Here is a 576716-nt window from a genome sequence, read left to right as displayed (position 1 = left end):
CTTTGAGATTTTAACAGAAAACAACATGCACTGAGAAGAACGTGGACATATTCAACTAGCTGAAATGTGATTCAAAAAAGTCATAGTATAGTATGTCATAAAAATTGGGCGAAAAAAAGTCATAGTATGTCATAAAAATTTGGGGGAAAAAAGTCATAGTATAGTATGTCATAAAAATTTGGGGGGGGGGAAAAGTCATAGTATAGTATGTCATAAAAATTTTGAAAAAAAAAAAAAATCATAGCATAGTATGTCATAATTGGGGGGAAACAAGTCATAGTATAGTATGTCATAAAAATTTTGGGAAAAAAAGGCATAGTATAGTATGTCAAAAAAAATTTAGGAAAAAAGTCATGGTATAGTATGTCATAAAAATTTTGAAACAAAATCACAGTATAGTATGTCATAAAAAACAAATTGAAAAGTGTATTCAGAAAAAAGATGTCTTGTGCAAACCAGATATTGTCACACTCCTTTCTCTCGCAAAAGTTATTTCCTGCTTCTCTTATCAACATCTGATCATTTCATGTGTAGCAGTCACGTCAGAGCAGGGAGATTCCCACTTAAGACAACACAACAACATGCACTGTGGCATGCAAGGAACGCGGACACATTCAACAAGCTGAAATGTTAAAATATTTCAGTGTAACAATGTTTTTAAGGTCACAGGAGCATCTCACAAAGACCTAAATACATCTTTTTACTCAGCTTCTTATTCTGAATGATTGGTAATGAGTAATGCATACTTAAGGTATGAAAATGCAGGGGCTTTTTTAAGAATAGAAAACTAAAACTAAACATGCTAAAAACATTAGCATATTGTATTTGTGGGGAAAATGTGTCCAGATAAAGACAAGTGTTTGTCTGTGAATGCTGCGAGTTATAGTGAAGCTGATTTGTGTACTTGTGTTTGAAATTGTCTCTATTAAGCCATGTTTAATGTGTGTTTAATGTGTGTTTGAATCAACTGAACTTTACAGCTCTTCACAGAAACCTCCGCCGCTGACTAGTGTTTTGGAGGTGTAACTGCAGAGTGACACAGACACACCACCGCACAAGTATAAATCCAAATTAAGGCAGCGGTAGACCAGCAGCTCCAGTGTTCAGTGAGGTAAAATTAGTGCTTTTGTCAGTGGAGTCTTTGACGAGAGCATAGCTAAGTTTCACTTTTACTTCAGTCCACTGTCAGAAAGGTCGGTCTGTTTGTGAAGCACTGAGCACACGACTGGATAAACAGGACTTTGATTAAACTGCATGAGTTGTGTGAGACTCTGTAAACAGATAAATGTTTTCTTTGTGTGTTGCTACAACGACGAGGATAAAAATCACAGACTGCACCAAACAAAAAGGCTCACACATTTGAAGTCATTTTAAAAACTCTCCACGTCGTCCTTTAATTTACAAAGATAATAACACATAGACACTGTACAGTTAGCTTTGAACGCTGCTGTAAACTCTCTCTTGAAATCTGTTATTAAGGCTCCTGAAGGGATTGTAATTCTTCACCACACCCGTCTGTTCTCCACCACAGTCTCTATTTCTACCATATACATGCAGGATGTACCTGTAGAGAAGTGTGTGCAGTAGTAGCAGTAGTTTTTTTTTTTTGTTTGAAATGCTTGTCGTTAGTAAAACTAAAGAAACAGAAATTCACAGTGTGATGACGTCAGGTGTTAAAATAAACTAACAGAGTAACAGTTGAGCAGGTAAACCACAGGATCTGGCGTTTAAAATGAAGATTTACCCGCTGAATTCACCACATACATCCTCTCCTGTGTGTGTGTGTGTGTGTGTGTGTGTGTGTGTGTGTGTGTGTGTGTGTGTGTGTGAGTCACTTCCTGGGACACGCTGATAGTGGAGGTGAAGGTGATGAATCCCAGCATGCTGCTGGTACACGAGTGTCCCGTCTGCACGAGCGGGCGGACCTCCACCGAGACCTTCAACCTCGGGATCGTAGAAAACCGAAGCCTCCTGCTGAGCACACACACAAACACAGAGATGTTCAGGAAGGGCGTGATGTGAAGGCTGAAAGAACAAAACGCTGTCATGTTTATTGCTGGCAGCCAATCAGAGACGAAGATTTACCCTACAGTTCCCTCAGTGTTTATCCCTTTCTTTAAAACTTAATTTTTATTTCATTTTCATCAACAACACAGTGTATACATTTCCTTTTTTCCCAGCTGTATACAGCATTTATACACGTTATATTCAGAAATTACTGAAAGCAAAATTTAAACAGAAAAATAAAAAATAGTATTGATATTTTATTCAATTATCTGACAACATGCTCTCAGAAGGTGTGTGTGCTCACTTATATCTCTGGATCTGATATTTACCACAGCTGGAAATCTTTAAACGTGAACTTAAAACCAAACAATTCAGCCAGACTTTTGATAAAGAATAATTTATATATTATTTACATTATTTTATTTACTTATTTTGTTGTATCTATATTGTCATATTTTATGTTTAATTTCATCAAATATTTTCTTATTATTCTTAAATGTATTATATATTTTTTTATCCCTCTTACTGAATTTATCTGTCTTTGTTTCGTATTCTTAATATATTTTTGTATTTTTTTAAATCTTAAGTTTAAAGGTACAGTACGTGTTCTCTCACTGAAGCTCAAAATGTCACTTTCAGCAGACAAACATGAGCCATGGTCGTAACCTACAGTCATATTCAGCTGATGCTGTGTCACAAGAGGTCTGATTTTTGATTTGATTCATTGCTTTCAAACATTTAAAAAAAAAACAAAACAAAATAAAATAGAATATATTGCAGGAAAAAAAACTACAAAACAGACAAACTAGAGATCATGACCAGACTTACAATAAGAAATATAAATTAACATTTCATGTCCGTAAAGGAGCAGGAAGAAGCAACATGCCTGTCTTGTCCTGCCCCCCCACCCAATCCCAAACTATAGTTCAATGTATGAAACCACAGTGGGATATTATAGTTTCACCACTAGAGGGCAGGCAGCTCCATCACACCCAGGATTCACCATGCGGCTGTGTGTGTGTGTGTGTGTGTGTGTGTGTGTGTGTGTGTGTGTGACAACAGCTGTATTTTAACCCTGCTGACCCTCAGGAGCGCGTTCAACATGTTTGGAGAGAGTCCAACCTGTTGTCACTAGTTTCTAACAATAGACAGCCTGCGCTGCCGATAAGGACTTTTGTTTTTTTGTTACTCTTTCAACCGGCAAAGCTATTGTTGGGGGGATGTGTTTTGTTTTTGCCTCTGCCAGGAAAAAAAAAAAAAAAGCGATAAGTGGTAAAGTACAGAGATCACAACAACAGGCCGACACAAAACAAGTGAGAGTGAACAAAGCTGAGAGAGAGCCAGCACTTATTCTGTGTGTTTACATGAATGTTAGAAACAAAAATACAGGAATTAAAGAAACGACAGGCCTGAATAAAAGACGTGGCAAATACTGATGATAACCATATACTTTAAGATATGACAAATTAGTAAAAAAATATTATTAATTTAAGAAAATCGAACTGCAAAAAAGTGAGTGATTGATATAGTTTGCTTCAAATATTCAGTAAAAACTAAAATGATCTCTCATTTCTTTAGTTTGTGAACAACAACAGTGAGATTCAGATTCTGTATACAATATTAATAGGTACAGGTGATTTCCTTCTTTTAGTAAAATCCTAAATGATTGTTTTCTTCCCACCTGGACCTTTATTCTCTGCCATTTCTCCTCTAATCATCACGCTGTAACCTGTGACAGGCTGTTATGATACCACAACTATCACACACTCACATATATGGAGTTTTTGTCGAGCTGTTAGCGTCACGTAGGTTTACATTACCAAAGGTTTATGACAAAATCACTTGACGACACGACTCGTCGAGAGAGGAGAGGGAGAGACACTGTGCTGCTGCCAGAGGAGCCGCTGAATGAGTTCCCTCTGAGCGGTAAGTCACTAAAAGAGTCTGAGAAGTCCGGGGCTGTTCATAAAACATTCAGGACGCCACAGTTTATTCCACACTACTGAAGCTGCTCCTCTTTTTGGAACCACCGCAGAGTGAGTAATAATTTCACTTTCAGCCATGCTTGTTGTTGCCATGGGAAACAGTATGATGTCAATATGTCAACAAGCCAAAATATCCCAAGTATCACGATGTGAATTTTTCATACGATATTAAAAATTGTACCAGTATCATCATGAACAAGATGATATGAGTTACTGTAGAGAGTTGATGTATTAGATAGCTTGTATCATATTTAGTCATTTCAATTTAATTCTAGTTGTTTTAACCTGAATTTTAAAGCTTGACAAGGAACAGGGACTATATCCATACTTCTTTAAATGTTACAATGTTCCTCTGTATTTTACCCAATGAATAAATAAAACTGAACAAATAGTCAAAAACATGCCACTAAGGTTCAGATGTGATAAATTTTTCAGGCCAATAACTAAAAAGAAAAGCTGTTTAAAAACTACTTCACTTACAGTCAGTATCTAAGCTCACCCCTCTCGACATTTAAAGATATGTTAAAGGTTGTACAACAGAAATGAAACACAAGCCTTTTCACCTCTCAGACGTGCTCTCTCAGAGTTTAGGAACATGTAAATAAAAGAAAACAACTCACTCCCACCTTCAGGATGTACAACAAGTGCTGAAACAGATCCGTAAAGGATGAGGCCATTATTATTCTGCATTTTTCTGATTGACAATAAATCTCTTGAAAAGACCAAAACTAACAATGTTAGTCAGTTCCTCAGGACTTTCTGACTTCCCCATCCTGTCTGTGGCTCTCAGCCCCAAATCCCACTGGCTCCTGCTGAAGGAATAAATCTTTGAAAACGGGTCACAGAATTCAAAATTCATTTGTTTGGGACCACTGCTGCCATTAAAGGTCCAGCATGTAGGATTTGGTGATGTGTAACAGTGACGTTACAGAACACATATTGACGTTTGGTCATGGACTTTCCACGTCCAGATACGACATACAAGGTACCCTGGGTGTGTTGGTTGTTGACGTTCTGGGACGCCGTGTCAAGTTCTGTCTGTTACATGCATTGTCTTCTTTCAAAATACACTTTGGTTTTCACAAGAAATTTAACGTTTACATACAGTCTCTTTGAAAATATACACACCACGTCGGTACAACACCACAAATCGACGTTTTTTCCTTCAACAACAAAAACACATGGTTGGGTTCAGGAAAATAAAACAGGGTTTGGCTTTAGAATCTTATGGAACGTGAACACCGCTCTGTCGGGTGAAAGTTGGTGTTTGTTGGGCCCATGCACCGCCCCCACCACCCATCGACTCAGATATTCACCGCCTTAACTTTTGTCCTTGTCCCGCAGCGTATCCCCCTGACGCCACTGTGCCCCGATAAACCATAACGGCAACCGGCCGCATATCATGCCGATGTTAAAGGACGCCTTTTTTCGTTGGTTTTTGACTCTGCAAGTCACTGCCCAAGTGCCAGATTTCAACAACTTCCGAGGCTCAAAAGACGCAATGGAATGGTGCCATCTAAACTCAGCGTCCGAAGTCGTTCACTCATTCGTTCACTCATTCGTTCACTCATTCGTTCACTCATTCGTTACTCCCTGCTCACTATGTGGGGAGTTTAATGTAGAGGACTATTTAGTGAGCTCATCTGTAACATGAAAAACAATTTCGGACACTACTCAGGTTATTTTCTCGGCGCCGATAAATTACGTGGTTACTGTCACACAATTGGCTGGTGAAGCATCCATAACAAATTCTGACGTGCATATCTGTGATAAAAACATGAATTTATACTGGGTGTATTTTCCCTAAATCAATAAATAGCATTACAGAGTACTCTGTGACTGTGTGTGTTGTGATGCTGCTCTGCTCACATTAAACATAAGCCTGTTAATAATGTTACCCCGTCAGAAGGCAAGAGGACAGAGAACAGCGCGATTGCAAGCTATCCCGCTAATGTCAGCAACTTTCTGTTTAATCTTTGTTGTGTTGAAGGTTGTTTTACCATCAGTCATGTAATAACTTGTGAATTTAATGTATAACGTTATGCATTCATCCATTACAGCACAAATCTCCGTCTCCGTGTCCAATAAAGTCCATCTGAACCACTGGCACGATGCATGATGGGATGTCTTGCTTGGTTAGTGACCATCGGTTGTACACTACTTTTCACGGTGCATTGTGGGATACCTTGAGTCCACTATACAGTGTATAATAATTCCCACTATACATTCAGACAGCACTACAAAATGGCAAACTCACTATATAGTGGACAAGTTACACATATTAAAAGTTATATATTTACCAATTTCACAGCAGTTAGGGTGTGTAGCCATTTTATTTTTCAAAGTTAGTGAGAGTTCCCTTAATGCTGCTCAAAACACTCATTTTCTTATTTAGTTTTCTTTAGAGGGGCTACAGAGTGGAGCTGTTATGGTTGAAACACAGCCGTTATAAGTGTTGAATCATAGGCAACTGGACTTGATTTTCTTCAAGATGTTTCACCTCTCATCCAAGAAGCTTGTTTAGTTTGCTTAGAGTCGCAGGCTTTAAACCCTGTGAGGGTGTGAACCTTTACAGAGTCTTTGAGGTCACATGTGAGCTGAGGTCTGTGTCCTTAACGACTCTGAAACTCAGAGCTGTCATGTACTATGACACAGGACTGAGAATGTTCACCAACATTATTTATTTAATATATATAAAACAATAGAAAGTTTACCAGTACATAAACAGCATTCCCGGCTTATTTGAAACCAGGAAGTGAGACAGGAGTCCTCGGGATATAACAAACCCCTTTTATGCCTGATTAAATTATGGTTCTGTAGAAATCTGACAGTGGGACACATCTGTATGTGCCAAAATTTTTATTACAAAAATATATTTGAAAACAAAGATGATTATAGCGGTACATTTTCACACTGATGTCATCAGTACACACTGTCAGTTTTAGAATTTGAAGACTTTTAAAACCTTTTTTAATGGTTGGAATTTGTGAATTCTTGTCTGGGACAACGGTGTTTTCTGTCACGGGGCAAGTTTAGAAGTTCAAAGAATAAAAGCAGATCAAAATATTTCATAAATCATAATTATTTCATACATATAAATCCTTTAAAATTAATGTTCCACCCCGGGGAGTTAGTCTGCTGATAATTTATCATTTTTATTATTATTTTTTGGTCGGGTTATTTAGACATCAAATGAGCCTTAAAGGAATCCACTGTGCCTCTACATGAACACATTATTCAGATTAACTCTGATAAGATTTCTGATCACACGTCACGGCTGTTTGTTTCTCACAGTCTTTGTATCATTTGACACCAAAGAGTCTTTTCTGTGGTTATCTAAATATGTTTAGAGTTCAACACAATTTGTAGCCTGAGGTCACAGCGGACTCTCACAGGACAAACCTCTCCCGTTCTGTGTTTGTGTCATCGTGCCGGTAAAACGAGGATTTCCGCGAGTCTTCTCAATGGTTTCCAACAATAGGCCTGGATGTGCTGCTGCTCACATCTTTGTCTGAGAGGTATTATTCTCACATTCACTGCGTGTGTACTTGTGAGTAATACTCCAGTGCTGAAAGATGATCTATTTACGACTGTTTCCCTCTGGCAGTAGATCACTCACTTTTTTTTCTTCCTCGACTCTGTCCAGGTAGCGATAAGACGCCACCCATTTACCGTCATTATCCAGCCTGTGACATTTCCTGTTCTCAGAAACTACAAAAAAAACCTCAATCTTCTGCTGAGATCTTGACAGGTTTCCTTTTTGGCTCATTCAGTTTACTGAATGTACACATCTTCCTTTCTTTGACTGTCTCCCTGCAGTTTAAACATCTACTTTCCTAAAAAAAATGTAACTTTCTCTCTCCAGAAATGTTCACTGACTCTGTTTCAGGGTTGATGAACCCTCTGGCTTCACCTCGCCAAGTCCTGACAGGACTCATGGTAACGCAGACCACACTGTCAGATCATCACCATAATACGGCGCTGACTCACTTCTTGACAGGAGTGAATCAGCCGACACGCTGTCCCCGCTCTCACTCTGCTGATTTGGGCTGCTGGGAAGACGAGGATGGGACCTGCGATTTGGGACTCACCACAATGACTGCAGGCATTTCTAAGAAGCCACAGCCTGTTTTACTGCGTGTGTGTGTGTGTGTGAGATAGAGTTTCTGTACAGTATGTTCACAGCTGTGTTTTGTCAACTCAGCTAAAACTAGACAAAATCTGAATTTAAAAAAATGGAAATAATGCATAAATGTAAAACATTCTTTAGATGAAAATTCAGGTTTGTTACAACTTGGGTTTTATTTTTCTTGTTTACAATAACTGTAAAACCAAAGTAAGTAAGTATGTTACTAAAGTAACATATCAGAAGACTAATTTGCATTGTACGTTGGAATCTAGTAAGTCAGCCTCTACAATAACACTGAACTCTTCAAAGTAATGATGACACAGCAAATGTGCTACAACAAAAAGCGGGAGTCAACCAGCTTGTAAAAGTTTAGCCAGATTTTTTAAACCACTTCTTTTGGAGAAAAACTAGAAATACTGCCCCACCCTGCAGTTGTATGTCTCCGTACGTCAGAAGAGTTTCTCCTACAGTTAACATCCACTTCAACCTGGCAGCATAGGAGATCTACACAATCGGCTGTTTCAGGATTAGTGTCATCAATTCAGTATCTGATGGCCACAAAGGTGTTTGATGCAGAACAATATGACGTCACAGTGATGCTGACCTTTGACATTTTTGATATATATTGTCATCACTTCATCATTTTATCATATTGGACATTTGTGTGAAATGTTGTCATAATTTATGCAAGTATTTGTGAGTTAAGGTCAAAAACTGTTTTGTGAGGTCACAATGACCTTGGCCTGTCATCAGCATATTCTTCCATCCAAGCAATTCCCTTGATGTGCTCTTGAGATATCGCGAGACATCATAACAGATATCACAAGACTGAGATGAATGCAGGGTCACAGTGACCTTAACCTTTAACCACCAAAATATTGTGGATATTGTGTTCACAAGAATTAGACTAACAAGGTTGCAATGACCTTGACCTTTGACCATTAAATTCTCAGCTCATTGTGAGTCCAAGTGAACATTTGTGCCAAATTTGAAGAAATTCTGTCAAGGTTTTCGGATATTGTGTTCACGAGAATGAGACTGACAAGGTCACAGTATATTGACCTTTGACCACCAAAATCTCATCGGTTCAATTGCGCCAAATGTATAGAAATCCCCTCAAGGTTTTCTTGAGATATCTTGTTCACAAGAATGAGACAGATGATGTTACATTGACCTTGATCTTTGACCTATGACCACCAAATTCTAATGAGCTCATCCTTGACCCAAAGTGACGTTTGTGCCAAATTTGAAGAAATTCCCTCAAGGTATTCTGAACATATCGCATTCCTGAGAATGAGATGGATACAAGGTGATGGTGACCATGCCCTCTGACCACCAGTTCGTTGGTGAGCCTAAGTAAACATTTGTGACAAATTGGAAAAATTCCCTCAAGGTGTTCAGATATTGTGTTCACAAGAATGAGACTGTCAAGGTCACAGTGACCTGCACCTTTGATCATCAACCACCAAAATCTCATCAGTTCATTGTTGAGCCTTAGTGGACATTTGCGCCAAATCAGTGAGGTTACATTGACCTTGATCTTTGACCTATGACCATTAAATTTTAATGAGCTCATCCTTGACTCAAAGTGGACATATGTGCCAAATCTGAAGAGATTCCACTGAGGTGTTCTGAGCTGAGAGGAACTCCAGTGGTGGGTGATATTTATTTCATCTGATCAATTGTTAACATTAAATAAATGTTACTGACTTTTTCTTACCTCTAGAAAGAAAATAAGTTTTAATTAATGGAAATGATCCTTTATAAAATAAACATTAGTAAATTTCATATGTAATGTGTGTGTGTGTGTGTGTGTGTGTGTGTGTAACCACCTGGTGGCATCTCAGAAGAAGTTCTTGATGAGGGGTGTGACTAGTTTCACCCACAGCTTGACGTGGCGGTCCGGCTGCTCAAACGTAGAATCAGACACCTCTGTGGAGCGCTGGTACAACATCTCCTTCTCCTGAGACGCACACAGTTTAACACACAGGTGTATATTCAGTAAAGACTTACACAGTCATTCATCATCATTTCTGCTTGTGGTTAACCCACCTCCTGCAGCTGGCTCTGCAGCTCCTCGTTCTCCGTTACTATAGCGATTTGGGCCTCCAGGTCACGGTGAACCGAGCGGTAACCGAAATTAGGGGAGCCAATTAGAGTGAGGCAAGGCCGATCCTGCCCCTGGAGGTAATACCACAGACCTGAGAGGAGAGGAAAAGTGGAGTGAGCCAGCGAGGAGGTAATGCTTCAGAGAGCCGTCTCCAGCAGGGATTTCTGTCGGCGCAGACCACAACTAAAAAGGAAGCACATGCAGAAATCCCCAGCGTCGATCCAAAACCCCAAAGCATGAGAGAGAGTGAGTGTACATCCTAGTCCCGAGGCTACGACAGAATGACTGTACAAGCCCTCTTCTCGCACGCTACATACCGCTGCGACCACGAGAAGAACAGCAGAGCAGGGAGTGTTTTATTATTCTCACTGAGCCAAACAAAACTAGTCTGGATGCTGAGTCTTGGTTTAGATCGTAATCTCCAGCTAATCACGCTGATGTGGGAGTTCGTGCTGAAACTACTGGTCAAAAAACAGAAAGTTAAAGGGATAGTTCAGATTTTTTGAGGTGGGTTTGGATAAGGTACTTATCCTTAGTCAGAGCATTACCTACAGCAGATACCAGTCGGCACGCTCTTAGTTTAAAGAAGCAGACAGGAGTACCGCCACAGAAGCTAAGTAACATACTGCTGTGGATGGGGGCAGCAACAAAACGTATTTTAGCCACCTAAAAAAATCTGCATAAGTTTAAGTGTACCTACATTGAGAATATTTTCGCTTTACCTTGCTGTTAGGCGGCCTGTTCCTTAGCCTGCCCTAGATTTTCTCAAAGGTAGAACTTAGGCGGTAAATTCATACTTGTGCGGCAGACCCTACGCCATTGTGAGCATTTATACTTGTGCGGTGGTGTGTCTGTGTCACTCTGCAGTTACACCTCCAAAACACTAGTTGGCGGCGGGGTTTCTGTGAAGTGCTGTAAAGTTTAGTTGATTCAATACACACATTAAACACACATTAAACATGGCTTAATAGAGACAATTTCAAACACAAGTACACAAATCAGCTTCACTATAACTCACAGCATTCACAGACAAACACTTGTCTTTATCTGGACACATTTTCCCCACAAATACAACATGCTAACGTTATTAGCACAAGCCTATGGCATTTTACATTGTATAAATTAGCCTAGCGATGAGCAGAGATTTCCTCTGCTCATATGAAGCCAGGATAAATCACACACAAGACTTAAAATGCTATTTTTGTGGAGGCTTTATTGTCTTCACAATTTATTGTTTCTTATCTGTGAAATTAAAGTAAATAAAAGCTTTGTTTCCACTGAGGGAAATGGTTTCAGTACACAGGAGGTCTGCATCGCTGCCATATGTAGTTACATTTCTGGGGAGGTGCACATCAGGCTACGCCGCATGTACAGCATTGATTCAACACAGAAGTATAGATTCTGCCTAACAGCGCAGAATTGACTTCTGTGTAAAAGGGACCACTAGCAGGATGGGAGGGGTTTGACGTTAGAGGACTTGTTATGTGTGGGACCCACCACTGGATATTTAAAAAGCAGCTGGCAGCAGTTAGTGGCAGCCAAAAATGTCGCAAACTGGGGAGGCAATGCGGTCCGGGAGCTCTTTACGTTGCGAGACACTAAATGATTGTTGTTGCCATGTTAATACCATTGTTACTGATTATAAAGTGCCACCCTACATGTTATGTGTCACACATTTTGTGAACTGTTACTGGCTACTCAAACAACCACATCTCTTCTGTAAACACTAGATGCTCTCTGTGAGTGTGTACACAGTGAAGAGTATTTCATAATATATATGCTGTCTGTTTTACTGATCACCTGCCTGAGGAATGAGGGGGACGTGACCTTGGGCTCTGGGAGATTGTGACAGGACAAATTTTAAGTCAGTTTATACACTAAACGATTTATCGAAGAAGTAATTGACAGAAGAAACACTCTTGTACACTTGTGACAAACCCAGAGCCAAGTCTGGCAGTTTTTGGCGTTGAACGCGCTGTTGCTTTCTCATTGCTCATAGCTAAGGTTGATTAGAGCGTTCACACTAGGAGGCTCATAACGGTGTTTTGATATGCTTCTGTTTTAAATGCAATGGTTATATATACCTACTCAAAAGAGGGTACAGACACCGTCACTGCTCTAACTATCTTCAGCATATTTTCAGCTATGATTTTTGTAGAAGAAGTTTGACATTTTGGGAAGTTAGCTCAAGACAAGAAGAAAAATTGATGCCTGTAACTGATAACCACAACTTCGGTCAACTACTTAAAGTCTTTATTCTATTAATTCATTTTAGCATGTGAGTTTGTTGGGTTTTGGCTTTTTTAAATCAAAATTATTTACAATATTAAAAACGTGTGTACTTATTATTTATTGTTATTTATTTTATTATTATCATTATTATTATTATTATTATTATTATTTCCACTCCTGGTGTGCTGGCTGGGTAAGATGTTGCCATATAGTATCAATTATAATGTGTAAATGTTTAAAATCCGGATAAAATCATCTGAATAAAAAGTACTGACAGCAGAATGTGATTGTTAGTAGCAGCCGTAGTGGGATACAGACAGGTATGTGTGCTTCTGTTTCAGCCCACCTTTGGCGTGGAAGGTCCACTGTAATCTGTGGTACTCGTGCAGGTGTATTCTCTCCTGCTGGCCCAGCTGGCACACCTGGTTATAAAACTGTCTGGCGATGTGGATGTAAGCTGCGGGGATCGCTCCGGCGACGCCCTTGGCTCCGAAGAACCCGTTGACCTCGGGGGAGGCGGTGAGGATGCGGTAGCTGGCTCCGGCCCCGAGCACCAGCCGCATGTATGCCCGGGTCAGGTTGAAGTAACCCGATGTTAGAAACACAGTGGAGTCCGGCCCAGCGTCTGTCAGCAGGCGCTGGAGGTTCAATAACAAACACAAAGTGAAGAAAGACGTGCTTCTATTATATATACGTGGTGAAATATAAAACTGGTTGCTACGTAATGACACAGCGGGTTATTAGTGTTTAACTGCTGCTGTTTACATAAAGCTCATTATTCAGTGGAGCTGAAATCTATCAGGAGGATCTGTCACATTTATCTTAATAAATGTAACAATGAGACAACATGTTGTTTATTAGACTTCCTTCCTCATGTTTGCTCATGTCTGATTATTTTGTCTTAAATAATTACTTGATGACCAGTTATTATTATTATTATCTTATCTTACTATATAATGACGAAAACTCTGTGTCTGTTCCACGTTTTTCTCCTCACTGACTTGGTCAATCCATGTGAAATTTGGCACAGTGGTAGAGGGTCATGGGAGGATGTGAATGAAGCAATATTACATCAATTGGCCAAAGGGGGGCGCTATAGCAACCGACTGAAATTGCAAACTTTGAATGGGCATATCTCATGCCCCGTATGTCGTAGAGACATGAAACTTTGCACAGAGATGCCTCTCCTCATGAGGAACACATTTGCCTCAAGAACCCATAACTTCCGGTTATATAGATTTTCCGCCATTTTGAATTTTTTGAAAAACACTTAAAATCGATCTCTTCCTAGGAAGTTTGAGCGATCTGCATGAAACTTGGTGAACATAATCTAGGGACCAATATCTAAAGTTCCCTCTTGGCAAAAGTTGGAAAACTTACTAAAACTGAGCTTCTATAAGGAAATGAATATTGCGGAGGGCGTGGCTCATCACATAAAGGTGTATAACATCTCAAGGGTTTCACCCATCACCACGCAACTTTGTAGGCATATGACCACACATAATCTGAGGGGACCCTCCATTATTGACCCCATCAAACAAAATGGGGGCGCTAGAGAGCTAATTTCTTATCTAGGCCTAACCGCCATATGGATTTTTACTAAACTTGGTAGATATGTAGAACAGGACGCCTCAAGGTGACTGGAGAAATTCAACTCTAATTGGCAACTGGGTGGCGCTATAACAACAGAAAAATGCTTAAAAATGGCTAAAATGCGACCGATCGCTGTGGCTCCCCCCGTGGACCAATGTTTTGGTTTTATTTCTAATTTTTGGTATGACTAAGTCATGGTATGGTATGCTGTACATAATCACAGAAACTGTCAGTGTGTCATTCTGTCAGTCAGTCATTCTGTCTGTCCCACGTTTTTCTACTCACTGACGTGGTCAATCTATGTGAAACTGCACATAGGCATTGAGGACTGGCATAGGTAGAAGGTGACAAAGCTACCAATGGGTATGCACTAGTATGTTATTATTTTATAATATATACTGTGTCCTGCTCAGAGTCACACAATTTGTTTATATGATTTAATCGTTATTTGCATTTATTGATATTCTGATTGTGAATTCATTACTTAATAATCCGGAATACAATCACGATGTCTTTGAACACTGGGAATAATTTATTAATCCAAAATGTTTCAGGGAAAATTAGTGTGACTGAATGGAAATGACGGTCACTGATGTTTCTTGCTGACAGAGTCTCTGCATTTAACTGCATCCATCATTAAAGTTGATGACGGAAATAACAGATTGTGAAGAGAAAAATATTCGAAGTGAAAAAGTTGTTTGTTTCCTTTTCTTGTTCAGATTTTTAACTTGATGGTGAATCAGAAAACAAAAAAAATATGAAACCTGGCAGTGATACACTTCAGTTTAAGCTCTTATCTGTCTTTACTTTGGTATGAAACTTTGCTGTCGTGCGATGCATCAGATCAGTCTGATCAGGGGCGCGTGTCAGTTGGTGAAAGACTTCCGTGAACACTGCACTACAAGATGGCGAGTCTCAGTCGATTTCAGGGTCAAGGGATCGAGGATAGAGAACAGAGGAGTCGAGGAGGGATATTGGGATGAACCCAGAGTGTTTTGCAAACTGTCATGGAGTCACAGTGAAGCTGGATGTAAAATGTCATCACTTCATTAAAATATCCTGTCTTAATTACTGTATGGCTTCTTGAGTTACAGCCTAAAATGTGTTTTGTGAGGTCACAGTGACCTTTGACCACCACGTTCTAATCAAGTCATCCTCTGACTGATTTTATCACAGCAAGAATGTGTGTTTACCTGATTCATGTCTCTCGCTCTGCAAGTTATTTTATGCTCTGTAAGGCGACCTTGGGTTTTTTGAAAGGCGCCTTTTAAATAAGATGTATTGTTATTTATTATCACTACAGTGGCCAGCTTCTTATTGGACAAAAAAAAAATTCAATGTTTGGATGCACGAAGACACAAAATCTGGGTGAAAATATGTCCAAGAAGCAACAAGTCTTCCAGTGTATGCGCACCAATGCGGAGCAGCCACATCACCACCAGTTACATCAAAGCGACGACACAATAAGAGCTGTAACAATGTGATGAAGACAGCTTGCTGTAACAAGTCCTCCCTCTGTGATCCTCAAACTGTTAACTGGAGACAGACAGTGTTGATTCAACTTTTTATGGCACCACAGTATGAGCTGTTGTAGTGTCACTCTGATGATCCTTTTATTGTGTTCATTCCCAGAATATGTGACTAATAAACCCGGCATGAATGTTCAAATATTTATTTATGGTTTATTAGTCACATGGTAATTTATTACTCATGTATTATTTTATTAGTCACATGTTCAAAACATCTAATTACAGTTATTACTTGTTACTAAGGAAAACGAGCAAAGGTCAACTTCAACAAAGCACTGAAGACACTACGGGATAAAAGAAGTTACTGTCTCGTGGCAGTTCACATGCATGCGTGGATGCAGTTAAAATCTGTCTCTGACCAGACTCGTGTGTTGCCATGACAGCTGACAATGCTTCAAATATGGATGCTGCTGCAAAGAAGCTACAAATCGTAAAACACAGATGCTCACACACATCTTCAACCAGGCAGCACAGATTAAAGTTTACTGTCACCAGCTCAGTATCTGATCAAATGTCTTCTGTTCCTGAGTTATGACGCCAGAAAAATGTTTTTGCAAAACATTATGATGTCACAGTGAAGTTGACCTTTGACCTTTTAGATCTAAAATGTCAACACTTTATCATTTTATCCTGTTAGACATTTCTGTGACATTTCTGTCATGAATTCTTGAGTTATCACAGTGACCTTTGACCACCAAATTGTAATTGTTTCATCGCTGAGTCGAAGCGGACGTTTGTGCCAAAATTGAAGAACTTCCGTCAAGGTTTTATTGAGATATTGCGTTCATGAGAATGGGACTGACAGACAGACGGACAACCCAAAAATATAATGCCTCTGGCCACAGCTATCGCCGGCACGGAGGCATAAATATATTCAACGTCATGGTTTAAGTTTATAAATTAATTTTGGTATTATTAAATTTGTTATTTATCCTTTATTGTTATTTTTGATTGTTAATTGTATTTTCATTTGACTTTTGTTTATTTATTTTAATTAAATAATTTTTCCCTAGATTTTTTTTATAAAACTGTCACCATCTCTCCATTGTATTTTATTTTTATTCATTTTTCAAAATTAATTATTTTTTACTTAGATGTTTTGCATTGCTGTTACCAACTCTCTGCTTTATCTTAATTTTATTTATTTATTTATTTATTTATTTACTTCATTTTTAGTATTAATATTACAACTCCATTTTATTTCATCTTCATTAAATTATTGATTTTTTTTACATCATAATTACCAACTATTTTATTTCATTTTTATTGATTAATATATTAATTATTATTAATGTATGATATTTTTTTACTTGATTTTTTTGTATCACTACAACTGTTTTATTTCATTTTTTAAATTAATTTATTTTTTATTAGATTTTACTTAGATTTTTTTGTATTACTATTACCTCCACTGTTTCTATTTATTTTATGTATTTATTATATTTTAATTTAGATTTATTTTATTATTATTTCATTAGTATCTTTATTTACGTTTTAATCTATTTTTACTATTAATATTATTTATTTATTTTTGAATTCTTTAATTTTGTGTTTTATACTTTATTCTATTATCACTGTTATTATCTTTTTATCTCTCAATGTACAGTATACAGTATAGATATTTAATTTACTCCATTCGTACATTTACTTGTCTGGAAATAAGCATTGAAACTGGGAGATTTTTTTTTTTATTTATATGAGCATTAAATATACTTTAAAATTTGCATTATGCAGCTAATACTGTGTTAGTTTTGTCTATATTTTGGGTTTAAATGTGACCAATCAGAAGTGGTTACTGTTATTATACAGTCAGGTGTGGAGCCTCACCTGTGTGACCTGCTCGTCCACCTGGATCCCGAGAGGTTTCATCTGGACCAGAGGGAACACCCAGGTGTCCTCCTCCCCCTCGCTCATCCCCTCGTCCTCAGAGTCCTCTGACTCGTTCAGCAGCCGCTGTCTCACATGGGCAGCGTTCAACACCTCCATGATCCTCTTCCTGGCCACTGCCGAGAAGTCCTGCCTGTTGCCTGGTTGCCATGGAGATATAAATTGTGAGTTTACACAAAGCTAAGTGGGAGATGGGTCAAACTGATCTCTGGGTCACAGTGATCGTGATTGTGAGTGTGCTTCAGGGAATTTACAGCAAAAAGGAGGATGTTGACAGGAGTGAAACTACAACATCAGATAAAGAGCTCTTATTTTGGAAAACTCTTGTTTCTCATTGGCTGGCAAATGTCCACTAAAACTGTATATGAAGACAACTCATGATAGGTCTGGTTATAAGTTTAAACGTGTGTTCGGACGGAAGACAAAATAAACTTCTAATCTGCATAACAGGGAAGGATTTTATCTCTCTGTTCCCAAAGGCCTCGTCTAGCCTTGTGTTGAGTTTGGAGCATGTGTCTCTTGATACAAACAACATTGTAAGATATTGGCAAGGCTATCATCAAAGTTTAAATTGCAGAAGAACAAAAGGAGATGTTTCAAATGTAGTCTGAATGGTAAAAGTCCGTTCAGCCCCTGTGGAGATATCAATGTCTGAAGTCAATAAAACTGTCTTGGTCATAGGTTTCAAGGAGTCTAACAGCAACAGGCTATAAGCTGTAGGTGGGTGAGTCATATTAAGAGGATACTGAGCAGGGGAACACTGGACCCTGGGAACATAGATATGCATCCAGGAGAAGACACACTGGAAGCAAACAACTCGCACGGCATCGCTCCAAAACGTCTCACTGGACTTTATGGGCGTGTCCTCGAGAAGCAATTTGCTCGTGTCTCATCGAATTTAACAGGGTTGAATCACAGTAACTACAGTAAGTCTTAACCGTTACTGACCTTTTGCTTTGTGATGGTCCAACAAGCTGTTGCAGTAAGCATGGAGCCCACACTGTAACTAACTGCACTCCCTGAAGAAATATTATCATATTTTTGGGAACAATGAAAGCATGATTCCAGAGAGAAGCAGACAGAGGGGTCTACAGTCTGTGTTTGAAGGATATATCCAGGATGTCAAACTGACTCAGCAGCAACAACAGGTTAAGAAGACAAAGATAGTTAGAAGCTAAAGCCGAACTATAGGCTACAGTTCACAGTGTAAAAGTGAACCACCACATCACTGCTGATCGCCACACAAGACAATGAATATAAAGGGAAACTTTGCTGATATTGAACCAGCTGTGTGGCATCACAGTGTGTGCAGAAGAATGGTGTTTAGCTTCACCCCCGTGCTGCTGCCAGCACCTGGACGGGCAGGGATCTCCTTGGTAAGTCAAACAATGTTCATGTGATGACACAGAGCTGGTTGAATATCAGCAAAGTTTCCCTGCTTCCCTTCACTGGTTCCTGTACAGCAGGGTCGGTCTTTGTTTCACTGTTATAATCATTAAAAAGCAAAAGCAGCATGTGTATACATTCAGTAGGCTATATCTTCAGTAGCTAGCTAGCTAACCCTACACTTTTCAGGGTCTGATTTTGGTTTTGGAACAGGGAAGAAACTTATATCTTTTTCCAACCTCTCCAGGTAACGAGTATCATTAATACACGACGTGCCCCAGGCACAACATTTAGCTCCAAAACCAGCCTGAAAATGAAGAAAATCTGAAACGACCGCATTAGAGTCAATGGAGCACAGCTGTGTTGTTGTTGGACCCTGGTCCAGAGTGTGGCTATCCAACCTGAGCTCGACAGGACCCGTCAGAACCCTGTCTTTAGACTGTGGGAGGAAGCCGGAGTACCTGCAGAAAACCCACTGACACAGGGAGAACATGCAAACTCACCAACAATGTGTCTGACCACACCTCATTTTAAGACCTACACGCCCATGGGTGCACAGATGGGCGCAGGTACATTTGCTACATACACAATGTGGGCGCTAGCTGTGAAAATGACAACTGTGTTGGTCTGAAACCAGCAATGATGGTTGTGCTGTGCTGTGTGCCGGGTGTAAGATATGGACGTATGTTGTACTATGATACAGTTAACTCTCACTGACAGACTCAAACTTCACCTCCTCCCCCTCTTACTCTTCCTCCTGGACGTTATTTCTGTGCATCAGAACACCTCAGAATATTATCAGTCGTTAATGTTTTTCATTAGAATTTCACCAGTGCTTGTGTGTGTGTGTCAGTTCCCACTCTATATCGTCTTCCAGCAACACTGTGACATCACAACTCTATTCCTGGTGTTCGTTACCACAGCGGCCCAGTCCTGCAGACATGATGTCATTCATCCCTCAAACTAACATCCTGGCAGGCGGTGCTCCAGTTACGGACACACAGGGCCAGTGTGTGTGTGTGTGTGTGTGTGTGTGTGTGTGTGTGTGTGTGTGTGTAGAGAAAATCCTGACAATTTGACATCCGGCTGCATGGGTAGCCAACCGCAAGAGCTCTCTTCATCTTTCTCACTGTACACACACACACACACACACACACACACACACACACACACACACAGTCTGACCATCATCTATTCGCCTGTCTAAGCTTTCAAGCTCCATTAGCAAAATCCATCGGCTCCTCGGCTGAAAACCAGCCGCTGCCACCGTAACTGAGCATGAAGTGTCAAACAGTGTCAAAACATGTTGGAGGGTAAACATGCATCTGTGTACACACACACACACCTTTGTACGGGTGCACCATGCCCTCCAGCATGCTGACCGAGTCATCGGGCTGCAGCTGCAGTGAAACGTCTCCCACGGCCTCCACCAGGTCTGAGAAGAAGTCGGCGACCTCCCTGCAGTTCTCCAGCAGCACGTAGCGGTCCTGTCTGTTGGTAAAGTACGAGTCGCTCAGGTTGGCCCTGGAAAATGACAGACAGACAGTTTTTAAGAGGCGAGGGAACAGAGTAAGAACACAGGAGGATTTTGACAAGAAGAAGGACATGGTCATGTGAACATTTTTCTTAACACAAGTGTAAGAACAGTTTCCCAAGTCGCTTCCATTTTGTATACGTTCTGCAAAAAACTTCTCACGACAAGATTACACAAGTTTAAAATTAAAATAATGAAACCCAGTGTGAACACTCATGTGGACTCAAACATCAACTGCCAGGAATCAACATACCCACTGATGATGATGCTGTCGTCAAACAGGTAAACTTTGATGTGCTGGACTCCGATGGTCTCGTTGAAGCGCTGAGGGACCAGCAGCCGCAGCAGCCCCCTCAGGTCTGGAGTGTGGTACAGAGACACCCGCATCTGAGAGGCAAAGCGCTGCAACAACGGCAGCAGCATGGTCCTCGAGTTAACTTCTCCTGTGTGGGTAAAAAAAAAACACAACATAGAATCAGGATTGTGGGCGCGGTGCTCTGTGCCAACCTGCAAACAGAACAAATCCCAAGGAACAACCTCGTGAGCCGCGAGTGTAGTCCAGCAGTACGGAGACTTTTAGGTCAGGAGCATGACTGCTGTCCTGTGAGCGTTGTAGAGCCTCCTCCATACAGTCCACCTTAACAAAAACAGAGAGAGCAGTGGGCAAACATCAAAACGAGATTAAAAGAGCATTGCACTCCTGCAACACTGTTGGACTGATGGTAGACAGTTTGAAAGAGGACATATGGTCATTTTCAGGTTCCAACTTGTATGTAAAGTTTTACTAGAACATGTTTACATGCTTCAATGATCAACAAACACCTTATTTTCCTCACACTGTCCGTGCTAGAACACCTGTATTCACCCTCTGTCTGAAATGCTCAGTTTTAGCAGCACTTTAAACTTTGAAAAATCACCAATAAAAGCTTCTAAACCAATGCGAAATGTTTCTGCAGGTATATGATCTGAAATCAGCAACCAAGTTTACGTGTTTCTCTGAGCGTTAGCATGTAGCTAAATGTAGCAGTGTAGGCTACAAAATGTAAACAGATAGCAGATGACCCTATGAAGACGTCAAGCTGTAGCCAGAGTAGAAAAGATTGTTGGAAACATATTCAGAACTATGGGAACCCTGAGGTTTTTCTCCATTGGATTGCTCACTTACTCTCCTGTTTTTCTCTGTCCTCTCTGCTTCCCTGCAAATTCACTGAGGCTGAGAGGAATGATTACCACCTACAGTATTAGCTCACCAGCCCTAGAGAGATCGCTACACTGTTAGTCCTCTCAGCGGACCTACTCCTTCTGATTGCCATCATCTTTTTGTCCATTTCCTGCCTCTTCCAGCTTATTGGTCCAAATAAAATACCATATAAAGAGATATTCATCACATGGTACACTTACAATCTCCTGAAGCTCAATATCGGCAAAACCATTGAGCTGTTGGCTGGTTGCTAAAACATTTTTGTTCAAGATTTATTTAAAAGCAACAGAGAAGAAACATTTTCTTCTGGATTTGCAGGTGGTAAGCGTTTGGGCACACTGTACATATAGCATGAAAACTAAATGTTTATTCTGTGCTCTGAAGAATAAACACATGTTTAAGTGTCCCCCAGAGCTCCAACTCATGAACACATCTCGCTCTGGAGCCGAGCTGGAAGTGTTGGGGGTGCACGCGTCCCCAAAGAGCTCTCTACTGGAAAGAAGAAATGTTTTACTGGCATGTAAACAGGCACTCTGGAGGGATGTATAACAAATGCATTTGGGCACCAGATGCACAATTTAGCAGAAGAAAAAAACTAAATCAGGTGGGGAAAAAATGCAGAGCTGGCCACAAATAAAGCTACCAGTGGTGCCCTCTGAAGAGCAGCTGTTTCCTCTTTGTTAGTCATGCTTTTCCCACGCTCAGTAAACAGATAATAAAAGGCTGCCAGTGTTTGATAAATGCCGTCAGCTGCCAGTTAATCAATAATCATTAATCTACTCCAGTGTTTTGCGGCTTCATCTTGGAACATTCACAAATACACGTGCAGCAGGACAACGTATAAACACGACGATGGTAAGGTCACTTTGTGCGGTCTCAGCTGAAACCTCTGGTCTGCAGACTGAAGCAAGAAAATGAAAAACGAGAAGGGCTTCAGCTAGTGACTACTGTCATTATCAACTCATCTGTCAATTATTTTCTGGATTAAGTGTTTAGTTTACAAAGTGAGTCTTCATAGTTTCTTAGATTCCAGTGTGATGTCTGGACGGGTGCTTTTACAAGCAAAAGCAAACTCTAGGTCTGAAAGCACCCTAACGGGTGGGGACTAACACATGGGGTGACACTGGGGGTGGACTGTGCTGATGTTGTACACCTGCTCTCCTCGAAATCCCCGCTTGGCATTCTCAACTTCTTTTTAGGATATGATTTCTTTGACGTTCCCGTCTGATAGGTTCTTTAATTTTTTCCAAAACTACTCTCAACGTGAAGACAACATGTTTGTCACTGGAAATTATTCACTGCAATCACACATGTCAGTGTAGTAACAACTTCTATTTCAATATATTTAAGGAGCAGTGTGATTTGGGGCGGTTTAGTGACTTCCAGCTTGATGCAGATGGTTAGCATTCCTTCAGTGTTCATTGTTCAGGACGTCTCTACCAGGAGGCAAAGTGTTCGCAGAAGTCTCTTCCACCAAAACAAATGGGCCAGATGATTAAAACTGATTTAAAAAAAGAGAATAAAGCAGTTTCAAATTACAAACAAGTGATGCAAAGGAGCAGCGGCTCTACTCCGAGCTCCCTCCAGATGTCCAAGCTCCTTACCCTATCTCTAAGGGGGCGATCACATAGAAATGAGACGCAGAAACGCGGATGCTTGAAACACTGGAAGCGCTTATTCAATGTGTGCTAGACAAAAAAAAAACAAATAAAAAACAGCAAAGAGCACCTGTGTAGCGGGGGTGCGTGCGCAACCGGGCGACACACACACCTCCTGTCATCTCCCATTGAATCTAGCGTTTCCCCCAAAGACAGCAGAGACAGTGGCTTACATGAAACTAGTACTGAGTTGTGCGTGTGTTGTATAATTCTTCAAAATCAAATATTGTCAGGATAAATTTCTCGTCTTCGGATTGCATTGTGTTGTCTGTCGCTCGTAAGTGCCGTAAAACTGCCGTAACTGACCAAACTGCCGTAACTGCCACAACAAAACAGGAAGGAGGATTTGATTTGATTGGTGCTACTGGCGTCTGACGTTCAAAAGATTGAAAATATTTTAACTTTTCAGCATCTACGCATGTCTAAAAAGAAGTGTCTACAAAAACGCATGTCTAAAAAGACACTTGAGCGCCGGTCAGACGCGCCATATCATAGGAAAACAATTGTTTTACTGGCGTCGCGCTTCTAGCGTTTCATCTCGGTGTGATCGCCCCCTAGGGCTGAGCCCAGACACCCCACGGAGGAAACTCATTTCGGCTGCTTGTATCCGCGACCTCATTCTTTCGGTCACTACCCAGAGCTCATGACCATAGGTGAGGGTTGAGACATAGATGGACCAGTAAATCGAACGCTTCGCCTTCTGGCTCAGCTCCCTCTTCAACAGGACGGTCCGGTGCAGTGCCCCACTCCAGAAGCCGCACCAAACCACTGATCCGATGCATTCAGCATATGAAAGATAAACACACCCTTCTTTAGATTTCCATTTATTCTCATTGCCTGCACCTGCGCTTAAGTAAACACATAGCACAGGTGTGACAGTATCAGTCAGGTGACTTCTGTGCTAAGCCTGGGATCAGGGTTATGTTTGTGGATCCAGACTCACCTGCCGTTTGCATTCTTCAGTCTAAACCACAGACCACACTCACATCTTTGTGCTGAACCTGTGCTGAGTTCAGGTTGTTGTGTCCAATTACAAAAGACATGCGCTTGAAAAATAAAAGTCACATGGACCCAATGCACCTTACTGGCTCAACGTTTCTGGTAATCCATCATCCTGTGAGGTTACAGAGTTTGGCAGCAATCACAGCTGCATCAAATGCTTTTAAGTGTAATTAAACATGTTTGACTTGTCCGTGCCTTTCTCTGTAATTCACCCTCTGCTGCTGCTGCTGCTTGAACCAGATAGAAAAAAAACACACGAGAAACAGCTGAATGTGAGCATCAGTCCAGACTGTGGTTTGTTCTGGGTTAATGTTGTTATGCTAGGCCTTCCAAGCATGGAGAACAGCAGAATATCACATGCCAACACTGGTCTCCTTATACTCATAAACCCTTGCATTTTGGGGTCATTCCTTGTAGCTGGGCTGGAGTACATTTTCATTCTGAACAAACCACACTGTGGTTCTCCTGGAAGACAACTCTGACTCACATTTTCTGGCATCTCTGACCAGTTATTTGACACAAGCCTGTGTTTGGATGCCGTTGTTCTCACCTGCCCCCAAAAAACTCACAGCCTCACAAACTGCTCTAAACATGCATCACACACCAACGCCACTTTTCTCACCAGCTCCTGCTCCAGGTGACCTGTTCCCAGATACAACGAGGCCATCACCACTCGCCTCTTCGCAGTCTTGATTCGCGCCTGGAGGGAAACAGAGAGAGAGAAACAAACTCAAACAACAATTGATGTGTGAACCGATGTGAGCGTGTGTGGGTGTCAGGAATCTGGCCACAAATATCTGATACTAAGAAGTGATAAACTGTCAACAGGAGGAACATTTCCTGCCAGTCACATGAACTCACTGTCTGAACTAACCAGATTCCTGGAGAATATCTTTAAGAATGACTACGTTAATGGGTCGTGGAAAAGATCATTTTACTTGCTAGGTGTTCAGATTCAAAGAACGTGAAGTAGCACCGTGCGGCACGAGCTCTAAACTACAATACACATGTGCGACAGGCAGCGGCAAAGCAAGAAAGCCACAGTGACAGCCAGTATCATCAAGAAGTGTTGGAGGCATGACAGACATCTACTTCTTTCCATTCACCATGACGCTGATCTTCTATCCAACACTCCTGAAAGTTCGCCAGCTTATTCACTATAACTCACATCAAGTGCGCACATAGTTTATAGAAGCTCATTTACAGTCAGTTGTAGTAAATTTACAGTCAGTCTGGGTTGGTTGTGACTGGGGACGTTTGATATTTTTCAACCTGGATCCTATTTTCCCACATTTTTGTGTCTAACTGACTGATGGAGACGACAGTTTTTGAAACTGGTCCAGCACTGAGCGAGACCGCTGCGACAGGCTGCAATGTGACCACTCTGGGCAACAGTGCACTGTCGATGTCCAATTAATGTGCTTGTTTTTGCCACTGACAGGCTCAGGTTTTTGATAACATTATGGAAAGGATCCCTACAGATACAGACCTGTTTGTTTGAGAGTAAGATCTTTTTTGTTTAAGCACAAACAGCCCTGAAATCCTTTCATTCATTTACTTTCAATAACCGCTTATCCTGCTGGGGGTTACGGGGGGCTGGAGCCTATCCCAGCTGACACTGGGCGAGAGGCAGGGTACACCCTGGACAGGTCACCAGACTATCACAGGGTTGACACATGGAGACAGACAACCATTCACACTAAGTATAAAACCAAGACAAGGAGAAAAACTTAAGGAAATCTTAAGTAGAAGACTTAAGGATGTTTGGTGCAACCAGTTTTATTTCAAGGAAGCCTTAACTCCTGCTCTGGACTCTGTGCATCATGGCGTATTGAGATTCATTACCAACTGTAAGCTTCTAACTCATCACTGTATCCTGTGAGCTCGGGTAGGCTGGCTCGCTTTACAATTTTGCAGACTTCCTCTTTTGCTTACAGCGCTATACTTGGCCTTCTTCCAGCATATTCATGTGTATACAAAATGTTTTAATTGCCTGTACCGAGGACACATACAGATTTTGGTAAGCGAGCATTTATGTCTGCAGCTCCCTATATGTGTAAACTTCTGCACAAAGACTTAAAGTTGCACTCTTTGGTTCCTCTCGGCCTGTTCAAAGCGCTGCAGCAGGGTTTTTGTACAAAATCATCGATATGCCAACGTCACGGTGTGTTTTAGCTGGTCTTTGTAAGCGTCAGTAGTTGCCCTTTTTTGCGTTTTTATGGCTCACTTCTAATCAACATACTTTTTAGCTTTTCTTTGTAGTATTCTTATTCTGTGTTTTACATTGCTTGTTTTAGAGCTGTTCTTTGTTCCATGTTGTCTGTAACTTATGTTGCTGCCTGTGTTGGCCAATCTCAGAAGGGTTTTCCGGTTAAATGAAAGTTCAATAAAATAAATAAATAAAAATGTAAAGGAAAATCTATATTTAAGGTGTTTTGTTCAACTGGCCCCTTGACTCAGACAACCTTGCATTAATTTTTGTTAAAAATTACTCAAACTAAAATTCAATTATTATATTAGTGGGCGATTAGTTTCATAGTTGATAATTAATCAATTAATCCTCGCAGCTCTACATACAAGAAGCAAAGCAACCTCACAGCTGAAGCTGATGTTTGTTATATTCACTTGAAAGTGACATAAACTCTAAATTAACAAAATAGATGCTGACTGATTTCCTGTCAAATGACAGAATTTAACATTGTTTCCATGCTCTGAGCACCACAAACAAAACGTCTTTCACCTCCTTTGTATTAAAGTGAACACTAAATCTCTTATATCTCAAACCTGAACCAAACTATCCACATGGCTTGCTAATGCTGATGGCAAGTCAAAAGGTTAAAATCTTTTGTAATGTGGTTAAACTCGTACATGTCGTCACATGAATCCATTTCCTTTTCATTTCGCTTAAGGCGCTACAAATGTTTTGGCTGGCTCTGCTCTGTATACAAAAGTATAATTATGATATTACACAAAACAGCTTGGTGACAATTAGAGATGAACAGGAAAAGAACAGATGTGTGTGTGTGTATGCGTGAAAGTGATCTATAAATAAAACAACACGTCATTTAGAGCATTCCTGGCTCTCGAAGATATGGGGAAGTGTCACTAAAAAAGAAACAAATGACATGTTTTTGTAAATCACACCCATAAAAAACTATTTTACATAACACACATCATGACCTAGGTGAGCATTAAAAGACGCTGTGTGTTGTATTTTTAGACCTCATTATATGCAGGGATGTAAATGTACCAGGGGTCAAAACATGGGGGAAAACTTCTTCATCAAAGAGCCTTTTTCTTGTGTGTAATAAAACTCTTACACAGCATCTTTGTGTGAGGGAAGCTGCTGCCCGGCTGTCACAACAGCAGCATATAAACTGCAGCAGATTCCTGTTTCTTTGTTCCTGACGCAGCTGAATAGGCCAAAGTTAGAGGAAACATAAAAGGATTCCAATGTGGTGACACACAGCAGGTGTGGGACTACGTTAAGACACAAAAACTAAATCACGCAGTATGTAACTGTGCAGGGTTTCAAGTCAGCATTTATGATTTAAATGATTCACGTTAAGTTAAATGTGCAGAGTGACGTGGTTTGATGATTGTTTTAACTGGTAAAAATCTTCATAGGAAGGTCATTCGCTGAATTTTTAAGCTGGATAAGTATGTAGATATATTTAGCACAGATTCATTCATTCATTCATTCATTTTCCATAACCACGTATCTTGTTGGGGGTCACGGGGGTGCTGGAGCCTATCCCAGCTGACACTGGGTGAGAGGCGGATACACCCTGGACAGGTCACCAGACTATCACAGGGCTGACACATAGAGACAGACAACCATTCACACTCACATTCACACCTACGGGCAATTTAGAGTCACCAGTTAACCTGCATGTCTTTGGACTGTGGGAGGAAGCTGGAGCACCCGGAGAAAACCCACGCTGACACAGGGGGAACATGCAAACTCCGTACAGAAGGGGCTGCCCCATCCTGGGTTTCAACCAGGAGCCCTCTTGTTGTAAGGTGACAGTGCTATCACTACACAGATATATTGCAACAAAAACATTTAGAGGAGACAAGTCACTTCAGGCCTAATAAGTTAACTCGTGTCAGCTGCAGTGTGACAACCTAGGTTCTGCCAACTTAGGTGCTACAGAGTAAACAATCCCTGCTGGGAAAGTTGTTCTTCCTTGAATACCTCAAACACTTTCACTGCCTCGTTTGTTGCATCATACCACATGATGATAAGGAACGTCTGTGCAAAGTAAACACCGGCAATTGTTGCCTTTAGTTTTAGTTTTATTTCTAATCACTCCATTGCAGATGAACCAAAGTGTTTATCTTCACAGGGACACCGACCTTCATGGTCTGGTAGAACTGGTCAGGTGAGGTGAGTATGTGGATGTGGGTGCCTGGCACCCGGAAGGCGGGTACATGCTCCGCCATCCATCGGAAGTGTGTGCAGAGGCCGTCTGTGCCCTGAGCTCCGGCTGACCCTGTGGGCCTGGAGACGCGTCGGGGGACTGGGTCGGCTTCAGCCAGGAGGGGGGCCAGCAGCAGCACAGAGGACCTGGAGGGAAACATGATTTGCATCAGTTTTCACTCGCCGTTTCACAGGAGAGCATTTTTAGTACTTAACAAGAAACTGGAATTAGTTGTAGAACTGGATCTGAAGCATTTTGTGTGATCAAATATTTTTTGTGTTTTTAGGCACAAACACATGATCAGACACGATTATGAAGGGCACCTATGATATCAATCTATGCCCTTATCTGCTCATTTTAGCTGTTACATATTCCAAGTTTGCTATTTTAAGAAAGGCCAGAAACCAGTATGGCTGAAAAGAGCGACTCGGAGTGTATAACATATGTAAAATTGCCTTTTCTTACAGCTGTAAACAACAACAACCTACACTGATTAAAGGTAAAGGACGACGTGTCATTTAGAAGACAGAGGGATGAATTTGGATCACAGCTCAACCCAGTCAAATCTGACAAAGACCCATTAACAAATTTCCAAAAAGTAGCAATAAGATGACGGACCCAAAACACATGTAACAATGTCCCCAGAGCATTAACAGAACGAGGCAAGGCAGCTTTAATTTTACAGCACAACTCATTCACAAGGGCAATTCAAAGTGCTTTACAGAGCAATGACATGCAAAGATAAAAATATGATTTAAAATAATTTAAAATGGAGTTTAAAAATATGTTTGCAGTAGTTACAGGGTGGAGTAGGCAGAGTAAAAGAGGAATGTTTCTAGCTTTGATTTAAAAGCGGCCAGAGTCGGGAGGTTATTCAAGGTTTGTGCTGCATGATAACAAAACGCTGCTTCACCATGTTTTGTTCTAACACTTGGGGCGGTATGTAGGCCGGCCCCAGATGTCCTCAGGGTCCTAGAAGGTTCATATCAGAGAATATATTTGGGCGCTGAGACACAGAGTGATTTATACACAAGCAGCAAGATTTTGAAATCAATTCACTGAGTGACAGGTAGTCAGCGTGAGGATTTTAGAACTGGACTAATGTGTTCATATTTCCTTGATCTTGTCAGAACCCGAGCAGCAGCGTTTTGAATAAGCTGCCGAACAGCTTGTTTTAAAAGTCCTAAACAGACTGTTGCAGTAATCTAATCTACTGGAAATAAAGATGTGGGTGAGCCTTTCAAGGTCTTGCTTTGACATTAATCCTCTCACTCTAGCAATGTTTTTTAAATGGTAGCAGGCAGATGACGTTACGGATTTGATGTGGCTGTGGAGATTTAAATCTGAGTCCAGGGGCTGTATTCACAGAGCATCCTAGTGCGAAGAGTCGCTCCTAGTGACGAAATTCTAAGAAAATTCTTAAAATTGTGTTTTCTTAGAATTTCCCCTTAAAGATAAGACTACCAATCCCAATTCTCTTCCCTTAACCTTGCCCCTTGGTTTCAAGTGCACTCACCAGATAGATTCCCCTCAGCAATGAAAGGGTAGCGTTGAGGGGTAGGGAATTTACCTACGAATTGGGACGTCACTTCATGCAACTGAGCGTAACAGACGTGTTCACCAAAGTCACGCGTATCTTAGATGTAGGCTTCTTACATGGAGTACTCTGTAGATATTCATGTTGGCTACACCGTGAATTAGCGATTTTCAAGCATTCATATTCTAACTCAACGCTTACAGATAACAATTATGCAGAAAAATAACACATTGCAACATATTTTGGAATTTTTGCTTATTTGTGACAATAGCACTTAAATTGTGCGATCGTTTTCTCATGGAGGCTGCCATCTTCCTGGAAAACTCACCTGGCTGGATAGTTTCGCAATGCATCCTGGGAAATTCAACCTTCCCCCTCAGTTGAGATGGGTTTGTAAGTGTGCATTGCACGGCCCTTCAAATTAAGTGGGGATTTTAAGGGCTGAAAAGCACTTCCCTAAAGTTTGGGACACCCTAGCCCTGGCCCAAAAACAAGGGCTTGGGCCAATTTTGAGGGGGAAGTGTGAGTATTGGGACGGACCCGATAAAAGTCATTCACAGAGCATCTTGCACCTTTAAAAGAGCTCCTAAGGTTAAAATCTGTTAGGAGCAGGGAGGAGGACTTTTGTTCAAAATATTTTTTATTACAATTTTTCAATGTAGCGTGTGAAATGTATGGTGAATGTGCTAGAAAAGGTAGTATCAGCACTGTCTCTACCTGGAGCTCGCATGTACGGAGCCTGGGTGTGGTTGAAGGTGGCAGTGCTGTTTGGGCTGAGAAAGCCATGCATAAGTAAGGTAAAGGAGGTTGTTGGGTTGGTGCTGGGAGCAGTGAGAGCTGGCATTAGGGGAGTGTCTCTGGGACGCCAGAGATCACTGTCTAGCCTCCTGGAGGTGTTGTGGGACCAACTAGATGAAACACTGGTGAAAGGAGGTTCCCGCCTGATGACCACAAAGACATGCTAGTTATCACTGCTCACTGGTCTGTATAGTTAAGCCTTGCCATAATAGCTTATCATAGAGCTTAGGAGGTTATTCACTGAGTGCTGATCCTTTCTCTAGAGCACAAACTTCCTGTGTTTATTTGAAAAACAAAATCTATTCTATCTCTCAAAATTAATGCATCGTACCTAGCTACGTGGTCACCACACCTCCTCACTAAGATAAACGTTTCTGTCCCTTCCTTGCTCAGAGTTGCTCTGAGAACTTTCCTAAGTCACCCTAAGCTAGGACTCCTTACTAAAAAGTTTTTAGGCCTCTCTGACAGTGTTCTCAGAACGTCTGTGAATACGACCCCTGGATAACACCTAGGTTTCTTGCTTGACTCTTAGTTATAAGAGAGAGGGATTCAAGGTTCTTGGACATGACAATGAGTTCACTGTACTCCAATGGCCTCCACAGTCACCAGATCTCAGTCCAATAGAGCACCTTTGGGATGTGGTGGAACGGGAGATTCTCATCATGGATGTGCAGCCGACAAATCTGCAGCAACTGTGTGATGTCATCATGTCAATATGGACCAAAATCTCTGAGGAATGTTTCCAGCATCTTGTTGAATCTAAGACACCAAGAATTAAGGCAAAAAGGGGTCCAACCCAGTACTAGCAAGGTGTACCTAATAAAGAGGTCGGTGAGAGTACTGTCATTGTGAAAATATTCTTACAAATATAGTGATTTTAGCTATTAATGCAGCCCCAGTCCAGAAGGTTATTTCATAATCTTTGTCCAGCCTTTGTCACTGATTACCTGCTTTTTATTGTTCCTCCACTTCTGCCCTTGGAGTTAAGATACTTAACCAGCAAAAACAAAGTCAGGACAGATAAGAAGGTGTGAGAGAGTGTGCCAATTTTTCCCTTCTAGAGAACGTATCAAAACAAACAGAGTTGCTCTCCCCCAAACAGATGCTTTTGACTATTTTCTGTATTAATGTTTTCCCCTTTATTTCTACATAGAAAACCAGCTCAACGTGTGGGTTGACTGAAGCATTTCCAGACTAATGCACTCATGGGAAAACAGCTGACCTCGTCAGTGGAAAATGAGGCACATTTCTATGGAAGTGTCTTGCCTGAGGACGAGACCACGTCAGATAAAATGGGTCAGTTGTGCCACATATCTAGGGAAAACAATAGTTTCCTGGGTATCGCCTTTTTGTGCTGTCGCCAGCAGACTCTCAAGTGTCAGACGTCAGAGCTTCCCACCAGCTCTAATACTGACCTCTGAGGCTGCATAATGATTGTCCACCAGTGGGAAACATTTTGTTTTTCTGGTTAACTTTGGAGGATATGTTGTCAAACATACGGTATAACATGACAGAGAAGCTCTGCAACCAGAGGTGACAGTTTTAGTTTAAGACAGTGGTTCCCAACTGGTGGGTCGTGGTCCAAAAGTGGGTCGCAGGTCCATTCTGAATGGACCCCAAGTGACTTGTGAATGTGTCAAGTTTGTTAAAAAACACACTTTATTTTAGAATACTGTGAATTTCCAGCACAGAGCTTTTATTCTGAAGTGCTGTTTCCTGCTGTAGAGTGAGTAGCTAACAGCTACTTGACAGAGTCAGCAAACTAGCTTGATGACATAACCAAACGCAAGTATGATGCTGAATATATTAAACTGTGTTGACCTTGTACTTATGACTGAGGAGAAATCTGGACCCTGTGGCTGGACCAGTTTGGAACCACTGGTTTAAGAAGTATTTCACTGCTGGAAAGATGCTGTTTCCATAAAACCGGCCTGTCTATGCAGTAGAGAGACACCAATGCTTTTGAATTTAGTGCTTCATGTCCAGAGCAAACAGAAAAGGGGCTGTGATATTTGCTTTTGCTCAAGAGGTAGAAAACCTACAGCTAACAAAATGCACTGCGCCGCACCGGAGCAATCCACCTTATTACTAGCCTCCATGATACCTTGAGTGAATTATGGGCACATCTTCCGGCGTTGAACCGAAACCGGCGATTTCCAACAAACTGTACTCTATTCTTCTTTCCGAGAACAATTGGGAAATAAAACGTGGAACACAACATCTGTTATAGCTCAAACAAGATTATGTGATTATACCTCTCCCATCTCTGACAGCCATCTCAAAGCATTGTTTTTTTTCCCTTTTCAACCGAGCATGCTAGCAATTAGCTTGCCTTGCTCGGTTAAAGTATTGTTAACTTTCACATGGCCCAAGCTAGCTTAAGGTCGACATCTGCTCCTTCTAAAGATGATGCAAGCATTGAGCTTGTCTGCAGCAGAGAGCTGACTGGGAAAAGTTTCCTGTCGCTGTTGTGTTTTTTGTGTGTACAAACTATTTTCGTTTAACTTTTTGGATGGTTCTTACAACAGAGGACACGGAGATAACCGCACCTGTTACCTCCTTCCAGGCCTTTGATTTACCTGTCCCTGTCAAATTACCAATAACAGAAGAAAATAAAATGTATTTCTCAACCCCACTTCACCTAAAACAACTTCATTCTCAGCATCGAAAAAGGTTTTCTTTCCCTGTTTGCTTATGTCCGCAGGTCAACAAGTTGCACCTGTCCACAGTAATTATCCCCTCCATATATGGTGGTCACTGGCTATTTACTGTCAATTAATGATTGATGAACATACAATCAATGAACAAACTCGCATACCTAAGATCAAAACCGAGTTTTCCGTGGCATTCATTACCTGGAGTAGGTTTTTAGTACAGCGTTTTTTCACGTGCAAATCTACTCGCAGAATTACAAACATTTCATGAATGAGACCCCGTGTGTCTGTGGTGGTGGGCATCCGAAAATGCCAAAGTACAGTATGTTGTTTGAGCAACAGCCCAGAGCCAGAAAAAGTCTGACAGATTTGGAGAAACACAAGATCTGGTCATTGGTACGATGGAGGGAAGTTTACCACAGTTCAGTTACACATACTACCCACATTGTTACGATACAAAGCTGGTTGAAAGATCAGCAAAGAATTCTTTTAATGTTTTTAAGTGTCAAACTAGGGCTGCGACTGACGACTTTTTATTTTCTTGATTGTTTTGCCATTGTTTTGCGTCAGAAAATAGTGGAAGTGCCTGTGCCCGAGATGTCTTGTTTTGTCCAACCAACAGTTTAAACCCCAAAATATTCAGTTTACTGTCATGAATTTAAACAAAGAAATTGGTATTTTTGCTGAAAAAATAAAATAAAAATTGAAAGAAATAATTTTCTGCGAATCCACTAATCAATTAAGTGTTGCATTCAATCTGTGAGGACACAGATCAGACTTTCTGAGTCTAGATTTTCTCTCTCGGTGTCCTAAAATTCACCCCAACACCACATCCCTTTTGTCTCCACCATACAATCTCACAATCTGGTCTGACAACGCAGCCACATTAAAGAAAGACAGGGTGGAGTGTGAACCTCAGACATGACTGTGACCCTCGGAGGCTGATTGTCAAAAATCTATTAAATTCCTTCATATCCATTACGACCAGAACACACACTCATGCACTCACACACGCTGTTTACGTTTTGGTTTGGATTTAACCCACAAAAAACGTCTAGGAAACAAAAGTCACGTCAAAACAAAAGGACTTCTTTCCAAAGCTTCTTTGCTGAGTTGGAACTTCTGCAGCAAACACAAATGATTGGATTTCCCCGTTTTTTGGGATTTGAGTCCTATCATAAACACGCATATCACTCACAGAGCCATAAAACCAGTGTAGCATGAAAGAGAAATCCCTCCTTCCTAAACAGCTTATGCTCAATTATCTTTCCGTCTGTTTTAGAGCGGTGCAAATTACAAACGTTATCTACAAGCAGTTCATCTGGCTTATGTAATGTGACGGACAGGCCCAGCTGACCTCGAAGACCGTACAATTTTCTGTAAGCAATAAAAAGATAAGAAGAGTTTGACGGGAAATAAGAAACACTTTGAAATGAAGCTGTTCCAGTCACGAATACAAAATCAACTATTACTATTACTCAGTGAAACTAAAGTAAAATAAAACCTTTGAAGGTGGAGTGCTTAACACTCTGTGTGCAAATATAAAAGTTATTTTAGCAGTGAAGCGCACATCAATTGAACTGAGATGAAGTTAACTCACTTAGATTTAATAAGGTTAGAGGCTAAGTTAATAAAGCAAGACTGTAGCTACTAACTGCAATGAAGAGAGGAGCTGTTTACGCTGGTGTGTGACTGCACCACATCCTCCAGATTTAAAGCATGTGATGGGAAAAAAATGCTGTCTGACTGTCTTCCTCATGATTCCTCATAATTCAAAATTTCCCCGACTGGGAACTTTGCATCCTTAATAGATTTACTTCCTCATTTGTCTCAATGGGTCTAGAATCAATGAGCAAACTGGTAGAGCTGGTCTCTGTTGCTTTTATAGTTCTTAAAATGTAGACAATTTAATATTAGTACGATCATATTGTGGTCATACTGTGGTAAAAGAACCTGTGTTATAATAAGACAAGCATGCACACTACATGAGCATCAATCTGCCCCTATAACGGCCTCATCTCTTCTGGGAAGGCTTTCCACAAGATGGTGGAGCCTGGATCTGTTCCCCTTCAGCCACAAGAGCATTTGTGGGGGTGACAACTGATGCTGGGCGATAAGGCCTGGCTCAAAGAGAGCACTTTTCCATACACATGTGCTGGCTTGGTTTGACCCAGTTTGACTCAGCGCATCAGCTCAGCACGGCAGGGATTTCTATCTCAATTAGGAATGTCAGGTTTGGTTAATTTTGCTTTGGATTGCCTGACACCCAATAAATGGTAACTGGCCGGTTCATTTTAAAGAAAAAAAATGCAAAAATTACGTGAAAAACAAGAGGCCTTTCCTTTTTGTCTGGCACCCCAATGACTCAGTGAGCTTTAGCACTGCATTTTTAAGTGCTATCTCTTGTGTGTAGTGTATCTGCTTATTTGCTATCAATCTGGCTAGCAGAGTTAACATGTGGAAACACAGTGCCGGCACCCACCCTCCAAGCTCCACTGGTTAGCTAACTAGCCGCTCTGCACTGTGCACCACCCAGATTGGGTGGGTGCTAAGTAGCTAGCGGTGCTGCTAATTTGCGATTATCACTGGAAACTCTGTCCATGCAGCATGACGAAGTTGCTATAGAAATATGGCAGCTACCCTCCAGTCTCCTGGCAGTTCTTCCCTTCAGCACTGTTCACTATGTTAGCACCACTAGCCGTGCTGACAGTGCTAACAGAGCTAACAGATATGCTAAAGGGGGTTTGCAGCTCAAATCTGGACCTGCAAGGAGACCGGAGGGTGGCCACCATGTTTCAATAGCAACCCTGTTGGATCGTGACAGTGTTACTTGTGGTAATCACCATATGAGTGGCACCGCTAGCTGACTCCCACCTGACCCAGGTGGTGCACAGTGCATAAACTGAAGAGTAGCAAAATTAACCCCTTGTTCGACATGCGTAACTAGTAAAGCAAATTCTTGACAGCTGAACCATTGACATTCGTATTCTCAATACAAACAGGGCAACCCACTTGAAGGTGTGTCTGAGGGCTCATCTATGCTCAATGCTAGGTAAGTAGATGTAGACAGACGGAGACCTCTGTCCGTGCATTAATTTTGTCCGTATTTGTGCACATTTTCTGAAAGCTTACGGATACGGATGAAACGGAGCAGAACCACCGGAGATGGTGGAGGCAGTGTAGCATAGATCAATCGAGATACGACTCTACGAGACGACAAAGAAATTTAAATAATGGCGAAATCAATACTATAGTGAAAAGAATTCTTCGTCCACATGTTGGGATGTACATAATAGCCGCACAGACCGCTGCCGTCTACTTAAGGCCCTGACTTTGTGCTCAGTGGCGTGGTCATCTAAAACAGAAAAAAAGGTTGTACCCAGACTGTTGTCACAGAGTTGGAAGCGCTCATAAAGTCACATAAATTCATATTCGGTTTTTGGGTTTTTGCACTCAGTATCAAGAAATGGTCTCTGCAGGTGCCGTTTAAAGTAAGATGTTGTTAGCTGTGCAGTGGACTGCGAAGAAGCCTATCCCAGCTGACACTGGGTGAGAGCCACAGGGTACACCCTGGACAGGTCACCAGACTATCACAGGGCTGACACATAGAAACAGACAACAGAGCTACGTGGAAACGAGGTGTTACTCTTTATAGGTATACGTATGAACAGTGTATGCGAACAGCCTGCGAAGTGTGCACAGCTACATCCTGCAAAACCTCGCCAGTGTGGGTGAAGCAAAAAGTTTTAAGGGTGTCCCACCTGACTGGCCACTGCCCCCAGAGGCTAAATCGTCGCCAGACCATCAACTATACTTGTTGACACTATTATTAAAGTCACACACATTTTCTGTTTGCCTCATGCTTTTTATAACTCATGCAGACACCAGGGTTAAACACTGGAGGAAATGATGCAGGACGATTACAGTAGGAGATAAAGAGATAAAGATAAGAGAGCTATGTAGATGACAGATTCTTATTTCAGGCTCCGACCTGTCTCCACGGCCTAACTCAAGTGTCCTTTTCGGAAACAGAGAGACGACTCAGGAAGCTGCACTTAACTTATAATTTCCCCCTACAGTGTCTACGATTGTAACAAGATGTCTTGCAGGGGACATGTCAAAGTAGGAAAAGCACAGGTGTGAATAATAAAATTAATGACGGCTGAATTCTATTTAGCTGCTTTAGTGCTGTAACATGCTGGCTTACTGGGAATCTAACAAAAGCCATCGTTAAAAGTTACAGCTGTGCTTCTTCTGCTGTGACTGATTTGACTTCGACACGTTGAAATCTAGGCTTAAGACCCACACGTTTTCTAAGGCCTTCAACTGTCTTTCAGGTTTCTATTTTTATCTTTCACATTTTATTTTCAGATCTCACTATTCTGTGCTTTCTTTTCTTTTCGTTTAATTATTTTACTTGTTTATTTGTGCATGTTTTTGGCACATTTAGCCGTTACCATGTTATGTTCTATTACTTATTTTATTTACCTGCGCACCACTTTGGTCAACTCTGGTTGTTTTTAAACGTGCTTTATAAAAAGTTTGATATGATCTGAATCACTTTTTTCATCCACTAGATACATTTTGCTGCAAAAAGTGAGATGAACAGACTGAAAACTTTATCTTATTAGATCTTCTTGACAAATTTTTCATTTGGGAACATAATTTACAGTTGAAAGAAATGGTAATAAATAGCTATTTATTTTATCGCCGTACTCAGCATGTCACAGCACATTTAAGACCGCAATAGTATTGTATCATGACTTAAGTATCGTGATAATATCGTATCGTGGATCTTCTGGTACAGACGCGTATTGCTGCCACATCAGGAAAAAAATACTGGATCAGTATTATGTTATAACGTATAAAGTTCATTATTCTAACTAGAAGGTTTTCTTCGTTATAACAATATATTTTCACGTTAAAACATAACATATTGTAACATGAAAACATGAAAAGTTTCACGATATAACAATATAGTTTCATGTAATAACATGATATTTGTATTTAAGAACATGAAAAGTTTCACGTTTTAAGAATATAGTTTCATATAATAACGTGACAATTTATATTGTAATAACATAAAAAATTTCACATTATATAGTTTCATGTTATAACGTAATAATTTATATTGTAAGAACATGAAAAGTTTCACGTTATAACGTATATTGTAAGAACATGAAAAGTTTCACGTTATAACAATATCGTTTCATGTTATAACGTGATAATTTATACTGTAATAACATGAAAAGTTTCACTTTATAACGTATATTGTAAGAATGTGAAAAGTTTCACATTATAACGCGAAACTTTTCACGTTTTTACAATATGAGTTATCACGTTATAACGTGATAATTTATACTGTAATAACATGAAAAGTTTGACGTTATAATGTGATCATTTATATTGTAAGCACATGAAAAGTTTCACGTTATAATGTATATTGTAAGCACGTGAAAAATTTCACGTTAAACGCGAAACTTTCCACGTTTTTACAATATAAGTTATCATGTTATAATGTCATAATATGTTGTTAGGTGAAAAACTTCTTGTTAGAACAATAAACTTTTCACGTTATAACGTAATACTGATCCATTATTTTTTTCCTGTTGTGGCAGCAATATGCTTCCGTACTCTGGTAATCCCCAGTGCTGATAAATACTGATTGAAATTTCCTTGACCATGGAAATAACATTTTGGATGTCTTTATTTGGGTGGTGTTCACCTTTAAGGATGTTACTATGAGTTAAACCAGCTTCACAGGACAAAATAAAAAAATCCAGATTTGTGCCAAATAATGACTATGATTACCCATGTACGAAGCAGGAGAACCTGATTTGAAAAGGCCCAGGTGAGCTCCTCTAGCTAACTGGTTTAGCCGCAGGTGTATTATGCTAATGAGTGATATCACCTGTCTGATCCCTGACAGGAAGGAGGACTCTGTCAGAGAGGTTTCATCTTCCTGTGTCTCCATGTTACATAGGAATCACTGAGGAGAACACTATGTACAAACCCTCAGTTAGGGAAAGCTGTCCTTGAAGGTGAACGTTAGCTTCTGTTTGGGGCTGCGTTTCCGGTTGGAAATTAGCTAAAACTGACCTTTAAGTCTCCTGAACACTCGTAAATGTCACCCCAAAAACCTACAAGATGGCGGCTAAAGATTTAAAATCAGAAACACCACACTAAAGCAGCACAAGTCCGATAATTGACGCATTAGCAGTGTAAACATTAGCAAAGCATCTCCATGACAGAGAGCGTCACTGAGAACTACGACACAGAAAAACGGGTGTTTCGTGTTCGTGTCTGCGTGTGTCCTCGTGAGCCGTGTCTCCTACCCCCCTCTTCTGTCCCGTGCACGGAAGAGCCGGTCAGATATTCGGGTGAGGACCCCGGCGATGGCCGGTGAGTACACGGAGTGTACCAGCCTCCTCCAGGACATGGGGGCAGCCATTGCTGCGGCGGAGGGACTTTGAATAACCTTTATTGACACGACACCTGCGTTTACTGTGGGCTGTGGGAGCAACTCATCGCGACGAGCATCACTTTAACTATCTTTCTTTCTTTGTTTTTTACCTGCGACAATAAATAAATAACAAATCAGATTAAAAAAAAATAACAAGGTGTTTATATCTGCTCATGTATTTTGTTTAAGCGCCTTTAAATGACCTCTAGTGGCCAACCTGCACACTACATTTCAAATGTTATATTCGTCTAATTCACCCTAAAATCATATTCTCATGGCCTCCAAATGCATTTCTGCTCGATCTTTGTCCTCCTTGATATATTACCTGTCATCAAAGGTGTGACCTCAGGCTTTCACCTCTTGCTGTCAGTCACGTGGTGCAGAGTGTGTAGTGTATACAGGTATTTGTTCCAGGAATTCAGTCCTCCTGGCAGCACCACAGGACTTTAAACATGCGCCACCCAGTCATTCCACTGTATTGGCAGACTAGTGATGGTTGTCATTAGCATGGGGTGAGTGTAAATTAGTAGCATACATGTTGTGATCTGTAGTTTGTACTGATGCACACACAGAGAGAGAATACAAGCAGCATTGTTTATCTTTGTTTACGTCCTCTTTGATAGTGTCAGAATGTTTTTGTGTCTGTGAAGTAATTAAACTACCCAACAGTATATTTAATAACCTCCACCCAGTAATTATAACTGCTTCATAATAGCTCACCTGACCAGATATAACATTAAAATACAGCTTACACAGTGTTCCAGTAATTGTGGCCTACTGCCAGATACTATCCTGCATAATGAGTACTTTTATTTTTTTGCTGATAATACATTCATACTTGTTATTAAGTAAGGCTTTGAATGCAGCCTTGTAGCGGAGTATTTCAGGTCAGAAGCGTAGCCAGTTGTTGCTCAAGAGCACTTTCAGTAAGTCGGTTGCTTCCTGACACAACGTGAGGGCCTGAGGGAGTTTATCTTTAAACATTAGCCAGCCTGTAGTGGCTCCATTGTTAATCATCTGTCATAGTGTGAGGAAAGAGAATAAAAGAGTTTTACTTCTGAAGCCTGATGTTAAGGTAAGGCTTTATTTATCAATCCTCAGTGGGGGGAATAACTTACATGTTGAAGCAGCACAAGAGACTAAAGGAAAGTGATTAACTGCTTAGATAGAATAAATAAAATGATTTATTTAAGAATGTTACGTTCAAAGGTAGATTATTACAGCATGTAGATTATTGATCAAATGTTGGCAGTGGAGTTACATTCGCTTTTAAAAAAACATGATGCATTGTTATAGTTTAAACTTTAAATGACATTAAATTGCTGCTTACACAAATTTAATAATATACATGTATAGTAACACTCATAAAGCCTAATTTGTGCTTTTACTTTTGACACAAATGTGCATTTTAAGTGCAAATGTTGCATTCAAAATTATACTTGATATCGCTAAGAGTATTTTTACATTGTGGTATTTCTCGTTTTACTTAAATAAAGGATGAAGATAATAAGATGTATTGCTGAGTAAATATTTGCAGTGGCAGAAAGCAACATTTACTCTGGTACCATGCTGAAGTACAATTTTGAGGTACTTGTGTTTTATTTTATTTCCATTTTATACTACCTATGCGCCTCCACTTCATGTCAGGGCTGAAATATTCAACATGTTGATTCATTCAACATGCAAAACACATGATCACCATCATAGATTAAACATCCCAACAGTATATAAAAGTATAAAAATTACTGCAGATTATTAAATAAATGATGACATTATGATTTTACTTTAAATTAAAGTAGGTTGTCATTAACCATTTATTATTTTTATGATCTTATTTATTTTTAATATTAATAATAATAATTTTATTTAAAATAAATAAAGCTATTGAGAAACATTTTCCCGCCAAAAACTTTTCTGAGAAGTTCATTTTTTTTATCATTTTATTTTAAATGGAAGTAGGTTGTCATTAACAATTTATTATCTTTTATTAGTTTGTTTATTATTATTATTGTTGGTATTATTATTAATAACTATAAAATTATTAATAATATTTTATTAAAAATAAAGATACTTAGAAACCTTTTACTGCCAAAGATTTTTGGCAGTAAATAAAAGTATGTTGTCATTTAAGATTTGTTATTATATTCTTATAATAATAATAATAATAATAATAATAATTTGGAACATATATATTAATTTAAAAAAATATAATAAAAATGAAAAAAAAATAACTTGTGATACAAATGTGCATTTTAGTGACATTACTTTTGTACTTATGCAGGAGTCTGAATGCAGGATTCATACATTCATAAGTATTGTTTTAATGTTTTGCTCAAAAATATTCCACTCTTGAATATTTGTGTGATGAACATGTGCAGAACAATAAGCACAGTGCTTTATATAACAGTTTGATGATAGAGTAGTTTGTCATTATATACACTGTATGGAGTTATTCCTGTTGCATATTATTCAGACTTCTGAAATCTCCTGTATTCACATAATAAAGTCACATTATAATAAGTGTGTATTGTTCCATGTGTGGAGCCTTTAACGTGTTCACCTTGTGCAGAAGGGAACCCACCAGTACCAGGAAACAGCCCGGCAAAGGTCATACTGATTATTTATTGGCAATCTGCCAAGAGGGAGCGCGCGCACGAGTGTCTGTGCTGCGTGCGCGTGCGCGTGCGCGTGTTTACTGGTTTACTGGAAGAACCTCTGAACGGAGGAGGCGGAGCCTTACGAACATCGGCTTTACTCACTGGAAGTGGAAACAACCTCCAGTAACCTTCCTCCACACACGGACACGATCTGGCCGGCTGATATCGCCGCCGCCGCATTCCTCCGCTCAGGACAGAAACACACACACACACACACACACTCTTTGGATACTTCCTTTGGATTTTAATGCCTGACTTAATCCTTCGTTTAGCACTACTCTCGGGTAGTTTGCATATATTTTCCTTTGGCGACGAGCGGCTGCGGTGCTGGGCTGAACATATCCGCAAGGTAAGTTAAAAACAGTGTGGGGAGACGCGTCTGTGTGCATCATGGAGCAGACTACATGACTGGGAAGATGGAGGTTATAATGCAGAGCAGCTGTTGTGAGCAGCTCTTGGTGCAGTGCAGCCGAGGGGGGATGAAGTGTGATTTCGGGGGGCTGTTTCGCAATATTGTGAAGAGTGGACCGACTTTTATAGCAGCGGCTCTGAACCGTTATGGCGCCTCCTGCTCTGGTCCTCTGTCCCGCACTGAAGCCCTCTTTAATTCCCAGAGCAGAACAGAGCAGACGGGACACCTTTTTAGTCTCAGTGAAACCGGAGAATGGGGCCTCTGTGGCGCGACCGAGCAGGGAATAAGGACTTCTTTAGTGAAAGAGGGGGAGAGAGAGAAAAAAGAAAAAAAAGCGCGCCGGACTCTTTCACAGTGACCCCGTTTCTGAAATCCCTTGTTGCGGTACGCCCGATCGAAGACAATTGAAAGCAATCAGGATCTGGTTGCTGTCTGGCTGCACGGTGCAGCAGCAGCAGCAGCAGCAGCAGGCTCAGCGCGAGTAAGCGAGGATTCATTTAAACTAAATATAACCTGCTGGCTGCCCGGTGCTGCTTCGTGCATCTGTCACAGTCGCCATAACTGCATTTTCTGGGGGTAAACCGAGAGCTCGTTTATTTACGTCCGTGCTCATGAATGAGTGAGTCTCAGAGGAGGCTGTAGACTGGATGTGTGTATCAGTCTATATATAGACGGATAATCTGTGCTCTCTCTCCCCCAGCTGTGTTTAGGTGCTCTCTCCCAGCCCCTCTCTGGATGCATCAGACTCCTCTCCCCCGGGGCCCTGGACCCGGTGTGTGACCCCGCCGCCATCACCCCATTCCCCCTCTCTTTCCTCCCCCTCCGCCCTAAACTCCTTCCCACCTGTCCACCTCAGCGCTCCAGTTGTGGGCCCCCTGCCTCTCGACCGGCAGGCAGAGGCAGGGGGCCATGGCGCCATGGTAGCCTTCAGCGGACGCAACGCCCTCGCCATGAGCAGCGTGACCCCTCCAGAGAGCAGGGTTCAGGGGTCCAGCTTCACCCCACATCACTACAAGCCCTTCAGCTCGCATGCACACTACCAGCAGGTCAGTCACAGATGAGTCTGTAGAGACATATTGATGTGGTACTGATGTCACGCAGCACGTTGTCATGGTCATTTTTTTCTGTTTCAGGTGATGCGTGCATTGCGTAAGCTACAGGAGAGTGGGTTTTACTGGGGGGCCGTTGGCGGCCGGGAGGCCAGCTCCCTGCTGCGCTCAGAGCCGCCCGGGACCTTCCTGATCCGCGACTCCTCGGACCACCACCACTTCTTCACCCTCTCTGTCCAGACGGTTCGAGGAACCAAGAACCTGCGCATCCACAGCGAGGGAGGCGGCTTCTTCCTACAGCCAGACCCCCAAAACACCCAAGAGCCACCGCGGTTTGACTGCGTGCTTAAACTCATAGCGCACTACATGGGGAAAGGGCCGGATACTGGAAGGAGCAGAGAGGGGGCGTGTGGGGGGAATTCGACAGAGGCAGAAAAGAAGGGGTGCAGTGTGTATCTGATTCACACCGGCGGGGAGAGGATTCCCTTGGAGCTGCGCCGGCCCCTCTTAAGTTCTCTCTCGTCCCTGCAGCACATGTGCAGGAGGACCCTGAACAACCTGGGGGGGTCGGAGGGAGCAGAGCAGCTCCCGCACACGCTAAGAGACTTCCTGGAGGAGTACGACGCTCCTATATGACTGACAGGAACCGCAGAGGTTCCACTACATGGACCAGGTGCCTAGAGGACGGCGCAGACCAGTTCTGTGAATATGCGCGCCGCCAGATACTGGCCAGTTAGACGCCAATGTGAGGTCAGTGTTTCATTGAGATCCAGATCTGCTTCACAGACAGGCACCATCGACCTAGAGTCTCCTGCTGACCCGGGGGTCTGGGATGAGGAGTGTGATTTAGGTAACCAGCGATTACCTCGTCCGTCCTGCCTTGCAAAAACTGACCACTAATGTGAGTGGCAAACAAAGCCAGAGGTCAGAGGTCAATGTTTCCTATGACTGACTCAGACGCAGAGCAGAGCCTCGTAGAAGATTAACCCGATCGGTCGATATTAACGACGACGGCGACGACGTGATCAGTACGCCACCAGTGATCCCTTTAATGTGCTCAAGAAGAAAATCTCTCCTCTCCTCGCCTCCGTCAGCCTGACATTTACAACTCTTTGGATCAGCGGACAGAAAGAAACGACAAAGAGCAGGAGGGTTCAGAGGGGGTGAACGAAGGAGGAGTTACAGAAAAAAGGCAAAGTCCAAACGAGGGGCCCAAAGCAGCGAACATACACCATTTGTTTGTCTGAATGTGTGTGTGTGTTTGTGTGTTGTGGTGGTGCACACATTTCCATCGCTGCTTCCCGCAAGTGTTGCCTCACAGGGGGGGAGAGGGGCGGTCATGCACGCTCGCTCCACACACACACACACACACACACACACACACACACACACACACACACACACACACACAGATGCAGGTACAGGCCAGCACGTAGGTTTTCGTGGGAACAAGAGAGAGGAGAAAAAAAGGCATTACAAAGCATCTTCTCCTGTTTGTTTCTTGATTCTCCTCCATTACCCCGCTCCCTGAAACCCTTTTGAGTTGACAGTGACAGAAAACAGACTGCTGTTGCCGAGACAAAAGCTTGTTACCGAGACAAAAGCCTTGGCACGGCACCAAAGAAAACAGCAGAACTTATTTTTATCCAGACCGGCTGGAAAAATGTCAGCAACACTGTAAAGACTCCTTGGGGAATGACGACGATGATGATCCAAGAGATTTCTTGGGAAAAAGGATTGAACGAAGGAGAAAGACGAGCGGGAAATGGGATTAGGAAAGGGAAATTGAAGAGGACAGAGAAGTGGGGAGGGGGCTCGGGGAGAAGGGGTGGAGACATACTGGTATACAGCTAAACAAAAACATTGATTGACGTCCCCCAGACTTAGAGGAAATGATCGCGCTCAACAGGATGCTGCTCCTGCAAATATAGGTTCGCTGAGACGCCCCTGAAGCTCTGGCTGAGTCTTAATTCTGTCTTTTAGACCCTCTCACAGCGATTTCTTCTTTAACATTATCATCTCGAACGTTTTCTTTTTGTGTCTGTTCAGTGTCTCCCTCCTGGTTCGTCTTACATCATGAAGGAGGAAATCAACTGTTGTGTGTTTTTAATCCCTGTAACTCTAGAAAGGTTTCTCACCCTCATTGTTACCTCTGAAGCAGTTGGGTTTGTCTGAATGTCAAAGGAACACAAGACTTCCTTGAAAGTGATTCTGAAAAAAAAGCCTTTTGTAAAAAAAAAAAAACAAAGACTCAGATTTGATCAGAACTGTCTGTGTTTGACCAGTGCGTGAACTTACCTGTGATCCATATTGGAGTGGTAGCCTTTTTCACATCATGCAAATTTTGTGGCCACTTGAGACAAAGAGAGCACTGAAATCGTACCGTAGCGACATATTCTTTTTGGTCAAATCTCAGTCTTGTTTTCTCACATCAACACCAAGATTGTTTGTTGTTTTTTAATTACATGTGTCGCACCAGACGGACCACACGTGTATGTGAATCATTTTGTCTTTTATAAAGACTCTCTTGCAAAAGGCTGGCCACTAGTCTGGCAGAAATACAAGCTGTAATATCTGAAATGACAAAGCATTACAAAAAAAAAAATAAATGAAAAGGAAACGTTGCACATATTTATATTTCTAAAATATTTCAATAATTTATATTAAAGAGCACTATTTTTACAAAAGTCAATGCATTTGCCCTGTGTGTTACTTCACTGTTTGGTTCCTCGCCTCCTCTTTTTCCTCTCTCCCTGACTTCACTGAGTCAATATTGACTAGATAACTTACCGTAACGTATTGTGAGGCAGCCTGTATTCCAGCAATGCCTGGCCTCAGATTATTACCTGGCAAATGGGATTTCCTAGTTAAACAAAGCGCTGTTTATCCAGTCGGCAGGGCTTTTAAAGAAGCCGCGCTGCCGCTGGGAGAACATTCAACACAGGGTTAAAATTACTGCAATCATCACTTCTTGTTTTCTCTGCCGGGGCATTGTGGGTAAATTCCATAAGCATCAGAGAACATATAGGAAGGGGCGTGGGCAGGGTTTTTGTCAGCCATGCCCTGCAGATGTACACAACAACTCAGTAACAAAGGGATTCCCAGAAGCACGCAGTTATGTTAACACCATCACACACACACACACACACACACACACACACACACACACTTTGACACAGCAGTTACTGTGCACAGAGCTCACTTTGGGCTGGACCTAACTGGAAAGGAATGCAGCCGGGTTTTATACATCCTGCCTGAGGGGCTGAGTGAGGATGGTGTCCTCTAGAGTGTGTGTGTGTGTGTGTGTGTGTGTGTGTGTGTGTGTGGAAATATGTATGTATGTGTGTTTGTGTGTCCTTTTCCTTGCGACATAGTGAGGACCAAAACACGTTTTTAACCGTAAGGACATTTGTGAAAAGTGAGGACATTTGTCGCCAGTCCTCATCTCCTCACAGCCCTATTTGGGTGTTAAGATTTGGTTTGAAGGTTCAGGTTACGGTTAGGATTGGGTTAGGGTTAGGGTAAAGGACTGGGAAATGCATTATCTTGATTAGGGGCCTCACAAAGATAGAAGTACAAGAATATGTGTGTGTGAGGTCAAATAGGTGAAAGGGTCCACATGGAGGAGATTTATGACGGTCTGTGGTTTTAGTGTGAAGCCAGTGCAGTGAGTGTGTGTGTGTGCTTCTGGTAAAATTAAGCAGGAGGTGAGTTTCTTCATTTCTATATTCCTGTCTCTCTCTCACACACACACACACACACACACACACACACACACAGAGAGTTCCCATTCCCTGCATACCTAGTGTTCTGTCTGAGGCTGGCTTCCAGGAAATGAGGCACTTTAATTGAGTTGAGTTTTTACGGCTTGACTGGTGATAGTGTGTGTGTGTGTGTGTGTGTGTGCGAGGGAGAGCGAATGAGGTGTCTGTGTGTGAGAGAGAGTGTGTCTGTAAGAGGGATGGGGACTCCACCTGAAGAGACTAGATTAAAAAAAAAAAAAGCAAATGATGCAGAAAGAGCATCGAGTTCAGGTTAAAGGAACAGTGTGTAGGATTTAGGGGACATCAGTGACATCTAGTGGTGAGGATTGCAGATTGCAATCAGCTGAAATGTCTCCTGGTTAGAATTCCTTCAGCGTTCATTGTTCAGGAGGTTTTTACTGGGTGCCGAATTCTCCGCGGAGGTCTTTTCCTCTCCAAAACAAACAGCCTTGGTAATTTACACCAGTAAAAACACTTTCCACGTCCACATACGACGTGCAAGGTACCCTGGGTGTGTTGGTTGTTGACGTTCTGGGACACCGTGTCAAGTTCTGCCTGTTACATGCATTGTCTTTTTTCAAAATACACTTACGTTTTCACAGGAAGTTTAACGTTTACATACAGTCTCTTTCAAAATAAACTCACTAAGTTGGTACAACACCGCGAATTGACGTTGTTTTCGTTCAACAACAAAAACACGTGGTTAGGTTTAGGGAAAAAAAAACAGGGTCTGGCTTTAAATTGTTATGGGACATGAAAACACTCTCTCGGATGAAAGTCTGTGTTTGTTGGACCCATCGACCCGCAAGTCGGACTTTTGTTATCTTAACTTTCGTCCTTGTCCCGCCACATTTCCCCCTGATGCTGCCGGGCGCTGTTAAACTATAAAGGCAACCAGCCGCGTATTATGCGGACGTTAAAGGACGCCTTTTTTCATTGGTTTCTGATGCAGCAAGTCACTGCCCAAGTGCCACATTTCGACGACTTCGGAGTGAGACCGAGCTCTAACTTGACGTGTGCTCACTGTTTTTTCTCTGATAGCTCAAGGTTCACAAGTTCAGGAGGTTTTTGCCAGGAGCTGAAATATCCACAAAGGTATTTTCCTCTCAAAAACAAACAGAATGAGTGATTTCAAATGGTACAAACACTGAATAAAGCAGTTTCACGTTAAAAAATCTGTGTTTTTCCGACACTATTTGCCTCGTCGCACAAGGGCTGGTAACTACGGTTGCTTATGCGAAAATGCAAAGATGTGAATGGCTCTATCTAGAGCCAGTGTTTGGTTTATCTGTTCTGGGCTACTGCAGAAAAATGGCGGTGCAACATGGTCGACTCTATGGACGAGGACCCGCTCCCTCTGTAGCTCATTCTAAAGGTCCTGACACATCAAGTCAACTATCGGCCATCGGTCAAAGTTGGGCTGTTGGTGAACGTCTGCTGCCCTTGTCAGTACGGTGTGTCCCGCATCATTGGCCTTTTTTCCATTGATTCAGCATGTTGAATCGGCGCCGGCACAGCGGAGCCTGTCGGCAAATGAAATCACTCTGATTGGCAGTTCAGCTCAGCACACAAAAGGAGAAACAGAAGTGAGGAAAGTAAACAACAGCTAAAGTGAAGAGGGAGCAAGTTCAAAACAAACTTGTTATATGAGGGTTTCTTTAGCCATTAGCTCTTTAGCAGTTATTGTTCAGTGGTGCTTTGTTCTTTTAACATTAAATTGTGTTGTTGTGTTGGATGCTAACTGGCTAACTAGCATCAAGACGGTCTTCCGGTTTCCCTTTATGAATGACAATAACAGACGACTGCTGACTGCTGGTGTGGAGGGGTAAGTTCCCTCACGTAGGCGCAAAACATACGCACTTGTTGGCTGTCGGTTTGGGGTGTTCATGTGCAACATTTTGGCCGAGACATGGCGACAAAAGGTGGTGTAGCAGCCAGTTCTCCGACATCGGTTTGGAGTTTCTGGGCTTTAAGGTAACTAAAACACAACAATTCTTATTTTCATGTGATTATACATTGAAGAAAACATATTGTATTCCATTTCTGCTGATACATCCCCCGAAATCCTACACACTGGCCCTTTAAAAACTGTCAGAACGTGGTTTGAAACTGAATTGTTGACAGTTTTCACCACTCTCACACACACTGTACCTGGATAGCAGCCAGCCTCAGCTCTCTGTGGAAGTGAATGCGAGGACAATGTTTAACAACTGTTTTTACAGCTTACCTCAGTGCAGGTAATTACAATGATTCAAAAGCTGGGTTCCATAGTTCCTTATTTCGCTATGACACTTACAGGAAAAAATGTGTGTCCAAAGTTGTACACTTATACTATGTGTGAGTGTGTGTGTGTGTGTGTGTGTGTGTGTGTGTGTGTGTGTGTGTGACAGTATTTGTTTATGGGAGGAAGACGGAGTGGGCAATTATAGACAAAAATGACGTAGTTCAAGAGACAAACAGAAATGAGTGAGCCCTCTTCCCAAAATCCAACCAGAATAATCCAGTTTTACACACACACACACACATGCACACATTGTCTAAATAAGCCAGCTCAGCTCACTATGACTCATTTTATGTTCCCCATAGTTGCCTGGTTAGTGGGGCTGGAATATTTTGCCTGTATCCTTCGCTGCTCTTGTGAATCTTACACACTCACAGAAAGTCTTTCCACCATGATTCATTTTTTCGGGTAATGACTTGCTGTGTCCTGCTCAACAGTTGTCAACAGCGTCCCAGGCCAAGCACAACACCCTTGCCTCTCAAACAATTTTCAACAATCAAAACATTCACACAAAAGTTTGCCTCGACACAGCCCCGTGTTTTAATTTGTAGTGAGTTGAGCGATGGAAGGGAATGTTTTCAAAGTGAGCCGGTTCGAGTGATAACATTCTTGCAGTCTGATTATAATCTATTAACAGTTTCATTTTTGAGCTCGTGCCAATGTCAACGATGTCAAGCCTGGAAGGTGGAAAGAATATTAAAGGGTTAGGAGTATACCCTGCAACGAGCAATCCACAGTGGTCTTCCAGGAAGGAGCTCCGGTTTGCTGATTATTTCTTCCAGGAAGGCTTTTTGTTGGCTGATCTGTGCTTATAGGAAAGACGTTTGGTTGGCCCATCAGCTCGAGTATTGTCACAGCCGCTTCTGATAAAGCCAGACCAGCTTCCAGGAAACCAGAGATTTACCCTCCAGCATTCCATCATTCCTCCACCATCAGCGTACAGAGAGACAGAGCGAAGGAGAGGGAGCAGGAGGGGTATAACAGGGACACGGATCAATAAAAACCATATGGGAAGCATACAGATAGTCCAATGCACTCAAAAACGCCTGCATGTATGTATTTGTGTGTGTTCGTGCACAAGCCTGTAAAGACACACACAGTCTTGACCTGCACTCAGTGACCAGCTCATTGTGACACATTCAAACCACAATATTTTTATAAGCTGACTACACCACCATCCCCCCCCTACACAGACACACACACACACACACACACATGCTCTGTAGCACTTGAGACTCATTGTGACTAACTTAAATCATCACTGAAATGGTTTTCCCGTAACACCTGGACAGCCTAACGGATGGGTGTGCCTATATTGTTTCTGGCTGGCAGAACAAAGACCTGAACAACCTGAAAACAGGTTGTAAAAGACAGTTGCGAGGCATGTTGCATAGTAGAAGACACAGTCGCATTGTTTTATCTCGGAGGTGGATTTATTTCCTGCTGTTTTTGCTCTCCGTTCACAGCTGTGCGAGCGTAGCGGCAGAGGCACTCGGATGCCAAATGGCTTACTGTAACGGCATGGACTCGGACCAAACCCTCCAACACTCTCAGGTGTCACTGTGTCCCCTCAGCCAGCAAACAGCGACTGCATAATATTTGAACTTGAGACTGCAGCACACACACAAACACACACAAACATCACATGAGCACCAGCATATGCACATACATATGTGGTGAGTAAGGGTTTTTTTTGGTCATGAATTATTGGCAACGCCCATAAGTTACCTACAATGATGGAAAAAATGCTCTGCAGCAGTGCTACAAGAATTCTGATTTGGGGGATTTTCATTTCTTTTCTTTAAGATCAGGTGACAAAAGAGAGAAAGAAAAAGAAATAAACAGAAAAAGGAAGCGAAACACATGAACAATGAAAGACGGCATACAAGAAGCAGGAGAAAGGAAGAAGAAATTAATGAAAAAAGAAAAGACCGAAGTAATGATAATTATATTTTTGACTTTTCTCTTTACTCAAGGTCCACTTATTAGCTTTCTCTAGAGCTTTCACCCTCATTTCCACATCCTCCTAAGCAGATGGGGTTTATAAACTTCATACAGGTCTCACTGTTCTCTTGAATGTTGAATGTAAATCTGGGAAATGCACTCATTTGTCCTGTCACTGACAGTTAGATGAGAAGATCGATGCTACTCTCATATCTACGCTGAATACGAAACTACAGCCAGAAGTTGGTTAACTTAGCCACCTCAGAAAATATTACTCTCTCCAAGTACCACCACTATGACCGACGTTAAAATACAGTATTGTAGGGCTACCCTGTGGAGCTGCAGACAGTTCATGCAGAGGCAAGTTTATAGCAACTGGCACTTGAACTCTTCCACAAAACTCCCGTATGCTGCAAAGGCCGGCCCCTCATCGGGTGCGGTGAAGACTTCACTGGCTTCAGTAGCTTCTAGCACTTGAGTTTGTTTGACTGTCGTCCACTTCAGTTTCAGCAGGGCTGCTGAAAATATCTCCTCCTGACCCACACTTCTTTTCCTAATAGTTACTGTATGAAGCCATGATTTACTGTTTTTAAACCATTAATTTTAGTTTAGCACGTAACTAATTACAGACGCATGTGCGCGCCACATTTACGAACATAACTACCTAGCAGGTTGATATAGAAACAAAAATACTACAGGAAAGGCAAAACGTATTTCAAATTACATTTCGGGGATCTCATATTTTCAGTATTTTAGTTTGAAATGTTGTAGTATTTTAATAGCATTATATAGAGGGGTTCCTTCACCTATCACTAGAGGGAGCTTACGCACCACCCATGGTACACGTACCATCGTTTGGGAATGAGTGGTCTCAAGCATCGGTTCCTGACTGGCCCAGGCCTGGGGTCCAGATTTCTCCTTAGTCATTAGTTCAAGATCCACACGGTTTAATATAATCAGCGTCAGAATGGACCCACTTTTGGACCGCGACCCACCAGTTGGGAACCACTGGTCTAAAGCATGGTTGTTCACAGTGTGGCCTGCGGGCCGATGGTAGCCCTCAGAAACAATTTGCTTAGCCCCCAAACATGATATGAAATGCATGCATTATATTTTAATTATCTGCATATCCATTGTCCATATCAATACTTAAATTTTCTATAGCTTACATTAAGTCATTACTCTAATGTGTTCACACCAAACGTGATGCGAATTTTCGTGTTTCTTTGAATACTAGAGTATTTTGTGTTGACTCGCATTATACGCGTGAATAACTCGCGTTACGCACGCCTGAAATTGCTAAATCGATGAATGAACTTGTCGTCATACGATCACAGAGGATCTCAATGTTGGCTGACTATTGCGGTGCAAATTGGTCATTTAAGTTCAGATTTTTTTCAACTCTCGCAAATAAGCGTATGACGCAAAATCACGCTACTTGCTTCATTCGCGCCACTTAATTTGCGTATTTCATGTCATTCGCATATATTGTGTCTATCGCACTGCCCGGCTCAAATTCATATCAAACTGCACCCTTACGTTGACTTAACATATAATTCACTTGTGCAAATTGTTTTATTCGTGCCCGGTGTGAACACAACATAAAAATGTAATAAATTACTCATTACTCATTCGTGGAGCAGCCATCTGGAGGAATGTGGGGTTCAGTATCTTGCTCAGGGATACTTGAACATGCACACTGCAGGATCAAACCACCGATCTCCTGAGTGGTGGGCGATCCGCTCTATCTCTGGGTCACAGCTGCCCCAGTAGTGATGTGATGACAAAAGTAACGGTATAACCAGTTATTTGGTTTTTGGGGTGACTGCAGTGTCATCACTGAAATTTTCTGAGTAATTACACACTCAGAATTTGGACACTAAGATGAAATGGTGGATGGTATCATCCATCCATCGATCCATCCATCTATTTTCATCAGCTTATCTGGAGCCGGGTCGCAGGGGCGGCAGGCCTGAGCAAAGCAACCCAGACATCCCTAAATATAGTGCACTATGTAAAAAATAAGGAGGGACTTTGGAGACAGCACATGGTTGTTAGCACCAAATTACACTGTAATCCATAGCTGTTGTCGAGGTATTTCACTCTGAAAAGCATCAACCAGTTGGTGGCGCTAGCGGACCAATTGGGAGATTACCAAAGTCATTATGATCCATCCTCTGAGGAACATGAATGTCTGGTAAAAGATTTATCCCAGTCCATTGGACAAATTGATATCTCACAGGACAAATGAAAAACATTGACTTGCTGGTGGTGCCAGAGGAGAAGTCAGGGGATCACTGAAGTCAGTGGGATTCATCCTCTGGGAACCATAAATGTGTGTACATTAATTCAAGGCAATCCAATCAATAGGTGTTCAGATATTTTAGTTTGAATCAAAGTGGATTTTATCTGATAATGCAATATAAGAGAAGTAAATACTCAAATAAAGCACCTGTACTTGTTTAAATGTAGTTCCAGTAGTTACTCTCACCTGTGTTTACCTGCCAGCACACACACAAACACACACACATTGTCTATCTCAGTCAATATTGCTGCTCAGAGTATGAATTGACAGTAGTAGGAAAAGTGTGTGGGAGGGTGTTGGTCTCTAACCTTGAGTCAGTTACATAATAAAGAGGCGACTAACAACAGAGAGGCTCCACTGCCCCTGGCGATTCTTTATCAATACTCTTCCATTGTGGTTTCCACATCGGATAAAATCATTAACCGACTTGTTCCTTCCCTGAAGCTACACACACACACCACCAGCTGGAAGATCAGAGTCAGATAAAAACCTGGGATCTCCAAAATCTCACAATATAAAAACCGCTGTCTGGGTTTTGTTTCCAAATTACACACTCGATTTTAAAAGCTTTCCACTGTAAATTTGAACCGACAGAAGCCTTCAATCCAAATTGAACGTTTTGAATATGAACAGCGACGCTTCTCTGCCAATAACTGACAGGCTGCTCTGTTTCATCTAAACAAGGGTCCGATTGGATTAAAAGAGCCTGAATGCTGAGCCCTCTGCGCCGAGTCCATTCAGCCTCTGACCTGCCACAGCACGAATACCCCAATATAAAACAAATGGCACTTCTCAGACTCAGTGTATGTGTGTGCATACTGAAGTGACTGCGAGAACAGGACTTTGCTCTATTTAAAGGGATAGTTTGGATTTTTTGAAGTGGGGTTGTGTGAGATACTCATCCTTAGACAGTATATTACATACAGTAGATGTCAGTCGGCATGTCCCCAGCTTGGAGAAGCAGGCTGGAGCACAACATGGAAGCTAAGCAATGTACTGCTAAGGATGGGGGTCAAAACACATTTTAACCAACTAAAAAAAAGTTAAAAAAAATAAATAAATCAGACCCAAAAAACATCAATATCGTTTAAATGTATGATATACTGAGAGTATTTTCACAACTTCACCTTTACGTCAGGTAGCCCTTTTCAATAGGAAAGCCATTAATGGCTTCAGTTCCCCATGTGACGTAAACAGTGACGTACTCTGAGGGAAGCCGCGGCTGGTCAGTCCTTTGGCAATTCTCTCAGAAGTCGGCCCGTTCTTCACCATCCCCGTCATCTGACGGTTAATGGCCTCTTAGTTTGCGAGGGCAAGGAGGGTGCGCAATTCTTTGTCTCGCCAGTTGCTCATCTTTACAGTGTCTGTCAGGTTTGCGTTTCCCTCTTGCTACTAGCTGCTCATTCCGGTTATCAGCTGTTTCCTGTTTATCCCATGCCAGTGGGTTGCGTCATCAACAGCTCCTCCCACAAGTCATCAACAGCCCCTCCCGTGGTGGAAGGCCGCCTTGGTCTGTTTAAACCAAAAAGCTTACACCAATATGACTACCCTACGAGGCGGAAAATTGGGCACCTCGGATCAACTCGCCAATCCGGCTCTGTGTGTCTAAACGCTCGCAACTTGCCGGCAAAACGGCCCAACATTCATGGAAAATCTGGCAGTGTAGAAGGGGCAACTGACTTTCTCAATGGAGTCTGACTTTGAAGAGAGTGATGTAACTGCTTCATTTCCCCGTTGGAAATCTCTGTCTGACATTAAGGTAAAGTGGTGAAAATACTCTCAATGTGACATCTTTAAGGCCCTGATCACACAGAAAGTGTTTGAGCAGCTGGAGGCGGCTTTTTGTAATTGTTTTTAATGAGAATGAAGCTTTTTGCTTTTGGATACCCAGAGCTATACAGCCCAACGGTAAACACCAGGTTGTCAAACGGCCCCAAGTTATCCTAAAATATGGAGGAGAAGCTCCTGGACCAACTGGTGGTACTCCCCATGATCCACCCTCTTTTTTAGGGTCTCATGTACCCACACAGATCTCTGTTTCCCTGTGACCTACAAACTATTTACTGACAGCCTCTCACCCTCAACCAGAGCTACAGCAAGTACCCTCTGCCTCAACATTTTAGGGACTAGATACTAATTACTGTCAAATAACTGAAATAAATAAACATTAGATTGATTTCACGGGAAGGTTAGAGTAGGGAGGTGAGTCCGTAGCAAGGTTTTTCTTCAGTAGTGGCATTTAATTTCAATTTAATTAAAAAAGAATAATATAATTTTAAAAAAGGCAGTGTGGCGTGCCTCACATTTTGCAATCTGCAAAACACTTTCTGTGTGATCAGGGCCTTAGGTGGCTAAAGTATGTTTTGTCGCTGACTCCTCCACAGCAGTAGATTCCTTAGCTTCCATGTCAGAATCCAGCCTGCTTTTCCAAACTGGGGGTGTGCCGACTGACATTTACTGTTTGTGATAAACTGTCTAGGAATAAGCACCTCATACAACCCCTTCAAAAAATCTGAACTTTCCCTTTAAAGGCTTCATTTCCAGCAATAGGTGGCATTTAGACACATAAACACACACATACACACACTCACAGTTTTTCAATGTGATGGATCACATTTGTTCCAGAAAGAGGAAAACAGGGGGTCTGCTGTGTGTGTGTGTGTGTCTGTGTGTGTGTGTGTCTGTGTGTGTGTGTGTGCGTGTGCGTGTGCGTGCCTGCGTGTGCGTGTGTGCACCCAGCAGTGAACAGCATCTGAATGCAAGAGCCAATCAGAGAGCTGTATAGACACTGAGCCCCCCAAGTACTGCTGGTTTATAGGGCTCAGCTTCAGAGAAGTCACATGACTTCCCAGAGTGAGCGAGAGAGAGAGACAGAGAGAGGGGGGAGTGGGCAATGTGGGAAAGGAGGATGAAGAGGAGCAGGAGGAGGAGGAGGAGGAGTGAAAAGAGGGTCAGGAGGGTGACAGGAACGCTGCGAGGGGTGAAGGGAAGGTCTGGTAAATGAATGGAGGAGAGGAGATGCGACTGTTCCTGGAAGTGAAACTGTACAGGCTGGTGATGGTCTATAATTACAGCTGAATGAACAAAATAAGAAATGACTGACTGAGAGAGGAGAAGTCAGTGAGTGGATGAATGAAGGACGAGATGAATGAGTGCACACAGGCGATAGTGGTTGCAGCTGATTACAACAGCGGGTAATCTTGATGGTCTGGTTAGCCCTGCCTCATACTGTCATACAATAACTATCTTTACCACAAGGCTTAAAGGGACAGTTCACCCAAATTACGCAAAAAGAAAGTTTTCATTTACCACAAGTGGTAGATAATCAATGTGCTGAGGTTCTGAATGACGGGGGTGAATTAAATTTAGTTTGAGCACTCAAAGTATTTTAGAGTCCTTTGTGTCTTTCTAGAGGCAATTTTCTGATTACTATAATCCATCCATTTTCACTGGGACTATTTATTTGGTGGGAAGTGGTTCCAATGAAAACTGTTCGCAGCAAGTTCAGAGGAAAGGCAAGGGAATTTTTCAAATGTCATTTTGCAAGACTCGGAGGACCGCTAATGCAATTTCACTCGCTTCGGTGAAACTGGGGTGGAGAAAAGAATATCACAAAACTGTAAATACAACCAAAACTAAACAATGTGGCCAAAAGTATGTGGACGCCCCTTTTTTACATGCTTTTCTAAAGGGAAATCTAAAGCCCTGTTTCCACCAAACACTTTCAGTATGGTACCTTTGGAACCAACAGTAACCCTTCAGACATGGTATCTAGACCCTAGTGTTTCCACTGCAAACAGTACTCTTAAATGTGGGCGTGGTTGTTGTCACTCACTGCTCCGTCCAGCACTCACTGTATTTCAGTCTGCACTTCGTTTATCGTCCACAGAACGAGGCTGCATGCCGACATTTTCAGAACAAAATAAAACAGGCTGCAGCCAGAGTCTCTCTCCATGGGATATTTAAAAATAGTGGGTTTGTGCATTTAGTCCTTCTCAGGCAAGCTCAGAGGTTTGGTGTTGCTGGAGCCCACAGGAACGGATATGTGGATAGGTGACGAGGTCGGAGTGAGAATGTGTTGGTTCAGGTCTTCACCGTGCTCCTGTGAGGTTTTTTTTTAAGTTTCTATCGTAAAGGGGCAACCCCTAGCTCACCTGGTAGACTGTGTACTCCATACAGATTGAGCTCTTTGCAGCAGCCTGTGTTCAATTCCACCCGGTGGCCCCGGTGGTGCTGTGTGTCATTCCATCTTCAGTTGTACTGTCATTAAGGTCAAAAACTGACCAATAAATAATCTAAAAAATCTGGGATCACACAGACACAGTGACAGGGCTAACTGTTATCATCACACAGCTAATGTTACCCAACTGTGTGAGATGAATGACTCAGTGTCGGATGTTAGCCGCTGCTGCGGGCTTCAGCCCTCATCACTTTTCATCACGAAAGTGATGAGATCATGTTGTGCTGCATTAGCTTGTGCTAATTGGGCAGATGGAGCAGGAAGATGGTCCTTAAGGGCTACGGTTTTTCAACTGCTGAAAAAAAACCCCAACAACTTATGAATGTGTTAAATAGTTATTGATAGTTAGGCCCATTAAAATGCTACTTGAATTGTGTAGGCCAGAAATAACATTAAACCACATCATGATACAGAGACGTGTATAAGTACAGGCCTTTCAGGCAGCAACAATCACACAAAACAGCCTGTGAAACCCTGGAGAGACTGTCCAAACTTTAAAGGTTTTCTTATACCCCTTAAAATTAAAAAGGCCTCCCAACCCCCCTGCCATGAAGCTCAGTCACCTCCCTATTGGGGGTTGGTATCCCGGGGTTTGGAACTAGTGCTTTTGAGTGTGCTTCCATCTTTGTTGCAACAGTTGCGGGAAGGCACTTTCCTGTTTCAACACAACAATGACCTCATTGTACAAGTGAGGTCAATAAAGAAATGGTTCTCCGCGGCTGGTGAGGGAGAACTTGACTGGTCTGCACAGCGCTCAAATCGCATCAAACACTTTTTGTATGAACTGGAGCTTTGTCTGCAACTCAGGCCTTATCGCCCAACATCAGTGCCCCAACTCAGTAATGCCCTTGAGGCTGAATGAGAATATTTACAATCTATCATTGTGATTGTTCATACTGTAATTTTACTATGTTTGTCTGTTCGGTACAAATGACATCCATTGCACATCTGTCTGTCTGGGTTTGGGATCCCTCCTCTGTCTTGAGGTTTCCTCTATTTTTTCCCATTAAAGGGTTGGGAGGAGCTTTTCCTTATCCCAAGCAAGGGTGTGAGGACAGGGGGTGTCATGTGCTGTTCAGACTGTAAAGCCCCTTGAGGCGAATTTGTGATTTATTAAAACTGGGATATAACAAACCATCGATGTTTGGTCATGAACTTTCCACGTCCTCATACGATGTCCAAGTTACCCTGGGTGTGTTGGTTGTTAACGTTCTGGGACACTGTGTCAAGTTCTGCCTGTTACATGCATTGTCTTCTTTCAAGATACACTTCTGTTTTCACAGGAAATTTAACGTTTACATACAGTCTCTTTCAAAATAAAAGCACTACGTCGATACAACAACGCAAATTGAAGATTTTTTTCCTTCAACAAAAACACATGGTTGGGTTCAGGAAAAAAGAACAGGGTCTGGCTTTAGATTCTTACAGGATGCGAACACCGCTCTCTCGGGTGAAAGTTGGTGTTCGTTGGACCCCTCCACCACCACTACCACCTGCCCCACTCGGACATTTGCCACCTTAACTTTCGTTATTGTCCCGCCGCATTTCCCCCAATGCTGCCAGGCACTGTTAAACTACAACAGCAATAGGCCGCGTATCACGCCAACATGAAAGGACGCCTTTTTCGTTGGTTTCTGAAGCCACAAGTCACTGCCCAAGTGCCGGATTTCGGCGACTCGATTTCGGGGGTAGTGTGAAATGTGAAACAGATGTTACTCTTGTTTCGCAGGCACTGATGTCGACACCTTTACACTGCAGAGGGAAGTGTGTGCGTGTGCGTGTGCGCGCGCGCGCGTGTGTATGAGAAACCTCATTTGAGGGAAGGTTTCCCATAAACACCTGTTTTGTTCCGGTTAATATCTCTCGTCATGGTGAAGAAATGATGGCCTCAGTGAAAGAGGAGAGAGAGAGAAGGAGAAGGAGGGGGGGGTCACCTCCATTCCCCTCCTTCTGTGAAAGAGAAGAGCTCATGTGGGATGAACACATTCGTTTATTCATTCGGCCCGTCTATTTTCAGCCCAGTGGGTTTATGGTTATTGGAAAGGCGTTGCCGTCTCGCTCCTTCCCAGAAGGAGTCAATATTTCTCCCTCTCCTTCATTTCTCCCTCTCTGCCTCTTTTTCTCTAATTCAATATTTTCTCCAAAACACCACTCTCCCTTCTCCACGCACAGGCAAGGAATGCTGGAAGGCATTTGAGAGAAACAACACACACACACACACACACACACACACACACACACACAGACAAAAGTGTGAGGTTACAGAAGCCAACAGTGATCCCGGAAAAACTCCAGCTCAGGACGTCTCCCACGTTCTCCGTCTTATCACAGATCCCCATCGCTGCTCGGAGTTTCGAACAGATGCATCTTCATCTCTCTCCGTTCACGGCTCTTGTGGGGCTCTCGAGACCAACTGTGGCCTTTTTACGACGCTGATGTTTGCTAATGACTTTTAATGACGACTTGTTATGGCTCATAAAACCTGGCTCTGTTACTGGCAATATCAACTTTAACTACAGTGTGGTGCGGTCCTGATAACACACACTGGGACTTTTATCGAGTGATTAACATCAGACAAGACAGCATGAGTGTGTGTGTGTGTGTGTGTGTGGGGAGGGAGATGGTGTGATGTGAATGGAGTTGTAGCATTTGTGGGTCAGAGAGAAGTGAGTGACAGAGGGAGGAGGGAGTTGTTCTGTAATGAGTGCGTCTCCCTTGTAGCCTAATCTCAGTCCACTGTAGATAAATCCCCACAAGCCTTCATCTCCAAACACTGACTTAGTCCCCAAGACACCAGGGTATGGAAGCCCATGTCTGACATTAAAAGAAAAAAATAGGCGAAAACTAAGCCTTGTGATTAGAAAAAAAAAAAAAGATCTTGTGAGTCATTCTAATGGGAAACTTTCTCAAGCATTTGGCAAAAATAATGACTTAGTAACTGAAAATATTCACTTGATATCTCATAATAATAACTTTGTATATCAAGTAATGATGTAGTACCTCAAAATAATGACTTAGTATCTCATAATAATGACTTAGTATCGCATAACTATCTCATAATAATGACTTAGTATCTCAAAACAATGACTTTGCTTCTCATAATAATGACTTAGTATCTCAAAATAATGACTTAGTATCTCAAAATAATGACTAAGTAACTCAAAATATTAACTTGATATCTCATAATAATAACTTTGTATATCAAGTAATGATGTAGTATCTCAAAATAATGACTTAGTATCTCATAATGACGACTTAGTATCTCAAAATAATGACTTTGTATCTCAAATATAATGACTTAATATTGCAAAATAATAAAGTATCTTAAGAAATCATTTAGTACCTTAAAATAATGACTTAGTATCTCATATATTAATGGCTTTCTTATTTTGAAAACAATGACTTATCTCAAAATAAGAAACTGTCAAAATGATGACATAATAGCTCAAAATAATTACTAGATATTTCAAAATGATAAATGAGTATCGCAAAATGTTGACTTAGTATCTCAAAAATAATGACTAAGAATTGCAAAATTATCATTTAGTATGTCAAAATAATGATTTAATATCTCAAAATCATGACGTATCAAAAAATAATGAGCAACATTCTTAAAATAATTACTTACTCATCTCGATATAATGACTTTGTATCTTAGAATGAGCAACTCTGTCAAAATGATGACATAGTATCTGGTACATGGTATCATACTTCACCTTTGTCACTTATGTAACTGCAAAGGGGCTCACCCCCCTGTTATTCAAATAACAAAAAAAAAAATCATTGTTTTTAAATACTAAGCCATTGTTTTAGTTGTCAAAGTTTGACATTAATTTGAGAAAGTCATTATTTTGATATACTACTTTGTTTGAAATACTAAACCATAATTTTAAGATACTATGTCATTATTCTGAGATACTTAGTCATTATTTTTGAGATACTAAATCATTATTTTGAGATACTATGTCATTATTTTTTAGATGCTACGTCATTATTTTGAGATACTAAGTCATTCATTTGAGATAATAAGTCATTATTTTGAGATACTAAGTCAAGATTTTGAGATACTTAGTCATTATTTTTGAGATACTAAATCATTATTTTGCGATACTAAGTCATTATTTTGAGATACTTAGTCATTATTTTGAGATGCTAAATCATTATTTTGAAATACTTAGTCTAGTATCATTGACTTACAGGATGTTTATTTTTCATCACATTGGCAGAAATAGGCTTCCGTACAAAAGAGCTGGGACCTGATTGCTGATAAAAATAGTGGATATGGCTGGATATAACCAGTTTAGTTTGGGCCTGAGCCTGTCATCATGTTGTATTTGTGTATGTGTGCGTAGGGAGGTGAGGATTTGCAGGACATGCCTTCACCTCCTTTCACCTCCTTTTTCACTCTGTGCAATAAGATAAATGGATGGTGGTTGTCAGCAAGGTGGAATTAGCTTTACAGCTCAGTGCAGGGATAAAGGTCGAGCCAAAAGCAGGCTGGTGACCCCTGAAGAATCTGAGGGTGTCACAGTTATTCGGAGCTTTCGTAAACACATCATACACACTGGCACAGGGACAGACTGATGCACACAGATGCACAGAGACACTCACGCACATGCACGCCTCACTCACTGGCGTGGATTATGCAGGACACGTGAGACTTGAGTTTAAAACTTACACTACATAAAACATGACATGTTCTGACTGAGGATGATTGTGGAAAAGTAAAGGAATGTCTGAGAATACTTGGAGAGAAAAGCAGAAGATTCAGAGGGTCATGATAATAGTGCAAAATGATTTGTGTCAGTATGTATGTTACCAACACTGTTAGACAAAAACACTTAAGAAGATTCTTATAATTATTTCCATGAAAGCTGTTTCCTGTGAAAGTACACCAGTGCTGCAAATACATAGAAACAATGAAGTGCCAAGTAATTTGATCAACAGTTAATCGTTTTTAGTTTGTCTTAGATTGTTATTGTTAAGAGCCCCCGAAATATCTCAGTTTTTCTCCATTTTACATCATAGTACACTTAATATCTTTGGGTTTTTGACTGTTGGTTATTTAAAGACGTCACATTGTCTTGTAAATTTAACAATAAATAATGTACAGACTCATCTGTAATTAAAACAATCATAAGGTTGCAGCCCTTGTTGACAGTAAAATTATAACACATACAGTATAATATGATCCAGTGCAATAATAATATTCGTGAAGTCTGTTATGTTCAGTTGTCCACCTGAAGTTGATTTAATTCTGGTACCAACTCCTCTTATGAACACGTCAAATTCATTTCTATTAACGCTGAAAGTCTATGTTAGTGGATGGCATAACACTGTGGTCACCCTGATATTTTGTTTGCAATGTATAAGTGAAAGAAATCAGGATATGCAAAGGAGCAGACTATATTACCAAGCAGGTTACAGGTTTCAACTGACAAAATTTACAGTTTAAATGGAGTTTCTAGTAAGAGAAGTAGAGTTTTACATCAGAACGGACCATTGAGATCTTTGTCAGTGTCCATGTGCAGTATGATTACCTTTGTTGAGATAATGGCGCCACCTTGAGGTCCACTATGCTCTGTGCATGCTGATGGGCTGATTGGTCATCCATTACATTTCCATTGACTGCAAACAGTGCCATGCGGTCACATGGTTCATGTACTTCTCTGCAGTTCCAAACAAAGGAAAGAACAAAACATCTTGAATGGTTTCCAGCAGGACAGACAGAAGCAACTACATTTGCTGTGTTTATACATACACACTCACATATACAATGCCTATAAAAGTATTCACCTCCCTTGGATGTTTCACCCTTTTGTTGCTTTTATACATTAAATCCTGGTCAATATAATTTGGCTTTTTTGACAAGAATTTGCAAAAAAAACCCTCTAATATCAAAGTGACAACAGATTTTTACAAAATAATGTCAAATAATAAAAAATATATGAGGTAAGGTATATGATTGCATAGATATTCACCCCCTTCAGGTCAGTATTTCGTAGATGCATCTCTGGTTGCGATCACAGCACTGAGTCTGTGTGGATATGTCTCATTCAGGCTGGCACATCTGGACACTGCAATTTTTCTCCATTCTTCCTTGCTCGGGGATCGGGCGCAACAGCTCTCTTCAAGTCCAGCCACAAATTCTTGATTGGATTGAGACCTGGGCTTTGACTTGGACACTCCAGAACATGCACCTTGTTGTCTTTGAACCATTTCTGTGTAGCTTTTGCTGTACGCTTGGGGTCGTTGTCTTGCTGGGAAATAAATCTTTTCCGAAGTCGTACTTCTCTTGCAGACTGAGTCAGATTATCCTCCAGGATTTGGTGATATTTTTCTGCATTCATGTTCTCCTCTAACTTTACAAGCCTTCCAGGGCCTGCGCCCTGCTGAGAAGCATCCCCAGAGCATGATGCTGCCACCACCATGCTTCACGGTGGAGATGGTGTGTTTGTGGTGATGTGCAGTGTTTGGTGTTTGCCAAACATAGCATCTAGAATGATGGCCAAAAAGCTCAGTTTTCGTCTAATCAGACCAAAAAACCTTCTTCCAATTGACCTTGGACTCTCCCACGTGGCTTTGGGCAAATTCCAGGTGATCTTTTTGTAGCCATCTCCTGACTTATACTTTCAATGATCTTTTCTCTGAGTTGCTTGGAATACTGTTGAGCCAGTGACTGGACCTCCCAGACACAGGTGGTTTTATACTACAATCACTTGACACACATCAACTGCACTCAGGCGGCCTCCATTTCACTAATTGGGACACTGCTGGCATCAACTAGCTGGACCTCTGTTGGATTAGGTCAGTCACTTTAAAGGGGCTGAATATTTTCGCAAACACTTATCTATCTATCTTATACTATTTATTTTAATTAGGGGGGTGAATACTTTTTATAGGCATTGCATATATATCTGATGCAGGCAGGAAGAGCACACATGGAATGCCATAACTAAGTGGCTGGCATAGTGTACAGGAACATCTATACTGAGTATTGACTAGAAGTCCCAAGGTCAGAATGGAAGACACCTCCTACGATGGTTGAGAATGCCAAGCCAAGATCCTGTGGGACTTCAGATCCAGACTGACAAACTGGCGATGGCTAACCAACCGGACATCGTGTTGATCGACAAACAACAGAAGAAGACAGTGGTGATAGATGTAGCAATCCAGAGCGACAGCAACATCAGGAAGGAGGAACACAAGAAGCTGGAAAAATACCAAGATGTGGGGAGTAAAGGCAACAGTGGTGCCAGTGGTAATCGGAGCACTGGGGGCTGTGACCCCCAAACTGGGAGAGTGGGTCCAGCAGATTGATGTTGAATGTTTGACTCTCTCTGTCTTCAAGTGTCCTCATAAATGTTCAGTGGGGCTGAGGTCAGGTGACTGTGGAGGACAGTCCATGGCAGTCAGGACTCCCTCTTCTTCTTTGGTTTTCATGGTAAATGAAAGAAACCTGCATTTGTTTAGTTTCCTCTCTTGTCCTCAAACGACTCCATGTACTTTAACACTACATCACTGTTGAGGAATGGTGCTGGAAAAGGAGTCTAGTGGTAAATCATACACATTTCAGAAGAAAATCAGTGGAGAGAAGTTCAGTTGTTTTTAATTTTGGTTCATTACTTCCGTCATATAGTGACCAGTGTAAATACCGTGGCCACCGTGGACACTGGGACTTTATTATCGTCTCATTTGAGGACATTGGGACTTCATTATCGTCCCGTTTGAGGACATTGGGACTTTATTAATGTCTTGTTTGAGGACATTGGGACTTTGTTGTCATCTCGTTTGAGGACATTGGGACTTTATTAATGTCTCGTTTGAGGACACTGGGACTTTATTAATGTCTCGTTTGAGGACACTGGGACTTTATTATCGTCCTGTTTGAGGACATTGGGACTTTATTAATGTCTTGTTTGAGGACATTGGGACTTTATTAATGTCTTGTTTGAGGACATTGGGACTTTATTGTCGTCTCGTTTGAGGACACTGGGACTTTATTAATATCATGTTTGAGGACATTGGGACTTTATTAATGTCTCGTTTGAGGACATTGGGACTTTATTAATGTCTCGTTTGAGGACACTGGGACTTTACTGTCGTCTTGTTTGAGGACACTGGGACTTTATTAATATCATGTTTGAGGACATTGGGACTTTATTAATATCATGTTTGAGGACATTGGGATTTTATTAATATCATGTTTGAGGACACTGGGACTTTATTAATATCATGTTTGAGGACATTGGGACTTTATTAATGTCTCGTTTGAGGACACTGGGACTTTATTAATAACATGTTTGAGGACATTGGGACTTTATTAATGTCTCGTTTGAGACACTGGGACTTTATTAATGTCTCGTTTGAGGACATTGGGACTTTATTAATGTCTCGTTTGAGGACACTGGGACTTTATTGTTGTCTCGTTTGAGGACATTGGGACATTATTAATGTCTCGTTTGAGGACATTGGGACTTTATTAATGTCTCGTTTGAGGACACTGGGACTTTATTATCGTCCTGTTTGAGGACATTGGGACTTCATTAATGTCTTGTTTGAGGACATTGGGACTTTATTAATGTCTTGTTTGAGGACATTGGGACTTTGTTGTCATCTCGTTTGAGGACATTGGGACTTTATTAATGTCTCGTTTGAGGACACTGGGACTTTATTAATGTCTCGTTTGAGGACACTGGGACTTTATTATCGTCCTGTTTGAGGACATTGGGACTTTATTAATGTCTTGTTTGAGGACATTGGGACTTTATTAATGTCTTGTTTGAGGACATTGGGACTTTATTGTCGTCTCGTTTGAGGACACTGGGACTTTATTAATATCATGTTTGAGGACATTGGGACTTTATTAATGTCTCGTTTGAGGACATTGGGACTTTATTAATGTCTCGTTTGAGGACACTGGGACTTTACTGTCGTCTTGTTTGAGGACACTGGGACTTTATTAATATCATGTTTGAGGACATTGGGACTTTATTAATATCATGTTTGAGGACATTGGGATTTTATTAATATCATGTTTGAGGACACTGGGACTTTATTAATATCATGTTTGAGGACATTGGGACTTTATTAATGTCTCGTTTGAGGACACTGGGACTTTATTAATAACATGTTTGAGGACATTGGGACTTTATTAATGTCTCGTTTGAGACACTGGGACTTTATTAATGTCTCGTTTGAGGACATTGGGACTTTATTAATGTCTCGTTTGAGGACACTGGGACTTTATTGTTGTCTCGTTTGAGGACATTGGGACATTATTAATGTCTCGTTTGAGGACATTGGGACTTTATTGTTGTCTCGTTTGAGGACATTGGGATTTTATTAATATCATGTTTGAGGACATTGGGACTTTATTAATGTCTCGTTTGAGGACACTGGGACCTTATTAATGTCTCATTTGAGGACATTGGGACTTTATTGTCGTCTTGTTTGAGGACATTGGGACTTTATTAATATCATGTCTGAGGACATTGGGACTTTATTAATGTCTCGTTTGAGGACATTGGGACTTTATTATCATCTCGTTTGAGGACATTGGGACTTTATTGTTGTCTCGTTTGAGGACATTGGGACTTTATTATCGTCTCGTTTGAGGACATTGGGACTTTATTATCGTCTCATTTGAGGACATTGGGACTTTATTATTGTCTCGTTTGAGGACATTGGGACTTTATTAATGTCTCATTTGAGGACATTGGGACTTTACTGTCGTCTCGTTTGAGGACATTGGGACTTTATTATCGTCTCGTTTGAGGACATTGGGACTTTATTAATGCCTCGCTTGAGGACATTGGGACTTCATTATTGTCTCATTTGAGGACATTGGGACTTTATTAATGTCTCGTTTTAGGATATTGGGACTTTATTGTCGTCTCGTTTGAGGACACTGGGACTTTATTAATGTCTCGTTTGAGGACATTGGGACTTTATTAATATCATGTTTGAGGACATTGGGACTTTATTAATATCTTGTCTGAGGACACTGGGACTTTATTAATGTCTCGTTTGAGGACATTGGGACTTTATTGTCGTCTCGTTTGAGGACACTGGGACTTTATTAATGTCTCGTTTGAGGACACTGGGACTTTATTAATGTCTCGTTTGAGGACATTGGGACTTTATTAATATCATGTTTGAGGACATTGGGACTTTATTAATATCATATTTGAGGACATTGGGACTTTATTAATGTCTCGTTTGAGGACACTGGGACTTTATTAATGTCTCGTTTGAGGACATTGGGACTTTATTGTCGTCTCGTTTGAGGACACTGGGACTTTATTAATATCATATTTGAGGACATTGGGATTTTATTAATATCATGTTTGAGGACATTGGGACTTTATTAATGTCTCGTTTGAGGACATTGGGACTTTATTGTCGTCTCGTTTGAGGACATTGGGACTTTATTGTTGTCTCGTTTGAGGACATTGGGACTTTATTAATATCATGTTTGAGGACATTGGGATTTTATTAATATCATGTTTGAGGACATTGGGACTTTATTATCGTCTCGTTTGAGGACACTGGGACTTTATTAATGTCTCGTTTGAGGACACTGGGACTTTATTAATATCTCGTTTGAGGACATTGGGACTTTATTAATATCATGTTTGAGGACATTGGGACTTTATTAATGTCTCGTTTGAGGACATTGGGACTTTATTGTCGTCTCGTTTGAGGACATTGGGACTTTATTGTTGTCTCGTTTGAGGACACTGGGACTTTATTAATGTCTCGTTTGAGGACATTGGGACTTTGTTGTCGTCTCGTTTGAGGACATTGGGACTTTATTGTCGTCTCGTTTGAGGACATTGGGACTTTATTAATATCATGTTTGAGGACATTGGGATTTTATTAATATCATGTTTGAGGACATTGGGACTTTATTATCGTCTCGTTTGAGGACACTGGGACTTTATTAATGTCTCGTTTGAGGACACTGGGACTTTATTAATATCTCGTTTGAGGACATTGGGACTTTATTAATATCATGTTTGAGGACATTGGGACTTTATTAATGTCTCGTTTGAGGACATTGGGACTTTATTGTCATCTCGTTTGAGGACATTGGGACTTTATTAATGTCTCCTTTGAGGACACTGGGACTTTATTAATGTCTCGTTTGAGGACATTGGGACTTTATTGTCATCTCGTTTGAGGACATTGGGACTTTATTAATGTCTCCTTTGAGGACACTGGGACTTTATTAATGTCTCGTTTGAGGACAATGGGACTTTATTGTCGTCTCGTTTGAGGACACTGGGACTTTATTAATGTCTCGTTTGAGGACATTGGGACTTTATTAATGTCTCGTTTGAGGACACTGGGACTTTACTGTCGTCTCGTTTGAGGACACTGGGACTTTATTAATGTCTCGTTTGAGGACACTGGGGCTTTATTGTCATCTCGTTTGAGGACACTGGGGCTTTATTAATGTCTTGTTTGAGGACACTGGGACTTTATTATTGTTGACAGTGATTGGTTTTTATATTTATCAGGTCCTATCCAAATAGCTAGATTAAAAATGCACACCAAACGAAGGTTCAGGTCTCAGGAGGACATGCTGGGCAGTTTACACCACCCTCTTTAGAGCCACACCAGGTGGTGCTGCAGCCAGTCAGGATGCACTTGATGGTTCACCTGTAGAAGTCTGCACAGTATCCTGAGGTCTCATTTGAACCTTCTCAGCCTGCAGAGGAAGAGGAGCTGCTGTTTGACAGTATAGGTGATGGCGTCAGTGGGGGTGAGCCCAGGTCAGGTCCTCACTGATGTGGACCCGGAGCAACCTGAAGCTGGAGACTTCATACAGAGGCGTGTCCTTCTCCCCATCGCTTCCTGGAATCTACAATCAGCTCCGTTATTGTTTGCAGAGCACTGAGGGGCATCATGTCTTTGAAAAAAAATTCCTGCAAAGTTTTGCTCAAAGTTTTTAAACATGTTGTCGTCGCTTTCAGGAAACCGCACAGTGGACGAGACGCAGCAGCTGGACGCACCGGGCTTGGACGGAGATGCGCGCGGGGTTATTACAGCACCCCGGGAAAACCCGCACACCCGGGTCCGAGCGGGGCGACTCCCGTCAGAGTGGTCGACCTTCGCAGCGACTCGGCGACCAAGCCTGGGCCGGCGATGCGCCAGGCCATGGCTGAGGCCGAGGTGGGAGATGACGCGATGGCAGATGACCCGGCCGTGAACGGTTAGATTTATTTATCATTTATTTACGCCTTTATTATTAAAGAAAGTGGTTCCTGACTTTTGACATTTGATTTCTGCAGAGTTACAGGAGATTGCAGCTGATATGTTTGGGATGGAGGCTGCCCTGTTTGTTCCCACTGGTACAATGTGTAACCTCATCGCAGGTGAGCTGTGCATTTATTGTTAGAGTCTGAATGAGTTTCTATGAGGTCAGAGTGGTCATAAATGTGCACCTGTGTCATTATGCAGTGATGGTGCACTGCAGGGAGCGAGGCGACGAGATGATTGTGGGCGATCTGTCCCATTTACACATCTTTGAGCAGGGAGGGAGCGCTCAGGTGAGTGAAGAGCAGCAGACACCTGTGGTCAGGCCTTCTGCACCTCTTTTAACATCGGTGGTCTTTGCAGGGAAGGAACTGCACCCCTTTAAAGGGGACCTGTTATTCTTTTTCTTATTTTCTGTTTAAGCAATAAGCAACAAGAAGCCGTGGTTTACACGGCCTTTAGAGCAGCTTAAGTTCACTTTACACCCACCATCAGCCACAAAGCCATTGAAATACACAGGAATGTATACCCTCTTCCTCCTTGGTAACCTCATCTACCTAGTAGTACACTCACCTCATCCTATAACACTACACCACTGGGTGTAGGTACAGTGTGTCCTACAGGCATGCTACAGCAAGTGTAATATGTATATATATATATATATATATATATATATATATATATATATATATATTATGTATTCTGCAACATGCATCTACATGCTAAAGTCAGGGAAACCAGTAATCTTGACTGCTGATCACTTTCCCCTAATTTCGGATCATACTCCCGCTGGAACAACATGAACTGCTATTCCCCAGCTGCAGTGATGGTGCAGAGATGCAGAGAGCTCAGGTGTTGAAAACCAAGAAAACTTAAAGAGGACCTATTATAGTTCAATGGTTTTCATTATGTCTTCAGTTTCTGATAATGACTTTAATTGTTCTTTTATCTTGCTTGAAAACGTCTCATTTGAATTTCCTGCCTTTACTTGTGTGAATTTATTGGCTCACAATGTAACAAATGAGCAATTCACACAGTGCCTCCCTGCTGGCCACTGAGCTGCACCCCAGACACATCTGCTCCGAGCAGTCTGACCACAAATTACCCTTTTTAGAGGTCAGAGCTGCCAACCTTTTCACCCCCTGTAGATACGCCCTTGTTAAAGAAACAGGCGCTAAAACAGAGCTTTTCTGCCAGGGATTATGAGGCCAGCACTGAGAGGCTTAGAAAGGGCCTCCCCCAACCCCCCCAAATCATACACAGGTTTTTTCTTTTTTGTTGTTGTTTTTTTTTTTCAGGCATTTTTAAGCCTTTAATTGATAGGACAGATGAGCATGAAGGGGGGAGAGAGAGAGAGAGAGAGCGACATGCAGCAAGGGGCCACAGGCCGGAGTCGAACCCGGGCCGCTGCGGCAACAGCCTTGTACATGGGGCGCCTGCTCTACCACTAAGCCACCAACACCCCATACACAGGTTTTTATTATGACATTCCTAAAGCTCCAGTATGTAGGATTTAATAATTGTTGTGTTTCTTTTAACTCAGAATGAGCCGTTTATATCTACATACGGCGTGGGTCCTCTCCCACGGTGTCCACCATGTTGTTTCTACAGTAGCACAGAATAGACATATCAGATAGTCTTGACACACAGGAAAAGTTTCACTTGGTTGCAATCTGCAACTTCCTACAGACTAGACCTTTAATGCACACATTAAAGGAACTAACAGGATTGCATTTCACTGAAACTGTACCCAATATGAGTCATCTGACAAATCATTCAGTGTGTGTGTGTGTGTGTGTGTGTTCACACAGCTGGCTGGTGTCCATGCCACCATGGTGACCACCCTCCCTGATGGGTCGTTTGACTTAGAGCAGCTGGAATCGAAGATCCGCCACGGTTACCCCAACCCCCACTACCCCCGCTCACGCCTCATATGTGTGGAGAACACACACAACATACAGGGAGGGCGTGTGCTGCCTCTGACCTTCCTGCAGGAGGTGTGTGTCTTGAGCCGTGAGTCTTACCTCGCTACAGCAGAACAGAGAATGCAGCAGCTCTCACAGGTTCTGTTTCCATCTCCAAGGTTCGTGCTTTGGCAGATAGATATGGTCTGTCAGTTCACATGGATGGAGCCAGGGTGATGAACGCCACTGTGGCCCAGGGGGTGCCTCCATCCACCATACTGCAGCACACACACACCGTCAGTGTGTGCCTCTCCAAGGTGGGACTGCAAAACACACATTCAACATGTGATCAGAGTCAAAACCAACAAATAACTTCTACACAAATAAAACTTCTCAAACTCAAATTCACGTGTGTGACAGGGTTTGGGTGCCCCCTTCGGATCCGTGCTGGCTGGATCCCGAGACTTCATATTCCGGGCAGTGCGGTGCCGTAAAGCCCTGGGTGGGGAGGTGCGGCAGGCTGGTATACTGGCAGCAGCGGGGAAACTGTCTTTGCTGGAGATGGTTGGAAGACTGGAGGAGGATCACCGTAATGCAAAAACCTTTGCTCAAGGTGAGCAGCTCATATTTCTGTCTATGAAAATTAAACCATCAACTGCCTGCTCTTAACTTCTTCTCTTCTCTTCACCTTCCCAGCTTTGCTCGACTGTGACCCTCCTCTGTTCACTGTAGACATGGCCGCTGTGGAGACAAATGTTGTGTGTTTCCGTTTACAGAAGCCCAGTTTAAGCACGTCTGAGTTCTGTGCCCGCATGGGTGAGGTTGGCGAGGGAGAGGAGGCAGCACTGGGACAGGGGATAAAAGTTCTCATGTACCCCTACTTTGGAAATTTAATACGGGCTGTGTGGCATCTTGGGATTTCCCCTGAAGACACCCAGCTGGCCATCCAGAAAATGAGATTTGTAGCTTCTCAGTTCTTGAAGAAATGATGCCGTGAGTAAAAGATCTGCTGAACCAAACAATGCTGCAGCTATGAACTCTATTACTACCTGCATTTGGCAATAAATAATTGGATGCACAATAATTTCTTAAAGTTAAACGAGGACAAAACTGAAATTGTACTAGTCGGCCCTAAAACAAAAAGAGAACTGCTGTTTAATAATTTGGGGAATTTAACTCCCTGAATTTCATGTGATGTCACAAACTTTGGTGTGATCCTACATTCAGATCTAAGCTTATACATTGTATTTTTATATCATTTCATCCAGTATTGTTCTCACTGTACATGCTGCCACTTGGTGACATCATTAGAGAACATAATGTTTGTATCCATAGTTACGCAGATGACACATAGCTGTACATCTCTGCTGAACTGAAGGATGCTGCAGCCATAAACTCCATTACTACCTGTCTTTTGGCAATAAATCAATGGATGAGCAATGATCTCTGAAAGTTAAATGAAGACAAAACTGAAATCCTGCTTGTCTGCCCTAAAACAAAAAGAGAAATGCTGTTTAATAAGGTATGACCATTTCTAAATGAAAAAGATGCAGAGAAATTAATTCAGGCTTTTATTTCAAGCCAACACAACTACTGTAACACACTTTTTACAGGCCTCCCAAAAAACACCACTGAGAGACTTCAGTTCATTCAAAACTCTGCAGCTCTGCTGCCACAACTGAGAGGAAAGAGCACATCAGGCTGTCTGAGCTGCTCTGCATTGACTTCCTGTTACATTTAGAATTCATTTTAAGCGCCTCCTCCTCGTATACAAAGACCTACATGGGCTGAGACCGAGCTACATTGCTAACTCCCTTGTTAACTATTTGCCTCCAAGAACACTGTGATCATCAGCTGCTGGTTTATTGGAGGTTCCCTGCAACAGTATATTTAAGTTAAGAACGTATCTCTTCACTTATCTCTGCCTTTAACTAGTTATGCCTTTTCCTGATACAGGCTTGAAACTCTGTTTTGCACTTTCCTTGGCACTTGTCGACTGCTGCACTTCTTTTTAAAAAGTTGCATTTTATTTGATTTTCTTTTCACTCACTGCATGTGATTTCCTTCTTATAGAACATTGGAATTAATTTCTTGTATGAGCGATGCTTTATAAAAAAGCAAAATATCTATATTGTTATTATTTTAATATTATAACCGTTATTATTAAAATATGACATATTCTGATTGAAGATAATTGTTGAAAATTTAAAGAATTGGGTCTGAGAATAGAGAGAATTACTATTTTAATAATACTATTACTATACTACTATTTTAATAATGCAAGATGATCAGTGTCTGTTACGATGTGACATAATGAAAGCCATTTTCTGTGAAAGTGCACTAATGCTTCAAATGACTAAAGAAAATGAATCACCAACTGTTTGGATCATCAAATAATCATTAGTTTGTCATTGATTGTTGTCTTATTGATGTATTTATTGTGTAGATACAACTATGTGTGGAGATGTATCAGTGTTGGTATATACAGCGGGTAGAAGATTGTTTTGGTTAAGAAAAATGTCAATATTTTGCACACAGAGATGTATAAAAAAGAGACAGATAGGAACACTTTTCTCCACTACAGCAGTTATCATCCACCCTCGCTTAAGAGGAGTTTGCCATACACCCAAATTCTAAGGTATAAATGTATTTGTGATTCGGATGAAATCTTTGAGTCACAAGCCAAGGAGCTCTGTAATAATTTTATCTCTAGAGGTTATAACAACACTCTGGTTGAAAACACCATGGATAAAGTTCGTCAGATCCAGAGGAATGTTTTGTGTGAGCCGAAAGAAAAAGTTCTTTCTAACTCAGTTTCAATGGTGTGCACATATAGCCCTATTTCCAGTGCACTCAAAAAGGTTGTAAATAATTATTGGTATATTCTGAACACAGATCCCGAAATTGGAAGAGCTTTTCAAGAGCCACCAAGATTCTTCTTTAAAAGGCAGCCCAATTTGAGCAACTATTTGGTGAGATCCGTTTTACCAGAAAAACCTTCTCATCATTTTTTGTCCAGTGTGCCTAATGGGATCAGAGAAAATTATTTCTCACATCCTAAAACTGGTGAGATTGTGAAAGTCAAAGGTAGAATAACATGCAACACTAAATTTGTTGTATATTTATTGAAGTGTCCTTGCAATCTGTACTATGTTGGTAAAACAAAATGGGAACTAAAAACTAGAATCTGTGAACATAAATGTTCCATCCGCAATCATGATTCTAAATCGGCAGTAGCCAGACATTTTAATAGCTACTACCACACCACAGCAGATCTCAGATATATGGGCATTGAGGCAGTTAAGATTCCACCTAGAGGTGGAGATCAGGATAAAATCCTTTTGCAAAAGGAATGTTTCTAGATTCATTTCCTTGACACTTTAAAGCCAAAGGGACTGAATGAGGAGTTGGTGCTAACTTGTTTTTTGTAAAAATGTTTTTTGTAAAAATGTTCTTGACTAACAGGCCTACAGGTTAACAAGAAAACTGTATTAAAACAATTAGACATTTGCCTGTTCATTTTTTGTTAAATTTTTTTTAAAAACTTTAAAAATGTTAAAAGCTTGGAATTCTTAGAAATTGATATGCATTTCATTGTTGAATAACTGTTTAAAAAATATCACTATTGTGGTTACTTAATTGTTTGTGTTGATATAAGAAGGGTTAGCCTACATTGTTGGGTCCCTTTTTTTCCTTTTTTTTCTTCTCTTGCCATTACCTGCAGCTGCTGTGTCAGCCTGATTATTGATATGTGACACTTGTGTGTGATGCATTCACTTTGTTGCTTGTGCACGCTGAGGAAGGGTTTCACCCGAAAAGTTCGTGTGGCAATAAATATTATAATTGGAGTGCTGTCCTGTACCTTTTGTACACATTTTTTACATACAGCGGGTAAAATAAGTATTGACCACGTCACCAATTTCTCAGTAAACATATTTCTAAAGGTGCTACTGACATGAAATTTTCACCAGATGTTGGTAACAACCCAGGTAATCCATCCATACAACGAAACCAAAACAAATAAGTTCAGAAATTAAGTTATGTGTAATAATGTGAAATGACACAGGGAAAAAGTATTGAACACATGAAGAAAGAGAGGTGCAAAAAGGCACGGAAAGCCAAGACACCAGCTGAAATCTATCAGTAATTAGAAAGCAATCCTGCCCCTTGTTAGTGCAAATTAATATCAGCTGGTCCAGTCCCAACTGATGGCCTATAAAAAGGTGTCTCTTTACCGTGGTGTCACACAAGAAACATCATCATCATGACTGGTAAAAGCAAAGAGCTCTCTCAAGACCTTCGCAACCTTATTGTTGCAAAATATACCGATGGCATTGGTTACAGACGGATTACTAAACTTCTGAGTGTTCCAGTGAGAAGTGGAAAGAACATCATTTCACCATAAACTGGCCACGAACAGGTGCTCTTCGCAAGATTTGAACAGACAGGGAAGTGAAAAGAATTATCAGAAGACTTGCCCAAGAGCCAAGAACCACATGTGGAGAGTTTCAGAAAGACCTAGAATTAGCAGGTACAATACGTAATGCACTCAACTGCCATGGCCTGTATGCACGCTCACTACGCAAGACTCCATTGCTGAAGAAAAAGCATGTTGAAGCTCGTTTAGAGTTTGCTGCACAACATTTGGACAAGCATGTGAAATACTGGGAGAATATATTCTGGTCAGATGAGAGCAAAACTGAACTCTTTGGATGCCATAATACACAACATGTTTGGAGGACAAATGGCACTGCACATCCCCCCAGAAACACCACACCAACAGTGAAGTTTGGAGGTGGGAACATCATGGTGTGGGGCTGTTTTTCAGCATACGGTACTGGCAAACTTCACATAATTGAAGGAAGGCTAAATGGAAAAATGTACCGAGACGTTCTCGATAAATAATCTGCCACCATCTACCAGGATGATGAAGATGACACGAAGGTGGACATTTCAGCAAGACAATGATCTGAAACACACAGCCAAGGAAACTCTCAATTGGTTTCAGAGAAAGAAAATAAAGCAGCTAGAAAGGCCCAGCCAATCACCTGACTTGAATCCAATTGAGAATCTATGGAAAATACCTTAAGATCAGAGTTCATAGAAGAGGCCCACGGAACCTTAAAGATTTGAAGACTGCTTGTGTGGAAGAATGGGCCAAAATCACACCTGAGCCATGCATGCGACTAGTTTCTCCATAGAGGAGGCATCTTGACGCTGTCATTACCAACAAAGCCTTTTGTACGAAGTATTAAATAATTTTCACTAAGCGTGTTCAATACTTTTTCCCTGTCTCATCTCACATTATTACACATAAGTTAATTTCTGAACTTATTTGTTTTGGTTTCATTGTATGGATGGATTACTTGGGTTGTTACCAACATCTGGTGAAAATTTCATGTCAGTAGCACCTTTAAAAATATGTTTACTGAGAAAAATGGTGACATGGTCAATACTTATTTTACCCGCTGTACATGCTGGATTGTGATCTTGTAGGATGCAGACAAGGTTAGGTTGGCATGTGGATCTTGAGTATTACCAGCTGACTTTTAACTATTTACTTATTATTATTTTTATTATAATTTATTTTTCTTATTTACCCATTCATTTTTTCAGGTGTTACTCTTCTTAGAAACAGTATGAAAAACAACAAATTCGTTTTGATTAAGACTGCAGGTCTGTATTACAGTGCATTACACTGTGATCACCCTGGTGTTTTATTTGCGGTCTGTCAGTGAAAGAAATCAGAATATGAATTGGTGAGAATTGGTGAGAGTTACGGATACTATACAAAATCCCTGGTTGAAAGTTCAATTAAAAATCTGGAATGTGATGAGAATATAAACTTGATCAAAAATTACAAATTATTCAGTGGTGTGCCTACGACCCTGCTTTCAAGCCTAATAAAATGGATAACAGATTGAAGTCCTGGATTTTAAAATGAATAACAACTTTATATTCCCTGACAGAAAAGGGACAATTTACAGACTTTGAAAACCTTAAGAAAGAGTATTGTCTTGAAAAAGCTGATTTTTATACATATCTCCAGGTAAGCAGTCACTTTGAACATAACATTAGAAATATAACAGACTTTGATGATCCAATACTGAGAATATTTATTGATGTGTACAAAAATGTTTCAAATAAGGGTGCTATTTCTAAACTATATAAAGGCCTTACAACAAGAAAACCCCACACTCCAGAATATATTTTTAAAAAATGGGAAAGAGAAGGTAATTTGTCAATGTCTAATGAGGACTGGCTGGATGTGTGTAAATTTCAGTGGAAATGCAGCAACTCACATGTGTGGCGTGAGTTTGGGTGGAAATGTTTTATTCATTTTTTTTATCACATCGCTGGAGGGGATGCCAGGTGCTGGAGACAGTGTGGGTTTCAGGAAGCCAATCACTGGCATGTATTCTGGGAGTGTCCAGTGATCAGACCTCTCTGGACAGAGAAGACAAAAGCACTAAAAAAAGATACTTAACTCTGATCTTCCTTAGCAATTTTCAACATTATTTTTAGGATGTATGGATTTTAAGGCAAAGCGTTCTGACAAATATATGTTTGGTATTTTGCTATCGGCTTGCAAGAAAGCCCTCACAAGGCACTGGTTGCTTCATGAACCCTGCACATTAGAGGAGTGGACAGATATTGTAAATGATATTTATGTTATGGAAAAGATTACCTTTTTCACTTCATCTTCAGAAGAATGTGTTCATTAAATTCTGGGCAAAGTGGGTGATATACGTACGGCCCTTATGACTTGATTTTGTGGAGGTATCATACAAAAGACCCTGTGATCTTTAATCAAGCAAACCTCATTGACTGCTATTCATTTATGGGATTTTTTTGTCTCTTTAATCCATCCTCGAGTCTCCCCAACATACGCTGCTTATACACCGATTGGCCAAAACATTTAAACCACCGACAGGCAAAGTCAATAACACTGATCATTTTGTTACAATGAAATGCTCTTTTGAGGAACATTGGGTCCTGCCATTTATGTAGATGCCACTTGACTCGCACCACCCACCCAAACACCAATACAGACCAATACGCCCCTTCATGGCAACGGCACTCCCTGAGGGCAGTGTGCCAGAGTAAGCAGAGTAAGAGGTAAAGGCGTCAACCTGGCCTCAAAATTCCCCAGATCCCAATCCATAAAACATCCATTGGGCATACAGGTACCTTACCCAACAACCCGCAGGACTCAAAGGATCTGCCAACAACGCCTTGGAACCAGACAACACAGGACACCCCCATGTCTCCATGCCTCGACAAGTCAGAAGCTCCACTTTAGATCAGACTTGGCTCTGACCTGTCGAGATCTCGACAAAGGTCCTCTGGGGCACTGGTTTGTCCCGCAGATGCTCGATCAGATTGGGATCTGGGGAATTTGAAAGCTAGGTCGATGTTTTGAGATCTTTGTCACATTCCTAGGGCCATTCCTGAGCAGCTTTTGTGGTGTGGCAAGGTGCCCTGCCATGCTGAGGGGTTACTGTCATTGGGAGTACTGTTGCAATTAGTGGGGGTACTTGGTCTATAACAATGTTTAGGTGGGTGGAGTCTGTAAAGGGGCATCCAAAGGTTTCCCTGCAGAACACTGCATTGTGATGAAATGATTGATGGTATTTACTTCACCTGTCAGTGGTTGTAATGTTTTGGCTGATCAGTGTATGTACACTTAATCTCTCCCAAAATGCTCCACAAAGTTCTTAAATTGTGGAAAAAAATGAACAGCCGGGGAAATGTATCATAGTTTTATGTTTTGATTTGTAAACTGCTGTCGGAAAAAAAGGATCAAGTATGCAGATCCACATGCAGTAGGCTATAAATGGCATTGTTAGAAAATGTGCGCCCCCATGAGGTCCACACTGCTCTGTGCATGCTGATGGCCTAATAGGTCATCCATTAAGTTTCCTTCCAGTCATTCAGTCAGTCAATGATTATCGATGGCAACGATTCAAAGTCCAGCACACACTCCACTAACATGACCATACGAGGAGCATCATGTCCTTGAAAACATTTTCCTGCAGAATTCTGGATAAACTTTTAAACCACGGTGTCGTCGCTTCCAGGAAACCGCTCAGTGCACGAGATGCAGCGGCTGCCGTGCTGGGCCGGAGCTCCGCGCGGGGTTATTACAACTCCGGGGAACGCAGGTGCCCAGGACCCGGCGGGGCGGCCCGCGTCCAGGTGGTGGACCTCCGCAGTGACACGGTGACCAAGCCCGGGCCGGCGATGAGACAGGCCATAGCAGAGGCCGAGGTGGGAGATGACGTAATGAGAGAGGACCCAACTGTAAACGGTTAGAGTCGAAGCGTCATGTAGGAACTTCCGGGAACTAACTTATAAATAACCAGAAAGTGACGTCAGTTCCTGAATTACTCATACAGTACATTGATATTACTTGATAAAAATTAAAAATAGAATATGTTTTTAGGCCTCTATCTTATCTTATTCTTGCAAACCTCCAGTTTTACTTACCTGACTCTGCAGAGTTACAGGAGATTGCAGCTGATATGTTTGGGATGGAGGCTGCCCTGTTTGTTCCCACTGGTACCATGAGTAACCTCATCGCAGGTGAGCTGTGCATTTATTGTTAGAGTCTGAATGAGTTTCTATGAGGTCAGAGTGGTCATAAATGTGCACCTGTTTCATTATGCAGTGATGGTGCACTGCAGGGAGCGAGGCGATGAGATGATTGTGGGCGATCTGTCCCATTTACACATCTATGAGCAGGGAGGGAGCGCTCAGGTGAGTGAAGAGCAGCAGACACCTGTGGTAAGGCCCTCTGCACCTCTTTTAACATCAGCTGCAGTTCATTCATTCAGAGTGTGTGTGTGTGTGTGTGTTGACACAGCTGGCTGGTGTCCACGCCACCACAGTGACAACTCTTCCCAATGGGTCGTTTGACTTGGAGCAGCTGGAATCGAAGATCCGCCACGGTTACCCCGACCCCCACTACCCCCGCTCACGCCTCATATGTGTGGAGAACACACACAACATACAGGGAGGGCGTGTGCTGCCTCTGACCTTCCTGCAGGAGGTGTGTGTGTGTGCAGATATGCTGCACCAGGTCTTGTATTTTCTCAGGCTCATAGAAAACCTTTCATATGTCAACATGTGAACGCAGCTGTGAGTCTTACCTCGCTACAGCAGAACGGAGAATGCAGCAGCTCTCACAGGTTCTGTTTCCATCTCCAAGGTTCGTGCTTTGGCAGATAGATATGGTCTGTCAGTTCACATGGACGGAGCCAGGGTGATGAACGCCGCTGTGGCCCAGGGGGTGCCTCCATCCACCATACTGCAGCACGCACACACCGTCAGTGTGTGCCTCTCCAAGGTGGGACTGCAAAACACACATTCAACATGTGATCAGTCAAAACCAATAAATAACTTCTACACAAATAAAACTTCTCAAATTCAAATTCACATGTGTGTGACAGGGTTTGGGTGCCCCTGTAGGAACCATGCTGGCTGGACCCAAAGACTTCATATCCCGAGCGTTGCGGTGCCGTAAAGCCCTAGGTGGAGGGATGCGGCAGGCTGGTATACTGGCGGCAGCGGGGAAACTGTCTTTGCTGGAGATGGTTGGAAGACTGGAGGAGGATCACCGTAATGCAAAAACCTTTGCTCAAGGTGAGCAGCTCATATTTCTATAAAATTAAAGGAGCAGTGTGTAAGACTTAAGGGCCGTACACATGGAAAATGCAAGGTCAGGTGCCGGGCGCTACTTTTGTGCCTTTTTTGAGCCAGCTTTCAAGAGTGCACTGGTAGGTTGCGTCTGAGGTTGCTAAGCCACCTTTACAAGTATCCAGTGCGCTAACGTGAACTCCTGGTTAGAATTCCTTCGGTGTTCATTGTTGGGGAGGTTTTAATGGGAGCTGAATTATCCGCGGAGGTCTCTTCCTTACAGAAACAAAAAGCCAGGTGATTCAAACCAGTAAAAACACTGAATAAAGCAATTTCAAGTTTAAAAAAAATCTGTGTTTTTCCGACGCATCATAGACTGGCCACTTGCCCAGCACCTGCTATTGCGCGCTCACCTTTTCTCTCTGATAACTTAAGATCCAAACGTTCAGGAGGTTTTTACCAGGAGCCGAATTATCCACAGAGGTCTCTTCTTCTCTAGATCAAACGGACCAGGTGATTAAAACCAGTAAAAACCCTGAATAAAGCAGTTTAACGTTAAAAATCTGTTTTTCCGATGCTGTTTGGCTCATCGCTGAGTGGTTGCTAACTGTGATGGCCAACATGAAATTGCAAATCTACAAACTGCACCTTTAAATGGTCGTAACTTCTTCTCTTCTCTTCACCCTCCCAGCTTTGCTCGACTGTGACCCTCCTCTGTTCGCTGTAGACATGGCCGCCGTGGAGACAAACATCCTGCGTTTCCGTCTACAGGAGCCCAGTTTAAGCCCGTCTGAGTTCTGTGCCCGCATGGGTGAGGTTGGCGAGGGAGAGGAGGCAGCACTGAGACAGGGGATACAAGTTCTCATGTACCCCCACGTTGGAAATTCAGTACGGGCTGTGTGGCATCTTGGGATTTCCCCTGAAGACACCCAGCTGGCCATCCAGAAAATGCAATTTGTGGCGTCTCAGTTCTCGAAAGAAAAACTCAGGGCCCAGTGAAACCTGTTGTTTCTCAAGACATATAGTCGAATCACTTGGACTGATCGTCGAAAATGTACACTAATGTAGACAGAGACTTTAGGGTGTCAAACACAGGACAAATACTGTACAACAGAATCACTTTATATTGTTAAATTCCATTCAGTTTTTTGTAATTCTTATTAAATCAAATGAAACACTGTCTCTTGTACAAGTTTCCTTTTTTAAAATGTATTTGTGTTGTATCTTTTAAGGAGTGGGGCACCTGTGTTTGTTTAATTGGAATCGTTTCTGGATTGGAGCAGCTTTCCACGGTCTTAAGGAATTTGTGTTAATGGTTTTTAAACCCTTAAAAAAAAACCCGGGGACATGTTCACAAAGCTTCCCAGTACAAAGAGTTGCTCCTGGTGATGAAAATCTGAGAAAATTCTTAGGATTGTGTTTCTGAGAATTTCCCCTTAAAGTTAAGACTAGGTCCTTGTAAAGATAAAAGTTCTTCACGGAGCATCTTAACCCTTAAAGGAGCTCCTAAGGTGAAATACTGTTAGGAGCAGGGAGGAGGACTTTAAGAGTCTTAAGAGTTTCTTAATCAGAGGAGAAAATGGTAGAAACACAAAGAGGTCAGAGAAATATTCTCCAAACACTGGATGACAGGGAGTAAATGAAATGCTATGAGTTTAGATCATGCAAAGAACAATGACAACAGTTTCACAGTCAGCAGTTCATCTCATCTCCACTGGGTGTCCTCACCTTACAGGCTCACACAAGGGCGTGTCTGTGACAACCAATCATATCTCTTAAAAGGATGCATCACACCTACCAACAGGGTCAACCACACCTCCTCACTAAGATAAAACTTTATGTCCCTTCCTGGCTCAGAGTTGCTCTAAGAATTTTCCTAAATCAGCCTAAGCTAGGACTCCTTACTAAAAGTTTAGTCTATGCTAGGAGTCCTCTCAGAATGTTTGTGAGTATGACGCCTGTTTTAATCTCAACCCCTTACGGTGCCCAAATATTGACCGTGCACACCACCTGTTGCAGTTGCTCCCTGCCCGTCTTCTTCTTAGTATTATTATTTTCGAATTTCTGCTTACTAAGAACTATACTTTCTACCAGGTTTTTCAATTAAGAGGTTTTCTTCTGTCATATTCTGGTATGAATTTACGCGGCTCTGTTGCAAAAGGATACCTCACATTTCTGTACACCATTGACAAAATGCCATAGAACTTCAATTGAAAGCCTAGTACCAATTAAACACACATTTTGACAAAGAACACCTGGGGCCGCATTCACAAACATTCTGAGAACACATACGGGAGGAAGCATAATCACAGTCTCTGCATTAAAACTTATTTAAACTTGTTGTATACAAAGTAATTGCATTACACAGTAGGCCATGAAGGACTTGTATCAATCTGACATATGGAACCCCAATGTAAATTATTATTGTTACTATTTTCTTTTTATTTCATTTAATATTATTATTACTATTTTTAATATCATTTTTACTTGTTGTTGCCAATTGTTTTCCTGTTTACTTATTCATACAGGTGTATTTATTCTTAAGAAAAAGCTTTTGTAAACATTCACACATTTGGTATTCTGTAGGTTCTTTTCTTTTGGTATAATGTTGAAAACCTAATAAAAACGTTGTTGTTTTTTGTTGTTTTTTAAAGTAATTACTGACAAATAATTAAAGTTATTCTTAGCAATATTTCTCACAAAAGTCTCTTTCTATCTTGGTGGTTAACTCTTTAGTCATATGCAGCAACCGGCATAGAGTCACAAGATGGCGCCGCTGTAGCAGCCCCTACTATTCAGTGACCAAGAGGTAAAGCCTGCTGGGGTGTTTTAAGTCTCATAAAGCATTATGTTCCAGGTGTATTGCCTGTAATTGCAATCTCTGGTCATTCATGAAATATAAGGAAAGCTAAAAAACATATTGGCAGCGGTGGGATTCGAACCCACGCCATCGAAATGACTGGAGCCTAAATCCAGCGCCTTAGACCACTCGGCCACGCTACCGTTGTTCTCAATTTGTTAAACCTAGCATTATATCCTGGTTCAAACAACAGTGAGTAATCTAAGTATTTATAAAAAGCTAATGCCAAAGGCACTTTTCTAGCTAGCTGTAGCTAATATTTGGTAGCTTCCTTGCTACAAATTGAACATATGTGAATTAGCAGCTGACCGTTTATTTACCTTATCTACGGGAGTCGTGTTAACGGATGAAACGTTAACATAACGTTACCACTTTTGTTGCTAACTCCGCCAGTTGGCGCGTGTAACGGAACGTACACGGAAAGAACGTAATAGTTATTTTTTTGTTTGACCATAACTGCTAAATTGCTGTGGAACGTTGGGACGTCATCAGCTCAGGTAGCTAGCGTTAACTACCAAACTTAAATCCATAAACATAATGCAAATAAGTATGTTAGCTTGTTTATATGATGTTGTGTGACATTTAAACTGTTGCACTCGACTAAAAATATAAATCATATGCGTGGCCGAAAATTCCCGACGAAGTTTTCCGAGGTTGCTCACGAGATTGAGCACTCGGGTGTACTCGTAAACGATACGTGTGCACGTATGTACTATTCGGTGCTGCGTTCACATGCTCTTGTGTAGTCGTAAGTACCAGCTTCTCGCTTTTCTGCTCTGAAATAACACGTCAGCGTTTTTAATATAAAATAATTTTGCTAAATACTTCGAGTAGTCCAGGCTCTTTGCTCTTTTGTGCTCCGTATTTGTTAACTTAAATGTGTCTCCTTTTTGTTTTCGATGCCTTCATGTCAATTTTCTTTTGATTTTCAATATATTATTCTTTCTATTGTATTTGATTGTGCTGCAGCATCATTTCCATCATTGCTGCATAATTCTGTCTTTTGTCTTTGTACATCTATTCCCTGACTTCTGTATCGTTCAAACATTACTGTTACTGTGCATTTTTAAAATTATATTTATATGCTATATTTCTATGCACTGACTGTAAAGTTGTTTCATGCTCCTGTTTTCTCTGCAGCCTCTCAGCATCAGGGGCACTGAGGTGGAGAGGGTGAACAGCCACAGCTTCCTCTGCTTGCATGTGTCAGGGAACGCAGCCTGGACTGTAAACACCACCGCCACTGTGTAAAAGGCACAACAGCTGCTCAGGAAGGCTGGTCTGAGCAGCCGCACCCTCACCCAAGCCTACAGGGGACATGTGGAGAGCATCTGCACTACTGGTATCACTGTCACCACCCAGATGGAGAAGATGGCCCTCCAGAGGGTCCTAACATCTGCAGGGAGGATCACTAGGGCTGAACTACCATTTATGGACACTATCTAGACACAATGCTGCACAGAAGAAAAACACAGAGCATCATTAGAGATGCACATCAACAAGATCAGCTTTTTCCCTGCCACAGTCAGACTGACGGCAGCAGCAAGTAAGGAATAAGGATTATTCACAACTCAGCTGTAAGGATTTTAACCAAAACCAAGAAGCACGACCACATCACAGCAGTTTTACCCTCTCTACATTGGCTCCCTGTTTTTTTTAGGATTGACTTTAAAATCTTATTAATTAATTTTAAGGCTCTTCATGGCTCCAGATTACATGTCAGACCTGTTAGTCCTGTGAAAAGGCACAAGAGTAGCACCCAGTGCCCGACCTCGTGTTTTCCAGTTGGTTAAAGATGCACCATGTGTATGGCCCTTGAAGGAATATAAGTAACTTACAGGGTAATCTAGGAATGGACACATAACTTGAGGTAGCCAACAACCCCAATTTATACGATATATCGAAATAACTTTTATACAAAAAAAAAAAAAAAAAAAGAAGTAAGTAAGTAAATTTATTTATATAGCACTTCTCACAGAGAGGACTCACAAAGTGTTTCACAAGATAAAATACAAAAAATACAATAACAGAAACAATGCAAAATACACAAAAACAAATAAAAAGTGCAGCGAAATACAGAACTGAAGAACTGCTCGGCAACCAGACCAGGCCTCTAACTGAGACAGTCCTTTATTTGTCAAAATGTGCAGCTACACCGGGCTACAAAAAGAGACTGGTGCTGTGTCTCAAATCGCGTATTTCTGTACTTACACTTAATAATTTAAGTGCATAAGTGCCGTACCCGGATGGTGCACTCACAACGGTCAAGAAGTTGAGTGTGGAACTATGGACACTTCTCACCCTCAGTGGTCGCCATCTTGGCTACATAGCGGAAGGGGAGGGACCACTTTTCAAACTGGTGTACTGTTGTCGGGTATAAGCCAGCAGTATGTTTATTGGGTTAATTTAGCAGTCTGTAATGATTTAGTACCGCAAACGATAACGCGGAAGCTAATGCTAGTTTGCCAACTAGCTAATTCGCGACCGTCATTTCCGGTAAGTGCACAACGGCCATGTTTGGTTTGAGACAACACCACCCTGTCGAAATTCGCGCAGTACGCCAATAAGTTGGAAGTATGTGATTTGAGACAGGTGCTGTGTCTCAAATTGCATACTTCTGTACTTACATTTAATATTTTGAGTGCATAAGTGCGTTCACACTGAGAAGTACGGAAAAATGCAGCGCACTCAAAACAGTCAAGAAGTTAGGTGTGGAACTATGGACACTTCCCGCCCTCAATGGTTGCCATCTTGGCTATGTAGCGGAAGGGGAGGGACCACTTTTCAAACTGGAAATGGCGGCCATGGACTGTGCGGCCGTGAACGTTGCTGTATTGTACGAATCTAAGTTATACATGTGTTTTTTGCACTAAGCACCACTATACTGTTATCGGGTATAAGCCAGCAGTATGTTTATTGGATTAATTTAGCAGTCTGTAATGATTTAGTACCGCGAACGATAACGCGAATGCTAATGCTAGTTTGCTAGCTAGCTAATTTGCGGCCGTCATTTAACCCTGTAAGACCCAGATATAGAAAAAAAATGAGCAATTTTTTTTGACCTCTCAGATATTGTTTTAGGAGGCCTCTGATGTAGAAATCAAAGAGTTTTCAATTTTTTTACATTTTAGTAAGTTTTTAGGGAAATGTTGTAAATTTGCAACGTTTGGCATAGTTGGGAGCAGAACTTCTGTGTTTGTGCTCACTTTGTCTGAATAGATATACAGAACATTTAAGTATTCATTTGCAGGGTTGATTGCTTACTTAGCCCCATAACAGTATATATCATGAGTAATAATCACACAACAATCATAGTTTTATGAATAAGCATTTGTAAATAAAAATATTGGAAAAAAAATATATTTACAAAACTTTTTCCTCCGTCACTTTCAATGTGGTTTACTACATTCAAACAATACTGTCTGGGTGGCCTATTATGCTCTCTGCTTATCATACTAAAAGGAACACATGCATCCCCCCAGAGCACTTACAGGTTCACATTCAAGACCATTCGCACCTGTCCCTGAACAATGCAACAGGCATTGGATCGTTAAATTCATGGGCTAAAGAGATACTGTTGGTCCACTGATCCCAATTAAGGTGATAAAAACCTTTGGATGATGGCAAATACATTCAGTCTCTTATTTTCATTTTCAAGACCATATCACATTACATACAATAACAGAAGGATGGCACACGGCATGGCCAAAGTACAACCAATGTTACTCAAACAGAGGAAGAACGTCCTTTAGACAAAACACCCAGTTAACAGATGACTTTAGATGGACGGTTCAAATAATACTTTGGCTAATACCTTTCTCTGGAAGTCATTAAGCTTCATTCTGACATTCAAACTGAATATGAAACTCATGTCCCACACCATCATCATCATCGTCATCATCATCACAGAGGTTACAGATCCTCTGGTTTCTGTCCAGCCCGTCACATCTTCACTGACTTCAGGACTTCTGGTGTTATTTACTCTAAAGTTACAAACAGCCTTTTTTGTTTTCATGCCACAGATCCTTCTCCAGTTTAAACTCTTGTTTAAATATATATTATATACCACATGATGTCACACTGCTGAGCTCACTTTACCACTTTTGTATTAGCCTCTGTTCATCAGTTAGTTTGAACCAGCTGATGTTGTTACACTTTGGTGTAGCGATGGGCAAAGCAGTTCTTTCGATGTTACTGAATCACTAAAGGAACACATGCATCCCCCCAGAGCACTTACAGGTTCACATTCAAGACCATTCGCACCTGTCCCTGAACAATGCAACAGACATCCCCCCAACAAATCCAGAACATTCAGAACCTGTTTTTCTATCTCCTAATGCTACAAACTGCTGCTTGGGCAACTCTGAGAAAAATAGCTCAGGATCATTTAGAAGTTAAAAAACAAACAAAAAACTACAAAGATACAGGGAGTTTCAAATACTGCTATAGATGTTGGAGTTTCAAATACCCCATACAATTTATTCATGTGTTTAATTATGGTCTAAGCTAAACTAAGTAAAAATTTAACAGAAAAGCACATTTAGAGCTTCGTTACAATGAATCATCTAATACTTTAAATTTCTACTACATTTTTTTCAATTTATGACCATGTGAGAAGTGCAGTGACCTTATGTAATGTGTAAGGAGGAGCACAGGCTATTCTGACTACCACACTGACCCAACGTTGTAGAATTACAACATAGACATAACAAGCCATAAATCAAATTTGATGAATGTTCTCCAAAATAACTAAATATGTACATGTTCTAGACATTGTAATAAACACAAAAAAAAATATTTAAGGAATTTTACTTACTTTAATCCTGACAAATCCAGTCATGCAAAAAAAGGAGATGAGCTCAACGGGAAGTTTGCAGGTAGAGTGAGTTCATGGCCAGATGACCAGACCTATAAACACTTCTTCTATCCAATAGCATTGTGAGGACGAACAATAGGACCCATTAACTATGTAAATGTGGTCTTGAGAAAAAAAAAAAACATTTGCAGGCCTTTTTTTTTAGAATTGTTAAAAGTGATGTTGTAAATTTGCAACAGTGGGTTTTACAGGGTTAAGGTAAGTGCGGCCAGGTTTGGTTTGAGACAACACTACCCTGTCGAAATTTGCGCACTACGCCAATAAGTACATGCACATAGTATACTACACGGAAGTGTACTAATGGAAGTATGTGATTTAGGCTTTTAACGTAGGTTTTATGGTATTTTTTCTGTTTATTTTTTAAATCAAAATGTTAAAAACAGTCAGAATTAACTGTTGGGCTCAGCCTTATTTACAGTCAGGTCCATAATTATTTGGACAATGATACAGTTGTCGTCATTTTGGCTCTGTACACCACCACAATGGGTTTTAAATGAAACAATGAATACCTGCTTAAAGTGCAGACTCTCAGCTTTCATTTAAGGCTTTTTTCAAAAATGTAGTATGAACCGTGTAGGAATTACAACCATTTCTTCACACAGTCCCCCAACTTTAAGGGCTCATAAGTATTTGGACAAACTAACATAATCATCAATTAAACAGTCAGTTTTAATACTTGGTTGCAAATCCTTTACAGTCAATGACTGCCTGAAGTGTTGGACACATAGGCATCATCAGATGCTGGGTTTCTTCCCTGGTGATGCTCTGCCAGCCCTTTACTGCAGCCGTCTGCACTTCCTGCTTGTGTTTTGGATGTTTTGCCCTCAGTTTTGGCTTCAGCAAGAGAAACGCATGCTCAATTGGATTCAGGTCAGATGATATGACTTGGCCATTGCAGAACATTCCACTTCTTTGCCTTAAAAATGTCTTTGGTTGCTTTTGCAGTATGCTTCAGGTCAGTGTCCAACTGCACTGTGAAGCATCGTCCAATGAGTTTTGAAGCATTTAGTTGAATCTGAGCAGATAATGGTGCCCCAAACACTTCAGCTTTCATCCTGCTGCTCTTGTAAGCAAGACAAGACTTCACTAGAATAAATACAGAGGGTTTATCACAAGATGCAAACCATTGGTTAGCCTTAAAAATGGAAGGCCAGATTAGAGTTTGTCAAAAACCATCTAAAAAGCCTGTACAGTTGTGGAACAGCATACTATGGACAGATAAAACAAAGATCAACTACCAGAATGATGGGAAGACAAGAGAAGGAAGAAGGGAAGGAACTGCTCATGATCCAAAGCACACCACCTCATCAGTGAAGCATGGTGGAGGTACTGTTATGTCATGGCCATGTATGGCTGCCAGTGGAACTGGTTCTCTTGTATTTATTGATGATGTGACTGCTTACAAGAACAGCAGGATGAAAGCTGAAGTGTTTGGGGCACCATTATCTGCTCAGATTCAACCAAATGCTTCAAAACTCATTGGACGATGTTTCACAGTGCAGTTGGACATTGACCTGAAGCATACTGCAAAAGCAACCAAAGACATTTTTAAGGCAAAGAAGTAGAATGTTCTGCAATGGCCAAGTCATATCATCTGACCTGAATCCAATTGAGCATGCGTTTCTCTTGCTGAAGCCAAAACTGAGGGCAAAACACCCAAAACACAAGCAGGAAGTGCAGACGGCTGCAGTAAAGGGCTGGCAGAGCATCACCAGGGAAGAAACCCAGCATCTGATGATGCCTATGTGTCCAACACTTCAGGCAGTCATTGACTGTAAAGGATTTGCAACCAAGTATTAAAACTGACTGTTTAATTGATGATTATGTTAGTTTGTCCAAATACTTATGAGCCCTTAAAGTCGGGGGACTGTGTGAAGAAATGGTTGTAATTCCTACACGGTTCATACTACATTTTTGAAAAAAGCCTTAAATGAAAGCTGAGAGTCTGCACTTTAAGCAGGTATTCATTGTTTCATTTAAAACCCATTGTGGTGGTGTACAGAGCCTAAATGACGACAACTGTATCATTGTCCAAATAATTATGGACCTGACTGTATGTATCCACCTGTTTGTTTGTTTGTTTGTTTGTGTGCCCCCTTGACCTTTAGACATATCCATAGAAGTCTTCCTTCATCTCGACAGGCTCCTCCCATTCGTACCACACATTTCCGACAGCCCTGAACGCAGCATGACGCGGGGGCGCGGATGACCGAACCTCTGTTGTACGTGCAGAGAGCTGCTGTCACCGTGGAGGACTGAAGCGAGAGCACAGCCTTGTTGCGAGGCACGTTCCCGGACCTTCAGGACACATTGGAGAACCAGGACCGACTCAGTCTGAAGCTGAAGGAGATTTAAGCTGCTGCAGCTGCTCTGTGTTCACCTTTAACTGTAGCTGTGAGACCCGAGAGGACCTGGCTACCTACAGGCTGTCACGTTCGAGTCTTTAAAGGTGTGTTTGTGCCTCCGATCATAAAGTAGGATGTTTATTTAACACCTGCATCCAACAGCAGGTCACAATAGATTAAATTCAAGTTAAAGCTGTGGGGGAATGAGATTGCAGCATGCTGTAACGTGATGTTCAAGGTTGCTGCCTGCTGCTTGATGTCTATGGGAGCTCATTTTCCAGCAGCAGTGCAGGAACTTTATCTACCCTGGGTGTGTGTTCTGTCCACCAGCCAGCTGCTACTTTGTCAACTTGCACAACATTTCCTTACAGTGGCACACATTGCTCTCACCAGTGACATAAATGTTTATTGCTTTTGCGTGCTTATGCTCACCATGTGTTGCTCAGTAAATTTTTAAGCTATAAAATGTGAAAATAAATATATTCTGATTGACTTCAGTTGTAAACATGTGTTGGAGACGTCATGGTGCAGCCACATCTGAGATAGCATAACATCCTGACACATGGCACTAGACTCAGAGTGGTGCAGCCATGATGGCTTGTTGTAAACACCTACTAACATGGCTGCCTCAGATTAACTCCAAACTCTCTCTCTCTCTCTGTGTGGCTCCACTTTGTCACCCTCTGCCCGCTCACACTCCTGACCCCTCTCATGCCAACAGCAGACACCATGGAGGATGACCTGATGTTCAGCATGGAGGAGGAGAGCAGCGCCAAGAGGCCCCCTGTCCAACGCAGCGCCTTCAACCAGCGGGCCTCCTCCCTCAGCGATGCCAACGCCACCGACGAGGACGAGGACGAGGACCACGTCATCTGCCCCATCCTGGACGACTCCTTAAAAGAAATCTGTCACTACCTGAAGAATCTGGCTCACGAGCGGCAGCTGTCGAACTCACTTCCCAAGACCAACTTTATGTTCAAGGTGAGCCGCTGCCTTGGCAACGTGATGCCAAATGGACAGTGGAGGGGGAAAGCATCAGCGTATAATGCAATCAAGTGCTGGTTTGTATTTAGTGTTGTGATGACGTACCATCACAAACAGTTCTGCAATCCCACGAGAACAGCTCTTTGCCTTATATGGATGCCTGCCTGTGCGTGCCTGCACACACGTACTATATGTGTGTGTGTGTTTACTGGAGCAGCCACCTCTAAAGTACTCTCTCTCTAGAGAACAGGAAGTACCAGAGAGTGGCGTTCACCACATGTGATCACGCTGCATGTAAACACGTCCCTCGCTGCTCAGACTCTTTGCATCAGCAGTGAGCCGAGCCACACAAGGGCTGGATTCAGTGTCGTCAGAGCTGCTGTGCACCAGCCAACTGCTGGCATGAATGGGCATTTTAGTGTTTGTGTGGTGTTGTTGTCACGTATTTGATGCTTTTGTAAATGTCAGATATTTTGTTCTTTGTTTGCTGATGAAAAGCTGTCCGCTTTCTTTACCTTTCTACATAGAGCGAAACAGAAACTGTGGCACAACCTCGATCATACAAGGTTTTGTCTGAGAGCGCACGGGTATGTTCAGATCAAATTATATCTTCTCTGACCGCCTCCCTTCTCCCCACTCGCTCTGTAATTTACTGTCCTTTTCCTTTCCCTGTTTTTTTTACTTTTGTAGCAACATACTTTCCACTTGCTCTCATTTCCTCCGCCTCCCTTTGTGACTGATGTTTTGTTTCCCGATCAATGCACTCTCCCTCCTTCACTCTGTATTCCTGCACTTTATTTCAATTCACACTACAAAGTGTTGTACTGGTATTTCACAAAACAACATTGAGAAGTTTGCATATATTTCTGGAGGACATGTGCAAATTCTTTCGACTTTTGGTTTCAGGAAGCTATTTTTTATTATGGAAACTGCTGCTGCTGCAAAAATTTGTTTTAGAAAATGACACAAATCCTACAAAGACGTTGTAGATGGAACTCTGAGCTTGGCTGTGCCGTTCCAGGCTGCGACATTTGATCCCAAAGTCTTGTGACCGAGTTGGACACTTGTGTAGGTGGACGCAGTCTGTCATGGGGTGTGTCGTCCGCTATCCGTCACAAGCAGACACGACACTGTCACTTAAAACCACAACGTTCATGCTTCCCTTAATGTAAATCCTTTACTCTAAATATGAACATGTCTAGAAGGCCTGCAGCACAGAGAGCAGCGGTGGACGAGGGAGACGTGCTGCTGTGGAGCCCTGCCTTTTGGTTTGGGTTACTGGTGCAGGGTTGGATTACCAGTGACATTTGATTGATGGGGCCTTCGGAGAAAGTTATTTTTTTTAAAGATGGCGCAGCTGCAGATGGCCGTGAAACATCACATGGTGATCTCTTTAGTTATGGAAAGTTATTTTGGAATAAGAGACCCTGGTCGACCCCCAGATAAAACCCTGTTCCAAAAAAAAGTTAGGACACTGTGTAAACTGTAAATAAAAATAGAACTCTATGATTTGCAAATCCGTTTGACATATATCATTTGAATACAGTACAAAACATGATACACTCACTGGCCACTTTATTAGGTACACCTTGCTAGTACCAGGTTGGACCCCCTTTTTAATTCTTGCTGTCAACAAGGTGCTGGAAACATTCCTCAGAGATGTTGGTCCATATTGACATGATGACATCACACAGTTGCTGCAGATTTGAATTCTGTTTTTATGTTTTACACAGCGTCCCAGCTTTTTTGCAGTCATGATCATAACAGATTTATCGTGAGGCCTGAAACCTCTGCATTTATTGGTTATTTTAAGTGAGATTTCCACGTCACTTCAGTGATTGTGTGCTTTTTATTTCCTTGTATGTGCTGAAGCTTTTTGTGTTTTCCCTTCTTCCTTAACTTTTCTTTCCTGCATGTTTTTACAAACTCAAGACATGTGATCCCAGTTTACTTTGGCGTGCCTCTGAGTTTTGTTGATTGTAGACTTGCCTATCCGTGAGCTGATTAACTCCAAACCCTCTGAAGAATGAGGGGAAGCTGTTCTGTGCAGAAACTGTGAAATTTAATTTGCTCAATTAGTGAGAACAATACAGGCACTTAGAGGGAGAAAGGGCTGTACAGAGAGCACAAAAAGTCTTGGAATGGCTTTATCGTACAAATTGAATGTCAGGTTTGTTGCACTGGACAGCCTCCTCTCTTTCTTCTACGCTTGCCTCTGTGGAAAAAGGCCTTTCCTTTCTATGTGCATAAAGTCAAATCTGCCGGCTAATGAGCTGTGTTTGTTCATTGTGACAGGAGACATGGAAACATGCCATCGAAAAGGCCAAAGCCATGCCCGACCCGTGGGCACAGTTTCACCTGGAGGACATCGAGACTGAACCCTGCATTCGTTACAGGTACGAATGACTCGGTTTGTCTGTGAATGAAGAGTGATTTAGTGGCATCTAGCGGTGAGGATTGCAGATTGCAACCAGCTAAAACTTTTCCCGGTTATAATTCCTTCATTGTTCAGGAGTTTTTAACGGGAGCCAAATTATCCACAGAGGTCTCTTCCTCTCCAAAAGAAACAGACCTGGTGATGCAAACTGGTAAAAACACTGAAGCAGTTTCATGTTAAAAAATCAGTGTTTTTCCGACGTTCCCATCTAACTACGTAGACCGACATGAACACACCAATGTCCCTATCTAGAGCCAGTGTTTGGTTTGTCTGTTCTGGACTATTGTAGAAACACGGCGGTCTGCGTGGACAAGGACCAGCTCCAGGATATAAATGGCTCATGCTCAGGGTGCTTTCAGACCTAGAGTTGTGTTGCTTTGGTCTGAATCAGGAACGAATGTTGTTCCAAAGTTGTATAATTGCCTAGAGTTGGTTCGTGTTCTCATGGCAGCATTTACAAGTGGACCAGATCAAATGCCTTGTGCAAGAAAGCTGCTCTTGATTGGTCAGAATTTCCATGTGGGAAAAATCCAGGAAGTAAAGCAAACGTTGAAGAAGAGTACACTTGCAAGATAAATGTGACACTTTCTAATGTCACAATGGAGGGACAACTACGCAGGTTGATTTTAGCGCTGCTCATCGTGGACTATATTGCTGTCATTGTTCATTTTAGTCAAACCATACAGTTTGAAAACGAGGCGCGGCTCCAACTAGAAAACAATGTTTTGATGCATTGGATGTGCTGAATGTGCATATTAAGGCAGTACAGGAGGAGGTGCACATTAATAATCCTCCAGGACTGTAACATGCTCATGTTTAACCCAAACAATGTGTCATGTGACTGCAGTTGGTTCACATCCAGGTCGGAACACATTGGTTTGTAACCACCTCTTTAAGAAGGTCTTGGTCCAGTTGTTTTGGTGCACACTTGAGTGCGATCGCTGTGTTCACACCTGCCCAAACAAACCGCACTTAGAGAGCAAACAAACTTGAGTTTGATTGAACTGGACGATTCTTATTTTCAGGTGATTATACACAGAAAACATCCTTATCATATTACATTTCCATTTCGGCCAATATATCCTCCTAAATCCTACACACTGGACCTGTAAGCATCCCAGTAAGCCATGCCATCGATTGGGTCAGCATGCTTGATATAGATTACGTTTTGGGCTGGGAAACCAAAACAATCAGCTGAAAGATGCTAAAACACTCCACTGTGGTGCTAAAAGCTCTACACTCTGCAGAGAGACTGCAGAGCTGGGTGATACATCTCTGGGGTTTCACTCACTACTACAATTACACAGTCATCTGACCCCTTGTTAATCTAAAAATATTGATAAGACTGTCAATAAAGCATAAATATAAGATATATATTAGTACTCGCTCTGAAACATTCCTACATTGATATCAGCCTGCAGTGGTCTTGAACTTTCATTGACATGGCAGCGGGTTTCACAGGCGGCTCATATCTGGGTCAGTGGTGCTAATCTTAACTGTTGACAAACATCACTCCCCTTTCACTGGGAACATTGACGCCCCTTTGCCCACCCAGTATTTTTTTTTTAATCTCATAACACAGGAGGGGCGGTTGAGTGTGCGCCCAGATATTAAAAACCAACATGGCAGCTGGCTACAGAAGCGCACACACCTCCCGCAGAGCTCTCATACGTGGGCAGCGTTATATAAAGGCAGCCACACATAGATAGAGGGGGTGTGGGCAGAAAAAGCAGCAGGACAATGAATTCCTTTGTCTGTGTGTGTGTGTGTGTGTGCGCGCGCTAGGCCTGTTACGCAACAATCTGTACAGGACTGGACTTGGCCCTAGAGAGAGGAGGGATTGTCAGGAGCTGGGATTCGCCCTCGTGTTCTCCTTTCGTGTGCTAATTTTACCCGTGTGTAACCTTATTCGTCCTTCCCTCTCTTAAAGCCCCCTGTAGCCTGAACTAGAAGGAATGACGGTACACGGTGTTCTCAGGCCGAAGCAATGTGTTGGCAGAGGAGATTTTGGATGGGGAGCAGAGTGGTGCTCCTGTTTGAGTGGTGGAGGAACAGTTAATGCTGAGTTTCTAGTTTAAAGGTGTTTCAGATTTCAGCTGTGAAGACTTGGAGCTGCACGTATGGTTCATGCAGTATTCATTAACTCAGGGAAACCTGCCCCGCACAGCCGAACAGACACACTGACCCAGACATACAGCGTGTGTGCACACACATTCATATCGCTGTGTTTACTGTGTGAGCTTTTCCCTGATTACAATTCCTTTAATCCACAAAGAAATGGGTGCAGGCATAATGGGTTGTCTTTGGAAAGAGGACACACAGCTTCTCTTGTCATTTCTCTGTCATTGTTTTTCTCCATAGAGAGGAAGTGACATGCTTTAGTGCCTCCATGATAAGAAGTGACAATGAGCTTTGACAGATGAACTCTCTCGCAGAGGGCAAAGAGTAACTTGGCCAACGTGATCGAGACTGGAGGGTTTCTGCGCTCCTTTATTCGCTGAAGTTGACTCGAAAGAGAAGAAAGAGTCCAGGCCACCAGCTCAGTGTTGTAGACCATCCAGTGTGGGTGATTTCTGCTTGAAACGAGACGCTGTTTTAAAGAGCTGCGGCTTCAAAATTTTGATGGATATTGAGCTGCAACTAAAGATATTTTGTCTTTTTTTAAATTTTGTCTTCATGGCTATAAAAAGTCATAAAAACAATGAGAAATTGCCGTCGTCATTTTCCAATTTTCCCAGAGCTCTAGCGTACATCTGCTGATTTCTTTGTCTTGTACAACCAATTAGGGCTGGGCGATATGAGATCCATCTCATGCTCCATTCTACCCTCACTCGTGAACAAGACCTTGAGATAGTTGAACTCCTTCGCTTGAGATAACTTACTCCCAACCTAAAGGGGGCAATCCACTGGTTTCCAGCAGAGAACCATGGCCTCAGACTTGGAGGTACTGACTTTGATCCCAACCTCTTCACACTCAGCTGCACAACACCTGAGTGCATGCTGGAGGTCACGGTGTGATGAAGCCAACAGAACCACATCATCTGCAAAAAGCAGAGATGCAATTCTGAGGTTCCCAGAAAAGTCTGCTACTAAATTCTGCGTCATGTTTCACTCTGTAGAAGTCTGATTTATTAAGTCAGCGGTGCCAAACCGTCGATCCATCTCACACTGCATTCTACCCTCACTCTTGAACAAGACCCCGAGATACTTGAACTCCTTCGCTTGAGGTAGCAACTCTACCCCAAAACAGAGTTGTAATCTGCCGGCAAAGCTAAAGATGTTCAATAAAAACAGTGTTTAAAAAAGGAGTACCAGCCAATCACAGCAGAGTAGGGTGTTCTTCGGTTGTATAAAACTGGGTGGTTGGCTACCTAAAATTATGTATCCAAGCCCGGGCTACTAATTGAAGTTTTACAGGAATTCACTTTCCCTCTTCGCAGGTACAATGCCATCACAGGAGACTGGGCTGAAGACCAGATCTACATCAAGATGGGTGCCCAGGTATTACTGCTCTCTAAATTATTTATTGTTCTGCCAGTATTTTAAAGAATGTTTCTAATGTCTCGTCTTATTTATTTCCCACAGCCGTTTGGGAAAGGGGCCATGAGGGAGTGCTTCAGAACGTAAGTTGAAATATTTCTCCTCATTCATCAGTTCTCTTCCAGCGGTTATTGCCCTCGGGTTCTAGTATCAGTGTAAACAAGTCAGAGTGTGCCTCTCGTAGGCTATAAGTGGTGCAGGTCCACATTCCTCGCATGTCTCTCTCCGACTCTGGAGAATTGCTGCAGACAAATCCAGTAGTTTCAGACCCAAAGATGGTAAGAGAGTATCACACTGAACCACCTCTGTGGAGTCTTCTGTGATGCCACCGAGTTTTTAACCCATTTGATTCCCTGGATGTTTACTGTTTGGGGTAAAATTGAATTTAAGCGTATGGTGTTTGACGGCTGCGCTGTGTTTCGGCTTCTGCATGAGGTTGCAGAATGAAAGAGAAAGGGATAATAGTCTGATTGTTCATGTGTAATCCTCAGCTATGTGGGAAATGTAGAAGAGAGGCATCCATCAGCCCCCCACTTCAACTTCAACAGAAGCCCTAAGTAAAAAAAATCCACTCTGACAAAAACCAGAGCATGAAAACAATTCCACGTGCTCCTGCAAGTTAAAAAAAGAACATCTCTACATCTGAAATGTGGTGTGTTGTTGCTGTCGTACAGCAGTTCCAGTTGATGCTATAATCAAAAATGGCTTCAGTTCTGTATGAAGTTTCTTAGCTGTGGGTTTACTGTGAATATATTTAGATGTAACTGAAATGCTGCTGACTGCTGTAACATCTGATTTCCCTCCAGGAAGAAGTTGTCCAATTTCTCGCACAGCAGCAACTGGAAGTCAGCGAGTAATTATGTGAGCAAGCGTTACATGGAGACGGTGGACAGAAGTGTTTACTTTGAGGACGTCAGGCTGCAAATGGAAGCCAAGCTCTGGGGAGAGGAGTACAACCGCCACCGACCTCCCAAACAGGTACAGGAGGAACAGTTACAATACACTGATGTGCTGACGAGTTCACAGGACAGACAGTCACTGACAGGTCTGTACTTCGTGTGTGTGTGTGTGTGTTGTTTACTTCTCTCTGATCCTCAGGTGGACATCATGCAGATGTGTGTGATAGAGATGACAGAACGACCAGGTAAACCTCTCTTCCACCTGGAGCATTACATCGAGGGCAAATACATCAAATACAACTCCAACTCTGGCTTTGTGAAGGACAGCAACATCCGACTCACTCCGCAGGTGAAGCAACATCACCTTTTGTTGTTAATACGTGATAAAGGTAATAATCACTTCATAGATATAATTTATTTTGTATCCACCAGGCCTTTAGTCACTTTACGTTTGAGCGTTCGGGCCACCAGCTGATCGTGGTGGACATCCAAGGAGTGGGAGATCTCTACACTGACCCTCAGATCCACACAGAGCAGGGGACTGACTTTGGAGACGGAAATCTCGGTACAGTTCCCTTTTGATACTGACAAACTGCTTCTCGATGGTTAGAAGTTATTTAGGAGGCTCCATCTTGATCATGCCTGTGTTCCAGGTGTGCGAGGCATGGCACTGTTCTTCCACTCCCACCTGTGTAACAAGATCTGCAAGAGTATGGGCTTGACACCTTTTGACCTTTCCCCTGCGGAGAGGTCCCAGCTGGATTGCACCAACAAACTTCTTGTAATTTTGACATTTTATTAATAATAAATACAGTGTCAGCCAGGGCCAGAAATCAGCTGTGGGTCAGGGTAAAAACAGTTCACAAAATTATGATAATAATAAAAAATAAAAGGAAAAAATGTCCCTGAGAATCCCCTAAGATTTATTGCATTTCATGTTGTTCACAGTTGTCATATTTAGGCATTAATGTGGCTGCTGTGTCATATGGAGGACAAAAATAACGTAAGCATCAATAAATATAAATAAATACATAAATAAATATGTAATAAATAAATCTAAAACAAAATACAGGAATACATAAATAAATGAATAACTGTATAAATAAATCTATAACAGACTACAGAAATAAATTAATAAATAAACAAATATTTAATATATAAATAAATCTGTAACAAAATACTGGAATAAATAAATATGAAAAGAAATTAAATCTATAACAAAATACAGGAATAAATTAATATGACAATAAATAAATACATTTATAACAAAATACAGGAATAAATAAATAGATATGTAATAAATAAATCTATAACAAAATACAGGAATAAATAAATGCTGAAATAAATACAGAAATAAATAAATGTAGCTGAACAAATATGTATAATAAATGTAAGATATTTATTCATTTTTGTTCTGTTTAATTTATCTGTTTATATATTCCTGTATTTATTTATTTATACATTTATTTATTCATTTATTGATACTTAAGGGGGTTTTTTTGTCCTCCATAGTCCCCTGGCTTTGGGATCTTATTTCCTGTAAGATCATTTGTTTTTTAAAACAACTGAATACGCAGCCTAAAATAGTATAAAAAAAGTGTAAAGGATAAAGAGCATGCTGTATTATGATTTTAACATAAAATAAATCTTATTGATAGAATTGCAGTCATGCCATAGTTTCCCAGAGCTGGTACCTTTCCTTTTCTCCTGTGAGTACTCACTTTCTAACTCGCAGGATTAACATGAGAAGGATGCGTTGACCTTATCTTTAGTATATTCTGGTTGTTTTGTTGCTGTTTCCTCAAGATAGATTGATCTCTTTTTATTTCAGAAGTCAGCCAAGACAGTGCTGAGGGGCTGCGAGGAGGCCTGCTCTCCTCGCGTTCGCACTATGTCATGGGGCCGGGCACCTCCACTGTTATCCCGCCTGTCGGAGACGTCCTCTGTGGACGAGAACATGAGTGACTCGGAGTCTATCCCCTGCTCCCCTCTCACAATGCCCTGCTCCCCGCTAGCTTTATCTGGATCTGTGGGAAAGTCCTCCATGGGTACATCCATGAACATTATTATTACATGCTGCACGTTCATAACAGTATATTTGAACGTAGTGAAGCGTGGTGTCCACATTGACAATAGTTGTGTATAATTTCTGCATTTTACAGGCTCATCTTTCACTGGGATGTACGAACATGAGAGACTCAACAACCACAACACAGGTGAACACAAGGTGAGCAAAGAAATCTGTGTATGCGACTTAAAGCAGCACAGAAAAGTGACGCTGTGTCACATTTATCCAAATATTCTCCCATGACCAGATTGTTGCAGTTAAGTCAGCACACCTCAGGTCCATGTTGAGTCCCAGGAGCTCCATGTTTGCTAATATCATGTCCCAAATCTATTTTTTTTTTGTCTTTTTATATTACGTTTTTTATCTTTAAAATACAAAATGCATGTATTTCATATTGTCGACAGATCAGATGGAACAAACAGCAAACAAAACCACAACCTCTGTGGCAGGTGTCATGAATTGCCACGATGAAACAGGATAAAAACCATAAAATAGAGACACTAGAACTGGAAATATAATATTGGATCACATTAATGAAAGACATTTTTCAGATTGTTTTATAAGTCTTGTCTCTTTGAATTTCTTAAAAGCTGAGCAGCTGCAGTTTGAACCAGCTGATGGTGTTTTATTTGGCTTAAACCCTGAATACAATGAACTGCAATAATAAATATGACCTCCGCAGTATCAGCGTGAGACAGGAAGGTCTTGATTGTTGAGATGCTCCTCAGCTCGAGGAAACATGTTTGAACTTTGAGCATCAGAATCTGCCACGAGTCACTTTGCTGATTTATTTCATTTATGTCTGTCTATAGGAATCTGACAGCGGCGGGGACAGTGGCTACCCCAGCGAGAGGAGGAGTGAAGGCGACCCAAGTGACCACGTAGACGGGGTAAGGATTTCCATCTGACTTTTGTTTGGATTTAATTTTGGCCAGAAAACAATGTCCAGGATTTTAAAAATGAGTTGATAACCCTTGAGATAAACCATGCCAGAAATGTATTTGTGTATGTCTGACATTTACCAAGTTATGGAGGGCGAAAATTGACTTAAAGGGATGGTTTGCCAATTTTTAACCAGGTCTGTGTCACTGCCGTGTGGGGGTTGAGTGCAGATGGACAGTGTTAAGGTGCCCCTCTTGGCGCCAGCTCCCGGAGCTCCCCGCCCATCAGCTAGCCAAAATCTGCTATAACATGTCCTCCGTGACGTTAAACGATGCATTTGTTGTCATCTGGTGGATTATTTGCTCGAGGGTCGCCTCAACAGCGTCCATCTGCACACACTCCCTACACCGCTGTGACACAGACCTGGTTGAAAATGGGCGAAGTATCCCGAAATAAATATAAAACTTAAAACAGAAATAAATAAATGAAGAAAGTGAACAGAAATGTAAAAATAAATTTGAGATATTTTTTTATTCAGGTCCTGTTTAACCATTGACTTTTATTTATTTATTAATTAATTAATTTATTAAATTTACTATTTATAGTTATATTAATTAATTATATTTAAGCATTTACTTATTTTATTTTAATTATTTATTTCCGCACTTATATATTTATTTCTGTTCAGTATTTATTTTTACTTTTTATATTTAAGTCCTCTTTTGTCCTCCATACCAAGTGTAAGATAAGATATTTAAGATATGCTATAGCTTGTCTGAATAATGTAATTGTGTTCACATTAGATTTACAAGAAGAAATACATTTAGCCGAGGTGTTTTTTAAAACATTTTTAAGACACATTTATCAGTATATTCTGGTATTTTATCCTATGCCGGGTTCACACTACACGATATCAGCCTGATTATAGCCCGACGCAGCGACGTACAGTGTCGGCTCGGATCATGTTGAGTGTTGTACGCAGTAATCCATCGTTTCATCTCTTGTAGTGTGTCATGGTTGACGACAACGGACGCCAAATCTGGGATGCCTCAGGACATTCCAACAGAAAGTCTAGCATGTTTGATTTTTGTTTTTGTCATTTACGACTTCTCCCGTCACAGCCATCACTTTGTCCAATAGGAACACCGAGCGATCTGCTGCCGTGGAAAACTGTACAGCAACAACACCACAATCTTTTTGATGTTTCCTCCATGGATGTTAAAAATGATGGGGTGAAACAACAGAGGCACTTTAGCAATCTGCTGAGTACTGCCATTAGCATCAAGCTAGCAAAGAATGTTGTTTCTTCATAATGGTTATAAAGTAATAAAATTAAAAAATAGTGGTGGGGCTTTTACTCACCACAACTGCAGAGGCTACCATCTTCATTTGAAACAGACTACATTAGAAACGGGACGATATTTATTATTCCCTCTGTATTTTTACTTTTCATAATGTTAATGTGTTGCACCGTCAATTCAAGCGCAACACTTCCTGTATCCGTTTAAAATCAAAAGCTTCTTATAAATTCAATTGAGAGAATTATATTCTTAAAACGTTAGCGAGTTAGCTTGCTAAGTAGATAGGCTATGCTAGCAAGTAAGCTTGCTAATAGGCTAAAATGTTAGTGAGTTAGCTTGCTAAGTACATAGGCTATGGTAGCAAGTAAGCTTGCTAATAGGCTAAAATGTTAGCGAGTTAGCTTGCCAAGTAGGTGGGCTATGCACAACATTATCCTTACTCTTAATGTTTATTAACAAAATTTTAGCCTATTGGCAAGCGTACTTGTTAGCATAGCCTACTTACTTAGCAGGCTAATTCGCCAATATTTTAGCCTATTGGCAAGCGTACTTGTTAGCATAGCCTACCTACTTAGCAGGCTAACTCGCCAACATTTTAACCTATTGGTAAGCTTAATTGTTACTTGTTAGTGAGAATTCCTTCCTTTTTATTGTTAAACATTTGTAGGAACTTGTTGTGGAGGATTCAGTGACTTAAGTAGTTTGCGTACGGTACTTAAAATCTAGGTCCTGCCATCTGGTGGCACTTTTTAATGTTACTACAACAACATTTCGGCTGGGACGTGAACGACACAGTGACTGAAATAATAGTAATGATAATAAAAATAGGACAAGAATAACCCGATGACATTACACACGTTGTGAAAGACGACCAGCGTGTAGTTTGTCATGTCTGTCAACCAAGTCACGGCACGATTTTATGACTCCGCCATCGCCTAGTCTGACATAGTGACTGTCGGAACAGACAAAAATGTTGTGTAGCGTGAACCAGGCATTAAACAAACATGTTTTTTTGTAACGATTATTAAACCCTGACATGTTGGACTTCTCTTGTGACTGTAGTTCCCTCTCTGTCCTTCAGTCCTGTCAGTAGCTGTTAGTCTGTTAGCATTTCCTGCTCTCCACATTCACCCTGACTGTCTTATGAATGCATGTTGTATCATCACGTAGGCCCATCACCGCAACCAAAGACATTACTCTGAGTCGGATGAGGACAGTGTCAGACGGGTAAACAAACATAGAGACAACAGTGTGTGAACGTTGTAATCATCATCAACATCACTCCTCGTCCTTGCCCTTCCTCACTTTGTCTATCCCCTGTCTTCTCATCACTGGATAACAATAGTTGTTCCTCACGTTTCCTCTAATTCAGCTCCTCCTACTCTCTGTGTTCCCTCATTAGAGGAAGATGGTAGCTCCTCCAAGAGTCTCTGCAAACTTAGATTGTATCAAAGCTGACAACGACGGGGTGATTACTTGCATGGCGGCTCATAAAGCTGGCTGTTTCCCTGCTGTCTGCTGCTATAAAGCTTCAGCAAGCATGATTCTAAGGTTAATTTGATTATACAAGCTGCCGCTGTTCCCACGTCCACTACTCTTTTAATTTCAGAGGGACAGAAAACAGTCGGAAAAGGCAAACTACAAACAAATAAAAAACGACATTTGGAACTGAAACACCATCTACCTCTGATTCACCAACGCCGCCATCTTGCTAATAATGATACATCTGTGTGTGTGCTGCTGTTTACATGCTTGACATGATTTTTCCATATGGGATGTGCTCCTCCAGCTCTGAGCCGAAGGCTAATCATTTATCAGTTTAACTGATAGCGGACTCTTCTGGAGGGGTACACCCCTGACAGTGTGATTTGTGAACTTGCACTTGATTAACCTGCATCGTATGATTTGTTTTCTGATTGTTGTGAAGAGCAGGTGGTGACAATCTCCCTCCATCAATCCTTCTCCTTCCTGTATATCTCCACTGTCTTTTTTCCACTCAGATGACGGAGGAGAGTTGGAGCTTCTTCCATTCGTCTCGTGCTCACGTCCACCGATCCTCCTGTGTGGCCACTGAGGTGGAGCGGATCAACACCCTGCTGCAGAAGAAGATTGGCCAGTCGATTCTCGGAAAGGTAAAACATCACACTGGCTGATCTGAGATAGATAGGTAGATAGGTAGATAGGTAGATGGATAGATGGATAGACGGATAGGTAGGTAGGTAGATGGATAGATGGATAGGTAGGTAGGTAGATGGATAGATGGATAGGTAGGTAGGTAGGTAGGTAGGTAGATGGATAGATGGATAGGTGGATAGATGGATAGGTAGGTAGGTAGATGGATAGCTTGATAGGTGGATGGATGGATGGATAGATAGATAGATATGTAGATAGGTAGGTAGGTAGGTAGGTAGGTAGGTAGGTAGGTAGGTGGATGGATGGATAGATGGATAGATGGTTAGATAGATAGGTGGGTGGGTGGGTGGATGGATGGATGGATGGATGGATGGATGGATGGATGGATGGATGGATGGATGGATGGATGGATGGATAGGTAGGTAGGTAGGTAGGTAGGTAGGTAGATAGATAGATAGATAGATAGATAGATGATAGATAGATAGATAGATAGATAGATAGATAGATAGATGGATGGATGGATGGATGGATGGATGGATAGATGGATAGGTAGGTGTAACAGTTATTGCACAAAGTCTATTAAGGCACCGTGGGTGGGTAAGGTGGGGGGTGGCAGTTCTTTGGTGTTGGTAGTGTGTGTGTGTGTGTGGATGTTGCCCACTGTGATAACAAATATCCCTTATCAGGACTTTAGCTTTCTGTACAATCCACCTGTTGCTGCAGACAGCTGGTTTTCAACATTAGATTCCTTTTCTTAAAATATATTCTCGCTGTCCTTCCTCCTCAATCAGGTCCACCTGGCGATGGTGCGCTACCACGAGGCAGGTCGCTTCTGTGAGAGGGACGAGCAGTGGGATCAGGACTCAGCCATGCTGCACCTGGAGAGAGCCGCTCTGTGCGGAGAGCTGGAGGCCATCATAGCCTTGGGACAGTGTTGTATGCAGCTGCCTCATCACATACTGCCTGACGTAGAGCTGGAGGTACCACACAGTTTATTTAGCCCTTTGGTTTTGTACAGCGTGATCACGCTCGTGTTCTAATATGTGGTGTTGTTGGCAGGATAACGCAGGAAACAGGATGAAAGGGTTCAAGTATCTGCTGCTGGCTGCTGAGGCTGGTGACAGATCTTCTATGATCACAGTGGCCAGAGCCTTTGATACTGGGATCAATCTGTCAGCTGACAGGTCAGTGGAGGTTATTATTACTATATCTAACCTGTGGAAGTTTGTCTGTGGGTAAAGATACTCCTGGTCCAACAGTCATGATAATACTGCCCCCTACAGGAATTTCTAGACACATTCATTAAGGATGCAAGATACTTTTGATGCTAGAGTGTTTTTGCATTATTTTTTAATTAACATTATTATTATGAATTATCCAGGAAGCAGGACTGGGAGGAGGCGATTCATTGGTATGACAGTGCATTGAACATGACTGACTATGACGAGGGGGGAGAGTTCGATGGGACGCAGGACGAGCCTCGCTACCTGCTGCTGGCCAGAGAGGCAGAGATGTTCCAAGAGGGAGGACACAACCTCAAAGCAGACCCACAGAGAGCAGGTACGGCTCCACGCTGGCTGTACAGACTTCACTGTGCATATCCTTAAGGAAAATCTGCCCCGTGGAGGCTTGAGATACGTTTGTAGGTTGCTTCTTCACTGATGCAGAGCAGTTACAGTGGATTCTTTAAGTGTTAACTCAGATAAAGAAACAGAGACTTCTCAAAGCACTCCTGCAGCATTATCCATGTGTCCATTAATGATGCATACATCCAGTATTTTTCCAAAAACTTCCCACAACATGGCTAAATACACTCTTTGCGTCTCATGCTCCAGCCTCCTTATTATGGATGACGGAAAAGACTTAAGCATTAAAAAAATGAATAAATGAATGTATAAATAACACAGGAATAAGTAAATAGAAGAATTAATAAATACATAATAAATGTGGGTGAACAAAATTTGTGGAGATTTTAATTTTTAATTATTGATTATTTTTAATTATTTTTCCTACATATACCTAATATTTATAATTAGGATTTTTTATTTGTCGAGTTTGATTTTATGACCTATGGATACATTTCCGCTTGTTTTTTTTTTTGTTTGTTTGTTTGTTTTTAACTGCATCTTCTAAGGTGTCTGAGTGCTTTGAAAGGTGCCTATAAATTCAGTACATTATTATTATTATTATTATTATTATCATCATCATCATCACCATTATTATTATTATTATTATTATTATAGAATATCATTATAATAATATTAATATTCTATAATAATAATTCTATCTAATAATTCTTAATTCTTTATTTTTTAATTTTATGTAAGCATTTATTTAGTATTTATTTATTTATTTATTTATTTATTTATTTGTTCCTGTATTTACTTATACATTTATTTATTATATATTATACTGAAGTCAGTTTTCATCCTCCATACCTCTGAAGCTCTGCTGGAAAAAGTGAATTTAGCAATTTTTTGCAATGCTAATTTACCAGTTGCAGCACTCAGCCCCAAGTCCATTCATTCTTACTGAAGACACAAATATTTAAGACTGATTAAAAACATATAGTAAGGTATTTTTAATAGTAAACAAACGTGAGTAAATTGTGAATTTGCATTTGGGGCTATTTTCAGCTGCAGATTAATCCAAATTTGATGCTGTATTGAATTGTTTTGGGAAAAAGTGAAGTATCACCAGACCTACTAACTGGATTTATTTGCTGATTCTGTTTTATTTAAATTAATTAATGTGTTAGTTAATGCAGATAATTGTCTTTGCCCGTGTCCTAACCTCTTCTACCATCCCTCCCTGCAGGCGATCTGTTTACAGAGGCAGCAGAAGCTGCTATGGAGGCCATGAAAGGTCGACTGGCCAACCAGTACTACATGAAAGCTGAGGAAGCCTGGGCGCTAATGGAGGAATAATTCTGGACATTTTTATTATAAATCAAAAGCCACGGGAGTTCATGTGTCTGACTGATATAGCCAGGCCAGTTTACATATTTTTTTATTACAGGTTTTTTGCCAATGGTGCTGTGTGTGCATGTGTGTGTCTCTCCTCTTTAATTTCCTGTCTCTGACCCACTTTTTGACAAAGTCAATGTGGTTGTATGAAAGAGAAAGCCTGACCTATCAAAACTAAGAAAATGGTTTACTTTCTTTGCCCTCAAAGTTATGTTGGAGGAATGTATGTATAAAAAAATGGTTGAAGTATGAAGCTATTAAATAAAGTTTGCTTTTTATCGGTAAATACTTGTCATTATTCCCTCCTGGATTTTCTCTCCAGGAGACAAGAGCTCTGTCATTAAAGATCTGTTTCTGTTGAGTCGCTTCAAATAACAATAAAAATTTAAGCTATTGATTATTACTCTGGAGCTCTCAGAGGTGAGGTCGCATCTTTGGATGTTATATAACAGATAGTTTTCTTTATAAACATGCTGCGTGGCATAACAAATTCATTTCAAAACCAAAATTCAACCGCAACACTTCACACATCTCTGTGTCAATTCTAACTTTGAAAATGTTTAAACTCTGTCACTCATAACCTGATAACCTAAAAACAGAATGAACATGCTATCATACAGTAATGCTGCAGAAACACGTAAATGTCCTTTGTTCAATATGTCTTATTTTGTCATTTTTACACATTAATTAATTCCAAAATGCACCACATGAAACTCAAGTACTTTGTTAAAGGTTCAATGTGTAGGATTTAGTGGCATCTAGTGGTGAGGTTGCAGAACTGAAACTTCTGTGTGCTAAGCCTGTAGGAGAACTTCAGTCACGAAAAATGCAAATTACCTTACCAGTGTTTGGTTTGTCCGTTCTGGGCTACTGTAGAACAACTTGGTCGACTCTGTAGGAGAGGACCCGCACCATATGCAGATACAAACAGCTCATTCTAAGGTAACAAAAACATAACAATTCTTATTTTTAGGTGGTTATAAACAAAAGAACATGATGGATTACTGAATGAAATTTCAGGCATAGCCCACGGGAACCAAAATTTCAGGGCCCCTCAGCCCCTCACCTGCAAAATGTCACGAGATACAATGATTCAACAGAGAAGAAATGTTGAAAACAGGAGGCGCCTATGACGTCTTCTAGTTCTGATGGATTTTATTCGGGTAAGTCGATTTGTTTAAATATTTTGACGCTGTGTTCAATGGTTGCTGATGAGTTTACGCTTGTCCAACCATCTGTTGTTTGTATAGCCTACATTCCGATTGCACAGTAACAAATTGTTTTCCAAATTTGCTGAAGTTGCTGACTTCGCAAGGTTTCAAATTTCTGGCCTGTTCCAGTACCCACACATCCCTGGAAATACCCACTTGCACTTGGTTGTGCATGTTCACGCTGAGGCTAGTGGTGTCCCAAAACAGAATTGAGGTAGTGGAAGTGGTTTCCAACACTTAAAACCTGCCCTAGATTCCAAGGGAGCCCCGATCCACACTTTCAACAAAGTGGAAGATGAAGTCAGCAACTTCGGAAAGTTTTGGAAAACAATTTGTTGCTGTACGAATGGAATGTAGGCTATACAAACAACAGATGGTTGGACTAGCGTAAACTCAACAGCAACTCGGTTGAACACAGCGTCAAAACATTTAAACAAATCGACTTACCCGAACAAAATCGATCAGAACTAGAAGATGTCGTAGGCGCCTCCTGTTTTCAGCATTTCTGCTCCGTTGATTCATCAGATGGAGAAGAATAAACATAGCACTTGCCACAACACAAGCACTGGAGCCGGCATTTTCATTGCGTCGCTACTACGCGTGACGTATGCCTGCACGTCGGCCACGCCGATTTGCATGAAGTGGTGTCTCATTTCTAAGGCAAAGATCTCTACCCTAATATTCCTCATTTCCTTCATCAAGGGCACTTGAAAGTGTGGGTCGGGGCTCCCTTGGAATCTAGGGTGGGTTTTAAATCTTGGAAACCACTTCCACTACCTCAATTCTGTTTTGGGACACCACTAGCCTAAACGTGAACGCGTACAACCAAGTGTAAGTGGGTATTACTAGGGGAAGTGTGGGTATTGGGACAGGCCTGCTTGGGCTCTACTTAAGTTAACATCTAGAGGAGTTACTCCGAATATTGCCATGGATATAGATGGGGCAACCAGCCATCCAAACATTGGTGAAAAAGTTTTAAATATTAAATCCCAGAAAGGAAGCAGCTTCGGACATGAGTTTTTACACCTGTCGCACGTAGGATCAGTATCACGCTAATCTCAGCCAACCATCTCTGGACCAGTGGAGTCAGTGTATAATCTTGAATTGAACAACAATGTACAACCTCGTCCGATACCTGCTCTCCAGTGTCCTCCTCCTGCCTCTGCTTTTAAGGGTCCAAATCTGCAAGATTATGAACAGAATCTAAGAGGAATGGACCAGGGTAGTTTGCCACTGGTGCAGCAAGTGAAGGGTGGGTTTGCCCTTTTCAAGGCCATATATAGCAAATGGCACTGTCTTTAATTTAATGAGAGCTCTTCTTAGAACACAGGCATATCTTAAACAAGGGCCCATTCTCCACCCGACACATACAGATAGGAAGGATGTAGATGGTAGAGAACTGAAATGTAAAATCACCTGGACTCTCCATTTTCATTAAGAACCCTAAATTAAATAAGTGTTACGTTGGATTTTTTTTTACTTTACAATCCTAATGGTGCATGTAAACATAAAGTGCAAAATGCAGGGAGTTCAGGAGCTTGTGTTAAAGAAATTAAAAGTTGTCCTCAGCTCACTCCACATCATGATGATCATGGTAAGAGATGATGATGAAGTAAATGTTGAAAAATTCCTGTAATGAACTGTGAGCCATAAAATTCATGTAATAGTAAGCACACTACTATTGAATATTATGACGTGGTCTATGGGTATGTAGTCACACGGTAGCGTGGCCGAGCGGTCTAAGGCGCTGGATTAAGGCTCCAGTCTCTTCGGGGGCGTGGGTTCGAATCCCACCGCTGCCAGTGACTTTTTGTAGTCTCCCCTTCTGTGTATGATAAATGTAATTGAACCAAACACATACACGAAGCTCCTCTGCACCTTCTAAATCAAGTGGAAACAAATAGGAAAACACAGCTGTGTGGTGGTCTCGCTGTGCATTATGGGCACGGGCTCCTCCCCACGTGTCTGTGTGGAGCTCAGTCAACATGGTCTCGACACAGACAGACTTCAGCTGCCTGAGTTAGACTCCACTCCTGCACCGTCTCTCTCCACACTTCTGTACAGCTCAGACACGGATGAGATAGCTAAAACTGTACCGTGAAGTGCGCAGGTGAGACCTTAATCTATTCCCGGTGCCCTTTTAGCAGAAGTGACGTGTAAAAACAGGCCGTTTGTGACTCGACTGTGGTATTTTGACTTGCATGTGTATGTTAGCACGCCGAGCTAGCTTGCTAATGCTAGCCAGGCTAGGCTACGTATCACTGGCTAGCTAGCTTCGTTGCTAATACGTTTGCGTGTACGAACTTTAAGCGTTGAGCTTGTTGGTCTCTCTCTTGCTATATTTGTTTATAGGTTTGTATTTATTATGTTAAAATGATAAAATGAACCCGCAGTGTGTCCCAGGCCTGTGATAACTGCTGGAAGGTTTGTGGCTAGCATGCTAATCAAGCTAATGCAGCTAGTAACATAGCTTGTATTTGCTAATTATTGCCTGTAATGAGTGTTTGAACCACCTGGAGTTCATGTTAGAGTTTAAGCTATATGCTACATGTGCTACACAGTGTGTTCATTAGCAGCAGGCATTTAATGTTTATTGCATTGTCTTGCATCATGTGAGGTTTACCTGGCTGTGTCAGTGGTAGCATCACTTGACAGACTGCATGATCATGGTCTGGTTGTGGGCTAACTTTGGCTTTCATGGTTTGTTTTCTGGTGTGGGTGGATTTAATACAGAGCAGGGGCTACTGCAGATCCCCTGAACGCTGACAACCTTGAAACAAAACAGAAATGAATGCTGGTGTTGTCTTAAAATGCTGAATCACACTGATCATGTTGTCTGTCATGCAGTTTGGGTGTAACCACTTGGCAACAATGTTGTGTAGCTGTACAGTGAATTCCTGTAAGTCAGTGTTTCTTTGTCTCCAGGTTGGATCTTTGAGATCTGCTGCTCCTGTTTCATCTCCTCTCCCCTCCTCGCTCTGTTCACACCAATATGGCCAGCGGGGATGATGACGACCCCATTATAGAGGAGGTATGTCTGCGGGCCGAAGATATTTGAACTCATCCTGCAAACACACTTGATATATCTTATTCCTCTGTGTCACTGACCTCTAATGTTGTCCACAAACTATTGAATGAGCCACACCATTTCACTGGGTGACATGCGGTTACATCATCAGGAGCGTGGTCACTGTATGTGGAAGCAGAAATGCTCACAGTGAGAAATAGTCCCCAACAAATACACTGTTAACTCCTGTTTATATTAATGGTTGTTAAACACAACAGTGCCCAGCTGTTTTAGGAAATGAAGCTGTATCATTTTAAATCTTAACAGAGAATAACTGTGATCAACATTCCTCTTTCTCTCAGATCGATGTGTACCTTGCCAAAAGCCTCGCAGATAAGCTGTATCTTTTCCAGGTAATAATGTCTGATGTTGTGCTTAATGCTGATGAGTACGCCTCCCTTTTGTCCCGATAAGTTATCTCTCTGCAGTGGGATTGATGCTTAATATTCAAAGTGTCATTAATCACTTCATTGTTTTTTTTTTTCTGTCGCAGTACCCTGTCCGACCATCCACCATGACCTATGATGATGTCAACCACTTATCAGCTAAGATCAAACCCAAGCAGCAGAGGGTAAGAAGGATCTTTTCTTATTTTCTTATTAGGGGTTGTGAAGTTCTGGGCCGAAATCGATGTTTTTTTTTAGTTTATTTTGCTTTTGTTGTTGTTTATTCCCCCCTTTTTGTTCCAGACAAACTAAAACTGTTCAGTTATTTTTATAGTGATGATTTTTTTAAGTCATTCAGTCCTTCATTACACTATCTTTGAATGAGCACAAAGGCTTTTTTAACCTCTTGTACCCTACCTCCATTTTGTAGCAAAAACGCCTAAAATGACATACCCAAATTAAAATGACTGTAGCTTCTGAACCACTCTGACTACATGCATGCATGAGGTCTTGCCAGAAAAAAACTATCTGAAGTTTCTTGTGAAAGTGTCAGAAACACTCTAGGTAATACAGAGACAGAGTGATGGGCCTCTGAAGTCAGTAAAAAATTGAAGATTTTGCCTAAAATAAAATAAAAAAAAATGTTAGTAACTGTATGTGGCTTCATCTGAGCAGGTAAATGACGCTGTGGGGCTGTAGGCACACTATCAATGAACACTCATTTCAAATTTGAGGAAGACTGCTCAAAGTATGACCATTCTACAGTGTTTTTTCCATGAAAAGATCCGGGCGGAGCTCCAAATGACAAGTCGGTCACTTGGCTTCAAAACAGTACTATCAGTGATCAAACAACACTCAGCCAGCTTCAGACATTGTACCTTATTGAAATCAGGTGTGATTATGATAGCTGATGTTGTTTATGACACAGAAACACCATAAAATATCGCCAAATAAAGCCATATGAAACGTTAAAGTTATGATCCCACTATCTAGATGGTATATCTCAGCCAAAAATAGTGGTAGGAGTGAGACTCTTACCTTTTAGAAAAGATCTAAGTCCCCGCTAACAGCTCCGCATAAGATCGCAAGTAATCCTTTAACTTTTCCCCTTGAAAAACGGCATGACATGACTTGTCACCACTCATCGCGATTTTGGACTTTGTGTGTTTAGGCTGCTTTGGTGCGAAATACACAATAAATAAAAGAAAAACGATGTTATTTTTGAAAAGTTGAGAGCTTCTGGAATCCGGCAATACCGAACATCACATGGTTTGATGACGTAGTGCGCCTGGGAGATACCATTTAACAGAGGAGGAGGGGAGCGAGGACGTCGGTGTCCTGGCGGAGTTAGAGAGGTTAATATATATATAATATTCATTATTCCCTTTCTAATATTAATTTTATATTGCAGAGAAAACATCAACAAATTTCCCCCGTAACAGCTGTATTTATTCAAGTTTGTCATCAAAAACTAACTTTTACAAGATTACATTTGAACACATCATGTTGTACTTAACCTTCACCCAATACTTATTTTTACTGAACAGAACTTGAATGCCTCTTAATTTCATTCTATGCAACTTCCGCTAGCAGTTAGCTCCGGCCACCTGCTGCTAACACCTAACGCTAACTGGCTTTCCTCCTTTCGATTTCAGCACAGATATGTTATTCATAATGTAGTATGTCAGGGGGGAAAGTGCGTCGACAGTGAATTTGCTGCGTCCTTTTATCCCAAAGATGTCCTGAGGAAGATCTTTAGTTCATCATAAACACCTTTTCTGTTGACAACTGGACGCAGTTAGTCTTGAGCCCTGCTTTTTAACCTGCGCAAAACTAATGTGAAACAACAGAAAAACATTGTTGCATCCCAATTTATCATCCATTCATATAGAATAAATTTAACGTGTGTTTTTTGTACTGCTCCATTCCGCAGGTGGAGCTGGAAATGGCCATCGACACAATGAGTCCAAACTACTGTCGCAGCAAAGGAGAGCAGATCGCTCTGAATGTGGACGGCACGACTTATGACGAAACCAACACCTATTCCGTGTATGTCTACTATTGAACCTCCTCTGCGCTCACATGCCACTAACTAACCTGTTTGTATGTTGCTGTCCAAAGGTTTGCCGTTTTGGGAAATGTTTGCTATCTGGTGAAGAGTTTGATACCACTCATGTCTGTACGTCAAATATGCTTAGCTTAGCACATAGAGTGGAAACAAGGGGACACTACTTCTTGGTTTGGAACAGCAACTCCTCAGAGTCCGTGCTGCATTTCAGAATCAAGAAATAGTCCAGCAGATAACCCCTTGCAAAATGGCGAATTGTCATTTGTACACTACTTTTCGTCCAGACTACACAAACAACATAGCAAACAAGCTTCATCTTTGGCACACAGACTCAAACGTGGTATCAGTCTTCTCACTGACTCTCAGTAAAAATGCAAATAAGTGTGTTTCCTATATTAGTTACATTTGTGAATGAAACTGATATAATTACTCTTCTTCTCCAGGAAAATGATGGACAAACAGACCTTCTCCTCCATCCAGGCCACCACCAACACATCCAGATACGCCGCTGCTGTGTTTCGTAAAGGTCTGACCTGATTCTGTTTCACTTCAGCACCATGTTTGTGTTATGGTTTGTCTAACCTGGCGGCTGCTGCTGCTTGTAAATACACAAAGGTCGCTCATATGTTCACAGAGTCCATGTGAGTCCTTATCAGCGTTACCTTTCTTATCTGCGTTAAGTAACAACCCTCAGTTTAACTGTGTGTTTATGTTGAAGATAACCACATGTGTCGGTATGATGGACTTCATGACACACTTACATGAGTCCACAATCACCAGAAGCAGGATTTTTGTTTTTGATTGGTGTATTATTTGTGTAAACAGGTGAGCTTCACGTCACACCTCTGACGGGAATCCTCCAGATGAGACCAAGCTTCTCTTACCTGGACAAGGCCGACACCAAAACCAGAGAGAGGGAGGTGGCAAATGAAGGTGTGTCTGTTTTTCTGGGGTTTTTTTGTTTGTTTTGTTTTGTTTTGTTTTGTTTTTTAAACAAAAATGCCTTAAAACCTTGTGTTAATTAGGGCTGCCCCGTAATAGTCGACCGAACGTTAGTCAACCAGAAATGTCATTAGTCCGCAAGATTTCATTGGTTGCTTAGTCGCAGAAAAAAATAATAACGTGAAACTCTATTAGGAGCTGCACCTTGTCAAAATAAAGCAAAACCTATATGACTGGACCATGTGGGAATTTAATTTGAAACGACAGACACAGGAAGTGGCCACACTCAGCAGTCAGACAGGAGTCAGGTTAATTTCCAGAGCTGGTACCTGCGGTTATTCCACAGGCTAGTTAATAACATGTCAGGCAGGAAATCCAAAGTGTGGGATCATTTTGAGAAGGTGAAGGACGAACCCAAGGTGATATGTAAACTCATCTTCATTGGTCAACTACAAACATGACGTATCATCTGAAACATGGAAGTAGCTACATGCCCATTAGCCCACAGCGTCATTAACAGGCGGCTCGCTCAGTGTGTGATGTGCACTTGTAGATAAAATATAGGCCTATATTAATGAAGGTTCATTAGTACGGTTTTGTATTTCTCTGTAATGTAGCACAGTGTTAACAATGTTACTGATACTATTTTTCATCCAATCATGTATGGCTGTTGTATGAGCAGAGTCTTCTGTCTGCAGGTGGAGATTCCTCCCAGGATGAAGCCGAGGACGAAGCCAAGGCCATCACGGTGAAGACTTGCACACACACTAATGATTACATGGTCTTCTGTATGTATCAGTGTAGTCTGGCTCATAGGATGTAGGCTGTGGGTATAACACCTATCGCCACACTTCTTTTTAGCGCTGTGCGTGATACAACAACTACCACAGAGTCAACAACCTACACACTAAAACGTCTTTTAAAGTCTTTCTGTGGCGTTTTCTTTTGCGGGGATTTAGGCATTTCTATGCAGTTCCCTTCCAACACTATTTTTGCAAGCACACCATAGCTACCTCCAGGGCTTAGTGCCCCAAGACAACTGTGATTGGTTTAAATAAATGCGAACAACCCAGAGAATATTTTCCCGTAGTGCAGGATTACGATGAAAGCCTGAGATAGGTCTGCCTAAGTGAGACTGGTACCAGTGTGAACCCCTCATTTCTAAAAAAAAAAAAAAAATTCTGCATGTGTTTCCCCTGCAGGTGAGGTTTGCTCGTCCTGAGTCAGAGCAGGCTCGGCAGAGGAGGATCCAGTCGTACGAGTTCCTTCAGAAGAAGCAGGCAGAGGAGCCCTGGGTTCACCTGCACTACCACGGTGTCAAGGTAGGGGGAGCTCTCCCTTTTATGTTGTAGTCATCAGAGTTAATGCTAAAACCTGCAGCTTTGAGTCAGTGAGGAACAAGAGAGCTTGTACTTGTCAGATGATCTTGTCAGCACCAGTTTGTGTTTGTCGTGTTATTTAAATTCAGGACGGGCGCTCGGAGCATGAAAGGCAGTACCTGTTCTGCCAGTCAGTGGACGCCTCGGAGAACTCTGAACTAGTCAAAACTCCAAAGTGAGTATCAACAAATAACATTGACTGTGAGGCTACATGATGTCTTAGTCTGTGAAACATTCCTTACAGTTTGGTAACATAAGCCCCGTTTCCACCAAACACTTTCAGTTTGGTACCTTTGGAACCAAAAGTAGCTGCTTGGATGGACTTCAGACTTCCTGACTTATGGTTCCCTCGTTACATACTCACTCTTATTTTTGCAGGGAATACCTGGCGATGCTGATGCCCCCTCTCGCAGAGGAAAAAGTGTAAGTATTCCTCCCAGGTCTGACCAGTATGAGATTTCAAAGGATATCAAACAATTTCAGAGATGCTTCACTGATGTTTCTCTCTCCACCTGTTTCTCCTGTATGACAGTGTGAAGCCTGTCGGTCCCAGTAATGTTCTCTCCATGGCTCAGCTCCGCACTCTGCCACTGGGAGAGCAAGTCAAGACCCTGATGAAGAATGGTAGGCCAACACATTCACACAAAACTCATCAGCAGATCGTAGGACTGTGACAAGAAAGTGATGAATTGTGACATAATTAGATTATTTAAATGGCAGGTTAATGTCCAACAGTCCACATTTCCCATGCAGTTTTTCTGTCTGCCACACGGGGGCGACAAAGCATTAGTATTGATGTCAGATGTGAAATGGTTTAAGAGTTTATCCTCCTCTGGTACAGAGTTATTGAATGCATCCAAACCTCAGTACATTTCTCACAAACATGAGCTGCATAATGTTCATACTATATAATCAGCAATCAGTTTTATATTTCACTTCCCTGTGTCTCCTCTCGTCTGTAGTCAAGGTGATGCCATTTGCCAACCTGATGGGCCTGCTAGCCTCTGGCACGGACTCAACTGCAGCACTGCGCTGCATCCAACAGGTGGCGCTGCTGGTTCAGGGCAACTGGGTCGTCAAGAGGTGAGAGAACATGTCACTAAAAGGTTTACACAGATTAGAGGTGCTGTTTGAAATGGAGCTGGAGAGAGCTCTGCTGCCTGCAACGAGAGGCTGTGTGTCCTTGATTATTACGTAATTATTATTTCTATTTTACTTTATTTACACACACAAGATAAAATCATGAGCTTGAAATGTATAGAAAAATAAGAATGGTGTTAGGAGAGATCAACTAATAACAAAAATAGGAGAAAATAAATAAATTAAAAACAAAGCTAGCATAGTTTAGAAAAATACAACAAAAGTAAATGACAACAAGAAGCACAAAAAATGAGCAGAAAAACTAACCAATTAGTCGACAACTATCACATAAAAACAAGAAAATATGGGGGCGTCGGTGGCTTAATGGTTCGAGCCGACGCCCCATGTACAAAGGCACTGTCCTTACTGCAGCTGTCACTAACAGTAAAGAACAGCCACAAATCTTTGATCCACGCCGTTCATTAATGGCCGTTGAACAATATTAACTTTGTCTGTAGGCTACAGCACAACAAATAAGAAATAACAACAGTAAACACAACTATGTGCCACAAATTGTCCTTGAAATGTGCTTTTTGAGTTTTGCGTAGCCCAAAACGGACCGAAAAAAAGAAACTGTTTGTCTGTGGCCACCATGGACTCACCTCCTTATTCTAACTTTCATGTGTGAGCAATATACTGTTTGTTTTTTTTAGTTATTTGACAGTAATCATATCTAGTCCCTAAAATGTTGAGGCAGAGGGTACTTGCTGTGGCTCTGGTTGAGGGTGAGAGGCTGTCAGTAAATAGTTTGTTGGGCACAGGGAAACAGAGATCTGTGTGGGTACATGAGACCCTAAAAAAGAGGGTGGATCATGGGGAGTACCACCAGTTGGTCCAGGAGCTTCTCCTCCATGATGGATGTTTCCAGGCATATTTTAGGATGACTCAGGGGCAGTTTGACAACCTGCTGTCTGTCATTGGGCCGTATAGCTCTGGGTATCCAGCAACTGCTACCACCAGTTTCTCCTCCATTGTTTACCAACTGTAAACTTGTTGTCGTGACCACCACAGACCTGCCTCTCAGATCATCCGATTGGACAGTGTGGAAAAAGATGACATGGGGTGCTTTTTATGCTTTGAGTTGAAGTTTTTTCAACTAGAGGAGTCAGAGCACCACCAGCAAAAACGCCAGGTGCATAGAGCGCAGAAACAAAACCAGGACAACACCAGGCAGCAGCCGAGGCGCAGCCACATCTGGTAGAATTGTCCTTCCAGGCTCGATTACAGTCAACAAGGTGGAGAACCTAACAAAACTAGGACTAATTCACCTCCTGACATGCCTAGTTTTAGTGGATTATAACATGTTGCGAATGGAATTAAGCTGCTGATGCTCCGGTCCAGAATGAGACCACACTTATTTGTGGATGTAAGTTTTTTAGCCATGACGAAGGCCATAATGTGGCCTGCAACAGACAGTGAGGTTTTTTTTTTTGTTTTTTTTTTTAAGTAGCTGATTTCCGGAAAACTTGCAGCCCCTACCGACTGTTTTAAACCGTCACTGACTCCTCACTCCTTTTAACAAGTCAATAAAACAGGATTTTTTTAATCACCACAACCACGAGAGATCCTTGAGCGTACTGTAGTTAATGTGCACATGTAATATTAGGCTGATTGGTCCAGTAGTTTGGCATTCTGTTTCTGTACACCACAATATCTGAGTGAGTTTAATATGTTTCACATTAAGCTTACAGACCTGCAGTTAAGTGATGTCTCTGTATGTTTTATTTCTGCAGTGATGTTCTGTATCCTAAAAACACGTGCAGTCCTCACAGCGGCGTCCCTGCTGAAGTGCTCTGTCGAGGCCGGGACTTTGTGGTGAGCTGCTGTCACTGTTCACACAAAATAAAAACCCACTATCAGCACAGTGCCTCATCGTGTGTGTGGTCGACATGGTTGTAAAGTCATAGTGACTCAGTTGTTTCTCTTGTAGATGTGGAGGTTCACTCTGGAGCGCTCTGTCATGAGAAAGGAGATCGCATCCATCATCAAAGTAAGACCAGAATCCTAAAATGACCGATGACTGTTTCTTCTTTGTAATGACAGCTGAAGATGGCTCAGTAGACTGCATTTCCTTCTGCATTTTTGTGCTACAATAATTAAACTTCATGGATTTTCTTCGTGGTTTAGCTTGCAACTATTTTGCACAATTTAACCGTCATGGAAATGTTTGAAAATTGCACGTTGGCAGTGGAAAACTAATTGTTTGAGGCACTCAGGTTTAAAATATGCATCTCACTCCAGAGACTGCTTTCATGGTGAATTAGTCTCTTGGGTGTTTCAACACATTTGCAAGGAAGTTGTTTGTGGGAGTGTGATATGCGTCCACCTTTTTAATTTCACTCATTAGACTGGATCCGGTGTGAATTGGTTGTTTTGCTAGTGTTTCTTTCTGATTTTACAGTTTATTGCAGAAATAGAGCAGGCACTGAGAGGAGAAAGTCTTTTACAGTGATGTGCGGATGAGATGAGTTTCATTAACACCAGTGGGAGTAAAACTAATAAAACTCTCCACAGTATGAACAGTGGTTACATGAGCCTCAAAACCAGCCACAACTCAGCCCTGAGCAGAGTGACCGTCCTCTAGTGACCAATCAACAGACTGCAGTGTTCACAGCTCCACCTTTTAGTACCAGATCTGTGTGCTAGGTACCCCAACAGAGGGGGGACCAAAAATGGGAACGGTACAGAACAGTACCATTGGTACCATCCACAACTTTTCACAGTGGAAAACCGTACCGCTCGGTGGAAATGGGGCTTTATATTATCCATGACATAATGACACAGTTTTTGTGTGAGTGCAACATAAATAAAAACTCCTAGACCTCCCAGATGCTCAGTGCCACCTCAGTCTTTCACGGTTGTTTAGATGCTGAGAGCTTCACTGGAGTGTCTTTGAACCCTCGCTCCAACTTGCTTCTTGTCACCCTGAGGCTACGGTTGTTCCCTTCGTCCAGGTAAACACACCTAACAAGCTCTTCCTCCTGTCTCCCGTCAGCTTCCTCCAGAGGATGTGAAGGAGTTCCTGGAGCATGTGGCTGCTCCCCGAGTCAACCGGGGCTGGGAGTTCCTGCTGCCTACTGATGTAGACTTCATTAAGAAACACCCAGATGTTGCCCACAGGCAACACATGCTGTGGCTCGGCATCCAGAGCAAGTAGGTTACACTCAAAGAAGCGGGAGGAATGTGCTTCACTCAGGAATGCACCAGGGTGTTCCTGTCAATCATGGAAGTGATAATAAATGTTCTTGGAGGGTTTGTGGACTGTTTTAATTTGTACTCTCTTATTTTAAAGGTTGGAAAAAGTCTTTAACTTCTCAAAAGAAGACTTCATGCCAAAGAACTCCCCTCAGCCTGGTGAGTTTCCTCTGTAACAGCCACCCGTTAACGCATTAACATTAAACATTCAGCTGATGTCTGTGTTGTTTTCCAGAGCCTGTCCACATCAGTGGCGAGCAGCGTCTGAAGATGGCTCAGGAGCGCGCTCACGACAACCACTCGTCCCTACAGAAGGACCTGGACACCAGGCGGGCAGGGAGCAGCGTCCGTGTCAAACAGGAACCGGTCAGTGACAGGGAAGACGAACCCATGGACACGTCGTCCTCCATACCCAACGGTTCTGTCAATGGTTACCCCAGTGCCATCTCCCCCGGCTTCGATCACACTAACGGTAACGGAGGGAGTCCCGCCAACACGGTGTCCCAGGAGCTGCAGGAGTTTGTGACAAAGACTTTCAGGAAGCATTTTGTACTGACGCTGAACGAGTTTAAGAGGCTGTTCGGCCTTCACCTGGCCTCTATGCCAGTGGGACAGAGCGTCTTCCCCTCCATCTCGGACCACATGCTGCAGGACGCCATACTGCTCTGCCAGTGCAAACAGATAATGGTGCCTGTGAGTATTCAGGGGGGATTGAGATGAGGATTTACAAGGAGTCGGATGTATATCTCCAATTGCTTCACACTGGATGCTTCTGTTTTCCTTCTTTGAATCTGTGTGTTTGAGATCTCATTTGTGTGAGCACTCTTGTTACTGTGAGGCCGCATGCAGAGTAGACTGACAATCACCAGGCAAAACACTGCAGGGAGCTGCTGAATTGATGAGAGCATGTTGGAAGAGGTATCAGTGAGAAGATGAGGAAATATGAACCCAGAGATCCTGTGTCAGGCGGCAAAAAATCGCTCTTCCTATTGCTTTGAGGCAGGGATTTACTACTCCGAATGGCAGCAACATTTTCTTCCATCTCGACACTTACTCATTTAAGGGCAGGCCCATTATTTATTTATTTATTTACTGTTGTTATTAGTGGTAGTAGTATTCATTTGTTCATTCATTTTCCGTAACCGCTTATCCTGTTGAGGGTTCCTCCCACAGTCCAAAGACATGCAGTAACTGGTGACTCTAAATTGTCTGTAGGTGTGAATGTGAGTGTGAATGGTTGTCTGTCTCTATGTGTCAGCCCTGTGATAGTCTGGTGACCTGTCCAGGGTGTACCCCGCCTCTCACCCACTGTCAGCTGGGATAGGCTCCAGCCCCCTGTGACCGGATAAGCAGTTACGGAAAATGAATGAATGAATATAAAATAATGGAAGCAGCTACGGTGTTTGTGGACTCTCCTTTTGAAGCCTCAAGTTCAGCATTAACACTGTCACTGTCTTGTTTTTTCTGGAGTCAGAAGTGACCATATTTGGGGCGAGAAGGTGGTGCTGTGGAAGAGCGAGGGGTGGATCTGACTGAGAAGCTGAAGGTGCTATCGGCAAACAGTCTGTCTCTCAAAGTGGCCTGCCTTTGATATAAAAATGAATCTCTTGTACAGTTGTCATAATGTAGGACGTTAGCCATAGAGCCACAGTTTTTGTACCAGGCTGTAAACAGGTTTATTTCTTCTGTAAAGTCGGGCATTTTAACATGAGGGTCTGTGGGGATTGACTGGCTTCTTGAGCCAGCCGTAAGAGGCCGTTTAAAGAGCTAAAAACAACCCCCCAGTGTGCATTTCAATGTTGAAAATCCCAGAGAAGAGCGCAGATGGATACACAGCGCAATTTATAAGACTTATCAGTAAGATGAATCGGCAAAAATGCCAGAAATTCACAGGTTCCAGCCTCTCAAATGATATTCTTTTTTTATATCACAGTATACAGGAATATTATGGGTCTGGGATGGTTGCTCAGACAAAACAGGATACTTAAAAACATCAGCGTGGGCTTTGAGAGACTTGTTAGGCATAGACAAAACAATTATTATGAATGATTTGTTGTTTGATTGACACTAAAACAATCTTAAATTGAGGCTCCAGTTGGCACAATGCTGCACCAAGAGCTGCTGCCGCTCTCTTTCTGTCCGTCCAAGCTGCCTCTGGGTGCTAAAATGTTTTTTTCTCAGCTTGAATGCAGCTATCAGTTTTCCCCAACAGAATAACAGCATTAACGGTCGTTTTGCTCAGGAGCGCTTTGTTGTCGGTCGGTGCACTGAAGCAATGCAAACCTGGTTCTCAGGTTCTCGCTCAGGTTCCAGCAGCTACCTGACACCTCCATGTGTTTGCAGTGTGTTTCCCTGTACGCCCTGGCTGCTGTTTGTAAGCTCAAAATAGCTGGATGAGGACTGTTACCGCTGCTTTCGTAGCTGTGTTTTACTTGGTGTGGCGTTTGCTCATAGGGCGGGGAGTGGCGAGGCCTGTGCCATGTCCTCTTGTTTCATTAAGCAGCCAGGTCTCCTGCCAGGACCAGCCCTGTCCTGGCTCAGGTCTTATCCAATCTGTATCCTCGACATGAGAGGATTGTAACCGCCGTAGGGGGAGGGACTGGCCGGACGCCATCTTTGTTATGCAACAGATTATTAGCCTCAAAGCTCATTACTGCTCAGCGAGAGACTACGCTGGTGTGATGTTTGCAAACGCAGGCAGATCTAGAATCAGAGGATTCACCTTGTGTGTCACAGTGAACATTATTGTTGAGACGTCTGACAGTTCATAGATCAGTTCTGAGTCAGTGTGCTGTGTCTGGACGTTAATCCTTCTCAGCGTTGGTGCTTCTGGTCACAGCAGTGCTTGGCCTCCTCTTGTTTTTGACGTTCTGTCAGCGGACCAAATTAACAGACAAAGCATGAGCATCTGAGAGAAAGGAGAGCAATGCTGTGATTTGTTAACTGTTGCATGACATGGCAACGTGGACACTTGAATCAAAGGATGAGCATGCATGCTTTATTATGTTTGTTATTAACACACTTTCACCAGTCCGAACACGATCTCTTCTCTCTTCGTGTCTGACAGCTGAGAGTCTGTAATGATGGTGTTTTGCTCCAGGATTGGGCCCAGCACACCTTTTTTTTTTCTATGAAGCCTGCCCTGATCAGACAGAGCATTTTTGGCAATCTGCATAAAAAATGGACAGGCAAAGGCACTTGCTCTGGCTCTGATTGAAGGCGTGAGACTGCTCCCAAATAGTTTGTTGGTCACAGGGAACAGAGATCTGTGTGGGTACATCAGAAATCGCAGGTAGTACTATTAGCTGGTCCAGGAGCTCCGCCTGTGTGGTTGTTGGTTCAGGGCTTGTTTTCGGACGAGTCTGGGACAGTTTGACGATCTGCTGTGTATCGTCAGGCCTCGTTACGGTCAGTAGTTGAGAGCCATGTACAAAAGCCCAGTGACGAGCTGCTCATATGAAGCCAGGATAAATCACACACAAGGCTTAAAATGCTATTTTTGTGGAGGCTTTATTGTCTTCACAATTTATTGTTTCTTATCTGTGAAATTAAAGTAAATAAAAGCTTTGTTTCCACTGAGGGAAATGGTTTCAGCTTACAGAAATAGACAGGAGGTCTCTACATTTCTTGGGAGGTGCACGTCAGGCTACAGCGTAAGGTACAGAGGTCTGTGTGGGTTCATGAGACCTTTAGAAAGAGCAGAAATCACAGGTGGTACTACCTGCTGGTCCAGGAGCTTCGCCTGCCTGATGGTTGGTTCAGGGCTTGTTTTAGGACGAGTCAGGGACAGTTTGACGATCTGCTGTGTATTGTCAGGCCTCGTTATGGTTGGTAGAGTGTTACAAAGTAGTTGAGGCAACAGTTTGTTCAGAAATGTCTTGCAGCTTGCCGAGGGTGATGTTGAAAGTAAGCAGATGTTAGCTTCACGCGCTTGTTCTTCTTCACAGAAAGGCTGCCTCACAATTCATCTGACTGGACAATGTGAAAAAAGGGCAATGACTTTGGGCGCCTTTTGTGCTCTGAGTTGTTGTAGTATTTCAACATGAGTTGTTCAGGGTGCTCCTGCAGAAATGCGAGGTGCTCTGATTTGCAAAAGCAACAAGCAGAACGCTCCACTCTCACTGAAAACCACCACAGAAAGCCGCCCCACGTTGCCAAAACAGTGTGTTTGATCAGGGTCTTAGCATAGCAAGATTTGGATTTGATCTGGTAACTCTCTTGTCAGTTGCCTTTCTAATGCGGCTGTCTCCCTCTGACTTTAGTTTCCTGCTCAGAGCACAGCAGCCCCCGACGAACAGAAGGTGTTTGGTCTGTGGGAGACTGGAGACGAATTCGATAAGGTAAACACTTTTTGCCCAGGTTTACAGTGATGTCACAACATCCTTCCTGTCTTGACTCTACATGCAGACTTTTGCAGCTAAACCCGCGCCACAAACCACAAGTGGAAGCCTTCAGCTATCACCAGAATTTCACATGAATTTCAGAAACCACATGCAGTGTGTTGAACTGTGTGTAATTTGGATGGTGACATGACTGCGACAAAGTAGGCCACAGTTCTGTTTGTCGGCCACAGCCATAGCCGAAGAGGCAAAGCTGCTCGGCAAAAGTGTTTCTTCTCTCGCTTGTTTCTTCTGGTTGACTTATTGTGGTATTAAGTGTGTTTTAGCTGCAAATGTCTCCATGAGACTTTGTGTTAAATTCCCCGACATAAAGGAAACAGTGACTGACCAGCTGCGGCTTCCCTCCCACGTCACTGATTACGTCACACGCTGAGCTACACGTTTTGTTACTTGCTCACGCCCCCCATTGCACCGAAAAAGGCACATTCTGTATGAACAAAAGTAGGCAGGTGGCATTTTGCTTCACTCCCCGATTTTGTTTTTATACTGCCAATGCTGAAAGAAGACTGATTGGGCTTTCCTGCAAATTTGCACAACTCCTATTTAAAAAGGGCTTTAGATGTGTCAATCCTTTGTCTAACTCTCAGTTGGAAAGCAAATAAGCGTATGCTCAAAATGTCGAACTATTCCTTTCAATTAATTCCGTGTTTTTCCTCCTGCAGCAACGTCGGCTGCTCTATGACCTGTTCAACAAGAACTACCGCGTCAGGAGGCCGATGATACAAGCCAAACTGGCACAGGAGTTTGGAGACGTCCCGAAGGCGGACATCGACCGGCTGCTCAATGTGAGCTGAGTGACAGGACAGAGTCTGTCTTTAAGGAGCTTTTCTTTTTTGTTTTTTAATAATAAATCACTGATGTAACCTTTAATCTGTCGTTCCAGGAGTGCTGCAGCAGCCACGCAGGGATGTGGTACCTCAAGGGAACGATACAGTCCTGACGCTGAGAGTTTGCCACCCCCCCTGCGGTCACCGTCAGCCAATCAAATCCTCTCTCGGGTGTCCAGTGGGAGGGCGGCCAGAGAGACGAGAGCCAATCACAATCACAGCTCGCCCAGCTCTGAGGGCCGGTGATTGGAAGACAAAAAAAAAATGTCCGCCTCAGCTTGGAACACGAAGCTTTTCCTGTTTCAACTGGAGCATTTCTGACTCTGCTGCAGCGCGGAGCGTACTCACTAACAGCTGGAGAGTCTGAGCGGGAAAACATGAATATAAGCAAATGAAGAAATAGCTCAATATATATACGGTTTATAGGTAGGTTTTTGGATTTTTTGGACCTCATGTTTGATTATTTTGGAACTTAAACGTTTACCTGATGAGGAAGGTGTTTACTGTTGGAAGGAGACGTGGCTCTAAGTGCTCTCATTCTACTCCTGATTTGTACATTTTGCCAGAGGAAACACATTTTTACTTTATTATATCACCAACAGAGTGAACATTGATTCAGTCCTTCAGAAAACATAAAGAAGCAGTCTGATTTATTTTTCATGCACCAACACTTTGATCTGACCTGGTCAAACAATATCAACTATATACAATATTTATTCCACCCTCAAAACACAAGTAAGAGGGGTGAGCTTTAAAGGGACAGATGGGTACTTATTTATAATCAGTGTATTACCTACAGTAGATGTCGGTCGTCACGCCCCCCCCCCCCCAGTTTGGAGAAGCAGACAGGAGTGCTGACACAGTTGAGCAATGTACTGCTGAGAATGTCCGGAATGCTTGACGGCTTGGTCTCGGGTGTTAGCCGCTGCAGCTGCTGTGTTAGCTCATGCTAGACGGTCCTTTAGCAATCGTTGAAGCACATTTGCGAATCCTAGGCTAGTGAATGAATGACCCGCCCTGTGCTCACTATGATTTAGCTAGTGATCTTTGCCTTCGTTGGTGGGGTTGGTTAGGTTTAGGCAAGAGGAGTGGGATTGTTTTGAGTAAGAATGTCAGGGTAAGCCAATCAGCGGGCCATCTCTTCGCAAATTCGCCGTCATGAGATTTAGTGGTAAACACCAAGTGCTCTTAATAATAAGCTCTGAGTCTGTGACAACATCACAACATGCATCACAATTTTCTTGAAAAGTTGCTGTGAAATCAGGCATTTCAGGCCGCGGCAATCCCACAAACAGCCCACGAAATCCTGAAGGGACTCCGGCTTTTCAAGGACAACAGACTCCATTTACAAAAACAGTAATTTTACGTCACAGAACACAGGAGCTGCTGGTCAACCGCTGCCTCATCACGTATTTTGTTCCTGTTATTGTGCGACTTTGGTGTTTTAAACGGGTTTGTTCAGATTCACCAAAGTCACATATTAAGACAAGCAAACAAACATGGATGGAGACAGCGGCACACCAGCAGCTCGTGTGTTCTACGAGGTAAAATTACTGTTTTTGTCAATGGAGTCTGGTGGCTTTGACAAGAGCGTAAACAGGTACAAAAGCTTCAGTTCCCTGTCAGAAAGAGCTGTTTGACAGCAAGGTAAAGTGGTGAAAATATATTAAATATAGCGTACACTTAAACTGATAGCTGCACAACATTCATTACCTCCCATGTCAGACTCCTTCCTGCTTCTCCAAACTGGAGACATCTACTGCAGGTAGTACACTGCCTATGAACAAAGCACTTCAAAAAAATCTGAGCTATCCCTTTAAAGAATATCAGCTGAGTAGAGTATTTATTCCACCCTCCACACACGAGTGAAAGGGTTGCGCTTTAAGGCCGAATAATGCAGCTGCTTAATTAAAATGTGTGAAGAAATGTTGCCAAGTTCACGAGTCAACACACTTTAAAACAAAAGGGAAAATAAAAATAACAGTAATGCAAAAACAAAAAAGTCCCTGATGTTGTTGTGCTCATGTTGTACAAATTAAATCACTTGATATTTTTTTGGCAATCATGGACCTGATATAACTGCCACATCAGATGTGGCTTCCTTCACGTCTGTCGTACTCAGTCGAACGTGCACTGAAATACAAAATGAGAGACAAAGTGGATGCTGTTGAAGTTTGTTTGTGGTCGAACGTACAGATTTCAAATGGTTTTCCTTTAATGAAAGAGACTAATTTTGATGGCGGCCAATAAAGATGCAATTTTGAATATGAATTTCATCACAGTTTGATCATAAACCTGTCTGTTGAATCCATTTGTATGAACAAAGTGGAACATATGTGTGGACCGAACGGATTGTGGTCTGGTACAAACACCGGCCCGCCATCTGGGGAGGTTATGTGGGAGTTGTTGCTATGGATACGCTGGTGTATCGCCATGTGCTGCTATTATGAGCCTCCATCGAAAGTGCCTCACAAGACAAACTCCCATTCATTCATATTCAGAATTACAGGAACAGTAATACTTTGATTCTCATTTAAACCTTCGAGAGTAAAAATTTAGTGTTACATCATCAAATAATGACATGACTGTTTTTTTTTCATTGGTTTGTTACTTTGATCAATAAACGTAATGTCAACTCTTCTGATTTGTTCTTTTGTCATTATTACGTATTATCAGTGGTGTTATGTTACAGGATGTCAGACCCTGGGTTAGTGAGGTGACATTTTTAGTTTGTATGATTTCTTTTGATTTATAACTAAAATTTTATGCATAAAGAGAGATGCTCTTTTGATGTTTGATTTAAATCTAAGTAATGAACATATCTCATGAAAAACTACAGTTTCTGTTCATTTATCTATGTTATTATTTAAAGAAACAGGTACATTTAATTGATGAAAAATTGCTTAAGTATCAATAAATGTCTTAAAAATACAGTAATCAATAAATATGGAAATTTAATATATAACTACAGGAAAAACATTTGAAATTACATAATTATAGGTGTTTTTTTTTCATTTTATTTAATGTATTTATTTAATGATGTCTTGTTTATCAAGTTTTATGTATTTTATATAAATAAATATTTTTTCTTGATTGTTAATTATTGAATATTTAATAATTATTAAAAAATAATTATAAATATTTATTTAATTATTCATATCAATATCAAATATATTTATTCCCGTTTTTACTTGTGCATTTATTTATTCATTTATTGATACTTAAAGGTTAACTTTGGTATTTTTTTCAACCTGGACTCTTATCTTTTTCCATGTTTTGTATTTAATTGACTTTAATTGAGCACTATGACTGGCAGCTGCAAAACAGGCTGCAATTAAACCATTCAGGGTATGCTCATTGTCGAAGTGCTTATTTTTGCCACTGTCAGGCTCAGGCTGTTAATAGAAGCGTCGGAAGACAGTACTGAAAGGATCCATACAGAGTAAATCCACCAGACTCCATTTAAAAAAACAGTCATTTTGATGTGTATAGAAACAGTTTGCTTTCACACCTTACTGAGTGAATTAAGGGTTTATTTAAACCGAACCCGAGTTGGTGATTGCTGCAACAGTGGAAAGACAAACCAAGATGGCTTTTGTTATTTTTATTTTGTGTCTGTTGACTTTGAATGAAGCGTGTTTTATGATGATAAAATTACTGTTAATTTAAATGGAGTCTGGTGGGTTTGGCAATGGCAATTTCGGGGCTGTTTCTGGTTTAACAAAAAGGATCTTGATCTTTAACAAAAAGGTCTATCGCTACCCAGAGCTCATGACCATAGGTGAGGGTTGGGACGTAGATGGACCAGTAAATCGGGGCTCAGGTTACGTAACTGATTTTAGCTGTTAATGATTGCTCTTTGGTCATTTTTATTTTTGTTGATTGTGTTTGAAGTGCAGCAGTGTGTCTGGTGTCAAAGCAGTTTTATTACATCAAATTAAGTGATTTATGATGCCCAAGTGACACCGCCTCTATGAATAAAGTTTAATTATATCTTTAAATGAACTGACTCATCAAAAAAAAGACACAACCCCGCTGTCTTGGCTTGCTTCATGTTTTATGGCTCAGACATTAAGCCCCAAGGTCCAATCATGAAACAGGTAGAAACACATTGTACATACATACATACTGCAGATTATTCAGGACACTTGATAATAACTACATACGTAAAGTGTCAGAAGAGCTTTGATAATGTGCAATTTCTAAAGTGCATCTCAACGTGATTTCACAGACATCTACAAACTGTGCGCACAGTCTTAAGCTTAACGAGGACACGTGGACGTCAGGCAGCAAAAGCAACAGAAGTTTTGCTGAGAAAAGCTTCTAATCAAACATGACTTTATGATATATGATATATATACCAGGAGGCCGTTACATCATCAAGTACATAGAGTTAGTCTTTTGGTAAACCTCAGAACTTCCCTTTAATATAACATTCACTCACAGTCATCTAACCTATCACACAATAATCAAGTATTGTTTTGTTTTTTAGAAAGAAATGTCACAATTACAAAAGGTCCTAAATATGTTTGAGCACCTTGAATCACCAACAATATAAACTCCTTCACCAATGTAACAACTTAGATCAGTCGCTCTTATAGGCGCAGGCATAACTATCACCGGCTGCAAATAGCTGCAAAGAAAAAATAAATTAAAAAAGTTCACACTGGATCATCGGAGCTCAGTAAACAAATCAAAGAGCAGATACAGCATACATTACACATAACATTTTATATTATGGATCCGTAATTTTGTGATAATAATCTTGCAAGTTTCCTGAAAAGAACAGCTTAGTTTGTCATTTGGGACTAACCAACAGTTTTGACTTTTTAGGTCACGGTCCTGGTTAAAGCTGAAATAACTGGTTGATTAGTTGATTAGCTGATCAACACAAAATAATTCAGCAACTATTTAGATAATCAATTCATCATGTAAGTCATTTTTTAAAGGCCCAGTGTGTAGGATTTAGTAGCATCTAGCCACAAGATTGCAGAACTAGAGCCAGTGTTTGGTTTGTCCATTCTGGGCTACTGAAGAATCAACATGACGAACTCCGAGGACCCTCTCCCTATGTAGATATCCATCTATCCATTTTCATCCGCTTATACGGGGCAGGGTCGCAGGGGCAGCAGGCTGAGCAAAGCACCCCAGACGTCCCTCTCCCCAGCAACACTTTCCAGCCCCTCCTGGGGGACCCCAAGGCGTTCCCAGGCCAGATGAGGTATGTACGCAGCGTGTTCTAGGTCTACCCCAGGGCCTCCTACCAGTGGGACGTACCCAGAACACCTTCAATGGGAGGCACCCAGGAGGCATCCTGATCAGATGCCCGAACCACCTCAACTGACCTCTTTCGACGCACAGGAGCAGCGGCTCTACTCCGAGCTCCCTCCAGATGTCCGAGCTCCTTACCCTATCTCTGAGCCCAGCCACCCCACGGAGGAAACTCATTTCGGCTGCTTGTATCCACGATCTCATTCTTTCGGTCACTACCCAGAGCTCATGACCATAGGTGAGGGTTGGGATGTTCACTATCACTACTCTCATTCATATTTTAAGAAGATAAAAATTATATTCAGCTGCAAAATAAGCCAGAAAAGCTTGACGTTACAAAGCAAGTTCAGAGAGTAGTTGCTATTGGAGACGATACACCGTCTCGTCAAGTCACATTGGTGTAAACTGGCAGGTTTTCAGAACCTAGCAAACTGGGGCATTGCAGGTAGTTTCAAGTGTCTCGCCTCATCGTCAATCTTTGGTCTAAAGCGGAAAGCAGTTTGATTTCTTTTGAGAAAGAAAATTACTTGGAAACTTGATCTTCCATATACAAACATTGAATTGTCGTATAACTGTATATAACTTCTGATTGTTTCGCTCAGTGGTTCCTACCTGGTGGGTTGCAGGTCCATTCTGAATGGACCGCAAGTGACTCACCAATATGTCAAGTTTGTGAAAAACATACTTTATTGTGAAGTCCAGTGAATTTCCAGCACAGAGCTTTTATTTTGAAGTGCCATTCCTGCTGTAGAGTGGGTGAATAACTGAAAGCTTAACAGAGACAGCAGACTAGCCCGACAACATGGCCAAGCGCAAGTATGATGCTGAATGTATTAAACCGTGTGGACCTTGAACTAATGACTAAGGAGAAACCTGAATCCTGAGGCTTGACCAGTTGGGAACCGATGGTTTAGCTGACCCACTGTGCACTGACTTCAAGACTTTAGGGTTAGGGGTAACCTAAAAGTCTTTTGGTTACACCTGGGAGGGAACTTGTTTCGGTAGAACATTTGCAGGGTGGGGAGGCGAGCGCTGCTGTTTTTAGCTCAGAGGTTGTTTCATGTCTTGTGTCTCAGGTTTGGCGGGACTAGTTTCACATAGCGTCAGGGACTTTGGAAACTGTAGCACGCAGATAGTGGAAGGGGAGAATTCCATCTGAAACAGGCGGCCAATGGCAGGCTCATAATCACAGTCCACACCCTGTGAGCTGAACTACCATTCTCTCTGTTATTAGCACCAAATTACATCTTTACATATTTTCCAGGAAACTTTCTGTGAAACTTACATCTTTCTAGGAAACTATAGGACCCATAAAATAAAGTGTTACCGATAAAGGAAGACCCAGAAATGATTTCCTCAGGAGTTTGTTTGTGCAAAGTGAGGTAGAGTGATTGCACAGTAGAGACGGCGGCGTTAGGCACTGGTGTTTCTGTGCAAAATGAGCCTCATCTGAGACATAAGCTGGTGGTGTTTGGCCTTCTGGTTCCTGTATCACTCTCGTCTCTTAACCCCTTCCCAAGGCGATCACCATTTCTGGGCGGATAACATACAGTAAAGTGTAGAGTTAACGTCAAGTGCTGCTGTAAGAGTCTTTCCAAAGAGTCGCTCTTTAACTGGAAGACAATAATAAATCTTGAAGCATCTTTTTCTTTCTTTTTTTTGCGAGCTATTGATGCAAAATAGGCAGCATTTCACCAGCTGAAAGTCGCCCTCTGTTCTCAATCAGGTCCTCTTTGGTTTTCTGAATGCGTGAGAAGATTTCCCTAAAAAGTTCCTTATACTCCGGCTGGTGAAAGTCGTCTGTAAAGTCCCCCATGTCTGTGAGAGTAGGACAAGTGGCAGCGAGAGATGCAGTCTGGACCGACCTATGGGTCTGCCCATCCTGCTCCTCCTCCTGCTGCACCAGGTGGCAGCGCCGCAGCAGCTCATCGTACTTCACCTGCAAGGCACTGTACTGGGCGTCGACCTCATTTAGCAGCGAGATCCCACGATACTTCACCACCTCGGCCCGACGCACGCAGGAGCACTCGTGGTCATAGATCCTGTCGGGAGAGTCAGGCATATGTGTCGCCTTCATCAGCCGCTCGCTGTCCCAGCGCTTCAGGACCCAGGGGCTTTTCTCTGCAGCGCCATCATTCTCCTCCTCCGCGTTGAGGAACATGGAGTTGCGCAGCAGGCTGTGGATGACGTCCGGTCTGGTGGATCTCTGGGAGGAATCTGATTTCCAGAGCTGACGAAGCTCCTCCGCCTCGCGCTCCAGCTCTGCCACTCGGACCTGAAGCAGACAGAGAAAAGGAGGATGTCAGAGAGGACAAACACAAACTGAGAGCATCACTGACATGTTTCAGAAAGACCAAGAGTGAATCCCTGAGGCTTTTCCATGTCCACATACAACGTGCAAGGTACCCTGGGTGTGTTGGTTGTTGACGTTCTGCGACACCATGTCAAGTTCTGCCTGTTACGTGTATCGTCTTCTTTCAAAATACACTTCTGTTTTCACAGGAAATTTAACATTTACATACAGTCTCTTTCAAAATAAACGCACTATGTCGGTACAAAACCACAAAGTGGCTTTTTTTTCCCCTTGAACAACAACAACACGTGGTTAGGTTTAGGAAAAAAGAACAGGGTTTGGTTTCACTACACTTGTTCTTTGTGAATGTGTTCTGTGCAAACAAACTCACAGGTGAGAGATGTATCGGTCAGACATACCTGACAGCCCTCCATCCCTGCCAGCTGCTGCTCCAGCGCTGCATTTTCTCTGGCAAGCAGCTCGGCCTCTCGCTCTGACTGCTCCCTCCGAGCACGCTCATTGGCGAACTGAGTCTGGAGGTTGCGGAGGGATTGTCGAAGCGACGCCTGCTCCTCTTCGTGCCACGACATGTCGGAGGACTGGAGGCCATCTGAGGGTTCATCGTAGTCATACCTACACAGAAACACAGACAGTTAGAACTCTGTGCATTTAAGGATGCGTTTCCTGAATTGGATTTTTCTTATTATTCGATACAATGAATGTTGTTAGAATCTGTTGTCATGCAGACTGTCAATCCATTAAAGGAGTAGTTCAACATTTTGAGGAATACATTTATTCTCCTTTTTTTTTGACGGATAGATTGGGAGATTGATATCGCTCTCATTTCTGTATAGTAAACATGAAGCTCGAGCTAGCAGACAACTAGCTTAGCTTAGCATAAAGACTGGAAACAGGTGGAAACAGCTAGCCTGCCTCTGTCCCATGGTAACCACCTACCAGCTTTAAAACCCATAAATCATCAGGTTATATCCTGTTTTCTAATGTATTAAGTGTAAACAGGACAAGCTGTGTTTGTCTACAGTTGTGACGACAGTTGTTTCATACATTTCCAGATTAATTCCCAAAGCTTTTCAGGACTTCTACATTTTCATTAATTTTTCATACATCCCCAGTTACTCAAAAAACGGTTTCTACTGCTACTAAAGACCATGTGACAGACAAAATCTCCAGAACAGGTGAGCAAGTGGACCTTGAGTGTATGTAGCTGTGTCAACTGTTCCTATATGGCCTTTATAATTACCATGCAGGCTGATAATTTATCTTCTCTTTCATAACTGACTGTGAGCATTTTATCTTTTGCTTATCTGCCAAAACAAAGTGAAAGGTGACAGGAAGTGCACCGTGGAGAGATGATGACGACATCTACCAAAGGTCATGAGCCACAGTATCTGAGCTGACTTTGTGTGACATTTAAAATAGGCAGAATTGTTCCAGTCTTGTTAAATGTCTGGCACATGGCGTTGGGGATTTAAAGTAGTGCCAAGGGCCTGTTTATACACTTCCGTATATTTCTGAAAACGAGATTTTCAAAAACGGCTTCCAAAGTGAAAGTTTTTAAAAATATATGTATCAACGTATCGCCACCTACTGCCCTGGCATGCTAATTGCAGCAAAATTCTGCCGTTTTTTGGCGTTTTTGTGTAAACAGGGATATCGTTTTCACAACTGACTGTGTAAACCCAGAATTTTTTTGTACGGGATAAATAAAAATCGGTATCCGTGTAAACAAGGCCTAAGGCTCAATGGTTGCAACCATGTACGCACATGCCACGCCCAGTGGTGCAGCAGTAGTTGATGAGGTGGGTGTACTACTAGGTAGATGGGCAGGTTACCGAGGAGGAAGTGGGCTTACTCTCAGTTACAATGGGTTTTCAGCTGATAAGTGGTAGGGGTGGGAATCTCCAGAGGATCCACGATACGATATTATTTTGATATGCTGAGTATTGCGATAAAATATATTGAGATTTATTACCTTTTTTCAACTGTAAATTCTGTCCCCATGATGTCAACATAACATAATTTTTAATAGTACAGTTCCTCTACAATGTCCTTCCACTGTCTCGGACATGGAGGGTCATGTTTCAGCCAGTTCCTATTAATGGTCTTTTTGCATGCAAGTGTCTTTTGGTCTGTGATCACGTTTTGATTCTAGTGGACAAAAAAAGCAAGAGCTAAAGAGGTGGGTACAACCCGTATAACTGTGTATAGCTTCCACGACACCACTAGTCACACAAACCCAAAGATTCTCACACACACAAACACTTGACCTCCATGCCAAATTTCAGCCTCCTAGGGCAAAAACTGTGGCTGCCAAAGGGAGGAGACATTCTTGTGACCCAATGTACAGAGTGAGCTATAGAGCTTCTGGTCCCAGCATTTTTTTTTTTTCTAAAAAAAAAAAAAAAAAAAAAAAAAAAAAAGTTAAAATCAATCAAAATCATTTTTTATACATACCCTATACTCTACTTTATTTATCTTGGATATCTGTTTTAAACTGTGTACATTTTCCCATGTATGCTCGGTGTATACAGTATTTTTGATAAGATAAACCAAACCAATACACAGCTGAAAACAGATAAAATAACAGTAGATAAGGCCAAGAAAAAAAACGCTAAGCAAGGAATTAAGTACTTCTCAGCAGAACAGAGAAGATTAGAAATCAGCTGAAGAAACAATTTCAGCCTACAGAGATATCGAGACATGTTCAGTTCCTCCGGCTCAGACTTTGACCTCTTTTTTTCCAACCTCATGCACCACAGTTCACACCTGTCTTATGTTTCGCTGTAGTGTTTATCACTGAGATTTCCGTCCATCTGACCTGGATAATTTGAGGGAGCAGTCCTGACAGGATTACACGGCAACCTCCGGGGCTAAAAACTGAAGCCAAGGCGGAAGTGCCAAAAACTGCAGTTCTTTGAACGGCCACTTGAGGCTGGTTCCAGACGGCACTCACTCCCCATAGACCCCAATGTTTAAACGCCCAACTTTACAGCAGCAATGAACATGTTTACAGCCTGGGGAAAAAAAATGTTTTGGTCTCTGTAGCTAATTTGAACATTCATGAAAACTGTACAGTGGGTGAAATTTTATGTAATTCACCCGTTTAGATAGACAGTGATCAAAAAACAGAGGGGGCATATCATGTAACAGCAAAGATTTAATAATACAGAATATAATCCAACTTCCTCAAGACAGGATCTTATGAAGCTCAAAAGTCCATTAAGTTCATCAGGCCTGTCATCGACTTGGAGAATTAGAGCAGCTTGTTCCACTGATAGCAAGTCCATAAAGTCCTTACACCAGCTCTCCGCACTGAAACTATTCCATTTACTTTCTTTCCAATTCATTAAGAGGACCAGCTTAGCTGATAAGAAGGCCAGTGTTATAATACTATGTACAACTTCTGGTTATGTAATGGTCATTCTTGCCAAATGTGCATATTAAGGCAGTACAGGAGGAGGTGCACATTAATAATCCTCCACGACTGTAACATGCTCATGTTTAACCCAAACAATGTGTCATGTGACTGCAGTTGGTTCAGATCCAGGTTGGAACACGTTCTCACCACAAACGCACTGCACCAGAGTTCAGTTGTAACTGGACCGAGACCACCTCTTCAACAAGGTCTCCGTGTGGTTGTTTTGCTGTGTTCACACCTGCCCAAACAAACAGCACTTAGGGGGCAAACGAACTTGAGTTTGACTGAACCAAACCAAACCAAACCAAACAGGGCAGGTGTGAAAGCACCCTAAGTCAGATCGACTAGTCTAGTCCAAATACGGTCAATTCTGGCTCCAAGATAATCCAAGATGGCGACAACCAAAATGCCAAACTCGGGGCTTCACAACAGGAGACCACCAACAAATGAGTGACGTCACAGTTGCTACGTCCATTACTTTACACAGTCTGTGGACTAAACTGAGGCAGTGGATGAGCCTGTGACATCAGCACAGTCCAGGCCAAGAGGAAGTGACCACAGCTTGAGATATTCAGAGTAAGACTCACTGTGAGGGAGACATGGCCGACTGCCAGTGCATAGGATTAGCACACACAGAGCAGAGCTAAAGCCAGGAGGACTCAGCGGAGGATTTGCTGCTTTCCTTCTTGAAGCTTACAAAGAGCTTCTGGATCGGTGACAAGGCATTTAAGAGCTTTTTCCCCACCAGGTTAAGGAATAAGTTAATGACAAAAGTTTTTTTGGGTTGAGTCCTCTCAGCTCTCATCCCATCAAAATACACCAAGACACACTTTGAGGTGAATAATTAAACATTAAGCATGTTTATGAGACTGCTAACAGCAGTTATGTAATTAGCAGTTATGTGGACGTAGCTTCGTAGCTTCTGGGCGAAGATATGAGAGGAGTATCCATCTTTGTATCTTTACATGTGTTTTTTTTTATGGTGTGTGCTTTTCATTTCCTCTGGACTTTTATTGTAAGGCAGCAATACTTGTGCCGCTCCTAAGTCGAAGACAAATTTCCCTACAGGGACAATAAAGTATATCGTATGGTAACGTATTGCATTGCGTCGCATTGTATCATACCGTATCGTATCTAACTCTCATCCAAAAAGAGAATTGGTGTATTTCTCCCAAGAATTCCTTTAAATTGCTAGTTTTCGCTTACAAAAGCCAATTTTTTTCAATTTACACTTGCCTAGCAACTGATCAGTAGTAAACTCTTATTTTTTTTTTTCAATTAATTTAAATTCTTAATTAAGTTAAATATATAAAACATTTTAAAAAAAATAGTGAAAAGAGTCCATCAAAAGTTCTATGAGCCCACTGTGTCGTCTTCCTTGTTTGGTCTGACCAACCCCAAAATATGAAATCTATGATGTTATAAAATGGAGGAAAGCAGCAGTCTGTAATCGACTGAGCACCGACACAGTATTGGAATATCCTCACCTGAGTGTGTTTTGCAGCTCTTTCAGGCAGGACACACTCTGAGTGCTGCGAGGTGGCCACTTCTCTCTGTGCGGAGGCTTCGGAGGGGGAGAGGGACTCAGCTTCATCTCCTCCACCTGATGTTGCAGCTCCTCCACCTGCGTCTGCAGCAGCTCCACCGTCTCTGTCAGCCTGAACAGAGAAAACACAGCTTCGTTAGGTAACTCATGAGGGACATTTTAGTCTCAAAGACTTGGAAAGATGTTTCTTACTGCTTTTCTAGAACAGATACAACTCCTGTCTCACCCCTGGATCTTCTGCTGGGCCGTCCTGTTGTCCAGAACTAGTTTGTGGTTGCTGTGCTCCAGTTCTCGAGCCGACACGTCCAGCTGCTCGTACACTTTAGCGTGCTGGTCATTGACCTGCCGGAGGAGGTCCACCTGCTTCGTTAGGTACTGGAGGAGAGACGACAGAGGGACGGGAATGAGGACATGAGTTTAAGTGGATGCTCTGTTTCTATTGAGACCTAACTTTGTGTCAGACAGCCTGTTCTGACTGGGAAGCCATTAACAGCTTCAGTTCCCAATCTATGTTTTCGTCAAAGCCACAAGACTCATTTTCTCACAGTCATTTTGGCTCACCAAACACAGGAGCTGCTGGTCTACTGCTGCATCAATCAGTTAGTCAGTTTGTGTTATTGTGTGACTTTGGTGAATGCGAACTAACCCTCTGAAATGCCAAAGTTACACAATAACACAAACAAAACTACTGCCCGAGGCAGTGGTAGACCAGCATCTCCAGTGTAGCCCTGTGCCCCCCTGCTAGCATGAGGCGGTACCTGCAGCCCAATCAGGCTGCACATGTAGTCCAGCTCAACCAGGATGGCACATCCGTATGTGCAGCCACAAGATGGTTTGCTGTCTCAAGAACATGGAGGAGATACCAGGACACCAGCTGTTACACGAGGAGAGCTGGACAGGGCCGTAGAACAACATCAACCCAGCAGCAGGACCGGTATCTGCTCCTTTGTGTGAGGAGGAACAGGAGGAGCTCTGCCAGAGCCTTACAAAATGACCTCCAGCAGGCTACTGGTGTGCATGTTTCTGACCACACCGTCAGAAACAGACTCCATGAGGGTGGCATGAGGGCCTGACGTCCTCGAGTGGGACCTGTGCTCACAGCCCAGCACCGTGCAGCTCGATTGGCATTCACCAGAGAACACCAGAATTGGCAGGTCTGCCATTGGCGCCCCGTTCTCTTCACAGATGAGAGCAGCTTTACACCGAGCACATGTGACAGGCGTGAAAGAGTCTGGAGACGCTGTGGTGAACGTTATGCTGCCTGTAACATAATCCACCATGTCACAGCCAGCGGTACCGTGACTGCTGTAGGTACCGGGATGAAATCCTGAGAGCGATTGTCATACTTTACGCTGGTGCAGTGGGCCTTAGGTTCCTCCTGGTGCAGTGGGCCTTAGGTTCCTCCTGGTGCAGTGGGCCCTGGGTTCCTCTTGGTGCAGTGGGCCCTGAGTTCTTCCTGGTGCAACGGGCCCTGGGTTCCTCCTGGTGCAGCACGCCCTGGGTTCCTCCTGGTGCGGGACAATGCCCGGCCTCATGTGTCCAGAGTGTTTCAGCAGCTCCTGGATGATGAAGGCATTGATGCCATTGACCGGCCCTCTCGTTCCCCTGACCTAAATGCAATGGAGCACCTATGGAACGTTATGTAACGGTGCATCAGATACCACCAAGTACAGACTGTCCCTGATGCTCTGATCTAAGTCTGGGAGGAGATCCCCCTTAACACCATCATGAGTATGCCCAGATGTTGTTGGGAGTGCATACAGGCCTCAGTGGGTTGATGATTTTGGTTTCCATTGACCATTGTTATGTCATTTAATTCCCAACAAATTATATAATGTACATTAGTAAAGACTTTCAACTTGAAAAAGCGCAGCCTTAAAGAAATGTAATGAGAAACTCTGACGTTTGTGTTTCCCATTCACACTTGAACGTCTCTAAACCACTGGCTCCTTTAAGTGACAGTTTCCTTAAGAACAGGTTATCTTATCGGCCTGCGAGGACACTTTGAACCTTTCGTCATCTAATCTGCCTGCTGAAAATCAACAGACAGAAAAAACACTGAACATCAACTTGACAGAGACAACAGACCTGCTGTCAGCATGAGTTAAACATCTAACTACACGGACACACAAACTGTCAAAACGTCAACGAATAAACGTTAATGTGTGTCCAGTATGTTATAGTTTAACGGGTTGATTCTACTTTTAAGGATTTTTTTATGGCTTTATTAATAGATGCCTTTCATTCCCGTAAAGACTGGCGGTAATTAAAGAGACAGATAATGAATTGCAGCACAGGTCATGATCTGAAATCAGACCTGTGACGTCACAAGTATCCAGTCTTAAGAGATTAACTCTGAGTGTCAGCAGAGACGTGTAGGGAGAGATTTAATGCCAAGACGGACCTTACTCAATGAAATTAAAACTGGACCTGAAGTCTGGGAGAACCTGAGCTTTTGCTTTGGTCTCTCTAAACCAAAATAAACCTGTGATGTTACAATTAAATACAGCAGAGGAGATTAAATCAGTGCTTCATGACCACTTCCCCCATCTTATTCACAGTATACTCTGCTTCCTAGATAAAGGTAAGACATGGAGACAGACATTGCTTTACCTCGATCTCCTGCAGTTGCTCCTGGTTGGTGGAGTACATCTGCTGCAGCCCTTGCTCCAGCTCCCTGTTTCGCTCCAGAAGACTCTTCCCCAGCTCGGCAGCCAGCTGCAGGTCTGCAGCAGAGACGGAGTGAGGAACCATCAGTGCTTTGGGTGCTCATAGTTTCGTCTCACTGATGGAGATATGACGACTTTGCTGAACAAGCAGCTTTGTGAGGTTTTGTTGTGGGTTGGCCGGAGTCCAGTAACCCACTTTTTAAAATATGTGCCACAAGGGTTAGCCCCTGTCCTGAGCTGGATATTCAAGATCTTAAAAATGAAGGACTGCTGGGTTTCTTATTATGTATTAACTGACCCGACAGACCACACGCTTCAGTGTGAAAGCATGAAGGAGGTGAATGAAGTCTTCATTTTAGACAGACCTTTTGTTTTTTTCACTTTGCCGCATATCTGAGTGTCCTGCTGACTCCTGTCTTTTCCTGCAGCCTGTCTAGGTGCCTCATTTCCACTAACACAGCTTATAGACTACACAAAACACCCTAAATTGAAATATTAAATATTATAGGGTCAGAAAATCACATAGAAATCCCCACAAATGTAACATCCTGTGCACCTGCAGGGTTTAATAGTGCTATAGTACTGTGGTACAAATTTTAAACAGCTTTAATATCCATATTTAAGTTATCTGAGTGTGACTAATATAAAAAGATAAATGTGGTTCAGAGACAAAGACTGAGAGGAAACTGTACCATGCTCAAGGTCTTGCTTGTCGTACCACGGTTCCTCCTCCTTGATCTCAAATTCTTGCTCCACGATCATGTCTGTCAGCATCTTCACGGTTTAAAGAGTCAGTCACACAGTCTGAGGATTATTTTTAATCATGACACAATGCTGATGAACGGTTCAGTCCGCGTCCCTCCCGGCGCTGTCTGCACGCCTGCAACCGGCACCGGTGTGTGCTCATCTCCACACAGACACACGGACAGACGGAGGGACAGACGGCTCACCGCTGACGACACTCTGCCGGCTGCGTGAGAGGGTGTGTTTCCGGTTTTGAATTTCAAAATACAAGCAGCTGATGGGACAAACAAATGTCTAGAAATTTGCATAATTCTGGATAAATGCATGACATAAAGCATAAATACCTGCTGCTGTTATTTATCATTATTCTACAGTTTAAGGTCCGTGTCTGTGTCCTTGAGGGCTTTCTGCCAGAAAGACATCCATTAGTTAAGGTTATGAAAAAAAATGGTTTGGGTTAAAATAAATTTCAGAAAGAGGTTTCTTGGAGAAGCCTACAAGGAAAACTTGTAAAAACAAAAAAGGATTATCATTATTATTTGTAGTGGTAGTAGTATTAATTATTTATTTTTTGTTTGATTTTATTGAACAAATTGCACATGTCACACATTAATTTTGTTTTATTTTTATTCAATTTTAATTTTATTGAACAAATTGCACTCATTTATTTTGACAGTAACAATAACCATGGTGCAAAAAAACAAGCCTGGGGGGTTTAGGTTGAATAAACTATATACAATGGCCATATACAATCAGCACACAACTCATAGGTGGAAAATAAGTGTCCCTATTTTTTATCCAGTCCAAAGTCCAAAGATTTACAATGAAACATTATTATTATTATTATTATTATTATTACTGGTAGTAGTAGTAGGCCATTAGTATTTTTTTTTTGGTTTTGTTTTAATTTTATTGAACAAATTGCACCTGTCACTCATTTTATTTTGACAGTAACAATAACCATGGTGAAAAAACCCAGCTAGGGGGTTTAGGTTGAATTAAAAATAAATAAATAAAGAGGAAGTAAAAACTAAAGGCACACTGAAAGCACATCTGTAACAGTACATACTTTTTGAATTACATTTACATACAATCAGCACGCAACTCATAGGTGGAAAATAAGTGTCTCTCTTTGTTATCCAGTCCAAAGTCCAAAGATTTACAAACAAAATGTCTCCCATGTATAGAGGCGTCCTGAATTATTCTACATGAACCTCCAGTAGCTATAAGTGGATGTAGTTTTTTAGATAAAAATTAACAATTAATATTCATCTTTGATATTAATTGCAGCCCTACAAGACAATGTACACAAACTAGGAACAAGCACAAACTAAAAACGTGCAGAAAAAAAGAGAGAAAATAAACAAACAAATAAATAAATAATGTAAAAATAACTGTGTGGATACATAAAATATAATATAAATTAATAATATAGTAATACCTGTATTCAAATGTCACATGATGTGCCTTCTTCTGTGTGCACAAGTTCGAGTGGAAAACAACACTGCGCATGCTCAGAATTAATTACCTGCTGCCCCGCCGCCATTTGATTGGCTGTTAGCAAAATGCCGTTGTTCTCGTTAGCTAGCAGCTGTTGGAAGTTATTTCCCCCAAAGAAGTGTCAGAGTCTACTTTTTTATAGAAAAACTCGAGTTTACACACCTCGGCGCCCATCAGCCGCGGGATATTGTTATAAACCAAACTTCTGGTAAAGATAATCAGATTTAAAGTGGAGTGGTACTGCGGGAAAATGGCTAACTGCTAGCTTGACAGGGAAGACGTCACGAGGGGTTCATGGTCAAGACTAGAGTGTCTGAGGATTACCCAACATGGCGGCAGCAGGCCAACACTTGTGTAAAGCCACCTTGAGGAGAACAGGTAGGTGGTCACTTAATTAGTGTACCATCTGTGTTAAACTGTGAAATAGCGCTTTATGTTAATTTGTAAAATTGTGTAGTTGTCTGGTTAAAACGCCACATATAGTGAATTAAATCATTTTGTGAATGAATGTTGTCATAACCTAAATGTCAGTGCTCTGGTTTGAAATAAATGTGATTACTTTCTTTTTTCACTTGATTTTTTATTAATAGTTTTGTAATATTTCTATGTCAGTCACATCAGGGTCATAAAATAATTCAGTTATTAATAACTAATGTTTACCCCTCACTTAATATTCACTGTAGCTCTGAATATGATTAATCTTTATGAAGTGTATGTAATGCACTACAGAATCACACTCAAATAGGAAAATACAGCTGGGGTTATGAAAAAGGATAGCCAAACTACAAATCAATAGTAGTGTGTTTTGGTGTATTGTGGTATGTACTGTAGTGTGTGGATTGTGGTCTATGTATTTTATTGTGCCTTCTATGTTTACAGCGTATTGTGGTTGTATGATGTTTTAAACTGTATATTTTAATAACATAGTAGGTCTACATGTAAAGGCCCAACTAGGGACAGGAGTTGTAAATTAGCAATAGCTATAAACTCTCTGTGCAACACATCAGTCCCATACTCTGTATTGGAGCTATGTTAAATTGCATCGTTCCTGTCAAATAAAATGACATTAAAAGAAATAAAATACACAAGTGACAATAACTATCATAAACCATCATGTTCATGACAATAACAAAAAGATGACATTTGCGATATGAAACGGAAAACAGCAAACCTAACAGCAACTACAAACTACTCAGTTCAGCGTGCTGGGAAATGTGGCCGTCGCTACAATAATACCAGCTACCTAAACAAAAACTGCTTGCTTAAATACACATTTTACAGCCTTCATAAATAGTTTATCTGTTGATTGTTATCCCAGTCTAGCATCATCTTTTTGAGTCTTGTACAGAGCCCATTTCCCCCATTTTCTTTCCAGTTATGCTTCTTGTAGATTCAGTATGTGTGTCAATTTCTTCAAAAAGATTTCTTCCACAGCTGTTAGCCACTGGTCCTTCATTGGTCGTGTTTCTTTACTCCAGTTCCTAGTCATAGCTTTCTTGCTTGCTACTAGCAATATTTTGATCAAGTATCTATCACTAGCAATCATTTACATAGATTAAGCCCAAACAACTGTTAGGAACCTCCTATTCTAGAATGTGCTTAAGCTCTTTACATATAATTTCCCAAAATAGTTTTTTTTTGGACATTTTGAAAAACATGAGAGTGGTCTATATCAAGAGACCTGCACTCTCGCCAACATTTCTGCCAACTATGGAGATGTGTTGTTGAGTGTTTTTTTGTCTTTTTAATATACTGCAAATTTTACTTACCTCTCAGATTTTCAAAACTCTTCAGCCCCCCATCCTTTTCCAAATCACACCAAGCTTTTTCCTTTTGCTCCCCATTGCTTACATCCTTATTTTGGAGGTTTGAAATTTCTACCATAAGCTACCCATTTAAAAGTATATGCCTCGTTTTGAATCTTAAACTTTTTCAATACTTCAAACCACAGATCTAATGTGTGCACTGTTGTTGGATGCATATAAAATTTTAGTTCCTTGTATAGTTTATTATCCCCAATCGTACTTTGAATTTGAATTTGATTTGTTTCTTTTTGTTATCTGTCCATTTTGCTTTAAATTCTGTCTTACACCAACATTATACAGGTATGAACTGAGCGGCATAAAAGTACTCCATCAATTTTGGAAGACCCATGCCACCTCTATCTTTGGGTAGCTGGAGAGTTTTACATCTGATACTAGGTCGTTTGCCCCCTAAAACAAATCTAGATTCTGTCCCAACGTATAAGTTGACCTAGTGGGACTTATACTGGTAGAGATTGAAACAGAGAAGTCAGGGTAATATATTCATTTTAACTATCTCAATTCTTGAATTTATGTCCAGTGGTAAGGCAGAGCATCTTGTTATATCCTGTTGTAGTTCTTGTTTTAACTGTTATAATTTGCTCTATACAAATCAGAAATGGTTTCAGTGATCGTCACATCCAAATATTTAATTGATTTTTAGATTCCAGTTAAGGTCATATGATTCCTGGGTCATTTTTGATGGAATATAATTGAATGCTAAGATCTGAGTTTTAGAAATATTTAAAACAATTTGGATTTTTGTGGTTGAGTGATGACCGCTTGTTTCTTTCCCAAAGGTGAGTTCCATGCTTTTATTATGAAGGTTCAACCGCGTGGTTTCCAGTGTAGACCTGCGCCTCTCTGTGAGTTTGAATGTCAGATCACCACACCTGCTCCTCTGTTTGGTTCCTCCCTTGGAAACCGCAGGGTTTTCAGGAGTCTGACCACACGGGGGCGCTGCAGCCATTAAACACTTCTACTGAGATAATTTCACCACAGCAAGAATATCAATGCTGTTACGGAATTTTATTAGGATAATGGTTTCAGTAGGTTATTGATAAGACATTAGTTTTAGCTTAGTTTTCTGTGCTTTGTGTATTATTATTTGCCTGTAATTTAAACAAACTCTGGGCTCTCTGTGGAGTTGTTTTGCATTATGCAGTGTAGAAAGATGGCGTGGAAATATCACAGCAATATGTTCACATAGCGGTAAGGGGCTGACAAAACCATGTAAACAAATGAAAATGAAATAAAAAATAAGTGACTCACCATTACAAAATGTAGCCAAAAAGCAGCACTTTCTCTCTCTTGCACACTCGGGCTGTCATGATTAGTCGACTAATCGATGACTAATCGACTATTAAAATAATCGGTGACTGTTTTAGTAGTCGACTAATTTTGAGTCATTTTTCATGGAAAAGTACTATAAAAGTACCCCAAAATACTCTTACTGCAGCTTCTTACGTTCAGATATTGGCAGCTTTACACATACAATTTTGGGGTTTGGGTGAGACAGACCGACATTTTTCAACATTTTAACACATTTTTCGATGAAATGATTAGTCGACTAATCGAAGAAATAATTGACAGATTAGTCGACAATGAAAATAATCGTTAGTGGCAGCCCTATTGCACACTCCTGCATGTCCATCATACTGTATCCTTATGTCAGTTTCTTTTTCTGATTATGACAGGTCCCTGCGAAATCACTGTGAAGTTTCTATAACAGTGTACCTACAAACTGGGCACAGATAATTTGACTTATTTGAAACTCTATTATGTTGCTCTGCAAACTCATTTATCAAAGCAGTGATTACCATGTCTTTTTTGTGCAGTCTTTTTTTTTGTTGCTGACAAATGCTGCTGACCAGCATGCAACCTAATATGACTTGATATTTGTATGAGTTTTTGATAATAATCTAGTTACTTAAAAGCCCTTTTTCATGTGGCATTTGCATGATACTGCCTGCTCTTGTGGTCATTTTTGCTGTGATATTTTCAAGGTATATTTGCAAAACGTTCCCAGTCAACTACATTTAGGAATCCAAAAGTTGTTGCCCCAATTTTGCAACAAAAAGCACCCTTTTAGCACCCCTTGTCACATGTTGCAGATGTCCACAGTCAGTGGTTGGACTCCTGCAGATGGCTAAACTGTCAAAACTTAAGAAGCAAAGATTTAAAAGTTAGTGAAAAGAAGCATAAAAAGAAATAAGTTTAAATATGTAAATCAGAAAACTTTAAAATTAAGTACTTAAACTGAATTTGTTTAGTTTTCTGTACACACATCACTTTCACTTCCAGTGATAATATAGATAATTATAATTTATGAGTAAAATAGTTCATGTAATCAGAGATGGAAGGTAACAAAAAAAAAAATCTATTCATTGTGTTTTTATGGTATTTACTCAAGTACTTTCTTTTTATTGTATTTTAATCTTTGTATTAACAGTTTCAACACATTGTATTTGGTGGTCAATACTTCCAGTTTGTATATTAAAAACCCCACAAACTTGAGTAATAGGTGTAATCGTACAAATCCGGACAAAAATAAATAAAATAGACGTGAGTATGAACACACACATGAACACATGCAGGGGTTTGCCTAATTGGTTTTCAGATTTACATTAATTAAAATTACGATTTTACATATTAATTATGATATCATGGAGCTACCATTTAACCACTTTACACTCTATAACAGGTTCTACAGTTGCTATAAATAACAAGCACAAGCAGATTTTCGATCTCACCTCGCTGCTTTTGTTTTTGGTCCTCAGGGTTTGTTTTCTAGAGCTGGTGGCACTTCAACAGGCTGCGTCTCGGTGAAGCCGTTGACTCAGAGCCAGCAGGTCATCACTGTTCAGAGGCATAGACAGTGAAAGGGATGTTTTTTGACTTTTCTTCTGTTGCTGACCCCACCTGACGGTTGCAGTGGGACATCAGAGAAAGAAAGAAAGTGCAACACTGAGTTCCCTCAGACTGGAATAACATGTCAATAGTTGAGTCATCTTTCAGAGAGGGAAAGTTTTTACCTCAAGTAGTCAAGGTGGGCCGGGACAGAGGTGGTGACATACAGAGCGGATGGGATGCTTTGATGATTTTTATTTCTGGAGTAACTGAAAGCTTGGGGCCTTGAATTCTCTAGCAATAAAACATCCTCAAGAGTTAAGGGATTTACTCTTCATGATGATATCCATATGTCAGAATGATCCAAGAGTCTGAAGCATGTATAAGCAAGTCTAAACAAAGTGTGCACTACAGACTGTCCTTATGTTATTTTCTCTTATTTTGAAGTGTGTAGTTTGACATTTTGTTCTTTTAGGAGCAACCAAAAGCACTTAACCACTTGCCTAAGATGCGCAGAACCTTTTAGTTTTTTAAAACCATAACTGCTTAGCCTGTTGGGGGTCGCAGGAGCCTATCCCATTTGGTGAGAGACAGGATACACCCTGGACATGTCACCAGACTATTACAGGGCTGACACACAGAGACAGACAACCATTCACACTCACATTCACACCTACGGACAATTTAGAGCCACCAGTTAACCTGCATGTCTTTGGACTGTGGGAGGAAGCTGGAGTACCTGGAGAAAACCCACGCTGACACGGGCAGAACATGCAAACTCTGCACAGAAGGGCTCCCCCACCCCACGGTTTGAACCAGGAACCCTCTTGCTGTGAGGCAACAATGCTAACCACTGCACCAACGTTTTTTAAACCCTTTCATTTAAAAGCAAGATTTCAATGAAAAGGACTTGTAAGCTGCATTATGAAGATGTGTATTCCCATCAGTAGGTGGCAGCGTAGTCTCATAGTTTCAACTGAAGCTCTGCATTCCCAACATGAATATCTGTCTTCCATTCAAACAAAGAAGACACTGATTTACAGAAAATTTTTAATTTGAGCACATTAAAAGAAACAGGCGTGACATTAACATTATTTTAAAATTGTTTTTATTAAAATTAATGAACATGATCAGAGAGGACGGACCACGGGATGTTGATGCACAGTACAGCTAAGGTTCAGCTTTGATCAGCTGCACAGTCAGATTTCAGTTTCATTATCAGATGCAGGCAGATGAATGCATTCTCCACGGTGGATGTTTTCTCTGAGAAACATCCTGCCAGCTGATGATAAATGATGTGCTGCTCTGGACCCCAGAGGAGGAGGATGAGTGCAGTGTCAACCTCTTCACCCTCTCCTCCCATTGCTTTCTTTATCCCTTAAATTCATGCAAAACAGGCGTCTGTTGAGAAGTACTTGTGGGGGTGTTTATGTGTAATGAGTCATGTGGTTTTACGTTTCCACCTTAATCCATGTGTCTTCTATTCATAGTCAAAAGTATGTGGACCAACATCTGATTATTGAACGTCTAATTTCTAAAATCATTGCCGTTAATCTGCTGCTGTAACAGCCTCTTTTTTATCTGGGAAAGCTTCCTATAAGATTTTGGTACCTGGCAGCAGGGATTTTCTGCCACTGAGCCACAAGAGCATTAGTGAGGTCAGGCACTGATATGAGACCAGGCTTGTAGTCGATGTTCCAGCTCATCCCAAAGGTGTTGGATAGGGTTGAGATCAGGGCTCTGTGCAGGCCAGTGAAGTTCTTTGGCACCTAATTGAGAAAACAAACCATTTTTCATTGTCATGTTGAAACAGGAAAGAGTCCGCCCAAAATGACACATACACATTATATTGGATATTGTTGTATGCCGTAGCATTACTGGAAATTCACCACGATCAACTTACTGTGAGTGGATATCAAAAAAGGGAAATCCAAGGCACTCGTCTTTAAATGTATAGAAAGCCTTTGTTTAAAAAATGGCTGTTTCATATAGAAAAGGTTAAAACATGATGAAAGTGGGTTACAGCCCACGTGTTTCAGCACAAAAGCCTTCTTCAGGGTGTAACCCTCAGCACACTAATGCTCCTTACAAAGGATGATTAGGAACACCTGAGTAGGTAGGAGGAGCTCCTTCTATAGGATGATTGGAATCACCTGGGTAGGTGGGAGGACAATAGAAACATGAAAGATAACAGATCATGACCAATAGATGGCTCCACCAATTGTTAAACAATTAAATACAGAGAAAAAGAAAGAAAAAACACTGTATCTGTAATGATAGAAAAAAGTTACAAAAAAGTACTGAAATTAATGTCTTCATTTAGACCTGGATAGATAGTGGCTTTCATTTGGTAAATATAAAAAGTCTCTCTCTGCAAAAGTAATTTGAGTCTGTCACCACCTCTAATGTTTTTTTGAATACTTTCTAGGCCTTCAACCATGAGTGAACCAGGATTGCTGTCATGTGCTTCATAAAAGTGCTTAGCCATTGGGTAATCAAAGTTTGCTTTTCTAATAGCATACTTATGTTCAGAGACTCTGTCTTTTAAACGTCGCTTAGTGCGGCCTATATAAAAACAACCACAGGTACAGGACAATCGATAGACCACAAACATAGTATTACAGTTAATGAATGACCTGATGTCATAAACCTTGTTAGTGTTAAAGTCACTGAATTGTTTGCATTCTTTGATATTGGCACAATGTTTGCACAAGCCACATTTATAAGTACCCTTCACAGGTCGATGAAGCCAAGTTTTTTTATCGTAAGCAGAGAGATGGCTAGGCACCAGCCTGTCACGTAAAGTGGGGGGCCTTTTAAAACTGATTTGAGGAGGAACAGGAAAAACCTCTCTGAGCAGAGGGTCACTCTTGATTAAATTCCAATTAGAATGCACAATCTTTTTTACAGAGTTTGCAAAAGAACTATATTGTGTGACAAAGTAAATTTGCTCTGGTTTTGAAAATTTTTGTTTATTTGTCATCAAGAGCTCAGATCTAGGTATAGATTGGGCTTTTTTGTAAGCACTCTGAACAATCTTAGCCTCGTAGCCTCTATTTGCAAATCTGTTTGACATAATTTTTGCCTGATTTTCAAATTCGGAGTCAGTGTCACAAATACGTCACAGACGTTGAAATTGTCCAAAAGGTGTATTGTCCTTCAGCCACTTAGGGTGGAAACTGTCAGCCCTTAATACTGTATTTTTATCTGTTGTTTTTCGATATACTGTGGTATGCAATTTGCCACACTCACCTTTGGAGATGGTCAAATCCAAAAAATTAATGCTGTTTTGAGAGTATTCAATGCACAGTTTTATGTTTCTGTTGTTAGTGTTCAAAAAATCATAAAACAGTAAGAGTTCCTCCTCAGAACCTGTCCAAAACAACAAAATGTCATCAATATACCTCCCCCACCATTTTATCTTGTCATTATATCTGGTGTGAACGACTTCTTTTTCCCATAGTCCCAAAAAAAGAGAGGCATAATTAGGAGAAAAACGGGCCCCCATAGCAGTACCTCTATCTTGAATATACAATTGATTTTGGAAGAGGAATACATTATTTTTAAGAATCAATTCAGTGAGCTGTAGAATGAATTCAGAAGGAGGCAAAGAGTCCATAGGCCTGCTCTGTAGAAAATATTCTAGAGCATTTAGTCCATCATCAATGTTAATGTTGGTATACAAGGACTCTACATCTAAAGTTACCAAAAAACAATCAGGAGGAATTCTCATTTCATGAAGTACCTTTAAAACATGAGTAGTGTCCTGAATATATGAGGGCAAATGTTGGGCGAAAGGCTTGATATGAAAGTCCACAAATTGAGAAGCAGGCTCTGTAAGGGATGCATTGGGTGATATAATAGGCCTCCCTGGAGGAGATTCAAGATTTTTATGAACCTTAGGGAACATGTAAACCACAAGAAATCATGCTCCTGCTTGGAAATCCAACCTGATATGAGACCAGGCTTGTAGTCGATGTTCCAGCTCATCCCAAAGGTGTTGGATAGGGTTGAGATCAGGGCTCTGTGCAAGCCAGTGAAGTTCTTTGGCACCTAATTGAGAAAACAAACCATTTTTCATTGTCATGTTGAAACAGGAAAGAGTCTGCCCAAAATGACACATACACATTATATTGGATATTGTTGTATGCCGTAGCATTACTGGAAATTCACCACGATCAACTTACTGTGAGTGGAACTGGAATCCCACACATTTCTTTCAGCGCATTTTGCCTCCATGGGGAGCTGCTATCTGTCTGATTGCTTGGGTTTAGCGCCAGTGCATCATTTCATGCTGCGTTCCTATTGCTTGGTTAGTAGACATAGGTGGTAACAGCAGTCACACAGTAAGATGGTCATCCTTCGGCTATAGGGTATATACTTACGATACAGAAGTCTCCTATAAAGTATACAGGGATGCTCTTTCGAAATATTTACCACAACAAAAATTTATTAAAAAGCCATTTGAGCATTTTATCCTCAGACAGCCAAAACCAACCAGGGTTTTGTATTTGTATTTTTTTCAGTTGACTGCTTAGGTACACTAAACTATAAAATACCTAATTAAATTTGCCCTCAGCGACACCAAGATCAGATAAATATTGCTCTTTGTGCTGCCAAAGAGCCTCAGTTGCCAGGGGCAAGGTACCAGCTCCTAACTGAGGACACAGGGACCTTTGTCCTCCCTCTAAATTATAACACATTGTTCTATGTTGTGTCCTTTGATTTGGCTGTATTTTGAAGGACTTAACAACGAATACTCAGCTGGAACTTGAGATTTGTGGCCTTCACTAATAGCATTTTAGCCATGCCAGCAGAGTGCCTCTAATTTTGTCCAGTCTGTATTTCATGGCAGGTATTACTGTATACCGGGGTATTTAGAAATCCTGAAGGTATGACTTCAAATATTGTCAAAAATACAAATGCTCCTCCTTCTATTAAACTGATATGGAGATGCTGTATTAAGGCAATGTATTGTAGCACAGTGTATGCCACCAGAGGTCAGTCTCTACTAGGCTTGTCACAGTACCAGAATTTCAGTTGTTGATACCACTACCAGTGAATTTCCATGATTCTCGATACTCATTCGATACCACGATAAAAATAAAAAAACAGAAATCATGTATTTCTAAATTCACTATTTTATTAGGGTTAGTTACAACGTAAGGTAGCGAGTACTAGTAGCCACCCCTATAAACGTAGTAAGCTGGCTCTCAAACCCAAATAATGTATATTTCAGGATAAGCAGGCTACAACATGGTAAATTGAAACTCATTCACCTTGAATTCTTTAAACAAGTCAGGGTGTCTGTCTTTTAAGTGTTTAGCCAGGTTTGAAGTGTTTCTTCTTTTGGTTGAGTTTATAATTACTCTGCTTTCGTCTGCCTCAAATGCAAAATATCTCCACACACAACTCCTACTACCTGACTTTTAGACAAGCCGAGGTGGTGTTGCTCCAGCAGCACTTGTAGAAGCCATTGTTTCTTGGAAAGACGATGGAGAACAGGCGTTCTTCTTCGGCGCTCGTCCTTGGCACAGACTGACGCGCATATAGTGCCTCCGTCAGTTCCGACAGGAATCGACACGGCCCGCTGAGGCCAAAGTTATATCCGGTACTTATGATACCGAAAAAAAAAAACAGGTACTGACGTATTTTTTGTGTATTGGCATCGACTTGGTACCGAAGTATCGGTTCTCATGACAACCCTAGTTTCTACTGGTGGGACAGGCAGCTGAGCTGAGAAAGATGGCAACTGCAAGTGGTGGGGATAACGTTACAGGACTGGTAAAAAAAGAAAAATGCCTTTCCCCTGTTGGGGAGTATTGCCACATATAACTGCATCTTGAGATTACTTTTTTTTTTTTAAATTACAAAAGCAGTTTATTAGCCACATGATTTTATTCAACACATCATCAGTGTTCAGCACACCGATGTGTCGGTATCCGCCACGGCAGTATGTCATCAGGTCCTCCAGCAAGAAGGACACTTAAGCACCCTTTCCACCACACTTTCGGTATGGTACCTTTGGAACCAGCAAGACTTTGCTAAGTAGGCTAATGGCTTATAAGAAACACAGCATTGCAGGCTAGACAATGTCGTACATGCTACAATGACTTCTATCACCAGTAGCTCAGCTTTTAAAAACACAAATGCCGTCATATACAGTATACCCTAGTGAAATGTCAGGATGGTAAGGTAAGACTGACCTCTAGTGGCAGGTGTTGTGCGCTACATCACCTCAATACAGCATCTCCATATGAGTTTATTAGACATTGTAGTGTCTGTACTTTTGACAGTATTAAAAATCATACCGTCTGGATTTCTAAATACCCTGGTATATTGATGCCACCCAAGGCTAATACTCTTTAGCCTCAGGTGTACTCTGTATGTTTAGCGTTAATGTTAGCATGCTAACACGCTAAATTAGGGCCTTTTTTTCCTCTCAGCAACGGCATCTTTTTTTTCCCATTGTTTCCAATGAGGAGAAAGAACATGCTGCCTTCTACAGAAAAACTGCCTCACCTAGCGGCTTTTTTCAGAGCACTCTGGCTTTTTCGAGTGGCTGCTCCGAGTGCTTCTAGTTGAAAATCTCTGACGTTTGCAGTAAGGTGCTGGTGATGTCACTGCTGCTCCTTCAGCTGGGCTACTGTAACGACAAACACAGAAAAGCCCATTTCAGTCAGACAACTCACGTTTTAAATGTTTATTTCAACAGCAGAACATAGTTAGAGTTTGGCGTCTAGGCTCCGGCCTAATCGCTCCCCGCAGATATGTTTACATGAGATACTGGGGAGTGATGATTAAATATTCCCCCCTATCCGGAGCCTGCAGACAGATGCTGAAAGAATATTTTACCAAAAAATGCTACGTGGACACACACCCTACGATGGTGAATCTGATACCTGCTAAACATTTGCATGTTAGTATCATCATCATTGTGAGCATGTTATCCTGAAGACGTTAGCATTTAGCTCAAAGTGCTGTCATGCCAAAGCCTCAGCGAGGTAGTTCTGCAGTCAAAATGAGGTTTGGAGACATTTTTACATGGAAGCTTAAAAAGCCTTAAGACAATAAAGATAAAAAAAGACAGTAAATCTCCAGTATTTGTCACCGGAAGGTTTTATCTCTTATTCTGTAAGGACAGTATTCTGGCCTGGCAGTTAATTTCTTCCATTAAAAAAAAAGAATTAAAGTCGATGGTACAATTAAATCATCATTATGACCCATGAGTCAGAGTCTTAGTCTACTGGTGTCACTGACGAGGAAGCTGAGTCACAACAGATTTTCACACACAGATTGTGTTTGTCAGGCCGGAGCAGCCACAGATACATCTCACTAACTCACTAACCCTGAGCCAAATGATTCAGCCAGGTCGAGGATTAGCTGCTGTAACATCACAAGCTTTTCCTTTAAGGCCTCTTAGCTCCAGCCCTTTCATCTCACATGTGTCTCTCTTCCCTTCTTGTGCTCCACCCTCAGTGTGTTCCCTCTCTTCCCATCCTGTCCTCCGCCATCCTCCCGATTTCTCCATCTCTGTTTTGCGGCTGTCAGCGAGATGAGAGAAGAGGCAGAGCAGGAAGCAAGAGCTCTCTGCAGGGAGTCGGCTTCTCAGAGTGATAAAATAGCTGTGATCTTTTTTTCTGCAGAATCAACACTGTTTGTGTCTTCCCCCCTATCTACACTTACACCCGTGGCATTTTTGCTTTTATTGATGTTGTATTGCCTTTTCATTTTGGATTTCACGGGGTGTGAAATGCCAAACGACAGAATGGGACCCAATGCACTCCTTCAGCCCTCCTGTTATTTTATCTCGTGAAGTGTTTTTCAAATGCAAAGCCAGGTATCCAATCATGTTTTCTCTGTGGCAGTAAAGGCTTCTTAAAGCAGCACAATAAAGGGTTTGCAAGTAAAAGGAAGTCAGATAAACTAAGGGAGGAAATTGAAATATTACAGGCAAGGGTGCAGGCAAACAGGATGATTACCACTGTGTTCACCAACCCATTCACACATTCCTCCTCTTCCCCGCAGCGATTTGGGTAAGTGATGGTGCTCCTCGCTGGCATAGCGTGGAAGCAGTGACATTAATGGGCGGCAGCAACCGGTAATGAGTCGTTAAAAGAGAGATTTGGAGCTTTTACTGATCCGTTTCCATACCAACTGTATAAGCTGTGGGGACTGGATCCTCTCGATGTTTCTGGGGGGGGGGGCGAGGAGGAGCTGGGTGTAATGGGATTTGACGAAGTGCTTCTGGGTAGAACTTCAACACACACACACACACAACACATATGGCAAAACCTCTCGAGTGTGTGTGTGCTTGTTTTAAGTTAATCTTCAAAGCTCGAACGTTTTACAGAAATCCATCGTGACAGGCAGAGAGCAGCGAGCCTGCAGCGATTTTAATTTGTTGTGATTTTATTTGACTCGTCCTCTGCCATGTTTTTTTTTTTTTTCCCTCCACCGCCCTTTTGTTCTGGACATGTACACAACAAACAGTCAAGGATTGGGAGATATGCTCGCACTGAGAGGAGCCGCTGCGTTGCCATGACGACCAGGCGTTTGCAAAAATCAGCGTGATGCCAACTCTCATCCAGGATCACATATGGGCTTGCGTGGGGAATAAAAAAAAACACACACACAGAGATATAAAGACGCTGGCATGAGCAAACTGGCACGCATGCTGTATACTGTATGTGCATGCATGTGTGTGTAACAGACATTACTTTATTATTGCACCAGTCCATCCATGCTGTTTACACACTGAATGCAATAAACAGAAAATTAGGAATGTGAAAAATCGGAAAAAGAGACAGAGATAAGCAGAGAAAGAAAGATGATGATGATGATGGTGATAACAGAAATTGGATTTGGTTTAAAGATAGCAAACTGTTATCACTGAACACTGAAAGGCAACGTTGGCAGGGGAAACTATGAAACTTAAAAAAAAAGTTTAATTTCACAAGTAATCTCCCACCCTGGGGCCCGTGGGTAAAACAAAACTCTGTGAAGTAGATGAATTTAGCTAATCTCCCTCGCACAGCTTCAGGGGATCACAGAGGCACAGGGATAGAAAATTACACTAGTGCCTAGTTTGGTGCTTACATTTTATGAAACCGGGACAACTCATTCCTCTGATATGCCGAGCATAGATGTTTGTATCTCTCTATTCTCAAACACTAGAAGAAAAACTTGCTTTTAACCAGCATCCAAGAGGAAAATTAGTCTGAGAGGATAAGAGGCGTCTGCATTTACAGGTTAAAAAGAGTGCCTGACAGATGTCTCCCGCTCAGATGTTTTCTGTTGTGTGTGTGGATGAGGGGAGATGTGGCTGATGTTGCATCGAAACACAGTGCTGATACAGCAGACAGAAGCAGTGATGGATGGTGTGTGTGTGTGTGTGTGTGTGTGTGTGTGAGAAGAGATACTAAACTCCAGTTTTACAAAAGCAGCCCAGTTAAATGTCCAGTGTGCAGGATTTAGGGGCATCTGTTGGCAGAAACGGCATAATAATTCTAACTATGTTGTATAATCACCTGGAAATAAGAATCATTTTGTTTTGTCGCCTGACAGTGAGGTGTTTACATCTACATACATATGGAGCATACCATCTTCCATGGAGTCCGCCATGTTGTGCCTGTTACGTTCCCCAGCCGCCTGTGTATTTATTATGTGTATGTGTTTATGTCTATGTAGTCTATGGCTTTGATCATCAAGTTTAGTGGAGAGTCAGACCTCTCTTTCTGTCTGGAGATTGTGTGTGTGTATTGTGTTAACAGGTGTGCAGGTGATTCGCTGGACGATCGTGGTGTTGCTCCGACTGGATTGGCTGAGCAAGGGGCTCGGCCTTCAGTGTCAACGGTCGCCTACTGGATAACAAGCGTGACGTCACCGCTGCCGGATTGGTGGAGCAAGGGGCTCGGCCTTCATAACGCCGGCCACACGGAAGCCACGGCCCCACTCTCGTACATGGCAGCAGCACATTGTATCGTTCTCTGGTTTTGTGATTGATAAGTACTTTGTTGTGTGATCCACGTGTGATTATTTAGCTTGCCTTGCTAAATAATTAATTCTTTTGTTAAGACCAGCGCCTTAGGGCCAACTGAGTTGTTTGTGTATATTGTAAATAGTCATTGTCACATATTATTGTTTGCACGGAGCGTAGGGGTGAGCTGCTATTTTTGTTACACCTGTTTTCTCCTGTTTTTCGTTAGCCTAGGGAGTTAGGCCTAGTATTGTATTTTTCTTTCTTTTGTTTTTGTTAGAAATCAGTTATTTCGCTGGTCGGTAGACAGGTTGCTTTTTGTTTGTTGTTTTGGCCTGGGCTCACCCTGATTGTCTTTTGCTCCATTTTGTGTGCGATATTGTACAGTGTGTTTTTGGAGTGTGTAGCAATAAATTGCTCACCTGTACATTTACTCCCGTGTTTCTGTGTGTCCTTATGTTACGCACCCACACCCCTAGACCGGGGCGTAACAGTGCCATAGTAGTCCAAACTGGACAAACCAAACACTGGCTCCAGATAGGGCCTTTTGCATTTTCGCTTCGGCCACCATAGTCTCCTACAGGCTTGGCAATTGGGAGTATTAGTTTTGCAACTTCACCGCTAGATGCCACTAAATCCCACACAGTGGCCCTTTAAGAGATGAAAGGATTAGTTGATGAATCAGTTAGTTAATTAACAGAATATTAATCTTCAACTGTCTGATCAATTGATTAAGACTTTTTTTAAAAAAAAAAAAAAAAATACTAGATAATAATGATGGTCAGTCCACCACTTTGCTCCAGACTCTCAACATCTTTTGGATGTCTTGTCATGACATTTAATTCAGACATTCATTGTTCCCCGAGGTTGTATCCTAATGACTTAGGGGGTTTTCTGCCTCTTCATCTTTTGCCGTCATCAGATTTAAATTTAAATTTGTGCAATATTTTGGTTCAAGACCAAATGCCTACAAAACAAATGACATTTCTATCAGCCTCAACTGTACTTTGTCCACCTATCCATCCATCTGGCCTCTTGACCTCTCATCCGAGGTTGGATCACCAACAAGGGTAGCAGGCAAAGCAAGGTTTTCCAGACGTTCCTCTCCCTAGCAACATTTTCCAGCTTCTCCTGGTGGATCCTGAGGTGTTCCCAAGCCAGATGAGATAAATAATCTCTGTAGTGTATTCTGGGTCTATCCCGGTTTCTCCTACCTGAAAATCTTCATAGGAAGGTGCCCATGAGGCATTCTGATCAGCTGCCCAAACCACCTCAACTAGCTCCTGTGATGTAAATGTCGTCATCTGCCCATATCCACAAGGGTCCATGTGGACCCCAATGTGGACATCTGCCCGCAGCCTAAACTTTCTGTTTGCATAGCAATTGCGCTGACTGTGCATGCTCCAGATACAAAACATTATTTGGCCAAAACCAACAATCATGGAAGCTTTTCTCCCTTTCATGAAGTCACAGATTTCTTTCTTAGTGTACATGCATCTTCTTCTCGATTTCTATGGTGGTTGGCAAACAAACTTGTGATGCATTACCGCCACCAATAGGAATGGAGCGTGGCTCGGGAAATGAGCTTATATGTGGAACGTCAGACCGACGCGGACCCTTATTTTAGTATAAATGGAACAGTGTGTGCGACCGGTAGTAGTCTGGAGCCGTGTGTGGGTTGCAGAAAGTATGTCCGAGCCTTAAGGACAAGCCCAGCCACCATACAGAGGAAACTCAATTTGGCCGCTTGTATCAACAATCTCATTCTTTCGATCGCTACCTGATGTTCATGACCATAGCTGAGGAATGAACATAGATGGACTGGTAAATTGAAAAATGTGCCTTCAGACTCAGCTCCCTCTTTACCACAGTGGTCCAGCACAACGCCCATGCTTCAGCAATCCGCCTGTTGATCTCAACCTCCTTTGTACCCTCACTCAAGAACAAGACCCAAAGGTACTTGAACTCCTTCACTTAGGGTAGATTCATCACGATACAATATTATGTCAGTTCCTTGGACCACAGTATGATGTTTGCTGATATCACAATGTCTGCCACAATATGATTTCAATGAACTTCATTTCAGGGGTTTGTGATCGATCTGAGATGATCCTCATTGTCTTCTTCTTGGTTGCTTGCCCTTTTCCACCTGGTGCTAGGCCGCTAGCACTGTTTGACGGAAATGGTGACACAGACTTGCCATGGAAATTTCAAAATCTTAAAGAAGACAAAAGGTATCAATGTTTTCACTTTGCATCTATGATATTGGATTGTCGATCATTGAATCAATATGTCAATCTAGAACGGTGTATTACGCTATTTGTAGTAACTTACTACCTATCTTGAGGGAGGAATCCACAGTTTTCCAGCAGAGAACCACGGCCTCAGACTTGACCGACTCTCCTCCTGACCACTTCAGACTCAATTGCTGGCAGAACCATGTCATCTGCAAAGAGCAGAGAAGCTCTTCTTAGGTCTAAGGTCCTTCTAAGGTCTCCATCTTTATCCTGCCGCCCAGCCGACAATGCACCCAACCCCAATACCTGTCCTTGCATGGGGTGAGCTCACAGGGCTGTATTCTGTGTTTAGTGCAAATTATAGCACGCTTGATAGAAATGATTGTACCTGCTAAACATTAGCGTGTTAACATTATCACTGTTAGCATATTAGCTCAAAGCACCCTGACAAAGCTGCTATGGCTGTAGACTTTGTAGAAAGTTTTTTGTTTAATAATAAATGCCGAACATTACCCAGATCCAAATGTTCTAGAAGATAAATCTTTATTTCCGAGTGATTTTGCTTATCACTGCACCTTGGTGTGATTGCATTTTCTTTGGGTGGGGTGGGGGTGGGTGTGGGGTCTGATAAGTTTAAGGAAAAAGCTGAGTTGACCACTTCTCTCCAGCAGTGCAGTCCAACTGCTGAGTGAAGACAAAACGTCCTGGCAGCTGGCTCTGTTTCTATCTGTATAATCTGAAATGCTTCTCCTTGGATCAGCTTCAAATACACCATTTTTGGAGCAAAGCACTCAGGCAATTTTGTCAACAGCTATAATCAAAATGTGTGTCTTTTTGGAAGAGTTTTTGTCACCATCAGCCAAAATCTTTGCTGTGCTGATTTTATTTCACAGCCAGTTCCTGTTTTGGATGTTTCCTCACAGAACTGATTATGTTTAGCAGTTATACAAACATGAGCCGCATCCATGAGAACAAAAAAGGGAAACATTGGTTGTAGTTTTAATGATTGAACACAGACAACTTTTTACTGAAATAATTCGGACCCTTGTAGATTTATTTTAGTGTAACAATATATAGGTGATGGATTAAAGGAAAAAAGTATCTGTACACTGTACTATAGGGATGAACATTGCTCTTCCAAAATTCCTCCATTTCATGTTTTAATTATGGTGATGGAGAGTGCTCTCTAATGTGTTGCTCTAAAATCTCCCATAGGTGTTAAGGTGGGTTCAATGTAGGTGACTGAAGGTGGTAGTTAGTGATTTACATCATTTTCATTAAACCATTAAGGGACCTCTTTTGGCGTGAAATAAAAATAAATTATATTCAGCGTTTCATGTTTTTCATATCTGCATAGACTGAATCATCTGGACATGGCACTTACAGATGGACAACTGGTGATTGTTTCTAATAACAGAGGTGTATGAAATTGGCAAAATTTCTGTTGGCATTTTTGCCGTAACTAACATTTAAAGGTAGTCCTATATAATTAAACATAGTGGTCTGACCTCTCTGAGGGGCTACAGCAAAACACTGAGCATAGTGTTAGTTCAGGCAGGACACGATATCAAGACCAGCTCACATCCCAGCTACATCAGCTGATCTCAAACAGCCCAATCAACTGATGGAGCAGCTGACTGATGGAAGAGAGTCAGCTGATAGATCACATCATTCCTTTCTATGCACTCTCATTCAGGGGGTCCTATTTTAACTCCACCCCAGCTCCTCCTTTTCATACTGTGTCTTACTTGTTATTGTCATTTCTGTTTGTCATTGATGCCGCTCTGTTCTGTTCCTGGAGGGTCTTTGCTGCTCCTCTCCCTGCCTTAGGCTTTCTATGTAGGTGATTGGAAGGGCAGGGAGGTTTGCTCTCTCTGCCTCAGGCTTTCCTTACTTGCACATGGAAGGGCAGACAGATGTGCTCTCTCTGCCTTATGGCTTTCAACGCAGGTGCATGGAAGGGTGGAGAGTTGTGCTCTCTCCACCTTAGGCTTTCCACGTAGGCATGCAGAAGGATGGAGAGGTGTGTTCTTTCCGCCTTAGGCCTCATTTACACCGCAAGCAATGCATTTGCGTAGCGCCCGAGAACGGTCACTGTTTACTCGCGTTTTCATTTCAGCGAGCATGTTAACAGGTTAGAGCATTCACACCGCATCCGTTCTTCGCGCTGCTTTCTCAAGCAAGCTCGAAAATAGAAGAGACGCTGTTTTTTTGCATCAGTCGCAAGTGAATGGTCGCTGTATTCAACAAAAAAATCTATGGTGGCCAAGAGAGGTCACAACACACGCAAACCCGTGTTTAGTAGTAATACAAAGCAGACAAAGACTAATTACCAATTTGTAGTGCTAAATATTAATTCTCCAAGCGTTGGAATAATCACTGGCGCGCAAACCTGTCCAACCTGGGCTTTGGGTCCAAACTCACTTCTTCTTCTTTGGGGTTTATTGGAGATCTGCAAACAGGGTGCACTACTGCCACCAACTGTTCAGGTGTGGTTTGTATTTTGACGGGACAGGGGCAGTCGCTGCGCGACGCGTCTGTTCGGTTTTTGTGTGAATACACGTGTGCTGCTGCAACGCTTGGGGACCGCTTCGCGAACGCATCGCTTGCGGTGTAAATGAGCCCTTATGCTTTCCACATAGGTGCGTGGAAGAGGGCTTCTGCATAGAACAGAGCAATACCGCAAATGAAAATAAAGTTTCCAGTGCACCCAGTGTAATTATTCTGCTTACTCTGTTAGTATTGCACTGTGTTCTACCTCACCAACATATCCTCATACGAGTTTGTATGATGTCCTACGAAGTAGCGCCTCCAGGAATGACGTTACATACTTAACCTAAAGTTGCGTAATTAACGTTAAGTTATGGAGCTTAGGTTTAGGCAAGAAGAGTTACTGAGGTAAGGTTTAGGAAAACAAACATGGTGAGAAAAAATGCCTCAAAGTTTGCTCAGTATCTACTCGTTTCTGAACACCCATCTCCTGGGGAAAGTCCTGTATTTTGTGACCCATTCACCACCCCAATCAACCTCCTTAACCAGACCGCTCGTGACCATTTCCATCTTAACTCCCATCAGCGTATTGGTCACATGATCGCAGCCATGTTGGTTATGCTCAAATGACTGGCTCATCATTACGTGAATTTTGGTGCATTACTTTTTAGTAGGAAAATGTATGAACAGTTCATGAGATCAGCCTGACCTCACATATGATTATGGTCACAATTACAGCTGACCACACCTGTCCACACCCAGCTGTGATGTTGGTTCAAGAGATTTATACCTTTTAACCCACAGAGGCCAGTGCAGCTATCTTTTTCCTCTTTCTAATATGGTGTGGAGCCTGTGATGAAGTTTCTTTTTTTTTTGATTGCAGTTAGTATACAGAAATAATGACTTTAATTTCTGCTTTGTAAGTATGTTTTGCATATAGCTGTCTGTTTTTATGCCTCCATGGAAGCGACTGTTTTCGGGTTGTCCATCCATCCTGTTCTAATGAATGTGATATCTCTGGAACACCTTCAAATTTGGCAAAAATGTCCACTTAGACACAGGGATGGACTGACTAGATTTTGGTTGCCAAAGGTCAGTGTGACCTCACAAAACATGTTTTTGACCATAGCTCAAGAATTATTTGGCTAATTAGGACAAAATGTCACACAAATGTCTAATAGGGTAAAATGAAGTGATGACATTTTATATCCAAGTGGTCAAAGGTCAACTTCACTGTGACATAACGTTCTGCAAGAACATTTTCTGGCCATTATACAACATCATAACTCAGGAACAGAAGGGGAGACATTTGGTCAGATACTGAATTGGTGACACTGATCTAGAAACTGTGCTGATTGTATAAATCTTCTGTGCTGCCGGGTTGTAGATATGTGTGAAGCAATCACATTTTGGACAGACTGTAAACTGCAACTCGAGTGGTTGGCGGAGACATTCGACTGCGAGGGTCTAATTCTAGTTTGTTTATCCACTGCATAATCTTTATATCTTTATCTGCTGTATCATCTGTTTGTCTGCTGCTAAATGCTTCATCATCTTGCAAAATTATTCCACTGCTGTACAACACTGTTATTTATGCTTTTTTTCTCTATAATTTCTACCACATAGTTTTGTATATTTTTGGCTGAATTATTTCAGTGCTCTGATTGCCTGTGGCCTCCTGAACTGTGATGTTCTGTAATTGCACGGACATGATTGAGCTAAATACTACCAGGTGTATTTGTCTAAGGGTGCTTTCACACCTGCCTTGTTTGTTTTGGTTCAGTCGAACTCAACTTTGTTTGCCCCCTAAGTGTGGTTCATTTGGGCAGGTGGGAACACAGCAATCACACTCAGGTGCGTACCAAAAAAAACGGACTGAGACCTTCTTGAAGAGGTGGTCTCGGTCCGGTTGTTTGTGGTGAGAACATGAATCTTACGGGTCGTGAACACCGCTCTGTCGGGTGAAAGTTAGTGTTAGTTGGACCACTCCTGCCTTAGTCATACTTTTGCCTACTTTTGTCCTTATCCCGCCATGTTTCTATAATGGCAACTGGCTGCCTATCATGCTGACGTTAAAGGACGCCTTTTTAGTTGGTTTCTGACACCGCAAGTCACTGCCCAAGTGCCGGATTTCGACAACTTCGGAGAGAGACCGGGCTCATTGTTTGGGTTAAACATGAGCATGTTACAGTCCTGGAGGATTATTAATGTTAATTTTAATTTATTAATTTTCAAACTGTATGGTTTGACTAAAATGAACAATGACAGCAATATAATCCATGATGAGCACATGTGTAGTTTCCCTCCACTGTGACATTAGAAAGTGTCACATTTATCTTGCAAGTGGACTCTTCTTCGTTTCCCACATGGAAATTCTGACCAATCAAGAGCAATTTTTTCCACTCAAGGCATTTTATCTGGTCCGCTTGTAAATGCTGCTGTGAGAACATGAACCAGCTCTAGGCAATAATGCAACTTTGAAACAAAATTAGTCGCTGATTTGGACCAAAGCAATTTAGGTCTGAGAGCACCCTAAGAGAGCATAGTCTACTTATTTAACCTGTAAAAAAAGATGCAGCCTCTTGGATTTTGGAAAAACTGTTCTATCATCACCATGTGGGTAACGTGGAGTATTTAAGTGATGTTCAATTTGTCCAGAAGTCACAAAACAGACTGGGTTATTGAATACCGACATGGTTTGTAGTGAAGACAGAAAATTTTGGGACATTCATTCATCAGGAGGTCCTTTACAAAATTGTCTGCGTGGCCCAAATCTAAAAAGGCTGTTAGTGATTAACCTGCAGAAAACAAACTCAAAATCAACAATTCATCAATGATTGATCACCCAGCTGACAAATGGAGACTGTGTGTGTGTGTGAGAGAGAGAGAGAGAGAGAGAGAGAAGAAGAAGAGAGACGGGTGCTTGTGGTATCAGGTTTTTGCAGAGCTCAACACTATTTCACCCAGGATCGGATCGGTGTGTGTGCGTGTGTCTCCGTGTGTATGTGTGTCTTCCGTCCCGTGAAGCGTTTATAGTGCCGCACCCTGTCCTCTGTGCGTAAAACCTCCCACGTACATCATCATCACACACCACGCTTCATTCTTCCAGCAGCTCGGGACGAGCGGAGGGTAGCGGCTCACCTCGCGGACAGGTTGGACTCAGAGATGGGAGCGGAGCGGCGCCTTTTCTCGCTATGACACGGACACACCGGGCGGGAAGGATGGCTCTAACCAGCCGGGAAATGTTGTGCTTGATCGGAACCGCCTGCCTCTGGCTGCCGTTGTTGGCGGAGGTACGTAGACTACTCCTGTCCGATGATGGTGATGGTGATGATGATGATGGGGTTGATTTTGCAATGTGGCCTGATTTTTTTTTTTTTTTTTATATATCCATTTTTTCTTCTGTCCCGTGACAGTCACGCTTTGATGACCTGAGCTGCATGTCAGAAAAACATCCTTAATTAGGTCATAATTAACATTACATTGATAAGGCTTTACTAGAATGCAATGCAACCAATCTTTAAGGACTGACCCGTGTGTGTTTTCTTGCTGATTTATTCAGGGTGCATTTCCACCAAAGCAGGTGCAGGTCGGGACGTTGAAAGAGCGCCAAACACCTCTAATCTGCCCTTTAGCCAATTAATGGCGCAATCAAAGCGCATTGTACAATTAAGCGGGCGCACGGGCGCGCGCGCGTTCGCAGTGTCATGCATGGTCTCAATCACAGCTCCTGCACCCTCCTCCCCCACCCTCCTCCTCCAGCCCCCTCGGCGGGATATCATGAGAGGAACCATCGGCGGCTCCTCTGCCCCCGCGGTGAGGTGGGAATGAACCCTGCACGCGCTGTTGAAGCTTGTCACAGCACATCGGTCAGCTCAGACATGTTGGAGCAGGTGGTGCTGTCAGGTGTGGGTCAGTCAGAGCACCCTGAGCCTTAGCTGGAAGTCAGCTTTATAGGACAAGATTGGTTAAAGTTCTAATTTCTTATTCATGTGGCAAAACAGTTAATGAATGCTAAATCAATCCATTAATCATTAGATTAATTCATTCTTTTTTTTTCTCCTTCTGGTATGTTGTACTACAGTAGGTGTGTGTGGTGCTAATGTGTAGCATATGAGCTGTGCAGCCTGTGTAGAAGTCATTAGTGGAGTAGAGTGGTGTGCAGGATTTAATTAGACCCGCGAACACTGGAAGCAGTCGTGCATGTAGCACAAATAGCACACTGCAGATGAGTTTTAGCTTTTTTTCTCCTTCTTTTTCATTTCAACTTCATTAGGCAAATCTTTTCATCAGGAGAATTCTGAACGCAGGATGAGGCTACATAACATCGTAACAAAACATCAGACGTGTACACAAGTAAACAGAAAGGAATCAAAGTGTGGAAATCAACCTATACCCAGCAGTTCTCAGAAAACTCTGCTTTTCTCTGAATCACCCCCAACAGTACTTCATTTTCATAGAGCAAAAGTCTTAAGATAGCTTCATGTTGAAACGTTAAGCTGTAGTTGTAGGATTAAGTTCCCAACATGGGTGGATATACCTTAAGAGAGTCCTGGGGTCCCACTCAGGGCCCTGTGTCCCAGTGCACTGTGTGCAAGTAGAACATCAAAATAAAGTGGCATAAATACTGTAGTCACAAACTAACAAGTTCCCCAAATTAAAGTAGAAAATATTTTGTTTGTTGGTGTCCTAACCAACTAATCACCATTAAAGAAGTATTTCATCGCTGGAAATGGTCGTTTTATAAAATGGGGCTGTCTATGCAGTAGAAGGACGCAGCTACTAACAGAGAAAGATGGCTTGCTCAAGAGGTAGAAAGAGCCCGGTCTCACTCAGAGGTCGTTGAAATCTGGCGCTTGGGCAGTGACTTACGGTGTCAGAAACAAACGAAAAAAGGCGCCCTTAATGTCAGCATGATATGCAGCTAATTGCTGTTATAGTTTCACAGTGCCCGGCAGTGTCAGGGGGAAATGCGGCGGGACAAGGATGAAAGTTAAGGCGGTGAAAGTCCAACTGGGGCAGGCAGGAGATGTGGTGGATGGGTCCAACAAACACCAACTTTTGCCCGAGAGAGAGTGGTGTTCGCGTCCTGTAAGACTCTAAAGCAAAACCCTGTTTTTTTCCCTAAACCCAACCACATGTGTTTGTTGTTGAAGGAAAAAAAATGGCATTTCCCAGTGTTGTACTGACGTAGTGCGTTTATTTTGAAAGAGACTGTATGTAAATGTAAGATTTCCTGTGAAAACAGAAGTGTATGTTGAAAGAAGACAATGCATGTAATGGGCAGAACTTGACACGGTGTTCCAGAACGTCAACATCCAACGCACCCAGGGTACCTTGCATGTTGTATGTGTACGTGGGAAGTCCATGACCAAACGACAATATGTGACGAGGTCGCAGTATGTGTTGGTAGGAAACCTACAGCTACCAATTAACGCTCATGCTCTTGGGTGATGCAATACGAGCTAAGCTGTTTTGACACAGGAAACAGTTTAGCCGGCGACTGGTAACAAAAGACGTCAAATTACAGTAAAGCAGTAAGCTAAAATACGTTCCTGAAAACAATTTAGATGATAATAAGGTAACGCAGTAACAGAATCTTGGTTCCTATTTTATTAGCACTGCTTAGTTTTGATTTCAGTATTTCCCGCCTCCGTTTTTTACAAAGCAGAAAACAGTATCGTGTAACAGCCAAACAGTACACTAAAATAGTTTTTGAAGACATTTTAGGCAAGAAATGGCCAATAAGAGTAACAGAATTTTGGCTTACATTTGATTAGCATTGCCTATTTTTACTGTTTGACCGGGGTTTGGACTGAGTTTTAGAGCAGTAATTCCCACCTGGTGGGTCGTGGTCCAAAAGTCGGTCGTGGGTCCTTTCTGAGTGGACCACAAGTGACTCGCAAACATGTCAAGTTTATAAAAAACCCTCTTTATTTTTTAGTACAGTGAATTTCTGGCAGAGATCTTTTATCTTGAAGTCCATTTCCTGCTGTAGAGTGAGTGACTAACAGACAGCAACTCGACGACATGGTCAAACCCAAGTATTAAACTGTGTGGACCTTGAACTCATGACTAAAAAGAAATGTGGACCTCATGGCTGGACCAGTTGGGAACCACTGTTTTAGAGAGAAGGAGGGGTGGGTCTCTCTCTTGATCCACTTCTGTACTCTTTGTGTTCGTGGTGGCAGGCATACAGAAATGCAGACGTATAATCTGTAGTTTGAACAACAGCCCTAGAGCCAGTGAAAATCTGCAGGATGATGCGTTATACATTTGAGCTGAGAGATGTGGTCAGTGGTACGATGGAGGGTAGTTTACTACAGTTCATCTCTATCGGTAAGGTATTGGGTTGGTTACATGAACATGAAGATTATGGTTTGGGTTAAAATAAGTACTTCAGTACGTTTACATGACATAAGAGAAAATCAATTTATTGCCTTAGTCCGACTAAAACCAGACTTTTAAAATACATGTTAACATTAAATCGTACCAAATCGAATATCTCAAAGCCGGACTAAGACGATAATTTGATTGGGAGTCAAATTCCTCCTGCATGTATACAGTCAGTTGGGCCCACAGCTGCCCTGGGCTTTGACCCAGAAGTCAAAAAGCATTACATGCCTAACAGATGAAGAAGCTATAACCATAGCTGGACCTAACTGTGCATGTAAACGTACTGATTGTTACAATAGTAAACATGTGGTTAAGGTTAGGAAAAGATTGTGATCATACTCTACAAGAAAAAAGGGTTCACTCTCTGTAGAGAACGGTAAATGAACAGCTGTCTCCGACGATACAGTCTGATGTTATGTTGAGCCATCCATCTACCTCGACCTCCTCCCTATGTAGACTTTGTCTCTTCTTCTTCTTTTGTTCCTGTCATAATTGCTGCAGCCACCAAAGGGTTTTTTCTCACTTCAATATGAACATATGTTGTCGTTTAAACTTCCTGTAAAGACTGAGGGCACAGTCACACAGGAGCGAATGCATGTGAGTGACTGTTGCCTTCTGAGGTGATATTCATGCTGAATGTCGACAGTGGCGGGTGTGACTCCCACAGAAAACCAGCTTGCTAGCTAATGTTAGCCAGCTTCCTAATGAATTCCATTAAATGTATTAGTATTAGTACCTTTTCCATTATCTTGTGTTCCATGCTTGTGTCCCAACTCACTGTCAGCCAGGCAGCATCTTTCATGTGGGGCAGTTTGTGTAGTTCATAGCCAGTATCACACAATTTTGGCTTTTAGACAAGGCAACAATCAGTGTTTCCTCCTTCCAGTTATGTTTCCTTCCTTTCTGTTAGAGGTCACCAAAGTTGCACTTCACATGATGTGAAAATGCGGATTTCCTTTTCCATCAGAAGTAAACGTTTTATTTGCCCCTTCGCTTGCATTGAATGGAAGTAAACGGGAGGTGAATATTCACCAATATTAATTTCACACGTGTGACTGTGGCAGCATGCTGTCATTCTTTGTGCCCACCAGCGTATAACACCTACTGTATCTGCTGTAAGCATTTGTCTAGATGCAAATTCACCAACCGTGTCTCCATTAAATACACATTAAATACATCTAACATCAACATAAGAAGAAAATGTTAATTAACAAACCTACCAAGTCTCAAAAGACACATGCACTAGGGGTGTGCCATATTATATTGTTCACGATAATACCAGTATAATTCTTCATATGATATGAAAAATTCGTATCGGGATACTCGTGATATTTCAGCAACATAAAGCATGGCTGAAAGTGAAATTATTACCGACACCACAGTGGTTCCAGAAAGAGGAGCAGCTTCAGTAGTGTGGAATAAACTGTGGCGTCCTGAATGTTTCATGAACAGCCCCGGACTTCTCAGACTCTTTTAGTGACTTACCGCTCAGAGGGAACTCAATCAGCGGCTCCTCTGGCAGCAGCACAGCGTCTCTCCCTCTCCTCTCTCGCAGTGCGCACACAGGAGTCGCTGTCGTCAAGTGATTTTGTCATAAACCTGGGAGCTGTTTAAACGTGTAATTTGTGTTAGATTTACTGTACTGACATTCAACCGAAACGTCCACCTCCTCCAAACCTTGACCAAAGTGCTTTTGTGGCCTAAACCTAACTCTAGGTGAGAGTCAGGATGTAAACCTCTGGTCTCTTGTGTCAAAGACCTGTACTGTGTTCTTTATGTAGCACTTCCTAAACTAGGAAAAAGAAAACACTGCTGGGGAACATAACAAAGCAAAAATGCCAAATAAGAAACTGGTTCCAGTCTCTAAAGTGAGGACTTTGGCCAGTTTTCTTGTATTTTTGGGTTTTGTTCTGTTGGTCAGACAAAATCAGCGGGTTGAAAATGTTAAATCGGGCTTAACAAAATAGTGATGGACATTTTTCATTTATTTTCTGGCATTTTATAAACCAGTTGACAAAATACTCATTAGTTGCTGCCCTACTGTCACACTAGCTGTGTTGCATCAACCAGTTTTATATAAGCCTACTTTGCCCAAGTATAAAACTCTCCACAAAAGAGATGAGGGAGAAGTGGATGGTGCAAGTATGTTTGTTTTAAACTATTGTAATTGGTCACTTTGTCACAAAGCTCTTTACCGATTTCGGGATGACACATGAATGAATTCTGCTGTCCCACTTTCTGGCGTGACCAGGCACAGAACGTGTTTTATATGTTGTGAAGCTTACATGTAATGATAGATCCTCAACTTAAAGCACTTCAACTGTCATAAACTGGGCGTTTACAAGTTTGGAGCTCTTTGGGGTTAAATCCGTTGGGCGTGGTGCCCAAATTTTAGAAGTAGAAAAGCAACTGAAGACAAACAAACATAAAACCGTACCAGCAGCAGTCAGCCAGGTACCACAGTTTTTATCACTTAGGACTAAAAGCTTTGGAGCCCTGCAGTAATGTGTTTTCACCTAGTGCAGAAATGGACTTGCTCCTGTATTTGCTCCAGTCTATCTGTACAGTCCCAGCTCTGTTGTGTGTGTGTGTGTTTGGTGTGTGTGTGTTTGCATGGGCAAGCACTGGACGCAGCTGTGAGAGCGTCATAACTGATTAGCTCTGTAATCGAGCCGTGTGATTGATATATGAATGGAGATATCAGCACCCATGTTCACGACCACAGGTCACCTGTTCCTGCTGTAATATCATTAGGCTGAGCGGAGACTCCTGGGAGGCGCCTGGATGTGTGTTTTGTGTGTGCATGTGTGTGTGTGTGTGTGTGTGTGTTATGGGTTGTGCGTTGTCGTAGAGAGACAACGGGAGAGCAGAGCTCACCTATGTGAAGGTGAAATGTGTTGTATTTCACTGCACTACAGTTATTTCACAGCGGCAGCACAGTGTGTGTGTGTGTGTGTGTGTGTGTGTGTCCTCTCTCTACTGCAAGGTGCCCCGCTGTGTAGAGGTGTGACCTGATTTCTGAAAATGAAACAGACACTCCTCTGTCAGATATCATCTGATGCTGTCTGGTACTATTAGAGTTTGTGTGTGTGTGTGTGTGTGTGTGTGTGTGTGTGTGTGTGTTTACACTGTATGCTACGCTCTCACACTTAGGTGTCTTAAACTCGTTTTCCTTTGGTTATCCCTGCCCTTAATGAATAAACTTGTGAGTAAATTGTGAAAACGCGCCTGAGTTTACAGCTTCTTCTTTACCCTCTGGTTTCTGGCTTTGACCTGAGATTATTTCATCTTTAAGAATACGGAGAAACACCTTCACCAAGGCTGAAGCAGATTCCTGTTACAGAAAACAGTGTGAAATTATTACTGTACTGTTTCAACAAGAATGAGTCAGATCCTTCTTTTAAGGACCATTTGAATTCCTGGCCCGTGTACAGACAACCTCCAAATTTGTGCATGTTTCATCTATATTTGGATGCAGTTACATAATGTCTTCAAGGAGACTGTCCTCACCTGAAAACAACAGCACTGGTCATTTTCACTTAAAATAATAGGCTGTATGACTGTATTGTTTAGATGAATAAAGGTGGAAGTAGTGGGATGTTGTTGCTGTCAAACCTTTTAGAGAGGAGGTCAGTCTGGATGGATGGGTATATAAACTGTCTGACTGACTGACTGACTTTTGTGCCGTCCCCATTTTTGGTCCCCTCTCTGTTGGGGTACCTAGCACACAGATCTGGTACTAAAAGGTGGAGCTGTGAACACTGCAGTCTGTTGATTGGTCAGTAGAGGACGGTCACTCTGCTCAGGGCTGAGTTGTGGCTGGTTTTGAGGCTCATGTAACCACTGTTCATACTGTGGAGAGTTTTATTAGTAAACTGTAACTATAAAATGAAAGGATGTTTTGCTGCCTCTCACAGCAGCTGGAGTCTGAGAAAAAATAACTTAATTCACTGGGCCGACTGCTGGTGACTTTTAAGGTGGAACGATAACTTGTAATGTTACTCAATGCATGAGGTGACGACATGAATCCATCAACACACCTTAAATTTCACTGTGACAACTTTGACCATCACTTTAGTTTTTATATGACATACACTTTTAGTAATGAGTGGATCCTAAAGTGTTCATATATTAATTTTGACCAGGATATGTGAACTGCATATATTCTAATTCTCACTCAGAGAAAAAAAAAAGCATCGTAGTTGTTCCTGTGGGCTCCAGCAACACTAAACCCCTGAGCTTGCCTGAGAAGGACTAAATGCACAAACCTGCTATTTTTAAATATCCCATGGAGAGAGACTCTCACTGCAGCCTGTTTTATTTTGTTCTGAAAATGTTGGCGTGCAGCCTCGTTCTGTGGACGATAAACGAGGTGCAGACTTCCATCTGTGTCACCGGTAATGAGGAAATACAGTGAGTGCTGGACGGAGCAGTGAGTGACAACAACCCCGCCCACATTTAAGAGTACTGTTTGTGGTGGAAACACTAGGGTCTAGGTACCATGTCTGAAGGGTTACTGTTGGTTCCAAAGGTACCATACTGAAAGTGTTTGGTGGAAACGGGGCTTTTTTTTGTTGCTTTTTTTTTACTGCAAGTTAGAAGATACCTCTTTCGTGTCTGTACGTTAAATATGAAGCTACATCCAGCAGACGATTAGCGTAGCTTAGCGTAAAGAGTGGAAGCAGAGGGAAAGAGCTAGCCTGGCTCTGTCCAAAAGTACCAAATCTGACCATAAGCACCTATATGGCTCACTAATTTAACATGTTATGTCTCGGTTTGTTGATCTGTCCAAAAATTGCGCAACAACAAAGTGAATGGTGAAAAAGAAAGTGAATATCTGTTTTTCCCAAAATGGCAAACTATTCATTTAAGTGTGTTGTGAATATGGAGAGAAATTAGTCCCAATAGCAGTGACAAATCGAGTTTCGTGATCCAGATAAAAAAAAAAAAATTAAAAAAAGATTTACAAATGTGTGTGACAATATCTGATGTGGAGTGGAGGATTTGTGATCACAATACGTCAATTAGAAATCATGTATATTTCAAAGAGCTTGTTTTTATTTGTGCATCATGAAATACATTTGTCACTGATATTGAGACTTATTTCTCTCCACTCACAGTATAAATAACTTCATGTCCCTAGACCCAGTGCCTAATTTTTCCATCAGGTTTCTGAGATAATCTGCTAATTAACAGATGAAAGGAGCAGTAAACATAACCTCTGCAGTCTCTGGTGTTGTTGGTCTGCTCTGGTATCAGTAATAACGTGTGGTATACTGAGATATTTTCAGATGAAATTCTGGTCTTCTGTCTAACTGGCTGCCTCTGTCTTCCCGTCTGCAGGTGGTGGCTGAGGACAGTTACTTAAACGAGGTGCAGAACTCAGGTGAGTGGGAGGTGATACTCCCAACACATCACCCTCATCCTGTCCGTACTCTCAGCTATAAATCAAAACGTCCCTCCATCCGGCCTCCCCTCCTACACCATCTCTTCCCTTCTTCTCCATCTGTGTTTTTCCCTCCAGTTTAACCCACATTCTGACTCATGAAACCCCCTCTGTTGACGCCTCTTCTCCTCTCTCTTCTATCCACCCGCCACAACCCTGCTCCCACATTAAATCTTACCTCTCCTCTTCCCTCCGGCCTGCACCCCTCTGCATTTAATTCCCCTCCTTTCTCTCCTTTCTCTACATCCCTGGGAGGAGCGGAGGCCATGTTGGGGGGTGGGGCGAGGAACTCCTCCTTCTCAGGCTCATTTCCAGCGCTGAAATATCTGTGCCTTCACCGCTGTGTGTTGCAATGGCATGCAATTATAAACACACCTCTCACCTATCTGCAAAAACCAGCTTAACTAGCTCGATCATGTGGAAACCACCTCGAGGCTCTCCGAAGGAGAGTACAAGAATTCAGCAAATGTTGCACAAGATGCTTGTCTGTTCCCTCCGGCTCTCCTTTGTTGCACAAATTTGTATCAGGAACCAGGTTAAACAATGAAAAAGAGATATTCCATATTTATTATAAAGTGTGTGTTTTGTGTAGAAGATGCTGTTTCCACACATTGCCCACCTCCCATACAGCAAGCCTCCGAGTGTGAACCGTGTCAAATACTCATTGTGGCTGGGAAATGGATTATGGGTAGCAGGGAGACTGAGTGTTCCCATGGCGATGGGCAGAGTACCGTTGTCGTGGCAATGAGGAGGGTGTTAGCAGCGAGTGTGTGTGTGTGTGTGTGTGTGTGTGTGTGTGAATGCTGAGGGTGTTGAGATGAATTAAAGAACATGAATGAGGCATACACGACAAGGGAGGAGGTGAAATTTAAAAGTGAAGAGAGGAGAATTTAAAGATGCAGAGTCATAATACCATCAAAACAAAAAGACATTTTAAGACGCCCTGTTTTCATTGATGATGGAAATGATGAAAATGTTGCCTGGTTTAGTTATGTAATGCTTTTTTTCTTTATTAAAATTTAATCAAGCTGGCTGTTAACGTTTTATGACAGATCATATACAGCTTTAAACATATTTTAATTGCAGTGACAAGGCATACATTTTCTGTTACCATAAAAACAAAATCAGCCTAAGAACCTACATGTCTGCTCATGTAGAAGAATCGTGGAGGTTTAACCACCTTTTAAGGCTGTTAATTAAGGTGCAAGTGAAAACAGCTATTTCATACACTGCTCAGTCTTGAGATGTTGGACTATTTTGTCTTCTTTTAGAGTGGTGGAAGGAAAATGTCCAAAATAAACATTTAGGTGGTTAATTGAACTCTGATTTCTGTTCTGGAAATGTATGAAAAAACTGCATATTTAGTTAGATGATGCATTACTTGCATATTTAAACATACATTTTTTGAAAACTTGTAACACAAAAAGAAATGTTCTTAATGTAGATAACCAACTAGGCAAGTTTCATGGTGATTTCTATTTGTTCTCATTTTACCCCATTCACTTGTAGTGTCTTTCTTTTGTCTAAAAATGTATGAAATTTGACAATACACATCTGTAAAGGCTGTTTTCTCATACACACTGAACCAGAAATCTTAACTTCATTAGCACTTACAAACACCAAACTTTCACCAAAACTGAAGGTTTTTAAAGAGGGGGTTTGTTCATATGTCACTCATAGGCTGATTTATAAAACATTTTGTTCCTGAAAAAATGACGAAAATGTTTTTTTATGGCTGTTGACTGTATTTTCTGATTTATCGAAAAAATAGTACAAAAATAGTATTCAAAATTCCCTCTGTAAAACAATTGAACATTTTAACAAAATTAAACAAGTGTTTAAAGTCCTGAAAATCTGTGCATATTTTATTGCATACTTCGTTATTTGCATATTTAAACAAAACTTTTACCCCTAGTCTTTATACCTAAAAGGGAAAAAGTATTTTTTTACAATGGGGAATCACACAGATATTGCCATTGTCCCCTGAGCAAAACAAATTCTAAAGATATAGATTTGTTGTAAAACATCTTACCCATAAACAACTCATATTTTTTCCTCTTTGAAATAATTATTACGAAGTGTTTTCTGCAACCAAAACAAACATTAACAACACCACCTCACTTAATCAAATAGTTTAATCTGCACACCTTAGATTTCTATTGATTTCTGTTGTGTATTTTTGACAACATTTTTAATTGCAGTTCATGATGTTGATGGTTGACCATTAATCAATTAAGCGCAGGGAATATTTTTGAAGATTAAGTTATAGGTTAATTTTGCTATTCTTCAGTTTACTGCCCTGTGCACTACCTGGATTTAGTGGGAGGCACACAGCTGGCTAGCCTCACTGACATGCAGAAACATAGTGCCCACTGCCCCCCCTCCGGTCTCCACTGGTTAGCTAGCACTTTGCACTGCGCACCAGCCGGGATAGGGTAGGTGCTGGCTAGCAGCACTAGTCATTCGGCTATTACCTCTAGTAACACTGTCTGAACCCAACAATTAAACCCCTTTAGCACCGTTAACTTCATTGTTAGCTCTGTTAGCACTGTTGGCAGTAGTTAACAAAGCTAAAGAGGTCTTGTGGCTCAAAATGAAACTGCTTACACACTGGGTGTACCTGGGGGGAGCTCGAAAGGTGACCACTATGTTTCTGCAGCAATGTCTGCCCACCACTTGGTCGCCGTTACCAGCAGCAATCCCGAATCTGTGGCGCTGCTAGCTAGCATCAACTAGACACGGCTGGTGTGAGCAGCTGAGGCTAACGTTAGCTCACCAGTGGAAACCGGAGGGTGTGCAGTGGGCGCTCTGTCCTCTAAATGGACAGTGCTTTGAAATTAGGGATGCACCGAAATGAAAATTTGTGGCCGAAGCCGAAGCTGAATAAAATTAAACGCTTGGCCGAATACTGAATACCGTTGTTTAGTTTTTCATTAGTTTTTGCAGATGAACCCCCTCCAGATTAGTGTTGTCACGGTACCAAAATTGGGACCCACAGTACGATACCAGTGAAAATATCACGGTTCTGAGTAGTATCACGATACCACAGCGAAAAAGAGGCAGATGTGCCTTTTGTCATTTATAAAAAGATAAATCACTTTTCTTTAATACATCAATGATATTTCAATGGAATAAATTACTTATTGACTTATTCATACTTCAATAAAATAAATAAATGAAATAAAAATCAACCAGCCACCCTCTTACCCTGACAAGTAAAGAACAGTCCCTAAAGTGCGGTGAGGTTTGTGGACCGTTACCTGCCACAAAGAGTAATGTGAACGGCTCGTCTCTCCTCTGACACGTCACATACCTGTGTGCTGCCACGGCTTGGCTGTCCAGGTACTTTTGGGCAGTCATGACGCCAAGAAGAGGACATTATTGGAACCAGACTTCTCCGTCGCTGGTAAGCTTTTTCTTGCACCGCGGAGCACTATGGCTGCCGTATTGCTGCTGCTGGTTGAAATCTGTACTCACACAGCGTGCTGAATGATTTATTTTGCTCGCACAAAACTATTTTTAGTCACAAATGCGAGTGCGGTGACGGAGGGAGTAAAATATCGCCACACTGCTGACATTTTACTCTGTCCATCACCGCACGCTGTTTGATTGCGTTATCAAAACACGCCGCTATTATTCAGCCTTGCTTTTCACTTATTCCACCGAATACCGAATGTGTGGGGGGTTTTTTTCAATATTCGGCCGAATGTATTCGGTTACCGAATATTGCATCACTATTTGAAATGCAGTGCTAAAGCTCACCCAGTCAATGGAGCCTTGGACTGAATGTAAAGGCCTCTTGTATTTCACGCCATTTTGCGTTTTTTTTTTTTTTTTTCTTTAAAATTAACCGGTTAGTTACCAGTTAATTAGACTCACAAGTCAGTCTTTAGATGCTTTGCTTAACTAAAGACTGATGACTTTCTCCCTGATTTTGTGTTTAGATGGGCGGATACAATTTCAGAGTTTAAAAAAAAACTCCCTACGTTGCAGAACCAATAGTAAATCTGCAGGGCGGTCCTTCGGTGGCTCGCTGAACTCTTGTGCTCGTAAACACAGTCCGACTAGAAACACGTGCAGCGGTACAAAATGGCTCAAGTCACTGTAAGTCCTTCATTTCCACAATCTTGTGGACTGAGCACACGTTTGATAAAACGGAGTTAAATCTCTCGGCATCCATTTTCAAGCTCTCTGTGTGTTTGTGTCCTTGCAGACGAGAAAAGGGGGAGCGCACATTTCCGGGAGGGCGTGTCCTTTTCAAAAATGCAAGAGGCGTTGCTTTGTTGCCGGTCGTTTTCTCCGGTGTATTAAACACACTTTAGAAAGAAGTGTCCTCAGACTATCAGAAGGCAGAGATCTCTGATTGTCTGGTGGCGAGACTACCAGTTAATGGGTGTCAGGCAACCAAAAGCAATATTAATTGAAACAGACATTCCTAATTGCAGTCAAACACATCAGACATCAATTGCATTTTAGTAAATACCTCTTTTTATATCTCAAATCACTGAGTCTCTGACACTTCCGTTCACTCTGTGCGACCGACAGGAACAATTATCATCGGCCCCAAGTTTGAACCATATTCATTGTCACAAGGATTAAAGTACGGATGCAGTTTCTCAGTAAAGACACACTCGGTGAACGAGTGAATGAGTGTTGCTGTCTGTACGTCATAGAAAGAAATTCGCCCGCCATCATAATCCACAAACACGCCGACCCGCTCCACTTTTCCTGAGTGTACCAGCACGTTTGGTGAAAGGACGGCTTCAAACTTGTCCTTCTGGAACCGGATGACCCAGAATCCAGAGCCGGGACACCGAACAAATTTCCCCCTCCTCTGGCCTGAAGCCTTGGCCACGCCCAGACACCACTCTGTCTTTCCACCCACAAACACTTCAAAGTAAAACTTACGTGAGAAGCCTTTCTTTCCCAGAACTGCGAGAGCTACAGTGAACATTTTAGGGTTCAGGTTCTGGTTTCTCCGAACACTGAGATCCATGCTGTATCTCACCTGTTTCCTGTCTTTAGATAAAATGAGGCTAGGGTTAGCAGTGTCAGGATCGAGAACAACGTCCACTTCATACTGCTGCACATATCTCAGCGTAGCATCGTTTGACACGTCTGTGCCGTCAGAGAGTTTTTGTATTTCTGTGTTCATTGTATTCAGATTCATTCTCAGCTGAGACACTGATTTGTTCAGAGATTTTCGTACGTAGAGTATCTCCACTTGTCTGTTAAAGCTGGATGTGGACAAGTCCATTGTGTGTGGTAGGATGGATTGGTTTGGGAAACTCTGGAGAAAACAAAGCTGGTCTTCAGTCTGTTTCAGCTCCCTCAGCTTCATTGTTTTCCTCTGCAGCTCGGTTATCTCTCGCTCCATACTGCTAATAAACCCATCTGCCTGTTCTTCTGCTGCTTTCTGCTTCTCCTCCATCACCTTCACAAGCTCCGTCTGGCACTTCTGGATCTCAGAGACCAGTGCCGTCAAGTCCTGCACGCTGATTGCGATCACATCTTTGGTTTCTGTCTTGCTTTGTTCTACTGACTCCTTCATGGCTCGGACCTTCTGCAGCCTCTCCTGGATCATCTGCTGCACTTTGGCCTCAGTGTCCCCCAGCAAAGCTTTCTTCTCTTTATAAGCTCGCTGCACAGAAACTACGCCATGCTTCATGTGGCGCAAACCGGCACAGATGTCACACAGCAAAGCCCCATCGTCTGTGCAGAACAATGTCAGCAGTCTGGTGTGCTCCTTGCAGATCCTGTCCTGCAGGCTCGCCAAGGGGTCAACCAGTGTATGTCTCTTCAGGCCAGCAGCTCTGTGATGAGGCTCTAGATGGACGTCGCAGTAAGAAGTCAGACACTCCAGACAGGATTTGACAGCCTCTTGCTGGGTGTCAGTGCAAATATCACACAGCACCGCTCCACCACAGCGAGCGTGCTGTTGGTCCGGGCTCCAGATGTGAGAGTCTGTCACTTGAAGCGACATGAACTGCGATGCAAGCCCTGAGATGAAAGTGTTGACCTTGAGGTCTGGTCTCCTCTCAAATGTCTCCTTACAGACTGGACACTGGCTGACTGGTGTATCGTCCCAGTAAGATGAGATACAGGACATGCAGAAGTTGTGTCCACATGGAGTGGAAACTGGGCGAGTGAACACATCCAGACAGATGGGACAAAGAAACTGATCCTCAGATAAAAGACTGTTGCTGGAGGCCATTTCTGAAAACAAACAAACAATAACAGCTACATTAAAGCTGGGGCAGGCAGTTTAATTTTGGCGTCATTGGGCAAAAATCCCATAATAAACTGTAAGACAAGTGAACTGAGAGAACATTAGACTTCTTCACCTCTTCTTGGCTTTGTTTTCAGGCTTTAGAAAATCTAGCCTGTGACGGGACACTTCGACAAATCAAAGGTCATTTCAGAGAGAGGGTGTTCCTGTTGGCTGTTCAGCAAATGCAGAGGACTCAGTGTTTGCTATTTCAGCATCCTCAACAACTGCATACACTGCAACGCAACACAAGAAAAGAAAGACAGACTTATCAAAAAGAGAGTCTGACAATGAACAACATAAAACACGTGTCAATGAGTGCGTTTACATGGACAGTTTAATTCCCTTTTCATTCAGAATGAAAGTTCATTCCTATTAGAAGTCATCTTGTAAACACCTAATTCAGAATGAAAATGGCCAATGCGATTGAAAATTCAATCTGATGTAAGGGGCTGGAACATTCCATTTCTAATTCCGAATGAAAGAATTTCTCGCACTTGTATGCACTCATTCCTCTTTAAGTTCATTCTGGTCTTTCTGCGCATGCTTGTTTCCTTGCCCTTCTGGTGCGACGACATATATAGCACGCATAGCAACGGGCTGAGTAGAGCAGTCGGACTCGTTGCTCTAACCGGTTTCTATTCGCCACAGCACGGTCTTCTGTCTCCCTTCTTTGACCTTCTACCTCCCTTCTCCTCCTCAACAGACGAAGCATTAGCAGAACAAGGTTGTTGTCGTACTGCTGCTTCTTGTCAAGCATCTTGTTATCCGGAACGAGGACTGCAGTGTTTTCTTTCGGTAAGCATAAACACGTAACATCCGCCTCGCCCCCTATCCAATCAGAAACCTTCCCTGTCCCAAACCTTGCGCGGACCTGAATACAGGTGATTAAAAGGCGATTAAATTGATCTCCCGTGTAAACCCTCATTCAGAATGACAAGCCATCATGTAACCACACCCAAAATAAGCAAAGCGTTTCAGAGATGTAAGAAAATGTTGCTAATAATTTAGCCTTCTGCTAATCAAAGCCAAAGGCTCACAACTGCAGTGTCATGTTCACGGTTGGGTAGCTAACGTTAGCTAGAGCATCAAAATCACAGAGTTTCTTCCCCGTCATTCCCCACTGCTACAGACCACCTCACAGGGAGGAGAGTGGGCAGCACCTCCGCAGACTAACTCCCAGTCAGTGGCCACAGCAACCAGAATCCAGCCAGACTGGACAGTTCCGACCCCCCGCCAGATCAACAAACTTCTTATTGCTGTTGTTACACAGGTTAGACCTGTTCCAATTTACATGCACTTCAGATGCACCCTGTGGAGGTTCTAAATATTGTCTGTGTGTACACTGAGGCCCTGAACACACAGAAAGCATTTTAGCAGCTGGAGGCGCCTTTTTGTAATGTTTGTTTTTAAGGAGAAAGAAGCTTTCTGCTTCAGTTTTTGCATTGCGATGCACCTCAAGTTTCTGCACTGTAGGCACCTGGTGTTTTTGCCAGAGCGCTCTGAACTCCGTGAGTTGAAAAAATGTCTACTCAGAGCAGAAATAAGCCACACATCATCTTTTTTCCCATTGTCCAATTGATTTGAGAGGCGTGGTGGTCACGAGAACAAGTTTACAGTTGGTAAACAATGGAGTAGAAAGTGGTGGTAGTGGTTGCTGGATACCCAGAGCTATACGGCCTGACAATAGACAGCAGGCTGTCAAACTGCCCCCAAGTCATCCTAAAATATCAAGACGAAGCTCCTGGACCGACTGGTGTTGCTCCCCATGATCCACCCTCTTTTTTAGGGTCTCATGTACCCACACAGATCTCTGTTTCCCTGTGCCCAACAAACTATTTACTGACAGCCTCTCACCCTCAACCAGAGCTACAGCAAGTACCCTCTGCCTCAACATTTTAGGGACTAGATACTAATTACTGTGAGAAAACATACGGTAGGGTTAGTATGAAGATATGATGGGGTGGTTGCTTGGCAACAATAAAAAGGTGCAGCAAGTGTTTTTTTTTTTACTAGTGGCATTCAGTAAAAAAAGGCAGTGTGGTGCGCCTCGCGTTTTGCAACCTGTAGAATGCTGTTTGTGTGATCGGGGCCATAGTGTTTCTTTTCAGTGCATTAAGAGCTGAAACAATTTATCGATTAATCAAAAGACAGAATTAATCTGCAGTTATTTGTATAATAGATTAAAGATAGGCAAAATGGCAAGAATTCACTGGCTTCAATTTCTCTTTTGTGAATATCTAATAAACTGAATACCTTGAGTTTCACTGAGATTTGAAGATGTCGTCTTAGGCTTTGGGAAACTGATTTTTTTAAAAACAATATTCTGATCTTTCATGAACCAAATGATTAATAATTAATCAAGAAAATAATTGTCAGATTAATCAATAATGAAAATAATTGCTAGTTGCATTCCTCAATGCATTTCCTACCTCAAAGCAGGTTTCTGTAGAAAAATGTGAAACCTGCATTGTGTTGTTGTCTTTGCTTTAAATAAATGTATGTAATAGAGCCCCAAGATCAGGATGTGTCATCAAAAATGTTGTAAGAGAAAAAGAAACAAAAAAATCTTTAACCTATATGACATTTACCAAGAGGACACACAGTGTTTCTTTTAATATTTCACCATGTTTTCATAGACTTTTTGTCCATCCTGACTTTAAAAGCAGCAGTTGCAGAAAATCACCACAATAGTTTGCAGTTTTCTCCACAAAGACATGTTAAAGCTTCAGAAACCTAATAAATAAACCTTGTGGTATGTTTTGTTGTTGCTGTTGTTAACTGCTATTACCAGCGTAAAGAATCAACCTTGAATCTCAACTTTCCAGCTAACAAGAACCAGCCAAACTCTTATCTGCAGATGATCACGTGATATTCAAGAGTCAAGCTGTTTGTTGTCAGTCCGGTTGGACGAGTACTATCGTGTGAAATACTTTTGCTGGGAGGCTCCATTAAAGCAAAAGAGTAAAATAGTAACAAAGACATGTAAAACATAACAATATGAAATATAAATACAAGAGCAAATAAAAAAACACATATATATAGTTGAAAAAATCCATACATTTAAGGCAAATATAAACATACTTATATAGATATACAAGTCAATATAAAATGATTTAATGATATGATGAAAGCCCACTGAATTGATCTTGTATTTAGGTTATTTCATTAATTACAACAACACATTTTAAATGTGCATGATAAAGTGACAGCTCCCAACAAAACTGCTCAAATAACAGCAAGTTCATTAAACAACAACCTACACATGAACGTCTGGCTCAGTAAAGGCTACTTACGTCTGTCTGTGTTGCTCTGTAAAGGTGAAATGATGACGAGAGAGATCGTAGGTGTTTTCCAGGAAAGAAGTACACTTTCAGTTTCTTCCTGTGTCATGTTTCTTAAAGGGACAGACACATTTTTGTCTATGAAGTCAGAGGCTTTTTTAGGTTTGGATACCAGTGAGGGTTGTTTTGGGTCTGAGTGTGTTCTGTATTATTTAGTGTTTGAGGATTTATATTTCAGTTTTTTTTTAAATATTGTGCTTTAGGAATTTTTGAGCATTTTTAGTTATTTTCTGACAAAACAATTATGGACAGCAGCAGCCCCACTTGTTCATACTGAACAGGAAAATGTATTGATTTTTCAAGAGGGGAATTACACCACAGTTGCCTTTTTAATCTTTGCATCGTGAGTTATTCTGCCAAGCTGAGTCTGTAGTGTTGCAGGCTGACAGAGAGTCTGCATTAAGGGTTCAAAAGTCAAGCAGACAGCCCTCTAACACATGACATAGTGCCCTCAGCCTTCAGGTCATAGTCTGCATTAATGGAACTGGACCAATATCTCAGTGCTATGTTCTATGGAATTTTCCCCCTTGTGCCTCAAACATGCAAAGTAAGGATGCACAACAAATTTCGGATTTCAAATTAAAATGAAACATAAGAATCGGCCAGCATGCTTTTTTTTAATTTGCACATTGAATGAATATTACACATTGAAAAGTATTTTATTTCATGTCTCCATCTGCTGGTGAGCCATCACGATAACAATATGCATGCATAACATGATGTTAATACCACTACAGAAGAGACTTGATGATCACTAAAATTAGGTGGGGGCAGGGCTTGACACTAACTTTTTTCCCAAGGAGCACATGTGCTCCTAAGTTGAAAAAGTAAGGAGCGCACAAAGAACTTTAGGGGCACGATGTAAATTGATCAAATAATGTGTTTTCCGTAATAAACGTGATGCAAAAAGACATTTACAAGCAAAATTATTTAATGAATTTGTATACAAAATTTACAGAAAGGTAAAATCATCAAGTTTTGAAAAAGTATTGCAATTTAATTTTGTCTTTAATGTTATTATCTTATATATATTATCTTTGCAATATGATGATCTTATATAATGTTATTACTATCCTAAAACATTCTCCAGGTCCTCTGAAACTCTGCAGGACTTATTTCCACCCTGCCCAGCAGCGGTACCGTGGCGAACGGTCCCTAACTGTGGGGAGAACGGAGCAGGCTTCCCCGGAGGTCCACCGCTTTTCCCGGTCCCTCGTCTCCTCCACACTTTGACTTATTTCCACCCAGCTGACAGCCTGGCCGTGGAGAACGGTCCCTAACTGCGGGGAGAACGGAGCAGGCTTCCCCGGAGGTCCGCTGCTTAACCCGGTCCGTCTTCTCCACACTTTGACTTATTTCCACGCTGCCGACAGTGGGACTTATATTCATTGTGCCGACAGTGGCTTGGAAAACCGCCCATGGCCGTGTCACACAGGGAAGAGGGAAGGCGGCTGGAGTTCCTCCAACATTTGCGGCTAGATTATCATATTTTTTATTGACAAAAATATAGGCTGCTTCGGCTGATTTTTTTTATGCACACATGTGCCCCTAAATATTTTTTACAGTTCGCACACACCTATTTTTAGGTATAAAGAAGTAAAAGGCATAAAAGGGTTTTTCGACACTGCTTGTCACGGAGGGCGCTCCCTATGTTGCTCCCTATGTTGATGTTAACGGCTCATTCAGGTGATTACACACTTCAGAAAACATACTTATTATCTTATATTCCATATCTGCCAATATATCCCCCCTAAATCCTACACACTGGATGCTTAATGGTGTTTGTTTTGCCAAAACAACCCCTAGTTACCTTTACATAGGTGTGTGGAGTTAGATCACTCACTCATTTGTGAAGTAACAGCCCAGACATGTTAGTTCTTTTTAGTTTATTTATTAAATATTAATCATCCACTGAAGAGCTCTGGAGATTGATTTGTTAAACAACATTGTGTCTGTAGATAAAATCATATTTTTCTCTTTAAAATAACAATTACTAAGTATTTTCTGCAACCACACCAGACCTAAACAACACCACATAAACTCACATAGTTGTAATCTGCACACTCTACTTTCCCCTCCACCAGTTTCTCTAAGCTCTTCTGTTAATTCCCTCCACTTTACATTGTCTTGAACTAAATAATTAATCAAGGTTATGATGTATACAAATATATTTTTTTCCTATATGACATGGCAGTTTCAATTTAAGGCACACTGAGATACAGCAGACACAGAAATCAGGAAAGGAACTTTAAGAGGAGCTTTGCAAAGAAAAAAAAACTGCTCTTGAATATGAAGAGTTTTATATGCAATCAAACACATCACTTGCATTTTAGTAAATAACCCACAGCTCACTCCGTACGATTGACAGGAACAATTATCATCGGCCCCAAGTTTGAACCATATTCATTGTCACAAGGATTAAAGTACGGATGCAGTATTTCAGTAAAGACACACCCAGTGAATGAGTGAATGAGTGTTGCTGTCTGTACGTTATAGAAAGAAATTTGCCCTCCGTTGTAATCCACAAACACGCCGACCCGCTCCACTTTCCCAGAGTATACCCGCACATTTGGAGAACTGAAGGCTTCGAACTTATTCTTTAGGAACCAGATGGCCCAGAGTCCACGATGAGGGCTCCGAACAACCGCCTCCCTCCTTTGGATTGACGCCTTGGCCACGCCCAGACACCACTCTGTCTTTCTGCCCACAAACACCTCGAAGTAAAAGCTATGTCCAAAGCCTCTCTGTCCCAGAACTGCAAGATCTACAGTAAACGTGTTCTGGCTTAGGATCGGGTTTACCCACAAAGCTGAATCCATGCTGTATCTCACCTGTTTCCCATCGTCAGATAAAATGAGCAAAGGGTGAGCGGTATCATGATCGAGCACAATGTTCACCTCATACTGCTGCACGTATTCCAGCGTAGCATCGTTTGACACGTCTGTGCCGTCAGAGAGTTTTTGTATTACTGTGTTCATTTTATCCAGTAACATTCGCAGCTGAGACACTGATTTGTTCAAAGATTTCTGTACGTAGAGTATCTCCGCTTGTCTGTTTAAACTTAATGTGGACAAGTCCATTGTGTGTGGTAGGATGGATTGGTTTGGGAAACTCTGGAGGAAACAAAGCTGGTCTTCAGTCTGTTTCAGCTCCCTCAGCTTCATTGTTGTCCTCTGCAGCTCGGTTATCTCTCGCTCCATACTGCTAATAAACCCATCTGCCTGTTCTTCTGCTGCTTTCTGCTTCTCCTCCATCACCTTCACAAGCTCCGTCTGGCACTTCTGGATGCCAGACACCAGTCTCATCAAGTCCTCCTTGGATTCTGTCTTGCTTTGTTCTACTGACTCCTTCATGACTCGGACCTTCTGCAGCCTCTCCTGGATCATCTGCTGCACTTTGGCCTCAGTGTCCCCCAGCAAAGCTTTCTTCTCCTCATAAGCTTGCCGCAGAGAAGTGACGCCATGGTTGATGTGGCGCAAACCGGCGCAGACGTCACACAGCAAAGCCCCATCGTCTATACAGAACAGCGTCAGGCATCTGGCGTGCTCCTTGCAGATCCTGTCCTGCAGGCTCGCCAAGGGGTCAACCAGTGTGTGTCTCTTTAGGCCGGCAGCTCTGTGATGAGGCTCTAGATGGACGTCGCAGTAAGAAGTCAGACACTCCAGACAGGATTTGACAGCCTCTTGCTGGGTGTCAGTGCAAATATCACACAGCACCGCTCCACCACAGCGAGCCTGCTGTTGGTCCGGGCTCCAGATGTGAGAGTCTGTCACTTGAAGCGACATGAACTGCGATGCAAGCCCTGAGATGAAAGTGTTGACCTTGAGGTCTGGTCTCCTCTCAAATGTCTCCTTACAGACTGGACACTGGCTGACCGGCGTGTCGTCCCAGTAAGATGAGATACAGGACATGCAGAAGTTGTGTCCACATGGAGTGGAAACTGGGCGAGTGAACACATCCAGACAGATGGGACAAAGAAACTGATCCTCAGATAAAAGACTGTTGCTGGAGGCCATTTCTGAAAACAAACAAACAAAAACTGTTAAATTAAGGCAGAAAATTCACATAAACCAACACAGAGCTGAGATTCAAAGTTTATTCTTGAGCTTGAAAACAGCAGTTGCATAAAATAATCTTATTCAGTAGCTGCTGTGGAGCTTTCGATCATTTCACATGATCTAAGTCAGCAGATGGAGTTTACACAGTCTGAGTTTGAGGCAACATGTGAAGTTTCTGTTTCACATTTATTTTTTATTTTCAGTGCAATGTAGAGCTAAAATAAATAGGCTCTCCAAGATGTTGTGATCGCAACAAATAACGCAAATTCAGCCAATTCCTGTGAATTCTGCATGACCTTGCAATTCTGTCCAGTCACTGCAACTTAACTGCAAATTTGAGAATTTAAAACAGTTAAAATCTCATTTCGATGTAGAGCTTCAGCCCCTTCTTCCCCTTCTCTCTTACATTCTGTCTTTCTGTTTATCACGAGACTACTGCTGCCGAAATGTGAGCTCCGTGCCTGGGAGTCCTACACACACAGTGACAGGGCTAACAGTTAGCATCACACAGCTAACATTGCCCAATGGTTATTAATGGCTTTAACGACAGAGTCAAGCTGTTCAATGTCAGTGTGAGGTTGTTTGGACTGTTTAACGGCTCAGTGTTCGATGTTAGCTGCTGCTACTGTGTTAGCTCGTGCTAACTGGCCAGGAAAGGAGCCGCTCGTGGAGATGATCCCTGAGCACTACTTTGAACGGTAGCAATAGCTGATTGTTGGCAATTAGGTTCTAGCACCACCCCAAAGCTGTGTCAACTTTGCAAGTATTTTTGCAATTTTCACTTGCCCCTGCAATTTTAGTGCAAAATAAATAAATAAATAATAAATAGAAATAAATAAAAAAAATAATAATAAATAAAAATGATGAATAATTTCTAGAAATAAATATTTTTTGTAAAAAAAAGTTAAAAAAAAACAAACAAAAAAAACAACAACAACAACACAACATACATCGCACATTTCTTTTTCTAAATCATTTTCTTAATTTTAGAAATGTGAAACCCGAATTGTTGACATCCATGTTTACTAGCTTGCATTTAGCTTATGCATTTATGGGTGTGTTGCTACTTTAAACAAATTCATGTATACACCCTCAAAATCAGGATAAATCATCAAAATATTTAAGGATTTTGTTGTAAAAGTACTAAATGAATACGTCAAGATTCCACAGGAAGGTGTATTTTATTTAGTTGTGTAATTATTGACTTCTCCTCTATGTTGGCCTCAAAGGTGAAGTTCAAAGTTCATTGTAACATGAAAAGTAGTTGTTGAAAAAAAAAAATCACTTCAGTATCGTGCAGTGACCTCCTTGAAGATGTGGAATCTCCAGAATAGCCAATAAATTGAGCTTGTATTGACTTTTTTGTGTTAAGTGCTATTTCCAAGGTGAAGAATCAGCTGTGAATCTGTAACTTCATTAGCCAACATGGACGACAGATCATAAAGTGCAGGCAGAGCAGAAACATTTACATCTGCTGATGAAGATCATGTTAGGTTGAAGCTTATGTTTAAATTATTTCACCAACTACAGCAATATGTTTTTACTGTGCTCTAGAGAACAGCGTGTCCCAACAAAACTGCTGAATAGCAGCAAGTGGGACGAAACTACAACCTACACACACCATAGACTTCACTTCTTATGTGTTAATAATGACGGTTTGGCTCAGTAAAGACTACTTACGTCTGTCTGTGTTGGTCTGGGAAGGAGAAATATTAACGGTGGAGATTCTGGTGGTTTCCCAGAAAAGTTGTTCACTTTCAGTTTCTTCCTGTGTCATGTTTCTTAAAGGGACAGACACATTTTTGTCTGTGAAGTCAGAGGCTGTTTTTAAGGTCTGGATACCAGTGAGGGTTGTTTTTGGGTCCAGTGTCTGAGTGTGTTCTGTATTATTTAGTGTTTGAGGATAGATTTCTGTTTTAGTTCAGTACATTTCTGCCTGATTGATTTCCTGTTTCTCAGACTCTCTCACTGCTTCCCTCTTCTGCTCTTCCTTTTATCTCCCTCCAAATTGGACCCAGTGTGTGTGTGTGTGTGTGTGTGTTTCTCAGTGTGTACTGTACTGAAGTGTGTGGGTTCCTGTCTTGGCCACTATGCAGCAAATTTGTGAGTGTGTATGTGTGTTAGAGTGCAAGTTGGGCACGAGGGTTGCACTGCGTAGATAATGTTCCAGGGCGGCCAAGCTGTGTGTGTCGAGGAGATAAGACTGTTGCTGGTTACTGAAGCACCTCTGCCATTAATCATAGTTTAGTAGCCGCTTGGCCTCAAAAAACTGTTAAAGCCTCACTGTGTGCAGAGAAAGACTAAAATCCTTCAGAGACAGTGTCATTACAAGTAAGAATTAACACGCAGTGTTTTTTCCCCCTGGTTTGGGGAATTTTAATGCTTTCAGATAAGATGACTTACGATTGGAGGAAAATAAAGGATAGAAGGAAGCAAGAAAATGAAGAAATAAATAAGGGGAAAAGGGCACAGTGACAGGTGGGATGAAGAGTAGCCACAAGAAAAGATGGAAGCAATCGAGGGAACAAAAAAAAACAAGAAAAAAAGGGAAACGGTTATAAATGAACAAGGAAAATAAATAAACAGGGAAAAAGAAATAAACAAGAAAAAAACTGACATGAAAAAGGGAATGAACCATGACAAAAAAGAAATAGGAAAACTAAAATACAAGAAAAGAAGAGAAATAAACAAGAAAAAAGAACAAGAAAATTAAATGAACAAGGAAAAAGACATAAATATGAAAAGTGAAACAAGAAAAGTAAATTAAGAAAAAAGAAGTAAACAAAAAAGAACTAAATAAGAAAAAATGAGTAAACAAAAAAGAAATAGACAAGAAGAAATGGGAGGGTACAAACAAGAAAGGGTACAAACAAAAAAATAAACAAGTAATAGGGTGATTCTATAAACACGAAAAAATGAACAAAAAAAGAAGTAAACAACAAAGAAATAAACAACAAAAAAGGCAGAGGATATACACAAGAAAAAAGAAATTAACAGGAAAAAGAACAAGAAAATGAAATAAACAAGAAAGAAGACAAATATAAAAAATTAAACAAGAAAAAAGAAGTAAACAAGAAAAAACAAGGAAAAGGAAAAGAAGTATGAACAAGAAAAAGAAAGGAGTAAACAAAAAAGAAATAAACAAGAAAAAAGGGGGAGGGTATAAACAAGAAAAAATAAACAAAAAAAGAAGTAAATGAAAGAAATAAACAAGGAAAAAAGAAATAAACCAAAGAGGAATAAACAAGAAAAATGGGGAGGGTATAAACAAGAAAAAAAAATAAACAAGATAAAAGAAGTAAACAAAAAGGAAATAAACAAAAAAAGGGGGAAGGGTATAAACAAGAAAAAAAATAAACAAGATAAAAGAAGTAAACAAAAAGCAAATAAACAAAAAAAGGGGGAAGGGTATAAACAAGAAAAAAGAAATAAACGAGAAATAAACATGAAAAAAAGAAGTAAACAAAAAAATTAACATGAAAAAAGGGGGAGGGTATAAACAAGAAAAAAATAAAAAAGAAGTATACAAAAAAGAAATAAACAAGAGGAATAAACAAGAAAAAGGGGGAGGGTATAAACAAGAAAAAATGAATAAGCAAGAAAAAAAGAAGTATACATTAAAAGAAAAAACACGAGGAAAATAAACAAGAAATTAACAAGAAAAATAAGAAATATGCAAATGAATGATAATTAGAAAACAAAAAAATTAATAATTAGAAAACAAATAAATGAGTAAACTAATGACATTTTTGTGATCTAATGTTTTTAATTATCTCAAAAACTGTTGGATTGTCATAAATTTAGTGCAAACATGTAGGGTTCCCAGAGGATGAATCCTAATGACTGATGATTCTCTGATTTTCCCTCTAAATGTTTTCAGCAGGTACTTTTGGCTCTTATTGAAATATCTCACCAACCGTTGGATGGATTGTCAGGAAATCTGGTTCATAATTTACATTACAAAGACGTCCTATAAACAAGGACACAGAGGTTCTCTGTCTGATCTGCCATCCTCGCTCTATAAATCTAGTGTGAACGACCTCAGAGTGCATTAGTGTGTCTGTATGTGTACCAGTCTGCTTGTTAAAATCTGCAGTATAATTTCTTTTCATTAATGCGTGATGTAAGCTTTTATTGGGCCGCAGTATATAACCTGCTCTGTATTTTGTGGCCTAATTTCGCTTCACTTTGATGTCAGCAGTTTCTCTCTCAGTCCGTCTAAGCTTCACTCACACACTTCTCCTTCTCTGAGAAGATTACTGGAAGTGTCTGATCACCACCATGTTGAGTATGGGGTGCTTTAAGGTTATGGAAATTTCACCAGTTCAGCGTGGATCAGTGGGAGTAAATGCATTAGGAAGAATCCTGCTGTGGCAGTGGACAGCATATGGAAATCATCCATGAAAGCCTTTATGCAGAGATAAAATGCAGACATGGGGATAATGTGATTTGGATAAGAGCAATTCCACTCCTCTTTTCCTCTCACTTCTCATAAACTTTCACTCCCTTTTATTCACATTGTCCTCTCTGACCCAAATCCTCCTCCTTTCATCCAAAACATCTTATTCTCCCATCTTCCTCAACGTTTACTCACTCCCTCCCCTCCCCTTCCCTCCTTCTCTTTGTGCAGTGCCTCTGTCCTGCTCTGAGGGATTCACAGAATTGGGATACTACAATGGCACCGTGTCTCAGACGGACTCTGGCGCCCCCTGTCTGAAGTGGACTGAGTTTCCAGACTACGTCATGCAGTACCCGGGCCGAGGGCTGGGCGACCACAGCTACTGCAGGAACCCGGACCGAGAGTCCAACCCCTGGTGTTTCTTCAGACAAAACTCTGGAGCCATCGGATGGGCCTACTGCGACTGCCACCAGGGTATGACCACGGATCACCAGGATGTCACTGACACAGGATCATTTATAATACTACTACTACTATAACTACCACTACTTCTACCACTACTACTACTACTACTATAACTACCACTACTTCTACCACTACTACTACTACTACTATAACTACTACTACTATGCTACTACTATTACTACCACTACTACTACTACTACTACTATGCTACTACTACTACTACTACTATGCTACTACCACTACTTCTACTACTACTACTATGCTACTACTATTACTACTACCACTACTACTACTACTACTATGCTACTACTACTACTACTACTATGCTACTACTATTACTACCACTACTACTACTACTACTACTATGCTACTACTACTACTACTACTATGCTACTACCACTACTTCTACTACTACTACTATGCTACTACTATTACTACCACTACTACTACTACTACTACTACTATGCTACTACTACTACTACTACTATGCTACTACTATTACTACCACTACTACTACTACTACTACTATGCTACTACTACTACTACTATTATGCTACTACCACTACTACTACTACTACTATGCTACTACCAGTACTACCACTACTACTACTACTACTACTACTATGCTACTACTACTACTACTACTATGCTACTACTATTACTACTATTATGCTACTACCACTACTACTACTACTACTACTATGCTACTACTACTACTACTATTATGCTACTACCACTACTACTACTACTACTATGCTACTACCAGTACTACTACTACTACTACTACTACTATGCTACTACTATGCTGCTACTACTACTACTACTATTATGCTACTACTACTACCATTACTACTACTATGCTACTACCACTGCTACTACTACTACTACTACTATTATGCTACTACTACTACCATTACTACTACTATGCTACTACCACTGCTACTACTACTACTACTACTATTATGCTACTACCACTACTACTACTACTACTACTACTACTACTACTATGCTACTACCAGTACTACTACTACTACTACTACTACTACTACTATGCTACTACTATGCTGCTACTACTACTACTACTATTATGCTACTACTACTACTACTATTACTACCACTACTACTACTGCTACTACTATGCTGCTACTACTACTACTACTATTATGCTACTACTACTACTACTACTATTACTACCATTACTACTACGATGCTACTACTACTACTGCTATGCTACTACTACTACTACCACTACTACTACTACTATGCTACTACTACTACTACTACTACTACTATTACTACCATTACTACTACTACTGTGCTACTACTACCTCTATTACTACCACCACTACTACTACTACTACTACTATTACTACCACCACTACTACTACTACTATGCTACTACTACTACTACTACTATTACTACCACTACTATTACTACTATGCTACTACTACTACAACGATTACTACCACTACTACTACTACTACTACTACTACTATGCTGCTACTACTACTATTACTGCCACTACTACTACTACTACTACTACTATGCTACTACTACTACTACTACTATTACTACCATTACTACTACGATGCTACTACTACTACTGCTATGCTACTACTACTACTACCACTACTACTACTACTATGCTACTACTACTACTACTACTACTACTATTACTACCATTACTACTACTACTGTGCTACTACTACCTCTATTACTACCACCACTACTACTACTACTACTACTATTACTACCACCACTACTACTACTACTATGCTACTACTACTACTACTACTATTACTACCACTACTATTACTACTATGCTACTACTACTACAACGATTACTACCACTACTACTACTACTACTACTACTACTATGCTGCTACTACTACTATTACTACCACTACTACTACTACTACTACTACTACTACAGCTGTTGCTGCCACTACTACTACTGTTGCTAGTACTACAACCACGACCACTGCTACTTACTGCTACAACCCTAACACCACTATTACTACAGCTACTACTACTGCTACTACCACTACCACTACTACTACTTCTACTACTACTAGTACTACTACTTCTACTACTACTCATTAAATAAATGTAATGCTCCTCCACCAATAAAACCAATTTAATTTCAATGAAACGTTTCCAGTACTGGGGAAATTAGTCATAACAGCATTACACAGGAAGAACTTAAGATTATTGTCATCATCAGTTACTCTGTAGAGCAGTCTGCACTCCTTCCAAGGGGCTGCCTAATTAATATAACGGGTCGTGAGATGATAAAAGAATAACATAAAATACATTTCTGCTGTACAAAATTCTATTCAGTTCTATTTCTTGTAAGACACTGGGCAATTCTATTTCAACTGCGCTCTAAAATGAATTCAGATTAAACACCATAAAAGATGCAGAAAACTTGTTGACATGTGCAAATTCTGACCAAGCTCCAGGGCCGATGGACTATGTAGGGCTGTTGGTGAGCATCTGTTGCCATAGTTTTTGCGGTGTTTCCCTCACCATTGGCACTTGTTGGTCAGTTCAGCACTTTCGATTTTGATTGGCAGTTCAGAGAAACAGAAGTGAGGAAAGGAAACAAATGGTTGAAGTCAAGAGGGCATGAGATGGAATCAAACTTGTTTCATTAGGTAGGATTATTTTTTGTAGCTGTTGAGCTCTTTTGCTGAAATGGTTCATGATTGTTTGTCATTGTTCGCTAGCGCAAGGTAAATACTGTTTGTTCTTTAAACATTGGGTTGTATTGTTAACATGCTAACTGACTAACTAGCATCTTGAATCCCTCCGGTCCTCCAGTTTTCCTTTTTGAATGACGAATGCAGACTACAGTGCTAGTTGGCCGATGTGTGGGCTGTAGTCTTTGCGGTGTGTTCAAGTGTAACTTTCTGGCTGAGAAATGGGTAATGTGAGGCGATGTAACAGTTGGCCTTCGTTGCCACTAGTTCTTTGATATCAGTTGGGTATGTCTGGGCCTCTACAGGGTGTTTTGTTGTATTTTGGATCATTCTTTTTAGCTTTCTCGCCCACATCAACTTGCTTCCATCAACCTTGTTTCCAGCAGGCAGCTATTTTCAGCTAAAAGCCCTCCTATAATCCCACTGTACTTTACATGCTCAACACCAAAGGACAGACAGACAAAGTTAGCGACTAGCTCATACAGCAGTGGAGCATCTAGCAGCTGAAGAACCAGATATCCGCGACGCCAGGGATTAGCACACCTGGGACCCCACCCCTGCCTGCCGCCCGGCAAAATGCACCAGACCCTGATTTCTGTCCCTGTAGGTGGTGGGTCCATGTTAAGTATGGGGCCAAGTGTCCCCATACTGGGCGAGGTGCTCAGGGTCTGAAGTGACCAGTTCATCATCTCCAAATCTGTGGCCATGGTTCTTTACCGGAAACCAGTGGATTACCCCCTCTGGGTTGGGGGAAAGTTACTTCAAGTATTTCGGGCTCTTGTTCATGAGTGAAGGTAGATGGAGCATGAGATGGATCAACAGTTTGGTGCAGCTTCTGCAGTGATGCGGGCGCTGTGCCGGTCCGTTGTGGTGAAGAGGGAGCTGAGCCGGAAGATGAACCCCCACCTACGGTCATGAGCTCTGGGTAAAGACCGAAAGAATAAGATCGCAGATACAAGAGGCCGAAATGAGTTTCCTCCAACGGGTGGCTGGGCTCAGCCTTAGTGATAGGTGATAGGGTAAGGAGCTCGGACATCCAGAGGGAGCTCCGAGTAGAGCCGTTGCTCCTTCGCATCGGAAGGGGTCAGTTGAGGTGTATGTGTCGTTGTTATAGGTTGTCCTGCTGCCCTCATGTGGCCAAAAAAAATCTATTAATCCAGCTTTAAACCATGAATCCATTAAGAAATTGTGATACAGATTTATACTGCGGCACACTGTAGATAAACATCAGACTGCTGGTGAATATTTACTGAATAAAACCACCTTCGTCTGTTTGTATTTTTAGGTGCGGCACGTTTGGTGGGCAGCTCATCCTCTGGCAGTGGTCGTGTTGAGGTCTACCTGAATGGCCAGTGGGGGGCAGTGTGTGACTCTCACTGGTCAGACAGAGACGCCAGTGTGATCTGCAGGCAGCTGGGCCTGGGGTAAGAGAAAACAAAAACTCCTCATTCAGTATTGATGTTTCACAGCTGCGATGCATTTGCTCTTATTTTTATTTCAACAGGGACATCGGTACGGCGCTGCAGCACTCGCAGTTCGGCTCAGGCTCTGGCCTCTTCCACTACGAGCGTCTGGGTTGCCGCGGTGACGAGAACACTCTGAGTAAGTGCCGGAGCAGGACGTTCGTCACTGGTGACTGTAGCCATGGAAATGAGGCAGCAGTGGTGTGTGCGCCACCAGAAGGTCAGTGTGACTTCCACAGTGTCATGGCAACCAGACCTGAATATTTTCCCACACACCTGAGAGACAGAGATTTGTCTTTTTATTTATTTATTTAGAGAGAAAAACATTTATTGAAAATGATTTGTTTCTCTTTTATTGTACACTTATGGTTTATTTTTTATTAATTCCTACTTTGTTAATGTTAATAAAGGAGAATTAAATGTGAAAGAATGCTGTTTGACCTACACTGCTATATTTCTACATCCTCTTTCAGGCAGTGGACCGCCGCTGCGATTAGTCGGAGGCGAGGAAGACTTTGAAGGTCGAGTGGAGGTGTTTCACGCAGGAAGGTGGGGCTCCGTCTGTGACGACCAGTGGGACGACAGAGATGCTGAGGTGGTGTGCAGACAGCTGGGTTTCAGGTATGTATATCAGGAATTTTTCACACCAAGTTAACACGTGTGGTGACATTTAAGCCCCTCTCTCAAACAGATGCTTCCCTAGTAGCTCCTGACTACAGGGTTCACACATTAAATCACACTTGAAGCAGTGGAGGGAGCTGCGTTAAAGGATAAGGCTGGCACTTTTCATCAAATCGCACTAAAGACTGAAGCCAACAATGTGTTTGTCGTTTCATAATAATTTCTGGATTCATCACAGTGTCTTTAGCCCATTGGTTCGTACTGGTGACATTAATCACAAATATAAAGTTTCATTTTTAAAAAAGGTTCAATAGTATCCTAAAACAGCTGGGTGCCGTAGTTTTTATCAAATGTTACTCAAACAGAGTAAATAGTGCATTTGTTGGGGACTGTTTTCACATCAGATTTTAGGGAGGCAGGACGATGTATGTAGGATTGACTCAAAATAAACTGCAGTGTATGTGTTCATTGTGATAAAGGAACATGTCACCAAGTGGGACAGTGTGACTCATCTGTGTGTTTTTAATAGCTTCTGGACAACGATGAACTTTAATTTCACAGACAAATAGACTTTGACTACACAAATAATACCTTTGAAGAGGATACATTTTTTGTTTTTGTTTGTTTTTTCATAGGGTTTGTTGGCACTAAAAAGGTAGAAAAAATTACCAGCCTTTTCTTTAATGGGGGGAGAAATAAACATGTAAAACTTAACTCATAGATAGATAGATAGATAGACACCATACATATATAATATCCCCACAATAAGCATGTGCTGTAGATGGTTACGTACAGCCCGTTCTTATTCTCAGGGTGTCAAATACCGATGCTTTGGTGTGTGATATTGACGATAAAGGCACCTTGTAACAAATTAATGAGACACACTGGGCTTTCACGTAACTCAAACATAAACCCGTCTGAGGCAATACTTGAGGCTGAGAGAAACTGACGTAGTATAAAAGCGAGAAAGTCTCCGTAGAGCGGTAAGAGGTGGATGGGTCAAACAAAACTAGACTTTTAACCAGGCGACTGCAGTTCGTGTCCCTTTGAAACCAAAAGTCAGTGTTGTTTTAACAGAAAGTTATGTAATTTATGTATAGGTGTCATACGCTTTCTTTACGTTGCATTGTGTTGTGTTATGTTGCGTTACATTGTGTTGTTTTACATTGCGTCACATTGTGTTATGTTCTGTTGCGATGTGTTGCATAATGTTGCGTTGCGTTACATTGTGTTGCATTGCATAGCGTATGTTGCGTAGCATACGTTGCGTAGCATATGTTGCGTAGCGTATGTTGCGTAGCATACATTGTGTAGCGTATGTTGCGTAGCATACGTTGCGTAGCGTTTTGTAACATTGCGTGAATTACGTTGCATTACGTTGCGTTATGTCAGGTTATGTTGGCTTGGTTTACGTTGCGTTTCGTTGCATTACATTGCGTTACCTTATGTCACGTTGCGTTATGTTACATTGTGCTATATTACGTTGTGTTGTGTTATGTTGCGTTGTGTCGCTTTGCGTTGCATTACATTACTTTATTTTATTATTTATTTATTTATTTATTTATTATATGGTATTAGACGCCAAGGGGCGTGACAAATATATCTGAGATATATATATATATATATATATATATATATATATATATATATATATACATACATATATATACATATATATATATATATATATATATATACATATATATATATGTATATATATATATATATATATAAACAACATATATATAAAAAAAATACTAAAACAAAAAGACCATCCTTATTCATGCTCAATCACAGGTGGAGTGCAAAGGGCATTAGACGTGTTGTCCTAGATGTAGAAAACGAGGATGATGCTATGTTGTGTCATTTTGAATAATAAATGGGACGCCTTACAGGGCTGCCATTCTCCTTTAAAAGCCTAATAACAAATTAAATTAAGCTATTTTCCTGAAGCTCTTGAGTGAATAACATTTTGGAACAGAGCACATGGGTGTCATTTGGATCAAGGTTTTTTTCATGTAGTCAGAAACGCAATGAAAATCCCTGGTAAACACGTCTGTTCAGGTAGATTATGTTTGGATCTGTGCAGGTGTTTCCCTCCACACACACAGAGCGTATCCCCTCCGTAGAGGAGGTGTAACATCCCAGACTACTTTGAGTGTCAAACTGCTGATGAAGCCATAGCTGTGAAGAGAAAGAACTCCCTCCATGTTCAACATTAGGTTGCATTTCATCTCCTCAAACACTGTGGGACGTCTCACCATCCGTGTTTGTGCTCCTAAATAATAGATGTTCTGACGCACAGGTTCTCACACAGCTGCACACCATGCTTTGACACTTAAAGACAAAATGAAGACATTTGTTTTTTCCCACCTGGATAGGTTTTTTTTTCTTCAATAGGTATGTGTGTCATTTACACACTTTTTAAGGTTTTTGCAGACTGACATTCAAACCAAGTCCTACTATGATTCTGTTGTAGCCACAGCCCGAGCTAACAGTCAAATGGGATTTAATATGATTGTTGGGGTGAGCTAGTTAACACAAATCACATTTGATTGGATAAATATGCAGCTGAGACTTCACAGGAAAGGAAAATACAATAACTTTTTTTTTTGACAATAATTAACACATGAATACAGGATTGGAATTTGGACTATGCATTATATATTATTTATATTCTTCATTTCATCATACTTCTAAATTCTCAAATATGATTATTTATTTATTCATGATAATAGTAAGTTAATAAGTTTTTTGGTCTCTTACAATATGAGTCAGACCAAGATCAGGTTCTCCTGAGTCATTCTGTATTTTCTGTGCTTCACCGTTTTTATTTTTAGCTCAAACAAGTTCAGCTGTACACAGGAGCACAAATGCATGGACTCACACAAACACACACACACAACAGTGCTTTTGTAGCCTTTCAGCATCAATAAATAATCACCACATGAACATCCTTGTAAGAGCTATTCATAATTTATTTGGATGATTTGATTTATTTTGCTTTATTTTAAGAGTGCTTTTTTCCTGTTGCTAGTACTTTGCTTTGTTTTTTAAGAACGAGGCAGATGATTCAGACCAATAACACAACTACATCATTTAAACCTTTGGCCATAAAATATTCTATAAACATTCATGATTCCCTGATATGGTGAATAACATACTGTACTGTGAATTTTTTTAGCATATTATACTATGACTTTTTGATGACTTACTATACTATGACCTTTTTTGATGAACTCGTCACATGCTAACCTATGACGTTTTTATCACATTTTTCATCACATAGTATACTATGACTTTTTTATGACATTTTTCATGAACTTTTTTTTCATGATTTTTGATGACATGCTATACTATGACTGTTTTTTCATATTGTTGGATGTACTATGATGTTTTTTCATTATCTCGGACGACATGCTAAACTATCTTTTTTTTCATAATTTTGGACGACATGCTACACTATGACGTTTTTTTTTCATATTTTTGGACGACATGCTTTACTATGACGTTTTTTCATATTTTTGGACGACATGCTATACTATGACGTTTTTTTCATATTTTTGGACGACATGCTACACTGACGTTTTTTTTCATATTTTTGGACGACATGCTATACTATGACTTTTTTTCATATTTTTGGACGACATACTATACTATGACGTTTTTTTCATATTTTTGGACGAAATACTATGCTATGACATTTTTTCATATTTTTGGGCGACATGCTATACTATGACGTTTTTTTTTTCCTATTTTTGGACGACATGCTATACTATGACATTTTTTCATATTTTTGGACGACATGCTATACTATGACGTTTTTTCATATTTTTGGACGACATGCTACACTGACGTTTTTTTTTTCATATTTTTGGACGACATGCTATACTACGACGTTTTTTTTTCATATTTTTGGATGACATACGATACTATGACGTTTTTTTCATATTTTTGGACGAAATACTATACTATGACGTTTTTTCATATTTTTGGGCGACATGCTATACTATGACGTTTTTTTTTTTTTCATATTTTTGGACGACATGCTATACTATGACATTTTTTCATATTTTTGGAAGACATACTATACTATGACATTTTTTTTCATAATTTTGGACGACATGCTACACTATGACGTTTTTTTTTTTCATATTTTTGGACGACATGCTTTACTATGGCGTTTTTTCATATTTTTGGACGACATGCTATACTATGACGTTTTTTCATATTTTTGGACAACATGCTACACTGACGTTTTTTTTCATATTTTTGGACGACATACTATACTATGACGTTTTTTTCATATTTTTGGACGAAATACTATGCTATGACGTTTTTTCATATTTTTGGGCGACATGCTATACTATGACGTTTTTTTTTCATATTTTTGGACGACATGCTATACTATGGCATTTTTTCATATTTTTGGACGACATACTATACTATGACATTTTTTCATATTTTTGGACGACATACTATACTATGACGTTTTTTTCATATTTTTGGACGACATGCTTTACTATGACGTTTTTTCATATTTTTGGACGACATGCTATACTATGACGTTTTTTCATATTTTTGGACGACATGCTACACTGACGTTTTTTTTTTCATATTTTTGGACGACATGCTATACTACGACGTTTTTTTTTTCATATTTTTGGACGACATACGATACTATGACGTTTTTTTCATATTTTTGGACGAAATACTATACTATGACGTTTTTTCATATTTTTGGACAACATGCTACACTGACGTTTTTTTTCATATTTTTGGACGACATGCTATACTATGACGTTTTTTCATATTTTTGGACGACATGCTACACTGACGTTTTTTTTCATATTTTTGGACGACATGCTATACTATGACTTTTTTTCATATTTTTGGACGACATACTATACTATGACGTTTTTTTCATATTTTTGGACGAAATACTATGCTATGACGTTTTTTCATATTTTTGGGCGACATGCTATACTATGACGTTTTTTTTTCATATTTTTGGACGACATGCTATACTATGACATTTTTTCATATTTTTGGACGACATACTATACTATGACATTTTTTCATATTTTTGGACGACATACTATACTATGACGTTTTTTTCATATTTTTGGACGAAATACTATGCTATGACGTTTTTTCATATTTTTGGGCGACATGCTATACTATGACGTTTTTTTTCATATTTTTGGACGACATGCTATACTATGACATTTTTTCATATTTTTGGACGACATACTATACTATGACTTTTTTTCATATTTTTGGACGAAATACTATACTATGACGTTTTTTCATATTTTTGGGCGACATGCTATACTATGACGTTTTTTTTTTCATATTTTTGGACGACATGCTATACTATGACATTTTTTCATATTTTTGGAAGACATACTATACTATGACATTTTTTTTTCATAATTTTGGACGACATGCTACACTATGACGTTTTTTTTTTCATATTTTTGGACGACATGCTTTACTATGACGTTTTTTCATATTTTTGGACGACATGCTATACTATGACGTTTTTTCATATTTTTGGACGACATGCTACACTGACGTTTTTTTTTTCATATTTTTGGACGACATGCTATACTACGACGTTTTTTTTTTCATATTTTTGGACGACATACGATACTATGACGTTTTTTTCATATTTTTGGACGAAATACTATACTATGACGTTTTTTCATATTTTTGGACAACATGCTACACTGACGTTTTTTTTCATATTTTTGGACGACATGCTATACTATGACGTTTTTTCATATTTTTGGACGACATGCTACACTGACGTTTTTTTTTTCATATTTTTGGACGACATGCTATACTACGACGTTTTTTTTTCATATTTTTGGACGACATACGATACTATGACGTTTTTTTCATATTTTTGGACGAAATACTATACTATGACGTTTTTTCATATTTTTGGGCGACATGCTATACTATGACGTTTTTTTTTTTCATATTTTTGGACGACATGCTATACTATGACATTTTTTCATATTTTTGGAAGACATACTATACTATGACATTTTTTTTCATAATTTTGGACGACATGCTACACTATGACGTTTTTTTTTCATATTTTTGGACGACATGCTTTACTATGGCATTTTTTCATATTTTTGGACGACATGCTATACTATGACGTTTTTTCATATTTTTGGACAACATGCTACACTGACGTTTTTTTTCATATTTTTGGACGACATGCTATACTATGACTTTTTTTCATATTTTTGGACGACATACTATACTATGACGTTTTTTTCATATTTTTGGACGAAATACTATGCTATGACGTTTTTTCATATTTTTGGGCGACATGCTATACTATGACGTTTTTTTTTCATATTTTTGGACGACATGCTATACTATGACATTTTTTCATATTTTTGGACGACATACTATACTATGACATTTTTTCATATTTTTGGACGACATACTATACTATGACGTTTTTTTCATATTTTTGGACGAAATACTATGCTATGACGTTTTTTCATATTTTTGGGCGACATGCTATACTATGACGTTTTTTTTCATATTTTTGGACGACATGCTATACTATGACATTTTTTCATATTTTTGGACGACATACTATACTATGACTTTTTTTCATATTTTTGGACGAAATACTATACTATGACGTTTTTTCATATTTTTGGGCGACATGCTATACTATGACGTTTTTTTTTCATATTTTTGGACGACATGCTATACTATGACATTTTTTTTTTCATATTTTTGGACGACATGCTATACTATGACATTTTTTCATATTTTTGGAAGACATACTATACTATGACATTTTTTTTTCATAATTTTGGACGACATGCTACACTATGACGTTTTTTTTTTCATATTTTTGGACGACATGCTTTACTATGACGTTTTTTCATATTTTTGGACGACATGCTATACTATGACGTTTTTTCATATTTTTGGACGACATGCTACACTGACGTTTTTTTTCATATTTTTGGACGACATGCTATACTATGACTTTTTTTCATATTTTTGGACGACATACTATACTATGACGTTTTTTTCATATTTTTGGATGAAATACTATTCTATGACGTTTTTTCATATTTTTGGGCGACATGCTATACTATGACGTTTTTTTTTCATATTTTTGGACGACATGCTATACTATGACATTTTTTCATATTTTTGGACGACATACTATACTATGACTTTTTTTCATATTTTTGGACGACATACTATACTATGACTTTTTTTCATATTTTTGGACGAAATACTATACTATGACGTTTTTTCATATTTTTGGGCGACATGCTATACTATGACGTTTTTTTTTTCATATTTTTGGACGACATGCTATACTATGACGTTTTTTCATATTTTTGGACGACATGCTATACTATGACGTTTTTTCATATTTTTGGAAGACATGCTATACTATGACTTTTTTTCATATTTTTGGACGACATGCTATACTATGACGTTTTTTCATATTTTTGGAAGACATACTATACTATGACTTTTTTTCATATTTTTGGACGACATGCTATACTATGACGTTTTTTCATATTTTTGGAAGACATACTATACTGTGACATTTTTTTTCATATTTTTGGACGACATGCTATACTATGACGTTTTTTCATATTTTTGGACGACATGCTATACTATGACTTTTTTTCCTATTTTTGGACGACATGCTATACTATGACGTTTTTTCATATTTTTGGACGACATGCAATACTTTGACGTTTTTTCTTATTTTTGGACAACATACTATACTATGACTTTTTTTTCATATTTTTGGACGACATGCTATACTGTGACGTTTTTTTCATGTTTTTGGACGACATGCTATACTATGACGTTTTTTCATATTTTTGGGCGACATACTATACTATGACGTTTTTTCATATTTTTGGACGACATACTATACTGTGACATTTTTTTTCATGTTTTTGGACAACATACTATACTATGACTTTTTTTTCATATTTTTGGACGACATGCTATACTGTGACGTTTTTTTCATGTTTTTGGACGACATGCTATACTATGATGTTTTTTCGTATTTTTGGACAACTTGCTACACTATGATTGTTTTTCATATTTTTGGACGACATGCTATACTGTGATTTTTTTTCATGAGTTCATACGACATGCTATACGATGACTTTTTCATATTTTGGACGACATACTGCACTATGACATTATGTCATGATTTTGGACAACATAATGTGCTATGATGATTTTTGGACAACATGCTATACTCTGACGTTTTTTTATATACTATGAATTAAAGTACGTTTTTTCACATATTCTATAATGACCTTTTTTCGATGACATTTTTCACATCATAATATTTTCATGGAAGAATGACACCCTTTAAATTTCTATTAATATTTTAAAGCACTGCTAACAATGGCTCATCAGGTCATTTGACACTTTAATATAAATGTTTAACCTGACTCTTTAGTCTTTCCCATCTCAAAATTACTTTCAATCTCTGTTAACAATGGAAGAAATGGACACAGTATTGAGACAAAGTTTTTTATGTGTTCATGTGTTGCAGTGGGGTGGCGAAGGCCTGGTCATGGGCTCACTTCGGTCAGGGTTCGGGTCCGATTCTGCTGGATGCTGTGAAGTGCACCGGAAACGAGCTCTTCCTGGAGCAGTGTCCCCATGGTGACTGGGAGCAGCACAACTGTGACCACATGGAGGATGCTGGGGTCTCCTGCAGTCCTTATACAGGTACAGTACACACACAGGGTTCTGTACACACTGATAGGCTTCAACATGCTATTTATAGCCCCTGAACATCAATAAATGATTACTGCATGAAGCAGCAGCTTCCTCTTTATGGGAACTGAAGGGTAACATATCCACTGGCATGAATCAACAGCCACTATACATCAGACTAAGATTAATAATTGATCTGAAAATGATAGATTAATGTTAGCATCCATAAAAAATTAATCTTGCCCCATGGTTGCATAAAGTGCATCAAGTATATCTGCCCTTAATCACATTTACAGACTTTATCACAGAAATATGAAACCGTTTTAGATGGTGTGGTGCGTCTTGTTGGAGGAGACAGTCCATGGGAAGGTCGGGTCGAAGTTTTCCATAACGGCGACTGGGGGACAGTGTGTGACGACCACTGGACCCAGCAGCATGCAGAGGTGGTGTGTAGACAGCTGGGCTACAGGTATGGAAACACCCAAAGAGATGTACGGCTAAGCACACATCAGTCCTCTTCCATATGTAGAGCTGCAGCGATTAGTCTGGTAGTTAATCTGATGAATCTTACCTGAGTCAACAGAGTTGTTTTGACCAAATATAATGACTGACATTTCATTGGTATGATGAACACACTTTATGTTATGAAACTGTGTATTACTTAAGCTAAACAAAAAACTTTGAGTATCTGCATAACTTTACTTTCAAATTCTGAATAAAGAGAAACTACAAACAGGATATAAAACCTCTTCTCCACCTTCAGGGGCCACGCTGAGGTCGTCTCGGACGGGGCGTTCGGCGAGGGCGTTGGGCTGATCCTCCTGGACGACGTCCACTGTGAGGGATCAGAGACCTCCCTGCTGGACTGTCCACACGGGATCTGGGGCCGGACTGACTGCTCCCACAGTGAGGACGTCGGCGTTCGCTGCAGGAGCCGAGCCAGCCAAGAAACCAATGACGTGCCGGTTATCGCACCTTCCACAGGTGAGAGATGAGGATGAGTGAGGACCCAGACCTAAAACCTGCCTCTTAAAATAGACCCTTTAGTCACAAGCTCTCTGCCCCAACCTTACGGTTAGTTTGAATAGATTACAGTGTGAATTGAAGCTACAATGAGCAACAAGGCAGATCCCTGTGAGCAAAAACCTCGGGCGTCAGACTGAATACTCTGTTTATAACAGTTTTTTTTTAGCTGGACTGATTTCTGTATGTGGTCATGTGCTCCAGACACGCTACTAAAAGTGATTAAATCACATAGCCTACACTGCTACATGTAGCCACATGCTAACATCAGGGAAACGTGTAATCTTGGTTGCGGATGTTGTTAATTTCTCCACAATTTCGGATCGTATTCCTGCTTTACGTGGTAGAAAGTGCTGCTGTTTTCCATTATAATCATTTACGCGACAAAGGTGTGGAAGACCTGAAAACGCTGACCAATCAGAGCAGACTGGGCTCCTTTGGGAGGGGGGGCTAACGTTTATTGCGTTTTACTTATGGCTTTATTTTTATTAAAATTATACCCATTTCGCCTCAAAATCTGTGCACATGTTCACACTTTCATATTTTCAATGTCTATAAAGCACTTTGAAGCTGCATCTATATAAATAAAGCTGCCTTGCCTTGCAGTGCCACAATTAGGGAAACTACGCTGGCTTTGATACACGTTGTTTGAGAGCACACCAGACTGCTGTGTAATATTTTGTGAGTTGTTGTTAATTAGAAAGCAACTGTAGTAAGAACAAAGGAAGAGGCTCATTGTGCTGCACTGCAGAAGTTTGGTGTCTGTGCAACTGCAATTAATCTTGTACGAAAAGGGCAAGCTGTTCCTGCAGAGCGCTGGTCTAACGCCAGGCTGTGAGCTGTTTACTTTAATAAACCTGCAGGAATTACATCAGACTCCGTTTAAGACAAAATTCTATGATATAAATAACGAACACAATGTAAAAAATGTTTCTATCTGTCTCGTCTATTTATCTGTGAGAGGCTTCTGTCTCCTTTTGTGGGGCTGTATCATTACCTCAGTGTGAAAACATCTGTGTTTCTCGCTCTCCAAAGAATTTAAATGCCACATGTTGACAGCAGAGAGAATAAAGAGGTGTTTACTGTGCCTCCTGTAGACACTCGGTCCATTAGAATGAGAATAGAGGCTGGATAAAGAGACACCAGGCTGCAGATGACATTTAACACTGTCAGTGGTCATATAACTCTCAGTGAGTGCAGACTGGAGTATGTAGGTGCACCGACATGAATATGAATGAGAGTTGTGTTTTTTTCTCTTCCTGTCAGGTCCCCTGGTGCGTCTTGTGGGTGGCAGCAGCAGAAAGGAGGGTCGAGTCGAGGTGTATCTCCATGGTGACTGGGGAAGTATTTGTGATTCGGGCTGGAACGACCTGAATGCAGTGGTGGTGTGCAGACAGCTTGGACACAGGTTAATGTTTATATGCATGACAGAGACAGACAGTCACATTTTTTATAAAAATGTACACACAAAAAAATCACATTTCTCTCCCTCCTCAGTGGTGGGGCGGTAGCGGCCGGAGGGTTTGGGCAGGGGAAGGGGCCCATCCACCTGGACCAGGTGAGGTGCACAGGGAAGGAGGAGTTCCTGGGAGAGTGTCCCTCCCTGGGCCAGAGCATCCAGGGCTGCAGACGCAGGGTGGATGCAGGGGTGAGGTGTGATGTCACGCCGCAGAAGTCAGCGGTACAAGCCAAGCCTCAAGAGCTGAGCTGTGGGCTGAGGAAGCTGGTGGAGGAGGAGAGCAAGAGGAGGAACCAAGGGCAGGACAGCATGCTCAGGTAGGATTTAGGACATGATTTGGTGGTACAGTCTGTCCAAATCTGTGGCTTTGTTCTGGTAATTGAACTGACAGAGAAGCCTCATCGGTGTGGACCTGTACTGACTTTTGATAAGAGTCATATTGTGTGTCAAAAATATTAGGAAAGAAGTCAGTACGCAATTAAAATGTGATTAAAATTTCATTATTGTGCAACAAAATGTGGTAAGTATAATATGAGACGTGATAGTCAGAGTGTAGCCTGCCACAAAAATGTCAGTATAGCATGCAGTAAAAAGTGATTAAGAAAAGTAATTGCATAGTATTAAATACAAATGAGCATAGTATGTCAAAAAAAATCTTATATCAAACATCCATTTAGTATGTAATAAACAATTAGATTAAAAAAGTCATAGTAAAATATGTAATGATTATGTGATGTCAGAAAAATTCATTAAAAAGTAAAAAATACTGTGAAATAGACGTAAAAATGTAGTTTTTTTCTATAAAAACGTAATTATATGTCATCTATATATATATATATATATAGTGCGTAATAAATATGAAAGTCACAGTATGTAATAAAAATGTGATTACAAAAATGTTATTGTAGAATATGTAAAAAATGTGATTTAAAAAATTGTAATTAAATTGTGATGAACAAATGTCAGAAAAAATGTTGTAGGATAGTATGTAAAAAAAGTGAATTAAAAATAGTCTTAGTATAGTATGTCAAAAATGTCATAAGAGGTCATAGATTAATTTGTAGTAAAAATGTAATTAAAAAACATTGTATAGTATGTCATAAAAATCTCATTAAGTCATGGTAAAGTAATAAAAACGTGACTGAAAATTCATAATATAGTGTGTCATAAAAATGTGGTGAAAAAAAATCCTATATTAAGCCTTAAAAAAGTCATAAAAATTATTAGAATAGGAACATTTACGATCTCACGGACACCTTATCTTCAAACTTTAGATAAAAAATGAAAGAATGAGTTTCCGTGACAACAACTCTACAGGTGGTTGTTATTGATCGAGACTGATCGAGATCTTTGTCTGTCCTCCGTCAGGACCACGTGGCCATGGCAGGTGTCAGTGTGGCTCCAGTCTCAAGAGCAGGATGAGAGTCCTCTCTGTAGCGGCACTCTGATCAGCCCCTGCTGGGCCCTGACGTCTGCTTACTGTGTCAGCAGGTAAATCCAGCGCTGAACTACATGTCACTTCCTACACTGGAGGCGTCTTCAGTGGGACCAGCGAACACCACGAATTGTAACTCCATCCACCACGTTTTCTTGTCTCCTCTCTCCTGCAGGTTTGGCAGCGACCCGTCCAGGTACATGGTACGTGTCGGGGCTTCAGAGCAGACTCTGACCCCAGAGCAGATGGTGGTCCACAGGAAGTTCAAGGGTCAGAGTGGAGGTCATGATCTGGCTCTGTTGAAGCTACCCAGCACCAAGGGTCACTGTCTGACCTTTGAGCACAACACCAACGCAGCATGCCTTCCTGCCACTGACGCAGCATCAGTGGGAAGTTCTCCGTCTTCTTGTGTCGTCATGGTAACCACTGGCTGGTCAGGACCAGGTATGTGTTTTTCTCTGTAGTGTACCATGTCTTTTTTAACGTTAGCATTTAGCTAGCAGCACCTATGTGTCCAAGTACAGCCTCATAGAGCCGACAGCTGCAGAACACGGGGCACAGACGTGCGACGGATAACGTTTTAAAATACACTAAAAAAACAACAGCTGTAAGAAGATCAGCTCCAGACTTGGTATTTCTGGTAACAAGGCTATCACACACAGCTGGTTGTGGTTGCTAAGCAACATCAGGTACATCTGCTTCCTTTAAAGTTGGCACAAGAGTAGCACCCAGCAACCGACCTCGCATTTTCCAGGCGGTAAAAGATGCGGCATGTGTATGAGCGATTAAACGATTGATCAGTAGTCATACACGACACAGTCAGTTGTTGTTGTTGTTGTTGTTGTTGTTGTTGTTGTTGTAAAGCAACTTTATGTTTCAGCCTTTCTGACATGTCACTCCTTTAATCATCTCACCCTCTCTCCTAGACTCAGTCCTTGCATCCTGGGTCCCTTTGATGTCGTCATGGCAATGTAAGAAGCGCTATGGCGACAGCTTCTCCAGCCACGGCACCCTGTGTGCCGGCAGTCCTCCAGACACCAGCCTCCTCCATGGCGACAGTTGTCAGGGCAACTCTGGAGGCGGGCTCTTGTGTCAGGGGGAGACGGGCCGATGGGTCCTCACCGGGGTTGTTGCCGGGGGTTACGGCTGCGCCGACCCCTCCTCTCCCGCGCTCTACACTCGTGTCAGCCGCTTCAGGAGCTGGATCGAGGAGGTCATCAACACACGAGCACACCCAGAGGAACCACACACACACACACAAGAAGATCTGACGCGCGCTGACAATGGCCCAACACTCACACACGGCGAGGGTGAGGACGAATACGTCCACGTGCACGGCAAGCTCAAACACACACATGATCAACAAGAAACAAATGAAATCAATTATATCAAACACACACACACTCATCACTCACACACCAACCAGCACGCTAACACACACACTAAAAGCACACACACCCAGCGTGTAGGGGACGCCGACACAAACACACAGATTCTGGTCTGATCGAGGCCGTGCCATTGGCTTACCATCTGTGCCATGTGACCGCCTGAGGAGGAGGAAGGAGAGTTAGAAGAAGACGAAGGTTAACTTTAAAGAAAAGCGAGACGCTCCTAACGTAGGTCTGTACAAACGGCCGTCTCTGTGCTCATTTCAAATCAGAACTCCGTGTTGTGTTTGCGGTTGCTAATCGTCGGATGAGTACAGCAGTGTGGGCAGACCTCCCCCGAGCTGCCGGGATGACCGTGTGCGTGGGTGATTTGTGGTGCTTTACGTGTGAGTTACAGCCTGTTGAGAGGCAGAGCGACGACCAGCAGAGTCGGCAGCGTTTAGGTTGAGCCTGGCATGCTGATCGGGGCCTTTTTCACTGATACTGAAAATCAAAAAAATCAGCATGGCATGTATTTTAAGGACAATAGTGTTTCAAATATTCTGGGGAAATATTTCTGAGACGGTCACACAAGAATCTATGCTAAAATTCACCTATTAATGTGCATCCTCTGTGTGTTTAGTAACAAAAACCGACAAACTAACCACCAGAACATCTCGATCATCATCGTCCCTCTGAGATTATTAACACAGATCAAACCCTAAACTCCTGCATCACATGTGGGCGATGTCGCTTTTTCCAACAGGGCTCGTCTCTTCAGGCTGTTGTCTTATACCTTTACTGGTGAAAGTGCTGTTTAGACCCATGACTAAGCTATTTAACTTGGGACCATACCAGTGACTCATCATGTTTTACTGTTCCCATGCTGCATGCTTTACACTGCTGCTGCTGGCTATTTTAAATCCCAAAGTTAATTCGAATCGTCACACAGCAGCACCTACAACCCTCAAACACATCTGTGCCCTCAACCTAAGGTGTACTGGGTATCTATTAATGGTAATATACTGTTTACTAGTATCTAATAGATCAGCTGTAAGCATTAAACATGTGGGTTGCCAGGTTTATAATCACAGATGGTTTAATAAGCTCTTTGCTTATCAGAAACAGAACTTTGTTATTAAAGGTACACTTTGCATGATTGTCAATTATTGTTCGGAAACATCCTCGCCAACCCCAGATTCGCTCTCGTTTTGCCGCGCTATATTTGTGTTTTTCGGTGCTGTGTCTCTTGGATGTTTGCACCTTACGGTACACACACTTATAGTGGGTCATGAGTGATGATTTTAGGAGGAGTATATCTTTAACATTTATATTATTAGCTTCGATATTAGAAAGGAACACTGCGACAGAAATCGGAACATATGCACTACATACTTCCTTCAAAAAAATTCTCTCTGGATAAACCGCAGTATGTATCTTTTCCGACACACTGGCACATCACTTCCTAAGAGCCCCCTTGGCGGTTGGAGACATGTAACCATGGCAACTCATGCCAACCTCAGCTCTACCGGCAATTTAAAAAATACTCTAAAATACATTACGTGTAGCTAATCTTATACGTACACTTAAACTGAAGTGTTAACGACCTTACAGAGTTAACTCAGCTGCTGTCTGAACATTGTTGACGACTGCATTGCATTGTGGGATATTGATGCCGGCACAGTGTCCAGGGCTGACATGATATCAGATTTCACTACACGATAATCGTGGCCAGAAGAGTTCACAATAAAGATATTGTGGTATCTATGGAAAATTAGCGAGGTGACGAAGGTGGTTCTCTTTTTACCGGGATAAATCACCGTGCTGGTCGAGCCAGATAACGACAAGATATCCTGGGTAAGTTGACAGTTATCGTCAGCACTGTATATATCACGACACCCGTCACACTAACTGTTGGTTTCAAAGTACGGCTACTGTAAAATCTCACGTACTGTTTTAGACATAAGACACTGACTTTTAATGACTCACCTACCGGAGAGATATTTCACAACCTGGCAACCCAAATGTTGTTAAAGGCTAAAAACTGAGCTATAAAACAAGTCGTTACTTGAAACTTAAATAATCCCTTTAGTAAGAATGTCTGGTAACACTTTATTTGAATCATCCGCCTACAGAGTTTATAGAGTGTCTGTAACATTTCAACAGCCTGTTAGTTTTTTCTGAGAACATGTCAGTGTGGTCATGTACTGTCACATACTTTATAATTTGTTAAACATCTACAGAAAAAAGAGAAACGGTTGAATTGTGGTCGAACCCCAGGGTGGGGGAGCCCTTCTGTGTGGAGTTTACATGTTCTCCCAGCGTGGGTTTTCTCCAGGTACTCCAGCTTCCTCCCACAGTCCAAAGACATGCAGGTTAATTGGTGACTCTAAATTGTCCGTAGGTGTGAATGTGAGTGTGAATGGTTGTCTGTCTCTATGTGTCAGCCCTGTGATAGTCTGGTGACCTGTCCAGGGTGTACCCTGCCTCTCACCAAATGTCAGCTGGGATAGGCTCCAGCCCCCCGCGACCCCTAACAGGATGAGCGGTTACGGAAAATGAATGAATGAGCAATATGCTGTTGAAATGTTACAGAGGATAATGAACCCAATTTGATTAACACATTCACTGATGTTAGAAGAATAAAGACAAGAAACATCTTGTATCACAAATATATAATAGATTACAAATTCCAAAAATGATTCCACTGCCCAGGTCAAACAGAAATGGGAGAGAGAACCAGAGAAACTGAAATTTATACAGCTGGGTCTGGGCGGTAAATCAATGGCAAACCATTTTCATATTGTTTGGGGATGACCAAGAAGTTCTTCGTTTTGGTAACAGATTGCCAAAGAAATAATCTTTGAACTAAAAGTTGATTGTTCTTTTGAGATATTGTACTTGGGCTAAACCCTGGACAATCACCTTTACAAAGTACTTTCCGCCGCGAGCAAGAAAGCCATCACATGAGGAGGCCACAGATGAGCCCTCTTCAAAGGACGACTGGATTGGAGTTATTAACCAAATTCACTGTATGGAGAAAATCACCTTTAAGACTGCGACTTGATCAATATACAAAACAATGGGAAAAACACCAATAAAAATAAAGTTCAAACCAGATGCTCTATAATCTATCTGTAAGCAGACTGACCGAACAAAGTGTTACCAAAAGCTTTAATAGAGAGCTGCAGCTTTTCTAATATGTCCGTAACTAAACCCTAAAGTATTCCCTGACTTTCCAGGAAGCTGTTGGTTTCCATTGACAGACGCTTCAAATGTGTGTTATCCATCACCATAAATGTCACATCTGCATCATTTTAGTCAAAGTCACATTGTTATCTAGAGGTACCGCAGTGCGTTCCTTCTCACATCAGTTAATCTGCATTACCTCACAACGGTAATGGAGCAAGACATTTTGCAGACGTGATGGATTATACAATTCAAGCAGGAGTCTGCTAATTGATTTCTATCCCAAAGGGAAACAGTGGCTTCGTGGAAAAATACACACTGAAACACCTCCACTGCGGCAGCTGGATTAATGTACATAGGTTTGTCGTTAAGGCGCTAAAACTTGTAACAACACTGGTATGGTCCTTTACACTGTACAGGATACTTCTCTCCTTTCAAAGCCATCAAAGCCGACTGTCGGGTGGTAAAATCTCTTTTTGTACTGATTCCAGCAGACGGCTGTAGATGGATAGATAGATGGATAGATAGATGGATAGATAGCTTCTCTTCCTGAGACTAGATAGTGTGTGTAACTGCATTCATTCTTGACTGAATTAGATAGCCGAACTCTTGAAGTTAAATGTTGTCCGTTCTGTTGTACTCTGAGCAGATGCGCGATCTCACCAGAAGATGGCGACATTGCTCCACTTTAACGAGGCCGCCGCTCGTTGGATAACGTGGCCCTGATGGTTCTTTTTATACTGTTGCTATATGTGTACGGACTTGACTTGTGCTTTGATGTACTGTGAACCATTGTGTCGTGAAAGCATCTTGTGACCTGCAACTGGACTGTTGTTATAATCCTGTACATAAACTGGAGCCGATCACTGCTCCTTCCTCCCTCCCTGAGAATTGATGTTTTACCATGCAGATCCTGTAGGTTAATGTAAATACTGTGTGTCTGTGGCTGGACGGTGACGGGGCAGCGTAAAGTGTTTAGGGCCTGCTTTACCTGTGTTAAACCCACCAGCTGTTCCTCAGTGTAATGTGCTGAATCATGGTTGAGTATTAAAACATATACCTGGTAAGAAGAAACATTCAGTGTTGGTGTGGCCTCTCTTCTCTTTCTTATCCAATAATAAACTTACGGTAAGTCTGCGATACGGAAAGGGTCAGCTGACGTTTTCCTCACTCATAAAGCTCTGACTGGCTTACAAAACATGTAATTGCCTCCAAGTAAATAAAAGTAAATCTGCTTAGCTGCTGCTCTCAGTCACTCATGAGACATGTTAATCTTTTCTTTTGTTTGGACGGGTTCCCCTCTGGAAGATGGGGGATCAGAGGATCCTCCTGCTGCAGTGGATCCACTAGTTTGTATTGAAAACTGTAGACAAAGTGATTTATAATGAGTATGAATGAGTCGGCTTTTGGGACAAGGCTCGGAAATATGTTTAAGATATCTGAGAGATGAGCTGCAGCTACCGATGTATGAACATACGAAGGTTTGACAAACGGCAGGACTAAAAATTAATCCAAGTTATCAATATTGTTTGAACAGGATAAAGTGTCAGTGCCGTGAGACAAGTGTCATAACATAACACACGTTATTCGAAGCCTAATTTTTATACAATATTCATACTGGTTCAAATAATAGTTCCCATCTTGCTGAGCAACAGTTTTGCGTTAAAGAAATTAAAGGCCTGTCCCAAATATAGGCCTGGTGATTTCAGTGCTTTAAGCAAATAATAGCCTGGGCTTCTAATTGAAGCTTACAATATTGTTGTGTGAGCCAGTTCTTAAAGGGTTAAGTCACATCTGTCTAAAACTGGATCCTCAGCATATCATCATCAGGGGTGGCAGGACCGTCACAAAGGGAAGAGGAAGCTGTGCAGAGTTGAGACGATGGACGAGATGACGTCTGAGCAGGATGACTGATGACTCATTGTGTAATTTAAGTTTGCAGAGGACGTGCTGGAGCGGTGTTCACACCCTCAGGTGAGTACATGTGAGGGTGCTTTCACAGCTGCCCTGTTTGGTTCGCTTCAACTGAACTCAAGTTCGTTTGCCCCCTGAGTGCGGTTCGTTTGGGCAGGTGTGAACACAGCAATCACACTCTGAAAGCTCGGATGCGTTTGGTTTATTTAAATTTATTGGTGTTTGCTTGTAAGCCACAAAGGCACAGCTGGAAAAAGTAAAAAAACACATGGATAATATTGCATTCTTTAATCAGTGTATTGATCCAGATAAATGTATCCTTACACTCCTTATAGTTTGTCCAAACAGTTGCTTGATCACTGTGGCAGGCAGAGGTAACACAGCACATTCACCACAAGATGGCGCCCCTGCTCAAGAAATTGAACACAGTGTAAAGTCAATCTGTGTGCTCCAATACCTGTACTACCACACTAAAGAGTGCCAGAAAAAGATTTAGTTTGTCCCAGTACATAGTGTGTCTAAAGCACCAGATGTTCTACAACACCCGGTCTGATTTTTCAGTATATAAGCCAGCATGCTTTTCTGACTGTTCTGACCCACAATCCTCTGCAGTGCAAGATCCATCACATCGACCATGAGAAGTCACACTGAAGGATGACAGCACATTCAGGTGATTGACGACTAGTTGATTAGGAATAAAAGGAATATTAATTGTTTAATTAAATAATCATAAATATAACCGAAGTACTGAATAACAGTGACAGAGAAATGTATAGCCTATTGTGAGTATACACTCATCGGCCACTTTATTAGGTACACCTTGCTCGTACCAGGTTGGACCCCGTTTTTAATTCTTTGTGGCACAGATTCAACAAGGTGCTGGAAACATTCCTCAGAGATTTTGGTCCATATTGACATGATGACATCACACAGTTGCTGCAGATTTGTCGGCTGCACATCCTTGATGAGAATCTCCCGTTCCACCACACCCCAAAGGTGCTCTATTGGACTGAGATCTGGTGACTGTGGAGGCCATTGGAGTACAGTGAACTCATTGTCATGTTCAAGAAACCAGTTTGAGATGATGTGAGCTTTGTGACATGGTGCGTTATCCTGCTGGAAGCAGCCATCAGAAGATGGGTACACTGTGGTCATAAAGGGGGTTACCTTTTTCTAGAGAATGGCGGAAATGAATTCTTGATTGTTTCTGAGGACGACACTGGACAACAAACGCTATCGGAGAGGTGGTTCTGTGCCTGCTTATTAATAAACAGGAAACATTTGTATTTGCTCTGAGATGAAAAACAAACCAAAAAAAAAACAAGGGAGCCCGTCCTTTAAGACCTCCACAAAGTCAAAAGTAATTTAGATTCAAGAGACTCGTTCTGGGTCGGCTTTTCTCCTAATTTCATTGACACGAAAAGTCGGAGGTCAGAGCGAGCTAACAAGACACATTCCCTCAAGAGTTTCTCCCTTTTTGTGTCTTTGAGAAAGTAAGTGCAAGCGTCGGAGTTAACCAACTGCTGAGCTCTCCTCATTAATCACACAGAAAGCAGAGGAACCAGGGGGAGCTGTCCTACATCCCACAGACACACACACACACACACACACTCCTTAAAATAACCGGGACCATCATAAATAACACCACAAAACCTTTTTAAATAAGGCTGCAGCATTACTCAACACTTCACAGTGCTCGCTGCAGCTAAAATAGGAGCCGATGAAGACAGTACAAAGGCTGAAGTGGTGAGAAGGGGCGATGCACGAGCTGTTGAATGGACAGCAGTGATTATTTTATCCTGTGTGTATGTTAATGGCCCTGGAGGATATGCAACGTTATTCAGGGCTTAATCGGACTTCATGTGATGACAGACAAGTATGGAGGGCAAATATTATGCCAGCTGTGATACCGGCTGGTGTTCAGAGAATCCAGCCAACCACAGAAACATGGTCCAGTTTTATTAGCGTTTCCTTTACTCAAATCTAAACCTTTTTTTCCTCCTGTAACAGCTGAATGCTAAATGTCACCTGAGACAAACTAGGCTCCTAAAATTGGACATGAGCAGATACTCGGCATGACTAATCAATGTTGCAGTGTTATATAATCAGATATGTGTGTTGCAGAAGCTCTATTAGCTCCAAATTTGGTGATTTCAGGCTGATAAAACATTCTCAAAATCCAGGCTGGACAGATCAAAAATGCAGAGGCCAAAAAAGGTCTGTTAGGTTGTCATGTGTGGGATTTTTTCCGGACAGTTCAGGTATGTTGCACCAGAGTTGGTGTGAGAGACAGTTCAGAGATGGTGGTGTTAAAAAGCACCCGGGGTAAACACAAAACTGTTCTGGCAGGTTGTTTGGTCTGGGGAGAGATGGAGTATGTTACCAGAGAAGGGATGCCTTTCTAAAAAGATATTTGTTGGAGAAGGGACAAAAATGTTTCCGTATGACGACTATAACTAAATCAGACATGAGGAGAAGGTGTTTAAAGGGATACTTTGAAGATTTCCAACCAGCTTTGTATCATAACGATGTTGGTAGCATGTGTAAATGAACTATAGTAAACTTGCCTCCATCTTACCAGCGCCCACATCTTCCTGCTCATCTCTCAGCTGAAATCAGCTGGATGACGACTTTCTCTAGGGCTGTTCCTCGAACTACAGATTGTGCCTTTGTATCTTTGTTTGCCCACCACCTTGGACACATGGGGTGCGTTCAGAAACACTCACTCCAACTGTCAGAACGCACTCTAGCACAAAGTATTTGTAAATGTGGCGTGCTGGTTGAATGAACCGTTCGGTTATTAAGAGCACCACACTCTTGGAGCAGCAGAACACCTGCACCTGTAAATCCAATCTGAAGCTCTACACTGACATGAGAGCACGGTTGTTTTTGAAGAAACAGAGCCTTCTATTTCGACATGAATTCAGGTAATCGCACATTCACACTTGGCACTCTGTTCTGCTGCTCCAAGAGTGTGGTGCTCTGAATAACTGAACGGTATATTCCAACAACACCCCGACTTTGCGAAACATTAAGGGTGCGTTCATAAACACTCACTCCAAGTGCTGGAGAGGACCCTGGCACAAACTGAACTGTTCATAAATTTGGAGCGCCGCTGGAATGAACTGTTCGGTTATTCAGAGCACCACACTCCTGAAGCAGCAGAGCGCACTCTGGGCATTCTGTGTGGGTAGGTGGAGCGGCAGAGTGCCAAGCGGAGTGAACGCGTGATTAACTTCACTGTTGTCTCCACCAATCTTATAGAGGAGGACGACACTTGATCGGTTGTGCACAGTACAGAGTGCACTCTGTACTGTATTCTCGAACGTACCCATTTGGTGCTTCTCAAAGTCAAGGATGCTTCCTTGGTAGGACGGTCCTTCAAATTCGGGTCCGTTGGAGCCTAGGCAAGACTCCTTCCTAGCATTTGGTGAATAAACACGGCGCAGGCTAGTGAGTGCCCAGGTGTGAGTCATTCAAGAGGCCCTGCCTTTATTTCTGGCAAATCTTGCACCACGGATTGTAGGTACTTCATGTCTGCCGATGATACACACACACAACCTTGAAAAATCTCTGAAGGAAGGACTCTGTCCTTGGCAGCATTCAAAGGATCCTTGACATTGGAACAGTCCTTTGGTGGGATTCGATGATGTAGCCTCCTTGAAATTCAGCCGTTTAAGGATTCTTCCTTGATTTTGAGAAGCACCAAGAGTTTCCAATGGAACAACGGCCATGCTCGCATTACGTCACCCACCAGTGGGAGTTTTTATTGGTCAGGTGCAGAGCAGTGCATTCTGGTAGTTGCAGGTTTTCTACCTCTTCAACAAAAGCAAATGCCACAGCCCTTTTTGCTCTGATTACCATTTTTGAAAAGTATTTGTCTTTGTACTGCACAGACAGCCCAGTTATATCAAAAGACCATCTTTCCCGCAGTGAAATAAACCAGTCGAGAAGAAATAAACCAGTGCTGAAATAGTATTTTTATTAAATACTTTCAAGATCCAAGTTTGAAGAATAACAAAGCTATGATGAAGACCAACTAACACTCAGACAAACACTTGATAGTCGTCAATTCATGGTTGTATTTCATTGTACATCATGATCATGCAAAAAAACTCCAGCATCCATGGGAAGGCTGGGGGAGAAAGCGCAGCCCAATAGTATATCATTACAACGCAGGGAAAACGCTAACATCGAGGGCCTCATACCAAGCTACGGCTCCTGAATCCTTTTTTTTTTTTTTTTTTTTTTTTTAATTTTGCTTTTTTTTGTTGTTGTTATTTTTTAAATTATTATTTTTCATGTCACCTATTCAACATTCTGGATGGAGGATATTCTTATTTCAAAAGATGCAAATATATATTAACACTAGGCTCCATCCGTATTCAGGTAGGTACATGGTAGAAATGCGTAACTGAAACATGCATATAACTAGGTCTCCCGCTCTGGTTCAACAGTGTAGGTCATAATAAACCTACACACCCACACCAACTCTTTCTCTCACTGGCTCCCAAAACTCCTCTCAACTGAGCAGGCACGATTTCAAACCACCTAGGGTAGATCACATTAATAAATAATTTAGTCCAATCTATGATCACTCAATCTGTAATTTGTGTTGTCTTTTCTTCCTCCCTCTTTTCCCTTTTTTTTTTTTTTTTTTAAAATCCTGTGTGCGAGGGAGAGTGCAGAACTCCAGCTTGGCAGATCGGCAAATTACCAAACGACAAGTTAACAGCAAACAGCGACGACAACGAAAAAACTCAAACCAGTAACACGGGAACAGAGAAACAACAGAGAGAGGTACAAATAAACATCTCAAGAGCAGGGGGGTGGGCTTGGTGGTACACGAAGGAGGAAGAGGAAGGTGGGGGAGGAGGGGGAGGTTTAAGATACAACTGTCGCGGATGGATGGAGACAATTAAGCAGCACAGCAAGGGTGGCACCGTGGTCACACAGCAGTGGTGCAGATATGTTACAAAGCCTTAACACACCACCAGGCGTGCGTGCGTGTGTGTGTGTGTGTGTGTGTGTGTGTGTGTGTGTGTGCATATGATATGAAGAGACGGCTCACAGCATTGTGGGATCAGGAGTTAAGGACACAATGATGAAGGTCTTCATGTTTAAAAACTCTCGTTGGGGCAAAGAGGTCAAACTTTTTTTTTTTTTTCATTTTCTTTTATTCCCCGCCTCTAAAAACAGTCTTACGGCCACGGGACTAGAGCTGGTAGCCCACATGAGTGTTCATGTTTGTCGCGAGAGCTACCAATATTTTAAGGAAGTATTTTAAGGAGGATAATTAAAGCAAACTGAAGGAAAAAACTAGATCGGGGGGTCACAGAGTTCATGGGGTGGTTCCCAGATGCACAGGATGAGTGTCTCTTAGATACATGTACATATATTACACTTTTCTACATATATCTATACATACACTGTATTTACACAGTGATTATAAACAAACCAGGCCCTTGCAGAAAGCAGAGAAAAAGGAGAGGGAGGGTTAAAAGAGGGAATGGTTTAAGAGAGAGACAAAAAGGTTGCGGGAGGGACGAATGAGGGAGAGGCGGCGGGCAAACATGCAAAACGCAGACGCCTTTCCCGGCGCGCTCTCTCCCTCCACTGCATACAGACAACAGAACACTCGCAGGTTAAACTTGCACAATAAAATCCCTCTTCTTTAAAAAAACAAAACAAAAAAACTCAGCTGCTTTAAAAAAAAAGGAGCCTTGAATATAGGATCAGTCAGACGACAAAAAAAAAAAAAAAAAAAAAAAAAAAAAAAAAAAAAAAAAAAAAAGGCTCCGGTTATTCACAGGAACGCAAAGAGGAACAGGACGCTAAAAACACAACAGAAACACAACTCAAACGCCCCCACCCACTCCCTCCCACCCCGATCCCACAACAACACGGTTTTCCGTTCGGTCGGAAAAACAAGCACACAAACGAAAACACATAAACACATAAAAAGCCTAAAGTTCTACACTTTGGTGCTTCATGTTTTTGATATCAAGTTTCTCTCGTCGTCAAGTTCTCTGACTGAGCCGACTTGATGTTTCCCCCCCTCTAGAAGTCAGACGGGGAAAATCTCCCTACATCTTTACATCAACGTCCGGGTAACGAGCACAACACGTTCTACCCGGTAATCCCTAGAATGCCAAAAAAATGTGTCCAAAATCTCAGCTGCTAACCTCATACTCCCTTCTGTTCCTCCCTTATTAGATAGTGAATATAAATGCTTGGTTGGGTTTTGGTGGTTTCTGGTACATCTAGTCATAATTTACACAGCATATTCATAACTCATACTCATAAACTGTCACAAGTTCAACTGTAAATCCTCTCCTCACGCAGGACGTCTCATCTCGCGCGGGCAGAAAAAAGATGGCTGCCATGGGGAGGGATAGAGGGCAAAGACTCGCCCTCCAATCAGGCGCCAGATGCATGCATCATCCCATGGGGGCGGTGTCTTGTGTTCAGCCGGCCCCCAGCAGGTCAAAGGAGGGACAGGATTGGTTGGTATCGTGGAGAGGGATGCGATCTCGCCCGGCCGGGCTCCTGGCACTAGCCAATCCACGCAGAGGACGCGCCTCTTAAACACGCTCGCTGAAAAAAACTGCCCCCCAAAACACACACTCCAGTAGACTGGAGGCTCAGGACCGCTGTGGGGGCGAGACAGAGGAGGAAACAGGAGATCACAAGGTTTCCTTTTTAAGACAAACTCAAATCAGAGGTCTAGTGGGTAGGATTCAGTGGCATCATTCAGTGGAACTGAAACTTCTCCTGTATGCCAAGTGTGTAGGAGAACTATGGTGGCCGACGCAAAAACCCAAATGGCCCTATTTAGAGCCAGTGTTTGGTTTGGCCAATCTAGGCCACTGTAGAACAACATGGCGGACTCCATAGAGGAGGACCCGCTCCCTATGTAGACATTAACGGCTCTCGTTTTCAGGTGATTATGAATATCGTATACGATGCCCCTAAATCCTGCACACTGGACCTTTACATTATGTATCATGATGTAGCTGTTGAAGTTACGGCAGGTGTTACTGGTGCTTTGACTTAAAGCCACTAAGTGTAGAACTTTTATGTGATTGTAGCATCTTTCTAATTGTCGGTGAAGATTCTCAGTCATCCAGGTCATGGTGATCATAAGTGCTTTATCGTAGGCAACTGGACTTGCTTGCGTTTCTTGAAGATGTTTCACCTCTCATCCAAGAGGCTTCTTCAGTTCTAACGGACTGGTGCAACTCTGTGTGGGTGTGAACCCTTACAGAGTCGTTGAGGTCACATGTGAGTCATTGACCCACCTGGCCATCATGTGTGTCGTTGGGGTTAGATGGGACCAGATGTGTGTGGATGTGAAGTTGTCTGGGGAGGGATCCCAGGACTGCATTGTAGATAGTGGTAAGTTGTGTCGTAGGCCACCTCCTCTGTTTAACCATGGTCGTTCTGATTTGATGTAGTTGGCCTCTTTCAAACCATCCGTCTTCTCTGACCAAAACGAGGTCACTGCTGTCCTTGAAGGTCGAACGACAGCAATGTCTTCAAGAGGAAGCTTCTTGGATGAGAGGCGAAACGTCTTCAAGAAACACAAGCAAGTCCTGCTGATACATGTCACGTGGAACTTGAGTACACTAGCACAAGTTCTGCTCGCAAACTTTTAGCTGTTAGCTACATATGTTGAGGGTGGCTTTGGCTCAGGAGGGAGAGCAGGTCGTCTTTTAATTACAAGGTTTGTGGTTTGATCCCCGGCTCCTCCTGTCTGCATGTCGAATTGTCCTTGAGGAGGACACTGAACCCCGAGTTGCTGCAGTTTGGGCGAGCCAGTGCTTTGCATCGATGCATGAATGTGTGTGGATGGGTGAATAAGTGCAAACTGTAAAGCACTTTGTCTGGTAAGGTAGAGAGTCACTATATAAATTTACCATTGGTTAACACTGCGACGAGAAAAAAAACAAACCATATTTTGTATTTTTAGTTTTAAAATATGTGAGATACTTCTACGTCTTATAGCCTGTTGTAATGTGTCATGTGGAAACGGTTTTCCCCTCACTGTACCAAACTCGCACCGAATTGTGACTGAACTGTGGTATGAACCCAACTGTGACTTCTGGTAACCATTACACCCCAGAACAGAAGGTCAGATTTGTGTCTTCTCTGATACGAGTTCTCCTCGTAGTGGCTTTAAATCAGCTCCCTTTGTGTGTAACTGTGTGTGAGGCGAGTACCTGATCACTGTAGTGGTGCAGCAGGCGCTCCTGAGCAGTGGAAGTGAACGTTGAGCCACTTGCCATCGCGACGATGCCACACCCTGGTCTCCTCTGATTGGCTGGAGCGAGGGCGGCCCGTGGTGTCCACAAACTGTGTGAGCCGGATGTAGGCGATGCACGCAGCATCCTCACCGATCAGGTGCACGTGTGGGTTGAGCAGAGTGGTGTGGACGGGCTTGCTGTTCTTGCTCAGCACTGGATCACATAAACAGAGACGGACCAAACGTTTATCCAGTGATGCAACAGACGGACCAGTGTTGTTAACTGATGTTTGTTTTTTCTTATTTTCTGTATGTTGAGTGTCCTTGGGTTAAAGATTCTTTAATCATAATTTAAATTAAATGTATTTAATTAATGTTGTTTATTTCAAAAGATTGGTATCACCAACAATGGCTGCTGGAGCTAACAGAGAGAAACATAATCACAACTATTATGTTTTTGCTTGATTTTAAAAACTGATACAGTACAAGCAGAAAAACTCATCAAGGGAAGCTACTGCACGTCATCTGAGAAGTGAAGCACTAGAATTTGAAACAACCATCGACTGCTTTGAAGGACAACAGTGGATTAAGTAGAAAAACAACAAGTATACTTAAAATAAACTTAAATTTTCAGTTGCTGGCAGTAGAGCTGAAACAATCAGCGGGGAGGTAGACCTAATGTTGGCAGGTATGAGGAGTCAGAACGGATTTTTGTTTTTGTAGTGGCATGACATGGCTTAATAGAGACAGTTTCAAACACAAGTACACAAATCAGCTTCACTATAACTCGCAGCATTCACAGACAAACACTTGTCTTTATCTGGACACATTTTCCCCACAAATACAACATGCTAACGTTATTAGCACAAGCCTATGGCATTTTATATTGTATAATTTAGCCTAGCAGCTAGAGGACTTTTCCTCTTCTCATGTGAAGCCAGAGACAACAGCAACATTTAACAAAGGTAATGTTACAAAATTCGGCTCCATTACAACTCACAAGGTTCACTGACAAAACAACTGTCTTATACTAAACACGTTTTCCAAACAAATACAACATGCTAACGTTATTAGCACAAGCCTGTGGCATTTTACATTGTATAAATTAGCTTAGCAGAAATAGACAGGAGGTCTGTGTCGCCACAATGTTACATTTCTGGGGAGGTGCACGTCAGGCCACGGCGTAGGGTACGGCGTTGGCTCTATGTCGACGCAGAGCCTACAGCGTAGGTACGGTATCGATTTACTGCAGAAGTATATTTTGCACCTCAAAGCACTGTTTGAGGTGAAAATGCAAAACAAATCTAGGCTATAGGTTCATGTCTGTACAGGTTCTAGGAGCACTATAGTGAATGTGTCTGGTGGAAACACAGCTACTGATATAATGATAGCTCGCTGGCGATGAACACTTTTTGCGTTTTTTCCCAGACTGTTGAACCAAAAGGTGCGAATGAAATGGGACATCTGTGGAACTATAATGTGCTGGCCAAGGCTCGCAGTGTTCCAGCATTTTTTTAATTAACTTCTATTTAGACAGGTCTCATTGAGACATGCAGTCTTATCTCAAGAAGGACCTGATTAAAACGTACCTACAGGTGATATTTGGTAGCTGCAGAGTAACTTTTGGTGGCCACGGGCCATGGTTAATGTCAAACCCTGCTTTGAGGTGACCCTCAGCCGATCAGAGTCAAAGCTTCACCTGGCTGCTGTTCTGGGCAGATTAAAACAAACGGCTACATTTTGTGTGTTCAAGAGGAGACTCACAGTTTTCAAAGTAGAACTTGTGAAAGTCCATGCCCTCCACCAGGTTCCCCAGGGCCTCGGGTTCAAAAGAAGTGAGTCCAGGATCGCAAATCCTCCTGAGAAAAAGAAACGAGCAAGGAACAGAGACGGGTGAGAAAGTAGGAGTGGGTGAAAAGACGTGAGACAAACTTGAGAAAACAAAGAGCAAAAATGAAGGCGACTCTGATGAATACTGATGGAACATTACATAAATTTTCCCCGTTGCAGACAGCACTGATTCATCGGCTGCTTTTCATTACACACATGCAGTTGTACTCACGTGTAGGCATCGAAATCTCCATTGTTGATCGCTTCAATAAGCTGCTCCGTTATCTTGATGATCTCCTGTTTACGAGCTACAGACAGAACAAGAGGGAGAGAGACACGGACAGATGGTAAATGGTGAGAAGCCAGTGAGGAGGTGAGACAACAATTAACTATGTGCTGGTTTTGGCTTGACGATATTTTCTCTCATCACTTCCAGCTCCTGCCTTCCCTTCAGGCTCTCCTCGTCTGTGGCTACAGCTCCACGCTCCTCTTTAACCTCATCACTCGGTCCGGAGCGGCTTCCTAACTGCTGCTCGACCTCATCACTGTCTGTCGCTCTGCTTCTCACCTTCTGTGTGACTCAAACACTGACTAAACACTGCTCTCTGCTGTGTGAGCACACACTGCCACCAAAACAAAAACAAAACAAAAAATCTGCTTGTAAACAACACAGGCTTAGTTTGACAAAGAAATCTCAACTCAAGGACCTCTGACTAGTTTTTTCTGGAGCTTTTAAACACATCTATTGTCAAGTTTTATACATAATAACAACTTCCAAGCTCAACTATAAACTAACGTTTGCAACTTTTAACTTTCAAAATGTTAATTTTCTAATAAACAAAAACGCTCAAAAACTGACTTTTATTTATCTATATTTTGTACAATTTATTCTATATTTACAGCTGCCTCTGACCAGGTTCACTAATAAATAAATGAACAAATAAAACTAAAAGAGAAAATATTTCTCCCACATTACTGTCTCCTACCAGACAAAGCCATAGTCAAACTGCAAAATGACCCTGAAATGTACAGTCTACCAGTATTAGTGGACAGTATTCCCATGCCTGACTAATTTTCCCACACATTACACACACAATTTAAAACAGCAAAGAAACCACATGAAAAGTTTCAACACTACATTAACTGTCCCTTCTACAAAAGCCACTTTAAAAAGGATAAGACTGGTGTTTACCTTCCTGTTAACAAATCAAATCAAAAGACCAAAACCAACATGAACTGATCGGACTAACGAGTATTCCTTTGCAACGTACATCTTCTTTATTGTTCAAAAAACACATCAATGAATGTGGGCGCTGTAGATTATTTTGACTCAATCCCACATTCACCCGCCTGCAGCCTTAAATGGACGGGACACCCCAAAATCAAAGACAACATATTTGTCCTCTTACCTGTAGCGCCACTAATCAATCTAGATTGTTTTGGAGTGAGTTGCAGAGTGTTGAAGATATCTGCCGCAGAGAAGTCCAGCAATGTCTCTTTACAGAAATCATGACCCAGTTACTCAAGATAATCCTCAGACCTTCTTGTGAGCAGTTTCATGTAGGAACCATTTTCTTTCTACCAAACTACACCCGCTAACTGTATGACTGCACAGAAGGAAGTGTGCATCTACTCATGGACCAGAGACTTGTGCTCATGACAGCATGAAATACAACTAGTAAAAAAAACGAATACTTGCTGCGCCTTTTTATTGTTGCCAGGCAACCACCCCATCACCTACTGACATTCCTGTGTAATCTGTGTACTGTTTATTTATTTAATTTGACAGTAATTAGTATCTAGTTCCTAAAATGTTGAGGCAGAGGGTACTTGCTGTTAATCTGGCATTGCCAGACCCAATTCGCAAAACCCGAATGTACACTCTGTGGAGTGTACATTTCCTCTATTCCCGAGGGGCGTTATCAACGGCTGTCACTTAAAGTGCCCCTTCACGCAATTGGACAGATGGAAAACCAATCAAAGTAAAAGCAACGTGTGACGTAGGCTAGCACAACGCCACTGTAAACAGACCAGCAAGCTGCAGCGGAGATGAGCTGTGATGATGTCTGGGAAAGAGTGTTGCCGTCTTTGCGGATTTCCTCCTCACTGTGGACTCCAAGCTGCATGGCTGTGATTCCCAGCTTGGTTGCCTCCCTGACCTGCTCCTCCATGAGAGCAACTAGCGGAGAAACAACAATAGCCACTGGGTTTTCACTGAGTCCCATCTTTTTCCTGATCAACGGAGCCAGTTGGTAAATTAAACTGTTACCAGACCCCGTAGGAAGGATAGCAAACACATCCTTTTTTTCAATGAAAGCTTTCAGTGCAGCCGTTTGTTCTGCTTTTAAAGAAAATGTACATTCCAGTTCGTTCAACACATTTACCATCGCAGTTTCAAAATCCTTAGCCATGTTGGTTGTTTACGAAATGCATTCACTCCGCTCCTTGTCCCTCTTATTCTGATGACGTGACTCCAAATAACCCGCCCCAAAGTAATAAACAGTTGTGATAGCTTTAACCGATGCCAGAATGCGCCTTTATGATTGCATGGCCAGACTGATCTGTGGAGCGAAATAGAATATGAGCTTGTGAGATTAGGATGGTTTCACCAGGCTAACTTGCTGTAGCTCTGATTGAGGGTGAGAGGCAGTCAGTAAATAGTTTGTTGGGCACAGGGAAACAGAGATCTGTGTGGGTACATGAGACCCTAAAAAAGAGGGTGGATCATGGGGAGTACCACCAGTTGGTCCAGGAGCTTCTCCTCCATTATGGCTGTTTCCAGGCATATTTTAGGATGACCCAGGGGCAGTTTGACAACCTGCTGTCTATCATCAGGCCGTATAGCTCTGGGCATCCAGCAACTGCTACCACCAGTTTCTCCTCCATTGTTTACCAACTGTAAACTTGGTGTTGTGACCACCACGAAGCCTCTCAAATCATCTGATTGGACAATGGGGAAAAGGAGGAGATGACATGAGGCATTTTTCTGCTCTGAGTTTAAGTCTTTTCAATTCAAGGAGGTAGAGCAGAAACGCAAGGCACATCGCAACGCAAAAAACAGCTTCATTCTCATTAAAAATAATTACAAAAAGTGCCTCCAGCTGCTAAACGCATCCTGTGTGATCAGGGCCTATTCGTGTTGTCCATGGTTGAGCTGTAAAGTTAGCTAGCTCAGTGGTGCTAGGTGAGCTAGCAGTAGATGCACGCTTCCTTCTACGGTTGGCAGGTGTAGTTTGGTATAAAGCAAACAGTTGCTACATGAACCTGCCTCACAACAAAGTCTCTGGATTACCTTCATTAACCAGGTCATGATGTCTGGAAAGAGACATTACAGATCAAGTTTTTCACCACAAGCTGAGTGTCATCTAGTTCCATTATATTCTCTATAATCTAAAATGATAAACAGCACTACAGTAAAGACAATAAATATATATATAACTGATTGTCTGGCGTACTGTCTCTTTAAATAGACAGGTGACAAATATGTATTAATCCACATTTGAAAATAGTCCCCCAAAAATCCTCAGTTTATTACTACTTAAGAATCGTTGTCTGAAAAACTACAGTGCCCAGCTGTTGGACATTATTTTGCTTTTTCATGTATCTGTGACTCACATTTAAAGATTTACATCGTCACTGTTGTGTCATATCACAGACAGAGTAGGGAAGTCAAAAAGTATTGAGGAACCATCTTAAACATTGTTGGTTTTGGTCTTTGATGGAACCATGAGAATACACTGAAGGACACCAGTCTTATTCTTCAACAAGTCATCTGAAGTCAAGTGATAATGCTTATTTTGAAGCCAGTATAAACGTCCTCTTTCAAGACCTGAACATGTATCTAACCAACAGATGCTGATCTGATACATGTGGAGTTACTCGCCTTGTTTCAAGTCTTAAAACAGGAGAAAGTGGACGAGGAAGACGTAACACGTTCTGTGAGATTGTTCAGATTCAAAGGGATAATTCAGATTTTTTTGTAGTGGGGTTGTATGAGGTGCTTACCCACAGTCAGGGTATTACCTACTGAGATGCTGGTCAGCACGCTCCAAGTTCGGAGTACATGGACACAGAAGCTAAACAATGTACTGCTGTGGACGGGGGCGGCAGCAAAACGTATTTTAGTTTTTTGGGGGGTTTTTTTTGGATTCACCAAAATCACACAATAAGGACGCATTCACACTGGTGCTATTTGGTCCGCTTTAAACAAACCCTGGTCCGCTTCCACGGATAGTTCGGTTCGTGTGGAGTGATGTGAACGCTAATTCGAACTCTGGTGCGGACCAAACGAGCGAACCCTCGTCCACTTGAAAACTGGGGGTCTCGGTTCACTTGCAAGTGAACCCTGGTGCGGTTCGCTTACAGTGGGAAATGCAGATGGACTATCCAGCGAACCAAAGGGAGGAAGTGACGTAGAGTGCAGTGCATTTTGGGTAGAAAAAAACAAAGCCAACAGCACGCACCGGGAGAGGCATAGGTAAAAAAATAAAAAGTTGGAAAATGTCTCGTGGGCAGACGTGGAGCTGTGAGGACGTGCCGGCGCTTATTGATACATGGTCAGAGGACTATATATTGCAGTAGCTGGCTGCCGGCTGAAGGGGATGGATTTACGTTTTCGCTCCTGGCCAATCAATGAGCCGGGTTTTCTTCTTCCTCATGCTTTTTTCCTCTTGGTCAGTGGTCGTTTCGGGCAGTACCCACACACTGACTATGGATAAGTACCTCATACAACCCGACTTCAAAAACATCCAAACTGTCGTTAACACCTGACTAAATGACTTGTTATGATGGACTTGAGCTGCAGGCTGTTTCCCTCATTCCTGAAAAAGTTGCCATTTAAGAGATGCAAGTTGGTTTTTTTTTGCCCGTGCAACCACTACAGGTGAGTAGACAGCAAGGAAAGCTGAGGTCAGTTAGTCAAGACTGTGTTTCTTACTCTGCTTAGTGTTGCTTATAGCAGCGACAGTGTTGCTCCCTAGTGGAGCGGCAGGCATGGAGGACTGTGAGAGCTCAGAGTCAGGGCAGGAGCTGTTGCCCGTGCTGTTCCATGCCATGCGCTTTACGTCATGCGGTGGAACTGAAACACACAACGGATGGTCAACAAACACAAAAACACATGGATGGATGACAAGGTGACAAAAAAAACATACATGTGATCTCCCGCACACATAACATGCGCACACACACACACACACACAGATCATGCAGTTAAGTGACAAAACTGAAGAACACACAAAGCTGACGTAAGTTAGTGCTCAGTAAAATTAGTGATGAGTAAACACTGAGAGTTAGTGTGGGATTATGACAGGCATGGAGATGGGTAACACGGGGAGAGGATGGCAGCTAGAAGCGGGATCAGTACAGCTCTGGCTGTGATGCTGTGTGACGTGGAAGTCGTTTAACTGCCTGCTCTGCTCACATCAACTTCACTCTTAATGCTGGTATACATTAACAAAGCCTCGTCTGATGAGCTGCAGCGCCCAGCGGAAACAAAGAGAGAGGATCGAAGCCATTGTTTGTTATTAGCTCATGTTATGCCTGTGGGGGAACTTAGCATGTTCAGGAAGGACGGTGGGAGTGGAGGAAGGACACAGGAGAGGAGTAAAGAGGAGGAAGAGAGATCAGACTGTCCTTTTAGTGCAGGTGTGTCTGACAAGAGCAGGAGGTCAAGAGACGAGCGGAGAGATTAGAGTAAAGAGGTGAGATAACGACGCAGAGAAGAATGGTGTATTAGACAGACATGGAGAATAAATTAGAGAGGAGATTAAAGGACATAACAGAGAATAGAGCATCAGAGCAGGAGGAGGAATTAAGGAGAAAATGTGAGGACAAGGAGGAACCTGATGGTGTGCGTGGTTCCAGTAAAGTCAGACAGGCAGCGGGACGAGCCTGTCAGACTGGGAGGCTGGTTTAGGACACACAGCTGCAAAGTAAGCAAGGCTTCCTCCAGCTGGAGCCGTCACATTAGGAGGACAGGGGGATAGATGCAGTGATCACCAAGAAAAACACACACACACACACACACACACACACACACACACACACACACACACAGATTTCAGGGTTCCCACAGTGGCGCTGATGAAAAATTCCTCGACTTTTGTTCATGACTTTCTATAATTAGGTCAAAGTGTCTGTGCGACCTATAAAATTAGTCCCTGCTGATTTTATTTCAAAAGTTAGTTCCGAGCACGGTGAAGTTAAGTCCAGGTGGTGAGGAAGTTCAAGTGCTCTTCAGAAGAGAGCACACAATGTACTACAGTATTAATGGATATACACAGCAGGAAATGACCGTCTGCAATCAGTGTGTAAAACAAGTTGTAAAATGCAGTCTGGTAATGCACCCCTGCTCAAGGAATGTTCCAGTTTATTACAATTTGGGTCTTGTTTTTGTAGTTGGCCTGTTGGTTTTGATAACAGTGTACTCACAGTAGCTGAAGATCAAAGAATGTGACTGATCCAAATTCTGTGTTTTCACAATCAGTTACGTTCATTAAGGTGAGCTGCCGGTTCAGATTTTGGTGCAACATTTGTCCCTGGCCTCCTTTTACGGTACAATCATCTCTATAAACTAGTCTGCGCATGTTTGTAGAATCTACAGGCGACAGGACAAGATTTCGGTAATGGAACAAGTTTCCGTTTTTGGTCCTTTTGTAGCCTGACCCCCAAATTCCACCAGATGCGTGTTGGTTGCGTCTGCACTCCAGAACGGCAGCGGAGCCAATACGTTTCAATTCTAGTCACTGTGTGTGCTTCCACCGGCTGCGGCTGTGCTGCGTTCCGGCTCCGTCCCAGCTGCGGTGCTCCAGAGCCCTCCACAACAGATACGCAGGACTTCTATTTTTGCCGGACGCCGGAGCACAACACAGCAATTCAGCACAGAGCAGATCGTGCGGGGCAGGAAGTCATGCACAGAAACAAAATAAAACATCCGGTTAATTTTCAAAATAAAATACACAGTGTTCACGGCGGATCATATTTCCCTGCACCACACCTTGAAAACGTCATAATGGGCGGAGGCAGGCCTGAAGTCAACCGGTCAGAGGTTTTCAGACGTCATTTCACCCCGTTGACACCGTGGACGAGGAGATGTTAATCATGGAGGTGCAACGAGATGTCTTCCTACTACTCCTCTGGTTTTGTGGTTCTGTTTATAGAAACTACATCTGGTTATATCGCACAATTATGCATGAATTCGCGAGATCTCGTGGGTCCTCGTGACTCCCGCTGTCCGGCGGAGCTGCACCGCTCCGCACAGCAAACGCAGTCGGTGGGTGTTGACAGACAGCAGAGCACGCAGCGGATTACCAGCGCTGCCGTTCCGCAACGGACACACATCCAGTGGAATTCCAGTGTGAGTAGTACTGAGCTATCACGTTTAAATGGCGACGCATTAAATTCGTTTTTTGTTTTCTAATTTATCTGCATTCATGTGCAGATACCTGTTCATCAAGATCAGCCGAAATGATCAGCACACAGAGGAAGAAGTCTTGGCTCAGCCCAAAATATTGGCCCTCGCCGCCGCAGGCTTTATTGTCGTCAGATGATAGTTGATGGGTTCTGACACTGACCATGCAATGACTTGTACACAATGATTCTCTTCCAAATAAGTTTGGCTGATATTGGTCCTGTACTTCAAATGTGGTTAACTAATCCATGCTAACATGATGCTGTCATGCTAAAATGATCCTGTTAATTCTCATCCTGCTTAATTTGGTTAAACATTATGTTTTCTAATTCCATCAGTCTTTTAACACTAACTACATTTACATGCAGTCCACATTTTCACATGTGCACATGCTTTTCATTTCTTCTGGATTATCATTGTAAGGCAGCAATACTCGTGCAGCCCCTGAGCCCAAGATAAATTCCCCTACGGGCACAATAAAGTATCGTATCATATCGTACATATAGTGCCCTGGGTGAGTCTCAATAGAGCTGACTAGAGCTTGAACACTTAACAGTGTAAATCAATGCAACCTCCGTGAGCTGTTTCTTGCGGTCACCGGCTGCTCAGAGGTAACGATAACTAGCTCTCTTCCTGCTGATTTCAACACGGATTTGTTGTTGTTGTTTTCATGTTCCTTCTCTCCACATACACTCCTCTCTGTCGTGCAGTGGTAGCGAGCACCAGAGAGCTTTGTCGTTTTGACATAATAATGATGCAACGTGTTTCGGGTTGACGTGACGTCGGATTACTCACCCATCTCCCCCAGAGAGCAGGTAAAGTGCAACGAGCGGGGGAAGGGGCAATTTTATTACAAAATGAATTCCAAGTTGTAATAAACTGAAACTATACTTAAACTACATAAATCAACTCAGAATCCCACTATCAATCTGTTTAAATTTCTACAATGTTCCCCAAGTTTCCTGTAAGAATTTCCTGGAGTATATAAAATTAAAATACATCACAAAAAATCAACAATAATCCATAAATACCAAAACCAGTGGGAACCCTCAAAAAAAGCTTGGTGGATCAGAGTGAGGGGGCTCAAAGATGTAAGGCTGCCAGTGACTACAAAAAGCCAGGGTGGGAGTAGGGGGTGTGTGTGTGGGGGGAGGGGTGTTAGGTCCTTGCCAGTGGCGACCGTACAGCTTGTGGTCGCCATGGATAAACTTACTGGCAGGTGAGCTTTGAGGTGAGGGCAGAAGTGGGGGCATCTCCTCTGTGGCGCTGCTCTGCGCCGAACTGTCCGCTAGAACACACACACAAAACGCAGCCAGACATACGATAAATACATACATACACATGCCGCGGGCAGACAGTCGAGAGTGTGAGACGCGTGTCGCATCTCAGCACACCTGCCAGCCACTACAGTCAAATACACACACTTCACTAGATGGGAGACAGAGAAAGAGAGAGTGGATAAGAACAGGAAAAGGGGAATAAAACATCTGAGTACCTTTCCTACCTTTCATTTCCTCCTCGTCGTTGGTGGCGTTGCTCTCCGTTGATCCCTGGAGTGCAGAGAGACGAACACAGAGATACTGAAATTAACACAGCCAGCTTTAAAAGGTCCAACAGGCCTGAGAGTGGAGCGGCTGGGTGATGCTTTCAGACAGACACACACATCTCACCTTGACTCCATCAGGAGGGTTGTGCACCACTGTGCTTTGAGATTCCTGCGATGCAGAACGGGATAGTTAGTCCAACACATCAGAATCCTGAACCAGTGCCTCTCAACTGGGTTCAAACTGGGCCCATAGTCTAACTCAGCCATGGGGTCATAACATAACACTACACCTCCTCTTATAGTAGCTGGTATGACTCTAAAACTGTCAAGAGCACTCACGACTAAGAGATGATTCAAAACTATCATTTAGGGCTGCAACTAATCTACCAATTATTTTAGTGGGGACCTCATGTGATTTAGAAATGACCCCCCACGACTGCGTTTCATGTGGCGTTGCACAAAATAAGCAAAGTCTGCATTTTACAAAGATTTACTGACATTATCCTCTATGTGTGCGCACTGCGCAGTAAATTGTAACTCAGAAACACTGCGCAGCACTACTTGCTCTTCTGATGAATTTGAGCTGACTTTTTTTCTCCATGCTGTGTAGCGAGAAGAGCCTCCTGTACCCAAAACGCTGTCAAAAACTTTCACTTATACTTGCTAACACAGCGCCTGTAATTCTCGTCCAGGAAAGAGGCAGAAAAGTGCGGAGAAGACAGAAAATAAAACCCAAAATCACCAAGATGCCGGTTAGCACGGCACTGATATTATTATGCGACCTCTGTGTTTGGCAATTGTGTTTTGGTAATTTGTGGTGGAATCTTTACTTGACAAATTACAAACATGGCAGATTCACACAGGAGTAAGATCCTCTGCGAATATTATAAATTACCAACAGTCCCCAGGTAATACTAATCCCATGCAAATAGGGCTTAACTGATAATTAGTTTGGTTTATATAACAGCAAAAATAATGACAAATACTCATCAGAATTGCCCAAAATCTGAATTAACATATTTGAATAGCTTCTTTAATCTGACCGATTCACATTCGAGAAGGTGGCATTCATTAATTTTGTGAATGTTTGCTTAATTTTTTTTTTTTTTTTTTATAAAGATGGTTGCAGATTAATTTTCTGCTGACTCACTTTCACAGAAATTGCATTGTCATGGTATCATACTTGGCTTTAATATCACAAACTTCTCTGAGCTAAATTCTTAAAATTATGAAGAAAATGAAATTAAAAGCTAAGAAAATAGTTTACAGTTTTACATGTGAAAAGTTTTATCTTGGGCTTCAACAAATACATACTTCAATCATCAATTAATCTTATGTTTTTCACAATAAATCACTTGGTTTACAAAAATCCAGAAAAACAATGCAAATTCACTTTTTTTTTTTTAAACAATTCCAGTTTCCTCAAGTCCTAAGTGACGTCTTCAAATGTCTTGTTTTCTTGATATTCAGTTTGAAATTACACAAAAATAAAGGAAAAGCAGTAAATCCTCACGAGAGAGAGGCTGCAACCAGAGAATGGATGGGATGAATTCCTTGATTAATCTGAGTTAAACAGTTAATCAATAATAAGAGTAGTTGCTGATAAATGTTTAAGTGTATTGACTTATCAATTCATTGCTTCAGCCCTGGTGTTACCTGATGTCATACATAAAAGTGGAACACAGATATCTGGATGTAACATCAATAATCAATAGTGTATATGTGATTTTACATAACAAAAATCGACTGTAAAAATATTCTAATTAATACTCTGATATTGATTCCAGTCATATCATCGCCCAGGCCAAACTGGGATCCTGCACCACCAGTTGAGAAGCACTACCTTACCACACCACACAGTGTTATTATGTAACCAAACTGGTACAAGATGTAATACGCAGTGCATGCTAGTAAAGCGTCTTAAAATCACCACATGCTAACGCTGCATGAAAGCACGATGATAATAGTTTGGCAGTATGGTAAGGATGTCATTGGGGACGTTAATGGTGGCAAGATGGGTTAGATTCAGAGAGATGGTTGGATGTTAGGGTTGATGGTTGCAAGGCGGTGTTGGCTTTAGTGAGAAAGTTGAGGGAGAGCTGGTTATGCATGGGAGAAAAGTGAATAACACAGAGGCCATTAAAGGATGAGACTACATTATTCTTAGATATCAGCTAAACCAGGACTCTATAGTTCTCTGTGCTGACACTTCAGAGGCATATAATCATGGTAAAGGGACAGTTCACCCCCAAATCAAACATTTATATTTTATTCCTCTTACCTGTAGTGCTGTTTATCAGTCTAGATTGTTTTGGTGTGAGTTGCTGAGTGTTGGAGATATCGGCCGTAGAGATGTCTGCCTTCTCTCAAATATAATGGAACTAGATGGCACTCCGTTTGTGGTGCTCAAAGTGCCAAAAAATACATTTGTAATAGACTGGAAGTTTCCTAATCTTCCAACTACTTCCATGTGGTTAGAGGGTTTTGTGTCTTTTTCTAAAATTGGAGAAAATCGACTTTTCTATAGTGACAGTTTCTCAGTTGTAGGGCTCCATTATCTATGAAAACATGCATATCTATGAAAAAATACAATAGTACAGAAGATCTATACAACCAGCACCGTTTCAAGATGGCCACCTGAGATTAGTGTCACCAATTCAGTATCTGTTCCTGAGCTATGGCGTTGAATAATGGCCAGAAAAGTTTTGTATCTTTTTACAACATCATGATGTCACAGTGAAATTGACATTTGACCTTTTGGATATAAAATATCATCACTTCATCATTTTATCCTATTTTATCCTATCCTTAGTGAAAATCTGTCATAGTTTTGGTCACATATGGCCTTGACCTTTGACCCTCGACCACCACATTCTCATCAGTTTATTCTTGAGTCCCAGTGGACGTTTGTGCCAAATTTTAGGGCATTCCCTCAAGGTGTTTGAGATACTGCATTCACAAAAATGAGAGACGAGGTCACAGTGAACCTTGACCTTAGACGTTTGACCACCAAAATCTAATCAGTTCATGGTTGAGTCCAGGTGGATGTTTGTGTCAAATTTGAAGAAATTCCCAAGAGACATTCTTGAGATATTGTCGTGAAGAGAATGGGACAGACAAGGTCACAGTGACTATGACCTTTGACGTATGCCCACCACAATCCCATCAGTTCATCACTGAGTCTAAGTGGACGTTTGAGTCAAATTTGAAGAAATTCTCTCGAGACATTTAGACATTGTGTTCACGAGAATGAACATCCGGATGGGTGTGATTATACAATTCTTTGATAAATTGATTAATTAAAAAATAATAATAAACAATGCTACAAAAATAAATTTTGGTTCATTGGGACTAAGTGGACATGTGTTGTCCATCTTAATATATAGTCTAAGGTGTGATTTGGCAGACAGAAAATAGTTCCTGCATGAAACTGCTCACAACAAGGTCTGTGGATTATCTTGATCGTAATTTCTGGAAACAGACTCTGCTGATGAGTTTTTCAAATGTGGTTTTTGGCACTTTGAGCACCACAAGAGAGTGCCATCTAGTTCTATTATATTTGAGAGAAGGCAGACGTCTCTACGGCTGATATCTCCGCACTCAGCAACTCACACCAAAACTATCTAGATTAATAAACAGCACTACAGGTAAGAGAGGAAAATATATACATTTTTGATTTTGCAGTGAACTGTCCCTTTAAGTTCATGCTCCTTAAAGGTCTAAAAGGTGCACATGTGCAGCCTGAGATTTAAGAAATGATGAGCATTTTTAATCATTTCCAAAAAGTTTGACAGAATTATAATTCAGAAACATATGTGCACCTTGGGGAGTGAAATGGAGGATGGGTACTGCTGGGACAGGGGATGTTATGGTGCAACACCTCCTGGCTGGTAGATGAAGGATGACAAGCAGCGACTATGACGATGGAGGGTGAGGCACAACGGGCTACTATGCAACTACTGGGGGGGGGGGGGGGGGGGTTAAGAGGCAGGAACCGACACAGCGGCGGCCTACTGTACCATCTGGGCGTTGGTTGCCATGTTGGTGTCTTTCAGGGCATTGATGGCGCTCACTATACTGTTCTTACTGTTGTTGGTAGAAGGCTGGGATGAGAACGCAAACACTCAAAGTGAACACACACGTTACACACACGTTACACACACACACTCACACAGATGCATTAGAATTATACGCCTTTCAGGGAATGGGGCTAATGTTGGTGGAGGCTCCCAGGCTGTTGAGAGCTAACAGGGTAAATGAGAGGGTGAGTGCCACAGAATGGCCTCTAGATCATCCTTTTAACTGCCTCACTAACTCTCTATGCCTCCGCCACTTAACTGCACAGAGAGACCCCTGGGGCAGGGGAGAAAGAGAGGGAGGCAGGAGGCAGGAGGCAGGAGGAGGAGGAGGAGAGGGGAGAGAGATGCTTAATAGCAGCAGAGAATGACCTTTGACTGAGACTGACTAAAGGTGAAAGAATAAAACCAATACAGAATATAATTAAACTAAACAATGCGACAGGAAGAAAGCAGTTAAACAGAATTTCTCAAACTTGAGGAATGAGGGACTCTGGGATCTAAAAACAGGCCACAGAGCATTGAGAAACCCTGTTGTGTAGGAAAATCTCCTAAAGAAACAAACGGGAAATTTGAGGCAAAAAATGGGAAAACCTTGAAAAAAATATAAAGACGGTTTCTCAGTTGTAGGCCTCCATTATCAGTGAAAACATGGATACAGAGTACAGAAGATCTATACAACCAGCATCATTTAAAGATGGCCACCCGAGATTCTTGAGTTCCAGTGGACATTTGTGCCAAATTTGAGGCCATTCCCTCAAGGTGTTTGAGATATTGCGTTCACAAGAATGAGACAGAGGAGGTCACAGTGACCTTGACCTTTGACGTACGACCACCAAAATCTAATCAGTTCATTTCTGAATCCAAGTGGACGTTTGTGCCAAATTAGAAAAAAAAAAAAATCCCTCAGAGTGTTCTTGAGCTATTGCGTTCACGAGAATGGGACAGACGAGGTCACAGTGACCTTGACCCTTTGACGTATGACAACCAAAATCTAATCAGTTCATTGTTGAATCCAAGTGGACGTTTGTGTCAAATTTGAAGAAATTCCCTTAAGACGTTTTTGAGATATTGTGTTCATGAAAATGGGATGGATGAGGTCACAGTGACGTTGACCCCTGACGTATGCCCACCAAAATCTTATCAGTTCATCCTTGAATCCAAGTGAATGTTTGTGTCAAATTTCAAGAATTTTAAGAATTCTCTCAAGACGTTCTTGAGACATTGCGTTCACAAGAATGGGATGGACAACCCAAAAACACAATGTACCACCTGCTGAGAGGCATAAAAATCAGTTACAAAGAGCCTCCAAATATTGGGGGGGGGGGGGGGGCAACAGGAATTTGGGGGTCTAAAAACAGGCCGCAGGAGGTTAAGAAACCCTGAGGTGTGCCATTATCCCCTACAGAAATAGAGAGCAAATCTGAAAAACTGGGAAAACCTTGAAAAAATACCATTACTGTGATGAAAGAGATATTCCTCGAACAAAACATGAGGAGGAGAAAGTGAGCTTGTACGGAAAAGGAACAGAAGGCAGAAAGGGGGTCAGCTATCAGAGTAGAGACAGGATACCATGTAGTAGAACAAAAGAGGGCAGAGAGGTGACGAGACAACCTTACCTTAGCAGAATCTGACTTCTTGTTGAGTAAACTTTTGCATGCTGCAAAAAAAAAGAAAAGAAGAGGATAGAAAGGGAGAGAAACAGGTACAAGTTTTACTGTTGACCACAGCCAATCCACACAGCTCTTTTTCAGCTTTTTAAAGAAATCCGCAACTTGAGCAAAAAACCTGCATCTACAATTTGTCCTATCTATGAAACCCCCAATACCCGAGCTTTTATGACAAAGTCTAAATGTTGCCAAAGAATAACATGCATTTAATGGATTTCTTGGGCTTTTTTTCCCCTCCTTGGCTGTACGAGTTGCTACACTCTGCAAAACCCATTCACATCATAATCCATTCATTGCCATCTGGGGAAAAAAAAGAGAAACCTGAGAGCAAAGTAAACTTCCTAAATCCATTTCCTGTCTGTAAGACCCCAGCAGATCTACAAAGAGAGTGATGGTCAGACTCAAACGGCCGCCAGGACTGACGGCGATGAGCTGGGTTAATGTAAATCATTGATTTCCTATAAGGCCCCGGTCACTTTTCCTCTCAAAGCTCTCAACTGTCTGTTGCTTCCCCTTTTTCCTGTTTTTTTTCCACTGACACACATAGGTTCCAAAAAAATCTTATCTTGTGTTTCTTACCTTCCAAAAAGAAATGGGAGAGGGAAGAGTGGGGGAGTAGAGGGTTGAAAGAGAGGGCTTAGTATTTCAATACAAGACAGTGGAGATAAGGGGCACAGCATTTACAGCAGCAAACAATATCAAGTGACAACTCATGCTCCTTAATCTTGGCTGTTGCGTCGAGATGCAGCTTCTATCTTGGCCTGGCCATGCAGCATCCAAAGGAAAAAAAATATAAAAAAGAAATGTTTTCATTCCTTAATCAGAGAGAGGAGAGCTGGTTGTTTAGAGCACAAACATCTGCTCTATATTCGGCTAAATCTTCTACCAAACAGCCATCGGGGTGCTAATTGTGACAGCATGGGACCACCACATTCACATGCTCTCTAAATCTGCCCTTCCCTTCCTGCTCCTCGAGAGAAGTCAAGATGACCCGCAGCAGGAGGGCTGCACCGCTCAAATCACACAGATACAGCTGGTATTTATAGAAATGCCCACAAAACATCACATCCCTTTAAGCCAAGGGGGAAAACTGGCTTTTGCATGTCAAAAGTAGCTAAGTGACTAACTAATGGGAACAACATCTTTTCAATTTGGGCCAGTATTGAGTGACAGCTGTGACCGGGCAGCCCTGAAATCTCTATCGTCAAACCCACCAGTATTCAAGGTCGTCTGAAACCTAAAAACTTACAAAAACTGTCTTAGATAGACTTCCCACTGTTCCAACAATCATCAACTCCGGTTTGGCGGAAATAAATCCATCAGTCACCCAGTTAGATGTGGAAATACGCTGGCTCTATACATACTTAAATTACTGTTGTTTTTTTTTAAATGAAATCTGGTGAGTTTGGTGATGGTGATTTCAGGGCTGTCTCTGGTTAAACAAAAAGGATCTAAACCTTCATCCGAAGTGTTAGACTGTTTAGCCACTGGTAAAAAAAAAAAAGTTGTGAGCCTCTACAGACCTGTACAGACTGTTCCCCACTTCGGCGATCATGCCCCCTTACTATGACTTGACAGCAACTGAATCTTTACCAGGCCCCTAGGAACACTGCTCAGCCTTAGGGGGCGATCACACAGATATGAGACGCTAGAGACGCAGACACTTCAAAGACGCTGGAAACGCTGGAAGCACTTATTCAATGCGCGCTAGCTACTGGTGTCTGATGCTCAAAAAGTTGAAAATATTTTAACTTTTCAGCGTCTACACGCGTCTAAAAATGTGCGTCTACAAAAACGTGTGTCTAAAAAGATGCTGGAAAACGCCCATCTAAAAAGACGCTTGAACGCCGGTCAGACGCGCCGTATCATAGGAAAACAATGGTTTTACTGGCGTCACGTTTCAAGCGTTTCATCTCGGTGTGATTGTTCCCTGTATGTCTGTATAACTGTTGAGGACACCTCGGACTGCAAACAAAATCAATTATGACTCTTTCTATTATGATTTTTTTATCCATTGAGGTTTTAAATTTGGAAAACTTTCCTGAAACCAAGAAAAGCGTTTTAAGGATGTTAAGTCTATGAGTGGAGCAGGGGTCAGCAGGAGAAACACCGATGCACATATTCAGTGGGCCACATAATGCTGAAGGAAACCCGGGAGCTAGAAACTTTTTTTGGCATTTGCACCAGGTCAGCTACTCCACCCATCCTTCACGTTCGGTATCTATTATTACTGAAAACCTATGATCTATACCGGCTCGATGATGAACAGGTAAGGGCGGATTAGAGAGCGTGTGAATGTTGTATCTCCCGGGAATATTTTACAGGATATAAACCACACAGGACACCCACATGCGAAAGGCTGCAAGGCAAACGCCTTTCTAGAAACATACAAAAATGCTTCAAAACGCTCACTTTTGACACACTTTGCTATAATGTCATTAAATAGGAGGAACATCATGAGCAAACTGCCAAGCCTTGCTTCAGCCAAACTCTGCAGAGATGTGCAAGGAAGCTGTTTTTTTTTTTTTAAGCCAGAATTTTGCAGTGATGAGTGACATCATCAGAGGATCAAAAGCCAAGTAAATAAAAAATAAATGATTGAAAAGGAGGAGAACTGAGGAGCCCAATCTGCAGTGATGATGTCACACATGAGATTCACAAAAACTTACAAAACAGGCAACTTGGTCCAGGCTCAGCGAGGAAGCCCGCATTCAGAGGGCTCTAGCTGACAATCAAACCACCACAAACACCCCGAATCTCAGCGCACCAATCACACATTCCAGGAGTTTCTGCACTGAGGTCATCTACCTTTCACAGTTTACCTTTTATCCTACCTACACACAAATCCTAGCTACCTATAGAGAGATCTACGTACATTGTGGAGCAAAGTAGATTTTCTCATCTGAAAAAGGTGACAGAAAATCCATTCTGCTCCACACTGTCTGTTTCTAAAGTACTCATCCATGGAGCCACCATCGGAATCGCCGACCTTCACCACCCGTCCCCACTTGGCAAGATGAGAGCTGAGTCTGATTTTAGTACTTCCGAAACAAAAGGAATCCATCCAGTAAGGTATGGAAAATGTCACTGACAAACGTGGTGGCAGATTTGCAGCCACGTTGGCTTGTGGCATTCCTTCTAGGAGGCACAGTCTTTTTTTTTTTTAAAAGTACTAAAACAGACCTCAGGAGGGGGAGATGAGACGTGGGATGCCTTTAACCTCGAGAGATTCATCAGGAAAGCTGCACAGCGGTGATGGTTTCAACAGTTGGCTCCAGCAGCAGAAGCAAAGGTAGCACTCCCATCCTCCGTCTCATTCTAAACGTCTCCCCCAGCTCCTCTACATCCGCCTTTCCCTCCCCACCACACCAGACCCAGGTTCGACGATGGCAGCACGCCAACCCAGCTCTTGCCGGCCCCCTGCAGTGTCAGTTCCCGGCCCCAGAAATACATGCCCCTCCTCATCCCCTGCCCCGGTCCGCCCTGTGCCCATCCTCGCAGCCCCGGCTGGTGGATAGCACAGGGGCGTTAGGGGTCAGCAGGAAGTCAGGATGGAGCTTGGAAGAAGTGACGACGTAACTAATTTGGGAGATGAAATGGGGGTTATAAGGTCGGGGCTGAGTGGTGGTGAGGTGTAAATGTAAAAAGCACTTTGGGGTGCAGGTTGAATCGATTACCATTAAGTGATACTGATGTGCATGATTTGTGTGCATAAAATGTGATGTCTTCGCATTACAGCAAAGACAACAGAAGAGCCTAAATCAATAAAAATGTGTGAGTAATGCATGCATGTGTGTGAATGTTGATGAGGATGCTGGCAGAGGATGCATGCAGGAGTTTGAGGGGTGGTAATGGGGTCCCACCCTGAACTATGACCCAAAGGAGTGAGCTGTGTGTGGAGAGGAAGTGGATGGGCGTGTCTCTGGGACGTACCTTCCTGAGCCAGTGAGGCCGTGGAGGAGGCGGCAGCAGCAGAGTTGGTATGCTGCCGGCCCACTATTGGACAGAAATGCTACAGTTGGGAGGGGCTATACAAATTAGGCAGGTCTATCTCACGCTGTTCAATCGTGGGCCTAGAAGGCTACAGGATGTGCTGGCTGCAGCCCAGACACATCAAAAGTAGGGCTGCACGATATATCGTTAATGCACTGACATCGAAATGTGCGCAGTAGTGGCATCACAGGACGGAGCAATGTCAGGTCAGGCTAATGAATTCAAACACATCATGCTACAACTTTTTTGCTGCTTGATACAAAAGAAAACTCAGCTCTCATTTCACATGACTAATGTTACCTGCCCTTGAAGACACATTACGTGAGCACGTGACATAGTCTGGCGGCATTTGTTATGGGAAGTGAGACTCTCCTGGGTGTTTTAGTCGTCTAAACGATTAAACGTCCGCCCCCTCGCAAGTCGGCACCAGAAATATTAGTCAGTTAAACCAATTAGTGTTTTATTCATGTGCAAGGCAGCTTAACTGTCATGCAGCTACCCGCCACTAGTGGGTGCTACAGAGCCGTCAGACAGCAGTCCCCCTCCCCGCGGTAATGCTCGAGTTAAAACAGCACGGTTGGAAATAGGAGAGATGACCTCTCACAAAACCAGCAGTCTGGCAGAACTTTGATCTAGAAAATGAAAACAAGGTAGCATGTAGGCTGTGTCAGAAAAAACTGGCATATCATCACTCGACTGGAGCAATGCGCAATTACATTCAACTCAACGTCGGCTGCCGCACTCGAACCAATTTGACATTGTTCACCCGGCAAAACTAGCTATGTTTCCATCCAAAAGTGATTCGAATCATTGGGAAATGTGCATTAAAAGAAATACCAATCCTGTGTGTTTCCATTAAATGTACAGACTTTGGTGAAAACTATGAACTTTGGTGAAAACTATGAAGTTTTCCGCAGAACCGGAAATCTGGCATTCTTCTTCTTCTATGTTTTCTGGCGGTTGGCAACCAGCTTGTAAATGCATTACCGCCTTCCCGACCCGGAGTGTGGATATCACCATGGAGAGAGGTGCGCTACGTCAGACTTAATTCGAACATAACTGTTTCCATCCCCCTTTTTTGCGAATCAACATTTTTTCGAATCAACCAAAACCCAGCTCAAGCAAGTGTATTTTAGTTTGTGCGAATCATGGGATTTTAATTCGAATTTTGGCGTTTCCATCATAATTTTCCGATGCGATACTTCTAGATGCGCATATAAACAGGCTGATGGAAACATGGCTACTGTGATCTTGCCCGGTCTGAGAAGATAACGCAATGACCTCACAAGATATGCTTCCACTTCAGGCTTCAGGAAGTTAATGGGATATGTTGAGCCTGAAGACACCGTGCCAGGACTGTGAGTGTTTTATAAGTGTTTTCCTTTTTTTAGACTTGTCAACTAGTCATCAAAATTTTCGTTTATTCACCAAGGAATTTGTCGCCAGGAACATCCCTTGTAGAAAAGTATCATGACTGCGCCAGTAAGTGCCAAAGACGCAGTGAAACGCATGCTTATCCAAAGCTACATGAGTCAGCAATTCGTGTCCAGATAACATTACTAGCTAACATTAGTTTATTTTATCTACTATTTTCAACCTGTTAGGTCAACCGTTCCCAGAGGTCTGGTGAAACGCTGTTAAAAATATGGGTTGTGGCTAAAAAAGTTGTCACAGCACACTGTAATTGTATCCAACTCGAGGCATGTGACGCTTTTATGCTAACGTTTGACATAAGTTGACTGTGCTCCTCCAGATTGTAGACGAAGGCTTTGGATCAACATCTGCCGCTGTTTCTCAGCGAGTTTTATTCATTTGTTTTAACTTTTCCCCTTTATGTCCTACTATTTTTGGGATTTAAAGTGGCCTTAGCTTTTTTTTCCCCAAAGTTAATCGATTGGAACAGCCGTAAATGCCACAAATCCCAGGCATTAGTTCAGTGCTGTTAGTCTTTATCTCCAGTTACCCTCCATTTGGACAGCGCACCAATGTATGATGTCATATCTAAAGAAGCTCTAAATATAAATATCTCAGAAAAAGATAGTATCGCAATGTCAGGTTTTTTTTTTTTTCAATATTGCACAGCCCTAATCACAAGGTTTGATAGAAATGGGCTAAAGCTAAGACATGCACCCCGGTGGTTTTCTAGGCCCAGGGTTGAAATCATTAGCCATCGACTGACCAATTACTTAAAGGCTGAGAACACAGCTTCAGCGGAAACAAGTCACTCTCAGCAGACTGAGGTAAAAAAAAACACAGAATCTTAGCAGTCACCTTGCCCCAAACATTAAAAATCTCAAAAAGTCTTCCCTCTCTCAAACATTCAAACGCTCCCCGGGCAGCAGAAAAGGGACACATACAAACACACACGCACGCGCACACACACACACACACACACACACACACACACACACACACATACACAGAGGGAGAGATACATTAGCATGAACAAGGATGTAACTGACGCACACATATAATGACATACATCAGGATGCATGACAATCATTAACAATACACTGTTTCTGCCATGACTCCTAGGAACTTCATGTTTCAAATCAGTTTTAATGTTGTAAGCAAGTAAACTCCTGTGCACACACAAAGACATATTGTTATTTTGAGGATGAGTGGGTGAGTGTGTGTGTGCGTGTGTGTGTGTGTGTGTGTGTGTGTGTGTGTGTGTGTGTGTGAGTGAGTGTGTGTGTGGTGAGGGGGTTAAAAGAGGTGCAGAGGACTCTATCCACTCTCCTTCCGCCTCTCCCTCTGCATGTGCTGCGTGGGAGGCTGAGGGCGAAGGGCACACCCACCTGAGAAGTTTCTGGACACCAGCATGGTGGTGAGGATGGCTCCCTGGAGGAGGAGAAGAAGAAGGAGAGAGAAAGTGAGGGAGGTATAATGAGTGCAAGGAGTTTTGTTTTATTTAACAGGATTTCTTCACTGCTCCGTATTCAGTTCTAATGGGACGGTAATATTTTTATCTTTCGGCAGTGCCTTCATCACGGTGCAGTTCTTGTTCTGTCAAACAGGATCTAATTTTCAAAAACATTTTATGTATCGTATTATTTGTGAGACACACCGTTAACTTCAAGTCCTCACATCTCAAAGACCCATTACATGTTTTTCTATGCAAATGGAATGAAATGAGGTGACTAAACAGAACAGCTGCTTGATCCATTAGTTTGCATGTCTGACTGTGAATGCAAACTACAGCAACTAGATCGTTTGAATGTTTCAATACTGCTGCTGATACCACGCCACACGTCTATGTGCCAAAGCAGTATTTCTTTGACAACTTACTTTGACAGCATTAATTACATCTTCTACAAAAGACGCAGAGGCCATTTAAGACCTTTAACTGAAGGAAAGAAGTCTAAAATTGGTATAAATTCTATTTAAATCAGGAAATAGCAGATTAAAGAATTGACCAGACATTTCATGACAGCTTTCACAGGGATGCACAATGACATCAGCACGTCATCTGTATCGGCAGATAAATGCTTTAACCCTTTGGGGTCAAGAGTATAATTGGCCATTTTGACTACTTCTGATTTTACCTTTAAATTTCACCTTAAAAACTGTTTACCTTGCCTTGTTTGGTGTCTTTTTGTTCACCATAACCTCACCTGTGTGACTTTACAGTTTTTTTCATTTTGACATACTGTATTAACACATTGGACCTAAAATCACACAAAAAACACCAACAATAGGAAAGAGGGTGTCACTTTCTTTAGAATAGCCCGTGTTTACTGTTTCTTCATGCACCAAATGTGCATCAAACTAAGTCTGGTTTTACCTGGCCTATCAACACAATTTAAAACTGGTATACAGTGTGAAGTTCACATTTTCGACACAAGTTGAAACGGAGACTCAGAGAGGCTGCATCTTGCTGCTACGTCATCTTAAATCGGTCATGTGATTTGGACACACCAGCGCGTCCATGGACTCCAGAGGGTTAAAATGAATTATCGGCATCCGTCTGAAATTATTTTGTTGACATCACAAGCAGATAAGATGAAGATCTAATTAGTCGAAATAGGTCACTTTTATCCTGGATGTGGCTATTGTCTGGATTGTCAGCATCACCCAAGCCTGTTTATGTAGGATGAGTTTTACAGTTTTGTTTGAAAATGCTACATTAAAATAAATACGGCATGTTTTATATTTAAATACATGTTGATAGGGATGAGAATCTAGAACAGGTTCCAGGAAAAAAAACGGTTTCAAATTGTCCGATCCATTGGAATCGTATGCCTCCGAGCTTTGCACGTCCTTTTTAATCAGTGCTGGCTTGTTTTCCTGACAGTTCCACGTTGCAAAACAATGACGTCAAACTCATCGTCTAGGCTGCTGGTAACAAGAAGGAGTGATGTCAGTAAAATGACCATCTGCAGTATGGGTGGAAGCACCAGTAATATCCTGGAACATCGTGACTAACAGCAGCGCCATGCTTAGCAGATTATTTCCTTGACTAAGAAAACCTTATTAAAAACTAAATGTTGTACAAATATTCTTTAATTTCAATCTGTGTAGGGCTACTTATTTCTGCACAAATTCACAAAAAAAATCGGGAATCGATTAGGACCCATTAGCATCGATAATGGCACTGGTATCAATAAAAGCTACATCCCTACATTTTGAAAAGCATTGTATTTATGTCTGCATCTGCCAGTGAGCTATCGCTGTAAGAGTTGGCATAAAAACAGGAAAGACTTGATGTTCTCTCCAATTAAATGGAAAAATTATGGCCATTTATTGGCATTGTCTCTGCAGAATGAGTACGAAAATACTGACATATAGGATATTGGCGAAAATCCAATGTCATGCATCTCTACAGCTTTTAGAAATTGACAGTTTGACAGGTGGTATTTTGCCTTATCTTTATTTTCAGGTTCTGTTCTCTGTGAAATGAAGAGTCAGATCGCAGATACTGGATGATAACGATACTAAAATAAAATGATAATAATGATTTAATTTAATGCTTTAACATTTTAATCCTTGGACTGCTGACTTCGTGCATCGGCTCCGTCTTCTGCGCCACCTTGAATGCAAGAGCCGCTTCAATCATGTTACTGACAGGCCCGTCAACTGTGGAGACGTGCTGCTCAATATTATGAAAATAAGCTAAAAATATGAATCTAAATTGTATTTCCTGCACTATTATCTTAGTTTCACGTCTATGAAATGTCCCAACATGATCACTTTAAATGTGCTCAGATTGGGTTGTGGAAGTAATTGGCCACGTGTGCGGGTTTTGACAATCAGACTCGTGCAGGACTCTGAATCGGGAGGGTCTAAAAACACAAAGGTGGTAAATCAAAGATGAAGATGAATGAGGGTGAAGACGCCTGCACGTGTCTACAACAAGGTTTCAGATGAATTTAAGATGAGTACCTTGAGTTTTCGGCGAGCGTTGAATTTGCGGAGACACTCAACAGTTTCCTGTCTGTGCATCATGGACGCCACTGTAGAACGGTGCTGCAGAAGGACAAGAACAAAGAATTAAACTCATTATAGTTATTTCAAGGTTACGATATAGTAATTGTTTAGGTTGTGTTGTGTGTCTTACGTCCTGATCTGCCTCTGCAAACTTATTTGTACAGCTCCAATATTTCTATTAGGTGGGTTAGGTGAATACTTACGCAGACCCAGGGGTGTTTGAGGGCCTGTTCGGCAGTGATTCTCTTAGCTGGGTTAATGGTCAACATCTGGTTGATCAGGTTCTTTGCCTCTGGAGTCACGGTGTCCCACTCTGGGGACGGGAACTGGGAAAAAACAGAGAAAGTAGGTGTGACGGTTGGGAAGGAAGGAAAGCAGTTTGGAAACAATACAAGCTCCTGAAAGGCCGGTCAGGAGTCCGCATGCTTCTAGCTAATCTGCACCATCTGGGCACCGGGTCTTGAGTTAATTTGTCAAAATTAGGCCGATATGAGAACGAAACTGCTAAATTTCCTTTTTGGATCAACAGGACATGTACTTTTGTTCCAGTTCTTTAAACCATTTTTTCTACCAAGCATGAATTCCCTACAAACAGGCTGGCTGAGACTTCCCCAGTCTCTGTGGAAACTGCAATGTGACTTGATTATCTAGACACTGAGAAAGGAGGATACCCCCTCTCTGATTCTCTGTCTCACACACACACAGACCACACACACACACACACACCCCTCTGCAATGCGTCAGGGAGGCCCTGATAGGATCAATAGCTTTGGACCAGCTCTCAATTGGACACTATTAAACATTCAAAAACTGCTTCGCAAACCCCTGCACTGCACCCTTCACAAGCATACACCTAACACACACACACATACACACACTTACATCATATGCCCCAGCTTTGATCTGCTGATAGAGTTTGTGTTGATCTTCATCCCAGAACGGAGGATATCCCACTAACAAGATATAGAGAATAACACCTGACAGAATACAAAGTGGGAAAAACAGATTGAGAAAGAGATCATGTTAACATACTTTCATTATTCTTATTTTGATTTAATATGTAGCACTTTTCATTATGTTGACTCAATGTGCTAAACTCACATTTACAGTTAAGAGTATAGTGAATTAAATGCACGACAATGCAACAAACTTAAGGTTAAATTCTTCTCTTTGCAAATGATTGGAGGTTTTAAAAAAATACCCATTAACCATTTACTTTTTTACAAAAAAAAATCTACTTCTACTTCTATGTTTATTTGTTTTTAAATATAGAAAACTGCATTTTAAAATGCAATGTAAATCCTTTTGTTTTGTTTAATCAAATCAAAATGCAATTTCTTGTATTTTACTAGAAAGCAGCAGAAACTGAGTACACTAACCAAGTAATATGGTTATTGCAATATTCAGCAATGTCGTCATATACTGCACCCTTCCCTTATTTTGTGCAGCCCTAATCCAGAGCAGGTGTAGGGGGTTAAAATTACTTCAGTGTCGCAATTTTTAATTCCTGAATCGATAAGATTCAAATATGGAGTCGGAAAGAAGCTGCCAGTCTCACTGTGGTGATCTACAAGTAACGTGACGTCATATCCGTTTCAAAAACACAGCTGACGCATTCTGATTTCAGCCAGCCGAGGGCAAACTCCCCACCGGATTAGCAAACTTTCTACTGTCATTGCACAGATTAGATCCAGCCTGCTGTGACCCCCTGCGTTGGGGTTTGCGGCATCTTAATTCGAATAGCTACAGCCACTACTGAGTCCGACTGCAGAGCTTCCACCCACTCCCATCCCGGCGAATAGTCTGCTGGCAGCGGGGAAAGGTGAGCAAATCAATGCGCTGAGTGCAGCTCTACAATGGAATAAGACTTTACCCATTTTAAATACTAAAAAAACAAAACAAAAAAAGCAGTCAAGTGTCAGTGTTAATATTGGCAGCTCCTATAAATGTGTTTTTTCGGAAATATGCCTCACGTTGTGCAGACTCTAGAAGTGTATGATTTAACCATTTCCAGTGGTCTAGTGTTAAAAAAGTTAACAAGCATTTCGGTAAATTGTAATATTTAGCTGCAATACTCACGTTGCACATTGCTGTCACATTGCTTAGATACCGCCTACATATCCAATCTGCTCGATAGTACTGAATCGGGAGATCTCATGCCCAAAAGTGAGGCTCAATCACTAAATCAATCCAGCTTTATTTGCAACACACACAAACACACACATAAATTCAGAGACTGTTATGCTAAGGACTGAAATTATAGCACTCAAAAAAACGGGAACAGAGGAAAGTGAAAGTTAAAATAAAAATTTATAAAATAAATAAGTAGCAAGATAAAAGAATATACCAGCTAAAAAAAAACCCTAAAAAAAAACCCAAACACATTAATAAAAAAAAAGACACAATAATCATGAATACAAAATTAAAAAATAAAATAAATAATAAAATAAAAATAAATAATAATATAAAATAGAATTTTAAAAAATAAATAATAAAATAAAATAAATAATAATAATATAACACAGAATAAAAAAATAATAAAATAAATAAATAATAATAAAATAAAGCCTCACCACAAGCCCAAATGTCCACAGGCTTGCCGTAGGGGTCCTTCCTCAGGACTTCAGGGGACAGATAACCCGGGGTGCCTGCAAACCCTGCCCGACACACAAAAAGCAATACAATCAAACTGATTCCTTTTATTAAAACTTCTGATGAAGGCTACTCTTGTGCAGCTGTGTGAATGGCTCGGACGATAGTTGACCTGTTGGACTCCGACGCAAGACCAGATTATGACAGTATAGAGTCACAAGCAAATGTCCATTAATCATCTCGGGCCCGCTGGAGAGTCAGCCAAATGCTGCCAGCTCGGCCGTTAGCCAAGACACAATGGCCTAAGCATGAACTGGACAGTGTCTGTGAGCCTCTTAAGCAATGCTAGTACTAATATTCTTTGGCTTCCAAGTGGGCGGGCGGATGTGTAGCTATACTGTATGTGTATAGCTACTGTATGAAAGAGGGCCTGTTCAGCAGTGAGTCGTATGCTTAAACATATAAATGGTTGAGCACCCAGATAGAATAGCAGGTCAGGTAAATGGTCCGGCACGTTTGATATGTGTGTGTGTGTGTCACTGTTTATGTTTTCTTACCAAACCAAGCCTGCTGGTCTCCTTGCACTTCGATAGCAAGGCCAAAGTCTGCCAGCTTCACTGCAGCTCCCTTCATCTTACTGGCCAACAACAGGTTCTCGGGCTGAGAGACACACACACATGGTGAAGCAGAATGTATGACAAGAGATCAAGACAGTGAGAGACAGATAGTGACAGGCACTCTTGAGTGAAGCTCTTTCTCAGAAATATTTATATTTGATGTGTTCGACACAGCTCGTGTGGGGGTGGGGTAAAGGTGTGAGAAAGCGATGGAGAGACGGAGGATGTAGAGAGAGAGAGAGAGAGAGAGAGGATGAGTGGTTGTGAATCTCCACAATGCCTTACATGGGCATGGGTTCGTAGCCATGGAAACCACTCGGGAGTCATTTAGGCAGCGCTGCAGACTGCATGCTAAATGGAAAGTGTACTTAGCGAGAGGCAGCGTGTGTGGCAGCGTTCTAAATGGCCATTGTTTGGGCAGTAGGACATAAATGGCCGCAGTAAAAGCCCACTCAGGATAAAAGGCCAACAAATCAGACAGGCAGCGCTCGAGGTAATAGCGTTATTCTCCAACACTGAGCGTGCAAACACACATGCGTACAAAAGCCGCCCACACGTGTCTAAAACAAGGCTGTTTTTTTCCACACCTTGCAGTGCTTGAAAAGATGCAATTCAATACATATTATTACTGTCCTTCTTCCCAGGATCATCATCATCACCTCAAACTGGGTTAAGGAGGAAACTGGAGGCAGCAGAGAGACTCTCCTCCTCCTCTACTCTTTGCATCTGAGCCTATCAGCGATTTGGGACGACTCAAGCCCCTCCCCCCCGCTGCTCCATGGGTGGGTGTGATGTCACATGGGTTGTCCTGGCAACTCCCGAGGTTCATGTATGCCCTCACCTCCTCCCTCACAATAGACCCCCTTCACAACAGTGCAAAGCGTGTGTTTGTGTGTGCGCTGTTTGAGTCCTTGTCTTTTCCTTGCCATAGGTGAGAGACAAACCCCTCCACGTGATATCATGACTCACCATCTCTGTGTGCTCAACATGAACACACATGCAATGCCTGCGCACACACACACACACACACACACACACACACACACACACACACACACACAAGACACGCAGAGGTCTGGTCACGGACAGACAGGCTGACAGATCTGAGAACAGACAGAGGGTAAAACAGTGGCAGGAGAGGGACGCAGGGGGAGGAAAAAAAAGGATAGAAGCAGAATTGCAGAGACAGAGAGAGAGAGAGAGACATGGAGCAACTGAGAGCCATCTGTGTGTTGCCATGGCCACGGGCAGAGGTGTGTGTGAGTGTGTGGTTGTCATGGCAACGGGCAGCCACTCACCTTGAGGTCTCTGTGCACAATATCATGCTGGTGGATATGATTGACACTCTCCAAGATCTGACTAATGCAATGACTATGGAGAGAGACAGAGAGAGAGAGAGAGAGAGAGAGAGAGACAGTGTCAGTCACTGCCCTTCATCACAGGAAAACAAAAAAGAAACATCACATGTACTCCAACATGATTTGTCAAAGTGTTTATGGTCTGGTTGTAAAGCTGATGCATTTCAATGGGAAGAAAAAAACCCTGACGTCATTCTTGTTCACTTTACGACACTAAAACTGTTGTGCATTTTTAAGAGTTGGTAAAAGGTTGAATTGACTAAATCGTGTCTGTAATGTGATGACACACTGAAATATGAACTTCAGGATGTCACAAGAACTGATACTCCGGTACCAAGTCAGTGCCGAAATTGTGACAGTACTCAATTTTCTCCACCAGGGATGCAATTCCTGCGTTAGTGGCGGGGCAGCATATACGCCTACAAGGAGCCGCTGAATGAGTTCCCTCTGAGGTGTAAGTGACTAAAAGAGTCTGAGAAGTCCAGGGCTGTTCATAAAACATTTAGGACACCACAGTTTATTCCACACTACTGAAGCTGCTCCTCTTTCTGGAACCACCGCAGAGTCTTTAATAATTTCACTTTCAGCCATGCTTGTTGTTGCCGTGGGTAACAGTATGACGTCAATGTCAACAAGTTGAAATATCATGAGTATCATGATATGAATTTTTCAAATTATATAAGAAAATTATACCATATTATCGTGAACGAGATGACCTACAAGCGTTCTAGTCTGCCTTAAATGCCAAAGGAAGAAGAACGCCGACCAGCACGGAAGAACAACAACACGTGGAAGACGCCGACAAGTGCAGCTGCAACGACAGCTCCACCAAATATTTTTTTGTTAATTCTCCTACAAACGTTAGCAGCGTGACGAGGGGCTGAGCATCAACTCTGCGCTGCGTCTCAGGCATTTTAATTTGGTTGCTGAAAGTTGAAAAACGTTCAACTTTGGGTGAAACCCTGCGCTCCTTACTGTCACTTTTTACCCAGTCGTCCAATCACAGTGGAGGAGAGGCAGCATGAAAAGCCTAACACAAAGACCAACCGTCACATCTTAAATGTACAAGTGAAGAGCGACAGAGAAGAAATATGTTCATGCACTGTTGGCTATTTCTCAGTTTATGTTTCCTCACCCACAAAATCTAGTGAACCCACACAGACTAGCACTTTGCTTTTGAGGTGCATCATCAGGGTTTAACAATAAAATCTAAATGTTTTTCCACAAGTGTTAAATGTTAAAGTGCACGAGATTTGTTCATGGTATCAAACTGGGTGTCGAGAATTGTGGAATTTCACTGGTGTTGACTACTAATTTTCTGATATTGTGAGATGCCTAATTTATACAGATTGGTGTTTAAAAACAAACCTTTTAAATTTGGGATGCAGAGCCGAAACAGCTAGGCCTTGTTTAGTCTTCCAACCCAAATCCAGATTGTGGCTCTATGGAAATTTGGATCCCAACCGCATTTGGAAGCCGTTTGAAAGGCGAATTCAACTCGATTTCTACAGATGCATCTTAGTCCGAACATTCGGGCTGCTCACATCAGATCTCAGAGTGTCTTTTGCTTCACATGACACAACGACATCAAATCCAGACTGATGGAGGTGTATCGCAATGTATACCCGCCTCCTTCATGTCACTGTAACAGCAAGATTGTTAGGGGGGCGAAATGATGGACCTCCAGTTCTCATGTTTTCACATTAAAAAGCCAAGTTACCAGGGTAGCTGCGTAGTTACCGACACCTACGTTGTTACCACAGCAACCCATGCAGATAGATTCGTGATGTCTGGAGACACTTATCTGACCTGATGATTTGCAAATAACTGCGGACAGTCTGTCTTAACAATCTAATTTAAGAATCAAATAAAATGTGCCTGCAGTCTGAACGTAGCCTTATTCAACTTGCCTCAGTCAATCAACAGAGACGTTGTTATTCTGATTTAGTTACTTCGTTTAAACCATTCTCCAAGTGAAATGCCTGTCTTTGGGTTTTTAAATGTTGGTCAAACAAAAAAGCGTTGCGTTGATGTCACTGTAGGCTTCAGGAATTTTAGGCATTTAATTTTTTTGCAATTTTCGGACATTTTATAGACCAAACAAGAATAGATCAATCAAAACTGAAAGTACCTAAATGCCTAAAAACATGAAAAATCATCTCTGTTACCTTCTAAGACAGTGGAGGTTAAACCTGACTTGCATAACAAACATTTACTATTCAATCACTATTATTTTTCAAAGACATAATCCAGGTACTGTAGTTTAAACAATCAATACTAAGAAACACGTGTGGGAGGCCTTATACCACACAGTCAATAAATCTCCATCCCAGTAGCAATTTTAATAATGGGGGCGTCAATTCAGCTGCTACTAATACCATTATTTCTCTATCCTGGCTGGTGAGCGTGTTTTCACACCAGCCTGGTGAGTGTGTTGGCTCACGATGGGTCTTGTAAAAAATTGTTCCTGCAAGCCAGCGCCCGACCACCTTATTACTGTTCTACGCACTGTGGTGTCAGGCTCCGCGATGCCACTATTTGAGGCTCGTGTTCATGTCACGTCTCTGTAAAGGTTAATGGGTCAAAGGTCGGGCTCAGTTGGAGAGAGGCTTAATCCACGTGGGTTGGTTCGTGTGTGTGTGCATTTGTGCCTTTCCAAAGCCCCCCCCATGTGTGCATGAACAGACAAAGACCCCCTAATCCAATTGTACAACAGACTTCATGAGCTGCACACCACACAGCCACGGAAAGGGAGAGGGAGGAAGTAGCGAAGAAGGAAAGAAAGCTTAAATGTCACAATGTCGACAGACTGTCAGAAAATAGTGTAAAAAGCACAATACGGTTCCACAGAAGCCACGGTGACATCTTCAAAATGCTCGTTTTGTCCGATCAACAGCACAAGGCCCAAGAATATTCACTTTACAATAATATAATGCAGGAAAAAAACAGCAAATGTTCACAATTAGGAAGCTAGGACCAGCATTTTTTTGGCAGTTTTCGCCTGATAAATGACTTCAAGAATTAACAGCTGGTTGTTTCAGAACTACTTCAATGTAGAAGGAGGATGCAGAGCGATGCACTTGTTAACAGGCGGGGATGCATTTTGCTGACAAGAGCACAAGCAAACCAATTATATCCACCACTGTGTTTCACACTCACATAAAAGTGTGTATTCATATATTTAACGGGATTACATTGTTTGCAGCAGAGTGCACGTGTGCATATGTTCAGAGCAGCTCCATATGAAGCGCTTACCTGGCATCAGCCTCGCTGTAGTACTCCCTGGCTACAATGTCTTCAAAAAGCTCTCCTCCCGTCACCCTGGGAGGGGGAGGGAAGGAAGGGAGGAATGAAGAAGAGGAGGAGGAGAGAAAGGAAAGAAAGAGAGGGAGAAGTCTGTTAGCACACAAACGAACCGCAGCTGCACGCATGGATAAAATGTCACTGTGTGTGTGTGTGTTCAGAATATACTCACAGGTCAAAGACTAGGTAATGAAAGCCTTCCTCTGAAATGCTGTCATGGAGTCTCACTGCAAGAGAGAGGGGTGGGCAATGAGACAGAGACGAGAGACAGACGAGTTGGGTGAAATAAAAAATAAAGATTTGCTGCAGTGTTTGAAGGTTAAACCTCACCATAAACTGAGGCTACGAGAAAACGCAAAAATATCTAAAGAGAGAAGTGGACAAAAGGCAGTGCTGAGGAAATGAATATCAACTATGTGACGTATTGAGATTTTTTTCTCACCGCAGTGATGTGACAACAAATCCAGTGGTTTGGCAATTAACTGCCATTTAATAAAATCCCACACACTCTATAATTAGGATAATAAACAATGTTGGATATCAGGAACATACTAACAATCTGTTTTTAAAGTCACAGGGATTCAAGTTCATGGATTTGGTGGAATTTAAGACGGCACTGTCCTTTGTAACCTTTGGAAATAATCTACTTACTGGCAATTTACAAAAAACGTTCTTGAACAGAAAATTATTAGGGCTGTCCCCAATAGCTGACCAAACGTTAGTCGGCCAGAAAGGTCATTAATCGGCAAGATTTCATTGGTCGCTTAGTCGCAAAAACAAAAAACAAACGAGCTGCGCCTTGTCAAAATAAATCAAAACCTATATGACTGTAAATATTCAGTCTGATAAATACAGAAAAGTTGATCATGTTAGTGCAGGGCTACCCAGAGCTTTGCATCTGTCCCACAGATGATAGGTCTGCACACTTATAAACAGCTCCTGGAAGAAGATCAGTTGGCACGGTGGAGCAGTGGTTAGCATTGTCGCCTCACAGCAAGAAGGTTCCTGGTTCGAACCCAGGGTGGGGGAGCCCCTCTATGTGGAGTTTGCATGTTCTCCCTGTGTCAATGTGGGTTTTCTCCTGGTACTCCAGCTTCCTCCCACAGTCCAAAGACATGCAGGTTAATTGGTGACTCTAAATTGTCCGTAGGTGTGAATGTGAGTGTGAATGGTTGTCTGTCTCTATGTGTCAGCCCTGTGATAGTCTGGTGACCTGTTCATCTGGGTGGGCGCGCTAATTTTAGCCCCTTTACCAGAACGATGCAATGATGGCCATCACAAAGTACTGTGTCTCGTCCAAGTAGCCCATAAACATTGATCAAAAATTAGTCTGCTCTGAGTTTGACAGAGACTGAATAAATAAGAGATATAAAAAAAGAAGTAACCACCTAACATTTTTCATTGGCCTCCATGCTGCTTTCTATCATTTACTAATCTGCTTTCAGCCTGTTCATGACATCAAGCGTGACGAACCAGTTAAAAAAAAAAAACAAAGTATTTGTTTACTGCAGAGCCCTGTAAACTGCTCTGGTCAACTGGCAACAGAGTGCTGCAGGACAACGTGTTTTCTTCGGCCGATGAGAAGTTAACATCACTCTGGTAGCCTCATCAGAAAGTCACTGGGATTTATCCAACGGATTTGGGATTATTGAAAAAAACAAGTTCATTGGCAAACAAACATTTATGATACTTGATGATACAAGTTTTGTTCGCTAAAGGACACTAATTCTAGGACTTCAGGACTCGCAAAAAGTTAGGCTACAAACAAACTATACCACAGTTGTATAACTTCAAAGTCACCACCACAATGATGCTGTAAAGCTATGTGGGCGTCATGATGTTCTGTAGTCACATTTAGCCACTTTTTAGCTTCAAAATTCACAAGTGGGGCATTTATTGACTTATTTTATCGTAAAACAAAATGTGAAGCTCTCTTAAGCTTATTTCAGGCATCTAACCAAAAACCCCTTAAAAAAAAGCCACTGACTTTAGGACGAGGGAGCCGGGAGTGCTAAAATGCTAATTCATTTCCGGGTTTTAGGACTTACTGCTGCACCATTCTATCGCTTTTTTTAATGGGTTTCCTTGTGTAAAAAAAAAAACCTGTTTCAATGTGCTAATTCTGGTGGGAAAAAGGTATAAGATTGGGAGATAGAGATGGTACGACAGCAACAAGGGTTTCAAGTTAGAATTGAATCAGGTCTTCTGGTTACATGCTGTAGGTGTAACCACTAGGCACCTATATGGGGTATTTAGCCCTAACCACTCAGTAGTTAATGACCTCTCTGTCATGTTGACATAATTTTCAGTGAAATGAAAGCTGGTGCAACAGTTGTTGGGGGGTTAACCTAATGTTTATCAAGTGGATCAAAGATTTATGAATTGTTATTTTTGTACGTCCCCTTACAGCACACTGTATAGATATGTTTATGTGGTTTTACAGGCCCTGGTAAATGAGGATGACGTGCCTGTTCTTCCCGTGAGCAAAGCTCTGATAAGCTACTATAGAACAGTGGTCAAAGAGCACAACACACGAACTATGTGAATATCTGAAAAACCAAACTGCAGATGTGGGCAGCGATTCAGAGGTTTGGCACCAGGCTAGGAAATGTTATGTTTAGAAAAGAAAGAAAATTCAATAAAAACATAACTGCTTGTTACCAGTAATGCTTCCTGATTGCTGACGGAGATAAGTTAGCGCTTGGTTGAGAACAGAAAAAATAAAGTGGTGATTACAGTAATGAGCGTGTGTTACCACGATACTGCGGTTATGCGGTAACCATCCCAGCCCTGCTGTCAATATAACAGAACAGCAGCAGAATAACAACGCAGGATCCAGGCAGTTGAGCATGGGCCTGAGATGCTGCTTAGGTTTTGTGCCGAGGAGCCACAGTTATCGTTATGTAAAATGAATATCAGTTGTATAATAAGATGAAGTAGGATGGCCCTGCAGCAAGAAACAAGAGCGACTGCTCTTTCCTCCTCCTCCCATCTTCTCGCTCTCCCTCCATCTGTCTCCTACTCCTCCTGCTTTCGTCTCTCCATCTGTCTCTTTTTTTGTGCCCTCTTTTGTCCAAAGTTTGAATGCAGACGATGCCAAAATATGTCAGGAAGAGGAGAAAGGACAAGAGAGGGAGAGAGAAATCTATACAGAGAGAGGAAGAGAACAGGAAAAGTAGGCGAGGGGCAATTGAGTGCCTGAAGGGGGGGGCTGACAGAAAACTAGGACACGAGGAAAGAGAAATAAGGAGTGCGGCGGGAAAGGTGTCATTGATTTTGTCATGTTCCCCCTTTCTGCCCTTTAACACCCATCTCCTCCAGACATCTCAATTAGAGCAGCACAATGTGTTACATTTTCTAGTCGTCATTGTAATACAAATTTCCACAATTAACACACAGGCTTTTAGAGGCTGTGAAATCAGAATGGTCAAGAGTAATAAAACCAGAAAGTAAAGACAACAGAGGACATTTTTCACAAACATATCCAGCACAAAAACGTCTCATCTCAGCAGGCGGAGCAGAAAGATAACTTTCTGTCACCTCTTACTCTTCTGGGTTTACTTATTTTGTGCTTAAAGGCAACACTGGTGATGTCATCTACATGTCTCTTTGTATCTCCTCACAACGACTGCAACTTCAACAAGACTCACAAAATAATATCTACTGCTAGCCTTCATGAACTGTCAGTATCTTGATACTAGGGATGTGCACGATTAAACGGTCTGAACGATTTAACGTCCGCTCCCTCGCTAGTCAGCACCAGAAATATTAGTCGGTTAAAACAATTAGTGTTTTATTCATGTACACGGCAGCTTAACTGTCATGCAGCCGCCCGCCACTAGTGGGGGCTACAGAGCCGTCAGACAGCAGTCCCCCTCCCCGTGGCAATGATAGAGCAGACTGGAGTTTTAAAACAGCACGGTGGGAAATAAGAGAGATGACCTCTCACAAAACCAGCGCAGTTTGGCAGAACTTTGATCTAGGAAATGAAAACCAGGTAGCATGTAGGCTGTGTCAGAAAAAACTGCGATATAATCACTCGACTGGAGCAATGCGCAACCACATTCAGATAATGTGCAGGTTTACATTCACACTGCACGGAGCAAAATGGCTCTCATTTCAGCCGAAATTTAATTATAATTTAGATGTTTTATTAACTTTAAAGTGAACTGCTGTCATTTCTGTCGGATGATCTGCAAGGTTCAATGTGCCCCACATTTCAGAGGCAGAGTTGGTGTCATGTTCACATTCATACCGCACAGCGCCAAGTGTCTCGTACTTCAGCGCCATTTAAAATCTGACATGGTTGTTAAAGATAAATAACAAAATGATAAACAAACTAAACAATACCTGGAGGAGCTGTATGTGAGGACCGAATGTCAGAATCAGTCGGCTCGAACATTTACATCGACTTTACCCTGCCAGCTCCCTAGTACAAAGTCAGTGTAATATCTGATTAAGCCCATCTGTAAACAGAGCAGGTAACTGTCCAGAGAATTCACAGCGAGCAAGTGAAACTGCAGGAAAATGAATATCCAACCCGTTGGTAAGGGCCGAAGCTAAAATCGTTTGACAAATTCAAGGAATGGCAAGAGACACTGTTGTTTAGCTTATGACCAAATCACGAACTGGCTACGTGACAGCAGTGTATACAGTGTCATGTCCTGCCTCCTGCATGCTGTATCCTGGCAGAGCAAGTCATCGAAATCCAGCACTTGGGCAGTGGCTTGCGGTGTCACACACAAATAAAAAAACAGGTGTCCTTTAATGTCTACATGATACACGGCCAGTTGCCGTTATAGTGTAATGGTGCCCGGCATCGTCAGAGGGAAATGCAGCAGGACAAGGACGAAAGTTAAGGCAGCGAAAGTCTGAGTGGGGTGGGCGGGAGGGTAGGTTGATGGGTCCAACAAACACCAACTTTCACCCAAGAGAGCAGTGTCCGCATCTCATAAGATTCTAAAGCCAAACCCTATTCTTTTTCCCTAAACCCAACCCTGTGTGTTTGTTGTTGAAAGAAAAAAAATGTCAATTCATGGAGATGTACTGACATAGTACGTTTATTTTGAAAGAGACTGTATGAAAACGTTAAATTTCCTGTGCAAACCGAAGTGTATTTTGAAAGAAGACAATACATGTAACAGGCAGAACTTGACACGGTGTCCCAGAACGTCAACAACCAACACACCCAGGTCCGCACACCAGAAACTGCTCCTTTTGGAAGTTTTAATCGTATCAGACATGGACAAGCCATGGAGACACACCTCTATGTATACAACCAATGGTGGTCGCCCAACAGATCAAATGATGATGATTTTTTGTTTCTTATTTTATAAACGAAGAAGTGTGTCCCAACTGTGATGCTACAAAAATATGCTTCTTTACAAAACGTAAGGTAAATGATTCCAGTATGTTTTAGTGCCACTGAAAAAGTTTTCAGCATATTTTGACGATTATCAAATCTTGAATCATAATTATTTTGGCCAGGATAATCGTGACATGAAATTTTCATATCATCCCATGCCTAGATCAGATCAACTACTGACAACTGAAGAGATGATCTCAGATTGTTTTTCCCCTGCCAAATCGATGTTAAGGACCTAAAAAAAAAACTAAAATCTGCTCCCTACTGCACATTTACAGTGGATGCTTCTGATGGAAGTGCACTTTACAATCTGACAACACATTCTCAGTGTGCCTGCTCACCAAAACGTTTCTCTGTGCAACAACGTGCATAACTGACAGTAGCTGTGCTAGGAAATCAGCTATACTGACATTTACAATGAGCAATCACAGAGAAACTTAGAGCATCTTGTTAGAGTCACTGTTGTCTTTTAAACACACGCGCTGTTAATTAGCTAAGTAACGTATAACTGTGACAGAGTGATGAGGGAAACCACTTAAAGCAACAAGTGTTTGCCATGAATTTGCTCACAGCTGGATAAGAAAACGAGTTTAGAGAGTTAAGAGATTCTGTCTATAACCAGCTTTTATGATACCAGAGCCAGACTTCCCTGAGCTTGCTTCGTAATATGGGCCTCTGGTTATTTATAGCCCAGTTACATTATCATATAAATCATGTTTCTGAACACTTTTCCCCACATCATCCTCCATGAAAACAGCGTGTAGAATATCAGATGATCATGCAACTCATTTTTCTGATTTAAGCACTTTGTTTCCCATAAAAGCACCTGCACAGCAAGTATCTACGAGGATAATACTACAAACCCATTCCTTCAGAATAAATCAGTCAGCTAGTGTATGCGTGTTTCTCAAGGCCAGGGTAAAGGTTCAGATTATGATGCTTGTGTAATGTGTAATTAATAGTTAGTTATAGCCACTGACTTCCTGAACTGATTTGATTTCCAGTTAGATTTGATTCAATTCTATATCGATCTGATTGGGAATATTTCAGTTACAATACCAAATTTTGCTAGTATGTTAAAGAGATTCTCAAAAAACCAATACTGTAAATTTTACAAGGAATTATCTTTTTATTTTTTTGCTTGTTTATAACATAATTTTAGGATGAGAGACTGTGGACAGAGCAGAGTGGAATAACTTAAAAGGTGTAAAAGTGGCGCAGCAGTCCTGACGCACAGACAGCAAGAGGAGCGGCTGCTGCAGCACGATAATAGAATACATAAACGCAGTAAGCTAAAAGTTATAGATAAAAGAGCTAGTAACCCAGCTTCTAAATACTCCAGTCCTCAATAATTTAGTGCCCCAGCCTGTTTACTACAAGCAAGATTAACAGGGTTAAAGCTTCACACATCTCTGAAAAAAGCAAATACTAAAAAAATCAATCTCGGATTTTATGAATCAATGTCAGGTAATTCAAATGCAGATCAATTGAATCGGATGAATCGATTATTTCAACCCAGTCCTTAACAAAATATTACAAAAAAAACCCATAACAATCAGAATATGCGAGTGTACATCTCGACATTAATAACTAAAGTTCTACTTAACTAGCTCTTTCCCTTTTAAAGTTAAGATTATTTTATTAAATTACTGTTTCCAGGGTCAAGGATAAAGTTTTACGCTCAACACATTGACTCTCAATAAACAATATTTGGGAACTCTCTGTTACAGATACTCAGTGTCAGCATAGCATTATCCTTAAATGTTGGAACAACTATATCTTTCTTTTTAAAAAGTATGGTGTGAGATTTTTTTTTTAAATTTCATTTATTATTATTTTGTTTATTTATCATTATTATTATTATTATGATCATTATTAAAAATTTAAAATGAGTAATTAAGCTTTTTAATCTTAATCTTTTTTCTCCCCATTACTATCGCTTTACCACTCCATGTTTAGAGGTATTTACCTATGTATATTATCCAGAAATGGGCACTGAAACATAGACGCTGATATACTGATTCATGTATGCCCTGAAAATTTCAATAAACACAACTGTGGGGAAAAAAATTATTCCACTACCAACACTGCTGCACTCCAGTGAGCGTAACAACAATACACTTTCGGTAACAAGCACAGAAACTCACCAATGTTGGGGTGCTTCAGCAGACGGCAGATACGAGCTTCCCTTTCAAGCTTCTGATGGTCTGAGGAGAGAAAAGTTAAAGATAAGTTAAATGGCAGAGCAGCAATCACCTCGTGAAAGCTGATTTTAAACAGCACAATAATAAATGAGATGATTTTATTAAGGTGATTCAGATGAAGAGTATAACAGGAGACATACGCGCCCACCCCCCCCCCCCCCCCCGATTCGAAACAGGGACAGCGTGGTTATATGGTATGGGCCACCACACACCACATATGCACCAATTTTGAAAAACTCATGCAGTAATGTTTGCTTTTTATTAAGGCTATCAGAAATGTCCCCAACACCATCTTTCAGTCAGAGAAGTTCTACCTGTGACACATGATCAGCTTTTACAAAGTCCTAAGTATGGCATAAGTCTCTTTCGCAAATAAAGATTTCACAGTGTCTGCACCCTACAATCTATAATCTGTGTCCTACACATCTATAAAAGTTGCCTGCGGATACTTGCTAATTGGTATAAAACATAACACGACTGACGTTTCCTTTGTAACGATGATTAACTGGAGCATCAGCTGCAAACAAACATCATGCAGCTAAACAAAATATGTGAAGGCAAAAAGGTGTGACGTTATTTGTGCTATAAAGATAAAGAATTATTATGTGTGCAAAGACAAATATTTTAGGCCACAGCACTAAGCTATCAGTGATACAGCCGTTAAAGTCAAGTGGCTGCATCTGCCTCTGAAAGGTGACAGTCAGCAGGTGCATTTAAGCAAAGCTCCACTGACCCCAGGTCTGGTTTAATTTAAGGTTATTTGGCTGTTTGTGGAAACAAATGAGGGTGTGTTAAGCAATGGGTGCACAAGTTTGCACCTGCAAGTGCGTGTGTGTGTGTGTGTGTGTGTGTGTGTGTGTGTGTGTGTGTGTGTGTGTGCAGAGGGGTTAGTGTGAAGCCCAGTTAAAGAACACTGGAGTGTTTGCATTTCTGCTGGGAAGGAACGCTATCAAAAACGCACACACACACACACGTCCAAAAAAAACATCCTTGTTAGAGGATTTTACTGAATCCTGTACAGTGTGTATCGACATATTTGTACAAGATGTCGGCAGGTCGACCACATGACTCTGTTAAAGCTACTCTAGTCTCTCCCATCACTTTGGGAGCCATGCAGCTGAGGTCAGACATGACTTGGGGGTAACTGTAGTGAAGATGGATCTCAGTGTGTCTACGTGTATGTGGCAGAGCCAAGTCAACCCTATAGCGATTACACCACACACAGGCAGCCTCACTAAGATTTGCATTCATTTCCCCGCTGCTGCAACAGCCTCAGATAAAATTCACATGCTGCTGCTGAGCAATCAACTATCGATGTACAAAACTGCTCTTCTACAACTGCAATACAGTATGTACAGGTGTAATATAGGAGCACATTATTGTAAAAGGCAGTGTCACTCTCTGCTATCCCTCTACATCCTCCTTCGCCTGACGTTCTCTAACACCTACCATACACTAGAAGACTTTGAAAAGACTTGTAAGATACTGTCTTACATCTCAAGACTGGGGATCTTGTAGTGTCACCATTTACAAAACTACAAATAAATTCCTTTTGAGATTAATCCACATCTTGCTTCTGGTCGAAAACATTGCACCAAACTTCCTTCAAAATACATGACATATTAACAATTCTATATGTGTCCACAAACACTTGTATCTCTGGAGACAAAACATGTTGACACTATTCTGGTCAGTTCTGCTTCAGTATAGTCTATAGAGATAAACTGTATTTGCATACAAATTTTACATGATAGATTTTGTCGCCTTCAGCCTCCGTAGGTTAGCTGCTATTTTAAGGCCCTGACACCAAGCCAACGGTCGGCCGTTGGTCAATGTCTGACCGCCAGTGAGCATCTGTCGCACTAGTCTTTGCAGTGTGTCTCGCACCATTGGCCCTTGTCTGCTTTTTTTTCAGCTGATTCAGCATGTTGAATTGGCATCAGAGTCGGCGTAGCCCGTCGGTGAATAAAATCACTCTTATTAGCAGTTCAGCTCAGCACACGAGAAGAGAAACAGAAGTGAGGTAAGTAAACAAACAGCTCAAGTCAAGAGGGAATGAGATCAAAACAAACTTGTTACGTAAGTTTAAAATATTTTTCTTTCTGTTATTGTTCACTGGCACACTGTAAAAAATGCTATGTTCTTTAAACACTGGATTGTGTTGATAATGTGCTAACTAGCATATAGATGGTCATCCGGTTTCCCTTTATGACGATTAAAGACCACCGCTGCCTGCTGCTGTGGAGGGTTTTTTTTTTTCTCATGCAGGTGCAGAAGGTATGTGCTGTTGGACAGAGTCTCAGCGGTGTGTTTGGGTGCAACTTTCTGGCTGAGACACAGGCGACATGAAGCGATGCAATAGTTGGCCTTCATTGCTGCTAGTACATTGATGTCAGTTTGATGTGTCTGGGCTGTGGGAATGAGAGATGAACCGTTAGACATAGTCTTAGACATCGTTTTAAACCACCAGTTCCTTCTGCTTTTCCACAGTTCAAGAGATCAGGCCCTGATCACACAGGAAGCTTTTAGCAGCTGGAGGCGGCTTTTTGTAATTGTTTTTAATGAGAATAAAGCTTTTTGCTCGCTGTTCTTTTGTGCTGCAATGCACCTCGCATTTTAGCCGAAGCACTCTGAACTCCTTGAGTTGAAAAACTTCAACTCAGAGTGGAAAAGCGCTCCACGTCATCTCTCTTATCGTCATCTTTTTTCCCCATTGTCTGTTAACTGGATGATTTGAGAGGCAGGCCTTCTGTGGTGGTCACGACAACAAGTTTACAGTTGGTAAATAATGGAGGAGAAACTAGTGGTAGCAGTTGCTGGATACCCAGAGCTATACGGCCTGATGATAGACAGCAGGTTGTCAAACTGCCCCTGAGTCATCCTAAAATATGCGTGGAAACATCCATCATGGAGGAGAAGCTCCTGGACCAACTGGTGGTACTCCCCATGATCCACCCTCTTTTTTAGGGTCTCATGTACCCACACAGATCTCTGTTTCCCTGTGCCCAACAAACTATTTACTGACAGCCTCTCACCCTCAACCAGAGCTACAGCAAGTACCCTCTGCCTCAACATGTCAGGAACTAAATACTAATTACTGTGGAGAAATAAATGGTAGATTGATTACCTACAACCTGCAAAACGCTTTCTGTGTGAGCGAGGCCTTACACTGCCTCTTCATGGCCGTAGTTTCACACCGTTATTCCACCTCGCCATGCTGTGTAAAAGGTACAATCGCCAAATGGGGCAACAGAGTTGTTTCACCTTTAAGCCAGCATCGGAGGCAGTAACAGCTCTGAAAGGATGTCTGTATAAACAGGAAAGCCGGCAGGATAGGATCATGGGCGTCGCTGGTGTGATGTTTTGACAACGTGATATATGTGCATCCCACTGTGGGAGATTCAAAAAGCAGCTGACAGCAGCTAGCAGCTAACTCAAAGAAGAAGAACAGCAGCTGAAAATATCCACAAATTGGGTAAACAATGAGGCCTGGAGCCCCTTTCCCTTTGAGCAGACGATGAGATCAGCCGCCGTATAACAGGGACGGTAATTGACTGTTATTGCCATGTTATTGTTTATAAAACACTGCGGACATACATGTTATATGTCACACTACAGGCCGATGATGTCGTGTTACATTTTATCCACAATGCCAGCACGCTCTAAAATCACACACTGGAGCAGCATTATGCCACTGTTGATTGACTGGGTGTAAAAATGCAAAGGAGGCATTATGAAGGGACTTTGGAGCAGCTGTGTGTACAAAGGGCTTTATTCGAATTCTTGCACTTCCCTAAAGTCCTATCCATGTTTACAGTCTACCTGATTGCAGCATATTGTTTGGTGCTTGAGAGAGTGCAGCTATTGGTTGTTGATAACATCATTGAACTGCAGTATTTCCATGAACCAAACTCAAAACTTAGAATAATATTAACCATGTTTGATTTCATCTGAAAGTCCAGACGAGAAAAAGACCTTTTATGACCACCTTACACAAAACAATCACGATCAAGGGAGCCCGCACCAACTGAGGTAAAACTCTGGTGATTTTATTCAGACATTTGAAATTTGTCTGCGACAGTGAAACCCCATGAAAAGTCCTTTAGTGTAAGGCTGGCATAACTTGTTGCTGACTTGGATTAGTTTCCAAGCTGCAGTGTTGGAGCTCTCTAACGCGGTGCTACACTCTCCACATCTACCTTCCTCTAACCTCCCTGCCGTCTCCCTGCAGGTATAGATTTCCCTCATCTGAGAGAAAGCGGGTGAATAAGGGAGAGACCTGAACCTCCTTCTAATTACACCGGTGACGCAGGCTGGAGAGACAGACAGACAGAAGGAGGGAGGATTACATGGAACGTCCATTTGCTAGAAGAGGATCACAGCTCCCCTATGTGTGTGTGTGTGTGTGTGTGTGTGTGTGTGTGTTTGTGTATAGCCGTCTACCCTGGTGCAGTGTCACTGCAGCACTCACTAATTCATTCAATCTCCTTATTTGTTGGTGCGAGAGTGTGTGGTAGAAGAAGACAGGAAAGAGAGGGCTGGAGGGTAATTACTGGCACTTCCTGCTGCTCTCTAATTGGCCATCTGCTTTGCCATGGGGCGGGCCCACAGCCATCTTACATCAGCTGAGGAGGATGGAGAGGGCCTGACACACACATGCCCACCAACACACACACAAGAACACATGCTCATAAACACACACGCCCCTCTTTCTGCCACAATCTGATTGAAGACTCGAGGATCTAGTTCAGTCTGTTGCAGGCAAGTTTACATCCAAACTGTAACAATCAAACACTGCTTTATGTGTGACAGCGTATCGCAATATCCACAATGTGACAGCACTGGAGGCGATCACAGGTGATTTCAAATGAAATGTAACAAAAGTGGCTCTATACCACATTTTTTTTGTGTCGATCACGTTCGAACACTGAGTCCAAAACTTTCATACGTCATTATATTTTTCAGAACAGGTTGATTTTCTGCATTTTTCGGAAAAGGACTTCACAGACGTCTGACCGAGAATCAGTGAAGAAAAGGGCCAGGGGAACGGAGCGCACAGAATCACTTCATAACTCAGACAGCTCACGTTCAACAGGTTGGATAGTCTTATTTAGGTGGATGATGATGAGGAGGAGGAGGATGTGGACCGCACACAGAATGCAGAGGACAGCTCCACCCCTTCATGCAGCTGCAGTGCCAAATGAAAGACAGGGAGGGAGTAGTGACAGTCAGATAGGAATTTTCACAATGTATTGAACAATAAAACGCATCGAAATCAGTGTGCGTAACGATTTTTTTGGATGATGGATAACAGACTCAGTGTGCAAAGGCCCTTATACTTGTATTTTCCTCTTTAGAGGGATAGATAGATTTTTTTAAGTGGGGTTGTATGTGGTACTTATCCATCATCTGTGTGTTACCTACAATAAAGGCAGTCGGCACTCTCCCAGTTTGGAGAAGCAGGCAGGCGTACGACCACAGAGGCTAAGCAATGCACTGCTGTGGACATGTGGACAAGCGCAGCAGCATAACGTATTTTAGCCACCTAAAAATATTCAATGTTAGTTTAAGTGTATGCTACTTTTAGAATATTTTCTCCACTTCACCTTGCCATTAACCCTTTACCTTGCAGCCCTTGCCACTGGGGAGATGAAGCTGTTGTCTATGCTCTCTTCAAAGCCAGCAATCTCCTTTGACAAAAACAGTCATTGCTCCTCGCAGAACACAGGAGCTGCTGGTCTACTGCTGCCTAGTTAGTGTTATTGTATGTCTCTGGTGAACCTGAACTAACTCCATGCACACAAAAACAAAAACAGACGATCGAGGCAGTGGTAGACAGACACTCCCATGTTTCATGAGGTAAAAATACTGTCAGGTGGCATTGATAAGAGCATAAATAATGGCTTCAGTTCCATTTTGGAGAAGGCTGTTTGACTGCAAGGTAAAGCCATGAAAATATTGTAAATGTAGCGTACACTTAAACTGATGCTGATTTTTTTTTAGGTGACTAAAATACATTTTGCTGCTGCCTTTGTCCTCATGTCCACAGCAGTACATTGCTAAATTTCTGTGGCGGTACTCCTGTCTGCTTCTCTAAACTGGGGACCAGCTGACCCCCATCTATTGATAATACACTAACTACGGATAAGTACCTCACACAACCCATTTTTAAAATATCTGATCTATCCCTTTAATATCTACCAAGCTGTTGTGAGAAACCACTCATATGCCCTTTGCCTAAGACGGCCATTAAACAAACCTGTTCATGCTGTTTTTTAATGAGGTAGCTGCACTCACACACCTGCTATGGTAGTGTTGTTACATATGATACTCACAGTTTCAATACAAATACCAAACACTATTTTTTGACTGGTCCTATTTTAGGAATATAACAAAAATCTTTTTTCTATTTAATACAACAAGCCAAATTTCTCAATACACAAGTAGTTTATTTTGTTTAAACACAAAGACGCTATACATGAACTGTGCCAAAATAAAACGCAAATGTCATTTCAGGAAATATCTAGCCAAAGTAAGCAAGACTAAGAATCTGACCAAGATACAAACATGTTTTGGGAGGTGCCCAAAAAGCACAGAGGTATGATACCCGGCCCTTTGGTAATGTGGCTACGGTTGTAATCAGTGTGGTTATACAAATATTAACATGACATGTATATTCGTCGATACTTGCATTTTAAAAATGCATCGGACGGAGGTCTGTATCTATTTTTCTGTCCAATATCCGTTGCATTTTCCAAAATCAGACTGATATGAATACTGAGTATTGGTGGTGCATCCCTAATATTTCCCATACCTAATAGTCATAATTACAGCAACAACAGATGAGCAGGTGTTTATTTTCTGTTTTACTCAGCTAAAACAGTCCAATACCCCTCTGAAACTAGCTCTGAAATATAACTTTAAGACCAACTTAAGACAGTATTTAAGCCCTATCATGATAATAACCATTCCAAGAAAAATGCGGTCTCATTCTTTTACCCAAAGTACCATCCAAAATGTTTGTAATGTAACCCACCTATCTGGCAGTAAGATATGTTAACATGGCGAAAAGCATCCCTAAATTACAATGGTATTTTATCGGCCTCTTCACAGTTCACATGAGACTGCCATTATGGTTACCATGGTAACCACTACACATCAAAACTGACTGATAATCAGACAGAATTCAGCCTGACTTTGTGTTCATGTTGGCAAATTTTCTGTCTGACACAGAAGCCGTGGTGGCGGCTGCTAGGAGCAGGTCACTGAAAGTGTTTTTATGCAAGGATTTAAGAAATATGCTGATTTTAAAGAGTTAGTACAGCTTCAATTTCTGCAACAGCCGTTTAGGCTAGTGGTGTCCCAAAACAGAACTGAGGTAGTGGAAGTGGTTTCCAACACTTAAAACCTGCCCTAGATTCCAAAGGAGCCCCTTTCAACGAAGTGGAAGATGAAATTTCCCAGAACACCTTGCGAAGTCAGCAACTCCGGCAAGTTTTGGAAAACAATTTGTTGCTGTACAAACGGAATGTAGGCTATACAAACAACAGATGGTTGGACTAGCGTAAACTCATCAGCAACTCGGTTGAACACAGTGTCATAATATTTAAACAAATCGACTTACCCGAACAAAATCGATCAGAACTAGAAGACGTCGTCGGCGCCTCCTGTTTTCAACATTTCTACTCCGTTGATTCATCAGACAGAGAAGAATAAACATAGCACACACCACAACACAAGCGCTGGAGCTGGCATTTTCAAACCTGAATGACTACCAGTATCTTGCGCCACTACTGCACGTGACGTATGCCTGCACGTTGGCCACGCCGATTTTCATGAAGTGGTGTCTCATTTCTTAGGGAAAGATCTCTATTCTAATATTTCTCACTTCCCTCATCAAGGGTTATCTCGCAAACGAGGGCACTCAATACCAAGTGGAAGATTTAAATGGTAGAAAAGGGATTGGGCCTAAATACAGTCATCATAAACTATATGTAGTCTACTGTACATCAATTGTTTTAATTGCTGGTGGACACCTTTATACTGTCACATGGTATATACCATCATATCGCCCAACCCTAGTAGAGGGCGAGGCCTAATGGTTTTGTAGTGTGCGACACTACATTTCGTCATGGATAGGGAGTGGTGAGAGAATTCTGTTGAACCAAGCTTCAAATCCAAGCACACACATGCAAGCTAATTATAAGCAGAAAATTAGTTTTTACACACAGTATATGGTGTGTTGAGGGGGAAAAAAATCACCTGTGTAACAGTTAAGTTAATTACCATCAATGGGATTATGCGTACACTTTGCCCTCTGCCTGTATTTCCTTATTTTATTGCTGTGTTCAGAACATTCCTGTGCACAGTGCGCAGGTGAGGTTCAGACTTTATAAAGGTAGTGCTTGGCGATACCGTTTACACACAGTAGCCAACAATTCCTGCAGAGTATACTTTTAAGAGTATGGATGTCAGCAGTTAACAATGACTTAGTTAACCACTAAGAATATTTTGCACCAGTTACATATGTCAGTCCATAGGTTAATCGTGCTGCTCTTCAGTTCACTGCACTGTGCACCACCAGCATCTGGTGAAAGCTAGCTAGTAGCATTACTCATTCGGCAGTTACTCCCTGAACAACGTCCCGATTCAACAGTGTTGCTGTGGAAACATAATGCCCACCTTCTGGTCTTCTACCCGGTTGCTTAAGTAAGTAAGCGGCTAAATTTTGAGCCACATGTTCCCTCAAGCATAACTGACTATGTCACCACTGTTGGCTCTGCTAGCAATGTTGGCAGTGTCAGCACAGCTAACAGGGCCTTGCAGCTCAATATGAAGCGCTTACTCACTGGGGTGATATGGGAAGAGACTGGAGGGTGGCTACCATGTTTCTGCAGCAATGCCGTGCCATCACCGGGACTGTGCTACCAGCTGCAATAGCTAAATATGTAGCACCACTAGCTTCAACAACCTTACCAAGGTGATGCGTAGAGCAGAGCAGCTAAGGCTAACATAGCTAACCAGTGGAGACCAGAGGATGGGCAGTGGGCACTATGTTTCTACATGTTAACGCAGCTAGCCGGCTGTATGTCAGCAAAGCGAACAGAAAATAAAATAACAGGTAACACATTAACATGCCAAGACATTTAAATTTCACCACCTCTAAATGGACAGTGCTTTGAATTACAGCGCTAAATCTGATTTAGTCAATGGAACAATGGCCTAAAACAAAAGGCCTTTTATTTCAGGTCATTTTGGGGCTTTTTCCCCCCTTAAAAATTAACCGTTTAGTTACCAGTTAATGGGTGTCAGGCTATTGAAGGCAAAATTAACTGGAAGCGACATCCCTAATTAAGAGCCATTCTTTCTTTTAGTCGACTTACAAAAACCTGTACGGCTCTGTCAGTCTCATCTGTGTTCATCGCTGTTCTCGTGGCCATGCTTCTGTCACCATATTTCATGAATATAGCTGGGTAAGTATAAGATTATGTCCCCATTCTTAATCCAGCCTACAAGCTCTGATTGGCCAACTGCTTCTCCAACTGGGGGCAAACAGCCACCGATGAGCACATCAGATCTATTCAAGTCACTGAACAAACTGCAGATGTAGGCGGTGATTCAGAGGTCTTGAATCAGGCTACACTCATGGGGAGGCTGCTGAATCTCAGAGGTTGGCCATTAATGATAATAATAATAATGAGATTTTGGTGGTGAGCAAGGAACCAACTGGACTGAGGTGGATATTTGGGACATTGTTGAGCAATCAATAAAGACAGTTACAAGTTACAACTGAAATAATTTTTACTGTGACAGTCACGCAGCCCCAAGACACTAAAAAATGTTGAGGAGAAAAGGTATTAGGGCAGTGCATTATACTGAAGTGTATACACACACACACACACACACACAGTGCTGCAGCAGACAATACAGCAGCCATCCACTTTTCAGTCAATTCACTCATGAACAACTAAATAAAACAGAGCTATCATTCTGTGCAATGACACTTGCATCACACCATTGCGACACTTTGTGCTCTGCCACGTTGAACTAATGATTTATTGAATTTCTAATAGATTTCCCCATTTATGGATTTAACTTTATGATGTTTTTCTTGATGCTCTAATATAGCTTCTCCCCATCTTCCGTCTCATTTTCTTCTTTGACTTAAACGAGTCATGAAACTTTCTGTGAAATTATCGGGCCATTTTATTTAATTCCACTCATTCATTTGCGAACTGAAACCACTGCAGACGAGATAGTGTTAAAAACCATTGATTCTCTGTGGTGAGAATCAAGTGTATTTCTGTGTGTGTGCGTGTGCATGTTGTGTACCTTGCTGCCCACTCGCATCCACCCCCAACTGCTTGTAGGCTGGACTATCCCACAGCCAACAGCCTACATCCATCCCTGACATCCCATCCTCCCTCACTTCCTTCCTCCTTTTGTTTCTTTCCTTCCTTCCTTCCTTCCTTCCTTCCTTCCTTCCTTCCCCTCCCTGCCTCCCTTCTACCCCTCCCCCCCCTCCTCAGATTACTGCAGTGTTTACCAGAGCTTTGAGAGACTTACCCACCAGGCCACGCGTGAGGTCACACTCGCCCCATCGGGCTAAAAAAAAACCACCCAAATCCTACCAGGCAAGCTGCCTGCTCACGCACTGGCTGCCTGAGTGTGTGGACATTGTGTTTTGTGTGCGTGTAGGTGCATGTTGCATCAGCTGGGCGGCCTACCGCAATTCTTCTCTTAGCACAAAAAAAAAAATCCTCCTGTTCCCTCCTTTGCTCGTTCTATCGCGTCTCATTCTCCGCGTCCTTTCACCTTGCCTCCCTGGAGTGGAGTGTCATAGATCGCCTTGCAAGACTATATTGTTAAAAATCTCCTCCTCCTCCTCCTCCTCCTCCTCCTCCTCCTGTCCTGGCCAGCTTTCTTCTCCCCTGGCAAACACGTACACATACACAGGCCTACATTGTGCTGCCTGCCTCTGCGAAGAGCCAACAGTTTTCTGCTGAGCCCTTACTTTTCCTTGGTGGGACATTAATACCAGGAGCTGCCCTGTGTGGACACTTGATGGCAGGGATAGAACAATAAGGGTATTACAACACACTCACAGATGCCTCACAATACAGACATGCTCTATTACTGTTACTCCCTGCTCTCTCTGTCTCTCCTCCACACACACACACACACACACACACACACACACACACACACAAATGCCATCAGACACAGACAACAACAGGGCAAACAGGGAGGCGCCTATGGAATCCGTGGGGTCTTAGTGGTTGATGAGATACATTTAGCATAAGTGGATTAGCCTCAATACAAACCAATCCCCCTTTGCAGAAAGACAAGAGAAAGGCAATGAGCGAGAGAGGCTACCAGAGACAGACAGGAGAGAGCACGCAGCGAAGAAGGAAAAGGAAGCCAGGTGTACGTGAACGTCAGGGAGGAGCGCGGGCCTAATTTGTCAGATGCAAAAAAGAGAAAGCAATTAAGTATCTCAGGCTGAAGCCAGGGGAGGCTCTGACACACTGACATGAGCTCACGTCATTGTTACGACATGGCACGCCACAGCAGGCATGTGCACGTGGGTGTGGATCTGTTAAAGGAACGCACAACCTTTGTAACAAATTAAATTCAGTGGTGTGGAGCTACGTGAACACACACACACATGCAATTAACAAGATATCAGACGAGAAACATCTGTCATGTCCTGCCAGGTCTTATTGTTGTATTTCAGTCCCGTCAGCGTGCCCTTTCCACGCAGAGCTTCTCAGAAATTTGGATCAATTCATCGTACGGCGGTTGTCTGACGACACCACAGAGGAGCGATTGAGATTTATTCAATACAGTGTTTATAAAGAGGGTCATTAAACCATCAAGAGGTTGCAGATAAGAACTCCCCACAGACACGATGATTGAATAAAAGATTTCCGCTGCCATTGGAATTATGGGACTCGTGGTTTATGGGCATACTTTCCAATAAGGCTGGGCGATGTGACAATATATATTGAGTGAGACATAAGACGTGAACCAGTAGAGATTAGTTATACCTTCAATATCTCTGGGAAGCCATAGCAGGCAAAGTTGCAAATGACTGAGCTGAACTACTTTAATGCAGTATTGAATTTGCAGGATTTTTGCATCAATAGGATGAAGTGCTTTGATTTGCCGAGTGTTTAGTTCACTGGATTGGCCACAAACAGGGGTTTCCACTTGTTTTATCTATTGAATGTCCAGTGAGTAGGACTTACAGGCATCTATTGGCAGAAATCATATCTAATATTCATGTAACTATGTTTTGATTTGTTTATAACACACTGAAAGTAAGAATTCTTGTGTTTTCATTACCTTAGAATGAGCCGTTCCCATCTATATACAAAGTGGGCATGGTGCATGGTTTTGGATGGTGGAGGCGTGACCCACCTTACCTTGCCACACATGAGTGAAAGCAGGCGAGTGACTATCACCAGCTGAGGCGGTACTTGTGCTGAATGTGGGCAATGCCTGGCATGGTGGACACAGAAAGCTAGTTTGCTAATAAATGCCATGATATATGATGTTATTGGAACATCTTCCTTTTGCTTGTGTTCCGACTTGGCCAAGCAGCATCGGTCATGTGAGGCAGTTTGTAGTTTTCACAGACAATACCATACACCATCAGCTGGTTAAACAAGGCAACAGGCAATCACTAGCCCCTTTTACGCCACCTCTCAAGGCAGGAATTTCATGCCGTTGTGCCATCTCGCCGTTCTGTACAAGCGCATAAAGGTAGGATAGAGTTGTCTCGCCGTTAAGTCGGCATTGGAGGCGGTGACAGCGCCAAAATTATGTCTGTATTAAAGGGACAGCCGGCAGGATGCTATCATGGGCAGCACAGATGTGACGTTTCGTGATGGGTTACGTGTACGACACACTGAGGGAGATTTATGAAGTCAAGTAGCAGCTAGTGGTTAACACAAAGAAGAAGCACAGCGGCTGAAAATGTTCGCAAACTGGGAAAACAATAAGGCCCGGGAGCTCCTTTCCTTCAGAGCAGAGGATGAGATCAGCCGCCATACGACAGATACAGCCAATGACTGTTATTGCAATGCAAATATGGGTGGTAATGCATGTGTTACATGCCACACTAGAGACCAGCGCTGTTGTTACGTCGCGCCCACCTTGCCTCTTTTGCGTTTACAATGCTGCTATGCTGTTTAAAATCACACACTGGAGCGAGATGATGCCACCGCTGTTTTGTTCTGTAAAAAAAATGCAAAGGCGGCAAAGGGGCAACTGTCTCCTCCATGGCATCCTTGCTATTGCTTTGCCACCGGAAGCAAATGTTTTATTCACCCATTCGCTCACACTGAATGGAAGCCCATTAAACACCAATGTTAATTTCGCTTGAATGTGACCATGCCCTCCTACGAAAAGAAAATTAGCACTTGGCACACGGAGAAGAAGTTCAGTTCTGCAACCTCAGTGCTCAACGCCTCGAAATCCTACACACTAGACCTTTAATTGTTTCGCAACATAATTTCCAGAGACTTCACTGTATGCCAATAATTATAACTATCTTATTAAAATGATACACATTCATCACAGAGCTGTACTTTACAATATACATCACAAGCATATCAGTATCAGCATCAGTCTGTGTGAGTGTACATGGTGTTACCGTACCTCTTGCAGATAGCTTCTTAGTGTTGATGATTTTTGCAGCATATTCCTGTCCTGATGACTTCTTTACACACCTACGCACCACTGAAAAAGCTCCCCTAAGAAGACAGAACATAAACAACGAAAAATGAGTTCCATTTCACATGCTCTCTCTCACACATACACAAAGTGTGACATTTGAAACTGCATCCACTCGTGTGGCAGTGGTTTGTGTTTTGCGTGTATGCCAACAACTTTGGTCTATCTCACACACACACACACACACACACACACACACACACACACACACTGACTTTACAGTCATTACTATCACAGCTTCAGTGTGTACAACCTAAAAAGGTGGGCAACAATCAAGAAAACAAGCATCAATATAACAGGCTTCTCAAGCGTGAGTGCTGATATCAGCTCAGGTCTTGGATTATAAATGAATGGCCAAGTACTTTTGCTAATCTTTGATAGGCGCACAATACAATGCAACCTAGAGCCCCAGAGGAAATTCAATTTGCAACAGCCAGCACAAAGAATGGGCTGCATCTCACACAACAATGGGCAATATTTAATACATTCACAGGGTAACGACGTTCAGTTATAAATGTGCTCAAGCAGAAAAGGAAGTGCGTAACACACAATAAAACAATTCCGACTCTGAGGAGTTTCATATTGACCTAGATGAATGCTCCATATTTTTCACCTGCTGGCTGCTGTAGTGATCGTTCACTTTTGAGCATCACGAGTAATTATGCATGATTTCCATAGCGCCTACATCACACATGGCACTACCTGCAGTTTCTGGCCCTATGCAGTTTTCTTGTGCGAGGCAGGCTGCCTGGTGCTACTCTGGGTGATATATGGAGGACTGCTACTTTCTGCTGCACTCTGCTCCCACCGCCCTGCTCTTAGTTTCAATTATTCACCAGTAAATGAGAGGTGACAGAAGTCCAAGTCAGTGCCTTGACGTTAATAACCTATGACGGAGCAAAATGCATTAACAAAGAGGGTGCAGAAACATAAGCCGAGGTAAGTGGTCAGTCTGCAGGAGAATCAGGAGCAGTACATCCACCGTGGAGGATGTATAGGTGTGTGTGTGTGTGTTTGAGTGCAGTGGCTGTGCAATCAGTGCCACCGATTACTGTCAATTATCAGGAAGAGAGTGGAAATGGCAGCCGGTGTATCTTTGTAGGGCCAGTGTCGCCCTGCTGCCGCTGGTTTGGGTACATGAAAAAAAAACAGCCTTCCCTGGCCAAGAACAACAGATGCTGCTGATGATGATGATGGTGATGGTGATGATGAAACAGAGGAGGCAGTGGCCCGGTTTTCTTGCCGTCATCAGAATAAGGCTACCGAGAAAACACGTCACTGCCTCTTACACAGTAAACGCCAAATTGCTGTATAACCCCACGATTACCTCCGTTTGCAGCGACAATACGTGTATTGATACTGTGATGAGCGGGCCAGCTGGTGAGCGGAGCATTACAGTGCAAACACAGCGCAGCCTGGGCCGAATAACTTCCTCATTAAAGTGATCCAGGAGTACGTAATGTTAACGTTACTCAACACGGTTACACAAATCATCTGCAGCTGCTCAGGAGCAAAAAAAAAAAAAAAAAAAAAAGTGGTCGGCCTAGTTAGCTAGCGACCACAGCCTCTGGTCTGTGGAGCCAGCACGGAGCTGTCAAGAGCCGTGGGCCGGTGAAATGTCACAAGGCTGCGTCTCTTGCGTCTCCCGGGGCCCCGCTGACGGCTCCGGCAGACCAGAAAATACCGGCTAGCAAACACGGAAGGGCTACCAGCTGTCAATGCACCAAGCCTCCGTGCCGTGTATTCATCACCATTAGCGACTAAAAGACGCAACGCTAGCGGGCTAGCTCGCCTAGTTTATCAATATCAGCATGGTAGCTTTGTGGCTAGTGACTGAACGTTAGTGCGCTGTTCTCCGTTAGCTAGCGGCTAGCAACGGTTATGTAGCCTGACTGCACCACGACAACAGCAGCCGCCAGTTAGCACACACGGGCGACTTATCAAGGCACCTTACATGGCTAGTGTGTGAGCTACTGTGGCTAGCTATCGCCTGCTAGCTGGCTAACCAGAAATAATGTGAGGCGAGGTTGCGGGGGTGGGGGACAAAAACGACAAGACAAACACGATGCACACTGTAACGTTAACGACTGCTGCTTACTTCCCGAGCTCCTCGTACAGCTGGTACTCGTCGGTAAACCGGGTGGAAGTAGCGGTGGTTGCCATGGCTGGAGCCGTGAGTTGGGGAGCCCGAGCCTTGGGGTACGACGGCGGCTGGCTCTCGTACGGGGTCCGGGAGGAGGGTAGCCTAGCCTCCAACACTGGAGTACCTTTCTGACAGGCAGGCAAGGCTGAAGAGGATAGAGGCGAGCAGAGACGGAAAGGGAGGGGCTGGGGAGAAGAGGAGGAGGAGGAGGAGGAGGAGTGATGATGATGAGTGTGTGTATGTGTGTAAAGGGAAGGAATCCTCGCGAGAATAGGCTCGTGCAGCATGAGACTTAAGCCTCCAGTTCAATGAAGTCACTGAAAATGTGGGGAGATGGTGCTTAAATCTCACCCTCCTTTCTCCTAAAAACATTTGTGAGACAGTAAATCACACACAGAGGACATATTTTTTAAAAGGCACACATGCACACACTCAACCCAAAGCGTATGAGTGGCTCAAAATAAAAAACAGCTTTGACATGCAGCCCCTGTCTCCTCTCATATCTTCAAAATATTGCAGGGAACATCACAGCAGCATTTTACTGCACTGGCTGGGATACACCCAAGCCTGGGTCACACCTCACTGCAGCAGAGAGGCAAACTATGACAAACACACACACACATTGCATAAGTACATGCACATACAGACACACACTCCAGGGATCAATATTGATTAATGCAGGTCTTGCTCTCTACACAGTAGGCCTTTCTGAGCCACTGATTTTGCCTCTGCGCTCGTGTACATGCATAAGAGAGACAGCGATGGGAAAGGAGATAGAGGGAATAGTGTGACTGCTGTATCGGGTTTCCGCCGACGAGCATGCACCTATGTTTTTCCACAGTGTGAGGGCTGTTAGCTTGGCGGTGCTAAAAGATGGTGTCACACAGATCCAGAGTGCCTCACTAAATGTTTAATGTGGCATGAGTGGGAGGCCATCAGAGGACAGGCGGGTGGGGCTGGAGGGAGCCATAGAGCTTGAGAGTTAGAGGCCCTGTGTGTGATTCTGTGTGTGTGTGTGTGTGTGTGTGTGTGTGTGTGTGGCTGCCTGCTCAGCACTCTGGCTCAGAGGTGGGACAGCGAAACAGCACATAGACGCTGTCAGAGAGAAAAGAGAGCAAAATGGTGATTTCACTTGAAAATCTTTATGTGTGGTTGTCAGCGTGGGAACACAAAGCTGAAAAAGTTCAAATATCACGAGGCCATATCTGCAAGTGCAGCCTGCTGAATCCGCGATGGAGAGCCGGAAAAGGAGGCCAGCATGTGTGTTATGTGGAAGACAAATGAGCACTGCAACGTAGGCTACTAGTCCTCTCCTGCCCTCCTTTTCCTACGTGCTAACCCTGCTGCCTCTCCTCCTCTTCCTCCACCTCCTCAGCCTCCACAGAAGTTATATAATGGTGAACTCCTCAGCCTTTGTTATCTCACACCAACCACACACTACGCCTTGCCCGCTTGATGAGAGACAGAGGAGCAGAGGAGGGAAGAGGAGTGAGAGCACGGGAGGCCGAGAGAAGAGAAAGTAGGATGGTTTCAGCTGAAATCGGCACTCAGTGAGAGAAAGAAAGAGAGTCTGTGTGCCATTTTCCACATTGTAGTATTATTACAGTCATTCTCCACTGTGCACTTAATGTGTGTGTTACTCCAGTTCTTGCTCAGATGACTCAAGACCACCAGCTGACTCTGACTTTACCATGACACCAGAAAGAAGTCCAGCCCCTTTATGTCCACCTCCCTTGTGATTTTGCAGTGGAAAAGGTACATGAGGATGGCAGTTATGTATGTTGACATCAGTCGGCGTTCCCATGCCACCCTGCTGTGAGAAACACACTCAGCACTTTCGCGGATGTTGATGTTCTAGCACCTTGCAATGTGCATGTGTACAAGCTCAGAGAGAATGCTAACTGGGAAAGCTGATGACTAGATAATTAAAGTCACACATTTCTTTTAAAAACTGAGTAGTGCTTTTATGGAGATGTCTTGCACATGGATGGATTACTGGATGGATGTAGCAGGCACAGGACCAGGGGCCCAGCCTCAAAGAAATACAAAATCATGACGAAGAGACACAAAAAGACCCCAACGAGATGCAAAGGAACTGCAAAGAGACACATAATAACCCAAAAAATTCAAAAATATAACTCAAAGAGACACAAAATATTAAAAAAAGAGAGAAATTTATCCCCGAGGGACACAAAATGACTTCAGAGAGACAAAAATGATTACACAGAGACACAAAAAGACTACAAAGAAATGCAAAACAGCCAAAAAAGACAAAAATCTACCTTAAAGAGACACAAAATTACTTCAAAGAGGCAAAAATGATTACAAAAAGGTGCAAGGGAGCTACAAAGAGACACAAAATCACAAAAAAGACAGAACTATAGCTCCAAGAGACACAAAGTACTTCAAAAATACAAAAACAGCTACAAAGACACATAAATATACTTCAGACACAAACAACTGCAAAGAGATACAAAATAACCAAACAGACACAAATATACCTCAAAGAGACACAAGCAACCGCAAAGAAATACAAAAGAACTACAACAAGACAAAAAACAACTACAAAGAGACACAAAATGACCAAAGTGACACAAATATACTTCAAAGGTATACAAAAACCTGAAAGAGATGCAAAGGAACCACAAAGAGACGCAAAACGACGAAAAAGGGCCACAAACAACCACAAAGAAATGCAAAGAAACTACAAAGAGACAAAATACAACTACAAAGAGACAAAAAACAACTACAAGGAGACACAAACAACCACAAAGAAATGGAAAGAAATTACAAAGAGACAAAATACAACTACAAAGAGACACAAAATGACCACAAAAAGATAGAAATATACCTCAAAGGTATACAAAAGCTGAAAAGAGATGCAACAGAACTACAAAGAGACTCAAAATGACCAGAAAGAGACACAAACAACCACAAAGAAATGCAAAGGAACTACAAAGAGACAAAAAACAACTACAAAGAAGCACAAAATGACCAAACGGACACAAATATACCTCAAATGTATATGGAAGCCTAAAAAAGATGCAAGAGAACTACAAAGAGACGTAAAAAAGACGAAAAAGAGACACAAAGAACCACAAAGAAATGCAAAGGAACTACAAAGAGACAAAAAACAGCTACAAAGAGACACAAAATAACCACAAAAAGACAGAAATATACCTCAAAGGTATACGAAAGCCAAAAAGAGATGCACTAGAACTACAAAGAGACTCAAAATGACCAAAAAGAGACACAAACAACCACAAAGAAATGCAAAGAAACTACAAAGAGACAAAAAACGACTACAAAGAGACAAAAAACAACTACAAGGAGACACAAACAACCACAAAGAAATGGAAAGAAACTACAAAGAGACAAAATACAACTATAAAGAGACAAAAAACAACTACAAGGAGACACAAACAACCACAAAGAAATGGAAAGAAACTACAAAGAGACAAAATACAACTACAAAGAGACACAAAATGACCACAAAAAGATAGAAATATACCTCAAAGGTATACAAAAGCTGAAAAGAGATGCAACAGAACTACAAAGAGACTCAAAATGACCAGAAAGAGACACAAACAACCACAAAGAAATGCAAAGGAATTACAAAGAGACAAAAAACAACTACAAAGAGGCACAAAATGACCAAACGGACACAAATATACCTCAAATGTATATGGAAGCCTAAAAAAGATGCAAGAGAACTACAAAGAGACGTAAAAAAGACGAAAAAGAGACACAAACAACCACAAAGAAATGCAAAGGAACTACAAAGAGACAAAAAACAGCTACAAAGAGACACAAAATGACCACAAAAAGACAGAAATATACCTCAAAGGTATACAAAAGCCAAAAAGAGATGCACTAGAACTACAAAGAGACTCAAAATGACCAAAAAGAGACACAAACAACCACAAAGAAATGCAAAGAAACTACAAAGAGACAAAAAACGACTACAAAGAGACACAAAATGACCACAAAGAGACACAGAACCTTAAAAGGACGCATAAAGATGGGAAAACAAACAAACAAGAGGCGAAACCATCACAAAGTCTATGTGTCTTCCTCAGGTGGTGGGGCCTTTTACATATCTGTGCCCAGGGGCCCGCTGTCTTTCAATCCACCCGTGGTGTTGCTGTTGCATTGGGTGTGTATGTTTCACTATACTTCTTTTGTAAATCAAGCTGCAAACAGGAGAGAGAACATATGTAGTACTGTGCAGTAGAGTCAGCAGCAGTGAGAATGTATCCAGCTTCAGGTCACTTGTCTTTCTGCAGCTGAAGCTTGCAGCCATACACCCATGCAGGATTTATCCTTAAATTTCATGCCTTCTTGGCGCTAAAACAGTCCTGTGGTTTGATCTGCACAGCCAAAATATCACATTTCTGTTTGCAGCAGATTCCCATGGCTAACTGAAGCTCTGCCTGTATCCAGAATAGACTAATTGTGAAATCAGAGCATCAGTAGCTGCGATACATTTAGGCATGACTTTTCCTTTGTTGTGACTAATGAGGGTGAATATGCCATCTGTTACATCATCACAACTGAGAGAGTGGACGGGGCCAAGAGAGCTGAGTCATGACACTCCTATTCTGCACTGCTTTGGAGAAATAATCTGACTGGGGGGGGGGGGGCGGGTAGTGAATGAGTAACGCTCTCACGTTGTCGTGATGCCCCAGAGCAATAAGCTGCTGACCTCCAACTGCTCAGTTGTCGACGTTCGTGGATGCGTTGGACAGCACCCGGGCGTCAGTGTGTGTGACAGTAAAACAGGGTGAAGCGCAGGGCGCTGCTGATGAAACGCCAGCGTGCTCGGTCAGCTCGGCCAGGATAAATAAATAAATAATGGTGTGTTTTTGAACATCACAGCAAAAATCGGAGGTGACATGAACTCAGGCCCTGTTCTTATAGAATTTAGTCATTCAAAGTTCTGAGTCCCCTCTTAAACCTCGTCATAGACATTAGGGGCACTGTTAGAAATTCAACATCTGCTTGTCATGAATGTACCTACTCATAAATGGATTACTGAAAGGGCCTACTGGGTACAGGCCCAGGGGCCCCAAAGTGTCAGGGACCCCACCGGCCTTCACGTTCAAAATGTCACTCAAGTTAACATGTACCAACAAGGCAGAAACTCAACATTACTACAAAGAGACACAAAAAGACCATGAAGAGATGTAAAGGAACTGCGAAGAGACACAAAATACCTACAAAAATGGGCAAAACAACCCAAAAGAGACACAGAGTAACGACAAAGTGACAAACAAATGACTAAAACGGACACAAAATTACCTCAGAGACACAAAAAGACCACAAAGAGATGTACAGGACCTGCATAGAGACATTAAATACAAAAGTAGGCAAAACAACCACAAAGACACACAAAATGACTCAAACAGACACGAAATTAGCTCAAAGAGAAGCAAAAAGACCACAAAGACACACAAAATGACTACAAGGCGACACACAAATGACTAAAACTGACACAAAATTACCTCAGAGACATAAAACTGCCCCAAAGAGACACAAATAGACCACAAAAAAATGTACAGGAACTGCAAAAAGACACTAAATAAATACAAAAGTAGGCAAAACAACCACAAGGAGACACAAAATGACGACAAAGCGACATACAAATGACTAAAATGGAGACAAAATTACCTCAAAGACACACAAAAAGAACACAGAGATGTAACAGGAACTGCAAAGAGACACTAAATAAATACAAAAGTAGGCATAACAACCACAAAGAGACACAAAATGACTACAAAGTGACACACAAATGACTAAAATGGAGACAAAATTACCTCAAAGACACACAAAAAGAACACAGAGAGATATAAAGGAACTGCAAAGAGACACAAGGTAACTACAAAAGTGGTCAAAACAACCACAAAGAGACACAAAACAACCACGAAGAGACACAAAATGACGACAAAGTGACAGACAAATGACTAAAACAGACACAAAATTACCTCAAAGAGACACAAAACAACCACAAAGACACACAAAATGACTAAAAAGCGACACACAAATGACTGCAAAGAGACACAAGTTAACTACAGAAGTGGTCAAAACAACCACCAGGAGACACAGAATGATGACAAAGCGACACACAAATGACTAAACGGACACAAAATGACCACAAAGAGACACAAAACAACCACAAGGAGACCACAAGGAATGCCTACAGAGAGATGCAAAACCTCCATAAAGTCTGTGTGTCTTGCTCCTATGAAGGAGAGGTGGTGGAGCCTTTGCATATCTGTTTTCAAATAGGCCCCTTGAAAATTGGACGCTGAAAAAAAATGGGTTCTATGGGTACCCCCGAGTCTCCCCTAAGTGTTTTGTTCCTCACATTCAATGTACTCCTTCAATTTAAAGCTGTATTTTTGTACTTTTAAGGAAAAGGACAACCAGCTGGCTGTTGGAGGGGTCGTGGGAGTTTGCCCATCCCGTCTACATGTGCTTTGTAGACTTGCAGAAGTACTGCGGGACTACGGAGTACTAGGCATTGCTACGAGCCATCCGGTCCCTGTATGACCAAAGTGAGAGCTTCGTCAGACACATTCTCGGTGGGTGTTGGCCCCCACCAGGGTTGTCCCTTGTCACCGATCCTATTTGTAATATTCATGGACAGGATCTCAAGGCACAACGGGGGGAGGAAGGAGTCCAGTTTGGGGACCTCAGAATTGCATCTCTGCTTTTAACAGATGATGTGTTTCTGTTGGCTTCATCACACCATGACCTCCAGCATGCACTGGGGATGGTTTGTTGCCGAGTGTGAAGCAGTCAGGATGACAGTCAGCATATCCAAATCTGGGGCCATGGTTCTCTGTCGGCAACTGGTGGATTGCCCCCTCCTGGCTGGGGGAGAGTTACTGCCCCACACAAAGAAGTTCATGTATCTCGGTGTCTTGTTCTTGAGTGAGAGTAGAATGAAGCATGACATGGATCAGCGGTTTGGTGCGGTTTCTGCAGTTATACCAGCGCTGTGCTGGACCATCATGGTGAAGAGGGAGCTGAGCCGGAACGCAAAGCTTTCGATTTACTGGTCCATCTACGTCCCAACCCTCACCTGTGGTCATGAGCTCTGAGTAGTGACACAATTGGCTACAAGCGGATACAAGCAGCCGAACTGAGTTTCCTCCGTGGGGTGTCTGGGCTCAGCCTTAGAGATAGGGGAAGGAGCTCGCACATCGGGAGGGAGCTCGGAGTAGAGCCGCTGCTCCTTTGCATTGAAAGAGGTCAGTTGAGGTGGTTCGGGGATCTGATCAGGATGCCTCCTGGGCGCCTCCTGTTAGAGGTGTTCCGGGCACATCCCACAGGTAGGAGGCCCCGGGGCAGACCCAGATCTTGATCATCATAAATAGTCAGCTACTATGCACAAGTTCTTCTTTTAGCTTACCTTCACTTCAATATTGCTGTTATCATAAGAATTACAAGGATGATACAAGTCTGAGAGTAATGTGACAAAGAGCACAGCTGTCTCCACTAGAGGTCAGTCAAGGGCTGAACAGCAGCAACTGATCAGAGAAAGTGAAACTACTTAAGTGTCATTGTACTTGTGGAACCCCAACACTACACCCGCGAGGAAGAGAAACACCTCCTGATAGCAAAACATTTGTGAAATATTGGATTCAACGCAAGGTGAGCAGCAAATGGTGCCAATGAAGATTTGGATTGTTTTTTAATTTAGCATGACCAGCACTGGCTAACATAAGTTTAATTGACTTAAAAGCTTTACTGTGTACAGCCTATTGTGTTATCATGTCACTGAATCTATTGCTTTTCTTTCTATTGTAACTTTTCTTGTACGGTGCCCCGTTTAGCCCACATTTAATTTGTTTTTATTTGTGCTCAGGTTCAGCTCACTTGCTAGTGGTTAACGTATAAACTGACAGAAGTGAAATCAAGTCCACGGTAGCCTGAGATGATGAATTTGCGCCCTTGTTCGAAGACAACCCATTTTTACATTCAAATACATACAAATATATATACAGTAAACTTTGCTGATTGTTTTCACAATTTAGTTGAAGTTGAAGGCCAAGACTTTTGTTTGTCATCCTCTCAGGTACAAGTGCACAAGGGCATTAGAATTCTTTCTGTGCTACATATTGCAGGAAGTGACACCTTTTTATTCAGCCACACCTTCACAAAGGAATTAGCGTACGTCATACCTCTGTGCTTTGTTCAAAAGGAGGAATGACTACAGCAAACAAAACCTGTTTCAATGTTCATACGGGAACCTGATCATTGTTTTAAGGCAAACTTGAAAAACTGTGAACCTGCCCTTTAATGCTGTGTACAGACGTTGCTACATAATCTTATTTACTAGAGGCACTGTAAAGACGTGTATTTTTATTTTTAGAGAGGTGTAAAACCGGCACAGCATAACCCGGACTTTGCCTCCACCATGTGTTCAACAGGCAGAGCTGCAGCATGTAGAAATTAGAACTGAAAAAAACAGAAACATTGACTCTATGAAGAAAGCAGTGGTTTGCAGTTTGCTGAGCATGAACAGTACATGCTCAGAGAAGTTACAACCTATATATATATATTTTTTTTAAAAATCCCCCCTCATCCTCCCCATGGGAGTGCTGGTGTGTCTTCCTCAAGCTCGGGTCCTCTACCAGAGGCCTGGGAGTTTGAGGGTGCTGCGCAGCTGTTCCTAGGACTGCACTCTTCTCGACAGAGACCTCAGATGTTGTATGTGGAATCTGCTGGAACCACTCTCCCATTTTGGGGGTCGCTGCCCTCAGTGCTCCAATTACCACTGGCACCACTGTTGCCTTTACTCCCCACATCTTTTCTAGCTCCTTTTTTAGCCCTTGGTATCTTCCGAGCTTCTTGTGTTCCTTCTTCCTGATGTTGCAGAAGCTCGTGACTGCTACATCTATCACCACTGCCTTCTTCTGATGTTTGTCCATCAACACGATGTCTGGTTGGTTAGCCATCACCAATTTGTTGATCTGGATCTGGAAGTCCCACAGGATCTTAGCTCGGTGACTCTCAACCACCTTAGGAGGTGTCTTCCATTCTGACCTTGGGACTTCCAGCCCATACTCAGTACAAACGTTCCTGGACACTATGCCATTAACAGTAAATGCTCAGTGAAGTTATGACCTGTTATTGGGATGGATGTTTGTAACCTTTATGTTTTGTCTGTAGACAGAAAAGACTTTTGCAAAACTGAATCCTAAAACTCCACATTTTCACAAACCATGATACTTTTTGAGTAGATAAAACTAACATTATCAAGAAACTTCTTGTTCATTGTCTTTCACAGTCAGTTCACAGCTCCAGAGACGATCCTCAACTGATAACATCCTGTGAACTTGCTAAAAGCTGAAAATGACTCCCCCTATACCAATCAAACACATGCTGAAAAATCACCTGGATGCGCTACAGGAAAAGGACTTGTGGACATTTCAGTGGCATTTGGTCAACTATAAAACAGAGGGATCTAACCACATCTTGAGGTCCCAGCTGGAGAACGTGACCAGAGAGGAAACTGTGGATAAACTGGTGCAGGTTTACGGGAGAGACGGCGCTGTGGAGATCACAGTGGACATTCTCTATAGTATGACTCAAAATGACCTCGCAGGAAGGTTATTTCAAGGTAAAATGTCTTAGTATCCTTGGTAAGCCATGTAGGGCCAGCTTTATATATATATATATATAAATATATATTAATGGATAATAAATATGTAGAGAACAAAATGTTTATCTATCTATACTGTAAGTTTATTCTGTAGCTGTGACCATTTCTAATGAGGCGTCACTCTGTAACTGTTGCTCTGAGCTTCATGTGAAGCAGAAACAGAATTATTGTTTCAGTATGATAAATATAACTCCCACTGATGAACCTGTGACTGAATAACAGCTGTAATATTTCTTAACATTTTGTTATTTGATTTACAGCCAAAGTAGACCTAATCAAGGAACAGCAGTCAAATGAGCCATCCACCTCCACTGTGAGAGAGATGCAGAGAGATGCAGATTCAACTATCACTAAGGATCTTTCTTGTCCAACGAACAATAAACCATCAATAACTTGTACTCCGAAGAGTTTGAGTGTATCCAACGGAGGGGGGAATCATTTTGATCCATCAGCAGGACACAGCAATGATTTAAAGTCAAATCAGGTGAGGTCACTTTGCATGTACAAGACTTTTTATGACTTTTCTAATCTCTTTCCTCTATGAGTCTTGGCTTTGTTGTGCTACCTAGAGGGATTCTGAGAGGTTTACCTGTCAAGTCCTAACATTTCCCATTGGAAATTACAGAATTCCACTGATTGACTAACATGTTGGACCAGGTCTTCAGGATTTTCTTGTTCAACAAATTAAAGTATGATTTTAGTTACAGACTCCTTCCAAGACCATCAGACTGAAGCGGGAAGCTTTTGAAAAGGTCAAACAGTTTTGTGATTCATCCGTCGAGTACATTAAGGTTTGTTTGCAAAGTCTAAATTTGATCAGGAAAATCTGTCACATTAAGAAGTGTAGAGACTGAGCATTTCTTACTGTGGCCCACAGAGACAGAGACACGACACAGAGCAGAAGATTAGGGATGAATTTGGGAAGCTTCATCAGTCTCTCAAGACTGAAGAAGAATCCAGAATAGCAGAACTAAAAAAAGAAGAGAATCAGAAGATTCATATGATGGAGAAGATCACAGAGATCAGCAGAGACACATTCTCACTCTCTGACACTGTTAAAGAAATGGAAGACTTGGGGGCTGATGACTCGTTCATACAGGTAGTTATTAAAACTCGGGAAAGGTTGAATTCATACAAAGTAATCTGAAGACTGATGATGTATTTCTTGTTTTGTTTGCAGAACTTTAAGACTGAAATGGAAAGGTGAGTATTATTCATCCTCTTGTGTTTCTGAGCCTTTGCTTTTTGAGATTTCAGATTTTTTTCAAGTCTCTCTTAGACCCTCTCCAATGAAAATCAAGTTTTTAACCTTGTTACATGCCCATATGGTGTTTTTTGTGTGCTACAAGACATATAAGCAAAATAAGCAGGAATTTCACATTGTTATTAATCCTTGTCGCTCTGTATAAATATACAATTGTGGAATGGGAGGACAGAGTTGTCTCACCTTTAAGCCGGCAGCGGAGGTAGTAACAGCGCTGAAATGAGGTCTGTGTAAAAGGGACAGCTGGCAGGCTGGAACTATGAACGTGAGGGTGTGACGTGTTGTTATGTGTGCGCCCCAGAGCTGGGAGATATAAAATGCAGCTGATAGCAGTTAGCAGCTAACTCAAAGAGGAAGGACAGGGGCTAAAGTACGTCCGCAAATTGGGAAAACAATGATGTCCGGGAGCTCCTTACCCTCTGAGCAAAGGACGAGATCAGCTGCCAGACAACAGGGACGGCACATGATTGTTATTGCCACGTCATTCCATTGTTATTGTTTAGAAAGTGCTGCCGACGCATACGTTATATGTCACAATAGAGGCCGCCGCTGTTGTGTTATTATTGTGTTTCATGTCACCCCCGCCACGCCTCTTTTGCCTCTGCGATGCCAGCATGCTGTCTTAAATCACACTCTGGAGCAGCATTCTTTAAAAGCACTTTCTTTAAAACATTTGCTTAAACTTTCTTTGAGTTGAGAAAAAGTATTTGAAAATCCATGACTATAGTGATGAGAGGAGCGATAATTTGTGAGAAACACTACTGTGCATATTCAGTGGACTGCATACTGTGGAGGTAAAAGAAGATAGAAACTTTTTTGTTATATGCACCAGGTGAGCAGCTCCATAGGACTGAATAGGTGCCATCTTGGCATCCAGTATCTAGGTATTATCACATCTATGGGTCAGTTTAGTGCACACAGTGGTGGTGGACTGAGCGGAAGACAGATCCAGAATTTCTGATCGAGGGAGAAAGCGTAGATCTGCTCCCTGCCTATTTTTAGAGTTTTTTTCTCCTACTTTTTATGCTGGAAAACCATGTTAAACAAAATATCAATCATATCAGAGTATTTTTACATATGTAACAATGTATGTGGAGCAGGACTCTGAAGCAAACATCACATGGCTATATGTACATTAAAAGAGTTAAGTTACTGGTCACTATAATCATTTCTGCCGTCCTTACTGATCTTGAGGAGATCCTTCCTTGGGCAGCAAGAGATTTTGCTCCAAAGCCATAGTTGTTTTTCTGTGCTAAAACGCAGAATAGTTAGAAATTTGGGGCAAGCACACTACTTCACTTTTTCACATTTCCTTAATCTCTTAAATTTGCTCCAGAGCTCAGAACGCACTGCCAGATCCACAGCTACTTCCACAAGCACTGATAGATGTGTCTGAACATGTGGAAAACCTTCAGTTCAGAGTTTTGGAGACGATGCTGAGCACCGTAAAACACAGTAAGTTTGGGGAGACATAAGTTCCAAGTTAATTATTATGTCCCCTCTGGTCACAAACTCACCAGTAAAGTGCTTTTGTTTTGTACCTCTGTTTAATCTGTAGCCCCTGTGGTTCTGGACCCCAACACTGCATCTCCATGGCTCTCTCTGTCTGATGATCTGACCAAAGTGACAGTCACTGACACCTGTCAGGAGCGTCCAGGAAACCTAGAGCGCAACTCAAGTTATCCACACGTTCTGGGCTGGGAGGGCTTTGACTCAGGAAAACACTGCTGGGAGATGGTGGTAGGAAATCAAACCAAATGGAGACTGGGAGTCACCGAGAGGGCCAAAGACAGGAGGGATGATGAGATGTGGTCAACTCCACAAAATGGACTCTATGTTATTATGAAAAGCAAGAGAGGGTATACAGATGTCAAGGGCAAACTCCTAACATCAGCAACGAGACCCAACAAGATCAGAATAGAACTCGACTACGAAAACGGTACAGTGTCATTTTATGATGCTGATAACAACACACCAATACTGACCTATGAGGAGACATTTACTCAGAGGCTGTACCCATATTTTGCTTTTGTTGAAACTGATGATGACGATAATGATGAGGGGGGGAAAAGAAAGAGGAAGAAAGTGGACAGTAGTGGAGGCTTTATACAGATCTGTGAGTCAAAGGTTTCTGTCACAGTGACATAGTTGCAGAAAGTAGCTGCTTCAGATTCAGATACAGTTTGCCATTTATACCTTCATTACAACTAGTCTGCTCTAGTTCTAGTTCTGGAGCTTCAGCTATCTTGTTGCAACACACTGCCTCACACCACTACAAGCAAATTGTCTGCCGTCACTCATGTTGCCAGACTGGGTGAGATAAGGTCAAAAAAATTCATTCTCAATTTTATATCTCGTCTTAGTTTATATGAAATCCTATTTTCAATAAAGGCTATTTTTGTACTATACATCTGTCTGTGTGGAGTAAATGTTCTCTTGCCTCTGACATTGGATCAGACAGGGTTAACAAAGGTGGTGGCAGTTCTAAACTACTCTGAGTTAACAACTAACATTTATTACAGTATTAATAGTGCTAATTAGCAAATGTTAGCATTTAGCTCAGAGCACCGTACACAGTGCTAGCGTGCTGATGTTAAGCAGGTATAATATTTATCATGTTTTCACTGTCAAACTGCGGAAGATGTTTTCTGAATTTGCTTGTGTTTTGTCTGGTTGTGTTTTCTTAACTTGCAGGGCTCTGACCTCTCTCGGTCTCACAGAGCTGCTAATATGATTGCAGACCCTTGTTTCTTAACAAACTGAAGTAAAGCTTTGTTAATCTTTATTCATCTTAAAATTTCTGTTAGGTTTCAGTGTTTTCAGAACTTTTTGGATTTGGGTCAATGCTTGGTGTGAAGCTGCCTATATATGGGCGCATCTTACTATCTGAATAATGCGCTATTTAAATATCTGTAAAATACTGCACCACTGACCTTTTAGACCAGGTTTCTGTTGGTCAATGGTGCAATAATTTTCTGTTACTTCAAATCAGAAATAGGCCAACAATGTGCCTGACCACACCTCATTTAAACGCCTACATGTCCGCGAGCGAACAGATGGGCGCATCTAGTACATTTGCTACAGGCGGAATTTATATTTCTGCATTGAGTTGATGCTGTATCCTACGCTGTAACCTGATGTGCACCTCCCCAGAAATGTAACTATGCGGCACAGCGATGCAGACCTCCTGTCTATTTCTGTAAGCTGAAACCATTTCCCTCAGTGGAAACAAAGCTTTTATTTACTTTAATTTCACAGATAAGAAACAATAAATTGTGAAGACAATAAAGCCTCCACAAAAATAGCATTATAAGTCTTGTGTGTGATTTATCCTGGCTTCATATGAGCAGAGGAAATCTCCGCTCGTCACTAGGCTAATTTATACAATGTAAAATGCCATAGACTTGTGCTAATAATGTTAGCATGTTGTATTTGTGGGGAAAATGTGTCCAGATAAAGACAAGTGTTTGTCTGTGAATGCTGTGAGTTACAGTGAAGCTGATTTGTGTACTTGTGTTTGAAACTGTCTCTATTAAGCCATGTTTAATGTGTGTTTAATGTGTGTTTTGAATCAACAAAACTTTACAGCACTTCACAAAAACCTCCACCGTCGACTAGTGTTTCGGAGGTGTAACTGCAGAGTGACACAGACACACCACTGCACAAGTATAAATGTTCTCAAAGTTGTAGGCCATGGTGTACGCTCCTCCACACAAGCATAAATCCCACTTGGGCACTGACTGCAGGAACTCAGGTACTGTGGGGTCATGAAGCAGTCCCTGCTTTGCTCCACTGGTGAGCCAGCGTCGTCATAAATAGTTACCCACAGTATATAAATTCTCCTTTTTTTTTTTAAATCTTCACTTTAATATTTCTATTATTATACATATCATAAGACTGGCACCAGTGTGAGAGTACTGAGAGTGGTGCACAGCTCTCTCCACTAGAGTGCTGGACAACAGTAACTGACTCAAAGCCGGAGAAAGTGAAAGTACTCACAGTCATTGTCTGCATTAGCAGCATTGAACAAGGACATGAAGCAGCAGGAACAACTCCTCATGGCTACACATTAGTGAAAATATTGGATTCAGCAACCAAACAAAGGTGAGCAGCAAATGGTGCCAATGGAGAATTAGAATCTTTAACATGATCACCTATAGCTAGCAGTTTCCTTTAAATAACCTGGATTAGCTTTACTGTATAGAGCCTGTTGTGTTATCATTTCACCAGCAATCTGTTCAGTTGTCTGTGTTTCAGATTGCAGGGAGCATCACTGTTTACTCAGCCGCACCTTCACAGAAGGAAGTATGGAGTGAAACAGTATGTGATACCTTTGAGCTTTATATACATTATAAACTATTAATACTTTTAACTTTTTTTTTACCTTGATGACATGACATTTCAAAATGCTGTTTTATTTTTAAGTTTCTTTGGATTAAAGCTGGGGTAGACTGTTTTTTTTTTTGTTTTTGAAGAAGGCAAAAATCAACAACTGAATTTAAAAGAACTGAAAACTAATTTTAAATTTGAAACCAGAATTTGAAAATACATTCTCCTCATGCTGCTATCCAATGTCTGCTATCCGATCTCCAAGACTGACGTAAAACTTCTTGGCTTTAATGTATGTTCTGAACCAGTTTAACACACAGTCAGAAAGACCAACCAACTTTTCAAGATGACTGATTAAGATGTCATAGTCAATCGTATCTCATACTGTGCTTAGGTCTAAGGGTGTTTTCACACTTCCTCTAAGAGGACTCAGAGCTGTGACTCAGCATTTTTTGCACAAATGCAAACACTCCAACCGAACCCAGACCCCTCTGAGGCGGTGCGGTTCACTTAACCTGTGCCTTGTGAACACAAAACGCTCTGGGTCCACAAGAATAGAAGCTTGGCTATCGGCCTGTAGCTGGGCAGTGCATTTCCACCTAGGTTGGGTTTCTTTAGTATGGGTTTTACAACAGCTGTGTTGAAGGAATCTGGGAGGATGCCTGTTTGAAGAGATGTATTTACAGTAGCATCCTCAGGACTTGGCTTGAAACACTATCAAACACTGACTGCCAGCCTTGTAAAGCTCTGGTCATGTAATACAGCTGAATGACATGCTCAGAGAAGTTATGCCCTTTTGTTGGGATGTTTTGAATCCTTATGTTTTGTCTTTAGTCAGACAGATATCTAAAGACTTCTGCTTTACAGGCAAAACTGACCACTAAAACTTAAAACTCATTATTCTATGTAATTTGCTCCATAAATTGATCCTTACTTCTTTTCTATTGTCTTTGACAGTCAGTTCAAAGCTGTAGAGAAGTTCGCAGATTGATTGTTTGACATCCTGTGAACCTGCCCAAAGTTCAATATGACCACACCTGTGCGAATTGTGAAAGTCCTGAAGGAACACCTGGACGATCTGACTGAGGTGGAGCTAAAGAGATTTCAGTGGTACTTGGCCCAGAATGTGAGAGAAGGATGCAGATCTATTCTGCGGTCCCAGCTGGAGAACGTGACCAGAGAGGGAACTGTGGATAAAATGGTGCAGGTTTACGGGAGAGACGGTGCTGTGGAGACCACAGTGGACATTCTCACAAGGATGAATCATAATGACCTTGCAGTGAGGTTAACTCAAGGTAATATGTCTTAGTATGGCTTGGTTACCTCTGAGCATGGTCAGTGTTTTTATGAAATGGATCATGAATATGTAGAGAACACAAATTTGTATTCATTTTTTACATTGATACTGTAAGTTTATTGTGTAGCTGTGACCATTTCTAATGAGGTGTCAGCTTCATGTGAAGCAGAAAGAGACTTAATGTTTCAGTGTTTCATGTTCTATATATATTATAACTCCCACTGATGAACCTGTGACTGAATAACAGCTGTAGTATTTCTTAACATTTTGTTTACTTGATTTACAGCCATAATGGAGGCAAACATGGAACAGCAACCAAATGAGCCGTTGTCCTCCAGAGATGCAGATTGGACTCAGGATCTTTCTTGTTCAATTTGTTATGATATTTTCACGGAGCCTGTGAGCCTGCAGTGTGGCCACAGCTTCTGTAAGACGTGTGTGCATGACTATTGGAGGGGGCAAATCTCTCGGAAATGCCCATATTGTCAGCAAGGTACACACACTGACCCTCCCATTAATTTCGCTCTGAGGAGTTTGAGCGAAAACTGCAGAAGGAGAGGTCAGTTTGATCCCTCAGGTGGACACAGCAGTGACTTAGTGTCTTATCAGGTGAGGTCACTCACATGTTCATGTAGGCTACGTGACTTTTGCTCTTAGTGTCACCATGGGGTTGACATTTGTTGGTTTGGTGAATTTGCGCCAGAACTCAGAACGCACTCCCAGACCCACAGCTACTCCCACAGCCACTGATAGATGTGCCCAAACATGTGGAAGACACAGTAAGTTTCGGGGCACATAAGTTCTGAATTAATTCATTTTTTGCCTCTGGTCAGGAAACTCACCTTTTGTTTTGTGCTTCTGTTTTATCTGTAGTCCCTGGTGTTCTGGACCCCACTGCTGCAAGGTCTCAGAGAAAGACAAGTTCAACAAGGACAAAAAGCTCACCAGTCAGACGTTGTTTTGTTTTAATTTGTTGTAGTATTTCTTGACCCTTCCATTACCCGCAGAAAGTCTGTCCACCCCCCACACCCTCCACCCCTGAGTCTGAGACAACAAACAGGTTAGTAACAGGGACGCTTGTGGATATAAACTAGTGACAGGGACCCTTGTGGATATAAACTTTTCTCCGTAACAATGGCAGACAAATGCTTCCACCTCCAGCCGTTCCAAAAGGGAAATCAGTTGGCAAAAGAAAGAAACGATGCAACAAGAAGTAAATTCATCAGTGCAATACAGTCGTGAGTTTCTAACAGACATTAGAAACTGCTGCAGAGATCTAACGCTACAACCAAGAGAGCTCAGGATGTGTAGCAAGCTTGGCCTGCTACGTCGAACTAGCCCTGAGATGACCATGGTTTCGCCTGGAGCTGTCCCAACGGGGAGACGCCGGCAGCGCTGTGACAGGACGTGGGAGCGGGGGAAGTGCGGAGGGGTTAGCTAGGCTAAGAGCTAACCCCATCAAACCAGCTGTTCCCAGTGTCCTTCTGGCGAATGTCCGCTCACTGGACACGAACATGGAATACATCCGACTATGGAGATCCACTCACCAAGGAGTGAGGGACTGCAAACAACTCAAAACCTGCAATAAAACAGTCAAACAGGCAAGAATATCACACTTTTCAAAACTCATTTCCGATCATAAAAACAACCCCAAATTTCTTTTCTCCACCTTCGATCTTTTAACCAGCACCAATTTTAATAAACCATCCAACATATCAACAGATGCCCTCTGCGAGGACTTTGCAGACCACTTCAGAAGTAAAATCGTGAAGCCCCTTCTGAAGAAGAGTAATTTAGATCCCAACATTTTTAATAATTACCGACCTGTATCCAACTTACTGTTTTTAAGAAAGATTTTAGAAAAACTGGTTTTTAACCAAGTAAATGATTTTTTAAAAAGAAACAGTATTTTAGAGAAATATCAATCTGGTTTTAGGATGAACCATAGTACAGAGACAGCCCTTTTAAAGATTTTAAATGATATCAAAAACCTCACAGTCTTGGTACTACTGGATCTAAGCGCCACCTTTGATACAGTAGATCACCACATTTTATTAAACAGACTCAGAAACCTGGTGGGCCTCTCTGGTACTGTTTTTAACTGGTTCAGCTCTTATCTCACAGATTGTTGTTTCTTTGTAAGTATGGATACATGTTCCTCCAGAACGCATGAAATTAGGTGTAGGGTGCCCCAAGGGTCAATTTTAGGTCCAATTCTTTTTAATCTATACATGCTTCCCCTTGGGGACGTCATCAGGAGACACGGCATCAGCTTCCACAGTTATGCAGATGACACACAGTTGTACATCGCCGTGTCTCCTGATGACACAGGGCCAATTGATGCCCTTTTTAACTGCATTTTAGATATCAAGTCATGGATGGCAGTGAATTCCTACAGCTCAACCAGGACAAAACAGAGGTTTTAATTATTGGTCCTGAAGGCCAGAGAGAGAAACTTTTACCAAAACTACAAGATTTTAAACCTTCACAATGTGTAAAGAACCTGGGTGTCATTTTTGACTCTGAGCTTAGTTTTATTCTACACATCAAAAATGTAACAAAGACAGGTTTTTATCATCTTAAGAATATAGCCAGAGTCCGCCCGTTTCTCTCTCAGGCTAACACGGAGGTGCTGATGCATGCTTTTATCTCTTGTCGTTTAGATTACTGTAATGCCCTGCTGTCTGGTCTTCCCAAAAAGACCATCTCTAACCTGCAGCTACTCCAAAACTCAGCCGCACGAGTGCTGGCGAGGACCAGAGGGTGGGAGCACATTTCACCAGTTTTACAATCGCTGCATTGGCTCCCTGTGTGTTTCAGGATCGATTTTAAGGTTCTTTTATTAGTTTTTAAATGTCTTAACGGCCTTGGGCCATCTTATTCATTTGACCTGCTTTTATCATATCAACCCTCGCGGATCCTGAGGTCCTCCGGCACCGGCCTTTTAATTGTTCCAAGAGTTAGAACAAAAACCCACGGGGAGGCTGCATTCAGCCATTATGGCCCTCACTTATGGAACAGCCTGCCAGAGAGCATCAGGACTGCAGAGACTGTTGATGTTTTTAAAAGGAGGCTCAAGACTCACCTTTTTAATTTAGCTTTTAACTGATTTTCATATTTTCAATATGTATTTATTATTTTTGTTTGTTTTTATTCTGCGAAGCACTTTGTGCTGCATTTTTAATGTATGAAAAGTGCTAAAAGTTTGATTGATTGATTGATTGATTGATTGAAAGTAGAGCAGAGTAGAGCAGAATAGAGTAGAGCAAAGTAGAGTAGAGCAGAGTATAGTAGAGTAGAGCAGAATAGAATAAAGTAGAGCAGAGTAGAACAGAGTAGAGAAGAGCAGAGGAGAGCAGAATAGAGTAGATTATAGAGTAGACCAGAGTAAAGTAGAGTAGAGTAGACCAGAGTAAAGCAGAGTATAGAGTAGAGTAGAGCAGAGTATAGTAGAGCAAAGCAGAGCAGAATAGAGTAGAGCAGAGTAGAGCAGAGCAGATTATAGAGTAGAGCAGAGTATAGTAGAGTAGAGCAGAGCAGAATAGAGTAGAGCTGATTACAGTAGAGTAGAGCAGAATAGAGTAGAGCATAGTAGAGTAGAGCAAAGTATAGCAGAGCAGAGTATAGCAGAGTAGAGGAAAGTAGAGCAGAGTAGAATAGAGTATAGCAGAGCAGAGTATAGCAGAGTAGAGCAAAGTAGAGCAGAATATAGTAGAGTAGACCAGAGTAGAGCAGAGCAGAATAGAGTAGAGTAGAGCTGATTACAGTAGAGTAGAGCAGAATAGAGTAGAGCATAGTAGAGTAGAGTATAGTAGAGCAGAGTAGAGCAGAACAGAGCAGAGAAGAGCAAGACTTTGGACCACAAAATTATGGGGTTTAACTACTGACCATTCCATTTTGTCACTACCGAAATGATCATGTCACTACCGAAACTTTACCATAGGTTTCGGAAGTGACTGTTTCGGTAGTGACATTCCTAGCAATTTTCAGGATAACTAAAGAATGCTAGCAATCACATGGCTAACAAGCACATGTTTGAAGAGTTGTTCACACAGAAAAACATAATATTTTGCATAAACCCCCCAAATTTTTACATAATTGAAGAGAACGTGTTTGGTAGTGACAATTTTAAAAGTTACACACTGATTTTCAGACTTTGGAAGACATTTATTTAAAAAATGATGGGAGTCAGCGACTTACCATGCGGCCATCTGGGACGGGGGTGCAGTACTACCCCCTTCTCAGAAATTCAGGGGTGTGGCTAAAATCCAGCCTCAACCAGTGCATTAAAACTCTTGTGTTTCGGTAGTGACATGAAAACAAGGGACACTATTTTTTTAGCATAGTTTCTTCATTTAAAAATTAATCCCACAATACATCTAAATCTTTCAACTTGTGTTTAAACTTAATCACAAAGATGTTTTAAATTAGACTTTTGAAAAAAATATGAAAAATGTTTTAAGTGTTATTTACATGAATTGAATTTTAGAGGTCAGGGTTGGGGACTGCTACTTCCCAATACAAAGTACCCTATAAATGGTGATTTTGTATATATTTAGCTTATCACTTTTTCATTTAATGCCCTGGGTTTAAACAGGTCTTAACATAATCTTTGTAAATATCTATGCCTGAATACTCAATTATATCATTTTTGTTGTTTTTTTGTTAAGGGACAGCACTTTGCACAAAATCGGTAGAATGCCCCATACACAAACAATTCATGGTGCTGTGATGTGAAGAGGAGCTCCCAGTTCTGCTCTCAGGATGTGGAGTTTTTGACTGTGAAATGTCGACCCTTTTCATCTTACTATTGCACTAAATGTTCTTTCTTATATGTTGCACAAATATGTTTTGTTTCTGTTTGCTTGGGGTATGCAAAATGTCATTTCGTTTTTGTGCTGGTTCAGTTCAGTTCAGTTCATAACATTATGACAACACAGCATCCAGTTGCTAATGGCTAACATTAGCCTACTGTAGCGTAGCCTCTGAAACATTAACGTTATCTTCCTTGTGCGTTTCCACTTACTAGTAACGTTAACGCTACTGTCTAACGTTAGCACTGTAACCTTATTCTTTTTTTTTGTGACCAATTTTTTATTGGTTTTTCCATTTAATTTAAAACAAACAAACAAACAAACAGATGTGGCAAGCATCAATTGGACAATAATAGCAACAGCAACAAAGAAAACAGAATGGTAGTGTAGCATAACAAACAAAAAATAGATAAATAAATACTACCAACCAAACATATCAATAATAATAATAAAAAAAAAAAATAATAATAATAATAATAATAACAATAATAATAATAATAATAACAATAATAATAATGAAAAATAGATAGACAACCCCCCTCCCACCCCCCAAATCTCAAGGGGTCCACAGGCTTTGTCTCTATGAAGTACACTGATGAACATACAAACACGCATAGCAATTCAGAGCTTTTGAACAAGCCTCAACCAATACTGCCCTCAAAACCCAATGCCTATAGGGCCCTTGAAAGGGGGCTGGACCACTTAAATGGAGTCAATGTCATAAGAAACTCAATAATCTTTATCAAAAAGTAAATAAATACAAAATAAGTAAATAAAACCAGAAGAGAGGAAAAAAAAAGAGAAAAAAAGACAAGAAAAAAAAAAGGGAGAAATAAATGAGAAAATATATACTCGGAGTGCCACAACCCAATAAAAGAAAAAGGAGGAACCAGGTAAGTTAAAGAGTTTCTGAATGTCTGAGAATGAGCGGAGACCTTCAGCCCCAAAAATATCAAATAATGTAAACACACCATTATTTGCCCAACTGGAAAAATATATAGGACGCCCTCCCAACTGGAGACGAGAGTTAAAGAATATGGGTGACTGGAGATACCAATTGGGAGACACTTTACAACATTTTTCAACAGCGCTCCAGGTGGAAATTAGCTCAGTGATGACAGACCCAAATTTCAGCTTAGATTGTTTAATAGAGATGTTGGACTAAATAAGATCTTGTAATCGGTGGGGCTGAACAATACTTTCCTCAATAGGACGCCAAGATACACAAGATGCTGTGTCAAACCAGGTGGAGAGAGGGCGCAACACAAAGGACCAATGATACAATTGAAAGTTTGGGAGTCCTAAACCGCCAAATTTTTTTTGTCTTTGAAGGACAGATAATTTAATTCTGGGTCTTTTACCAGCCCAAATAAATTTAGAGAGTAGTGAGTGAATTTTCTTCCAATAACCTTTGGTAGGTGCCAGAGGAAGCATAGAACTAACAAAGTTTATTCGGGAGAGAGTATTCATTTTAATCACTGAAATACGGGAATGAAAAGACAAAGATGAGGAGCTCCACTTTTGAAGACTGTTTTCCACCTCAGCAAGCACTTTCTTATAATTGTTAGTCACTGTGGCTGAAACTGTAGGAAAAATTGAGACTCCTAGATATTTAAACGTCTGGACAACTGGTATGTTTAGTGTGGCTGCGATGGTAGGAACCTGTCCAGTGGAAGAGTTCAGAGGTAATAGTGCAGATTTTCCCCAATTGATTTTGTATCCTGAAACCTGGCCAAAGTCCTTGAATATGTTTAAAAGGTGATGAAGACTATGAGAAACATTATGGAGGAAAAGAAGGATGTCATCTGCATACAAAGATATAAAGTGTTTGGTATTATGTATACTAATAGGGTTATGGCTGATTGACTGCCGGACTGCCTGGGCAAGAGGCTCAAGAGATAAAACAAATAACAAAGGCGAGAGGGGACAACCCTGTCGAGATCCTCTAGATATGAGAAATTGCCTAGAACAGGTGCTCCCTGTCAACACCATTGCAGTTGGGTCATTATATAAGGTTTGAGTCATAGATAAAAAGTTATGTCCAAAGCCCATATGATGCAAAACCTGCCACAGAAAATGCCACTCAAGGCGATCAAATGCCTTCTCTGCATCAAGCGACAAAATGGCATTTGAAGAATCTGCGGTGTTGGAAGCTTCTATGATGTGGAAAAGGCAACGGACATTATCTGAGGCAAGGCGCTTCTTAATGAAGCCAGTCTGATCCGCATGAATTAGAGTAGACAGATGTGGTTCCAATCGGGAAGCTAAGACTTTGGCAAATAACTTAGTATCAGCATTTAAAATTGAAACAGGACGGTAACTTGAGCACTCAGAAGGATCCTTGCCCTTTTTTAAAAGTAAAGAAATAATAGCAATATTAGTATTCTTAAAGAAAGAACCATTATTAATTGTAGAATGAATCATCTCCAGTAAAAGAGGACCAGTTTGAGGCCAGAAGGCCAGATAAAACTCTGGGGGTATACCATCAAGCCCTGGGGATTTATTCTTACTCATGCTCGCTAGGGCTTTGTGCAATTCACTCAGGGTTATTGGAGCATCAACTTCAAGGGCAGATTCATAAGGAAGCTTTGGAAGTTGAAGGGGATTCAAAAAGCTTCTGCATGCATGCTCATTATAAATAAACTCTGAGGAGTATAAATTGGAGTAAAATGAGCAAAAAATATCATTTACCTCAGTTGGAGCAAAGCACAATTTACCTGTGGAAGATTTAACAGACGATATGTTAGCCAATTGTTCATTGGTTTTGAGTTTCAAAGCCAGTAGATGACTTGGTTGGGCACTGTACAAGTAATCAAGTTGCCTAGTCCTATGAATGAGAAAATCAGATTTGTTCCTGAGTAGTTGATTAAGGTCTTTAATTAACAGGTCTCGCTCGAGAATAAGGTCAGAGGTAGCATTCAGAGACAAAGAACTCTCTAAAGTTGCAATTCTATTTTCTAAATCTACAATATGCTGCCATCTTGTTTTGTTTAGATTAAAGGCAAATCCAATTGATTTGTCCCTTATGAACCCTTTTACAGCTGACCAGAGTACCCTGGGATCATCAACAGAGGGTCTATTTATCGCTAAAAATTGGTCCAGTTGTTCTTTCATTTCCCTTAGAAAGGATTCATTCTGCAATAAATTGGAATTAAACCGCCAACGGGCCGCTCGTTTGGGGCCCGAAGGGATTGCCAGTTTGCCAAATACAGCCCTATGGTCAGAAAGAGACATAGGAAGAAGAGCGAAATCAGAGGCTTTTTCAAATAAATGTTTAGAAATGAAAATGTAATCTATACGGGAAAAAGTTCTATGACGTGATGAGAAACAAGAGAACTCCCTTAGAGAGGGATTAGCTGTCCGCCAGACATCTACTACGGCACAGTCTGAAGCCCATTTCCTTAATGCAGAGGAAGCAAGACGCTGGTTTGCCCCCTCAGCTACACCAGTTCTATCTAATGAGTGTAACCAAACCGCATTAAAGTCACCTCCTATTATTAGACCAAAATCAGATAAATTCAACATAAGTTTAGTCAGATAATCAAAAAAGCTCCTATCAAAGGAGTTAGGGGCATAAACAGAAACAAAGGCTACTTTTTTATCATTTACTAGAGTTTTAATAAAGACTACTCTACCCTCAGAATGCTTCCCAGAGCCTAAAATTGTAAACTGAAAGCTACGTTTAGCAATAATCGCTACTCCTCTGTTTTTTTTTCAAATTTGAGGAGGAAGCAATAACATGATAAAATTTATCATGAAGTCTGGAGACATCCCTTTCCAGTAGATGAGTTTCCTGAAGAAGAGCCACATCTATTTTCATCCACCGCAAAAAATCCAGAGTGCTTGTACATTTATGAGGAATATTAAATCCCCGCCCATTCCAAGACAAGAGAGAGACACTAGTCATGGGTGACTGAGCAGAAAAATAATATCAGAAAAATGAACCAAAAACAGCCACCACGAATGCAAAATAATAAGTGTAAAATTCTATCCCTTGGGTCCTGTCCCACCCAGCCATTATCCCGCAATCCTGAGACACCCTCACCTACCCACCCAGCCTGCCTTCTTTCCCTTCTGAAACCCAAGAAAACGAGTCCCAAACCAAACAGGCTCTCACAGCCCACCCTCAAAAAAAGGAAACAGATGGAAAAAAAGTCCATCCAGAGCCCACCCCCACCCACCCCCCAGAATTGAAGTGACAGTGAAGGACAGTCAGATAACCCCTTCCTCTCCATAAAAAAAAAAAAGATAACCTTTATTTGAGTATACATTGCATAATAAAGAGAAAAAAAGAAAGACTGGGTTCATAATATTAAAAAAAACAAAAAATTGATGCAAAAGAAAACTATTAGGCTACAAGCCCCAATTGTTAATAAGACTCAAGTAGGGTTATGCCAAAATCAAGCAAACATAGCTAATAAAAAAAGAAAAACATAACAAAAAGCTGCTATTCATTAGAAAACCATCAGTACTGTAAGTGAACGATGAGAATAATAGTATCCTGCCAGATATAGGTTGCTGCTTAACAAAGCAGATAAATGATAATGTCAGCACAACAAAAAAAAAAAAAATAAAGTGGCAGGCCTTTCATGACAAAGTTGCCGATAAAACAACTGTAGAAAGTCAGAATGACAGGGACGCCTCCTGAGTGACGTCCCATCAGCTCTGACGCGTCCTCCAGGAAGTAAACAAACCAGCGTGTAAGGACTTTGACAGTACGGTACAGTAGAGTAGACAAGAGCTCAAAACATGAGCCTTACCCCAGCCAGTAACCGTATTCTAAAACTCATCAGTCATCACTGACTCCGGTTGAGTTTTAAAACGTTGCGTTTGACTGTCTTTGTTGTAACATTACACTCACTCTCCTCTTCCGTGTATCTAACGTTACCTTGCCAACGGCTACGTCTATAATGAGGACGTAATGGAGGAGGGGGGAGTAGGCCTTCGGAGGGAGGTGGAGTTGCAGGAGGAGGATGGGACTTTGGAGGGAGGCAGGAGTTGTGGATGTTCAATTTTTTTCTAAGTGCTGTGTGAAATGCAAGAAAGGTAAGAGTTGCTTTAATGCAACGGCGTAGGGTCTGCCACACAATTATAAATCCCGCTTGGGCGCTGGCCGCGAAAATGACAATTGTGAGCTGTGCACCCCTTGTGCTTGGTGTAAAATAGGGCCCCTACTTCGACCGCTGAAGCCTCATATTAACTTGAGTATGAATGATAACAAGGAGCAAAAACTATTTCATATGAGTACTGTTTTAAGACTGACTTGAAAAATGTGATCCTGTCCTTTAAACCTGGGCAGTAGCATCATTGTGGGCAGGGCCTCAGGTACTGTGGGGTCATGAAGCAGTCCCTGCTTTGCTCCACTGGTGAGCCAGCATCATCATAAATAGTTGACCACAGTAAATAAATTCTCCTTTTTGTTTATCTTCACTTTAATATTTCTATTATTATACTTATGATAGGACTGGCACCAGTGTGAGAGCACTGACTTAAAGCCAGAGAAAGTGAAAGTACTCACAGTCATTGTCTGCATTAGCAGCATTGAACAAGGACATGAAGCAGCAGGAACAACTCCTCATGGCTACACATTAGTGAAAATATTGGATTCAGCCCCAAAACAAAGGTGAGCAGCAAATGGTGCCAATGGAGAATTAGAATCTTTAACATGATCACCTATAGCTAGCAGTTTCCTTTAAATAACCTGGATTAGCTTTACTGTATAGAGCCTGTTGTGTTATCATTTCACCAGCTGTTCTTCTTGCATTGTGTGTTGTTTAGCCCCTTTTTTTAAAAATTAATTTTGATTTGTATTTAGGTTCAGCTCATCTGCTAGTAGACAAAAGATTATGTGACAGAAGTAACCACAGGAAGTTGCAAGTTTCCGCATTCAAGGCTACTGAAGACAAAGACGAGTGCTTCCCTGTGGTAAGAGACAGGTTATTTAGTCTGAAGACAACACATTTATACATATATATATATAAATACATACAAACACATGTATATCTATGTTTTTCAACACCTATGTCAATGGTTTTCACAATATGTTCAGTTGTCTGTGTTTCAGATTGCAGGGAGCAGCACTGTTTTATTCAGCCGCACCTTCACAGAAGGAAGTAAGCAGTGTAACAGTATGTGATACCTTTGAGCTTTTTCCAAAAAGACATCATAAACTTAATACTTTTATTTTTTTTTTCCAAAATGCTTTTTTAAATATAAATAGATCTTATTATTGTTTGTTTGGATTAAAGCTAAACAACAACTAAATTTAAAAGAATTGAAAACTAATTTCAAATTTAAAACCAGAATTTGAAAATACATTCTCCTCCTGCTGCTATCCAATCTGCCGTAAAACTTCCTGCCTTTAATGGATGTTTTGAACCAGTTTAACACACAAAAAGATCAAACAACTTTTCAAGACGACTGATTAAGATGTTAAGTATCTAATACTGTGCTGAGGTCTAAGAGGACGAGAACTGAAACCTTATTTTGATTGTTTTAGTAAGAGCAGTTTCAGTGCTGTGGTGTGCTCTAAAGCCTGATTCAAATTCCTCCAGGATGCTATTCTCTTTAAAGGAGCTATATGTAAGAAATCTAAAGCAAATAGTTGTAAAATCATCCTAATATGTCACAGAGACGAAGGAATAATGTTCATATAACATACTGATCTCACCGACAACAATAGTACAGCCAGAATATTCACATTTAAAAAACATTTTTACTATACCTGCCAACAGTAGGCTGTGAAAAAGAGGGAGATTTTCTGGGGTAACGGTTGGAATGGCTGAATGGTTGGAATCCCCACCCGGGGGCATTGTAACAATGGATATTATTATTATTTAAGGCTCATTAAAAGTCATTTTGTTTACATATTTGTATTTATTGTATTCATATGGGTCAAGTTACGCCCCGGTCTAGGGGTGTGGGTGCTTAACATAAGGATACACAGGAACACAGGAGTAAATGTACAGGTGAGCAATTTATTGCTACACACTCTAAAAACACACTGTACAATATCGCACACAAAATGGAGCAAATGACATCAGGGTGAGCCCAGGCCAAAGCAACAAACAAAAAGCAACCTGTCTACCGACCAGCAAAATAACTGATTTCTAACAAAAACAAAAGAAACAAAAATACAATACTAGGCCTAACTCCCTAGGCTAACGAAAAACATGAGAAAACAGGTATAACAAAAATAGCAGCTCACCCCTACGCTCCGTGCAAACAATGATATGTGACAGTGACTATTTACAATATACACAAACGACTCAGTTGGCCCTAAGGCGCTGGTCTGAACAAAAGAAACAATTATTTAGCAAGGCAAGCTAAATAATCACACGTTAGTCACACAACAAAGTACTTATAAATCACAAAAACCAGAGAAACGATACAATGCCCTGCTGCCATGTAGGAGAGTGGGCTCGCGGCTTCCGTGTGGCCGGCATTATGAAGGCTGAGCCCCTTGCTCAACCAATCCAGCAGCGGTGATGTCACGCTCGTTATCCAGTAGCTGTTGACACTGAAGGCCAAGCCCCTTGCTCAGCCAATCCAGCCGTAGCGACGTCACGATTGTTGAGTGAATCACCGGCACACCTGTTAACAAGCATACGATCTCCGGACAGAAAGAGAGGTCTGACTTTCCACCAAACATACAGGTTAAATGCATATACATAGACATACACACATACACATAATAAATATACAGATCACAATGCACATATACACATAATGAATACACGGGCTGAGGGACGTAACAGCCCATATAACCCTACACCACAAATGAATACAATAAATACAAGTATGTAAACAAAATGACGAGCCTTAAACAATAATAATATCCATTGTTACAATGAAATGTGCAACAATGTACATCACAAAACGTGTGTTAAGTGCAAGTGCAAACATTGTGTGAGTGTGAGTGAGTGTGTGTTGTGTTGAGGAGCCATCATTGCCAGGAATACCTTTATCAGAAAGAACAGGAAGGAGTCTACAGTCTACTAGAAGGCAAACATGTTGAACAGTAACAACAAAACAACAACAAAACAGTGCTGTCAACAAATTCAGAGTGAAGTAAAGTCTCTAAACCCCACACCTCCGTCAGATGGTGTGTGTGTGTGTGTGTGTGTGTGTGTGTGTGTGTGCCTCCGACACACCTCTCAGCAAGAACGAGCTGATGTTAGCAGTTCCTCTCTGTGCCTCCACTGCCTGTGTGTGTTTGCTGCAGTTAGCGTGTTTGCTAATGTCGTTTTCCCCGCCGTGTTCCCCACTAAAGTCGGCCCGACATAGCTTGCAAAACACGTGGTACTTGCTGATGTGGCTAGCAACTAGAAAAGGGAAGGTCTGGCACCAACCAGGCTGAAATTTTGACGCATACCTCTTCTTTTTGGGAGCCGTTTCATTCATTTTCAGTTTGTAATGTTCCGCCTCAAGCTTGGGCATGGACATGAGCTTGAATGTGCGCAGTCACACACAGCACGCACAGCACGTCGGGCGGGGCTGTTTGGGTTGGGTTGCCAGGTACTACCCCAGATAGCACACATATATCTGGCCGATGTCGGCCCGATGTATCAAGTTTAGATCATTAAGACGTAGCAGGAAGAGCGTTTGCTCATTGCCAAGACGTCGCCGAGACGTTGGCCTTTAATCAAAAATGACCACCACACGACGTTCAAACGATCAATAAAAGAAGCTGTGCTCAGTGGGCGCTCCTTCATAAATATTCATATGCTTCGTTAACTACGACCTTTATTCATTTAGGTCGGACCTTTCAAACTACAAATATTTCACCATTCAATGTGAGAAATCAGTGCTAACATTCAAAAATAGCTGACTGTTACCCTATTTTGTGTGTAAGTGTGCACAATGAAGAGACAAAAGTCAATTTGAGAAACTTTTTCAAATTTCCACAAACAATATCTGATGGCCAGTCCGCTTCTCCTGGCAGCCTGCAAGACACAGAAAAGATGATGAGCACGTAACTTCAAGAAACAAATCCCAACTTCACCACTGTATTTTTTTTTTAGCATTTCAGCTGTCTTTTAGCCAGATTGAAAGCTTTGGGTCCGTCACTCTGCTTAATTTAGTGTTGAAACGGTTAAATAACGGGATCCGGCATTAACTCCGTTAACTGTTAACAGCAACTCAACAATCAGTCCTTCATCTCGGAAAAACAGTGGTTTCAAAACTGCGCTATTACCTGTAGCCACTGGGTCAGTTTGCTTTGCAGAGGAGAAGACCTCGACTGATAAATTGCCCATAAAATCACATTAACAACATACCGAAGGCATCCTTAAACTTCACTATTTCACCTCCCCGCTCCTCTCCGCTGGTCTCACCGACACTTGAGCACCTGTTCTGGGATACACAGTGTCAGCCCGCCCCGCCTTATCTCCGCGCTCCTCTCCGCTTCTCTCCCAGACACTTGAGCACATGTACAGGGCCCCGGAGGTCAGGCCGGGGGGTGCAGGACCACGGGTGGCAGCTCCGGGCACTTCCACTTTAACCCAAAACGAGCACTCACGATAACCAGATGAGCACATAACGTCAACTAGGGAAAATAAAATGAAAACACCACAGTTGTAGCCTGTTAGCTAACATGAGCTAAACCGCTAAACTAGCTATCAGCTAACGAAAGATAACGTTAGCTGGTGGGGACATGTGCTATATACACCCAGTCGTGCCTCGCAACTCACCAGGAACCTCTTTTAACGGTCACAGAAAAAACAACATAGCTATTTTCTGCCAATTTATTCCAGTTAGCTTACCAGAAACCAACTGCGATGAGATGCTGTGTCCTGCGAGCTCAGTTCCAAACAAACACCGCGGAGATGAAATTCCACCTCTGTCGAACACCAGCATAAAAATGCTGTAGGTACTGGGTCGATACAAGAGGTGGAGGAGTTACACTGACTGACAGCCTTGTAAAGCTCTGGTCATGTAATACAGCTGAATGACATGCTCAGAAGTTATGCCCTTTTGTTGGGATGTTTTGAATCCTTATGTTTTGTCTCTAGTCAGACAGGTATCTAAAGACTTCTGCTTTACAGGCAAAACTGACCACTAAAACTTAAAACTCATTATTGTATGTAATTTGCTCCATAAATTGATCCTTACTTCTTTTCTATTGTCTTTGACAGTCAGTTCACAGCTGTAGAGAAGTTCGCAGATTGACTGTTTGACATCCTTTGAACCTGCCCAAAATTCAAAATGACCACACCTGTGCGAATTGTGAAAGTCCTGAAAGAACACCTGGACGAGCTGATTGAGGTGGAGCTGAGGACATTTCATTGGTACTTGGCCCAGAATGTGAGAGAAGGATGCAGATCTATTCGGCGGTCCCAGCTGGAGAACGTGACCAGAGAGGGAACTGTGGATAAAATGGTGCAGGTTTATGGGAGAGACGGTGCTGTGGAGATCACAGTGGACATTCTCACAAGGATGAATCATAATGACCTGGCAGTGAGGTTAACTCAAGGTAATGTGTCTTAGTATGGCTTGGTTACCTCTGAGCAGGGTCAGTGTTTTTATGAAATAGATCATAAATATGTAGAGAACACAAGTGTTTATGCATCTATACTGTAAGTTTATTGTGTAGCTGTGACCATTTCTGATGAGGCGTCACTCTGTAACTGTTGCTCTGAGCTTCATGTGAAGCAGAAAGAGAATTAATGTTTCAGTGTTTCATGTTCTATATATATTATAACTCCCACTGATGAACCTGTGACTGAATAACAGCTGTAGTATTTCTTAACATTTTGTTTACTTGATTTACAGTCATAATGGAGGCAAACATGGAACAGCAACCGAATGAGCCGTTGTCCTCCAGAGATGCAGATTGGACTCAGGATCTTTCTTGTTTAATTTGTTATGATATTTTCACGGAGCCTGTGAGCCTGCAGTGTGGCCACAGCTTCTGTAAGACGTGTGTGCATGACTATTGGAGGGGGCAAATCTCTCGGAAATGCCCATATTGTCAGCAAGGTACACACACTGACCCTCCCATTAATTTCGCTCTGAGGAGTTTGAGTGAAAACTGCAGAAGGAGAGTTCAGTTTGATCCCTCAGGTGGACACAGCAGTGACTCAGCGTCTTATCAGGTGAGGTCACTCACATGTTCATGTAAGCTACGTGACTTTTCCTCTTAGTGTCACCATGAGGTTGACATTTGTTGATTTGGTGAATTTGCTCCAGAACTCAGAACGCACTCCCAGACCCACAGCTACTCCCACAGCCACTGATAGATGTGTCCCAACATGTGGAAGACACAGTAAGTTTCGGGGCACATAAGTTCTGAATTAATTAATTCTTCGCCTCTGGTCAGGAAACTCACCTTTTGTTTTGTGTTTCTGTTTGATCTATAGTCCCTGGTGTTCTGGACCCCACTGCTGCAACAACAAGGTCTCAGAGACAGACACGTTCAACAAGGAAGAAAAGCTCATCAGTCAGACGTTGTTTTGTTTTAATTTGTTGTATTATTTCTTGACCCTTCCATTACTCGCAGAAAGTCTGACCCAAACAGCTGATCTGTGGTGTAATACAGTGATTTTAAGCAATTATGTTCTGTATTTGGTTGTTTCTCCTCTATTTTCAACCTTTTATTTTTCTAAATGCTGCGTAGGGGTTGTGAAATTGGTGAAGACAGTTTATAAATTTGCTTGTGTTTTCTTGAGCAGGATTTATGCTTGTGCAGCAGACCCTACACCGTAGCCTACCCTGATGTGAGCATTTATACTTGTGTGTGGGTGTGTCTGTGTCACTCTGCAGTTACACCTCCAAAACACTAGTTGACAGCGGAGTTTCTGTGAAGTGCTGTAAAGTTTAGTTGATTCTAAACACGCATTAAACACACATTAAACACGGCTTAATAGAGACAGTTTCAAACACAAGTACACAAATCAGCTTCACTATAACTCGCAGCATTCACAGACAAACACTTGTCTTTATCTGGACACATTTTTCCCACAAATACAACATGCTAATGTTATTAGCACAAGCCTATGGCATTTTACATTGTATAAATTAGCCTAACAGCTAGCAGACTTTACTCATATGAAACCAGGGACAACAGCAACATTTAACAAAGGTAACATTACAAAATTCGGCTCCATTACAACTCACAAGGTTCACTGACAAAACAACTGTCTTATACTAAACATGTTTTCCAAACAAATATAACATGCTAACGTTATTAGCACAAGCCTATGGCATTTTACGTTGTATAAATTAACCTAGTGACGAGCGGAGATTTCCTCTGCTCATATGAAGCCAGGATAAATCACACACAAGACTTAAAATGCTATTTTTGTGGAGGCTTTATTGTCTTTGGGCGGCACGGTGGTGTGGTGGTTAGCACTCTTGCCTCACAGCAAGAGGGTTGCCGGTTCGATCCCGGGCGGCTTCTGTGTGGAGTTTGCATGTTCTCCCCGTGTCAGCGTGGATTCTCTCCGGGCACTCTGGCTTCCTCCCACAGTCCAAAGACATGCAGATTGGGGACTAGGTTAATTGAGAACTCTAAATTAAGGATAGGCCGATATTTGAGTTTTTTACTTGTATCGGCATCGGCCGATACGAGTTTTTTACTTGTATCGGCATCGGCCGATACGCGCGTGGGTTCACGGATTTATTTTTCCCTGGCATGATTTACAGACAGGCATCCACGGGCAGCTCTGTGTTGCCGGAAGACCCTGCAGCGCACATGCAGCGAATCCTACTCTGTACAGTAGTTGTTGTTTTATTTATGCTTCAGCTTAAATATTTGTTTATTTTATAAAGGCATTACTGGAAGATTTAAGAGCACTGAACTCTTTTTTTATTTGACTGTATAATAATAATAATAATATTCTACCTGTTCTACCTCAACTTTCCATCTTGTTTTAGTATTTTTTACTGTTCAATAAATGTTTCTTATTTTAAACTTGAGACCTGTAATATTTGTTATCATTGTGTCATTTTTTTTTATGTAAATTGAGGGAGCAAAAGCAGTATCGGCCCCAAATATTGGCCCAAGAAAATCGGCAGTCCATAATCGGTCATCGGCTAAGGGTGATGGAAAAAAATCGGTATAGGCATCGGCCCTAAAAAATCCATATCGGTCTATCCCTACTCTAAATTGTCCGTAGGTGTGAATGTGAGCATGAATGGTTGTTTGTCTCTGTGTGTCAGCCCTGCGATAGTCTGGCGACCTGTCCAGGGTGTACCCTGCCTCTCACCTGATGTCAGCTGGGACAGGCTCCAGCCCCCCCGCGACCCTCAAGAGGATCAAGCGGTTAGAAGATGAATGAATTAATTTATTGTCTTCACAATTTATTGTTTCTTATCTGTGAATTTAAAGTAAATAAAAGCTTTGTTTCCACTGAAGGAAATGGTTTCAGCTTACAGAAACAGGATGTCTGTGTCACCGTGACGTGTAGTTACATTTCTGGGGAGGGCTACAGCGTAATCACCATGTTGACGCAGAGCCTACATCGTAGCTATGTTTCTTAATGAAGAGACGTAAAATATTTTTTTTGTCTTTGTTTCTTAAAATTTGTGTCAGGTTTTGATTGTATTCAGACTTTTCTAGATTTGCAGATGGTACTCCATTACATTTTATAAAGTCACTTTCCTTGCTGTGTTATGTTAATGTGGAATCCTGATGTCTTGCTTGAAAAATGTACATTATTATTATAGAAATACTGAAAAAATTTTTAAATTTGATGCCCAACATCCTGTTGACAAGATCAATGCATAATTTACTAATAAAGCTAATCAAGCTAATGTTGTCGCTTTTTTTGTTCAAACTGAAGTTTATTTTGTCGTACATGAAACTGTTTGGAGAGCTGCAGTTTATTTGAGCAGCCTTTAAATATTTTAACAGTCAATTTAAAAGGTTTTCAAAGGCATGGTAATTAGCAATAAATCACATTAATAAAATAGATAAGTTTACCTGCATGGTTCAAGGACGGTCACTAGCTTCTTCAGTTTTGTCCACTCTGCTGTGGTCAACAATGCTAGTTTGTGCCTCCGTCTGCCAAGAGTAGCCTTGACAGCCTCTTGGTTCTTTAGGAGACGTGAGATCACATCCAGACTTGAATTCCACCTTGTGGAAACATCAGTGGCTCTATTTCTTGCCCACGTGCTGTTTACTCCTGGTGTAGTTCCTCAGTATTGGCTAGGCTATGCTTAAAGTGACCCACTATCTTACGACACTTTTCCAACACGTCACTAAGCCCACAGCTGTCAAGGCAAACAGTGATGGTTCTCTGCAAAATGTGAGCAACACAAGGCATGTGCTGGAATGGCAGCTGTCTTGTTGCAGCCGTCATGGTTCGGGCGCAGTCTGATCCAATTGTGGTGACCCTTTGTTCAGGCCTCTGCCACAGAAAGAAATTGCTCTGCAGTTTACAGCATAGTGCCTGGTGTTTGTCTTCTGTATGGTTAAGACAAAAGACTGAAGACACCATTCCCCGTCTGTGATAATAGTGTGTGCAGTCACACCAACATAATTAGAATTGCTTACCGAGGTCCAATGATTCCCATTCAGAGCAACACATTCGGCTTTCTTCCATAAATCCTCTTTAGTCTGCTTTTCCGTGTCATAAAGCTGCTTGATTTTACTTGAAATTGTCTCTCTGCACGGCAGTTCGTAAGCTGGGTCAAACAAAGGTATTTGTAGCACCTCTTCCAGCCCCTTATCCTGTACCAGTCCATTTCGCCAGAGAGTTTGTTAACTTGTCAGACATAGACTTACTTATTGTGGCTCTGAACCTGTCATCTGGTCTATTGTGGGCTGGCAACACCGTTTGCCTGTACCAGGACTGTTGTAGCTAACGTTAGCTCTGGTGTCTGTGCTCACAACAACATGTTTTGCAGTGAGGCAATATCGTAGGCTAGAAGTACTGTGGTGATACGAAAACTCTTTGTTGCACAATTTGCACCATGCTCTTATCCAAGCTGCCAGTGGGAAGTTTTTAAAAAAAAACAACAACTTTGCGCCCAACAAGCCAAGCAATGCGGTCTCGTCCTCCATCAGTGTTCAAACTTTTTGTGCGCTGACATCACTCAATGCATCCTGTGCATCTTCTTTGCAGCCAGCAAACAAAAATTAGGTGAATCACTGCCACCTACCGGACTGGATTATGTTGTCCCTAGTATTATATGAGAAAAGGAAAAGGTTGCTGGTGGCTAGGCTAATTTATACAGTGTAAAATGCCATAGGCTTGTGCTAATAACATTAGCATGTTGTATTTGTGGGAAAAATGTGTCCAGATAAAGACAAGTGTTTGTCTGTGAATGCTGCGAGTTATAGTGAAGCTGATTTGTGTACTAAGCCATGTTTGTTTAATGTGTGTTTAATGTGTGAAAATTTTACAGCACTTCACAGAAACCTCCACTGCTAACTAGTGTTTTGGAGGTGTAACTGCAGAGTGACACAGACACACCACCACACAACTATTAATGCTCACAACGGCGTAGGCCACGGCGTAGGGTCTGCTGCACACAGGGCGTAAAATTAACTTTTTACCTCATCTGCCATTGGTTAGTGACCTCCAAAAATTTACCGGCCAAACATATTTTTCACCAGCCAAATAAAAAAATCATGCCTTGTTTGACTAAAAGTACCTTTCGTTTTAAGTATGAAAATCCAACTTTAGGAACATCCAACCCTGTCTTCTGTGTTTCTTTGGCGTGCTTGCGGCAAAGGCTGCAGCTCATCGTGTTGGTGTGGGGGTCGTAGGTCAGCCATGACCGCGGCTGGCCAGCCTCGTCTAGTTTCCATCTGCCTGTTCTTCTTGTCCAAGTCCAACGGTGGCTTCACGCCAGGAATGTGTCGCCACATCTTGCTCAGAAGTTACCATAGAATCCCCGGGGTTCTGGTAGCTGACGTCATGCATTCCCGGCACACGTACAATAAGCCACAAGGGTCAAAATAGTCTGACACAGTTGGCAGAAATGGTCGAAGCACATAAAAAACCCACATGCAATTCAGAATTTTCCATCGGCCACTGGCGGGTGTGTGTATTTGTTTTACATGCCAAACTAATTTTTTACCCGCCATTGGCGCTTGGCGGGTGTTAATTTTATGCCCTGGCTGCATAAGTATAAATCCTGCTTGGGCGTTGGCCAAGAAAATGACAATTGTGAGCTGTGCAACCCCCTATGCTTGGTGTAAAATAGGGCCCCCACTTCATGTGATTAATCAAGACTGCTGAAGCCTCAGATTAACTTAAGCATGAATGTTTACAGCGAGCACAAACTGTTTCGTACGAGCAGTGGTGGGTAGAGTAGCCAAATATTGTACTCAAGTAAGAGTACTGATACTTTAGAACAATATTACTCAAGTAAAAGTAAAAAGTAGTCATCCAAATAATTACTTGAGTAAGAGTAAAAGAGTATGTGGTGAAAAAACTACTCAAGTACTGAGTAACTGTTGAGTAACGTCTGATTTATTTGTAAAATAATAACATGAATGTTATCAATCAATCAAAAATAATAATCTGCAAACTGCAAATTCATGTATTTTAAACATATATATATATATATATATATATATATATATATATATATATATATATATATATATATATATATATGTGTGTAATTATGTACTCAGAGGTGGGTAGAGTAGCCAAATTTTGTACTCAAGTAAGAGTATTGTTGCTTTAAAACAATATAACTCAAGTAAAAGTAAAAAGTGTTTTGCTTTAAAACTACTCTGAAAAGTACAATTTATCCAAAAAGTTACTCAAGTAAATGTAACTGAGTAAATGTAACTAGTTACTACCCACCTCTGCGTATGAGTAATGTTTTAAGACTGACTTGAAAAATGTGATCCTGTCCTTTAAACCTGGGGTCCGTTTCACAAAGCAGGTTCAACAAACTCTGAGTCTAATCCTGAACTCTGAGTTGATCTACTCTGAGATAGGAAACTCTGAGTTTCCGGTACCAGAACAGCTGATTTGAATCAGTTTAATCAGCTCGGAGTAGTTTCACCTGGAGTTGAGCGCGTGCACCACAACTATAAAAAGCCAGCATCAATGGAGCCCCGATTTGACGAGTCACCATGGCAACGGGGACGGGGAGGGCTGCGTTTTTCACTCCACTAGAATTAGAAATCTTAATGCGCTCATACTGCGAGTTTGAACACGTTTTCAAAAAGAAGTGCAACACAGCTGCAAAAGAGAGGGCGACGGCGTGGGAGAATGCATAAGTTTAAATGTAGTCCTTTGCAATCACAATATTACAGGGGAAAACTGCTTGAATGGTAGCCTATTAATTTATTTCATTTAGGTGCAATCCCGCGGGGGAGAAGCGCACTCGGCAGCAGTTTAGGATGAAATATAAAAACATTGTTCAAACAGGTAAGACCTCGGCATAATCTCATGGGGGTACCTCATTTTGATCGTGTTTTACATTGCAAAGTAAATATTAAGTGGCTGTTTGACTGTGCCGTTGTTTTATCCCCAACATAATGCTGTTTTCACACACATAAATGTCTTCTCATCTATATCATGTTCTGTTAAATAATTAAGCCTATTTAAACTAACACAGACTTCTACTCAGCCAACAGAAAGAAGGCAGATGCCCGTAAAACGAGCACACTTTTCTGACCGCCCTGCATACAGTTGCCTTACTCAAGTGCTCAGCATTTCCGGCATTGTACAAAAAACTTCCATTTGCAAAGAAACGCAGCGCAACACACAATATCTGCTGGGATGTGAGAGCATGACTACGATTGGTAATGTTGCAAATGTAAGGACGGATAAGGTTGTGTATGTAGATGATGGACTGTGACGTGAAACGGTACCGCTCAAAAAGATAATTGTGTGGAAATGCTAAAACATCTATGTGCGGTCTGATAACCATCTCCCGATGAATATTTAATTCTCTGCGCAGTAATGCTGCACCTTCATCCACGGGATCGTTATCAAAAGGACATGCCATGTTAGTGAAAAAAGTCGCCACCTACTGTGCCTAATGGACTTCTAATATACTGACTCTGATTTTTTTAATGATTTTTTTTTTAAATGACAGACGGCAGAACTAGGCTACGCCAAAACTCGCCTGCTGACTGAATGAATGAGGAAATCAAATGGAGTGTGTGGCTCTGAAAAAGGGCGGAGACAGAGAGAAACTCGAGGTTCATTGAGAAAAACCTGGTCCCGACCAGGTTAGGTTCATTGAGTCTGTTACTATGGTAACTGACCGAGAGCTTAAGTTACCTCTCTCTCTGAAACAGGCTAGAGTTACCCCTCTTTCTCTGGTTTGAGTTACCTCCCTTTTTGAAACGGAAAATTCAGAGTTTCCCTCATTTCAGGGTTAACAGACTCTGAGTTTTCACTAAACCTGCTTTGAGAAACGGACCCCTGGGCAGTAGCATCATCGTGGGCAGAAACTCAGGTACTGTGGGGTCATGAAGCAGTCCCTGCTTTGCTCCACTGGTGAGCCAGCGTCGTTATAAATAGTTAACCACAGTATATAAATTCTCCTTTTTGTTTATCTTCACTTCAATACTTATTATACATATCATAAGACTGGCACCAGTGTGAGAGTACTGAGAGTGGTGCACAGCTCTCTCCACTAGAGTGCTGGACAACAGTAACTGACTCAAAGCCGGAGAAAGTGAAAGTACAGTCATTGTCTGCATTAGCAGCATTGAACAAGGACATGAAGCAGCAGGAACAACTCCTCATGGCTACACATTAGTGAAAATATTGGATTCAGCCCCAAAACAAAGGTGAGCAGCAAATGGTGCCAATGGAGAATTAGAATCTTTAACATGATCACCTATAGCTAGCAGTTTCCTTTAAATAACCTGGATTAGCTTTACTGTATAGAGCCTGTTGTGTTATCATTTCACCAGCTGTTCTTCTTGCATTGTGTGTTGTTTAGCCCCTTTTTTTAAAAATTAATTTTGATTTGTATTTAGGTTCAGCTCATCTGCTAGTAGACAAAAGATTATGTGACAGAAGTAACCACAGGAAGTTGCAAGTTTCCGCATTCAAGGCTACTGAAGACAAAGACGAGTGCTTCCCTGTGGTAAGAGACAGGTTATTTAGTCTGAAGACAACACACACACACACACACACACACACACACACACACATATATATATATATATATATGCGGTAGACGGTAGAAATGATATAAATTTGGCCCACAGTAGAGATTTGCGCTCTACCGTCCTATCGTCGATGACGTCATCGCACCTGCCTCAGTGTGAAAATGGCTGCGAGCACAGAGACAGCGGAGCAAGAGGAGCTGGTTCACGTCCGTGATTTAGCGTAGCACGTGCAACATGTGTTGCTGGAGAACTTGTGAGTGAGTGAGTTAATGTGTTATGAACAGCCCCGGACTTCTCAGACTCTTTTAGCGACGTACCGCTCAGAGGGAACTCATTCAGTGTCTCCTCTGGCAGCAGCACAGCGTCTCTCCCTCTCCTCTCTCACCGTGCGCACATGGGAGTTGATTTTCGGCAAGAGAGTTTGTCATAAACCTTTGGTAATGTAAACCTATGTGACGCTAGGGGCTCCACAAAAAACTCCATATGTGGATGTGTGATAGTTGTGGTATCATAACAGCCTGTCACAGGTTACAGCGTGATGATTAGAGGAGAAATGGCAGAGCATAAAGGTCCAGGTGGAAAAAACACAACTCAGTCATTTAGGATTTTGCTGAAAGAAGGAAATTACCGTTTGATATAGATCCCAGGGGACATTTTGCACCATAGAGTACTGGGTTTTAATTTTGAGTTTTGAGATCTGCATTCTGCACAATAAATGCTCTAAAAAATACATTATATCTTTGCTTTTGTTGTTGTTTTTTTTATCAATTTAGCTTTGCTAAGAGACTACAAAACCCATTCAGAAACACTTCTATTATAACTTTTACACTTAAATTTATACCGCGATATATACCATTACCGTGAAGGGATTCGATTTATACCGTGATATGAATTTTAGGTCATACCGCCCAGCCCTAACTGCATGTGATTGAGCTTTTTTCAAAAAGACATTGTAGGAGCCATGTTGTGTTTATTTATTTATTCTGTGCCTCCAAAATACAGGGGGCATTATTTCCTTTGTTTACTGACTCTACCCGGATGTTGGCGGGGGGTCAGGTAGGTTACTTGAGGTTACTCAGCGTTGCACAGGTGTGGCTGATTAGAGGGGAGAAGCAAACAGTTTTCGACTGTGCCTGTGCTTGTGCGTTTTTCTGTTTATAATTTATGTGGACAAATATTAAGTATGTGGCTTCCGCAAGAAATTAAATGAACATTATTATTTCAAACGCAAAGGAAGTTTTCGTTGGTTTATTGCCTTGCCCGAGTACACGTCAAAACAAAATTAATTAGCATCCAGTAGTGGCTACAGGACCAGTCACTACAGACATTATAAACTATTAATACTTTTATTTGTTTACAATTAATTTGAGTGAATGGTAACCTTATTCAAAAACTCCATAAAGGGCTTCCAGATCTTGTCGAAGGATTTACCAGTGTCTCCAAGGGAAAATCTAATCTTTTCAAGTTTGAGGAAGGGAGTTGTAAATGCATGGAGGTTAGTCAAAGCATGTACTGTGCATGGAGGCAGTAAAACAACACAACTTGGACTTTGCCTCCATCATGCAAAGGTGCGGCATGTAGATATTTTGACTCCATAAAGAAAGCAATTGTTTGCTGCACTGGTGCTTTAAATGGCTGATCCCACACTAATGACAAATTATCTGCACTGTTCTGTTTTGTAGAGTAATTCAGAGACGACTGAGTAATGAAAATGAACAGTAGATAATAATAATAATAATAATAATAATAATAATAATAATAATAATAATGATGATGATAATGAACTTTATTTATATAGCACCTTTCAAACAAGACATGCAGCACAAAGTGCTTTACAATAAGGACACTATGGGCCGTATCTACTAAAGGTTTGCGTGTATAAAAACGTGTGCAAACTCATTGCACACACAAAAAAATGTACAAACTGATTTACTAACAGTGCGCACTAAGGGTTGTGTCTTTAAAAATAGCGTGTCTGCATCCAGTTAGTACGTTTGCTGCAATGAATATGCAATATGGGGCGTTTACACGCAATTGTGCGTGTGCTGGGAGGAGAAAATGTAAATATATTAATTTAGCACACGCAACATGATATATCAAACCTGAAAGCAATTTTGCTCATAGAAACTGTGTCTATATTTAACACGTGCCAGGGAGGTGCAAACGGTTTGTATGCGTAATTGCACACACATGGCTGCAGTTATTGTTGCAAGGAGACATCGAAACAATGAAAGAAGACGCAGAGAACACATTTTTCACTTTCATGTGAACATTTTTGGAATGAATGAGGAAACAATCACTCTGATGGGCGGTCTGACAGCCCGTTTGGGTTTTTATAATGCAAATAACTTTGTTTAGATAAAACCTACAAGCTTCTATTCCTATGTCTTTTCTTAAAAATGTGTCTTGTATGTTTTCTGAAGCCTTTAAGTTACAAAACTGAAACATACTAGACTTCTGAGCATTTATACCTCCGACCGCTGCCGAAAATGATACATTTTGATACATACAGGTAGGCTAGCCTATATACATATTGCAAAACTCTGAAAAAGTACACCAAAGCATACATTTTTGTTTCCATATATTTATTTGAAAACAAAACCATTCATACGGTCAATAAAAAAAACATTTTGTTATTAATAATAAACAAATGTAATCTCAACAGTGACCGCGCCAGCCGGCAGGACTGCGGCTGAACCGCTTCCAATGTTAATTCATTCATTCAATCGCAAGTTCAATGTGTGTGTGTGTGTGTGTGTCAGAGAGGAGGAGTATCAATAAATTTTTTTTATTAAAATGCGTAATATAGCCAACAATATTAAAGATCAAAAATGAATCTAATTTATTATTGCAGAATGTATTTAGCAAAGCCACTTTCAACTGGAGACACAGCGCAGCAGCAGCAGCACAGCAGCAAGAAAAAAAAAAAAACAAAAACGACAAATACCTAGTGTTAGGCCTAATTAATTGACATGAGACATTGGAGAGGTTGTCAGTCCTATCTGTAATTTTTTTATATTTTATCATAACTTCTCGGAAATTAGGCTACTCAAAAATGCATTTTTGTGTGCTTCTGAGCACACGCGCAGCATAAACAATGAAGTTACATAACAGTTCGGCAGACGTTGCTGCGCTTGGAGGGGCGCTGTAATCCTGGCGGTCCTAGTGATACAGCGTTCCTTTGTGAGACAGTCAGGTTTCTTTGCTGTAGCTCATTTAAGTGTTTATTGGCCTTATCTACCAACACCTCTAAGTCCATAGGGTCAAATTTCACTTTGCGCTTTCTCTCCAAACTCACCAAGCTGCAAACCATAAAACACGCAAAACCCTCATTTAAATAGGGTGTCTCCAACACGATTGCACCTGTTGTCATTTGCACAAGCACTCTTAGTAAATCACCCACAGCCCCACACGCAAAATTCTAGATTGCGCAGGCAAATTAGTACAAATTGGGATCTTAGTAGATCCGGCCCTATAAGCGCTGAGTGCTTCACATGAAAATAGACAAAATGGACATAAAACAACTGATTCATAAAGTCATAAAACTATAAATCATATAATAAAGTAAGATTTAAAAGAGTTGAAGCAGCGTGTAGCGTAAATAGAAAGAGTTTCAGACCTGTATCAGGAAGTCAGAGCAAGTTAAAGGCTAAAGTGAACAGATACGTTTTTAGCTTTCTTTTAAAAATATTTAGCGAGCTAGCTTCCCTGATATCTGTGTGCTCCATAGCTTTGGGGTGTAAGTGACAAAGGCTGCATCCCTGATCTTCTTCCGGCTGACATTCAGAAATGGTTGCAAGACAGAGTCGAACCTGCAACCGTTGCAGTGAGGCCCCGCTCCTGCACATGGGGTGCCGGCACCACCCACCACGCCACAGACGCCCCGTTCGTCACCTTGTTAATGTGGGACTTGAAGAGACGGAATCCTTGTCGCCAAGAAAGCGCAAAAAGGGAATCAAAAAAGGCAACGTGACCGGCGGATTCAAAAAACGAGGGTCGACATCGGGGTAGCCTTTCCCAGGTGGAGAGAGGTAATGCAATCACAGGCCAGCGCTGCGCCACTAACAGCTGTTAGACAAGACGTGATTTTCTTGTTTCGATTTACACCCGCCCCAACAGTCCTATGTTGTAAACACAGCCAGCATGATGAGGATGGGGTTTGTCAACTCTCATCGTGTGTGTCTGTGTAGGAGCCTGAATGAACACTCCATGAATTATCGGATGACATGGTTTCATCAGTGTTATTAGGGCTGGGCGGTATGACCTAAAATTCATATCACGGTATAAATTGAATCCCTTCACGGTAATGGTATATATCGCGGTATAAATTTAAATGTAAAAGTTATAATAGAAGTGTTTCTGAATGGGTTTTGTAGTCTCTTAGCAAAGCTAAATTGATAAAAAAAAACAACAACAACAACAACAACAACAAAAGCAAAGATATATTGTATTTTTTAGAGCATTTATTGTGCAGAATGCAGATCTCAAAACTCAAAATTAAAACCCAGTACTCTATGGTGCAAAATGTCCCCTGGGATCTATATCAAAAGGTAATTTCCTTCTTTTAGCAAAATCCTAAATGACTGAGTTCTGTTTTTTCCACCTGGACCTTTATGCTCTGCCATTTCTCCTCTAATCATCACGCTGTAACCTGTGACAGGCTGCTATGATACCACAACTATCACACATTCACATATGGAGTTTTTTGTGGAGCCCCTAGCGTCACATAGGTTTACATTACCAAAGGTTTATGACAAACTCTCTTGCCGAAAATCAACTCCCGTGTGCGCACGGTGAGAGAGGAGAGGGAGAGACGCTGTGCTGCTGCCAGAGGAGACACTGAATGAGTTCCCTCTGAGCGGTAAGTCGCTAAAAGAGTCTGAGAAGTCCGGGGCTGTTCATAACACATTAACTCACTCACTCACAAGTTCTCCAGCAACACATGTTGCACGTGCTACGCTAAATCACGGACGTGAACCAGCTCCTCTTGCTCCGCTGTCTCTGTGCTCGCAGCCATTTTCACACTGAGGCAGGTGCGATGACGTCATCGACGATAGGACGGTAGAGCGCAAATCTCTACTGTGGGCCAAATTTATATCATTTCTACCATCTACCGCATATACCGTGCAGCCCTAAGTGTTATCATAGCTTTTTGGTACACAGCGACTACCATTGTTGCAATACGCGTTTGTAACGGTGAGGCGCTAGAGTGCGCCATCCGTTTGAATGCAAAATAGAATTTCAGCGTTAGATGGGAGAAATTCCGACACACAGTGGCTTTGAAGAAATTATTGCTCATCCATTTATTACCAAAAGACAGGTAGTAATGGGGTTTATGGCTGAAGCATCACTTGGTTCAGCAGAGATATACAGTTGTGTGTCATCCACGTAACTATGGAAACATTGTTTTCTCTAATGATGTCACCACGTGGCAGCATGTACAATATGAATAATAATGGACAGAGGTAGCTACCTTGTGTACCCCAAAACAGAGGTCATGTTTCTCAGACACATGATTTTGGAATGGTGTCCAACGGGGTGATTTAATGTTAATTAAGTCACATTATATAACATAATTAATAAAGACTATTAGTTATTTCCGACAATTATTTTGATACTTTAATTGGAGATCTGTTACAAGGCCTGTGGTAAGGCTTTGATCCTTACAAGACCAACCAACTTGACAAGGATGTCATGGTCAATTGTGTCAAATGCTGCGCTGAGGTCTGAGAGGACGAGAACTGAGATCTTATTTTGATCAGAATTTAGTCTGAGGTCGCTGATTGTTTTACTAAGAGCAGTTTCAGTGCTGTGGTGTGTTCTAAAGCCTGATTAAAATTCCTCCAGGATGCTATTTTTTTTTAAGAAATTAATTCATTTGCACTGAAACTATGTTTTCAAGTATCTTACTATGAATGGAAGGTTGGCTATCGGCCTGTAGCTGGGCAGTGCATTTCCACCTAGGTTGGGTTTCTTTAGTATGGGTTTTACAACAGCTGTGTTGAAGGAATCTAGGAGGATGCCTGTTTGAAGAGATGTATTTAGTATCTTCAGGACTTGACTTGAAACACTGTCAAACACCAGCTTACCAGTTACACTGACTGACAGCCTTTTGTTGAGATGGTTTGAATCCTTATGTTTTGTTTGTTTGTATCTAAAGACTTCTGCTTTACAGGCAAAACTGACCCCTAAAACTTAAAACTCATTAATGTATTTCATTTGTTCCATAAATTGACCTTAACTTCTTTTCTATTGTCTTTGACAGTCAGTTCACAACTGTAGAGAAGTTCGCAGACTGATTGTTTGACATCCTGTGAAGTTCAAAATGACCACACCTGTGCCAATTGTGAAAGTCCTGAAAGACCACCTGGACGAGCTGACTGAGGTGGAGCTAAAGAGATTTCAGTGGTACTTGACCCAGAATGGGATAGAAGGATGCAAATCCATTCTGCAGTCCCAGCTGGAGAACGTGACCAGAGAGGGAACTGTGGATAAAATGGTGCAGGTTTACGGGAGAGACGGTGCTGTGGCGATCACAGTGGACATTCTCATGAGGATGAATCATAATGACCTTGCAGCGAGGTTAACTCAAGGTAATATGTCTTAGTATGGCGCATATATATATATATATACAGTACAGGCCAAAAGTTTGGACACACCTTCTCATTCAATGCGTTTTCTTTATTTTCATGACTATTTACATTGTAGATTCTCACTGAAGGCATCAAAACTATGAATGAACACATGTGGAGTTAGGTACTTAACAAAAAAAGGTGAAATAACTGAAAACATGTTTTATATTCTAGTTTCTTCAAAATAGCCACCCTTTGCTCTGATTACTGCTTTGCACACTCTTGGCATTCTCTCCATGAGCTTCAAGAGGTAGTCACCTGAAATGGTTTCCACTTCACAGGTGTGCCTTATCAGGGTTAATTAGTGGAATTTCTTGCTTTATCAATGGGGTTGGGACCATCAGTTGTGTTGTGCAGAAGTCAGGTTAATACACAGCCGACAGCCCTATTGGACAACTGTTAAAATTCATATTATGGCAAGAACCAATCAGCTAACTAAAGAAAAACGAGTAGCCATCATTACTTTAAGAAAAGAAGGTCAGTCAGTCCGGAAAATTGCAAAAACTTTAAATGTGTCCCCAAGTGGAGTCGCAAAAACCATCAAGCGCTACAACGAAACTGGCGCACATGAGGACCGACCCAGGAAAGGAAGACCAAGAGTCACCTCTGCTTCTGAGGATAAGTTCATCCGAGTCACCAGCCTCAGAAATCGCAAGTTAACAGCAGCTCAGATCAGAGACTAGATGAATGCCACACAGAGTTCTAGCAGCAGACCCATCTCTAGAACAACTGTTAAGAGGAGACTGTGCGAATCAGGCCTTCATGGTCAAATAGCTGCTAGGAAACCACTGCTAAGGAGAGGCAACAAGCAGAAGAGATTTGTTTGGGCCAAGAAACACAAGGAATGGACATTAGACCAGTGGAAATCTGTGCTTTGGTCTGATGAGTCCAAATTTGAGATTTTTGGTTCCAACCGCCGTGTCTTTGTGAGACGCAGAAAAGGTGAACGGATGGATTCCACATGCCTGGTTCCCACTGTGAAGCATGGAGGAGGAGGTGTGATGGTGTGGGGGTGTTTTGCTGGTGACACTGTTGGGGATTTATTCAAAATTGAAGGCACACTGAACCAGCATGGCTACCACAGCATCCTGCAGCGACATGCCATCCCATCCGGTTTGCGTTTAGTTGGACGATCATTTATTTTTCAACAGGACAATGACCCCAAACACACCTCCAGGCTGTGTAAGGGCTATTTGACCAAGAAGGAGAGTGATGGAGCGCTGCGGCAGATGACCTGGCCTCCACAGTCACCGGACCTGAACCCAATCCAGATGGTTTGGGGTGAGCTGGACCGCAGAGTGAAGGCAAAGGGGCCAACAAGTGCTAAACACCTCTGGGAACTCCTTCAAGACTGTTGGAAAACCATTTCAGGTGACTACCTCTTGAAGCTCATCGAGAGAATGCCAAGAGTGTGCAAAGCAGTAATCAGAGCAAAGGGTGGCTATTTTGAAGAAACTAGAATATAAAACATGTTTTCAGTTATTTCACCTTTTTTTGTTAAGTACATAACTCCACATGTGTTCATTCATAGTTTTGATGCCTTCAGTGAGAATCTACAATGTAAATAGTCATGAAAATAAAGAAAACGCATTGAATGAGAAGGTGTGTCCAAACTTTTGGCCTGTACTGTATATATATATATATATATATATATATATATATATATATATATATATATATATATATATATAGGACCGGTTCCAACTGGTTCAATTCTGGTTCAATTCATCGACATCATTAGCCTTTATGCTTAACGATTCCCTTATCGATTCTTTCCATGACGCCGAATCTTTATGTCGATGACGCACGTCACGCTCGTCAGTCAGCAGTACGTTCAACAACAAAGAAGACGTAATAGTGGAGAGACTGAATCAATCAATCAATCAATCAATCAATCAATTTCATTTATAAAGCCCAATATCACAAATCACAATTTGCCTCACAGGGCTTTACAGCATATGACATCCCTCTGTCCTTATGACCCTCACAGCGGATAAGGAAAAACTCCCCAAAAAAAAAACCCTTTAATGGGGGAAAAAAACGGTAGAAACCAAAGCGGTCGAAAGCTTGGCTTCACTCCACCAAAAAAGACTCATGACATTCGCTCATCACAACAGCATGACATGCAATTTATGCAGCACCAAGGGCGGAAACATCGCCAATGCTACAGTGGTTTGTTTTCCACTACAGGGCTCTACTGTGCGAGCATTTTAACGTTACTCGCATTTGTTCTAAAAATAGTTTTGTGCGAGCAAAATAAATCATTCAGCACGCTGTGCAAGTACAGATTTCGACCAGCAGCAGAAACAAAGGCGAATCCTGCTGGTTGTGGGTTGAACGGGGGTCACAGACACAGACAGGAATTCGTATTCCTGTCAAATACACAGCCATAGTGCTCCACAGCACAAGATAACAGCTTACCGGTGACCGAGAAGCCCGGCTCCAGGTCCAATAATTTCCTCTTCTTGGTGTCATGACTGCCCAGATGTACCTGAACAGCCAAGCCGTGGCGGCACACAGGTATGTGATGTGTCAGAGGAGAAACGAGCTATTCACATTTCCACAAACCTCACCGCACTTTAGGGACTGTTCATTACTTATGAAGGGACTGTCAGGGGAGGAGGGTGGCTGGTTGATTCTTATTTCATTTATATATTTTATTTTGATCCCCCGTATGTTAACCACTTATTGATGCTGTTTTTGAAGTATGAATAAGTCAATAAATAATTTATTCCATTGAAATATCATTGATGTATTATAGAAAAGTGATTTATCTTTTCATAAATGACAAAAGGCACATCTGCCTCATTTTGGCTGTGGTATCGTGATACTACTCGGAACCATGATATTTTCATTGGTATCGCACAGTGGGTCCCAATATTGGTACCGTGACAACACTAACAGATTCTGTAACGTTATTTGACGTAGATGAAAACAAATGCTGTACAAATATTCTTACATTTGTTCCATTTTAGATGATAGCAGTGGACCAATTTCATATTTTGTTTACTTACTTAGCACTTATCTCTTGTTTAGAATAGAAACTCAATAAAATTTATGTTGTTGACACCAAAAACCTGTAAGGTCTACTTTTTCTACACAGAAAATTAACACAAGGAATCGATAAGGGAATCGATAAAGAATCGGATCGATAAGCAGAATCGATAATGGCATTGGTATCAATAAAATCCTATCAATTCCCATCCCTATCTATCTATATATATATATATATATATATATATATATATATATATATATATATATATATATATATATATATATATATATATATATATACACACACACATATATATATACACACACACACACACACACACATACATATATATATATATATATATATATATATACATACATATATATATATATTTAATTTTTTTTTTTATCGCAGCTGTGGAGGGCACTCTAGATTAAGGGGAAGTGTATGAAAGAGAAGCCAAACAGATGGCAGATGGGACGCCCTCGCCACTCTACCGGAAGAAGGAAGCAGATGTAACCATGGATACCGACAGACGCTTTGTGAAAGCAAAATAGAGCAAGAGGCTATAAAAAAAAGAAAAACATTTAAATATTAATTAAAATAAGGTACATTAAAAATAAACTTAGATAAGTCAGATAAGAGATACAGTGCAGTGTAATCAAAGTAATTAACTTGTTCAGATTTTCTAGACACAGTTTACACATTTACAGATTCATCTGGGCAATCTTACCTCCATCCCATTCCTCTTTTTAGTGAAGAGACTCTCATTTTTAATCCGTAGATCGATTAACTGCTTTGTTTTTTCTTCTGTCCCTGTGAACACAGAATTACATATTTTTTTAAAAAATCATGAATTTTTTAGACAGTTTTAAATAGTTTATTTAAGCATATGGACGTGGAGGTTTTCATCTTTTGACACCAAACATTCTGTGAGTTTGTTTGAGACTGTAAAGTAAGGGTGAGGAAAACAAATATGTGTGTTTGACCTAAAATATTTTACAAAGTAGAAAGACGGAACTCTTACATTTGTACGTTCTTTCCTCCACTGTGATGTTGCGCTTCCTGCTGGGCTCATCAGAAGCCTGCACTGATGCACACTTGCAATCTAAGGGCTGAGCAGTCCACTCGCACTCATCGATAATTGGTTTGGGACGGCCCTTAATATGGCGAAGCTCAGCGTGACCGCGCAAATGGAGGGGGAGTGAATAGGGCGAGGGGATAGGGGCCGGTTTGGGATTGGGCCATAGAGTCCTCACATCCCTTGCGGAGATCAGCGGGTGGAGCGGCTAGCACACTTAATGGCAGACAGCGCCCCAGACTAACGTCCAAGAACACAAAATTGAATCCACAAAGTATCTTCATATTGGTCATCCGTAGTGATCCAAGTGTGCTGAAGCCCTGACATAAAAAGCTGTTTCGAAAAACGTCATATGAACTCTGTTTTTAGCCTCACTGTAGCCTGTAGCTCTGACTGCTTCTCTGTGCTCTGCACTGACGCGTGCGCGCCTGCGCGAGACCAGCGAAAGCATGAGCTTTGCTTACCCGTGTTTACATCACGTGACACATGCACTGCAGGGGGAGACAACGGTAACCACAGAGCTAAAAGATAATTTGCACTACAGTCTTTTAGCAAAGTACAGCCCAACATGTCTGAAGACTTTGAAATTGAGGAGGAACAGTATTTCTTTGTTGAGCCGTATTTGTTTGAGCCCGAGTATACGGACGGAACTCAGGCTACTGGACGAAGCAGCTGCCGCAGCTCATGAGCCTAACCCTCAGCCAGCCGTAGAATACCGGAGTGGAGCACTGGAAACCTGGTGGTGTAGTTGTTTCAAATGCAAAGCAATGCCAATGAGGAAAGTCTTTGCTGCTCAGACTGGGAATTGGCGATGCCTGCACTTGAGAATCTGGACATCAGTACTGACGAGATTGCTGCTCTTCAGAGACCGTGCATCACCGATCACCCTGAGCGCGCACATGTGAGCGCGGAGCACAGAGAGGCAGTCAGAGCTACAGGCTACAGTGAGGCTAAAAACAGAGTTCATATGACGTTTTTTGAAACAACTTTTTATGTCGGCTGCAGCACACTTGGATCACTACGGATGACCAGTATGAAGATACTTTGTGGATTCAATTTTGTGTTCTTGGACGTTAGTCTGGGGCGCCATCTGCCATTAGGTGTGCTAGCCACTCCATCTGCCGATCTCCGCAAGGGATGTGAGGACTCTGAAACTTCACCAGGGCCTCCGTCGGCATATGGGTGAGTAGATAATGGCTGAATTTTCATTTTTGGGTGCACTATCCCTTTAATAATGTGTTTATTTGATTTACAGCCATAATGGAGGCAAACACGGAACAGCAGTCAAATGAGCCGTCCACCTCCACTGTGAACGAAATGCAGAGAGATGCAGATTGGACTCAGGATCTGTCTTGTCCAGTTTGTCATGATATTTTCACAGAGCCTGTGATGCTTCAGTGTGGTCACAGCTTCTGTAAGACCTGCGTGCACAAAGACTGGAAGGGGGAACTCTATCGGAAATGCCCCCTTTGTCAGCAAGTTATAGACCTTGAACCTCAGATTAATTTCGCTCTGAAGAGTTTGAGTGAAAACTACAGAAAGAGAGGTCAGTCTGATCCCTCAAGAGGACACAGCAATGACTCAGCGTCTTATCAGGTGAGGTCACTCACATGTTCATGTAGGCTATGTGACTTTTGTAATTGTAAAGCAGCAACCAACAATGTAACAAGATGAAAAAGAGGACTAATTTAGGGGCCGTACACATGCTGCATCTTTAACCGCCTGGAAAACGCAAGGTCAGGTGCTGTGAGCTACTCTTGTGCCTTTTTTGTGCCAGCTTTCAAGAGTGTGGCAGCAGGTTACGTCTGAGGTTGCTAAGCAACCCTAACAAGCATAGTATAGCCTATTTACCAAAAACCCTGAGTGCAGAGCTGATCTTCTTCCAGACGCTGTTTATAAGTGTGTAGACCTATCATCTGTGGGACAGATGCAAAGCTCTGGGTAGCCCTGCACTAACATGATCAATGTTTCCGTATTTATCAGACTGAATATTTACAGATGAAGGGAAAGATATCTGTTGGCTGTGATTGGTTGTTCCTCCTCACATGACATGCGGCGCGCGCTGCGTTCCAGAAGTTGAACTTTGGCTGAATCTAAATGTCCGGACTTCACCGCACTTGCGGACTTGTGGACTTTGCGGGCGAGTTCATGGGAAGTCTGAGATTGCTGAGGGCTCCAAATCCACAATTCAGCCAGTCCACAAGGGGCCTCAAGTGGACCTCTTGCAGACTTCCAGAGAGTCCACTTGGGGTGCAGACTTCAGACTTAATAATCCACATTTCATTGCAATACAGATGTGACGTTGTGGGTTTTTCAACTGTGTGGGCCTGAAATTCAACACATTCAACCACATCATGATACAGAAATATGTTTCAGTACAGGCTGTAGAGGGACTGAAAATACATTATATTATTGCGACCTATCAGGCTGTGCAGCAAAATCTAATGTAAGTAATGCCTGGAACCTGTTATGCAGAGACATATTACTACATTTTTGTTTAGCCCTTGCAAGCTTTACGTGATGACAGTAAATATGTCATACTACGTACAACTGAAGTCCGCTAGGGCTCAGTCTGCAGGTCCAGAGGGTGGACAGCCCAAATGTCCACCCTCTGGACTTGCAGACTGAGTCACTGAGTCACTGAGTCACGTCGGTATTGCTATGAATTGTGGGTTATTATATCAGTGAAGTCTGCTGAAGTCTGCACCCAAGTGGACTCTCTGGAAGTCTGCAGAAAGTCTGTTTAAGGGCCCCTTGTGGACTGGATTAATTGTAGCATTGGACAGCCCTCAGTACTTCCAGACTTCCCAGGAACGCGCCTGCAAATTCCGCGAGTCTGCAAGTGCGGTGAAGTGTGGACATTTGAATTCAGCCTTTATCTCAGAGCGCAGCCCATCCCGCCCTTAAAAAAATGGACGTTCGGGGACGTGTGCGTGCCACGACGTTGTTGCAACGCTATGGCAGGTGCCGTCTGGCCAACCGGCAGGTGCCAGTCAGCCGCAAAAAGATTTTGTCCAGCCACGTTACAAACTGAAGCAGTCATATAACACTGTGAAAGGTGGCTTCAGTGTCAGTGACTGACATTGTAATCACTGACTTGGTGGTGGCATTTGACGACTTTGGAATGAGAACAGGCTGGTTAAACACGGCTCCCTTTTACTCCAATTCATCAAGAATTTTCTCTGTTTTGGATTCTTCGTTCACTGTGGAGGCATGCAAGGAAAATGAAGTTTCCCTCACAAATTCAATGTAACACAGGCTGAGAAACTGATACGAATATTATAATATTTGGGGGTGAAGTGTTCCTTTAAGTGTTGTGCACAGACATTTATATTCAGCATTAGTTATTCTTGGGTTTGACAAAGAAAACAATATCTCATCCAGACTAGTTTTGATAGCTGGAGGAACTTTTGGAGTTGTTGTATTGAGTTTTTCTTTTTTATAAATTCAAGTTAATGTTTTTATTTCAGACTCCTTCCAGGACCATCAGACAGAAGCAGGAAGCTTTTGAAAAGGTCAAACAATTTTGTGATTCATCCATCAAGCACATTCAGGTTTGTCAGCAGCATCTTTTAAATTTATCTGGAAAATCTTTATCACATTAAGAAGTGTAGAGACTGAGCAGTTCTTACTGTGACCCACAGAGTCAGAGACGCACCACAGAGCAGAAGATTAGGAAAGACTTTGAGAAGCTTCGTCATTTTCTCAAGACGGAAGAAGAATCCAGAATAGCAGCATTAGAAAAAGAAGAGACTCAGAAGATTCGTATGATGCAGAAGATCACAGAGATCAGCAGAGACACATTCTCACTCTCTGACACTGTGAAAGAAATGGAAGACTTGGGGGCTGACTCGTTCATACAGGTAGTTATTAAAACTCGGGAAAGGTTGAATTCATACAAAGTAATCTAAAGACTGATGCATTTCTTGTTTTATTTGCAGAACTTTAAGACTCAAATGGAAAAGTGAGTATTATTATTGTGTGTCCTAAAACAATTTTTACATGTCTATATTGAAAGAGTATTTGGTCACTATAATCAGTCCTCCTGTCCAATAATATGACTCAGAAGCCACAGTCCTCATTGTGTGCAAAAATGCATGTTTTAAAGGAACAGTCAGACATTTGGGGAAGAGCATGCTTATTTACTTTGCTGCTGAGAGTTACATAAAACGATCTTTGCCTGTCTCATGTCGGTATGTTATATGTGAAGCCACAGCCAGCTGGTTAGCTTAGCTTAGCTTAGCATGAAGACTTGGGGAAGCATCTAGCTTGGCTCTATGTGGTTTGTTTAATTTGCACATAAACTTAAGGGCCAATGTGCAGAATTTAGGGGGATATATTGGCAGAAATGGAATATAATAGAAAACTGATATTTTCTTTAGTTTCTAATCACCTAAAAATAAGAATTGTAGTGTTGTCATTTCCTTAGAATGAGGCATTTATATCTACAAAAGGAAGGGGTCCACTACAGTTAGAAGCTCCTCCATGATGAGCAGTGTCGTAAAAACACCAATTTTTTTAAACATGAAACTGCTTTATTCAGTGTTTTTACCAGTTTTAATTCTTCATTTGTTTGATTTGGAGAGGAGGAGACCTCTGTAAATAATTTGGCTCCCGGTAAACACACCTTTACATTGTAATTGCACCAGGAAAGGATCTTGCCATTGCCACTATGGATACAAGGAATGATCATAGTGACTCAACAAACTTTACCAAAAAAAAAGAAAGAACATATCTCTTGAATTTGCTCCAGAGCCCAGAGGGCACTGCCAGATCCACAGCTACTCCGACAACCACGGATAGATGTGCCCAAACATGTGAAAAACCTTAAGCTCAGAGTTTGGAGGAGGATGTTGACCGCCACGAAGTGCAGTAAGTTGGGGGCACATAAGCTCCGAATTACACAGTAAATTCCCCAGTGTAAAATAGCGTGTTAGAGTTCATTGACTTTTTCAGAGTTATTACAACAACAGCTTGAATAAGATGACTCCCAGAGTTGGCGTTAATCTGCATAGATAAAACAGGTGTTGTTAAAATTACTCTGTAAAGCCCCGCCCACTTCCACTCCTTATTTCTAACTGAACTGGATTTTGACAGCCCTGCCTCTCAGGTCCAGTTCCATCTTCTTGTTCTTCTTCTGATAATGATGAATGTACCGCAAATGCCACTCACTGGCTGTTAACATTAATGCAAGAACCTGGTGACCTTGCTAATGGGGAAAAAAAAAGTTTCAGTTTAGATCAAATTGATTTAGTTTAGATCAAAGAAACCACGCACTGAACTTAAGATACAGGATAGCTAATACTGTGTTATTTTCCTCTAATTTTTTCGACATTTTTTTTTATAATACCACAAGGTATTTTTATAATACCATACCCAATGTTTGGGTGGGTGGAGCGCATCAAGTGACATCCACATGAATGCCAGGACTAAAGGTTTCCCAGCAGAACACTGCATTGTAACAAGATGATTAATGTTATTTACTTCACCTGTCAGTGGTTTTAATTTTTTGGCTGATCGGTGTATGTTCATTTCTATCGTGTCTCATCTGATTAATGCTAACATTATCCTTATGTTACACCACAGACTCATAAAAGTACTTACGTTAGTTAATGTTCATGTCTGTGAGACAGGTCTATGCAAACTTGTTACACACGTCTTAAATTTTGGCATTCATGTAGATGTCACTTGATGTGCTCCACCCACCCAAGCACTGTTGCAGACCAAGTACCCCTCCTCATGGCAATGACACTCTCCGATGGCGATGGCCCCCCAGCTGGACAATGCCCCGTGCCACACCCCACAAACTGTTCAGGAATAACCCGAAGAATGGGACAAAGAGCTCAAGGTGTTGACCTGGCCTCCAAATTCACCAGATCCCAATCCAATTGAGCATCTGTGAGATGTGCTGGTACCCCACCTCATAACCCACAGGACTCAAAGGATCCTCTGCCAAGGCACTGGTGCCAGACACCATAGGACAACCTGTGTCCATGCCTCGACAAGTCAGAGCCAAGTATGAACCAAGGAGGTCCCACCATGGTTTGTGGGTGTCTCTTGCTGTAGCAGCACGTACCATGAATACTCAAGCAAGTTAGTATCTGGGAAATTTGAGGTCAGGTCGATGTCCTGAGCTCTTTGTCACGTTTCCCAGGCCATTCTTGGCCTGGGAAACGTGACTTGTGATGTATGGTGCATTGTCCTGCTGTGGAGGAGGCCACTGCCATTGTGGAGTGCCATTGGTCAGGGGTGTACTTGGTCTGCAACACCTCAAGTACCATCCACATGAATGCCAGGACCAAAGGTTTCCCAGCAGAACATTGCACTGTTACAAGATGATTAATGTTATTTACTTCACCTGTCAGTGGTTTAAATGTTTTGGCTGATCAGCATATATTCATGTCTCTCGTGTCTCATCTGATTAATGCTAACGTTATCCTTATGTTACACCACAGACTCATAAAAGTAGCCAATGTTCCTGTCTGTGAGACAGGTCTATGAAAACACATCCTAAATTTTGGTCTATAAGTTACTTGGGTCACTTATTTCCATTACGAATAAACTTTTCTATTTACGTTTTCATTACTCCGTTAGTGTCTCTCCCTTATCATTCTTTGTCTCTGAACTTGCACCTTGCGAGGGGGCCAGGGCTTGACCTTGGTGGGGTGACTTTTGTTTTCTTCGTAACAACCATTGATACAGTAAAACAGCGAAAACTGCATTAGTGGGGAGTCTGTTAATCTTAAATAGACTAGCTAATGTTAGCTTGACTAATTAATAGGGGTGTAATGATGCATCAATCTGGATCAATATATCGATTTAATGATCAACGATCCAATCACATCATGCATAGTGAAAACATCGATCCATATCGTCATCTTTAGCATAGACTTTTATTTTGAAAGTCTGTGTCACTGTAAAACAGCGGCAGGCAGACGGCAAGCAGCCAGGAGAAAGACGATGAGGATAACGTTATTTCCTCAGGAATAAATCGGCAGCATGGAAATATTTTGGATTTTGGAGAAAATACAAGACAACAGACAGAGCACATGCCATATGTAAACAATGACGTTACAAGATAAAACACAACGTAACGTTAAAGGATAACTTTGGTATTTTTCAACCTGGGCTCTATTTCCCCATGTGTATGTGTGCGTCTGATTCATAGGTACAACTCGTTCTAAAATTGGTTCAATATTGAGGGAGGCGGATGCAACCGGGAGCCGTGAAACGAGCTAAAAAGGTAACAGGGGCAAATGCGTCCCGTATAAGTTTGCGCAGTAAAAGTGCTTTTTTTCCACCACTGACCAGTTCAGATCGCCAGTGTTATCTCTGTAAATAGCATACTAGCATTTCCTATACGGGACGCATTTGCCCCCATATCTACTGTTTTAGCTCGTTTCGCGGCTGCCGGTTGCGTCCGCCTCCCTCAATACTGAACCAATTTTAGAACAAGTTATACCTAAGAATCATACGCACACATACACATGGGGAAATAGGGCCCAGGTTGAAAAATACCAAAGTTATCCTTTAACGTTACCTGCCTGGACGAGCGTCTCACTCCGCTAACTTCTTGCTTTAGCAACATTAGCTGCTCTGTTTTAACAATGTTTGGCTGAAAAACTGTGCATGAAGACTGAAATTCAACTGAGCTGTTTTGTCAGGAGATGCAGTGACTTAAACCAACGGTGAGTAAGAAAAAAAATAATTCTGCATGTTAGTGTTGTCACGGTACCAAATTTGGGACCCACGGTACGATACCAGTGAAAGTATCATGGTTCTGAGTAGTATCAGGATACCACAGCGAAAATGAGGCAGATGTGCCTTTTGTCATTTATAAAAAGATAAATCACTTTTCTATAATACATCACTGATATTTCAATGGAATAAATTACTTATTGACTTATTCATACTTCAAAAACAGCATCAATAAATGATTAACATAGGGGGGATCGAAATAACATAAAAAAATGAAATACAAATCAACCAGCCACCCTCCTCCCCTGACAAGTAAAGAACAGTCCCAAAGTGTGGTGAGGTTTGTGGACCGTTACCTGCCACAAAGAGAGAAGGCACATACCTGTGTGTCGCCACGGCTCGGCTGTTCAAGTATTTCTGGGCAGTCACAACACCGACGAAGACTTATTGGACCTGGAGCCCAGAATTCCCCATCACCAGTAAGCTGTTATCTTGCGCCGCAGAGCACTATGGCCGCTGTATTTGACCGGAATACATATTCCTGTCCGTGTCTGTGACCCCCGTTCAACCCATAACCGGCAGGATTCGCCTTTTGTTTCTGCTGCTGGTTGAAATCTGTAGCCTACTTGCACGGCATGCTGAATGATTTATTTTGCTCGCACAAAACTATTTTTAGTCGCAAATGCGAGTAAAATGCTCGCACGTAGAGCTCTGTGGAAAACAAATCACTGTAGCATAAACAAATCTAGCCTACAGGTAAAAATAAATTAATAATAACTTCACTGCTTAAAGATACTCAATAGCTCAGCTAATAATGTCACTATAGCAGCATATTGAGTGCCAGGCGCATGGACACTCACCCTCTTGCGATTGGACTTTGAACTTATCCCACAGTAGTGGTGCCGTGAGGTACCGTAGTACTACGGTACCCCAACATTATGGTATCATATGTACCGTTGTGTTTTAGTACCACGGTCTACCGTTGGTACCGGTATACCATGCAACACTACTGCATGTAATCTGTTAAGCTATGAGAAGAGGAAAAATGTCCCCTAGTCGCTAGGCTAATTTATGCAGTGTAAACATGCTTACACTAATAATGGGTGATTAGCAAGAATCAATTGTTTTGCCTCTGAAGCTTGACAGTTATTACTGAGAATGTGATACTTTTATTGAATGATCTTGTTGTTAATCTGTGTTTTATGGCTGTTTGGAGAAGTTTGCCTTCAGAGCTTTGAGCCAGATGTTCCTGAAGTTTTATGAAAAAGATGATGGTTTTGGGTCAAAATAAAAAATAATTGTTCATGAAAGGTCTCTCTGTCAGAAAGCCCTGAAGGTTAACTTATCCCATTTGCTGTTTTAATTTGTGTTGGTGGAGGCAGGTTTAAGGTGAACTTTACTGTACTTATTATTTATGTGTTGTTTTTGTATTTTATGGCCAAAAGTAAAAAAAGAAAGGGATGGCAGCGTCTTCTGTAACAGACTGTGTTAAATGGGCATTTAATATCGCCTAATATCAATCGCAGACTCCAGAATCGCATCAAATTGTATTCGTATCATAGCAGACTTTGTATTATTGGAAAATATCATATTGTGTCCAAAGAATCGATATAATATCATATCGTGATAAAACTGGTGATTTACATCCCTACTAATTAACCAATTAATATCAGTTTTGCATGCACGGGCAGTCCTCTAGGGTTAACAAATTACTTTTGCAGCTGAACAATGATGTTGTAACCAGTTCACCAGGCTTTCACCATTTTTTTTTTTTTATTTTAAGTGTGTTTAAAATTGTTTTAGCTTGTCAAGCAGCAAACTCCTGTAAGTTCAATGGCGTTATGTCTTTACTTTCTGATAATGACTTAAAATAATTCTGCAATAATTTAGAACTGGAGGAAGGAGATCGGATTCAGCTCAAAATTCAAAGAGGAGCATTCACAGAGCAACATGCAGGTCAGTTACAAAGTGAAGACTCAATGTCTAAGGAGAACAGCTATGTATTTTTCTGTCTCTGTGGGTGTGCCCTTCTGCACTTAAAGGAATCATTCACAAAGAAGGAAGTGATAACCTTGAGTATATATTCAATACCTTGAGTGATTATTCAATGCCTTACATGTGTCATGAAACAACACAAAGGGTCACAGGTCACAATTACATTGAACATTCCTGCGTGTTACTTCAGTTCACATCTCTCTTCATGAAGCACAAAATTTCCATCACAATGACTTAAGTTGTTCTTTTATCTCAGACATGTTAGGATGTTACATGCCTTGACATGTTTCGGCGGAAACTTCCGCCTTCCTCAGAAGTGTCACTTTGTGGTGGTTGTGACATGTCTTTATTGACGTATCACAACCACCACAAAGTGACACTTCTGTCTGAGATAAAAGAACAACTAAAGTCATTAAAGTCCTGTAAGGTATAACTCGGGGTATGATGTTAGGTAGTGTTCATTAGTGAGCTGTGTGCAGCCGAGCAAGAGCATGTATGTCCTTATATGTGTGAAGTCAGTAGTGCAGTGTGTGCACAGTGCAGACTGTTTGACGCTGAAATGCTACAACTCCTCGAAACCCTAGCCAAGTCCCCACATTGCTTGCTGCTGTAGTGGATTAGCTCCACAGTTAGGCACGTTTCGATTCACTTAAGGCTGGGCAACCCTTACGCTGTTCTCATTTTAGTGACAAGCCACTCTTCCCAAGTTTTGCTCAGCTATCTATGTAGCAGTGCAGTGTGTTTATCGTGTAGGCTGTTTGTTGGTGAACTGATGTTACAGCTCGAGCCAGGTTCCCATGCCTTGCACGCAGGTGAGTGGGGTTAACTTTGGCTCTGGTTTACCTGAGTTTTTTTCCAACGTGGGTAAACCCGCTAAAACTATATTGTAGACTCCTTTCCCACTGCCAGTAGATCAGGGCTGTGCACACTGCAGCAGACAGTATCCCTTACTGTGTGTGTTTTTGTTTTTTTTCTTGGTGTGCTCAAAACAAGGTAGGAGAACAAGTCGAGTGGTCTACGGTGAGGCCAAGCTAACAGCCTGTCAGTCAAAGTGACCACGCCCTTGATTATGCAGAATTTTAAGCCTTAATAACATTTAAATGGGATCGAATGATGAAATAAGGCATAGGGACCAAAACTGCTTTTTGCACCACTCTGTAAACATGTTTATTTTAGCTGTAAAGTTGGGCATTTTGACATGGGAGTCTATAGGAATTTGCTCTGTTTTGCAGCCAGCCCCCAGAGGCCAGTCCATGGGTTTTCGGCATCTCTGCGTCTGCCTCAGCGCATTACCTTATCTGGCCTGCCCATCCTGGAGAATGCCAATTGCTCAAAGCAAGGTAGGGAGGTCAGGTTGAGTGGTCTGCGGTGAGGCCGAGCTCACGGCCTGTCACTCAAAGTGACCACGCCTTTAGTTATGCAGAACTTGAAGTCTTAATAACATTTAAACAGGATTGTTAAAAAAAAAAATTCAACCCCCCGTAAACTTGTCATGAATGATGAAATAAGCCATAGAGACCAAAACTGCTTTTTGCACCACTCTGTAAACATGTTTATTTTAGCTGTAAAGTTGGGCATTTTGACATGGGAGTCTATGGGAATTTGCTCTGTTTTGCAATCAGCCCCCAGTGGCCAGTCAATGAATTGCAGTTTTCAGCATTTCCGCATTAGCGTCAGTCGTACGCCCTGGACGTTGCCGTCTGGTTCAATGTCATGAACAGGTTAGGTCAGTAAACAATAGAGAGGAGCCCAGAAGACAGTGAAAATATTATGGTGGTGACTCCTTTTTATACATCTCTAACTTCTAAGTCTCTCTCAAACTCGGTGTCAACTAATTTGAAACAATGTTTGAGAGCAGCTTAGGTGGAGGCATATGGTATTTTGTGGTGACTTGTCATTGCAGCTCGCCAGTGAAGGGGCTAAAATTAGCAAATTTACCCTGGTGTTGTGTTCCCATCAATGTCGATCAGAGCCAGAGGGGATAAATACCCCTCAACTACTGCACTCATTTGACGAGTGTGAATGCCTATTAGACGCTTACCCATTGCATTAAAAAGCCAGATGTTAGTGGGTTTTTGTACAGTGGAAAAGTGCACTAACTTTGAAGGTGGAGCAGGATAGCTGTTCATATCTCGACCCTCACAAATTCTCTGGTGGAAAACTGGGTGCACATATTTTTGGTTATCGTAATAATGAATAAATGAGATTTTTTTTTTTTTTAAACTATGAGAAATTGTGCTGATACTCTCTGCAGGAAGAATGCTGCTTGAAGCAAAACTTGGATGTTCAAAAATTTGTTAGAATAATACAGCCAAGTCTGACAAAGTTTTTGGCTGCAGATAAGAAACAGACATTGAGGTTTGCACAAAGAGCCTTAAGTTCTAATACTATCATTTTAGTCATTTACAATTGGTAACACATAGTGGAATACCTGGAAAATTATGGGAAATTTCCCCAATGTTTTGGAATTGAATATTTTTCTTATATACATTTACATTTGTCTTCTATGCTCCCCTCCCTAACAACACCCTTTAAGTCTGGATGCATTGCTTAAATAATTGACATACCACAAAAAGTCATTAAAAGGTATGTTTACACAAGCTTTTGTGTCTGTTTCCTAGCATTTGCAAAGTTTGGTGTCATAGCTGTAACAGAAGGTGAAGTTGTTGACAGTTCGGGGACTGAGTCTGATGACGATGAAGGTATAGTAAAGAATCCCTAACCACCAAATATGACAAAGGCTTGTTTCAGTTAAAGTTGTAATATATTTTTTGTAACATATAAGTGAGTTCCTCTGTGTCACATGGGGCTTATGTTGTTCATTTGATAAGGGACAAGTTTGAGGGAACTGTGAATAATGTTTTTTTTCTTCCTCCTGCTTCTCCAATCATGGTCAAAATTTGTCTGCCTGCCCTCTCCTGAGCCTTGCCTAACATCATCCTCTGATTCATCAGACTTGAAGGATTCAGTCATCATTCCAGACAGCCCTCCCACAAAACGACACAGGCCAAATCGAGACGCTGAGCAAGTAAGAGTTGACACACACTTGATCTGTAACGGTGTTTGGGTGAGTGGAGCACATCAAGTGGCGTCCACATGAAGGTTTCCCAGAACACTGCATTGTAATAAGATATTAGTGTTACTCTTCACCCACCAGGGGTTTTAATGTTTTGGATGATCAGTGTATATACATAAACATACACACATACACACACAGACGTAAAAACCTATACAACTACTTTACATATCTTGTTCTAGCTTTTTTTTTTTTTTTACTGGCTGCCAACATTATTTCAATCAGATACTTATCCCTAGAGTTGGTTGTGGCAGAGATACTCCCATGATGTATAGTGCAAAAATCATGTAAAATCTCAAAACCCATTACTGAATTTATCATTCTTACCATTTACCCCCCCCCCCCCCCCCCCCCCCCCCCCCCCCAGTGAGGACGGATCGTTGGGCAGTCCCAGAAAATGTGGAAATGGTCTGCCTGGGTGTTTCCACACTCACTCCAGCAATGTCCACTTCTTGGCTGATCTTTCTGATTGTTTTTTATTTTTGGAGTGATGAATTTATTCATATTTTTCCATATAAATTCCCTCCAATGACCTGAACTTTAAGTGTTCAGTTTTACAAATATTAAGCCAATCATCTTCTGAGATAGTTATTTTCGTTTCCTTCGTCCATTTAGCTTTAACAGAAAGTGTGGAACTCCCATTATGTGACTGTAAACATGAATAGATTCTAGCGATCAGTTTTCTGTTGAGTTTAAATTTGTATGCGTCAAACAAGATGTTAATTAAGTCTGTGTGGCATTCTTCTGTTGTTTTTATATAAATATTAAAGTGGGCTCTAACCTGAAGGTACCTGTAGAAGTTGATTTTCTAAATCATGTATATCTTTACATTTTTGAAAGCTTTCTAATCCCCCTTTATCAGAAATGAGACAGTAAATTGTTACAAATTTAAAGGACCAGTATTTATATCGCTCGTCCATCTTGGCAGGATTAAAAACTTTGTCATGGCCCTTCCATCTTAACAATTCCAACCTGATATTGTGGCATTCACTTAACAATATGTTCAATGGTGTTTTTGTCCATCAATTTAAGCTTTCTTTTTGCAATAAATATAGCCTCCTGTAACACTGTTCTGGTCTACCGGCATTATGAACAGTGCCCCAGATTTGTTGACCTACACTCAACAGAGTTAAACTGCTGTTTGTATGCTTCTTATGTGTATTTACTGCTTGTCTGTGTACTTTATTAAAGAATGAAGACTCCAACTGTGTGTGTTTCTCACTTATGGTGTACCTTTAAACATGTTAGGAATACTTTCAATCTCTTTATGAATACTTTCAAACTTACTAGGAGTACCTTCAACTCACCATAAGTACCTTTAAATTAATTAGAAATAAACCCTGTACCTTTAAATCTCGGAATAATACAAATTAATGACCAGGAAACAATGTTACGGTTTTAAAATATCAAAATTAAAAGATTTATTACACCCAAATCAAATGTGAAAAATAAAATAAAGCAATTGACCTTTCAGGCAAATACCCAGTAAACAAATACACTAGTTGTAGTTTTTACTCCTCCCTTATGAGTTAAGTACTCTACTCAACCTCACTGAAATACTAGTAAAGCTACTGCAAATATGCTTTTATGCTTTTAAGGCACTAATCACTTAAAACACCAGTTAACCTTATGTTACTCAATATATCGAATGTGCATGACAGGCACGTTAAACCATAGTTCACCTAAAATTACTCCAAAATATAGCAAATGTGCATTAAAGGCACTTGAAGCTTCAACAGCTCACATTACTCAACAATATTCAGTCATTTGACATCACACATACAATCTTTGTGGTGAGACGACGGCCGCCAAATGTGACCCGTGATGGCGGGCTACTCACCCTCCAAGGTCCAGTTTACCTCTGTGCTTGATCCTCTGTGGAGCGGCGGTCCTCACTCCAGTGAAGAAGCGGCTCCTCACAGCAGTCCTCAGCGATATGAAGAAAAGTCTCTCCTCCCTCTGTGCCAGACATGCAGCTTGGCTTTACCTGGTCACCCAGTGCGCTGTCTGGTTTCCTCTCGGCCAATGTCAGGCTGATATCCACTGGGGCGCTAGCTGACGATTAGCACCAAAGCTAATACAGTCCAATGTCCACAAGCAATTATGCCTGGTACACACTACACGACTTTTCTGCCCGTTCTGAAAGTCACTATGTCACATTACTTGACTGTGGAGTCATAAAATCGTGCCGTGACTTGGCCGACAGACATGACACACTACAAGATGGTACTCACCAATTATCCCAAGACGTGTGTAATGTCATCGGGTTATTCTTGTCCTATTTTTATTACTTTTACTATTGTTTCAGTCACTGTGTCTGTTCATGTGCCAGCCGAAACGTTGTTGTAGTAACGTAAAAAGCGCCAGCAGGTGGCAGGAGCTACATTTGAAGTATGGTATGCAAACATACAAGCAACTGAATCCTCCACAACAAGTTCCTGCAAATGTTTCACAATAAAAGCCTATTTAGAAAATGAAGGGATTCTCGAAACTGAAATTATAAGGGGCTTTTAATCTGAAACAAATTCAGGAAGTGTTGAGTTTGAAATGACAGCACGACGCGTTAACTTTATCAAGGCAACAGGAGTGGATAAAAAATAAAAATTTAAAAACACAGAGGGATTAATAAATAACGGCCTGTCTATAATCTAGACTGTTTCAAATGAAGCTGGTAGCCTCTGACGCTGCCGACACCATACAATGCTGCATCGGCCTATAATCGGGCTGATATCTTGTAGTGTGCTGCAGGCATTACGTAGCGAAAGCATAGCTGTTAGCCTCAAGCTAACGAAGTCCAAAGCCGACACGTGCTGCCTTTATGAGAGTTTAGCGGTTAGCTTCAAAGCTAATGAAGTCCAAAGCCGACGTGCTAGCGAAGTTAAAGCGGCTATTAGCTTAACATTAGCTGCAGTCTCACACTAAACTCTGACAGTCATAACACACTGCATTTAACTCACAATAGCAGCAGCAGTAACTCACTGTGTCTTGCAACTTCAGTATGACTCTTAATAAAGTTCGTAGATAACAATATCGTCGTGTAGACGAGCTGAAAGTCGGGAGTTGTTTTAGCAAGGAATGATAAAACGAATTGCTCACACACTCTTGCTTGCTCACCTCTGTTGTTGTTATCCCGCCCCCTAACCAATCAGAAACCAAGGAACTTGATGCTGACGTTGCCTCTTGACTGCAAATTAGCAGGTTAGGTTTTAACACCTCTCCACGTGCAAACAAATCTCCTGTGGTGCATTCACTATCAATAGTAAATGGCAGCACTCAAAAGGAAATAGACATTTTAACCTATGATTTTTTTTTACCTATTACATGGCTACACAAATAAAACAAGAAAATAGCCTAGGGTTTAGCGAACAAAATAACCCAGGGGGTTACACTCCTATCTCCAAGTGATGTCTGGAGGGGTATGTCCAATTGAATTAGATCAAAATGTTTCAATTTAGCACGGTCATGTGGGTTACATGAATAAATCATCTTAATTGTGCAGATTTATAACAGTTCTCTATATTTGGCAGAGATAGTCCCCTTTCTCATACTTTATCTGATCCTCAGTTTAAGGTCCTTCCATATGAATCCAGAAAACATTCTTTTTTCACTCATTATATTGTTTAGATGGTATTTCTATGGATATTGATTGAAAGAGAAAAAATAACTGCAGTAAAATATTCATCTTAATTATGTCTATTCAATTATACAGGTCCAGTGGCAATAAGATCCATCTACTCTAATCTGCTTTTATTTCTTTAGTAAGTGACGAGTAATTTGTAGTGTAAATATTAAATAAATCCTTTGGAATTTTGATCCTCAAATACTTCATAATGTCATTGTCCCAACTGAAGTTATAAGGATTATATATTCTTGCTGCAGGTCTGTAATTATATGAGATGATTTTTGTTTTGTGTATATTTAATTTGTAACCTGAGTTATGACCAAATGTTTTCAAACGATACATTAATTTAGGTAAACTCAAATTGGGTTGTGAAAGGGTGATCAATAAGTCATCTGCATGAAGGCAGGTCTCTTTAATCCAAATTCCATGTATTTCTTGATCTTCTCTAATTGCTAGTGTAAGTGGCTCAATAAATAAAGTAAACAAGGCTCAGCTCAGGGGGCACCCTTGCTTACAACCTCTTTCACGTGGCACAGGGTGAGTTAAAGTGCCATTTATTTTTATTCTAGCTGTGGACAAGTCTATATATTGTTTTAAAATTGAATGACTTAACTATTAAAGCCAAATCGCTGCGATGTTAAATATAGGTATTCCCACAACCCCCAACCCTCATCCCTTCATACCACAACCTTCATCCCTTCATACCATAACCTTCATCCCTTCATACCACAACCTTCATCCCTTCATACCATAACCCTCATCCCTTCATACCATAACCCTCATCCCTTCATACCATAACCCTCATCCCTTCATACCACAACCCTCATCCCTTTATACCATAACCCTCATCCCTTCATACCATAACCCTCATCCCTTCATACCATAACCCTCATCCCTTCATACCACAACCTTCATCCCTTCATACCATAACCCTTCCCTTTTGTAATCCTTTGATCCTCAGTCTATCATATGCATAAACAATTTTGATCTGTATCTGTATTGGGGTGGTTTTTGTTAGTGAATTGATGATAACTGATGTTACAAAATACAAGAAACAAATAAAATATGATGTATGATTGATTACAGATTTGGATGAAACTTTATTGATCCCTGGAGTACATTCACAAGTGACTTTAGCAGTATATAAACTAACTAAAATGAGCTTTTACCATGGACACATCAGTGCATCAATAATTTTGATCCAGTAATTAAGAACCAAAAGTACTTTTACTTTGGCGGGGCTGTGACTGAATTTGTTTTACTCTGACCTTCTCCAGAGCTTTGACTAGTTTTCCTTGAGCCTCCCTGAGTGACTGGCAGCAAATGCATGACCTTCCCTCCACCATAAATGAGTTATTAGAAAACTTACACTTTGATGCTTGAAAGTTTTAGGTTTAAAGTTGAAGATGAAAAAAATCCCAGCTGATCTCAAACAGCCCAATTAACTGAAGGAGCAGCTGACTGATGGAAGGGAGTCAGCTGATAGATCACATGATTCCTTTCTATGCAACCAACTGGTGAATCTCATTCAGAGCGCCCTATTTAAACTGCTCTGGTCTGCCTACTGTTGCTGCTCTTTGTTACAATAAGTTGTAAAAATGAAAGGGATACCCATTTCAAGCCAAGGTCTCACTCTTTCCTTTAATGTAGGAATGACTGTTGAAAGATGTTTTGATGATGAGCAGTTCACACAAGAGTAAAAGGTGTGACAACTAACCCCAGTCTCCCTGGGGTTTTGGCAGGGTGAAACCACCCATGTCTCCTGGCTTAGAAAGATGTTTTTCTTTAGAGATTCTGATTGCTTTGTAATTCAAAAAAATTCTTATTTTTTAAGCTCTTCTTCACTCCAATGTCCTCCTGAGACCCCTCGTCCTCATATGAGGACATCACATTTTGGGTTTGCTGCACCTTATACTCCATTGTGCTCACCTTAGACCTGTCCTCATTTGTGGACACTTCTTTGTGCCATCTTGTGGTAGTAAAAGCACAATACACTAGTACATGTAAAAAACAAGATGGCAGCCAAGTCAGTTTGCAGCTGATCACGTCACAAAAGTGGACAAGGTCCAAAACCTGATCACATTTTATGGTTGAGCAGTTTGATATGACAACAAATTTGACCAATTTTGGCAACAGTAACAACATAAGACGCTGTTGATTAGGAAGTACTCGTTTAAAGATGTTGGGACTTTATTATTGCAGCATTTCACACAGGCCAATTAGGTGTGTAAGACAAAAAGGACATTCCTAGCTTGGAGTATGGAGCAAGGAAAATTCATACAGAGTGTTCCGTCACCAATAGAAAAGGTGATGGTAAAGGATTGTTTGAGGGGCATAATCTCCAATATATATGACCTTTTGGTAGGCGAGTCCTCAGAATCATCTATGAAGAAACTAGAGGCATGGAGAGAAGACTTTCGTGAAAACATCGAAAGTGAGGACTGGGAGAGGGCATCTACTAAAGCACAATCACAAACTTAAATTACTGCAGTATAACTGGCTGATGCGAACCTACATAACTCCAGAAAAGCTCAATAAATACAATAGTATCATACCTGATTTATGTGTCAAATGCGGAAAGGAAAAAGGTATACGTTTCCTCTGTTTTTGGCAGTGTACTCAAATAAAAAAGGTTCTGGGAAGCAGTGAGCGACACCATCCAGGATATATTATCCGTACAGATACCTCTACACCCAAAGCTTTTTATACTAGGTTTGTATCCACCCAATCATATCATCAGCAGGAGAATACAAATTTCTTTTGAAATGGGCCTGTTGCTTGCTAACAGAGTTATTGCTCTGTCATGGAAGAAAGTCGGTAGGCGGAGTAAGGGTAGATGGATCTCTGAACTATCAACAACTCTGCCCTTGGAAAAAATTACACACGCTATCAGAGGTAGTCAATCTCTCTTTTTCTTTTTACGACGTATATGTTCACATTCTATTTGTGTGTACGTGTATGTCTTTGTTTATTGTTGTTAAAATCAATAAAGATACTGTTGGGGGAAATAAAGCCATATCAAAGAAAAGGTAGGGTCTCAGGAGGACATTGCTGTTATCATAATCATCAGACTGGCACTAGTGTTGGAGTGATGTAATGCAGTACACAGCTTTCACCACTAGAGGACAGTCGAGTGCTGAACAACGGAAGTGAAAGTATTTACAGTCCGTCAGCAGCAACAGAACACGGGGTTCATCGCAATATCTCTCCTCGACTCCTCCGTCCTCTGTCGATACCCACCATCTTGTAGGACGTTTCATTTCGTTAAATGCACTCAGAGGAGTCGAGGAGAGAGGAGAGAGGAGAGAGGAGAGAGGAGGCTTTCAGAGGAAAGGGAAGCATGGGTACTTGAGTGCAGCCTTCGCAGAAGTCTTTTACCGACCGACACACCTCCCTGATTGGATATCAGTTATTGATTGGACTTATCTGATACATCCCAACATCACTGGAGTTCGATCTGTTATTTCCCTCATCAACTTTTATTATGGATACAATCAAAGAGTCAGTCTGTCAGAGAGGCTGTCTGTCAAAGAGTCAGTCTGTCAGAGAGTCAGTCTATCAGAGAGGCTGTCTGTCAGAGAGTCACTCTGTCAGAGAGGCTGTCTATCAGAGAGGCTGTCTGTCAGAGAGGCTGTCTGTCAGAGAGCCTGTCTGTCAGAGAGGCTGTCTGTCAAAGAGTCAGTCTATCAGAGAGGCTATCTGTCAGAGAGGCTGTCTATCAGAGAGGCTGTCTGTCAGAGAGGCTGTCTATCAGAGAGGCTGTCTGTCAGAGAGTCACTCTGTCAGAGAGCCTGTCTGTCAGAGAGCCTGTCTGTCAGAGAGGCTGTCTGTCAGAGAGTCACTCTGTCAGAGAGTCAGTCTGTCAGAGAGGGTGTCTGTCAGAGAGCCTGTCTGTCAGAGAGGCTGTCTATCAGAGAGGCTGTCTGTCAGAGAGTCACTCTGTCAGAGAGTCAGTCTGTCAGAGAGGGTGTCTGTCAGAGAGGCTGTCTGCCAGAGAGTCTGTCTGTCAGAGATACTGTCTATCAAAGAGTCAGTCTGTCAGAGAGGCTGTCTGTCAGAGAGTCAGTCTATCAGAGAGGCTGTCTGTCAGAGAGGCTGTCTGTCAGAGAGTCAGTCTGTCAGAGAGCCTGTCTGTCAGACAGAAACATTTTAACATCACTGACTCTTTTCCATTCAGTCACACTGAGGCTGATCATTCCTGAGCGTCGGGTTGATGAGTTATAGAATTTTAATTCTCCCTGAAACATGTGGCCTAATAAATTATTTCCAGTGTTCAAAGACACCATGATCATATTCTGGGTCATTAAATGATGAACTCACAGTCACATTATCAACAAATACAGATGCAAATAATGAATAAATCATATAAACACACAGTGTGACTCTGAGCAGGACACAGGACAGATTATAAATACAGTATGCAGATTGTTGTTCATGTGCAGGTGATTGTTCGACAGAGAAAACACTGCTCTGCTACTGAGAACTGGATCTGTATCTTTATATATGTACATATAACATTCAGTGTGCAGTAACAAACTCCTATTAACCACCTATCCAAACTATTATTTTTCACTTTTGTTAACGGCACATAATATAATAGTGGCACATAATATTGATATAACAATAAAGGCCAAACACACGTTGGTTACTGGTTGTGGTCTAATTTCTAATCCAATTGCCCATTTGAAGAAGAAAATGGAAAAAGCAAACGGACAGACAAATTAATGCATTTAATATTTGTTTATCCTGTTATAAAACAAACAAGTTGAACACAGCTGTGGACAGAGGGGACACACACCTGTAACACCTTTGCTCAGTTTGCATCAGTCATTTATTCATTTAACCCTAACCCAGCCTTTAGTAATATCATTAATTAATTTTACTACTTGGGATACAAATTTGTTTCAGTTTGTGGCTGGTAGCCTATATTCCTTTTTTTAATTAAATTCCGACCTTAGTAATTAAATAATGTCTTTCACCGTGTTGTCCGCGTTTATATATCCTGCATGAAACTAACATTATCTAAGATGCGCTTTTTGTAGTCCATCTTTAGAAAATTGTAGTTTCACCACAGCAGACATACGTCAATAACATCCGCCGTCGCATCATTACGTAGCCCAGTGTAAGTGCAGTTGGATTCTCTCAGCACCGCAGTTGTCTTTTCCTAAGTCCTTATGAATTCTCCTTCACATCTCCCCTTGGCCTCGTAACGCCATCGAGGTCAAGGAAAAGTGGTTAGGAAAAGACTTTTCGACCGTAGCCTTCTTCTTCTTCTTCTTCTTCTTCTTCTTCTTCTAATTCTTCTTCTTCTTCTAATTCTTCTTCTTCTTCTTCTTCTTCTAATTCTTCTTCTTCTTCTTCTAATTCTTCTTCTTCTTCTAATTCTTCTTCTTCTTCTTCTAATTCTTCTTCTTCTTCTTCTTCTTCTTCTTCTTCTTCTTCTTCTTCTTCTTCTTCTTCTTCTTCTTCTTCTTCTTCGGCGAACAGACCAACCTCCGCTGCGACTTCCGGTAGGGACTGTAGATATCCATCTCATCCCTTGTCCACCATCTTGTCTGCAGTTGGGTCCGTCTCATACTCTTTGGTCTCTCTCAGGAGGAGACGCTAGTGAGGGAAACGTAGATGTGAAATCTGGTTTTTGGATGAACACACGGACATGAGGAAGTAAGAACAACTCCTAACAGGAGTATTTTACAAATACAAATATTGTCTTTTGCCGAAATAACGGTGGTTTTCTTTATTAAACGCGATCAGCACCAGTTAACAGTTTAGTTTATTGACTACAGATAGACGTGACTGTGGCTCTAACGTTACTCGAGCTCTGTTGCTTTTATTTGCTCTGTAACATTTCCTGTACGATTCTCTGTTTAGCCTACATTTTATTTATTTTGATTTATTGTCAGGTGCAGCTCACCTGCTGGTAGATAAAGAGTAAAGTGACACAAGTGAACACCGGAAATAGCAGTTAAGTTTCTGCACTCAAGACCACCGAGACGACGGGTTGGCTTCCAGGAGGTAAGAGACCAGTCATATCGTCAGGAGACAACACGTTTAGACATAGTTATAAATACATGTAAACACATGTGTTGTGTATATATGTTGTTCAACTTTGTATACATGTCGTATTTCAGCCAGATGTGTCATGGTTGTCATAGTGACGTCAGCTGTTTCAACCAGGAAGGACGTCATTCATTATCTCGTTGGCCTTTTTAATCTTTGTTTATTATTATTATTATTATTAATAATGTATTATTATGATACATTTAGTATTTATTACATTTATTATTATTGAATTTCGTGAAAGGCGCCTATAAATAAAATGTATTATTATTATTATTATTATTATTATTATTATTATTATTATTTATTGTACCATGAAAATCTCATCCATGCTTCCGGTGTTTTAAATTTACTTACTGGATTTACGCACTGGACCTTTAAATGACTCCCACACTAGAAGAATTTATTTGCACTGTTTTTTATGTGGAGTAATTATACATGACGGTATTTAGAGACGAGGAGTCATGAACAGAACGTTAAAAATGCTCAGTGATGTTAGGATCTGTTGTTTGGATGGATTTTTGTATCCTTTATGTTTTTGTCTCCAGTCAGATCAGTATGTAAAGACGTGTTTTAAAGGCAAAACTCACCCCTGAAACTCTAAATTTTCACAAATCAATATACTTTTAGAAACAGTAAATAAACTTACATTTGAATGAAATTGACTGACGTGATTTTCAAACAGTTTTCACACCTAAAGAATATTCTGTTAAGAATAAAGCTGTGTTAACGACTCCAAATTTAATCAGCTCCGTATGTGTGCATTGAGGCTTTTGATGCTCATTTCATTTGATCCAATAATTGATTCTAACTTCTTGTTCATTGTCTGTCACAGTGAGATCACAGCTCTGATGAAGTTTGATTGATTGTTTGAAATCCGGTGAACCTGCTTAAAGTTCAAAATGGCTGAGAATATCAAACTCCTGAATCACCTGAATGACCTGACACAGGATGAGCTGAAGACATTTCAGTGGTACTTGATCCATTATGACCAAGAGGGACATCGACGCATACCGAGGTCCCGCCTGGATAGCGCTTCCAGAATGGACACTGTGGATAAAATGGTGCAGGCTTACGGGGGAGACGGTGCTGTGGAGACCACGATGGACATTCTCGTAAAGATCAATCGTAATGACCTTGCAATAAGGTTAACTCAAGGTAATATGTCTTAGTACGCTTGGTAATCTCTGAGTAGGGCTAGCTTTATTTTAATGGATAATAAATATGTAGAGAACACGTTTATCTGTTTATACATTTTATTGTGTTGTGACCATTACTATTGAGGTGTCACACTCTGTTTCTCTAAACTTTACAAAGAGAGAGGGGAATTAATGTTTTAGTAGAGCATAACAAATATAATCTTCATTTACAAATATGTGACTAAATTATCATATTTCTCAATAACGTTTGATTTCTAACTCGTTTATTTAAATTTGCAGCCAAACGCGTCTCAAAAGTGGATGCACATTGGATCGTTAAGGATCTGTCTTGTCCAGTTTGTCATGATATTTTCATGGAGCCTGTTATGCTGCAGTGTGGCGACAGCATCTGTAAGAGCTGCGTGCGCAAAGACGAGAGGAGGGAACTCACTTGGAAATGCCCACGCTGTTGGAAAGAGACACACACTGAACCTCAGGTTAATTCCGCTCTGAAGAGGTTGTGTGAAAACTATAGAAAAAGAAAAGGAGAAGGACCCCTCATAACAGGTGAGGTCACATTCGTTATTGATTTGACTGCTTATCTACATTACTAGTAGTGTTGTGGATCTTAATATTTCACAATGTATGTAAGATTTTATCTGCTAAACATCAGCAGCCTAAAGCGATAGTTCAAATTTTTCGAAGTGGGGTTGTAAGCGGTACATATCCATAGTCGGTCAGGACACCATTTACTACTGTGGTTGGGGGCAGCAGCAAAACCCATTTTAGCCACCTAAAAAAATCAATATCATTTTTAGTGTACACTGTTAAGAATATTTTCGCTGCTTTACTTTGATGCAGACAGCCTGTTACAGTGGGAAGCTGTTAATGGCTTCAGTTCCCCATCTATGCTCATAGCCACCAAACTCCATAGACAAAAACAGTGATTCAACATCGCTGAACACTGGAGCTGCTGGTCTACTGCTGCATTGATCAGTTAGTTAGTTTGTGTTATTGGATGACTTTGGTGAATCCAAATTATCCCCATTGAACGCCAAAAGTCAAACAATGACACAAAGAAAATAACTGATAGAGGCAGCGGTACACCAGCAGCTTCTGTGTTCAGCAATGTTAAATCGCTGTTTTTCTCAATGGAGTCTGGCTTTAAGGAGAGCAGTAAAAGGGATTCCAGACATAAGTCGCTGTCAGCAAGGTAAAGCGGTGAAAATACTCTAAACAGTGTACACTTAAACTGATATTTATTATTTTAGGTGGCTTAAATATTTTTTGTTGCTGAACCGCGTCCGCAGCAGTATGTTGCTTAGCTTCCATGGCGGCACTCCTGTCTGCGTGCCGACTGACATCTACAGTATGTAACACACTGACCGTGGATAAGTACCTCATACAACCCCACATGAAGAAAAATCCAAACTGTCGTGAACGTGTTTGCATGCTGACGTTAGCATTTAGCTTAGACACAAGACACAGTCATTTTGGTCCAGTGATCAGTCACTACACTGTATTTTTCTAACAAACTCATCTTTTTATTTATTTATTTTTTATTCAGAGTCAGTTTCCACTATTCAGGCTTCGTTGCATCAATTCAAACCCAGCTACAGCGCTCAGAATGGAAGCAATTTGGTCGCTCCCGTCATGAGTGGTAATAATATTGGTGGTAGCGTCTTCATCATCGGCACAGTCCAAGGTAGATACATTAAACATGGGAGTAGCTGAAACTGGGGTTTGGGCTCTGCTGATTTTTTCCTTCTTTTGCAGGGTCTGTCGTTTCCTCAAAACAGGCACTGAACCACGTGTTTGCAGACAGCTGTGGTGCTCTGCAGCCCCAGAGTGAGTACTTCTTACAGCCCATTACCTATTGCACTTAGCAATTTGATAAAGGAGAGAGTGGGATAAGTTGACCCACCCCCTGTTTTTAGGCAACTGTGCATATCTGTTGTCATGTCACCATTAATTCAGGAAGCACCCATCATATCTGATCTGATGACGAGAACTGGATACAGTGCCGGGTTTTGAGGCCATTCTCCGGGTGCTCTCAGACCTAGAGTTGTCTTGCTTTGGTCTGAATTAGGGACTAATTTTGTTTCAAAGTTGTATAATTGCCTAGAGTTGGTTCATGTTCTCACAGCAGCATTTACAAGTGGACCAGATAAAATGCCTTGCTCAAGAAAGCTGCTCTTGATCGGTCAGAATTTCCATGTGGGAAAAATCCAGGAAGTAAACAAAACATTGAAGAAGAGTACACTTGCAAGATAAATTAATTAATATGTTTATATAAGTGTATAATCGCTATAAAATAAAATTTGTTTGGTTTTCGTAGCCTTATAATTATGCTTTTATATATATATATAGCAAGGGCCTCGCTTTAGAGAGGTCGCCATCTTGCGCCACCATGTATGTACGGCAGACTGAGCGGACAATCCAGCCAGCCAGAGAACGCGTTTTGTGTGTATAAATAAACCAACGAAGACAGCGGAAGGAAGGAAGAAGGAGTAGGAAACAGCAGAGAGTGTTAGTAGTTCGTCGATAGAGAGTAGTGAAAAGTTTTTTTAGTTATAAAGTTTGCGAATGGACCACACTTACCACGCAACAGGAGAGAATGAACCCGAACCATCATCTGCGAGGAAAAGAAGACGCAACTTCACTCCTTGTGATGCACTCTCTGCGGAGCTTTTCCTCCTGATGATATATCTCCCCAACGATGGTAGCACCGAATCCCATTCTGTGCAGCAAAATGGGAGCGGAGGATTCAGCCTCTCTTCTCACCTGCTCAGTATCCAAGTTCCTCATCTGTATGCTCCGGCTCAAACAGGTATGGCTCTGGATCTGTGTCCGCTACAAGAAACTCTTCAAAATCGCGTTCAGAGTCGTCCATTGCAGCTACTATAGTCCGGAGATATTGCTAGGCTAAATAAACAGCTGAGCTCTGTTTACAGGCTACGCTGTCAGTCAGTGTGCGGGCTGGAGATTGGTGGAGCAGAGAGGGGAGGGGGGTCCCCACTCAGTATGGTAAACGAGTATGTGTGTATGGAGTGTGTCTGTTACGCCAGAAGAGTCAGAGTTTGGGACGGAGTCTTTTACCCCCTGGAGTGTTACCGGAGTTTTTGGAGTGCTCAAATAAACGGGCCTTTTTCCCGAACAATACTCTGGTCTCCTGCTCGTGAGGGATTCATTACAATATCGTAACATGGTTTAGATTTCTAAATAAACATTCACCTCATCGCTAGATAGACCTACTCCTGAAAAACTCATGTCTGCGCAAGGCTTTTTGTCCCTACGAGGCCACCGTCATTTACCCGACGGGAGGGGTGAGCGAGTGAGCCCTGCAATCTAGAATTTGACCACTGATGTCACTGTTTTCAACCCATTTTACACAGTGGCCCTTTAAGGCAGTACAGGAGGAGGTGCATATTAATAATCCCCCAGGACTGTAACATGCTCATGTTTAACGCAAACAATGTGTCATGTGACTGCAGTTGGTTCAGATCCAGGTCGCAACACGTACCAGAGTTCGTTTGTAACCTGACTGAGACCACCTCTTCAAGAAGGTCATGGTCTGGTTGTTGTGGTGCACACCTGAGTGTGATTGCTGTGTTCACGCCTGCCCAAACAAACCGCACTGAGGGGGCAAACAAACTTGAGTTTGACTGAACTGAACCAACCTGGTATCGTACTGTATCATATGGTAACGCATCTTATCTCAGTGGTTCCCGGCCTTTTTCTTGAGGGACCCATATTTTTACCATTGTAGACTTTGGTCCCCCCCTCTCTTTATTATTTCAAATAAATGAATAACCTTTTAATATAAGCCTTAAATTTGTTTGTTTCTGACACATACAGGAATAACATTTTGACAGATTACATTAAAATTACATCCCTTAAAATCAAGAGGGCTTTGTGACCCCTGTTGCTCTTTGCTCTCATATGGTATCTTATCTTATTATATGGTAACTAACTGTAGCTTACCTTACCTTACCTTATTTTCTTTTAGATCAAGATTGGTCCAAGAATTTGATGGCCTGCCACTATCTCTCCTGCTGTATGACTGAAGCAGCATCTTTGGAAAGAGCTACAGCCTTCAATAAAACCACAGTTGGGGAGTTCTTTGACAATCTGTCTGAAGCGATGGACAGGTGACAGAACTCATTCATTTATGACTACATTAATCACTAATATTAATGTCAAATATACAAAACAAGAATTTAAAGACTACACATTTTGCATTTGTAACAGGTTCAGGTTAAAGATCTAAGCTGCTGCTGCTGCCTGTGAAGTTATGTTCATTTCACAACCGTAAGACATGTTCTGTGTCGTTTCCGTGAATTATCCAGTACATCCAACCGGCCTCACAACCGCAGACCATGTGCACCCACACTAGCCCTGCACAGCTCGTCATCTTAACCAACGTGGATGGTTGTGAGGCCGGTTGGATGTGCTGCCAAATTCACGGAAACAACACAGAGGACGTCTTATAGTTGTGAAATGAACTTGAGGTTTACAGGCAACAGCTTTTTGCATTAAGGTGTAACATTTCTGATTCTCATCATGGCTCTTTCATGTCTTTTTTTACAGGTTCAGATTCCCTCCAAACATGATCTATAATGTCGCCGTAACAGGTGTCACACCAGAGCAGACCTCAAAGCAGGCAGTGGCAGTAAGAGGAAAGACGCAAGTGGGCGTCATCACGCCTGCCGAAAGAGAATCGCATGTGACTGTGGTCTGTGCAGTCAATGCCACTGGGAATGCAGTCCCTCCCATGTTTATCTTCCCAGGAGTCGAATACAATGACCACTTCATCACAGGAGCACCTCCAGGATCAACTGGCGCCTCCACCCCATCTGGCTGGATCAATGAAGACACCTTTGCAGAGTTCCTTGAATGTCTGGTTCGGTACACCAACTGCTCCACCGACCACCCCATGCTGCTAATCCTTGATAAACATCAGGTCGCCTTTTCACAGAAGGCACTGGATATAGCAAAAAGAAAGGGTATTGTTATGCTCTCAACCCCAGCCCACACATCCCATCGCCTGCAGCCTCTGCACAAGAGTGTTTTTGGTCCATTTCAGACCTATTACAACAGAGCTCTTGATGGTTGGCTGAGATCTAACCCAGGCAAAACAGCCAGCATATACCAAATCCCTGGATGTGTGAATGAGGCTTTCATGTCAGCCATGACGCCACGAAATATCAACGCTGGATTCACGTCCACAGGGATCTTCCCTTACAACAGGGACATTTTCTCTGATGAGTTTGAACCAGACGTGGCGTCAGACATGCCAAATCCTGTGGATTCAATGTCCATGTCTGCTGAGCTGCCTTTACATGCATGTGCTCCACCAAGTGGCCCAGATTCGAATCCACACAGTATCCAGACTTATACACCTTGTAGCATCCAATAATGTAACTCGGGCTGAAACAATTCCTCGAGTGACTTTATTTATTCTCAAATCCATGACTAAAAAGCTTCGTTAAATCCAGTGCAACTGTACAGCAGGCTGTGTTTTGCATGGATGGTTGTTTCTGTTGCACAACGCACTTCAGTTACTTTCTCTGTTGATTGCCTGCGCAGCTGTAACGTGGATGTGAAGCGCGGATTGCAAGACAATGGACGAAGAGGGACAAGAAAACAGCAAGAGACAAAAAGAGGAGACACGTCAAAAAGTGTCAAGAGTGTGGGATCATTACAAGTTAAAATTAAAAGAACGAAAACTTGTTAGCATACCACAACAGCACGTCCTCAGTGCTACAACATCTCAGTAGAAAACATTCGGTGTATGCATCGAGTTCACAGAGCGGATCTGACTCAACAAGGGAACATTATCATCACGTTTAATTGCATTTAACCTTCATCAGGGATTGCTGGCTGAGATTCAGAACGCATGTAAAGAACGTACGCGTATCGCTTCTTTGGCTGATTAATGTGGTGGCTAACATCACATGGCGTTGTATCACATGTATTAGCTAAGTTTTGCTAGGGAATATAATATATTTGTTAACACGTGCACCCTTTACTCATTCATTCATTCATTTACTCATTCATAGAGTATGAAGCCTAAATGCACAAATCCAGTACAGCAGGTATATTAATTTGCAGTGAGTAGGGTCAGCAGGTGTGAGGAACCCCCTTGACTGCAGTGAATGAGTCGAAACTAGACAATCACAGGAACTTAAAGTATGATATTTATAAAGGCCAAGTAATAAATATCAATAAAAATGTATTATAATCTTTTTTTGGAAAGTTGCAGAGTGGTACTTTGGACAGCTTTGTGCAAAGGGTTCCACCATGTTTAACTGAGGAAGCAGCTGAGTTTACAGACAGCAGATGCATCATTTGATCTGTCATAGCTGTTAAAGTTCACACTGCAGACAAGTGGGGTTTTTTTTTTTGCAATTAAAGCAATAAAAATGTTGAATTTTCAGAAAAGGAAACAAATGTGTTGCTCATTTATCTCATTTCAGAGACTTGTATTATTTACTCTTTTATATTACCATTACCCTTAAATAAAGCTAAAGTAATTTAACGAAAACATGCAGTATTTGTTATCCAATTACTCGATTAATCACCAGAATACTCCATTACTAGGAATTGATAGCTGCAGCCCTAAATGTAAAAACTTCCTGAAAACATAACAGATGAAAATGTAATACTGAACCCAACTGAAAATATAAAAACCCAGTAATGTAATAACTTGACCAACAATGTAATAAAATGGCCTGACTGATATTTTTACAGGTGATGTAGTACCTTTACAGTGGTTTTTATTAATTTTATTTATTTTTTCAAAAAGCTGATGATGTAATAATTTTGAGTGCATCATTTTTAATACTGTTGTGTCCTAACATGCTAACATTTGACACTGAATTCATGGTCGGAAAGGTGGACTTTATGTAGAATCTGAAGTTAACAACAGATGGCAGGTGGTATGTTGTTATCAGGCAAATAATCCCTAAAATCCCTGGCAAAGTGGCAAAGAGAGACACTCATGCATTTAAAGCCCCGTTTCAGTATGGTACCTTTGGCACCAACAGTAACCCTTCAGACATGGTACCTAGACCCTAGTGTTTCCACTGCAAACAGTACTCTTAAATGTGGGTGGGGTTGTTGTCACTCACTGCTCCGTCCAGCACTCACTGTATTTCCTCATTACCGGTGACACACATAGAAGTCTGCATCTTGTTTATCGTCCACAGAACGAGGCTGCACGCCGACATTTTCAGAACAAAATAGAACAGGCTGCAGTGAGAGTCTCTCTCCATGGGATATTTAAAAATATTCTCCTAAATATTCTTGAAAGAGATGCCTTCATGGCCACAGATTGAACATCTTCCTTGCAAGTGTTCCTATCTCCCAGCACTACTTCACAGCCCAACAAAGTTAAACAAAATTAAGACTGGGTCTGGAGGGTACTACCACTCTGGGAACCCAAATGCAGAATCCCAGGACACAGGAAAACACAAGGTAAGTATCCACAAAAAGGGCACAAGCAAAAGTCTTGGTTAAGTCACAACTTGAAGTATGACTTTACCACAGTGGTAGACGCCACGATCTGGCGAGGAGTGTTTTATACTGCAGGGTTGATTACTGGATGGTTCTCAGGTGAGCAGCAGAGAGCAGGTGAGTTGAATGAATGTAATCAGGAACCCAGGAGAGTGAGAGAGCTGCCACGCCCACAGCACAGACACACAGGGAAGGGGAAACAGAGGATGAGGAAAAACGCAGGAAAACTAGTGACACCCCATGACAGAAACCTCATCATGCTGCTTCAGACAGTCTCTTGGCTGTTAAACCATATACCTTTTTTCCAACATCTTTTTTATTTCCAAAAGGTGTACCAATATGTAAACTATGAGTATAACAGAGTACACTGAGTATCCTCATGTCCCTCATCCCCTCCCCTACATCTCCATATACCGAAATAACCAGAATAGAGAATAGAAAGACAAGCTAGCAAAAGGGCAAATCAAGGACTTAGGACGTGACAGGACGTGACAGGACTAATGGTGGTAACAACACTTAAACTTCCACTTAAAAAGAAGGAAAATAATGGCGTCCAAAGTTGATTTTTCTAAGGTTAGTCTCTCTAGTGGTAGAAATTGTGATAGCTAGCCCAGGAATAGCCCAAAAGAGTAGAAGAAAACCACATAATTGATAAAGTCCAATCTGTCTTCAGAAAGAATCACAGTAGAGAAACTGCTCTACTTAGAGTAACAAATGACATTTTGTTGAGTGCAGACTCAGGAAACCATACAACTCTCATTTTACTGGACTTGACTGCAGCATCTGATACAATTGATCACACAATCTTACTCAACAGACTCAGGAACTGGGTTGGTCTGGTCCTATTTGTCAACTAGAAAGTTCAAAGTCATTGGTGACAACTTCAGTTCATCAACTGCTCGAATGTCATGTGGTGTCCCACAGGGCTCAGTCCTTGGGCCTATTTTATTCAGCTTGTATATTTTACCCCTTGGTCATGTTATCTGCAATTTCACCTCTGTATCATACTGCTCTTATGCTGATGATTCTCAGTTATTCATCTCATTTAGCCCTGGACATCATAGCAACCTGGACTCTGCACCGCTGCCTTGCTGCGGCTTCCAACTTCCTACAGCTTAACGCACATAAGACAGAGGTCCTGGTTATAGGTCCTGACCAGACCTCCAATAGTTTCATCCCTACCTTGGATCACTAGCAACTTACACAAAACACTCAGCTGGAAACTTAGGAGCTGTCTTTGATCCATACCTTAACTTCAATCAGCACATTAAGGGTGTTGTTCAATTCATTTTTCCAAAATAGAAGTATACATTTCTTTGAAAAGTATGTAATATCTAACTGGAAATCTGGCATATCTTTTAAAAAATACAAACAAGGATTTAAATTAAATGTTATTTTCAGGACTGATTTTATGAGGAAATGAACCAAATTCCAGATGACACTGCCAAAACATATGCATGAATGTTTCTTCTTCAGTTTTGCATCTTGGGCAGTTCAGTGTATCGTCTTTGGAAATTTTAGGCATTTTTATGGGAGTGAGATAAACTTATTAGTTTCCTTGATGTTGTTACTTGTAAATGGAAAATGTGTTCTTTCACAAATGTTTAACCAGGTGTATTCATCTAAAACCACCCCTAGGACTTTCTCCTAAATCTTAAAAAAAGTTGGGAAAGATGAATGAGCTCGTTTGGCTATAATATTATAAAATTTACTAATCTTACCTTTAACTGTAATGAAGGAAATTAATATATCCTGTACTTAAGATAATTCAAAACTAAACTTATTTTCTTTGATAAGAAAACAAACAACATTCCAGATTTGAATGATTTTAACTGCATATTTTTATGGAACAAATCTTTAAATTGTTTTATAACCAAATTTTTCCATGTTAATTGAATTGTGTTTAATCAGATCGCAATTCCAATGGATGGGAGAATAGATGGAAATACAATTGGAAATGCCAAATATAAACTCTAAATTAAAGGTGCTGTGTCTCACTGTTCCATTCCACATTCCACTGAAGTTAAAATGCCTATTTTCAGTACAGGTTTCCCACACTTCATCTGTAATCTCAATATCCAATTTTGCCAGTTTTCCTTAAATGATTTCAGTGACAGGCATTTTTCACCTCTCTACCCCATGCTACTGCTCAGTTTGAACTTCAGCAGGTCGTCTTGACCATGTCCACATGTCTAAATGCATTGAGTTGCTGCCATGTGATTGGCTGATTAGCTATTTGCGTTAACAAGCAGTTGAACAGGTTGAACCTAATAAAGTGGCCCGTGAGTGTTATACAAGTTGTATTGTTGCTATAATGTGTTTTTGTTTTTTTTTACAGGTGCAATGATCCCGTGAGTGTTGTTCTACTTGAAAATCCAAAGAACAAAGTGGTTAAATATAAATAAATATAAGACATTAAAAAGTTTTGCCATATTTCCAGTGGTGGAATGAACTCAGTACATTAATTCAGGTACTGTACAAAAGTACAAATTCTGTGTAGGTTTACTTGTATCATGTACCACGGGGTTCCTGTAGATCCTTAAAACCTGCCTTGAGCTGCAGGAACCCTGTGCAAAGCAAGACATGTCATGTTTTTGAAAGTGAAGCACATTTTGTAGTAAATGAAACTGTTTTCAGAGCTGCGGTTTATTCGAGGAGACTCTACAGTAGACAAGAAACACCAGCTTCCTGTTTTCTTCACCCAGGAAGGAAGCACAAGAGGTTTTTTTTTTAATCTGTCCAAAAACCCCTCAGTTTACAAGCAGTGGCTGTCAGCGTGTAAATCAGATGGCGATCACAGTTGTTATTGAGGCAGGTAAGCATTTATTTTAATCTTTAATCTGTCGGACTCAACATAGTCATTCTGTATCTGATTAATATTCCATTGATTCCATTGATTGATGTTCATTAATGTATTTTATTTCTATTTGATACCTAAAAAAAAGACAGGAAAGTCTCCGTGTCATGCGTAAGGCCAAGATGAAGACTGTCGATGAAGAGTGTCAATCACCAGAAATCGTGCAGGGAGCTGATGAGAAAAACATAGAAGATAAGAATGTTGCTGATAAAACAAACTTGGTCGCTCAAGGTAAGGATGTAAAATTAAGAATAAGAAGTTACTACGGCAAATAATCTGACCAAAAGTCATGAGGAAATAATACAAGTGCAAGATCTCAGTTCCTAAATTGTAAATATAAGATTTGGCTGACCTAAAAAGCACCAGATACGTCTTAAAATCTGACTTCAGTGCTCCAGTGATCATTCACTACACTGCAGTTTGTAACTAACTGCTGAAACTGAGTTTTGTGGTTTCTCTCAGAGTCAGTTCCCCCTATTCAGGCTGCGGTTCATCATTTCCAACCCAGCTACAGCGCTCAGAGTGGAGGCAGTGTGGTCGCTCCCACCATTATTGGTTGTAGAATTGGTGGTAATGTCAACATCATCGTCTCAGGCCAAGGTAGATACATGAAACATGGGATTAGCTGAAACTGGGGTTTGGGCTCTGCTGATTTTTTTCTTCTTCTTTTTGTCAGTTGCTTCCTCAGAAGAAATAGTGGACACTACAGACTGCTGTGGCACTCTGCAGTCCCAAAGTGAGTGCAGCCGCCTTTAGAAATTTGACTTACCCTCCTGAGACCCTGTGTCCTCATATGAGGACATCACATTTCCGGTTTACTGGACTGTTTACTTCATACTGCTTAACTTAGACCTGCTGTCCTCATTTATGGACACTTCTTTGTGCCATCTAGTGGCAGTAAGATGACAATACAGTAATCCATGTAAAAACAAGATGGCAGCCATCTCTGCCAAGTCAGTCTTCAGGTGACCGCGACACAAAAGTGGACAAGGTCCAAAACCTGATCACATTTTATGGTTGAAACTGGTTTATTTATGATTAATAACCTTTGTAACCTGATATGACAACAAATTTGACCAATAGCAACAGTAACAAGATAAGATTCTGTTAATTAGGAAGTACTCATTTGAGGACATTTGAAATTTATCATCAGCTCATTGCAGGACACTGGGACTTAATTATGGTCTCATTTGAGGACATTGGGACTTTATTATCGTCTTGTTTGTGGACATCGGGACTTAATTATCGTCTCGTTTGAGGACACTGGGACTTTGTTATTGTCTCGTTTGAGGCACTTGGGACTTTGTTATTGTCTCGTTTGTAGACACTGGGACTTAATTATCATCTCATTTGAGGACATTGGGACTTTATTATCGCCTAGTTTGTAGACATTGGGACTTAATTATCGTCTCGTTTGAGGACATTGGGACTTAATTATTGTCTCATTTGAGGACATTGGGACTTTATTATCGTCTAGTTTGTAGACATTGGGACTTAATTATCGTCTCGTTTGAGGACATTGGGACTTAATTATCGTCTCATTTGAGGACATTGGGACTTTATTATCGTCTAGTTTGTAGACATTGGGACTTTATTATTGTGTAGTTTGTAGACATTGGGACTTAATTATCGTCTCGTTTGAGGATATTGGGACTTTGTTATTGTCTCATTTGAGGACATTTGGACTTAATTATCGTCTTGTTTGTGGACATTGGGACTTAATTATCGTCTCGTTTGAGGACATTGGGACGTTATTATCGTCTAGTTTGTAGACATTGGGACTTAATTATCGTCTCGTTTGAGGACATTGGGACTTTGTTATTGTCTCATTTGAGGACATTGGGACTTAATTATCGTCTTGTTTGTGGACATTGGGACTTAATTATCGTCTCGTTTGAGGACATTGGGACTATACTTATCAGGTCCTACTAATCCAAAATAGCTAGGAGAAATTATGAATGCATACCAAACAAAAGTTCGGGTCTCAGGAGGACATAGACACCTTAATTCTTTAGAATGAGAGAAAAACCTAAGTAACCTTTGAATGCATTTTCTCCTTCAGATGATAAGATTGCGGAATGTCAAGTGAAACTGAAAGCCACTCTGAAAAGGAACTTCAGCCACTTGCCTGAAGGGATGACAACTGAATCAAACAGGATACCTCTCGATAAGATCTACACAGAGCTCTACATCACCAAGGGAGGAAGTGGCGAAGTCAACAAGGAGCATGAGGTGAGACAGATTGAGACGACATCCAGGACACATGAGGCCCAAGAGAAATCAGTCCACTGCAATCAACTCTTCGTTCCACAACAAGGCAGAGAACATCCCGTAAGAACTGTGATCACGAGGGGAGTCGCTGGCATTGGAAAAACCGTATTGGTCAATAAATTCACTCTGGACTGGGCTGAGGAGATAACAAACACAAACCTGGAATTTGTATTCCCTCTCTCTTTCCGAGAGTTGAATCTGATGAGAAAGAGAATCTTAAGTCTGGTGGATCTTCTCAGCACCCTTTTCCCTGAAACAAAAGATTCAGGAATCTTTATTAATGATAAAAAGATGCTCTTCATCCTGGATGGTCTGGACGAGAGCCGCTTGTCTTTGGACTTCCAAAAAAGCGAAATAATGTCCGATGTGACGCAGCCCACCACGATTGCGGTGCTTCTGACCAACCTCATCAGGGGAAGACTGCTTCCTTTTGCTCATGTTTGGATAACATCTCGTCCAGTAGCCTCCAGTCAGATCCCTCAAGAGCACATTAATCTGGTGACAGAGGTACGAGGGTTCAACAACCCCCAGAAAGACGAGTACTTCAGGAGGAAAATCAGCGACGAGCACTTAGCAAACAGGGTGATCGCACATGTGAAATCCTGCAGGAGTCTTCACATCATGTGCCACATACCAGTCTTCTGCTGGATGGCAGCAAGTGTTCTTGAGAGGAAGTTACAGACAACGGACAATAAAGACACACCAAAGACCCTCACGCAGATGTACATACAGTTTGTGACCTTGTACGTGGAGAACATGAAGAAGAGGCTGCCTGGAAGAAGAGAGTCAAACGCCGAGTGCATAAGAGATAACCTCATCTCGTTGGGTAAACTGGCCTTCAAAGAGCTCGAGAAGGGCCACTTGATCTTCTATGAGAGCGACCTCATCCTGAATGGTATAAAAGTCACACAGGCGTCCATGTTCTCAGGAGTCTACACGCAGGTCTTCAATGAAGAGCGGATATTGTGCGAGGAGAAGATGTTCTCCTTTGTGCATCTAAGCGTCCAGGAATTCTTTGCTGCGTTGTACGTCTACCTCACATTCCACAACGACAACATCAATGTCCTGGTCAAGAAGTCCTCCACTTCAAGACGTTTCCTGTCAAGAGATCCATCAGAGCTCATCCTCTACAAGGAAGCGGTAGAAAAGGCTTTGCGATGCGAAAATGGACACTTTGACATCTTTCTGCGCTTCCTTTTGGGTCTGTCTCTGGAATCCAATCAAACTCTTTTGAAACATCTCATGACCAGCAACAGAACAAACCAAAGAACAAGAACAGAGATCATTAAACACATAAAGGAGAAGATCAGGGCAAGTCCATTCCCAGACAGATGCCTCAATCTCTTTCACTGTCTGAATGAGCTGAACGACCACTCTCTTGTGGAGGAGATTCAGAGCTACCTCTGCTCGGGCAGTCTTAACAAAGCGAAACTTTCACCTGCCCAGTGGGCCTCTCTGGTGTTTGTGTTACTGACATCAGAAGAAGAGATAAGTATGTTTGAACTGAGCAACTACACCAGGACAGAGGAAGGTCTTCGGAGGCTGCTGCCTGTCGTGAAAACAGCCCGAGTAGCAAAGTAAGTGCCTTGTAAAAACAGATCATAAACTCTTAGGCTTTTTTGACCCTGAAATTAAAGATAGTCAGCTTCAGTGCACAGATTCTTTTTGGCATGTAGGAAAAGCAGTCGATAAGACTGCTGAACTCCTGATGATGTGGTTAGGTATGGTCTGATGCACTTGAGACCACTTTCAGGGTGTGGACAGAGCATGGAGTTACCACTTGTTGGATGAGCAAGCAAGATTATTCACCTGAGTGCAATTACTATATAATATGATGGGTAACAAAAAGGTTACGCACTAGATAACAGATAAATTACTTTATGTGTTAGTTTAAGAAGATTTGAACATGTAACCCGTGTTGCTTTCCATTTAGCTCAGAAGTCAGAGGTTGGATCTGGGAATTATGTCACAACTGATCTGATCCTGCTCCAGAAAACCAAGATGTTGTTAGCAATACCAGTTCTAGCCAGGGTAGCTGTTGTCAGCAATACGAGTCGATAACAATGCATTACATTGTATTTTGTACATGCAAACACCGGAGCAACATGTCCACAGATAGAGGTTAGACTGTAGTGTGTGTTCAAGTAATTTAATAAGACAGAAGTGCTAATAAACACTATATTACTACATTACTACAGCTTAACGAGCCTGAATTTTCATTGGTGGGTGAAGTGTTTGCTATTAAGCTTGCCATATCAACTTAGAAGGTGATGTCAATGTTGTGTTTACAGTTTGTTTTTGCTGCCCCCAAGTGGCCAAAGTTATTAAGGTTTGAGTATTAAAGCATGGATAGGCAGTTGTACTTTGGCGTCATTGGGCAATAACATCATAAGCTTTGAGCATATTGTAATTCAAGTGGTCTGAGAGAACACTGGAGTTCTGTACCTCCTCTTGGCTCTGTTTTCAGACCAACGATTGCAAAGCAACTCAAAAAAGGAAGACAGACTTATCAAAAAGAGAGTCTATTTTCAAATTCGGCTTCTTTTTTTTTTGCCTTTTCCAGATTTCTGTTTTTACTTCAAATATCAATAACTTTGCCTTAATATTCCAAATGATGTGAATGGTATTAACATTTAAATATAAATGCTGTGGCTTGTCACATTGCAGTTGCCTAAAATTTGGACAACTGTGTTTGCATTAGACTCCAGCTGCTTAGCTCTTATTCCAAACAGGGCAGAATACGAGGTATGTCAACAGAGGGGGACATTTCTTTATGAAATTTTTTACTTGATATATCTCAAAATGTCTTTCCTCCTGCAGTCTAAATGCATGTAATCTCACTGTGAACTGCTGTGAAATCCTGGCCAATTGCATCAACTCATCCCAGGTCAGAGAGCTGGACCTGGGTAACAACAACCTGACAGACGCAGGAATAAAATTGCTCTCTGGTGGACTGAAGAACAGCAAACTGGAGACACTCAGGTCAAAGCCCAACAAAATTTTCTGTTCTCTTCTCCAAGCCAATTAAAGACGTTTTTGACACTGTCCGTATTTTCTGTTTGTTTAGACTGAAGAGCTGCAGCCTGACAGAGCTCAGCTCCGATGACCTGGCCTCGCTTATCAGCTCAGCCTCCTCCGAGCTGAAAGTCCTGGACCTCTCCGACAATGACTTTCTGGACACAGGAGTCAAAAAGCTCTCTGGTGGACTGGGGAGCCCTCACTGCAAACTGGATATACTTATGTGAGTGCCCTGAGAGAAATTCCACACCAGATGAATTATTTAATAGCTGGATACAGTACAGAGCAAAAAATCCAGTTGTTGCTGTCTTTGTCACGGAGATCAGATTGGATGAAATGTCTTTTTGTGCCTGTTGTGAAGTTTGTCCCTGTGCAGAGTGACAGAGGAAGGCTGCACTTTCCTAGCATCTGCTTTGAACTCATCCCGTCTGAGAGAGCTCGACCTGAGCTACAACCACCTGGGACATTCAGGCCTGCAGCTGCTGTCTGCTCTGCAGGAAGACCCACAATGCAGCCTGCAGAAACTCAGGTAGGAATGCTGTCGACTAGAACCTGAAAATAGCTCATCAGAGATTTATTTAGACACTGCAGTATGGAAATACCAAAGATCTAGTATTAAAGATAATTGTGTAATGTGAGGGTTTGATATGTGGTGGCTGGATCACTCTTATTGAGAGGAGGGATAACTTTCTTACGCAGCATTGTACTTGTCTCCACACTTTCAGCTTCATCAGCCCCAAGTTTTGTGTGTGATTTATCCTGGCTTCATATGAGCAGAGGAAATCTCCGCTGGTCGCTAGGCTAATTTATACAATGTAAAATGCCATAGGTTTGTGCTAATAACGTTAGCATGTTATATTTGTTTGGAAAATGTGTTTAGTATAAGACAGTTGTTTTGTCAGTGAACCTTGTGAGCTGTAATGGAGCCAAATTTTGTATCATTACCTTTGTTAAATGTTGCTGTTGTCCCTGGTTTCATATGGGTAGAGGAAAAGTCCGCTAGCTGCTAGGCTAATTTATACAATGTAAAATGCCATAGGCTTGTGCTAATAACGTTAGCATGTTGTATTTGTGGGGAAAATGTGTCCAGATAAAGACAAGTGTTTGTCTGTGGATGCTGCGAGTTATAGTGAAGCTGATTTGTGTACTTGTGTTTGACATTGTCTCTATTAAGCCATGTTTAATGTGTGTTTATTGTGTGTTTAATGTGTGTTTTGAGTCAACTAAACTTTACAGCACTCCACAGAAACCTTTTACAACCCGGCTCTTAGGCTGCAACAAGAATGGGAGACGGAACAAGTTTACCCGCCCAAAACACTCAAACTACCAGTTAATGCTACAGAACCAGATTACAACTCATATGCTAAACTCAAATAGACCCAATGCACAGCCAAAACATCAGTGAGGAACTTTCCTCCTAACTGCCTAACCAAAACTTACTAATACTCACTCCTAGTCTTCATGTGGCTTGTGGCAATTATTTATGCATTAAAAACCAGCAGGCTTGGTTTATCAACCGACACTCCACGTTGCCACAATACTACCAAAAAAAATGCAACCCAAAGGGGAAGCATCATACAACCTAGCAGTGACAGAAAAACAGTGATTTATGATCAATGGCCATGCACATGGGACCCACAGAGCTCCATGTCACCAATAAACACTGCCCAGCAACACAAAAATGCAACCCTCAGAACTAAACAACTTTCTGTTAAACAAAGCTGCTTCCATAAACTCAAAGTAGCAAAATCAGCCTACTCACCAAAGTTGTCTGCATCCCAATAAAACCAGATACCAGAGCAAAAGCACAACACATTAGAGCACACAGCCAAAACCAGCACACAGCTGAACCAGATCACCTAATCAGCAAGGGCAATCAAGGATGTGCCTGCTGCTACCAAAGGTATGAATACACATAGCAACAAATCAAACTGAATGGACAAGCTCTCAACTGTCACGTGAAGTAGCAACACAACCAAACTGGGCCAAATCACCACAAAGCCTCGACCTAATCTTACCAACGTGGTGAATTTCAGCTTTGGACAAGCCCCCACTTGCCTCTACTCTTCTTCTGATTGGCCAGTAATCATTGCCTTCATTCGTTCTGTTGGTTAGATTTAGGCAAGAGGTGTGGGATTGCCCTCACCATCATAGGAAATGCATATTAATGTCCCAGACTCAATTTACTATCATTGGTTCCTGACTCACACGTCTCTGAACTCACCAGTCAGAAGCTTGGAGGACTTAAGTCCAGTTCGGACCAAAGATTTGCAACGAAACGAGTCAAAACAGGCCGTTCTGTAACGTTCTAAAAACCTGCCAGTTCACACCGATGCAACTAGATGAGATGGTGTATCATCTCTATGCAACAACTCTGTACTTCTGTTCTGATTTGCAGCTTTTATTTTGTGGATGAATATAATTTGTAGCTCCTTAAAATATGAATGAGGATTGTGATAGTGAGATACTGGCTACAGCTGCATTTGTAGTAGCGATGAAAGGCGAAAAACAGAAACAAAATGAGCATCAGACGGTGTGTATTCATAATAAATACACCACAATAATATAAGTAAGCAATGCCAAATAGTCAGTGAGAATCTGTGTTTGAGTTGGTGGGCGTATAAACACATTTAGCGAGTAGCAGCAGCGACCCGCCATCTGACATCGGCACATCGTGAGGACGGAATCAGAGTTCTCAGCGGGGAAGGAACACCTGCAGCAGCAAGCAAACACGTGTTTTCGCTTGTTTTAGAAACAAGTGAAGTGCTTTACTTTCAAAAACCAGCTGCAAGCGATTTGACCAGCTGAGTTGCAAGGGACACCATCAGCCATCTTGAGTCAAGCTCAGACCGGCCAGTTCACACTGCTGCAACTTTTCTCTGCAACGTTTTAAAATGGTTTTGTCTTGTAGTGAATCATTGGTCTCTATAGAGATGAATATTGAAACAGTGAACGCATAAACCTTTCCTTGCCCCGCATGTTTGCCTCCAAGGGTTGGAACATGGATGTATAAAGAGAATTGGATACAGCACTGAAGGTGGGGCCCCGTTAATTCCTATGAACGCTGCTCAGTGGCATGTGAAGCCAAAAAAGTTCGACTTTGTGATGGTGAAATTACCCAGATCCACTTGGTTTGCCACTTCCAGTTTACTCCACTAACTCTAATGGGGATCAAATGATTTAACCATGTGGCTCTTCTAGACTCTAAATGTCATCAGACCAAATAAATCAAATCCAGAATGACAGGAGTCATTTCAAGGGGGTTGTGACACTCAAAAGAATGTAGCCACTGATTTACAGACGTCTCTTTCACAGTGCAAGTCTTTTTGGGCCCCATGGCATCATGTCACAGACCAGGAAGTTGTAGTTACACAGTTTAGCCACTATGCCAAATTGGCTTCAAAGTCTGGCACACTTCCCGGGGCCTGGATTGGAAACCCAGAGTGACCAGTGACGAGCTTCACTGGTATCTGATTGCAGTCAAACACATGGTGGTTGCATGTAGAGCTGATTCTTCAGAGGTCATGGCCATTGTAGGCAAAGCGTACCTCAAATTTTACAGTCCAATACAAGCAATAATACTGACATAGCGATAAAGAGGAGCTGCTGCATCCATGCACGGCTTTATTGACTCTTTCTCTTTGTGCTGCACCAACAATAATATAACTTGGTAGTGGGGAAAAAGTTGAAAAGTCGCAACACTTTATTGAAACAAGTATCAGAAAACAGTGTTTTTTTTTTGTTATGTTTCAGTGTAGAACAGTGTGGTGAATCCAGGATCCAGCCAGGTCCAAAGAAATGTGAGTAACCAGCTCTTTGTACGTCTCTGTTTCCTTATAAAGTCATAAAACAGCACTGAGTAACATATTCTGGATCTGCTTCATCAGACACCAGCAAACTCACTCTGGACCCAAACACAGCACACAGGGACCTTTCTCTGTCTGAGGGAAACAGGAAAGCAACGCGCTGGACCGAGCAGTCCTACCCTGATCACCCGGACAGGTTTGATTTCTGGAGACAGGTGTTGTGCAGGGAGGGACTGACTGGGCGCTGCTACTGGGAGACCGAATGGAACGGGAGAGTTTTCATAGGAGTCGCCTACAGAAGGATGTGCAGAAAGGGAGAGGGTCACGACAGCTGGTTGGGCCAAAATGACTCTTCTTGGGGGCTCAACTGCACCAAAGATGGCTACAATAGCTGGCACAAAGGCATGAACACTGCTTTGAAGATTGCACCAAACTCCTATAAAGTAGGAGTCTACCTGGACTGGACAGCTGGTAGACTGTCCTTCTACAGGGTCTCCTGTGGCACACTGACCCTCCTTTACACCTTCCAAACCACCTTCACCAAGCCTGTGTACCCAGGGTTTCGGCTTGGCTGGGTGGACTCCACAGTGTACTTGTGCTAAACATTACCTGGACATCGTGACACGAAGGACATGTAGCATTTGTAGTATTTTCTTTTCTTCTGCTCTGGGGTTATTTCTTGGGGTTATTTGCCCAAGTTTGAGATGTCGGATTTTCAGACTTTTGCCTCACCCTGTACTGGATTTTTGAGGCCGACACATGTAAGAGTTCCCTTAAATTAGTTTGAAGTCACGCCATGGCAATGTCCAAGTCTTTGACGATTAGACACCTTCGAGGTGGTAAGACTTAAGGAGGGTGACGAATCCATAGTCAAATTTGCTGTTGCCCTCTTTGGGAGAGGTAAGCAACATGGCTCTAGTGGTCATTTCCGTGTTTTGGCGCTGTTAAGCTGTTTATAAGTTCATTTTATGTTGACATAAACCTGTGTTACTTATTTTGTGTAGGGGTTTGAGTTCATATGGTTGTGTCTGATGGAGGATTTTGTTTTTACTGCTTGCTGTCAGGAATAAAAGGAGATCGCCTCCAAAGATACCCATGGTCTGGGCCTCTTTGTATCAACACAACGCAGACATCACTAGAGTCCACGGGTTACAAATGTTTCTATGTTTTCTGTATATTAGACGTGCATTAACGCATCAAATTTCATAACGTCACTTCACATTACCTGTTAACACGCTCTGCAGTCTTTTCCCATGCCACCTCATGCTGATCCATCCATGGATCCGCGGTTTAGTGGTCCATCTACGTCCCAACCCTCACCTATGGTCATGAGCTCTGGGTAGTGACCAAAAGAATGACGTCGCGGATACAAGTGGCCGAAATGAGTTTCTTCCGTAGGGTGTCTGGGCTCAGTCTTAGAGATAGGGTGAGGAGCTCGGACATCTGGAGGGAGCTCGGAGTAGAGCCGCTGTTCCTTCGCGTCAAAAGGGGTCCGTTTGAGGGGGTTTGGGCATCTGATCAGGATCCTCCAGGATCCAGAACATGCTGGAGGGATTACATATCTCATCCGGCCTGGGAACACCTTGGGGTCCCCCAGGAGGGGCTGTAAAGCGTTGCTGTGGAGAGGGACATCTGGGGTGCTTTGCTTGGCCTGCTGCCCCTGGGATCTGGCTTCGGATAAACGGATGAAAATGGATGGATGGACCGATGGACCTCACGCTGTTTAGCTACAGCTGGCGTATTAAATTTCTTTCTTTTTTTTGAAAACAAGTTCAAAGTCCACATACACGGTCATAAAAATCTCCTGTTCAGTTTGAGTGAACTACGTGGCTCTGCCTTTAGCTCTGCTTTCTGCCACTGAGAATCACGTCATCTGTGTTCCACTGATGACGACTTTACATGCTCGCCGTGAACGCACTTCCCTCAGGCTGAACATACTCAGAACTGATAGAGCTAACTCTGATCAGCTGCTCTGGACCTGAAAACTCAGAGTTTCACCAAAACTCAGGCTCAGTCAACTCGGTGATCAGGATTAGGCTCAGAGATTAATGTGCCTGCTTTCTGAAACAGGGCCCTGTAGTCTCATTTAGCCACTTGTGAGCAACCGTAGAAGAAAATGTGAAGTTTCTGAAGCCTCTGTTGACCGCAGACCTTATTTTAGACATCTTAAGAAAAAAAAAAAAAATCTCACTGACTTCAAGATGAGGGAAGCAAAAGTGCCAACATGCTAACTGATCTCTGGGTTTTAGGACTCATTCATGCAGCACTCTATAAAAACAGTGGAAGCAGAAATTGAGAACATGTTCTTATGAAACCAAATCTATCTGCATGAGTAGATACTGAGAGGAAGTGAAAACATGTAGTGAAATATGGGGAAATCTATCAAACCATCAGTCACTGGAATAGCTTTCCCTCTTTACATATTTCAACCCTACAGTAAGTTTTACACTTACACTTACAGTTGTACACTGCCTATTCCACCCTGTGATGACTGCAACCTTATTTCTAAACTCAATGTTAAATCATTTTAAATAATTTTTTTTGGGGGGCGTGACCAAAGTCTACAATGGTAAAAATATGGGTCCCTCAAGAAAAAGGTTGGGACCCACTGATCCAGACCACTGGTTCCCAATAGGTCCAGATTTCTCCTTAGTCATCAGTTTAAAGTCCACACAGTTTAGCACATTTGGCGTCACATGTGTGTTCCACCATGTCTTTGATCAGAAAACGGCACTTCAAAATAAAAGCTCTGTGCTAGAAAAAAGTGCTTTTAACAAACCTGACACCTTTACGAGTCACTTGGGGCTAGTGATGTTATGCTCGAGCCACTTTGCTTGACGCAGTGCCGATCTTTTGAAGCGCAAGTGTTCGGAAACAGTGTTTCAATCCCTGCTTCGGTGCGGTTACATGATGGCTTCTCATTCGGAATTAAATAAAACTGAATGAAATCATTCGGAATTAAAGTTTTTCCAGGTAGTTTACATGAAAAATATTCATTCTGAATGAGGGTTTACACAGGAGATCAGTTTAATCACCTTTATTCGGGTCCGCGCAAGGTTTGGGGCAGGGAAAGTTTCTGATTGGATAGGGGGTGGGGCAGATGTTACGTGTATACGTTTACCGGAAGAACACTGCAGTCCTCGTTCCGGATAACAAGATGCTTGAGGACGCCATTCTTAGTGCCTTTTTCGGGCTCGTTTTGCTTATATTCTTGAAGCAGCAGTACGACAACAACCTTGCTCTGCTAATGCTTCGTCTGTTGAGGAGGAAAAGAGAGGTAGAAGACCGCGAATGGAAACTGTTGAGTGCAACGAGTCCGACTGCTCTACTCAGCCCGTTGCTATGCACGCTATATACGTCATCGCATACGTCAGGGCAAGGAAACGAGCATGCGCAGAAAGACCGGAATGAACTTAAAGAGGAATGAGTGTATACAAGTGCGAGAAGGTCTTTCATTCAGAATTAGAAACAGAAAATTCCAGCCCCTTACATCAGATTGAATTTTCAATCGCATTGGCCATTTTCATTCTGAATTAGGTGTTTACAAGATTACTTTTAATAGGAATGAACTTTAATTCCGAATGAAAAGGGAATTAAACTGTCCATGTAAACGCACTCAATCACGTGGCTACAGAGAGCGAGGCCTCGTTACAGGCAGTCTTGAGGCTTTTTCAGGTCTTCCACTTAGATGCAGTTCTGACACACAGCCAGCAGATGTCACTCTCCTGATTGTATGAAATGCTTTGAAGCAGTGTGTCATTCTTGAAGCAGTTGCGTCAAAGTGGTTCATGAGGCTTCAATTTCACCATCACTAGTTGGGGTCCATTAAAAATGGACACACGACCCACCAGTAAGGAACTACTGATCTAGACGCCACCTGTACAGCCATATTAAGAGAATGTATTCTGTTGAAATGTAAAACGTGTGTACACATGATCTGTAATAAAGCTCCTGTCAGTGAAGGGAGACGCAGCAAGTGGAGTATCACTTTTAACAATCATTTTATTAGCAGTCCCAAGAGGCAATGAAAAAAAAACAACAAATCAAAGAAAAAAAGGAACAGAAATTAAGATTACAGTCAAGACGGTGGGCCAATCAGAGTCAGTGAACATAAAGACGGAACAGAGGGCTACACACACACACCGATCAAACACAAAAGTCACATTTTTAAAAAAAAAAGAAAAAAGAAAAGAACAGAAAGTGATAAATGAAGAATTTAATCTCATGGGTAGTGTGCGTGTGTATGTGTGTGTGTTGGCTGATCCCTCTGTTCCTCAGGAGAAATTCACCAGGACCGACCCCACATTCTCACACACACACACACACTCACAGTCACACGTACACAAACATATCAAAAAGCCAGTCGAGGCGTCTTCCTCTCTCCAGTAAAAGCCGGGATTTTATATTTCGGCTATTTATGACAGAGAAACCAACCATCAACAAACCACAGCTGTTCAGGCATGTTTTTAAAATTGTTATTTTCTATTAATTCTGTACAGATTATATATTTTATTTACACACTGAACACCGTCAGTGCGGAGACAACTCAAAACTTGCAAACACTAACTGATGTCCATTTATCTGCCGTTGTTCCGTGCTCATTTCTGTCTGCTGGAAACTGCTTTTTTTGTTTGTTTTTAAACACAATTTTGGACATCAGAGCATTTCATTAATATAAAGTCTGCAGCACTACAAATCAACAGACAGAATCACGAGGAGGATTTCCTCGTCGCTGCGATGCTGAGATCAAACGTTCACACCCGTCCTTGTGTCTGGCCTTTCTCTTTGCTGCATAGACTTTGAACTGCCTCTCATAACAGAGTCATGACACATCTGGTTCATCAGTGACCGAACATCTGAGACGTTCAGTCACAAAAACAAATCTGGATTATACCAATTACTGGGATAACACAGCAGCCATGCACACCTTTAGTTCAGATTCACTTGTGGACACTCAAAATAACTGCTTTCTGTGGTTAAAAAGGTGGTCAGACTCCAGTTTGAGCTGTTAAAGGGATAGTTCAGATTTTTTTGAAGTGGGGTTGTATGAGTTAATCATCCATAGACAGGATGTCACATGCAGTAGATGTCAGTCCGCATGCCCCCAGTTGGAGCAGCAGGCTGCAGCGGGAAAATGTAGCCGTTGCATCGCGCTCGTCAAAGCCAGACTCCATTGAGAAAAACAGTGATTTAACGTTGCTGAACAGAGGAGCTGCTGGTGTACAGCTGCCTCCAAGTTATTTTGTTTGTGTTACTGTGTCACTTGGGAGTTTCAAAGGGTTTGTTTGGATTCACTAAAATTGCACAATAACACAAACTAACTAGCTGATTGATGTGGCCGTATTGCAGCAACTCATGTAATCAGTGAGCTAAAATTAGTGTTTTTGTCGATGGAGTCCGGTGGGCTTTGATGAGAGCACAGACGGGTCAGCAACGAAATCTATTTTAGCCACCTTGACAAAATCTATTAGTTAAAGTGAAGGCTATATTTAGAGTATTTTCACCGCTTCACTTTAATTTCAGACTGCAATTTCAAGCGGGAAAATGAAGCCGTTGCATCGCTCTCGTCAAAGCCAGACTCCACTGAGGAAAAACAGCGATTAAACGCTGCTGGTCTACAGCTGCCTCCAACAGTTATTTTGTTTGTGTTACTGTGTCACTTGGGAGTTTCAAAGGGTTCGTTTGGATTCACTAAAGTCACACAATAACACAAACTAACTAGCTGATTGACGCAATGGTAGCGCAGCAACTCATGTACTCAGTGAGCTAAAATTACTGTTTTTGTCAATGGAATCTGGTGGGCTCTGGCGAGAGCGTTGATGGGAAGCTGAAGCTGTTAACGGCATTGCCCAAGCAGTGAAAATACTCTCAATATAGCGTACACTTAAACTGATATAGGGACTTTTTTATTTAGGTGGCTGAAATACATTTTGTTGCCGACCCCGTCCACAGCAGCACATTCCTTAGCTTCCATGTCAGACTCCATCTTGCTTCTCCACACTGGGGTCGTGCTGTTTGTGGGTAAGCACGCCGTACAACTGAGCTTAAAAACAAGCCTGAACTATCCCTTTAAAGTAGGCTTCGATTTGGATGCTCACACCTGGAGACACAGTGGGAAATAACTGGGCAGTGGGCAACTAATCTTCTCACATGTGGAAACACACACACACACACGTAATAATGTATGATTAGAGCAGCATGGGGGGGGGGGGGGGGGGGGGGGGATACTAAGGCCATGATTAAAGGGGGAGAAGAGACAGAAAGAACAGCATTTATTTAACTCCATTATGCCTTGGTATGTAATGTCCTTCACTCTATTGGGATTCAATCATATAAAAAGTGTTTTGCTATCTGAGGGTCACGAATGCACCCAAAACAGCCTTTCAGTGCTAGTAATACAGACAGTACACCGACTACAGTCAACGTCAGCCACCTCCGTCACTCACTCAGTCTGTTGCATACATAATTGTTCACTTGTGTATATACATTACCCTCCCTCTTCAGTTATTTTGCTCCTGCTGTGTTGGAGCAGTAGATTTGAGGCAGAGTAAAGCTCTATTAACATCAGACTCTCTCACACGCACTCCCACTAACACACACACACACACACACACACAAGATCTGCCAGCTGGTCTCTTCGCTGACAGACAGCAAGGAGAGCTTTAGTTTATTAGGTTAAAAAAAAAAAAAAAAAAAAAAAAAGAGAGAGATAAAGCGCTTTCTTTCACAAGGAAGGGTGAACCAGGGGGCGGGGTTGGTGTTTGGGTCATACAGGTGAACAGGGAGGGGGGGGTGTCTGTAGGCCTAGCTGAGAAGCTGGCGGATCTCCTTGTGCATGTGACACAAGAAGTCCACGTATGACGCTCCCCCGCTGGCGCTCTTGTCCTCGACCAGGAAGTGCCTGAATATCAGCTCGGCTCTGTCTTCCTGTTTCACCACCATCAGCTGCGAACGGGAGGAGAGAGAAGTGTGAGGAGGGAGGACGGCAATCAAATCGTAACGTGTCCCTATGACTGAGTACGAAAACTGTCAAGTTGGGCTGAAACTAACAACTGACCCTTCACTAAGTCCCGCCCCCTAACACAGATTGGCCAATCATAACGTAGCATCAGGGTCTGACAACAACACAGCTGTGCTCCATTTGTTTCAGATTTCCTTCATTTTCAGGCTGGTTTTGTGGATTTGGAGCTAAATGTTGTGTCTGGGGCACGTCGTGTATTAATGATATTGTTACCTGGAGAGGTTGGAAAAAGATCTACGATTCTTCCCTGTTCCAAAACCAAAACCAAACCCTGAAAAGTGTAGGGTTAGCTAGCTAGCTACTGAAGATATAGCCTACTGAATGTATACACATGCTGCTTTTGCTTTTTAATGATGATAATAGTGAAAGAAAGACCGACCCTGCTGTACAGGAACCAGTGAAGGGAAGCAGGGAAACTTTGCTGATATTCAACCAGCTCTGTGTCGTCGTTTGACTTCACCCGGAGATTATCTGCACACACTGTGATGCCACACAGCTGGTTCAATATCAGCAAAGTTTCCCTTTATATTCATTGTCTTCTGTGGCGATCAGCAGTGATGTGGTGGTTCACTTTTACACTGTGATCTGTAGCCTATAGTTCGGCTTTGGACATTCACACCTACGGCCAATTTAGAGTCACCAATTAACCTTGCTGTCTTTAGACTGTGGGAGGAAGCTGGAGCACCTGGAGAAAACTCACGCTGACACGGAAGGGCTGCCCGACCCTGGGTTCAGACCAGGAGCCCCCTTGCTGTAAGGTAACAATGGTAACCACTGTACCACCGTATACTATCAATAGTTGAGACAATTTTATGTTGTACTGTTGTATTTTGTATCGACACTGATAAACTTCAAGTTTGGCATTCTTTGAGTAAATGGAAAATAAATTACTTTTAAGAAAAACATGTTTATTCAGCGTTCCCAAACATTTTCACAGACAACAAAACTTTTCAAGGACCCATGGTGGAATTTCCGTGACAATTCACAACGTATAACATGAACAGAACTTTACGGTTGACTTAAACGTGCCCGTGTCAAAGCGCCATCTCAAAAGTGCAGCACACTTTAAAAGGTAGAAGTGGGGCATAGGTATTCAAACTTAGAACACGGTGAGCCTATGTGTTATATCACATTGTCAAAACATGATTTTTCTCGCCCCACTTGCCTGGCGTTACTCAAAACATATCGGATTAAACATCTATTCAAACAAAATTTCAGCTCACTGGCATACGTGGAGGGAAAGATGGCGACCAGGAGTAAAAATGAAGAAATGTACATGATGGTAAAATACGGCGCACATAAACGCATACTTCAGCTACAGTGCGTTAATAAAACAAATTCACCTCTACGCTACAATACGTAGGAAGTTAGTCATTAATGATTACTGTAACAGTTTCAATGATTACACCCAACTGAAATCCAAAACTTTCAAGGATTTTACAAATTCCATGACTTTTCCAGGCTTGGAAAATAAGACTGTGAAATTCAATGACTTTTCCAGGTTTTAAATAAGTGTGGGAACTAGGGATGGGTCATGATTTTCGATTTTGGAATAGTCGTTTTATTTTTGAAAAATCGATTTTTTAATGCGACTATTACTATTCGCCATCTTATTTCCCCCCCTTTATTTGACATGCAATTCAGCTCCTAACCGCACGAGGGCAGTCTAGGATTGCTACAGCGGTGTGAGATGCTCTTCTACAAACAGGAGAAACATGCAGACTACTACTCCGTGAGGTATGTCCGCAGTCATTCGGGCTTTCATAGTTGAGTGCACTTCCGCATTATAGTTTCCTGTAAAAATGTCAGTGAAAAATCCCTGCGATGTGAAAAATACATGCTGAGCAGTCACTGGTGCGCGGAGCTTTGCGCGCACAGGGCTTGCAGACGTCTGCTTTGAGTCCGCGCGGACCTCCGTGGAGTCCGTTCCACCCCGAGTATGTTCGGCCCTTTAAAGATGAATGGATCTCTGTGTGCGTGGCTCGGGGTGGGGGGTGATTATTCGAAAAATTGTCGAATACTTGCCACGATTTTCGAATAGTGTTTTTGCTTGTGTTGCCCATCCCTAGTGGGAACCCTGTCTATTACCCAAAAGGTAACAAATAAAAAGCACTACTTAGGTGTTGATATTAACACTTAGTTACCACATCGGCATCAATATAGATATTCTTAAAATGATACCCAGCCCCAAACAGGACAGAGACCGAACAAACCCGGGACACAAAGTGTTTGGACTGTGAGGGAGGGAAGAAGAGAAAGAGAACGTTTACCTTCATGTATCGTGACCGCTGTGCTCTGAAGGATTCGATGATCTCTCGGAGTCTCTGAGAGAAGGGGTTATCCAGCACCGGCAGACTTGTCTGAAACACAGCGCAGTGACATTGTCTGACAAACAGTTTCTCAGCTTTTTGTCCGAAATGTTGTTTTATATTAAAATGCACAAATTCAAGTGTTGATAAAAAAGAAATGGATTAAGACAGAATTCAAGTTTTTTTTTGTTTAAAAATATAAGATCTCTTCTTTAGTGTCATGTATATACTGTTTCCATATTCACAGAACAAATTATTCTGTGAGTATTGAAAGATTTTTAGTTGTTTGCAACACAAGCGAACTGGTGGACACGTCAGTCACTATGAAGAGTGCAAATGAACCAGCGAAGCTAGAAGACCCATCTGTGGGCTCCTGGTCAGCTACAACAGTGATCGAGAGAGAGAGTTGTGTATAAGACTAGGATGGCGTGTTGGCGTTGCTCCACTGTTGTAGGGTATGTTGTGAATGGAAACATCGGCACACTAATGAACATTCTAAAGGACAGACACAGGAAGTGGCCACGCTCAGCAGTCAGACAGGAGTCATGTTAATTTCCAGGGCTGGTACCTGCGGTTATTCCACAGGCTAGTTAATAACATGTCGGGCAGGAAATCCAAAGTGTGGGATCATTTTGAGAAGGTGAAGGACGAACCCAAGGTGATATGTAAACTCATCTTCATTGGTCGACTACAAACATGACGTATCATCTGAAACATGGAAGTAGCTACATGCCCATTAGCCCACAGCGTCATTAACAGGCGGCTCACTCAGTGTGTGACGTGCACTTGTAGATAAAATATAGGCCTATATTAATGAAGGTTCATTAGTACGGTTTTGTATTTCTCTGTAATGTAGCACAGTGTTAACAATGTTACTGATACTATTCTTTCTCACACCTTCAACTCAAACCATTGTGTTGCCCTGCCCAAAATATATCATTTAATATTTAAATTAATATCGTAAACATGCGGGCGACTAGTCGACTAATGGCCCTAAATGACGACTATTGATTCTTAGTCAGGGGCAGCCCTGTGTGCCGCTCACCCAGACAAAGAAAAAAACAAACAAACTGGAGCCCAACTCCTGATCTCCGCTGCTTCAGGCATCATTTAAATGTCCTCTTTGTGGCAAAATCAATCTGGCAATATTCCTATTATTGTTGTTATTATGGCTGATGAAGGGAAGGTAGCAGCAAATGTTTGGGGAACACAGTGTGGTATATTAAACAGGATCTGTGGGAGCTGTTCAATTTGGATGGCCTTCCCTCACAAACACGTAACGCTACAGTCGGTCAACTCAGGTGAACAAACACAACACAGAAGCAGATCTGTTTCCTCTCACCAGGCTCGGGTCTATCTGGCTGAAGCTCGGCGTGCCGAAGATGTTGAGCAGCAGCTCCTGCTGAGCACTGGCTCCCACCCACAGGAAGAGGTGTAGTCCCGTCTCCAGGAGGTAAACGCCGCCTTTAGACAGCCTCTCCTCTGAGTCCCTCACTGCCACTGGCAGCGACCCGCTTTCCAACTTCATCTGGACGGTCAGAGAGAAGAAACAATACCAGATGAATGTTAGCGTTGCCATCTACTGGTCTAACAGTGCTTTTTCCTGCAAATGGAAGTTTTGTTTTTAAGGCAGAGACAAACACAGACCTGAGGGAGTACAAATGGTAAATACAAAGGCAAATGAGGAGCTGGTAAAATAAAACCCCACACTTGTCATCCATGTGAGATGTCAGTCACGAGCACAACAAGGATTCACGTTCCCCACATCACCTCTTTGCAGAATTAAAACTTAAACTCCAATTTTTAAAAACACTTTCTTTATCAGACTTAAGAAACTACAAAGCCCCTAAAGTCCTGACAGTTGACATTTTTTTTCTTTTGTGAAAAATGTATTATCTAACTTGTTCCCACAAGATAATTAACTCCATGATTAACCTACAACATAAAAAATATAAAATAACTTTTGGGGGCTCCATAAGGAACATTTACTCTACATAAATATATCAATATAAAAAAAGAGAGAAATTAAAAAATGAAATACAAATAAATTAAAAATTAAAACGATTAAAATAATAAAATAAATATTCCGCAGCTAGTAATTTTTAAAATCTAGAATTATTAGAAATAAAAAAAAGGTTTTCAGACTAACAATGAAATGAGCCTCATGATGTTTTTTTTCTCTTATTCACAGTTTGAACACTTGAGTGTGCAAAAGCTTGCAGGTTTTTTTTTCTTTGCACAAGAGCATCACACACAGTACAACTGTGATGGAGAAGTTCAAATGCATCATCATCCAAAAAAAAAAAAAAAGCCCTGTGTCTGCGTCTTTGTTCTGTGAGAGCATAAATATACAGATTTATTTTCATCTGGTTTGACCAACAGTATTACTAACAACACACACTCTATTATCATGTTGAGTGAGAGCGCAGCAAACTACATATAAAAATAGGAGGCTTGCCGCTTTGATGATCACAGAGATGCCTCTGCCTGGAGTAAATGTCACTTCACAAAGAGCCGCAGCCTTTTTACCCTTCTATACTCACACATTTTCACACAGGTGATGCTGTTTTGTTTGTCAGGGTTTGTTTATTTATTTCCACATAAGAAGTTCAGACGATGCAACACATAATTTGCAAAGGATTTTTGAGGGAAAGTTGCCTGAAAACCCTTCAGGAGCCTGAAAAGTGCCATTCCTCAGGAAGGAAATAGGGTTAGGTATCTATAATCAACTGAAATTACCAGGTGCCAAGTAGCATCAAAATGTCTCAGATCAAACGATACCTGCATTCAATCTTTTTTATGCCAAGGGTATGATCCCGGGCAGTCCCATTTCCCAGAGAGCAAACTTTCTGTTGCTGCAGTTTCTGTTTTGCACAAGCTAACGCAGCAGTGGCTAACCAAAATGCACATGCTGCCACTTGGTGACATCATTAGAGAACACAATGTTTGTATCCATAGTTACGCGGATGACACATAGCTGTACATCTCTGCTGAACCGAACGATGCTGCAGCCATAAACTACATTACTACCTGTCTTTTGGCAATAAATAAATGGATGAGCAATGATCTCTTAAAGTTAAATGAAGATAAAACTGAAATCCTGCTTGTCAAAACAAAAACAAAAAGAGAAATGCTGTTTAATAATCTGAGGAATTTAACTCCCTGATCCTTGATTCAGATCTAAGCTTCAAGTCCCACATTGACAAGGTGACAAACACATAATTTTTCCACCTCAGAAACACTGCCAAGGTACGACCATTTCTAAATGAAAAAGATGCAGAGAAATTAATTCAGGCCTTTTGTTTCAAGCCAACACAACTACTGTAACACACTTTTTACTGGCCTCCCAAAAAACACCACTGAGAGACTTCAGCTCATTCAAAACTCTGCAGCTCTGCTGTTAACCACAACCGAGAGGAAAGAGCACATCAGGCTGTCTGAGCTGCTCTGCACTGACTTCCTGTTACATTCAGAATTGACTTTAAGCTCCTTCTCCTTGTATGCAAAGACCTATACAGGCTGGGACCGAGCTACATTGCTAACTCCCTTGTTAACTATTTGCCTCCAAGAACACTGTGATCATCTCCTGCTGGTTTATTGGAGGTTCCCAACAACAGTCAGAAGAAGATCAGGGATGCAGCCTTTGTCAGTTACGCCCCAAAGCTATGAACACACTACCTACAGATATCAGGAAAGCTAGCTCGCTAAATATTTTGAAGAGAAAGTAAAAACATATCCGTTCACTTTAGCCTTTAACTCGCTCTGACTTCCTGATACAGGTCTGAAACTCTTTTTTATTACGCGTCACGCTGCTGCCACGCTTTTAAAATCTGACTTGATTTTATGATTTATAGTTTTACAACTCTATGATTTTAATGAATCATTCAGTGAGTTGCTGAAGCAAATTATACAGGCACATAAACTCTCTTCTTCATAACTGAGTGACCGAACCATCCAACAGGTGAAGTGACGAGAGGAGACCTTTGTGTTGCTATGTGTGTGGGCTCACCAGTGGCAGCAGGCGGGGGTAGAAGAACACGTGGCTCTCTGTGACGTCCATGCAGCTGATCATCTGCCTCAGGTAGGCCCGGTCGTCCAACGAGACGTCGGCTCCTGGCAGCAGCACGTCACTCTTCAGCACACAGTTCAGATAGACCGGCAGCAGCTTCATGCACTCTGGGAGGATCAGCTGGAAAACACCCACACACAGGTACGGTTATAGGTGTATATACACAGTGACATTCAATAATGTGTAAATCTGAGATACTTGGGTATTTACATTATTTGTTAAGTGCATGGACTGTGTTCTGGATCTCTTTACTGTTTAAGAAAACAAATATCAGCCTGAGAAATCTCTGACATTTAGCACAATGCAAAAAGGGATCCTGAGCCAAAATCTGCTAACGTTGCATAACAGTAATAAAAATAACTCTGTAATGTTTGATATGACTGTGGTGCACTGCAGGGTAGTTTGTCTTTCTGTTTCTGTCTCTGTATCTGCCACTGAACTGAGCTCAAAAATGTGTTTTCTTCTATTTCTGCCTGCTAAAACGTCTGACCTTGTCTATAGTGACTTGTATCTGTGAAAAGTTTATCACTATAAAGGTGTTTTCACATTCCTCAACTCAAGGAGGCGATGTCTGGGCACTTCCCTAAAATCTGAGTCAAACGTACACCGGGTAAACTAGATTAGGTACATCGCTAATGTCAACGTCTATCACTGTCTAATACAGGAAACACATATTGATGGGCGAACAGACTCTTACTCAACACCAGCAAAGAAACCTGGAACCTCCAGCGCAGAGTAGGGCTGGGTGACGAGGACAGAAATTCATATCTCGATATTTACAGGCTGTTATGATACCACAACTATTGCACATTCACATATATGTAGCTTTCTGTCGAGCTGCGAGCGTCAGGTAGGTTTACATTACCAAAGGTTTATGACAAAATCACTTGACGACACCGACTCCTGTGTGCGCACGGCGAGAGAGGAGAGGGAGAGACGCTGTGCTGCTGCCAGAGGAGCTGCTGACTGAGTTCCCTCTGAGGGGAGGGTAACTCTAAGGGCACATTCACACCAGGATAGTCTGGGGTACTCGGTTCGATTGGGCGGGGAATGCCGAAAAATTTTGCACCAAGTGGACCAAACCACCTGGACACCATCACCGATTTACAACGGCTGCTCATGTGGGGGCGGTACTGCCCGAAACGACCACTGACCAGGAAGAAAAAAGCATGAGGAAGAAGAAAACCCAGCTCATTGATGGGCCAGGAGCGAAAACGGAAATTCATCTCCTTCAGCCTGCTTGGTCACCACAAAAACAATGGAGCAACACCAAATTTATGCAGTCTTGGGGCAAGCGCCTGCACCTCCTCACTACTCCCCGTCTGCCCACCAGACATTTTCCAACTTTTTCCCTTTTTTTTTTTTACCTCTGCTTCTCCCCGTTTTTTTTTTCTACGTCACTTCCTCTCTTTGGTTCGCTGGATAGTCTGTTTGCATTTCCCACTGTAAGCGAACTGCACCAGGGTTCACTTGCAAGTGAACCAAGACCCCCAGTTTTTAAGCAGACCAGGGTTCGCTCGCTTGGTCCACACCAGAGTTCAAACAAGCGTTCACACCACTCCAAACGAACCAAACTATCCATGGAAGGAGACCAGGGTTTGTTTAAAGCGGGCCAAATAGCGCCAGTTGTGAATGTGTCCAGGGCAGTTCATAAAACATTAAGGATGCCCAGGCCAAATGACGCCAGTTTATTCCACACTGCTGAAGCTGCTCCACTGCGGAGTCAGTAAAAATGTCACTTTCAGCCATTCTTGTTGTTGCCGTGGGTAACAGTATGTCAATGCGTCAACGAGCTGAATATCACAATATGTGTTTTTCAAATGACATTAAAAAATATAGCAGTATTATCGTGTTCTCACAAAAGAAAAAGACAATAAAGTGTTTCTGACCATTTACGCACGTGAACATGTTATAGTTGAAACCTTAAATACAAGTATGAACCTGAAAATGAGTAGTTCCTGTTTAAAATGTGTTTAAAGGGGGACTTAAACACTTAGGGCCGAATTCACAAAAGGATTGCGTGGCTTTTGCGGTCGCTAAACCGGTAAAAATGGAGCAAACAGATACCGTCTAATTCACAAAGCACGTGCAGAGGGTGAAAAGCTCCACTAACTGCGCTGCCAAGCAGATTGTGTCTCGGTGTTGCGGTGTTATTTGCACGTATTTAAATGAGGTAATATGCATATATTTGGCGGAAAAATTGCCCCTTTCTATGCAAATGAGCCTCATTGATAAACAACGTCTAATTCACTAACACCAGCGCTAATAGCCACACGCAGTTTGAGTGAAGCAAATAACGTCTTTAGAAAGCTGGTGCAAAGTGGGCGCTCCTCTGTGGAAGCCTCTCGCCCAGACTTTCCAGTGATCGTGGCAGCAGTGATCGTCTGTTAAATCAGTCTGTAAATAATATTTTGACATTATTATAATCATTATTACTTTAATGGCATCCGAAGATATTGATGCATTGAACAGGTGACAGTCTGCGGTCGTTCTCAAAACGCACTTCTGTCACGCACTTCAAAAGCAACTTTCAATAATTTATTTTATGAAACGGGGGAAACAAACGTGAACAAAAACGGTTCCGTAATTCATATTAAATTCAAAAGATAACGAAAAAACAGCTACAAGTGAGAGGGAATAGTGATAAAGTGGTCAAACTTGGTCAAATCCACAGCCTCAACCCATCCGACACTGTTAGACTGACTCACCAGCAGACATCACTACATGAGGGTATACAGTATTCAGTACTTTGCCAAACAAAGTCTGCCATTGTTCTGCCACAGTGTTCTTGGCACAAAGCCAGCATTAATACTTTGCCATGTGTGGCTTATTGCAACCAGGAGCAAATCAGGGTCAAACTGCACTCAGCTGCCAAACTTTGTGGGCGTGTTTGCACTGGTATATCATTAGCGCAATATCCTTTGTGAATAGTATGTTAAGACGGAGCAAACTGCGGGTGCAAATGAAGTGCAGTTCAAGGTGCTATCAGCGGCTGCAGTTCATTCAGCCCTTAGTATTCCTTTAAGTGCATGTGATGTTGGCTGGGTGAATACACAGTATGCTGAGGGTGTCAGTACCTGACCAGCTGATGAGGGGCTTGCACAGTTCTTTCGGTAGCACGCCAGAATCTGAGCGCACTGGTTGACCAGAGTGTCTCTCACCGCCTTGGTGGGGTTGTTCAGGAGGCCTCGGAAAGCTGCAACACACACAGACAATAAAATACGGTGTATTACACTGAAAGGAAACCAATTACAACCAGCTTTTCACAAATTCAGAGATTCATTCATTCATTTGCTGTAACCAATTATACTGTTAAAGGTCGTGGGTGTGCTGGAGCCTATCCCAGCTGACATTGGGCGAAAGGCGGCGTAGGGCAGGTTATCAAGACCAGCCGCAGCTTTCTACTGTTGGCTAATCTTGGCTCCACTTCAGCAGCTGTGGTTTTGTTCAACAGTATTTTTAGAAAATGTTACTCATTCACTTCTCCACCCACACCTCATTCACACACTCAGACTACAACGCTTGACTTCTACATTTGTATTGTCGTCTCTCCTCCAGTCAGAGACGCTGAATAACAGTGAAGAAAATAATTCTGCTGCGTGCGCTCGTCCTCACCGTATTTGGAGAAGAAGTTGATGATTGTGTCGGTCTCACAGTTGCGGTAGAGGTCAGCCAGCTGAGAGCAGCAGTTGACCGCCATGTTGTGGATGCGGAGACGCCTTTGGCCGCTGCAGCTGGTGTACAGCACGGCGCACTACAGGGAACCAAACACAGATGTGCATTTATTTAGGCAGCATCATTACCAATAAAAAAGGTGAGTTTTCACATTCCCCATCATACGGGATAATTTAGCAATGTGCATGTTCACAGTAAGTTCAGAGAAGTCAGTGTGCCAGCTTGTGTGACTTTTCCGCTGTGTCTTTGCTGTAAAACAATAACCCCAAATCACTGGTCCTCTAGATCTTGCTCATCAGCTTGGGCTGGTGTAAAAAAATGTTTAAACTGGTTTGACGTTAAGTCCAAAACTGGTCGGGAATACCTAGTTTTACCACTACAGCAGGTGTCGCAACAGACTTAGCAGGCGCTCCCGAGTGAAACATGACGACACCGTGACCAAACAACAAACAAGCATCAGACTATCGAGCCGCATCACGTAACATTGGAGCTCTTTGTCCACCTTGAATCCATCAAATATGCACTTCTGTTACGTCATGTAAACACACCAGGTACCTCTCAGCTGTGTGCTTGACATCAGACTGAAGACATTACCACTAAAAAGACGAGTGAGTGCTTGCTGTCTGACCACGTTTATTGTTTTAAACAGCTGTTCCCCGTCTTTAATGGAAGCGAGTGACGGGAATAAACAGAAACAGGGCGTCCAACAAAAGTTCAACTCGTGGCTGTTTAGGACACATTTCCTAAGCTTCAAATCCAAAATATTGTCACACCTCTACTTAAATTTGCACCTTGTCGGACATGAAAACCAGCAGTAATCTGACTCACTGGTGTTTGGAGATGCTCCAAGCTAACCCTATCCTAAAATGCCTGATTTAGACACTAAAAATAAAATGTGTTCCGCTCTCTTCAAACATGCACACCTGCATGAGCGCCCCCGTCTCCTCGCTGAGCTTGTCATCGTGTTTGAACTCGACAGTGATGGCCTTGTCGCAGTCCAGGCCTGCCAGCTCCACATCTGTGGTGTTGCTCATGAAGAAGGAGCCGAAGAAGTCTGTCGCCCGGATACCTGAGGGGAGGGGATCATCAAGTCAGCTGTCACATGTATCTCAGTTTGAGTGTTTTTTTTTTTTTTTGTCTTTTGAAGTGTGGAGGCCTCACCTGTGCTGGTTCGCACCCTCATGACAGCATCGAAGCCTACAAGTTTCTGAACGTCTCGCCTGAGGTCGTTCAGGAATCGCTCCTTGTCTGACTGAGCCTGGGGTAAGGAGAACACACCATTAGTTACATCTTGTATTGTGGCAAATTATCCAGCTGGTATTTCAATAAAACAATGGCAGAACAAAAAAAGAAATGGTTACAGGGGCTACAATACATCATCAAACTCAATTTTCTCTCACCTGGAAGTAGGTGTATTTGTAGACGGACCCTCCAGTGGACACAGGAACCACCCCTAATGTGGCAACGTCCACATACTGGTTGGGGAAGAGGAAGAGGTCCACACAACAGCCCTGCGCCACACACTCCTTAGCCAGGCTGTTGTAGAAACTCACCTGGGGCTGGAACAGAGACTGAGGATGACAGGAGAGGGCGGGGAGTCAGTGTGGAGCCAATATAAAGACTTTTTTCGTTCCATCAAATGAGAGATGAATACTAAACGCTACATACAGCAGATCTCACTGTAACGATACAAGAGATAGACATATAAACACTCATGTTTACCTTTTCCTTATCTGTCCCGATCAGCTTCTTGTCTTCTCTGTTCTTAAGCTTTCCAGGCGCCTCTGCGATGGGCAGAGACGTGTGAAACACAAACAGCTTTCCTGAGCAGTCTGCAGCCTGAGGAAGTGACACGCAGAAACATACAAATCATCAGGCGTGTCAGCGGCACTGAACAAACTCAATGTCACGTATCTAGATGTATCAAGACAGGGTACCCCCAGGGCTCTTTAAACATCTTTTTAAAACCACAAAGAAGGAAATTTAATGCTGTCAGAAGCATAATCCTAGCGGTGGTACTTTACTAGAGTAAAAGTAGCCAATACTACATCGTAAAAATACAAAAACAGAGAAACTGTAACATCACACACAAAACATTTTACACATCTGACAGTTTTTCATGATCTTGTGGTATTTATTAACCCTATGAAAGGACAAGAATTCAATACTTCACCTAATAATAAATTCAAAGCTTTTTTAATACTTTTAAGACCCAGCGGGTATCCTGTAAGAGTGTGTCAAAATCCATCTGAGTCATCATGCTGAGTCACTTCTACACATTTTTAGTTTCAAGAAGGTTTCACTTCTGGGTTGTTTGTATTCCTTTAAACCAATAACAATCGTCCTGAGCGGCGCTAAAACCAGGAGGCAGTGCTGTATCCTTGCAAAAAAGTGTGGGTGTGAACCTGTTTTGGTGAAACATGGGGAGGAGAGCAGTATCATTACAATGGCTAATTCTGTAGGAACCCACTGGACAAGGTAAAAACTAGGGATGTGCGTGATTAGTCGTCTAAACGACTAAACGTCCGCCCCCTTGCTAGTCGGCACCAGAAATATTAGTTGGTTAAACCAATTAGTGTTTTATTCATGTACAAGGCAGCTTAACTGTCATGCAGCTGCTTTCTGAGTGATTTCCTTTTTTAGACTAGTCGAACAGTCTTAATTAAAATTTTCGTTAAGTCAACAGGGAAATTAGTCGCCAGGAACATCCCTAGTAAAAAACGTGTCAAACATGTCCGACTGGGTGCGTCAGAAAACAGATCAACATCGGGCGTGAGAGTCCTGTGAGACATAGTCCAGGCCATTCCGAGGTGCGTAGATCTTAACAACTATTCACCGAAAGCACAAAGCAGGCAGGCTTTATTTCATTGCCTTTTTTAGCGTGTATCTGTTAGCCATAGCAACTTATAATGTAAGTGGTATTACGTTGTTACCTTGAGTGCCTCCAGTCCTGCCTGGATGACGGGACCAAAGACCGTCTCTGTCTCCCTGGTGTCTGCAAACATCTCTGGGATCTGGTCCAACAAACTGGAGAACACACACAGTGTGTCAGTAAACCCGATCAATTTCTCTGTCCACACACACTTCATGTATTTGTTAATGTATGTGTGTGTGGTGTGTGTCTCCCCACCTCTCGATAACTAGCCGGCTCTCACTGACATTGACCAGGAAGCCGTCGAGCAGGGGTACGAACATGTCTGACACATCTGACACCACCAACATCTGGGGCTGGGCCAGGCTCGACTTGACGTTGTAGAAGTGCAAAACCTTGTTGTAGGTGACAAAACCCACCCGCACCACTGACTCCATTTCTGGGTTCTCCCTGGTAGAGGAACGGAGAAAGAAATGGGAGAACGAGCGTGAAAACAAACTGCAAACTGTCACTTTTATATCTTTCCATCCTTCCCTCCTTTTCCATTTCTAAGTCACCTTGCTTCCTTCCTTCCTCTTTATCTCCTCACTTCTTTTTCACTCCTCCTTCTTTGCCTCATAATCCTTCAATCCCATCTCCCTTCCTTGCTGCATGCTTTATTTCTTCCTATCCTTGACAGCATTGTCCTTGTCTTTTCCATCTTTCCTTACATCGGTCTCTTCTTCGAGGGTTCCATTTATATCCTTTTCCTCCTGTCTTTCCCTGCTCCTTTCCTTCCCTCCTGTCCATCCCTTGTGTGTGTGTTTGTTTGTGTACCTGGGCAGGTAGTCGAGGAGGGTCTTGAGCTCCTGGCAGACAATGTTGACCATGCCGCTCTTCACAGCGTTGTAGGACACATCGATAAGGAAGATGAAGGCTGGAGGCTGAGGAATCTTGTTGTTCTGTTACAAACAAATACTGTGTGTGAAGTCGTGTAAATAAATGTAACATATTAAACATGCAGACAGGAACTTCATTTTCTCATCAGTTTAGAAGCACACAGGCAGTTATTTTTCTTCCAAGCTAACATTAGCTAACTCAAGATGTGACCTGGCTGACGCTGTGGATCTGACAGGGCTAACTCTTGATGTGGCTACACCTTAGCTAGCTAGTTAGCTGGCGTTTTGCCAACATTAGCTAACTCAAGATGTGACTGTAGATGATGAAATGTGTCGTTGAACATTGCCCCATTAACCACCTTTGAAATTTGGTTTTCTATTCAACATACACAGACAAGCCGAGCACATGGCAAAACAAGGAAGGCGAAAGCTGACCCAGGTACAGCCAGGTACCAAGCTTGCTCAACTGTTATTGGAGCACAGAGCTAAAAAGGGACGGGACTTAGGTGAGGTAAATTACAGTGGTTGTTGAATTCATGAATCCAATAAGCAAAAAGCCAATTTCCTGCAGAACAAACTAACCTTACAGTAGTCGACAGTGGCCAGGAACTCATAGCTGCCCAAAGAAAGCTCCGGCCTGTCATAGCAGTCCACCCTCTTACCAGTGTGGTCCAGATGCTGGAAGTAATGTGGAGGCACTGTGGGGGAAAAATCCAGAGGGGCAAACAGACCACTTCAGTACAGTGAGATTAATCTAGGAAAAACAAGTTTAATTACGACGTGAACACAGACACAAGCTCACCCTCTGTGACGCAGCTGCAGAAGCCACACTGGAAGCGCCGACCTCCCTCGATGAACTGCATATACGGACACATGTAGGCCTTGCATCGGTTACAGCGGATTGGACCGCCGTCACCGTGGTCCACCAAGTATGGAGGGGTCTGACAAGAGATGCAATGAAACGAGTAAGAGACCCTATAGTCTGGATATCTGAGGGTGACGGACTTGATTCAAGTGCCACAATGATGTAACACAAAACTAGTCCAAATAGACAGTGGTTACACGTGATGGAACAAGGTCATGCAGCCACTCCCACCTTGTTGATTTGCAGACAGATTATCTCACTGACATTACAAACATGCTGTCATAAAAACTACATGTCCGACACTGCCCTGGAAATTAATCTGTTTTCAAATGGGGATGAGGGTCAGATCAGTCCAACTGTTACAAAATCTCAGCGGAAGACAGAGCAGCACAGACGAGGAGCGAAAAGCAAAGGAGGCTTGTTGTTCAGATCAACACGACTATCTATTGAAACTGCTCTGAGTTACCACAGCAACGTTCATTAGAGCGACGGACGAAGCCGAGAGATGTTCAGTTTGTCATCAAACATGAAGCTAAAACCAGAGAATGTTTGGTGTTTCTGATTGAATCAATTAAAAACTATTTAAGTATCACAACTGTTGCAGATTATATTGTTATTATTATTGTTAGGGCTGCCCCATGAAATTCGAAGATCAGAATAATCAGTCTGAGACCCCACCGCTGACTCAGAGTCCTTGATGTCAAGCCAACGTCTGGGGTTTCTGTCCCCAGATGTCGCTGCAGAGGGAGCTCTCTGGTACACGCAACTGCAGACCCAGAGCCAGGGTGAGTCTGAGTGAGACGGAGGCAGCTGTCTGGGGGAACGTAGGCTTTGCCTGGTCAGGCTCTGAGAGAACGTCACAACCTGCTTTCTGCTTAGAAGTTGTGAATTTACAGCTCACAGCAGCTTCATACGCTTCACTCTCTGGATTTTGTTTGATATCTGGTGTCGGCAAAAAATGTTGCAGCACATTTCTTATTTGTCGTTAGCGTAGTTAGCACATATTAAGGCTCTGAAACACCAAGCTGACAGTCAGCCGTTGGTCAATGTTAGGCTGTCAGTTCGGCAAAATTGGCATGGTGAAATGGAATTGCTGCTGGCGGAGCTTGCTGGTGAATGAAATCACTCTGATTGGCGGTCTCGCTCGGCGCATGAGAAGATAAACAGAAGTGAGGAAGGCTCAAAACAGCTGAGGTCACGACGGAGTGACACCAAAGCAAACTTGTTACATGAGATAAGATTATTTTTCTTAAGCAGAAATGTGATGGTTTGTGTCATGTGTGCACGGTAAATATGCTCTGTTCTTTCAACACTGGACTGTTTTGCTAACGTGCTAACTGGCTAACTAGCATTCCTTTCTGGGTGACGATGACAGACCACTGCCGTCTGCTGGTGTGGAGTTATTTCCTCTCATGCAGGCACACGTTTGTGCTATTGGCTGTAGTCTCTGTGGTGTGTTCAAGTGCAACTTTTAGTCCAAGACACAGGCAACGTAAGGCAACAGTCAGCGTTTGTCACCACAAGTTCTTTGATGTCAGCTGCTGTGGACGTGTCTTTAGCTCAGAGGGCTAACTTGGCTTGTTTACTATATCAAGTGAACGTCAATGTTACCCTGAATGATTAGCTGAACTGAGTCCAAACTCACAAACTCTGATGGAAAAATGAACTAATAATCGAATATTGGTATTGACCGTCATAATTCTGATTTGGTTACAACCCTAATTATTATGTTTTTAATTAATAATTTCATTTATTTGATTACTGTTTTCACTTTTTTAATTTCATTTCATATTTTTTCAAGTGTGCTTTTTCCTGTCTTTTGACATTATGTTTATCTATATGTAAAGAAAGCACGACAATATTACGCTCTGTTGTCTTTAAAAATGATGCTTCCCATTAACACATTAAAAACATAAAAGCTGCAGATTTAATTTCTGCCAATCAACTAATCATTAAATTCTTTAATTGTTGTAGCCACAGTGTCCACAGGTATCAGACACTTAACTGTAACGCTTTTAAAGACCTGTTCAAGATCATTTTTAACCAAATTAAACAGAATTTTGGACAAATCTTTTTTTTATTTCAAGCAGCGCAGGTAAATATTAAGGCATGTAGTACATATATGTGGTTTAATGTAGGAATATAGCTTATTAGAGTGAGGTTAATCTAAATTTAGCCAACAGGTAAGTGCAAGTATAAAGTAAAACAGCAGTAGGTTTAAATATTTGTATCATCAGAAATGTGGAAAAAAAAAAAGAGATGGATCAATTAAATAAAACGTTTGTGTCAATTAAGACCCCACACATTTAAATGTATGACTATGTAATGACTTTCAAGGCCTAATCTTTATTAAATTGAATTTAAGACCTTTTAAAAGGAGCCACAGACACCCTGGTTACAGCTCCAAGTGCAGCAAAAACCATCGATCATAACACACAATTAACACAGTTCATGACTTGGATGACATCGTGTGATGCAATAACAGCTGCAATTTTACAACTGCAGACAAAGTCCAGAGAAGGAAATAGCCCTGTCTACATAGGGCTTACAGATTTTACAACACAGAGGAGTCAGGACAGAGTAGGAGGAATTGCTCACCTCATCTGGCGGCAGCGTGGCGAGGGGTTTGATGACAGCAGCCAGAGGCACCTGAGACTGCTTGGCCATGTCGGCTGTGCAAGGCATATTGTAGGCCGTACAGCGAATAAACCTGGGACTGGCGTTCCCTAAACACAGACGCAAACTCTCCATTAATGTCACAATCTTTACACGCTTCACACACCTTTCTCAGTATAGAGTTCTTGTTGGGAGCTGGCACACGTGAACGCACTCACAGGAAGTAGAACCCACCTTGGTCTTTGACCTGGAAGTTGGTGGTGACGAGCGGTGGGGCCTGACCTCTGACCCCTGTGGTGAATGGCTCGGTTGTCTTAGCCTTGTCATCTTCTATTACCTGGATCTAAAAAGGAAGGACGGAGACAAAAATATCCAAAATTCATACATGTCAGCAGAATAAATACAGACAGAGCCGAGGCTCACACAGTCTAAAAGAGGAACATTCAATACACATGCAGGAGATGACCTCACCCAACCCCTACACACACACACACATCTGCAGCTACCAAACACACACTGAAAACCCATCAACATCAGTGGATTAAAAAAAAACAAAAAAAAAACAGTCAAGTCATGACTGAGGTGACACCTTCTTAAAAAAGCGCAGGATTTATGAATGCATGCCATAAATGCAAGGAACTGTGGGTAAGTCAAAACATTGCAGGGTAGCATGCAGGGTGGAGGTTTTGAGGCGGTGGCTGTCTGAGCCTAATGAATGACAAACCCGAAACACTAATCTCAAGTTGTCAGAACTAAGATGGGCTTATCGAGCACACAGGAACAATGAGATGGCAGTGAGGTAGCAGGAGTGACCAACACATGGTTATGATGCAGTGTGTATGATGATAAGTGGAGGAGAAAACTGTCCATAGAAGTTTAAGTGATTGCTTTAAATGTGGGCAATGTCCTCAAGATTTTAAGTATTCTGAGATAGGCCGCAATAATATGAGTCCTCATCACAGTCTCTGAGGCACAAATGTGAATATTAAAGGAACAGCTCGACATCTTGGGAAATTCCTCGAGTTAGATGAGAGCCCCTGTAAAAACATTTCATCATCATTCGGCCATTTTTACACTTTCCTTGTCCTGGTTAAAACATGTAATGAGTGAACTTTAGAGGTGCTGGTTGGCAGACTCATCAACTAGTATGCAACAAACTACATGTTGACCAACAGTGGATTCTTAAGGGCAACATATTAACAATAGTTTGGAGCAGGAAAAAGATTATAGCTGATTGATATGCTAATATGTAACATCTTCAAATCTTTAAATATATATCTGTATGCAATATTAATTAATTAATACAATCTATACTTGTGCGGCAGAACCTAGGCTGTGGCCTACGCACGTGGCTGAGCATTTATACAGGTGTGGTGATGTGTCTGTATCACTCTGCAGTTACACCTCCAAAACACTAGTCAGAGGTGGAGGTTTCTGTGAAGTGCTGTAAAGTTTAGTTGATTCAAAACACACATTAAACACACATTAAACATGGCTTAATAGAGACAATTTCAAACACAAGTACACAAATCAGCTTCACTATAACTCACAGCATTCACAGACAAACACTTGTCTTTATCTGGACACATTTTCCCCACAAATACAACATGCTAATGTTATTAGCACAAGCCTATGGCATTTTACATTGTATAAATTAGCCTAGCAGCTAGTGATCTTTTCCTCTACTCATATAAAACCAGGGACAACAGCAACATTTAACAAAGGTAACGGTATATAATTTGGCTCCATTACAACTCACAAGGTTCACTGACAAAACAACTGTCTTATACTAAACACGTTCTCCAAACAGCTAATGTTATTAGCACAAGCCTATGGCATTTTACATTGTATAAATTAGCCTAGCAGCTAGTGAACTTTTCCTCTTCTCAACTGAAGCCAGGGACAACAGCAACATTTAACAAAGGTAATGTTAAAAGATTTGGCTCCATTACAAGTCGCAAGGTTCACTGACAAAACAACTGTCTTATACTAAACACGTTTTCCAAACAAATACAACATGCTAATGTTATTAGCACAAGCCTATGGCATTTTACATTGGTATAAATTAGCCTAGTGACGAGCGCAGATTTGTGGAGGCTTTATTGTCTTCACAATTTATTTTTTCTTATCTGTGAAATTAATTAATTAATTAAATTGTTTCCACTGAGGGAAATGGTTTCAGTTTACAGAAACAGCAGGTCAGCATCGCTGCGACGTGTGGTTACATTTATGGGGAGGTGCACGTCAGGCTACAGCGTAGGCTCTGCATTGATGTAGAGCCTACACCGTAGCCTGACGTGCACCGTCGACTCAACGCAGAAGTATAAATTCCACCTTAGAGGACAGGCTTTTACAGATAATGAATGGATAAATGGGTGTTGCAAATTATCCTCAGGGTTTCTTAGATGTTCAATCTTTTGACAAAAAAATTATTTGGAGTAGAGTTATAGGTTTTTGCAAGGTCCCGTGAATTTAAGTTATTATTAGAATTTAAAGTTATTTTTGGGCAGATTTTTGCCTTTAATGACAGTACAGCTGAAGACAGATGGGAAATGTGGGAGATAGAGGGGGGGTGACACGCAGCAGAGGGCCACAGGTTGGAACTGAACCTGAGCTGCTGCAAAGCGCTCAGCCTGTATGGGGCGCACTCGCAACCATGTGAGCTAGAGGTCGCCCGTAATGCAAGTTTTTTGACCTAAGAGGTCCTGGGAGAGTTGGCATGACCCTTGGGGCAGAGTCAGGATAGCTGTTTCCCTGTTTCCAGTCTTTATGCTAAGCTAATTTAGCTAATGTAGCTTAAAACTTAGTGTACAGACATGTAAGTGGTATCAATCGTCTCATGTAATTCTCGGCAAGTAAGCATTTTTCCCAAGATGTCGAACTACTACTGTTCATTCAAACGATGTAATTTACAGTGGTGTTTTGTTTGGACTGTGACAATTTGACCCATTAACATCACTCACAACGTAAGTCTAACTTTTTCTTATTTCCAACAGGAGCCCATCCTTCACACTGTGACTATCGCTGACTTTGAAGGGGTGAGGAGGAAAGAACGGGAGGTGGAAGCTGTGGGTTAGTGGCAGAGAGGACAGGATGAAGCGGAGGAAAAGGCAGGCACACAGGAAACTTACTGGGCTGGGGATAGCGTCTGGATCTATTCTATGTCTTGATTTCTGCACAGCCGGCATGTCAGACGCTTGCTTTACATTCAAAAGTTTGTCCAGCAAATTGTGCAAAACAGGACAAAATAAATACACAGAAAGAGTGAAAATATAAAAAAAGGAGTGTGAGAAGAGAGAACTCAGCAAGACTTTGCTGAGTAGCAGGCAGCATTGTTGTTATTCAGACAGAAACTGATCAGTAGTATTGATTATAGATTAGTGGTACAGTAGACTATGACAGTCAAGCGAGAGTAGATATCGACTTTAAGTCGTCTGTTTGACACACATGCTAAGCAGCTCTAAAATGTAAAGGCAGCTACAGGAGGATACAAAGTGGAAATATTACTGTTAGACTTCTGTGGTGCTAGAGCTGGGCAATATCAAGATCATCAGCAAAAATCAATATGTCAGTGTATACTCTGATATCCAGGAGTGAATGTGATGTCCCAGGTTGAGTGAACTAATTCATGCTTTTCATTTTTTCTTCTGAATTTTAAGCTAAAACTCCCATTTACATGGAAAAGTGTCTCTTTTTCAGCACAGATTTGGCCAGGAGAGCGTTAAAATCAGGATTATCACAGTAGAAATTACAACAATAAACATTAACAGGCCATGAAAAGGTGTCTCACACCATACGAGACAGCACAGGGATTATCCCTTTACAGATATTTGAATTATTCTTAGACTGCACAGAAAAGCCATTTGTAATATTTAAATAAAATGAAATGACATTTATCAAAAAAAAAATGCTTTATGCTAAATGCTTCGTATCATAAATTTGGATCAACTGGTTATCATGATACCACAGATAATATCGTAAGAATTCCAGTTAAATGTCACGCCGAAAACACACCAATCAGCAGCGAAGTGCGCAATAACCACATTTCTCTGCAGCCAGAAGGTGCGTTCAAGTGTTTCAGTCAGGAAGAAAATCTTTGTGACATCGGTTAACATCTCACGGGAGTCACAGGACCCCGTTTACTGATTCTCTCTGGTCACAGTTCAATGCCAAAAGTTAAACTGACCCCAACCTTTAGTTTGGCCGCAGCAGCCGCCGCAGCTTCCCATTGTCATTGCATGCCAGTTCACTGCTGGCTGCGCTTCACCACTGCTTGGTGTGTTTTTGGCATAAAGCTTACTAAGGCCCTAACTGGTACATGCAAAATCATATACACAGTCAGTGGCCACTTTATTAGGTACACCTGTACAATCTAATGTAATTCGTTCAACGCTCAATTTTTGCTAACACAGAAATGTGTAAATTCAATAATATCTTCATCAAAGAGAAAAAGGTTAAAGGTGGTGTTGAACTGGAGTGCGTCGACACCACTCTGTTCTCAATGCTAGACTGAATTAACACCTCTAAAAGGCGTCAGAAGGCTGAACATCACAGGCATCATTAAAGTAAATAAAGTGGACACTGAGCATACATGTCGCTTTGAAACTCAGTCATCTTTTCTCACTGCACCTTTATCTCAAAACATGGTGAGAACAGAAATGGCCGCAGATACACAACCAGGACGGGTGTTGTGTTGCTAGCTACGACACTTGGTTTAAAAGTGTGTGCGTTTGCTGCTGCTCACCGGGCTAGGAATGGCATCTGGGTCAAGTCTTTTCTGTGCAGGGGGAGCAGGAGCCGGCGCTGGTGCGGGGGCTCCGTAGTTTGGTTGCCCGGGATACGGGCCTACATAGCCAGGCTGCGGGCCTCTCACCTGGCCAAATGCACCTGAGGGGAACAGGAAAAGGGCTTAGTGGAAAAGAGAACGACACAATTCTATCTGTAGGGTTCCCACTTGTTTTCATGGACGAAATTTCAAAACTTTTCCAGACCTTTTCAAGGACCCAGTTTGCAGATTCAAAGTCTATTCGAACATAATAGAAACAGACAACAGATTTCCATGACTTCTCCAAAACTTTGAATGATCTTTACTAATTTAATGACTTTTCCAGGCCTTGAAAATGTCACTGTAAAATTGCATCACGTTTCCTGGTTTTCTGTAATTGTGGGAACCTTGTATCTAGCCTCCGCTCAGTGACTGTCCTCTCACCATTCTGCTGAGGAGGGTATCCTCCCTGCATGCCAGGCTGAGATGGAGGCTGCTGCATGGGCCCAGGAGGGCCTGGTGGGCCCTGTGGTCCTGGAGGCAGGTGGTTGCTCTGGGCCATGGAGGTGGGAGGCATCTGAGATCTGGGAGGAGGGGGGCCTGAGTGGTAGGGGGATGGCTGGGATGGCGGGGGCTGCTGTTGGGGTGGCAAGGGGCCTGGGTACTGGCCAGAGGGCATCGAGGTTGGAGGACCAGGAGGAGGAAAAGACCCAGGCTGAGAGGAAGGAGGGGGTGCTCTCGGTGGGAAGGAGCCCGGGGCAGGGGGAGACGGGCCGGAGACGAAGGCAGGCTGGCCCACAGGTGGAGGTGCTGAGGAGAAGGGGGGCTGGGTTGGAGGGAAGGACTGCTGTGGCTGGGACACTGGGGGGGCGGGTGCTTGGCTGGGTGGAGGCACAGGACCCGAGTAGGAGGAGGGAGGAAAGTTTTGCTGAGAGGAAGGAGGAAGCTGCGGCAGTGCAGGAGAGGTGAACTGCTGTTGAGAGGTAGGGGGAAGCGGAGGGTTGAATGGCTGTTGTGACGGAGGTGGTGGGCCTCCGTAGTATTGCTGAGAAGCTGCAGGGCCACTGGGAGGTGGTGGCTGGGTTGGGGCAGAGGATGCGGGGAGAGGGGCTTGGGTGTAAGCGGGTGGAGGTGCGGCTGAGAAGGCGGTGCTGGCAGGAGGCTGGGAGCTGTGAGGAGGAGCTGAGGAGAGAGCAACAGAAAGCTTGATTATCAAAAAGTCGATGACACATGCATCTACAATACTCACATTTAAATCTTTGTTACACAAAATTATACCAGCAAATTACATTAAACTCAAATCATATAAATCCCAATTTACCATATCCTGGCCCCGCAGGGGTTGGCGGTCCAGAGGTGATGTGCATCCCAGTCATCTGGTTAGTGACCTGCTGCATTGGGGGTGGGGCCCCATAGTGGTGGGGATAGGAAGGCTGTGGCCCCGACAGGTTCACAGCTCCTGGGTTGTATGGCTGAGACACAGCAGGCCTGGAAACACAGAAGTCTTTCAGTGTGTGTGTGTACACTCACTTAAAGGGACATTGTGTAGCTTTTTCAGTTGTTTATTGGCAAAAATCGATGTCTGCATTCATTGGTGTACTATCACCTCCACCAATAATCTGACTTATTCTCGTAAAAGGAGAATTTCGGATTTGTTTGTACATTGTGCGGATAAGTCGTCTGAGGGATTCCATAATGTTTCGCCATCTTGACAATACATCCACCAGCAAGGGACATACAGCATTTTCGTTGAGAGCCAGGCCAGCGCTGCGTGACTGAGAAGCTGAAGGAGAGGAGCAAGAGGCGCTTCGCTACCACCCCGGCACTACTGCAGCATAACAAAGTCCCACTCTTTGAGCATAATGCAGGATCATGCACATGCAGCATCACGGGAGACGGAATCATCGTCGCCAAGAAAGCACAAAAGGGAGTCAAAAAGGCAACGTGATCGGCGAATTCAAAAAACGAGGGTCGACATCGGGGTAGCCTTTCCCAGGTGGAGAGAGGTAATGCAACCACAGGCCAGTGTCGCAGTCAGCAGCGCAGTGATGCGAGGAGAGGGATGAGGTGTGTGAGGTTGAGCCACTTGTCAGTTGTCAAAAGACAAGACGTGATTGGCTTGTTTCGATTTACACCCGCCCCAACAGTCCTACGTTGTAAACACAGCCAGCATGGTGAGGAGGGGATTTGTCAACTTGCGTCGCATGTGTCTGTGTAGGAGCCTGAATGAATACTCCGTGAAGTATCAGATGACATAGTTTCATCAGTGTTATCATAGCTTTTTGGTACACAGCGGCTACCGTTGTTGCAATACGCGTTTGAAACAGTGAGGCGCTAGAGTGCGCTATTCATTTGAATGCAATATATGACTTCAACATTAAATGGGAGAAATTCCTACACACTGTGGCTTTCATGATATATTATGCAGGTTTTCCTAAAAAAAAAAGTACAACGTAAATTTAAAAGTGGTGTTTTTTTATCTGTCTCTGACTCCACCCTCTGCCTGTATTTTCTTCTTACCTTGCTGCGCTCTGGTTGTTCCTGGGCACAGTGCTCAGGTGAGATCAGGACTTTACAAAAAGGTAGAGTCAAGGTTCCAAACCGTAAGCAGCACACATCTAAGAGGAAGCTACAAAAATCACGGACACAGCGCTTACAAAAAAAAAACCCTGCGAATATAGCAAGGAAACGTGAAGTGGAAAGAGCTGGTTTCTGGTTGTTACATGTGTGCGCACAACATGTTAGGGCTGTGCGATATAACTGCTATGTATTGGTATGTTTTCAAGCAAGATATAAATTTAGACAACACTGTTTATATCGATCACAAGTTCTCCAGCAACACTCAGAGAGACATAGAGCTGCTCCTCTGTTTAATCTGTCTGTTAATTAGTCGACAGTGTACTATATGTTGCACGTCTTTAGCCGAATCAGTCTGTGAGATGAATGAAATTACCACAGTAGCATGCGTACAGCACTATGGGCCTTTTCCGCTCTCACTTTTGGCTGCGCCGATTCGTGTTTCCACTGTCAGTTCAGACGCGCCATGCCATGCCAAGCTGCTCTGGAGTAGGTCCAACAGCAGGGCCGCCACACCTCAAGCGGGTAGTGGTGACGTCTTGCCAAACGCAGCCAGCAAACCCCTGACAACCCTCGCAAACACTGGCTTCAAAGGCTTCTCCATTCCACCCAAACTCCAACTGAAACTGAAACACAATGTAGCCTCAAGAGGTCTAAAAAAGCGAATACCACAGCTGAGCATCTGAACACGGGTAAAATTCAGACACACAGTGAGGGAAGGCTCCGCTCTGTCTGTCTGTCTGTCCTCTCACTGTGTGGTCAGTCTGCTTCAACACACACACACACACACACAAAAATAATCTGAACCAACTGACACAGCATCCTCTATCTCTAATACAGTTAAAATAAGAAAGTGCTGTTGGGGGAGGAGGATCAGTCTAATTACTGACCTGCTGCATGCACACTTGGATTTGCAGCAACTTGGTCAGTACAGTGCATGTAAATGAAAAAAGTAACTCATCTTGATTTCAACCTGACATGAGTCTTCTGCAGCTACTCCAGTCAGTATAATATCATCCTATTATAGTGGCCTTGTCTGCAGTCTTTGCAGACTTAACTTGTGTTTAATACCAGCACATAAGGAAAAAAGAAAAATATCAGCAGCAATCAGAGCTCCAGCTTTCTTTCATTTCATTATGTAAGCTGGCCGTTTCAAGCACGAGCAACTGCTGGATATTACAACTCAAAATTTCTCTCTCAACACACATCACATTGTGTTTTTGAATAATTTGCCTCGGTCGGTTTGGAGTCCACTTTCACTTCCAATTGACCATGTGACAGTCTTCTTGGAGGAGCACCAAGTCCTGAGGTTTCAGACCATCTCAGTGCAGTTATTTAGTGTGTTCAAATGGATTCTGTCACCTGCTTGAATGAGCTGAACTTATAAAGTGAAAACTGCAGAATTTGAATAACCTGCTATAAGCAAAGCTTAAGTAGGAAATGAAAAATTTAAGTATGTAAAAAAAAAATGTCATCCTGGTCTGCATAAAAGTTCGGTTTAAGACGATACAAAATTTGGCCAACAAAAACAAAACTTAGTGATGACTCTTGAGATTAATGCAGGGTTTATACTTCTGCATTGAATCGACCCCTTAACCTACGCTGTAGCCTGATGTGCACCTCCCCAGAAATGTAACTACACATCGCGGCAACGCAGACCTCCTGTCTATTTCTGTAAGCTGAAACCATTTCCCTCAGTGGAAACAAAGCTTTTATTTACTTTAATTTCACAGATAAGAAACAATAAATTGTGAAGACAATAAAGCCTCCACAAAAATAGCATTTTAAGTCTTGTGTGTGATTTATCCTGGCTTCATATGAGCAGAGGAAATCTCTGCTCGTTGCTAGGCTAATTTATACAATGTAAAATAGACTTGTGCCATAGACTTGTGCTAATAATGTTAGCATGTTGAATTTGTTTGGAAAATGTGTTTAGTATAAGACAGTTGTTTTGTCAGTGAACTTGTGAGTTGTAATGGAGCCGAATTATGTAACGTTACCTTTGTTAAATGTTGCTGTTGTCCCTGGCTTCATATGAGTACAGAGAAGTCCGCTAGCTCCTAGGCTAATATATACAATGTAAAATACCATAGGCTTGTGCTAATAACATCAGCATGTTGTATTTGTGGGGAAAATGTGTCCAGATAAAGACAAGTGTTTGTCTGTGAATGCTGCGAGTTATAGTGAAGCTGATTTGTGTACTTGTGTTTGAAACTGTCTCTATTAAGGTGCGGACACACCAAAGCGACATCAAAGAACTAGCGGCAACGAAAGCCAACTGTTGCGTTGTCTATGTCGCCTCACGTCGCCCTGTGTCAGTTGCATTTGAACACACTACAAAGACTACATCCGACAGCCAAGTAGCACGTACGTTCTGCGCCTGCGTGAGAGGAAATAACGCAAAAGGAAAACCGGAAGTCAGAGGAATGCATGAAATAAACAAAGTAGTGGAGTGAGAGAGTGGTACATCCTGTCAGCTGAGGGGTTTCCTATCTGTGCAGCCGAGCACCGCAGCACCTCCACGGACTATTACATCCAGACGGTCCTGGTGTTTCCTCCGCAGGCTCCACTTCACTCAGCTGCCCGACAAACCCGCTGCTTCTTCCCAATTTAACCTGAATAACAAACCAGGGCTCGGTACTCCGGTTGGATCCAAACGGAGAGCCGGGGTTAGCTGGGAGGCTAGCGGAGGCTAACTGGCTGTGCTTCCCTCCGGTCATGCTGCGGCTATTTAGGTTAAAGTGGGAAGAAGCAGCGGGTCTGTGGGGCAGCTGATTGAAGTGGAGCCTGAGGAGGAAGCACCAGTTAGCCCTGGTTTCACTACAGGCAGTTTGACTCGCTCCAGGGGCCAGGAAATAAAACCTGAACAGCCAATCAGAGCGATCTCTCTCACTGACTAGCTCTGCCACCGATTCAACATGCTCAATCAGCCGAAAAGCCGCCTACGCCAAAGTGCCGACAGTGCAGGACACACCACAAAAACCAGGACGACAGACGCTCACCTACTGCCCAACTCTGACCGATGGCCAACTGTCGGCTTGGTGTGTCAGGGCCTTTAAGCCATGTTTAATATGTGTTTAATGTGTGTTTTGAATCAACTAAACTTAACAGCACTTCACAGAAACTCCGCCGCCGACTAGTGTTTTGGAGGTGTGACTGCAGAGTGACACGGCCACACCACCACACAAGTATAAATGCTCAGAACGGCGTAGGCTACGGCGTAGGGTCCGCTGCACAAAAATCCCCCTTAACAGACAAGCTCAGTGATGCTCCATGAACACTGTAGTTACCCTACATTTGTGTGGTGTCAAAATAATTAGAAAAATTAGTTTCCCACTGAGAAAATTCATGTGAATACCCCCCTCGGTTTGGAACAACATCTCGGAGAGTCTGCGAAAATTGTGGTACACCATTTGAGTTTGACCGAGTTGACGACGTTAATACTAAACGTATTTTTGTCACATGATTTTTAAAATGGCATTAGATTAAAACCATTAGTTAATGTTCACGTAGCATTACCTTGATTAGCTAGAAAAGGTATGTCTTAGCATTTGTCAGTTAGGCGTTAAGTAACATTTTAGTAGTTTCAGGGGATGTACCGGTGCAGCAACAAGTCTGGGAAAAAAATCACTCTGTAATATGAAGCTTCGAACCAGTAAATGTGTTGTTTAAAAGCTCTAAGCAATAAAATACAACACATCTTCTTTGTAACGTTTGTCTTGTTTCCACATTACGACACAAAGCTCACAAGCACACCAAAGTCGGAAGAATGACTTCCCAACTCGGAAAATGGGACCATTCGAGGAGCACATGAATGCAGCATTACCGCCATAATTTGGCTGGTGTGCTGCAGTCGGCTCCCGGGGATGGACAGCCTGGGAAACTGGATGTTTGCTGGTGAATTTATGGAGCGAAGGATGATGTTGTTGGGAGGTAAAACTAAAAACGACTGACTTTTTGGCTCGTTGCCGGGGGTTGGCAAGCTAACGACTATCAGGACTGTGCCTCTTCCACTCCAAAAGTGAAGCTGCAGGCTACAGGTAAGCTACACTGTGATGTCTTTTAAGTGCTGTTGTATTTTTCTTTGGACTTGCACAAGTACGCGGGGGTGAAGAGAAAAAAAGGGAAGTTGCTTTGCCACATCTTATAGTGGTCGGGAAAACCCTGCTGTTTTTTTTCTGCCCTCGTGTTGATGAAATTCTTATGTAAACAAACACACGTGTAAACACAATAGGAGATACTGAGGTCAGTACAATGATCGGGGTCATGTCCTTACATCATATGGTAAGTCCACAATGTTAGTATTGTGACAGCCCAGTTGTGAGCACATTTTGCTTTAAAAAAAAAAACACAATGTTTTATGAACCCAAGGCTTAAATACACTAAGGAGAACAGCAATTGAGCAACATATAATTACCTGGGTGGTGCCTGTGTCATAGGTGGGGGTCCATTCTGCACGTTCCCTTGACTGTGACTGTACTGATTATATGGTTGAGGCGCTGAGACTGGAGGGGCTCCAGAGATGGGAGGACCCCTGGCAGGACCTGAGATGCAGGGACAAAAGATTACCCTCACACACACCTGCAAAAAGCACAAACATCTCTGCGCCAAATAATCCTGAAATTATTCTGATACCAATCTTTCTAATGTGACGAGATTAGTGCAGCAAGCTAAACATGGCTATAGGCCACTGAGGTGCCCAAATACATTTTTAGAACTAACTGATTACATTGCCAGATTTTGCCTCAGGGGTTAGGAGGAGCGCAGACTGCATACTGAACCAGGCTAGCTGAGACTGTGTGCTAAGAGGGTCGGTTAAATTCATGGGACGGGTGTTCTGATGAAGGCTGAAAATAAACCGCAGACATCGGACAATTTTAGGATGTAAAATATAGCAGAGCAACTGTCAGCTTGACACCTTGCTTTCGTTTTTAATGTTTTTAAACTGCAGTCATGAGACACTGTCTACTGAGTAGTTTACTAATAAAAACGTTATGTCCATACTCATGGAAAAAAGCGAAATAAACAACTCTATCATCCCAACTGTACGCTGAAATTACAACACATGTGTGTTAAAATTCAATAAAATATGTGCAGCAGATACAGGGACTGACTTTAGAGCATCTGTCACATTATTTTGGTAGTAAAAAGGTAGTAACAGGTTGGCTGCTATACTTAACAATCCCTGGCTAACGTGGACTCAAACGATCTTCTCCTATTGTATACTGAGAAAAGAACATGACAGGGAGAATAATGCCCGTAGGTACAGAGAGGGTTCGATGATTGCAGAGCATATGGAGTGTGAAATGAGTAAGAAAAAGAGAGGAGGCTGTTACCTAAGTCAAGAGGAGAGGAGAGGTCAGAGACTGGGTTGGTTGCCACAGCCTTAGAGGGAAAGCTTGTAAAAGGAGTATAACCTGAAATACAAGAAAAGAGGGGAAAGAGGGCAAATACAGAGAGATGCAGGGAAACGCTTAAAGCAGCGTGAATAAATGAGAGGGTACTCCAGATTCGGATTAGTATGCAAAGACACAGTGCTCTTCTCACACATACATGAAGAATCACATGGCGGGAAGCAGACAGGTAGGACACTCCAAGGTTATGGTTTTACGAGTGCCTGGTGTCTCGAACACGCTCACTCATATGAGAACTTGTTCAGAAGCTGCACTTTACCTTGTGGTGGAGCCCCAGGTTGGTAGGCTGAAGCGGGGCCGTTGTAAGGTGCGTAGGGAGCGGGGTATCCTCCATCCAGGGGAGCATAGCCGGGCTGGCCGTAGCCAGGCTGAGGCTGGCCGTATGGAGAGGCCATTGGAGTGTGCTGGTTTACATTCATCCTCAGTTCATCACTAAATCTGGATGACACAAAACAATTAGTCAATATCATAATTCAAGACTAAACCAGAGATTTCACCACCAGAATTGATGGAGTGTGTCTCTTGGGTTTACAGGGGCGGGGAGAATCTGCCCGCACCGCACTCCTCGCTCCATGAGGAAAGTGTGGACTACAGACAGAACGTCAACAACAACAGATGCAGGGCTTGAGAGTGAGAATTGCCCGATTGCCTGGGGTAAGTAAAATGCTAGTAAATCTAGCCCAACATGGCGTGGTAAAAATTAACTGAACATGTTTTTTCCGGGGTAAAGTCAAAGTTTATGAGCTGAAGTGCAAGCAAGCAATTCAGTTATACTGGAAACATGAGTTTAGTTGGGTGGCATGAGAGAAATGCCACAGGTGTAAGAGCAGGGTGGATAAAACAGGGTCATTTTGAAATTCATAAACATTAAACATCACAATCAACATAAGTCTTTGTGTCTTTGTTGTTACTAGATAACCACTAATAGATATAACAATTAGTATAAGGGCAAGCAAGGATTGACTGTGGGCAAGTAGCTTTTCTGACCCACTTCCTGTGCAAGTGACAAAAAAACAAACAGCGCTGCACCCTGTGATATTAGAAAGAATGTTACCTGCTGAATCTCTCACTCGAAAGAAAAACTGTACAATTCAGTTCAGTGTTCGTCAACATGTCTCTGCCTTCAACTAAAACCACACTGTGAGACTTTTAGGCAGCCCTAAGAGGACACGCTTGACTGAATTTACTGTCACGCTGCACCTGAACTAACAAGCAGGAGAAGTAATGCAAAACTCTTGGCTCTACAGGTTTCTACCGTCAGGCGCAAATCAACCTTTCTTGTGACTTAAATGTTTCCTGGTTCAGTGACAACACCTTTATTGGCTTTTTATATTGACTTGGCCACACCCACACACTTTGCCAATGACTAATAAGTTCACACACACATACACAGAGCAATGACATCACAATACCCACTCTGAAATGCACATAAGTGACTTGATCTAGACCAAAACTTAAACCAATCCCAATGATTTGAAGCAAAACATGCACACATCACAAGACTAGTAACCAACACTCTCTCGGGTATGAAAGTGAGGTTAAATGTCTGAGACAGTGTGTAATGTCTGCTGGACACATGCAAGGGCCTGTTTACAGGTCAGGAGAAGACCCCAGACTGTAACTGTGCTGTGCAGTCCACTTTGTGAGCATGATCACTGCTGCATATCACATGTCAACTTCAATCTTGCTAACAAAAGTGCATTAGTTCACTTGGCTTCTGGAGAACTGGCCTTACCTATATGACAGGGTGATGAGTATCATCTAACAGACAAACACGGGCTAAACGAGCGGGGCCTTTGAATAATTCAGCAGTGTAGGTGCTACAACGAGAAATACAATCGCTGGAGCCGTAACGTTACAGCTCTTTAGTATGTCGGGCCTACTGAGTGACCCACATCTGCTCTCCTGGCTGGCTTCAACATTTAGAGACCTGCGTTAGCAACTTTCGCCAAACTACGACTGAGAACTATTCAAAACTAGCAAAGAAACATAACCTTTGAGAATAACTGACATATGTGGAGTCGAGGTTTTGGGAAACCAGCAAAGCAAAGCCGAGGAAAGCTAGCGAGCGTAGCAGTGTGCTAACGGGAACAACCTCAGTGCCGCATTACAGTTAGCTCGTTAGCTAGCTGGTGTTAACATGTCAACCAAAACCCCAGAACACAGAGCCTGGTGAACACGACACGGCTAACTGTTACGCGTCTAACAAGCGAGACGAAGCGGATTTGATTCAACAAACTTCCCAGTCAAGAGGGCTAGCTTAGCTTGCTAACGCTAGCAACCACACAACTTGACTCATGATGACAGCAGCAGTGGCTGAATCAGCTGTGACCACATCGCCACAACCGAGGCGAAGCTAATGCTAGCCTGCTAGCATCGCTAAGCTACTAACCTCCAGCGATTTCACCGGAGCGCTGCTAGCCGTGCTATAGCATTAGCTAGCATTAGCAAGCGTAGCAAAATACAAGCTCTCCTGTCAAGCCGGTCGGAGATGTCACACATTAACTGGTTTCAAATAGAAACCTACCTCCGAAGTGTTGTAAGTAGTAAGGCTATCCTTTGCTGGGGGCAAGCTGTGAAACCCGGTGGCCGACAAACTGGGAAGCCGATGTCGTCCCGGGGTGTTTCTCACTAATCCCTTCTTGGTAGCAGAAGCGGACATTCAGCGGAACTGCTGCAGCGCTGTGCCACGTCCACATCCGGACACCGCAGAGCGACTTCCCCCACATTCAGCTCCTCTACTGTACGGAGAGCACCGCACCGGTTACTCACTGCGTGTGAGGGTTAGCCCACTGTAACCTCCTGAGAGAGACCCTCCGTGTGTGCTGTGCATTTTTAATTTCTCCTAGCTATTTTGGATTAGCAGGAGCTGAAAAAACTAAGCATTGTTTTTCAACAGTAAGTAGTTAGTAAAAAAAGAAATGGTGTCCTCATATGGCAGGTGTGTCCAAAGTCTGGCTTGGGGACCTTCTGTGGCCCTCTTAATATGACCCTTAGTTTGTTTTTTAACCCTTTGTGCCCTCTGCCTTTTTTGGGGTATTTTTACTGCCTTTACTTTTAAGCTCATATCACAGTCATTATAAAGGCTACACACACACGCTATACCTTGTTTTGTTCAGGACAATCTGGGCTAACCAGATTTGCCATCATTACTTATCCGTCTATGTGCCTGTATTTTATATCAGAGGCGGACTGGCCATTGGGACTACCAGAACTTTTCCCGATGGGCCGCTGCGTCAGTGGGCCGGTACGGCCGGACTGAGAAAAAAAAAAAACGACTTTTGGCGCAGTTGTGCTGGCCTTTAATATGATAACCAATGCTTACAGTTTCTCTAGTGTCTGGCTAATCAACATTGGCCCACATGGGTGTGTCACACCCCTTTCACCTCGGTCCTGGGGCTGTTGGCCAATCACAGCCGAAGGCCGAGGGCCTCGGTCCCTCCTCCTCCCTCTGCATCTGTCAGTCAGTTAATCAATCAATCATCCACACATGCAAAAATGGAGAAGGAACGGATAAGTTGAGAGACAAAAAAAGGCACTACAGGCAGATGCTGCCAAGTGTCAAAAGTTGACACATTTATTTTCTGCTGCTGCATCTCAAGCAGGACCTTCAGCATCCGGAGCAGCACCTGCAGCTCTCGCGTCACCGTCTGCAGGAGGAGGACAACGTGACCGGGAGGGGGATGCTAGTCAGGTGAGGCGGCTGTAAACTAATGTGATAACATTATTTGGCTAGCTTGTTAACTTTTAGCACAAGGCTTGTAGGCTAGTTTGGCTGTCAAAACGTCATTATTGTGTAACGTTACTAGAGCCAGGCAGCGCTCAGTGGCATTAGCCAACATCAGCATTGGCTAAGTAACTAATAAAATAGCTGAACATCTGATCTAACATTATCTCTTGTGTATTTCCCTTAAGCTGGTGAGCTAAATGCTGCTCTGCTGTATATTACTTTGCTAATTCATCAAAATTAAAATGAATGCCAGTTTTATTCTGTTTGTGTGGGTATTGTTGAATAATTTAGAAACTGAGACAGTCTACATGCACTGTGAAGGGGAAATGTGTATTAATGTGTTGTTCTTAAAGTGTATTATTTGCAGTTTATAAAACTTAAGCTGTACTTATTCAGTATATACTTAAGAACATGTAATTGTGCTTATCTGAGACACCATAGGTGATATGATATGTTTATTATTATGTTATGATCATTATTAGTGTGACTTACATGTTCACCAGTCTTCACACTATTAAGCGACTATTGCAGACTAACTGTTTTAACTAACATTAAAAATATTACATATTTGTTCTAATCAAGGCCTCAGGTTACATGATGTGTCATTATCCCTTCAATAATGTTTACATGTATATTTTTTTGTCTCCCACATATATGTGAACATATTTGTTCCACCGCCATCATCCACCACCAGCATCCACCGCCATCATCCACTGCCTTCATCCACTGTCATCATCCACTGCCAGCATCCACCGCCATCATCCACTGCCTTCATCCACCGCCATCATCCACTGCCATCATCCACTGTCATCATCCACTGCCATCATCCACTGTCATCATCCACTGCCATCATCCGCCGCCAGCATTTGCCGCCATCACTCGCCGCCCTGGCCCCTGAGTGGGCCAGTCAGGTACTAAATTCCCAGGCCTTTTTTTTGCCCCAGTCCGCCCCTGTTTTATATTAATTTCTATATCAATGAAAAATAAAATCTGTGTTACTAAATTCTTACATTTTTACATGTATCTCACCATAGCAAGTTGGAAGTTGACATATTCTGCCATATATGAAGAGGGGAGACTCTCTGGAATCTGGCAATATAAGAACCATGATATGGTTTAATCCGCCCCTGCACCAAGGACACGTTTGATCTCAAGATGGTGTGCATCATTTTGTTTCCATGTTAAATGACATGTGTCCTAAAATGATGTGAAACAGTGTGCAACAGGCTATGAGGTACATTTTTTCTCATTGTGTCGGTGTGTCAGAGGTGTAACCAGTCAGCAGCGATGTGTATATAAACCTCATACTGGTAGATCTTTACCCACTACATACAATTTTTGTTTTATTGCACACTTGCTTTAACACTGTAAACGTGTGTTTTCCATGCCAATAAAGCCCCCTTTAACTGAACGGAACTAAACCCTCCAGTATTACAAGGCAGTGCACCCACGTTACACAATAAGGTGTCAATGTACTTTGGTTTCTGTTTAAATAAAGGTTGTGCTGCGTTTTGTCGGGACTGAACACAGCCCAGCATTTGTCTCTAAACGCAGCAATAGCAGAGTGAGATACTGCTTGTGCTGCTGGAGCACCAGTGTACACTGTGATGTGTCTCCTCACATAGAAAAGAAAAGAAAGTCAGAAAAACGGAAAGGGAAAGAAGGCAAACTGACTTTGTAAAAAGAAAATTTCAAAAGGTGCGTGAGAGAGATGTGGATCAGGAGAGGAAGGGCAGGGGGCCCACAGAAACTGTCTATGCACAGGGCCCAGAATCTGGTGCTACACCCCTGGTCACAAGTGTGTAATAAAGCATAAAACTGTTCATTTCATGTTTTCACGGTAGGTGAGGATTAGAATATATGCAGTTCACGTATCCCGGTCAAAATTAATATATATAAACACTTGAAGATCCACTCATTACTAAGAGAGTATATCATATAAAAACTAAAGTGATGGTCAAAGTTGTCACAGTGAAATTTAAGGTGTGTTGATGGATTCATGTCGTCACCTCACGCACTGAGTAACATTACAAGTTAACGTTCCACCTTAAAAGTCACCGGCAGTCGGCCCAGTGAATTAAGTTATTTTTTCTCAGACTCCAGCTGCTGTGAGAGGCAGCAAAACATCCTTTCATTTTATAGTTACAGTTTACTAATAAAACTCTCCACAGTATGAACAGTGGTTACATGAGCCTCAAAACCAGCCACAACTCAGCCCTGAGCAGAGTGACCGTCCTCTACTGACCAATCAACAGACTGCAGTGTTCACAGCTCCACCTTTTAGTACCAGATCTGTGTGCTAGGTACCCCAACAGAGGGGGGACCAAAAATGGGGACGGTACAGAACAGTTCTATTGGTGCCATCCACAACTTTTCACAGTGGAAACGGGACTATGGTTTCCAACCAGCCTTTGTACTTCGACAGAATAAACGACTTCCTGAATTTCTGTAATGGCCTTTAGTTTTGGTGTACGATAGAGACTTCAGCCAATAGGCACACATGTGTTTTCTTGGCTCTTTTAAGTCTCCCTTAGGGTAACAGCCAAAATGGCTAGGGTGATCCTCCTAGTCATCCATCACATAATTATAATGTGACAAGAAGTGGCTGTCTCAATTGGGCCAAAGTATCCGCACAAGATGTGAGCCAACCTGGGCCAGTATGAGGCTGCCAGATCTGGCTACGTTTTGGGGGTTCAAACTGTTACACTAAGTGGGACTTGGGCCAAATATGGCTTTTCAATCAAGCCCAATTTGGAATTATTGTCATCACAAACCTGACACAAGTTTTACAGACAGTCAGATGGGCCAAGTCATTTTTGGCTAACTAAACTCTGTAATACTCCTCTGCAGCATCGGAGGTGTTGAAGCTGATGAGCAGTAGCCTGAGAGCCAGTATTTATCATCTTCCCAACACTGCAGGAGGGCTTGCCAACTTAGAGCCTGCCCCTCGTTGACTACTGTCTTAATGCTTTGCCTGGGAAAGTGTTTTCCTTGACAGCTGAAGGATCAAAAATTATATTTCCTAGGAAGTCACTAGACTTCCCTCTATTCTGACGCCAATAAAATGTATGCACGGTGAACCAACTGAAATTCCTAAAATATTTATATCTAAGGTTGGGGTGCTGTGGTTAGATGAAGCCGCGGCTGCTGGACAGACCGGCTTAGCTGGGGTCAAAGAGGGAGTGGTGATGGTGGTTATTTCGGGATTGTATATCAGCAAGCATCCCGTCCTGTACAGAGTGCTTGAGAGTGACATGGCAAGTGTTGAATACAAGTGTGGATGCACATACACACACACACACGCGCGCACACACACACACACACACACACACACACGCACTTCTGCCCCTTCTCACCCTCCTGAGCTCCCACCCTCCGACACAGCATTCCAGTGTAAGCAGATGAAAGCCAGCCACCCCCTGTCTCCTCATGGGTGGAGTGATTCGTCGTGGTCACAGAGAGGAGCGGGAGGCAGGAGACTCACACACTCACATTCACAGAGTGTGAGGAACTGAAGACGGGGGGAGAGCAACTTACAGTACGCACAGTCACACTCGCACACAGCAGGCTGTGAGCTCGGAGCAGGGATGGTAGCAGAGGAAATTGTGGTCTCCCTCTCAGGAGGTTCCCCGTGGGGCTTCAGACTACAGGGAGGAGCAGAGCAGCAAAAACCTCTACAGGTGGCCAAGGTACAGTGGAGCCTACGTGTGTGTATGTGTGCGTGTGTGTGTGTGCATACAGTATGGTGCAGAAAAGACGTACTGCCAAGGTGGTAACATGAGTAGATGGGTTTAATAGAGACTGCAGCTGTTAATTGCAGTCTGTGGCTTTGATGGTCAGTCTTGTGGTTTGCTATGTTTGTAATTCAACCTTTTATTTAGAAACTTTACAGTCGGCATAAAATCTGAATAAATAAATCGTTACTTTGGTGTGGCTATGAGCTTAAATCTGATGCTTATCAGTATTTCTAGGGGTGTAAATAACAAAACACAAGTACTCTTGTCGTGTAATCGTCGAGCTTCAGTATATGTACTTTCACCTGTAGTTTGTTTTCAGCAACAGTAGTTTTTTAAAGTCAGGACTTACCTTTGGAGATCATCACTGAATTGGAGAGGGGTAAGTTTGATAGGTGAAGTCATATTTAAATGTTCATAATCAGGATGTCTTTTTACATTAAACTTCTGCATCTGAGTAATTGTTACTCAGGGAAAAATGCCAATGTTCCTCTGTTATTTAAGTAGTTTTGATTTTGCTTGGACTATTGGTCACGTCCACATACGACGCAAAAGGTACCCAGGGTGCATTGGTTGTTGACGTTCTGGGACACCCTGTCAAGTTCTCTTCTTTCAAGATTACACTTCCGTTTTTACAGCGTTTACATACAGTCTCTTTCAAAATAAACGTGCTAGGATGGTACAAAACTACAAAAGCACGTGGCTAGGTTTAGGAAAAAAAGAACACCGTTTGGCTTTCGAATCTTACGGGACACGAACACTGCTCTCTCGGGTGAAAGTCGGGGTTTGTTTGACCCATCCATCCATCCCTTTCGCTGCCTTTACTTTCGCCCTTGTCCCGCTGTGCTTCCCCCTGACACCGCCAGGCACAGTTAAAATATAACAGCAAGTGGGCGGGTATCATGCTGACGTTAAAGGAAGCCTTCTTTTGTTGGTCTCTGACGCTGCATGTCGCTGCCCAAGCGTCAGATTTCAGCGACTTCAGAGAGTGTTCATGCTCTAGACTCGGGTATTTAGAAATCCCACAGTTATCATTTTCAGTACCGTCAAAAATACAGATGCTCCTCTTTCTGTTAAACTGATACGGTCGGAGATGCTGCATTCAGGGAATGTATTGTAGTGCACAGCACATGCCACCAGAGGTCGGTCTCTACTGGTAGATCAGGCAGTTGTGATGAAAGATCGAGGGGTGGGGATAACGTTACAGGACTAGTTAAAAAAAGCCTCTGCCCCTGTTTGGAGTATTGCCACATACAACTTTATCTTGAGATGATGTTTTCAGCTACAAAAGCAGTTTATTAGCCACAAGATTTTAGTCATGACTTCATCTCCGTTCAGCACGCTGATATGTCTGTATCCGCCACATTGACAAGTGTCATTGGGTCCTCCTGCAAGTAGGGCGCTTATTTCCTATCTATTCATTATCCTTTGGGCCATGAGTCTTAAAACCCAGCAAGACTTGTCTAAGTAGGCTAATTGTATTTTCACAAATACCACTACATGCTGCATACCTCACTGAATACAATACCATCTAGGCCTAGCTCTGACCACAAGTCATCTTCTCTCTACAACAGCACCTCTGGGATACACTACAGTTTTCTTGTACTCATATGGCTGCAGCCAATTTCGGTTTCCCCTGTTGTGATTCATCTGGGTTTGTGGGTTGGAGAACAGTGTGAACAGCATGTTTAGGGGTTGATCTTGACTCAGGTTTCATTGCTGCATCCTGATGGCGATCGTAGAGTATCAAAGACTAGCAGGAGTTTCTTTTAAATAGGTCGTTGTACAGTGCATACATGTGCACACATTCCATTGTATGCGCACAATTACACATATATGCAACATGCTAGAGGTGCAACAATTGATTGATTAGTTGTCAGCTATTAAATTAACTAGTCCATACCCATTGGTAGCTTTGTCAACTTCTACCTATGCCAATCCTCAATGCCTATGTGCAGTTTCACATAGATTGACCACGTCAGTGAGTAGAAAAACGTGGGACAGACAGAATGACTGTGATTATGTACAGCATACCATACCACGACTTAGTCATACCAAAAATTAGAAAAACAAACAAACATTGGTCCACAGGAGGAGCCACAGCGATCGGTCGCATTTTAGCCATTTTTAAGCATTTTTCTGTTGTTATAGCGCCACCCAGTTGCCAATTAGAGTTAAATTTCTCCAGTCACCTTGAGGCGTCCTGTTCTACATATCTACCAAGTTTAGTAAAAATCGATATGGCGGTTTGGCCTAGATAAGAAATTAGCTCTCTAGCGCCCCCATTTTGTTTGATGGGGTCAATAATGGAGGGGTCCCCTCAGATTATGTGTGGTCATATGCCTACAAAGTTGCGTGGTGATGGGTGAAACCCTTGAGATGTTATACACCTTTATGTGATGAGCCACGCCCTCCGCAATATTCATTGCCTTATAGAAGCTCAGTTTTAGTAAGTTTTCCAACTTTTGCCAAAAGGGAACTTTAGATATTGGTCCCTAGATTATGTTCACCGAGTTTCATGCAGATCGGTCAAACTTCCTAGGAAGAGATCGATTTAAAGTGTTTTTCAAAAAATCCAAAATGGTGGAAAATCTATATAACCAGTAGTTATGGGCTCTTGAGGCAAATTTGTTCCTCATGAGGAGAGGCATCTCTGTGCAAAGTTAAGTCATTTTTTAAGGAAAAAAAGTCACTTTTTTCTGATTCCAGTTGCTTAAATGTGGATATTTTTGGTTTCTTTATTCCTCTATGAGAGTAAGCTAAATGTCTTTGGGTTGTGGGTTGGGTGTCTGTGCTCATATAAGCAACATGGGTGCTTGAGAAGGAATAAAACAATCCAACACATTCTGGGTTTCCCTCATAACTTTAGTTAAGTCCGAACACAGATCAGTCAAATCTATGCAAGCTCGACTCTCTCTTCTTCTCCTGTTATTATTTTTTCAACCACAAGAACTACCAGCTGCCTGAACAGTGTCAACACGCGCAAATACCTGATACCAGAACATCTTAACAATACTGTAAACACCAAGTATGTGTAAAGAAGATGGTATGTATAAAGACAGCAGTATACTAAATCTAAGCGTGCACTATGATGTTTACAACACCCAATATCACTCTCAGGCTCGATACTTTTAAGATATGAAACAAAAATAACCCAGTACCAAGGTACCGTAACGTCTCCAGTCACATGATACCTGCATTGGATCCTTTTTGCACCAAGACTCCCCGCCAGATCAGCAAACTTTCTGTTGCTGCTGTCTCAGGAGCCACTCTCCCTGCGCGAACTGTCAGTCAACATCTGCCTGGTTAGCACGAACTAACACAGCAGCAGCAGCTAACATCCAACACTGAGCCCTTAAACTGTCACAAACAAAGTCACACCGAAATGGTTCGACTTTGTTGTTCAGCCTGTTCATAACCTTTAGGAAATGTTAGCCATGCAATGCTAACAGTTAGCCAGGTCATTGAGTGTGTGCATCCGAGTGGACTCTCACCAACTATCCCCAGCATGGAGCTCACACTCCCGCAGCAGTAGCTATAACCCATACAGTCTGGTGGTGTGGTGAATTCAAGCATGATGTCCATGACCGAGTTGTCAGTTTAGCGTGCCGAGATGTCACCAAAACTTTCGAAAGCAAAGCTACACTACATGCTACTCCATTTACATTATTGGTATCGAATCAAGTACTTTATTGGTATTTTATCCAGTTTGTAGGATTTATTGGCATCTATCTAGCAAGCGTGCCAAATGTGTAGTGTAACTATCAAGGCTGACGCAAAAATGAGGAAATGTAAGTGACTTTTTCCAAGCCAGTGTTTGGTTTGTCCATCCTTGGCCACTGTAGAAACATGGTGGACTCCCTATAAGAGGACCAGCTCCGTATGTAGACATAAACCGCTCATTCTAAGGTAACGAAAACAAAATGATTTTTAGTTTCCTGTGATTATACACAACAGAAAACACAGACAGGAATACTGTATTCCATATCTTTCAATAGATGCCCCTTAATCCAAAAACAGACATATTAATCCACAGTGAAAATAACACATGGCTGACAATGAAGATTTGTCGTCGTCACATATTTTTCAGACAAAATAATCCAATTTAAAGCTCCGGGATTTTTTTTTTTTTTTTTTCACGTCTGGTTTCTCCAAAAGCTTTTCGCATCTGTGTTTATGTTTGTTGACAGACCAGAATGTTGTCTCTAATAAGAAAATCTATTCTGGAGAGGAGGAATGCGACCTCGCTCACACTGACATGAAAAGTTGCCAGGTCACTCATAAGCTGTCATAACCTCTGATTCAAAATGGAGGTGGAGTGTCTCTGGCACCAAAGGCTACTCTTTATCCGGGATTTTCAAGCAGATAAGGTCACCTTTGATGAGAGTTTAATCAGTGTGTGCTTCCTCTTGTTGGTGTATGTATGTGACCTGCCATTTGTGTGTGTGTGTGAGGTTGAGCATACCTCAGATAAGCCCGGTTGGGAATGGAGCACAAACTAGAGGATCAGAATAGCTCATTTAAGAGGAGCTGGAAGCAGAGCATGGAAAAAGGCCTCTTGTTCACACACTCATACACTTTCACATCTCATAAAGTTTTTAATTCTAGTATTGTGAGTATTTTTTTTGTTTCTCGTCACAGTAGTGCCTGTCTTTCATTGTCTGTCTAGGAATGTGGTCAGTTTTCCTGTAAGGTTTTATTTTGGGTATGTAGGGAACACATGGTGAACGACAGGCATCCCCCTCAGTCCAGAACGGTGATGCAGCTGTTCAAACCCCCTCTTTCATGATTGTGCCGTGTGTGTGTGTGTATATGTGTGTACATTTGTCTGAGGGGGAAAGTACGAGATCGACAGCTCGTCCTTGCATGTGCTTGCCACACTGGGACTACTGGGTCAAGAGACACTGATAAAGGGGAATACCGAGTCCTCTTGAGAGTCCAAGTAGGTGCGAGAACACACTTTCCTCCCCTCAACATTTTTCACAGTGATAAGGTGTGTGTGTGTGTGTGTGTTAGGAGACTGAGCTGAGGGCCTTATCTTCTTATAGAGGAAACTGCAATCTAGTGGACAAGAATACTCACCTCACCCACCCCCACCCCCACCCCCCCACCACAGACATACTTCCTGAATGATCCTATGACATCATCTCTTAGCGACCTCCAGGAACAGCTGCATGACTTCATGAGTTATTCTGATACAGGGACAAGGATGGCAGGAGAGCTGCCTGTTTCTGAACACTGGTCATTGAGCTTTAGGTCATTTCACCAAAGACTGATTCGACGACAACAACCCCGCCCACATTTACTGTTTGCAGTGGAAACACTCGGGTCTAGGTACCATGTCTGAAGGGTTACTGTTGGCTCCAAATGTACCATACTGAAAGTGTTTCGAAACGGGGCTTAACACCATACAACCTGTAGGAGTTTTACAGGAAATACACTGAAGTAATAATCTGGATGACAGCCCATTATATCGATACTGAGATGGCTTAAAGGGGCAGTTCACCCCAAAATAAAAAAACAACTTGTTTTTCTTCTTACCCTTAGGTCTATTTATCTGGTCCTGTTCATACGACAATGATTTCAATGGAAAACGGTAAACTCTAGTTGCGTTTTGGTTGCCTGAAAATGTTTTGAAAACAGGTTCCAGAGTGCAGTTCTTTGGAAACAGCTCCGTCTCTGTTGTCATGCAAACTTGCAATATGCTGCTCCTCTGAAATGTGCTAGAAAGTCGACCATCACAACAACAATGGTGGACTCCTGAGCTCTGTTTGTGCTGCTCACCCTGTTGAATTTATCAACGCGTCTCCAGCAAAGTGTAGATCTTCTGTAGCAACTCTATCTCGTCGTCCGTCCAGACAAACGTTTGTGCAGTTGCCATTTTGTTTGTTTATACATCACCGCCAACTACTGGCCTGGCATGTACACTACAGCGTTTTTGGTCATTTTTGCGGATCCGTGTGCACGGTGATTGTTATCAAAACGTTGTCATCTAAATGCGGAACTTTTTTCAAAACGAAAATTTCAACTGATAGTTTTTGTATAAACATGGCCTCAGTCTAGATTATTTTGGTGTAAGTTGCTAAGTGTTCGGCTAGTGGTGCTCAAAGTGCTCGACGGCATTGTCTCTTTTCAGAAATCATGACCTGGTTACTCAAATTAATCTGCAGACACTGTTGTGAGCAGTAGGAACCGAACTACACCAGCCAACCGTATCACCGTGCAGAGGGAAGTGTGCGTTTACTGCTAGCTCACCGAGCACCACTGAGCTAGCTAACCGTCGTCCATGAGTAGATGCAGGCTTCTTCAACAATCTGTCGTTGCATCATTTTAAATGTTCACATTTCTCCTCTTATTGTCATAATAAATCCAGTTTGCATGTAAATACGTCACAGCCTGCATTCTGCTCCCCTGCTCTCCCTGTTTTTCCACTCTACCTGCCAGCCACGCCCCCCTCATCAAGACAACTCCACTCACCTGTGCACACAGCTGCTTCTCATGAGCGCTCCCTCAGTGCCAGAATGTTCTTTACCTCATTCAAGACTTTCCAGCACTCCTTACCTGCCTGATCACCTGTTTCCGACCCTGCCTGCCTCTGACCTGTCTTCGTCGTCTGTTTCCCGGTGAACTCACCACCCTTCTGTCCTTGACCATGAGCTCTGCCTCAACATCTCTGGTTTTCATCTACCTGTGGCTGTGTGGTGTTTTCCTGCAACGACGATTCAGCGTGAGTGTTTCCACCTGCTTGCCAGTTGTCTACTGCAGCTCAGAGACTATCTGTGTGATGTCACACGCTGCCTTGTGTGTGTGCTCTCCTTTCACCTACCTGTCGGCGATGGATCAGGGGCCTGTCAGCCCCTAGATCCATCGCCTGGCCTTCACTGCTGCTCATCCCTTGTTGGCTCTGCTGCTTTGCTGGACTGCTCCTCTGGTTCCAGACCCTTCGCCTTCTCAACCACACCATCAGTAAGCCCCTGTTTGTTACCTCTGCCTGCTAGCAGACTGAACTGTTCGGGTCCGAGGACTCACATCCTCGTTCTTGATCCAGCTTCTGAGTTCGGCCTGGTCCGTTCCCTGGCCCCTGAACCCAGAGACTGTGTGTGGGCTCTGAGCCTGAAGAACTGTTTATTCTGTGTTTAAATAAAGGTCATTACCAACTCTCACTGAGTGCTATATTTGCGTTCAATCACACTTGTTACAAAATATGCTGGTGGCTGAACTACAAGCTTTTGATTGACACCTCACATGAGCCAATAGCAGCTTCCATGTCCTCTCCACAGCCTCCAGTTGCCAACAGGGCCTGTGTTGCAAGGATGGGACTGCTTCTCTTCTCTGGTTACAGAGCCGATCAATAGACAACAGTTGGTCTGATGGATTATGGGTCCTGTAGTCAGTGACACTCCTGATCTTGAGCGCAGTTCTGAACTCATTCCTGGCATCACAGACTGTTATAACAACCCCGTAACAAATGGCTCTTCTGTCTGTTGTCTTAAGGGAAAAAAACTGTCTATTCAATTCAGACTTCTTCTTTTCCAGAAGTGTTTAATATACAGTGAGCTCCTAAATACACATTTCTCACTTGAGGTGATTCTGACTGTTGGGTAAAAATTCAGAGCGTTGCCTTTCAAATGAGATCATGCATATTAATGGACTAAAAGTGGAACAAGAACAGTTTTCAGTTTACTTCGGGTATGCCTTGCACAGGTGTTTTGGGTGACTTTAGTTACAGGAAGTTCCTTAAATCTTAACTTTTATACCACATGAATTACTGGATATTTCCCTGTAAGAAATCCCCCTCCTGGTTATAACTTATAGACATATAATGGGTGACAATGTGTCACAAGTATTGTTCTGTTGTAAGGGGTCACAAGTCAAAGAGGTGGGGAACCGCTGGTCAAAAGTTGAATGATGTGTCTATAAATGAATGTAAAGGTCGTGCTTTTCCCACAGCCACAGGTATTCTAACCCCTGTCCTCTCTGCAGGTACGCAGGCGTAGCAAAGCATGTAGAGCTGGACTGAAGGAGCATGACGAGCTGGTTGCCATTGGCGACCACATGTGTGCAGAGCTCAGTCATGCTCAGGCCATGAGCCTCATCGACACAGAGAGCTCAACACTCAACCTGAGGGTTAAAAGGTCAGAGCATGGACTCACATACTGTACATCACACAGACTTTGTAACGTGAAGCTCTTTTTTAACAAATCGATTCATGTTTTACATTTTCACAACTTGTGTATTTCCAGGGCTCCTCCTGGATTCCACTGCTCCACGGGGGTCCTGTCTCCCCCCGCAGGCCCCTTGCCCTCCCACTGTTCCTCCATCCTCTCCCCCAGGGGCGTCACTTCCCCTCCAGACAGTGAGGCGTACTACGGAGAGACAGACAGTGATGCAGATACACAGTCACTCACACACCGTCGCCAACGCCGCACACCTCCTCATGCACGCTCACCTGCGCGCTATGACAACCAAGAAGAGGAGGAGACCTCAGAGATGAGCGGGTAAGGAACGGAGACTTCCTGTTTTCAGTGTATTCTGTCATAAAATTTTTCTTTTATCAAGCTTTTTAAAAAGCTGCAACATCAAACCAAGGTTTCCTGTCCATATCCTGTCCAAAAAGAATATCTCCCACTACAGTGTTATAAACTCTGTTGCGTTTCCTCTCAGGTATGAGAGCGCCACAGATGTAGGCCTTTCTATGCAGGGGCAGTGGGACGGTCAGGGTCTTGTCGGCGTCCCTCGCAGAGAGCTCATCTACCAGCCACTCCAGACTGAGTGGACCACTCCAACACACACCCCACACACTTTAACCCCTCACACACTCACACCGACCCCTGATCAGGGGTTAATGGAAGCAGAGGGAGAAGGGGACAGTGGCTTCCAGGAGGCAGGAGGCTGCATCGGGCTGGCCTGCCCACCGCTTGTGTCTCCAGAACGAGCGAAAGAGGCTTTGATGTCGGGCTCTGGTAAACATCTGGTACCTATGGTGGGACCACAGCAGACCCCAGTCAGCGACGAGCTCTCCACCACCTACATGGACAAAGCACGGCAAGCCAGTGAGTATATCTTCATACAAAACTACAGCGCACTGTCACAAGTAAATTTATCCAGAGAGTACAAAATGGTTAACAAGCAAAAAAGAGGAAATACACATTTGAAGTCACACACAACCATAATGATTTAGATCAATTCAGACACAAAAACACTGTTACTACTGTGTACCTGTTACTAAATACCAGGCTGTTCTCATGCACTGAGGGAAGTAAAGATGGAAGTAGTATAAAGAGCAAAGGTCCGTGGTTGGAGTGGTGGATGGACCACAAAACACAGGACTTTCCCCCAGGAGACTGGTGTTTGTGTACCGTGTGAAACCAAGTTAACTTTGAGTTATTTCAACGTACATCGTCACATTACCTTAAGTACGTAAGTTTATGTTAAATATGTGATGTGACTACAGCCAACCATGTTTCTTTTCCTTAACCTGACCTACGTAACTTTACTTTTCTAAATGTAACCTATATAACTTTACGTTAAGTACTTTACATTATGTATGAAACTTTATGTTAAGTATGTAAATGTAATGTCCAACCATCTTTCTTTTCCTAAACCTAACCTATGTAACTTTACTTGCCCAAACTTACCTTTAAACTTAACATAACTTTATGTTAAGTGAATTACCTTAAGTACTTTACGTTAAGAAGGCCTACTTCACGTGATGTCGCCCAACCATGATTATTTTCCTAAACCTAATCAACATAACTTTACTCTCCTAAATCTAACTTTAGGAACTAACTAAAGTAAGATTAAATCTAACTTTGTGTTGAGTACTTAATGTGATGACGCACAACCATGATTCTTTTCCTAACCTGCGTAACTTTACTTTCCTAAACCTAACCCACTTAACTTAACATTAAGTATGTAAGGTGATGAGGCCCAACCATGATTCTTTTCCTAAACCTAACCTACGTAACTTTATTTTCATAAACTTAACCCATGTAACTTTACGTTAAGTACTTAACGTAACAACACCCGACCATGATTCTTTTCCTAAACCTAACCTGCGTAACTTTACTTTTCTAAACCTAACCCATGTAACTTTACATTAAGTATGTAACTTTACGTGAAGTACTTCATGTCATGACGCCCAACCATGATTCTTTTCTAAATCTAACCTATGTAACATTACTTTCCTTAACCTAACCTTTTAAACTTTACTTGCCTAATCCTAACCATGTACCTTTACGTTAAGTACGAAACTTTACGTTAAGTACGAAACTTTACGTTAAGTATGTAACGTGACAATGTCCAACCATGTTTCTTCTGAAACCTAACCTACGTCACCTATACTTAACTTTAAACTTAACTTAACATTAAGTGAGTTACCTTAAGTACATAAATTTACTTAAAACTAAGGGTTTTTTTTACTAAACCTAACCCACGTAACTTTATGTCAAGTACGAAAAGTAATAAGGCCCACCCATGACTCTTTTCCTCAATCTAACCTACGTAACTTTACTTTCCTAAACCTAACCCATGGAACTTTACGTTAAGTATGTAACTTTACATTAAACACTGTGACAATGCTCGACCACGATTATTTTCTTTAACCTAACCTTACTGGGATGCTAATTAACTGGGCACTAATTCATTGGATGCCATACAAACAGTTGTATAAGGATATGTTGCAAATACATACATAACATGCAAGCCTGTGTGCACACAAAACTACACACGTGCAACAAATTACCCAGAGGCAGTGTAAAAGAGGATACTGACTTCTGCAAATCTAAGTTTGTCAGGTGCTACCAGTAAGAGTTTAAACATCAATAATCATTTCCACCTGACACTAAAAGTACTTAAATAAGATTAAGACATTTACTGATACTGTAAAATCCTTTCAAACATGTAAAGCTCAAGAAAACACAAACACAGCACCAGTGAAGTGATGACAAGAAGTTAAGGTGGCCATGGAAAAATAGTTAAAGGCTACCATGATCTTATTTGTGTTCGGTAATTATACCTCGTCATCATAGTTATTTAGAAAATAATGTATAATTAATGTTACAGTGCTAATTATAGTCCTGTGCAGCATGCCACTGATGTGATATCACTTCCACCTACGCTAAATACAGTTTATATCTTGGATGTAAGTTTGGGTTCAAACTTCTTCTTCTGTGAAGTTTGAGAATGTAACACCAGCTTTTAACCAAAAACAGAAACCTCTGTAGTTTCTCACGGTGATGCAACTATTTCAGTGTTGACTGCAGGGTTTTTGCTTATTAATTTAAATTCCAAAGATTCCCCTGGTGTCTCCGAGGGCATTGGCTGTGTAGTCTTTAAGTTTATCAACAGCTAGATCCCCCTCTAGTGGTGGTTTTCTACATCTGGAGCATCCAGTTACATTTACAGGCTGGTGGTGATTGGGTGAGATACACCAGATACCTGCAGAGATATTCCACCTTCCCCCTCTGTCCCCTGAAACAGCAGTCCATCTCTTCTGTCAGTATTCAGAGCATTTGCCTCGCTCGCTGTATTTATAGGCATTGAAGCTTCTGATCGACAGACTGAATGCAGCACTGACTTACAGGCCACACAGCTGACTATGTGGTGTATGAGTGTGTGTTTGCATGAGAGTGTGTGTGTGTGCTCAGCAGGCTTCACACTGGTGAAACTTCTCTGTTCCTTGTCCTCAGATGATTAGTTGAGTCATTGATTAGTCAATAAACAGCAAATTATCATAATTAAGTCATTAATCAAGCTAAGCATTTGCTGGTTTTAGCTTTTCTGATGTGAGGGTTTACTGCTTTTCTCTGCTTTATATTGTTATAAATCAAATGTCATTGTGTTTTTTGGCTGTTGGTCGGACAAAACTGTCATTCTGAAGTCGTCTGCTTTATTTGTGGATCGTAATGATGTGTTTCTCAATAGATTTAGACATTTTATAAGCTAAAAAAATACTCAAAATAGTTTTACATTTTTGGAAATACACTTCTTGCTGGGAGTTATACGAGAAAATCTATACCAGATATCTGGATGGTAGCTAACCTGGCCCTATCCAAAGGTAACAAAAGCCCCGTTTCCACCAAACACTTTCGGTATGGTACCTTTGGAACCAACAGTAACCCTTCAGACATGGTACGTAGACCCTTGTGTTTCCACTGCAAACAGTACTCTTAAATGTGGATCATTGAGTAACATTACAAGTTAACGTTCCAGAATTAAGTTATTTTTATTCCACTCCAGCTAAAAGTCACCCTACCAGCCTTCGTCTTTAAAGCTCACTGATGAACATGTTATAGTTCGTTAGCTTAATCTGCACAAAAACAGAGGTGTAGAAATGACAATTCATCAACAGTTACGTGCCAACAAATGAAAAGACGCAAAAGTGGAATCAGACTTCCAGAGGTAGGAAGAAGTCATTGTTTTACAAGTCACAATTAAGTCTCAAGTCTTTGCACTCAAGTCCAGAGTCAGGTTCCAGGTCCTAAATAAGTCAGAATGCTCTCTTCCCCAAATGTGATGCCATTTTAACAACAGAGTAATAAAACATTAAATGTACCAAAATCATGAATGCTTTTTAAAATTTGTATTATTTTGTTAAATTAAAGTTGTTGCGTCTATCTGTAATTTTCAACCAGCATATTTTGCAAACAGCAATTTTTTGTTGACTACTGCGTCGTACAACAAAGTTATAGTAATGTAGTGTTAGTTCTTTATGGTTCTCTCCTGCAATTTGATTGGAAGCTGTCGGATTTCTTCAAACAAAGTTGATCATCTGGGGAATTAAGTGTGGACTTGCTGGAAATTATTAGCGTTAATGTTGATTAAATAATTAAAAAAAGAGGAAAGCTCTGATCCTCGTCACATATTGATGTTTGGTAATGGACCCACATCCACATATGATGTCCAAGGTACCCTGGGTGTGTTGGTTGTTGACGTTCTGGGACGCCATGTCATGTTGTTGGACCCATGCACCACCCCTTCCGCTCGCCCTAGTTGGACTTTCGCCTCCTTAACTTTTGTCCTTGTCCCGCCGCATTTCACTCTGGCACCGCCAGGCACCATTAAACTAGAACAGCAACCGACCACATATTATGCCGGTGTTAGTTGGTTTCTTACGCCCCAAGTCACTGCCAAAGCGTCGGATTTCAACGACTTCGGAGTGAGACCACGTTCGGAATTTTTTTTTTAATCTTTGGGTTTGGGGGAAGGTATCAACTATCGTCAAGCCAAAAAGCTTAAATCCAAGTAAAGCCACGAGTCATTGGTGTTTAAGTCCAAGTTGAGGTGCAGGTCTTTTTTGATTTTGATTTGGCATGTGAGTCCACATCTCTGCAAACTAAGACTATTTCCCAAAATGTTAAACTACTCCTTTAACCCATTACGATTCATCATCCTTGTTTGGTTAAGTCATTGTTTCAATAAGGTAGTGACGATCACAGCTGATCAAACCGGATAACTATGTGCTGACTGAGTCGTGACTTCATATGAGCGAACGTTGCAGTAATGAGCGTGCCATCATCTGGTGAATGACTTAGGTCAGGGCTTTACTATGAATGATTAGGATGATGAATGATGACTGAGGTGTTCAGGGACCTGCCCTTTCTCACGTTACACACACACAGACACACAGACACACACACACACGTATGCATTGCCTTTGGCTTTGGTTAAATGATTGTTAGCTCTGCTGCTACAGAGTTGTGTCTGTGTAAGCAGCAGCAGAGTGCAGCACAACAGTAAAGAGTTATGACCGAGCTCCTCTATAAACTATAATTGGCTTTATGAACTCATACACACATACACAAACACACAGATACACACACTCAGTGACACTACTGTCTAAATATCCTCTGGCGAGGGGGTCTTCCCGTCCTTGTGTCGCTCTGTGTGTGTATGAGACAGAGACTGGACAGGTGTTTGATGCCTGTCAGACAGACAGGAATAGTGGGTTGACATCATGCGTTGGTTTGGGTTGCCGGACACAGACAAAGGTCTTTACATGGGCTGAGCCCTGGAGAGAAGAGCTGGAAGACAGAGACTAAACAGGTCCCCACTCAGAGCAGACCTGGACGCTGCGAGGGTGTGTGTGGGAGGGTCTGAGGGAGTTTAAGGACACACACACGCTCACAATTGTGAGATGAGGGACCTCACATCTCCTTCAGGGTCAGACATAGGTGGACACACAGTCCCACACACCGTGTACGCAGGTAAGACACATTAAAATCCTTCTATGTGCGTATACTCATGTACACACAGATTCACTCATGTTAGACGTGACTGTTGTTTTTCTTTTTCAATTTTAGAGAAACGTCAAGGTTATTGTTATTGTTGTGCTGTAATGGACTTGACTGATGATCCTGATCTGTGAGGCTAAGTTAGCAAGTCTTATTTTGTGGTTTTAGGGTGTAAAAGTGAATCATATAAGAGGTTGTGTCTATACTGTCATGCTTTATTTACTCGATGAAGCTATGCTGCTTATTATGGGTTGGATATATAAATGAAAAAAATGTTTAACCACGTCAGTTTGCTGGTTGGTGAGTCCACTACTTAGGTCCATACTGGATAGGGATGAAATTTGGTGCAGATATTCATGACTGTGGTAAAATCCATATTGTGGTTTTGAGTGAAATGTCTACAAAGCTATTGGAAGGTTTGTCATAAACTTGGGTTTAGACATTCATGTTCCCCTCAGGTATGAATTCTTATAACTTTCGTGATCTCTTTAGCTTGTCTTAGCAAACATCTGTCTTGAGCCGCAAAACATATGTGAGCCCTGTAATAAAGGTAACACAGCCTATTAGGTCTGAATTACATTACATTACATTACATTACCAATAGGTCTAAATGAGCATTCACTACTATGTATTACAACAGGGTGGCTACTCTGCAGTAGGCTGTTTATTATTATTTGGGCAGCGTTGGCTGTGAAAGCAAATGATTCTGTCCAAACACTATAATTCTCAGTTTTTTTGGATTTGGAATCAAGACTCAAGACTAGCCATCGCTATTGCGGTTAGGCAAAATTTCACTCCGACCTCATCACATATCGACGTTTGGTCATGGACTTTCCACATCTAGATACAACGTGCAAAGTACCCTGGGTGCGTTGGTTGTTGACGTTCTTGGACACCGTGTCAAGTAGCATCCGTTGTCTTCTTTCAAAATACACTTTGGTTTTCGCAGGAAATTTAACGTTTACATACAGTCTCTTTCAAAATAAACGCACTACATCCGTACAACACCACAAATTGATGTTTGTTTCCTTCAATAACAAACACACGTGGTTGGGTTCAGGAAAAAAGAACAGGGTTTGGCTTTAGAATCTTACAGGACACAAACACTGCTCTCTCAGGTGAAAGTCCATGTTTGTTGGACCCATGCACCACCTCTTCTGCCCGCCCTAGTCGGAATTTCGCCACCTTAAGTTTCGTCCTTGTCCTGCTGCATATCCCCCTGACGCCACTGGGCGCAGTTTTAGCTATAACCGCAACCGGCAGCATATCATGCCGACGATAAAGTACAGCTTTTTTTGTTGGTGTCTGACTCTACAAGTCACTTCCCAAGCGTCGTATTTCAACGCCTTTGGAGTGAGACCGAGCTCGAAAAAAAAGAAGACGAAATTTGCAAATTTTCACAAACCATATTTTGTATTTTATTGTTTATTCATTATGATTGTTTGTTAGCCAAGTTGTTTATACATGTCGATTTATCATTTGCTCTTGTCCCCGTTTGTAATAAATATAATCACTATAGAGGATATGTTTTGGACAGGGGGTGCAGGGGAAGCTTTCCTGCGTGCTCGGTCCGCTGCTGGCTGCAGGTTGCCAACTCCTGCCCTAGTGCCATCATTGGGTCAAACAAATACTTGGGTTTACGACCAAACACCAGCCTCGTTTGTTGTTTCTAATTAGAAATGATAATATGCTACGCTAAGATGTGTTAGCATTTAGCTCTCAGAGCCATTAACATTGCTGTAATTTGTTGTTCTCCTTTACATCTTGTTATATGAAGTCTTTGCTGGAGGAATGTTTGAACTTTTCAACTGAAATATCAAGTTTGACATTGGGACTGTGTGTTTGTTATGTCTCGGTGAGCTTGGCTGCGTAGAATGAAGATGTGTGTGCACAGAGGCTGCATCAGACTATAGTTATGTAGTGAGGATATTCATGTGAGGTGAGCCAAGGTACTAAAAGGACTCAAATAGCTTTGGACTAAGCAGAGATACACATGTGCACATGCTGGCGTGCGCACACACAGGCACAAACAAGCATTTGTTCAGGAGTGACACTCTGATCTAACCTTCCCAGTGTGTGAGACTCAACTCTGGAAAGCAGCAGGAATTCTTTGTTCTAAATCCACAACACACACTCCTGTCTGTCACTGGTAATCCTCATCACAGCTCCTCGCTGTGATAATACTGTAAAAATCAGCTGCTGCTCACAGTCAGAGAGGGCTATCACGCTGTTGTTTCCATTATTTGTCGCTCTGTGCCTTGTTAGGTATTCAACAAAAATCCCATGATTGCTTCTCTCCTTTGTATCATCTCTCTTTCAACACATTTATTTTGGTGTCTTTCCTCTTCCTGTCTTGCAGAGCTGCAGCGTGGGGAGAGTGTGGTGGAGAAACAGGTGAAAGAAGCTCGCACTAAATGCCGCTCTATTGCCTCATTGCTGACTGATGCTCCCAACCCCAACTCGAAGGGGGTGCTTATGTTCAAGAAACGCCGGCAGAGGGCCAAGAAGTACACACTGACCTGCTTCGGCAAAGCTGAGGGAGACAGAGGAGGGGAGACAGAAGGAGACACAGGAGGGGAGACAGAGGAGGAAGGAGGAAGCTCCATTCTGAGTGGATCAGAGGTTGACGAAGAGGGATTCTCTGCATCGTTTGACCCTACGTGGGACACAGGTTATCTAGACCTGCTGGACAGAAGAAGCTCTGCCTGCCCGTCAACCACACCAACAACTCCAACAACGCCAACAACCAATCACAGCTCAGTGCTGGACATCTCAGCTTATCAGACACCAGGACTTTTGACCTCTGTCAGTCAAAGCCCAGGGTTGGAGGTCTCAGGGCCGGAGAGCTCAGCCTATCAGGGCTCAAGGCTGGAGAGCAGCATCACAAAGCAGCCAATCAGTAATCAGCCTGCACACATGTCTCCTCCAGCTGTGGCCCTGACCAATGGGGGGTTGGTGGCTGTGAGTCGGGCTAGTGTTGTTCTGAGTCCGCCCTCTCAGACGCCCCTTCCAAGTCAAAACGGGCAACATGGCAACCCTAATCCCAGTCCGAACCCTAATCTTAGTCCAGTCACAGACTCAGATCATCACATGAATCCAAGTGTTCTGAACCGCACCGCGCGCCCCTTCACCCCAGGCCCCGCTGCTCCTCGTGCGTCTGTAACCTCTGTTATGTTTCGCCCCCCCCAACCCAAACCCACGGCCATGACCATGGCGACCAAACCTGTGGCGGCCGTCTCCATGGTGACGATCCAGCCTTCTCGCCTTCAGTCAGGGCCAGATGCGAGAAGAGCGGTGTCTAGCACCTCCCTGTACATCCCTCCAAGAAATAACAACAGCAACACTCCCCCCTCTGTTAACTCGCCTCCCTCCTCTCTGTCTTCTGCAGCTTTCTCCCAGCCCGCCACAAATCCGCACACATTTTCCCCTCAGCCCGCAGCGTATGCTCCCCCCTCCACCCCATTCTCTTCGTCTGCTCAACCCTTCTCCTCTACAGCTCCACAGCAATTCCCCTCTCCTCCTGCTCCTGCTTATCCACCTCCCTCCACCTGCATTCCTGCTTCTCCCATCTCCCCTCCACATCCCCCTGATCTGACTCAGTCCTCCTTCCATGCCCAGCCTGCTCCTCCTCCTCCTCCTCCTCCTCCCGCCCAACCTCCTCCATCTCCATCTGTCCACCCCTACATCAACATGACAGGTGCTGTGACTCCTGGTCCCCATGCTGCCGTGGCAACCGCATCACCTACCCAGGCTCCTGCCGCCGATTCCCTGGCGACACGTGAGGAGCGCATCTCGGTCCCTGCCGCTCGCACTGGCATCCTGCATGAAGCCCGTCGTCGTAGCAACAAGAAGCCGATGTTCTGTGCAGTCCAGAACAAAGATATTAATCCAAACCCAGACTTGCTGTCGATGGTCCAGAACATGGACGACCACTTTGGGAAAGTCACAGGCGCCGAGCCCGGAGCTGCGCCCAGCGGGGAGGCCGGGCATGAGTCAGGGCCTGAGGAGGACTGGCTGAGGCTGGGGGCAGAGGCCTGCAACTTCATGCAGGCTCAGCGAAGACCCAGGCCACCTCCTGTAGCTCCCAAACCCCAAACCCCTCAGGTGCCACAGCTGGCGGGGAAAGGAGGTGAGCTGTTTGCTCGCAGGCAGAACAGGATGGATCGCTACATTGTGGAGCGATCTCCCTCTGTCGCTGCAGCACCTTTCTCTCCCGCCCAGACGAGGGAGTCCTCGCCCACACCTTCTCTCCCTGCCACCTGGAAGTACTCATCCAGCATCCGTGCTCCTCCGCCCATCAGCTACAACCCCCTCCTCTCTCCCTCCTGCCCTCTGAAGGCCCAGAAGAAGCCTGAGGTGTCAAAGACAAAGTCTGGGCCAGCTGGATCTAAAGGTCAGAAAGCCGGCCTCAAGTCCGTGGATGTCATGAGCCACCAGCCCTACCAGCTCAACTCTACTCTGTTCAGCTATGGGGGCGGGGTTCCCCAGCACACCTCTACCTATCAGCAGCAGGGAGGAATGACAAGTGGTCCTCAGAAGACAGCACGGGTGTATGAGGTGAAGCGCTTCTCCACGCCGCCGCCAATATCCACAGGGCCCGCACTCAAAGTTGTTGTACCCCGATCAGCTACAACACTTGGAGAGCCACTGTGGTGCTCTGATGTCACATCTCCCCCACCCACAGTTGGCCCCACCCCCTACCAACCCTACCAGCCTCAACCCCAACCTCAGTGGGCCACCTCCCCTCTGTCTCCCCCACCTCCCCCTGCCCCTACTGCTCCACTCCCTCAGCTCCCCACCTTCTCTGCTGCCCCTGCTCTAGTCCAGTCTCCAACTTTTTTGCACCTTCCACCCTCCAGCAACACGCAGGCCAACAGGCAGTTTAAGAGCGCCCCAGATCTGAGTCCCGTCGGCCCCGCTGGTGCCTCTCGGCCAGCATCCAGCAGCACTCACCCGAGCAGAGTCCCCAGACCCAGGTTCAGCACCTCCAACCTGGGTCTGCAGCCTTGCGTCTGGCGCCCTGGATCCACTACGCACTAAAGCGACTCTGCTGCGGACATGATTAACCACGGCTCTGTGGGAACACGGAGCAACATTTTTTAAATGTGTTTTAAGTATTGTAATATTGTTATTCAGATCTTCAGCTTGGGGATTTACCAGCCACGTTTTTATCACAAGATCTGTTTGTATCAGCCACCCATGTAGCACATTTTCTCACTTAAATTTAATCTTGTTGACTCATTTATTCAAATGAATTTGGCTGCAGTTAGAGGGAACACTGTTTTGCAAAGGAAATGTGATCTGGAAACAAGAGAAAAGTAAAAAAAAAAAAAAAAAAAGGGATCAACGGCAGATTGAAAGGGACAGAAAGAGACACGGGGAAGCTGGAATAAAGTTCTGTAAATACTGTATTGAATGATAAAGAATTAAGTGTAAACATAAAAAAAGAAGAATAGAGGATGTGACAAGACAAGAGTGCTGAGAGAGAGGTGTGGGAGAGGATGGGAAAACGATGAAAAGGGAAGCACAGGAGGCTCTGATGAAGGGACATCATGGAAACATTTGGCCTCATTCACTAATACGTGCTTAGAAATGTTCCGACTTTGTGCACAAAATATGAGTGCCTGCAGAATGAAGCGGGATTTATACTTATGCAGCAGACCTTATGCACGTCGCCTATGCCGTTGTGAGCATTTATACTTGTGCGGTGGTGTGTCTGATAGAGAGAGAGAGACATAGAGACCATTTCAAACACAAGTACACAAATCAGCTTCACTATAACTCGCAGCATTCACAGACAAACACTTGTCTTTATCTGGACACATTTTCCCCACAAATACAACATGCTAACGTTATTAGCACAAGCCTATGGCCTTTTACATTGTATAAATTAGCCTAGCAGCTAGCAGCTCTTCTCATGTAAAACCAGGGACAACAGCAACATTTAACAAAGGTAACATTACAAAATTCAGCTCCATTACAACTCACAAGGTTCACTGACAAAACAACTGCCTTATACTAAACATGTTTTCCAAACAAATATAACATGCTAACGTTATTAGCACAAGTCTATGGCCTGTCTAAGGTCTGCTTCGTGTAGTTACATTTCTGGGGAGGTGCACGTCAGGCTACGACGTAGGCTCAATGTCGACGGCGTAGCTACAGCGTTGATTCAGCGCAGAAGTATAAATTCTACATTACCATCGGATTCATGACACGCTCTTACCAATGTGTGCATGTTAGTGAACCAGAGTCATTCTAAACTGACAGGCGCAAGACTGATGTGCTTGTATTTGTCTATTTGAGGAAAACGTTTGCCTGGGGTGTATTATGGAGAATGCGATAAAGCTGCATCTACGCACACATTAGTAAATGTCTTGGCAGTCGGAAATGGCTGGTAAGACGTTTGTCATTCTCTTTAAACATGTTATATCAGCTTCTGAAGAAGCCTTTAAGGCTAGATATCTGAATGCCTGCTTGAAGGTAAATTATAGAGCTAAAGGATCTTTTATATACCTTTTATATATGTGCAATTTCACAGCACTAGAAATTGATGGGAGCAGCCAATCGTTATAAGCCAAGTCAATAACATTTCAGTATGGACAATCTCGTATAGGCTACTCCACTGTAAACCAGGGCTGGGACACTCAGTTTTTATAGTTAAATATTTTAATTATGGCAATAATTAATGAGGAGGCAGTAACTCTCCCCGAGGGAGCTCAAGTATCTCGGGGTCTTGTTGAGGGTAGAATGGAGTGTGAGATTGATTGGCGGTTTGGTGCGGCTTCTACAGTGATGCAGGCGTTGCACCGGTCCGTCGTGGTGAAGAGGGAGCTGAACCGGAAGGCAAAGCTTTCGATTTACTGGTCCATCTACATATGTCCCAACCCTCACCTATGGTCATGAGCTCTGGGTAGTGACCGAAAGAATGAGATCATGGATACAAGCGGCTGAAATTAGTTTCCTCCGTGGGGTGTCTGGGTTCAGCCTTAGAGATAGGGTGAGGAGCTTGGACATCCGGAGGGAGCTCGGAGTAGAGCTGCTGCTCCTTCGTGTTGAATGGGGTCAGTTGAGGTGGCACGTCCCACTGGTAGGAGGCCCCAGGGCAGACCCAGAACACACTGGAAGGATTACATCATCTGCCCTGGGAACACCTTGGGGTCCCCCAGGAGGAGCTGGAAAGCGTTGCTGGGAGAGGGACGTCTGGGGTGCTTTGCTCAGCCTGCTGCCCCCATGACCTGGCCCCAGATAAGCGAATGAAAATGGATGGATGGATGGAAATTTTGATGAATTGTGATTTGTGCAGAAAACGCTCATTCACACAGTTTAAGCCAGGGCTGTAATCATGTATTCAACACTAACCCACTCTACCCTGTAGTACCCTCTGCGACCCAATCCTCCTGGAGAGTCGGGGTAATTCTTAGAATTCTTAGAAGCTTCACAGCTTAACAGACCATTTTAAAGCATTTTGAAACACAACTTTTGGATCAAGGATTCTCCAGGTTTTATGAGTGAGTGCAGTTTTAGGGAGCTGGTGTATGATTGATTTTTTTTTTTTTTTATGACATACTAATGACATACTAACAAAAATATTTTAAAGTAATGAAACCGAGACAGTACAGTGTTTGACATTGATTGTTCCCACAGCAGTTGAGCAACGGCTTGGATTACAGCAACACATACACTGTAATACTAGAACCCACAGTACTTCTAATGGCAATTCATTTAATATCATGATTAAATTTCCTAACAACTATTTCAGATGGTGTTGCGTAGTTGTCTGTCATAGTATAGCTTTTTATTTATTTTTTTAATCTAATTTTTTATCAGTATATTGGAGTGGGGGGTGGGGTGTGGGGTGGGGGGGAGGGGGGGGGGGGGGGTGAGGCATTTTGAGCACACTTGAATATTGAGGGTATGTGTCCCTCCCCTGCAAATACATATTATAATTATGCCCTTGGTTCCTTGGTCTGAGCACAGATTTGTGTGTACGTATTGTCTGCGACTGAGGCCCAAAGTATGATAAAGTGTAGAAGGTGCAGATTTGACTTCACAATCTGTAAACATCTCACAGTACCTGTTGCCATCCGGCATTATCATATCAGAAAAGTTGCTTTACTAACAAATTTGAAGTCGCTACTATGACTGTGTTTCCTCCTGTTATATATATTCAAATGATTTGTGTTTGAGTGTCTTTTTTTCCTAGTTGCACTCTGCAGCAGTGTGTGCTTTGTTTTCTGTAGTGTTCCACAGCTGCCATGAAGAAGCCTTCTACAGTAGCCCTGATTTCCAATCTGTCGATACAAAACAAGAGATGTATAACATGTCTGTTTAGCTGTTTTCCACAGAGACATGCGGCTGAATAAAAATAGACATGAGTCACCTCAGCTGTCAGTCTGTTTCTGCCTGTGTCACCGGCTCCCACTGCTGGCCCCAGTATCTCCTCCTACCTTTATCTTTTTACCCTTTTCTCTCTTTCAGGCATTTACTGAACAGTCTAATGGCTTAATTGGTCTCTCAGGATTTAGAGATCAAATACACAGTCTTTAATAGTGATGGTTTTGGAGTTAAGAAAATGTTCTTTGAAACTTTCACCACATGGAGGCACTGTAGGATTTGTAATCCAGACATGTTGCTCCACTATAGTTTCTGGTCTCCCTTGTCTAATCACAGATATTACATTTAATGTAAAAGTGACAAGGGGAAATAATCTGGTTTCCATTTTACATCCTACCTTTTAATACTTTAAATCATCATTTACATTTTTTATCTTAATCCTAAACACATTGTGTATTGAGTAATCCATCTGAACGAGAAGAGATAAAAACCATATCAAATACATGCATCCCCTTTTTATTTCTCCTATTTTATATTTAATATCTGATCATTGTTGAAAATGCCCTTGCAGAAACTACATTTCACAGCAGTTTAATGACAGCCACCTGACTGTGAAACCCAACCACAGCCACTGAAAGGATCTAACCTCTGACCCTTGACTGGGATCAGGTGACAGACAGGGCTAACTTTAGCCACTAACTTTAGTCCTGTTCAGGTCCGCTGGTAAGCTTAGCTGCTGTGCTAGTGGAAGGTAAAACACTCACACACAGATATCCCACTCCAGTGTGCAGCAGCAGATTCATTTTTCTGCTAACTAGGTCATTGGATTTTAGAAATACATAAACGCTGTGGCTGCACTTACAGTAATGACTGAAGTGGCTCTTTCAACTCTTGGCCAAATTACCAAATTAGTTCTACAATTCTCCCTCTATCGGTCTCTCTCCTCGTCTCTGTTAATTCCTCTCTCACTCAATCACACACACACACACACACACACACCATTTCACCTATTTTTGGAGCTGTTAATCTCCAGCTATTTGGCCCGGTGCTAAACTCTTAATTCTGATGGCTTTTATTTTTTTTTACAGTGCTATTGAGAGTTGGAGTGGGGGTGGGGGTGCTACCTTGTACATCCTGTCTCTGTCTGCCCCTCTGCCAAAGAGGCTCTTTACTCACACCATGTTTCTGGGTCAACAGTGTCGAGTGTTTGGGGTCAGCGGTCAGGGTTTAGGGGCAGGTCAGAAGATGGACAAGTAATGGTTGTTCTCATGGATAGATGACTGAACGACAGTGGTGTTGTGTCGGGCATATGCAGGTATACGGGGTGTACCCATCTCTTTTTCTGGCGGTTTGCAGTATAACCACCTATCAGCCAAAATGCCATTGATATATATAGGAGAGTAAACCCACTTCCTCCTCGGTAGCCGATTCATCAACCTAGTAGTACACCCACCTCATCAGCTACCACTACTACACCACTGCCTTCACAGATCAATTGGAAAGAAACACAAATGACCACAAAGAGATGTGAGGGAACTGCCAAGAAACATAAATGAGAAAGAGACACAAAATAACATCAAAGCAATACAAAATGACCTCAAAGAGACACAAAAAGACAGAAAGAGATACAAACTGATCGTAAAGAGACACAAAATGACAAAAACAACATGCAAAATGACCTCAGAGAGACACAAATTCACTACAGAGAGATACAAAAACGACCAAAAAACCCCCGAAATGACTAGAGACACAAAATGACAAAAAAACCCCAAACAAACAGAAAATTACCTCATAGAGACACAAAAGACTACAGAGAGCTAAAAAATGACCAAAGGAGATACAAAATAACCTCAAAGAGACACAAAATGACCCAAAATGTTGCTAAATGACCTCAGAGAGACATACAATGACTACAGAGAGACACAAAACCACCAAAGAAGATACAAATTGACCTTAAAGAGACACAAAATTACTATAGAGAGACACAAACCCACCAAAGATGATACAAAATAACTTCAAAAAGACACAAATGACCCCCAAGAAAAACTCACAAAATGCCCTCAAAGAGACACAAAAGACTACGGAGAGACACAAAATGACCAAAAGAGATTAAAAAAAAAATGTAGTTAAACAGACACCAAATGACAAAAAACCCATGCAAAATGACCTCATGGGGACACAAAATGACCAAAAAAACACTGACCTCAAAGAGACATAAAATGACTAGAGACACAAAATGACCTCAGAGAGACACAAAATAACCAAAAGAGATACAAAATGACCTCAAAGAGACATAAAATGACTACAGAGAGATACAAAACCACCAAAAGAGATACAAAATGACCTCAAAGAGATACAAAATGACTACAGAGAGATACAAAACCACCAAAAAAGATACAAAATGACCTCAAAGAGACACAAAATGACCTCAGAGAGACACAAAACCACCAAGAGATGCAAAATGACCTCAAAGAGACACAAAATGACAATAGAGAGACACAAAACCACCAAAAGAGATGCAAAATGACCTCAAAGAGACAGAAAAAAACACCAAGAGATGCAAAATGACCTCAGAGACACAGAAAAACCCACCAAGAGATACAAAATGACCTCAGGGAGACAGAAAAAAACACCAAGAGATACAAAATGACCTCAAAGAGACACAAAATGACTACAGAGAGACACAAAACCACCAAAAGAGATGCAAAATGACCTCAAAGAGACAGAAAAAAACACCAAGAGATATCTAACTCACAGGAGAAATTCTTGCTTTTACAGATGATCAATCCTTCCCACTTGACTGAACAAATCTTTGTTTACAACCTGACCAGATACTCAAGGTAGCACAGCAGAGAAATATAGAGCCTTCACAGCTTTTTTTGCCACAGTTGCACAAAAGTCGACAAACCGACACTGACTTACAAAAGCTGCTGGTTGAATCTGAAAAGCAGAGGACTGACGAGGAACTGTGACTGACATGATGATACAGGTGTAACTGCTGCCAGGCACACACAAGGCGTGAAGTTGCAAAGGTTTCGCAGTTGCAGGAGGATGTATAAAGAGACTTTGAGAGGGGGAGGAAAACACATCAACAAAAGCATAAATGCCCCGAGGCAGGTAAAACTGAGTGGCAGGGGAAGAACGTAACTGCTGGAAAGATGTTTTCTATTCTCTTGTGATGTTTGTCATGTTATCAAAGGCCTCTGTTCCCCTGAGATTGGAAGGGGTGGGAGAGATTGTTCTGGTGTTTACAAGCTGGAGGAATTCAATAAGATCATCATAAGATGTGATATGCTCTCTATAACACCGATACACAACTCTCCTGCCTGTTCCAAAGTCTAGGCTGAAGACAAAAGGTGATGAAGTGTTTTTATTCAGACAACCATGGATATTCTGAAAAGGAAAATGTGACGTGTGCATTTTAAAAAGGGATAGTTCATCCAAAATCGAAAACCAGATATTCTCTCTACTACAATTGAACAAGATGGCAACCAGCTTATGGTGTGTAAAGCACCAAAAAAAGTTGGAAAAACTCAACAGCAATGTCACTTTCTGGAAATCATGTTACTCAAGATAATCCACAGACCGTGTTGTGAGCAGTTTCATGTGGGAACTACTTTCTGTCTGCGCAGAAGGAAGTGTGCATCTGCTGCTAGCTCACCTAGCACCATTGAGCTAGCTATTTGCTTAAATCACCAAACTCCACAGGCTTATATTTGAGACAGGCTTCTATATGAGACAGGCCTTTAGTTACTTTTAGCAAAGACTACTTACTCAGCAAAGATTTGTTTCACAGCACCCGAGGATAACAGCACCGTGCTTACCAATCCAACACCACTTTATCCTGTTGAAACAATATTCATAAGCTGGGTTAATTTTTGTAAAAAAACACGTCTTTTGATCGGTGGACCCTTCCAGACCAAAGGAATATGAATAACTTACCAGGTAATCGAGGAGTGGTCACATATTCTGACTTTATGACAGCTTTAGAAAAATTCCACACTTGTTTCATCATGCAGGTAAATCTGAATGACTTCCAGTCTTCTTTGGTGCTCATGGTCTCAGTCCCCCAATCCCAAATAGATCCCTTACAGACTCGTTGATTCAAGCCCTATGCCCTTACAGACCTACATACAAGACCAAGACCAAGGATAGACCAACATACCAAGACAAGGGCTAAGGGGAAGAAATGGAATTGGTCCTAGGTCTGTAAGGGCTTAGGGCTTGAGTCAAGGAGTCTGTAAGGGATCCATTTGGGATTAGGGGAGTATAATGAAATCAACCAAGCTAACAATGTGTAGCATCTCCATATTGACAAAAGTTTAAACATTTATATCTGTATGTACAATATAGGGCCTCCCTAGTGTAGTGGTTAGAGCACTCATCTTCCATGAGGAAGGTCCAGGGTTCAGATCCTACTGGGGTTGTTGCAAGAGGTTCCCGTCGTCGAACCGTCAAAGAAAGGATCAGATTTCTTAAGGAGGCTTCAGGATAACAGAGTAACTTCTGTGTCCGAGCAAAATCCTTAACAAGGGCGCACCTCATGCTGGAGACGGAAGTTTCCAGACGTGAAAGCAGATTCATCCGTATGTACAATCTAAACAGCTAACCAATGTTAGCTCAAGTGGGTTGGCAACAACCTGGTTTTATACATCCACCGATAAAAATGAACTACATGGGCCTTTATTTGTCAAAATGTGTAGCCACACCGGGCTAGTAAAAGGAACTGGGCGTTTGATTGGGACTTTAATTGAAGTTTAAGGGTATGTTTACACCTCAAGTTGTCATGAGCATGAACCTCTTGTCCATGAGTTGCACACTTACTTCAGTGCAATGATACTGCTGGCGGGTGTAGTTCAGTAGAAAGAACATTGAGACTGTAAATGACCATAGTTTAAACATCCAATCGAGACATACAGTAACGTTAAGGTTTACAAATAGTTACCTGGCTATCAACTGGAACCTCCCAGCAATGTCAAAATACGACTTTAAAGGAACAGTGAGGACAGTAAGATTAAAGGCTCATTTATGCTCAATGTTAAATACGGATCCGGATACGGACGGAGCCTTCTGTCCGTGCTCCGCGTTCATTTCATCCGTATTTCTGCACGTTTCCATAAACGGAGCAGTACCACCGGGAACCGTGGGGGCAGTGTTGCTGTCACTACCCGATACGTAGCTCTAGTGAGACACGAAGAAGAAATATCTAGAGCCAGTGTTTGGTAATTAAAAACTAATTTTAAGGTAACAAAACACAATGATTCTTATCTTCTGGTGATTACACACTAAAGAAAACCTAGTTATTATATTATATCCCATTTCTGCTGCCAGTATATCCCCCTAAATCCTACACATTGGACCTTTAATATGACCTAATAATAAGCTAATGTTATCCTACAAACTCAACTCCCAGTCTCCTTGGTGAAAGTCCTGTGCTTTATACATTCATCCAACACAACTTTCTATTTTTGTGGACAATGTCAGTCCTTACACCACGTTGCATGAGTTTCTGGCAAACAGCCGTCAAGGATAATTCTGCCATGTGCGACCAAAGTCAGCTTGGATTAAGACTTTTGGCCCTCACAAACACCACAAGCTTCAAATGAAGAGACAGTTATGTTATTTTCATATAGATATAGGCTACATAAATGGCATAATTTTGCTGCCTTAACTTTCGTCCTTGTGCCATCGCGTTTCCCCCTGATGCCACCAGGCCCTGTTAAACTATAACGGCAACTGGCTGCGTATTATGCAGACGTTAAAGGAAGCACTTTTTTATTGGTTTCTGATGCCACTAGTCACTGCCCAAGCTTTCGACGACTTCGGAGTGCAACTGGGCTCGACAAAATAAAAGCACTACGTCAGTACAGCACCATGAATTACATTTTTTTCTCTCTTCAACAACAAAAACACATGGTTAGGTTTAGGAAAAAAGAAGAGGACCTTACAGGACCCGAACACAGCTCTCTCAAATGGAAGTTGGTGACCCAGTCGTCAAAATCCGGCACTTAGGCAGTAACTTCCATTGTCAGAAACCAATGAAAAAAGGCATGATATGCGTCCAGTTGCCGTTATAGTTTATTGGCGAAAGTCCACGAGGGGCGGGCGGGATGGGTGGTGGATGGATCCAACAAACACTGACCTTCACCTGAGAGTGTTCACGTCACATAAGATTCTAAGACCAAAGCCTATTCTTTTTCCTAAACCTGTGTTTGTTGTTGGAGGAAAAAAAACATCAATTCATGGGGCTGTACCGACGTAGTGTGTTTATTTTGAACAAGACTGTAACAGAAGTGTATCTTGAAAGAAGACAATGCATGTAACAGGCAGAATGTGACACGGTGTCCAAGAACATCAGCAACCAACGCACCCAGGGTACCTTTCACGTCGATATGTAGACGTTGAAAGTCTTTGACCAAAATGTCAATTTGTGATGAGGTCGGAGTGAGAATGTGCTTTTTTTGTTTCCAACCCCGCAAGTCGCTGCCCAAGCGCCGGATTTCGGATTGAGACTGGGCTCCAAACATGGACCTTTGTTTCCTCCCTATCAGATTTCCTTAGACTGGTCTGGCACCTCTGTTCCTGGGTCGACAGGTGGGTGGGATTGTCTTTTTTTTAATTCTGTGTCTGTTTATCAATACTCTGTATATCTTTATTGAATCACCAATACAAATACCTTGTTTAAATTGTCACATTGACCTTTCTGTATTTTTCTAACAGATAAAGGTGGTAGATAAAAAAGAGCATCTCAGTTTATTATTATCACTGATCTTACCAACCTCTGAACTCGAAACACCACACCCACCTCCCTCTTTACCCCCCACTCACTTCACCCCCACCCTCCCCTCCCACCCCTGAAGCCAGGTCCACAGCACTGGAGCAACCCTGCTGATAGGGTTTCACTCTCTCCAGGACGAAGAGGAGGGCAGGCAGTACAATACAAGCTGTGGGACACAAAACTACCTGGGAATCTATATTCCTCTTCCTCTGAGCCGCACCTTCTCTGGGACCTTCTGGGACCTGTGTCTTCCCGTGGATACCCGGGTCTTTAGGTAAGACACTAGAGAAGTGATAATGTGTGAGGGCATTGATGAAGAAATCTCTCTCGCACGTGCCTTGAGTGTTTGGGGATTATCTGGCACTGATGGCCACTGAGTTGTCAAATAAATCTGGGTCCTCTTTAAGTACAAGGAGACAGTTACAGTTTAATTAAATTCCTGTGGTCAGCAGATTTCAGCTGCAGGAAAAGCCTCTATCTGTGGTCTGTGGAGGCCTCTGTAACTGGATGAATTAATGAATGAGGGAATCAGAAGCAGATGCTCAACTGCATGTTATATATTTGACTGTTTGCTTTGTTAAAAGTCAAACTTGCTCAAGAAAGGCTTTTTATCATACACAATTAAACATGGATATTGCGGAATTACAATTTCTCGCGTCAAGTAAATGTAAATTATTGAAATCTGAATCACGGCAGCCAGCTGGTGGATGACTTTTCTTTTCTCCCAGCAGCTTTTTCTGCACCTCACACTGTGACAGGTGAGGAATGTGGCCCTCTGCAGTGGAGTTTTTAGTCTGCGGGTATGGATGTATGTGTGTATTTGGGAATGTGCTTACTGATGCCCTTCCTGCCCAGCTGTCCCCTCGAGATTTATCAGGAGCTAAAACAGGCCGTCGGGGGGACAGGAGCGCCTCTTCACTCACAGGGGCAGTAACAGGACCCAGGCCCACGCGCCACTCCTGTTGTCGCCATCTGTACAGCCTCCATCTTGCCGTTTTCCCAGAACATCCAAAAACACCTGTAATCTCCACTTTTTAATCCACGGCCACTGACTCGCATTAATCACAAGGGAAAAGCTGTTTAAAGTGCAAATCTGCGTGTGTGCGCACAGTCCCACTCACTGCGGCACTATAGAACATGGGTTCATAAAAATAGCTTGCACAGGACTGAATCCCTCGCAAGGAAATGAGCTTCAATTACAGCGGATGAAAAGCAATTACATTAACTGTCTCCCTGCAGACGGGCCCCGCAGCTTTCTCTCTTGTACTGGGACTCACCTCCAGCCTTACATAATTGCTTTCGACCTGTGCAATAGACAGCGACATACTGCTGGCCCCCATCTGAGTGGTTAGTCAAGAGAGACACGAGCTGCCACCGGGAATTAGTGTCCTCAAGGGCATGCAGGCGGGAGGGGGGGCTATACACAATGTTTAAAGTGTGCTTAAGTTAATTAGGGAACCCAGTGAGGTTCCTGCTGGAGCTTGCTAGAATTCAAGACGTGATGTGCGACCTCATCACACTGAAACATATCTTGGAAATCACTTTGGATGCTCTGGGGAAATATTTATGGAAAAGTTAAACACTTTTGTTGTATCACATTTCACTGCTGCTAAATCTGGCATGATCTCTCCTGGACTCCTGAGAGACCAAATACATTTAAGCATTTGGGGAATGATTCTTTATGTTGTCTCTCTTTCAGAATAAGATCCATTTACTGACTACAAATCAAGTCAGGTCAATTTATTATGAGAGAGCATATTTTTTAAAACGTTGACCAAATGTTTTACAGAAAATTAAAACTAAATAATACCATTAAATACAAATTAAATATAAAAAGAAAAAGCAAAGTTTTGATAATGATGAGTGAGTGTTAGAGACATTTCATGAGTTAGCCCCGCCTGCTTGGCGTTTCACACAGAAACTGTGACTTAAAGTGGTGTATTTATTGCGAGCCCTGTCTCAGTCCGAAGTCGTATAAATCTGGCGCTTTAGCATTGACTTGTGGCGTCAGACACCAACAAAAAAAGGTGTCCTTTAACGTCAGCATGATACGCGGCCAGTTGCCATCATAATTTAATGGTGCCTGGTAGCGTCAGAGGGAAACAGACAAGGATGAAAATTAAGGTGACGGAAGTCCTACTGGGGCAGGCGGGAGGGGTGGTGGATGGGTCCAACAAACACTGACTTTTACCTGAGATAGAGGTATTTGTGTCCTGTAAGATTCTAAAGCCAAACCCTGTTCTTTTTTCCTAAACCTAACCACGTGTTTTTGTTGTCGAAGGAAAAAAAAAAGTGAATTTGCAGTGTTGTACCGACATAGTGCGTTTATTCTGAAAGAGACTGTATGTAAACATTAAAGATTAAGATTAAAGACTAAAAGTTTTTTCCGAACGTGGCCTCACTCTGAAGTCGTCGAAATCCGACGCTTGGGCAGTGACTTGGGGCGTAAGAAACCAATGGAAAAAGGCATCCTTTAATATCGGCATAATAGATGGTCGGTTGACGTTATAATTTAACAGTGCCTGGCGGCGTCAGGGGGAAACGCGGCGGGACAAGGACAAAAGTTAAAGCGGCGAAAGTCCAACGAGGGCGAGGAGGAGGGGTGGCGGATAGGTCCAACAAACATCGACCTTCACCCAAGAGAGTGGTTCATGTCCCTTAAGATTCAAAAGCCAAACCCTGCTCTTTTTTCCTGAACCTAACCACATGTTTTTGTCGTTGAAGGAAAAAAACGTCAATTCGCAGTGTTGTACCGACGTAGTGTGTTTATTTTGAAAGAGGCTGTATGTAAAGTTAAATTTCCTGTGAAAACAGAAGTGTATTTTGAAAGAAGACATGTAACAGGCAGAACTTGACCCAGAACGTTAACAACCAACACACCCAGGGTACCTTGCACGTCGTATGTGGATGTGGAAAGTCCATGACCAAATGTCAATATGTGACGAGGTCGGAGTGAGAATGTGTTGAACATTCATATGGAGTCATGTTACTGGTCAACGTGACGAATGTAAATCCAAAACCCTCTCTCCTTTTAGCTCAGTTTTTGGTCTCCACCAACTCCTGAAGGAAATATCTGTCTCTTTAGCGACTAAATGATCCACTGCGGTATGAGCTAGTTGCTAACATTGTCTGCTGTTTGGAGGAGAGCAGGCAGAGTACAATGTGCTGAAAAATAAAGCCAATGCATAATTGCCAAAAACTGCAGTTCCTTGAATGGCCACTAGGGGCTGGCTCAAAGAGCAAGTCAATCCAATACAGCAGGAGGAAACATGTTTACAACCTGGTACAGAAATGGTTTTGGTCTCTATAGCTAAAAATACTGATAAGTGCAGCTTTAAATCTTAAAATCTAAACAAATCAAACTTTTACTGAAACTTTTCTTGTTCTCTTGAGTGTGAAAGTTCAATTTTGACCTTGTTAGTACTTAATTTGTCCTTTGTACTGTACATGTGTAAAGCAGCTGTCATGCTTTTTCTAAAGACTGGTATGTGATGATTACAGTTATGATTATGAGGTCATCATTTCTTGTTCTGTCCTTTAGCCATGCCTCTCAACACTGATGCCCCTTCTAACAAGAGGAAGAAGGCCAATAAGATCATCATTGACCTGTCCAACGTCAGCCAGAATGGTAAAACACACACACAAACAACGTACCAATCACATCATCATATTCACACATGACATGTTAACGGGAAACATTTTGCTGGTCATCCTCATCCTCATTCCATAAAGACTTGCCTCTGTCTCCCGTGTGATCTGATTATCCAGCTCAGTAAATGTCAAATCCAATTGCAAGTTTGGCTCTGTGGTGTCTGCTATCTGCACAATCCCTGTGTAAAATGAACTGCCTGGGTGTAAATCGCTGAATGTGGTCTTGTGATACTACAGTTAGATAAGAACACACACATACACACACACACACACACACACACACACACACGCACACACAAACACTGGTTCCAAGCAGTAACACAATATCTAACATGCATGTGGCATCTCCTGGAGGGTTGTGGGTCATTATCAGATGGCAGAGAAGCCACAAATCTGTCAACATTGGAGGCAACACAAAATACCAGACGGTGATTCTGCTCCCACACTATCTGTTTGAGATGACTGAAGTGGAATCACTGCAACCTGTAAAATCGTGGGGAGGAAGGGGTCCAGTTTGGGGACCTCAGAACTGCGTCTGCTTTTTGCAGATGATGTGGTTCTGTTGGCTGCATCATCATGGATCACCTCCTTAAGGTTGGGAGGGAATTACTGCTTCAAGCGAAGAAGTTCAAGTACCTCCTGATGACAAAGCTCATGAACGACATCACTTTAGAAACACTGATATGATTCTCATGAGACAAATGTGACGAATCTGTGGTATTCATAAACGCACCGTGCCAATTTTCTCTTCTGGCGACTGGGCTGGCGACTTTACTAACTACAACTATTTTGTAGAGACATTCATGTTGCCTGGAGAAAGAATTCCAGTTTCTCTGGTGCCACCTTGAGGTTGACATAAAAATAATAATGCTTTTCAGTGAAATGTTGCAACATCTATTGGATGGATTGCAATGAAGTTTAGAGGAATGACTCTTGCCTCGTCCATCAGGACCTGGGGCAGATCATGGCACAGTGGGCCCCTGGGCACAGACATGCACAAGGCCCCACCACTTCTCCTTCATGGGAGCAAAACACACTCGGTTTTTAGACACAATAGTTTTTAGCCTCTTTTTGTTGTTTGGCGTCTCTTTGTTGTCATCACATCTTTCTGAGGTTTTGTGTCTCTTTGTAGTTGTCTTGTGTCTTCTTCTTCTCTTATTTTTTGTCTCTTTGTGGTCGTTTTCCCCCTTTTCGTCGTCATCATGAGCCTTTTGTATCTCTTTGTAGTTATTTTGTGTCTCTTTGTGATTGTTTTGCCTCTGTGAGTCACCATGAGTCTCTTTGTGTCTCTTTGCAGTTGTTTTGTGTTTCACTGTGGTCATTTTTTGTCTCTTAGTGGTTGCTATGCCCCCTCCTGAGTCTCTTTGTGTGTCTTTTCAGCACTTTTGCATCTTTTTGTAGTCATTTTGTGTCTTCTTGTGGTCATTGTGTGTCTCTTCGTAGTAATTTCAAATCTCCTTGTCGTTATTTTGTGTCTCTTTGTGGTTGTTTTGCCCCTTTTTGTAGTTGTGAGTCTCTTTGTGTGTCTTTGCAGCTGTTTGGTGTCTCATTGTGGTAATTTTTTGTCTCTTTGTAGTCGTTTTGTGTCTCACTGTGGTTGTTCTGCCCCCTTGTGAGTCTCTTTGTGTCTCTTTGCAGCTGTCTTGCGTCTCTCTGTAGTTGTCTTGTCTTCTTGTGGTCATTTTGTGTCTCTTTGTGGTTTCTTTGCCCCTTTCTTAGTCATCATGAGTCTGTTTGTGTCTCTTTGAAGTCGTTTTGTGTCTTGTGGTCATTTTGTATCCCTTTGTAGTCATTTTGAATCTCCATGTAGTCATTTGTGTCTCTTTGTGTTTGTTTTGCCACCTCGTGAGTCTCTTTGTGTCTCTTTTCAGCTTTTTTGCGTCTCTTTGTAGTCATCCAGTGTCTTCTTGTGGTCATTTTGTGTCTCTATGTAGTTGTTCTGAGTCTCTTTGTAGTCGTTTTGTGTCTCACTGTGATCATTTTACATCTACTAGTAGTCATTTTGTGTCTCTTTTCAGCTGTTTTGTGTCTCTTTGTAGCCATCTTGTGTCTTGTTGTGGTCCTTTTGTCTCCCTTTGTGGTTGTTTTGCCCCTTTTGTGTCATCATCATGACCTTTTTGTGTCTCTTTGTGGTTGTTTTGCCACCTCGTGAGTCTCTTTGTGTCTCTTTTCAGCTGTTTTGCATCTCTTTGTAGCCGTCTTGTGTCTTTTTGTGGTCATTTTGTGTCTTGTGGTTGTTTTGGCCCTTTCTGTGGATATATATATATATATATATGTATATATATATATATATATAAATTCTCTCTACCATTGTTGTGCCTATTGTGTCCTTGGCCATTTAAACTTTGCCACTTGGATAACTACAATCAGACGCAAAGATGGCCAAATTGCACTCAGCATAAAACATTATGGCTGTATTTGTACTGTAGGCCTGGTATCATTAGTGCAATATTTTTTTTTAATCGGACTTTAACAGCAGACAGCAGTTCAAGTGATACACAATTCATGGTGCTATCAGCGGCTGCAATCCGCTCTTTGTTTTAATGTGTTTGTTTTCTATCGGTAGCAGAACTGACATTCACTTGTTGCATAATATATATAATATATCACCAACCACACTACACTGTATTCTCTGCTAATCTCTGAGCATGTCCTCTGCAGTCTGAGCGTGCTCTGAGTGTCTGTGCACATGCTCATAGCTGTCATTCAACAATCTGTTGATGTCTTTTCCCATTTGTGTCCTTTGCTGTTTTCGCTACCGCTCCTTCTGCTGTCACATCTGCAGTCACATCTGTATCTTTCCACCAGTTTGTTTTCAGTCAGTCAGTCAGTCGGGAGCTTACCCTGCTTATCCCTTATTTTGCTCCAGTTAATGCCCACTCATCTGTCCATCATCCCTGCCACTGTGTCGCTCTGACATTTGTCCCATGCCTGCATGTTGTCCGTCTGTCCACCTCCTGCCTCTGTCAGTATGTCCAGTTTCCTCTCAGTCAGCAGCCAGCTCCAGTTTCACATTCTTCTGAATTAACACTCTAATCAATATCCCCATGGGAGAGTTCTCTCTGCCCAGCAGCCTCAATTATTCTCCCTCTCTCCCTCTCTCTCACACACACACACACCCACTTGCACAAGCCTGATTTATGAGGTACTGCTAACAGCTCTCCGCAGCATTGCAATGCCAACTCCCCACTTTATAGATGTGTTCGTGCGAGTGTGTGTGTTGGTTTATGGCTGGACTCCAGGTGTTATGAGTGATATCAGAGTGTATGTGGTGGATGAGAAGAGTGTTTTATGAGGAGCTCTGTGGAGCAGTAAAATCCATCAGATCTCTCCATCACTGGAAGAGAGGAGAGGAGTGGAGAGAGACTGAGAGAGGCAGCGTGTTATAAGGATTTCCCTCCATAAACAGTTCCACCAGAAAACCTGCCGTGACATTCCCCAGTGCTCCTTTCTTCCATATTGCTTTGGCCTAGTAACCCCTACGACTCCCCCTGGTTTCACACACACACATCCTCTTACACCATACAACGGGTTTCAACTCTAATTCATCACAACAAGGTTAGTACAGGAGCCAGAGGATATAAACACGCCCTTTACTGTCTTATACAGTCCCCATTTAATATCAGATATATAGTGGAAGGTAAACCCACCTTTTAATTTACCAAATGGGTTCAGCTGATAAGAGAGTGTATGGCACGTCCGCCAAGGTTTTAATACCAACCACAAAAAAAGCTTAAATACTGTTTGTCTGCGCAGAGATAAATCATCATGGGACACATAAGCCAGATTTCTTCTATTCAAGTATGTGCATTAGCTCATAGAAAATATAGAAAATGTTTTAGTGTTAATAAGGGCAGCATGGTGCAGTGGTTAGCACTGTCGCCTCACAACAAGAGGGCTCCCAGTTTGAACCCAGGTTTGCATGTTCTCCCTGTGTCAGTGAGGGTTTTCTCCAGGTACTCCAGCTTCCTCCCACAGTCCAAAGACATGCAGGTTAATTGGTGACTCTAAATTGTCTGTAGGTGTGAATGTGAGTGTGAATGGTTGTCTGTCTCTATGTGTCAGCCCTGATGACCTGTCCAGGGTGTACCCTGCCTCTCGCCCAATGTCAGCTGGGATAGGCTTCTCCGTTCTCTTCAGACTCCATTGAGAAAAACAGTGATTTAACATTGGAGCTGCTTGTCTTATCACTGCCTCTATCAAATAGTTTGTCTGTGTTATTGTGGTCTTTGGCATTCAAAAGGGTTCATGCGTGATCACCAAAGTCACACAATAGCACAAACTAACTAACTGACGAGGCAGCAGTAGATCAGCAGCTCCTGTGTTCAGAGAGCTAGAATCACTGTATTTCTCAGTGGAGTCTGGTGGCTTTCACAAAAGCATAGATGGGGAACTAAAGCTGGCAATGGGCTGTCTGGTGGGAAGGTAACGTGGTGAATTTTGTTACCTTTGGACAGAGCCAGGCTAGCTATTTCCAGTCTTTATGCTAAGCTAAGATAGCCTAAGCGAAGTTAACCAGCTGCTGGTAGTAACTTCATATCTACTGTACAAAAACGAGTGTGGTATCGGAATTCTCATCTAAGGGTGCTTTCACACCTGCCCTGTTTGGTTCAGTTCAACTCAAGTTTGTTTGCCCCCTAAGTGCAGTTTGTTTGGGCAGGTGTGAACACAGCAACCACACTCAGGTGCACCAAAACAGCCAGGCCGAGACCTTCTTGAAGACATGGTCTTGGTCCGGTTACAAACAAACTCTGGTGCAGATCGTTTGTGGTGAGAATGTGTTCCAACCTGGATCTGAACCAACTGAGAACATGAGCATGTTACTGTCCTGGAGGATTATTAATGTGCACCTCCTCCTGTACTGCCTTAATATGCACATTCAGCACATCCAATGCATCAAAACATTGTTTTCTAGTTGGAGCCGCGCCTCGTTTTCAAACTGTATGGTTTGACTAAAATGAACAATGACAGCAATATAGTCCACGATGAGCAGCGCTAAAATCAACCTGCGTAGTTGTCCCTCCATATCCAGTCCCTTCATTATGTCCTCCTCCTCCTCTTCTTCCCTCCTCCTGTCAGATGATGAGTCAGACCCCGAGGCCACTGAGCTCGACCTGGGCACCAAGATCAAGACGCCCAAGGACACCATGCTGGAGGAGCTCTCCCTGCTCACAAACAAGGGCTCCAAAATGTTCAAGATGAGGCAGCAGAGAGTCGAGAAGTTCATCGTGACCAACGAGAACAAGGTAAGAACGAAGAAGAGGAAGGGAGTGTGCGTGTGTTTGTTGTGTGTATATGTGTGTACTGATCGGACTATATTTTCTTTTCTGTCTTCCAGCAGAACCTCGAGAACCTGCTCATGTCTCCTCCCCCTGTTCCACCAAAGCCTGAGATAAAGGAAGGTAAGGTGCACTTTGTTTATACTTTCAGTATTTCTTTCTGTTAATACTTTGCATTTTAATCTCTCTGGTACTTCCCCTCTTTTTCTCCGCTGTCACTGTGTGTCTCAGTGGTGGAGGAGTTGGTGGATGAGCAGGAGGAGAAGGTGAAGAGGAGGAAGGAGTATGTGCGCACCTATGTATCCCCATGGGAACGGGCCATGAGGGGCAACGAGGAGCTGACAGCCACCATGAAGTCCTCCATGCCAGGACCCATTCAGAGACACCAAGAGCTGCCTCATTACAAGAGCTTCAACAGGTACGCATGCACACAAATCATCATCATCTTGTACTGACTATGTTTCCTGTTACGCAGTTACAATGACATGAACGTTTAATTCCAGTCAGCCTATAAAGTATCACAATAAAACATGCCATTAATCAAACAAATTGCCAGAATAAATGTGGCATTGTTTGTTTCTGCAAACCATGGATATATAACATTTGTAGATATGTTGAGACGTTACGTTTTGAAGACACTGTGTTTAAGATGTGGTTATGTTTAGACACAAAACCCACTTGGTTCTGGTTAGGAAAAGATCATGTCTTGGCTTAAAATACCCAGTTTTGGCCAGGTGGCAAAATCCAACACATTCTCATCCCAACTTGTCAAACATCGCCACTTGATCAATGGGCTTTCACGTCGACAGGAAATGTACAGTTTCTGCTTGTTAGAAGCATACAGTCTTTTTTAAAATAAACTTACAATGTCAGTAAACACCCCATATTTATGTTTATTTCCTTGTGTAACAAAAGCACGTGGTTAGATGGACAAAAAACATCATGGTTTGGCTTAACATTCACCGGGAAGCAAAGAGCGGTCTCCCAGGTTAAAGTCCAGGGTTTGTTGGACCCATCCATCTCCCCTCCTCCCTGCATTGTAGGGACTTTTCAGCTCCTAATAATACTTTGTTACAGGTGGCGTTTGAATCTGACACTCTCCTGTGGCGTTAAACAAAACTTTGTCAAATGTTTCTTCTTCTTCCAGCCTGAGGAACAAACTGTTACCTGTGTCTCTTCATCTGCCCAAGTTCCTGTTTTGCTTGTGTTTTAAATAAAGGTCATTACCGGCTATCGCTGACTTCCAGAGCGCCTATGCCTAAATACACTCGTCACACGTAATATGACATAAATACATCACTTAAGTGATATAAGTACGTGACAGGTGGATGTGAGTTACATAACATTACATTAAAATAGCACTGACATTTGGTTTCACACAGGACACAAACAGCGGACTCCTAGGTGAAAGTCTGCGATTGACCAATCCACCTCCCCGCCCTCCTGCTGTGCGTGGACTTCCTTGCTCTTTATACTTTGACAATTGGTCTCAGCATCAAATACTGCCGGAGACGTCTTTACAATGCAGTTGAAAGCCCGGAGAAAGAGACGCCAAAGGTTGCTTTTGGTACTGCCGTGACAGAAGTTCGGAGTTTGTCGACCGTGGAATTAGAACGGGCTGGGGTACTGGTGGCACATTGGCCGCTAGAATTGTTGTTGTTGTTATGCCCATGACAAAGTCAGCTTATATGCATGTAATCAGAACTACATCACTTTAGAAACATTGATTTGAAACGTACAAATGTATAATATCCTGGGTTTGCAGTAACGTACAATGCTAACTTTTTATATAGCGACTGGGTTGTTCGGTAAGTCATCAGTGCAACCACCAACCAATGTTTAACACAGGAAATGAACTTTTTGTGCAAACAAGTCTGTCGGTCTTTGTCAGGTGGTCATTTTTAGAAAATCATATATGCAGTGTGTTGATGTCATATGTCCTTGTAACAAGATCAGGAAGCTAAATGTTGTTGTACTGCTCATCCCTTGTTTCTCCCCAGCTTCATATTTCTTCCTCTTCTCTCCCCAGGACGGCACTGCCGTTCGGTGGCTTCGACAAGGCGCCCAGGACATTGACCTTCGAGCTCCCAGACTTCAACGATGTCAACGAGGACCCGGAGCCTCTGCCCTCCCTGCAGGCCGACATCCGCTCACGCCCCTCGTTCAACCGCACGCCCATCGGCTGGATCTGCAGTGAGGAAAACTCACACATCCACATGGACCTGGACAACATCCCCTTCGACGGAGAGACAGACGACCTGTGAACATGCATGCACACACAAGCAGTACATGCACTGGAACTCATACACACATGAAGAACACACCGTTTTGAGTGTATACATGAGAGCATTAGGCACAGTTCATGATTTATACCCCATACACTGCCAACATAAAGCACTGTTAGAACTGCTGAGGCTCCCATGAACACATGCTTTAATTACATGGAAATGATTTTAAAATGAGTTGATAGAAAAGGACAGAGTATCTCCCCGTGTCTCCTGTGTGCTTTCTAACCCTTTCAACCCGAACCATGATTGAGTCTTACTATGATTTTGCATACAATAAGCTAATGTGAGACCTGTGTGAACAGATACAGATGAGCATTCTGCACTCTTAAAACAATGTATTTATGCAATAAAGTTCCCCTTTACAGAACGTCTGTCTGCTTCTGATGTTAACACCACTATCTCCAAGGTCCAAAATGAATGAAGTGGCTGCTTGAGGCCCACAGCCATCAAACAACAAGCAACAATCACAACTCTTAAAAGCCTCTGTGGGTTTTTGTCTTAATCTCAGGATCCATATCAGAAGGGAACCTTGAGCTTTGAACTTTCTCAAAAGGAGGGTTTTATTTACCCACAACTGAGGAAAACTATTTTTGAATTCTGTAACAAAGACCTGAGGGCTGTTCTACGAAGTAGGATTTGGAGTTAGCGAGGTAACTTCAGGGTTAACTCTGGGTTTTCAGCACTACGAAGCTGGTTAACTTCAGAGTATCAGATCACAGCCTGTCAACACCCCGACCTCTGGCCAGTCAGATCACTGAGGAAAAAAGTATCCATGGACAAGAGTCCAGAGTCTGAGGTAAAAAAGAGGAGCCTATGCTGTTAGAGGTCAGTAGAGTCATTTCATTGTTCAAGAGCTCTATGTCCACTGGTTTTAAAACAGAGCTTCTAACAAACACAGAGATGGTTTACACACTAAACTCATGATTTCAGCAGGATTTTAACTTACGTAAAGTTAATTTTAGTCCACAGAAACAGTCTGGTTTAAAGTTAAAGTTTAAAGTGTTTTATGTGACATATTCAGAGGAGTTTCATCATCACCCAACCAAACAGCCAATAATACTCTATACTAATGTCACATAGGCCCATAGCTCAGTGACACCTGGGTGTCATTTAATAATTTTGGACCGTGTTTTCAATGTTTTAACATTTTTTATCATAAGACTGACATTTTACTGTCTCGCAGCTGCAGACACTTTCGCTACAGTTCCATCACATGGATGGATGGAGGGCTGTTCAAGACCATTTTTGAAACAAAGAGGTGACACAATGGCTGTGTCTGAAATCATTCACTCATTCACTACTCCCTACTCACTATATAGTGAGCTCATCTGTAACATGAAAAAACACAAGCCCTTTTTAAATAGGTATTGTGCAAATTTGCAGGAAAGCCCAATCAGTCTTTTTTCAGCATTGGCAGTATAAATACAAAATCGGGGAGAGTGGCAAAATGCCGCCTACCTACTTTTAATACAGAATGCGCCTTTTTCGGGGCAATGGGGGGCGTGAGCAAGTAACAAAACGTGTAGCTCAGCGTGTGATGTAAACGGTGACGTACTCTGAGGGAAGCCGCGGCTGGTCAGTCCTTCGGTGATTCTCTCATAAGTTGGCCCGTCCTTCACCGTTCCCGTCATCTGACTGTTAATGGCCTCTTTGTTTGCGAGGGCAAGGAGGGCGCGTAATTCCTTGTCTCCTCAGTTGCTGCTCTGCTCACATTAAACACATTAATAATGTTACACTGTCAATTTTCTGTTTAATTTTTATTGTGGTGAAGTTTGTTTTACCATCAGTCATGTAATAACTTGTGAATTTAATGTACAACGTTATGCATTATGGCATTACGTCTCAAACCAGAGCTAGAAGTGACTCAGCTCGCTAACGTTAGCTAGCGTTATTAACCCTACTGTGTACAGTAACTGTGAAGCACTAAAGAAGATCTGATTTATTTTTATCTCTTTGTGAACCGACGACTTTGAGTCCACTATATAGGGTCTAATAATTTCCACTATACATTCAAAATGGCGACCTCACTTTAAAGTGGACTATATAGTGAGGAGTGAGTGATGTCACACATAGCCAATGACAAGCAGTACCACATTTAGGACAATTAGTCTATCAGCATAAATATTTTAACCATATCAAAAGCACCAACAAATTAATATATTCTGAAGAAGTAAGTAGAAATCACAATCCCCCCATGATGTGGAGGTACATTCTGACTGACCACTTCCTGTATTTAAGAGCTGTGCTTCAACTTGTGCACCTTTTGCGCCGTCCTGCCAAGATGTACGTCCAGCAACGACACCGTCAGCACTGGTAACTCACAGAAATAGAAACTATAACGACTTTAGGTAAACTTAAGGACGAGCTAAACTAAAATTTGGCTGAAAAGATATTAAGGAAATGTTCATCTGGCAAATGTATAACACAAAAGCTACATGGCATTCTTTATCTTGCTGATGTATGTGCAATGAGCATGAGGTCATCAGGTCAAACTCAATGAGGACAACATGAACGAGTGAGTGTTAACTGTAAAGAAAATTAAGGTGTGTGCATTTAAATTACCTGAGTGGCAGCAGGTGGGCCCATGACAGGAATTATACTGAGCAGACTGTTTTAACCGGGTTCATTTATTTTCTTTCTTCTTCACATTATTTTTATTATTTTAATTGCGTGGCCCACTCGCTAGCTACATGACTCGCCCACCATACTTACTCTGAATCCAAATGTGCGGACTTCGTTGCACTTGCAGACTCGCAGACTTTGGGAGCATGCATTTGAGGGAAGTCTGGGAGTGCTGAGGGCTGTCCAAATCCACAATTCATCCAGTCCACAAGGGGCCTCAAGCAGACTTTCTGCAGACTTCCAGAGAGTCCACTTGGGGTGCAGACTTCAGCAGACTTCACTGATTTCATAGCCCACAATTCATTGCAATAAGGACGTGACATTGTGGGTTTTTTATGTGCCGAAAAAACAACAACTTAGAAATGTGTAAAAGAGTTGTCTATTTCTGTAAGCTGAAACCATTTCCCTCAGTGGAAACAAAGCTTTTATTTACTTTAATTTCACAGATAAGAAACAATAAATTGTGAAGACAATAAAGCCTCCACAAAAATAGCATTTTAAAGGAGCTATATGTAAGAAATCTAAAGCAAATAGTCATAAAATCCTCCTAATATGTCACAGAGACTAAGGAATAATGTTCATATAACATACTGATCTCACCGACAACAATAGTACAGCCAGAATATTCGCATTTAAAAAAAAATTTTACGGTCCGCAAATCATGTTTATGTTTTGAATTTGTGTTTTGGCCTGTTGCGCCATCCACCGCCGTCTACCAGTCACACAGTCAGTAGAGTCTCAGCATCAGTTACAGTTACGACTGAGCTACAGCAGCATGGCAAGCAGCATTAGCAGTGTCCCGGTACATAGCATTAACAGTCTCCTCAGCTGTATCCCGGCAGCAGCGTTAGCAGCAGAGAAGCCGGACTGCTCGAACGGTCTGCTGGAAAACCGAAGATCAAGGACGCGGCAACGCGGCCCTGCCACAGCAGCCGCCCGTGGGCAAACAAATTAGTCTCCAGCGTGCCGCTGTCCAGCAACCTCGAATCTGTAGGGGAGGGGGGGCGGACACGACTCACGGCAGTATTTTGAATTTGAGTGCAGTAACCGTTTTGGCCACATTCTTACATACAGTGCCTTTAAGTCTTGTGTGTGATTTATCCTGGCTTCATATGAGCAGAGGAAATATCTGCTCGTTGCTAGGCTAATTTATTAATAACTAATAACGTTAGCATGTTGTATTTGTTTGGAAAATGTGTTTAGTATAAGACAGTTGTTTTGTCAGTGAACCTTGTGAGTTGTAATGGAGCTGAATTATGTACCGTTGCCTTTGTTAAATGTTGCTGTTGTCCCTGGCTTCATATAAGAAGAGGAAAAGACAGCTAGCTGCTAGGCTAATTTACACAATGTAAAATGCCATAGGCTTGTGCTAATAACGTTAGCATGTTGTATTTGTGGGGAAAATGTGTCCAGATAAAGACAAGTGTTTGTCTGTGAATGCTGCGAGTTATAGTGAAGCTGATTTGTGTACTTGTGTTTGAAATTGTCTCTATGAAGCCATGTTTAATGTGTGTTTAATGTGTGTTTTGAATCAACTAAACTTTACAGCACTTCACAGACACAAACCCTTCGCCGCTGACTAGTGTTTTGGAGGTGTAACTGCAGAGTGACACAGACACACCACTGCACAAGTATAAATGCTCACAACAGTGTAGGTTACGGCATAGGCTCTGCTCTGCATAGAGTTGAAGCACAAGGGTCAAGCATAGACCTTTTCATGGGCCCCCCTTGGCCTTGTGCTGGGGTCATCTGTACCCTTAGAACATAATAGTGAAAGAGTATAATTCAATTCAACCCAAAATATGATGTCCTCATATGAGGACACAGAGTCTCAGGAGGATATAAACGGCTCATTCTGATGTCACACAAACACAGTGATTCTTATTTTCAGATGATGATACACCAAAGAAATTATTGTTATTATATTTTATTATATTCTGACGATACATCCCTCTAAAACCAACACACTGCACCTTTACTTCTGTGAATGCCCTCTATGCCGGTGTTACTTTTCAGTGGTTTGGATATCTAATGGCACTTCTCTCTGTTACAGTGGTTTTAAAAATCCCTGCCACAGTAAACAGTGTCCCCATGACCTCTCACCTGCTCTGTGAACAGCAGTGTTCAGGCTGTGACTGTAAACGGCTGCTGGCAGACCTCCAGTGATAGAAATGAAACAGATGCTCTGCACACGCTGCTGACAGCAGGTTGCATCTGACCGTGGAGGTGTGTGCAGCACACAGAGACAAAAAGACAGGTAGGTAGAGCCCAACACGGTCAGCAGCTCCGGGATGACATCACCACCATCATCATCATCACACTCTGTTCGCCTCGCGCCCAGAAGACGGCGGCATCGGGCTGAGCTAAACGGCCTGCTAAAACCGCTACGTCACACGCTCCAGGAGGAGAGCTGGAAGATGGGACGGTATCGCGAGAGCGGCGTGCCGCGACCGCAGCGCTGGATGGCGCTGGTGGGGGCTGGATGCGCCCACGGCTCGCCCTCTCTCCCGTTAAATCACACGGTGGGACACGCGAGCGGACGGAGACTGGCGGCGACAGCAGCCGGGGTGAGTAAAAAACCTGCACACTACGCACTGCACGGGCTCCATCACAGAAAGAGAGGCCGGGGGGGACGCGCATGTGACCGGACAGAATACACCATCAGTAGGTGTGTGTTTCTCTTTCTGTGTGTGTGTGTGTGTGTGTGTGTGTGTGGTTATGGGGGGGTAGGCTAAGTCAGCGTGTCGGCCAGATGTGATCCTCAACAGATGTGCTCTCGTGACAGTCTCTGAGGAAGGCTGTCATCATCTTCATCATCATCTCCATCAGTCCTCTCATCAGCAGCATGTTTCCTCCCTCTGTTGCTCCCTGTCTTGTCAGTTGTATTATTCTATCAGCTGGTCTCGGGTCGGTAATTCCCCCTCTACGCAGCAACTCTCTCTCCCTCGTGCTGCACACTGGTTGCCGCTTTAACGGAGCATCCCTCCCCCTCAAGTTCTTCCCGGTGTCAATCACTGTGTGATTGTTGAGGCCGTCCCATCCGGCAGCCGCTCAGGTACATACCACTGCTGCGCGCGTGGCTCCTGTGCTGTGCTGCGTGTTTGGGTCTCGCGCGGTGTTTCTGAGGTGGAGGTGGTGGTGGGGGGGCTGTACACACTGTGTGGACTTGTTGATGGATCATGACCGAGAGACCGCAGCCTTTTACCGAGGCGGATTCACGCTCCGCTGTCATCGCTCCCGGGGGCCGCTATTGATTTAACGTTGCGGTTTCGATCCGTGTGATTGATGACTTTGGCCCCTCACCGGGCCCGCATCACCGCCAGCCTATGGTGCCGTCACATTAGCGACGGTGACACAGCCCTCTGCTGCCTGCCTCACGCGCGCTCACACACGTGAATACTTAGAAAAAAAGAGAAACAGGGGAAATAGGGTACTGCTCATCCCCATCATTAAGCAGGAGCACATGCGTTTGTTTAGGCTGCTTGTGAGGACATTATGATTCCTGAAGGCAATACTCATACCATATATGCTTAACCCTAAGTCAGTGTTAACCCTAAAATAAATGCTTAACCTTGCAGAGACTAGCATTTTCTGTCCACATCCGAGATATCGGTTTATGTCCTTACAATGTGAGGAATACAAATCACACACACCAGAGGATGCACAGCTTCAGCAGAACACATTCACCCTCCAAACTGAGCTGAAATGTCAAATGCCAAGACAAAAGATGACCAATAAAGACATAAAATCATCTAAAAGGGTCACAAAAGGGGCAAAATAACCAAAAACAGACACAAAATACTTACAAAATGGACAAAACAACCAAAAAGAGACTCAAAATGACTACAAAGAGATACAAAACAACCAATAAAGACACAAAATTACTTCAAAGAGACACAAAATATCTACTAAAGGGACAAAACAACAAAAAAGAGACACAAGCTGACCTATAAAGACACAAATGACCTAAAAGGGACACAAAATGGCCACAAAAGAGGGCAAAACCAACAAAAGACTCAAAATGACTACAAAGAGACACAAAATATCTACCAAAATGGACAAAACAACCAAAAAGAGACTCTAAATGACTTCAAAGAGACACAAAATATCTACGAAAGGGACAAAACAACAAAAAAGAGTCACAAAACGACCAATAAAGACATAAAATGAACTAAAAGGAACACAAAATGCCCACTGAAGGGGCAAAATAAATAACAAGAGACTCAAAATGCCCAATAAAGACACAAAATGAGCTAAAAGGGACGTAAAACAGCTATAAAAGAGGGAAAACAACCAAAAAGAGACTCTAAATGACCAATGAAGACACTAAATTATCTACAAGGGACATAAAATATCTATTAAAGGGGCAAAGCAACAAACAAGAGACATAAGACGACCAATAAAGACATAAGATTACCCAAAAGGGACACAAAATGGCCACAAAAGGGCAGACCACCAATAAGAGACTCAAAATGACTACAAAGAGACACAAAATGACAAATAAAGACACAAAATGATCTAAAAGGGACTCAAAATACCCACAAAAGGGGCAAAACAACCAAAAACAGACTCAAAATTACTACCAAAAGACAGCGAACAATCAATAAAGACACAAAACTACCTAAAGGGGACACAAAATATCTGCGAAAAGGGCAAAACAACCAAAAAGAGACAAAAGATGACCAATAAAGACATAAATGACCTAAAAGGGACACAAAATGTGTTTGTTTAGGCTACTTGTGAGGACACTGTATTGACAGTGATTCCTGAAGGCAATACTCATACTATATATGCTTAACCCTAAGTCAGTGTTAACCCTAAAATAAATGCTTAACCTTGCAGAGACTAGCATTTTCTCTCCACATCGGAGATAAACTGATTGAGCAGGTTTATGTCCCTACAATGTGAGGAATACAAATCACACACACCAGAGGACACACACAGCTTCAGCAGAACACCTTCACCCTCCAAACTGAGCTGAAATGTCGCCTTGACATTTAAGTTGGACTTATCATCAATTTCAGTTTTTGGAGACGAAACCCTCTGGACAGTGGTGAATTTTTGCCTTGTGCTTTTTTTTTTTTTTTTTTTTTGTAGTTTCCATAATATGGGTGCGAGTGTTCGAGTGTGCGTGTTTACCTGCTGCCTGCAAATACCCACTCACACGCTGAGCTTAGAAAATCCGTCTCAATGCACATATTTGTACTTATTTAATATGACATGTCCTTATAGACACTGCTGTTTCCATATTTTATGAGCTGTCGCTGTAGCTTGGGTACAGTATTATTGTCTGACAGCCTTTAATACTGTGATAGCAGGGATGTCCTGGAAGGAAAACCCACTTTACTTTTTATCTGTATTAGTTTGTCCTTAGCCCCAGTCCAGCTGATCACACTGCCAGAAAAGCCTGGCTCCTCTCCTCCCTCTCAGAGAGATTGGGGGTGTTTCTACTGGCATTATTTAAAGGGCCAGTGTGCAGGATTTTGGGGGATGTATTGGCAGAAATAGAATATAATATAACATGTATGTTTTCTCTGGTGTATAATCATCACCCCCCCCCCCCACCACTGGCCTTCACCTGCAATATGTCACTCAAATTTACATGTACTGACCAGGAGGAGACACAAAGAGATGCAAAGGAACAGCAAAAAAACACAAGAATAATTACAAAAGAGGCAAAACAACATAAAGAGACAAAAAGTGATCAATGAAAACACGAGATTACCCAAGAGGGACACAAAATAAACCAAAAAGGGGCAAAACAACCAATAAGAGACTGAAAATGACCAATAAAGACACAAAAAAACTAAAAGAGACAAAATACCCACAAAAGGGGCAAAACAATTAAAAGGGACTCAATTAAAAGGGACTCAAAATACAAACAACCAATAAAATACAAAACAACCAATAAAGACACAAAATGATCTGCAAGGGACTCAAAATACCTACAAAAGGGGCAAAACAACCAAAAAGAGACACAGAATGACTACAAAGAGACAGAAAATGACCAATAAAGACACAAAATTAATTAAAAGGGACACAAAATGCCTACAAAAGGGGCAAAACAACAAAGAGACTTAAAATGATTACAAAGAGACAGAAAATGACCAATAGAGACACAAAATGACTAAAAAGGGACAAAACAGCAACAAAAAAACAAATGACAAAAAAATGACTAGTAAAGACATGAAATTATCATAAAGGGACACAAAATACCTACAAAACAACCAAAAAGGGACTCAAAATGACTATAAAGAGACACAAAACAACCAATAAAGACACAAAATGATCTTAAAGGGACACAAAATACCCACAATAGGGGCAAAACAGCAACAAAAAATGACTGGTAAAGACACAAAATTATCTTAAAGGGACACAAAATACCTACAAAAGGGACAAAACAACCAAAAAGAAACAAAAGATAACGAGTCAAAATACCCGTAAAATTACCTAATGTGGACACAGAATGCCCACAAAAGGGGCCAAAGAACCAACAAGAGACTCGAAATGACCAATAAAGACACAAAATTAACTAAACGGGACACAAAATAACTACGAAAGGGGCCAAACAACCAACAAGAGACACAAAATGACCATTAAAGACACAATTTGATCTAGAAGGGACACAAAATGAATACAAGGGGACACAAAATGACCAGTAAAGACACACATTGATCTAGAAGGGACACAAAATGAATACAAGGGGACACAAAATGACCAGTAAAGACACAAATTGATCTAGAAGGGACACAAAATGAATACAAGGGGACACAAAATGACCAGTAAAGACACACATTGATCTAGAAGGGACACAAAATGGATACAAGGGGACACAAAATGACCAGTAAAGACACAAATTGATCTAGAAGGGACACAAAATGACCAATAAAAACACAAATTGATCTAGAAGGGACACAAAATGACCAATAAAAACACGAATTGATCTAGAAGGGACACAAAATGAATACAAGGGGACAAAAATGACCAATAAAGACACAAATTGATCTAGAATGGACACAAATTGAATACAAGGGGACACAAAATGACCAATAAAGACACAAATTGATCTATAAGGGACACAAAATGAATATAAGGGGACACAGAATGGCTCAAAATAACTATTAAGAGACACAAAATGACTACAGTGACAATAATAAGCTAAATCACCACACAGTCGGTGTGTATGTTTGCAGTGGTGGGGCCTTTTACATGTGTGTGCCCAGGGACCCATTGTCTCCTGATCCGCCCATGGTTGCATGATGTCAGCGTCACCAGTACTGAGCGTTCATGTTATTAGACACATTCAAGCGTCAGAGTTCAGGAGCGGGGTTTCCCCTGACGTGTTTTAAGATTGCGCTAAGGACAGATTTGATTACAGGCATCTCACCAAAACCCATGACTTCTTTAATTCACTTCACTGGTTTGACTTGTCAGACTGCTAGACGTGATCATGTGTAGACGAGCTTGTGTCTCGGCGTCCCAGGGAACTGGTTTCAGTTTGAATCGTGCCTGCCTCAGTGGTCAGGGCTGGGTCCACATGTGTGGGATTATCATTATAGATTATAGTCATTGCAGAGGATGAGGACGGTGGAGAGGAAAATAAAGGCACACTCATATGTCTCCTTTGACCTTTACCTCCCACTGGAGTGCTCTTTCTCTCCTTTCCTCCATCACTGCTCCTCTTTGACATGTGGTTGCTTATTTAATCTAACGCCCCGCTTCCTTCCTCCTTCCTTTCCTCTCTTCTTACTACCCTTTATGACTCCCCTGTTCTCCTTCCTCTATTTCTCCTCTCGTCTTCTAGAATCTTTTTATCTCCCTTCTCATTTTCGTTCCTTTCCTTCCCTCTTCTTTTTCTTCCTTGCTTTCTTTTCTTGTCCTCTCCTCATTTCTTCTTTCCCTTCCTTACTTCTCTCATCTCCTCTCCTGTCTTTGCTTTCCTTCTTCTCACCTCTCCCCTCCTTTCCTTTCCTCTGTTCTTCCCTCCTCTCCTGTCTCCTCTCCTCTTTCTCCCTTGCTTTCTTTCCTCTTTTCTTTCCTTTCCTTTCCTTTCCTCTGTTATCCCCTCCTCTCCTGTCTTTCTTCTCCTCTTTCTCCCTTGCTTTCTTTCTTTCCTCTTTCCTTACCTTTCCTTTCTCTTCTCCTCCTCTCCTTTCCTCTTTTCTCCCTCTTCTCATTTCTTTTCCTCCCTTGTTCCTTTCCTATCTTCTCCTTGTTTCTCCTTTCATTTCCTTACTTCTCTTATCTCCTCTCCTTTCTTTTTTCCTTCTTCTCACCTCTCCCCTCCTTTACTTTCCTCTGTCCTCCTCTCCTCTTTCTCCCTTGCTTTCTTTCTCCTTTCCTTTCCTTTCCTTTCCTTTCCTTTCCTCTGTTATCCCCTCCTCTCCTCCTCCCCTCATTCTCCCCTGCTTCCCTTTTTACTTTTCTTCTTATCTTTCCTTACTTCTCCTCTCATCATTTCTCCTCTTCTTTCCTTTTCCCTCATCTCCCCTCCTTTCCTTTCCTCTTTTCTCCCCTCTTCTCATTCCTCTTCGTTCTTGTTTTCTTTTTCTATCCTCTTCTCTTTTCTTCTTTCCTTACCTTTCCTTTCTCCTCTTCTCCCCTCATTGCCTTCCCTCTTTTCTCCCCTCCTTTCATTTCTTCCGTCTTTCCTTTCTTATCCTTACTTCTCTTCTGGTCGCATCTCCTCTCAATTCCTCTCAATTCCTTTCCTTTCCTTTCCTTTCCTTTCCTTTCCCCTTTTCTCCCCTCCTCTCCTTCTGTTGCCTTTCCTCTAGCCTTTTTTTCTTTCCTTTCCTTTCCTTTCCTTTCCTTTCTTCTGCCCCCCTCCTCTCCTTTCTTTTCCTCACCTCTCCTCTTTCTGCCTTGCTTTCTTCTCTTCTCCTCACATCTCCCCTCCTCTCCTTTACTATGTTCTCCTCTCCTTTTCTCCCTTATTTTCTTTTCCTCTTCTCCCCTCTCCTTTCCTTTCCGCTCCCCTTGTCTCCCTTTTCTCCCTCTTTCTCCTCTCCTCTCCTCTCCTCTCCTCTCTTCTGTTCCTCCCTCTCCTTTCTTTCCCTCACCTCTCCTCTCTTCTGTTCCTCCCTCTCCTTTCTTTCCCTCACCTCTCATCTTTCTCCCTTGCTTTATTTCCCCCTCCTCTCCTCCTTTGTTCTTTCCTTTCCTCAACTATACTCTCATCTCCTCTCCTTTGTTTTTCCTCTCCTTTCCTTTCTTCTGCTCTCCCCTCCGTTCACTCCATCCTCTCGCCTCTCTTCTCCTTTTCCTTTTCTCCTCTCCTCATCACCCCAAAACCCTGTTTCTCCCCTGCTCCTCTTTCTCCATCTTAAACTGTAAAAAAAAACAACACAATTCCCAGCATGCATCCTAAATAAGGATGGTTATGTAATCGTCGAAATATTAAGCAAATATTCACCCTCTTCATATTTTCTACTAATGGGATTGGGTGTGCACGTGTGCCACGGCGATAATGGGTTGCATCTAGGTTATAGCGTGCATGTGTGAGTGTGTGTCTCGTGCGCGTGCGTGCAATAAACGTGTGTGTGTGTGTGTGTTTTTGCATGTATACTTTAATGTTACAGTGAGTCTGAGCGGGGAAATGACCTTGAAGCTTGTAAAAAAAAAAAAATCTCCGTCTTGCTAATATGCTCACACATGCAGCCGCACGTGTGCCTACTGTATGTTCACACATACACACTCGAAACACACACATATATGTAACCTCTTTAGATTTAAAGTGGGGAAGAGGAGGAGAAAGAGGAGCACAGAGGGGAGGATGAACTCTGGGCTCTCCCTGTTGTCAAATAAAGGCTATTTGAAGTTACACATAACCCAGTTACAGGGAAACCACTGTGTGTGTGTGTGTGTGTGTGTGTGTGTGTGTGTGTGCGTGTGTGAGCGTGTGAGCACATGCATGTGAGGTGAAGTTTTTCGGAAACGGAAAGCAAAGAGGCAGAGATGAATGGGGGAAGAAGTGGAGAGAGTGAATGAGAATGGAAAATAGAGGTCAGTGGAAGAAAGTGAAAGACAGAAAGCAGGAATGAAGTGAATGGGACAGAGGGAGGGAGAGAGGAGAGTGCAGCCAAAGGAGAACGAAACAGAGAGCGTATGTTTGTGAAGGGAAGGATCCAAGACCTCTCTCTTTTACGGGGATATATAAATATACTTCTCGCCTTTATGTTTGCTGGAGTGGGAGGGAGACAGTGTGAGAGACAGGCTATTGTCCTCGGGGACAGTATCAGCTCTTTGTTCAGCTTGCATGACACCGGTGTCACTGTCACCAAGCCACACTAACCCACAGCAGCACACACACACACACAGAAAGAAACAGTGACAGCGAATTCAAATTCATTAACAGCATTTTATTTCCATCCAACTCCGAGACTGGTTTTTGAATTTCAAAATCTTTTCTCCTCAGCTGAAGGGAATAAACAGGATCATAATATGGAGGACAAATTAGACTAATGAGCAGGATGCTCATTCTTTGTATTGTGGTGGGTAATTTGGACCAACACATTCTCACTCCGACATCGTCACATACGACATGCAAGGTACCCTGGGTGTGTTGGTTGTTGACGTTCTGGGACACCGTGTCAAGTTGTGCCTGTTACATGCATTGTCTTCTTTCAAGATACACTTCCGTTTTGACAGGAAATTTAACGTTTACATACAGTCTCTTTTAAAAATAAATGCACTACGTCGGTACAACGCTGCAAATTCACGTTGTTTTTTTCCCTTCAACAACAAACACATGGTTAGGTTTAGGAAAAAAGAACAGGGTTTGGCTTTAGAATCTTACGGGACACAAACACCGCTCTCTCGGGTGAAGGTTGGCGTACCCTATGGTGTAGCCTAACATGCACCTCCCTAGAAATGCAACTACACGTCACAGTGACGCAGACCTCCTGTCTATTTCTGTAAGCTGAAACCATTTCCCTCAGTGGAAACAAAGCTTTTATTTACTTTAATTTCACAGTTAAATTGTGAAGACAGTAAAGCCGCCACAAAAATAGCATTTTAAGTCTTGTGTGTGATTTATCCTGGCTTCATATGAGCAGAGGAAATCTCTGTTCGTCGCTAGGCTAATTTATACAATGTAAAATGCCATAGGCTTGTGCTAATAACATTAGCATGTTGTATTTGTTTGGAAAACATGTTTAGTATAAGACAGTTGTTTTGGCAGTGAACCTTGTGAGTTGTAATGGAGCCAAATTTGTACTGTTACCTTTGTTAAATGTTGCTGTTGTCCCTGGCTTCATATGAGAAGAGAGGTGTCCGGTAGCAGCGCAGCTAATTTATACAATGTAAAATGCCATAGGCTTGTGCTAATGACGTTAGCATGTTGTATTTGTGGGAAAAATGTTTTTAGTGTAAGACAGTTGTTTTGTCAGTGAACCTTGTGAGTTGTAATGGAGGAGAATTTGTACTGTTACCTTTGTTAAATGTTGCTGTTGTCCCTGGTTTTATATGAGCAGAGGAAATCTTTCCTAGCTGCTAGGCTAATTAATACAATGTAAAATGCCACAGGCTTGTGCTAATAACGTTAGCATGTTGTATTTGTGGGGAAAATGTGTCCAGATAAAGAGAAGTGTTTGTGAATGCTGCGAGTTATAGTGAAGCTGATTTGTGTACTTGTGTTTGAAACCGTCTCTATTAAGCCATGTTTAATGTGTGTTTAATGTGTATTTTGAATCAAGAAGAACTTGACTGGCCTGCTCAGAGCCCTGACCTCGACCCCAGCCAACACCTTTGGGATGAAGTGAAACGGTGACTGTGAGCCAGGCCTTACTGCCGAGCATCGGTGCATGACCTCGCCAATGCTCTTGTGGCTGAAAGGGAACAAATCCCTGCAGCCAGGTTCCAAAATCTGGAAAGCCTGAAAGCACAAGAGTAGCTGTAATAGCAACATGATAATGCCAGTGGTTTTGGAATAAGAAGTTCAACAAACATATATTATATGAGTTTAATGGCCTGGTGTTCAGTTACATACTTTTGGCAACATAATGTATTTTAAACAAGTAGTTCCTTACCTTGGGGCTCAGGAGCTTCTAGCGGCTGCAAGTGTTCCTGCAACACAACTTATATTTCATTTTCTAAGCTTTTCTGTGCTAATTGTGAAATACTAAGTAGATGTGCTTTTCCAGGCCTCTACGAACTATCCAAGGTAAAGAATCTGACAGTGGGACATCACTCTTTGGTTTAGCTGTTCACAGCGTGAGGCCATACAACCTGTGACAAAAGTTCACAATCATAAATTGCTTTGCTTCAAAGGGGTCTGTTGTTTTACACATATGTTGGTACCTCAGTATTTTCATGCTGCCTCATGGAGCCGTTTTTATTCTTGATAAATGTAAGTGAGTATAAAATTCTTTGTAAGATACAGAGGAGATATTTGGAAATTTGTTTTTCCATTCAGCTTTCCAATAGGATGCATCATACTCCACATACTTGGGCCGTTCCAATACAGACCACAGTGAAACATGAGAAATAAAATGACCTCAAATTTACGCAAGAATTTATCTCCAAAACACCCCTCTCATGTTCCTTCCAAAGCACAGAGAGATGGAGAGAAACGATAGCGAGAGGACGGGAAAGAGAGTACACAGCATGAAAAATAAGTAAAGGAACTCAGATTAGGAGAGAACAATGGAAAGAAAGCATGATGCGAGTGTCACATAGTGCCACTCTTCCCGAATGTTGATTTGATGGAGCGGCAGAATGACAGACGGATGTTGGGGGGGGCTGTTTTCGCAGAATGTTTACATTAATCGCAGAGATGTTGATCAGAGAGGAAGCGTCACAGTGCGCCAGGGATCAAACAGGCATTGAGCCATCCTTTAGATTCTGTCCTCGGATAAACTCCTGAAGACGTCTGAAGTTCTGCATGTTGCTTGATGAGCTCAGAGAAAAAGAAAAGGTAGAAGGGAAAGGAAGACAGAGGTGAGGTGGAAAACAGTGGGTTTGTTGGTGAGAAAGCCGTGCGAGAACTAGCGCAAGGAACGGGGGGAAATCTGAGGAGGTAAGGCAGAGAGAAAGGGAAGATATGAAGGAAAAGGAACATTACCGGGTAGGTGGAGTGTAGTAACAGCAGTGGTGACAGTATGATGGAACCATGAAACAGTCGTCTGCCCCCAGTGCTCCCAGCTGTGCCCCGGCTGGCTGTTATCGATCCACAAGTAATCATCCGCTGTCACACTGAAACCCACATCCATTTAGATACAAATTGAGAAAGACATTTGAATGTCTCTTTGAAATTCTACTTAACATTAAACCCACCTTACACCTAACTCCTGGGGCTGTACTCACAAAGCTTCCTCGTGAGAAGAGTTGCTCCCAGTGACAGAAATCTAAGAAATTTCTTAGGATTTTCCCTCAAAGTTAAGGCTAGGTCCTTGTAGAGATAAAAGTTATTCACAGAGCATCTTAGACCTTAAAGGAACTCCTAAGGTGAAAAACTGTTGGGAGCAGGGAGGAGGACTTTTAAGAGGTTTAGAGTTTTGGAAACACAAAGAAGTCGGAGAAATATTCTTCAAACACTGGATGGCAGTAAGGGAATTAAATGCCACACATTAGATTGTGCAGGGATAATATGTGTGGTCGATCTCATTAGAGATACGCACACATTTCACACCCAACGCAATAAAATGATCCCAATACTAGGATAGAATACTAGGATAGAGTGAGCACACCAACAATGACAAGGGCGGCAGTAGCTCAAAAGGGCATGTCTTTGACAACCAATCACATCTGTTAAAAGAATGCATCATACCGAGCAACAGGGTAAACCGCACCTCCTTTCTATGGCCATGTTAACATGAAAACGGAATGCTATTGTTGTTGTGATGGTCGACTTTCTCGCCCATGCCTAGTGTCTGGAACCGTAATGCGCATGTGCTAAAAGAGGAACCGCATATTGCAAGTTTACATGACAACAAAGACGGTGCTGTTTCCAATAAATTGCACTCTGGAACTTTCTAAAGCAGCGGCGTCACAAACTACAGCCTCAAAACATTAAGTCAACACAGAAATCAATCAACTTTTATGCGTAGCATCACAGGTTGCTTCTATTTCCTGGTCAGTCTGTATTAAATTTTAAGGTGTCATTAATGAGGGCTGCAGCATTACATAATATAATTCTATACGGTACATCTCCAGGTAATTCAGTGTGATGTGTTTGTTAAATTTAGAAACCTTAAGATCATAAGAGGAGTGTGAAATAAAGTTCTGTGGGTTTGAATAATGCATCGGACATCGTTTCTGGAAAGACATACTTCTGTTCAAATGTCTGTTTTCAATGCTGTGAGCACCACAAACAAAATTCACTTAACTGTAATTGTACTGGAGTGGCTGCAGAAACATTGGGAACGGATCTCTCAACACTAAAGCTAATTAAAACAGAAGTCCTTTTTTGTAATTTGAGTGTAGCAACCTTTTAAATCAAACCTCAGCTGTGGTCAAATGTCTTCTTTTTTTTTTAACGTACCAAGGTTCCTAACTGAGTGAAATGACCTGGAAGTATCTAAGTGGACAACCTTATATTTCATTAGGTTGTCCACATTTACAAAGCTTGCATGAAACAACATGATAAGAATACAGGAGGCGAGGTATCTAACGTGCACGTTTAGTAGTCCATCTTCGTAACATTGTAGTTTAGCCACGGCAGACCCATGTCAATACCGTCCGCTGTGGCATAATTGTATGCAGTCAGATTATCAGATCGTCTTTCTTAAGTCCTTTCCTTGACCTCAGCAGTGCCTGAAATTTTCAATAACAGAGTCGTTATTTTTGTCTCTTGCTCCTCCTCTCTAGTCTTCATCTCTTTGAGCTGCATCAGTGTCCTTCGTCTTTCTTTTGGTGGCTCCCTCTTCTTTGCACTATTCTTCCCTGCTGTATGAGAAACGCCACCTGAGTGGTGACTTGGTTCCACCCCTGGACGCAGACTGGCCAATCATAACGTAGCATTGGGGCCGGTTCAGACCAGAGTCCAGCTGTGCTCCATTGACTCTAATGCAGTTGTTTCAGATTTCTTTCATTTTCAGGCTGGTTGTGTGGATTTGGAGCTAAATGTTGTGCCTGGGGCACGTTGTGTATTAATGATACTCTTTACCTGGAGAGGTTGGACACAGATATAAGTTTCTTCCCTGTTCCAAAACCAAAATCAAACCCTGAAAAGTGTAGGGTTAGCTAGCTAGCTACTGAAGATATAGCCTACTGAATGTATACACATGCTGCTTTTGCTTTTTAATGATTATAACAGTGAAACAAAGGCCGACCCTGCTGTACAGGAACCAGTGAAGGGAAGCAGGGAAACTTTGCTGATATTCAACCAGCTCTGTGTCATCACATGAATGTTGTTTGACTTCCCCCGGTGAGCCCTGCCCGTCCGGTGGCAGAGGTCCAGGTGCTGGCAGCAGCACGGGGGTGAAGCCAAACACCATTCTTCTGCACACACTGTGATGCCACACAGCTGGTTCAATATCAGCAAAGTTTCCCTTTATATTCATTGTCTTGTGTGGCGATCAGCAGTGATGTGGTGGTTCACTTTTACACTGTGAACTGTAGCCTATAGTTCGGCTTTAGCTTCTAACTATCTTTGTCTTTTTAACCTGTTGTTGCTGCTGAGTCAGTTTGACATCCTGGATATATCTTTCAAACACAGACTGTAGACCCCTCTGTCTGCTTCTCTCTGGAATCACTCTTTCATTTTTCCAAAATATGATAATATTTCTTCAGGGAGTGCAGCTAGTTACAGTGTGGGCTCCATGCTTACTGTGACAGCTTGTTGGACCATCACAAAGGGGCGGGGCTTAGAGAAAGGTTTGAGCCACAGATATACTCTAATACAGCTAGCCCGAAATGTGTCTCTGGACTGCTGCTTCACCATAGTAATGTTACCGTTCTGTTTAGAAGGATCCTGAGGATTGACATTGGAAAAGTTGACATCACTCACACTGCTGTTTGGACTAGTCCCTTTGGGTTCTGCTGCTTTTTTTTTTTTAGCATTAATCTATGTCCATGCCTGCACGTGCTGCAACAGCAGAGGTTGCTCGTAGCCTTGTAGAGAGAGGGAGAGAAAGTGAGTCAGATGTGTTGTCCAGGGGGAGGAGGTCAGTCTGTGTGACAGTGCATGCCCACTATAAGCGACAAGAAATTTGCCCCCAAAAAAAGCACTCTGCCTGTGATGCAGACCAAGCTTGCAGTGCAAAGGGGGTGTAATAATTTGAAAAATTCTAACAGTGCTCACATCGAGGTAGCCAATCAACCTGCAACCACAAGCGACCGGTGGGGCAGGGTGAAGTGGTCGTGTATAGTGGTCACACACTGTGATGCAGCTAGTCTGCCTGTTGGCTGAATTTCACATGGGTGCAAGTTTTGGCTGACCATTAATACACATCACTGTAAGGTGGAATTTATCAAATCGATCTATGATGTAGGCTCTGCGTCGACGTATGCCATACCCTTCGTCGTAGCCTGGCGTACACCTCCCAGAAATGTAACTACATGTTGCAGCGACGCAGATCTCCTGTCTATTTTTGTAAGCTGAAACCATTTCCCTCAGTGGAAACAAAGCTTTTATTTACTTTAATTTCACAGATAAGAAACAATAAATTGTGAAGACAATAAAGCCTCCACAAAAATAGTATTATAAGTCTTGTGTGTGATTTATCCTGGCTTCATATGAGCAGAGGAAATCTCTGCTCGTCACTAGGCTAATTTATACAATGTAAAATGCCATAGGCTTGTGCTAATAACGTTAGCATGTTGTATTTGTTTGGAAAACGTGTTTAGTATAAGACAGTTGTTTTGTCGGTGAACCTTGTGAGTTGTAATGGAGCTGAAATTTGTAACGTTACCTTTGTTAAATGTTGCTGTTGTCCCTGGCTTCATATGAGAAGAGAGAAGTCCGCTAGCTGCTAGGCTAATTTATACAATGTAAAATTCCATAGGCTTGTGCTAATAACGTTAGCATGTTGTATTTGTGGGGAAAATGTGTCCAGATAAAGACAAGTGTTTGTCTGTGAATGCTGCGAGTTATAGTGAAGCTGATTTGTGTACTTGTGTTTGAAATTATCTCTATTAAGCCATGTTTAATGTGTGTTTAATGTGTATAAATGCTCACATCGGTGTAGGCGACGTGCGTTGGGTCTGCCGCACAGTATAAAGCCCCCTTAAGAGTGTGTCGGAATTTCTCGCATGGAAGTATCTGCTCATGATATTTTCCAGGTCAAGGAAAAGTATTTAGGGAAATAAAAGGATGTATTTTTTTGATTATTTGACCACAGCTCTTAACTTGGTCCTGATTTAACACCTGATCCCAGATCCACATCCTGACCCTTGAAGAGGTCAGGACCTCTTTCCCCAATGCTTAAACTGGGACTGATTTCCACAAGCTTGGAAGATGAAGCCTCAGAGTGCGTGCGGTGTCTGTATCTGGATGTCCAACCAGTGTGTTCACCTCAACATCTTACGTGGAAAATGTCTTCCATGTGTGGTCACTGTCTGGGCTGCGACCACAGGTCCCGGTTTCCTTATGCCTGCCAGTGCTGGGTCAGGGAGTTTGATTGACTTGTGCCTTGACTCACTCTGGCTTCCAGGAACTCTCCACCATCAATACACATCATCATCACTAGCCAGCCCTGTGTGTGTGTGTCTCAGTATGTGTTTGTGTCTGTATGTGTTTTCTCAACCAGTGCAGCACAGTGTGTCTCTCACTTAAATCACATGGTTCGGCTTTTCCCCCCGCGTGCCTGCTGCTTGGCCTATTTCCATGGTAACTAGCCGAAGATGTGGGGACAAACACACACACACACACAGGCCACATAAACAGCGCTTGTGCGAGGGCTTGCCAGAGTGATCTCGGTTGTGTGTGGCTGTAGGGTGTAGTCGGAGAGAGGATGTGTGATCACACACTCCACACAGGCTCAGCGGGAGATACACACACTCGCACACACGCTGTATGCTGAGACAGAAGCTCAGGATGCTGTGCTGTAGAGGAAAAATGGCACACAGGGGCATGCCGGCCGAATCCCTTTATAAATCCTCTGGCAATTTGGATTTGTTTGTTTATGGATGAACATGTCGTATGTGAATTAATGTGCTTTTCACATAGATAGATAGATAGATAGATAGTGTGTGAATTTGTCAGTAGGCAGTACGACAGCGTGACAAGTACATGAACTGACGTTGTTGCCGTCTAACAGTTGTATAATGTTTCCTTCCATATTCGCTCTGATACGTTTTAATCGCCATCCTCGTCACGACATTGCCCCTACCTCCATGCCACCCCCTCATCGCTCCACCTCGCCACCCCAATCCCATGTGGCCATCACCATAGCGACAGCCCACGCTGCTCGCCTGCTCACCGCAGCATCCCTGTGCCCTCTGGCCTTTAGCCAAGGGGGGTGCTGTGGCGGCAACGCAACCCCGGCAACCAGGCGAGGGATCCTTGCCAAAAGTGGGGAAGCTATAGGGAAAGGGGGGGGGGGGGGGGGGGGGGGGGGGGCACTGCGGATCTGTTAGCTACTGCCCTGTGGTGTTATGCAACTTCATGTACACACACCCATGCACACTTACTGTAGGGTGACAAACACACACAAACTGCCTCTTTTTCTCTCTGTCACACACACACACACACACACACACATTCGGAAGCTGTGCACAGCGACGCTTGAACCAGTATAAGCTCCAAATAAAGTCCCTAAGTACCGATTATAAAATGACATAACAGATTTCTCTAAGCGCTGCCTGTGTCGTAGCATTGATGCAGAGTTACACTGTGTTCATGTGATGGTTTCCGTGGATCATGGTGTGAAAACAAATGAAATGATAAGTTTAGATCAATGTGTTTGTGGCCACTATGGGACAGAGGAGCATCAGAACAAGCTAACAAACACACAGCCACTTCCTTAGCTTTAGTAAACGTCATGGCTAACATGTTAGCAAACAGTTGCCTGCTTAGATATCAATCATAGAGCAATTCTAGCGTTGCTTTGGTGTTGTGTTTCTGTCCAACTAACAAATGTAAGTCCAATATTTACTGTCTTTATGCTTTGTTTTGCTCTCCACCACATTTCTGCTTGTTTAATGTTAGCTGCTAAATGTTCAACTAGCTTCGTGAGCTAACTGCTAACTGTCTGTGTACTGTTAGATGCTGGCAGTTAGTGTATACTGGGTCTATCAGTTTGTTGTGAGGTTTGAAAAATTAGACTAAACTGTACAGAAAATGCACAATTAGATGAAAAACAAAGCGCTAAAAAGGCTAAAAGGCAACACAAAGCTGCAGCGCCGGGTGTTAATGCTGTGTGATTTTGCCACATTGAAAGAAGGAGTTACTGATTAATGCAGGTCAAAAGATAGTTTGATTTAACCCTGAAAGACAATTAAGGGAATATTCAAGTAACAACATCCCTGTCTACCAAACACATTTAAAAAGTAACAACATTTTGAGCTAGGCAAGGTCAGAACCCCCCCTAGTTAGCTAGCTAACAATATAGAGAGCATATTAAAGTCCCGCCCAGTGTTAACTTCATTGACGGACACTGTGATGAAAATTTTTGTTTAGTGACGAAAACGAGACGATGACAGAAATTGCAATATTGGCCGATTCCAGTACTATTTCATTTTAAAGCCAGTAGCAGCTGATACCGATGATGTGCCGATAATATCATGCATCCCTAATTTTGATCTTTACGAATGACGCTAGGAGATATGGAAAGGTTAACGGACTTGGATAGCTTGCCACCCATAGACTGCCCCAGAAATGAGTCCTAAAACTAACACAAGCTTAAGAGACTTTTAGTTTTGTTTAACAACATAAAATACGTAACTAAATGAAGCTTTTGTGTGTCTTAAAAAGGGCAGTTGCTAACAAGTGGCTAAATGAGACTACAGAGCGTCATTACGGCAAACACTGCTTCACAGCCTCGTTGTGGTAGGGTTGTTAACTCATGTGACTGTGGTGTAGTTTGCTTATAGCCTAACGTTAGCTTTTAACCTCTGGTGATCGCATTTAGGCGTCTAAATGTGATTAAAAGTGGTGTTCATTTTTTAAAATTGTCTTGCTGAACAAAACGTGTAAGTATCATAAACTTTTGTTCGCCATGGAACTGATTTTCTGCTATAGTCCAAAATCCAGTGAAAAAATCCCATAGACGACGCTAACCTAAAATGTCCTTCAAACAGACCTTCAAATTTACAAGCCAGATGCTAACTACACAATTATCCAGACAAAGATAAGCTACTGTTATACTAACAAAATGCTAAAAAAAACATCGGCTAACCAATCCAGTAAAATGAAACCCATCATGTTAGCCTACCTTTTTGTCTGACTGTACTATACACTACGTTTTGTCTATTGAATCGTATTCATTGAGTCCTGTTATGTGTTAGTTCAGCAGGTCTTTTCGACACCTTCAGTGCATTACACTCTCACCCATATCCTCCAAAAATAGCCAACACATTCCCATTCCCTTTATGCAGTTAACAGCTCAAAAACATTTTGTGTGTGTGTGTGTGTGTGTGTTCTTGCGAGCTTTTATGTGTGAGGTTTCTTAACAGGTTGCTCTTTGTGTTTTACAGGCAAAGTGAAAGAGGAGAAGAAAGCATTAAAGGGGTCCCCACATGGGAGCAGCAGCGCTGCCTAATCAACATTTATCCGACAGAATCTGCCAAAAGACGCTTTGGACACGCTCTCATGTCCTCAAACACAAACTGATAAATCCAAGGAGCTAAAAAAAGAAAAAGCCAACCGCTGGCCCCAGCAAGTGGACAGATTTTAAAGTAAAAACACGACTGGAGAGGGGGAGGGTTGTATGGGTGCCAAATCCCCATCCAGGACACACCGCATCTCCTCGATCTACGGCTGCCGCCTCCCTCCTCCTCCTCCTCCTCCTCCTCATCCCTCCATTTCCTCCTCCTCCTCTTTTCTCTCATTCTCCCTCGTTCTCTCTCATGGGAGTGACATAGAGGCCGTCGCTTGGTCAGCTGCCCCGCCCCTTCCCCGCCTTGCCGTGGAAACGGGGGCGTCCAGGCAGTGATGTCGTGGAAGAGGAACTACTTTGCGTCGGGTGGCGGAGCAGTAGGCGGGGTGCAGGGGCTGGTGACCCCGAGAACCATGACCTCTATTGCACCCAGCAAAGGCCTGAGCAACGAGCCGGGACAGAACAGCTGCTTCCTCAACAGCGCTCTGCAGGTCAGTCGGATAAACACACACAACACGCAAGTCAACAGGGCAGCAACATGTTTGTCATGGAGAGTTTTAGGACCATGTGGCGGTCCTTACTGGCCTCAACCAAACCAATCTTCACAATAAAAAATGTCAAAACTACAGTGTTTGGAGCCTTTTGGACTGTTTAGTGAGTGCAAACTAAAATCGCTGAAGACCAGAAAGAAGAAGAAGTGCGGGCTGCTGCAGTGCAGGGCTGCAGAACATCAAAACAGTCAGTCACTGAAATATTAAATATCATGACTTAATTTGATTTTATGTCACTTTAACTTGTCCACTTACTTTCTAACCGCTAAAACTGAACAGATGTGATTTTAAAAAGGGACATACTTCCTAGACTTGTTATCTGACGAGGGTGTGGACATTCTTATATTAAAGCTGAAGTTCTGCATTGTGATCTTTTAGATTTGCTTAATTTCAATCCAGCGTACCAGAGTGCAGCGCACAATTTCAGAATTATTTTGCTTCATTCATGACACAGGAGCTGTGTCTCTGAGCCTGTTTACACCCCTGTGTCAACATACATCTCAGGTGATAAGATCACAGGTGGACAGCGCTAAATATAAATGTAAACAACCACAAAGGTGTATTGTTATTGGATCAGTCAAACCACTTGCTGAGGTAGTTTGAGACACATTTGTCCACGTGTCTCTTGTAGTGTAAACGCTAATACTTGCCGAGACATCCCCGACAACAGGAACAGGAAAACACGCCATCAATGCAGGATGTGGTGGTTGTTTTGGTGACTGCAGCCTGGCGCTCTATAACGTAAACATTTTACGACAAGTTGGAAAAATTGTTACATGACCGTCTGTCGGAGGAGACAGGTTGAATTCTGCTGACAGTGATATCTCTAGCTGTATGGACACGACCAAACGTGACAAGCAAGCATGCAAGTGAGCAGCTAGTGAGAGCGTGGACTTTGCAGACTTTGGATCTAAATGCATCCCAGGGCAACAGCTTGGGGAACAAGTCTCTGAGTTTCAAAAGCATCTACACAGGACCTCCAACAGTTAGCACAGCGCCACTTGGGAAAAGAAACTGCCCCCACTAAGAATTTTCCTAGTCAACCAATAGTCATCATTTAGGGCCATTAGTCGTCTAGTCGCCTGCATGTTTACAATATTAATTTAATGATTAAATCATATATTTTGGGCGGGGCAACACAATGGTTTGAGTTGAAGGTGTGAGAAAGAATAGTATCAGTAACATTGTTAACACTGTGCTACATTACAGAGAAATACAAAACTGTACTAATGAACCTTCATTAATATAGGCCTATATTTCATCTACAAGTGCATGTCACACACTGAGCGAGCCACCTGTTAATGACGCTGTGGGCTAATGGGCATGTAGCTACTTCCATGTTTCACATGATACGTCATGTTTGTAGTCGACCAATGAAGATGAGTTTACATATCACCTTGGGTTCGTCCTTCACCTTCTCAAAATGATCCCACACTTTGGAAAACAGGCTGCAGTGAGAGTCTCTCTCCATGGGATATTTAAAAATAGCAGGTTTGTGCATTTAGTCCTTCTCAGGCAAGCTCAGGGGTTTAGTGTTGCTGAAGCCCACAGGAACAATGCTCTGCGATGCTTTTTCTCCGAGTCCAGCTGCTGCAAGAGGCAGCAAAACATCCTTTCATTTTAGTACCAGATCTGTGCGCTAGGTACCCCAACAGAGGGGGGACCAAAAATGGGGACGGTACAGAACGGTTCTATTAGTACCATCCACAACTTTTCACAGTGGAAACAGAAAAAAAGAACTGAACTGTACCGTACTGTACTGCTTGGTGGAAACGGGGCTTATGTGACAAAGCAGTGACAAAATCTGGACACAAGTGGTTACCTGGACACGCATTACAGACACAGGTGTGGACGGCAATGTGTCTCAGCCGTCCACTTGTGTTCGGATCACCGGAACGCATGTTAATATCAGATACTTCAGACTAACATACTGAGAAGATTTAAACAGTTTGAATTTTATCTTTATTGACAAAAACCCCTTTCTAATAAGGCATACATTATAACTTGCTCTAACTGCACAATGCTAACACACACACACTCTCTCTCATGCACCAGCAGTTCGCATTCGCCCCCCTTCCCCCCTCACACTGCAGTAAATTGATATTTAAGCACGACAGGGATGAGATTAGGGCCATATTAACGGGTGTTTGCGTGTTTCGGTGGGTTTTGGCACCGCTGCCAGTCTGGCTTCAGTGTGGACATCCAGTCTGTGTGTAGAGACGCTTACACTGCGCTGCTGCTGCCGCTGCTGCTGCTGCTGCTGCATCTCCATCTCCTCTCTCTCTTTACACACACAACTCTCTTCCCTCCTCCCAAGACTTCCAGCTGGCACAAACTTACCTTCTATACACACACACACACACACACACACACACACACACACATAAATGCCTCTTGACTACTGGCTTGAGGGAGAGAGAGAGAGATTGGAGGAAGCTGAGGAGGGCGGGTGACGATGGAGCAGAAGCTTAGGGAGAGTTGAGGAGAGCAGAGGGGTAGACGAGGAGACGAAGAAAAGTTGCTGAAGGAGGAGAAGAGAAGAAAGAGGGATGAGGAGTATACAGTATGAAAAGACCGAGGAGAAGACTAAAGGGGATACTGCCGGGCAGAGGAGTGGAACTAAAGAGTCTGATAAGGTAGGGGCAAAACAAAGAGGAAGAGAGAGAGATGAAAAGACAAAGTGAAGGACATCAGGTTTATTTGTGAAAATAGGAAGAAAAAAAAAAGCCCCAACAAAGGCACGTGAAGCTGCAACAGGGAGAGAAGTGGGCCATTTCAAGGACGCGCACACATGTACACACGCATGCACGCACACAGAGGACAGAGGGTGTTTAACAGGACACAGACGAGTGAGGATAAACTGGATGTTAAAGTAGTGAGATGCTTGTCGGCTGTTTTGCAGTGTATTTCTATGTGTGTGTGTGTTCATGTTTCCCTGTGTTAGCCTGATAGATTTAACTGAGCGTGTGTGTGTGTTGGTGAAGTTTGAGAGGTCAAAGTTCAGGTTTAGGACACACCCGCGTTCTTGTTAGTATGGCTACAACGAGTATTTGGATGATTTGTCCGGCCGACAGTCCAAAACCCAAAGATATTTCTTATAAAATGACACACATGCACAAAAAAAGCAGCAAATCCTCACATTTGAGAAGCTGGAAGAATAAACTGATTTTAATTTTCACTTAAAACTTTATCAACAAACTCAGTGAATCTGCTGCTGTTTTCTCCTTAAATGTACTTATTTATATTAAGTGAAACACTTGCTGCTACTTTCAGGCCTCTAAAGGCCCCTTGGGCAAGGCAGTTAACCCCCTGCTGCTGCAGTGGAGCTGCTGGGTGGCAGCAGCAGCAGCAGCAGCAGCAGCAGCAGCAGTGGTTGTTGTTTTGTGTGGATGTGTGAAATTTAATGAGAGCGAAGGAAGGTGCTGTGAGGTCAAGTGTGTGTACGCGCTCAGCAACTTTTCACTGTGTAAACACGGGTAAAAAAAAAAAAAAAATAGCTGAAGGAGTTATAGGCTGTGCTGAAGCAGAAACACATGGGTTCACTCATCCAGCGGTGTCACATGTGTGTGTGTGTTCATGTGTGTGTGTGAGATGCAGCAGTGGAGAAGAAAGACTTAATGAAAAATCAGCGTGGAAATCAGCAGGAATTCTTTTTGGCACCTCACAGTAAATATAAGATTCATTTCATTCATTCATTGGCTTCATTTCATTTCAACTAAATTTCCCGGGAGTGTTTTGTTTTATAATCTTAACTTCATGGAAGGAAAGTGTAACAGCCGTATACGTTTGCTGTCAGTTTTCTTTTGGCACATGCTTTTGTACGGATGAAGTGTTACTGAGTTTACCAGAGAGTCCCAGGATGCTACAAACTCACACCACATACAAAGCTACGATCTCCTGCAGTGAGGAAAACCGTCGAGAAATACGTTGCTGTCGCGATTATTTGACAGAGCAAAAGAGACCTCAAGATAACGTCAGTATGACACATGCAGGATCTCAGATACTATAAATGAAACTGTGATGTTTGTCAGTCAGAAACGTGGCTCCACGACTCAACGCAGGAATACTTCTTATAATTTCTGATGTTTTGGGCTGTTTGGCTTTTGCTTGTTTCCAGCTGTAGGGCTCCACTGCAACCCAAACGGTCTCCTACCGTACTAATCTGAAAAAGCGACTATGTTTTGAAAGAAGCGTAACGCAGAATGCATTAAGTTTCTGTTGACAGAGGTCAGTAAAATGTTCACTGACAATGTATTTCATTTGTTTTCCACCAAATTATCCGATCTTGCGATACAGTATCCACTCCAAGTGACAACAGCAGTATGTTTTTTTAATATAATTATATTTAGACACCGCAACACTTTGTAAAGGTTAGGCAAATATCATGGTTCTGGTTTAGGAAAGAAAAACTCTGCAGTGACTTCAAGCACAAGACACAAAGTGTTTTCTTCTTAACCCAATTTAAAGCGCTTTTGTTGCCTAAACCTAGTCCAACACATTCTCACTCACAAGTTGTTGATACGTCAACGTGGTCAGTGACCCTACGTGTGGACCCATGGGTGCCTTCACACCTGCCCTGTTTGGTTCGCTTCAATCAAATTCAAGTTTGTTTGCCCCCTGAGTGCGGTTCGTTTGGGCAGGTGTGAACACAGCAATCACACTCAGGTCCGCACCAAAACAACCGGACCGAGACCTTCTTGAAGAGGTGGTCTCAGTCCGGTTACAAACGAACTCTGGTGCGGTTCGTTTGTGGTGACCTGGATGTGAACCAACTGCAGTCACATGACACATTGTTTGGGTTAAACATGAGCATGTTACAGTCCTGGAGGATTATTAATGTGCACCTCCTCCTGTACTGCCTTAATATGCACATTCAGCACACCCAATGCATCAAAACATTGTTTTCTAGTTGGAGCCGCGCCTCGTTTTCAAACTGTATGGTTTGACTAAAATGAACAATGACAGCAATATAGTCCACGATGAGCAGCGCTAAAATCAACCTGCGTAGTTGTCCCTCCATTGTGACATTAGAAAGTATCACATTTATCTTGCAAGTGTACTCTTCTTCCTGGATTTTTCCCACATTGAAATTCTGACCAATCAAGAGCAGCTTTCTCACACTAGGCATTTGATCTGGTCCGTTTGTAAATGCTGCCGTGAGAACACGAACCAACTCTCAATATACTTTGCAACAAAATTAGTCCCTGATTCAGACCAAAGCAAGACAACTCTAGGTCTGAAAGCACCTTGCGACGCTCTAGGTACCCCTCTAGCAACAGGTTTGGACTTGTCAGTTTCTATGTCAGGGTCCATTTGTTACATGCTACAGCGTCTTTTAAAATAAACTTCCGTCTTCACAGGAAATGTAGGTTTCACCGCCTAAACTACTACAACAAAATTTCAGGTAAGGGTTAGAAAAATGATCACGGTTTGCGTTAAAATAGCTATTAATGTTTCAGTAACTTAACGACTATGTCACTTGAAGACTGTGTCATGTGACATTTGACAGTAACTACATTTTGTAATTGAAAAAAACTGAAGTTGAATTTTGGGTTTATATGGGACACAAACAGTGTTTTCCAGGGTAAAAGTCCGGTGTATGTCACCCACCCTACTTGGACTTTCTTGCTCTTTCTGCTACATTATTAACACAGACAGTTGAAGATAGCCTGGAGCGTCTCACACAGACGGTTGAAGATAGCCTGGAGCGTCTCACACAGATGCTGTAAGGTGCCTTGTGCGTCATTAACAGAAGCCAAAGGCCACTGTAAGTACACCCAGAACTCCGATGTCAAAGCCCTGCACTGTGAACGCCTGCCATCCACCCCAGCTGCCCCTCTTCTTAAGCGTGGTACATCAGATTCCCTCTGAACATAATCTCGGCAGCGATTGCGTTCACCATCACAGCATTACTGGGAAACCAATTGTTTTAGTATAGAAACGTAAATTCTAGGAGACAGGGATGCACTACAGCCAAAGGAATGCCAAGAATAACAAAATAACAAAAGTCAGTTTGCAGGTCGTGGTGTTGTCCATGCTGGCCACTGTCTCACTGTCATGGCTTACCAGGACACTTAAATGTCATTAGCAACACCTGTGCTTTCCCCGCCATGTCTGCTGTGAAAACCCAGCGGCTGGCAGGCAGAACAGAGGCTAAAAGTGCAGAAAAATTACGAAACTGATTGTCGCCATGGCAGCAGCATCATGTGATCCACAAAATGCACAGGAAAATAGATGCCATCGCCTGGTGTGGTAATAGGAGACTGGAACAGGAGGAGCAGGAGGAGGTCGGGGAGGGCAGAAATGAACCGTCACAGCCCGTAACAGCAGTGTGAGGCAGGTAGAGCAGATTATGACTGAGAATGAGAGCTCGTTAGAGCAGATAGATGCCTTTATTGTGCTAATTGAATACAACTGGTGGCTGGTTTGAATGTGATTGAGCCATCTGATGCTGATCAGATGATGTACATGTAGTAATCTGCCAGATACTGCACCTCACTGTGACAGCAGTAATGTTTTCGACTGTGTCTCAGATTCTTCTCATGCTTTTAATCTGAAAGGATTAAACCCTGCAATGTTTATCACGCATTATGGGACACGAAATGTGAAGACTTTACTAATCAGTCACACAAATGAACAAAACTGAATCTGCATGTTTGTTGGGTTTTACTTTCTCGGGGAGTCTTGCGCCATGTTCACACTGGAAGTGAAGTGCTCCAATGTGTCAACTGTCGTGCAGCCACACGTCGGCAGTCACCCGCCATTTGACACTACTCGTTATATTACTTTTCCGTTACACTGCATAAAATTGGTAGTTGCGGATCTCCTCAATTTTGAGATGTGTGCGTCTGCGTGAATGTCAGGGTAATTGCCGTTAAGTGTAGCCAATGCTAGATAGCTTCTATTTACCTGGGGCCTTTCTGTTGCCTGTGACTGGTATTTTCCCAAAGCTCTGCCCAAAAGACAGAGAGACACTCATGGAACAACATTTTGTCCACCACATATCCACCCACAAGCTTCGTCACTTCTTTGTAGCTGCAGCTGTCCACAAATAAAATCCAGTTTGGGTTGTTTAGCCAGTGTAGTGCTATAGACGACCTCTGTGGCTGCAGACGGCTCACCTTTGGTGGGGTGTATTTCCTGGAGCTTCATGTTGTTGTGCTGTCGGTCGTAGTAGCCGAGGTGTTTCAGAGCGGAGGTTTGAGGACATGTTTTTTGCAGTGGAAAGAGTTTTAGTCCGACTACCTGCAGCAACAGTGTTCTTGTCTTCTTTCCTCCTGACAAAATCAAAGTAAGCCCAACACAGGCGATAATATCGCAAGGGCAAGGCGGCTGCAGTTTTTAGAGCCAGGTGCTGCAGTTGCTCTGTGACTTCCTGTACGGACTGAAGGCTGCTGGAAAACTGTCCGACTTCACTGCAGCTTTTTGTCACCGCCCCCTGCTGCAGCCTCCTGCTCTCGTCCACTTTCCAGGCGAGGCGTAGTTCATCTCGAACGAGCCTATTATGTGCACAATAGCGTGCACTGGGGCCCGCTGTAACCTTACGCCGCTGACAAAGAGCGCAGTTCTCCGTGCCATTTTGTGTGTCTGCTTGTGTCTCTTGTTCTCTGTTTAGAGACTAACAAATATGTGGAAGCACTGGATGCAAAGTTTTTTATTTATTATAATCAGATCTATATCCCGTTCAACCTATCCTTTATAATGTTAGAATAGATTGTTAGTGTGCTTGTCAGATATTTGCTGCGCTTGGAAAAAAATAGACAAGACAAAGAAAATGTTGCTGCAGATCGCGGTGCTCCACGGAAAGTCAGCAGGCTTTGCAGGGTTTCCACGTCCAGTGTGAACGTTGCATTACAGCCCTGAAAACAGTTCAGTCACTCAAAGACATGCTAGTTAAAACACTGATACAGTGGGTTATTACTGCAAAATATCAGGAAGTAGAACTTTAAAACTGTGTCCCTTTTAAAGTTGAAAAGTGTCTGTTCGGCTTATTTTAATTACTTAATTATTTACGCCGTGAAAGATAAATCATCATAAGAATTGTCAAGCATGGATTTGGCATATAGTCCTTGATTAATAGTTGTGGAGACATCCCCATATAACATAGTTTAATGTGGAAGCAAAACTTATCAACGTGCTAGCTAGCTAATGCTGTCCGCTTATTAACACCCTGATTATAACAAAGTATATGAACTTTCACCACTGCTCACTTTAGAAAAGCCACCCCAAGAAAGCCCAAAATGTGTGTTTAGATCAGTTCATCTGCATCATCAGACAGGGAAAGGGAAAAGCTAGCTGACATTAGCGATGTAGCTAACGTAGCTAGTGCGCTACCTATCGCTGATTGCCGACAGCCAGAAACAAACGATAATCCAGCGTCTGTTTATAAATCTAAACATTTCTTGTGGTGTCTTTTTTAAATGAGCAGTCGTGAAAGTTACTATATTCTGTTACAATGAAGGTGTTAATAAACAGACAGCGTTAGCTAGCTAGTTAAAAAGTTGTCTGTAACTTTCACGTTAAATTACATAACATGGGGACGTCTCAACAAGTCTTAACCAAGGACAATGAGCCAAATCCATGCTTGACAAATGTGAGTTTTTACAGTTCGTTACGATGAATTGTCTTTCACCATGTCTGTAATTCTGTTCATTAGAGCCAAACACACACTCCTCTACGGAGCGTCCAGCAGCCATTATAGCCTTAATATTGAGATTATAACGTACAGGAAACAAAACTTTATTTTCTACTACGTCGTCCTCTGTGACAGTTTTCCAAAAAAATAAGGTTATCTTATTCTGTATTCCTGTTCTGACATCCAACGGCACAAGAAGACATTTTTATTCTGGGTATGTCAACTGTTTGTCTCCGATGTCGGCTGTTTTTCTGCCACCGGTGTGCACGGGCAACTGCTGTGACGTAACTGTGACGTCCACACAAAATTAGTCCATAAATCGTATCAGAAATGGGGTTTGATTTCATGAAAATCTTAAGGACTTTGATATGAAAACAAACATGAGATCAAAATTTTATTATTATTATTGGTTAGATTTGTCTGTGATTCAAATTACAACGACAGTGACCAGCAGGAAGATGCCGACGTCCTGAAAACAATTTTTACTCTATGTGTTTTTCCGTCACTTAGTTTGTTAGTTAAACTGTAGTTTCGTTTTTTTTCGGAGATGCTCCTGCAGATAGAACAAGAGAAGTTAAAAGGGCAGTGAGAGAAAAACAAATGATACAAATGGGAGAGGAGCGGAGAGGGAGATAAAGGGATGTGTTTAGAGGGGGAGAAAAGAGATGGATAGATAGATACTGATGAAGAGAGATGGGCATGGAGAGAGTGTGCCCTCCTTGTGGCTGCTGCAGTGCCGTGCAGGGAGCCGATTCATCACGACCAAATAAACTACAGCGAGGAGAGAGGAGGGGAAACGGAGAGGGGGAGAAAGGTAGAACGCATACACTAGCGTCAGCATGCAGTCTGTCATCCTCCGCCCCCTCTTTCCTCCACCTATCACTCTCTCCTTAACACACACACACACACACACACACTGTGCAGCCTCGTATTGCTAAGGTTGCCATACATATTGGTTTTGTGTGTGTGTGTGTGTGTGTGTGTGTGTGTGTGTAGACTTGCAACTGTATGTGGGTACTGTAAGTGTGTGTGCTGCAGTCGAAGCCTAAGGGACAGTGTTGTGTCAATATTATCTTTCAGCATGCTGAATGAATGTACTAAGAGCTCTTTCCTCTAATTATGCACTGGAGAGACAGAGAAGGACACAGAGAGGCCTGCCTCATGCAGACCACTTCTCAACTAGTCCTCTAACTCGTTTCTTTTGGCTTTGTGCTGGTCGTTTTCTGTCCGTCCGTCCCACTGAATGTCTCCCTCAGACTCTTTTGTTGCTGAAACTACAAAAAGTAGAAACCTCAGTTCTGGGAAAAACAATTAGCTGAAAATAGCCGAATTCCATGCAGGGCTGTGGACTGGGGTGTCGATTCCCTGCAACCGTCTCACATTACAGGAAGTCGTTTGATTCAATGTGAGTTTAACAAATGTGTCTTTTAAAGCTACAGGGAAGTTTCTGCCCCCCTAAATCTACATATGAGAGTTACTGTCCAAAGCATTCAAAGTTATAAAAGAAACCCATCAAACTGAAGTCATAAATAAAAGTTTATCATAGTAGTAGTATCAACTAGGGATGTTCCTGGCAACTAATTTCCTTGTCGACTAAACGAAAATTTTAATTTAGGCTAGTTGACTACTCCATATTTCTACAGTAGCCCAGAGCGGACAAAACAATACTGGCTCTAAAGGTTCATTCTCACTGCCGTGATGCAGAAATGCGGGACGGATTTGCGGAATATTCGCACAGCGCTTTTCCGCGTTTAAACCATACACACAGGCGCGGTGCGAAATTTCACAGTGTTGTGTTCCAGTGTGAACGGGTGTGGGTGAACATGGACACAAGTAGCAGCAGCAGCAGCAACAGCAAGCTAGCAAGCTAACGTTTAACAAACGTCAACATCAACTTTCTTTAGCACTTACCACTCTCACCGCAGCCACCAAGCTGGACAATGGACTGCCAGACGTTGTCCTTTAACACATTGTTCATAAAATCATCCCGTCTTTTATCAAAAAGGACGGGGTGCTGTGAAACGAGGTTTATCAACCTTTCTCCCATACTGTCCTGCCTGGCTGGATTTCGGACTCTCCCAGGTCTGCGCGACTATAAACAAACAATTTCATTGGCCCAAACTTCCATAAGAACTCATGAAATAATCCGTGAATAATCCGCGCGGATATTCGCCCTCAGTGAGAATGGACTGTAAGTAGGGCCATTCACGTTTTTGCGTTTGTGGTTGGTGGTATGATGGTTAGCAGCCCCTCTGCGACCAGCAGCATCAGAAACACACAGTTTTTTTTTAAGCCAAACAGGGTTGGAGAAACACTGATTTGTAACATGAAACTGCTTTATTCAGTGTTTTTACCGGTTTAAATCACCAGGTCCGTTTGTTTTGTTTTGTTTGTTTGAGAGTAAGAGACCTTTGTGGATAACTTGGCTCCTAGTAAAAACCTCCTGAATGTTTAGATCTGACATAATGTGAGCACATATTAAGTTATCCGAGAAAAAAGGTGAGCACACAGGCGCTGGGCAAACGGCCCGTCTCCGATGTGCCCAACAGTGTATGAGAAGCACTGATCTGTAACGTGAAACTGCTTTATTTAGTGTTTTTACCGATTTTAATCACAGGGTCCATTTGTTTTAGAGAGGAAGAGACCTTTGCGGATAATTCGGCTCGATAATTACCTATCCTCTCAGACAAGTTCATATGATATCGTACGAAAATGCACACACGGTGGTTTGCTTGATATCCTACGAATTAGCATCCAGGGCATGACGTCCTCAATGTAAAGTTATGTAATTAAGGTAACGGTATGGAGGTTAGGTTAAGGCAAGTGAAGGTACTGTGGTCAGGATTAAAGTTAACTCAACGTTCACACGATTCTGAACACACATCTCCTGTCAACACATTGGTCACGTCATCGCGGCCTTCCAAAATACATTTCTCATGCACAAATTCCTGGCTCATGATAGCGTGGGATATGTACGAATTTGGGTGCATTACTTGTCGTAGGAAACTGTACAAACAAACATGAGAACAGCCTGAATCTGGAGAAATTTCAGCTGGTTGCAACTGCAGTCCTCACCTAGCCTGAGTGTCAGACTGAAGCTCCCAGAACCTTCAGTCTGACATTGCCTCCATTGAAGGCGATTTACAAGGGGGAGGGAATTTGATTTTTCCCTAACCAATCAGTAGAGATCAACAACTCACCCAGAATCTGACGTCATTAGTATCCATGCCTCGGGGGTGCCGAAAACAAGCGAGCATTGCCCGTTTAAAATGTCTCAGTCGTTGTGCACACCCAGCTGCATCGCTGTTAAATCCAGTTTAGCAGCTTCCTTAATTTGGTCCTCCATTAACGCGAGTAGTGGCGAAATACCTTGATAACATCGTTAATGTGGTCTGTAGGATCTGTAGCGGTCGCCATTTTTGCTATCCTCGCCAGCGTACAGCTTGACATCAGCGTGGCGCTGATTGGCTAATCGCTAGATCCGCCCCCACCCGGCGTTCATTGGTCCGTCCATCGTTTGGACAAGATAAATCGCAAATTCATTGCAGTATGCCTGACCAGAGATGCAAGCCTACTCAGTTGAGTGGGCGGGGTCTATGGTCTGGAACCAGGCTAGTCCTCACCACTACATGCCACTAAACCCCTCCTAAATTCTACACACTGTTCCTTTAAATCATCAAGTCTGGTCTTTTTTTAGAGAGGAAGGAACCTCTGCAGATAAGTCAGCTCCTGCTTCAAACCTCCTGAACATCACCAGATATCACTAAATCCCCCTAAATCTTACACACTGTTCCCCCTAAACCGAAAAGATCACAGAAAATCGTCGCCATTGTCAGAACAATGCCTTTTTATTTTGACAGTAACATCTGACATTTGACACCCAGATAATATATCGAGATCAGTGGTTCACAAACTAACCACGGTGAAAATAACTTTTCCTTTCACACTGTCACTCGCTCTGTCAGTTGCTATTCTTGACTCCTGTGCACCCAGAAAGCATGTTGTGTAACTATGGCAACTGGCAACCATGGCCTGTCACCAGTCTTAGCTACGGTGTAACTGCATACTTAACAGGTCCTTTTATAAATCTTTTTTTTAAATGGTGATTCTGGTGTTTATGACTTGTTTCTGTTTTAAAACATGATAAAGAATTGTAGCTAATGTAAGTTAACATTGCCTTGTTTTCAAGGTTAATGATGAAAAGATGGAGATGAATCAGTCTTGTGCCCCCCTTGGCCTGTCCTTAAGGCCCCCATTTTGGGAACCACTGATCTGGATACAGTGTAAATGGACCTCTTGGATTAGTTTACCATCGGGATAAACAGAAAATATGTGCATTCCTTTGCTAAAGCCAGATCATGGGGAAAAAAAGCAGTATCATGTGAAACACACGAAAGAAAAACTCATGAACCATTATAAGTGGAGCCTTGACTGTCCTTTTCCTCCGAGAAACACACAGGAGGACAAGTCATCCTGAGGACTTATGTTACATATTAAAATTTACGCAAACTGTTGCTTAGACAAAGAACAAGAGCAAGAGGTAATGAGAAACAACAGAAGAAAAGCAAACAGTACAAGTGCAAAGCGCCAGTTCCAGTGGGACCCGGGACAAAATGTTATTCGTGTAACCATGGACTCCACTGATGTCTGCGTTGTGTAGATATAAGGAGACCCAGACTGTCTTCTGACTGACAGCAAGTGGCAAAAAGTCAGGTCAAGTCAAGTCAAACTTTATTTATAAAGCACATTTAAAAACAACCTCAGTTGACCAAAGTGCTGTACAGTTATTGAAATATAAAACAATCATACACAAATATCATAATAAATAAAACAAAGGAAATAGTAAGGGCTCAATTTTTAAAAAAAAATAAAAATTAGATTAAAAAAGGGAAATAAAAGAGTAAAAAGAGTAAAAGCCAAGGATTCTTGCCTAGCAGGGACTGAACACCAAGGAGAAAAGATGGGTTTTCAGTAATGTTTTAAAGTGCTCAACAGACTGTGCAGCTCTAACCTGGAATGGTAGGCTGTTCCACAGCTTTGGGGCCACCACTGAGAAGGTTCTGTCCCCATGAGTAGAGAGTCTGGACCGAGGTACTGCCAGGAGCAGCTGGTTTGACGACCTAAGTGCTCTAGAAGTACTGTGAGGCTGTACAAGCTCTGATAAATAAGACGGTGCCAGACCATTTAAATACTTAAAAACAATTAATAAAACCTTGAACTGGATCCTAAAATTAACAGGCAGCCAGTGCAAAGATGCAAGGACAGGACTAATGTGATCACGCCGTTTCTTTCCAGTCAGCAGGCAGGCAGCTGCATTTTGGACTACCTGTAAACGGCGCAGTGCTGACTGGTCAAGACCAACAAAGAGTTACAGTAGTCTAGGCGTGATGTAACAAAGGTGTGAATAACTTTCTCAAAATAATCTCGGGGGAGATATGCCTTTACTTTTGCTAATAGTCTTAGCTGGAAGAAGCTCGTTTTGACAATAGAGCTTATCTGCTTATCAAACCTAAAGTCACTGTCCAAAATAACACCAAGGTTCCTTGCAAAAGGGTGGCAGTGAGACTTAAGGGTGCCAAAAAACACAATCCTTGAGCCCCTACACAAATTAAAAGACACAAGATTATGTTAGCATGAAATGAACTTATAAACATAGCTTAACAGGGCTGAAACATGGAAATTACCTACTTATCTCTCCCATGGAAAAGCAAAAGAGGAAAGGCAAGGCAGGAGACACCCCTTTATAGGTGGGGTACCCCCAGAGGTGAACGTAGAGGTACAGAAACTGAGTATCAAACATTCCACATGTCTTTTCTCTGTGTTTAAGTTAATGTTTTGTCTCTCAGGTTTTGTGGCATCTGGACATCTTCCGCAGAAGCTTTCGACAGCTGACCACACACAAGTGCATGGAGGACTCGTGTATCTTCTGCGCTTTAAAGGTAAAAACACTCACTTTGTCCTCCAGTGGCTCCTGGAGGTCTTACTACAGCGTGAACCTAAAGCAGCGGCCATCACTGCGGTGTGTTGGTGGTGCTGCTTTCTTTTATGTCTTAAGTTGTGACATGCCTCGTGTTTCTGCGCTCTAGGAGCCTGGTGTTCTTGCCGGAGCATTTTAAACGTAGCGAGAGGCGGGCCTTCAGTGGTGGTCATGACAACAAGTTGGTAAACAATGGTGGAGAAACTGGTGGTAGTGGTTGCTGGATACCCAGAGCTATACGGCTCGACGATAGACAGCAGGTTGTCAAACTGCCCCTGAGTTATCCTTAAATATGCCTGGAAACATCCATCATGGAGGAGAAGCTCCTGGACCAACTGGTGGTACTCCCCATGATCCACCCTCTTTTTTAGGGTCTCATGTACCCACACAGATCTCTGTTTCCCTGTGCCCAACAAACTATTTACTGACAGCCTCTCACCCTCAACCAGAGCCACAGCAAGTACCCTCTGCCTCAACATGTCAGGAACTAGATACTAATTACTGTCAAATAAATACAATAAAAACAGTACATTGATTACACAGGAAGGTTAGGAGGTGATGAGGTGGTTGCCTGGCAACAATAGCAAGGTGCAGCAGATGTTTTTTTGTTTTTGTTTTTGTTTTACTTTTTTCCCCCTGTTTCTGCTTATTATGCAAACACGGTTGTCAGAAATGTAAACCTGAGGTTGATACTGAAGTGTATTTACAGAAGTGGTGTACCTAAATGAAGTGCAAGTACTTTGCTTGAGTGTGGGAGGCTTTCTACATTTCCTCGACCATAGGGAGACAGTACTGCATTTATCTGACAGCTGGAGTGACCTGACACGTGACACAAAGCCTGAGATAAACTCATTTGACGGTCCATATATGTTTTACTTTAATCTTTTTGTGTGGCTATATTCACTGTTCAGAGACATATCTCCAAATAAACACAGCACATTCTTGCAGTGGGATTATGTAACCACTGCAAATAGTAGTTTTGATTACGTGCTTCAAAAAAAGGAGAAACAAAAGAGCATTTGCACATAAAATAAAAGCAAGTACCTGCTTCATTAAGCCTTTTGGTTTGTTGCCTTGTTTCTCCATTTTAAACATCCTCCATTCTCTTTTCTCCTTGTGCACTTGCTTCCTTCTTTTTGTCCTTCTTTCCCATCGTTATTTACTTTCTTTTCCTTCGTCAAATGTTTTATGTTTTATTTGCAGATTTTTAAAAGGAAGGCCAGACAGAGAAAAGTTAAATAGAACTTATGTGCAGGTGAGGCAGTGACCAACCACAGGCTTGTCTAAAAACCTTGCTAAAAAGAAAAATAAATAAATAGGAGTCCAGGCACAGGTGGTGGTGGTGGCTGATGACATTGAGGCTGCTGACTGCTGAGGCGTATGAGGCTGATGAATCTATAAAGACTGGATAGTGATGGGGAGGTGGAGGAAGTGCAGGAAGAAAGAACTACGGCAGAGACAGAACCAAATTTAAAATGAAGAGCAGTAAGATGATAGGCTGACGGAGAAGGTGTGTCGCTGTGCAGTTGGGCGATTGTGAATCAGCTCATGACTCAACTGACCTACCCAACAATGACATCTGGAGATAGTGAGTGAACATAGGTGCAAGGAGTGAATGGCAGGGTGAGAAAGAAACTTACAGCCTGAGCATGAAAAGTATTGTCGTCCTGACTGAACCTTCGCTACAGCTTCATTTAAAATTACGAGCAGCTGCTAATGAAATGAAAGTAGCTGATTTCAGACCTAGAGTTGTCTTGCTTTGGTCCAAATCAGGGACTAATTTTGTTACACAGTTGTATAATTGTATAGAATTGGTTCATGTTCTCACGGCAGCATTTACAAGTGGACCAGATCAAATGCCTTGTGCGAGAAAGCTGCTCTTGATTGGTCAGAATTTCCATGTGGGAAAAATCCAGGAAGTAAAGCAACCGTTGAAGAAGAGTACACTTGCAAGATAAATGTGACACTTTCTAATGTCACAATGGAGGGACAACTACGCAGGTTGATTTTAGCACTGCTCATCGTGGACTATATTGCTGTCATTGTTCATTTCAGTCAAACCATACAGTTTGAAAACGAGGCGCGGCTCCAACTAGAAAACAATGTTTTGATGCATTGGATGTGCTGAATGTGCATATTAAGGCAGTACAGGAGGAGGTGCACATTAATAATCCTCCAGGACTGTAACATGCTCATGTTTAACCCAAACAATGTGTCATGTGACTGCAGTTGGTTCACATCCAGGTCGGAACACGTTCTCACCACAAACGAACCGCACCAGAGTTCGTTTGTAGGTGGACTGAGACCACCTCTTCAGGTCTCGGTCCAGTTGTTATGGTGCGCACCTGAGTGTGCTTGCTGTGGTCACACCCGCCCAAACGAACCGCACTTAGGGGGCAAACGAACTTGAGTTCAATTGAAGTGAACCAAACAGGCCAGGTGTGAAGGCACCCTAAATGCCCGGTCTCTTTTACTAGCCTGGTGTGGCTACACATTTTGACAAATAAAGACTTGTGTCAGTTAGACACCTGGTCTGGCTTTTTTTTTAATCGAAGTTCCTTGGATGTAAAAACCCAGGTTGTTGGCTACCTCAAATTGTGTGTCCATTCCTCGATTTCCCGTCCTTTGGTCCATGAGCGTCCTCAGATCAGAAGAATCAGAAGGGGTTTTCATATAAGATGATTTCAGGTTGTGAGTGTTGTTTTAACAGGATAAAGTGATGTTGTGTCGGTATGCCGGGTGCCGTAATCCTCTCTGATGCGCCATCTGTCGGTGGTAGATCAAATGAATGATATATAACTGATATACAATCTGAAGCCTGATTTTTATACAAGGAATATTCATACTGGTTTAAACAATTTGATTGTGTTGTCCGATCTTTGCTGAGCTTTTGTGTGAAAGGAATTAAAGGTCTGTCCCAGGCCTGTTGATTGCAGTGATTTAAGCAAATAATAGCCCGGGCTACTAATTAAGTTTTACGGTAGGCTACTTGATATTTTACTTATAAACACTTGAACACCAGACTTTTACTTACAATACTGTAGTTTTTCCTCTGTGGTGTTCTTTCTTTTTTGTCCTCCATTGTGTAAAACACATCACGTACTTTGTACCCGACACTTGTTTTCCCAGTCAGGAGCTACCGTACAATAAGTGTTTAGAATAATGCGTTTATACCGTATCTTCAGGTTGAGTCACTGCAGCTGCTGATAGAAAGCAACCAAACAGAAGATGAAGATCTGTAACATCATGAAACCCTCATAATGAACGAGCCTTATGCAGCTCTGTTCCAGCCATTTGTTGCATCGATGATGACAAATATGTGTCTGAGTGAAGGGAAGTGTGTGTGTAATGTGCTGTGTGTGTAGTGTGTGTGTGTGTAGCAGTGTCGATGTGTGTGTTCTACACGCTGTTCTGTCTCCAGCGCTTCTCTGTAATTAATTGGCTGACTGAAAGCGCTGAGCTAGCAGAGCCCACGCTGTGATGCTGCACACACACACACACACACACACCTACGCATGCACACAAATTTTACTTGCATGCTGCACACGTTAGGGCTGCTACACACATGCACCTTGAGATGCTCACAAATCTTTCTTACCACGCTGCGATACTCCACACACACACACACAGAGTTGTGGGTGTGTTGTGTGTGTGAGTCAGCTGTGGGCGTACAAATCAAAGGTATTGTCACCGTGTTAAGTGTTCACAGTTTCCTGTCAGTTTTCATTAACCGTCCTGTCACCGTCTCTCTTTTGTCAGAAACAGATGTAACGTTGTTCTCGCAGTCTGTTTGTAGCTGCGGTCCCCACAGGCGAAGGAGATAAAAGTCTCTGAATAACTGGGCGAGACACGCGCCAAATGAACTTTAATGGCGTGTTAAATTTTCAAACATCCATTTTAGGAACCTAAAGAGATAAATGATGATTATGGATTCTTTTATTTTGGAGGGATTGTGTGTGTGTGTGTGTGTGTGTGTGTGTGTGTGTGGATTTCTGGGTTTATCTGCAGCAGATAAAGACGCCCGCCCTTGTAGTAAACATAAGTTCAGAGGCTGCCTGTGGCTATCCCTCTAGAAATCACTGCAACACTTTATCTCTCTCAACAGCAAAGCACTCACACACACATGCACAGATGCAGCTACCTGAACACACACATACACACACACATGCAAGGAACAGGAAGAGAGAAAAAGAAAAAGGAGAGAGGGGAATGTGGGAGTGAAGGAAGGGGAAAGATGAATGAATGTGGGAGTTGGTGTAGATTGCTCCTGTCTTCACACTTGGAAACACACATACACACACGCACACACACACACAAAAACACACACACACACACATGCCTCCCTCTCTTACTCACTCTGCCTCATCCCTCCCTGTTCTCCTTCCTCCTCTCCTCCTCTCCTCCTCTCCTCCCTCCCTCTCTCTCTGTAGGGTATATTCCCCCTCCATTCTCCTTGGCGCATTGCTGCAGTCAGCACAGCCACCATAACACACACACACACACACACCCTATTGCTCACACAGTCCCTTTTTCCTCTTCTCTCTTTCTGCCCCCCCCCCCCCCCCCCCCCCCCCCCCCCCCCCCCACACACACACACACACACACAAACACACACACACACACACACTCTCCCCATCAGTACGACTGCATTACCTTTCCCATTGCCAACCCTCAGCCTGCACACACTCAGCCACACTCACGGACTGAAGCCTATTGTTTTATAACATTTTCACCCCACTGCGATCATCACAGCCATCTCGCTTCCAAAATGCCAAATATTGGCTCTGAAATCTTAAATATAAGCAAAGATGTAAAGAGGGCAAATAAAACTAGGAGACAACTCCAGGAATTGTCTGAATTTCACACGGATTAAAGCTAGGCTCACGGTGAATTCTGCGACATATACGTGGCTGAGAGATGTCATGTTATTCTCAGATTGTGAAAACTTGGTGCTCAGGTGGAGTTTTGATGGAGGAAAGAAAAGGGTTGGACAATAGGTAAAGTATTCTTAGAGGAGGCTGAGTCCAAGCAGCCACAACAGGTGCTTAAACCCTGTCTCCAAGAGGGATTCATAGTGAAGAGGTCAAGGTGGATAGTTGGTTCTGCAAAGCAAGACTGTGGCACTGGAGACTAGTTTGTATCATGTGTGGTTGGGTTTAGGCTACTAAAACACTTAAAGCTGGGGTGAGATGGTGGTTTTGTTAAAATGCATCAACCCTTAAAGTGTAATTTTGGTCCCTTTTTTCCCGTGTTTTTATGTCTAAGAGACTAAATGTTCAGGGACATAATCGTGAACGTTGCACTCTTACACCAGCTACCTCAGATCTGACACTTTACGAACGTATCTATATACAACCATACTGTAGTCATACTAGTAACCTGTTTGTGTCACTGTATATATTGTATGTACTGGTCTGCACCTATGGGTTACTGCCCCAAGTGAAGAAGTTCAAGTATCTCAGGGTCTTGTTCATGAGTGAGGGTAGAATGGAGCGTGAGATGGATCGGCAGTTTGGCGCAGCATCTGCAGTGATGTGGGCGCTGAGCCAGAACATCGTGGTGAAGAGGTAGCTGAGCTGGAAGGCGAAGCTTTAGATTTACTGGTCCATCTACATCCCAACCCTCACCTATGGTCATGAGCTTGGGGTAGTGACTGAAAGAATGAGGTCATGGATACAAGCAGCCGAAATGAGTTTCCTCTGTGGGGTGTCTGGGTTCAGCCTTAGAGATAGGGTAAGGAGCTCGGAGTAGAGCTGCTGCTCCTTCACGTCAAAAGGGGTCAGTTGAGGTGGTTCGGGCATCTGATCAGGATGCCTCCTGGGCGCCTCCTGTTAGAGGTGTTTCAGGCATGTTCCACTGGTAGGAGGCCCTGGGGCAGACCCAGAACACGCTGGAGGGATTATCCATCTCGTCTGGCCTGGGATCACCTCGGATCCCCCAGGAGGAGCTGGAATGTGTTGCTGGGGACTGGGGCGTCTGAAGTACTTTGCTCAGCCTGCTGCCCACACACCCCAGATAGTCAGCTGAAAATGGATGGATGGATGGATGGATATTCACAACTTACTCCTGGGCATCTCCTGTTAGAGGTGTTCCAGGCACATCCAACTGGTAGGAGGCCCCGGGGCAGACCCAGAACACGCTGGAGGGATCATATATCTCGTCTGGCCTGGGAATACCTTGGGGTCCCCCAGGAGGAGCTGGAAAGCATTGCTGAGTAGAGGGGAGTCTGGACTACTTTGCTCAGCCTGCTGCCCCCGCCACCTGGCCCTGGATAAGCGGATGAAAATGGATGGACGGATGTTTGCACCTTACTCCTGGGTCTCTCCCGTTAGAGGTGTTCTGGGCATATCCAACCGGTAGGAGGCCCTGGGGCAGACCCAGAACATGTGGAGGGATGACATATCTCATCTGGCCTGGGAACGCCTTGGGGTCTTCCAGGAGGTGCTGGAAAACGTTGCTAGGGTGAGGGACATCTGGGGTGCTTTGCTTAGTCTGCTGTCCCCCGACCTGGCCTCAGATAAGCTGTTGAAAATGGATGGATGGATTGATGTTTGCATCTCACTGTCATCTAGTTTTGTTACATTTTGTACCAAACTATTAGTTCGTGTTTATATTTGAACCTAACTGTCAGCTAGTTCTTATATTTTGGACCTTATTTAGTGTCATTAAGTTTACGTGAACAATATTTTGTATTTAATGTTTACTATTCATCTGCTTTCCTGCTATGTTATTTTAGTCCTTGCACGCTTTGTACCTGCACTCCTCCAACTTTGTATTGCAGCTGCTGCACAGCAATTTCCCTTGGGATAAATAGAGTTCCATCTTCTCTTGTCTCGTCTTGTCTCATCTCGTCTTGTCTTGTCTCGTCCCGTCTCGTCCCGTCCTATCCTATCTTATTGAGCGAGAGGGCCGCAGTTGGCAAAGATGAAACAGGCCACAATATAACCACTCTGGGCTATAGCGAACCATCATGTATGTTTACTAAAAGTGCTTGTTTTGCCATTGATGGACTCCGATTATTATTACAGGTGTCTTACTCGATTATTGAAAGGATCCCTACAGAGACAGACCTTTATGTCGAAGAGTTACATTTATTTCGTTCAACCGGAAACAGCCCCAAAACCGCTATCGCCAATCCCTCTAGACTCCATTTGAATAAACTTTCATTTTATCAGTCGTCAAACACACTTCATTCAAAGTCGACAGAAACAAAAGAAAAATTACAAAAGGCATCGTGGCTCATCTTCCCACTGTCCCAACAATCGCCACTTTAGTTGAAATTAACCCTTAATTCACCTAGTTACTGTAGATATGTAAACATTGTGGCTCTATACATGCTAAAATTACTGTTTTTTTAATGGAGTTTGGTGTTTTTGGGGAAAGCAATCTCGGGGCTGTTTCTGATTAAACACACAGGATCTTACTCTTTACAAAATGTCTTTTTCTGTAGGGATATTATTCCAGCGCGCTCACTCAATACTGGATCAATTAAAGAAAAATGTTGTTTCCATCAGCCGCTTAGTAAAAGAAAAAAAAGTAGGTTGATCGCACATTAATTCAGTAACCTCAAGTAATAGATTCATAAATCAATATTTGATTTAAAGAAATCTACAGAGTAGTAGCTGTAGCTTTTATTGCTGCTGGAGCTTCATGCTTGATTTTTACACGAGTGTGCTCAACTAAAATGGAACCAGTGTGGAAACAAACAGACGATGATGATGATGATGAGAGTATCTTTCTGTCTCTTAATAGAGTGTTACTCAGTCTTCAGCACACAGAGCACCTGCTGGCTTTCAGTCCAGCCATCTAATCAGTGATTGAATTACCGCTGGGAAAGAAAACCAGCAGAGCACCAACCACCGCTCCAACACATCACGCTGACTTGTGTTTATTTCTGTTTTGGGCTGTTTTAGTGAGGGTCAAAAATAGTTGCTCGGTTTTGCTTTTTCCAGCGGAGAATTCTTACAAAAAAAAAAATAGGTCATTTTTATCCTGTGGCAATCTGGAGAAAGTTATCCATGCTTTTATCTCTCCCTCCTTAGACGTCTGCAGCTCTCTTCGGTCTAGTCAAAAGTAGTCTCACTGCCTCTGCTTGAACTTAATGCTACTTTTTGTACTCATGTTCAGATTATTGTGGATCAACCCACATGAGCCAAAGAGTAATTTCCAAGACAGTTGTGTCTGGTACTGCTACTAAAACTACTGTTACTACTGCTATTACTGCACTTACTGCTACTATGTATGACAGCAATACCTAGGAAGTACTCAGAGAGCACATTCCTGCACCACACAATAACTGAATGTGTCATTTCAACAAATCCATATCCAGAAAGTGTTTTGGAGAAAATCTAAATCCTAAGTGGGGATACTGGGGCTTTGTAGGAGGATGAATTGCACCTCTCAAACAAATTTAGCTCACGATACAATTCTGAATCAGAGGGCTATGTTGCGATTACAAGACGATAATCAATGCATATTTTAATACAGCAAAATTTTTGATTTCCACACATGATTTATTTTTTGCCTCCCTGCAGGACTACATGGTACCTCTAACTTTTATTGTATTTGTAATGATCCATAATTAAAAACAGATAGCGCAGCTCTTGTCCCTTTTCCATTCAACTTTAAGGAAGCTAAAATGCTTCTATACCAGGTCCCCAGGAAGTGCGCTGGGCTTTCAAGCCAATTGTCCTAGCAGCCAAACATTGTCATTATGCCATCATGTGATGCCATGGCCCAAAAAAGACATAAGACTTAAGCGCTGTTTCCACCAAACACTTGTTGGAACCAACAGTAACCCTTCAGACATAGTACCTAGACCCTAACGTTTCAACTGCAAACAGTACACTTAAATGTGGGCGGTGATGAGATGAGGAGGGAGTTGAGGATCTGGAGGTGAATGGGGTGGAGGACGGCGTGGCGATTCTGCCTAAAATGACAGCTGACAGGAGAAGAGAGGAGAAGAGATTTAGAGTTTGGCAGCAGCGACATGAATGGCTGAAGATTGTGGAAAAGTGTAATTGGCTAACTGGGGACGGTTGGAGTGGGATAGAGAGAGAATTGACCTATGGCTAAGTCCCGCCCTCAAATGCGATGAGCCAATCACAGTGCGTATAGCCATTCCCATACACTGGGACATTCTCTGCCTGGACGTTCATTGAAATGCATTACAGAAAGTCTGTTTTGTTTGGTTTTATGAGCTTTTTCGGAGATTTGAAGTTTAAAAATGGTCAAACGGTGTACATGGGGTACATGCAACTCTGACACAAGAGCTGTGTTCGAAATTGCTCCCTATCACGGATATAGTGCACTATATAGTGTGTTCGTCATTTTGTAGTGTTTGAATTCTCCGCGGTTAATTTCATTCACTATATAGTGGACTATAAAATACCCACATGCACAGCAAATGTGAGTGAACAAACGATATACCCTACATTTTACTCCCGTATACCACAATGCAATGTGGTCGTCTTTTGCCAGAAGAGAAGAAGAACAACCGTAGCCGGTAACGTTAGCTCACAAGCTAACAATAGCCATTTAGCTCGCACGAGCCAGGTAGATTGTAGCTCGTGCGCTATTGTGGGCTATTACAGCTCACAATGCAGACACACAACCGTAGCTGACAAAACCAAACGTCCACACCATTGACATTTCAACAATTTATTGACAAAATGTACAACCACCATACAGTTCGATCATCCTCAAAGCGCCCGGTTTGTTTGCATGATGCTCGGCGCGTCCACTTGTGTCACAGGAATATGCAGCGCAGCTACTGACGCAACGACGTTCAGAAAGTTTCAGTTAGTGTCCGAAATCTGGTTCAGTCGTTCCCCATGTAGTGCACTATATAGTAAACACGAAATAGGGAATAGTGAGTGAGTGAGTGGACAGTTTCGAACACAGCTAAGGTATCCTGAGAGGCTGGGCGATGAGGTGTATTTTTTACCCTTTAAACCACATCTCAGCTGAGAAAAGTGTCTCCTTTGGATAAAGTTGCGTGGTAACGTTAGACCACAACATCAACTCAAGGTGAATAAGATTAACAATGATGTCTACATCTGTTCTAAGGTAAGTCAACATCGTGTTTGAGGCAACATATTGTCACTTTGCTGGAAAGAAATATAAAGTTATCTTTAACATCTCTAGCTAACTTTAGCTAAAGTTAGCCTAATGTTAGCTCCTAGCTGCGTTGTTCATCATGTCACCTTGTTTACTGGGAGTTCATTAGCCTATTTTGTTCTAGTTTTGTACTTTGGTGATCGTACATCATTGTTAGCTGTTGTCCAAAGGGCTCTAGTTAAGCTAACGTTAACTTCTGGAGCTTAGCTTCATTAATTTATGTGTAATCGCAGAGATAACAAAGGTTGGCAAACGTTATGCTGAATGATTCAGTGTAAATACTGTAGCACCAAACTAACGGAGAGACACTCTTGGTAAAGATGGTAAAAAGGCCGTTATTATTTCTCATATTCTGAGCCAAAAACCTTAACTTAAGTGGCACTTTAACTTGTTGTCTTTGATGGCGACGGCAACGAGATGCGGTTCACAAGCGTACACTGTGACTTGTAAATTTTGGCTTGTAATTTAAGCTTTTCATCGACCTTCTCAACAATAAAATGATGAATATATCCCTCCAATGCATAGTTTAGGCCCTTTTGGTTACTTCTCAATGACATCTGATCGTTATGTCTCAAAAATCATCAATTGCCTCCTGCGAAATGTCGTGTACTGTGACACCTGCCATAGCGCCGGTCACTGAATGTTGATAGTTTGTCCAAGTGAGTGGCTTAGCCATAGGTCAATTGTGAATGGATATCATTGAGAAAGTCTTCCTGACTGAACTTATGTTGAGCATCATTAGAGGAAAAAAATAAAGTATAATAGTACATCCTTTTTGGAATATTTAAGGGCAATATGTTCTGCCTTTATTGGAGATGACAGGAGGGGAGGGGATGTTGCTGTCCAGGGGCTTTAGGGTTGAGTTTAACTTCTTTAAGATTTATTTAAATGACAGAATTTGAGAAGTTTCAAGGTGAAAACTAAAAACTCATAGACTTCTCATACCTGTGACGAAGGGTTGCCAGTAGACATTGCTTTATTTTAATGGGTCAAGAATCCAAAATAATTTGGAACCAGTGGTTTTGGAGATAGAAGCTGAAATGTGCTTTATAAATAAGCACATGGTGGAATTTCCACTCCAACAACCAATTAGTGCGGGGAAATGTTTTTCTTCACCAGATTTCATATGCGTGTGTCATATAGTTTTTCAGATATCCTGTTCACTAATAGGAGAAACAAATACGACGAAAATCATAACCTCCTTGGCAGGGGTGATTTTAATAACACTTGCTTCTACACATACAAATGAAAGAGATAAAGCTGAATTGTGTTGCTCTGGCAGCTGCTTGGACCTGCACGGATTTAAACCAGGGACACTCAAATTGCTTTGCCCAGGGGCCTCTTTTGCAAAATGACAGGAGGTCAGGGGCCCGTCACAGCAGTCCTGTACAGATCAGGTGTGGGTAGGGGTGTGCTAAGATTTGAGGACATTTGGGGTATTGCCCGGACCTCTTTCAGGGTGTCTGGTGGAACTTCTTCTCGCACTTTTTTATGTTTTGTATGCTCCATGGAGGGTGGTGTGGTGGTGTGGTGGTTAGCACTGTAGCCTCACAGCAAGTGGGTTCCTGGTTCGATCCCAGGAGGGAACCCTTCTGTGCGGATTTTGCATGTTCTCCCCATATCAGCGTGGGTTTTTTCCGGGTACTCCGGCTTCCTCCCACAGTCCAAAGACATGCAAGTCTGTCTGTCTCCATGTGTCAGCCCTGTGATAGTCTGGTGACCTGTCCAGGGTGTACCCCGCCTCTCGCCCAATGTCAGCTGGGATAGGCTCCAGCCCTATGGGTGGATGGATAGATGGATATTAAATTACTCGATGGAAAACAAAAGAACGGATGAAGCAGCACTCCTGCACCCAGTGTTTTCAACAAGGGTAATGTTGTTGTGTGTGTGCCTTGTCAATTTTGAAAGCTACCCCTCACCCAGTCCTCCAGGTGCTTTAAAAGTACCCCAGTACTAGTTTCACCACAACCGTATTCAACAGTTAACATTATAGTTTGAAACATCTACAGTAACGAGAGGCACGCTGGCAGGCGGAAGAGTTCCAGCCGCTCCGACTGTTAAGCTGCCCAGCCTTTTGTAGTGTCAGAATCCCCGACTCGTCAAAATGGGAAGCAGGAGTGGGGACAGGCCATGCCTCAGCAATCAGCTGCAGGGGACTACACATCCTAATCAACATATATAAAACTAGAAGAAAGGTTAAACACCTGGAGTGGGCGTTGGCAATGGCTGTAACACCCAATCACAGGCTAGATTTTGCCTGTGGGCCTTAAGCTGAGTATCACTGATAGAGCTCTGTCTTCTCCAAACTGACTGATCCTCGTCTTCAAGCTCTGAACGCTGCCCTCAAAACACACTTCAGTGGCCTAGCTTTCTCTCCGAGCCCCCTGCAACAGTTTGATTTGGTTTCTATTTTACTGCTACAAAGCACTCTGAGAGCTGTTTTTGTTGGAGAAAAGTGCACTACAAACGCCATTTATTATTGATATGGTCTGATATTGAGGCCAGCTGTGTTGTGAGGCTCAGCCGCCGCGTTTGTTTCAGTCCGGTCTGAGTTTGTTGTACGGCACTTTGGTTCCTGACAAGTTGACAACTAGTTCCACTGGTTCTGTTTTATGGGTCAGTTGACAGAACACGGCGCCGATTTACAGGAGAAATGTCTTTGGAGAGATTTTAGAAAAATACACAAGCTCAAATGTACACGTGTGCATGGACTCGTGTACTGTCAGTGTGCACTCTAACAGTGTCTTTCAGGAAACACATTTATGGCACAGTGTACATTTGTGGCAGTGTAATAAAGAATTAATGCGTTTCTATATGTGTATGCGTGTGTGTGTGTGTGTGTGTGTTTGCAGAGTATCTTTGCTCAGTTCCAGTTCAGCAGTGAGCGCGTGCTGCCATCAGATGCACTGCGGAGCGCGCTGGCCAAGACTTTCCAAGACGAACAACGCTTTCAGCTGGGTATCATGGATGACGCTGCCGAGTGCTTCGTGAGTCGGAGACACAACATGGCCACACACAAACACACACACACACACACACACACACACACATGTGGGAGAGGTGAGAGAGAGAGAGAGTCCAATACAGCGGCCATAAAGAAACATGTTTTTTTGTCAAGTGTTTAATGTTCAACTTTTTTTTTTAATTTTATATGGATCGATGGATGACACTGGATCATTGATCATAGAATGGTTATATGGATCCAGATTGATGGATCGTTACACCCCTAACACATACCACGGTGCATATATCACAATACAAGCATCACAACATATCCCACAATGCATCGGCTACAGTCGACATACAGACAGAGATACTGGATGAAGGGAGATACCCAACTGTAGGCTTATCCAATGTTAAGAAAACGGTTACTCTTCCTGTCTCCTAAGTGGGCGTGGTTAGCTCTCCCTCCAATCAGAGCCTCCCAACCCCCCCCCCCCCACCCCCCCCCCCCCCCCACCCCGTGTTGAACAGAGGCTCTGTGGACGTCTGTATGCGGATCGAGAAGCAGGTGGAATGAAAATACATTCTTCCTATTATTGCAGCCTATTGCTGCACAAAGCTTGGGCATTTTTTATTTATTACTAGCGGTAAATAACTGTTTGTAAGCTAACTGTGATTTTACTGCCTGTTTATCAAGATCATGAGATCTTGCGAGAACTTGTTTTCTGAGACGGACAGGGCTCAAACAAAGTTAACTTTCTCTTGATCTGTGCGGATGAAAAATGCAGCTTTAGTGTCAGAATGTTGGGAAGATGTGTGGCTTATGGAAAATGAACCCAATATTTACTTTAGTGACTACAGGGCGAAAGAATTGACCATAAATTGTGATCACGTTCATTTTCCTCATTGACGACAATACATTCAGAGCTGCCGCAAGTCTCCTACGGGGGCGTGGCGCTGACGTCAATGAATCAGGAAGTGAGCTGAGTTGGGTATCTCGCTTCATCCAATATCTCTGATATTTTAATCTGTAATCAGTTTGATATCAGTTGTTAATGTGCTCCAGGGTTGACAGCCCTTTATGGAAAAAGCTTGTCCAAATTTAAATTTACAATATAATATTTTACAGTTGCTGCTCCTTGTTACTCTGTTACTGTGTTGTCATTTCATCATGTGATATTACCTCCTCAAAAGCAAAGAGCTATACATTAGTTTATTCAACAATGAGAGTGTTGGATTGTTTAAAAGGTTTTTGTCTCATTGTGGAATAAACGTTATCATTTATTAAAAGGGAAAATAAAGGAAAGCGTGTCATTAGTCACAGTTTTATTATTGTAATATCCTCCTCTTTTCGCCCCTTCCTGTTGATTTCTCTCCGCTACTTTCTCTGCCACTTTCTTACTACCTTAAAGACCTCCACTCTGTGTGTGTGTGTGTGTCCGCTTAATGTGTGTGCCTGGTTGGCGCTGTCTGATCGATTGGTAGTAAATGTGTTCAGTCAGGGAATCCGTCGGCTTCTTATGAAATATAGATGCTGCTCCCACGGTCAGATTAACAGGAGCGCCAACAGAGAGGAACGATCAAACACACACACACACACACACACACACACACTGTACATATGTATACAATATAAACAAGCACATATGCCAACCCAAAACCCAACACACATACGTACACACACACACACACACACACACACACACATTAACTGATTTTGCTTCATGTGTGTCTCAGGAGAATCTCCTGATGCGTATCCACTTCCACATCAGCGCGGAGAGCCGAGAGGACATCTGCACCGCCAAGCACTGTATACCACACCAGAAGTTTGCCATGACTCTGTTCGAACAGGTAGGACGTCGTTCAGTGCGTCTGTCACTTTAAAGAGCTGCTACATATTTAATTCATGTCACCTTAATGTCCACACAAACATTTTGAGGAACACGGTGTCCCGCGATGAAGCTGAGGATGCATTTGTGTTTGCAGTGTGTCTGTAACAGCTGTGGAGCCACATCGGACCCCTTGCCCTTCATTCAGATGGTTCATTACATCTCCACTACGTCCCTCTGGTAAGACCAGACACACACCTACACACACACACACACACACACACACACACACACACACACACACTGCAGTAAATCTGGCAGCAAGCTGAGGCTGGGTGGCAGTAAAGGAAGGTACAGCGTGTTCTCTTCCTCCCTGCACGGGTCCCTGCTGAACACTGAACTGTGAGCACACACATGCACACGCACACACACGTTATGCACACACACACGTGTACGTTCATGCATATGCAAGAGCAGGTGAGCTTGTGCATAACGCCTCCGCCACGTTAACGTGCAGGTAAATCCACGCGCAGGAGAAGCGTCCTCGGAGCTGTTACATAAAACTCACACACGCTCCGAGTCAATGAAATAAGGAACAGGGGAAGTAATCAATCAGCTGTTTGATTCAGTGGACCCAGGGGGCGACATAAATCTATAAGTGGAACAGTGGGTCGGAAAGGCTGCAAACGAGAGGGAAATAAGAGGATATATCACTCCATATCCCTTTTGGAAATGGAACACGGCAGAGGAAATAGAGGGATGAATGGGGGGCAAAAGTACAAATAAACACACTGTGTCAAGGTAGCTGTGGGTCACAGCGGTGCCGCCGCTCTGTGTTTGTGCCTGTTAGCACTGCCAAGCTATTTTTACCCTTAGCGGAGCCTGTTGTTTACAGTCGAGATAGCCAAATATGCAAAAGTCAACATGAGTAAGATAATCAGAGGGCAACAAAAAGACAAACAAACGTCTGGTTGGAGCATGATTCAGACGTAAGCAAACACAAATGCAAGCGTGCTCCTCGCTTGTTGTTGTTTCCCCTGCGCTCATCTGCCCGCGCATCTGAAGGGGCGAGGGGGTTGAAATGGAGCGAGGCAGAGAGTAGAGAAGAGGTTGAGTTCATTTCAGGCTAATGGAAGAGGTGAGAGGAGGGAGGAGAGGGGGGAGAGATTTGGATGGTTTTTAAAAATCGTTATTCTTAAAGGAATACTTCACCGGGAAAAAAACAATGCTGATTCATTGCACACATAATCCCATGCATGGTCCTGAGCTGCAGACGGGCTCACACGAGTCCACTTGGTATTCACAGATGATAATAACGTATATTTGAGTTTGTCCTTCAGAGGACGATTGTACTTAAAGGGGATGAATACAGCTAAGTATTAAAGAATCATTGTTTTAAGCTTTACTGAAGGTGATTGTCTCAAAAAATCCACGAGCAAAGCTTTCGTCTTTTGGTTGGAGATGATCTCCTCCTTTAATAACAATCATAATGTTTCTGCACTGTTATTGCTCCCTGTGGGGAAATTGTCTTTTAGCACGACCACTTTAGGAAGGTCAAAGATCATAATCTGTCACACAGGATTTAGAAACTTGCTCAGAGTGAGTCTTTTTCACAGGCGTAACGGCCGCAGAATCTAGATTTCCCTCTTTTCCTTCTCCTTTGTTTTGTTTTCTTTATTGAGGCAGATGAGAAAAAGCCTGCAGGACTGGTTGCCGAAGCAGCGCACAAGGCCAGATGAGCAACACACTGTAGAATTAACAGAGTTTGGGCAGATTTTTTAGCCAAACATACCAGAGGAAATCAAACAATTGCCTGCAAACTATTGTACAGCACCTCAAAACAGACAAACGTAACAAGCTTCAATAATGGAAACCATGTTTCCGCTCGTCACAAGTCACATTTGGGCTTCACAAAGGATGTTTTCTTCTAATTCCCAAAAGCTTTGGTCTCACTGCGTGCTTCATTGTGTTGTTGTGTGTGTCCGATGCTGCAGTAACCAGGCGGTGAGGATGCTGGAGTGCAGAGAGAAACCCACACCAGACATGTTCGGAGAGCTGCTCCGCAATGCCAGCAACATGGGAGACCTGCGCAACTGCCCTGTGAGAGCCCACACACACACACACACACACACACACACACACACACACACACACATTTGGCGTCTCTTTGTAGTCGTTACTCATCTCCCTGTGGTTTTGTGTCTCTTTGTATCATTGTTGTGTCTGTGGTTGTGTTGCCTCTTTTTGTGGTTGTTTTGTGTCTCTTTGTATTTGTTTTGTGGTCATTTTAAATCTCTTTGTAGTCATTTGTGTCTCTTTGTGGTTGTTTTGCCTCTTCTCATAGTTGTTGTGAGTCTCTGTATGTCTCTTTGTGGCTGTTTAGCATCTTTTTGTGTCCGTTTGGTGTCATTTTTTCGTCTCTCTGTAGTAGTTTGGTGTCTCTTTGTCGTCATTTTGAATCTCTTTGTGGTCATTTCTGTCTCCTTGTGGTTGTTTTGGCCCTTTTTTGTAGTAGCTAGTGTCTTTGTGTCTCTTTGCATCTGTTTTTTAGTCGTTTTGTGTCCTGTTGTCGTCATTTTATGTCTTCATGGTTATTTTGCCCATTTTCAAAGTCTACAGTCTCTGCAACTTTTTTCATCTCATCATAGTAGTTTTGTGTCTCTTTTGTTGTTTTTTGAGTCTCACTGTGGTCATTTTTTGTCTCCTTGTGGTTGTTTTGCCTCTTCTCATAGTCGTTGTGAGTCTCTGTATGTCTCTTTGTGGCTGTTTAGCATCTTTTTGTGTCCGTTTGGTGTCATTTTTTCGTCTCTCTGTAGTAGTTTGGTGTCTCTTTGTCGTCATTTTGAATCTCTTTGTGGTCATTTCTGTCTCCTTGTGGTTGTTTTGGCCCTTTTTTGTAGTAGCTAGTGTCTTTGTGTCTCTTTGCATCTGTTTTTTAGTCGTTTTGTGTCCTGTTGTCGTCATTTTATGTCTTCATGGTTATTTTGCCCATTTTCAAAGTCTACAGTCTCTGCAACTTTTTTCATCTCATCATAGTAGTTTTGTGTCTCTTTTGTTGTTTTTTGAGTCTCACTGTGGTCATTTTTTGTCTCCTTGTGGTTGTTTTGCCTATTTTTGTAGTCGCTAGTGTCTTTTTATCTCTTTGAAACTGTTTTGCATCTAACTGTAGTAGTTTTGTGTCTCTTTGTGGTCATTTTGAGTCTCTCTGTGGTTGTTTTGCCCCTTTTTGTAATCATGAGTCCCTTTGTGTCTCTTTGCAGTTTTGTATCTCTTTGTAGTCATTTTGTGTCTCTTTGTAGTAGTTTTGTGTCTCATTATAGTCATTTCGAGTCTCTCTGTGGTCATTTTTTGTCTCCTTGTGGTTGTTTTGCCTATTTTTGTAGTCGCTAGTGTCTTTTTATCTCTTTGAAACTGTTTTGCATCTCCTTGTAGTAGCTTTGTGTCTTATTGTGGTCATTTTGAAGGTCTTTTTGGTCATTTTGTGTCTCCTTGTGGTTGTCTTGTCCCTTTTGTAGTTGTGCGTCTCTTTGTGTTTCTTTGCAGCTGTAGTGCATCTCTATGTAGTCAGTTTGTGTTTTCTTGTCATTTTGGTGTCTTTTGTGGTTGTTTTGTCCATTTATGTTGTTGTGATACTGTTTTGCATCTCTTTGTAGTAGTTGTGTCTTTTTGTAGTCATTTCAAGTCTCTCTGTAGTCATTTTGTGTCTCCTTGTGGTTGTTTTGCCCATTTTTGTAATAGTGAGTCCCTTTGTGTCTCTTTGCAGTTTTGCATCTCTTTGTAGTTGTTTTGTGTCTCTTTATAGTCATTATGTGTCTCTTTGTAGTTGTTTTGTGTCTCTTTGTTGTCGTTTTGTGTCTCTTTGTAGTTGTTTTGTGTCAATTTGTAGTTGTTTTGTGTCTCTTTGTAGTTGTTTTGTGTCTCTTTGTTGTCGTTTTTTGTCCCTTTGTAGTCATTTTCTGTCTCTTTGTAGTTGTTTTGTGTCCCTTTGTTGTTGTTTTCTGTCTCTTTGTACTTGTTTTGTGTCAATTTGTAGTTGTTTTGTGTCTCTTTGTAGTTGTTTTGTGTCCCTTTGTAGTCGTTTTGTGTCTCTTTGTAGTTGTTTTGTGTCCCTTTGTAGTCATTTTGTGTCTCTTTGTAGTTGTTTTGTGTCCCTTTGTAGTCATTTTGTGTCTCTTTGTAGTCATTTTTTGTCTCTTTGTAGTTGTTTTGTGTCTCTGTAGTCGTTTTGTGTCCCTTTGTAGTCATCTTGTGTCTCTTTGTAGTTGTTTGGTGTCCCTTTGTAGTCGTTTTGTGTTTCTTTGTAGTCGTTTTGTGTCTCTTTGTAGTAATTTTGCATCTGTTTGTGGTTGTTTTGCCTTGTTTTGCATCTCATCGTAATAGTTTGCGTCTCTCAGTAGTAGTTTTATGTCTCTTTCTAGTCATTTTAAATGTCTTTGTGGTCATTTTGTGTCTCTTTGTGGTTGTTTTGCCCCTTTTTATAGTCATGACTGTCTGTGTGTCTCCTTGCAGCTGTTGTGAATCTCTTTGTCGTCGTTTTATGTCTGTTTGTTGTCATTTTGTGTCTCCTTGTGGTCATTTCTTTGTGGTTGTTTTGATCCATTTTTGTAGTCTTTTTGCAGCTGTTTTGCAGCTGTCTGTAGTTGTTTTGTGTCTCTTCGTGGTTGTTTTGCCCCTCTCTATAGTCATGAGTCTCTTTGGTTCTCTTTGCAGCTGTTTTGCATCTCTTTGTAGTCGTTTTGTGTCTCTTTGTGGTCATTTTGAGTCTCTTCCTGGTTAGCGCATGTTAATGTGAGTGATATTGTGCAGGTGAAGGCCAGGGGGGCCTCTGACACTTGGGGGCCCTGGGCCTGTGCCCATGAGGCCTATTCGGTAATGCGTCCATATATAACACACACACACATACACACACACACTCATTTCAATGTGCACACTGTATGCTCAGCAACTCCATACTGTCAGTACAGGAACAAAGACAAGCAAGTATGTAAAAAATATCTGCAAATTTCTATTTTTCTAATATCAAAAGAAGGAAAAAACCCAACAGTAATAAAAAGCAGGGTGAAAATCAGATTTTAAAACTATAATTGGCAGCGTAACCACTTTTTCATCATTGCTTGTTTGTTTTTTTTCCCCCTTCTGTTGGCCCATGTTACATAATCAGCAGCTCATTTGCATTTTCTCCCCATTTTTCTCTTCACTTTCTATTACCGGAAGCATTTTCTGAGTTCTCCTCATCGACCCCCTTTACAGTAAAACATAATGATCGCCGTCGTCTTGCAGCAGGAAACAAAAGAACATGATTGTGCGAGGAAAAATGTGGGTATTTTTGGATGAAAATTAAAACAAAATGAGACGAGCCTGGATTATATTGTGTGCTGCACTGGAGAGAGATTACAGTCAGATAGAGAGACAGAGGAACATGTGCGATGCCTTTGTTCTGCAGGGTTGTGTGTTGTGCTGCCACATGGGAAAGTGCTGCTGCTGAACAGATCCAGCTTGGCCCTGCTGTCTGCCAAAGTGTCCGCACAAAGAGCCTCCTCAGCCCTCTCTTCGCACGACACCACCACCGCCACCACCACCACCACCACCACCACCACCTCGGCCGCTGCAGCTACACTAACACACACTGTTAGCTTATTCACGGCCCAAACGCTGACGTTGTGTGCGCAGTCCTGCCTCTGTTTATCTTCCATCACTTGCAGCGTTGATCTTTTGTTAATACCACATCGGGCTTTGCTCAAACAAAGTGATGGTATTTGGATGGGAGAGTGGTTGCTGGAGGATACTGGAGGTGCCAGGCTGAAGATAGGAGAGTGCAAGGATGTTCGCTCGGTACCAAAGAGTCCACAGAGGAAACTGAAGTGAAGTTCTGAATGCGCGATTTTTTAAATAAGCCCAGAAGAATGTAATTAATTTAATAAATAGGTCTAATGCTGTGGAAGAAGAGAAGAAGAAGTTTTCAGCTCCTCTACCACCAAGGCCGTGAAAACTTTAGTTCCCAATCAACTTCTTACTAATTTACAATTTTCTACATTTTTTACAATATCCTGCCTAAACTGATTTTATTAATTTTGCATGTGAGATTTCTGCATTTCTGTCTTGGTCTGAGTTCGTCTTGCTGGTTTGCAGTGGGCAGGGCTTTGTTGGAAAAAAGTAATGTCATATATACATGAACCAATCAGGATTCATAGGATTAGAATCTGAATGTGAAGACAGCCGGGATTGTCTTTAAATACTACGTTTCCAGGTGTTCCAAGTATAAAAGTATTAATATGAAAGCCACATTTACATCAGAGCTGATATGAACCACTTTATTTACTGCTGGATAGTTTGTTTAATATGTTTTGTATATAAACTCTGCAAAGAAACTTGTAATGATAACATTCAAATAAAATGTAGAGGAGATAGAAAAGGGATATTTCCCTCGCAAATGTAGGGAAATACAAGTTCAAGTTTCTCAAAAATACATTCATACAGAACTGAAGAAGTCTCTTGGCTGAGAGGTGAAACATCTTCAAGAAACTCAAGCAAGTCCAGTCGCCTACGCTATAACACTAATGATTGCATTTGCGCCTTCTTATGTTGCAGATGCATTGAAATTTTAAGTATCAACAATGCTGTGGTTGCAATAAGACACAAAAACCACTCAGTTTTGTTACGAAAAAAACATGTTTTGGCTTTAAACAGACAGTTTTGAGGGCACAGTCCTCGCTTGAAGCAGATATATCTCTGTAAAAAACAACTGCTTCAGGTCGGTACAAATCACCCACGTTTGGAGCCTAAAAAGCTGCTGGAAACACAGTGATGACTCACTTTGTTTTTTGTTGGTCTCGAACAGTGGTCTGCAGCTTGGGTGCTGTCTCACTGAAGCCCCGTTTCCACAACACTTTCAGTATGGTGCGTTTGGAACCAACAGTAACCCTTCAGACATGGTACCTAGACCCTAGTGTTTCCACCACAAACAGTACTCTTAAATGTGGGCGGGGTTGTTGTCACTCACTGCTCCGTCCAGCACTCACTGTATTTCCTCATTACCGGTGACACAGATGGAAGTCTGCACCTCGTTTATCGTCCACAGAACGAGGCTGCACGCCGACATTTTCAGAACAAAATAAAACAGGCTGCAGTGAGAGTCTCTCTCCATGGTATATTTAGAAATGGCAGGTTTGTGCATTTAGTCCTTCTCAGGCAAGCTCAGGGGTTTAGTGTTGCTGGAGCCCACAGGAACAATGCTCTACGATGCTTTTTTTTTTCCTGCCGTTCACATAACCCGGCCAAAACTAATATATAAACACTTGAAGATCCACTCATTACTAAAAGTGTATGTCATATAAAAACTAAAGTGATGGTCAAAGTTGTCACAGTGAAATTTAAGGTGTGTTGATGGATTCATGTCGTCACCTCATGCACTGAGTGACATTACAAATTAACGTTCCACCTTAAAAGTCACCAGCAGTCGGCCCAGTGAATTAAGTTATTTTGTTCTCAGACTCCAGCTGCTGTGAGAGGCAGCAAAACATCCTTTCATTTTATAGTTACAGTTTCCTAATAAAACTCTCCACAGTATGAACAGTGGTTACATGAGCCTCAAAACCAGCCACAACTCAGCCCTGAGCAGAGTGACCGTCCTCTACTGACCAATCAACAGACTGCAGTGTTCACAGCTCCACCTTTTAGTACCAGATCTGTGTGCTAGGTACCCCAACAGAGGGGGGACCAAACATGGATCATAGATTAAATCACTCTGTGTTGTAATGAAACATAAGAAATGTGCAAATGTGACGTGGTCATGGTGCAGAATCATTTCCTTCTGGCGACTGAGCTCATTTGCAGACAACAATTATTTGTGAAAATGTGACAGTGCAGTTGTGTTTGTTGTGCATGATGACGGTGCTTGTGAAACAGGCTCTTTTCGTATGTTGGGCCATCATTCGTATCAGTGTAATAACTTTGTAGTTGCCAAGATAATTGCTTTGATCAGGGGACAAAGAGAAATTGCTTAGAAGAAGTCGGATGTGGTTAGAACTGCGAGCAGTCAGGCGTTGGGTAAATTACTTCCCAAACTGTGTGCAGTGTTCAGGGGTGGTCACTTTCAATTTTTTCCTCCAAATAAAGTGGTTTGGATAATCTAGCTAAACTGTGGGCTTGTTTACAGCCCGTCTCAAACTGTTGGTGTTTCTCGCTCCATCAGACTCTGTTGTAGCCGCTTTCCCAGATCCCAGCAATAAGTTGGGTTAGTACAATGTTGTCGTGACTGATGGAAATGACGGCCAAAACCACAAAATAACATGCATATGTAATACACTGGGATTGCACTTAAAGTACAGGACATGCACTCATACATCTGAGTGTAGATGTATGGTGGTTTTACTCTTCACCAGTCCTGCCTCTGCCTCCTCAGCTGTCGCCCCACTGATAAAAGTGGGATTGTCTCTTTATTTTGGAGCTGTATCGAGTCGTGAGGAAGCATAAGCACAAACATTTCCCTAAAGTTGTTTCATTTTGTTTGGAAGAATGCCACGATCAGCATTCTGCAAAGCTACAGTATCCTTTGACCAGCAGCACTATTATATAACTCACTCTCTCCTGGAAAGGTCTGCATAGCCACAGCAAAAAAATAAATAAAAAGAGGGAAAGAAATCTTTGCATATAACATTCAGAGATGAGGCTGCAGCGATCAATGCTGTATTATGAAGCAGAGCGAATCTGTTTGTGGGATCATTTGATGAATGATGTTGTCAGCGGCTGTTCCCAGCAGTGAGGCAGCGCAGAGAGCTAACTGAGGCTGTGTGTCTCGTCAATGTGTCCTAAGCTAACAGATAGCCTGTGTGTCTCAGTGCTGTGCTGTTTGGCTGCTGCTCCCTGGCTTGTGTTTGTGTCCCTTTCTGAGAATTTAGAAGCAGACCCTGGCAAAATACCTTCCTGCCGTCTCTGGTGCCAGCGCAAGACAGCACGCTGCCCACAAAGGGAGCGCTGTGTGTGTGTTTGTGCATATGCGTGTGTGTGCAAGAGCGTTGTGTTTGGCAAAGTGTCTGGTTGCCAGGGTGTTCTCAGGCTGTTTCCGAGCCCACTCTGCCAGCACTGCGTGCATGCTCGTATGTGCGCATGTGTGTTTGTCTTTTGTGTGTGTGTGTGCACCAGCTCTGCGGTGGGTCATGACTCAAAGGAAGGATTCAGAACACACGGTTCTGAACTCAACAGAAGGCCCAAGGGACAAATACAACTCAGCACAGCGCGTCTTCCTCTGTCGTTCTCTCTTACAATCCTTTCATCATCTCTTTCCTCCTGCCTTTTATCTCTGCCCGTCTTTCTCCCACTGTTCACTTTATCCATGTGTGTATCTGCATGCGTGTGCGTGTATTCGTCACTGCCAAATAAAGGGACGGTTTCCGTGATGTACACCGCTGTCACACTCTGTCTCATAACACAGGATGAATAAACCTGTTTGATCACACACTTTTCCTCCTCTCCCTCCCTCCATCACAGAGTAACTGCGGGGAGGTGTTGCGTATCCGCAGGGTGCTGATGAACTCACCGGAGATCGTGTCCATCGGGCTGGTGTGGGACTCAGACCACTCTGACCTGGCGGAGGACGTCATACACAGCCTGGGGACGTGCTTGCGTCTGGGAGATGTAAGGGGATCACACACATTACACACACACACACATTATACGGTCATTACAACGCATTAACATATGTTATGTATGCCTGTGTGAGCAGCCAAGCACGTATGCCCAAACACTGACATCAATACAGGCATTCCAAATGTGGTAATGAAAAGAGCCTCTTGTGCACTGCGTGCCAAAGACCCAGAGGTGCTCATAGGTGAAGATGTTTGTGGTGGTGGCTCTGTCAGTGCCTCATGATGCTCATGAGACATACCATGGTTGTGCCAGATTTTTTTGTTTCTCTTGTGACAGGATTCTTTGAAGTCATGTGGTTCACCACTTCAGTCCAGGATGGACTGCGGGGAACTTTTGTACAAACATTCATGTTTTCCAGAGAGTGAGTCGTGCTGACTCTGATGTTCCCCTGACTTTTCATCTAGCTCCACCGTCAGGCCAATTAAAAATGGTTCATGACCAAATACCAAGCAGCAACTTGAGGTGACAACGCAAAAGTGCCAAACACTGCCGTTGCTCCCGAGGCTATTTGAGGTTGGCTCCACAAGCAAATCAATCCCCACTGACGCTCCACAACACATTTGTTTTGGCAGCATTTGGCCAGTGGCCCTACATGTCAAACCATGACGCTCAAGGTTCCCCTCCAGCGTCAGTTTTTGACACTCAGGTCGATGTGTCAGTTTATAGTGGTTACATGCATTGTGTCTTTTCAAAATAAACTCCTCAACTTTACATTTTAACAGGCAGAAATTTAGTTTCCACTTGCTAAATGCAGACAGGCGTCACGGTGGTTGCATGTTCTCCCCATGTCAGTGTGGGTTTTCTCCTGGTACTCCAGCTTCCTCCCACAGTCCAAACACATGCAGGTTAACTGGTGACTCTAAATTGTCTGTAGGTGTGAATGTGAGGGTGAATGGTTGTCTGTTTCTATGTGTCAGCCCTGTGATAGTCTGGCCACCTGTCCAGGGTGTACCCCCAACCCCTAACCCCTAACCCCTAACCCTAACCCAGTGTCAGCTGGGATAGGCTCCTGGACCCACCTTAGTCAAAGTTAGAAGCAGTTCAGCCGGCACTAGAAGGTGTGGACCAATCACTGCAGACTGCTAATAGTTGGAGAGAATTGTCCCTTGCTAGCCGGAGACATCCTGCACAAAGCTGCCATTTTGAAAGAGCCAGACCACCAACAACAGGGGCCGACGTTATTTTGTTCACTTCAGAGTGTGGATACCAGACCTGAGCCCCACGGGACCTACTGGAACCTGATGGGTCAGGCCAAGTTCGGATAACAAATCAGAAATTTTGCTCGGGTTCGGCCCACTTGACATGCTGTTGTGTTATGCTATAGCCTATTTAAGTGCTGGAATTTGTTATTTACGTGACAAAGCCTGAACGCAACACAGGCCGATAGTTACATTTCAGGCAGGTGGCGATATTCAGACTGACCTAATGAAAATGGAGGAGGCTAGACATTGTTATTATTATGTGTGAGTGTAGTGTGTGAGTGAGATTGCCTAAAAGGTTAAATGCGGCCCAAGCTGCGTTCTAGTTCACTTGTCCAAGACTTTAGAAAATGCGTAGGCTATGCTGTACAGTTGATGAAGTGCAGAGGTTCCTCGGTTTGGTTGCCGTTGAAAGGATTCAGTGAGTATCGCGTTGAGAATAATATCAAGACAGTTTCATGTGGCGTCACCATGGCGATCAGCTAAGAATCCGGCTTACACTGAAAGGATACTCTCCACAGTGTGAAATGAAAAAGGAGAAAAAGGATCTGCTGCCAAAAGTTGAGTCAAGTCAAGCTGAACTATGCAGCAGAAATGCAACTTAAGTCATGTTTGTATTAATAACAGTTGCGTTTATGACAGCATTGGCAAAGCGTTAGCCCAATAATCAGACTGAATTCCCTTTTTTTTTTCACTACATTGCATGCAGCCAGCTTGACACCATGTTAATGAAAAATGAATCCCACTGACGTCACATTCAGTTGACTCCGACCAGTCCACCAGTTGACCCTTTCTTGAAATGTTAAGAAATCCTTTAACCTCTTGAACCAGATCGCTTTGCGTATTTCAATCCCTTCATTTCCTGGCTTATGGCTTACTCTTACTCATTACTTGTTTTCCACATGGGAAGTGAAGTACTGTAGGCCACATGATGATTTTGGCGTTTAAGTGCTTGAAGTCATCATGACACTGTTGATCAGTGACTGATGCTGCCTTGTTTCTTTTTCAAGAGTGATTAATGTTTTTGTGGTTTCTGTATGTCATGAAAGAGTAGACAAAAAGTGGGCTCCTATCCCACAGTCTCATTGTCTTTACTGTACATGGACTGATCATGCCGTCATGTGTAGTCACCTCCCCCAAAGGTCTGAACCAGGAAGAACCCTGGAACCTTTCACCTATAGAGAGCCAAAGTCATGACATCATGTCCAGGCTAGCTCCTAGGTTCTGTAACACAATGCAAACAAAGTGTGTTCCTGAGGTTTACTTGCCATATTCCAAGGACCCTGACACACGAAGCCAACAGTCGGCCAATGTCAACGTCAGGCTGTTGGTGAGCATCTGTTGCCCTAGTTTCTGTGGTGCGTCCCGCATTGTCGACCCTTGTCAGTTTTTTTCGGCTGATTCAGCATTTTGAATTTGGGTTGGAGATGGTGGAGCCCGTCAGTGACTGGCAGTTTAACTCAGTGCACCAGAAGAGAAACGGAAGTAAGGAAAGCAAATATACTGCTAAAGTCAAGAGGGCGTGATTTGAACGTTATATTAGGTAAGATTATTTTTTAAGCCATGGAGCTCTGATTTCGTCATTGTTTGCTAAGGCACGGTAAATGTCCTTTGTTTGTCCAACATTGAGTTGGTTTGTTAATTTGCTAACTGGCTAATGAGCATCTTGAATCTGTAGGTTTCCTGTTGAAATCCTGTTGGTCATCTGGTTTCCCTTTTTTAATAATGAATATAGACTACCACAGCCTGCTGGTATTTAGAGTTATGTTCCCTCACACAGGCGCAGAACGTGGGTGCTGGTTAGCTGTTGGCTGTAGTCTTCGTGGCGTGTTGAAGTGCAGCTTTTTGGCTGAAACACAGGCTGCATGAGGCAGCGCAACAGTTGGCCTTCGTCATCACTAGTTCTTTGATGTTTGTTTGATTTAAGACAAATGACATACGCCCCGTTTCCACCAAACACTTTCGGTATGGTACCTTTGGAACCAAAAGTAACCCTGAGCAGAGTGACCGTCCTCTACTGACCAATCAACAGACTGCGGTGTTCACAGCTCCACCTTTTAGTACCAGATCTGTGTGCTAGGTACCCCAACAGAGGGGGGACCAAAAATGGGGATGGTACAGAATGGTTTGATTGGTACCATCCACAACTTTTCACAGTGGAAACAGAAAAAAGCGTACTGAACTGATCTGTACCGTACTGTTCGGTGGAAACGGGGCTTTACATCACTGTAACTTTGTACCCTGATCCCTAATACTCATCAAACCTCTCTTCTAAAGTCCTGTTTTTCTTTTTTATATTTGTAATCTCTGCTGTCTTGAAACGTTTACAGCATTTGCTCCTCTTTCGTTGAGCCATGACATTAAAGGCTTCTAAAAAAAACCCACCAAAATATTAAGTAAAAAATATCAGAAATTTCCCAACACCAGAGGTACAAATACCCAGAGGCATGTTCAAACACACGCTGACGCTCCAGCAGTCAGACAAGGACACACATACATTCTCACAGACACACATGTGTGAATGCACATGTGCAACACACAGACACACACTTAATGACAAACACAAATACTGAGTACAGACATGTGCATGCTGTAGAGCTCCAACCAATCCTGTTCTATCTCACTCTGAAAAACAACAGCTCATACCACACGACACCCTCGACCACCTGACTTCCATTATTCTCATATAGCTGCTGCTTTCACACCTCACACAAGTGTTCGACCCCTGATACTCCGTGTCATGACTGAATAATGCTGATGCATTTTAATGCCCCTGTAACATCTCCAGCCGCATTCTGAAGCGATATCTATGAATAATGGATCAGTGAATATGACTGTGTTACAGTGAGTCAAGTTCTTCCCTCTGTCTTCTGTCTTCTGTCTCCGCCTGCTGCTGTTTCCCTCGTTTTCATCCTGTTGTTAAAAGATGAAGCTAGTTGTCAGAGACAAATCGAAGGCGCAATCCATCGCATTCTCTGCTTCTGTTTAGTTGTACAGATCAGAGAAAGTGAATCCATCTGCCTCCTGTATCCCTCGTCGTCCTCCACTGCTTTCACTTTCTCACTTTGTCTGTCTTCTGCATATGCCCTGTCTCTCTTTTGCTTCCCTCTTACTCTTTAATGTTAATTCTCTCTTAGATTAGATTATTGTAGTGCTGAAACGATTAGCGTATAGCCTCTGTCCCACTGGTGAGAAAAAACACTTGTCTTTAGTGGGAAAAAAGGGTTGTCAATGGTTTTAATCAGCCTGCAAATATTTATCACCAGTTACGCCTGTCGGTCTGTAAGTTAATTTTTGCTATTCTTCCATTACCGCACTGCATACCAGTACATTCTGGTGGCCACTCATTTGGCTGTTACCAGTAATAACATTGTCCCAACCCAGTAGCTTTGCTGTGGAAACACAGTGGCCACCCAACATTGTCCCCCCAGTTTCAGAGGCACAAACCTCCTTTAGCATGGTTAATTATAGCCCCTTCTACACTGCCAGATTTTTGGCGAATGTTGGGCTGTTTTGCCGGCAAGCTGCAAGCGTTTAGACACACAGAGCCGGATTGGCGAGTTGATCCGAGGTGCCCAATTTTCCGCCTTGTAGGGTAGTCATATTGGTGGAACCTTTTTGGTTTAAAAACAACGAGACGCCCCTCCGCCACGGGAGGGGCTATTGATGACTTGTGGGAGGAGCTGTTGATGACGCCGTATGTGCGACCCACTGGCGGTGGATAAACAGGAAACAGCTGATAGCAGGAATGAGCAGCTAGTAGCAAGAGAGAAACACAAACCTGACAGACACTGTAAAGATGAGCAACTGGGGAGACAAGGAATTGCACACCCTCCTTGTTCTTGCAAACAAAGAGGCCATTAACTGTCAGATGACGGGGACGGTGAAGGACGGGCTGACTTACGAGAGAATCGCCGAAGGACTGACCAGCCGTGGCTTCCCTCGGAGTACGTCACTGTTTACGTCACACGCTGAGCTACACATTTTGTTACTTGCTCAAGCCCCCCATTGCCCCGAAAAAGGCGCATTCTGTATTACAAAAGTAGTAGGGTTGGGAACGATTAACCGATACGACCGGATATCCGGTTTGACAAGCGAGAGATATGGCTACGTCGGTAGCAGCCTCCTCAATCGATACGAATCAGCCATGAATCCTTAGATGAATCGATTGTAGAGTCATGGATTGGGTATCGCGAGACTAGCAATCGGTTGACTGACTGTAACAGTTTGCATCTCTAAAACAACGCGAGAGCCGGCGGCATGCTCGGTAGCAGGCATTACTGACAACGATAATGGATGTAAACATCAGCGCCAGCTTGACCGGTGGAGATGAGGAACAGAAGCTAATGCTGGTTGGATAAACCAGGGAGCAGCCAAGCCACAGCAGAAACTAAAGGCGAATCCTGCCGGTTGTGGGTTGAACGCGGGGTCACAGACACAGACAGAAATACGTATTCCTGTCAAATACGGCGGGGCATGATAACGGCTTGCCGGCGACCGACAAGCCCGACTCCAGGTCCAAGAAGTCTTTGTCGGTGTCATGACTGCCCAGAAATACCAGGCGAGCCCTGGCAGCACACAGGTATGTGACGTGTCAGAGGAGAAACGAGCAGTTCACATTTCCACAAACCTCACCGCACTTTAGGGACTGTTCTTTACTTGTCAGGGGAGGAGGGTGGCTGGTTGATTTTTATTTTATTTATTTATTTTATTTTGATCCCAACTATGTTAATCACTTATTGATGCTGTTTTTGACGTATGAATAAGTCAATAAGTAATTTATTCCATTGAAATATCATTGATGTATTATAGAAAAGTGATTTATCTTTTTATAAATGACAAACACAGAGTGTAGCAAACACAGAAATAGTCTGACATGCTGTCAGTGATAAGCTGCTAGTCATCACAGTCCATGATATCAACTATTAACAGGAGATGTCAGATTCTGCCCCTACATTGCATGTTATCATTTTATTCTGCTTTATGTTTATATTGTACAACGTTATAATAAACTTTATTCCAGACTCAAGTCCATATAAGATACATACAAAAACACAGACAATACCATAAAAACAACACAACAAGCAGGTTTAAAACACTTAAATTTTACTTAAAGTTCACTTCACTTAAATTTTAAAACTTCTTCTCATTTTTATGTTGATCCCATCCAACAAAATGATTTTCATTCAGCAAGTCTTTTTTTGGTCCATGTCTAAAAATAAATACATTTGACATGTGATTTTGTTGTTGTTTGTCTTTTTATTTTATTTTTGCCATACGGCAACAATGCTTGGGGATGTGGTCTTTTACAAATTTGAAAATACTGTAAGAATGTCACTTTTATAGAATTGGCTTCTTTATTTTATAATATATGATTAATGTCTACATCAACAAATGTTAACCATAGAATCGTATCGAATCGTATTGAATCGTATCGTTCCTACACTGTATTGAATCGTATCGAATCGTTCTGTATTAAAAATATATCGTTTTTGAATCGTATTGTAACCCGTGTATCTAGATACATATCGAATCGTCTATCACAGAGAGATTCCCAACCCTAAAAAGTAGGCAGGCGGCATTTTGCCACACTCCCTGATTTTGTTTTTATACTGCCAATGCTGAAAAAAGACTGATTGGACTTTCCTGCAAATTTGCACAATTCCTGTTTAAAAAGGGCTAGTGTTAAAACTGTTAGCTCTGTTAGCACAATTAGGTGCTAACTGATAGCAGTATCAGCACAGTCAGTGGTGCTAATAGTTAACAGTGCTAAAGGGGTTTTGCCACTCAAAATGAACTTCTAAACTTTTAAAATGTTATCGGACCAAATGGATTAAATCCTGATAGTGGAATGAGTCATTTCACAGGGGTTTTGATGTCCAAAAAATGTATTCACTGATTTACAGTGTCTCTTTCACCATGTAAGTCAATGGGAAAAAGTCTTTTTGGGCTGTAGTGATCACGTGACGTTGTAATTACACTGTTTGGCCACCACGAAAATTGGCTTCAAAGTCCAGCACACTTCCTGAGGGCGGTCAAGGCTAATTTTAGCTAACCAGTGGAGATCAGAGGGTCGGCAGTGGGCATTATGTTTCACACATTAACTTGGCTAACTGGCTGTCTGTCAGCAAAGTCAACAGAAAATTAAAGGCAAGGCCTTTGCACTGCAAAACATTAAAATTTTCAACTTTGCTACAATTCACTAAGTTGGTGTAGCACTGGAGTAAAATTTCACCATTTCACCAGCAGCCAATTAGAACAAATTTGAAAAACAGCAAATACAACATGTAATACAAAATTCCAGAATAAAACAACAACTATTCAAACATAGTGGCCTCTGAAGAAAAACAAGCACATGTCTCTGTCACCACATTCTTCATGATGCTCTTAAATTCACCGATAGATAAAAGTTTAGATCTTTTTGAAGATTGCTCCATGTCCAAGGTGCAGGGTAGGAAAATGCAGATTTCCCCAGATGTGTTAAAATCCAGGGTTCATTAAAAAGCAACCACCTGGAGGAGTGTAGCTGGTAACTACCAGAGCTGACACACAGAGGGGAGCAGAGGTTGGCCGGACGTTTGACCAGTATTGCTTTAAGGATAAAAATATACTAGTGCTGTTGTCTGTGAGTGGTCAATTACGTCCAACCCACCAAATCATAAAGAATGCAGTGATGAGTAAGTGACTTTGCATTTGTAATAAAATGTAAAGATGCACTGGAGTGATTTGCAGCTGAGTGTGAAGCGGTCGGGATGAGAGTCAGAACCTCCAAATCTGAGGCTGTGGTCCTCTGTTGGAAACCGGTGGAACGTTCCCTCCAGGTTGGGAGAGTGTTACTGCCTCAAGAGAGGAAGTTCAAGTATCTTGTTCATGAGTGAGGGTAGAATAGAGCATTATATGGATCGGCGGTTTAATGCGGCTTCTGCAGTGATGCAGGCACTGCGCTGGTCCGTTGTGGTGAAGAGGGAGCTGAGCTGGAAGGCGAAGCTTTCGATTTACTGGTCCATCTACGTCCCAACCCTCACCTGTGGTCATGAGCTCTGGGTAGTGACCGAAAGAATGAGATTATGGATACAAGCAGTTGAAATGAGTTTCCTCTGAAGGGTGGCTAAGCTCAGCCTTAGAGATAGGATGAGGAGCTCGGAGTAGAGCTGCTGCTCTTTCGAAAGCAGTCAGTTGAGGTGGTTCGGGCATCTGATCAGGATGCCTCCTAGGCGCCTCCCGTTGGAGATGTTTCAGGCACGTCCCACTGGTAGGAGGCCCCGGGGCAGACCCAGAACACGCTGGAGGGATTACATATCTCATCTGGCCTGGGAACACCTTGGGGTCCCCCAGGAGGAGCTGGAAAGTGTTGCTGGGGAGAGGGACGTCTGGGGTGCTTTGCCGGGCCTGCTGCCCCCACGACCAGGCTATCAGTAAAGGCTACGTAAAACGGAGGAGGTTGCATGCATATGTCAATATGTCACCGTCATCACAGATAATCTTAGCAATGAAAGTAAAACAACAAAAGCCAATCTTCACTTTAAGCTTCCTAAGTAGAGCAGCAATATGTACATTGAATGAAAAGCTTCTCATCTATCCGTATACCCAAGAAATTGTATGAGGACACTCTTTCAATGGATTTACCATCAGAGGTGAAGATGCTATACTTAACAGCAGCAGAACACATGAGATTACCATGAGATAGGGTTATATAGGAAGTTATGTTCTTCAGCCAACAGTCTAAGTCCTCTTTATTGCATTGATCTGTCTCTAATATGTGCTAATAGCTGTGTCAGTGTGGGTCATCTCTGCATGAAAAGCTGCAGTGTACATGTATCACTGTAGAGTGTGTGCAGAGAGGGAAGTGAGGAGTGTGAAGGATTACTGCATACAGCATATATATACTAGGTGAGCAAAAATGTGCTTGTATTCACATTAACTCCCCTATCTCTACCCCCCCCCCCCTCCTGCTGCACACCTCTCCCTCTCTTCCCTGCATCCCTCCCTCCCTCCCTGTCTCCTCCCCCTCCCTCCCTCCCTCTCCCTCTCTCTCTGTAGTTGTTCTACCGTGTGACAGAGGAGAGGGCTCGCCAGGCGGAGCTCTACTTGGTGGGCATGGTGTGCTACTACGGCAAGCACTACTCCACCTTCTTCTTCCAGACCAAGATACGCAAGTGGATGTACTTCGACGACGCCCACGTCAAAGAGGTGAGACACAGTTTTGGGAAGTCTGCATGCTGCAGCGCGGGTGAGGGCGCACTGTACAGTATCTGCTGCATCTCCAGTTGTGCCTGTGAGAGCAGCAGTGACAAGAAGTGTGTGTTAGTTGAAGTGCTGCATGGTCAGTGGGGGCGGCTTGAGATTGATTATGTGTTTCAGGGTTCAATCCCTGTCTTTGGTTTAATCTTAGTGCAGGTTGAAGTGCGGGAACTGGTCTTATGTTGTAATACTTTATGATTCAAGCATGATTTATTCTCCACAGGGCTGGAAAATATATACAGTTTGTGGTGACTGAATCGAAGGGAAGCTGGATTTGTCAAAGTGTGATATAAAGTGAATGTACACGTCCTTGACACTTCTGTCAGTCACAGTGCACGCTGTCGGTCATATTAGATTATTGAGCTAATGGAAAAGTGTGATAATATGATATTGATAAGGACACACAGCAGCACAGTGTGTGTTTGACCTTCTAGATTTGGTGGAATATGCGTAATGTTATATCTTAATACAGATAGATTTACTTTCTCTTTGTGTGTGGGGGGGTTATATGTATGATTATGTGTGTCTTTGTGTGTGTGTGTGTGTGTGTGTGTGTGTGTTGCCCCGCTGCACCTCCAGATCGGCCCTAAGTGGAAGGACGTGGTGTCTCGCTGTATCAAAGGCCACTATCAGCCCCTGCTGCTGCTCTACGCTGACCCCCGTGGGACGCCGGTGATACTGCAGGAGAGCCCCAACCCCTGTACCAGCTCCAACCCGCAGCTGGAGCTCCAGCACTGCAGCAGCAAGGCTGGTTACGACAGTGAAGACTCCGGTACAGCAAAGATGACACACTCTGCTACAGATCAGATCACTTTGTGTGTATCATGGTGGGGGGTGAGGGTAGAGCTTTATAGCTCTGACCTTCAACCCTATAATCCAACTTCTGCTTGTGTACACTGCAGAGCCTCAACTTATCTTCCCGCTTTCAACCATAAACATATGGAGATGCAGGATTAACTGAAAGGTCATGTTTCCTTCTCTTGTTCTCCCTCAGGTCGGGAGCCGTCCATATCCAGCGATACTCGCACCGACTCTTCAACAGACAGCTCGAGTCACCGTGCCTCTCGCAGCCGATCTCTCCACCAGTCCACGGGCAGCCACCTCTCCAGCGAATCCCAGACCACAGTGGTCTGTAATTACGACATCGGCACACCGCCACACGGTGCTGACGCCAGAGGTAAAACTGAGTCCAGGGGAAAACCAAGTTATCTGCACTCACAAAGTGCAGCTGCACCTTCAGTTGAAACACCTTGACAGCTTCTGCAAATACACAAGTGACTGCAGTGTTTTCAGGGAGTAAGAGAAAAGTACCAAACTGCAGCACTTGTTGTAGGTACAAGTAAGTTTCAGTGCTAATGAAGTGCAGTGCAGACTCTTCAGGTTATGCGCCTCGTTACCGCTTACTCTCATGTTTACTTGTGCTGCTGCCTACATAATTGCCCCCTGTGGGAAAAATAAAAAGTGTTATTGGATTTACTTTTTCTGTCTTTCTTTCTCAGAGTCAGCAGTGGAGGGGCCTCCCCGCCCTCCCTCTCCTCCCCTGCAGGAGTACAAGGAGACGGCCGTCTTCCTCCTCTCCTCCCGCCGGCCACTCACCTCCTCCTCCTCTTCCTCTCGTCCCCTGTCCTCCTCCTCTTCGTCGGGAGTCGGGGGCTGCGAGAGCGGAGCCGGGGGGCCCCACTGGGAGGATGAAAGCACCAGCAGTGAGAGCAAGTCCAGGTACTACACTACTGATGCTCACTTTAAACGCCCGGCCGTTGAATTCACATTAAAACCATTTAAAGTTTTATTTTAAATGTTTTCACATCATTGTCTGACTATTTGAATATGCAAAAATCATAAGTGGCAAAAGATTCAAATCCTCTACTTAAAGGTACGATAACAGTGTTGCCAGTCAAAGCCATATTTGCGTTTTTTCCGCGCTGTGTCTGAGGTTTTTGTAGATTCCTCTTCAGTGGTGGGAGGGTTACTTTTAAAAATGTAATCACCATACACTGGTACTTTTTAATCAGAAAACACACATTGTATATTGTGACATTCACAGGAAATGACATCCAATATCGCCAACAGCAAGTAGGTTGTTATTAGTGATGGAAACTTGTGCTGTTAAATGAAGAGGTATCATATAGATAACTCCTCATTTCAACTTTACAAATCAGGTGACCATTGGAACATTACGATGACAGCTGATGTTCGCTCGTGTCACATTCAATTAAGACTTAGTTTTACAGGAAATAAAACAAAAACAAATAAAGTAATCTCTCACGTAATCTATTTTTAAAGACAGTAATATTCAGAATAACACAAATTTAAATAGTGACTGTAACGTAATTTTTTTTGTATTCTAAATACGTGATTTATTTACTTGTATTTCGTTACTCCGCAACCCTGTTTCTCTTGGACGTGTGTCCAAGAGAAACACTGTCTGGTAACTACTTTATAATAAAGTCCCGACCTCACCTGTGCGTTGAACATAAACCGGTGATTTCCACTGGTAGCACTTTGTTTACAGTACTCTGTTCTTCTTTCCAAGAGCAATTGGGAAATAAAACGTGGAGCACACCACCTGTTATAACTCAAACAGGATTATGGGATCATACCTCTGCCATCTCTGACAGCCATCTCAAAGCATTGAAATTAGCTTGCCTCGCTCCGTTAAAATATTTTTGACTTTAACACGGCCCGAGCTAGCTTAAGGTCAACATCTGCTCCTTCTAAAGATGACTTATGATGACTTTTTAAGAGATACTAACACATTCGGCAAACATTTAACATAATTCAGTATTAACTCTAGCTCCACGTAAAGTGAATAAATGTGATGTTTCCCAGCTAATCCTCCGCTGGTCTGCGTAATTTCTTTAAATTCTGATTTATTAAAAACTGTTCTGAGCGAAACATGGAGCTGAATTTGGCCACAGACTTCACTAATAGTCATATAAAGTAGTACCAAAAGAAATAACTTTTGGCGTTCATTTTTTTATATGATATAAAGGAAGTACGGTAAATCAGTAACACATTCTCAGCCCTAATGACTAAATACATATTTCAAGGTTTATTGCTGAGTTTATTTTCTAACGTAGGTTGAGAATGAAGTAAGATGTCTCGTGAAAACACCTGTGGTTTTATTTCTCATATCAATGGTACCTTTGGCAACAGGAACAATCCCTTTTTGTTCTGGTTACATGTTCAACACACAGTTACTTGAGACAAAAATGTAGCTTGGACTGGTTGTTAGTCGTTACAGACACGGACAGCGCAACAGGCACCAGAGCTCCGCAAAGACATTTTAGAAAATAAATAAATCCGTATTTGCTAAACTGAAGGTAAATTACTTTCAAAAAGAACTGTTGGCGGTTAGCCCCCAAGAGTAGCCACTGGGACTAACCACAGACGGTCTATGGGACTAACTAGCTTACTGCTGCTTCTGCTATCTCATGTAATCATTTCCTCAGGAATGAGTTGGATATGAGAAGTGTCCTAAGATCATTTTGTCACAGTTGAAGTCACGTAACATTTTGTGTAACATCTCCCTCCCGTGCGTCGTAGTTCTTCTGGAAGCCGCTACAGGCCAACCTGGAGGCCCAGGAGAGAGGCCCTGAACATCGACAGCATCTTCACCCGACCGAGAGGCTCCTCTCTGGGCTACAACACCCTGCCTGGTCCCTCTCTTCCTCCGGAGCCCCAGGACTCCTTCCCCTTGGTGGGACCCGCTCCACCCACACAGCCAGGGCTGCAAGAGGTGGAGGGAAGGGAAGTTGGGGAGTCAGAGGTGGGGTTTGGGCTGGTCGGGCAGCCCAGGTCTCTGGGCAGTGGGCGGACGATGGGTCCCCCTGCCCCTCCACCTCTGAGAGGGGTGGAGCACCAGCCGCGTCTGATCCAGAGGATGGAGAGTGGCTACGAGAGCAGTGAGAGGAACAGCAGCAGCCCCGACAGGTAGGAAACTCACAAATAACAATTACTGTCTCTTTCTTTCTGTCCGTCGTTTGTTGTCTTTTTCTCTCTTGGTTCCTGTGTCTTGTTTTATTTCACTTTATCAGCCTGAAATACGAGTGTGACATTAACAGCGACAAACTGCCCAACAATCCAGTTACAACACATCAGTCATCGGACATATTTGTCAGGAGACCTATGACGTGCACTCTTGACATTTCTCCCCCTTTTGTCTCTTTTTTTTGTGCTCTCTTTCTCTCTGTTTAATGTCTGTGTCTTCACAGGGAGGTGGGGCAACAGAAACGGGTGCTGATGTCAGGACCTTCATGGCGTTCGGTGCCCAAGTCAAAGAGCAGCGGTGCCATCCTGCAGGAGCTGCCCTCACCCAGCTGGGGAGGCGGCACCAACACAGGTGTGTACTTGCGCTTGTCTTCATCTACTGTACCTTGTAATCTGATGGATCATTTCATTTTTCTTTTATGTGTGTGTGTGTGTGTGTGTGTTTGTGTAGGCGGCTCAGGGCGCAGTGAGCTGGACGAGCTGCAGGAGGAGGTAGCGAGGAGAGCCCGCCAGCAGGAACAGCAGAAGCGGAGGGAGGCGGAGCGGGAGGCGGCCATGGGATTCAACCCCAAACCCAGCAAATTCATGGACCTGGACCAGCTCCAACACCAGGGTATGGGAAAGGAAAGATGGAGAAGGAGAAAGAGAAAAGTGATAGGGAGGGAGGGTGGAGGAGGAAGATGAGATGTATGGGAGGTTAAGGTTAAGGCGAGCAAAAGATGTCAGTTCACCCAACTTGCGGAAAACATTCTCTTACTTACTGGTATCTAAAGATGCAGATAAGTTTGGTTTTATTTGCCCAAGTTTTAAGCTGAGATGTATCTGAGCTTTCTGTGTCCACTAACATAAAATTTATGGGAATAAAGTTTCATTTTTGATTCTCACAGCACTTGATAGGAGCTATATCTTTGTGGAAATTAGTTCCGAAACAAACTGCATGAGATACCAGAATCAGCAAGTATATGTTTTTTGTACATTTGTGTGAACTGACCCTTTAATGCTTCTGTATGTAACTTTTACTTGTATTGTTTTTTATTGCCAATAGGTGAACAGACTGTAAAGTAACTTAAAAACTTAGACTTCCTCAGACTTTCTCGGTTACCAAGGATGTGGCGATATGTGCATTCCCAATGCCTTGCCTCTCTTTAGCTCCACTACAGCTCTAAAACAGTCGCTTACGTTAGCTAAGAAATGGAGTCTGCTAACGTCTACAAACGACTGCACCTACAAAAATACAGTCCAAACTGTGTTTCCGTTATGTATATTTTGCAGCGGCGGCCCAGCTGAGACAGACCATCTCTTATGTAACACTTCTCAAACCCTGCTAATGTCCGAGTTGCCCCATATCGTAATTTCACTGCCCCTTGGTGCTGGAAAGAAACGTTAACGTTAAAGAAAATGCTGACTTGTGAAATATATCGTGACTTTGTGGTTTATCTGTCTTATGTTAGCAAACTTCAGCTTGCTCGATTGATTGAACAATGGCAAAAAAGCGGAGAGGGCGTTGGGCGCCTTGCCGCTCTGAGTTGAATGTTTTTTCAACTCGAGGAGCTCAGAGCACCCCGGCAAAAAGGCCAGGCGCCTAGAGCTCCGAAACGCAAAGCAAATGGCTTAATTGTCATTGAAAACAATTACAAAAAGCCGCCTCCAGCTGCTAAAGTGCTTTCTGTGTGATCAGGGCCTAATGTGAACGAATTGCTAGCTAGCTAATGTAGCAAAATACTAACATCATTTAATTTATCCAGACTCCAGGGCTGATCAGGCTGGTAAATTGGCCATCTTGCTGTTTGCAAATTACTTTGACAGCTAACGTTATGAAGCAAACAACACCAAATTGATACAGAGTAGCTTAGTTACAGCTAGCTGGCTAACCTTATCATGCTTGCTTGCTAATGTTATTGCTAACAAAAATACTGTCGGAGTGTTGTTAGTTGGTTAGCTTGCCAAATTACTTTCCCACCTAACATGATACATGATATTAACTTATGTATAATAAAAATAGGAGTTGATTTAGCCAACAATAAAAGATATGGAACAAAACACTTTCTACTAGCCAAGAGCTAAGCTACTTAGTGTTTTTGGGGCCAGTGGTCCAAATGAAACATAGTGACAACACAGATTTATTTTCCAGACTTCTATCAACGTGATGACGGTCAGTCACGGTCAGTCTTGTGTTTGAGTACAAGCACTGGAGTGCGAGCGACAGGATGTTGACTGCGGTTCACTTATTGGCCTCAGGGAGATGGGTCACTAATGACAAGGATTTTCTTAAAGTTACATACAGAACCTTTAAGTAAAAAAGACAACTGCATTTAAAGCTGCAACAGGTCATCACTGACTTTATGGACAATTTCATTCGCAATTGTAACTTCGGAGTGGGTGATTTGTGGCATTTCAATTGGAGGAATGTGAGGCTGTTTTATAATTGGGTCTAATAAAGTTTATTCTTCTGTTAAAGTCTATCCTGGTGCAGCTTTAAGGTGACATTATCACCTGTTGTCTAGTTTAGCAGTCACAGTGACTTGTATGTTCTGTCTGACCTCCTCTTTGTCCTCATTCCCATCTGTTCGTCTGTCTCTCCATCTGTCTCCCTCCGTCTGTAGTTCTTTATTTGTCTGTTCATTAAGTGTGTATTACTTCAAGTCATACTGTATGTATTTGGGTTTTTGTGCGTCATCCACGGGTGTTTTATTCCAGAATAAGTGTGTGTGTGTGTGTGTGTGTGTGTGTGTCTGACGGTTCCAGTTGAGTTCAAAGAGCAAACCCTCATCTGATCAGTTTTTACCAACATGGAAACTCCTGCGGGACGTTCACTGACCAGCACTGAGTGGGAAACTTTCTCAGGGTGATACCCATTCAAAATCACAATCCCAGTCCAAGTTTAGAGCTATGTACATGTTGTGTATGTGTTTGAGATTGTCTGTCTCCCTGTGTAAATACATACATACATAAAAATAGTCATGTATGTACCTGTGTGTACGATGTATCTGTGTGTGTGTGGGTGAGAGATCGTCTTCCAGAGCTGTAGACATAGGACTCAAGTCATACTGAAAGCGGCTCTCCACCGATTTTACCTGTCAAAGTCAATTTACCAGTCACAGGGAATAATAAGACTGTAATGTCTTCTGTGGCTCTGGAGGAGCTTTGTCAAATCTGCTGTAATTACTCAATTTACATCAGATGAGTAATCTCATTTTGGGCTTGGGGACTACAAATTTATATTACAAACTCGGAGCCTTGAAAGGTTTAGGTGTATACCGGCAACTGAGGATCTAAATAACCTATAGAGGTGCTTTATGGGAAGAAAAGGATTCAGTTGTTTTTGGAGCTTGACTAATAAGAGGGACTAAAAGGGGACCGTTCACCCCAAAATCTAAACTACATATTTTTCCTCTCACCTGTAGTGCTATTTATCAGTCTAGATTGGTCTGGTGTGAGTTGCTAAATGAACTCTTGTATGTAATAGAACTACATGGCACTCAGCTTGTGGTGCTCAAAGTGCCAAAAAGTACATTTTAAGAACTCAACAGCAATGTCTCTTTACAGAAATCATGACCCGGTTACTCAAAATAATCCACAGACTAGGACCTATCTTCTATCAACATGTGCCAACACTGTGCAGAAAGAAACGAGCATCTACTCATGAACAAGAGGCTCATGCTTGTGACAGTGCGAGATGTAAACATCAATGGCGTCCTCCTTGGCTCAGCTGTAATATTAGCTAGCTCAGTGGTGCTTCACGAACTAGAAGTAGATGCATGTCTCCTTCTGCACAGTGATACGGTGGGCGGGTGTAGTTCGATAGAAAGAAAATAGTTCCTAGTACCGAACAGTTCTAAACTACAACCAACAACCATGTCACCATGCAGAAGGAAGCATGCATCAACTACTAGTTCACCTAGCACCACTGAGCTATCTAACGTAACAGCTGAGCTGAGCAGGACTGTCTTGTTTGATGACTCATCCTGCACATCCAGAGATTACCAAAGTTCATCCAATCAAATGAGACTTTGGGCGACTACTTAGGCAGCGGTCGCATAAAACCCCACTTCACAGTTTGTGGGTAATAGTAGCAAACGGAGCAATATGGAAAGAGATAGAAAGAGATGTGTGTTTGGATATCAGGGGGCAAAACCTTTGTTTTCAATTCCAGAACAATATGGCGAAAGTCTAATTCGTGCATCTCGCCGTCGTCCTCGTCCTGATAACGCCGAGGGGGATGAAAGTGGAGCCAACAGTCTGCTCGGCAGCAGACTTTGTTGTAGCTCTGTATCGCGCTAAAATCTAAGCCCGCCCACTTTTTAGCAGTCTAATCACATGCGAAGGATTTAATTTAAATCTCTCTTGTAACTCAACACTAGGGATGTTCCTGGTGACTACTTTCCCTGTCGACTAAACAAAAATTTTAATTAAGACTAGTCGACTAGTCTAAAAAAAGGAAAACACTCAGAAAACAGTCAAAGTCCTGGCATGGTGTATTCAGGCGCAACATATTCCATTGACTTCCTGAAGCCTTTTCCCTCAACAAAGTTAAGAGGAAGCATATCTTGCGAGGTCATTGTCGTGATGAGCTGCGTCATCTTCTCAGACCGGGCGGGATCACAGCGTCTCCTGAGTGTGGCTATCATCGCTAGCAGCAGCAGCCATTGTTCTGTGCAGGTTAACATCCAAATGCTTGAGTTGAATGTAATTGCGCGTTGCTCCAGTCAAGTGATTATATGCCAGTTTTTTCTGACACAGCCTACATGCTCCCTTGTTGTTTTTTTTAATTTTCTAGATCAAAGTACCGCCAAACTGCGCTGGTTTTGTGAGAGGACATCTATCCAATTTCCCACCGTGCTATTTTAAAACTCCAGTCTACTCGAGCATTGCTGCGGGGAGGGGGACTACTGTCTGACGGCTCTGTAGCCCCCACTAGTGGCGGGCAGCTGCATGACAGTTAAGCGGCCTTGTACATGAATAAAACACTAATTGGTTTAACCGACTAATATTTCTGGTGCTGACTAGCGAGGGGGCGGATGTTTAATCATTTAGACTACTAATTGCACGCATCCCTACTCAACACTGCTTAAATATTCTGTCTCACTGGGAAATACATCCCAATACAGAAGCTAAAGACACTCCAACTTACGTTTCACTGGGACTTGAGTGTTTACATCTTCAACTGTCACAAGCACAAGCCTCTTGTCCATGAGTAGATGCACGCTTCCTTCTAGGTGATGGCACAGTTGACTGGTGTAGTTTGATAGAAAGAAAATAGTTCTTCAAGTCTTCACATTTATCTTTGGTAACTGGGTTATTATTGTTAGAGTTTTTCAAATGTATTTTTTGAAGCTTTGAGCACCACAAACCAAGTGCCATCTAGTTCTGTTAGTTGGAGAGAAGGCAGACATCTCTATGGCCGATATCTCCAACACCCAGCAACTCACACCAAAACAATCTGGACTCATAAATAGCACTACAGGTAAGAGGAAAAATATGTGTTTTTGATTTTGAGGTCCACTGTCCCTTTAAAGTCACGATATTGTGGCCCTTTTTCTTTCTTACATGTGCACCAGTATGGCTCTGTGGATTGCTATGTTGGTGCACCAGTTTGGTCCAGATTGAAGTGTGTCAACAACCATAAGATGGATTGCCGTGAAATTTTGTCCAGACATTCATGATTCCAAGAGGACGAATCCAACTGACTTTGGTGATCTCATGACCTTTCCTCTAACACCACCATGAGGTCAAAAATTAAATTCGTCCAGAACTGTTGCATTTGTGATGATGGTACTCCCATCACCCTCGACTGTACTTTGCCACTATTTAGCAAATGTTAGCATGCTAACACACTAAACATAGATAGTGAGCATTATACCTGGTAAACACCAGCATTTTAGCATTTAGCTCTTTGCTGTGCTTAAGTACAGCCTGACAGAGCTGCCAGCATGGCTGTACACTCTTAGTCTTGTTTAATCTGTCTCTGGCAAGTCCCCTAACTTTATGGATTTGCAGTCCTAAATCAGTCAAGTCACAATTAGGACTTGAGACTTGACTTGGACTTGATTGCTGTGAGGGTTGACCTATCTTAGACTTAAAGGAAAAACATTTAAATTCTTACCAAGAAAGAGAAAAAAAAGACTTGATGAGATGAAACTTCAGTCGTACTCCAACACTCGTACTACAACCAAGACAGCTCTGACATGTTAGTGTGTGTGTGTGTGTGTGTGTGTGTGTGTGTGTGTGTTTTCATGCATATTTGGTCCTTGCATCCACAAACTATATTTTTCTGTGCCTGTGTTACTATTTTAAGAGGATATGTGTCTATGTGTGTAAGGGAGAGAGCCTTGTCTGAACTGCAGGTGTGCAGGTTTTCCCCTCCAGCTCAGCACTACCTAAATCTATATCAGGGATTATTATGTTGTGTCCTGTCTGTCCTACTGCGTGTGCTTTAGTGTGTTCAGCCTCATGTACCTGACACACACACACCTACAAACAGACACACACACAGAGTACACTCGACCTTGATGAAGTGAAAGGACGACTTGCGAATGAACAGATGGCATCACTATCAGTGCGATTACGTAACAGAATTTGGTTTCCCACGTCCGTATCGATGGTTTCAGGCGGACTCCAAACAATCTGCCTCAGTGTTTTAGAGGACGTTACAGCCAACGACAACAACAGAGCTGCTGTCAACCTTCCCTTATTCTGCCTCTATCAATCAAAAGTCCAAGCCAGGGTGGGTGATGGCTGCTCTTTTGTTGTCCTCCTCTGCATCTTTTTTTGTAACCAACTAACACCATTCACGGTGCGTTCACAAGGCTACGCACCATAGAAAGCTCTGTCCAAAAGAAGTTTAATCTTTTTCCCTGTCTGGTGTCTGTGGCTTCATGAACGTAGCCTCAACTTTGCTCCTCACTTATCTAATCTTGACTTTTTGACTCACTAACTACAGTCCAAGTTTACACATTGGTGCATTTACTGTAGAGTTGCAAAGTGGGAAGAGATGCTGGGTGTTGAAGTATTTTCCCCACTATAAAGACTTCCTTTTTTCTTATAATGATATCCTCAATGCTTGTCAACGTAAAACAAAGGAACCTACTTTGACATAATGTAACTTTTACTGAACAAGAACGTAGAGAAGAGTTTAAAAACTTGCGATATTCAGTTTCCTCATATTAGCAAACGTACATAAGCTAGCGGTCGTATCAGACTAAGTCAGGCTTTGGGTGCTAAACGCCTGAGTGTATTGAAGTCAACAAGGATGTCACTTTTAATTTGTAAGAGAATAAATATTTCAGAAGTTACATAATTTAGTTTCAGGGCCAGATCACGCCGAGACGCGTCACTACTAGGGCTGTGACGATGACTGCGTCACAGCAATACTGCGGTTTGTGACACTGCAGCGGTGATGAGGTCTTTTTGAGCCAATATAATGAATCCATTAAAAAATGCACACCTTTGGCTCTGATTGTTTAATGTTCCACCCACAACGCTATCTGATTGGTTATACTTAATGAGTAATAGCCTGTCAACGCTGCTGTGCCACCGACTGCAAAGACAGATACTCGAGCTGCTGGTCGGCAAACTCGAAACTGCGTGCCAAACATCGTAGAGTGGTGTGAATCCGCGCATTGCGCAAGAACTGTGAGAACTTTTTAACTTTTACACACGTCTGAAAACTGCTCGTAAAATGCAACATGCGATGCAGGGGAGAAGCGCAAGCCAATTGAATTATTTCAGTAATGATTTTTCCATCGGTTTACTTAGGTGAAATACTACGATACCCAGGAGCCCCAGCAGCTGTAGCTATGGAGAAGAAAGTGCAAATCAGAGCTACAGCAAATTTAAGAGATAAGAGATAAGATACACACATCATAGATTGGGTGCTTTCACATGGCTGGTTTGGTTTTTCGGTTCAATAGAACTCTAATTTGTTTGCCCTTTAAGTGCAGTTCATTCAACCTGCGTAGTTGTCCCTCCATTGTGACATTAGAAAGTGTCACATTTATCTTGCAAGTGTACTCTTCTTCAACGTTTGGTTTACTTCTGGATTTTTCCCACATGGAAATTCTGACCAATCAAGAGCAGCTTTCTCGCGCAAGGCATTTGATCTGGTCCGCTTGTAAATGCTGCCATGAGAACACAAACCAACTCTAGGCAATTATACAACTGTGTAACAAAATTAGTCCCTGATTCAGACCAAAGCATGATAACTCTAGGTCTGGAAGAATCTTAAATTAATCCAAAACTGACCCAGAATCTGCTCCTGAACTGAATTTAGCTGCACTAACTTGCAGCTAGCGCCACATGCAACTGAATTTTTAGCTCTGTGATAACGTGTTTCTTAGCAAAATGCTACTTGGGACTCGCAACCCAGTGGCTAATATTTTGTATGTATGATTTCATTAAAGTTCTCCAACTGTCAGTCACCTAAAAAAAAGAATACGCCCAAAATAAGTCCTCACACTTTGCAACTCTATACATGTATAGAATACACACACATTGACTTAGAGTAGAGGAGCGTAATGCATGCCGGCCCCCTCATAACCACTCCTTCTGCTCTGCTTCTATTTTCTCTGTCTCCTTTTGTCTCACCTGTTCTTTCATCCTCACATTTTGTCTCTGTCTTTATCTTTTTGCTCTCTTTCCTTCTGGTATTCTCTGTTGTTTTCCTTCCTCATCCGTTCCCTCGCTCTTTCTCTCTCTGCCACTCTGTCGTTTTATCTTTCTGTCTTTTCTCCTTTTTATCTCCTGCTCTGTTGTTAACATCCTCAGCTGTGCTCAGACCCCTGCATGAGGCTAACGCTCATAGCGGATTGGCTGTAGCTGCGTGCATGAGGAGCACTGGGGGCCCAATCAAACGCAGGCAGGAACAGGAAATGGAACGGGAGACAGGAAGCGCCCGCCCACAGGGGCCTCGCAGGTACCACCACTGTCCCCTCCTTATGTGTCCGCAGCGGTGCCTGTCTCAAAACCACCTCAGACCCCCCCCCCCCCCCCCCCCTTACTCCCTTCCTCCCTCCCTCACTTCGTGTGTGTCCTCAGCTCGAGCTCCACCTCAGGACTCCACTGTGTGTGTCCTCTGGGTGCTGGCTGTCTAAAAACACCTCAACACCCTCATGTGTGTGTCTTCAGCTCTGGCTGCCCCAAAATCCCAGAACCCCGTTTTTTTGTAACCCCAAGCACTGCACTTTCACACCCTGCTGTATGTGCGTATGTGTGTTCTCAAGCACACACACTTGACTGTGTACAGTAACTTCTTCTTATTCCTTTTGTGTTTGCGTGTTTGTTGCAGTGCAGTAAAAAAAAAACCCTGCTTTGCTGGGCTCTGTGTCGCCATCGAGGATAAAAAGAGGGAGACAGAGTTGCTCTCTGCTTCTCCGTGCTTCACTGCTTCCCTGCATTGTTGTTGTGCTGCTCTTTGTAGCTGTGTGCTGCCAAGGCTTCCCTCTGCTCTTTGTGTGCCGTCGATCTGTCCCTCTGTGCACCGTGAAGCTGCAGTCCGTCACTGTGTTTCTGTCCTGTGTGCTGCCGTGTGATTGTAGTTACAGATCCTTCGCTGCGGTTTGCTTTTTGTGTCTCTGCTCTTTGCTGCTGTGTTTGTGTATTACTGTAAGTCAGCCCGCCTCCCTCCTGATGTGTCGGTTTTGCTGTATGAGGAGGGGAAGGCGAAGTTTTTGTAAGAAGTGTTGTATTTAATATTTAAAAAGAGTGAGGCAGCTCATCTAGGATCTGAGATAAAGATTTAATCACATGTAATAGAGTTGAATAAGAATAAAAACTAAACTTGCAGGAAAGAAATGAGGTCCAGGCATCCCATGGATTTGAGTTAACTGAACATTTTTTGGTTTTAGACTGCTGGTGTGACAAAACAAGCAACTTAAAGAGGTCAGCTTTAAAGCTGGAATGATTAATTGATAAGTTCTCAACTATTAAGTTTAACACCAGCTCATTTGATAACCATGCAATCTGTACGACTAATTTTTCAAGTCAAATTTTCTGATTCTAGCTTCTTAAATGTAACTCTTTTCTTTTTTAAAGTCCTTAAGGACAGTGAACCGAATATATTTGGGTTTTGGACAAAATAAGACATTTGATGACATAATTTTGGCCTTTGGGAAACACTGGTTGACATTTTTCACAGGCATATTTCCCATGTTTATGACATTTTATAGACCAAATGATTTATAGATTAATCGAACAAATACTACCATAAGAAAACGCATAAACCCGAGTGGTATACGATATGAATAAAATAAAATAAAATAAATATGTAATTAACAAAGGTATTGATGCAATAAAATCACAGATAGACAGAAAAAATTCTATTTGAGGTGTCAGTGTCAGTTATCACTCAAGTATGTCACTGCTGGAAAGATGGTCTTTAAAAAACTAGGCTGTGTATGTAGTAAAAATATGCATATACTTTCGAAACTGGTGTCACATGACCAGATAAAACAGAGGAAAAGGACTGTGGCATTTGCTTTTGCTTAAGAGGTAGCAAACCTACAACTACCAGAATGCACTGCGCCACATCAGACCAATAAAACTGCTAGTAGGTGACGCAATGCAAGCTTGGCTGTTTTGAGACAGGAAACAATATGGCAGCCAGCTGGTACAATCTCGAATGACACTCAACAGTAAACTAAAATGTGTTTCTGGAAACATTTTAAGTGAGAAATAGGTAATGCAGTAAGAGAATCTTGGTTTAAATTTGATCAGTGCTGCCTAGTTTTACTGTTTGAACTCAGTTTTTCTAAACTTCCTTTTAATGATACAGGAAACAATATGGTGCCACTGTTTTCACAAATTCTTGTATTACAGCCAAACAGTGCATTAAAATATTTAAACATTAAAATTATCTGAAGATATTCTGAGTGAGAAATAGGCAACGCAGTAACAGAATCTTGGTTCAGATTTGATCAGTGCTGCCTACTTTTACCGTTTGAACACAGTTTGTCTAAACTTTTACAATACAGAAAACAATATGGCGCCGCTTTTTTCACAAGATTCTTGTTTAACAGCCAAACAGTGCATTAAAATATGATCTGAAGATATTTTGAGTGAGAAATAGGCAACGCAGTAACAGAACCTTGATTCAGATTTGATCAGTGCTGCCTAGTTTTACCGTTCAAACTCAGTTTTTCTAAACTTCCTTTTAATGATACAGGAAACAATATGGCGCCGCTTCTTTTTCACAAATTCTTGTATTACAGCCAAACAGTGCATTAAAATATGATCTGAAGATATTTTGAGTGAGAAATAGGCAAAGCAGTAACAGAATCTTGGTTCAGATTTGATCAGTGCTGCCTACTTTTACCGTTTGAACACAGTTTTTTTTAACTTTTACAATACAGAAAACAATATGGCGCCACTTTTTTTCACAAAATTCTTGTATTACAGCCAAACAGTGCATTAAAATATGATCTGAAGATATTTTGAGTGAGAAATAGGTAATGTAGTAACAGAATCTTGGTTCGGATTTGATCAGTGCTGCCTACTTTTACCATTCGAACTAAATTTTTCTAAACTTCCTTTGAACAATACAGGAAACAATATGGCGCTGCTTCTTTTTCACAAATTCTTGTATTACAGCCAAACAGTGCATTAAAATATGATCTGAAGATATTTTGAGTGAGAAATAGGCAAAGCAGTAACAGAATCTTGGTTCAGATTTGATCAGTGCTGCCTACTTTTACTGTTTGAACACAGTTTTTTTTTAACTTTTACAATACAGAAAACAATATGGCGCCACTTTTTTTCACAAAATTCTTGTATTACAGCCAAACAGTGCATTAAAATATGATCTGAAGATATTTTGAGTGAGAAATAGGTAATGTAGTAACAGAATCTTGGTTCGGATTTGATCAGTGCTGCCTACTTTTACCATTCGAACTAAATTTTTCTAAACTTCCTTTGAACAATACAGGAAACAATATGGCGCCGCTTCTTTTTCACAAATTCTTGTATTACAGCCAAACAATGCATTAAAACATGATCTGAAGATATTTTGAGTGAGAAATAGGCAAAGCAGTAACAGAATCTTGGTTCAGATTTGATCAGTGCTGCCTACTTTTACCGTTTGAACAGTTTTTTTTTTTAACTTTTACAATACAGAAAACAATATGGCGCCACTTTGTTTCACAAAATTCTTGTATTACAGCCAAACAGTGCATTAAAATATGATCTGAAGATATTCTGAGTGAGAAATAGGTAATATAGTAACAGAATCTTGGTTCGGATTTGATCAGTGCTGCCTACTTTTACCATTCAAACTAAATTTTTCTAAACTTCCTTTTAACGATACAGGAAACAATATGGCGCCGCTTCTTTTTCACAAATTCTTGTATTACAGCCAAATGGTGCATTAAAATATGATCTGAAGATATTTTGAGTGAGAAATAGGCAAAGCAGTAACAGAATCTTGGATCATGTTTGATCCGCGCTGCCTAGTTTTACTGTTCAAACAGTTTTTTGTTTTTTTTACTTTTACAGTACAGGATACAATATGGCGCCGCTTAACAGAATCTTGGTTCATATTTGACCAGCGCTGTCTTGTTGTACAGACAGTATAACAAGACAGCGCTTCAATACTCTGTGTCGGACGTGGGGGGCATATGAAAATACAGAAGTACAATCTGTAATTTGAGCAACGGCTCTAGAAATAGAAACTACAAGTTAGAGATATAGTCAGGAGCCTTTAGTGCCTTAAACTTGGTCCTTCAAATCTTAAATTCTACTCTGGAAGGAGTCTTACTACAGCACTTTGAACCGGCTGAATTTAAACTATAAGGTAGAGACTGATAGGATTTGCTGACTTAGTCGTGTTAATGTCGGGTTAAGTCTCTGTTTCATTAGAACTCAGCTTAAACAGCTGCAAAAAAAAAAAATAAAAAGAATAAATCCAAACTGTTAACAGCAGTAAGGAGGAGGAGGAGGAGGTAAAGCTCAGCGCTCAGCCTCTTTTATTACCTTCCTCCTCTCCTCTATTGATCAACACAAGCCTCTGATTTATAGCTTGCTGCTGCAAAGCCTGCTGGGTAATTACTAAGGCTGAAAAAGAGACGGGAGAGTTAACATGGGGGATGGGGGCCAGAGCTCACGTAGACACGAACAGGTTTGCACACACTGTCTTTAAAAATAGACACACAAATTTACAGACCTGTTGGTCACACATACCAACACACACACGGGTTTACGACACACGCCGCAACACAGATAGAGTACAGGACCTCTGCAGAGAGGATCCACTAATATTCAACATATATCATATCCTCCACATATCAATGTATGTAAATCAATAAAGTAATATAGCGGCCCGCCGAGACTGAATTACACCAGGCTGTAGAAGCCACATTTATTTTCAGTGTTGATTTACTGCATCAGCGCAGCAGAGGGTAGATTGCTGTTTTGATAATCAGATTTAAGTCTTCAGGTGTTTGGTTGTTTGAGCTGAGTATGTTCACATCGCAGAGTTTAAGTTTGGTGAATCTGCAGCGATGTGTCAGTCAATGGAGCTGAGCTTGTGCCTGACTCATAAGCAGCATGGCTGTGAAATCCCATACACAAAGCGATGCTTGCACAAGGCTGCATCATTGTGTAGCTGTTTGCTCTGTGTGAAAGTGTGTGTGTATGTGTGTGTGTGTGTGTATGTCTTTTGCTTGTTTATCCTGGTGTGCTGTTGTGACCTTCCCTTGATGCAGTAACTCACCTGACGTCAGAGCAGCGCTTTTTTTGGGGGGGGCTTTTTTTTTTTGTTTTTTTGCCTCGTGCTGCCGGCTGACTGACACCCTCCCTCTCTTGTGTCCTCCAGTGAACAGCCTGGCCCGGTCCAAGTACTGCTGACGCCCAATCAGGAGGAGGAAGAGGACCAGGCAACGGCCAACCAGGACGCTGCTCTGGGCCCGGACCCGCCCCCTCCACCCTATCGGCCCGCTCCCCCTCGGCCCCCGCTCACCCTCAGCATCCCTCACCCTTGCGCCCCTTCCAGCCAAGGGGAGGGGGAGGAGGGTGGATGCATGGGGAGGAGAGGGGAGGAAGGCGAGGATGGGAGGGAGGGGACGGGGGTGAGGCTGTGTGAGTTGCTGCAGGCAGGGGGGGTGAGTGTCAGACCCCTGGGGAAGCACTTAGCCATCTCTCTGCCCTCGCTTCCTCTGCGTCTCTGGGATACACACACCACACACACCGCACACTCCACACACCTTGAACCCACACACACACACCCTCCCCCTCCGTCCTCCTCTCCTCCCCCATCTTCCCCTCTGGAAGCCTCCGGGCAAAGGAAACCTCTCACGCCTCTGTGGCAGCCCCCCCGGCCCCATTCCCCCGCCGGTGCTGCTCAGCATTGGCCGAGGCACGAAGCCGCCGCTGACAGCGGCACACGTCATTGGTCCTCCTGGAGTTTGGACCGCCCTGACGCCGTGGTGACACCGTATGACACGCCCCCAGACCGCTGTGTCCCCATCAGGCCGCAGACGACCAGTCAGCACTACAGCTACAGTTGCCAGTCCTCTCCAGGGCACTGCAGCTCCCAGCATGCCCCAGGGCAACACAGTGATCCCTCGTGTGACCGCGAAGAGGCTGAGCTGTCTGAGCTTGACTCCCTTTACCAGGCCAGTCTGCAGGCTGGCAAGACAGGTACACACACACACACAGTCAGACACAAAGCCAAGAGCTACCACAAAACCACAAAACAACTTCAGAATTTCATTACAATGACAATACATGAAAAGTGTAGGTGTATCGTTACCAGTATGCAGGGTTATCCTCAGTAGACTCATACAGAAACATTCGCTCTAAATCAGCAGTCATCTAAAGCCCTTTTTACACGGTGGTGCAGTGGTTAGCATTGTTGCCTCACAGCAAGAGGGTTCCTGTTCCGAACCCCGGGGTGGGGGAGCCCTTCTGTGCAGAGTTTGCATGTTCTCCCTGTGTCAGCGTGGGTTTTCTCCAGGTACTCCAGCTTCCTTCCACAGTCCAAAGACATGCAGGTTAATTGGTGACTCTAAACTGCCCGTAGGTGTGAATGTGAGTGTGAATGGTTGTCTGTCTCTATGTGTCAGCACTGTGATAGTCTGGTGACCTGTCCAGGGTGTATCCTGCCTCTCGCCCAGTGTCAGCTGGGATAGTATGGGGAGGCAGACTTGTCTCACCTTTAAGCCAGCAAGACTTATAAAGTAAGCTGATAGCAGTTAGCAGCTATCTCACAGAAGAAGAACAGTGGCCAAAAATGCGAATTAGGTAAACTTTGAGGTCAGGGAGCTCCTTACCCTTCGAGCAGAGGACGAGATCAACCGGCATATAACTGTGACTGTAAATGATTGTTATTGCCATGTTATGCCATTTGTTATTGTTTACAAAGTGCTGCCTGATGTGTACGTTATGTGTCAGACTAGAGACCAACGCTGTTGTGTTACATGTCACGCCTCTTTTGCTTCCGCGATGCCAGCATGCTGTCTCAAATTACACTGGAGCGGCATGATACCACCATTGCTCGGTTCAGTGTAAGGCAGCATGAATAAGGGACTTTGTTGCAGCCCTATAACGTGATCTCTGTGTAAGGGTTTGTTTGCTCCCTAAGTGCGGTTTGTTTGGGCAGGTGTGAACTGTGAAATTGTGGAAAACTATTTTGCTCTCTCCTCGTTAAAGGTATACAGTGTAGAATTGTCTTTCAATGTTTGTAAACCAGCTCGCCAGTGAAAGTGACAGTAGAAGCCAATGCTAGATTCACTCGTTTGGCATTTTGTGTCTCTACATTTGTGGAGTTTTTTTTGGCACTGTGTCTCTTGGATGCCTGCTGTTTACAGTCTGGCACCTGGTCACTACCTTTGCATAAAGCCCCAACCACACCTGAGCATGCTGGAGGTACACGCCCACAAACGTCTCGAACACCCTGCCCACCAAAGGGTCCAATTTGGCCCTCTAGATGACTTAGCACACCTAATGTTGATGCTCATGTGAAGGCTGAGAGGTTTCAGGAGCAAGATAAACAGTGAGCAGACACTTCATGTAAAATGCTGCCTCAGAGGCTTTTCCACCCTGACCACAACACAGCTCTCTGAAATAACAATGAATGCTTCCTGTGGTCATATTTAAAGATACTGAACATTGTGCAAAATATTTTCAACCAACAACCAATCCTGCTGCTGAGGCAACTTCAGGTTGTAAATGGTTTGTATGGCAGCGGATGACTTCACCTGCTTCTTCAATAGTTTCCACTTAATTGGGAAATTATGAAAAGAGTCACATGTAATGACAGTGAGTAGCTGACTGACTGAATGTGGATAAACTGAGACATACTGTTGAATTTGCACATATTTTTCTGAAGATATCCATCCATCCATTTTCTAACCGCTTATCCTCTTGAGGGTCACGGGGGCTGGAGCCTATCCCAGCTGACATTGGGTGAGAAGCAGGGTACACCCTGGACAGGTGGCCAGACTATCACAGGGCTGACACAGAGAGACAGACAACCATTCACACTCACATTCACACCTACGGACAATTTAGAGTCACCAATTAACCTGCATGTCTTTGGACTGTGGGAGGAAGCTGGAGTACCTGGAGAAACCCCTGGTGAAAAGATTTTTTTTTAGCATTTGTAGCATGAGGATGAAAAAAATGTGAGAAGTCTTTGGCGATTAGACCACATTGAGCCGGTATGATTGAAGGAGGGTGATAAATCCGTAGTCAAACAGGGCCCTTCGCACATGGCCTATGCCATTGTGAGCATTTATAATTGTGTGGTGGTGTGTCTGTCACTCTGCAGTTACACCTCCAGAACACTAGTTGGTGGGGGTTTTTTTGTGAAGTGCTGTAAAGTTTAGTTGATTCAAAACACACATTAAACACACATTAAACATGGCTTAACAGAGACAATTTCAAACACAAGTACACAAATCAGCTTCACTATAACTCGCAGCATTCACAGACAAACACTTGTCTTTATCAGGACACATTTTCCCCACAAAAACATGCTAATGTTATTAGCACAAGCCTATGGCATTTTACATTGTATAAATTAGCATAGCGGCTAGCGTACGTTTCCTCTTCTCATATGAAGCCAGGGACAACAGCAACATTTAACAAAGGTAACGTTACAAAATTCGGCTCCATTGCAACTCACAAGGTTCACTGACAAAACAACTGTCTTATACTAAACATGTTTTCCAAACAAATACAACATGCTAACGTTATTAGCACAAGCCTATGGAATTTTACATTGTATAAATTAGCCTAGCGACAAGCAGAGATTTCCTCTGCTCATATGAAGCCAGGATAAATCACACACAAGACTTAAAATGCTATTTTTGTGGATGCGTTACTCTCTTCACAATTTATTGTTTCTTATCTGTGAAATTAAAGTAAATAAAAGCTTCGTTTCCACTGAGGGAAATGGTTTCAGCTTACAGAAATAGACAGGAGGTCTGCGTCGCTGCAACGTGTAGTTACATTTCTGGGGAGGTGCATGTCAGGTTACGGCGTAGGCTATGGCGTCAATTCAACGCAGAGGTATAAATTTCGCCTAATACATGGGGCAATGACAGGCTACTGAGGCCTCAAAGAGAAACACACCAGGAGCGGGGGACAGTCAGTAGGTCCTGGTCAGAAGACCTAAGGGACCTACTGACGATACATGGATGGAGGAGATCACTGACGTATTCAGGTGCCTGACTGTGGAGGGCTCTGTACGAGAGAACGAGTGTCTTGAAATGAATCCTGAACCTGATGGGAAGCCGTTATAAAGAAACTAAAATGGTAGTGATGTGGGTTGACCTGCTGGACCTGTACATTTGATATGTAGAATGGCAGCAGGGGTATTTTAATGCAGACGGGGTGTTGCAACACATTTTGGGAACTTTCCTCATTTTAGTATTATTGTTCTTGCTAAGCCTTCCTGTCCTTTGAGAGGCCTTTTGGTGTGCTGTCACGTGACTTTAATAAAAGCAGAACTTTATGTAAAATTCCAGCCCAAAAGTTTCCAAACATAAATAACAGGAAAATGTTTAAAAATTAACACACAAGACATGGAGACTTTTTAATATTCTGAAAGGGTGCAACCATAAAAACAGCATCTTGTGTTTGGACAAGAAGTGAAATATGTTCAGTAAAGGACTGGAACAGAATTAATGCTCAATGTCTTAGAGATCGATCCTTTGACCTCCAGCTCTTCCTGTGTGTGTTTTCAGGCTGCAGCCCATCCGAGAGGCTCATATCCAGGGTGGGAGGGCAGGCTCGCTCCAAGACCCCCAACGCAGACATGGAGAGGAGTGTGTACGGGGCCGACTGCACCAGCACCCCCACCTACCTCAACAAGGTTAACATCTACGCAGCTTTTCCAACAGAATCCCCTCACATGTTCGCAGGTCGTCAGTTGGATCCATTTCCCAGCGCCTGACAGACATTTTCTCCCTCTGCAGCCAATGATGTTGCGGGATCTGCGTTTCGGGGTGGAGCCTGATGATGGGGAGAACCTGAGACGAATCGGACGCAGCCTGAGCGGCACAGTGGTGACCTCGCGCCGCAGCCGCCTGACTGCAACCCGCAGCTTCGTGAGTGTGACTTCCTGTGCTCTGCTGCCTCCCTGTGGCCGTGCTATTAAACTGCACCTGCCTGATGTCCCGTGGCCGTGGCACTTTACACATTGCTTTTCTCCCTGTGCTCTTCCCCCTCTGCTGTTTGTCTCCCTTTTGTCCTGCTTTTGTTTTCGATTTCCAATCTGTCCTCCTCTCTCTGCTTCTCTTCCCTCTCTTTCCTCTTTCTCTCTCAAAGGTGAAGCAGGCTGATGTCAGTGCCTCTCCTTGCTTACTTCCTCTCTTCTGAGTCCCTGTTGCTATTCCACCACTATCATCTTCCTCCATCCTCCTCATCACCAACACCTTCTCATCACCACCTCCCTTCACCGCTTCACAGGTAAACACTGCGCTGAGCTCACATGACTTGTAATCTTTAAAGGAAAAAGAAACACTCATCTGCTTGAGACTGGGAGGAGTGTACACATTTCCTTGGTTGAGCTACTTTGAGTGCCAGATGAGTGTTTCAGAGCAATTTCGAAATTAGGTCAGGATTGCAAAGTAAAAGTCTTTTCTTGATATTTTCTAAATGTTTTGGTAAACATTTTGCTTTCTGGCAAACTCATCTGGCACGAAAGTAGGTTAAGCCCCTATTTGCACAAAGCTATATCCTGGGGATGTGCATTAATTTGTAATAACTGTGGAGAGCCAAAAGTTATTTTCGTTTCTGGGCAAATCTGTCTCAAATTAGGTTAAAATTTCCAGCAGAAATCAACTTTCTTCTATATAAAGAATAAATCTATCCAGCTATAGTATCATTCTTTAAAGGTACACCCCAAAATCAAAAAATATATATTTTTCCTCCTTTTTTTAAGACATATTTTTATTGAACACAACGATGATACTCACAGTATGTAAATTACTGACATATGAACCCCGCAGGACAAGACAAGACAGCAACAGACAAACAAGCAAAAAAATAAATACAATAAAAATAAGAATAAATAAATAAATAAATGCAAAAAATAATTAAATTAGTTAAATTAAATTCAGGGAGTCCATGGAGGATTGTATTTCGATGGTGACAGCCTTTTTTCCAGGCCAGTTCTATCAGCCCTGATCTCATCCTACAAGATGCAGATGCACCCAGGTCCATAGAGAGAGTCCCAGGTTCTTTTGCGAAAACCAGCAGGAAACTCTTAATTATATATTTCCTGTTACCTGTAGTGCTATTTACAGTTTTGGTGTGAATTGCTGAGTGATACTGGTTATAGAAACATCCGCCTTCTCTCCAGTATGATAGAACTAGAAGGCACTTGGCTTGCTAGTACCAGGTTGGATCCCTTCTGCCTTCAGAACTGCTTTAATTCTTGGTGGCATAGATTCAACAAGGTGCTGAAACATTCCTCAGAGATCTTGCTCCATATTGACATGATGACATCACACAGTTGCTGCAGATTTGTCGGCTGCACATCCATGATGTGAATCTCCGGTTCCACCACATCCCAAAGGTGCTCTATTGGACTGAGATCTGGTGACTGTGGAGGCCATTGGAGTACAGTGAACTCATTGTCATGTTCAAGAAACCAGTTTGAGATGATTTGAGCTTTGTGACATGGTGCGTTATCCTGCTGGAAGTAGCCATCAGAAGATGGGTACACTGTGGTCATAAAGGGATGGACACGGTCAGCAACAATACTCAGGTAGGCTGTGGTGTTTAAACCATGCTCAGTTGGTAATAAGGGGCCCAAAGTGTGCCAAGAACATCTCCCCCACACCATTACACCACCACCAGCCTGAACCGTTGATACAAGGCAGGATGGATCCATGCTTTCATGTTGTTTACACCAAATTCTGAACCTACCATCTGAATGTGGCAGCAGAAAGCCAGACTCATCAGACCAGGCAACGTTTTTCCAATCTTCTATTGTCCAGTTTTGGTGAGCCTGTGTGAACTGTAGCCTCAGTTTCCTGTTGTTAGCTGACAGGAGTGGCACCTGGTGTGGTCTTCTGCTGCTGTAGCCCATCTGCTTCAAGGTTGGACGTGTTGTTGCTTCAGAGATGATCTTCTGCAGACCTTGGTTGTAACCAGTGGTTATTTGAGTTACTGTTGCCTTTCTATCATCTTGAACCAGTCTGGCCATTCTCCTCTGACCTCTGGCATCAACACGACATTTTCACCCAGAGAACTGCTGCTCACTGGATATGTTCTCTTTTTGGGACCATCCTCTGTAAACCCTAGAGATGGTTGTGTGTAAAAATCCCAGTAAATACCCAGACCAGCCCATCTGGCACCAACAACCATGCCACATTCGAAGACACTTAAATCACCTTTCTTCTCCATTCTGATGCTCCGTTTGAACTTCAGCAGGTCGTCTTGACCATGACTACGAGCCTAAATGCATTGAGTTACTGCCACATGTTTGGCTGATTAGGTATTTGTGTTAAGGAGCAGTTGAACAGATGTACCTAATAAAGTGACCAGTGAGTGTATGTACATAAGTAGAGAAAGTAAACAGTAATCCCTGTGAACAACTGGTGAATCTCAAACCCCTTCTTCAGCCCTGTGCTTCCTGAGTATCATGTCTTTATACCTTATTTTAAATTGGTGTATGTTTGGCTCCACATTCAAACTGTTCCATAACTTCACTCCTCATATTGAAATACAAAAACTTTTTTCTGGTTGTACGCATACTATGAGTTTTGATATTAAATAATCCCCTTGAATTATAACCCACCTCACGGTCACAGTATTTCCTGGTAGCAGGTTATTTCTTGGGAGCCTGGAGCCTTGGGGGCTGGAGCCTATCCCAGCTGACATTGGGTGAGAGGCGGGGTACACCCTGGACAGGTCACCAGACTATCACAGGGCTGACACATAGAGACAGACAACCATTCACACTCACATTCACACCTATGGACAATTCAGAGTCACCAGTTAACCTTTGGACTGTGGGAGGAAGCCGGAGTACCCAGAGAAATCCCATGCTGACACGAGGAGAACATGCAAACTCTGCACAGAAGGGCTCCCCCACCCTGGGAAACCGAGTTAGTGACATGCAGTACAGCCAAGTTAGCGAGATGCAGTAACAGGACGTGAGTGTTAGCAAAGGAGAGAGAGAGAGAGAGAAGGAGAGAAGGTGCTCGGTGTATTATAGGAGGTCCCCCAGCAGACTAGGCCTAAGTCAGCCTAACTAGGGGCTGGTACAAGGCAAGCCTGAGCCAGCCCTAACTATAAGCTTCATCAAAGAGGAAAGTCTTAAGTCTAGTCTTAAATGTGGAGACGGTGTCTGCCTCCCGGACCGCAACAGGAAGATGATTCCACAGGAGAGGAGCCTGATAGCTGAAGGCTCTGGCTCCTGATCTACTTTTGGAGACTTTAGGGACCACGCGTAACCCTGCATTCTCAGAGCGCAGTGTACTGGCGGGATAATATGGCACTATGAGCTCTCTAAGATATGACGGAGCTTGACCATTTAGAGCTTTATAAGTTAACAGTAGGATTTTAAATTCAATTCTGGATTTTACAGGGAGCCAGTGCAGCAAAGCTAAAACAGGAGAAATATGATCTCGTTTCTTAGTTCCTGTTAGTACACGTGCTGCTGCATTCTGAATTAGCTGGAGAGTTTTTAAGGACTTACTAGAGCTACCTGATAATAGAGAGTTACAGTAATCCAGCCTAGAGGTAACAAAAGCGTGGACCAATTTTTCTGCATCTTTTTGGGTCAAGATAGGCCTAATTTTTGCAATATTACGCAGATGAAAAAAGACAGTCCGTGAGGTTTGTTTTAAATGAGAATTCAATGACAAATCTTGGTCAAATGTTACTCCGAGGCCAGAGCAATGCCATCTAGAGAAACGATGTCATCAGATAAAGAGTCTCTGAGTTGTTTGGGGCCAAGAACAATAACTTCAGTTTTGTCTGAATTTAACATCAGGAAATTGGTCCAGGTCCATCCAGGTTTTTATGTCTTTAAGGCAGTTATGAAGTTTAGTTAATTGATGAGTTTCTTCTGGCTTTATCGATAAATACAACTGAGTATCATCCGCATAACAATGGAGATTTACAGAGTGATTTCTAATGATGTTACCTAAGGGAAGCATATATAGAGTGAATAGGATTGGTCCAAGCACAGAACCTTGTGGAACTCCAAAACAAACTTTAGTACGTAGATGATTCATCATTAACATGAACGAACTGAAAACGATCAGATAAATAAGATTTAAACCAGCTTAGTGCAGAACCTTTTAGGCCAATTAAGTGATCCAGTCTCTGTAGCAGAATTTGATGGTCAATTGTGTCAAATGCCGCACTAAGATCTAATAAAACAACTACAGAGACGAGTCCTTTGTCTGAAGCAATCAGATTATTGTCATCACTGTCTCCTAAATCCAAAAACTAGCGTACTAAATGTCAAATTTGTGATGTCATCAAGTATAAAGTCTGTGGCTGCTCCACAGACAGTGAACTGGGAGATACGTTATAGATGACACTGAGAGCACCCTGGGGAATGTTCTGAGTATATGAGTACATTTTCTGGTGGTGTTCCTCTTTAACATTTTAGAGGAGACACAGGCAACAGAAACATTTTTTCTCCCCAGAATAGATATGCAACTTTAGCTCTTGTTTAAAATGACATTTATGGGGCAAGCTGCCTGAGGTGTTGGCACGTAAATAATAAGCAAACCAGTAAACAATGATATTGCAAAAACAAAACAGAAGAATGACAAAACAGCAGGTAGACACTGACCCTTAAAACCTGTCAGATTTATTTTCAGCCTGTTTTGGATATGAGGTGAACTCAAAAAGAAAGTTGTGCAACTGGTCTCCAGTATGTGAGGCTTTATTCACCTGTCCTGCTTTTGTTCTGTGCATGTAAACACTACGTGGTGGTTTGATAAGCCGGCTCTAGTACTGTGGCATGTACAAACCAGGTTTCTGATCATTCACTCAAATCGAGACACAACTTCACGCACATGCTCAGAAACCTGGATACTGTTTCATTAAATATCCAGGGAGATGAATAACAGGGTTTCTAATCCGCAATGAAAAGGTCACATCCCAGAAAGGATAATAATATGCACGTAAATGCTTTGAGTGCAACATGTTAGATTGTTTCTGCTGGTTTAACAGTCCGTCAATTAGTCACATGACCAGAGAAGATGAGACAAAAGGAATATAAATGAACATAAATGCAAGACATGAAAAACAACATAACAGCTGTACCATTTTTCCTTCACAATACAACTGCTGCGTCTCAATTCAGGGGCTGCAGCCTTCGAAGGCTGCATCTGAATACCGATTGCGTCATATCGGCGCGACCAAGGCCGTCCCATTTCAAAGGCTCCTTCAGATGCAGCCGAGAAAAGCAGCCTTCTTTCTCAGAATTTGGAGGATGCAAAGGATGAGATAACTAACAGTTGTTAACTAGCTAATGGTTAACTGTTGTTAGCATTACTATTAGCTAAAAGCACACAGCTTAAACAATCTTAATTTAATATGTTCACCTGAAAACGGTCCATCAGCCTGAAATTTATTAGACGGCGGTGAATCATCTCCTCAAGTATTAAATAAAAAATATATAATAACAATCTCTGCGTCCATGATTTTGGGCGAACTAACTTACTAGCTTACTCCCGTCGAGCACTGCTTGTTGCTAGGTGACAGGAAAGGGTCGGGGCAAGAACAACTGGTGATGCAACTAAGAAATCCTCCGCAGACCAGACCATCCCATTTCAGAGACCGTTTGGTTCCGCTGATGTGGTCCTCAGAGGATATGGCCGACGTCATACGAAAGCCACGCCCTTCAAAGGCTGCAGCCCCTGAACTGAGACGCAGCTAATAATTAGTTTTTTATGTTATATTTATTGTATTGTTAAAAAGTAGGTTAAATTATTTTTGTTCAGTACAAAACAGCAAATGCTCTTTAAACTTAAATTTGTGGATGGTTCAAAGTTAATTTGGTTCAATAAAAGTCCACCCTTTTAACAAAATTCATATATAACATACACTGTAATAAATACTCGCTAAAACGCTGATGGTAAAATATTTCTTGCACACACGTTGCTGCAGTTGTTACTGCTTCTTGTGTTTCATGTGAATTTTCTACATTATATTCTACATATTTAGTGTTGTAGCCGTGATCTGGAGGAGGCGTTATGGCGTGTTGTCATAGTAGCTGTGTCTCAATTCAAGAGCTGCAGCCTTCAAAGGACACGGCCTTCGTGGTCGACGTCGGCCACGTCCTTTGAAGACTGCATCAGCCAAACCACTTGGTCTTCGAAATGGGGTGGTCTGGTCTGTGGAGGGTTTCCTGGTTGCATCACTAGTTGTTCTCACCCTGACCCGTTTGCGTTCATGTTACCTAGCAACCAGCTGCACTTGACGAAAGAAGGCGTAAGCTAGTAAGTTAGTTAGCCCTAAATCATGGACCCAGAGATTGTTATATCATATATTTTATTTAATACTTGAGGAAAGGATTCACCGCCGTTTGATATATTTCAGGCTGATGGACCATTATCAGGTAAACGTATTAAATTAAGATTGTTTAAGCTGTGTGCTTTTAGCTAATAGTAATGCTAACAACAGTTAACCGTTAGCTAGTCAACTTAGCTTAATATATAATAGTCACCGGCGTGCTGTGCATCTTGGGAAAGGCTGGGCCACGAAGAATTCATCCGTTGCATCCTCCAAATTCTGAGAAAGAAGGCTACATTTCTCTGCCAAATTTGAAGGAGCCTTCGAAAAGGGACAGCCTTGGTCGCGCAGATGTGATGCAATCGGTCTTCAGATGGAGCCTTCGAAGGCTGCAGCCCCTGAATTGAGACGCAGCTAATGTCATTTTGTTTTTCATATAACTTTACATTAAATTCTAGCCAAATTTCAAACATTCCAAAGATAAATGAGAGACAGGAAATTGTACAAGACATGGAGAATTAATCAATCCAGCTGAAATAGGGCAGCAATAAACAGCTTGTTCAGTGAGGTTGTTTTTGTTTGTCACAAGGTGTGGGACAAAATGCTCTACGAGTGTGTGAGATTTAGGGGAATGTAGTAACATCTAGCGGTGAGTATTGCAGATTGCAACAAGCTGAAACTTCTCCTGGTTTGAATTCCCTCAGTGTTCATTGTTCAGCTGCTGAATGAAGCAGTTTCGTGTTACAAACGGGCTGCTAACCCAACTCGTGCTAATCTGTGCTCATGTTTCTTCTTTGATAATTTAAGATCCAGATGTTCAGTAGGTTTTTACCTGGAGCCAAATTAACCACAGAGGTCTGCTCCTGTCCAAAACAAATGTAGAAACACTGGATAAAGCAATTTCACATTTCATAAATCAGTGTTTTTCCGACGCTCTTATCGCTTGTCTTGACGCTAAAACGCTACTGTAGGAACATGGCAGTGCAACATTGCAGACTCCCGCTCCCTTAGTAGGTATAAATGGCTCATTTAAAGCTCTCGAAAACACAACGCTTCTTATTTTCAGGTGATTATACTAACATGAAAAAATGCTTATTATATTATATTCCACCTCTGCCAATATACCCCCCTAAATCTTACACACTGGACCTTAACACGTGTCTCAAAATGGTTGAATTCGAGGTGCATCTTTGTGCTTTGCTGACCTGCTGTCTCCTCTCTTGTCTCAGGAGCTGTCGGGCAGTGCAGGGAGTTTCTGGCTATGTCTGACGGGGGTCAAGCTGTCTTCTGATCAGAGTCCCGCTCTGCTTCACTAATGTCTCACAGCGTCCACCTCCGCGTCGGGGCAGCAGCACCGGGGGTCTTCGCCGGGGCCTCTCCTTGACAGACCTGGAATCGGCTCAGGAGGATCAAACTCCGATCCCGTTCCTCCTCCCTCTCCCTCAAACGACATGCACACGCAAACACATGCACGCACACATGCACATCTGCACTGACGTAGAGCCTCCCTCAGCGCCTGCAGCACCCCGCTTAGCCTCTCCTTGCCTTCCTCCCTCCCTCCCGCCCTCTTTTGACCTACTATTCTGTCTATGCAGTCACTCTGACCCCCAACTACAACCTCAACCTTCCCCCCCTACTTCCCGGGACTGTTGTATCTTGTCTCCCCCTGAGTTTTCAGAGGGATTTCCCTGTGCAGCCTGGCGAGCATGCCGCTTTCAGTGGAGTTGTCGGCGTGGTCGCTCACTTGGCCGGGTCCGACTGGGACCTGAGCTCTCGGCAGACTCGTCCTCCATCCTACAGGACCCTCAGCTCAGGGGGAGACTCTTACCAAGTAGCCACGCCTCTTCCTCTTTCTTCACGGGCATTTCCTGTTGGACGCACACATAGCCGAACTGGGTCTGTTTCAGATGGACAGCCATATTTTTTTCTCTTTGTTTTTTGGGTTCGTTTTTTTCTTCCTGTGTGCGCGCACAGTAAACCCGCCCGAGACCGAACTCACTAATAACTAAAAGTCATGTACAGAAAAACTCATGTATGAAACCTGTATGTTAATTAATAAGACCTTATGGAATGTTGATAATGATAATTAACGAATATTGATAAACTTAAAGTGGTACTTCCTCATGTCTGCATTTCAAATAGGAGTGGAGTGCACTTCACAAGTGTCTAGCTGGAGTTTCCACCCCCCCTCCCCTCTCCCTCTCAAAAACCGCTCGCCGACCTAATGACAGCTCTCCCGTTTCTACCGGGAGATTAAACAAGAAAAGCGCTTCCTTTTTTCTCTGCTTCTCTCCTTGTTCTTTTCTTTCCTTCTTCCTTGCTGTCTTTTGAATTCACGCCTGCAAACAGGAAACAGTAGCACCAGAAATAGGCCGACAGGGGAGGAAAGTCGAGATGGGACAAGAGTATGTAGGTTAGGAAACCCTTCTCTTAGGCTTTATCAATAAAAAAAAAAGAAAGGGATTGACTCAAGTGCGCTTTACAAGGTTACACGGCAGAAGTGCACTTTCTGAAGGCTGTTTGAGCGAGAGGCAGCCGGAGAGAAGTTGACGATGGCGTTTGTTTCACTTAAAGGCCTCAGGTGAACTTCAGTGGCACTTACCAATTCACACTTTATGATTTCTCCCCTCCCACTGAAACTGGTTTTGAGACCTCAGATGTGAATAGAAAATGCTCATCTTCAGCCTGGGACAGTGACATGTCTAATATGAATATGCTTTATATGATATATATGTATTAGAGGTATATTTTCAGCCAGTGAGCTATCTTCTTCAGAGATGTCAACCATTTCTCAGTTATATGAACAGTTATTACACAGTAATGAAGTTAATTCACCCCCTTTACTGAGGAGCATTCTGACATGTGTAGAGTACATTTATTATATGCTTTATTCTATTAAATATTATATGAAATAACTCCTTATACAACAACTGGCCAATGTAAAGTTCAAGAACTTACTGATGTTGATTGATCGTTGTAACTAAACCAAAGGTTGGCACTTAACTCAGAGAGCGTATTTAACATTGCTGTTTTTACTTTCATTTAGGTTCAGACTTTGTTGTTTTTTTCTTTGTTTGTTTGTTTGTTTATTTTGGGTTCTGGATGTGGGAGAATGTAGCCAATTGTAGCGCATGAGTCCGCTATGCAAATCAACCTTCCCTCACGATCCTGTATCAGAGACAGTCAGGAGGCAGACACACCCACCCGCGGGGGCGCTCTCACGGACTCTGGCAGAGACGCGGCGAGGTGGAGGAGATCTCACGTTTTAATGCTGCTGGTGAACTTTGTTGTTCTGCATCTAACTACTATGTCTCAACCAATGGAATGCAAAAAGAGAGCAACGAGGAAGAGGACAGGGAGGAAAGAGAGCGAATGAATGTAAACTAAAGGATGAAAGTGCGTGAATGATGCGATGGTCAGAGAGGTTTGGAGAGTGCAGATGGTTTACTGTTTGTGGGTGTGTGTAGACTGTGTGTGTCAGTTCTGGGGTGGTGTTGCTCGGGGAAAGAGGGAACCTGTATTTTTGCAATAAAGTTATTACCAATGCACTCCCACAGGGGGCGTAACCACCGTACAATGTCTGCGTCATCATTTGTTTGTTGAAAGGTCAGGAGCACAGAAGCTGAACATTTTGAGAGTGAAGTGATGTCAGCTTGTCTCAGCCTGAGAACTGGAAACACTTTCAGTATGGTACCTTTGGAACCAACAGTAACCCTTCAGACATGGTACCTAGACCCTAGTGTTTCCACTGCAAACAGTACTCTTAAATATGGGCGGGGTTGTTGTCACTCACTGCTCCGTCCAGCACTCACTGTATTTCAGTCTGCACCTCGTTTATCGTCCACAGAACGAGGCTGCACGCCGACATTTTCAGAACAAAACAAAACAGGCTGCAGTGAGAGTCTCTCTCCATGGGATATTTAAAAATAGCAGGTTTGTGCATTTAGTCCTTCTCAGGCAAGCTCAGGGGTTTAGTGTTGCTGGAGCTCACAGGAGAGCCCGGTCTTTCTCCGAAGATCTCGAAATCCAGCGTTTGGGCAGTCAGAAACCAACAAAAAGTCCAACTGGGGCAGATGGGAGCGGGGGTGAATGGGTGTGACTTCCACCCGAGAGAGCGGTGTTCATGTCCCGTAAGACTCTAAAGCCAAACCCTGTTCTTTTTTCCGAAACCTAACCACGTGTGTTTGTTGTTGAAGGGAAAAAAAAGTCAATTCACAATGTTGTACCAACGTAGTGCTTTTATTTTGAAAGAGACTGTATGTAAACGCAAAATTTCCTGTGAAAACACAAGTGTATTTTGAAAGAAGACAATGCATGTAACAGGCAGAACTTGACACGGCGTCCCAGAACGTCAACAACCAACACACCCAGGGTACCTTAAACGTCATGTGTGGACGTGGAAATTCCATGACCAAATGTCAATATGTGACGAGGTCGGAGTGAGAATGTGTTTCACAGGAACGATGCTCTTGCTTTCCACCAAGTGAGGATTGGGATATATGCCGCCCTGGTTGGAGATCCACTCATTAGTAAAAGTGTATGTCATATAAAAATGTGCCTTTTCACACCATATACTTGTAAAATGAATTATTAGAGCTCAGAAAAAGCTCCTAACTAAATATTTAAACAGGTGTCAGCTCTTGTACTGCACAAAATTACATGTCATGGCACTCCTTTCTATGGAGATAATTAATTCAGATACTAGAAATGTGAAATTTTTATAAAGCGCTGGGTTTCTGATTGGCTCAAGGGCCCGGTGTCAGGATATGAACCAGTATGAAATCTTTGGAAAATGCACACTTCCACTCAAAATATCCAGACATCTTATCTTAAAAATAAATAGACATTAAAATATTTCCTCCACAGGTTGATCTGCAGCCTCTTAACAAAGCGATTATGTTTGCATGGGTGAAGACATGAAAGTATCAGAGATTTTAGTCCATATTGACATGATGACATCACACAGTTGCTGCAGATTTGTCGGCTGCACATCCATGATGAGAAACTCCCGTTCCACCACATCCCAAAGGTGCTCTATTGGACTGAGATCTGGTGACTGTGGAGGCCATTGGAGTACAGTGAACTCATTGTCATGTTCAAGAAACCAGTTTGAGATGATGTGAGCTTTGTGACATGGTGCGTTTTCCTGCTGGAAGTAGCCATCAGAAGATGGGTACACTGTGGTCATAAAGGGATGGACACGGTCAGCAACAATACTCAGGTAGGCTGTGATGTTTAAACCATGCTCAGTTGGTACTAAGGGGCCCAAAGTGTGCCAAGAAAATCTCCCCCACACCATTACACCACCACCAGCCTGAACCGTTGATACAAGGCAGGATGGATCCATGCTTTCATGTTGTTTACACCAAATTCTGAGCCTACCATCTGAATGTGGCAGCAGAAATCCAGACTCATCAGACCAGGCAACGTTTTTCCAATCTTCTATTGTCCAGTTTTGGTGAGCCTGTGTGAACTGTAGCCTCAGTTTCCTGTTGTTAGCTGACAGGAGTGGCACCTGGTGTGGTCTTCTGCTGCTGTAGCCCATCTGCTTCAAGGTTGGACGTGTTGTTGCTTCAGAGATGGTCTTCTGCAGACCTTGGTTGTAACCAGTGGTTATTTGAGTTGCTGTTGCCTTTCTATCATCTTGAACCAGTCTGGCCATTCTCCTCTGACCTCTGGCACCAACAAGGCATTTTCACCCAGAGAACTGCTGCTCACTGGATATTTCCTCTTTGTTGGACCATCCTCTGTAAACCCTAGAGATGGTTTGTATAAAAAAAAATCAAACACATGAAAATAAAATCTTTTATGTTGTATGCTACTGTTTAAAAAATATTTATATTAAGTAAGAAAAAAAAAAGTAAAGAAAAAAACTGTTTAAAATCATCAGACATCGTAGATTCCACGTTTTGTCAAAAAAGACAAATGACAAACTGAAATGTCACCTTAAGGTAAATAAAATACAGTCGGCTTCTTTACCGGATATATACCGGAAGTAGATTGTTGCTATATGGCGTCAGTTAGCCTTGGACTACAACTTGTAGCTTATAACTTGTTTAACCCATATTTATATACATTTTGGCAACATGGCACTATTAAAAGTATGCCGAATTGCTTATTAGCGGTTTCTGTTTCTAATTTACCCCTTGGTGTACAGATATCTATCGCGACATTATTTTAATACTGAAGAAAACCTAAAAACGTGAAGATTCCCAGTGAAGTTTCGGCGTCACCAGGAGCCTCTTTTTTTCGACGACTTTAAGTGGATTTATGGACGGAGTAAGACTGGAGTAAGCGGTAAGTGTAAATCACACTCAATCAAAAAATGTGTGTTTCATGCCTGTGTGTTCACATTTCACCCGAGTTTCGACCCAGAGAAGAAGTGTTATTTTGGGCGCTAATTGGCTCACACCTAACCTCAGGTGAAAAGTGACTTGTTTTCACTTAAACGGGATAAAAATGCTGAAATACACCAGAATAACTGCATCCAAAAATACTGTAAAATAAGAGATGCTCAGTAGGCTATGTATAACACTGTGACAGTGATAGAAAGTAAATACATTTTACTGTAAGAACTGTATTGAATTATAACTTTGAGGTACTTGTGTATTTCCATTTCCTGTTAGACTTGTTAACTACACTTTAGAGGGAAATATTTGACTTTTTATTTCAGTAATTAAAATGATCTCCACCTTTCTCAGCTGCAACATTAAAGTGATGTACTTTAGTCAAGTTTATTTATATAGCGCAGGTTTAAAAAAAACAACAAAAAAATCAAGGATCACACATGAGAAATATGTAATAAAGGCTAACATAAATCCTGAAATGGCATGTGTGTGTCCTGTGTCTGACTATGCCTCTGGTCTTTGGGATTTTGTTGTAACACAGTGCATTAGCCTATAAAGCGATTCGATCCTTCCTGTGTGTCCATAAATTTACTCCAGTTTGGACCAGAAGCGGGGATATGACCTCCAAACGTCAGACATGAATGTCAGATGCTTCGGCTTTGGAATAGACTTGTGAAGATGTCGGATCAAAGACTTGCTAAAAAGAAATTTAATTGGGACACCTCCCACTGTCATTCTGCTGGGAAACCTTGGGTCCTGGTTTCCTTGTGGACGCTACTTGACACGCTCCACCCACCCGAACACCGTTGCAGACCAAGTAAACCCTCTCATGGCGACAGCACTTGTCAATGGCAGTGACCCCCCCCCCAGCAGGACAATGCACCATGTCACACCACAAACTGCTCAGGAGTGACCCAAGGAACGGGACAAAGAGCGTAAGGTGTTGACTTTGCTTCAAAATACCCCAGACCCTGATCTGATTGGACATTTGGGGGACGTGCTGGTACCCCACAGGTACCCCCGATCCACGGTGGGTGCTCCTTGGACTGGACATGGATCTGACCTGTGAAGGCAAGGACACAGGACCTCTGGAGGGTGTCCTTTGGTGTCTGGCACCTGGGCGTTAGCTTCAGATCTTTTGAGTCTTGTACGATGCATTCTCGGAACCCATCTGCTGTATTCGGCATCTGACTTCCGGCAGACGGCGATACAGCCTCTGGGGGCAGACCCCCGATTTTTCGCACTCCAGTTTGATTTGGGCGGAGGAGGCGAATTTCCGTTTCCGACCTCCATTTATATATAAGTAAATATGCTGAACCATTGCGATGGATTCAGAGTTTGCAGTGACACCAGTCATGTTCCGCCTCGTTAGTTCGCCACACGGACCGTTTAACCTGGCAACAACTGCAGCCGGCTCAAATGTGATTGGTCAATATCACGCGGACTACAAACAGCCTACAACCGGAAACCAGGGCTCTTCCACTCTTCTTCCGGAGGCAAGACCTCCGGGGTTTGCCTACAGACTCTACATTCACTGAATGTAGAGTCTGTATATAGAGACCATGTACGATGTGAGGTGGGATACAAGCACGTACCAAAGATGTTTGATCAGATTGGGATTTGGGGAATGTGGAGGCCGGGTCGACGCTTTGAGCTCTTTGTCACCTTCCCGGGGCCACTCCTTAGCAGTTTTTGTGGTGTGGCATGGTGCACTGTCCTGGTGGGTGGAGTGTGTCAGGTGGTATCCACATGAATGCCAGAACCCAAGGTTCCCCAGCAGAACATTGCGCTGTAACAAGATGATCAATGTTGTTCATGTCACCTGTCAGTGGTTTTAATGTTATGGCTGATCGGTGTATGAAGACATAAGGATTATAACTTTAAGTAGAATTACTTCTATCTATGTCGATTTCTTTTGGTCTTTTGAGTTTTGTTCCAGAGAGGGAACCTTTTTTGTGGCTGAGTGTCTTTGCCAGGCCTGTGGTAGAAGGCAGAGTATTAACAACGTCATTTAATACTGTGGTATTCCTACTTTTATTGAAGTAAAAGATGTGAGTACTTCTTCCAGCAGTGCAGTAGATTTACCAGAACCGAGGGTTACCTAGCTACCCATGCATTTTAATGCAGCTGCTCAGGATGCATTTTGCGATGTGTAAAATATATTTGATTTAACACGAGGAAAAGAGTGCTGCGGTAACATGACCTGAATGTGCACATTTATATGGATCAGTGCTTCTACTGTCAAGGTGGTGATCATATCATCATAACTACCACCAGGTTCACTGTGAGCCCCCCAGTCTGCAGTTTGTGGTTGGACCACTAGATGTCAGCAGAGATACACTGCAACATTCATTCACACTGCATTTAATCAGCCCCATTCATTCACAGAAGTATTGACACACCGTCTCTTGTCACTTACACACACAGCCTTTTGTTGTCAGTCTTTTTTGTCCTGACTCAAGGTGTCAATTAAAAGTTGAGTTCTTGCAGAGGGAAACAGGAAGAAGAATCCCTGCAGAACAAAGCAGAGAAAAGGTGGTGAATCAATAGCCATTACCTTTCACACTCACACACACACCTCTCCCCGGTACTGGGAGAGTACATTTAATGGTTCTTTTATATGTCAGTGTGTGTTGAAGCTTGTCCTGCTATCCTTTTGAGAGCCAGTGACCTGAATTCAGAGATACTGTAGGATGTTGTTGCTAAGTGCAGTCAGTTTTATCGGTCTACTCACCTCTTCAAGGGCTTGGATGTGTGATGGCTAATGTACTTTAACATCTTTTGTGTCTTTGCTTCTGAAAAAACTTCTACCTTGATATCAGAGGTGAGCTGTTTGCAGTAAATTGCTAGGATACAAAACTTACCGTACAAGAATCACTTGATTGGAAGATGGGCAACATTTTAGAAAATTGCAACAAAAGATTGTCGGAGTGCTCCCGACGCCACAGGCTTCACAGAAAATGATGCTCGGGTGCAAAATTGTTTTGTTGTTGCTGCATGTGGATGTAGAAGATGGGACTTGAGGAATAAAACTTGTAGAAAAGACTCGCGTGCAGTGTCTAACTTGCAAAAATAATAATTTTAATGCTGCAACGTTTCGGTGACGAGACCTTCATCAGGCAATTACTCACATTACCCATGTGAAAGGACATCTGGATCTTAAGTTACCAGAGAAACAGCCTGAGAAAATAGTTGTAGCAGCTCAGCTCCAGCCCCTACTGTGCCAAACAGCATCAGAGAAACACAGATTTCTTTACATGAAACTGCTTCATTCAGTGTTTTTTACTAGTTTAAATCAACAGCTCTTTTTGTTTCGGGTAGGAGGAGACCTCTGTGGATTAATTGGCTCATGGTTAAAACCTCCTGGACATGTGAAACTTAAGTTATCAGAGAAAAAATTTGAGCACACATTAGTCAGCTGCTTGATTCAGTGTTTTAACCGCTTTAATCATTGTTTTGGAGAGGAAGAGACCTCTGTGGATAATTCCGCTCATCGTAAAAACCTCCTGAAAGTCTGGATTAGAAAAAAAGTGAGCACACAATAGCATGTTGTGGACGAGCTGCTCATCTTCGACATGTCGAACAGCATCGGAGAAATACTGATTTTCAACATGAAGCTGCCTAATTCAGTGTTTATGCTGGTGTAAATCACTGGGTCCATTTGTTTTGGAAAAGAAGAGACCTCTGCAGATGATTCGGCTTCTGGTAAAACTTGAATGAACAATGAACATCAGTGGGATTCTAACCGGGAGAAACTGACTGCAATGATGGCATTGCATTGTCTTTTGTTATTGTTATAATTGCGAGACCCCAATTGGCAGAAGATTACTTATTGTGCATTCAGTGGACCAGTATGCTCCAACTGTAGTGCTTGTTGGATGGTTCAATAGCTTCAGAAACCCCTTCACCCAAATAAAAATTTTAATGTAACAATGCCACTAGCTGACAAGTTAAGGGTTCAAGTTGTTAAGATTCATCCTGATGGGAACATGTTTACAGGGTGCTTTCAGACCTAGAGTTGTCTTGCTTTGGTCTGAATCAGGGACTAGTTTTGTTACACAGTTGTATAATTGCCTAGAGTTGGTTCATGTTCTCACGGCAGCATTTACAAGCGGACCAGATCAACTTCCTTGTGCAAGAAAGCTGCTCTTGATTGGTCAGAATTTCCATGTGGGAAAAATCCAGGAAGTAAAGCAAACGTTGAAGAAGAGTACACTTGCAAGATAAATGTGACACTTTCTAATGTCACAATGGAGGGACAACTACGCAGGTTGATTTTAGCGCTGCTCATCGTGGACTATATTGCTGTCATTGTTCATTTTAGTCAAACCATACAGTTTGAAAACGAGGCGCGGCTCCAACTAGAAAACAATGTTTTGATGCATTGGATGTGCTGAATGTGCATATTAAGGCAGTACAGGAGGAGGTGCACATTAATAATCCTCCAGGACTGTAACATGCTCATGTTTAACCCAAACAATGTGTCATGTGACTGCAGTTGGTTCGGATCGAGGTCCGAACACGTTCTCACCACGAACAAACCGCACCAGGGTTTGTCTGTAACCGGACCAAGACCACCTCTTC

At 42.3% G+C, this 576716-nt stretch overlaps 20 protein-coding genes, 1 long non-coding RNA gene and 2 other non-coding genes across 77 annotated transcripts; 15 read left to right on the top strand and 8 right to left on the bottom strand.

Annotated features, from left to right (window-relative positions):
- Positions 1 to 1365: 1365 nt before the first annotated feature.
- On the bottom strand, positions 1366 to 40149 carry pgs1 (phosphatidylglycerophosphate synthase 1). 2 transcript variants are annotated; one of them, XM_033610569.2, is made up of 11 exons: positions 40002 to 40149; positions 28613 to 28823; positions 24876 to 24953; positions 20930 to 21029; positions 20646 to 20835; positions 20204 to 20382; positions 17413 to 17612; positions 12810 to 13101; positions 10174 to 10322; positions 9954 to 10084; positions 1366 to 1974 (listed from the first exon to the last, which is right to left on the bottom strand). In XM_033610569.2, exons 1-10 carry the CDS (start codon positions 40115 to 40117, stop codon positions 9965 to 9967), a joined length of 1635 nt encoding a protein of 544 aa, XP_033466460.1. In that variant the 5' UTR covers positions 40118 to 40149; the 3' UTR covers positions 1366 to 1974; positions 9954 to 9964. The 2 variants fall into 2 exon arrangements, with proteins under 2 accessions (XP_033466460.1, XP_033466461.1); XM_033610570.2 differs by having other exon boundaries at positions 1366 to 1971.
- A 908-nt stretch (positions 40150 to 41057) lies between these two features.
- Positions 41058 to 46934, top strand: LOC117247553 (suppressor of cytokine signaling 3-like). 2 transcript variants are annotated; one of them, XM_078163167.1, is made up of 3 exons: positions 41058 to 41204; positions 43899 to 44244; positions 44332 to 46934. In XM_078163167.1, the coding sequence occupies exons 2-3, from the start codon at positions 44116 to 44118 to the stop codon at positions 44881 to 44883; spliced, it is 681 nt and encodes a 226-aa protein (XP_078019293.1). In that variant the 5' UTR covers positions 41058 to 41204; positions 43899 to 44115; the 3' UTR covers positions 44884 to 46934. The 2 variants fall into 2 exon arrangements, with proteins under 2 accessions (XP_078019293.1, XP_033468026.1); XM_033612135.2 differs by lacking the exon at positions 41058 to 41204 and adding an exon at positions 42564 to 43135.
- Positions 46935 to 70509: 23575 nt separating this feature from the next.
- Positions 70510 to 76797, top strand: LOC117246924 (uncharacterized). 2 transcript variants are annotated; one of them, XM_078163367.1, is made up of 7 exons: positions 70510 to 71001; positions 71081 to 71164; positions 71250 to 71338; positions 72857 to 73042; positions 73129 to 73266; positions 73370 to 73562; positions 75845 to 76797. In XM_078163367.1, exons 1-7 carry the CDS (start codon positions 70695 to 70697, stop codon positions 76309 to 76311), a joined length of 1464 nt encoding a protein of 487 aa, XP_078019493.1. In that variant the 5' UTR covers positions 70510 to 70694; the 3' UTR covers positions 76312 to 76797. The 2 variants fall into 2 exon arrangements, with proteins under 2 accessions (XP_078019493.1, XP_033466848.2); XM_033610957.2 differs by having other exon boundaries at positions 73646 to 75985.
- Positions 76798 to 80887: 4090 nt separating this feature from the next.
- LOC117246923 (uncharacterized) lies at positions 80888 to 83768 on the top strand. The gene is made up of 7 exons (XM_033610956.2): positions 80888 to 81260; positions 81452 to 81535; positions 81621 to 81709; positions 81816 to 82001; positions 82161 to 82298; positions 82402 to 82594; positions 83280 to 83768. Exons 1-7 carry the CDS (start codon positions 80963 to 80965, stop codon positions 83585 to 83587), a joined length of 1296 nt encoding a protein of 431 aa, XP_033466847.2. The 5' UTR covers positions 80888 to 80962; the 3' UTR covers positions 83588 to 83768.
- Positions 83769 to 85509: 1741 nt separating this feature from the next.
- On the bottom strand, positions 85510 to 85591 carry trnal-uag (transfer RNA leucine (anticodon UAG)). The gene has a single exon. It is a non-coding gene; the product is annotated as a tRNA-Leu (tRNA).
- Positions 85592 to 92519: 6928 nt separating this feature from the next.
- Positions 92520 to 110165, top strand: eef2k (eukaryotic elongation factor 2 kinase). 10 transcript variants are annotated; one of them, XM_033611478.2, is made up of 20 exons: positions 92520 to 92773; positions 93391 to 93650; positions 94181 to 94240; positions 95949 to 96049; positions 99531 to 99591; positions 99676 to 99713; positions 100437 to 100608; positions 100729 to 100878; positions 100962 to 101094; positions 101183 to 101310; positions 102361 to 102577; positions 102692 to 102756; positions 103410 to 103487; positions 105951 to 106007; positions 106183 to 106248; positions 106781 to 106912; positions 107705 to 107893; positions 107973 to 108097; positions 108295 to 108473; positions 109731 to 110165. In XM_033611478.2, exons 2-20 carry the CDS (start codon positions 93399 to 93401, stop codon positions 109838 to 109840), a joined length of 2313 nt encoding a protein of 770 aa, XP_033467369.1. In that variant the 5' UTR covers positions 92520 to 92773; positions 93391 to 93398; the 3' UTR covers positions 109841 to 110165. The 10 variants fall into 10 exon arrangements, with proteins under 10 accessions (XP_033467369.1, XP_033467373.1, XP_033467371.1 ...); XM_033611479.2 differs by having other exon boundaries at positions 92572 to 92773; positions 93394 to 93650; XM_033611482.2 differs by lacking the exon at positions 94181 to 94240.
- Positions 110166 to 112810: 2645 nt separating this feature from the next.
- trnal-aag (transfer RNA leucine (anticodon AAG)) lies at positions 112811 to 112892 on the top strand. Its single transcript has one exon. It is a non-coding gene; the product is annotated as a tRNA-Leu (tRNA).
- A 165-nt stretch (positions 112893 to 113057) lies between these two features.
- Positions 113058 to 129325, top strand: polr3e (polymerase (RNA) III (DNA directed) polypeptide E). The gene is made up of 21 exons (XM_033611690.2): positions 113058 to 113200; positions 114016 to 114121; positions 114460 to 114510; positions 114651 to 114728; positions 116477 to 116592; positions 117055 to 117137; positions 117437 to 117544; positions 118252 to 118301; positions 118756 to 118875; positions 119022 to 119107; positions 119311 to 119355; positions 119465 to 119556; positions 119895 to 120015; positions 121806 to 121887; positions 122003 to 122062; positions 123068 to 123225; positions 123365 to 123426; positions 123503 to 123960; positions 127530 to 127607; positions 128330 to 128452; positions 128551 to 129325. Exons 2-21 carry the CDS (start codon positions 114083 to 114085, stop codon positions 128605 to 128607), a joined length of 2067 nt encoding a protein of 688 aa, XP_033467581.1. The 5' UTR covers positions 113058 to 113200; positions 114016 to 114082; the 3' UTR covers positions 128608 to 129325.
- A 6083-nt stretch (positions 129326 to 135408) lies between these two features.
- LOC117246833 (cerebellar degeneration-related protein 2-like) lies at positions 135409 to 144626 on the bottom strand. Its single transcript, XM_033610816.2, has 6 exons — positions 144405 to 144626; positions 143657 to 143769; positions 141270 to 141418; positions 140985 to 141155; positions 136478 to 136691; positions 135409 to 136040 (listed from the first exon to the last, which is right to left on the bottom strand). Exons 1-6 carry the CDS (start codon positions 144484 to 144486, stop codon positions 135432 to 135434), a joined length of 1338 nt encoding a protein of 445 aa, XP_033466707.1. The 5' UTR covers positions 144487 to 144626; the 3' UTR covers positions 135409 to 135431.
- Positions 144627 to 151696: 7070 nt separating this feature from the next.
- Positions 151697 to 152707, bottom strand: LOC117247678 (uncharacterized). Its single transcript, XR_004500843.2, has 3 exons — positions 152512 to 152707; positions 152220 to 152377; positions 151697 to 151985 (listed from the first exon to the last, which is right to left on the bottom strand). It is a non-coding gene; the product is annotated as an uncharacterized LOC117247678 (long non-coding RNA).
- Positions 152708 to 168248: 15541 nt separating this feature from the next.
- On the top strand, positions 168249 to 217071 carry LOC117246983 (neurotrypsin-like). Its single transcript, XM_033611047.2, has 14 exons — positions 168249 to 168607; positions 177054 to 177096; positions 195457 to 195699; positions 199679 to 199817; positions 199898 to 200076; positions 200330 to 200477; positions 209062 to 209240; positions 209556 to 209697; positions 209992 to 210212; positions 211518 to 211659; positions 211749 to 212027; positions 213079 to 213201; positions 213321 to 213589; positions 214072 to 217071. Exons 1-14 carry the CDS (start codon positions 168509 to 168511, stop codon positions 214647 to 214649), a joined length of 2784 nt encoding a protein of 927 aa, XP_033466938.2. The 5' UTR covers positions 168249 to 168508; the 3' UTR covers positions 214650 to 217071.
- LOC117246985 (E3 ubiquitin-protein ligase TRIM21-like) lies at positions 180975 to 186801 on the bottom strand. 3 transcript variants are annotated; one of them, XM_033611050.2, is made up of 2 exons: positions 186721 to 186744; positions 180975 to 183372 (listed from the first exon to the last, which is right to left on the bottom strand). In XM_033611050.2, exon 2 carries the CDS (start codon positions 183368 to 183370, stop codon positions 181682 to 181684), a length of 1689 nt encoding a protein of 562 aa, XP_033466941.2. In that variant the 5' UTR covers positions 183371 to 183372; positions 186721 to 186744; the 3' UTR covers positions 180975 to 181681. The 3 variants fall into 3 exon arrangements, 2 of the variants coding, with proteins under 2 accessions (XP_033466941.2, XP_078019436.1); XM_078163310.1 differs by lacking the exon at positions 186721 to 186744 and adding an exon at positions 183501 to 183640; XR_013488368.1 differs by lacking the exon at positions 180975 to 183372 and adding an exon at positions 183522 to 183660 and having other exon boundaries at positions 186721 to 186801.
- On the bottom strand, positions 189052 to 192702 carry LOC117246984 (E3 ubiquitin-protein ligase TRIM21-like). The gene is made up of 2 exons (XM_033611048.2): positions 192507 to 192702; positions 189052 to 190786 (listed from the first exon to the last, which is right to left on the bottom strand). Exons 1-2 carry the CDS (start codon positions 192601 to 192603, stop codon positions 189117 to 189119), a joined length of 1767 nt encoding a protein of 588 aa, XP_033466939.1. The 5' UTR covers positions 192604 to 192702; the 3' UTR covers positions 189052 to 189116.
- Positions 217072 to 223577: 6506 nt separating the features above from the next.
- LOC117247050 (calcium/calmodulin-dependent protein kinase type II subunit gamma-like) lies at positions 223578 to 285317 on the bottom strand. Of its 14 annotated transcripts, none has more exons than XM_033611174.2 (23): positions 285091 to 285317; positions 282918 to 283012; positions 269196 to 269255; positions 261856 to 261910; positions 261636 to 261701; positions 258321 to 258393; positions 256963 to 257065; positions 256387 to 256470; positions 254696 to 254790; positions 254017 to 254139; positions 253769 to 253852; positions 251185 to 251227; positions 248324 to 248386; positions 244340 to 244380; positions 242664 to 242747; positions 238769 to 238813; positions 238594 to 238648; positions 238312 to 238386; positions 234627 to 234767; positions 229923 to 229998; positions 229625 to 229719; positions 227838 to 228074; positions 223578 to 226268 (listed from the first exon to the last, which is right to left on the bottom strand). In XM_033611174.2, the coding sequence occupies exons 1-22, from the start codon at positions 285153 to 285155 to the stop codon at positions 227842 to 227844; spliced, it is 1854 nt and encodes a 617-aa protein (XP_033467065.1). In that variant the 5' UTR covers positions 285156 to 285317; the 3' UTR covers positions 223578 to 226268; positions 227838 to 227841. The 14 variants fall into 14 exon arrangements, with proteins under 14 accessions (XP_033467065.1, XP_033467066.1, XP_033467070.1 ...); XM_033611175.2 differs by having other exon boundaries at positions 238603 to 238648; XM_033611179.2 differs by lacking the exon at positions 234627 to 234767.
- Positions 285318 to 292699: 7382 nt separating this feature from the next.
- LOC144459392 (zinc-binding protein A33-like) lies at positions 292700 to 298480 on the top strand. Of its 2 annotated transcripts, none has more exons than XM_078163292.1 (8): positions 292700 to 292794; positions 294434 to 294766; positions 295069 to 295292; positions 295516 to 295599; positions 295686 to 295907; positions 295989 to 296011; positions 297409 to 297527; positions 297631 to 298480. In XM_078163292.1, exons 2-8 carry the CDS (start codon positions 294499 to 294501, stop codon positions 298218 to 298220), a joined length of 1530 nt encoding a protein of 509 aa, XP_078019418.1. In that variant the 5' UTR covers positions 292700 to 292794; positions 294434 to 294498; the 3' UTR covers positions 298221 to 298480. The 2 variants fall into 2 exon arrangements, with proteins under 2 accessions (XP_078019418.1, XP_078019417.1); XM_078163291.1 differs by having other exon boundaries at positions 295510 to 295599.
- Positions 298481 to 300069: 1589 nt separating this feature from the next.
- On the top strand, positions 300070 to 350239 carry LOC117246659 (E3 ubiquitin-protein ligase TRIM35-like). Of its 14 annotated transcripts, none has more exons than XM_078163302.1 (14): positions 300070 to 300176; positions 312328 to 312437; positions 312562 to 312640; positions 316649 to 316986; positions 317286 to 317608; positions 339736 to 339819; positions 339910 to 340128; positions 340207 to 340229; positions 341019 to 341137; positions 345854 to 345919; positions 347191 to 347298; positions 348580 to 348660; positions 348913 to 348986; positions 349402 to 350239. In XM_078163302.1, exons 4-14 carry the CDS (start codon positions 316719 to 316721, stop codon positions 349402 to 349404), a joined length of 1368 nt encoding a protein of 455 aa, XP_078019428.1. In that variant the 5' UTR covers positions 300070 to 300176; positions 312328 to 312437; positions 312562 to 312640; positions 316649 to 316718; the 3' UTR covers positions 349405 to 350239. The 14 variants fall into 14 exon arrangements, 13 of the variants coding, with proteins under 13 accessions (XP_078019428.1, XP_078019421.1, XP_078019426.1 ...); XM_078163300.1 differs by lacking the exon at positions 300070 to 300176 and adding an exon at positions 312011 to 312135 and having other exon boundaries at positions 312577 to 312625; XM_078163297.1 differs by lacking the exon at positions 300070 to 300176 and adding an exon at positions 312011 to 312135 and having other exon boundaries at positions 312577 to 312640.
- Positions 350240 to 357754: 7515 nt separating this feature from the next.
- LOC117246792 (uncharacterized) lies at positions 357755 to 366603 on the top strand. 2 transcript variants are annotated; one of them, XM_078163290.1, is made up of 9 exons: positions 357755 to 358166; positions 358252 to 358320; positions 358560 to 358671; positions 359552 to 359874; positions 360156 to 360422; positions 361423 to 361560; positions 361632 to 361703; positions 363865 to 364006; positions 364446 to 366603. In XM_078163290.1, the coding sequence occupies exons 4-9, from the start codon at positions 359619 to 359621 to the stop codon at positions 365272 to 365274; spliced, it is 1704 nt and encodes a 567-aa protein (XP_078019416.1). In that variant the 5' UTR covers positions 357755 to 358166; positions 358252 to 358320; positions 358560 to 358671; positions 359552 to 359618; the 3' UTR covers positions 365275 to 366603. The 2 variants fall into 2 exon arrangements, with proteins under 2 accessions (XP_078019416.1, XP_078019415.1); XM_078163289.1 differs by lacking the exon at positions 357755 to 358166 and having other exon boundaries at positions 358176 to 358320.
- A 3481-nt stretch (positions 366604 to 370084) lies between these two features.
- LOC117246917 (NACHT, LRR and PYD domains-containing protein 3-like) lies at positions 370085 to 380417 on the top strand. Of its 3 annotated transcripts, none has more exons than XM_033610947.2 (10): positions 370085 to 370188; positions 370319 to 370461; positions 370693 to 370830; positions 370907 to 370966; positions 372293 to 374078; positions 375322 to 375483; positions 375569 to 375742; positions 375881 to 376048; positions 379273 to 379319; positions 379407 to 380417. In XM_033610947.2, exons 2-10 carry the CDS (start codon positions 370338 to 370340, stop codon positions 379925 to 379927), a joined length of 3180 nt encoding a protein of 1059 aa, XP_033466838.1. In that variant the 5' UTR covers positions 370085 to 370188; positions 370319 to 370337; the 3' UTR covers positions 379928 to 380417. The 3 variants fall into 3 exon arrangements, with proteins under 3 accessions (XP_033466838.1, XP_078019413.1, XP_078019414.1); XM_078163287.1 differs by having other exon boundaries at positions 370693 to 370831; positions 370902 to 370966; XM_078163288.1 differs by having other exon boundaries at positions 370100 to 370188; positions 370323 to 370461; positions 370693 to 370831; positions 370902 to 370966.
- Positions 380418 to 383309: 2892 nt separating this feature from the next.
- Positions 383310 to 419099, bottom strand: sec24c (SEC24 homolog C, COPII coat complex component). 4 transcript variants are annotated; one of them, XM_033611599.2, is made up of 25 exons: positions 418914 to 419099; positions 416646 to 416824; positions 416309 to 416389; positions 415390 to 415516; positions 409717 to 409883; positions 408840 to 409577; positions 408375 to 408517; positions 406762 to 406830; positions 403865 to 403973; positions 403613 to 403740; positions 400952 to 401090; positions 400732 to 400847; positions 400088 to 400212; positions 399530 to 399721; positions 399333 to 399426; positions 398122 to 398238; positions 397800 to 397970; positions 397561 to 397657; positions 397323 to 397468; positions 396340 to 396478; positions 395802 to 395920; positions 392665 to 392844; positions 389998 to 390183; positions 388617 to 388706; positions 383310 to 386270 (listed from the first exon to the last, which is right to left on the bottom strand). In XM_033611599.2, the coding sequence occupies exons 2-25, from the start codon at positions 416803 to 416805 to the stop codon at positions 386130 to 386132; spliced, it is 3774 nt and encodes a 1257-aa protein (XP_033467490.2). In that variant the 5' UTR covers positions 416806 to 416824; positions 418914 to 419099; the 3' UTR covers positions 383310 to 386129. The 4 variants fall into 4 exon arrangements, with proteins under 4 accessions (XP_033467490.2, XP_033467491.2, XP_033467492.2 ...); XM_033611600.2 differs by lacking the exon at positions 406762 to 406830 and having other exon boundaries at positions 418914 to 419097; XM_033611601.2 differs by lacking the exon at positions 416309 to 416389 and having other exon boundaries at positions 418914 to 419097.
- Positions 419100 to 419609: 510 nt separating this feature from the next.
- Positions 419610 to 421511, top strand: LOC144459474 (uncharacterized). The gene is made up of 4 exons (XM_078163689.1): positions 419610 to 419633; positions 419992 to 420080; positions 420811 to 421027; positions 421151 to 421511. The coding sequence occupies exons 1-4, from the start codon at positions 419610 to 419612 to the stop codon at positions 421163 to 421165; spliced, it is 345 nt and encodes a 114-aa protein (XP_078019815.1). The 3' UTR covers positions 421166 to 421511.
- A 2037-nt stretch (positions 421512 to 423548) lies between these two features.
- Positions 423549 to 443557, top strand: synpo2lb (synaptopodin 2-like b). Of its 2 annotated transcripts, none has more exons than XM_033610521.2 (5): positions 423549 to 423805; positions 431834 to 431985; positions 432094 to 432348; positions 432515 to 432903; positions 440444 to 443557. In XM_033610521.2, the coding sequence occupies exons 1-5, from the start codon at positions 423704 to 423706 to the stop codon at positions 443122 to 443124; spliced, it is 3579 nt and encodes a 1192-aa protein (XP_033466412.2). In that variant the 5' UTR covers positions 423549 to 423703; the 3' UTR covers positions 443125 to 443557. The 2 variants fall into 2 exon arrangements, with proteins under 2 accessions (XP_033466412.2, XP_033466413.2); XM_033610522.2 differs by lacking the exon at positions 423549 to 423805 and adding an exon at positions 430427 to 430577.
- A 9765-nt stretch (positions 443558 to 453322) lies between these two features.
- On the top strand, positions 453323 to 464784 carry myoz1b (myozenin 1b). Of its 2 annotated transcripts, none has more exons than XM_033611925.2 (6): positions 453323 to 453473; positions 456741 to 456827; positions 461930 to 462096; positions 462189 to 462252; positions 462361 to 462547; positions 464159 to 464784. In XM_033611925.2, exons 2-6 carry the CDS (start codon positions 456743 to 456745, stop codon positions 464391 to 464393), a joined length of 738 nt encoding a protein of 245 aa, XP_033467816.2. In that variant the 5' UTR covers positions 453323 to 453473; positions 456741 to 456742; the 3' UTR covers positions 464394 to 464784. The 2 variants fall into 2 exon arrangements, with proteins under 2 accessions (XP_033467816.2, XP_033467817.2); XM_033611926.2 differs by having other exon boundaries at positions 453336 to 453473; positions 462192 to 462252.
- Positions 464785 to 469439: 4655 nt separating this feature from the next.
- usp54b (ubiquitin specific peptidase 54b) lies at positions 469440 to 569357 on the top strand. Of its 6 annotated transcripts, none has more exons than XR_013488364.1 (21): positions 469440 to 469606; positions 487617 to 488229; positions 502771 to 502863; positions 515873 to 516007; positions 517701 to 517814; positions 517950 to 518032; positions 519787 to 519892; positions 527279 to 527425; positions 536677 to 536826; positions 537457 to 537649; positions 537872 to 538054; positions 538377 to 538596; positions 540424 to 540810; positions 541092 to 541219; positions 541319 to 541480; positions 549631 to 549778; positions 554669 to 555492; positions 559044 to 559171; positions 559275 to 559406; positions 559627 to 559767; positions 567015 to 569357. XR_013488364.1 is itself a non-coding variant. In XM_078163281.1 (20 exons), exons 2-20 carry the CDS (start codon positions 488074 to 488076, stop codon positions 567099 to 567101), a joined length of 3576 nt encoding a protein of 1191 aa, XP_078019407.1. In that variant the 5' UTR covers positions 469440 to 469606; positions 487617 to 488073; the 3' UTR covers positions 567102 to 568244. The 6 variants fall into 6 exon arrangements, 4 of the variants coding, with proteins under 4 accessions (XP_078019407.1, XP_078019409.1, XP_078019410.1 ...); XR_013488365.1 differs by having other exon boundaries at positions 469570 to 469707; XM_078163281.1 differs by lacking the exon at positions 559627 to 559767 and having other exon boundaries at positions 567015 to 568244.
- The last annotated feature ends 7359 nt before the right edge of the window (positions 569358 to 576716 follow it).

The sequence above is a fragment of the Epinephelus lanceolatus genome, chromosome 21 (genome assembly GCF_041903045.1).
Source record: "Epinephelus lanceolatus isolate andai-2023 chromosome 21, ASM4190304v1, whole genome shotgun sequence".
Taxonomy (NCBI): Eukaryota; Metazoa; Chordata; class Actinopteri; order Perciformes; family Serranidae; genus Epinephelus; species Epinephelus lanceolatus.
The sequence above is the reverse complement of the archived record's forward strand: the minus strand, read 5'-3'. Positions and strand labels throughout refer to the sequence as shown.

Excerpts from the sequence above, each read along its gene's own strand:
- pgs1 (XM_033610569.2), bottom strand. The coding sequence starts at position 40,117 with ATGGCTGCCCCCATGTCCTGGAGGAGGCTGGTACACTCCGTGTACTCA. Across the intron at positions 21,030-24,875 it reads GTCACCTGGAGCAGGAGCTG|GTGGACTGTATGGAGGAGGC; the intron begins GTGAGAAAAGTG and ends GTTTTTGTTAAG. Across the intron at positions 10,085-10,173 it reads TGCAGAGCCAGCTGCAGGAG|GAGAAGGAGATGTTGTACCA; the intron begins GTGGGTTAACCA and ends TGTGCGTCTCAG.
- LOC117247553 (XM_078163167.1), top strand. The coding sequence starts at position 44,116 with ATGGTAGCCTTCAGCGGACGCAACGCCCTCGCCATGAGCAGCGTGACC. Across the intron at positions 44,245-44,331 it reads CGCATGCACACTACCAGCAG|GTGATGCGTGCATTGCGTAA; the intron begins GTCAGTCACAGA and ends TTTCTGTTTCAG.
- LOC117246924 (XM_078163367.1), top strand. The coding sequence starts at position 70,695 with ATGTCTTTGAAAAAAAATTCCTGCAAAGTTTTGCTCAAAGTTTTTAAA. Across the intron at positions 71,002-71,080 it reads AGATGACCCGGCCGTGAACG|AGTTACAGGAGATTGCAGCT; the intron begins GTTAGATTTATT and ends TGATTTCTGCAG. Across the intron at positions 71,165-71,249 it reads AATGTGTAACCTCATCGCAG|TGATGGTGCACTGCAGGGAG; the intron begins GTGAGCTGTGCA and ends GTCATTATGCAG.
- LOC117246923 (XM_033610956.2), top strand. The coding sequence starts at position 80,963 with ATGTCCTTGAAAACATTTTCCTGCAGAATTCTGGATAAACTTTTAAAC. Across the intron at positions 81,261-81,451 it reads AGAGGACCCAACTGTAAACG|AGTTACAGGAGATTGCAGCT; the intron begins GTTAGAGTCGAA and ends CTGACTCTGCAG. Across the intron at positions 82,595-83,279 it reads TGCAAAAACCTTTGCTCAAG|CTTTGCTCGACTGTGACCCT; the intron begins GTGAGCAGCTCA and ends TCACCCTCCCAG.
- eef2k (XM_033611478.2), top strand. The coding sequence starts at position 93,399 with ATGGAGGATGACCTGATGTTCAGCATGGAGGAGGAGAGCAGCGCCAAG. Across the intron at positions 99,592-99,675 it reads ACATCAAGATGGGTGCCCAG|CCGTTTGGGAAAGGGGCCAT; the intron begins GTATTACTGCTC and ends TATTTCCCACAG. Across the intron at positions 102,757-103,409 it reads ACAACACAGGTGAACACAAG|GAATCTGACAGCGGCGGGGA; the intron begins GTGAGCAAAGAA and ends GTCTGTCTATAG.
- polr3e (XM_033611690.2), top strand. The coding sequence starts at position 114,083 with ATGGCCAGCGGGGATGATGACGACCCCATTATAGAGGAG. Across the intron at positions 114,729-116,476 it reads TCAAACCCAAGCAGCAGAGG|GTGGAGCTGGAAATGGCCAT; the intron begins GTAAGAAGGATC and ends TCCATTCCGCAG. Across the intron at positions 121,888-122,002 it reads GTCGAGGCCGGGACTTTGTG|ATGTGGAGGTTCACTCTGGA; the intron begins GTGAGCTGCTGT and ends TTTCTCTTGTAG.
- LOC117246833 (XM_033610816.2), bottom strand. The coding sequence starts at position 144,486 with ATGCTGACAGACATGATCGTGGAGCAAGAATTTGAGATCAAGGAGGAG. Across the intron at positions 141,419-143,656 it reads AGCAACTGCAGGAGATCGAG|TACCTAACGAAGCAGGTGGA; the intron begins GTAAAGCAATGT and ends TCTCTCCTCCAG. Across the intron at positions 136,041-136,477 it reads CAGGGATGGAGGGCTGTCAG|GTCCGAGTGGCAGAGCTGGA; the intron begins GTATGTCTGACC and ends TGTCTGCTTCAG.
- LOC117246983 (XM_033611047.2), top strand. The coding sequence starts at position 168,509 with ATGACACGGACACACCGGGCGGGAAGGATGGCTCTAACCAGCCGGGAA. Across the intron at positions 209,241-209,555 it reads CTCCTGCAGTCCTTATACAG|ATGGTGTGGTGCGTCTTGTT; the intron begins GTACAGTACACA and ends AAACCGTTTTAG. Across the intron at positions 213,590-214,071 it reads CACTGGCTGGTCAGGACCAG|ACTCAGTCCTTGCATCCTGG; the intron begins GTATGTGTTTTT and ends CCTCTCTCCTAG.
- LOC117246985 (XM_033611050.2), bottom strand. The coding sequence starts at position 183,370 with ATGGCCTCCAGCAACAGTCTTTTATCTGAGGATCAGTTTCTTTGTCCC.
- LOC117246984 (XM_033611048.2), bottom strand. The coding sequence starts at position 192,603 with ATGACACAGGAAGAAACTGAAAGTGAACAACTTTTCTGGGAAACCACC. Across the intron at positions 190,787-192,506 it reads CCAGACCAACACAGACAGAC|AAATGGCCTCCAGCAACAGT; the intron begins GTAAGTAGTCTT and ends GTTTGTTTTCAG.
- LOC117247050 (XM_033611174.2), bottom strand. The coding sequence starts at position 285,155 with ATGGCAACCACCGCTACTTCCACCCGGTTTACCGACGAGTACCAGCTG. Across the intron at positions 253,853-254,016 it reads TCAAACACCCCTGGGTCTGC|CACCGTTCTACAGTGGCGTC; the intron begins GTAAGTATTCAC and ends GTCCTTCTGCAG. Across the intron at positions 228,075-229,624 it reads CAAGTTCTACTTTGAAAACT|TGCTGAGCAAGAACAGCAAG; the intron begins GTGAGTCTCCTC and ends TATGTGATCCAG.
- LOC144459392 (XM_078163291.1), top strand. The coding sequence starts at position 294,499 with ATGACTCCCCCTATACCAATCAAACACATGCTGAAAAATCACCTGGAT. Across the intron at positions 294,767-295,068 it reads CGCAGGAAGGTTATTTCAAG|CCAAAGTAGACCTAATCAAG; the intron begins GTAAAATGTCTT and ends TTTGATTTACAG. Across the intron at positions 295,600-295,685 it reads CATCCGTCGAGTACATTAAG|AGACAGAGACACGACACAGA; the intron begins GTTTGTTTGCAA and ends TGTGGCCCACAG.
- LOC117246659 (XM_078163295.1), top strand. The coding sequence starts at position 301,429 with ATGACCACACCTGTGCGAATTGTGAAAGTCCTGAAGGAACACCTGGAC. Across the intron at positions 337,862-339,735 it reads ATGACTCAGCGTCTTATCAG|ACTCCTTCCAGGACCATCAG; the intron begins GTGAGGTCACTC and ends TTTTTATTTCAG. Across the intron at positions 339,820-339,909 it reads CATCCATCAAGCACATTCAG|AGTCAGAGACGCACCACAGA; the intron begins GTTTGTCAGCAG and ends TGTGACCCACAG.
- LOC117246792 (XM_078163290.1), top strand. The coding sequence starts at position 359,619 with ATGGCTGAGAATATCAAACTCCTGAATCACCTGAATGACCTGACACAG. Across the intron at positions 359,875-360,155 it reads TGCAATAAGGTTAACTCAAG|CCAAACGCGTCTCAAAAGTG; the intron begins GTAATATGTCTT and ends TTAAATTTGCAG. Across the intron at positions 360,423-361,422 it reads AGAAGGACCCCTCATAACAG|AGTCAGTTTCCACTATTCAG; the intron begins GTGAGGTCACAT and ends TTTTTTATTCAG.
- LOC117246917 (XM_078163287.1), top strand. The coding sequence starts at position 370,338 with ATGCGTAAGGCCAAGATGAAGACTGTCGATGAAGAGTGTCAATCACCA. Across the intron at positions 374,079-375,321 it reads AAAACAGCCCGAGTAGCAAA|TCTAAATGCATGTAATCTCA; the intron begins GTAAGTGCCTTG and ends TTCCTCCTGCAG. Across the intron at positions 375,743-375,880 it reads TGCAAACTGGATATACTTAT|TTTGTCCCTGTGCAGAGTGA; the intron begins GTGAGTGCCCTG and ends CCTGTTGTGAAG.
- sec24c (XM_033611599.2), bottom strand. The coding sequence starts at position 416,805 with ATGAATGTAAACCAGCACACTCCAATGGCCTCTCCATACGGCCAGCCT. Across the intron at positions 408,518-408,839 it reads ATACCCTCCTCAGCAGAATG|GTGCATTTGGCCAGGTGAGA; the intron begins GTGAGAGGACAG and ends TGTTCCCCTCAG. Across the intron at positions 406,831-408,374 it reads CAGATGCCATTCCTAGCCCG|CAAGCGTCTGACATGCCGGC; the intron begins GTGAGCAGCAGC and ends TTGAATGTAAAG.
- LOC144459474 (XM_078163689.1), top strand. The coding sequence starts at position 419,610 with ATGGGCCGCTGCGTCAGTGGGCCG. Across the intron at positions 419,634-419,991 it reads GCCGCTGCGTCAGTGGGCCG|GACCTTCAGCATCCGGAGCA; the intron begins GTACGGCCGGAC and ends CATCTCAAGCAG. Across the intron at positions 420,081-420,810 it reads GGGAGGGGGATGCTAGTCAG|CATCCACCGCCATCATCCAC; the intron begins GTGAGGCGGCTG and ends ATCCACCACCAG.
- synpo2lb (XM_033610521.2), top strand. The coding sequence starts at position 423,704 with ATGGTAGCAGAGGAAATTGTGGTCTCCCTCTCAGGAGGTTCCCCGTGG. Across the intron at positions 432,349-432,514 it reads GAGACCTCAGAGATGAGCGG|GTATGAGAGCGCCACAGATG; the intron begins GTAAGGAACGGA and ends GTTTCCTCTCAG. Across the intron at positions 432,904-440,443 it reads GGACAAAGCACGGCAAGCCA|AGCTGCAGCGTGGGGAGAGT; the intron begins GTGAGTATATCT and ends CCTGTCTTGCAG.
- myoz1b (XM_033611925.2), top strand. The coding sequence starts at position 456,743 with ATGCCTCTCAACACTGATGCCCCTTCTAACAAGAGGAAGAAGGCCAAT. Across the intron at positions 456,828-461,929 it reads GTCCAACGTCAGCCAGAATG|ATGATGAGTCAGACCCCGAG; the intron begins GTAAAACACACA and ends TCCTCCTGTCAG. Across the intron at positions 462,253-462,360 it reads AAAGCCTGAGATAAAGGAAG|TGGTGGAGGAGTTGGTGGAT; the intron begins GTAAGGTGCACT and ends TGTGTGTCTCAG.
- usp54b (XM_078163281.1), top strand. The coding sequence starts at position 488,074 with ATGTCGTGGAAGAGGAACTACTTTGCGTCGGGTGGCGGAGCAGTAGGC. Across the intron at positions 488,230-502,770 it reads TCCTCAACAGCGCTCTGCAG|GTTTTGTGGCATCTGGACAT; the intron begins GTCAGTCGGATA and ends TTTGTCTCTCAG. Across the intron at positions 540,811-541,091 it reads AACAGCAGCAGCCCCGACAG|GGAGGTGGGGCAACAGAAAC; the intron begins GTAGGAAACTCA and ends GTGTCTTCACAG.